Here is a 482,988-nt window from a genome sequence, read left to right on the forward strand (position 1 = left end):
TGGTGAACTGGGTTTGTTTCCCCACTCCTGCACATGAAGTCTGCTGGGTGACCTTGGGCCAGTCACTGTTCTCTGAGAACTTTCTCACCCATCTACCTCACAAGGTATCTATTGTGGGGAGAGAAAGAGAAGGAGATTGTAAGCCGGTTTCAGACAGGCAGAGAAAATTGGGGTGTAAAAACCAACTCTTCTTCGTCTATCCTCAGGCCACCAGCATAGAGAATTAACAACAGCTCTTGATACAGAGAAATGTTGGCATGGGAAATAGGGCTGTTGAAAAAAAAATTCAGCAAAATTCGGATTCGGCAAAATTCGGCCCATTTTGATTTGGGAAATGCTGACGTCCGAACTCCCTCGATTCGGATCCGTGGAATTCGGCTCCAAGTTCCAAGTTCGGAAAAAATTCGGCCGAATAAAGACATTAAAAACACATTTGCGCCTTTCCACTGCTCTGGGGGGGCATTTTTGGAGGTAGAGGTCCCAAAATCTCAGCGTACCTTGAGGGGACCCATCTTGCAAGAACCCCCAAGTTTTGTAAAGATTGGGTCAGGGGGTCCCAAGATATGGGGCCCGGAAGGGGTCTCCCCAAATCACACACAGGAATAAAGGCATTAAAAACACATTCACGCCTTTCCGCGGCTCCGGGGGGAACATTTTGGAAGGTAGAGGCCCCAAACTTTCAACGTAGCCTGAGGTGACCCTTCTTGCAAGAACCACCACGTTTGGTGACGATTGGGGCAGGGGTCCCAAGATATGGGGCCCGGAAGGGTTTCCCCCATCTGCCCATTGGAATAAAGCCATTAAAAGGGATGCATTAAAAGGAATGACAAGTCAGCCCATTGGAAGCAATGGGAGAGGCTGCCCTGCCCATTGAAGATAATGGCAGAGGGGAATGTCGGTTGACTTGCATTGACGCTGAATTTAAGACGCTGAAATTTTGGGACCTCTACCTCCAAACATGCCCTCCCAGAGCCGCGGAAATGTGTGAATGTGTTTTTAATGCCTTTATGGTTATGCTGCTGATTCGGAGCCCCTGAATTTGCTGAATTTATTCGGCGATCGCCCCAAACGTGCCAAAATCGGTTTGTTGTTTTCCCGCCTTTTTTGAATTCGGTTCCATCCGAACTAGAAACCGCCGAATCGGGGAAAATGCAGCTGTTTTTTGGTTTCGGACAAACTGAATCGACAGCCCTAATGGGAAATGCAAATCAGGGGGAAACTGTGACAAAAACCAGAGGTGTAGCAGAGGGAGAACCACTGTAGTGAAGGCCATCAAACTCAACAACCTCTGAATAGAGCTGGCTTTTTGGAAGCTGTTACATGAGAAGCTGGTTACCATGGTTTTTAGTAGCCAAACCCCTATCACTGTGTAGGAAGCCCCTCCCTGCCAAGGAGTCTAGTTGTGCCCCAATAAACTGTGCTGACTGAGTATGAGCCTCAATTTTTCCCAAATTGAGAGGTCTCAAGCATTAGGGCAACCTGATCAAGATGATGTGACTAATAGCTAGTCATCTAGGTATGGGAAGATAGTGCACCCTTGAAGCTACAGAAAGGCAACCACTGGGGCCATGCATTTGGTAAACACTCTAGGCACAGTTGCCAAATCACAAGTCAACACAGAATACTGGTAGACCCAGTCAGCGTAACGGAAACAGAGATACTTCCTGTGGTCTTGATGTATTGATGTGTGAAAGTAAGCATTTTGTAAGTCAAGAACATCAAACCAAACGTTTTCATTTAATAACTGTGACACAGTTATTTCATCACATGTAATAACTGTGACCAACAAAACCACCCTAAATTTTGATACCCACAGAAACTTATTTAAATCCCTGAGATCTAAAATGGCTCTGGAACTGCCATCCTTCTTGTCTACAAGAAAGAAACAAGAATAAAATCCTGGCGGGAAATCACACAAAGGAACCACCTCAATTGTCTGTTTCTCCAACTATGGAGCTAGGGATGCCAGGTCCCCTCTCTCCTCCAGCGGGAGGCTATGGGGATGTGGCAGGGATTGCGTGTCCATGCATGCATGCATGCTGACGCACATATGTGTCACTTCGGGTTTACAACCAAAAGTGTTGCCTCGCGAGGGGCCTTTTCCTCTTAGTTTGAGTGGTAAAGCAGCCCTTTACCACTTAAACTAAGAGGAAAAGGCCCCTCACAAGGCGGCACTTCGGGTTGTAAACTGGAAGTGACATGCACGTGCGTCGGCGGTGTGTGCACATTTCCCCCCCAACCCTCAGGTGGTCGGCGGGCAGACGGCCAAATTGCCTGGGGGTTGCCCACCACCACCGGGCACCTGACAACCCTATATGGACCTGGTCTTGAAGCTGAGGCAAAAGATTATTAACTGCACCACAAACTAACTGAGTGGGAAGCAGAGAACAAAATTCTGGCTTGTAGCCATGATCAATAATGGATAAGACCCATGTATCATTGGTTAAGGATCTCCATTGGCTTCAACTTATCCCCAAATTTAGGTGGGGTTAATAAACAAAAGTTTTCTAGTCAACAGTTTTGATTGTTGCACCTGAGCCTCCTTTGCAGGTTGAGCCTGATGCCCAGATTTTTTGCTTAGAGAGACCTTTCCGCTGGTGAGACAAAAAGGACCTTTGAGCAGGATACGGTTGTCTGGACGGTGCATAAGGCCTTTGTTCTCTCTGATATGAGCATCACTGCTGTCAGTTGTAAGGCCTCTGTCTAAATGGGGACGAAGCAGTGATCCCCAAGGACCTTGTTATTTGGTGATTCTTTTTCATTTGGGAGAGAGTTTAATGTGTTTTCTCCAAAAAGAGATTGGAACCCTCAAACAGAAGGTCTTCCACCCTGTGACTTTTCTCCGTTGGTAAGGCCATTGATCTCAACCATGCATGTCAACACACAAATGATGGAGGAAGCTATTGCTCTCGATGCAGAGTCTGCAGTATGACAAGCAGTGTTAATTTGCTGCTTAGAAAGCCTCATTGCTTCAGCCTCAGGATCGTGGCTAGGGGTTTTCCTATTTTGTGGCAGGATTTCTAAGTAGGCCAGCATTTTTTCCCACAAGAAAAGTTGATAACCTGCCATAATGGCCTGATAGTTTGAGATCCTAAAACTAAGAGTTCTAAGAGGAGAAAAATGCCTCTTTTTCGCTGGGTATTAGATGGCTTTGAGGTTGACCAAGTCAAGGAGTTTGTTTACCTTGGCATTCTGTTTTCCCATAACCTAAATTGGAATGCCCATCAAAAAGCAGTGTCCAACAAAATTAAACCTGGGGTTGGTGCTATTGCCAATTTTTTTCACACCAAAGGTGGCAAATATATTCCAGGGGCTATTCAGGTTTTTAACCTGAAAATTACCCCAATTATCCTCTTTGGTGTTGCCATCTGGATTACAGTCATCAATGAATCTATAGATCGTCCACTGCTTCAGTTCTTACGAAAACTCCTAAATGCCCCTCGATGTGTTGCTGGCGTTACTCTTCGTTCCGAGTTTGGCCAAATGTCACTTGAAGCTAGGGCGTGGTTGGCCGCCTTTAAACTACACCTTAAACTGTGCTTTAGCACTGAGGGGTTCCTAGCTTCTCTGAAGCATGACCCTTTTAAATCCTCATGGCAAAAAATCTTAGATGAGAAACTGTCGTTGTTGGGCTTCTCGCAGGATATGTTATGAGATCTTGGGAATCTTTTGAGAAAGTTTTGCTGGCAACATATACAAGCTGGCTGTCTCCCACAGTCAAAATTATATTAGCAAGCGCCTTCTTATCTTTCTCCAGCCCGTCATCATCATCATCATCATCGGGGGTTTGCATTACAACATCCCATAAACCTTCTCTTTTAAGGTAATACTCTATTCTCACCGACCAAACATTGTAGTTGTCAGCGCTGAGCTTCTCCACCGGGATTGCAGATTGAGCCATCTCTCCACTCAATCTCTCACTGTTTCAAAAAGCCTCTGGACGTCCTGGAAACTCAGTTGTGCTACCACCACACATAACCTGCACAGTGTAGCAGTTCTGGGCCCAAAGCTCTGACGTGGGAGCAAGTGGATTAGCAGGTCTCCAGGACACACCACCAGAACTCTTGCTTTATAGAAAACAGTGTTGTTTAATTTACAGTGCACAAATACAAAAGACAAACAGTCATGTACACTTCTCTTCCACTACTACTTCCCAACCGCACCAAACATAGAGTTACATAAGCTTATATACATTCCCAGCACCTGATACCAATTAGGCCACCTGTAGACCTGGCCACAGTATTACATCACCTTACTGCTTTAAACTGGTTAGATGCAGTTCACCTGGGACCATGCAAGGCTATTTCTCCCTCTTGCATCAGCTTAGATGTCCCAGATCTGACAGCTACCTGTCAGCTTTCTCTGTCAGATTATTATGATTAACTTGATACTCTGACAGGCGGGGGATGTGTAAACAAAAATGAAGATTCCTCCTGCTTCACTTTATATATGTTTTCAATGCACCAAGATGTAGCAGGAGTAGAAGATGGCTTGCACCAAATTTCATTAGATTTGATTTACCGTATTTTTCGCTCTACAAGACGCACTTTTTTCCTCCTCAAAAGTGAGGGGAAATGTCAGTGCGTCTTATGAAGCGAATGTAGTGGCAGCGGGCGCTGAGCCGGGCTGGCCTGGGAGCCGGCTGGGGGTGGGAGGCCCCTCCCAGCCACCCAGCGCAGCGCAGAGCAGTTTAACCTCACCCCCCTGCGCTTCCCGGTCCCGAGGCTCAGCTGTCCCCACCCAACAGCTGAGCCTCGGGACTGGGAAGAGGGGTGTGTGTGTGTATGGAGGTTAAACTGCTCTGTGCCCTTCCCCTGCCGGTTTCCTTGCAAAGCCCTTCTCCCCCCGCCCCGGTTTCCTTGCCCAATGCAAAACCCTTCTCTTCCCCCCCTCTCATTTTTCTTGCCTTCCGCAAAGCCCTTCTCTCCCTCCCCCGGTTTCCTTGCAAAGCCCTTCTCTCCCCCCCTTTCCATGTGCCCTGCAAAGCCTTTCTTCTCTCCTCTCCCCACTCCCGTTTCCTTGCTCTTTGCAAAGCCCTTCTTCGGCCTGTGGGGGGTGTCCAGGTAGCGCAAGGGAGGCTGGCCTTGACGGGCTGCGTCCTTCGAGAAAGAGCCCCCCCCCGCAAATGGCTGCGGGAGAGGCGGGAGCGGCTTCACCTGTTGCAAGGGGGGGTGGCAACGGGGTGCAAAGCCCGAAGACCACCCTGGTTGGCGGGGAAGGGAGGAAGAAGGGGGGGAGACTGCAGGGCGAAAAGTCCAGGGGGGCATGCAAAGGAGGGAGCGCCCCCCCAAAGGAGAGCCTGGCTCTTTGCGGGCGGTTTGGGGATCTGCTCGCAAACAAAGAAAAAGAACTGCTTCTCCTCCTCTCCACCGAAGAGATTTGCAAAGCAAAAACTGGTGCCTTTTATTGGGAGGGGGGTGTTTATGCATCCCTCCCCCGCCGCAGGCAGAGCAGCCTTCTCTGCCAGCCGCCTCCTTTTGTGTAAGGTGGGACCTCTCAACGAAATGGGGAGGGGGGCTAGAAGGAGGCGAGCAGACTGAAACCCCACACACTCTCCTCTTCCCCCCACCCCCAGTTTCCCAAGCTTGAGCCTAAAGACCCTTTCCTGGGAGTCAGCCCCATTGAAGGATGTGGGGCTGGCATCTGAGTAGACCTGCTTTGATGGCTGGCTTGGTTGAGCCTTCTGCATCGCGCGCTGTCTGGAGCAACCTTGGTCCTTGAAGGCCCCGATCCTTGGCCAAAAATAGGGGGAAGGCGGCTGGATCCCAAGCAAATACAAAGGATTGCCCTGGTTCTGTTGGAAGACCTTAGCCTGGTTTGGCCCCTTGTCAGATATTTGCCATCCTTTGCCACTTGCCCTTAATACTCCAAAGCAAAACCCTTAAGCCTGAGTCTCTAAGCTCAGGTAAAATGTTTGGGGGGGGGGAGAAGCATTTGTGGGGGTGTCACCGTAGTGGGAGGTTCTGGAGCTGTATCAATGGGCATTTTTTGTAAGGAAGATTTTGCCTTGGATTTGCTGCTCTTTGGATGCACATTTTCCCCACCCAGATTCTCAAAAAATAAGACCTCATGCAGAGACTTGAGAATTGGGGGGGGGGATGTGCATCTAGAGAGGGGCGAATCCAAGGCGAAACCTCCCATGAATGAAATGTGCTTTCTCTCTCCCCCCCCCCCCCCAAACTGGTATTGAAATAAACAGCCGGGGAAAGAAGAAGGGGGGATTTGGAACTGCAGAGAGGCAGGTAGCAAAGAACAAAGCCAACCCCGATGGAAGCCCCCCCCCCCATGTAGTAGGTTTTCATGCCTCGGCTCCCACAGGTGAGTGGCACAATCCATAGGCAACACTGTCTGCCCCCCCCCCAACATTCTGGAAAAAAATGGTCTTCCAGAGGACTGAGTCATGCACACACAGGTTTGGGCTGCTGAGCGCGCCCTGGCATCCAAAGGGAAAGGGGAGGGGGTGCACTCCTCAAGAGAAGGTAAAAGGCCTTACACCATTCTCCATCCCAGATGGAGTGGCTCAGCGGTAGAGCATCTGTTTGGCATGCAGAAGGTCCCAGGTTCAATCCCCAGCATCTCCAGTTAAAGGGACTAGGCAAGTAGGTGATGTGAAAGACCTCTGCCTGAGACCCTGGAGAGCCACTGCTGGTCTGAGTAGACAATACTGACTTTGATGGTCCAAGGGTCTGATTCAGTATATGGCAGCTTCATGTGTGTTCATGTGTTCAAAGGTGTGGGGGGCTTCCCCTTCTTTCTTTCAGCCAGAATCCTCTCAGCCCCATCCTAATAAAAGAGACCTTTGCAGTTGCCTTTTTGTTACGGTTTGATGCAGAGTCAGCGTATATCTGCTGCAACCGGGGTGTAGGTTGTCTGTGCATAGATGTGTTATACGTTAATTATTTCATCTTTACTTTCCATAAAGGCTGTTTATTGGTGATCGGAAGTTGTCATTCGTCACGCCCTGATTTTCTTCATTTTAATGGCACGTTGTGCTCCCATCCCTTAGGGTTGTTAACTCTTGGTTAGGAAATTCCTGGAGGTTTTGGGGGTGGAGCCTCAAGAGGCTGGGTTTGGGGGAGGGACCTCAGCAGGGTATAATGCCAGAGAGACCGCCTTCCAAAGCGGCCCTTTTTTCCAGGGGACCTGGTCTCTCTCATTTGGAGAGAGGGGTCGTGGCTCAGTGGCAGAGCATCTGCTTGACATGCAGAAGGCCCCAGGTTCAATCCCCGGCATCTCCAGTTAAAAGGACCAGGCAAGTAGGTGACATGAAAGACCCCTGCCTGAGACCCTGGAGAGCCGCTGCCGGTCTGAGTAGACAACACTAACTTTGATGGACCAAGGGTCAGATTCAGTATACGGCAGCTTCATGTGTTCATATGAGATCAATTGTAATTTTGAGAGCTCTCCACCTGGAGGCTGGGGAAAACAGCAGCACCATGACCAAATGATATCCAGAATACAATCCTATGCTATGAAAGGTTTTTATCTGTCATTTAACAACAATAGTAATAATAGTAATAACAGACATGCATGAATAAATACACAGAAATTAGACAAAGCAGAATAACAGAAACTCACATAGTCCTATGCTAAGGTCTAAGAGGTGTGTCTAACCAATCAAAAGTAAATGGCAACAGTCAAATGAAAGGCCTACCACAACAACATGCCAGAAACCCAGCAAAATGAAAATATCTCTTAGCTATAACAGGCACACAGTCTTCCATAAATTAATGAATTTGGGCTGCATCAACAGAAGTACAGTGTCCAGATCATGCGAAGTGATGGTATCGCTTCACTCGGCTCTGGTTAGACTTCACCTAGAGTGTGGGGGTGTGTGCTGAGGTTAAACTGCTCTTAATCTGAGGTTAAACTGTTCTGCGCTGCAATTTAAACCACCACCGCCACCCTTCCCGGGAGTCCCAGGAAAATGGTTATCATATCTGGCTTATTACCATTAATTATTGGTTGAAAGTGCACCTCAACCCAATTGGTCTATTAAGCAGTTCAAACCACCACCGCCCCCCTTCCCGGGAGTCCCGGGAAGGGGGGCGGTGGGTCTTTAAACTGCTCTGCACTGCCTGCCCAGGCAGCGCAGAGCAGTTTAACCTCCCCCCGCGCTTCCCGGTCCCGAGGCTGGGTGGGGACCCACCCAACAGCTGAGCCTCGGGACCGGGAAGCGGGGGGTGGGTGGTGATGCTGAGGTTAAACTGCTCTGCACTGCCTGGGCAGGCAGAGGTTTAAACCACCACCCCCGGAGGTTTAAACCACCACCGTGAGGAAAGAGAAGGAAAAAGGAGTTTGTTTGTTTTTAAAGACCCGGCTGGTGTCTTTAAACTCTTCACGCTGCCATCTCAGGCATCACAGAGCACTTTCAAGACCCCCCGCCCAGCCCGGCTTCCAGGGAGTCCCTGGAAGCCAAGTCTTGAAAGTTCTCCACACTTCCATCCCAGGCAGCGCAGAGGAGTTTAAAGACCCCCGCCGGGGTTCCAGGGATTCCCTGGAAGCCTGGAGGGGAGTCTTGAAAGTGCTCTGTGCTGCCTGGGATGGCAGCGCAGAGGAGTTTAAAGACCCCCACTGGGTCTTTCAAAAAATATATTTTTTCTTCTTTTTCCTCCTCTAAAAACTAGGTGCGTCTTATGGTCAGGTGCGTCTTATAGATATGGTAATATTTAATTCATATGACTGATCAAATTAATCCTGGTTCACATTCCACAACCTCCCATTTTGGTCTATAAAATGCACCTTTTTTTGCCTTCACGTCATAGCTGACTCAAATAACACCCAATAGGGTTTTCAAGGCAAGAGACGTTCGGAGATGGTTTGCCATTGCCTGACTCTGCATCACAACAGAGGTCTTCCATCCAAATACTAGCCAAGGACAGGGCTGAGAGTTTGTGACTTGGCTAAGGATAGTGTGAGTGGGGATTGAATCTGGGTTTCCCAGGTCCTAATCCCACACCTTAACCACTACACCACACCGGCCCTCGTAAAAAATGCACTTTAACATGTTCCAAAAGCAATCCCAAAATGCAATGCACAATTTCCCACCATCCACATTTCATTTTCAAATGCAAGAGTTGCGTAGTGTCACTTTGCATACTACATTATCTAATAGCCTCACTATTCCTGTGTCTCTCAATTTAAAACTCTGTGGTGGAACCAGCTGGAATTCAAACTTCTGCAGAAATTTGGCCATCAACAGTTTAGTCTCCTCCTATAACATAAGCAAAAATTAAATAGTGAGCTGGTGGTAGCATTTTCTGACATGTAATGACACAGAACAGCCGCTGTACATAAAATCTGTGTACTTATTCACAGTTGCAATATGAAGTAAAACGCAGGTTAGTCTTTTAAAAATAATTCCTGGTAAGGTGCTTTGAATTCATGAGAATGAAAAAAGTCAGTCAAATTCAGATTTCTTTTGTTAATGTGTTCATGTTGAATCCTAAAGAATATCACCAGGTTTCCTTCAAGAACTTCTATGAAACGGCAAAACTGGGATTGTGATAAGTTTTGGTTTAAGCGAGAAAGTCTCGGAAGCCATTTGCCAATGCCACTTTGACACACCAAGACCCAATGAGCAGAGACGTTCAGGCAATCGGGAAGGCAAATGGAAGATTTGTCTTTCATGTTCTTTAAGGCAGGTATTTGGTCATTTCACCTGTCTCCTCTATTTATCTGTTTAGTAGTGTTAGGTATTTCCTTTCTTTCTGAGGCATTTCTTGCTTATCTGTCTTTTTTTTTTTTTTGAAAATTTTTATTAGGTTTTTAGGATACAAAATAAAACAGGAGGGGGTAGAGAGGGAAAAGTAAAATAAACTTGCTTATCTGTCTTGTGCTTCAAAGAACAAACAAAAATGTCCCTTATATAACAAATGTGAAGTCATCACCAGCAACCATGGCCATTAACGCATGGGTGTTTTGTCTTGCGATTCTCCCTGGAATGAAGCGAATGTTCCTTGTCCAAATGCATGGACTCAGCGTTGCAACGGGATGAACCCACTCCCTAGCGATACTTTACCTGGTTTACCAATCTCTCTGCTTTCCCGATTTAAAGTAATGTACCGCTGCAACGCTGACTGCCTTGTGCATGTGTGTGCACAGTGCATGGGTCGATACTACTTCCTTCCCTTAAGGAGCGTTTCCCCGCTCCCTCAGCTGGCTTTCTCCTCACCGCCGCTGCCTCCGGGACCCTTCCAAGCCGGGGGCCTGCAGGGTGGAGGAGTGCGGAGCTGACGGAGAGGCGGCTCCTTCTGGTGCCTCTTCTGCGCCCCCTTGGCAGGCTCCCCATCAGTGCCCAAGCCGGATCCCAGTGGGTGGAGGAGTGCAGGCTCCCCACCAGCCTCCAAGCCAGGGACGGAGGAGCAGACTGGCGGTGGCTCCTACCAGAGCGCCTTCTTCCTTGTCCCATACGTTGGGGTTTTTTGAATGTGTGATTGAAAATCCTGGGACAGAACAGGAATAAACAAATTGAAAACCTTGCCATGCGTTAATGGCCCACTTCTGTCCTTGCTCCCAAGTCCTTTACTAAGTGACACCTGTCTGAGTCCCTTGGAATGAATGGGCTTAGCAGAGTGTACCTCAGTTTTAGACAGCTCTGTGAATATTTGGTACCACAATTTCAAAAATACCACATTGCAAGTATGGCCAAACAAAAGCATTGATGGGACTGCAGATTGCGCACACACACATACACACAACCTTCTCTGATGGCATTAGAAACCAATCGAGTTGCTCCCATGAAGGTTTTCTGCTTATTATTCCTTTGGAGTAGGGAACTATCATGCTGTCTTAGAGTGTCACTCTGCTACTAATTTTTGTGCAGTTATGTTTTTGTGGTGTTATGTGTTGGCAATTCAGGAGGCCCCCATGCTCAGTGCTGTTCTGGGTTGGGAAAGTTTGATGATCACTGACTTAAACCAGTCCTATTAAAGTCTATCAAAAGCTTCTCCTGCATCGAGAATCGTTGGCATTGTGAACTTTTTGCATATTTCTAATATTTATTTATTGCATGTTTCTAATATTTATTTGCATATTTCTAATATTTATTTGCATGTTTCTAATATTTATTAGAAATATATTAGAAGAAGCAGTAACATTAGAAGATAATTTATACTCTGTTTCATCACAAGGTACATACTTCCCCCCAGTATATGTTAGTATAGTTGCTAATACTACCATCAAAATTATTCAGCACATACATAAATCCTGTCAATCTTTTCCCCCCTGTTCTAGCTTTTTGCCATCATTTTATTAATGACATCTTTTAATTTCTAATTTATATTTCTGAAAAGCTCTTTTAACCATTTCCAATCTTAATATGACACAGGAGCTATGGGTTCTGTTTGTACTATTATGCAGCAACAAGCTGTCTCTTCATTTCCCAATACTCTATCAGCCCCTTGCCCCTACCCCAACCTGCCTACAGTAGCAAGAAGTGTCTTTTTGCATCACAACAAGCACAAAAGAACCTGAGGAGAAATTTGCTGGGCAGTGAAGGAGCTACATCCTCTCTCAGTGCCTCAGGATTTTAAAGCGCCATGGAATGCCCAACCGTAGCGGCCTTACCTGTGCAAATGTCTGCCCAATACAGGAACGAGGTCCCAGAGAAAATGGGAAATAGCAAAAGTATGGCCTAGGAGGGGGGGGAGAAGCAGGAGAGACATTCGGTCATTTATCTGGCTTGGTCCAAACAGGATAGGCTTCCCAACTGGTTTACAATCCAGACATGTATTGTGGTTGCCCAGGAATGTTGTTTTCCCAAATAGCCCAGACCAGGCTGGGCTCCTCAGAGCTTGGAAGTTAAGCAGGGGGAGCCACGGTTAATACTTGGTTGGGAGGCCACCCAGGAAGACTGAGGCTACTATGCAGAAGAAGGCAATGCCAAGCCACCTCTGCTCCTCTCTTGCCTTGAAAGCCCCATGAGGGGTCACCATAGGTTACTTGCGGTTTGGCAGAATTATTATTATAAATCATTAGAATAGTAAGCTGCCGCACTGCAGTCAAAGCTCTGCTTGTTAACCCTTGCTTCCTGTTTATATATATCTATGTCCTGTTTTAAAAATTGGTTGCCGCCTTGAGGGCCCAACTTGGGAGGAAACGTGACATAAAAATGTTTTAATAAAGTAAAATAAATTAATAATTTTTCTAGAAATTTTAAAGATAGAAATGTCAAGAAAACATTTAGCAGTACATTTCAAGCCCTACTGGGCACTTTCAGTAAACATCTTCTTGAGTCCCATCATTTACTGCTAAAGAGGACTACTGAAGGCTATTTCGACAAGCCTCATGACACAAACCTTTCTGATATTTACTACTGAACCTCCCAAAATCTTAAGAAATAAAATAAATATCATGTGTACAGAGGAGGTGCCCTGACCTAAATGGCCCAGGCTAGCCCAATCTTGTCAGATTTGAGAAGCTAAGCAGGGCTGGCGCTGATTAGTAGTCAGAAGGGAGACTGGGGTCATGACAGAAAGGCAGGCAATGGCAAACCACCTCTAAAAGTCCCTTGCCTAGAAAACCCCATAAGGGGTCACCATAAATTGGCTGCGATTTCACCGTCGCCAGGCACAAACAGGCCAGCTGGCTGGGTGCACCGGCTTGGGGGAGAGTGACACAGGGGTGCCTGCGTCATCAGCCCCCCCACCGACACTGGCCGTTATTTTGCCCGCTCCGAACACAGCAACAGGCAAGGAATGCCTGGCCATGCAAAGGGGGTGAGGAGAAAACGCTCGCCCCTGCGGCGCTCCCCTTTCCCCCAGAGCCTGCCCATTTGCTGCAATGGGTGTGCATGGTGATTCATGGGCACAGCCATTTTTAAGGTTCCATATGACTCCAACAAATATTCACCAGATTTCATACAAATATGGCGTTTTCCATGCCAGGTTTTTGCTTCAGCTTAGCTACTTTACTGCATTGGGTTTTTTCAAGTCCCCCACCCATGCTTTTTCAGACTGACCCAAAGGTGGTCCGAAAAAACACAGGAATAACTCTAAGGAAAACAAGTGGCACAATGACCCACAAACAATGCTGTGTAGAAAGGGGGGAACTGATGCAGTTAAGAAGCTGAGATTAAGCAAAATCTGGACACGCCCGTGCATTTTGTTAAAATAACAGAACTGAATACTCTTTGCCTTTATATACAGTATAATATACTCACTTCGGTTGATCTTCCCTAAATCGGTCAGGATCGAACATGAGTGGGTTCTTGAAAAACTTTTCCATGCGTCCCATGGCACCTGTGCTGAACTATCAAAAGAAAACCAGCTTTTTCTTTTTAAAGGGTCTGTCACAATTATAGGCAACAGCACATTTAAGCACATTGTTTTAATGAAGTTCTTTCCCCAGCCCCTCTTGCACAAACCCTTCCACAGCTAAACAATTCATAAATTGGTTTTATGATGTATTATTATTGTGCTGTTTTAATTGTTAGCCACCTTGGCGGCTCTGATTGGGCAGAAAGAAGGAATGTAAATATTGTAAAATAAAAGTTAAACAAACATTTAACTATACTACACTTGGCAATGCAGTCCTTAACAGAGCAATGACAGGCACACCTCGTTTCTATTACACTTCGCAGATTTCAGGCAAGTCTATCGGCGTCATTTTTCCAAAAGCATCTGATCACTTCGTGTTTCTATGTCACATTTTGTTAATTCTCGCAATATTTCAAACTTTTTCATTATTATTACAGTACATTTTTAGACATAATGCTATTCTACATTTAATATTAGACTACAGTATAGTGTAAACATAACTTTTATATGCACTGGGAAACCAAAAAAATTGTGTGACTCGCTTTATTGCAATATTCCTTTTTTTGGAACTGAACCCCCAATATTTCTGAGGCATGCTTGTATTCCAAAATATAGGCCACTTTCCTTAAAGCAAAAACTAAACTCAAGGGTTCATTCACAGGAACTCCCAGAAATAGTGATGAATAGGCTAATCATATGTTAAATCATATGGAGGGGTTCCCTGAGACATGAATATTATTTCAAGGGTTCCGCAAGGGTAAAAAGGTTGAAAAATGTTTATCTAGACTGTAGTACCAGCGGACAGTCATCTGACCCGCTATGATAAATCAAGGTCATCAAGCCTTATCAAAGTCTACCTTCAGAGTTTGAATTGTCTTGGAATCTTTATATCCTGCTTGGCTATGTCCCTTCCGTCTGTACTGTGCCTTTGAAGCTGGTAGTCCTTCCTGTCATGGACTATATTGCCTTCTTTTGGATCTTCTGACCTTTGGCTGTTGCATAGAGAATGTGACCCTTGTAGGCCCCAAATAATACTTCTCACAGCTGGCTTCATTGGCTAGACAGCCAGTTTCCCCAGACCCTGAAACCTGAATGCTTGCAGGCTTGATGTTTATGTAACCCTGACAAATAATCATTCAGTAGACTCACAATCAGGGTGGAGTTTGCTGGAATTCTGATCCCTTCAATGATGGTTTCAGTCCCTGTCCAGCGTATAGTGCTGGGAACTGGTGGGTACAATCGTAGGGTTTCTTTGAAAACCTGAGATAGATCATGATGGGTTAGTCTGTCTGCAGTGGTAGAAAAGAGCTCCAGTAGCACCTTAAAGGCTAATAACATTTCTGGCAGGGTGTGAGCTTTCGTGAGCCACAGCTCACTTCTTCAGAAAACCTGAGGTTGTGAAGAACAATTTGAAAATCTGAAGTAGTGAAGAACAATTTAACTCAGTTTAGGCAGAGAAGCTGCATCTTCCATCCCATCTAGCACAAAACATGGACCTGCATCTGGAATACCTTGGTTAAAAATCTAGGCCGGTTGTGAATTTACTAGGTGGTTTTCAGTAAACACTGCAGCCTTAATTTCCTAGTAGTGACTTGTCACATGGTTGTTGCCAGATGTGCAGGGTTGCCAGGTCCCCCAGTGCCACCAGTAGGAGCTTTGGTGGTGGTGGTGGGGTGATTTGCGAGTGTGCTGTGTGCGCATGCAGTAATGTCCCTTCCAATCGTGCGATTACACGCACTTACGCTGGAGGTGAGGCCAGTCCTGCTGGCAGCCGAGCACCGCAGGACCGCGCCTCGCCCCTCCACCGGCACGACCTCTCAGTTGCACAGGCCATGGTGTAGAGAGGCTCTTATCAAGGAAGCGCCGGCATCTCCCTCTGGGCTGCCCACCATGGCATCATTCTACCTGCAGAAATGTCCTGCCTAATCCATGCCTCCTGAACAAGTAATAACTTTGTTTCTGCGTGGGAAGCAACGGATCCCGCTGGGAGGGGATCTGGGTTTGCGGGCCCGCGGGGGGTGGGGGCGGGGGAGCGCTGGAGGCGCGGCGCCCACTTACCGTGGCTACGGCCGATCTGGGCAGCGCCACGTCCCAGGAAGCTCGGGGGTGCCCCCCCCGGCCGGCCCCCCCCAAGAACGGAGGGAGGCAGCGAGGGTCCTGCGTGCGGCGGCCGGGTGGAGCAATGGCGGCCACCAGCTCCCGGCCGCCCCCGCAGCGGGGCCGCCCCCTCGGCCAGGTTTCAGCGGGCTCCACCGGGGTCACGGGGCCCGCCACGGGCCAATAGGGGCGCACCGGCCGGCATGCTGGGAGGGGGGGATAAAAGGCGACCCATCCCCGGGCAGGGGGCCATCCTCTGGGGATCGCAGCTCCAGTCGCCTCTTGTGGCGGTTTGGGCATGGGGCCGGATCCAGTTTAGGGGAAAGATGGCCTGCGTGCCCCGCTTCCCTTTCTGGGGACCCCAATAAGGGGTTTTGGGGGGAGGCCCGGAATGGTTAAGCCTGTCTCGGGGGCTGCGGTTTGGCCTCCTTCCAAATGGCAGGGGACCACACAGTTGGCTGTCGCCATGTGGGTCCCAGCATACTGCCATCTCAGGCTGCGCCCAGCAGGCGGGTTGGGCGCAGGAGTGATCAGCTGGCAGTCGGGTCAGCTGATCCCTGGATCCCGCCCTCCATGCTTGCCAATGCCTAACGCTGTAATCAATAAAGTTGTGGCCTGTTTACTCCAGCTATCGCGTGCTTGTTTCATTGTGCAAGACCACACCGTCCATCACCTGGATGGGGTACCTCACGGGACGGCTGTCCCCGCTCCCCCTGCCCCATCCCCCATTGGGCTGGGGCAGAATCCTAGGACATCTTTCTCACAGATCTATATTACACTAAGAAGATTTGGGTTACTCTTTGCCTCAAAGTGATGCCAAACTTTATGTTCACTGTTTTTATCAGCTGCATTACGGCACATTCCCTCACCTGGATGGCCCAGGCTAGCCCAATCTTGTCAGCTTTTGGAAGCTAAGTAGGGCCGGCCCTGGTTAGTATTTAGATGGGGAAATGCCAAGGAACACCAGGGTTGCTACATTGGAGGCAGGCAATGGCAAACCACCTCTGAACGTCCCTGGCCTTGAAACCCCTACGGGGTTGCCATGAGCCAGTTGTGATTTGACAGTACTTTACATACACACATTAAAACACGACAAAGAAAATTCAGAGAAGCTCCGGGACCTCATTTTTCACCTATACCTGTGATAAGTAGTGGAGTTTGCGAAGATCCTCACAAGTAATATCTCTCTTCACACCAATTACCTCATCTACTTCAGCCTGAAGTCTAAGAAGCAGAGACAAAGGAACTTAAATCAATTGACCGTTGACTTTACAATGAGATGCACACATCTATATTTCAAATTTCTGGATCTGCTTTCCTAGGACTATAATTTCCTTCTTTTTTTATTTTACTGATGTTATTTATAGTCCGCCTTTCTCACAGGGACTCAAGGCGGATTACACATAATGAGCCAGTACAATCACAAAAATGGGACATTCAATAACCAATGCATTAGGATTTTAGAAGTCTGGAACCACCAGAAAGAACGGAAGCATAGCATAATTATTCACATGGCACATTAAGCAGTAGAGAAATTACATAAATAGGATCCTACTAACAATAAGCTTACAGGCAAATAAATGCTCAGTGGTTCTGCTGTGAAGGAACTGTGATCTGAGATCTGAGTTCGTGCACCCCCTGGTAATAATCTGACAAACCATTAAGCTCCTTTAGGTGAAGGTGGATGTAACATTTATAGAGTGGTGGAGCAGATTTGAAAGCACATACATCGCATTGAGTCCTAGCATATTTTTTCTTCTGAATCCTGCAAAAAGTAGTAGATTGGCGTGTGGCTCTTCAAAAAATTTTAAAAGGGACCAGGCATTTTTCTCCGTATCTGTTGACAATCCTTCCAGTATGCCAGAAGATAAAGGTTGTCACAGATGTAACATTCACACAATATTATTCTATTCACAAAAACTATCCTGGCTATCCTTGGAAACTTTTATTCCAGCATGAGCATTTGTGAGCCAGAGCAAACTTCTTCCGATGCAATAAAAAGTAGAGCTTTCACTCTAAAAAGTAGAGCTTTCTTCATCTAAAAAGGTGAACTCTGAATCATGAAAGCTGAAATGGATGTTATTAGTCTTTAAAGTCCCATTGTACTTCTGTTTTATCCTTGGCTATTAATTCATGGGAACAAATATACTAATGTGTGAATGAGGAAGTCCCAGATATCCACTCAATAGTACCTCTGATTACACTATTAAAAGTGCCACAGTGATTGTATTCATTGTTGATGACGATATGCAAGTTACGTTTATCCACATGAACAAAAGGAGGATCATGATTGATTGTGTGTACAAAAAAAAAAAGATTGTGTGAAGTAGCTGTGGGGAGGGGTTGTGGCGCAGTGGCAGAGCCTTTGCTAGGCATGCAGAAGGTCCCAGTTTAAAAAAGGATTGGAACCTGGAGAGCCACAGCCAATCTGTATAGACCATGATAGACCAACTGTCTGATTCAGTATAAGACAATTTCATTTGGCCCCTTGAGCCAAACATTTTTAACACATGAAATGATATATTCTGATGAAATTACAATCACACACAAGTTTTAAAAAAAAACCCAAGGGAAAACATGTAAGTGGACAATGCTCCCCTGTTCACTGACTTTGCTAATATTTCAGGATGCCGTCCCAGTTCCATTAAAGTGGTAGACAATAGGTTAGCAGTAGTGTCATAACCTGCAATGAGAGAAAAAAATATTTAGGTGGTCAAAAAGTACAGAAATAAAACTACTGACTGCATTTTGTCAGCAACAGAAGCCAACAACAAGTTAGTGTGTGTGTGTGTGTGTGTGTGTGTGTGTGTGTGTGTGTTACGTGCTGTCAAGTCACTTCTGACTCATGGTGACTCTGAATCAATGTCCTCCAAAATGCCCTATTGTTAACAGCCTTGCTCAGGTCTTGCAAACTGAGGGCCATGGCTTCCATTGTAGAGCTGATCCATCTCATGTTGGATCTTCGTCTTTTCCTCCTACCTACAACTTTTCCTAGCATTTTTCCAGTGAGTCTTGTCTTCTCATGATGTGACCAAAGTACAATAGCCTCAAAGTAGTCGTTTTAGCTTTTAGGGACAGTTCAGGCTTGATTTGATTTAGAACTCACTGATTTGTCTTTTTGGTGGTCCACGGTATCCATACTCTCCTCCAACACCAGATTTCAAAGAAATCTACTTTCTTTCTGTCAGCTTTCTTCATTGTCCAACTTTCACACCCATACATAGCAACAGGAAATAATATGGCATGAACTAACTTGATCTTGGTTGCCAGTGACACATCCTTACACTTAGGAATCTTTTCTAGCTCCTTCATGGCAGCTCTTCCCAGTCTCAGACTCCTTCTGATTTCTTGGTAGCAGACTCTCTTTTGGGTGATGGTGGAGTCAAGGAATAGAAAACATGAACCATTTTGATTTGCTCATTGTCAACCTTAAAGTTGTGTAATTTCTCAGTAGTCATTATTTTTGTCTTCTTGATGTTCAGCTGTAATCCCGCTTTCACACTTTCTTCTTTACCCCTCAGCAGGAGTCATTTCAGGTCTTCATTATTTTCTGCCAGTAATGTGGTATCATTGGCATATCTCAAATTGTTCATGTTTCTCACCCCAATTTTCACTCCACCTTCATCTACATCTAATCCAGTTTTTCTTATGATGTGTTCTGTGTATAAATTGAAGAGACAGGGAGATAAAATACATCCTTGTCTGACACCTTTGCGAATTGGAAACCATTCTGTTTCTCCATATTCTGTCCTAACAGTAGCCTTTTGTCCAGAGTGCAGGTTGTGCATCAAAAATGATCTTGTGGCACCCCCGTTTCTTTTTAAACCAACCAGAACTTTTCATGACCCACACAGTCAAAAGCTTTGCTATAATCTATGAAACACAGGCTGATTTTGTTCTTTTTTTTTTTGTACGTTCCAGTAACTAACATAAGTTTGCAACATGATCTCCAGTGGGGACCTTAGGGGAGAGTGACCATGTCCTCCTGTGTGTGTGTGTGTGTTAAGTGCTGTCAAGTCACTTCTGACTCATGGCGACCCTGTGAATGAAAGTCCTCCAAAATGTCCTATCTTTGAAAGCCTTGCTCAGATCTTGCAAATTGAAGGCTGTGGCTTCCTTTATTGTAGCTTCCTTTATCCATCTCTTGTTGGGTCTTCCTCTTTTCCTGCTGCCCTCAACTTTTCCTAACATGACTGTCTTTTCCAGTGACTCTTGTCGTCTCATGGCGTGACAAAATTTGATAGCCGCAGTTTAGTCATTTTAGCTTCTAGGGACAGTTCAGGCTTGATTTGATCTATAACCCATTGCTTTGTTTTTTTGGCAAACCATGGAATCCGTAACACTCTCCTCCAACATCACATTTCAAAGGAATCTATTTTCTTCACTGTCCAGCTTTCACACCCATACATAGTAATAGGGAATACAATGGCATGAATTAATCTAGTCTTGGTGGCCAGTGACACATCCTTACACTTCAAAATCTTTTCTAGCTCCTTCATGGCTGCCCTTCCCAGTCTCAATCTCCTTCCGATTTCTCGGCTGCAGTGTCCCTTTTGGTTGATGGTAGAGCCAAGGAATAGAAAGTCTTGAACAATTTCAATTTCCTCATTGTCAACCTTAAAGTTGTGTAATTCTCCTGTAGTCATTACTTTTGTTTTCTTCATGTTCAGCTGTAGTCCTGCTTTGGCACTTTCTCTTTGAACTTTCAGCAGTAGTCGTTTCAAATCTTCACTATTTTCTGCCAATAATGTAGTGTCATCAGCATATCTCAAATTATTAATGTTCCTCCCTCCAATTTTCACTAAACCTTCATCTAAATCTAATCCAGCTTTCCTAATTATATGTTCTGCATATAGATTGAAGAGATAGGGAGATAAAATACATCCTTGTCTGACACCTTTGCCACCTAGACTCTATCAAGAGACTAAACTCCTAGCAGTCACTCAAGACGGAATGGTCACAGCTGAGACACCAGACGAAGATGCATCCACCCCTTTAAGGGATCAATGGCCACATCCGCAGAAGAGGACAGGCAGTTCCAATGTGGATGGGGGCAGAGGAATCCCTGAAGGTTAGCTACTGGGCAGCAGCAGTAGTGGAAGGTGACACTGGCGGAGGATCTTTTGTAGCCAACGGCAGTGCCACTATGGCTAACCCTGGTTAGTACTGCGCAGAAGAAGGCACTGGTAAACCACTTCTGACCAACCTTTACCTTGAAAATCCTATGATGAGACATGTCCTCCTATAATTCCTTTTTCTATGGGAGACCAGGGAAGTTCATAGCCACACGTGTCTGTTAGATTTTAGTAGGACAGATTTTAATAAAGTCAGAGGCATCGTGAGAGTCATTCCATGGACAAGAGTCCTGGAAGGGAAAGGACCAAGTGAAGGGTGGGCTCTCCTAAAACGAGAATGCTCACAAGATCAAGCCATCACTATTCCAACAACAAGGAAACATGGTAAGGGATGCAAGAAGCCAATGTGGATGAACAGAGAAATCCACGATGAGCTGAGGGAGAAAAAGGAAATGTTCAAGAAATGGAGGCAATGTCATACTTCTAAATGAGAGTATCTGTGGGTTGCTAGGCACTGTAGGTTAGCCATCAGAGAGGCCGAAACTCAGAGAGTGAGTTAGCTGGCTGAGGAAGCTCGCTACAACAAGAAAATCTTCAGATATGTGAAGAGCCAACATAATAAGAACATAAGAAAGGCCCTGCTGGATCAGACCAAGGCCCTTCAAGTCCAGCAGTCTGTTCACACAGTGGCCAACCAGGTGCCTCTAGGAAGCCACAAACAAGACGACTGCAGCAGCATTATTCTGCCTGTGTTCCACAGTACCTAATATATTTGGCATGCTTCTCTGATCCTGGAGAGAATAGGTATGCAGAAATAGGTCTGCTATAGCAGAAATGGGGGTGCCACAACATCATTTTTGATGCGCAACCTGCACTCTGGACAAAAGGCTACTGTTAGGAAAGAATATGGAGAAAGAAAAGAGAAAAGACTGAACCCACTGAAACCTGTTTCTGTGGGAAGATCTTCTACTGTGTGTTGGACTGTATTAAAAGAACAAAAGACCTACAAACCTGCAATGAAGAAGGTCATAAAATTGTCCAGCATGTTTTCTTCATCATTCTGCCCTTCCTGCCCTGTTAAAATAAAAAGCAAACAACAAGAATGTCAAAGAGGACAAAAATAGCAGACACTTGGGGGAATTAGCTATGGAGAGCCAGCAAGAGGAGGTACCTGGGATCTGTAATCTATGCATACCAGGATCAGTCTTGGGGGAAACTCTCAAATGATCAGGCAGTAGTTCAATAAAATGGGTTTTTATTAAAAGGTAAAATAATAAACAATACAACTTTCAAGCAATGGTAAAGCACACACAAAATTCATACAAGGGCTAATAAAGTAGGGGTGGAAAATTGGATGGATCACATTAGGGATGGGCGATATTTACCATTCCAGAAGAGAAGATGCCCAAGGAAAACAGCATTGAGGGGGAAACGGCCAGGGCTTCTGGGAGCAAAAAAGAAAGGAGCCCACGCGCAAGTGGGACTGTATGCACGGATCCAGGACACGCTCACACTATGAATGGCCACAGGACTAGTATTTATACCCCAAAATGAGTCCTGAGGCAGCATGAGGTAAGCTGGCAGTGGAAACCCACCAGAGACAAAGAAATGTTTGATTTTTCCAGGGTCTGAACAAAAAGACAGGAGACACTTGATGAGTCATCCGGATGCAAGAGAATACCTGGGCTATTTTCCTGAATACTTATTGAGTGCCCAGATGGTTGCAGCTGAGATAATTAATGGTCATCTCGGAGCACTGATTGAATCACCTTAGGGTGAGGCAATAGAGATTAGCTAACCCTGTTGTCTAGCCAGGTACACCTTGCACTATGGAAAAATGTGTTGCTGCCAACCGTCTTCCTGCCTTTGTCATGCACACAAAATGACTCCCAGACTTCTCTGAGAGGCCTCCATTTTGTATGGAGCAGTGTCTTGCTCTTCGCCAGCCTTTTGGCCCCGTGCCTTTATGGCACCCTTTAGCAGGAGACGTCTGGCTGCTGATAGCTCAGTAGCCTTTCAGGAGGGTAGCCAAGTTGGTCTGCAGTAGAAAAGCTAGATTTGAGTCCAATAGCACCTTAGAGATCTACGAGAATTTCGGCAAATAACCTTTCAAGAGTCAAAGCTCCCTTTGTCAGGAGCCCTGCTGCTCAGACAAATGCCTACAGGACAAAAGAAAGGAGAGCCCCCAGAGGTGCCTAAGAAACAGTCCAGTTCCTTAAGGCCCAAAGGTTTAGGGTGCAAAGACTCTTTCTCAGGGGCAGCTCTGAAAGTGTTTATTGAGGTGTCCTTTTTACTCTGTAATAAAAAACTGATCATTTTGTTGCAAACTGATGAGAATGAGGTGGTAGAATGGGCTGCACAGTGTTAGGTTGCATTTGTGAAAAAACATGACCCTGGTTCAGATACAGCAGCAAGCAGGATGAGAACATGTGGGAATGTGAGTAGTCTTTCAGCAGGGGATCCTCTGATTTTGGGCATACAACCTGGGTTCAACTCTGGGCTGTTGTGAGGACAAAATGGAAGAGGGATGAACACTGCCTTGGAGGAGATGGAAGACCTACCTAGAGTGGATATCAACAGAAGGAAGAAAAGACATTCGGTGGAAGATTTAGACTTTGTGCCCGTGGCTGGGACTAAAAGATTAAAAACTACAAGGAGAAGGAGGGGGGGAAGGGAGGGGGTGGAAGAGGTTAAAAGGAAATATGAAATGTACGGGATAAAAACAATAAGTAACATACATCAAAAACCTGTATAAAAAGAACTAATTAAAAAAAAAAGAACACTGACTTGAACTCCTTGGAAGAAGGACAGAGTAAAAATAGAATAGCTAGCTAGATATCCTCGCTAAAGATAAAGAACAAATGGTGTCCTATTCCTACACTGCACTGACTGCAATTGGTAAAAAGAGAAAGCAATGGCATATATGTCGACAGTGAATAAATTGTTCTTTTGGCACCCCTGGGACCAAGGGCTATTAATTACCTTGTGTAGTTAAAGCTGTCTGCAAAATGATCCATTCAAATGATCAAGCTGCCTTCCTAAAAAAAAGAAGGTCATCTTACCTGCATTCTCCAGTATCTTTGCGAGAATATCCGAAGGGGTCTCCTCTCCATTTCTGACAGCCCTGAGCCTCTCTTCAATACACTCCTTCCCAATACGACGTAACAGCCTCGCACTTTTCCGAGTCTCTTCCACAACTTTTCTGTTTCTTGGATTGTACTGAAAAGATATCAAGGGTTGCCATGAGCATGGCGGCATAAAGTCAAAAACGTGGACAGCAGAGCCATAGCTTTCCCTGCGGAGACTGAGGAGGGAAGAAAGCAGATTACAAATCACTGGGGACCTACTGGCCAATATCCAAGGGACCAGACTGTACCTACAAGTTTCTGGGGGGAGAGGTTGCCAAGAATACTGAACAAGCAAAGGAGAGCTTTTACACTAGGGAAATGCTCCGCCTTACCTTCGGTGATTTTACAAGGTAGATTTAAGAAGCTACGGATAACAGAATGGGTGTGCCCTTGTAAGTCAGGGGAATTGGAGTCTGTAGGGCATGTTTTGCTTGGGTTCTCCTTCTACGAGGGAGGAAGCTTGTTGTAAGTTAGAAGAAAAAAGAGGGGAATAAAACCCAACTTAGAAAACAGAAGCTGGGTACCCAAGGTTGGGTAGAATTATATATATGTATTTGTATATAGAAATATATATAGAATAATATATAGAATATATATATATATATATATATATATATATATATATATATATATATATATATATATATATATATATATATATATATATATATATATATATAAATATAAATATATAGAATATATATATATATATATATATATATATATATATATATATATATATATATATATATATATATATATGGAAGCGCTATGTCTAGATTAAAATTATTTAAAAAAACGTTAAAATAGCAAAATGGCATTTCCTGAGGTTGATGTCTCTAACCACATGCCAGACGCGTTTTGGCCTATTTGGCCTTCATCAGTGGTCAGTTAAAACCCATGTAACACCTGCACACATTTACAGAAATATATACATATACAAACAGTTTAAATCAAACCAGGCATGTATATAGGTTGTATACTATAATACCAATTACTTTACTAGGGAGATAACTGCACATCGTATAAGGGAGACATATGTAAACCAGTATTACAACTAGAATCAATCTTACGATATCTATGTGGGCTGCTTCCAGGTGGTTGTTGGGCCCTATCTTTTCTACCCTTGCATATATACACTCTTCCACATTGGACAGGAAAGGAGATAGTTGTCATGACAAATATCTGCAGCACTGACCTGAAAAAAAAGATCCCGTGACGCGCCTATCCCTCTCATGACCACAGTCATTGCACGTAAAAAAGGCATCTGCTTATCCCAGATGGTGTTCATTTCCATTCCAAAAGCTACCTGATAAGATTGAGAAAAAGGTGGAAAATAGGGTTGCCAGGTCCCTCTTCACCACCGGCGGGAAGTTTTTGCGGGAGAGCCTGAGGAGGGCAGGGTTTGGGAAGGGGAAAGACTTCAATGCCATGGAGTCCAATTGCGAAAGCGGCCACTTTCTCCAGGTGACTGATCTCTTTCGGCTGGAGATCAGTTGTAATAGCAGGAGATCTCCATCTGGTACCTGGAGGTTGGCAACCCTAGTGGAGATGGATCAAAGCACCTGAATGGTGGTGGTGTTCCACAGTGTTATACGTGGTTATAGCTATGTGGTCTGGGATTTCAATACTTTATGCATCTGTGTAAATGTTACATCATGCAGATGACATGATCTAACACACAGTCTGATTTCTTGAGAAATTTCAACGGAAGGAAGAAAGAAAGGAAAGAACTAAAGTTGTAAAGGAACGGTTGGCTGAAAAAAGGGCATTCAAAATGGCGTCAAATGCTCAAGGTTAGCCATTCTCCAAGCACGTCTGCCACCCAGGGCCCACATCAGGATACACTGAGGTGGGGCAGCTGCCAGGGACCAGGCCTTCTGAAAGGGCTTGCTGCTGCTGACTCCCTACCCATGCATGTCCTTCGATGCCCTCATTCATATCCTTCCTGCCTGCTTGTGAATGCTTTGTTTTCCACACTCCCAACTTAGGGTTGCCAGGTCCCTCTTCACCACCGACGGAAGGTTTTTGGGGCGGAGCCTGAGGAGGGCAGGGTTTGGGGAGGGGAGGGACTTCAGTGCCATAGAGTCCAATTGCCAAAGCGGCCATTTTCTCCAGGTGAACCGATCTCTATGGAGACGTTGTAATAGCAGGAGATCTCCAGCTAGTACCTGGAGGTTGGCAACTCTATCCCAACTGCATATGTTGCCCAGTACTGCCCGGACATATGAGTGGTGCATAGAAGCAGTGCTCCAGGTGGCCATGGCAGTGGCACTCTCAGCTGCACCCATTACCTAGCACTAGGGTTGCCAACCTCCAGGTGGTAGAAGCTGATCTCCTGCTATTACAACTGATATCCAGCCAAAAGAGATCAGTTCACCTGGAGAAAATGGCCGCTTTGGCAATTGGACTCTATGGCATTGAAGCCCCTACCCTACCCAAACCCCGCCCTCCTCAGGCTCTGCCCCAAAATCCTCTCGACAGAGGCGAAGAGGGACCTGGCAACCCAACCTAACAACCTCAAAAAAAGGGGGTGTAGATGGTGTGGAAAGCTGTGACCGCAGGCAATGAGAGGGCTTGTGAATGGGCCAGGGAAGGAAGCACTGGCTAGTGGGGGCACACGTGTGCATGGACAAGAAACGGGGCTTGTAGCAAGCATAGGGGGCCCCTGTGCACTCTCTGCCCTTAGCCCCTTCCCCTCTTATTCCCACGTATATGTAGTGTGCTGCCTTCTGCTATGGCCCAGTGACCATATATTATGGCTCCCACTGAGGTCGGTGTGATGTAGTGGTTAAAGTGTTATACTAGGATTGGAGACACCTGGGTTCAAATCACCATTCAGCCATGTATTCCACCCTCAGCTTGAAGAAGTAGAAGAGTTGGTTTTTATATGCCGACTTTCTCTCCCACTTAAGGAAGAATCAAACCAGCTTACAATCCACTTCCCCTCCCCACGACAGACACCCTGTGAGGTAGGTGGAGCTGAGAGAACTGTGACTAGCCCAAGGTCACCCAGCAAGCTTCATGTGGAGGAGTGGGGAAACCAACCTGGTTCACTAGATTAGGGTCCGCCGATCATGTGGAGCAGTGGGGAATCAAACCCAGTTCTCCAGATCAGAGTCCACTGCTCCAAATCACTGCTCTTAACCACTACACCACATTGGTATGAATATGATGACAGGCAGGCAGACTGATAGACATCTCTAGCTCTTTAGCATTAATGGAAATATGACATTCTTCTACTTAATACCTTTCCAATGATGTCAATAGTCGCCCGTTCCATGAGAGTTGTCATATCCACTTCTGTCTCTCCATCTGCTTTTTCTTCCATCACCTTCATAAACTCTTCCGCTTGGTCATTAAAGATTCCCTCCAAACCATTTAGGTAACTGGGCAATTAATAAAGGTCACAGAAGGAGCTTTGTTTGTTTGTTTAGTCAGTCAGTCGGTTAGTTAGTTGGTTAGTTAGTTGGTTAGACTTGTATTCCGCCCTCAATCCCCAGCCAAGGCCCGGCTCAGGGCGGGTATGTCTTGTATGTGACAAGATAATGGGTTTCCTTGCTCCTGCCAAAAGATGTCACTGATAGAGACTAGGGCCAGGGGAACTCACATTTCCACACAACACAGCCAAGAAGGGAGTGGGGTAGATCTGTCCCCTTAGGAACATCCATCACCTCAAAATTAAAAATCCTGCCTTCTGTCTCCTCTCCTATTTTATTTTTTCTCCTCAGTTTTCCACTCACAGTTACTGACCAAGTCCGGGAACAGGATCTCCTCTTGTCAGACCTCCTCAGTATTGAAAACTCATTCTCCTATCTGTTTCAGGATTCAGGATTCGAGGAAATCATGCATTAAATATCCTAGTTCAGACATTTACTTTTACATTAATTGAGGGAAACGAGAAGAGAAAGAATAGTATGGGAAAGAATCAGTTTCAACACAAGAGGAGAGACAATTCAATGTGGTGATTGTTGAAATATCTTGTAAAACTGTTGTGGAAGAAGCACTTGAGGTAGATAGGTTTCCATCTGAAATATAGCTGTAAAACAGTCTAAGGTGCGTTGGATGTGTCTAGTCAAAAATGGTGTTAACCTTTTGAGGACTGGAATCCTAAATGTGATTTCTAGAAAGCAATGATCATTGAAAGTAATAAACACATTTAGAAGGGGACTTTAAGTTCTCTACTGTGGACTGAACCAACATAAATTCTCACAATAACAGCCCAATTCAAATATTTATTTTTGCCTCACGTTCTACTGAAAGCGGGATCCATAATTTTCCTCTGCTTGCGCCAACGGTTGATATTGCAGTCAGATGCCAAACCGTTCCCCACAACTCTGAAAAAGCAGAGAGAAAATAGTCTTATTCTAGGCCCCATTCCATCCTCCCGAATTGATAGGGTTGCCAGCTCTAGGTTGGGAGATACCCAGAGAATTTGGGAGTACAGCCTGAATAGGGCAGGGTTTGGGGAGGGGAGGGACGTCAATGGGGTATAATGCCATAGAGTCAACCTTCCAAAGCCTTCCATTTTCTCCAGGGGAAATGATCTCTGACGCCCAGAGATCAGTTGTAATAGTAGGAGATCTCCAGCCACCACCTGGAGGCTGGCAACCATATACATTGATCATATTTATTTGTTCATTTGTTTGTTTTACTTACTTCATTTATACTTCACCTATCTCACCAAATCTCACTGAGATTCAGTGTGGAGTACACAAGTCAAAACAATGAAATAAGAGCAGTATACATACAATACCATAAAATGGGATTCCAAACTTGAATCCAAACCTACACAGGATTGGAAACAAGCTAGGACTGTGTACGCCACCCCTTCCTCTCTCACCCACTCTGATCGCCTATGCTGCTTCCTGGTTTCCTCTAGCTGTAGGATTGGATTTACTGGAACATTTCCACAGACAGATGAATTTCTATTAGGGTTGCCAACTTCCAGGTAGTAGCAGGAGATCTCCTGCTATTACAACTGATCTCTAACCGATAGAGATCAGTTCACCTGGAGAAAATGGCCGCTTCAGCAATTGGACTCTATGGCATTGAAGTCCCTCCCCTCCCCAAACCCTGCCCTCCTCAGGCTCTGCCCCAAAAACCTTCCACTGGTGGTGAAGAGGGACCTGGCAACCCTAATTTCCATTGATGGAGAATAACCTTCTGACTTCCCTCCTCCCAGGGCAGCCCAAAATGGCCTCCTGCTATGCAGTTCTTAGGGGGTTCCCTAACCCTCAAGAGCAACATTTCAGAAAAGATTTGAAGTTACAGCAGGAGGGGGCAAGGAAGCCATGCTCCAGCTAGGGTTGCCACCTCTGGTTTGGGAAATTCCTGGAGATTTGGGCAAGGAGCCTGGGGAGGGTGGGTTATGCCATAGATTCCACCCTCCAAAACAGCCATTTCCCCCCAGAGAAACTGATCTCTAGCTTCTGGATATCAGTTGTAATTCTAGGAGCTCTCCGGGTCCCCAGGTTGGCATCCATACTCCTGACTGTAGGATGGGGGTGGGGAGAAGCCTAAATGGTCTATAAATGATGATGATGATGATGTCTGCTGTCTCTTAGGAAGCATAACAACGTGCATCTGCCCAGCAATTTCCCCCCCTAAAATGACTGTCTGGGTTCATTGTTAAAAAAAATTAAAATTTCACACATCATGTCTACCTTGCCTTTAAACATACCTACCTTATGCCAAACATATTAGCAACAGCACCATACACATGTTGGTCCTTTGGATATTGTGGTGATGTGAGAAACTCCTGAAATTAAACCGTCTGGTCAGTTCACAGTCAAATACAGTTAATGTTTGTATATTATAATTTAGAGCCCTGCTTACAAAGTACTCAGGGCTGCTCTCAAGATACAAAAATAAAACATTAGGATTTATTAATTAATTCATAAGATATGCTTATGCAATGTCTGGACTGTTTATAGACCACCTGGAGATCTCCTGCTATTACAACTGATTTCTAGATGACCAAGATCAGCCCCCCTGGTGAAAATGGCTGTTTTAGAGGGCATTCTATGCTGCTCTATGGCATTATATTCTGCTGAGGTCCCTCTCCTCCCCAAATCCTACCCTCCCCAGGCTCCACCCTCAAAACAGGTATTTCCCAATCTACAGATGCCAACCCTAATTTCAGCCCAGTTACTGTGATGGTTGTTGACATGATCTTGTGATTAGGCCACCACTTGACCTTTGGATTCCTGCCCATCCTGACTCCTTAAGGATCATTTTAATCAGTCACTGTTTCAGGGTAGCTTTCTTTGGCAATCCAAAGAGGCAGTTATCCTCCCACTAACTAAAAAAAAATCACTACAGGAAAATCATATGACCAATTATCCTTCAGTCTCTAATTTGCCCATTCTGGGCAAGGTGATTGAGAGAGCAACGGTGGACCAACTCCAGGACATCTTGAATAATTCAACTGGTCTGGACCTCTTCGGTCCAGTTTCAGGCCAGGCTGGGGGACTGAGACAGCGCTGATGACATTACTTGATCTTCTCCATCTGAATGTTGACAAAGGTCATGCATCTTTGTTATTCCTACTAGATTAATCTGCAGCCTTAGAGTCAGTGGATCATGCCATCTTGTTCAGATGTTTAGAAGCAGAAGTAGGTATCAGGGGGTGTACTTTGAACTAGTTTAAACTATTACTCATGGACTGGTCTCAAAGAGTTGCTATCAGAGACAAGATGGCATTAGTGAAGGGCTTGTCCCATGGAATTCAAGCTCTATGTAAAGCCCTTGTGTGTGTGTGTTAAGTGCCGTCAAGTTGCTTCCGACTCATGGCGACCCTATGAATCAGTGTCCCCCAAAACATCCTATCCTTAACAGCCTTGCTCAGATCTTGCAAACTGAGGGCCATGGCTTCCTTTATAAAGTCAATCCATCTCTTGTTGGGTCTTCCTCTTTACCTTCTGCCTTCAACTTTTCCTAGCATGATTGTCTTTCCCAGTGAGTATTGAAAGTGAGTATTGACAGCCTCAGTTTAGTCATTTTAGCTTCTAGGGTCAGTTTAGTCTTGATTTGATCTATAACCCACTGATTTGTTATTTTTTAGCCGATATTTCTGCCCCCACTGATCCCATCTTTACAAAACTCTTAAGAAGGATTGTCTGAAGCTATGATAAAAGTTTGGGGGCTGCACCCCCAAAAAAGCACCCCCTGCAGCCATGGAAATGGAAAAGGGGGGAGAGAAAAAAGGGGTGGAGACCATATCTCGGGACCCCCTGACCCAATGTTTACAAAACTTGGGGGGTCTCTTAAGAAGCCTTGTCTGATGCTCCGCTGAAAGTTTGGGATCGGCACACCCAAAAATGCGCCCCCTGCAGCCATGGAAAGAAAAATGGGGAGCCCATATCTCGGGACCCCCTGACCCAATGTTTACAAAACTTGGGTGGTCTCTTAAGAAGGCTTGTCTGAATATCCCCTGAAAGTTTGGGGTCTGTACCCCAAAAAATGCACCCCCTGCAGCCACGGAAAGGAGCGAATGTGCACAAGCACCCCCGCACACACACAGGAGGATTTCCCTCTCTCTCTCTTTCCCCGGCCGGGCCGCACATCAGCTGATTCCTCCAGTACTCAATCCTGACTGATTGGCTAGAAGAAGACCCAGCTTGGCCACCGATTGGCCGGGGGAGGAGAATGCTGCTTACTGAAGGTTATGCTGCTTACTGACGCCCCGAATTGGCCGGATTTATTCGTGAACTCCCGAACTCGCTGAATTTGGGCCCCCCCCCCGGTTGCCCGCCATTTTTGAGTTCGGTTCGTCCCGAACTAAAAACCACCGAATCAAGGGAAATTCAGCTGATTTTCAGTTCGGGCCGAACCGAATCAACAGCCCTATCTATAACCCTCTCCTCCAACAACACCTTTCAAAGGAATCTGCTTTCAGCTTTCTTCATTGTCCAGCTTTCACACCCATACATAGTAATAGGGAATACTATGACATTAATTAACTTGATCTTGGTTGCCAGTGAGTGACACATCCTTAAGAGCCTTTAGGAGAAATCATTAATAGATTTAGGACTAGGTGTCACCCATATGCTGATGACACCCAGCTCTATTTCTTTATCCAATTCTCCTGGCAATGCTCTAGAGGTCTTGAACCACTGCTGTGGTTAAATGACTAAGAGAGAACAAACTAAAACTAAATCATGACAAGACGGAAGTAATGCTACTGGGAAGGCTGAGGCCTTGAAGGACATTGTACTCCCCACTTTTGGTGGAGTTCAGTCAACCCTTGGTAACTCAGTTAAAAGCCTAGGGGTTATTCCCTGACTCAGCATTACTATTAGAGAATCAAGTTAATACAACGGCAAAAAATGCTTTCTCTCAACTTCAACAAGGTGGCCTTGACTCAGCCGATCTAGCCATCTGGATCCATGCCATGGTAACATCGAGACTAGATTATTGTAGCATACCTTATATGGGTTTGGTCTTGAGGTTAACTTGAAGAGTATAGTTGGTACAGAATGCTGCAGGCGCAGCTCAGTTATTATCAAGAGCTAGATGGAGTATGTACATTTAACCCATTCTGCACTCGTTCCACTGGCTGCCCATCAACTACTGGGTTCAATTGAAAGTAGTGACTATTACATACAAAGTCCTGCCTGCCCTTGGTCCTTCATATCTGTAAAACTGCCTCTCCTCCTGTGCGCCACCACAACAGCTTCACTTTGTTTGGTTACGGCCTTCTGCAGGTGCCTCCCTGCAATTGGTCAAGATCACCAACCACCCATACATGTGCTTTCTCTGCTCAGGAGTAAAGAGACTGCAGACTACACCACTCTGTTTTGGGATGTATTATCTGTTTGCTTCAAGAACATAAGAACATTAGAAAGGCCATGCTGGATCACACCAAGGTACATCAAGTCCAGCAGTCTGTTCACACAGTGGCCAAACAGGTGCCTCTAGGAAGCCCATAAACAAGACAACTTCAGCAGCACCATCCTGCCTGTGTTCCACAGCACCTAATAGAATAGGCATGCTCCTCTGATCCTGGAGAGAATAGGTATGCATCATGACTAGTATCCATTTTTACTAGTAGCCATGAATAGCCCTCTCCTCCGTGAACATGTCCACTCCCCTCTTAAAGCCTTCCAATTTGGCAGCCATCACCACATCCTGGGGCAGGGAGTTCCACAATTTAACTGTACATTGTGTGAAGAAATACTTCCTTTTATTAGTTTTGAATCTCTCACCCTCCAGTATTGTACTGCTGTTATTGCATTGTTTTCTACTGATGTAATATCATTTTTCTGCATTATATCTGCATCTTGCCTAATATGCCATGCTTATTCAAGTTTCTGTAGTCCTAGTGCATTACTTACTGGACATCTCTTGTTATCGACTTGTACTACGCAATCTGCTTTGAGCCCCAGAGAGAAAGGTGGACTATAAATATGGTAACTGAAAATAAAATTAATCACAAAAAAGGAACAAAATAGCAAAATAAACTAAGCAAACTAAACATCAGAAATTAAAACATAACATAATATAAAACTATGCATGGGTATGGAGAAAGATTCTGAAGTGTAAGGATGTGTCACTGGCCACCAAGATTAGGTTAATTCATGCCATCGTATTCCCTATTACTATGTATGGGTGTGAAAGCTGGACAATGAAGAAAGCTGACAGGAAGAAAGTAGACTCCTTTGAAATGGGGTGTTGGAGGAGAGTGTTATGGATACCATGGACTGCCAAAAAAAACATATCAGTGGGTTATAAATCAAATCAAGCCTGAATTGACCCTAGAAGCTAAAATGACTAAACTGAGGCTATCGTATTTTGGTCACGTTATGAGAAGACAAGAGTCACTGGAAAGACAAACATGCTAGAAAAAGTTGAGGGCAGGAGGAAAAGAGGAAGACCCAACAAGAGATGGATTGACTCAATAAAGGAAGCCACAGCCTTCAATTTGCAAGATCTGAGCAAGGCTGTCAAAGATAGGACATTTTGGAGGACTTTCATTCATAGGGTCGCCATCAGTCGGAAGCAACTTGACGGCATTTAACACACACACACAATTAAGTTTAAGGGCTATAAGTTTCAGGGCAGACAAAAGTAACCAGTTCTTTACTCACTGAGTAATTATAAGAGTGGAGTTGGACAGATGAGGTCCATCCAAATATATCTCAACCTGAAATGTGTTTACAGTGAATATAAAGCTTTGAGGAAAAGGGCTGGTGTCAGATCTGTTCCAGTACAAAATGAAAATAAGATGTGCTCAAGCACCCGCTGGTTTGGCTCACATGGCGATTGTATGTCGCGATGACTGAAGGATGAACATTCATTGGGCTCTTCAGCCTGTGCTCAAACAAGCCCACGGTAGAAATGCCACCTTTGCACATATGCAGAAATAAATTCATCACATTAACCTTCCCCCACACACACTGCCGCCACCACAAATGGTTTAAACAAATAATTAAGAAAATAGTGCAATAAAGAACTTAGTGGGAAAATAATATTTTATCTAGCAGTTGATATTCATTCATGTCTGTCCAACAGCTTGAGTGTTAATGGCTGCCATTATCTTGGGTCGCTTACCTTGCAGGCCCAAACATGATTGCAAGACTTATACTAAAGTTATGACCCACAGCTACTGTGCGTTTGCAAAACTGACCAGCTCAGGGCTGTGATCAGTGAGGGCAAAATGAACTTATCTAAGACTCTGTTCACAAGTAGGTTGTGGCAACAGTTGAACAAAGTAACCTGTAACAAAGTACAAAGTAAGTAACTAGCAAGTTTGCCATAACATCCTTAGGATGTCTAATGAAAATTAGCAGAATTATTCAGCTGCCAGCTAAACATTTTCTTCAGCAGTGGAAATACTGTACCACATTTATCAGGTACTAAGTACCCCTAAATTTCATTCACACATTACAGAATACATAAGAGTCTGATTCAAGTTGTGGGTTCTCCTCAATTCCTTTATGCCTTTCCTGATTCAGGTTGGAACCACCACATGAATGGAGAACAAAGTTCAGTCTCCCTCCCATATTATTTTCCCAACCTGAAATGACCCCAGGGGAACAACTGGACACTTTGGGGAAACCAACATGGGCTTGATTTAATGGTGTGCCCTCCTTTCACTCCATTTATGAAGCTGAGCTTGCTTTGTACCTATGAGATGCCATGTGAACTCTGTTTTCATGTCACAGCTGTTTTATTCCTTAGTTTATCATAACATACCTTTACTCCCTCAGGGCTTAATACACATATGAAGATTCTGTGCGCAATGTTAAGCCGCACAATTGGTCCATACTCTTCAGCCCTGCAAAAAGAATTTATCAAAGAAGAATGTTAACAGTTTTTTTTAATGTAGAGAGAGAAAAGAAGGAAAGAACAAGGCATTATAAATGCTGAAGTAATTCTTAGCCAAGACCAGATCTAGCACAGTCCCTGGGACTTTAGGCAACTTCTGGAGGAGGTGACAGAATGACTCCCCCAGGCCAACAGAGATGGTTTGAGAGTAGGTCACTTCACTGTGTTATCTGAAATAGGTTGAGATCCTTGGTGGACTGCACTATGGCCCTTCACTCTCCTTAGTGTAGGGGAAGTGCATACACCAACAGAACACAGTGCAATCCTAAGCAGGTCTACTCAGAATCCTACTAAAGTCTGCTCAAAGGTCCTTACTTCCAAGAAAGTGTTCTTAAAATTGCCCTGCTGAGGTGGTAATTGTTTCTAGATTTCACTGTGGTGGCTATGGGGGGGGGAGAGAAGAGGGGGAATTCTGAGATGATTGTCCACTAGGGTTGCCAACCTCCAGGTACTAGCTGGAGATCTCCTGCTATTACAACTGATCTCCAGCCAATAGAGATCTGTTCACCTGAAGAAATGGCCGCTTTGGCAATTGGACTCTATGGCATTGAAGTCCCTCCCTTCCCCAAACCCTGCCCTCCTCAGATTCCGCCCCAACAATCTCCTGCCTGTGGCGAAGAGGGACCTGGCAACCCTACCCCTCCCCTTCAGTGGAGTTCCAAGGGCTCTGATTGACTGGCAATCATTTGGACTTGCATGAGGCCAAAATTGCAAGGATTGGTTCAGAGACCTTTTGGGGGATGATTGCCACACACAATTACTCAACTTGGATCCTGGGATGCCTGGGAGAAACATTATATACATATTTTAAATAATCTTTTAAAATAAAGTGTGGCTATATTGATATTGTGGTTGCCAGAAATATAAGACAACCTGATGTGAATACTCAAAACGAGTTCTGACATCTGCCAGTCATACACAATTCTGCAAACGTAGAATCACAAGCTCACATGCTGACTGATATTGCGGCACTGCCATTCTAAAAAAACCTAGTAAAACTATTTACATTTCATCAAGCTCACATGCTAATTCCTGCATTACCAAAATGCTTTAATGGCTTGACTGGCATTGCCATTTTATTAATGAGAAATAACTTACCATTGCAGAAAGTATTCGTGAAATATTTCATTCTTTTTAAGTATTCTCCACAAGATTGGTATGTGACCAAGGAAAAAGCTGCAAATTTGAAGAAATATTAAAAGGGATTTAAGAGCCCTGTGGGCTACATTGAATACTCTGTAGATCAAAATGACAATGGGGAAAGTTCAAAGACAGCTTGACCTCTTATATCATTTCATAAACGATTTCACACTTAAATGTATAACTTCTGGAGTTTAGGGTTCCCAACCTCGAGGTGGCACCTGGAGTTCTCCCAGAATTACAATTGATCTCCAGACTACAGAGATCAGTTCCCCTGGAGGAAATGGCTGCTTCGGGTGGAAGACTCTATGGCATCATATCTCTGCTAAGCATCCTTCCCCAAACTCCAACCCCCCCCCCAAGGCATAGCTTCCAAATCTCTGGGAATTTCCCAAGGCACAGTTGGCAACCCTAATCCCTTAGGAATCACAGAACACAATATAGCAATAGTTAACACAGGGAGAATTCTATGCACGCTGAATTATACACACATGAATCCACACACCTTATACTGAATCAGATTATTGGTCCATCACAGTCAGTATTGTCTACTCAGACTGGCTGCGGCTCTCCAGGGTCTCAGGCAGATGTCTTTAGCACCACCTGCTACCAAATGCTGTAACTGCAGAAGCCGAGGATTGAACCTAGGACCTTCTGCATGCCAAGCAGAGGCTCTTCCCATAGAGGTGAACTTTAGGAAGGAATGTGCAAGGTGTTGTAATGACATTTAGAACACCTTTAGAAAGTTCTCAAGTTCCCCAGAGAACTGATTCAGCTTATGAATGAAATTAAAATGTTAATTTTACATACTATGGGCCTAGAAGCCCTAAAAGCAAGAACTCCAACAACCCTCTTACAGCACCAACTCCTTGGCCTTCCTTGCAAAGTTACCCAGAGACTTATGGCGTCTCCTCCAAAATGAGCTATTTATTGTGTACTGCTTTTGTGGGCTTTTTACCGCAGAGTGAAGCAGCAAACCCCAGCAAATACTACATGGCTCAAAATGCAGGGAACAAAATTAGAATGTGTACCACCAAAGCATCAAACCACATGCTAATCAGAAAAGGCATGGAGGAAAGCCGGTCCTCTTTGGGCCTGTGAACCCCGTGCTGGAGGTCTTTACAACAGAACTGTAAGGTTTGTAAGTTAGTGCTGTCAAATTGCAACAATTTATGACAATCCCAGTCAGGGCTTTCAAGACAAGAGACAAACAGAGGTGGTTTGCTATTGCCTTCTTCTGCAGAACCTTCCTTGGTAGTCTCCCAGTCAAATACTGACCCTGCTCAGTTTCCAAGATCTAACGAGATCAGGATATACCATGCCGCCTTCCATCCAGTTATGAGGTAGGCCAGTATTATTATCCTCACATTGCAGACATGGAGCTGAGCTTACGCTCTTCTATCACATTTCTTTCTCAGTCTCCTCCAAGGAGCTTTGGGTGGCGATATACTTGGGTCTCCCCTCCTCCATTTTATCCAATATTTATCCAATAACTTTTAGTACCCTTGGGCTCCAGCACGACTTACCTTGCCCTTGGAGGGCCAGGGATGTAATCGTATTTTATGTGGATATATTTTACGTAGCAGCAAAAAAGACCAAAGGCCAGGAGGGCCATGGCAAGCAAGAAGCGCGGCAAGCCCCAGGTTGCCCCCAGAGCTTCTGTAACTGCCAGGAGCATCTCGTTGACCGTTGCAATGCCAGGTTCCCTCTGTTGCTCTCTGTTTCTTTTAGATGTTGTTGGTCACCTAAAGAAGATCGGTGACGTTCTTGAGAAACCACTTTTATATAGGCTGGAGATAGAATGGGAGGAACCTATTTGCTTTCAGCCTCATTAACTCCAATTCCAAAATAGTCTGAGGAACAATTTTGCCATGTGAGATACGCAAGAAAGCCTGCCTCCATTATTATTTTCAAATGAATACTCAGGTCCAGCATTTGTGGAACATTCTTCGATGATTATGTCAATGAAGAGAACACCTGCTAGACAGGGAATTTGGCCCATCTGATTTCCAGCCTTTGTTGCTGTTACGTAAAATCAGTGGGAGAGAGCTTCAAATGTTACCTACTAGATAGGGAATTTGGCCCATCTGATTTCCAGCCTTTGTGGCTGTTGCATAAAATCAGTGGGAGAGAGCTTCAAATGTTGAGCTACAAACTATACACTATACCAAAATAATTACATTTATTGCAAGGTGTATACTATAAAGTTGTTAAAAACATAGGGCCTGGAATACTAATGTCAGACTAATCTTATCTCCTTTTTTTTGAAAAAGTTACTACCTTGCTGGATCAGGGGAATGCAGTAGACGTAGTTTATTTTGATTTCAGTAAGGATTTTGATAAGGTTCCCCATAATATTCTTGTTGACAAATTGGGAAAATGTGATCTAGATCCTATTTCTGTTAGGTGGATCTGTAACTGGTTGACAGATTGCACCCAAAGAGTGCTTGTCAATGGTTCCTCATCCACTTGGAGAGGAGTGTCTAGTGGAGTGCCTCAGGGATCTGTCCTGGGCCCTGTGTTGTTCAACATCTTTATAAATGATTTGGATGAAATAATAAAGGGGATGCTTATTAAATTTGCAGACAATACTAAATTGGGAGGGGTAGCAAATATGGTAGAAGACCGAGCCAGGTTACAGGATGATCTTGACAGGCTGGAGAATTGGGCTAAAACTAATAAAATGCATTTCAACAGAGATAAATGTAAAGGTCTGCATTTAGGCAGGAAAAATCAAATGCATAATTATAGGATGTGGGAGACTTGTCTTAGCAGTAGTGTGTGTGAAAAGGATCTAGGAGTCTTAGGAGACCAAACACTGAACATGAGTCAGCAGTGTGATGCGGTAGCTAAAAAGGCAAATGCGATCTTGGGCTATATCAACAGAAGTATAGTATCCAGATCACGCAAAGTACTGGTATCACTTTATTCTGCTCTGGTTAGACCTCACCTACTGTGTTCAGTTTTGGGCACCACAATTTAAGAAGGATGTAGACAAGCTGGAATGTGTCCAGAGGAGGGCAACAAAGATGGTGAGGGGTTTGAAGACCAAGTCCTATGAGGAAAGGTTGAAGGAGCTGGGAATGTTTAGCCTGAAGAGAAGAAGACTGAGAGGGGATATAATAACCATCTTCAAGTACTTGAAGATATAGAGGATGGTGCCAAGTTGTTTTCTGTTGTCCCAGAAGGTCAGACCAGAACAACGGGTTGAAATTAAATCAAAAGAGTTTCTGCCTAGAAATTAGGAAGAATTTTCTAACAGTTAGAGCAGTTCCTCAGTGGAACAGGCTTCCTCCGGAGGTGGTAAGGGCTCCTTCCCAGGAGGTTTTTAAGCAGAGGCTAGATGGCCATCTGTCAACAATGCTGGTTCTATGTCAGACCTCAGCAACACGTTGCGTTTCTTGTAAGGAACTTTACTCCAGACGTTGCAGCGAGTTAAAATTTTTATTCAGAAAGTCAGCGAGTTCAGCAAGTCATAGAAACTTAAGGCTAGAATACAGGCATGGGGAAAACTCGGTACATATATAGGGTAAATACAATGGTTGATTAGGTTTCAGATACAAAGAAACAATATAGAAGTTAACTGCCGGTAACAACTTAAGACAACCATACAGGAAACGAACGTGTGCAATAACTGGCTGATCTTCCCGAGCTCCTGGCATTGTTCCGCGGGACCCGGTATCAGATCAGCAATTACTCGGGTGGATCTCCATTGAGGTTCAGATGTTGGGCGGGAGACCGAGTGCAAAACAGGGGTGACGGAGTGTACAAAAACTCCATTTTGTCTGTGCGGGGAACCATCTTGTTTTTACCCGGATCCGACAGAGAGCCTAGCTGACATCCTATGACCATAGGCAGATCATGAGAGGGAGGGCATCTTGGCCATCTTCTGGGCAGGGAGTAGGGGTCACTGGGGTGTGTGTGGGGGGGAGGAAGTTGTGAATTTCCTGCATTGTGCAGGGGGTTGGACTAGATGACCCTGATGGTTCCTTCCAACTCTATGATTCTATGAATACAGGCTACATATAAAAATATCAGTTATAAAATTCTTATACACAGTTTATATACAATCAATGTAAATGACCAAAGCTAGACTAGACGTGTTTCGGCCTGAATAGGCCTTTCTCAGTGGTCACAAATACAGAACATTAAAAAACACATTTGGAAATAAACCTCATGATATATTTTTATCTAATATTTTGTATGGCCTGATGTACATTCTTAACCCAAATCATGGATCTTGCCACATGGACAGTTGCTCACACAATCTGATACAGAAGTAACAATGCTTCTGGATGTGTGTACATTAACCCATGATGAGTCTAATCAGCCAGTGAACATAAAATGTTGCCACAGTTAAGATGTTGGTGATGTGCCATGGGAAGAAAAGGCACACTGAGAACATTGCATTAAAAATGTATAAGAACATGGGAATATGTGTATGAATCAGCACAGATTTGCCCCCAACAGGTCCTGCCAGACCAACCTCATTTCCCTCTTTGATCGAGTGAGCTTACTGGTTCCTGGGAATGCCACTGATGTTGTTTACTTGGATTTCAGTAAAGCTTTTGACAGGGATTCAACCCTCTGCACCTCCAGATAAAAGGATCAAGTAGTAGGTGATGTGAAAAACCTCTGTCTACGACTTTGGCGAGCCAATGTTGGTCAGAGTACACAATATACACCTAGATAGACCAATGATCTGATTCAGTATAAGTCAGCTTCAAAAGAATATAACCCGTCTCTGGGACCCATCACAAGGTACACGCACTCAAAACTCACCCTGAAGTTCCATGAAGGGAAGCAGTCATTCCCCAGTTTGCAGTTGATGACTGATGGCATACTTGGCAGGGCCCTCGAGTCAGGGTTTGGTCACACATGTCATCTTGCTCCAAATAAAGTCATACACGTTGAAAAATGGCACTGAACACCAAGATTACAGCAGGGAACTTCGAATGTCACCACCCACACATCTTGGGATGCAACCGAGGTTAGATCGCTGTCAGACACCCACATCTCCTCAGACTAAGGAGTTTTTTTCACGGGGGTTTGAAGCGCCTTCAAATCTACTTTAAATCGGTCCTAATTTCAAATTCTTCACCTGGATCCCGGCTTTTTTGGGAAAGAGGGGAAAAAGTCGCGTCAAACATGAGTTTACCTAAACCACTTAAAACCCGTTCTTTTTTTTGAGCACGCATTAACTCCCTCGGATACCCGTGAAGAAATGTTTGCGCCGCTTGTGCTGCCCCTCCCCGTGATGTGTACTAGTCTACCCACTCTCCAGCCTTGTGCACCACCCTAATACCAGTAGGGCCTTAGAAGCAGGTGACCAATATATAGATGATTCTAGACTGAAACCAGTTTAACCATCATTGTGTGAAAGACTGCCAACTTGGAAGGCTTTAAGAGGGGAGTGGACATGTTCATGGAGAAGAGGGGTATTCGTGGCTACTAGTTAAAATGGATACTAGCCATGATGCATATCTATTATCTCCAGGATCAGAGGAGCATGCCTATTATCTTAGGTGCTGTGGAACACAGGTAGGATGGTGCTGCTGCAGTCGTCTTGTTGGGGGGCTTCCTAGAGGCACCTGGTCGGCCACCGTGTGAACAGACTGCTGGACTTGATGGGCCTTGGTCTGATCCAGCATGGCTTTTCTTATGCTGTTATGTTATGTTCACTGGATAATGCTCTGTCAATGCACTATAACACTACAGCAATCATTTGTAGCTATGTGAAGCAGGAAAATCCAGCTGCAAACAATTGCTGTCGTGCATTCATATATGTGAAAGCAGCCCGCGTGGTATAGTGGTTAAGAGCGGTGGTTTGGAGTGGTGGACTCTGATCTGGAGAACCAGGTTTGATTCCCCACTCCTCCACATGAGAGGCAGAGGCTAATTGGTGAACCAGGTTGGTTTCCCCACTCATGAAGCCAGCTGGGTGACCCTGGGCTAGTTACAGCTCTCTTAGAGCATTCTCAGCCCCATCTACCTCACAGGATGTCTGTGGTGGGGAGGGGAAGGGAAGGTGATTGTAAGCCGGTTTGATTCTTCCTTAAGTGGTAGAGAAAGTCGGTATATAAAAACCAACTCTTCTTCTTCCTTCAGCCATCAGCTATCCCAGCAAGCTCTTTACCCCCCCCCCACCACACACACACTGGAAAATCCGGTAAAAGGGCAAACTGCCTCCAAACTGCATGGGAAGGGGGGAGACAGCTTGGCTCAGAATTAGGCAACTTCCAGTAAGGGCCAGTGGAAGTAGCAATCAGGCCACAAAAAAGTTAGAAGTCTTTACCCTTGGCAACCAGCAACACCAAGCAGCAGCTGTTAAGGCAGAGCAGATTTCCCCCCTTCCTTTTGTGAATATAGTTTATGCCTCTCACCTCATTTGCTTCCCCCCCCAAAAAAAACCTCCCAAAACAAAAACACTAGCTAGCACCATGAATTAAGCACAGTATTAACAGCAAAAGACTCTTGTGGCAGAATAGCAGGTTTATAGTTATAATTTCAACCCGTTATTCTGGTCTGACCTTCTGGGACAACAGAAAACAACTTGGCACCATCCTCTATATGACAGCCCTTCAAGTACTTGAAGATGGTTATTATATCCCCTCTCAGTCTTCTTCTCTTCAGGCTAAACATTCCCAGCTCCTTCAACCTTTCCTCATAGGACTTGGTCTTCAAACCCCTCACCATCTTTGTTGCCCTCCTCTGGACACATTCCAGCTTGTCTACATCCTTCTTAAATTGTGGTGCCCAAAACTGAACACAGTAGGTGAGGTCTAACCAGAGCAGAATAAAGTGATACCAGCACTTTGCGTGATCTGGATACTATACTTCTGTTGATACAGCCCAAGATCGCATTTGCCTTTTTAGCTACCGCATCACACTGCTGACTCATGTTCAGTGTTTGGTCTCCTAAGACTCCTAGATCCTTTTCACACACACTACTGCTAAGACAAGTCTCCCACATCCTATAATTATGCATTTGATTTTTCCTGCCTAAATGCAGACCTTTACATTTATCTCTGTTGAAATGCATTTTATTAGTTTTAGCCCAATTCTCCAGCCTGTCAAGATCATCCTGTAACCTGGCTCGGTCTTCTACCATATTTGCTACCCCTCCCAATTTAGTATTGTCTGCAAATTTAATAAGCATCCCCTTTATTATTTCATCCAAATCATTTATAAAGATGTTGAACAACACAGGGCCCTGGACAGATCCCTGAGGCACTCCACTAGTCACTCCTCTCCAAGTGGATGAGGAACCATTAACAAGCACTCTTTGGGTGCAATCTGTCAACCAGTTACAGATCCACCTAACAGAAATAGGATCTAGATCACATTTTCCCAATTTGTCAACAAGAATATTATGGGGAACCTTATCAAAATCCTTACTGAAATCAAAATAAACTACATCTACTGCATTCCCCTGATCCAGCAAGGTAGTAACTTTTTCAAAAAAAAGGAGATAAGATTAAAAATATTGTCGAAGGCTTTCACGGTCAGAGTTAATTGGTTCTTGTAGGTTATCCGGGCTGTGTAACCGTGGTCTTGGAATTTTCTTTCCTGACGTTTCGCCAGCAACTGTGGCAGGCATCTTCAGAGTAGTAACACTGAAGGACAGTGTCTCTCAGTGTCAAGGGTGTAGGAAGAGTAATATATAGTCAGAAAGGGGTTGGGTTTGAGCTGAGTATTGTCCTGCAAAAGTATTGTCCTGTAAGTATCAAGATAATGTGCTAATGAGGGTATGGTATGTTAATATGGAACCATTGTATCCTGAAGTGATCTGTTAATGTGTGTAATCCAAAGCTAATCTGTATGGCTATTGTTGAATGTTGTCTTTGTCTGGAGGGCTTCCTGCCCTGAAAAACCTCCAGACAAAGACAACATTCAACAATAGCCATACAGATTAGCTTTGGATTACACACATTAACAGATCACTTCAGGATACAATGGTTCCATATTAACATACCATACCCTCATTAGCACATTATCTTGATACTTACAGGACAATACTTTTGCAGGACAATACTCAGCTCAAACCCAACCCCTTTCTGACTATATATTACTCTTCCTACACCCTTGACACTGAGAGACACTGTCCTTCAGTGTTACTACTCTGAAGATGCCTGCCACAGTTGCTGGCGAAACGTCAGGAAAGAAAATTCCAAGACCACGGTTACACAGCCCGGATAACCTACGAGATAAGATTAGTCTGACATTAGTATTCCAGGCCCTATGTTTTTAACAACTTTATAGTATACACCTTGCAATAAATGTAATTATTTTGGTATAGTGTATAGTTTGTAGCTCAACATTTGAAGCTCTCTCCCACTGATTTTATGCAACAGCCACAAAGGCTGGAAATCAGATGGGCCAAATTCCCTATCTAGTAGGTAACATTTGAAGCTCTCTCCCACTGATTTTACGTAACAGCAACAAAGGCTCGAAATCAGATGGGCCAAATTCCCTATCTAGCAGGTGTTCTCTTCATTGACATAATCATCGAAGAATGTTCCACAAATGCTGGACCTGAGTATTCATTTGAAAATAATAGTGGAGGCAGGCTTTCTTGCGTATCTCACATGGCAAAATTGTTCCTCAGACTATTTTGGAATTGGAGTTACTGAGGCTGAAAGCAAATAGGTTCCTCCCATTCTATCTCCAGCCTACATAAAAGTGGTTTCTCAAGAACTTCACCGATCTTCTTTAGGTGACCAACAACACCTAAGAGAAACAGAGAGCAACAGAGGGAACCTGGCATTGCAACGGTCAACGAGATGCTCCTGGCAGTTACAGAAGCTCTGGGGGCAACCTGGGGCTTGCCGCGCTTCTTGCTTGCCATGGCCCTCCTGGCCTTTGGTCTTTTTTGCTGCTACGTAAAATATATCCACATAAAATACGATTACATCCCTGGCCCTCCAAGGGCAAGGTAAGTCGTGCTGGAGCCCAAGGGTACTAAAAGTTATTGGATAAATATTGGATAAAATGGAGGAGGGGAGACCCAAGTATATCGCCACCCAAAGCTCCTTGGAGGAGACTGAGAAAGAAATGTGATAGAAGAGCGTAAGCTCAGCTCCATGTCTGCAATGTGAGGATAATAGTACTGGCCTACCTCATAACTGGAGGGAAGGCGGCATGGTATATCCTGATCTCGTTAGATCTTGGAAGCTGAGCAGGGTCAGTATTTGACTGGGAGACTACCAAGGAAGGTTCTGCAGAAGAAGGCAATAGCAAACCACCTCTGTTTGTCTCTTGCCTTGAAAGCCCTGACTGGGATTGTCATAAGTTGTTGCAATTTGACAGCACTTACTTACAAACCTTACAGTTCTGTTGTAAAGACCTCCAGCACGGGGTTCACAGGCCCAAAGAGGACCGGCTTTCCTCCATGCCTTTTCTGATTAGCATGTGGTTTGATGCTTTGGTGGTACACATTCTAATTTTGTTCCCTGCATTTTGAGCCATGTAGTATTTGCTGGGGTTTGCTGCTTCACTCTGCGGTAAAAAGCCCACAAAAGCAGTACACAATAAATAGCTCATTTTGATAGCCATAAGTCTCTGGGTAACTTTGCAAGGAAGGCCAAGGAGTTGGTGCTGTAAGAGGGTTGTTGGAGTTCTTGCTTTTAGGGCTTCTAGGCCCATAGTATGTAAAATTAACATTTTAATTTCATTCATAAGCTGAATCAGTTCTCTGGGGAACTTGAGAACTTTCTAAAGGTGTTCTAAATGTCATTACAACACCTTGCACATTCCTTCCTAAAGTTCACCTCTATGGGAAGAGCCTCTGCTTGGCATGCAGAAGGTCCTAGGTTCAATCCTCGGCTTCTGCAGTTACAGCATTTGGTAGCAGGTGGTGCTAAAGACATCTGCCTGAGACCCTGGAGAGCCGCAGCCAGTCTGAGTAGACAATACTGACTGTGATGGACCAATAATCTGATTCAGTATAAGGTGTGTGGATTCATGTGTGTATAATTCAGCGTGCATAGAATTCTCCCTGTGTTAACTATTGCTATATTGTGTTCTGTGATTCCTAAGGGATCAGGGTTGCCAACTGTGCCTTGGGAAATTCCCGGAGATTTGGAAGCTGTGCCTTGGGGGGCGGGGTGTTGGAGTTTGGGGAAGGATGCTTAGCAGAGATATGATGCCATAGAGTCTTCCACCTGAAGCAGCCATTTCCTCCAGGGGAACTGATCTCTGTAGTCTGGAGATCAATTGTAATTCTGGGAGAACTCCAGGTGCCACCTCGAGGTTGGGAACCCTAAACTCCAGAAGTTATACATTTAAGTGTGAAATCGTTTATGAAATGATATAAGAGGTCAAGCTGTCTTTGAACTTTCCCCATTGTCATTTTGACCTACAGAGTATTCAACGTAGCCCACAGGGCTCCTAAATCCCTTTTAATATTTCTTCAAATTTGCAGCTTTTTCCTTGGTCACATACCAATCTTGTGGAGAATACTTAAAAAGAATGAAATATTTCACGAATAGTTTCTGCAATGGTAAGTTATTTCTCATTAATAAAATGGCAATGCCAGTCAAGCCATTAAAGCATTTTGGTAATGCAGGAATTAGCATGTGAGCTTGATGAAATGTAAATAGTTTTACTAGGTTTTTTTAGAATGGCAGTGCCGCAATATCAGTCAGCATGTGAGCTTGTGATTCTACGTTTGCAGAATTGTGTATGACTGGCAGATGTCAGAACTCGTTTTGAGTATTCACATCAGGTTGTCTTATATTAGTGGCAACCACAATATCAATATAGCCACACTTTATTTTAAAAGATTATTTAAAATATGTATATAATGTTTCTCCCAGGCATCCCAGGATCCAAGTTGAGTAATTGTGTGTGGCAATCATCCCCCAAAAGGTCTCTGAACCAATCCTTGCAATTTTGGCCTCATGCAAGTCCAAATGATTGCCAGTCAATCAGAGCCCTTGGAACTCCACTGAAGGGGAGGGGTAGGGTTGCCATTCCCTCTTCGCCACAGGCAGGAGATTGTTGGGGCGGAGTCTGAGGAGGGCAGGGTTTGGGGAAGGGAGGGACTTCAATGCCATAGAGTCCAATTGCCAAAGCGGCCATTTCTTCAGGTGAACAGATCTCTATTGGCTGGAGATCAGTTGTAATAGCAGGAGATCTCCAGCTAGTACCTGGAGGTTGGCAACCCTAGTGGACAATCATCTCAGAATTCCCCCTCTTCTCTCCCCCCCCCCCATAGCCACCACAGTGAAATCTAGAAACAATTACCACCTCAGCAGGGCAATTTTAAGAACACTTTCTTGGAAGTAAGGACCTTTGAGCAGACTTTAGTAGGATTCTGAGTAGACCTGCTAGGATTGCACTGTGTTCTGTTGGTGTATGCACTTCCCCTACACTAAGGAGAGTGAAGGGCCATAGTGCAGTCCACCAAGGATCTCAACCTATTTCAGATAACATCTCAACCTATTTCAACCTATTTCAAAACTGTTGTGGGGTGAAGAGGCAAAGTACGAGGTGAGCCCCAGGAATGAAGCACCGCAGGATTCGTTCGCCACCTAGTGGCAGTAGGACAGTTTCTTAGGACGTGCATTTTAAAAGAGCGTGAAATAATCGCCAAGAACTGTACAGAGGATGAATGATGGAAAAGAGCAGAGGATTCCACCTGGTTTTAAATTAAGGGATTAGATAAATTCATGGAGGATCAGTAGCTACTAGCCCTGGTGACTAAAGGGAACCGCTACATTCAGAGGCACTAAAGGAGAGCCAGAGTGGTATCGCGGTTAGGAGCGATGGAGTCTAATCTGGAGAACCGGGTTTGATTCCCCATTCCTCCACATGAGCGGGGGAGGCTAATCTGGTGAACTGGGTTGGTTTCCCCACTCCTACACATGAAGCCCGCTGGCTGGCCTTGGGCTAGTCACAGTTCTCTCAAAACTGTCTCAGCCTACCTACCTCACAAGGTGTCTGTTGCGGGGAGAGGAAGGGAAAGAGATTGTAAGCCGGTTTGATTCTCCTTAAATAGGTAGGCAAAATCGGCATATAAAAACCAACTCTTCTTCTAAAACCTCTTGAGTACCAGTGCTAGGAGGCAACATCAGGGGAGGTCTTGGCCTCTAAGCCCTTCAGAATAACTGGCTGGCCACTGCGTTAGGATACTGGACTGAATAGGCCACTAGGCTGACTACCTAGACTCCTATGTTGTTAAAAAAAAATTCATTTTTGGTGAATATTTTTTGTTCACTCTCACATCAGCAGTTGCCTTCTGCTCCCATCCTCCAATCCAGCGTTGAGTCCATTGCCACATGACGAACAGCCCTGTCCAAATCAGGCCCATCCCTACTGTCTCAAAGCATACATGGCTGCCAGGTTCTGAGGAAACGGTAAAGAACTGTTGTGTTTTTAATAGCTGGGTTTGTTGACTTTAAAATTACTTTCATGCTGGTTTTATATCTGATCTTTTGTCAGCTACCTTGAACAGGTGTGTGGAGAGGTGCCATACACATTTCGCAAGTACATCACAAATGGGGCTCGCTCTGCCCAACTCAAAAGATGATGCTGCCTCTCTCCCAAATCTGGATACTGGGTGGAGGACTGAAATATATTGTCCCCATCCTCATCATCTTGGCTGTGCTCTCATAAGGTCAATGCTTCCACTACGTCTTTGGTCGTGGCAGCTGCTGGCTCAACACGGTCAGGTGATATTGATAGATCATGATGGGTGTTAAGTCTGTCTGTAGCAGTAGAAAAGAACAAGAGCCAGTAGCCCCTTAAAGACTAACAACATTTCTGGCAGGGTGTGAGCTTTTGTGAGTCACAGCTTACATCTTCAGGTTCTTAGGGGATACTGAGTAAGCTTTGCCACCTGGGGAGGGGCTGTGGCTCATTTGGCATGCGGAAGGTCCCAGGTTCAATCCCCAACATCTCCAGTTAAAAAGATCAGGGAGTAGGTGATGTGAAGACCTCTACCCAAGAACCTGGAGAGCTACTGCCGGTCTGAGTACATAATACTGACTTTGACGGATTGGTGGTCTGATTCAGTATAAGGTAGCTTCATGTGTACCATACACACATACACATAGAGAGCTTTATTTCTTCCCAGAGGAATGGCTAACAGCCTCTCGCTTATAGGGAAGTAAAGGGTTGTATTCTTGGGATGATCTTGAGCTGACCTTTCAAGGCTGCTTCTATCTACATAGCTTGGAAAGCACTGAGAAACAGGGGAGAGATGAGTTGTCTGGAGTTTAAAACCTTGGAAGAAAAATCAACATTTTCATCCTTGCATAAACTGCTTCTGCTTCACCAAATACTCAATGGAGCAGAAAACGCCACAAACATCGTTACTGAAATCATGTTCTGTCTGGGTCTGACAATACAGGAAACGGGAAGCTTTAAGCCCCCACGGCCTTGACATGTTTTGATGTCCTTGCTTCCTTCCTCTGTCTGATGCATCAGAACCATATTGGCCTTGACAGCTCTCATTTTGGATTTCCTGTCTCCCCCCCCCCCTTTACACTGAGTCATGCCTTTCAGGTTCTTTACATACTTGTTCTGCAGCTAATAAGAGTTGAAATTTCCATTCCGTAGCACACAGAAACATTGAAAGAATGTAGGACTGTTCTTCAGAGCAGGGCTGATGGGTCTACTCTTGGACAGGAAGGCAACGCCCCAACATCTGGTCGTAGCCTGCTGAGCACCTAAAAGCCCATCTACACTAGATGTAATTGATCCCATCTTTAGCTGCTTGCCTTCTAGCTACGGCCTCTGTTCACCTGAGGTTGTCTTCAAGGACAGAGCTGCTGCTTCCTCCGAGGTTCCCTACTGTCCTACCAGTTCTTTGGTGGCTCCCCACTCATCTGACACTCTGGAGCCACTGGGTCTTTCATGTACACTTCCCACACAGAGTGCAACTCCATTGCCAACCCCCCCCACACGCACACACTACTTCATAGCAGCTTCTGATTCAACCATCTACGTATCCATCTGTGATGACAAAGCTGATGTATTCTCAGGGGGTGCTGTGAATTTGGCACCTCATGACAAGGATATAGAAGAACAGTTGTGCTCAGGGATTAAGAATTCAGGTTCACAACAGAAGAATTGCTCGTTGTAATTCCTATCCTACCCCCGAGGTTATCGAAGGGAACTTCCACTCTCGAAAGCTGATACCCCCAAAATCATGTTGGTCTCTAGGGTGCTACTGGCCTTGTTCTACTGCAGACCAACGTGGCTCCCCTCTGAAATTATCCAACCCTGTTTCTCATACTGACCTTTTCTGGAAGCCATTCTTAGACTTACTTAGAGTGTCACTGGGGAGAAAATTGTGAAATCTGAGGCAGCTGACTAAGAACTTGGCTGAGCATCTGTCTCTCCTATTTCAAGCTTAGGCTTGGTCTGAAGTGCCAGCTTCTGGGATGAGGCAAAAGGCTCTTGGTCCTTGGCTTTTAGCCTAGGGTTGTCAAGTCCCTCTTCGCCACCGGCGGGAGGTTCTTGGGGCAGAGCCTGAGGAGGTTGGGGTTTGGGGAGGGACTTCAATGCCATAGAGTCCAATTGCCAAAGCGGCCATTTTCTCCAGGTGAACTGATCTCCTGCTATTACAACTGATCTCCAGCCTATAGAGATCTCTGGCTAGTACCTGGAGGTTGGAGAACCTATTTTAGCTTGTGGCCTTGTGTGATTCATACTGACAGATCCAGGCCCAGCCCAGATGCCCTTGTGGCTCACTATCTGCTTTGTCGTTGTATTGGGGAGTTTGTTGAACTGTATCTTTTTATTTTAATCGTGATGCGTTTTCTGTCAGAGGACCATTCAAGTGCGGGAGAAAAGCAAAGTAAAATATTTGAATAAATGAATACTACCATACCCTCATGCAAGAGTTTAAAAAAGAACCACAAAAATCCACCCAGAACTGTATGTGGTTACTGAAGAGAGGGTCTTCTCTGTGGTGGTTTCCCTCCTTTGGAACTGTCACTTGGCACTATTATTATCTCTTAGTGGCAGATGAAGTCCATCCTCTGCACCCAAACTTTTAATAGCAATTGATGTTTACTGCCATTGAATGTATCAGTTTGGGGTTCAGTAGGGTTGCCAACCTCCAGGTACTAGCTGGAGATCTCCTGCTATTACAACTGATCTCCAGCCGATAGAGATCAGTTCACCTGGAGAAAATGGCTGCTTTGGCAATTGGACTCTATGGCACTGTAGTCCCTCCCCTCCCCAAACCCTGCCCTCCTCAGGCTCCGCCCCAAAAATCTCCTGCTGGTGGCAAAGAGGGACCTGGAAACCTTAGGATTCAATGATGTGATTTTTTAATAAATGCTTGTAAGCTGCCTTGAGGACTTCTGAAGAGGAAAGGCAGATTTGTTCCAAAAATACATAATTTGACAAAATGCTGGAAGTCTGAGAAATCAGCAGACCTGGACAGTTTGCAGAACCAGACCACTTTGGGTCTCCATTCCAGCAATTATGAATTGTGCCTTTCATTTAATATTTTTGAAAAAGGCTTCTCGGTCTACTTTGCAGAGGTTGGAATAATCTTAGAAATCAAGAAGGGAACATTTGATAAGCCCCGTTACAAACAGCGAGAAATAAGATGCTTGTATTTTATGGTGAGGAGTTATACTTGTTTTAAACCAGGAGGAGTCACATGGCCAGCGTTTACTCTCTCTTTTTTTAATCCAGCTATCCAACATGACCATTCAGTTATTTACAACAGTTCCTATTACATTTTCAAAACTGCAGTCACTGACCCAGACTTAGTCATTTGATAAACACCATCCACATCAGACAATGGCATTAAACAAAGGTCTTTTATGCATAGCTGTTTCACTCGCCGTCACCCCTCTGATGACTTCAGGTCTTTGTGCTGATTATGCATGCCGTTTCTGACCGTCAGAGGTCGCCTCGCTCTCCCCCTGCGTTTCCCTGCGTTTGCAAATTCAAGGTAAAACAGGTCTCTGAAAACACAGGCAAAACGCGGGGAAACCTAGGGGGACAGCGAGGCAACCTCTGACAGAAACGGCATGCATAATCCAATCAAAGACTCGAAGTCGTCGGAGGGGTGATGGCGAGTGAAACAAGACCAAAAACAAAGCAGCTACTCAATGCTCCCATTCCAGCTATTGTTCAGTCTCAGTAACATCTTCATGACTACATATCACTCCTGCGTCCTCTTTGTGGGAACAATTGTGCTTCCCAATGTCGGCGTGAGAACATTCCAGTAGGGTTCTCTCCCGGCCTGAGCACTGAACATCATCGAGAAGAATGGGAAGCGAACGCCCCTCCCCAAACTCTGCTTTCTTGGTTGCCCTGATCACAAAAGCGTAGCCCAACTGGCGGCAGACTACCGCCGCTGCCTTGGAGGTCCACAAGTCATCGCAGACGGTGCCCCACTTTCCGTTGATGAAGATTTCCACCCTCCCTCGGTCCCTCGCTTCCACGCTGCCGTTCATTATTCGGACTGCACCGTTCCGTGGCTGTGTGGGAGCGCTGCTTGGCCTAGTCTTCCTCCTCTGCCCTCTCCTTCCCCCAGTCCTCCCGCCTTTCCTGGGCTTCGGGGCTTTGGTTTTTGGCGGCACGGTGGTCATCAGCACTCTGTTTTGACTTCTTAGAAGAGTCAAGATTTGTGCCACCCAGTCTGGAGTCGTGACCCGAGGTGGTTCCGCTGTCGTTTTGGCCTTCGCCGGAGCTCGAGTCGTGGTTCTTAGTTTAGGACGCTGCGTCGGCGCTTTTATTATAAGCTCTGGGTTGGGAAAACAGAGAGACAAAACATCACTACCCAGAAATGCAAGCGGGTTGTTCCGTGAGCGGGATACTGAACTTTCAAAGAGGAAGCAGCAGCCAACTTCTTACACTGCCAGCATTTTTGTTTTCTGCTGCGGTCTTCATTACTACTGCAGATTGGCTGTTAACAGGCGGTGAGAACTCCCGGCTCTCTATTGTGCCAGACGCCGTTTCATTTGCCGGTGGGTAGGATTGGGAGCATTCAGAGCTTTATTCTTTCTGGTAATTGGAATGTGCGTAAAGAAAGCAGAGTTGCCAAGGGAACACACAAAACTTTCTGTGCCGCGGTGGTGGGGAGAAATAACTTTTCCTTTTTGTTTTTTTAATGAGAGCGGCAACAGAAAGGGCACAGATATTTCCTCACCACCACAGATAACAGAAACTTCCAGGGTTCCTGTTTCTCTGCTAATTTTTTTAATTATTAACGCCCAACATTAAAAATAAAATTCATCCCAAATTGGATGTTGTTCAGTATTAATGGCATAATATTAATGGACATCGTGTGATGCATTTTAAATTTCTTGTTTGAACAGATGGCAGATGTTTCTTATTGCAAATATTCACTGCAAGTCACTTCTTCTTGCTTTTAATTTTTAACAACAGAAATACATTCACAGATTAATTCCGTTTCACACCACAGGTACACGGTATTTTAGTGATCTTCACAAGGATGAATACTCAGCTACGCTGCAGAAAATGACACCACCTGCACAATTAATTACCTGCAGTCCTATCTCTGAATAACCCACCTCACAGAATTGTTGTGCACAAAAAATTAGAGGGGGGAAAGAAAGAAAACCACGTAAGCCATCCTTGGAGCCAGGGCAGAATAAAAGTAAAATCTAATTAATGATAATTAAATTATTTCGCAAATCACTGCCCTGTGTCAGATAAACAATTTGCCTCCGTGCTGACTTTTATGCCATATTTTAGTTGAGAAACATCACTGTAATTGCTAGATTCGAGTCAAGCAGTACCTTAGAGACCAGCAAGATGGTATATGACAAAGATGGTATCTGACAGGGATCTTTGACTCTCAAAAACTTATACCCCCAAAAATCTTGTTGGGTCTCTAAGGGACTACTGAACGCAAATCTATCTGTTCTGCTGCAGACCAGCATGGCTAATCCTCTGATCACGGTAATTGCTAGGGTTGCCAGGTAGTAGCTGCAGATCTCCTGCTATTACAATTGATCTCCAGCCAACAGAGATCAGTTCTCCTGGAGAAAATGGCTGCTTTGGCAACTGGACTCTATGGCATTTAAGTCCCTCCCCAAACACTGCCCTCCTCAGGCTCCACCACCAAAACCCTCCCACTGATGGCAAAGAGGGACCTGGCAACCCTAGTAATTGCTATAACATACAAGCGTGCTTATGACTCTGAAAGCCTTACAGGAACTTACGAGCCTTCTGCCTTTCTTGCCTTTCTATCATTTACTCCTTCCTTCTCCCAACAAGCAGGAGCCCAGGTTGCTTGTACTACGTCTAGAATTCAGGAAAGTTGTAAAAGACTCCTCGTGCTTTTGGTGGATTTTTTTTTCACTCACTGGATTTGCAGTACAGATGCCAAGGATAAAATAAAACAGATAGTGCTTGCAAGAAGGGTGATCCTGCTTGCCATTAACGAGTAAATTGTCTTGTGTGGGCAGGCATGCCATCATGCCCCATGAAACCACAAGTTGGACTCAAATGAAATTCCTTGCAAGGTCTCGACATCCCAATCCGTCTCCTTGGCTTGCAGCCCCATCAGCTCACTCCCTTGAAAATTCCCAGCGTGAATCGCAACTTTAGCCCCTCCCCCAAACCTGCAGCATGAAATATTATTTCACGTAATAGGTTCAATACTTACTTTCTTTGGCTACAAACTTGATGAGTTTGCTTTTCGTTTTGACTGGCAGAGGCTCAGTACGACATTTGCCAGGTGGTGCTCTCCTGATACCACCAGGAACACAAAAAAGAGAGTATAAGGAGAGAGAAAAAGATGGTAAGAAGGAAGACTGCAGTCCACTGCGTCACAGAAGCCACACTTAACGTTCTCCCATATATTAGAGATCCCAAATGTTTACAAGAAAATGAGGCCCAAATCTTACCGAGAGGTGTCGACTATTTTGTAAACTACTCCATTGGGAGCGGTAGCACTTGGTACTCCGGTTGACATGAAATAGAGTTCTCCTTCAGGGGGAAAAAACCAGGCATGAATAATCTGCATGCATTATGAAGTGTTCCAGTAAACAAGGGGACTAACCTGGCATCACAGGGCAGCACATTATCAGTGCCACCCTAAACAGAGTTACCTTCTTCTAAGCCCAATGACTTAGAAGGGTGTAACTCTTGTTTAGGATTGCACTGTATATTTGCCAAAAGCAAACCTTATACAAACAAACAAACCTTAAATTGATTTTCAATACATTAACCAGGTCTCTGAATGAAACCAATAACATGCAGATGTCTGCCATGACTCTAAATATAACTACTTGGAAGCAGGTTCCACAGCAATCAGTGTGCCAGGCCATCTCCACATAAACATCTATAGGAGTGTGGTATTATCTAGAAAATGTACAAGTACATTTTAACAAATGCTTCACATGAATTGGTTTCCATCCAAACAATGGATCTATCTTTTTACAAGACTTCCCAAAACCATTATATCTAAGTGACTTAACAACTTAATTGTCTCCTTTAGATGGGAAAAAAAAAGATTTTTACATATGGCAGACATTTCAAGGAGAATTTAGTGAACCTGCCTTCATAATCTTCACCAAACTAGGCACTGCCCCAATTATTGTAATTCATTACTTATCGGAGGGCTATTAAGATTAACTATTTTATTTATCACATGGACATTCCACCCTTCCTCCAAGAAGCTAAGAGTGGCACGTCTAAGATCATATCCTCATAGTTTTGTGAAGGTTGGGCTGAGAAAATGCCACCAACCACAGGTTAAGCAGTGGGTTTAATTAGGCTCTCCCGTTTGAAACTGCCTTATACTGAGCCAGCTCATTGGTTCCCCAAGATCATAGTCTCTATTCTGTTTGGCATCTGGTCTCCAGGATCTAAGCAGAGGAAGGTCTTTGGTCCTTTAACCTACTTGCCCTCTCATCAGTGGGTTGGAAAAGTCAGCTGTGGGGGGGAGAGGAAAGTGCGGAAGATCCATGACAATCACTGCCTTCCATAGGCAGATAGCAGGTTCCAACACTATGTATGGTGTGGAGAAAGTGGGTAGAGAACCAGAGGAAGACCATATGACATGGTGACCCATGCTTGGTCAACTTCTGCCTAGTTCAAGTTCAATCTTCTATCCATTATACCACTCTAGCTGCCTTACAAAACTGTATCTTATCCCTTACAGATGCTCCTTAGCTAGAGACTCTCATCCCCCGCAAAAGAACAGGCGTGTTTACTATTCCAATGATGTTTCCTTTATAAAATAAAAGAATGGTCCATCCAGATATTTTCCACCTATTCAGTTAGGGTTCATCTACTTGACTGTCCAAAAACAATGCTGTTTAAATGTACCTCGGGGATTCTGGCAAACAGTTGCCATGACAGGATGCCAAAGAATCTTAGGTTTCAAATAGCCAAGAACACCAACTCAAACTACAAAAATTATGAAAATTGCTGCTTAGCAACAATGCTAAACATTTGTGGGGGGGGTTGCTTATTTGCCTAAGGCTACAAATTGTGAAGAGCTTCCAGCCCTTTACTTCCTTTTGAAGATTATCACACTCTAAAATGTTATCAACAAAACTCAATTCCCTAATTACCCATAACATGGAATTGACCTTTTCCACCAAGCCTGCACACTCAGTTGACATTTTCATTCAGTTATCCACCAAAATCACAAGATCTTTCTCCTGTAGAGTATCCACCAGTTAGGAACCATTTGATATACAAAGCTAGACTTTATGGAGGACGGGTCTATCAACGGAGAATTCACCATGACAGCCAAACAGAATATTCCATATACAACTAATAAATGTTGTACATAAATAAAACACCTGTTGCTGTATCCTACTATGTAATTTCTGCATTGTTTGTCAAATCATGCTAATATGTATGCTTTGTTTCAGCTCTGTTTCAGATTTCTGCAATCCTAATCCTATTGTATTGCTTATTGGATATTCTATTTTACTCGTTGTATTGATTTACACTGCAATCCGCCTTGAGTCTCAGTGAGAAAGGTGGACTATAAATAACATAAATAACAAAATATAATAAACCCCTTGACCTTAGGGAATGGCTAATTACCTTCATGTGACTGCCGAGAGGCATTTGGTTGGTTGCTGCTTAAAATAAGACTGCTAGACTACATAGACCTCTCAGACCCAGACAGCAAGGCAATTCTTATATTCTTATTGTGTGTGCATATCGGGGGTGGGGGGTGGAATAGTCTAAGTCATGTGACCTGCAGACCCAATCTGCACTGAGGAATGGGGGACTGTAGGGAAAACTATATGAATTCTGAGACAGATACCATTCTGCTAGTCCAAAAGCGTTAGAACTTCAGTCATTCATCCGACTAAGCAGTTGAAATGATTACCTGCCTCATCTTCTGCAAATGAGATGATATACTGATAGTAGTTATTGATAAGCCCAGGGAACATACAAGTTTGTCCTGTTCCCATGCATATTTCATTGTACTGCCACTCCCCAGTGACACGGTTCTCCTTCAAGGACATTAGACGTCTGCAAAAGGCAAAATTAAAACAATTAACTGCCACCAAGCAACTAGAAGATAATCTCTAATCAGGACTATTCTAATCTCTAATCAGGACTATTAAATATGCATCCCATCTTTCTTCCAAGATACTATGTGCCACCACAATGCATTACATATCATACAGAGAGTTGCACTCAAGAGCCATGTTAATTTGTACCTCTGTGCGAGATTATCATTTGCAACTGAACAGAATAAATGGCGAAATTACAGTTCGCTATTTTACAATCTGTATTCTACGAAGATTAAAAACAGAACGTATTCCTGCTTTTAAAAATTTGATTTTTAATTCCAATCCTATTGTGCTATTGCCGCCTTAACTATGAGGACTAGAGACTTAATTTAAAAATTAAATAAAAGCTGGGATTCATAGGATTTTGCATGGTACCTTAGGAACCTGCACAAAACCTATGGATTAGACATTGTTTAGTCCTGTTGTGTGTGAAGGTTTAACAGGCACTTTAAAATTCAGGTGCATAGAAGTTGTGTGTGTGTGTGTGTGTATCAAGTGTCATCAAGTTGCAGCCGACTTATGGCAACCCTGTAGGGTTTTCAAGGCAAGAGACTAACAGAGGTGGTTTGCCATTGCCTTCCTCTGCATAGCGACCCTGGGATTTCTTGGTGGTCTCCCATCAAAGTACTAACCAAGGCCGATCCTACTTAGCTTCTGAGATCTCATGAGACCAAACTAACCTGGGCCACCCAGGTCAAGGCATGTAGAAGTTACAGGACTACAAAAAAAAGTTACTGCTGGAAAGTTCATCCATATTTGGAAGAAATGTGTTCATTTAAAATGTGCTCCATCTTTTCTAGGCAATCAACCACCAAATATTTTTTAAAAATAATGAAAATGCACCAAAGCAAATGCTCTACCTACAGAAGTCCAGTTTATTATATGCTAACCTTAGAATCATAGAGTTGGAAGGTACCACCAGGGTCATCTAGTCCAACCCCCTGCACAATGCAGGAAATTCACAACTACCTCCCCTGCCACATCCCCAAGTGCCCAGAAGATGGCCAAGATGCCCTCCTTCTCATGAACTGCCTGTTCATAGAATCAGCATTGCTGACAAATGGCCATCTAGCCTCTGCTTAAAAACCTCCAGGGAAGGAGAGCTCACCACCTCCCGAGGAAGCCTGTTCCACTGAGGAACAGCTCTAACTGTTAAATTACTATGTAATTTACTATGGCAAAACTTTCTTTGCTAACAACAAAGAAGACTTACCATGTGGTGACTTGGCCACCCCTCCCTCTCACTCTATAAACGACAGCATCAAACCCTCACTAAGATATCCAATCAGCTTCAAAGCGCACCAAACAGCATCAAACCCTCACTAAGATGTCCAATCAGCTTCAAAGCGCAGCCAGGTTATTTGCATGAGCCTACCCTATTGTTCCATTCACATACCTGTACTCAACTCATGTACCCCCATGTTATGTCCTTGCTTCCAAGGAGCCAGCTGGGATAAAGCATCCGGCCTTGAGTGCAATGCCAGCAAGCAGCGGCAGCAGATCAATAGTGGTTAGACTGCGTAAGCATTTGCATCTCACACCGAGATCCAACTATTTCAGCTGGAGTTATCAATTGCTCACCTAACAGCCAGTCTGCAGTCACTTACCCACTCATAAAATCACCAAATATGTACAGCCCATTCAAGTTTGGAGACTCACAACCCCGATAGACATAGCCTCCTGTAACTGATTTCCCCATTTTGTGTGGGTAAGCATATATTGGGAGCACGTCATCTGCAAAGGGGAAAAGATAACGTCATCCCTGCAGGATGCAAAGGCATTGTTTCAGGTCATATATGTCATATTTTGTTTTAGATGGATATTTATGTCATATTTTGTTGTAGATGGATAGAGGGCGTACCGTGGAATTCTGCTGTTCTTGTTTTAGCTACGCCTCCAGAAAGTGGGAACAAAAGCCAGTTTGGATGATGCGCCTGGACCTGCACATTGCAAGGAACAAGACCGGGGGGAAGGGGCATGCTTTATCCTTTTGCCCACTTCCAATACCAGTGGATGTCCAAGTACTGCTGCATCGTCAGGGCTGATGTAAGCAGGCTCTGTACATGCAAATCAAACCCTACATTAAATCCAAGGATTCGAGGTTTAAGAAAGACTCAGGATGGACAAAAGGACATACTTCTTTACACAATGAGTGATTAGAATTTGGAATTTGTTGCCAAAGGATAAAGTGATGGGCCACAAGCGTAGACAGCTTTGAAAGGGGAGTAGACAAGATACGTGGAGGATAGATTCGTCCGTGGTTACTAGCCATGGTGACTGAAGGGAATCTCCATGCTAAAGGCAGCCAGCCTCTGAATACCAATGCCAGGAGGCAACCTCAGGGGAAGGCCTCTGCCTCTATGTGATATTGTTGGCTCTCTGGAGTAGCTGGTTGGCCACTGTGTGAGACAGGATGCTGGACTCGATGGACCACTGGTCTGACACAGCAGGACTCTTATGTTCTAAGCTTTGCTGTACTTTTTCTTGCAATGGTTCAGTTCCAAGCATATCATAAAGACATTCTTTCTCACTGTAGAGCTACTGGTGGTGTAATGGCTAGAGCTGGGGTCTCCAACCATGCCAAGCCTGTGGGCAGTATTGAAAGTTTGAGAACAGGTAGTGGGCATCACCTCAAAATGGCCGCCACAAAGAAGGGGCTAATCGCGGAATATTGGGAGGTTCCAAGCAAAGTGTCATCCTGTAACATCATATTTCCTAGTGGGTGCTCCCTGCAGGTTCAAACTTGAACTCTCCTGGTCTGTTCTGAAGTTCCTCTTGCTCCAGTGACATAGAACAAAGCCAGGATTGGCTCTTTGCTCTGGGGAAGAGATACTTTGAGTAAGAAGGATGTGGGCACCAGGATACGCATCCCTAGACACCACAGTGCTCACGGGCATCACATTGGGGACGATTGTTGGGGGAAACCTAGGTTCAGTCCCCACTCACTGGGTGACCTGGGGCAAGTCACACACACTCTCTCAGTGTAGCCTGCCATGCAGGATTGTTGTGAGGATAAAATGGAACGAGGAAGAGCCGTATATGCTATCCTGAGCTGGCTTGGAGTAAATATATAGAAAACATAATTTTAAGTCAGACCTACATCTTGAGCACAGTTCCATGATTCTTTCTCCTGATTCTTTTTTTTTTGTCAAGTAACGCAGCTGCTGCTGGCTTCAGAGTGACTGGAAGCCAGAGGGGATAGAGAAAGGGGGTTCTTTGAAACCCTCCCCCTGCCGAGCCATTTGCGTCCTCAGAATCTCAATTACATACCGCTTCTTTTGCTCCACGAATGATTTCCTGTACCTTTTATCTCTTTGGACAGAAAAGCCACTTGAGGTGGAAGGTGAGTTTCAGCAGACCAACAGTGGGGAAAGAGAGGGGTTAAACTACCCCCTTCCTACTCACTGGTCTGCTATTCTTTGGAGCCATCTGTTGTGACTTCAAAATATTGTCGAACTTCATTGTTGTGACTTCATTTGGTAACAGACAGCCTTCAGGGAAAGAATCCAAGAACCTCATGCATAGTTCCGCTTTCAGAGCCTCGTGAATCATCTGAAGTACTTAAATGCCTCAGGCTGAGAGAAAGACGCCATTCTGCAAATGACTCACGTTGGTCCTTGAGGTGGTAAGGAAGAAAGGTTATTTGAGGTCCTCTTGGGATGGGTCTTGAGGATGGTTTCACTGATGAAAGAGTACAAGGGGGGAGCATCTGGGAGAGAGGGCTGTACTAAATCTGACAATACTGAATGGAGATTTGACCACAGAGACAATTTTTCACAGTACTTCCTGAATTCACAGTGCCATCCTAAGAACACTTTCCTGGGAGTAAGTTCCATTGAGCATAGTTGAGTAGGATGCTGAGAACACTTGCTCAGGATAGCACTCAATGATGCTAAGGTGGCAGCAGGGAGGCTGTATGTCAGCTGTTGAACACACAAACACATGAAGCTGCCTTATACTGAATCAGACCCTTGGTCCATCATAGTCAGTAATGTCTACTCAAACCGGCAGCGGCTCTCCAGGGTCTCAGGCAGAGGTCTTTCACATCACCTACTTGCCTAGTCCCTTTAACTGAAGATGCTGGGGATTGAACCTGGGACTTTCTGCATGACAAGCGGCTGCTCTACCACTGAGCCACAGCCCCTCCCCCTTTTACGTATTGCTTTATGTGTGTGTGTAAAGGGCCATCAAGTCGCAGCCAACTTATGGCAACCCAGTAGGGTTTTCAAGGCAAGAGACTAATAGAGGTGGTTTGCCATTGACTTCCTCTGCATAGCAACCATGGACTTCCTTGGTGGTCTCCCATCCAAGCACTAACCAAGGCCGACCCTGCTTTGCTTCTGAGATCTGACGAGATCAGGCTAGCCTGGGCCATCCAGGTCAGAGCCAGCTGCAATCTTACAAGCAATCAATATCAACAACTGATGCACAAAAAGTCCAAATCTGTCCCAGCCCTCTGGGTTTCTTCAAATAAGGAACCCGTTCCTATAGCCGAGGCCACATAGGGAAAAATACCACCACATTAGATGCTTCTTCTATGGGGAACCAAGATGATTAAGATGTTAAGACCTTTGCTGTGAGGAAAGGCTAAAGACTCTGTTGCTTTTTATTTTACAGAAAAGAGAACTAAAGGAAGACATGACAGAAGTTTAGAAAACTATCCATGGGGTAGAGAAAGCCAATGCCCTGACCTTGATGGTCCAGGCTAGCCTGATCTCATATCTCAGAAGCAAAGCAGGGTCGGTCCTGGCTAGTACTTGGATAAGAGACCACCAAGAAATGTAAAGGAAGGCAATGGCAAACCACCACTGTTAAGTCTCTTGCCTTGAAAACCCTACTGGGTTGCTATAAGTGTTTTTCAAAATATTATATCTCAGGGGCACTCAGTGAAGTTGATGGGCAATAGATTCAGGATGGACCACAGGTTGTACTTCTTTGCTCAATGAGTAATTTAATTGCGGAATTCACCACCAGTGGTCATAATCTCTAGCACAGATGGCTTTAAAAGGAGATTACCGTAGACAGATTCATGTCCATTAATGGCTAGTAGCCATGCTGACTAAAGGGAACATCTATAGTCCAAGGAAGTAAACCTCTCTGAATATCAGTACTGAGAGGTAACATCAGGTGAAGGCCTTGGCCTCTATGCTCTGCTTATCTGACCTTCAGGTGGGCCACTGTGTGAAATAGGATGCTGGATTAGATGAGCTACTGGTCTGATTCAATGGGGATACTGTTTAGTTCTAATCCAACAAGACCAGGTCCTTGTTCCACTGGGACATTTCTAGTTCCACTGGGAATTAGTGGCTAGCCTGATGGGAAAATTGGACAGATTACACACAGTATTCTACCTCACAGCGCATCATTTTTTCCCGTGCCTAAAAGGGCTGTCGCAAACAGGTCCTCATTTCACCAATGCCTGTTGGAAAGGAGGTCTCTGGAAAGGTGGTGTATAAATTTCCAGGTAAATAAACGTAACAGAAAGCAACAGTTTGGAGGCTCACTGCAAACAAATCACATGTTCCAAATTCTCCATGAACAAGAAGCCACTGCAGGCAGAGATGAAGGAAAGCTATCACGAACAGGAAAAAAGTATGCAGTGATCCTTGGCAAGACATGACCCTTCCAAGCAACCATACTAGCTGCACAGAATAGCCATGCCTTTTCCTGTGACAAGAGAATAAAAATTCTAATTCAATAGGCCCCCTTCAAAAAACTTCTAGCATTTCCCCCCCCATGCTTTAGCTTTTGAATTGGTTTTCTGTGTATGAGGGATTTCAATTAAATGCATTGCAATTTGGCTATAAGTAGAAGGGGGGGAAGCAAATTGCTGCGCTGATTTTATGAACTTCAGCAGATAGAGGCATGCTGACATTTAGCCCTCTTCCAATAGTTTAGGCCAACCCAGGGCAGATGACAATCGAACCTGAAGTCTAGACTGATGGCCTGACCTTAAGTCTAGACCCAAGCTGGGTGGAGAAATTCTGAAGCACACCCTTACTCAAGTGCGGCTATATTGCCAGGTCCAAAATTTAACCACCCTAGTTTTTGTACAGAAGACAGGTGAGGACGGTGTTTATTTTTAGAGAATTATAAAACGCACTCTATATTTGAGAACTAAAAAAAAAAGAAGCAAAGTTGCTCTTAACAAGCAGACAGCATGAATAGTCTATGCATGGGTTTAATAGCTCAGACAAACCTATGTTTTACAACCCTTAGGCTGCAAGCACTCTCGGAAACAAGTTCCAGGAAAATCAACAAGCTTTCCAAGTGGACTGGGCACAGGCACCTTTCTTTTTTGCTTTATGATACAAAGACGCACACCAAACCATCAATATCTGAATGGGGGAAAACCTGAGAATGCAAAAGCCCGTAATCTGTAAGCCTCTGTGGGTTTGCATTAAATAACAGTTTGCATAGCAAAGTTGACATTGTGCCATCAGAGTATCTGTCCAACCCATAATGCAACTGCTGTGAAAAGCGGCACTCCAGGCAGTCATTAGCAGCGCATTTGGCTAAGAACAGCAGTGTGAGAGCCGGGCTTCATTTTCTACTTCTTACTCTTCATATAATTAAAAAAAAAAGACAACAAAACCCAGCCATCCTCTTTCAATGCATTTTGCAACTTGGTTTCCCCTCCTGGCTGAAAACTTCAAGTCGGAAGCTGAAGCTAAGCCTGTGACTCCTGATTCGCCACCTATGGTGCTTGAAGGCCTCTTGATTTTGCTGGCTCGTGCAGGCAGCAGAAGCAGGAGGCTTACCGCACCCACAGCGCCCCTCCCCCCAAATGCGGCTGGTGGCCAGTTTGGGAAGTCACAATTTGTTCAGGCCTTGTTCTAAGCCCGAAATAGATGTTTACAAATAAACACTCACGTTGCCAAGCACACAAGCTAATAATTGCAGCGCCTGCACCAAAAACAATTCATTATGAAGTCCATTTATTCAGAATAGATAAATTACCTAATGAGGAATTGGTGCAGAGCTTTTTGTCGTAACAGCTGAACCCTTCTCTTGCTCTCCAGCCGTAATTTTTCCCTTTCTCCACCAGGTCAATTTCCTCAAATTTGTTCTGCCCTACATCGCCGCAGAAAAGCCGGCCTTTCCCTTCCTTTGTGTAGGGGTCGCCCCTGTCAAAAGAGCAGCGCCACATATTCCTCGCTCCGTAAGCGTAGACTTCGGGCCGAGCTTTTGGTTCGTGTACAAAAGGGTTGTCAGGAGGAATCCGGTAGAGAGGGCCACGGTCGTTGTTGTCAACGTCGATCCGGAGCACTTTGCCGAGAAGTGTTGACCTGGAAGGCGTGCAAAACACACAAAAAAGCATAGCTAATCTATTGATTTATATCCAGTACATTTTCAGATTGAGACTGGGAAGGGCAGCCATGAAGGAGCTAGAAGGAGACAGAAAAGATTCTTAAGCGTAAGGATGCATCACTGGCAACCAAGATCAAGTTAATTCATGCCATTGTATTCCCTATTATTATGTTTGGGTGTGAAAGCTGGACAATGAAGAAAGCTGATAGGAAGTAGATTCCTGCTATTTTGCATGCAGGACTGATTGAACAAATGAAGACTAAGTCTAGGTGAGTTCCCTCTTCAAGGGGACTGTGCCAGTAAGCCTACAGGTGGATTCTGGACAATAACAGTGACCTTCCAGAGCCACAAATCATCACTATAGGTTCATAATAACAGCATCATGGTTACATGATGGCAACTGGGCCATCACAAACCTTAATTTTCCTAGTTTGTTGTTGTTCAACATAAAGAAAACAGGATCATAAAAATAACCCACTACACTGAATACAATACAAAAGTGCCTGCCGTTGAATATGTAAATTTATAGAGATTTACAAAAATATAGATAAAATCCGATCAATATTAAAGCGAAAGCTAAATACACAAGACCTCACAATGTCCAACGTAACACAATTACATTCAGCTACAATCAGCTTACATCATTCCTCCATTTTGTCCTCACAACAACCCTGTGAGGATGGTTAGGGTGAGACGGTGTGACTGGCCCAAGGTCACCCAGCAAAGTTTCCATGTCAGAGTTGGGATTTGACTATCCTAGTCTGACACTACACCATGTGCAACTGCATTTTTAGTTGGATACATTTTATCTATCCCCTGTTAATTGTGTATTGTGTTCCATTTCCTATTGTTAACATTTTGCTATTCACACAAGTCTTTGGGATGTGGTGAACTGCAAATATGGATAATTCATAAATTCCATTTGCCTGTCTTTCTCACAAGAAGTGTCGGGTGAAAAAAAAGATACAGGATGAACATGTCTGTTTATCCCAAAAACAAGTAGCATGAAATGCACACTTCCCCACAGACACACATCACTGAAGCCAATGAATTGGATCACACCGGGGGGGGGGGGAGACTCATTCATTTTGTTCAGTCTGCTTGCCCATATCATCGCTGAACTTTCTAGTGAAAACTACCAAGATGTGGTCTGTTTATCTTGGACATTCATACTCTAGAACTTGGAACAAGACCATCTTCTTTCAAAGGCCCTATTGAGGAGCTTTCTCTTTCTGTGGTCACCCATCCGGCAGACTGAAACTAGTGGTTTAGAGTTAAAAAGCTTCCCAGACCAACAACTAACAAGTAGGTGTGAAGCTACCGGCAAAGCAAACTCCATTCAGAGCACCAGTAAGCTCAGCAATTGCCCATAAATGTTAAAAAACCAGGCACGATCCATCTGGAAACGTCTCCTGTGCAAACTGCCCCGAAGTGAATGAGAACTGGACATGAGCATGACGGGGATCCTGGAATCCTTTCAGCAGAGTTTAGGCAGAAGAAGCTACTGGGGGGAGTGTGCCAACCAAAACAAAAGCCAGTCAATTCTGTCTTCAGCATCCTCAGGGACAAACTTGAAACTTGATTGTAGCCTTATGGTCTTCGACACATTCTAGCTTCATGGTGGGCAGCGGTTGATTTTACAGAGAGAGGTTGGGGGTGACACAGATAGTTCTGAGTGGCTCCCATTTAATTCTGTGGGACAAAGCAAATGGGGTGCCGTTGGGGAGAGAGCTGGGGAGCAAGGCACAACCTTTTTCTTGCCAAAATAGTGAGGCCATGAGGGGCAGAAGGCAGGCTTCGCTTCCCTGCCAGCAGCATCCCTTAAAGCACCTTTTAACTTTTTCCCCATCCAATTGTATGGTTGCCATTCCACCACATGGAGAAATGAAAGGGATGCTTTTGAGAACAACACTTTGAGAACTCAAAGCTTTTGAGTCCACCACTCCAAACTGCCGCTCTTAACCACTACACCACGTTGGCTGGAAGGACGAGGGACCTGAACCCATGTCTCAGACCCCATGTTCCTAGCACAACACTCTAGCCACTATACCACACAGCCAGCGACACCAGACATACTACTCGGCAATAGCCACTGGGCATCCTGAGACCCTCAAGAATACAACAGACCCACTTAGGCAGGCCACCTCCCACCAACTGCCTCTGGCCCCTGCCACTGCTCCTTAGAGAGGGGGTGAAATGGCAACCATCAACACAGCGATGTCCCTTCCAGTTGTATAACTGGAGCCAGTTGAAGAAGGCAGGACTGAATCGATTTGGCAAATGGACCAAGCACTAAGGCAATTTATACCCTACTTCTCTATATAAATGTTTGGGTTGTGGCTTTAAAAAAATAAAATAAATAAAATTATTTATTTATTTTTCACATTTGTATCCCGCCCTCCCCAGCAAGCCGGCTCAGGGCAGGTAACATCATTCTAACATTACACACAATCATTAGTCATATAAAACAACACTAAAATCCTCAAACCCCATAACAAACCCCCCAGATGGCACAGAAATCCATACAGGTGGCACCCCTACCAATCAATATTATTTACCCATGTTGGAAGGGGAAAGGGGAGGCCAGTAATGATGGTATCTGCAGCTGTCCTCAATTGTAGGCCTGGTGGAAAAGCTCTGTCTTACAGGCCCTGCAGGACCTCTGTTATATAAATATTTGCAATGTGGCTAATAACAAATAAAAAATTCTAAGAAAACAGTAACATAAAAGCAGCAAGAAATAAACAGGAAAAAATGTAGTAACAAAAGAGTATCATTCAAAAGAGTATCAGGTATAAACTTAGAACGCTTTTAAAAACCTTAAAACAGTCAACATAAAACCAGGAAAAACCTAACACTTGGATAAAATCAGGAAAACTTATAAAACTAATAAAAACAGATCTAAATGGCCTGGGAGAATAGCAACAACATTTCTTGGAGCCTAGGAGTCTATAAATTGGCTGACAGGCAAACTTCTGTAAGAAGGGAGTTGAAGAGTCTGGGCACACTACTGATAAGGCCCCGTCTCTGATGCTCACCTACCTAGCCTGTGAAAGTGCAGAGACACAGGGTAGCGCCTCTGAAATATCATAGTTGGTGAGCAAACTCTGTAATGAGATGCTCCTTTAGGTGTCTTTGTCCTGGACTGTTAGCATCTACAGCGTCAGAATTCTGAACCAAAGGCACTGTTTTGCATGACTCATTCAGCAACCACCAGTTTTTGGGGACACTTCACAAATCCCAGATCTACAGAAGGAGAAGAAGAGTTGGTTTTTATATGCCAACTTTCTCTACCACTTAAGGAAGAATCAAACCGGCTTACAATCACCTTCCCTTCCCCTCCCCACAACAGACACCCTGTGAGATAGGTGAGGCTGAGAGAGTGTGACTAGCCCAAGGTCACCTAGCTGGCTTCATGTGTAGGAGTGGGAAAACAAATCCAGTTCACCAGATTAGTCTCCGCCGCTCACGTGGAGGAGTGGGGAAACAAACCCGGTTCTCCAGATCAGAGTCCACTGCTCCAAACCACTGTTCTTAACCACTATACCACACTGGTATAGTGGTTAACAGTATCTGAGAAAGGAAACTTTGACTCTTGAAAGCTTATACCCTGAAAGTCTTGTTGGTCTCTAAGGTACTACTGGACTTGAATCTTGCTATTCTACTGCAGTCTAACACAGCTACCCGCCAGAAACTGCTTCTTCCTTGTACTGCATAATCCATGGTATAGCCAGACTATAGTAAAGAAAAAAAATATATGCTGCTACTGAGCCTGGTCTGCCTTTTCTGGGTATAGGGAGCACAGAGACCACAGCTCACCTGCCAAACTAACAAACCAAAGAAAGAATTCCTACTTGTTTTGAGCATTTCCATATGTCCCAAAAGGATCACCAGCCATCCCTCCATCTCCAGTGAAGATATAAAGATAGCCATCATCTCCAAACAGCACTTCTCCTCCGTTATGATTGGAAGCTGGTTCGTCTATCTCCAGAATTATTCTGGGGAACAAAAGAGAAGAAAAAGAATCCTAATACCAAAGTATTAGCAACTGCAACACGCAAACACATCATTAAATGACAAATCTGCATTAAACATGGATCAAGAAGCGCAATAAGCCCCAACACCGATGCAAGGTGAGAAGATCAACTAACAGTGCATTCCTAAGGAGAGTTACTCTAGTCTAAGCCCATTAAATGGGCTTAGACTGGAGTAACTCTCCTTAGGAATGCACTGTATATCGCACAGTGGGGAGATAAGCAGGTAGTCAAATAACAAGGCACTGACTGACCAAATGTGAAGATTCCCTTACGGGAACACATGCAAAACTTTTCAGTCCCTGGAGAATGTTTGTAGCGATTGTGACCTGTGGGATCTCCTTCCATTTATACCGTCCTGGGGCTTGAAGGAAAATGGGGTACAGCTAGACCAACACACAAGAGTCTCCATGCGTGAACTGTACTGTAGATCAGCTCATATGATCCAGATTGTAATGTGTCAAAAGCAGAAGGAAGCTTCGGAGTAAGCAAAAGGCACCATGCCAAAGGTGTCTGTACAGAACAGAATAGTTCAGTAAACACACCCAGATGTCTGAAACCAAGTGAGCCAAACCATATGCTGCAGAAAATGGGAAGAAAAAAAATCTTTGGTATCACGAACAGATGGGATCCAGGGAAGAAAACTCTTCAGAAAATCTAAAATGGACTTCAATTAGGAGAATCTTGTCTAATGAGCCAGCACTTTATGAGGGCCTCAACTTTAATTCCATCCCATCCCATCTTCCCATCATTCACCATGATAATTTCCATTCTAGGGATCTTCTGTATGCTTTAAAAAAAGTCTCAGTTGATGCATTTATTTTGAAACTGATACAGTACTGTTCCTGTGACTATTTTATTAAGAGAGCAATCCTAACTTGCATCCTTGAAAGGCATTAGTGGGACTAACTTCTAGACATGGTTAGGATTGAGCCAGTGTATAACAAATGTTACACTTCTGAAAAGTTAGAAATGGGTTTTTCTGACCTGTAATCTAAGCCCACTGACTTCAATACATGTAGAAGAAAGTAACTCTGTTTAGGATTGCACTTAACTCTGCTAACCATTACCTTCAACGGCAAGCCTCAATTAGTCCTACTTTCTAGTTCAGTGAATTTAGTATTTTTAACCGAAACAAAACATTGACTTTGAACACTCAACAAAACACATCTTTTTTCCAATTAGCACATGAAATACTGATGAATGTGGGGTTCAAATAATAAAATATGGGGTTCAAATCATAAAAAGTTAAGCAATTTAAAAATTAGCACACACAAGAGGCAATGAACTCAACGGCACTTCCAAAGCATGCTATCAGTCAGAAAACAGAAATTTACAAGTTACAAAGATTATGGCTACTAATACAAATCAGGAAAAGTTTTGTTTTACACTTTATATCATACATAAAAATATTTGGAGCTATAAGAATCATCATGGTACTCCTGAAGCATGTATAAAACTGAAGTTTAGTGTGGTATAGAGCAAGCTACTTGTATTACCACCAAAATCTGAAAATGAGGCATTTTTATAGCCATGATTGAAATAAGGGACATGAAGCCAAACTTCCAGCCAGGATGTATATTCCAGCAGTCAACAAGGCAAGCCACACTTCCATGAGAACACAAGATTGTAAGACTTCCCCGTTTTGCACATTGTAGCCAGTTTCCAATCGGAGAAGGGAAAATTCTAGAAGCAGCCAGGAAGTAGCAATGTGTAAATATAGAATGCAAGATGGAAATGTACTTGTCAGGGAGGGGATTTCCTCCGCTCACTACACACATGCATAAGTGCCATCAAGTCGCAACCAATTTGGCAACCCCAGCAAGAGTCTTTCAATGCAAGTGAGAAGCAGAGGTGGTTTGCCATTGCCTTCCTCTACAGAGTCTTTCTTGGTGGCCACCAGTCCAAGTACCAACCCTGCTTAGCTTCTGAGACCTTACAAGATTAAACTTTACCATGCTGCCGTTCCTCCCCCCACATTTCACTACCCCCTTATTCCAGTTCTATGTCCCTCCATCTTCTCTGACTCCATTTTCTCCCATTCACTTTTTTCTCCGCCCCATAATCCCCTAATCTTTCTTCCCCCTTGCCCCTTTGCCCAACCATCTATCCAATCTTTCCTCCCTATAGCTATATGCTTCCCCATGTCCCTCAAACATCAGACCTAAAATTACGCTGCTCAAGATCAATGGATCAAGGAGCTTCTAAGGGATAAAGGAAAAGAAAGGATATGCTCCCCTCCATTTGCTCTTCTGTCTCCCCTCCTCAGTTCTCAGTGTCTCTTTCCACACCCAAACACCACCCTCCTTTTCCCCCAACAGATTGTTGGGCACCATTTTGACTTGCTCTGAAACCCAAAATACCAACCAAAGTTCTTTTCCCCCACAACATCTGCACATGTGCAAATGGAACTGTTACTGGTGGGGGGTTATCCCTGGATTATTTTATCTGTCCAGAGGGGTCATACATGGCTGTTAGACATACAAATAACTTTTATTTATTTATTGACTTGTCTTATACCTTGCCTTTCTCCCAATGGGGACTTACAAATGCAGCTTACATTTTATCTCCTCTTCCCCACTTTATCTTCACAGCAACCCCATGAGGCAGGCTGGACTGAGAGCGTGTGACTGGCCCAATGCCAACCGAACAAGATTCCATGGCAGAATGGGATTCAAATCTGGATCTCACAGATCCTAGTACGACACTTAAACCACAACACCAGGGGTCCCCAATCTTTTTGAGTTTGCGGGCACCTTTGGAATTCTGACATAAGGCGCTGGGCACAATCACAAAATGGTTGACTCAGGAGATGGAGCCAACCACAAAACTTTTTAGTCCTGCCTTCCCCGGATGGAGCAAGGAAAACAACCCACTGCTCAAGACGCCCTTGCCTCAGAGGAGAATGTCAGATTGTAAGGTTTTATATATAAATCTAATAGCACTTCTTCAACATATCAGGAAGAAGCTCTGTTTAACAGGTCGCCCTTTAATCTGCACAGCCAATCAGAAGCCCTGCTGGGCACAAGCCTGACCAAGCCCCGCCCACTTCCTAAAAGCACTTGGCATGTGCCATGAAAGGTGTCAGCAGGCTCCATGGTGCCCACAGGCACCACGTTGGGGACTACTGTGCTACAATATGCTCTCTCTCAAAAGATCCTTGAACCTCATTGATTGGCTCACTAGGGGGTACATCCATAGCAGACAGAAAGCTAATATTTGATATTTACTTGGTCCAAAGACACTGATTACAACAAAAGAAGCTTCCACAACAGTTGGAATCAATAGTCTATCCTTTCTGATATAGACTTTAAACAGGCTGGATTGTTTTAATCTAGATATGGAAGTGGTTGCTGTGCTTCAAGAGACAATAAAAGCCTACAATTAAAGCTACACAAATGCAAATAGATGGAAGTATTATTTCCATTATTTCGCTCATTAAGCAAAAGATGACTGCTGCTGGGATCCTAAGGATATGAAACAGGATTTGTTGAATGTTGACATCCACGTGTGAACGCTAAAATGTTAAAAAATAAACAGGTATTTCCCACTTGTCAGCTATACAGGAGTTTCAGGAGCATTCACACATCTTTTATGAGACTGTCAGCACTGACATTTGAATGAAGAAGAAGAGTTGTTTTTTATATGCCAACTTTCTCAACCATTTAAGGGAGACTCAAACTGGCTTAAAATCACCTTCCCTTTCCCACCCCACAACAGTCACCCTGTGAGGTGGGTGAGGCTGAGAGAGCGTGACTTGCCCAAGGTCACCCAGATGGCTTTGTGTGGAGGAGTGGGGAAACAAACCCAGTTCACCAGATTAGCCTCCGCCGCTCATGTGGAGGAGTGAGGAATCAAACCTGGTTCTTCAGATCAGAGTCCACCACTCCAAACCACCGTTCTTAATCACTACACCACTCTGACTCTCACCAGCATTCAGATATGTATTGCAACATATATGTCCTTCCACAGGACACGGGTGTGAAGTAGGAAACATTCACAGTTATTCTGGGGGAGAAAAGTGCACTCCCTAAGCCATGTATTTATTGGGATATCAGACGTGAGGATAAAGCTGAAAAGGGCAAACAAACACTGCATGTGAGCATCAATGTTCAAAAAGCCCCATCATGATCCTAACATGAATCCTTCGAAGAGCTTGAGGCTGGAGACAGGCTCTGTATACAGTCATCTGATCCTGATCCCTGACTCGGCTCCCTTGCTGAAGCCACTAGCGAATGCGGCATATATTGCAATAGTTCTGTGGCGAGCATTCTTCTTTGCCTGAAATCTAGACTAAGGTTAGGATCCAGAGAGGCCTGTCCATATTTGCATAATGCATAATGCATGGGGGGAGACTGCTGTTCCATTCCAGAGCATCCCGTTGCAAGTGGGGGGATTTTTCAGGGCATGGTGAAGGGGCTGCTACTAGATGGCGGGAAGCTGAAAAGCCCCTGATCATGAACAGATCAGGCACAGCCTCATAAATCCCAGTCTAGGGCTACACCCATACACACACTCACTTATTATCCACACTTTTTCAGACTTGCGTCCACATTTCCACGCACAGGCCTAATAATATCACATTCACTGCTATCAGTGATTCTTAGAAGTGACTCTTTGCCCTCCAATATCTTAAAGAAATTTGACAGATAAATGTGCATACGATACCTTTCAGAACCATGGTCCACAGAATTCATGTCATCGGGAGAAATTCTGAACTCACTGATTCGGATTCTCTCTTCATACTCAACTTCAACTGAATAGTAGACAAACACTTTACCATTAAATTTGAATTTAGGATGGAAGACAATACCTAGAAAACCTCTCTCATCGCCTTCCCAAGGTGAGGTTAGTACAGCTTCACTGATGTTCAGAAAGGGTTTTTCGAGTCGTGAACGATCCGGCAGGTAGGCCCAAACTAAGCCAACTTGTTCGGCAATGAAGAACCTGTGAGTCCCGTCATTTGCGTGCACCATGGCGACCGGATTCATAAGCCGATTGGCAACCTCCACCAAGCACAACTGCAGGCATCCTTCAGTGTCCGCTGTCACCAGCCCAAGGTTTTGACTAAGGCGTTTATTGGATAGGAGGTAAGGAAAGCAGTAGTCAGCATCCTCCAAGGAAAGGTAACGGCAGAACTTCGCCATGTTGTTTTCCAGGGCCAGTAACTCTTTGTCTTGAGTGAGGAACTGGAACGTGGACCTGCAGTTTTGCCACACTTGTGCGCAGTAGTCAGGGCAAAGTCCTGGCAGGGTTTTCACAGGTGTAGAAGGGTCTTCAGCATCATACAGATGAGCAGCGTAAGGGGAGCATTCCTACAGGAAAAGAGGAAGGCTGCATCAATTGTTCCACATGATTATGTCTTTAAGCTTAACAAGGAAGCTCTGCCTTGGCCAATCCACTATGTGCATTAAAGAATCAGAGATAATAGAAGTTAACCATTTCATTCATTATGTGGTAGCAACTCCCAGGCTGGCCACCAACAGAACAATCAATGGAGAGTCTACCAGGACTTCTTTGCAAGTGTTCCTGTATGATATATGTGTTTCCAGTTGTGTGTTTGTCATCTTCATGCTTTAACATTTTGAAGTCTACATCTAAAAAACTTAGAATGAGAAGTGGCCCTTTTACGAGCGTTTAACAGGATCTTTAAAAACAGAATTAGTTGAGGAACAACATGACTTAGACAGCCCAGGCGCCCAATCTCTTCACTTTTCAGAAGCAAAGCAGGGTTGGCCCTGGTTAAGAACTTGGATGGGAGACCACCAAGGAAGTCCAGAGTTGCTATGCAGAGGCACGCAGTGGCAAACCACCTCTGTTCATCTCTTGTGTTGAAAACCCTATGGGGTCGCCATAAGTTGGCTGTGACTTGATGACACTTTCCAGCACCAAGGGAGGAAAACAGATTTCAAGTCTGTGATGGGCAAGATTCAAGCCTTTGGGATCATTATACTTTCACCAACTCCCCTGGGGCCTAGGTGGTAAGCATAAGGAAGCAAGGAAGAAATGCCTTTTTTATTTATTTTCCTTATGGCAGAAGACTGGGGGAGAACCCAAATGCCACACAAAGTAAGTATTCTGGGCTGGATCCTGCAGAGCTATCCCACTGCCTCCACTTGGGGATGTACCGGGGGGGGGGATATATTGCCTGGTTGTGAACTCAGGTTCAGATGATGAGATGAAAGAAAAACAAATGGAAGGTTCTGCTGCACAGAGATGACAATAAAATGTAGCTCTTTGGAGGGAGGTTTCTCTAGAAAACAAGGCCACTATTTAAAGAGCGTAAGACTAAAGCGTCTAAGATTTTGCAACATTTGAACTTGCTGTTCTGTACAGCTGGTACTTGGTTTTATAATGTTTCATAACAATAACTTAAAAACCAACAACTGAAGGAACTATAGCAAGAGTCTGTGGCACAACCACTAATTGTCAAGAATGCATTTAGAATGCTACAAATGAGTGCCCAGAATGGGTAACTGCGCATCAAATTCCCTTTTATTTGCATTTTGCTCTATTTTTCTTACTGTTTTTTTTTAATAATTAGAACTGAAAAGTGGTGTTAAGCAGAATTAGAGAACTGGTTTTTAGGTCTTTTTTGCCATCAAGTCACAGCTGACTTCCAGCAACCCAGTGGGGGTTTTAAGGCAAGACACGTTTAGAGGTGGTTTGCCGTCGTCTGCCTCCACATCACGACCCTGGACTTTCTTTGTGGTCTCCCATCCAAATACTAACCAGGGCTGACCCTGCTTAGCTTCCAAAATCTGAGACGATCGGGCTATCCAGGGCAGGGCAGAGGATTGTTAGTCGTCTGCCAAATCACAAAGATATAAACAAAAGAAACAAAGACGTATGAAGAAAAACAGATTCAGTAATTGCTTTGCCATACATGAATCTTCAACAGGCTGTTTCCCCACCATGAGGTAATCTGGTACGTTGCTGTGATTGGGATGGCCAATAACAGCATAAGTGTCAGTTCCTCATAGCTGAGGGGAGAACTTAATAGAGTAGATCTGAATGTCTCTTGCCTTGAAAACTTTACCAGGGGTAGCCATAAATCAGATGTGACTTAACCAGCAAAAAAAAAGGTGGGGGGAGGATCTATTCCCTTTGTGTGTGTGTGCCATAAGTCACATCTGATTTATGGCTACCCCTGGTAAAGTTTTCAAGGCAAGAGATGTTCAGAGGTGGTTTGCCATTGCCTGCCTCTGAGACACAAACCTGGTATTCCTTGGAGGTCTCTCATCCAAATACTTGCCAGGGCCGACCCTGCTTCACTTCCAAGATCTGACGAGATTGGGCTAGCCTGGGCCCTTTTATTTTGCCATATTTCCACTGACTAGAACAGTCTGCAATAAATCACGGCTGAGCAAAATTTTCAGGGAGTTCATTTTCAGCAACGGAAGCTGCAAAAGTTAACATTACAGGAACCGAAAGGTCAAGTCACAGCCGACTTATGGCGACCCCTTTTGGGGGTATTCCTGGCAAGAGACTAACAGAGGTGGTTTGCCAGTGCCTTCCTCTGCACAGCAACCCTGGACTTCCTTGGTGGTCTCCCATCCAAATACTAACCAGGGCCAACCCTGCTTAGCTTCTGAGATCTGATGAGATCAGGCTAGCCTGGGCCATCCAGGTCAGGGCACAGATGTGCTACAAGTCTCAAAACCATCAGCACCCAGGGTGGCGAATATTCTACTCTTCACATTTGCTTTATTGCTTGCACAGGACGCTGAAGTAGAATCTTTACATGAAACACATTGGGGTTACAAAACTTATCATTTCCCTTGCACCAATTGTTTCTTCGCCTAAGTTCTGCTTTGGTGCAGCCCTCCCCCCTTTTTTCTTCATCGAATACTCTAAGCACACACACTCAATGACCAAGTAAAGCTTATTTAGGTGACTTATATTAAGAGTGTTGAGGCACCTTCAATGCTAAGATAGTGAGCGGCGTAAGTTTCAGTGAGACAGATCTCATAGATCCCACAAAGAGAGAATGACCAGCCCAAGGCTACTCAGAAGTCTTGATGGCCGAGTGGGGTTTAGAGCTCAGGTCTCTGACAACATAGTCCTGTGCTCTAACCACTACACCGCACTGTCAGATTTCCCCCCAACACAAAAATTTGCTCTTCTCACGGCAGGCCAGTGCATCCCAGCATTCCACTGTCCTAAAAAGCTAACAACAGCAAGATCATCTAACAAGGCAGAAGATGTGTGAGCTGCTTCCTTTGGAACCTCTTCGCTTACAACCCAACAGTTGAAAAATCACAGCTGCTCTGCTGACTGTAATTTGATGCACTTACTCATATTGTTGGCTGAATTTAACACACAGCTGGGCCAGCTGAGGACAAGAAGATATAAACCCCCCCCACAAAAAAAAAACCCTTTAAAAAAGCACTTAACAGGATTTGATTCACTTAGGTCAGTGGAAAACATCCCACTGCTTGGATGGGCACTATGTCAAGGCCACACTGTGATGAGGATTGGAGGGGGGGAAATGCTTCCAAGTTATTTTGATTGACGAATACGCTCCAGATATTTAAGCAGCTGTGATTTTGTTCCAGAAATACTTTCCCCTCTAGGAAACGAGCAGCTGGAATCAAGATGGATTTGCACTCATTGAATAACGACTTGAGTTTTTTTTTTCAATGTATGATAATAGTTTGGCAGCTCTGCTAAGATTTCATAGAAAACTGCTGCAATTTCCCCTTATTGTTACTATCTGTTCTCATCTAGACAACACAGCATTAACACCAAACCAATAACGTGCATCATCCTTGCTAGTATTTTAACCGTATCACCACATAACAGGGAAAGTTGCTTGTTTTTTTAATCCTCCTGTATGAGTTTGCCTGAATTATCTTGCCAGACCAGGGGTTGGTTCCAGTGATCAGCAAAGAAATCTATTTAGCATAGCTCTACTTGCAGAAGGGATTGCACAAGATCTTGTGTCACATCTGCTCCCATCCTAGTTTGCTCATATGCACGATGTATGCATGTAAGATCTGTGCCGCAATCTCTTCCGTTTTCCATATTGTGCCTTGAGGAGCCATTTTGAGAATGAAGACTGCTAGGTTCACTTCCAGAAACTCTGGGATTAGTTGCACCATACCTTGCGCAAGTGGAAACACAAGCAGGAATACGATAAGTTTGATTTAGCACAAGTGGTTCTTTTCTTGTATTTCTGTATGTGCAAGAGAAAATGTTGAGTTGCATCCAACCCAATCCAACCCAAAAAGCCCATCCACCCCAGTATTCAGTTTTCAACCAGCCAGATTCTGTGTGAAGCCCAAACAAGGCCTCTTGCTGTTGTTTGTCTCCACATCTGGTATTTAGAACTGAATCTATTTCATTTTTATCCTCTCAGACAGCACAGGGCAGCCTACATGGGGGGGGGGGCATCTTCCTGGGGAAAGTCCTCTTAAAATTTTCACCTCACCAGGATTTCTCACTTTTCTGTTTTCTACACTGCACCAAGGATCTAAACAGGAAATAAATTCTGGGATTCAGTTTAGCTTGGATTTGATGTCCATCCAAGCCTATGGTGGATAGGCGTGGTATGAGGTAAACCTGACATAAAAACAAAATATTTTTAAAGTAAGATTTATTTGGTGCAAACTTTAGAACGGAAGTAAATATAACACTTAACACAGAGATGAGGGATTAAAGTTTAAAAACTGTACATGCCAAGAACTAAAAACCTTTCCAGACAGTCTTAAATTTGTTGCAACAGTCTGGTTAGACCATTACCACTAATCCATCCCACTCAGTTGCAATTTAGTAACTCTCTTTCCATCAGTTCCAGAACAGTATGAAGGGACTAAATAAATAATCTGATCCCTATGCTGTCTGTAACCCACTCCTGTTAGGTTTACACTTCAGCTAACAACTCTCATCTCTAATTCCCAACTTCCAACTGACAAACCCCCCAACTAGGGCTGCCAACCTCCAGGTGGTGGCTGGAGATCTCCTGCTATTACAACTGATCTCCAGGTGATGGCGATCAGTTCCCCTGGAGAAAATGGCCACTTTGGCAATTGGACTCTTTGGCACTGAAGTCCCTTCCCTCTCCAAACCCCGCCCTCCTCAGGCTCTACCCCCAAAATCTCCAGATATTTCCCAACCCAGATCTGGCAACCCTACCCCCGACTATCAACTCGCTCTTGGCATCTCAGCCCACAAGCTCCTCTCAGCTGGCTGGCCTAGCTCTACTTTCATTAGCTCCTGTGTTGCTGTGTGTAAATGTAAAAAGCAAGTAAATGATATTAGCAGGCAAGTTTGGATTATGTGTAATATGCAGAGGGGTAGTAGGCATGGTAATGAGACAGCAATCACCGATCTCTATTCCGTCCAGGAGAATACACCGTCTTGGGCTTCATTGTTTCAGGTGGGTAGCCATGTTGCTCTGCAGTAGAAGAGCTAGATTCTAGTCCAGTGGCACCTTAGACACCAACAAGATTTCCAAGATACACGCTTTTGAGAGTCAAAGTTCCCTTGAGGAGCTTTGGGTCTTGAAAGCTTATCCTCAAAAATCTTGTTGGTCTCTAAGATGCTACCGTAAACTTGAATGTCAATTCTCCCACCAATGTCCTCATGGAATCTTGGTCACAAAGCATCTTTTAGGACCAGCCGTTAAACAGGAATACACTTTTATCCATACCAATCGCATTCCTAAGAGTGTGCATTAAAAGCAAAGTCATTGATGTGTCATACTGACATTTTCTAAAGCAACCTTCTTTCAGTTCCTTACTCCCATAAAAAAAAAATCTGTATAACATCGCAACATCTGCAGTATGTCTGGCCAAGTTCTATCCTCACCTCTCCCATCTTGTTTGCCTGCACACTACTTCACAGGTAGATGTTGCATTTTTCTAGCACATGAGTCTGCTTTATCATTTCCCTCTTTAGTCGTCCTTGTGGGGAAGGCGCTCTCCAGCTCCTAGACAATTTAGATTGCCTTTTTCTGCACCTTTCCCAACTCGAACAATACAATCCTAAATAGTTACACCCTTCTAAACCCAATGACTTTAAGGCACTTAGAAGGTTCGGACTTCAGTGAAAGACAGCCTTTTTTGAGATAGGCATGACCAAAAGTATAACACAGTATTACAAATATGGATGCACCGTAGATTTATACAAGGCCTTTACAATGTTTACAATTTTATGTTCAACTCATTTTTTGTAATAATCCCTACCACAGAATGTGCCTTTTTCACTTCTGCTGGATATTTTGGGGGCGGAGCCTATGAAGGGCGGGGTTTGGAGAGGGACTTCAATGCCATAGAGCCCAATGGACAAAGCGGCCATTTTCTCCAGGTGAACTGATCTCTGTCGGCTGGAGATCAGTTATAATAGTGGGACATCTCTAGCCACCACCTGGAGGTTGGCAACCCTACCGAAGAAGGACCAACTTGCCACCCCCAACAATGAACTGAAATAATGCGGGGGTTTACCGGTGTATGGGAAAGGTGATGTATGAAGTCTTCCACTCACCCCAACTTTTGGGTTACAGGAAGAAGGAAAAACAGAACACTGCTGCATTTCCTCAACAACAAGAAAATGGGGCAGGGTTGCAAACTTATGACATCCAAATTCCCCAACATGGCTGAATGCGGCCATGCTACAGAAGCTCACTGGATGAGTGGTCGCTTTTTCTCTCCGCCTAACCTACCTCACAAGTAGGGTTGCCAGGTCCCTCTTCGCAACCGGTGGGAGGCTTTTGGGTGGAGCCTGAGGAGGGCGAGTTTTGGGAAGAGGAGGGATTTCAATGCCATAGAGTCCAATTGCCAAAGCGGCTATTTTCTCCAGGTGAACCGATCTGGAGATCAGTTGTAATTGCAGAAGATCTCCAGCTAGTCATAGAATCATAGAGTTGGAAGGGACCACCGGGTCATCTAGTCCAACCCCCTGCACAATGCAGAAAATTTACAACTACCTCCCCCCACACACACACCCCAGTGACCTGGAAGCTGGCGACCCTACTCACAAGGTAGGGATGCTAAAATGGAGGAGGGGGAAAGAATGCTATAAGCCAGTTTGGAGAGAAATGTGGAGGAGGAGGAGGAAGAAGAAGAGGAGGAAGGGAAAGAAGAGTTGGGTTTTATATGCCAACTTTCTCTACCACTTAAGGAAGAATCAAACTGGCTTACAATCACCTTCCCTTCCCCAGAATAGATACCCTGTGAGGTAGGTGGGGCGGAGAGTGTGTGACTAGCCCAAGGTCACCCAGCAGGCTTCATGTGGAGGAGCGGGGAAACGCATCCAGTTCACCAGACTGTCATCCGCTGCTCATGTGGAGGAGCGGGGAATCAAGCCCAGTTCTCCAGGTCAGACTCCACTGCTCCAAAAGATGCTGGAATTGACCGAGATGGCGAAGCTTACAGCTTTGATAAATCAGAATGATAAATCAGAATGATAATGAACAATTTTGGGGGGAATGGGAGGCTTGGAGAATGTACTGTGAAAATTATTTTTTAACGGGACCATTTAAAGGATACTCATTGATCTAATCCCTTATTCATACTTTGTATTAATTTTTATATTAGGCACTGATTTCATCATGTTGGATACGACAAGAACAGATTAATTAAAATAATATTGGGATTAGTCACGTTAGCAAAAGATTATACAATTTAATTTTAGACGGAAGAGGGAGAGGGGGAAGTCACTGGATTGTTAAATTAGAATACTAGTTGTTTTTCTCTTTATTATTATATTGTTTTTATGGATATATTAAATGAAGAAAAATAAAAAAAATGTTTTTTTTTAAAAGACTCCGCTGCTCCAAACTGCCGCTCTTAACCACTACAGCAGGGGTGGGGAACGTCAGGCCCAGGGGCCGTATAAGGCCCTCGAAATCATTTGGTCTGGCCCTTCATGGGTCCTGGCAGATCTCTAGCTCAGAAGGATGTAAGACTGGCGATCCGCTCCCCTCCCGCGGACAGGAACAGCCTCTATTCAAGGCAGATGTGAGTTTGTTTTGCCGAGAAAGGAACCTTTCCCCCCCCCCCTTGCAAAAGAGCCGTTAGCTACGGAGCTGCTAGGACCGCCCAAGAAACTGTGTTAGCCCTTTCCCACCCGGGCGGTGGAGAAACTACGTGGCAGACGCTCGGAGCCGTCCCCGGTCGTGCCTCTTGGCTAAACGCTCGACCAAACAGAGCAGGCTAATTTTTAAGTTGATGATTTTGTAAGGCCCGCGAATGAGGTTCTACATTGGTTCTTGCAGGTTATCCGGGCTGTGTACCCGCGGTCTCGGTCACACAGCCCGGATAACCTACAGGAACCAATGAACTCTGACCGTGAAAGCCTTCGACAATATTTTGAGGCTCTAAATATCCCAATGGCCCTCGGCCGGGAAAAGGTTCCCCACCCCTGCACTACAGCAGGCTCGAGCCACGACCTCGGCGCGCCAACTGGGAGGCTGGGAGCGGCGGCGGCGGGGGGGGGGGCGAAGAAAAATAAAAAAAATGTGTTTTTTTTTTAAAAAAGACTCTGCTGCTCCAAACCACTGCTCTTAACCACTACAGCAGGGGTGGGGAACGTCAGGCCCAGGGGCCGCATAAGGCCCTCGAAATCATTTGGTGTGGCCCTTCATGGGTCCTGGCAGATCTCTAGCCCAGAAGGATGCTGCCCTGCCTGAATCTCTTGGGCCCAGCTGGGGACAGCAGAGCTCAAAAGCGAGTCGCTCTATGCGGCAGACACTCGGAGCCGTCTCCGGTGGTGCCTCTTGGCTAAATGTTTGCCCAAATATAGCAGGCTAATTTTTAAGCTGACGATTCTGCAAGGCCCGCGAATGAGGTTCTAAATACCCCCACGCCCCTCGGCCGGAAAAAGGTTCCCCTCCCCTGCACTACAGCAGGCTCGAGCCACGACCTCGGCGCGCCAAGTGGGAGGCTGGGGGCGGCGAGGGGCGCGCTCACCTGGCACAGCAGGTCCTGCAGGGGGGCGGCGCAGGCGGCATAATCCGCCCGGCCGAGGCGCCCGGCGGCGCCGTGGAAGCGCTCCAGGAGGGCGGCGTCGCGCGCCGCGTCGCAGCAGCCCAAGGCGGAGTAGCGCGCGCAGAAGGCGAGCGGCCGCGGCGGCTGGAAGGGCGGCTTGAAGTCCAGGCACTGCGGGTGGCCACGCGCCGCCCTGGGCAGCAGCAGCAGCAGCAGCAGCAGCAGCAGCAGGGCCGGCAGGGCGCAGAGGGGCCAGCGCGCCAGCCTCGCCATCGCCCAGCCTCGCCAGCTCAGCGAAGGCGGCCTCGGCCACGCCCGGCCATGGCTCCCCTCCCGCTCCGCAGCCTCCTCCGGCTGGCGGTCCCCGCGCGCTCGCCCGGACCCCGGGCCACCCTCCTCTCGCCTCCTTCGCTTCCCAAAGCGGCGAGGGGAGGAAAGGAGAGGCGCGGGGCGGGGCCACCGCGGCTCAGGCCGCGCCCGCCGGAGCTGCCCAGCGCCGGGGGAGGTTTGGCGGGGCTGCCGGGAAGGCCTTCCCGGGCCGGGGGGAGCCCCCCGCACCCTGCCCGCAAGGCCCTTGAGGCATGGCACGCTTCGCCTTAGGGTTGCTGCGCTCCAGATGCACGTTTCCCCCCACCCCCCATCGGACTTCTGAAAACTCAAAAATAAGCCCCCGTGTAGAGATATTGTCGAAGGCTTTCACGGTCCGAGTTCGGCATCTTCAGAGGAGTAACACTGAAGGACAGTATCAGGGTTACTCCTCTGAAGATGCTGCCACAGTTGCTGGCGAAACATCAGGAAAGAAAATTCCAAGACCACGGTCACACAGCCCGGATAACCTACAAGACCCCATATAGAGGTTTGAGGATTCAGATGGGGGGAAATGTAAATCTATAAAAGTTATTGGTTCTTGTAGGTTATCCAGGCTGCGTGACCGCGGTCTTGGTCTTTTCTTTCCTGACGCTTCGCCAGCAGCTGTGGCCGGCATCTTCAGAGGAGTGACACTGAAGGACAGTGTCTCTCAGTGTCAAGGGTGTAGGAAGAGTAATATGTAGTCAGAAAGGGGTTGGGTTTGAGCTGATCCGAAGAAGTGAGCTGTGGCTCACGAAAGCTCATCCCCTGCCAGAAAATATTTTTGTTAGTCTTTAACTTGCTACTGGACTCTTGCTCTTTTCTACTATAAAAGTTAGGGTTGCCAGATCCCTTTTCGCTACCAGCAGGAGGTTTTAGGGCGGAGCCTGAGGAGGGCGGGGTTTGATCATCTTCCAATTTGTTGGATTTGCTCTGCATCCACCTTCAGATATAGCATTGGGCTTTTGTTGTATTTATTGAACTTTGTTATTGAGTAGCACATTTGTATAGTATTTGCTGCATTTGTATGTAATTGTATTGCTTAACTTTGAATAATATTATTGTTTGATTGATACTTCGAGCCTTCCCTGTTTGGTTCTTATGAGTATTTGGAGGTTGGCAACCCCAATAAAAGGTGCAGATCCAAGTGTTGAGTCCGGGGGCTAGGGTTGCCAGGCCCCTCTTTGCCTCCGGCGGGAGGTTTTTGGGGCGGAGCCTGAGAATGCTCGCTCAAAGCTTTTTAAAAATGCGACTTTAAAAATACTTTTCACGGTCCGCAAAAAGCAAAGTTCCACTCCCCCCCACTTGCCTGCTTCTTTGTTCCTGTTTGCATAATTCATTAGCATATGCATAGCTAACGGACCTCTGTTGTTTTGCATTGTTCCTTGAGGGCAATTCTTCCAGGCAAGCTCCAAAGTCCCGTTAAGTGGGCTTCTTTAGTAATGCGAAGCAGGTATGGCCCCCATTGCCCCGGCTTCACAGTCACTTCTGCAATGACGGTTCAATGTGCAAAATTCAAAAACATATGCGGGGCAATTCAGCCTGGAACGCGCTGCTAATTACCATGCAAAAATGGCCTTAGAGAATCTTTGTCTTCCATTTTAACCTAGTCTAGCTAAACCATGGAAGCTTTCAAAGTCTTCAAGAAGAGTTTGGTTTCATTTTATGAGATATGTCAACAGTCAAGATAATTGCTTAGTCAGTGTAAGTGAAACATAAGGATCTAATTTGATATTGAGGAAGTCTTTCCAACCAGTCTTGGGGGACGAAGCGTGTCGCAACAGGTGGTTTCATTTCTGCCTCTTCATTGAAGAACAAAAAATGCCTTGCATAGAATGCATGCTTCTCAAGTAGCTGGAAAATGGGGGCGAGGGAGATGCGGTTATTAAAAACAAGCTAAAAACTGCTTTTGCAAAGCATGTAATGACAGATGGAAAATCTTAACTGCGATTGCAGTTATGGGCAAATTAAAACGACGGGGCTGTAGCAAAGGTTGGATTCCCCGTGCACTTTTTATAGTAGCTTAGGCAACAGCCCTCACCTGGATAGCCCAATTTCATCAGATCTCAGCAGCTAAGTAGGCTCAGCCCTGGTTCATCTTTGGATGGGAGACCACCAAGGAAGTCCAGGGTCGCTATGCAGAGGCAGGCAATGGCAAACTGTCTTCGTTCATCTGTTGCTTTGAAAACCCTACACAGGGTCACCATCTATTGGTTGTGACCTTTGACAGTGCTTTCCACCACCACCAGGCGACAGCCATTAAGAAAAGGAACAACAATGCCCTAGGCAACAAACACTCACAGTCCACAAATCATTTAATCAATATTTCTTGGAGTGAAATTGATTTAATCCTGTTGGGTGGAAGCAACACTGTCCTAAGCACAGTTAGACACTGATAAGTTTCTTGAAGTCAGTGGGCTTAGTTGAAACTATGTTTAGGATTGCACTGTAAATTGCCTTAAACCAAGATTAGCCAATTTAACTCATATTGGAATTTTGTAAAGTTCTTTATTACACGGGAAAGAAACAGGGAACACTATACGTTAAGTATGAATGGGGAAGATCCAAGCATATGGTAGTTGCAGTGCTCTTTTCCCCATTTTTTGTATAACATGAAATCCAGTGTGGTATAGTGGTTAAAGTCTTGGACTAGGATCTGGAGGATCCAGGTTCAAATCCCCACTCTGCCATGAAAGCTCACTGGGTGACCTTGGGCAGACACACTTTTTTTCAGCCTAACCTACCTCACAGGATTGTTGTGAGGATAAAATGGAGGAGAGGGTTCCCATTGGAGAAAAAGGTGAGGTATAAATAAAGTAAAACAAAATAACATGAAAGGACCCTTGGTAAGGGCCAGTTGTGATCCCATATGGCTGGACCATAGCATAGGTGTCTGGATTAGCAGAAGGTCTTACTGTGCAGTTGAGTCAAGTTGTATGGGGTTGCAGCCAAAAAGAACTTCACTGAAACAGAACTGCTGTATGCAGCAAATGTGTATTAGGTGTGATCCCTCAGTAGTACTGAAAACCAGTGCTCTAAGAGAAATACACACACACTACTCCAAATTCACTAGACAACTGATCTAGTGAAAAATCCCTCTCCAGTGCCAGTTTATACCAATCCCTCAGCTCCTAAGGATGAGCAAAACCCATCCGTTGAGGCTTCTTAAAAGATTCTGAATGTTAATAACAAATACTTTTTACCCCATCTGCGCATACATACTTGGGACGAAGGCCAAAATCTGCAAAGAGAGTGCCATTTGGATCAGCCTTGACATTAAGCAGATTGTGTCTTTGTCACAACATCTGCGAGCGTGCTGAAGCGAAGCCAAAGAGAGTCCTTTGCAGTTTTTTGGAACGCTTTCTTGTAGCTTAGCTGTTCTCAGCAGCTACAAAGAACCTTACTATGAATAATTCATCAAAGTGGACTAGGACTCCCCACCCCCCCAAGATGCTTTTATTGGACATTCAGAACTGTTTGCAAAGCAGTGTGTGTGCGCACACACAGGCAGCCAAGAACCTTTCCTTCCTGGAGGTTCTTGGATCCAGTTTAATCTTTCAGATCTGCTGTCAGCTAAAATAAGCTGCTGACATAGGTTTATCCATAAGTCTATGTCATCACGAAACTATATGAAATTAATGCCTTGGGTTTTGGAAAATGTTCAGGAAAATGTTGGCTAAGACTCCTGGGGGTGAGCTTTCATTCATCTCTTGGTGGTTAATAAAACATATGACTGTCTTGAGAACCTACTTCTGGCTTTGCATGTCTTTGAAAGCTTTATTCAGTGATGGGTATTTTTTTAAAGCAATGCTCTAGAACTGTGGTTCAGTGAGAATAGTATGACCTGGAGAATATGGGGATTTTATTGCAATGATTACACTTTATTTTATTTTCAGACTTATTCAAAGAGCTATTGACTCTGCATGTGTGTGTATGTGTTAAGTGCCATCAAGTCACTTCCAACTTATGGCGACCCTATGACTTAATTACATATTAACAGGGGATTCTTCCCTACACACCTACGTACAGGGGAGGGGCTGTGGCTCAGTGGTAGAGTATCCGCTTGGCATGCAGAAGGTCCCAGGTTCAATCCCCGGCATCTCCAGTTAAAGGGACTAGGCAGGTAGGTGATGTGAAAGACCTCTCTGCCTGAGACCCTGGAGAGCCGCTGCCGGTCTGCGCAGACAGTACTGACTTTGATAGACCAAGGGTCTGATTTAGTATAAGGCAGCTTCATGTGTTTATATGTACAAACCACCACTCATAGCTTTTTCACTCATAGCACATGTGCCTGCTGTTGCTTTAGCACATGCCTGGGGGATTTAAAGTCAAGATTTTGGCAAGGCAGCTGAAGAAGAAGGGTAACATCCGGTAACAACCTTCTTCCAGATGCTAAGTAGTGGTACAGAAGCAGTGGGAGGAGCCAAATGAAATGCCTGTTAACATTGTCCTCCTCCCCCATGGATTTTGAATTTAATTTCCATTCATTTACATACTATAGTTTGTCATGCATCAGTTTTTTACTTATAGGTTCATCATGAGGCTGATATTAGCTCATACTTCATGTTATGCGAATGCTGCTATCCATTGATTTATTATTAATCATGGATCATTCATATGTTTTCATTCATTTTACGCTATTATTACCAGTCATCATTATCCATATGAGATCATGTGTTAACTAATCTCATACATTAACATTTTATATTTTTAGGATTTTGTTAACATTAACAGTCCAATCGTAAGTAGAGTAAAACCTTTCTAAGCTCATTGACTTCAGTGGATTAAGCAGGGGGTAACTGCTTGTGATTGCCCTGTAAATTAGTGTTTATGAATATTGAATGTTGTCTCTGGTATTAATGTATCATATAAAGTTAGATTGTTAGGCTTTAATACAAATGTTTTAGTTTAGTTTACCATATCATGTTTGTTTGATATATATTTGGGCAGGGTTCTTTATGTACATAGCTCATAGAAAACAGATATTTGAACAACTTTCGCTGAATGAAATCTTCTAAAGGTCTCCTGTCTAAAATACATGGATCAATAATGTGAGAAGATATGGAGAAATTCAAAAGTGAAAAAAAACCCCAAATCTTTGTAGAAAGACTAGAGTAAAAATGGAAGGCCACTCTTTAAAAAAACACAATAAAGTATACCATTGCAACACATTTGAGGGATAATCATTTTATGATTGGTTTTTTTATTTTGCTACATTAAACCAAATTTAAAATGGTAGCATGTTAGGTTTGTGTGGAATCCAAGAATGTTGTGAGAAACTACTAAAGGATAGTGTGTGCCACTCAGTTTTTCATCTAGATGTCCCTATTGAGTTATGGGGTTGGGAAGCAGAGCTAGCAGGGGCAAGCCCCTTATAATATGCAAGATAAAAGTGTAATGTTGCAGGGTGGGATTAAAGGCACATGCTGGTTCAGGAAAGGTTGAAAGGCCACCACGCTAGTTCTCCATTGCTGTTTCATCTAAACACAATGGAGCTGGCCAAGGTGCATCATTGGAGACGGTGATTGAAAAGTGGTTTCAGATTTGGAACCGGCCTGTTGGAGCTTCTTGGGGAGCTTCTTCTACTTTGCAGGATGAACAAATATCATCCCCCCCACCCGAGGGGCCAACATGACACCAGCCTATTGATCCTTGCTGACCAGAACTGGATATAAACATTGAACCAACTCTGTTTTTTTTTGATTCCCCCCCCCCACTTGGGCAATGTCCTTGTGTCTCTTCTCTTTCTTGCTGAGCTTGTGCCCCTTCCTCTCTACTGCTGTCATAGGGCAGCCTGCTGGGGCTTCCTCAGACTAGGAGGACCTTGAAGCAGCAGGCAGTGGGAGGAACAGGACAGGCTGAGCAGTCACAGACAGATGAGTCCGTCCCCGCCCCCCGTGCCTACAACCTACCAGAGCATGGGACTCACCTGTGTTAGAGGGCCTGCTGCTAGTAGTGTCACCAGAGAGCCCCCCCAGAGCTGCTGGAGCAGAAGTGCCAAAGGTTCAGAGCACTCCTACACGAGCATAGAAGGAGTGCTAGACAGCATGCCCAGAGAAGAGCACTTCCTGCTGACAGTGATGAGGATAATGAGTTCTCCCAGGCAGGGGGATGCTGAGTCAGAGGAACAATCAACAGCTGGTTCACCCTAGGCATATTTAATCAGGCACTTGCATCCAGGCCAGTGTGGGAAAAACTTGTTACTACCACCCTGTGTTCTCTTTGGACTCTGATATCACCTGATACTTTTGTGGCCTTGGCATGGACTTTGACTTGGCATTTGGACTTCACTTCTGATACTGACTTTGGACCCACTCCTGGAACAGCCTGGTATTGACCCTCGAACTGCTATTCAACTACTCTACCGGCCTCTGGCTCTCAGGTCTGCTGGCATTTGCAGCATCTGCTTTCTTGCAGCCTCCCTTCTCACATGGAGCATGGTTTAAAACAAACTCAAGGGACTTAAAAGTACAGGCAGCCAGGTTAATCAGAGTTATCCCCCCTGGCCCCGCACAACAAACAAGGATTTTAAACTTAGTTGAACTGTTGTTTAGAATTTTGGTTTGTCTAGTAAGACCTGGGCCTTTTATGCATGGGTTGTTTCTGTGTTGATCAAAACACACATACACACACCCTGACTACTTCGAAGCTTCGTTTTCATTAATGCACGTCTTTTCCAACCTTTAGAAGTTACTTTGCTTTCTCTGTGTGTTTTCTGGATACTACCAGAAACAGCATCCAGAAAACATGGGTAAATTGAGGAGAGAGTGAAGTGACTTCTAATGGTTGGAAAAGACTTGCAACGAATAATGAAAACAAAGCCCAAAATAGCTGGGGAGTGATCACGAAGGAAACAACCGGCGCATAAAAGGCCAAACTCCGGTTAACCCTGGGGCTTACATTTGTACATCGTAGCCAACTGAGGTTTGTTTTAAACCAGAATTCCTTATCATGCTCCATGCAAGGAAGAAAGACAAGGTGCCAGGCATCAAATGTGAGCATGGCAGCAAGCCAGGTTAATGAACAATGTTAGTTTAATGCTCAGCTGAACATCTGAATGCAGCCTTAATAGCTCTTGAACACCAACACCAGCACAGATACTCACTGAGAGAATGACACAGAATTCTATTACCTTGTTTTAGTGTGTTGGAGTAATTTTCTGAGAGGCAGCTTATGGTTTCCTAGCCATGGAGGACTTCCTAGCCATGGCTAGCAAAGACTGAGCGCATCAGAAGTCCATGGTGGTTTCATCAAAACAGCATTTATAGCCCTATTCTAAATCCTGTGGAACTGAAAAGGTAGCTCAGCTTCCCAAATGTAACTTGTAGCAAAAAGACACAATCCACTGGGGGGGGGGGGATACTTTAATACGGTTAGGATGCATCATAGAATCATAGAGTTGGAAGAGGCCATACAGGTCATCTAGTCCAACCCTCTGCTCAATGCAGGATCAGCCTAGATCATCTGACAGGTTTTCATCCAGCTGCTGCTTGAAGACTGCCAGAGAGAAGAAGCTCACCACCTCCCTGGGCAACCGATTCCACTGCTGAACTACTCTCACTGTAAAAAAAATTCCTAATGTCCTTTCCACCCATAATTTTATATCCATTATTGTGAGTCCTGTTCTCTGCTTCCTTCCCTCCTCTAAGTGACAGTCTTTCAAATACTTAAAGAGAGCAACAATTTCTCTTCTCAACATTCTTTGTCTAGAATAAACATTCCCAAGTCCCTCAGCCTTTCCTCATAGGGGTATCCAGGCTCCTGATAATCTTCGTGAGTCTCCTCTGCACCCGCTCCATTCTGGCCGCATCCTTTTTGAAGTGAGGCCTCCAGAACTGCACACAATACTCCAGGTGCAGCCTGACCAATGCGGTGTACAGCGGGACTCTGACATCTTGTGATCTGGATGTTATGCTCCCTTTCAGGGTCCTTCCTTTCCAATGGATTGTTTAATCAGCATACTATTTTTTTTAAGTCCTTTTATACATGGTGATGGAAGAGGAAAACATCACAGTAGATCATTCTCATGGCTTTTAACCAGCATCCTGTGAAACAGAATCCCTCCACATGCTCCTGTCTATTATGCAATTTAACCTGGTCGGTCTTCCCCTTTTATGCACCGCTTGACGCTATTTGCTCCATATTTCACTTGCCCAGTTTTCTTTTGGCTAACCTGTTGACTTAAACTACTCACCCTGGTTTAGGATGCTCTACATTTCAACTCTTCCTCATGGACAACGATTATAATGTTAGTCACACCTTCCCCCCCCCCCCCATGAAAATGAGACTCTCTATTAATGGCCATTGGTGTCTCCCCGTTGCTCTTTGATCTTTCTGTGGAAAGGCCTAGCTGTCTCCCCTTATTTTCTAGTGCCTGGTGATTTAAGGGTTGCCTTTGAGTTCCTTGACATTATTCTTATGACAAACAGGGGATGCCCCTTCCACAGCTGTGTGTGTGAGGGATCTGATGTCAGCTCTTATATCTTGAATTGCTTTCATCAAGCTCAAGGCAGCCGACTCTTAAATATCATCCATCAAACCTTGTACGCTCCCTCAGAGACATTGTTTCCAGCAATTATTTAGAAGTGTATGCGTGGGTAGAGGTTGAAGCCACTGTTATCTGCTGGTGGAAAAAATAAACTGGCTGTGCCAACAGATTGAGAAATGGAGAGATAAAGACCACAGAAAATTATTAGCTCCCTAAATAGTTACAGTATTAGTTGCCTATGGCATGCCGTACCCTGACAATAATATTACCAGCCTACATTTCACCGTAATAAATATTGTTTGGGGGCAAAAATGCATGGTCACTTTAGCCTCCTTTATTCCCTGTTTCAGCCAGGGTTCAGCCAGGATTGAACGCACGTTCGGTGAAAGGCATGTGTTCGATCCTGGCTGAAACAGGGAATAAAGGAAGCTAAAGCGACCATGCGTTTTCACCCAAATTGGTGGGGGGGGGGTGGTATCAAGAGTGACACCATTTACTTGGTTCTAGCTGGTGACTTTTTCTTTCAGCAGTGGTGGTGTCTGTCTCAGTCTAAACCAGAATAGGAATTGGAGAAACTACTGCCCTTTAAGCTGTCATGTTGTCAGGGATTCCAGGATCAGAACCAGGAACCTCAAAGTTTGAGGCTGCTACTAGCCTACTAAGTTATTATGACTGTAAATGAAGTAAACAATTATACTGAGTCAGACCATGCATCTATTAAGGTCAGTACTGTTTACTCAGACTTTCAGTGACTCTCCAGAGTCTCAAGCAGAGATCTTTCACATCACCTACTACATGATCCTTTTTACTGGAGATGCTGGGGGCTGAATCTAGATCCTAGATGCACTATCACTGAGCCATGGCTCCTCCCTTGAATTGGCTCTCTTGAATCAGTCCCATATGTATGACATATAGCAACAGAAGTCCTGTTCACAAGTTACAGTGAATGCTTGCACAATCTATGTACAGGGTATGTAATGTTTCTGGGTTCCAAAATGGAGACCAGAAGGACGAGGAGTAGTTCAAACGGATTTAATGTAAGGAGCAACTCCAACAGGTTCACGCAAGCACTCTCAACTAACTGAACTGCCTACTTGAACAGGTGACCTTAGGGATGGACTTCAGATTAACACACTAGATTAATATAAGGGAATATCTTGAAAGTATAAGTTCTATCACAGCAGGGTACACTTGATTTTCCCTTATACGAGTAATTCTCATGTAACATTCAAGACAAGTACATGTACAGTTGAAGATGTTATTTAGGTCTCATGTTTATCCAGATACTGGTCCTCAGTTTCATTTGTAAACATTCATTGGCTGTTTCTTTCAAACAGATGTACACATATATATGTAGGATGTACATGCGTTAGCTATAACTTGTGAACAGGGATCGAGTTAAATGCCATTCCCAAGTCAGGGAGTCTGGACCGTTTTGCCCATTATAGGCACTGCTGATAGCTAGGCACCTTTCTTTTGGCAGTACAAGTATCTCTCTTGCTTCAGTTGAAGTATTCAAACTACTCTGTCTTTCAGCAGTTTTTTTTTAAAAAAATCTGTTTATTTTGTGCATGTTTTCATTGTAAATTCACATGGCAGAAAGGCGGATGGTATGATTTGTAATTAATAAATGCTGCGCTGTGAAAATAGGAAGGATTAGAGGAGGAGGCGGCATACAGAATTTAATTGCAAACACATCTGCTCCCTCATTGCTAACCCATAGCAATTCTAATCTCATTACCACCTTTTATCCTGGCAAATGATGGACTTTTCAGCCTACTTACAGTAGTGCAAAATGAGTAGGTTACCAAGGGGCTTAATTACGTTGTTTTCCTTATTAAATTCCAGGATGGCAAACAGGACACTAATGCCTTAGTTTTCAGCGTGACTTTGTGCATGTGTGTTTCTACAAAATAACGGACCCTTATTATTTATAATCACAGTCATCCAATAAATCCAGAAACCCCTTTTTCTCAAACACTTAATTACAAAACAAAAAAGCATGGCTCACTGAATTTTTATCACTCTTCCATCACAAAGCAACAGACAACTCTGTCCATTACAGTATACACAAATATCGGACAGGTCTCTCGAAATATGAACAGTTCATAAAATTTGGTACCACTGCTATTCAACAACCCCCAGTATAGACGTCGAGAGGAAAGTATGCCCCCCCCCCAGGTCTGCGTACTCACTGGCTTTTGGGATAAACTTAATAATTGAATTTTCCATGATGCTGAAAGGTAATTCTGGTGTGAGCATCTGTCCCTCCTGAGGACTGATAAACAAACTTATTTCATATTGTCTAGTTATCGGCCGTCAGATGGTAACAGCATTCAATCACTGCCAGGTTTGTCTGGATTTGAACCAGCAGCTTCAGAATGAAAGATTCATGTATCATCATTACTCTAATCCCTTGACATAACGCAATTCTCCCTGGCAGCAGATGTCTGCTGCATTTGTATCAAAGGGATGTGAGACACATGTTCTAAAAATACATTAATTGACTATACGGTGGTTTAAGAAATTCACTCTGTATGTTGCATAGGTTGTTTCCAGCACTGTGTTTAGAAGAGATTCTTTTAAATCAGCAAAAGGAGCCCATTAGGAGTTTAACTCAGTCATGTTATCCTTTTAATTGTTTTAAAATCTACTAGGATTTGCTTCTGGTCAGAGATCTATTTTGGGTTGTTGTTTTTTAAAGTATGTTCTATGGATGCTTGATGCTGTTTTTATGCCCCTGTCTTGGTTTCAATGGCTTGTGTTTATATGGATAATTTATGATTTCTAAGTCTTGTTTTTACTTGTAAGCTGCCTCAAGAGACGGCATATAAATTCCCTAAATAAAGAAGGAAATAATGAATAAGACCTAAGATGCTGCTTTCAGGGGCATTTGGGGGATTTTAGGGGGCATTTTGGGATGCTGCAATGAGGGGAGAAATTCTCACGCCATGGACAGAAAATGTTGCGTCCACAGAAATGCTGCTCTGGATACATTTGTATATTTATTTAAACAAGTTCTGGGCTGCCTTCCACCCAATTTAGGGTCTTCAAGGTGGCAAACATTAAAATGTTTCAAACATTAGAAAGCATTAGAAATATAACTATATAAACAGTATTTTAAAAATAAACACATAAACAATTAACACATAAAGATACACAAACAGGGAGAAGAACTAATAAGAGTTAGCAAAGGAACGCCAAAAAAAAAAAAAAAAAGGCTTCCCCAATGACGGAAGACAATGCTAGATGGAGACAGACAAATCTCCCTTGGGAGGGAGTTCCAAAGTTATGGTGCCATGACAGGGAAGGCCCTTTCTTGGGTTGCTACCCATTTAACCTCAGACGGCAGGGGCACCCCAAGCAGGGCATCTGAAGATGACCAGAACTGTTGGGTAGGTTCATATAGGACCGTGTTGGCGAACCCATGGCACGCGTGCCGGATTAGGCATACGGAGCCCTCTCTGTTGGCACGTGGGGAGCCGTCGCCTCTGCCTAGGGTTGTGCTGTGTTGTCACAGTGAGGGCACTGAGGGCGGTGCTCCTTCTCCCCATGCCCACGCTCCCCATGCCTGCGCTGGCGCTCTCCCTCTCCTTGCACCCTGGGCAAGACCCTCCTTCTCTCTCAGCTGAGCTGCAGCTCAGCTGAGTTTGTCGGGCCGCTTGCCTCTCCGGCTCTGCCCCACCTGCCCCACTCTGCCGCTACTCCCCACCAGCGCCTCCAGGGCCAGGCTGAGTGCAGGGCCCACGTGCGGCCAGGCCCAGGGGTAGCTCAGGGTGTGCTTGGGCAGGACTGCCAGCAGAGTCACCTCCGTTGGGGCAGCGCTGCCATCGGCCGCAGGGCTGGGCTGGGCAGTGAAGGGCAGCAGGGCCAGGGCCCCCAAGAGCAGCACTGGCAATGCCATGGACGGGGCGGGCGGGGCTCTCCTCCGCTTGCAGCAGCCGGAGCCTTTCTGCGTGGCGGCCGCACTGTGCTCCCTTCGGAAAAGGCACCCTCTCCGACGCCTCCCTCCGGAGGCCGGGCTGGGCGCAATAGAAGTGCCGCCAGCAGGCCAAAGAGCGCGTTGGCCCCCAGCAGCTGGGCCTGCCACGCCGGGCCCCAGGCTGCCAGCGCACCGCCCCACTCGCCCTGCAGTGGCACGGGGAGGGGCAGGCCTGGCACCAGCAGCAGCGGGGGCACGCCGGCCTCGGGCAGGGGGGAGCTGCCGCCGCAGTCCTCGGGGCGGTCGGGCGAGCAGCCGGGCAGGACCATGAAGGCGCCCTTGCTGCCGGGAGAGGCGGCTGGGCTGCTGGACTCTGCGCCTGCTGGGAGACAAGAGGGGGGGAGCGAGCCATTAGCTGGCTGCTGAACTCGTGACACCCACCCACCCACTGGCCCCATTCCCATCTTCTGGCTCCTGTGGGCCCCCTGCCCTTTCAGCCACGTGGCCTTTGAGATTCATCTTGGCCAGTATTTTTCTACGAAAATGGTCCAATAAAGAGTTTCACTTCTGAAAACAGTCTTTCTCTGCCTGAGACCCTGGAGAGCTGCTGCCCGTCTGAGTAGACAGTACTGATGCACCAATGGGCTGGTTCAGGATAAGGCAGCCTCATGAGGAGGGGCTGTGGCTCAGGGGAAGAGCCTCTGCTTGGCATGCAGAGGATTCAGGATCAGTCCCCAGCCGCTGTAGTTAAAGGATCTCGGGTAGCAGGTGAGCCACGGCCCCTCCGCTTATTCTCCAGGGTGTTAGGCAGAACATCTGCTTGGCATGCAGAAGGCATGCCAAGCCTAAAACTAAACTAAAACCTCAGTATTCAGGTTAAATTGCCGTGTTGGCGGCAGTAAATAAGCGGGTTTTGGGTTGCAGTTTGGGCACTTGGTCTCTAAAAGGTTCGCCATCACTGATATAGGAGAAGGCAGTCCTTAAGGTATGCTGACCTCAAGCCGTATAGCACTTTAAAGTTAAATGCCAGCGCCTTAAATTAAACCTAGAAGCAAATTGGGAGCCATGTATTCTGGGGAGAGGATCTTCTGGTTAGTGTCAGCTGGTGAACTCCCTTGTGGCTTTGGCCAACAAACAACTTACTAGAAACTCTAATAAAAAAGCTGAAAATGTCCTTCCTCTGGTGGAGTTTTCCTTCTTGCTGTTGCCTGGGCTGATGGAGGCAGTTTTCCCTCTAGTTAATGACATGGGGGAAAGGCTTTTGCAATGCACACTCTCCACGGTCTTCTTGCTCCCCCTTGCTGTTTCCCCTTCTTTTTATAATAAGATTACCAGTAACCAGATATTTTAAAGCAACAAGAATGTGGGTTATTGGTTAGTTAAAAGATTCTTACCCTGCTTGTCTTCTAAACCCTGTTCACATGTTACAGCAAACAAATGTACATCCTGCATGAAAACATATACATCTGTTTGTAGAAAGAGCCAATGCATGCTCACATTGCAATTGAACCAGGGTTGAATACCTGGATGCATCTGGGGTTGTATCACATGTACAGCTGTATGTGCATTGAATATAATGCAAGAGTTACTCAATGTATGTATTTTAAGAAAAACCAGCTGGGTATTGTACACAGGTTGTACATGCACTCACCGTAACTTGTGAACAGGAGTTGTGTAGCTTATAAAATGAAGCACATCAAATACAATTTAAATAAAGACGTACAGACCAACAGCCCCCACCCCTCGTTGCACCCTTGAAGCAAGTAATAAGCCACAAGGTTGGCCCAGGCCGGCTCTCACAGGGCCATGGCTGCAAGCCCCAGACTACCGGTAAGAGCCAGAGCCAAATCCACGCTCCAAAATACCTGCAACAAAATACTTGCAAAAGGGGGAATGGCAGATGATCAGCATAAGCTGCTGGCTCAGATATTCCTACTTTCCTTTCTTCTTAGACTAAGAAACACGACAAAATGTCATAACAATATCAGAATTACTGGTATATTATAAGAGTGCTAATGTTGAAACTCAACAGCTTGGATCCTATGAAGGATGGATGGATGGATGACCTCCACTGTGGAGGATGGTTCCTCTTGTACTAGCAAATTGTGTCTGTGCAAGGAATTACTGGCATATGGTAAGAATGCCAAATGCTGAAACCCAACAGCTTGGATCCTATGAACGATGGATGATCTCCACTGTGGAGTATGGTTCCTCTTGCACTAGCAAATTATGTCTGTGCAAGGAATTACTGGCATACGGTAAGAATGCCAAATGCTGAAACCCAACAGCTTGGATCCTATGAACAATAGATGGACAGATGGATAAATAGCTAGATAATCTCCACTGTGAAGTATGGTTCCTCTTGCACTAGCAAATTCTGTCTGTGCAAGGGCTCACTGAAAACCATCCAAACAAAATGCCAGATTGGATCGTAAAATAACAGGCATGTGGGAGATTTAGTAGGACTCCTTGCCAAGGGACGATGTGCCACTGCAGTCAGTCACTTTAGTGGTGGTGGTGGTGGAAAGTGCTGTCTAGTTGCAGCTGACTTGTGAAGACCCCATAAGGTTTTCAAGGCAAAAGAAGAACAGAGGTGGTTTGCCATTGCCTGCCTCTGTGTACCGACCCTGGACTTCCTTGCTGGTCTCCCATCTAAGTCCTAAACAGGGCCAACCCTGCTTCACTTCCCAGTTTGAGCCATCTAAGCCAGAGCACAGTCACTTTACACTTTGCAATAAGAACAGTATTATTCTAATTCCACCTGGGGCTTCTGTCTGCTGAAGTGTTTAAAAAAGAGGTACTTTTCTCTCTGTGGTATTCAACAGACATCACCCTCTGAAACAATACCCAAGCCTTAATGTGTGCTCCTTACCTGTAGGCATTCCCTCAATTTAACATTGTTCAATGGAAACAGAAATCGATTGCTATGGCTACGAGTCATATATCATTCTGTATATGTTCGTACAGAGCAATGTTTGATACAAGGCACGAAAAGTAGACTCACAGGCTCTGTTTTAGTCTGAACGTATGCCTGTCACATTGCATCTGTCTGGTTTTCTTGTTAGATAATATGTTGACATTCACCGAGCTCCTGCTCCTTGGATAGCTCTCAAGCTAGATACTTGACTATCAGACAGAACAAAGGGCAAAAGTTTAATGGTTTTCAAGGACTAAGGATAAGGACTTCCATATTGCTCCTTTTTTAGGAAGTGGGTGAGGCTAGATAGAGAGCCAGCGTGGTGTAGTGGTTAAGAGCGGTGGACTCTTAAGACTCCAGGTTTGATTCCCCACTCCTCCACATGAGCGGTGGACGTTGATCTGGTGAACCAGGTTGGCTTCCCCACTCCTCCACGTGAGCCACGGAGGCTAATCTGGTGAACTGGGTTGGTTTCCTCACTCCTGCACATGAAGCCAGCTGGGTGACCTTGGGCTAGTCACAGTTCTCTTCAAGCTCTCTCAGCCCCACCTAGCTCACAGGGTGTCTGTTGTGGGGAGGGGGAAGGAAGGTGATTGTAAGCCAGTTTGATTCTTCCTTAAGTGGTGGAGAAAGTCGGCATATAAAAAACAACTCTTCTTTTTCTTCTGCCTCTGTGTAGCAACCCTGGACTTGCTCGGTGGTCTCCTATCCAAGTTCTAATCAGGACCCATGCCTGCTTAGCTTCTGAGATCTGATGAAATCAGGCTGGCCCAGGCCATAATATCTGGTATTTAAAGGTATGCCTGCCCCAGCATCTATTGGTTGAATTCTTCACCTTGTTGTGTGACTTACAAGATCTCATTTCAAACACCAATAAAACAATAAAATAAACTACACAACAAAACAAGACGAGGAAATAATAATGCTGAGCAAGGCTGAAAGCACACGACAAAGCTTCATCAGCCAAATGCTTGCTGCAGCTGAACTAAATTTAATACAAAGCTGAAGCAGCGGTGGATGTGGAGTTTGGAAACGGATGTCTCTCGCAAGCATAAAGCACAGACTGGAGATCAGTCTGCTAGTTGCCTGAGTCTAGCTCTGTAGGCAAAAGAATACTCTGCCATAATACAAGAACATGGGGTCATCCGCTGAAGCTAGAGGGTGATTCAAAACAGATAAAAGGAAGTATTTCTTCATACAACACGTTGTTAAATTGTGGTGCTCCCTGCCCCAGGATGTGGTGATGGATGCCAACTTGGAAAGCTTTAAGAGGGGAGTGGACATGTTCATAGAAGAGAGGGTATTCATGGCTACTAGTCATATCTATTCTCTTCAGTATCAGAAGAGCATGCCTATTATAGTAGGTGCATTGGAACACAGGCAGGACGATGCTGCTGCCGCCGTCTTGTTTGTGGGCTTCCAAGAGGCACCTGGCTGGCCACTGTGTGAACTGACTGCTGGACTTGATGGGCCTTGGTCTGACCCAGCAGGGCTTTTCTTGTGTTTTTATGTAAAAAAAGAAAATTGTCTAAGCGAGATGGATAATATAGTCGCATCAACCAAAGCTTTGGGAGAGTGTGATTGCAATACCGATTCTGTCCTCTAGAGGGAATGCGTCGGTCAGAATTCAGTAATGTTAAGGCACAGCTTGGGATTTTAGTTTTCAACCGATGGACAGACGTGTAAAAATCAACTTTTATCCACAAGACCTGTCCATAGTGGCTACTCAGCCCACACTGGCTAACATATTTATTTGGAATACAAAAAGATTCACTCGGAAGCTTAAAAACTTCCAAGTGAGTTCAAAATAGGGCTAGAGACAGAGTCCAGTAGCAAGGATTCAAAATATAAACTGACTTCTTTATCCTATAATGGAAATCAAAGCAAATCTTATTTCGTTGTCAGTTGATTTTAAAAAAGCCACCTTGAACCATGAGAAAAAGAGGGACATAAATGTTTTGCAAAAGAAAAATATTAACTGTTCATCTTTTAATGAATCTATTGACTGAAGTAACCATTCAAGTAACTTCAGTACTGCAACAGTATTAGTTTATAGTGTCAGACTATGATCTGGGAGTTCCCAGGTTCAAATTCCCACTCTTCCATGGAAGGTTGCTGGGTGTTACTGTGGGCTTGTCATACACTCAGCCTAGCCTACCTCATAGGGTTGCGAGGATAAAATGGAGAATGATGTCAGCTGCTTTGGGTTCCCCACTGGCAAGAGAGGGTGAATATAAATGATGTAAATAAATACATACATATTTAGAATGATTAGGGTTGCCAAACTCCAGGTGGTGACTGGAGATCTCCTGCTATTACAACTGATCGCAGGCAACAGAGATCAGTTCCCCTGGAGAAAATGGCCAGTTTGGCAATTGGACTCTATGGCATAGAAGTCCCTCCCCTCCCCAAACCCCACCCTCCTCAGGCTCCACCCCCAAAGTCTCCAGGTATTTCCCAATCCAGAGCGGGCAACCCTAGGGATGATACCACGGAGAGTATTTCTTGAGCTATTTATTATTTGAAAACACCCCCAATGCTTGCCATCAAGAAAAATGTGCACGAGATTACAAAAGCACCACCAGTACCGAATGCCTTACACAAGGCCAAGGGAAAAAAGCAAGTTGTTAAAAAATTAACTACAATTTCATTGCTCCAGTTAATAATGTTTTGAGTACTTGTTAAGGCTACTAATGATGTACCATACTGCATATTTCATAAATGTTTGCTGTGTTCAGTCTTTATTCTGTTTGGCGCCACAACAACCCTGCAAAGTAGGTCACCGCTATTCTGCTTCTCTGATAGAAAACCGAAAAGGAGCAACTTGCCCAAGCCTGTAGAATGAGTCCATGACAAAACTGTAACTTGACCTTAGTTCAGCTCCCTTCTCCTTGGATCATACCCTTTTCCTTAAAAAAGAAGACGCTAGTATTAGAGATGAAATTGATGTCTGCTACGCAACTTGCTCAAAGCTGTAAGCGCCAGTGCGGTGGGATTTCTCTCTCCTTGCTTGCACTAAAGCAGAAACAATTTGGATTCCCAAAGGGACAGTTATTATGCTTTTGTTATGCAAAAACAAAACCAGTCCTGCCCCTTCCCATTATTTGGGAACCTTCTAAGTGAAAATTCCCAGGCCTTGATTTTTATTTACATTTGTTCCATTTTTTTAAAGTCCAAGAGGGCACCATTACAATGGATTGTCACCCACTGCAATGATTATTCTAGATACCACCTTGCTTTTTGCAATATTTGTGTAAATTATGCAAAAGGAATTGGTTAGAAAGCCAAGAATGGGAACAGCAGCTTGTAAGGGCCCACCTTGTTGCTGAATTCACTACTTTGAATTCAAAATAATCACACTACAGGACAAATCCAGCTCTGTGGACTTTCCAAAATTTCTGGCATGTTCAGTGTGGCTCAATAACTCAGCCCTGATTAACGGGAGGAGGGGGTTGTCCTCTTAAATTCAGGGGATGTGATAGTCTTTGATGTTGCATTACACGGCCATAAAAAGTTAGTGTGTCTGGCCCCTTAAAAATGCCTTCAGTTCACAGCTTGATGAATATTTCTCTGGACAAATGTCAATGTCTGGTCTATTGGTTATTAACAGCCCTTATTTTGCTGCCACAAATTAGCCCCCCCCCCCAAGCAATTTCCTATAAGATAGGACTTAGTTTTGTTAGTTTGCTGTGTCAGCTAATACATCCAGATTTGGAAAGATAGGAACAGGATGTGTGGATATATTATAAGCACGCCTCATTCTCAGGCAGTAGCACCTTAAAGACTAACAAAATTTCTGGCAGGGTATGAGCTTTGGTGAGCCACAGTTCACTTCTTCAGATACAGCTAGAATGCAAGTCCATCTATCCTTGAGAAGAGTGCATTAGACATACAATGGCAATGTAAATGTCAAAAGCAAGTAAATGACATTAGCAGGCGTGATTGAATTAGGTGTGATATGCAGAGGGGTAGTAGGTGTGGAGAAATTAGCACTTCTGGCATACCTTGCCAGAAATTTTGTTAGTCTTTAAGGTGCTAGTGGACTACTCTTGCTCTTTTCTACTGCTACAGACAGACTAACATGGCTACCCATCATGCTCATTCTCATGATAACGCTATAGGTCTCCATAATATGACTGTCCTTTAGGAATGTGCCCCAATCACATTAACAAAGAAGAAGAGTTGGTTTTTATATCCTGCTTTCCTCTACCTTTAAGGAGTCTCAAAGCGGTTTACAGTCTCCCTCCTTTCCTTTCCCCACGGCAGACACCTTGTGAGGTAGGTAGGGCTAAGAGAGTTCTGCGAGAGCTATGCACAGCCCAAGGTTACTCAGCAGGCTTCATGTGGAGGAGTGGGGAATCAAACTCAGTTCTGCAGATTAGAGTCCCTACTCTTAAACACTATGCCAATACATTTCTGAGTTTGTTTTATTAATTTAATTTATATGCCACCTTGCTCCCCAACGGGGACCCAACGTGGCTTATATCGTCCTCCATTTTATCCTCACAATATCTCCTGTGGGGTAGGTTAGGCTGAAAGTGTGTGACTGGCTCAAGGGCCCCCACCAAGCTTCCATGGCGAAGTGGGAATCTGAACCAGGGTCTCCAGGCCAGCACTCTAACCACTACACCACACAGCCTTCCTGGAGTTGAACACTTTGGAGTTGAAGGTCTTTGAACATGAGGTCATCCTTCTGTCTGCAGGATTTGAAGCTTTGTTTGTAGTGTGTTAGAAACGGACAAAATGTGTTTGACTAGAGAAAGCAGTTGGACAAAGGGAAGGATTGTGCACCATGTGTAAACTGATGCCTCCACCATTCCACCTCCAAATCTCCAAAATTATATTACCGCTGTTCAGCCTAAGAGAGGCATCTGTGTGCTAGAGGATGGCATAAGCAGTTGGCTCTTAACCTTACTGAGAAGACAGAATGGTAAAAGATACAATATTTGAAGAACCAGGACTTCTGCCTGGTTCTCAAGGATAAGCTGTCTCTGTTTGCTGGCCAAGGAGGATATTCCTCTGTTGTCTGTATGAGAATAACTGCCAAGATTTGTTCCACTCCCTGATTTGAACGTTCCTTAACTGTGAGAACCAGTCTTGATGTCAAATTTGGGCCCCATCCAGGGCCATCTATAGCCTGCAACAAGGAATTGTCAGGACAGAGCCACAGCTCGCGGGGGGAAGGGGGGGGCTCGCAGGTATGCAGAAACAATATGAGTTTGTAAATTGAACAAAGGAAAGAGGATAATTAACAAGGACTGATGAAGCATATGCTCCAGATGGGACAGAATGTTGAAGAGAAGTTAATGTCAGTGAAAAGGGGGGGGGGGAAGGCGACCGAGGGGTGCGTGTGTGTGTGTGTGTGGGGGGAATCAGCTCATTTGAACTCCTGACAACTTCAAGAATCCTGAAAGCAGAGATCTTGGGGTGTGTGTGTGTGTTATGATTTCTAAAATGTCCTCTCCTCCTCCTGCAGTTTTTCACAGCTCCCTTCCCCAGTGTATAAAACACCTCAAGATCTAGTCACTTTGCAAAATTTCTTGCAGCCTTTGATTAATAGTCTGCTTTGCAATCATAGATCATAGAATCATAGAATTGGAAGGTTCCACCAGGGTCATCTAGTCCAACCCCCTGCACAATGCAGGAAATTCACAACTACCTCCCTGCCACACCCCCAGTGACCCCTACTACATGCCCAGAAGATGGTCAAGATGCATTCCCTCTCATATCTGCTTAAGGTTATAGAATCAGCATTATCCTTGTGACTATATGAAGCAGACTACTATTATGGTCCCTTGTCTTGCAGGGATGAAGCTGAATGGGAGTAGCTTGCCTTAATCCTGAAGTCTGCCAGTGGAATTTAAGAGCCGAACCAGAGATTTCTTGGCTGTCTGCTAGCATACCGTAAGCTCCTCCACTATACCAAGGTCTTAAAATCCACTCAAGGTAATCTTTAACAGCAGACAACTGGTAAGCATGGCCCCCCCTCCCCACTCTGGAATCGCTGACAAGGTAATCTTGCGATCATATGCACATGGGCAAATGCTTAGAGTGCGTCCAAGGTCAAGTGTCGGAGTAAAGGCCATATTTACTGTGCGCTCTAACTTTGGGCCCTGCTACATTCATTAAGGCCGATGGGCTTAGAAGGGTGAAACTCTTCATAGGATTGCGCCGTGTTTGTCAGAGCAACAGCAAAATGGAGAGGTCCATCAATAGCTTTGAGCCAGGATGATGAAAGGGAACGTCCACACCGAGAGGCGATAAACCTCTGAAATCCAGTGATAGGAGGCAACATCAGGGGAAGGCCTTGGCCTCTACGCCCTGGTTTTTTTGGCCTTCCAGGGCAGCTGGTTGTCCACTGTGGGAGAGAGGATGCTGAGCTAGGTGGACCACTGGTCTGATCCAGCAGGGCACTTGATGCAGGCCAGGTCCCTCTTTGCCCCCAGCGGGAGGTTTTTGGGGCAGAGCCTGAGGAGGGGTTGGGGTGCCATACAGTCCAAGTTCTCCAGGTGAACTGATCTCTGTCGGATGGAGATCAGTAGTAACAGCAGGAGATCACCACCTAGTACCTGGAGGTTGGCAACCCTAGGGACTACATAACTCTTCTTATAACAGAGGTGGTGATAATGGGAACCATAAAACCCTTTTCTATAGTTCAGAGGACTTTATCTACCCCTACAGCTTAGTAGTCCCTGCAACTGCCCTCTGAAGTGGCCTGGTCTTCACTATCTCATCCCAACCCCGTATTCCAAGATGACCAGCTCTGAATAGGGGCAAGCCACTCTGGGACCCCTGGTGACATTGAAGGGGGAGCAGGGGGACGAAGTGCAGAAGGGGAAGACCAGCGGTGGGGGCAAAGGCAGTCAGGGGATCAGTTTTAAATCCAGAGCTCCATCTGTGTGTTGGCAGCCCTATCAATAGACTTCGCCCCACCTACCCCAGCAAACGTGTTCAGGATTGCGGCCTTAACATCTCAATCTGCTCCTGGCTTCTGCCCCAGTTGATCTGGGACCAAGGAGTGGGGCCGTTTGCCTGGGCGAGGCCTATAATGTGTAAGGCGCTGTACTTTTCCCGCTCTGTAACGCCACCGTGCAATTCACTCTCCTGCCTTGTGTGATATCCCCCACCTTTGGGGTTGGCAGGTCCCTCTTTGCCATCGGCGGGAGGTTTTCGGGGCGGAGCCTGAGGAGGGTGGGGTTTGGGCAGGGTAAGGACTTTAATGCCATAGAGTCCAATCGCCAAAGCGGCCATTTTCTCCAGGGGAACTGATCTCTATCGGCTGGAGATCAGCTGTAACAGCAGATCTCCAGGTACTACCTGGAGGTTGGCAACCCTACCCCCTTTCCCTTATTGTCGGCTGCTCAGACACTTCTTTTGCCCTGTGATAAATCCAGAAAGAAATGCAGACAGCACAGTGCAGCCAATCATGCATTCCCTGGCCTCAAAATGGAGCTTCGTGAGAAACAGGGGGAGAAATGGTGGGGGGAGAAACGACCCGAACATACGTACCGGAGGGGGGGAAAAATGCGCAGCAGCCATGGAAGGCGATGGCTCCCGTTCCCCTCGTGCTGCGCAGAAGCCATCGAGCCCCTTGCAGCCAATTGCACAGGGATCCAGTGTTTGCAAATATATATAAATATATATAGATATGTTTGGGGCTAAGAGGAGCGGATCGGAGGTGACTTTGAGCACGAGGCAGGCGCAAGGCACGGCCTTCAGTTTGCAAGATCTGAGCCAGGCTGTCCAAGATAGGCCACCTTGGAGGACTTTCATTCATAGGGTCGCCACGAGTCGGAAGCGACTTGACGGCACTTAACACACACACACAGGCGAAAGGAAGAGCGCGCGAGGAGAAGCCCTCCGCCTCTTTCTCCGCGGCGCCGTCAAGCCAGGCTGGGAGGGAAGCGCCGGGGGGAAGCGCGCGTCCCCTTTAAGAGAAACGGGGCCGCCACCCTCTACCTTTTCCCTTTGTACCTGCTGGCTTTTTCTCTTTTTTTTTTGGAAAGGCGCCTTTGCGCCGCCTGATTGGCTGGAGGGGGCGGCGCCGCCGCTTCCCCCCGGTAACCTGACCCAAAGCGGAGAGGGGAAGGCAACCTGAGCGCAGCGGGGCATCGGCGCAGGAGCCCGGCCCGCATCCCCGGCCAGCCAATCAGCGGGCGGGGGTCGGTGGGGGGGGGGGAGAGAGAGAGAGAAGCGCCCCGCTCCCTAATCCGCCTCTCCCCGCCCCAGCTCCTCAATGCAAACCAGGCGGGGAGGGGGTCGCGTCCAAGAGCCCGTTGGCCAAGGGGAGGCGGCTCTCCCGTGGGCTCCCCTTCCTCCTCTCGCCTGCGTTTGGCCGCGGCATTCCCAGCCCTCTTCCTCCTCCTCCTCCCAAGGAGGCGGCGCCTGGTCCGAGCCCTCGCTCCGCCGAAGCCTCCTGCGGGTTCCTCTCGGAGGGCTGTGCCCATTGAAGGAATGCGCTTTCCTGGGCTTCCTCCCCCCCATCACCTCTCGCCGTGAAACTGAAACGCAGATTTCCAAAAGGTGGGTGGGTCTGGCATCACCCGGAGCTCAGAGGGCGGAAAAGAAGAAGGAAGGGCCGGCTGGAAGCAAAAAAGGGTCGCCTGGCGTTTGGGAGTCCTGCAATCCAGGTTTGCCTCGGCCGGGGAGGGTTGGCTCGCTGGAGCGGCGGCCCAGGCTCTCCGGTACGGTTCTTGTCGCTCCGGGATCTTGGAAATAGATGGGACCCCGGCGCGGGCGCCAGTGAAACGCTCGCCCTCGGAGCAGGTGGGTCGGTGGTCTGACCGCTTCCTTCTGGCTGCGGTTTTATGAACCTTGGGTAAGTTGGTGGCTTCCGTGCAGATCGGCGTCGGTCTTTGGAGTGGATCCTCTCCTCTTCTTATTTTTTGTTCAATTGCCTGTGTTTTTCAAAGCATGGGAGTTGTGGGAAGGAGAACGCCTCTTACAGATATGTGTGGATTTACTGTTCTTCCTTATCTTGCCCTCCCCGAAGAATTATAGTTTTTCTGTTTGTTTTTTTAAAGAAGACCCTCCGAAATGTTGCAATAAGTTTCAGACCTTGAACTGGGGGGACAGATATCTTTTTTTGGGGGGGGGGAGAAAACACCCAGTTTTTTTTTTTTTTTAAGAGAGTGGTTGTATAAACATGGCAAAGAGTTCGGTAGAGGGGTCGAAAGAGGACTTGACCAAAATGACAGAAGAAGACATGTTGCGGTGGAGCAAGGAAGAGCTGGTGAAAAGGCTGAAGAAAGTGGAGAACGAGAAGATGAACCTGATGGTGGAGCACGGCAACTTGATGAAGGACGTCAACCGGCGGCTGCAGCTCCACCTGCACGAGATCAGGGGCCTGAAGGAGGTGAACCAGAAGTTGCAGGACGACAACCACGAACTGAGGGAGCTCTGCTGCTTCTTGGACGACGACCGGCAGAAGGGCAAGAAGCTGTCCAGGGAATGGCAGAGGTTCGGCCGGCACACCGCCGGCGTGATGTGGAAGGAGGTGGGCATGTACCAGCAGAAGCTGAAGGAGCTGGAGGCCAAGCAGGAGTCCCTTGTGCGGGAGAACGTGGAGCTGAAGGAGATCGTCCTGATGTTAGACGAAGAGAGGAACGGGGCCGGGTCCAGAAGTTCCATAGACAGTCAAGCCAGTCTCACCAACCTCAATGGGGGGTCCGGGACCCGGGACGTTGGGGATGGGAGTAGTACCTCCAGCACCGGCAGCGCGGGGAGTCCGGACCATCACCACCACCACCTTCACCATCACAAACCTGTGGAGAACAAGGCTGGAGCTATCAGAAGGTCTATGGATGACCTCTCGGCACCGCTTCACCACAGGAGCATCCCCAACGGACTCAATGGTAAGTCTGGCTTTCAGTTCACCTGTCCTGTTGTTTTATGCATGGGGAAAGTGTACAGGTTGTACAGACTTTGGGATAAAAGGGGATTTTGGCTTTGATCAAGCCCTGGTGGATCCCATCTTCCAGCCTGGAAGTCATCTTCTTCTGTTATGGCTCACTTGATGTATTGTGGCTTTGTATGGATTATGTTGCCCTGCTAACGCCCTTGAACAAGCCCTGCCAGGCTAACAATTGGGTTGATTTGTCTAGGATGGCAGGCTTTCTATGGGGGCAACACGGCTGCATTAATTACACGCGTGCACACACCTCCGATGCATATTTATGGGATTCTAGCCCATAACTAATTTTGGGGAGTATGGAAGCAGGTCAGAGTTGGAAGCTCTGCTTCAATTAACACCGAGCACGCGGGCGGGCATGATCTTTGCATAACATGTGTCTACTTTGACATAATGCGTTCAGTGCCCTAATGGCAGCACTGTTTTGACTAGTAGATGTCAGCCAAGAGTTTTAGGATTCATGCTTTTCAGCAACGGGTGGCTATGCCACAGGTCCTCCCGGGCAAATTTGGGCACATTATGCGTCAGCCTCCCACACTGTCAAGGCTTCACTATCTGCCAAAAAAAAGGGGGGTCTTGTCTCCAGGGGTCTGGCCAGGCTTAATTCATTAGCATGTGTGAAAGTGCTTTGGGGCTCAGGATGTGATGGGGATTTCTAGGTGATCTGGATGAGTGTGGGGTCAGATGAGTAAAATGCTAACCTGCTGGAGCCCAGCCAAGCGGAGGCATTCCTGATCTTATCAAAATGATTTCTCTGATAACTTGGCACCAGAACCTTGGTGTCAAATGTTCCTGATTTTAGGTTATGTTCTTCGTATCTGGGGGCGTGCAGTGGAAGTAGTTTAAGTCTTGCTTGTGTGAGGTTTCTGAATTAAATAAGCATTTAAACGCCCCCCTCTTTGGCCTTTGCTTCCTTTCATCTCTAACTGCCTGCTGGATAAAAGGCAGGGCTGAGATACTGACGGCAAATGGTCTCTGTCTCTCTGAACAATGCCAGTGTCAAAACATTTTGACCAGTGGGGTGTGCATTCTTACTTTTCGTCGTTGTTGTTCTGTCTTGCTGGTGCACAGTTCTGTTGTTCATTGGGTTGCTTAATCATGGATTCATGGACATATTTCAAGCAGTTGACATCACAGTTATTGAACTCCGTCATGCGTTTGATCTGCTTTTGAATATTTGTTTACATTTCCAGCTCATTCCGTTTTGAAGACTTAGCTGGGTAACAGGGCTTAGTTGGGCAGGCTAACAATAGGATAAAGTGTGAGTGTGTATGTGTGTGATATCCAACGCATGAAATAGCTAAATTTTTATCTCCTTCTTGCCTCGACCCAAGCTGCTGAATCTGGGCCACGTAAATAATCAGCATTGTTCCCACAAAGTGCTCATGCTTTGAGTATCCATGGAAAGAGAGCCCCATGGAGAAGAGGCGGCCATAGATTGCGCCTGTCTGCATTCATCACCAGCAATGAGCAGAGTCCAGAAAGTGCAACTCAGTTGTGCGCTTGGCATCGTAGGATATCAGAGGGTCTTTTTGTCCCATCCTGCCTAAGCATGTTTACGAAGAAGGATGCCCTACTAACTTAGCCAGGATTATTCCCAAGTAAGTGTGAGTACCCAGCTTACTGGGGGTAAAGTGTAGATGACTGGGGAAGGCAGTGGCAATCCACCCTGTAAACACAGTCTGCCTAGTAAACTTCAAGATGTGACGTCACCGCATGGGTCAGTAATGACCCGGTGCTTGCACAGTGGACTACCTTTACCTTTTTAAGTGTGGGTAGGATTATGGTTCCTGCATTAGTGTGAACATTACGCTTCCCTGGACATACCATTTCCCCCTCCATGGAGCAGGGCCAGCTCTAAGGTTAGGCAGTTGACGTGGCAAAGATCTGGAGATTGGGCACAAGCTCTGGAGATCCCACTGAAAGGCAGTTATTTACTTTACTGCATTTTGACTTTGGGGGGATGGAAACAAAAAGTCATTGGGCTGCCTTCGCAGAAGATCCCAAAGCTGTGTTTTACTCCTTATAGCAATCCTATGAAAGGCCCAGAGGCAAGGCCGTCCTCTGAGTAGGTGCTTGAACCTGGGATTCTCTGTTCTGGATCCGTCCGGGAAAGTGCACGTTTTTATACCACAGGCCATGTGTGACAGAAAACTGCCTTGAGGCACACTCCACAATTCTGCATCTTTTGAGCAAATGTACTAGTGCAGTTGTTTTTTAGGCCTTGGGTAGGCTATACGCAGAGTGTTAAGCTGCAGTACTGCAGTCAAAAGCTCTGCTCACGACCTGAGTTCGATCCCGGCTCGAGGTTGACTCTGCCTTCCATCCTTCCGAGGTCGGTAAAATGAGTACCCAGCTTGCTGGGGGTAAAGGGAAGATGACTGGGGAAGGCATTGGCAAACCACCCCGCAAGCAAAGTCTGCCTTGGAAACGTCGGGATGTGACGTCACCCCATGGGTCAGGAATGACCCGGTGCTTGCACAGGGGACCTTTACCTTTTTAGGCTGTTACTCCATCACCTCTGCCCCCTGCAAAGAATCCCCTCTAGGTAGAAACTTTCTTAGAGGACTCCATGTCTGCAGTTATACACAACCGGTTATGGCTTAAGTAATATACAGTGCTGTTTGTGAGTTTGTCATGCCGTCTTAGCAACTTGGGTCCTGCAATGTTCTCTCTACGAGCCACAGCACAGATTTCTTTTCCTACTGACTGCTGTGCAGTGTAAGCCTCATAAACCTTTCTGATGGGAATGAACCGTAAGGTTGATCACGTGAACTTTATAACTGCTATCCAAAAAGGAAAAAAGGTCCTCTGTAGGAGGCCTATATTGCCTCTATAGGAGGCCAGCCTAGAGCAAGAATAGCAGAGACCCAAGAAGGTAGAATATGTGATTTCCTGCTCTTCATAAATTTAGGTGGCCTCTGGAAATTTCCCAGGGTTAACGTCACCTTTTTGAGAATTCTTGGCTGACTCAGCTATTAATTTCCATGTGTGTATGTGTACCATGTATGAGAGAGTAGAGGAGTAGAGTATTGCCAACCATCAGGATGTGTTATGTGTGTGTGTTTTTTTTAAAGATTATGCTTTCAGTATTTTTGTTTGTGGTTCCATATTAAATATTTTGTTGAATTAAAATGGGTGTTCTGAGAATGGAGTCCGTGTTTGTTAATCTCGCATTTTAACTAACTAGGGTTCCCCTCCAACCCTCCAAAAACCCATCAGGCGATACCTGGTGATTAACTGGCCCTGGCTCTAGTCAGTCTTTGAAATCACAAGTTTGGCAAACCTAGAGGTACTTCATAGGGACATAGGGAGACCAACGGGGTTACCGCACTTGTATTCCCAGCAATTTATTAAGAGTTTGAAAATGTTATAAAAAATACTGTTCGCGCTTTGTTTGGACCCTTTAGCTGTGAAGACGTCTTCCAACCATTTATAAGCCATGGTATCCAAAAACCCTTTTAAAGCGATGTTTTTTATAACATTTTCAAACCCCTAATACATCGCTGGGAATACAACGTGCGGTAACCCCCCAAGCCTCTCACTGTAGTCACAGTTTTCTCCAAACTTTCTCAGCCCCACCTACCTCACAAGGTGTCTGTTACGGGGAGAGGAAGGGAAGGCGATTGTAGGCCAGTTTGAGACTCCTTAAAGGTAGAGAAACTTGGTGTATAAAAACCAACTCTTCTTCTTCTCTGTGCCCAAGTGGGCTACAGAGGGAATACTGAATTGGTACATAATGGTAGAACTTAATCTTCCAGTTATCTCTCTTTTACTAATGCCCTTTGCCCTATTTCTTTATTTGCTTCATTTATATCCCACCTTTCTCCCCAACGGGCACCTGAAGCCGCTTACATAATTCTCCTCCATTTTAATCCTTGGAACAACCCTGCGAGGTAGGTTAGGCTGAGAGAGTGACAGGCCCAAGGTCACCCAGCAAGCTTCCCTGGCATAGTGGGGATTCAAACCTGGGTCTCCCAGATCCTAGTCCGACACTAACCACTGTACCATAGTGGCTCGCATCTTACATGAGGAACTATTTTCGCTGCTTTAATTATATGTGTTTGAAGTAATGTCGTCTGAAAAAGTTAATGTTTAGGGATTTGGTCGTGTGACAGAAAATGCATACATTTTTAATTCTGAACATCTTTCTCAATAGCTGGTAAATAGAAAATATGGTTTTCGGGAAAGATGTATCTTTTGAATTCCTGTTGGGTACCGCTCTTGTTCAAGCAAAGCAGGCTGCAGCTAGCAAGAGCAAATATGCTGGCTGCCAGGGTCTGTGAGTTAGTTTGAGCCAGAAAGCTTTATAAGACTCTGTCATTATTGCCTGATCTGTTCTGACCTATTGCCACGAAGAGAAGAAGAAGAGTTGGTTTTTATATGCCGACTTCCTCTACCTTTTGAGGAGAGTCAAACCAGCTTACAATCTCCTTCCCTTCCTCTCCCAACAACAAACACCTTGTGAAGTAGGTGGGGCTGAGAGAGTCTGGAGAGAGCTGTGACTAGCCCAAGGTCACCCAGCAGGCTTCATGTGTAGGCGTGGGGAAACCAACCCGGTTCACCAAATTAGAGAGGCTGCCATAAATCAGGTGCGACTTGAGCACACTTTCCACCACCACCAGATGGTATGGCCAAATGGTAGCAGGGTATAGGCCTATCACATAGAACTGCGAGTGATTTGCCAATGGAGTCCTCCCCCCCCCCCCATTTTGCCCCTCTGAATGGGTTTTGAAATTCTGTTTTGGTCTACGTATTTTGTGTTGTGATTTGAAAAGTCTAACCAAAGTTGGAATTAAAGGGTCATTTTCTATTTTATTTTATGTTTTTACTTTTGGTTTGTGCCCTTCTAATAGTGCTGTTATCCATGGAATGGTTTGGTGGGGCATCCTTGCTAGAAATTAAATTGCAAAGTTTTAGCAGTTTCTATTTTGTGTTGTGCATGTGTTGCTGAGATTTGAAACAACGAATGTCCCGGCTAACACCTTTGCAGTGTTGTAATGTAAACTTGTCATGGCTATTATATACTTTCTATGGATTTAAATGTTTTTTTGTTTTGTTTTTTTGTACAAAAGAAAAATAAAAGTTTATAAAAAAAATTAAAGATGAAAGGGTTTTGTGAATTTCCCTTTGGTGTCTGTTTGAGAACACCATTAGAATAACGGGCACGGCAAACAATGGATACTCTGAGCTTTGTTATAATCTGTTCATGTGTGTGAGTGCTATTCTTCCCCTTTCTTGGCTGTCCATGTGTGAGAAGGGAGCTCTTTGGAGGTAAGCCAACCCCCCACCCCACCCCCAAAGGACTGTGCTTTTTGGGCAACTAGCAACAGACACCCTAAGGTCGCTGAAACCGGTGTACCACTCTGTGATAAGTCCTGTATGGATTTCAAGTTTGTAGAGATTGGACTGATGTCTATACTCAGTGCTTCCCCGTAAACCTGATCTGGAGAGTGTAGGTAAAGAAGTTCTGTGTGGCCTTCTTGTTTAATTTTAAAGGCTTTAGGAGCTGTTCTCAGATAAGCATCAGTATTCAGGGCAGTTCTTAAGTGGTTTGGAAACACATATGCAAATGGGGCCTCTTTGTTTTGATTGACAATGGAAAAGTTTGGTGTGGCCAGAACTGTGTGTTGCATTTCTGTTGCAAGTGTCATGTAATGGTATGTGTGTGTGGAGGGAGGCGATCTTTGAATTTGGAACTAAGCAGTTGCTTTATCCCTTGTTTCTCTTGCTTCAGTTTGTGACCTTGTGATTCTCTGGGTCTTTTTGAGATGTGGGGATGTTATGAACTTGGGATGTCCTTTTTCTCTTCTTTAAGTCTGATATAGTTAGAGAATCTGACTAGGGTCCGAGAGACCCAGGTTCGAATCCCTTACTCTGCCATGGAACCTCGCTGGGTGACTTTGGACCAGTCCTTTTAGTTCAGCCTAACCTACTAAGAGCCCCGTGGTGCAGAGTGGTAAGCTGCAGTACTGCAGTCCAAGCTCTGCTCACGACCTGAGTTCTATCCCTACGGAAGTCGGTTTCAGGTAGCCGGCCCAAGGTTGACTCAGCCTTCCATCCTTCCAAGGTCGGTAAAATGAGTACCCAGTTTGCTGGGGGTAAAGAGAAGATGACTGGGGAAGGCACTGGCAAGCCACCCCGTAAACAAAGTCTGCCTAGTAAACGTCGGCATGTGGCGTCACCCCATGGGTCAGGAATGACCCGGTGCTTGCACAGGGGACCTGCACCTTTACCTTAACCTACTTCAGGCTAGCCCAATCTTGGAAGCTAAGCAGGGTCGGCCCTGGTTAGTACTTGGATGGGAGATCACCAAGAAAGTCCAGGGTCACTACACTGAGGCAGGCAATGGAAAGCCACCTCTGTTTGTCTCTTGCCTTGAAAACCCTCCGGGGTCCCCGTACATTGGCTATGACTTGACAGTACTTTCTACCATCAGCCTACACCCCCCCCCCCCCGCCCAGGGTGGCTGCTGGAGGGGGTAAAATGAATGCAGGGAGAACAATACTGTAAATGTCTTTCGGTCTGCAAAGGCCAGAAATGGGGTGGTATAAATAGCTAAATAAATACATTTAGAATGTTAAAAGAATTTAATTGTTGCCTTCAACGTCAATTTTTGAAAGATAGTAAAAGAAAGTGCAGATGCATGTTGGAAGAGAGTGGGGAACAAAAGAAAGGTGTTGCTTAAATGTGCTTGGAAGCGCATCATTCCCATCTTAATTGTTTCGTGACTCAGCACCACAGGTGCTTGGTGCTAGATTTATTTTGCTGCGCTGGGCAAGCTTGAAAGTGCCCAGACTGCAGCCTGTCACCTGCTTAGATGGTAAATGCGTTTTGAGAAACGCCTTTGGAGTACAGCCCAAGGTCACGATCTGCGAGGCATCTTCAAAGAGCTCAGAGAAATTGCTGGTATACTCCTTCCTCCTCCTGTGAGAAATATGATAGAAATATGATTGGATCATCACTGAATATTGTGCTACTGTAATCACTTACTTCCTGGGTTTCTCCTATCCAGGCAAAAAAGAAAAATCGACCAGTGATTCAGTAGCACAATGTCAAATCATGTGTGCATCCAATCCTGGTGTGTTTGAGGCCCAGTGTGGTTATTAACCCTTCATGGAAGAGACGAGAATGTGAGCAGTGAACCGGGAAACTCTTAGTTCTGATTTTGTCTTGGCCTTCAAATTGTCTTAAAATTGCCCCCCCCCCCCGTGACAGAACGAGAGGGCACCCAGCAGGCGGAAACACCGCCCCACATCCTTTTCCTCCCCTCACTTTTAGTTCATTGTTTTAAAAACTGTCTTGTCCGCTTATGCTCTGCTTCTCCTAGCCCCCTTCTTTGGTCCCTCCTCATGAGTCTGTTTTCTGGATTTTAATTTTGAATTGTAAGGTTTCAGAATGGAATTGTTGGGTTTCATAAATATTGAAAGCTGACTGGTTATTTGTTTTTTTAAACTATATATCCTGCTTTTCTGCTACAATGCAGCTGTCAACAATAAGGCTTATTAAATCGGTTCCCTTCAAGCAAAATGATAGATAACTACAGGGAATGACAAATGTGGTTGATTATCAGTATTTCCCATGATGCTTTTTTGGGCACTGTGGTCAAAAAGCAGCACAGAAATTAAGTAAGGTTTCAGACAAGCTTCTTGTTGGTTTCTTGACTGATCAGCAAAATGAAGGATATTACATTGCAGCCCTGTGAGGTAGGTCAGGTTGCGAGTGAGTGACTGGCCCAGGGTCACCCAGCAAGCTTCCTTGGCAGACTGCGGATTCGAACCTGGTTCTCCTATTTATTTATTTATTGGATTTTTAACCCGCCCGTTCCTGACCAAAGTCCTAGATCCTAGTCTGACTCTAATCATCACACCACTCTGGCTTGTTCAGTCTTTATAGGTAGCATCTACAGTGAGATACTTTACAATTAAATAACTATAGTTGCATGGATAATGTCCCTTGCTCGGATAGTGTCCAGTGTCTTCTGACAGACCTCCCATTTGAAAATGATGGAGGTGTGCATTTTTGTCCAGAATGTCACCCTAACATTTCACATTCTTGCATCAAGACAATATAAAACATCAACAAAATAAAAGCTGCTTTTTATCTAGACCTCGGTAATTAATCAGCGAATAGATTTAGTAATAGAGCTGGTGACGGTGAATGTGTCGTGATATAGGAGTGGACATTTATCCCGTCTGCATATTCTGTCAAAAGCAGGCTTAAACATTACCTTGGCCTTTCAGTGACTTTTGGCTCCCTGGGTGGGTTTTCGTAACACCAAGGCATTTGGGTTTATTTAAATTCTTGGGGTCTGATTGGAAAGCCTTTGGCGGGTGAGGTATGAGGGCAAACTGCTCTTAAAGGTAACAAGTCACAGAACTGAAAGGCTGGTATATGATCGAAATCCTGGCTTTCCCAGTTTTTTTTAGAGATGTTCAGTTTTATTTTATTGTTGGGTCTCTGCATGAGGCATTAAACCCAGCCTGAGATGAGAGGACCTTTTATTTGTTTGCTTATATGTTTGATTTATATCCTTTCACCCAAGCGGGGATCGGGGTGGCTAACAATAATTAAAAACAATGAAACATACAAAATCCCAGTATATAGTTTAAAACCAATAAACGGTCAGCAAATAGATGGCGCGCTAAAATCCCGTTATTTTTTCACCCTGCTCTAATAGGCCCATAACCACCCGCTAAAAAAAACACAGGGGGGAGGGGGAAAACATTTTTTAAAAATCACGTATTACTCTCCTTTTTGAAGAAAATAACTGTGGCGTGACCCACTTCAGGTTGGGTTATGACCCCTCTGTAGGTCAGGAGGACCTGCCAACTGGAGGCCAATTATTTAGGCCAGACCGCAGCACTTGGGATCCCTCATGTCAAAATGTTTTAGCATATTTCCCAGTAGGATTGCAGCCTGTGATCATTTTGAAATACAACGCGTGCCCCAGGCAGAGAGGAAATGTGAGCTTGCCGATTGGGATTGGTAGGGGAATATGTTGAGAGCCGATGTAATGGTTGCCGTGTTGGAACTCCAGACGTAGAATTCCCGCACACCTGTGAGCCAGTTACACACTCTCAGTTTAACCCACCTTACAGAGTAGAAACAGAAGGTGTTGTTCATTATCTTGAGCTCCAGGATGGGGGGTGGACAGGAAGGATACAAATGAACACATATGAGAGTGGTGTAATGGTTAAGAGTGGTGGTTTGGAACGGTGCGCTCTAATCTGGAGAACCGGGTTTGACCCCCACACACACACACCTCCACATGAGTGGCGGAGGCTAATCTGGTGAACTGGGTTGGTTTCCCCACTCCTACGCATGAAGCCAGCTGGGTGACCTTGGGCTAGTCATGGCTCTCTCTTAACTCTCTCAGCCCCACCTACCTCACAGGGTGTCTGTTGTGGAGAGGGGAAGTGAAGGTGATTGTAAGCTGGTTTGATTCTTCCTTAAGTGGTAGAGAAAGTCAGCATATAAAAACCAACTCCTCTTCTTCTTATACTGAATCAGACCATCAGGGTCAGTTTTGTCTACTCAGACTGGCAGTAGCTCTCCAGGGTTTCTGGGAGCAGCCTTTCACATCACTGATCACCTACTTCCTGGTCCTTTTAACTGGTCATTCCAGGGATTGAACCTGGGACCTTCTGCATGCAAAGCAGAGTCTCTTCCACTGAGCTGCAGGTCTTACCCAAACGTTCATGTCTAAAATAGTTGTGCAGAAGGAATTCTTGCAGATTGCCATGCAGGAGTGAGGGAAGCTCAGTCTGCTGAAATTCCTGAAATACATAGCACCCTTTCCCACCTTGACATCTGGCCACCCTCCTATCTAGCTGAAAGCCCTGTTGCTGCTGAAAATGGAGTGCGGTCCTCAGTCCTAATAACTGCAATGTTGGACAATCTCTGTCAAGGTCGGAGGTGTCCAGGTGCTTTGGCAGTTCAGTCTTTTAAAGTAGCTGAAAGCATTGAAGTCGTAGTGACGGTTCGTGGTAATGTGTGACAGGTGAGACTGAAGCTCACTTTCTCCTGGAGTTCCTCTGGGAAGTTTTCTGAGGGAAAAGAAGTAACACATGTCCCCGCGAGCTTCATATAAACATTACCATGTTGCTAAGAAGAAAAGAACAACCGTTTCGGGTTATCAGACCAGGAGTTCATCTAGTCCAGTATCCTGTTTCACACAGCAGCCAACTTGGAGTTTGAACAAACAGGAGGCAGGAGGACCCATTTGATTGGGTCCCAGCTCATTTTTTAATCCCAATATGCCCTTGCAGTGTTCTCTAGTGGTTCCTTTCTGTGTCTGGCTTTGCTCTGGCCAGTGTCTTCTTTCCACATGGTGAGTAATCTAAGAACACTGGCAAACCTGACTTTATGTAAGCCACAAGAGCGGAAACGGTCCACAGGAAACCTGCTGTGATTTGTATCTTTGGCAATTACACTATTGACTGATGTGTCTACTGTAATTGCCCGTCGTGGCTATCTGGTTGAAGAGAAGAAGGATTGCGATCTCAAAGGTTAGGAGGGTGGAAGATCATTACTGGTGGTATTGATTCCTAGAGGGCACAATATAGTGCAATAAAATAGATGTATAGAAACATTATTTAAAGGGAAATAGCTATTGCCTCCGGGTGTGTACTGATCTTGACTGTGGTTGGGAGGATCCTTTCCTCTCATCCCCTCCCCACCTCCCATTCTCATGCCCTTAGGCCAAAGATCTTTCTGTTTTCATTAGGGTATCAGCAATCAATGGTGTGTGTTTGCTGGGATAATTTAATGAAGCTGGAAAGATCAACAGGGGACACGGTGGGGGGATTGGTCTAGCTCAGTGATAACCATGCGGACATTCCCAAAGGGGGGGGGGGTCTGAAGGTAATTTTTTTAAAGTTAAAGCTTAAATAAATATACTTCTTCTTTTTTGTAAGGTCTCAAAGCTCCAGAGACTTCTGGTACACATAAATATATACTGGCCAATTTCTGTAGAACAACCTATTGGCACCCTTCCTCGATATAGAGATCTTGTAGTACTTAATGAACAATGCAAAATGTTCAGGAAAGGCAGTTCCGGAACTGTAAAATCACTGCCAAGAAAGTCTCTCTAGGTAGGTAAGTGGTGGGTGTGAGCTGTTCTACACAATCTGAACATATTATTGAAAAGCATGAGGTGGACAACTTGCAGCCCTGGGGCAATACCTGGCCCACTAAGACTTCGTTGCAGGTTTGTGTAGCTCTACGCTGCTGCTATAAAGGAGAGGATTCAGGGGCCTTCTTGCAGATTCAAGTGTGCAAGCCTGATAATTCTGATCTGAAAGTCTGTCTCCTCTTTCTGGTGCTTACTGTAGATTTGTTCCTTGTCCAAAGATCTCCTTGCATATGTGTAACTAATACAAATGCACTCAGATTTCCCATCACCTAGCCTTCCTTAAAAATCTGTCTCCCCATATTCTTCAATGTTAATTCTGTCTGTTTCTGGTAACTGGCGATCCCATTTATGGAAAAGTCTGTTTTTGGAAGCCCTTATTGGCTATCTTATTTGTGGAAAAGTCTCTGTAATTTTAGGGGTTTCTTCCTGTTACTGGAATTTCCTTTTCCATTGCTGGTTTACACACTCTCTCTCTCTCTCTCTCTCTCTCTCTCTCTCTCTCTCCCCCCTCTCCCCCCTCTCTCTCCTGGATGCTCATTTACCATTTTTTTGTCATCTAAAAATATTTCAGAACATCTCAGTTGTATATTTGGAAAAAAGACTCTCTGTTGACCTCCGCCACCCCAAACATCATTCAAGGACTTCTGGGCCTTGATGCAGTTAGGGTTTCGTACCTGTTTAGGGCAGTGAAATAAAAGGATGGAATCTGAGTTGTGTCAAACTTGGTTGGGGTTCTTATAGAATTGTGTGTGTGGTTATGGAAGATCAGATTCATTTATGGAGTGGGGGATTGGTAAGAGTGTTTTGGTAGAAAGGGATTGAGGGTTTGGAGCATAAACATTTGAGCAAGCTGAGAATTACTAGAGGTGGCACTGTGAGGCAGCAAAATATAGTTTTGTTTAAGTGGGTGTGCGCTTTTATACGCGCTTACATGGAGAGCTTGGCAGGAAGAATAATGCATCACTTAAGACCTATGTAGCTGTATAATATTGATGAATCGTACCAGGTATTACAGTTCCTGCTTACAGTATTTTCCAAGCATTGCCTGAAGTGTTCTATGAACAGCAATATCCTTACTTAATTATCAGTAGATTAGTTGATTTACGTAGATAAGAATGCAAACATGGATCCTTCTTGTACAGCATCCCATTTCCCAATGTCTCCAGGAAGCCCATGAGTAGCTCACAACAATGATTGATCCTCTAGCAACTGGTAGGCAAAGGTATACTGCTTATGCACATGGAGGTTCCATGAACCTGAAATGGTAAATAGCTTTTGACAGACCTATCCTCATAATGTTGTGGGACCTAATGAGGTTTACTTGTAATAATTGAAATGAGAACATTACAGCATTAAAAATATGTCTATTTATAAAATAAGGTGTTCTAAAACAAGTAGCCTGAATAGCCGACACTAGCCTGAGCTCGTCAGAGCTTGGAAGCTAAGCAGGGTCGGCCACAATCAGTAATTGGATGGGAGGCCACAAGGAAAAGACCAGGGTTGCTATGGAGAGGAAGGCGATGGCAGGCCATCTCTGCTCATCTCTTGCCTTGAAAACACCATGATTTGTCACCATGAGTCTGTTGCGACTCAGTGGTGCTTAATTATAGATTCAAAAGCAAACTGCAGGACTGTCCATCTGCCTGTTATACTTCCATCCCTGGAGTTGCTGCTTTTTCCTTGGAAAAGACAGGAACTAAAGGGGGGAAAGCTCCATCCATTTGAACTGGCCCTTGTCCAGTCCCGTCTCCTACTGTGAAAGATGACGGAATAGGCAGAAGGGAATCAGGATGGTGCCTGTATAGCCAGGAAGTTGTAGCAGGAAGTCATGATGAATCTTCTGTATTCAGTATGTTCCACAACCATGCAGAGAGCCAGAGCCCAACAGACGGTTATCCTGAATGCTGGGGATTTACGGAGCAGCAGTCTCCTGACCAATAGAATAATTCCCTATGGCTCCTTTTCTGGACCTTCAGAAAGTAGCACACTTACTTCAGAAGATCCAAGTGGGGCCAGTAGCTGGCTCCCAGTTTTCCATCTTAAGAACATAAGAAAAGCCATGCTGGATGAGACCAAAGCCCATCAAGTTCAGCAGTCTGTTCACACAGTGGCCAGCCAGATGCCAGCGTTGTGTAGTGGATAAGAGCGGTGGTTTGGAGCGGTGGACTCTGGTCTGGAGAACCGGGTTCGATTCCCCATTCCTCCACATGAGCAGCAGAAACCAGGTTGGTTTCCCCACTCCTACGCATGAAGCCAGCTGGGTGACCTTGGGATAGTCACAGTTCTATTAAGAGCTCTCTCAGCCCCACCTATCTCACAGGGTGTCCATTGTGGGGAGGGGAAGGGAAGGTGATTGTAAGCCAGTTTGATTCTGCCTTAAGTGGTAGAGTAAGTCAGCATATAAAAACCAGCTCTTCTTCTTCTACCTACCTACCTGAAACTTTGATCATGAGATGGTCAGAAAAATCAAACTCTGTAAACAGCCCTGTGCTTTCTCGGCGTATGAGAATGCAACCCATTCATGAATAAAAAGTGCTTTTTGAGTTGGTGGGTAGATGGGGGACATTATGAACTGCTGCTGTTCCGAATCTTCCTTTTGACCAAAGATTCCCTCGCATGAACATTGATGCTTCAGTTGATTCTATGGAGAGAAAAGCATTAGTGGAATTGTTAATTCGGGAGATGGAGCAAGCCTTCTCCCCAGCTTCACAACTCAGTAAGCAGCGCGAAGACAGATTCTCGGAGACAATGCTGCTTTTTCTGCCGGCAGATATCTATTTGTGGAAGTGGGTCAGCTTCCTCTTGGTGGACTCGTTGGCGCTCCGGTGCCTGGGAGCGCTTGCTTTTTACAATTTTTCCCCCTCTGCTGCACACGCAGCAGAGCTTTTCTGCATAACTGTTTGTGGCAGCCCAGTGTTTCATGAATTGAAGCAAGTTAACCACAAGGAGAGGATGACATTTGGAGACAGGGCAGGATACATTCCAGGTCCCAGACACACGCAACGGGAACTGGATTCCTGTGAGGTAAAGGGTAAGGAATGCAAATGCCAACACACATACAAAATGGAGCATAGCCCGCGTGCACAAAAGAATGTGGTCAATGTTGCTGTTCTTGTAAATTTGTGCTCTTTATCGTATGGTAGTGACTGATTTGTAGGATAGTCTTAGAATGTAGCTTTTTTATGGCTGGGCTTGGTCATGGTACTGGCTGTTCTTTTTTCTGACACATTTTTATCTTCCCTTCCTCTAGCATACTCAGGCAGTGTATAGGCTGAAATGGCGTGACTGGCCTGAGATAACCTAGTGAGCTTCAGGGCGGAAAGGGAATTTGATCCCAGGTCTCTCAGTCAAGCCTAGACTAAACTGACCCTATCATACCTTGGTCACATTATGAGAAAAGTCACTGGAAAAGACAATAATGCTAGGAAAAGTTGAATGTAGCAGGAAAAGAGGAAGCCCCTACACAAGATGGATTGACTCCTTCCGTTTGCAAGAACGGAGCAAGGCTGTTAACGATAGGATGTTTTGGAGGACATTAATTCATAAAGTCACCATAAATCTGAAGTGACTTGATGGCACTTAACGCACACATACTCTCAGTCCTAGTCTCTATACTAGTTCTTTCTGAGACTGTCTTGGACTGAGAAACTGGAGTTGAGAAACTTGGTAAATTACAGTAAGAAGTGGTTCTTCTTTCCTGGTACATGGGAGGAATTAACTATGGCATGGGATAAGGAACTCATTGGTAGGGTTCATCACAGACTTGCTGGATAAGGAATGAAGAGAAAGACATCTGAGAGAACTGTTATTAAGGTCAGTTTGGTAACCTAATTAAAACGGGTAGCAGGCTTAGCAGCAGTTAAAGAATGGTGGTTTGCTCCACTGAAGGGTTACACCTACACATCCTTGAAATATCCCACAATGGCTGCTTCCTACAGCAAAAGGGCTCTCATTGAAATTAAATCAAAAGAGTTTCCATCTATACCTGAGGAAGAATTTTCTAACAGTTAGAGCGGTTCCTCAGTGGAACAGGCTTCCTCGGGAGGTGTAAGCTCTCCTTCCCTGGAGGTTTTTAAGAAGAGGTTAGATGGCCATCTGTCAGCAATGCTGATTCTGTGACCTTAGGCAGATGATGAGAGGGAGGGCATCTTGGCCATCTTCTGGTCACTAGGGGTGTGAGAGGGGGAGGTATTTGTGGATTTCCTGCTTTGTGCAAGGGGTTGGACTAGATGACCCTGGTGGTCCCTTCCAGCTCTATGATTCATTACTGCTGTGAATGCAGAGGTCTTTGCAGCGGTTTGGGAGTGAGTTTCCCTGCCTCAATCTCCCCTGCCTGACGCGGTCCTTCGCTACCAGAGAGCTTCTATCTGTTCCCCCTCCCCCATAATCGACATATTGTCAGAGCCATATGTCAATTACCATTTTAAAAAGCCCTCTGGTGGTTTAAGAAGGAGGCAATGGCATGGAAAATGTGGCAGAGAAAATGGTGCTCGTGTGGGCGGGGCCGGGGGAAAATATCACAGTTCGACACATCAAAACCATCCGTATGTAACTGGCAGTACCCACGATTGTCTCCTGCATAGTTAGCAGACTTTGGTCAAAGGAGATACGGCACGACTGTAAAGCTTCAAAAAGACCCAACCCAATACAAATTAAGGAATATTCTGGAGGAGACTGACCAAACATAGACAAGAGCACATATTAATGCCGGCTGTGTAGTGGGGATAGCCATGCATTCCAAGGGTGGCCATGTTAGTCTGTAGCAGAGAGAATAAAATGGGAGTCCGGCGGCGCCTTAACGACAAACAAATTATCCCAGCGGAAGGTTTTGTGAATCAGAGTTCACTTCATGAGATGCATGTTAGCATTGCCTTTATTAGGTCGATAAATTTTTATGAAACCAGGAAAGAGAGGAGGGGATCCATGTGTGAAAGGGAGGAAGTAGAGTTTCCAGCTTTCAGGTACTAGCTGGAGATCTCCTGCTATTACAACTGATCTCCAGCCGATAGAAATCAGTTCACCTGGAGAAAATGGCCGCTTTGGCCATCGGACTCTATGGCATTGAAGTCCCCTCCCCAAACCCCACCCTCCTTAGGCTCCGCCCCCAAAAACCTCCCGCCGGTGGCGAAGAGGGACCTGGCAACCCTAGCAGGATGGAATAAGGGCTCCGTGGCACTCTCCCTCAATCTCCAAGCCCTGATTTAGGGCTTGGAAAGTGTGATCCCTGGGTTGAGCGTAAGGAAGCTGTATCCCAGAATAGCTCGCCTAGGGAATGGCGTAGTGTGCCAAAGGCAGCCTCCAAGATGCTAGACCATGCATGCTCTCCTCCTGCGGCCCTCGTGCTGATTATGCCAGCTTCCTGGTTAAATCTGCCAAGTTCCCCCAGTCATACGCTAGCTGCTTGTTACTCATGTTGTTGATAGTTGTGATCACTTCAAATTCCAGAGCAGGCTTCTTCTTCTTCTTTTTCGCCAGAGGCTTCTCATCTTAAACTGACAGAAAGCTGTTGGAAAGAGAGAAAGTGTCTGTGGGTGAGGGCACTGATGATTTCACTGGGGTCTCCTAAATGTTTGCAGGCTCAAGAGCCGTTCGTCTATTTTATCCGTCGGGACTGACGTGGCAGCAACAGAGAAGAGTGGCCGTGCTCTTGGATACGTTGGCGTCAACACATTTTAGCAGAGTAGAAATTGATAGCCATTGGCTTGATTGCCTCCGACGGACGGTGTCTCGTGTCTGCCTGTTCTGAAGCATGCAGAAGTGTGCTTCATGGAAATCGGTCTCCTCATCTTAAACTGTCAGAAAGTTGTTGAAGGGTGTGTGTGCGTGGCATTGATGATCTTGGGGTGTGTGTGTGTCCTAAATGTTTGCCGGCTGTCTCGCCCTGTGGCCGCCAAGATTTTCATCTGGACAAGTGGAACCTCTTGGAGCACGAAACCCACTGATTCTGCTCTGCAAAAACCTTTCAATGCCTGGTGAATCAGTAGTAGGGCCTGGGGGGTGGGGGTAGGAACAAAGACAGACTGGCCCTTGAACAGTGGGAAAGTTCTTGGTAGGGACCTGCTGCACTGGGGGTGGGGGAATTTGACAGCCAAGAACAAGCTGGGGCTGTGTGGCCCAGACATGGCTAGAGGTAGCTACCATAACTGGCTGGACCCCAGCCAGGAACTGGACCCAAGGACTGCGAGCAACATAGCCAAAACCAAGTAAGATGCTTGGCTTTTGCATGGGCCAGCGTGGTGTAGTGGTTAAAAACGGTGGTTTGGAGCGGTGGAGTCTGATCTGGAGAACTGAGTTTGATTCCCCACTCCTCCACATGAGCGGCGGAGGCTAATCTGGTGAACCGGGTTGGTTTCCCCACTTCTACGCACAAAGCCAGCTGGGTGACCTTGGGCAAGTTACAGCTCTGTTAGAGCTCTCTCAGCCCCACTGACCTCACAGGGTGTCTGTTGTGGGGAGGGGAAGGGAAGGCGATTGTAAGCTGGTTTGAGTCTCCCTTAAGTGGTAGAGAAAGTCGGCGTATAAAAACCAACTCTTCTTTTGTGATCCAGGGTGACAGCACGCTCCAAACCACCACTCTTAACCACTACACATGCTGGCTCTCACAAGCTAGCCATGTTGACCTGTATTCCAAGAGTGGATACTACCCAGAATCCTCCCAATACTGGCGGTTGCCATGTTATGTGAGTACAATCACCGTATGAGTGAGTACAATCCCTGAAAAATCCAGGGGTCGGTTTGTGCATACTGGAACTGTATGTGTGTGGTAAATTGTGTGACACCCTCTTTCGTTCCACATGGCAGCTGTGCATATCAGGAGGATCGTAGGTAGGTCACGTTCCTGTTAAATGCAGTTGGCGGGCTCCTGGTACATTTGATTGTAATGTCTGAATAGGATTCTATTGATCAATAAACAAAACAGCCATTTAAGCTAGGCCTTAGGTGTCATTTAAGGTTTCTTGGGCTGCTTGTAAAAGGGAAAACAGTATTTAAAAAAAACAAGTAGAAGAATAAAAAAGAACAAGTCAGAGGTTGCAAATCACTAAAAATAAGTATCTGTGTTAAAAACTAGGTAATTCTTATGGCATGTCAAATCCCCCGAAGCTCAGTATTTCTATGGAAACCACTTGTAGAAAAAAAGATTTGCTGTCACTATTGTTTTTTGTCTGATGAAGTTCTAGCTAGGTTTGAAGATGTTTGCAGTCATCTTCTTCTCACTTATGTGTTATCATCTCTGCCAAGATCACACGTTACAAATGTATAAGGCTTGTCAGGGTTGTGAATTTATTATTGAGCATTAAACATTCATCAGAAGGATCTTGAATCTGCGATTCTGGTCAGGTTTTTCCCCCCTCCCCTGCTTCCTAAAATACAGCTAAGCCATTTCTGAGACAGATCCCCATGCAGTAGGTACAAGAGAGTTAAGGCCTGGGGCAGGTGGTTTGGCTTGTCCCTGTGTACAGGGTCAGTGTGCAGAATCATTACTGCTTGCTCTCACTGCTTCATGTGTAAAATGGGGACAATTATTTATTTAAAAGTGTTACATCCTGACTTCCAACAAATTGGTCTTTATGGAGGCTTACCTGAAATAATAAAGCAATTAAAACCAATAAAGGAAAGCATCTAGAAACCTGAAACTGTAACATAATAGTAGCCCAGTAAAAATAGCTGTATTAAACATATTCTCCTATATATACCCAAATGCCTGGAGTAAATAAAGTATTACATTCTCTCATTTATTGTTGAGAGTCAAGGCAGATTAGAGGGTTATAAGAACAGTCCAAAAAAGACCAGAGTTACACATATAATGAACAACACAGTAAAACCAAGTCACGCAATTAAAGGACAATGGAATAAAACAGTATAATTCATACAATAGCTTGGATTTCACAAATTACAGGGTCCACTGAACTGGATTTCACCATTAGAGAAAATGAGATAGAGGAAATAATACATCCAATAAACAATGCAACCCAATAAACCTTTCCCTCCCTCTGTTCACCATACCTAAACAAGGATATTGCAGAGCTTGAGAAGGTGCAGGAAAGAGCAACCAAAATGATCAGGGGGCTAGAGCAACTGTCCTAGGAGGAGCAGTTAAATTACTTAGGGCTGTTTAGCTTGGAAACAAGGTGGTTTAGGGGAGACATGGTAGAGATCTATAAAATTATGCATGATATGGAGAGAGTGGGCAAGGAGAAGATTTTCTCCCTCTCTCATAATACTAGAACATGGGGTCATCTGTTGAAGCTGGAGGGTGAATCATTCAAAACAGACAAAATAAAATATTTCTTCACACAGGTAAAAGAGAAAGGTAGTTCCCTGTGCAAGCACCGGATCATTCCTGACCCATGTGGTGACATCACATTCCGACATTTACTAGGCAGACTATGTTTACAGGGTCGTTTGCCAGTGCCTTCCCCAGTCATCTTCCCTTTACCCCCAGCAAGCTGGGTACTTATTTTACTGACCTCGGAAGGATGGAAGGCTGAGTCAACCCTGACCCGGCTACCTGAAACCTACTTCTGTCGGGATCTTCACACAACACATAGTTAAATTGTGGAACTCCCTGCCCCAGGATGTGGTGATGACTGCCAACTTGGACAGCTTTAAGAGGGGAATGGACATGTTCATGGAGGAGAGGGTATTAATGGCTACTAGTAAAAATGGATACTAGTCATGATGCATACCTATTCTCTCCAGGATCAGAGGAGCATGCCTATGTGATGTAGAACATAGTCAGGATAATGCTGTTGCAGTCATTTTGTTTTTGAGCTTCCTAGAGGCGCCTGGTTGGTCACTGTGTGCTGGACTTGATGGACCTTGGTCTGATCCAGTATGGCCTTTCTTATGTTCTCCGCTGTGGCTTTTGTTCTAACATGGAAAACCACCTCTCCCTGCGACCAGAATAGATACATAGGGAACCAATATAGCTGCCTTGGCATGTATCGTCTCGCTCTCCGGAAGGTCTTTAGACACTAGTTTGTGGAACCCTGGATGTCATTGAGTGATGAACAAGCTGATGTGAACTTCCAGTCTGTTTTGTGTATTGTTGAGGGCCCTGTTGTTCTGATAGGTTTACAGAAAATATAACAATATTGCAAAAATAATCCCCTGAAGGATATCATGTTCCCTGTGCTTATCACAGTACTTGGGTCCAAGTGTTGAGGAAAGTCAACTGCTGATAAGGTTGCACAGAGTGGATCCTGTGTTGGGCTATTGTCTCTTTCAATCAGTGCTCTTTTTGTGTCTTAAGCTGCGGTGATTCAGTGACATGCAGTGGTTGTTAAGGCACTGATAAGGTAACCCTCCCATTCAGAGAATAAACACTCCAATGCAAGTCGCTTGGGGAGGGGGAGAAGATGAGAAGAAAACCACTGCAGGTGTCTTGCCTGAGACCCAGGAAAACCTGGAGGAGGTGAACCATTGTCGAGGAACGTGCTGTCTAGTTGCAGCTGATTTAAAGTGACCCCATGGGGCTTTCAAGCCGAGAGACAAACAGGTGGTTTGCCATTGTCTGCCTCGGCATAGTAACCTTGGACTTCCTTGAGGGTCTTCTGTCCAAGAACTAGCCAGAGCTGACCCTGCTTAGCTTCTGAGACCTCCTGAGATCAGGCTATCCTGGGCCATCTAGGTCATGGCAGCTGTACCACAAAACAATAATTTCAAATACGCTAGCCCTGAGGACCCCATTATCACATTGATTTGGCTTCTGAGGACTGACTAGAAGTTGCAGAGGATTCTGAGTTAAGTCCTAAGGAGTTCTGTCTGTTTCTGATGGATGCCTAGCAAGGTCTGTTGAAAGCCTCTCTGTTGGCCCACGTGAACTGGGAGGGTTCCTGTCGCATGTGAGTCACACTGTTTTGTAGCTGCACATTGTAGTGGTGGTAGGCTACCCAGGTATCTTATTTTTAACCTGCCATTTCTCCAGGGAGATCAGGGTGGCATACATAGTTCTCCCTTTGGCATTTTAGCATCACAACAATCATGTGAGGTAGGGTTGCCAACCTCCGGGTACTAGCTGGCGATCTCCCGCTATTACAACTGGTCTCCAGCTGACAGAGATCAGTTCACCTGGAGAAAATGGCCGCTTTGGCAATTGGACTCTATGACATTGAAATCCCTGCCCTCACCAAACCCCACCCTCCTCAGGCTCCGCCCCAAAAACCTCCCACCAATGGTGAAGAGGGAAATGGTATACTTAGAAGTATACTTAGAGGTGATAACCACCCCAGTTTTTCGAAAGGAAAATTGGAAATATTGGGAAGAATGTGTAGCATTCAGTAACTCAAAATGTATAGCATGAATGTGTAGATGAACATATGCAGCATTAGGTAATAATTCCTGGATATTTTGAAGCATATATTTAGGGTTTAAATGTGACTGGTTTTGTCCACAATTGATATGCTGTTTGTGTGTGTAAAGTGCCGTCAAGTCGCGGCCGACTTATGGCGACCCTTTTTGGGGTTTTCATGGCAAGAGACTAAGAGAGGTGGTTTACCAGTGCCTTCCTCTGCACAGCAACCCTGGTATTCCTTGGTGGTCTCCCATCCAAATACTAACCAGGACTGACCCTGCTTAGCTTCTGAGATCTGACGAGATCAGGCTAGCCTGGGCCATCCAGATATGCTGTTTGTGTGATGGTAATACACTGCTGAATCTGTGTTGTTGAACATAACTTGCTATCCAATGATCCTGGAAGGATGAGGCTGCCAGCCTTCTTCTGACAACCCCGGGAGCCTTGGCAGGGGGGAGAGCCTGTGGCAAATGGGCATTGTGCGATGCAGTGACACCACTTCTGGTTGCATGCCAGGAAGTGATGTCACTGATTCTCTTGGATATCTCACAGCACAGGTCCCTCAACCCCAGAGCATGCGGGAAGGTTGCCTGCCTTATGGAAGGCCTATTGTGACTGTATGAGACTGTTTCTGTGCAGATAACCCAAAATTTGTGCTTTCTATTTTCAACTTTAATTTTCTCCTACCACTCAGATGGCAAAAACAAAGGTACATGTGCTAAGGCAGCATGGCATACAACAGTTTGCAGCTCTCCCTCCCTCCCCCTTCCTCGTGTATTAGTTGTATTTTCATACTTTCAAATTTGTACTTTACAATTACATAAATAGTCCAAATGTTACAATTTTGAATGCTACCTAAGTTATAAATAATTCATTTTTATGTTATTAAAATAGTAAAATTTACTTATTCGGGGCTTGATTAAGAAAGTAAGTATTGCGTTTTTCAATTCCCCACCCCCAAAAAAATTCTGTTGCTTTTCCTACTCACCTGTTGGCCTAAGGCCGTGTTGGCGAACCTATGGCACGCGTGCCACAAGCGGCACGTCGAGCCCTTTCTATGGGCACGCGTGGAGCCGCCGGGCCCCCCTGCCCGTCCCCCGCCCGTCCCCCGCCCCCTCCTGGCGGCCTCGACGCCATCTGCCTCCGTTGCCCCGCTCCGCCTTAGCAGCAGCAGCAGCGCCGCCGCCCCACCCAGGCGCCGCTCCAGATCCGCCGCCGCCCGCTCATACTCGGCCCCGAGGGCTGCCCTGCCGGCCCCACCGCTACGCCCGCCGAGTCGCCCCCGCCCCCGCCCCCTCCTCCGCCCCTTGGCTGCCCGTCCCCCTCCTCCGCCCCTCCTCGCGGCCTTGGCGCACGTTTCCGCCGAACCGCAGCCAACTTTGTCGAGGGGCGGGGGCGACTTGGCGGGTGTAGCGGGGCGGCCGGCAGGGCAGCCCTCGGGGCCGAGCATGAGCGGCCGGTGGCGGGTCCAGAGCGGCGGCGCTGCTGCTGAGGCGGAGCGGGGCGGCGGGAGGCTGGCGGGAGGCTGGCGGCGGGCGGCTCTTTCACTTGGACTTGCCACTAAGATGCACATTTACCCCATCCAGATTCTCAAAACTGCATGGGGGGGTTGTCTATTTGTGAAAGAGAGGTTTTGCCTTGGACTTGCCACTGAGATGCACATTTACCCCATCCAGATTCTCAAAACTGCATGGGGGGGGGGTTTGTCTATTTGTGAAAGAGAGGTTTTGCCTTGGACTTGCCACTGAGATGCACATTTACCCCATCCAGATTCTCAAAACTGCATGGGGGGGGGGGTTTGCCTATTTGTGAAAGAGAGGTTTTGCCTTGGACTTGCCACTAAGATGCACATTTACCCCATCCAGATTCTCAAAACTGCATGGGGGGGTTGTCTATTTGTGAAAGAGAGGTTTTGCCTTGGACTTGCCACTGAGATGCACATTTACCCCATCCAGATTCTCAAAACTGCATGGGGGGGGGTTGTTGTCTATTTGTGAAAGAGAGGTTTTGCCTTGGACTTGCCACTGAGATGCACATTTACCCCATCCAGATTCTCAAAACTGCATGGGGGGGGGGGTTTGCCTATTTGTGAAAGAGAGGTTTTGCCTTGGACTTGCCACTAAGATGCACATTTACCCCATCCAGATTCTCAAAACTGCATGGGGGGGTTGTCTATTTGTGAAAGAGAGGTTTTGCCTTGGACTTGCCACTGAGATGCACATTTACCCCATCCAGATTCTCAAAACTGCATGGGGGGGGGTTGTCTATTTGTGAAAGAGAGGTTTTGCCTTGGACTTGCCACTGAGATGCACATTTACCCCATCCAGATTCTCAAAACTGCATGGGGGGGGGGGTTTGTCTATTTGTGAAAGAGAGGTTTTGCCTTGGACTTGCCACTAAGATGCACATTTACCCCATCCAGATTCTCAAAACTGCATGGGGGGGGGTTTGTCTATTTGTGAAAGAGAGGTTTTGCCTTGGACTTGCCACTGAGATGCACATTTACCCCATCCAGATTCTCAAAACTGCATGGGGGGTGTTGTCTATTTGTGAAAGAGAGGTTTTTCCTTGGACTTGCCACTGAGATGCACATTTACCCCATCCAGATTCTCAAAACTGCATGGGGGGGGGGTTGTCTATTTGTGAAAGACAGGTTTTGCCTTGGACTTGCCACTGAGATGCACATTTACCCCATCCAGATTCTCAAAACTGCAGGGGGGGGGGTTGTTGTCTATTTGTGAAAGAGAGGTTTTGCTTTGGACTTGCCACTGAGATGCACATTTACCCCATCCAGATTCTCAAAACTGCAGGGGGGGGTTGTTGTCTATTTGTGAAAGAGAGGTTTTGCCTTGGACTTGCCACTGAGATGCACATTTACCCCATCCAGATTCTCAAAACTGCAGGGGGGGGGGTTGTTGTCTATTTGTGAAAGAGAGGTTTTGCCTTGGACTTGCCACTGAGATGCACATTTACCCCATCCAGATTCTCAAAACTGCATGAGGGGGTTGTTGTCCATTTGGGAATTGGAGGTTTTGCCTTGGACTTGCCACTCAGATGCACAACTCAACAATAAGCCCCCCTGCAGAGTTTTGAGAATGCAGATGGGGAAAATGGTGTTTGTCAGTCATTGCCATGATTTAATTTTATGGATGACAAAGGATAGTACAGTTAGTTCTGAAAATGAAATCCTTAAAGTGTGGAATTCTCTGCCAAATAATTTTAAATCAATGAAAGCACATGGGATTGCTTTCCTGACTTTGTTTGGATTATTTTATGCTTGTCAGCATAAGATGTTAACGTATGAGTTGTTTTTTCTAAACTAAAACCTCAGTATTCAGGTTAAATTGCCGTGCTGGCACTTTACGATGAATAAGTGGGTTTTGGGTTGCAGTTTGGGCACTCGGTCTCTAAAAGGTTCGCCATCACTGGCCTAAGGTTACCCAGCAGGTTCAACAGTTTGCTGGGAACTTGAAGTCCGGTCTCCTGGATTTCTTCGTTCAGGATTCTTACCAGTGCATTACCCTTGGCGAGTAGTCTTTTGTGTAATTTGATCACAACAACCAATCTTTTGAAGGAGGACTCTCTACTATGCGTCCAAGGAGGACCACATTTCTTAAAACACTGTTGGAGGGGAAATTGCATTAGGGGATGAACACCATCTTGAACACATGAAGGTGCCTTCTACTGAATCAGACCCTTGGTCCATCAAAGTCAGTATTGTCTACTCAGACCGGCAGCTTCTCTCCAGGGTCTCAGGCAGAGGTCTTTCACATCACCTACTTGGCTAGTCCCTGCCGGGGATTGAACCTGGGACCTTCTGCATGCAAAGCAGAGGCTCTACCACTGAGCCACAGCCCCTCCCATCTTGATTCTGAGCTTTAAAGTGATTCTCTGTAAGACTGGGGAGGAAAAGGACAGGTAGAAGAGAACCTGAAAGTAGAAACAGTCTTCGAAGCAGAAATCCAGGCTTTCCATAACTTCTTTGGCCTGTGTCTCTTTCAACCAGTGTTATGTTCTCCCTGTGCTTTTCTTTTGGCGTCTTCTTAACTACCTGTTCCTCCTCTTTTAAAACATGAGGGTTTTGTTTTTAAAAACTCTGAAGCTCTCGTTTCTCTTTGATGTCATGAAACATGATAACGCATGCCTTGTTTAGTTTGGATGTTCCCTTCTGGAATCCATGAACATTCCTCTGCGCACTGTAATGCCGTGATTTGCAGTCCTTCAGGCAATCTTGGTGTATCTGCATATGAATGGGATTGTACCCAGTCAGTGTATTTCCCTTGAAGTGTCTTTTGTAAAACCCAGGGTCTGTTTTTATAAGGATTTAGCACATATTTGCTGGCAGGCTGGTCTGCTTGAAAATGTATTGTTTCCTTTAATGCACTGTGGTAGCAAAAAAGAGGTGGGAGACCATTTTCCCGTAGCTGCTTTTACAACCAAAATGACAATTGGCTGCTGCAGTAGATAGGCAGCAACTTGAAAACTACTATGGCTATGATTCTGGTAGTATAGAAATCTACCTACCTAGTGTGTGTTTTATCCCATCTTTATCCTTAGCATGTTTTTGTTTAACCTGCAGAGTAGTGAATGTGGGGTAGGTTACACAGAAAAAGAGTCACTGGTCCAAAGTCACCTGTGAGCTTCATGGCAGAGGGAGGACTTGAACCCGGATCTCGTCTGTCACTCCGACAACTGCATTTGCACTAGCTCTCGTTTTTATGGCATTTTGAAGCAGTGTGTTATATTTCTAGGTGTATTTTGCTGTGTGCTTTCATAAAATAATGAGGATGGCAGGGTATAAACTCAGTCGCTGATAATAAAATTGCAATAATCTAGTCCATCTAGACATTAGGAAGAATTTTCTAACAGTTAAAGCGGTTCCTCGGTGCAACAGGCTTCCTCGGGAGGTGGTAAGCTCTTCTTCCTTGGAGGTTTTTAAGAAGAGGTTAGATGGCCATCTGTCAGCAATGCTGACTCTATGACCTTAAGCAGATGATAAGAGGGAGGGCATCTTGTCTATCTTCTGGGTATGGAGTAGGGGACACTGGGGGTGTGGGAGGGAAGTAGTTGTGAATTTCCTGCATTGTGCAGGGGGTTGGACTAGATGACCCAGGTGGTCCCTTCCAACTCTATGATTCTAGTCCCAAATCTGCGCAGATAGCAGGTGTGTATGCTTATTCGGGGCTTGTCTTTTCCCATATTCCTCCCTAGCTTCAGGCCCTAGCATCAGCATTTAGGGCTGGACCCATGCATAAGGGGAGGAGGGTGATTTTTGCCAATTCTCTCCTCTTATGACATTCTTCCAACTCCCTCGGTGTCCCCTAGGAGAACAGCATTTCTGAGGGCTCTTTGGGCTGTGGTGGGAGGGGAAATGTGAGAGTCTTACCCCACTGATGGAAATCCCATCCCCTATGGTAAATTTCAGTGAGATCCAAGCCCTTAATTATTATTCAGTGAGAACAGCATGTTAACTGCTGTACAACCTGTCCACAAAACTTAAAATGTGTGCTTGATGGCCAAGGAGATACCTTTGTTTGGACAAATTTAGATCCTATTAGTTTACTTTTAAGAGTGTAGCCTGTTTGATGAAGAGTTTTGTGAAACTTTAAAAAAGGCCAATCCTCATGCCAGTTTACAGCCAGTCCAATAGAAGTCCAGTAGAACTTTTAATTATTTTATATTTTTTTATCAGCCTGTCCCCGGCACCTGCAAATTCTACCCTGCATACGTCCTCCAGGTTGTCCCACCCCTTCTTTTGTTCTGCTTACTTCTGATCTAAGAGAAAAATCTGGAAAAAAAGATTTATTGGGGGAGATATTCAAAAGGGGGAATGCTTATCCTTCCACATGCACTTAAATTAGTTTTATAATGGAAGCGGGATGTTGCAAACTGTGTTTCCCTTGTGGCTTCTGATTCTAACCAGAAGACTCAATTAAAAAGTCAACTTTATCCTTGACCGCAATATTCACAGTACAGTATTTTCAGTGCATTGTGGGGAATGGATACATCGCATGTCTGTGGAGGAGAAGACAGGCGAGCCTCTTCCTTAAAAGTCGTGATGAAGAAACAGGTCAATAGGTGGAAGAGGATTTGATTGAAACAGGTGGAGAGAGAGAATTGTTCCAGCTATGTGGGACCAACTGGGAGCATGGCAGCCGTAGCGTGGGTAGGAGACAAGGGGAATCTGTTAATAGATTAATCTGTTTAGGGCTGTTAACTATGGGTTGGATCTTGACTGACCTCTTGTAGAGCCTGTAATCCTTTCCACTGTGTTGTGTTTTGTTCCAATGGAACGTAACCTGGATGGTGTGTGCTCTGCATGTCAAGTCGGCACTTCCACACACGCTGAGTAATGCACTTTCAATGCACATAACGATCGTATGCAAGTGGAAATTGCATCAAATGTTAGGGTTGCCAACCTCCAGGTAGTAGCTGGAGATCTCCTGCTATTATTACTGATCTCCAGCCGATAGAGATCAGTTCACCTGGAGAAAATGGCCGCATTGGCAATTAGATTCTATGGCACTGAAGTCCCTCCCCAAACCCCACCGTCCTCTGGCTCCACCCCCCCCAAAAAATCTCCTCCTGGTGGCAAAGAGGGACCTGACAACCCTATCGAAAGCGCATTATTCAGCCTGTGTGAAAGCATCCTAAAAAAAGTCAAAATCCAATCCAAGCTCTTTTTCAAGGAAAGCAGTATTCTGCAACCTCTATAAATGAGCAGTCTGAGTATTTATGCCTGATTTCTCTTATTCTGGTTTGGGTCTCTTTGTGGGGTTGGGTAAGAAGCAGTGCTTCTTAGTGTCCAGCCTCCAACTGACTGGAGAAAAATTATGGTCACATTCAGATGTGAAGAACAAATTTGAGGGACAGCCAAAAATCCTCAAACTTCCTCACACCCACCCTCCTACACTGTGCCAAATGGAAGACCTCCCGACTTAGCAAGACATCAATCTGTCCTCTGTTCCTTGTGATGTTTAAGTACAACTTTGTAGGTCTATTTATATATCTACCCATACACATATAAATATAGATATTTCTCTGGAACTTGCTCAAGGTTGCCAGATCTCTCGCTTCTGTGTGAGGCTTCCAACCCCCCCGACCTATTCCTGTTGTCACTCAGCGGTCGAAAAATATTGGTAGAATGTGCCCATCACAGCGTTGTTGGGAACACTATGACATCACTTTTAGGGTGACTGGAAATTATGTCAACACATTGCTATGGACACTTTATCATTTGGCCAAAACTCAATGGTACCCCCCTCCAGCGACTGGGTGAGGTTCCTGCCGGTTGGCAGGCTCATGCTGGCAACCCTTAACTTGCTTCCCCAATATTGTTGAAGGCTTTCACGGTCAGAGTTCATCGGTTCTTGTAGGTTATCCGGGCTGTGTGACCGTGGTCTTGGTATTTTCTTTCCTGACGTTTCGCCAGCAGCTGTGGCAGGCATCTTCAGAGGAGTAACACTGAAGAGACACTGTCCTTCAGTGTTACTCCTCTGAAGATGCCTGCCACAGCTGCTGGCGAAACGTCAGGAAAGAAAATACCAAGATCACGGTTACACAGCCCGGATAACCTACAAGAACCAATGCTTCCCCAATGTTTATATATTTATACCCTGCTTTTTCTTTCCACTAAGCAGCTTCCAGTAACTCTGTGAAGCAGGTTAGGCTGAGAGAAAGGGACTAGCTCCAAGTCACCCAGCAAGCTTCCGTGGGAGAGTGAGGATTTGAACGTGGGTCTCCTAGATCCTAGTCTGACAGTCTAACCACGATACAATACTGGCTCTCCTGCACCCCTACAGAATGTAACTGGTGTCTAAAGCTGCAGACATTGATCTCTTCTTACTAATTAAATTGTCACTTCGTCATTCTGTTTCTGATTCACAACATAATTTATTAACTCTTCCTGTGTTGGATGCAGTCCAAGTCCAAGCTTCTCTGCCTTTGAAAAACAGCCCTTTTCAAGCTTGTTTGCTGTGTCAAAAGGAGGGTAGATTTTGTAGCAGTTATTAGGAAAGGTGGCCAATGTGAGTAACTGTGGTACGTTTTAAAAGCCTTAATTTTCATTAGGACTAGAAACCTTAATGACTTCCTTCTCCCTCGGTTCCTAAAGAGCTTGTTCCTGCTTTTTAAGTCAGGGGAGGGGAAGCTTTATTAATACAGACCGTTCTAGGGCACTTCCATTGAAAACAACTCTAAATAGGTATTCGAGTCACTGTTCTCTTGTATAAAAGGTAATTATTACAGAAGTATTAGACTCTGTGAGGTGGCATTTGTGTCTGCTTCACCAGCTGTTCATGGAAACCCTCATTTGCTCTTCTTTTCTCGGCTAGATACGTTAGAAGGGACTAATTATGTTGCGTTAGGTTCTTTTGCATTTGCACATTTACATTTCCTATATCTGGTGGAAAGGATACTTTCCAACCAAGTGGTTTCATTTTTAATTTTTCAGGCTATATGTGCCAGCATTTACAGGGCGATTAATATAGCATAATTGAATTCAAGTCATTTACTCATTTGCTGCTGAAAGAGTTGCTGAATCACAAAAATTATCTGTTGCAATTAATGGACAATCTTTTTGGCAGGGTGGTGGTGGGGGCTTTGTTCTTTCAACGGCTGTGAATTGATGGATGGACTAGCGTCTTGATTTTCATCAGGTTGGACTGATATATTTTGGGGGCTCAAAACCAGCCTATCAAAGTTTCCTTGACACATGTATTGTTTCAAAACTATGTATTAAAGATCCTCTGAACACAGTGGTTTCTTTTGTCCTGATAAAATATTTTTACAAGGAGCCGCTGTGTTCAAGCATTCAGAATCTTCGAAGTGGAAAGAATTGAAAGACCGTCTTGTTCGACCCTCCTTTCTGAAGCAAAAAATAAGCCACATAGCGTCCTCCCTCCTTCAACCATTTCCTTCCTTCAACCATATCAAAGCTGGAAAGTTCTCTGAGGTGATGTACCCTTTTTATTTCTCAACCCTTAGGGGGCACACATTAAACCTCTTCAGGTTTTATATGACGAATAAATCATCTTCTATTAGAAAGAAAGCTTTGGCCCAGGGCATTGGTTCCTAAACTTTTTGAATAAAAGGACCCCTTAACAATGTCCAGTTTTGCAGACATCCCACCTTATAATAGTTATACTATTAGAATCCTCTGATAGAGAAAATACATAATGACAAAAAGCTACCTCTAGGATGTTCAATTCACACTTAAATGAATGTGTATGTCATTTATCACAACATGTATATGCATTAGAAAAATAGTATTTCATGTTATGTATGGGACATATTCAGTCTGTGGAAGGTATATTTGCTTATTCATTATACTGAGACATTTAATGAGACAGCTGACGAGACACCCCTGTCAGGGTGGACAATACAGGCCAATGACTTGATACAGTATAAGAAAGCTTCCTAAGATTGTATAGCATGGAGTTACAGGTAAAAGATCCCTTTGCTAAAAGAGCAATTAGTCCATACTCATGGGAATCCACTTTCAGTCCTTGATGGAACAACTGGTGGATGATTATAGCCGCTCTGAGCCCGACCTTTGGGTTGGGGAAGGCAGAGTAAAAATGCAATAAAATAAGAATAAAATAAATTTGACTTCAGCCCTTCTTTTCAGTAGTAACTTGGCTCCCAAAGAAGCTCACAGGTATCAGAATCTAACACAAATGATGACTAAAGTACAATACAAAAAATTCTTTGTGGAGACAACTCTCAGTCATGCCGGATCCAGGGATGATCAAGAAATGCCTTGCTGATCTTCCCCATAGTCCAAAAACACATGCAGAGCCAGTGGGGTGTAATGGTTAAAGAGTGTTTGACTGGCTTTGGGGAGACCCAGGTTCAAATCCCCACTCGGACCATGGAAGCTCACTGGGTAACCGTGTGCCAGTCACACTCTCAGCCTAACCTACCTCATAGGTAGACTTGCCAATCTCCAGATGGCACCTTGGAGATCTCCCGCTATTACAGTTGATCTCCAGATCAGTTCCCCTGGAGAAAAATGGCTGCTTTGGAGGGTGAACTCTATGACACGGTACCCAGCTGAGCTCCCTCCCCTCCTCAAACCCTGCCCTCCTCAGGCTCCACCTCCCAAATCTCTAGGTATTTCCCAATTCAGAGCTGACAACCTTACTCACAAGGCTGTTGAGAGGATAAAATGGAGGAGAGGAGAACAATGTAAGCTGCATTGGGTGCCCATTGGAGAGAAAGGCAGGATACAAATGAATTAAACAAATAAACAACTAGTGAAGGAAAAGAATCCAGCCAGTGATCTTCTTTATAGCTGGTGACATTTGGCTGTGTACTTGGGAGTCAAAACATACTGTCGGTGATAACAGTATTTGTTCTCAAGGGGAAATCCAAGGGCCAGTCCAAAAAATAAAATAGGCAAAGGGGATTACAGTTGTGGGTGAATGATTAACAGTGCAATCCCAAGCACTTCTTCCCTACTAAATCCATTGAAGTCAATGGTTGAGAAAGGTATAATCCTGTTTAGGATTACACTGTGAGTTAACTTGAGGAAATAGAAATCATGTTGTCCCACCCTCAGATAACTACTGTTTATCCTTTGTGTGTTGGCTTTAGAAATTTTGCATTGCAGTCCTAAACAGAGTTATAGCCATCTAAGTAAGTCCTTTCCTTTCAACGGATCTAGCAAATTGTATGTAGTTTTAAGATTGCACCGTTAATCGGCTTTCAGATCAGGGCTGAATTAGAGTCGTATGAAAAATGTGGTAGAAATTGGCTCAAACACAACCTTATTTCCTATAGTACATTAGATATAATCAGAATTGGAAGAGGGCTGTCTGATAGACTGTCTTGTTCAACCCTTTGCTCAGTGCACAGAATCCTCTATCGAGGACTGCTTTTGTCCTCATTTGGATGTTTTGTGTATGTGAATTGTGTATTTTCTGTTCAGTGACTGTAATAATAATAAAGTAAAGAATAAAGTATCGGCTGGCCTGGACCTTGTGGGAGGGGTACCCTCCCACATTATGCACTGTTCATGCTTGGCTTTTTTAGTGCCATCTAATGTATTGTTTTAATTTAGTTTTAATCTGAGTATTTATTTAGTGCATTTTACATTGTTGTTACCCGCCCTGAGCCCTACTGTGCACGGGGAGGGCAAGCTATAAATATAAGCATAAATAAAGAAATGCACAGAGGCAGGCAATGGCAAACCACCTCGGTTCATCTCTTGCCTTTATGAGGTTGCCATAGATCAGCTGTGACCGGATGCCACTTTACACACAACAAAACCGACTCTGGCTCACAAAAGCTTGCGCCCTGATATGTGTGTTAGTTTCTAAGATGTCTCTGGAGTCTGTTGCTTTGGTTGCAACAAGCTAACAAGACTGCCCTCTGTAATCCATTTTTCTTGATGCTTGTCAGCAGAGTTCTTTGTCCCGGTCAGTTGTGTGTCTCTGGTGAGCTGCTCAGTTGTCTTTAAAGCAGGGGCTTCAGGTGGGTAAAGAATGCAGGGGTCAGCCTGGGGTGACAGTGGAGGAAATCCCGAGGGTCAAAGAGGGTTAATGCCTGTGAAAAGTGATCTGTGCAGAACAAACAGGAGAATCCATCACTGGGAAAGACTAGCGTCCTGTTTGGCATTAAAAGGAGGAGGCCAAAGTGTATCAGTCAGATTTCCTAGGTTTTATCATGCCAAGAAAATTGATTGGTCCAAGAAAGGCATGGGTTCTGTGCCAGGTGTGCGGGACCGAACAGCAAGATGAACAAAAAAAATATGTTGTTGTTTGTTCTCATTTCCCTCTAAAGAAATTTTTTAAAGACACGCCTGGATTCTTGTTCTTTCTCCGTTTGGAGAACGAAAATTAAATAGCAGGAGGATAGATGTCTAGCAGCAGTGTTGTTTCGGGAACGGTATGCACAGTTCGTTTATTGACTTGGAACGCTGGACTTTTTGTTTTTAAAGGCTATTTGCTCATGCCTGCAAATAATAAACCTTTTGGTAACCATGAAAAGCGGATTTGGAGAGGCAAATGTATTCCATGCAACTCCATGGAATGTTTTCCCCCCTTTCCTTTTTTGCTTTGTATCAGCTTCCTCGTGGATCTGGAAGCCGGCATGCTCTGATCTTGCTGTAGACTGTCTGAGAGCTGCTGCTTCTTTTTCTAAACGCCGTCTACAATGTGTAATGAAAGACTGAGCTAATGCAAGAAAACAGTTATTTATCTGGGATTAGCCTACATAAAACGGTTACTTCAAGCTGGAAGTAGGGCAAGATAGCAGTCTCTTGATATTGAGGTTGAACTGTAGTCTGATTGAAAGCAATTTCTAATCAGTGGGGTGCTTTAAGTGGGTTATGGATTAGTTTCATGGAGAGCCACTGGGGTTGGACCCTCTTTTGGAATGGGTGTAGACCCTACTGGTTTGTGTCTGTTGCATTAAGTATTGGCAGATTAAAAACAAAACAAAACATTCCCTTCAGTGGTAGAGAGGATGCCTGGGTCTACTAAGGGCTGGCAAGGAGGGAACCAGATACCTATGGTTATGCCTAGATCTATTGCTGCATAGGAGAGCCCGGCAACAAGCTCAGTTTCTTGGAAAGAACTCTCTCTCTGATTTTTCTGCTGTCCTAGAGTGCTCAGTGCCCCCATTGGCCAGATGGTCCAAATTGAAAGAAAAATGTTTCTACTGCTTTCAGTGAGAAGGTCAAAAGATCATTTCTACTACCTCCTCCTAACTGGCTCTCCTGTTATGTGCCCTGGCCACATCTGTTGCAGAAAAGCTTACTTTCAAGTGTAGCTAGGGTTTAAGCAAGGTTTAACAATTCCCCGCCGTTCCTGGTCCATCTTCTCCCTGACTATTGATGCATAAATGCACGAAGCTGGCTTACGCTGAGTCAGACCATGGGTCTAAGTCTGTATTTGCTCTGACTGGCAGCAGATCTTCCGTGTCTCAGGTAGAGGTCTGCTACTGTTTTGTTTTTTTAAATTAAAGACACCAGGGATTGTACCTGGGACTTTGTTAGGGTTGCCAGGTCCCTCTTCACCACCGGTGGGAGGTTTTTGGGGCAGAGCCTGAGAAAGGAGGGGTTTGGGGTGGGGAGGGACTTCAGTGCCATAGAGTCCAATTGCCAAAGCGGCCATTTTCTCCAGGTGAACTGATCTCTATTGGCTGGAGATCAGTTGTAATAGCAGGAGATCTCCAGCTATTACCTGGCGGTTGGCAACCCTAGACTTCGTGCATGCACATAAGATGTTCTGCCACCAAGCCATCGCTCCTTCCTACAGGACGCAGTGCTGCTTATAGAACATCCCTTCAAGTAGCAGGTTCTGTTTGAATTATTTCTTTACATACGCTGTCCCCCAGTCTTCAAGACAATCATTCAGAGAGACCCTCTGGAATAAGCTTCTGAATTTTGGCCGGTTTACCTCCAAATTGCTGAACCAGTTGCTTGCTTCTTGGTACTTACCAGAAGGACCCCCAGCAATTCTAGCTGAATTTTAAGCTGTGGAAAGCCTTGTGTGTCTGTGGGGGGGGGAAGTACATGGACGTAGTGCCCCCTCATACACACACAGACACTTATTGTCTTATAATTCAGTGAAATAGCAACTCCTTGCTTTGCTTCCTCCAGTAAAACTATAAGCGCCATTTCTCTCTTTGCAATCGTTGCTTGCCGGCAAGACAGAAGAAGCATTTTGTCCAGTTTTATTGCGGCAACAGATACAGAGTAATTCTTGGTAAACAGATCCAGTGAATGTGGCTGTCCGATGAATGAGAAACTTATCCTTGGCTTATACCATCACTGCATATTATCATATGATGGCTCATTGAATGAAATTTCCTGACTGCCTTGACCTAATTTAAAGGCCTAGTTTTTTAAAAAATCCCCATCTTCATCTCTCTAATTCAGCATCACAAAGAAACACTGCCAGACTTGTGCATCGATTCTCTCATTTATAGCTCACTCCCCTGCCAGTTTTCTGTGCCTTTTTGGGGGGAATCCATTTGATATGTAACCAAAATTGCCCACTGTAACATTTCTGATTGATTGCTTTTGACCACTGAGTAATAACTCTATTCTGTAACTCTTTGCAGAAATATAAAGGGGAAAGATGGAGTCAGGGAATTCAGGGAGCAATTGCAAAAATAAGTGTATAGAAGTGGTGTCTGTCCATCATCTGTTCCCTACTCCCTCCCTCCCTCCCTTCCTGACCCACTATGAAAGGGTGTGGAAGAGAAAGCAAAAAGATGGATCCTGGGAAGCACATGTCAGGAGTCCTCATGCTAGAGAGTCACCTGGTTGTAGAAGAAGAGTTGGTTTTTATATGCTGACTTTCTCTACCGCTTTAGGAAGAATCAAACCGGCTTACAATCACCTTCCCTTCCCCTCCCCACAACAGACACCCTGTGAGGTAGGTGGGGCTGAGAGAACTCTTAATAGAACTGTGACTAGCCCAGAGTCACCCAGCTGGCTTCATGTGGAGGAGTGGGGAAACAAAGCCAGTTCACCAGATTACCGTCTGCCGCTCATGTGAAAGAGGGGGGAATCAAACCTGGTTCTCCAGATTAGAGTCCGCCGCTCTTAACCACTCTGCCATGCTGGCTCTCCAGTTGTAATAGTGGGAGATCTCCAGCCACCACCTGGAGGCTGACCACCCTAAGTAGAGCTGTGATGCAGTGGGTTTGCTTGGGGGGTGACCTCAGTTGAGACAATGTGTTTTTTCTTCCAGTTCCTCAGTCCTGTCCCCAAATGCATTACCATATTTTTCGCTGCATAAGACTCACTTATTTTCCTCCTCAAAAGTGAGGGGAAATGTCCGTGCGTCTTATGGAGCGAATGCCGACTGGGTGCGTGCGCGTCGGGACGGCGTAAGCCGGCGTTCCCCGCCCCGACAGCCAGCTGGGAGGCGGGCGGGGCCGCACAGAGCGAGCCGGCGCACGTGCCCAGCCGGCTCTGTGCGGCCCCGCCCGCCTCCCAGCTGGCCGTCGGAGTGGGGAACGCCGGCTCGCGCCATCCCAACGCGCACGCGCCCAGCCGGCTCTGTGCGCCTTATCCGCCTCCCAGCTGGCGGGGCACATGGAGCCGGCTGGGCGCGTGCGCGTCCGGACGGCGTGAGCTGGCATTCCCCGCCCCGACGGCCAGCTGGGAGGCGCGTTTTTAGAGGAGGAAGTTTTTAGAGGAGGAAAACAAGATTTTTCTTGTTTTCCTCCTCTAAAAACTAGGTGCGTCTTATGGAAAGGTGCGTCCTATGGAGCAAAAAATATGGTATATTGTTTTTGTAGGCACCTTTGCTGTTAGACTCCAGTGTTGTTATATTTTATCATCTGCTTGGTGACTGACTTGAATAGCTTTGTTTTACTAGGGATCCTTGCTGTTAGATTCTGGTTATCCTTCCCACATGAGCATATTTTGTAATCAGTTGGACTGAATAGTTCTCTTGTCCTTGTAATCCATTTTGAATCTCAGTGAGAAGGGTGGACTCTTAAATGAAAATAAAATCAACTAACTTATGTGCAGTGAGGAAGGAGATCGCAGCATAACACAGAATATACCACTCTAATTGGCTTTGCCATACATGGAAAGCAAACATGCTCCACATCCAGAGGGAATTTGGTTCAGGGCTCTGGATTGTGGCCAGTTCCTCTGGATATCAAGATGTTCCTAACCGCAAGAAGAGTCAGAAGATAATAATCATGGGAGTGAAAGGAGCATTGTCACTGGAAGTGTTAAAAAAAGATGTAAGATAAATATTAATCATGGATGTTTTGGGTATAATTGATCCTGCTTAAGGGCAGGATATATATTTTGTGTGTGTGTCAGATTCACTGTTATGACCTACTCCCTTTTTGCCATGTCTCATCATGTTGGGGTTTAGTGTCTAGTGGGGCATAGATAGGCCAAGGTTTAAGTCAGTTCCAGATGGAGGCTTTCGGGGATTATACGATACTCGTTCTTGCTAGCCAAAGGAAATGGAGGGGAGTATAACAGCAGGGTCAGCACATTAGGAATAATCAAAACGGTGAATTACAAGGGTTTGTCTCAGAACATCCCCTGCATCTTTCTTTTGCAGTTTCCTTCATCCAGCAAGGTGGGAAGCCACTTTATGGTTTCTTACTATGAACGAGTTCTGCAAAATCAGTGCAGTTCAGACCAGAGCCAGTGCTTTTGTTTCCTATTAGTTAATTTCGTCCCACTGCCACGGATAAATGACTGTACTCTTTCTGTCTCTAATGTCTCTTCTCAGTCAATATTGTTTGAGTGCTGTCATTTGACTTATTTATTCGCTTCACTTATACCCCGCCTTCCTCCGTACTGGGGACCCAAATCAGCTTACTTCTCCCCTGTTTTATCCTCACAGAGGTAGGTTAGGCTGAGTGCGCGATAGGCCCAAGGTCACCCAGCAAGCTTCCATGGCAGAGCAGGGATTAGAACCTGGGCCTCACAGATCCTACTCTGACACTTTATCCTAACTTTCACTCCATTTGGTCGTTCTGGGTTCCAAAGATTAAAATATAAAAAAATTTAAACCCCCCTTTTTTTGGAAGACTGGATGCTTTCACTTCCACTCTTCAACAAAACTGGATCCAATTGGTGTAGTGGTTAGGAGCGGTGGACTCTAATCTGGAGAACCGGGTTTGATTCCCCGCTCCTCCACATGAACGGCAGACCCTAATGTGGTGAACCAGGTTTCTTTGTTTTATTTATTTATTTGTTTATTTGTTTGTTTGTTTATTATAGCCTTCCTTCCCCAGCAAACGCCAGGCTCAGGGCAGCTCACATAGTAATAGATATACAATAAAACATCACAAGCATATAAAACTTAGTTAAAATAACCCTATAAAATAATAATATAAGATATTCCCAATGGCGCTTAGCTTGTGACATAAGGCCGCAGTAAGGCCTGCTGAGAGTTCACATAAGAATGCAGCCCGTAGATGAAGTAAAAGCTTTCCGGGCAGGGTGGAGTAGGATAAAATATGGAGGCCAGCATTAATAAAGAAACCGTAGCTGGCCTTAAGCGTAAGCCTGTTTCTCCACTCCTCCGCATGAAGCCTGCTGAGTGACCTTGGGCTAGTCACAGTTCTCTCAGAACTCTCTCAGCCCTACCTACCTCACAAGGTGCCTGTTGTGGGGAGGGGAAGGGAAGGCGATTGAAAGCCGCTTTGAGACTCCTCAAAGGTAGACAAAATCGGGATATAAAAACCAGCTCTCTTCTTCTACTTCTTCAATTAAAGTATCTCCTAGGTAGGGTGTGGTTTTGGGGAGGAGGGGAGGGACTTCCCCTTCAGCAGATTTGCTTAATTGTCTGAGTCATCTGTCAAAGATGCCAAAGGTTTAAGCTCATGATTGTATCTACCTTTATAAATGCCTGCAAGGCAGCAGGTGAGGTCACCTGTTCCTTGACTGTTCCCTTTGCATTAGCTCACCTGATGTGGCATGGGGAGGGGCATTAATTTTGCCTAAAGCGGGAGAGAGGCTGGGCGAAGGGGGCCGAACCCTCCTATCAATGGTTTGAAACACATCAGTTAGGGTTAAAAACCCTGCACTCTCTTCTGCAACTGTTCCTCCCAAGCTTGTGACAGTATCCTTGCTATCCACCTGTTATCAGCCTGTACAGTCTGGATTGTACAGGTGGGCTTTGGAGGGTGCGGGGGGGGGGGGGAAGCAGGTGAACAAGTGGCCTTGCCTTAGGGTAAGGAAAAAGTACTAGATAGTGTTTTGGTTGACGCAATAAAGCCAGGGCCCTCCGTTTGCAAGAGCTGAGCAAGGCTGATAACCAATAGGAGATTTTGGAGGTCATTAATTCACAGGGTCACCATAAGTCAGAAGCAATTCGATGGCACTTCACACACACACACACACACACACACACACACAGAGTGTTTTGGTTGACCTGACCTGGATGGCCCAGGCTGGCTCGACCTCATCAGCTCTTAGAAGCTAAGAAGGTTTGGCCCTGGTTAGTATTTAGATGGGAGACCATCAAGGAAGTCCAGGGTCACAAAACAGAGGCAGGCAATGGCAAACCACCCCTGAGTGTTTCTTGCCTTGAAAACCCTACAGCAGAGGTGTTAATTTAATTTTTTTTACGAGGGCCGGATATGAATTAAATGTCACTTGGTTGGGCCGAGCCATGTATACCATAAAAGTTAATGCCAGGTACTGGAGGTACAAACTTTATAGAAGACACAGGCAAATCCAATTAATGATTATTATTTTGTACTTTTTAATTTTTTTACTTAAAATACAAGCGTGCTTAAAAGAATGACATTCTTACAGTGTTTGCTTTTATTTAACGGTCTTTGATAATTGACACCTCGGGGCTGGGGTGTGGCTGCCCACAGCGGACTAGCTAGCCCAGATCGGGATGCGTGGGGGGGGCAGCCCCAGCTGGTGAGCCCGCAGGGGACTCGCCAACCCAGATCAGGAGCAGGGGGAGGTGGCTACCTCAGCTGGCTCAAGGGCCAGGTAAGAGCTCTCAAAGGGCCAGATCTGGCCCCCGGGCTGTATGTTTGACACTTTTGTCTGCCCTACAGGGTCGCCATAAGTTGACTGCGACTTGACAGCATTTTCCACCAGCAGTGTTTTGATTGGGAGGTAGGATCCTGCACCTCCCTGGAATCCCTGCTTAAAGAAAGGGGTGGGGGCAAGTAGGGTTGCCAACCTCCAGGTACTAGCTGGAGATCTCCTGCTATTACAACGAATCTCCAGCTGATAGACATCAGTTCACCTGGAGAAAATCTCTGCTTGGGCAATTGAATATGGCATTGAAGTCCCTCCCCAAACCCCGCCTTCCTCAGGCTCTGCCCCAAAAATCTCCAGGTATTTCCCAACCCGGAGCTGGCAACCCTAGGGGCAAGGTACGTTGGTTGCTATAAACACTATAAAAAGAGATTCTGTAATCCCCCTGTCCTGGGCAGGCTGCACTTTGCATCTCTAATCATTTAATCGCTTTGTGGCTTTCATGAGCAGGCAATCCTTTTGTTGCAAGGTCAGGCTCCCTCATCCCCATGGCCTGACCAAAAGCCCCATTCATGAACAAGCCTCCAAACATCTCCCTTTTATCCCCAGTGCAGGGATGTGAGAGAATCGCAAACAATGGGGGTGGCTGAAACAAAAGGGGTTATTGTTTCCCGCCTCCCCAGGCGGGAGGTCAGCCAGGCCAGCTTGGCCTGTTGCGGGCTGGGACTCATTGTCCAAATAATTGGATTTGTGCTGATGGTGTCCAGCCAGCAAGGCTGGAGAGGAAGAAAGCTGACCTGATGGAAGGGGAGGGGAGACGAATGCTTTGCCAAGTGCAATAAACAGAGCTGTGCATGGGACAAGCGAGTGGGTGGCTGTTTGCTGAGGGCGACGTTTTCGAAGGTGGGGGGGAATTCTAATAAAGTGGAAAGGCAATGGGCGGTGGTTTTATTAACACTTTGCTAAAAATGCAAAAGCGTAGAATCATAGAGTTGGAAGGGGCCATACAGGCTATCTAGTCCAACCCCCCGCTTAATGCAGGATCAGCCTAGAGCATCCCTGACAAGTGCTTGTCCAGCCTTTGCTTAAAGACTGCCAGTGAGGGGGGGGGGCTCACCACCTCCCTAGGTCGAACAACTGTTACTGAAAAAAATTTCCCCCCTAATATCCAGCCGGTAGCTTTCCGCCCACAATTTAAACCCATTATTGCGAGTCCTATCCTCTGCTGCCAACAGGAACAGCAGCACCAGCTCTTTTTTGGTGGGGGAGGGATTCCAAAACTTTGAAAGATTTCAGAGCCTAATCTCAGAAGACCAGGGTGCGGGGTGATATTGTGCCTTTGCCCCAACTAAAACTGGGACCTGGAGATCTTCTGGAATTGCAACTGATCTCCAGACTACAGAAATCAGGTCCCCTGGAGAAAATGGCTGCTATGGAGGGAGTTCATCCCCGCTGAGCAACCTTTCTTCCCTAAACTCAGCTCTCCCCAGGCGCCACCTCCAAATTTCCAGGAATTTCCCGTCCTGGAGATGGCAACCCTGCGCCAACTTTCCACACTCCGCAAAAGCTGATGGTCTACCAACCTGAGGAGTAGATAGGTATGCTCAGATGTCTGTGGAACTAAGTGTGTGGAACTGGGTGCCTTGCAGATGGCCGTGCTGTACTGATTTGGATCTTGATTTTCTCTGCAGTGCAAACCTAAAGTGGCTCACAAAACGAAATAAAAAGAAAAGAAAATGTTATGTGGATAGTAGTAGAGTGTTAGACTATGATCCGGGAGCCCCAGGTTAAAATCCCCACTCTGCCAAGGAAGCTTGGTATATACCTTTAGCCTAGCCGCCTCACAGGGTTGTTTTGAGTATTAAATGGAGGAAGGAAGAAGAGTTTGTTTCTATATGCTGATTGTATCTACCACTAGACTGCCATACATAACAGTATTTAATTATTTATTCCCTGCTCCCCCCCCCCGCATGTAAGCCCAAAGCTGCTCATGTCATTCTCTCAACTTCCATTTTATCCTTACCACAACAACCGTGTGAGGTAGGTCAGGATGAGAGTGTGCGACTGGCCCAAGATCACCCAGTGAGCTTCAATAACATAGTGAGGATTTGAACCTTGATCTCCCAGATCCTAGGCTGACACTCAAACCAATGCACCATGCTGTGTTTGCCACCATCCTTCCTGGAGCGTTCTACTTCCGACAGCAGGTGAAAAAAAATGTTTGAATGATTTCCTGTGTAGAACAACTCCATGTGCAAGGAAAGGCAAATGTATTAAGAAAAGGTGCTTTTAAAGTAGCCTCCTCCCAGATCTGTGTATGGGCAAGCATTTGCCCTGTTTTCTGTCTCAAGTGGTGCAATCCAGGAGGGACCATATGCTCTTTCTGCATACTGGAACTTTCCCTTAGAAAGAATTAGGGCAGGCGTTTGGCTGTTGTTTTCTCAAGCCAGGTCATAGTTCAGATTTGCCCTTTTATTGCCCTTTGACATGGCCTTTTCTCAGCACGCTTTGTAGTTCTGGTTTGGCTGTAGCCACACTGGCTCACTAACAGATGCCATCAGCCAAAGAGAAAACTGCAGTATTCTTGCCAGGGGTATTTCCAGTTCTGCGGCTGTTCCCGTCCCCCCCATCAGATCAAATCTATGTTTCTCTTCTGACCTGGAAACTGGGCTTTCCAGAGATACTAGCGGGGGTTCCTTATCTTGTTCTGCAGCCTTTCTGGACAGTGTAAGCCAGCCCGACAGACCCTCTTAGATTGTGACACCCCCCCATCTGGGCCCAGGAAATGAATTGCAGAGGGAATGGTGCCCCGTCTTCCTAAACTGAGAAGGCTTTCCCAAGCCTGGATCTGACACTTGAGCCGGCCCTCGCAGATACAAAATTGCTCGCAGCCGCGTGAATCCACCCCAGTAGCTGCTTGACCCATTTTTTTCTGCTTCCTGTAAACTAGCGTTGGCAGAGTTATCACATCTCATTCCCTTTGTGCTTTGCCAGTGGTGCCGGCAACAAAAGCTATTTGTGATCCTTGCCTTCTCGAGTGCTGTCTTCTGTGGCCCAATTAATGACGCAGTGGCTGCAAAATCTACATCTTAGTCAATGTATGCTGTCTTTGATGCGCATGCAGATACGATGGCTTTCCTGCCAAACCCTGGGCCATATGGGGAAGCAGTTATGCACTTCCCTGTTCTCTGGTATTCTCATTTTAGGGCTGACTCCCTTTCCTCATGGGGGAAACTAATGTGCTGCCCAGCGGGGGCTCGCTTTAATGGAACTGAACGTTACTCTCAGGGGTAGGGCTCCTTTGGACTTTGTCTTGTCTGTTAGGAGCACTTGCTAATCATTTTATGTGCCCTCCCTGGCATGTGTACACTTTCTGTCTGCTCCGCACAGTGGCCAGAAGTGCAAGCAACAGAAGGGAATCCCACTTGGGTTCCCCCCCCCCCCAGACTTTTGATACCTGAAGCTTTTTCATGGTTGAGAACCTAAGAAGAACCCTGCTGGATCAGACCAGGGGTCCCTCCAGCCCAGCATCCTGTCTCACACAGTGGCCAACCGAGTTGCCCTGAAAGGCTAACAAACAGGGCAGAGAGGCCAAGGCCTTCCCCCATACTGAACAGATAAGCAGTCCATCATGGTCAGCATTGTCTACTCAGACTGGCAGCAGCTCTCCAGGGTCTCAGTTCCAGGTCTTTCACATCTAACCTGGAGAACCGGGTTTGATTCCCCACTCTTCCACATGAGTGGTGGACTCTAATCTGGTGATCTGCATTGGTTTCCCCACTCCTGAACACGCAGCCTGCTGGGTGACCTTGGGCCAGTCACGGTGCTCTCTGAACTCTCTCAGCCTCACCTACCTCACAGGGTGTCTGTTGTGGGGAGGGTAAGAGAAGATGATTATGATCTGCTTTGAGACTCCTTAAAGGTAGAGAAAAGCTGGGTATAAAAGCCAACTCTTCTTCTGCTTCTTCTTCATCACCTGCTGCCTGGTCCTTTTAACTAGAGTTGCTGGGGATAGAACCTGGGACCTTCTGTATTCAAAGCAGAGGCTCTTCCACTGAGCTATGGGCCCTCTGCTCCTACCACTGCTACTCAGAGCCTTGCGGCCTTTGAACATGGAGCTCCTCTTTGGTCACCATAGCCACTGGTGGACCTCCATGAATTTGTCCCATCTATTCCCATTTTAAAGCCATCTATGCTCGTGGCCATCAATGCTCATGGCCATCAAATTCTGACCCAATATAAGGCAGCTTCATGATGAATTGTCCCTTTGGGGTAGGGCCATGGCTTAGTGTAAGAGCATCGGCTTTGCATGCGGAAGGTCCCAGGATCAATCCTCAGGCTCTCCACTTAAAAGGATCAGATAGCAGGTGATGTGAAATACCCTGGAGAGCCACTGGCGATCAAAGTCGAGCTTGATAGATGAAGGCTCTGACTCAATAAGGCAGCCTCATTATTAGGTTTCGCTTTGGGGTGGGGCTTAGTGTTAGAGCATCTGCTTTGCATACGGAAGGTCCCAGGTTCATTCTCTGGAATCTCCAGTTGAAAGGATCAGATAGCAGGTTATGTGAAAGACTTTCACCTGAGACCTTGGAGTCAGGCTGCCGGTCAGAATAGAGAATAATGACCTTGGCAGACTAACAGTTGATTCAGTATAAGATAGTAGTTATGAGTTCATAAGCTCTTCTTACAAAATACTAATATGACCAGGCAAACAGTTTGGGGATCACTGTTTTTCTTTATTGATGATCTCCCTCCCACTTTTTTGAGATGCAGTCCCTTAACTTTTCCTTATTGTCAATATGGGGGCTAACTGAGCCAGTAGCCTCAAGCACTGGATTTTTGGGAGGCATCAGTCAGCCAGTGTGGTGTAGTGGTTAAGAGCGGCGGACTCTAATCTGGTGAACCGGGTTGGTTTCTCCACTCCTCCACATAAGCGGCGAACTCTAATCTGGTTTGATTTCCCCACTCCACATGAAGCCTGCTGGGTGACCTTGGGTTAGTCACAGCTCTCTCAGGACTCTCAGCCCCACCTACCTCACAAGGTGTCTGTTGTGGGGAGAGTAAGGAGATTGTAAGCTGGTTTCTCTACCCGAAAAGGTAGAGAAAATCAGGGTATAAAAACCAACTCCTCTTCTCCTCCTCTTCTTCCTTCTCCTCTGACATTGCGTCCTCCTTTGCCCCCACCCCCACCCTGATGCAGGAACCGGAGGACCTAATTTTGGACACCTGTTTTCCTTCAACCAAAAATTGTGGCCAAATTCTTGGGAGAAGGCAGCTCACAAACCCTGTAGGGTGGGGCCCTCTTTGCCATGCTGTGTTTGAGAGGGCTAAGGAGTAGGGATGCCAACCTCCAGGTAGTAGCTGGAGATCTCCTGCTATTACAACTGAGCTTCAGCCGACAGAGATCATTTCAACCTGGAGAAAATGGCCACTTTGGCAGCTGGACTCTATGGCATTGAAGTCTCTCCCCTCCCCAAACCCCACGCTCCTCAAGTTCCGCCCCAAAATATCCAGGTATTTCCCAACCCAGAGCTGGCAACCCTACTAAGGAGCAAAGTGAGAAGGACATCTAGGACTTCCTTTGGGAAGAGGCAGTGATTTGGGGGTGTCCTTAGGTGGCACTGTGTGTTGAGCTGGCTCTGCTTACTGTAGTCACTTTTTCCTTATTCAGGCTATTGAACACGTGAAGCTGCCAGATACTGAGTGATTCTACTGGTCTGTCATGGTCAGTAGTGCCTTCTCTGACCGGCAGTAGCTCTCCAGGGTCTCAGGTGGAGGTTTTTCACATCGAGTGCTACCTGATCCATTTCAAATTGGAGCTGGCGATGATTGAACCTGTGACCTTCTGCATGCCAATCAGATTCTCTGCTTCTGAGCCATAGCCCCTCTTCTTTGAGGCTGCTGCCTGAACTATGGGCTTTATGTGTTCCTCAGCAGACCTCCATTTTTTTTTTTTTTTTACAAATTTTAGCTAAACTTTGCTATTCCTGAACTGCTGCTAGATGACTCTCTTCAAAGGCTTTGGCAAACCTTTAGTCTTTGTCAGAAAGCTAACTACAGATCAGAATTTACAGAGTCGAACACTGAAGGAATAATTCATGCTGTTTGGCCTTTAAAGCATGGCAGAACAATGATGAATTTGCTCTTCATCCTCCTTTGGGAAAACAGTTGTGCGTGAATGGCTTTATTTGGGTTTGTTTTAATCAGAGGTCGAAAACTGGAGATTAGGGGTAGACTAAAGTCACAGCTTTATTTGGGTTTGTTTTCATGCTGATTGAATGGCTTTATTTGGATTTGTTTAAATCAGAGGTGGTAGAAACTGGAGATTAGGGACAGAATAAAGTCTCAGCAGGGTCTAGCATTGCTTTCACACACACTAGATAATGCACTTCCAATGCACTTTAGCAATCGTTTGCTACTGGATTTTCCTGTTCCGCACAGGAAGATGCACTTGCAAATGACTTTGCACTGGAAGAACATTATCCAACATGTGTGAGAGCAGCCTAATAAATCTCTCTTTTGGAGATCAGACATCTGACCAACATGATTCAGGCCTTGTTGGTTCAGAGTGGGACCCAAACGAGGCACACACAACCCGTTGAGGTGTCCTTCCGTCTCCCAGCACCGTATTTCCTTCTGGTCCACCCTAGCTAAACGTTGGTGATACCCTCCTGTCCATGTCCCAAACCTCAATATATAGAATCATAGAGTTGGAAGGGACCACCAGGGTCATCTAGTCCAACCCCCTGCACAAGGCAGGAAATTCACAACTATCTCCCCCCCACACACACACACTCCAGTGACTCCTACTCCATGCCCAGAAGATGGCCAAGATGCCTTCCCTCTCATCATCTGCTTAAGGTCATAGAATCAGCACTGCTGACAGATGGCCATCTAGACTCTGCTTAAAAACCTCCAGGGAAGGAGAGCTCACCACCTCCCAAGGAATAAACCCACTAGCCACTACATAAATGCAACCCTGAGAATATTAGCTAATAAATAATACCAGCCGGCCTGCAATTTCGTACAATAAAATGATGGAAAAGCAAGTTTTGACCGAGAAGATTCTCTTTCCCACCTGACCCCTCTCAAATCTATCAGCTACTTGAGTTTCCAGCCGCATCTGAGGGTGGGTTCGTGTTGCAACAGAGACGAAGCGTCAGCTTTCTGATTACTTTTTCCTCATACAGTCTCAGATCTGTTATTTAAGCCCTGTCAGTACGTTGCCTTGAAAAGATGCACCCCTGCTGCGTAAGCCATTACATGCTGATTGTGGTTCATCCTTGCCATGAAATCCTCTGTCCTTCCATTTGTCTGAATTGGAGACTCTTAACCCATGCTGAGCAGCTGGTTTCTCAGGCAAGGGTTGATGGGCCAGTGTCTCAACCTCCCACCCCTTAAAGTGGCCTGCCAGCAATTCATGTTGCCATAGAAACCGCTTTCCCCTCCCTTCTCTTGCCTATTTAGAGGTCTACTGGCCCTCCTTAAGAAGATATGGTTGGCTCATCTGCTTCCAGTTGCTGAGCTTATCCTCTTGCATTTAATCGCGAAATCTGGAAATGCAAGCTATCCTTAAACATTGCAAGGTTTGGTCCTAGAAATAACTTCTGTACTCCTGAAGCAACCATGCTGGAGAGCCAGTGTGGTGTAGTGGTTAAGAGCGGTGGACTCTAATCTGGAGAACCGGGTTTGAGTCCCTCCTCCACATGAGTGGCAGACTCTAATCTGGAGAACCGGGTTGGTTTCCCCACTCCTACACATGAAGCCTGGGGGTGACCTTGGGCTAGTCACTGTTCTCTCCGAAGTCTTTCAGCCCCACCTACCTCACAAGGCGTCTGTTGTGGGGAGAGGAAGGGAAGGAGATTGTAAGCCGGTTTGATTCTCCTTAAAAGGTAGAGAAAGTCAGCATGTAAAACCAACTTTTCTTCTTCTTATGGGAGGATAACTGTTAGGAAATGAATTATGCTCAGGATATATCCAGTCACCATGTTTTTAATTATTTACTTATTTCAAAGTGGTTTGTATCGTTCTCTTTTGCTCCATTTTAGGCTGGCAACAGCCCTGTGAGCTAGATTGGACTGGGTATGAGTAATTGGCCTACTGTGCATTTCCTCCGTGGAGTTCAGCCTGGCATTGTTCTTTCCTCTTCCATTTTAGCCTCAAAACAACCCTGTGAGGTAGCTTAGGCTGAGAGATAGTTTGTGACTGGCCGAAGGTTACCTAGAGAACTGAGGTGGGATTTGAACCCAGGTCTTCTTGCTGTTGGTCCAACCATTACACCACACTGTCTTCAGGAAATGCAGTCTCCCAGGCTATAGACCCCACTAGTTCTTCTTGTCAAAGGCAAATGGAAAGGTAGCATTGAATCTAACTATCCCTCCAGTTATTATCACTAAAGTGGCCCTAAAAGTTCCCAGTTAGCTTCATTTACACTAATTTACAATAATTTGATCATTTGAGTGGCTCAAGAACCGGCGTCTTTGTTTGGTTTTAGCAAGGACATTCTGTTGTCAGTTCCTGGACCTTGAATCCTTTGTGCTAAGTGGGATTGTTCTTCAGCTAATAGCCAGGCTGTCTAGAGAACAGACGATATGTGATCATGTGCAGAATTTTCTCCCTTTACCCTCACCAGCATAATTGCATCCAATTGGACTTGAAGGCACTTTACATACACACAACAAGCCAGTGGGTTAATCCGTTGCAACAAAAACAGACTCCTTTTTCCCAGCCAGATGCTGCGTAGAGCAGGGGTGCCAAACACGCAGCCTGGGTGCCGGATCTGGCCCCTTGAGAGCTCTTATCCGGCCTGTGAGCCAGCCACCCCCCACCAGCCGAGGCAGCCACCCCCTAGTCCCGAGGTGTCACTGATCAAAGGCTGTTAAATAAAATACTGTGAGAGTGTTCTTGTTTTATGCGTGTTTGTATTTTAAAGTAAAAAAGAATATCATGAATAGGCTTTACCTGTGTCTTCTTTAAAGTTTGTATCTCATGAACACGTGAACTCACAAAGCTGCTTTATACTGAATCAGACCCTTGGTCCATCCAACCTGGTTCATCAGACTAGCCTCCGCTGCTCATGTGGAGGAGCGGGGAATCAAACCCGGTTCTCCAGATTAGAGTCCACAGCTCCAAACCACCGCTCTTAACCACTACACCACGCTGACTCTCAATTTTTAAAAAATGGCGGGGGGAGCTTTCAGCATTATTTCCCTCTGATTGTTACCCCTCCCAGGGGGAGGGGAGTCCTATCAGCCATGCCAATTTTGTAGCAAAATTGTCCCCCTCTCTCTTTGATTTTGGTTATAGATGTTTGTCTTTATTTTTCATTTTATTTGCATCTGAATAGGTGAGGTCTGACTCATGAAAGGTCATGCTGGAGTAAACCAGATTAGCCTTAAAGGTGCTGCTTGATTTCTGTTATAGGGGGTTACCGCACTTGTATTCCCAGCGATGTATTAAAGAGTTTGAAAACTTTGTAAAAAATACTGTTCGCACTTTCTATGTATTCCCACCGATGTATTAAGAGTTTGAAAACGTTATAAAAAATACTGTTCGCACTTTGTTTGGCCCCTTTAGCTGTGAAGACATGTTCCAACCATTTATATGCCGTGGTATCCAAAAACCCTTTTAAAGCGATGTTTTTTTATAACATTTTCAAACTCTTAATACATTGCTGGGAATACAAAGTGCGGTAACGCCCTTAGTTTGCTACAATAGGCTAACAGAGCTACTCTTTTGGGGGGGGGGACTGAAATATCAGGCAGGTGTTTGGTGGAGCATTTGACTGCATCACCCCATGCTGCTGAATTCTGTCTGGATACCATCAACCCACATACCTCAGTCTGATGGCCTGGATTGCATTTTAAAGAAAGAAGGGCTGGGAGACAGAGAGGAAACAGAACAAGAAGGGAAACAGGGTGATGAATGATTATAGGATGAGATAAGGAGGTATGAGGAGATGAGAGAGGAGGAAGACCTCAGGGCGGGAACGTAGAGAGGGACCAAACATGGAATGAGAGGGAAAGAGTGGAGATAAATTGGAAGCTGATGGGTAGATGCTACATGTTTGGTCACCAGACACCATAGACTGGCGAGGAGCGCGTGGTAATTACTGCCTTAATAGCACACGGCAATGCCCTCGCATTGCCAAGCTTACCACGACCTGTTCCACCCTCCTTATTGTGCCACTTTTGCTTTTTTGGCTGCTGGAAAGAGGGCTGGCACTGCCCAAAAGGCATACCAGGGAGAGATTGATAGCTTTCCCAAGCTGGAATTCAAACGTGTGTTACTCTAGCATTTCTGTGGCTAGTCTTGTTCCCACATTTTGCGTCCAAACCCTACCGTGAAACCCATTGGCATTGGTAGATCTCCAGTTGTGCAGGAGGTCTCAGGGCCAGGTTTTTCAAATCATGCTCTTGAACATTTGTGAATGTATATAAAAAAGAAAAAGCATGCCTACGGGGGGGGGGGGAAGAGAACCCACGTTGATCCTCTTAAGCAAAACAATGCAAAGCCTCGAATTCCAGGCATTCTTCAGTTGAAGAGGTGGACCACCTGCAAGATTAAGGTGCCTGAGATCATGGGTCAGCAGTAAATTTAGAAGATGAGGATTACTGCGAAGACAGGCTTCAGGTTCGTGTTCCCACGCTCAGGTGGACTTATGGATGCTGTGCTCTGGTGTGCACCTAAGGACAGCCGTAATTATAGAGGTGGCCAAGGTATTCTCTGTCTCCTTTCCTCCGAAACAGAGAAACTGCAATCTTAAACCATGGGAAAGTCTTTAACCTCCCTTTTCTTTTTCAGAGCCTTGTTTTACAATTGGACCTTTTCCTCCTCCCCCCCCCCCTTCTGGGATACATCATGTATTTTTTGTGAAATTGCAGGGAGTTTATGATATCACAGGTGTTCCCCAGGAGGTGGAAGATAGGAGAAGTATTTATGTTTGCCAAAAACAATAAATGGTGTTGAAACAATTGTTGCGTGGTTGTTGTTGTTTTTTGCAAGTATCTGTCCACTCTGCCAGTATTATGTTTTACTTGTCCATGTACGCCCTTGGACCAGGATGCTTTGGGGTTCCATGCTGATTGGTGGGATGCTTCTTTTGATTGTTCCCCAGTTTGTTGTAGTATTTGGGAATGGCCCCAAAGAAAATGCAACCTTAGGGCACTTTCACACATGACCAATAATGCACTTTCAATCCATTTTCAATGCACTTTGCAGCTGGATTTTACTGTGTGAAATGGTAAAATCCACTTGCAAACAATTGTTAAAGTGCATTGAAAGTGAATTGAAAGTGCATTATTCAGTATGTGTGAAAGCACCCTTAAAGTGCTTGAGCTACATAATTAGCAAGGTATTTGCATAATGTGCAAACTTGGGCTGCCTGGAATTAAAAAGGTAAAGGTCCCCTGTGCAAGCACCGGGTCATTACTGACCCATGGGGTGACGTCACATCCCGATGTTTACTAGGCAGACATTGTTTACGGGGTGGTTTGCCAGTGCCTTCCACAGTCATCTTCCTTTTACCCCCAGCAAGCTGGGTACTCATTTTACTGACCTCGGAAGGAAGGAAGGCTGAGTCCACCTTGAGCCGGCTACCTGAAACCAACTTCCGTCGGGATCGAACTCAGGTTGTGAGCAGAGCTTGGACTGTAGTACTGCAGTTTACCACTCTGCGCCACGGGGCTCCTTGCCTGGAATTAGGGAAATTGAAAATGACTACCATAAACAAGGGGCCATGGAACAGCTACGGCTATAGCAGTAGAGCTGAGCAAATCTAGTTGCAACAGAAGGTAGGAACAGTTGCGTTGGCCACGTACCTCCGTGGCGACAGAAAATGATAGCAGTAGAACTGGTTGAAAGCAGGTCTGGAAGTATGAAATGTTGTACTAATAGAGGTCTGTACCTGCGTGGTGTAGGGGTTAAGAATGGCGGACTGTAATCTGGAGAACCGGGTTCAATTCCCCACTCTTCCACGTGAAGCCTGCTGGGTGACCTTGGGCCAGTCACAGGTCTCTCAGAACTCTCTCAGCCCACACCAAAGGCAGGCAGTGGCAAACCACCTCTGAACATCTCTGGCTTTGAAAACCCTACGGGGTCGCCATATATCAGCGGTGACAGCACACACGGACACACACACATCTGCAACTTGGAACTCAAATGCCAGTGAAGAAGAAGAAGAGGAGTTGGTTTTTATGTGTCAACTTTCTCTACCACTTAAGGCAGAATCAAACCGGCTTACAATCACCTTCCCTTCCCTACAACAGACACCCTGTGAGGTAGGTGGGGCTGAGAGAGCTCTAAATAGAACTGTGACTAGCCCAAGGTCAACCAGCTGGCTTCATGTGAAGGAGTGGGGAAACCAACCCGGTTCACCAGATTAGCCTCCACCATTTGTGTGGAGGAGGGGGGAATCAAACCCGGTTCTCCAGATCAGAGTCCACCGCTCCAAACCACCGCTCTTAACCATGCTGGCTCTCCCTGGCTTGCTTTATACCTTCTCTGAGCTCTTGAACCCTAAGGAAGGCTACTGAACTGTCAATCTTGTGCTTCAGCATGTGTAGGGCTTCCCTCTTGGCCTGACAAACACATTCCGTCTTGGGACTTTCCCAGACAGGGTGATCTGGTTCCCTATGGGAGGTGGTGGTTTCTTTCGAAGTCACTGGAGTGCTCTTTGGCTGCCGAGGAAGCAGTAATTAGATGCTGCCCCGGGGGGTGGGGGGGCTGTGTAAGAGACCTCTGGCCTAGCTGCGAAGAACCCAAGGGACTTTTTTTGGCCAGGTGAGCTCGGGATTTGGAGGGAGCAGGTCATTCCTGAACTCCTTGCCCTCTGATGCCAGGTCTGGGGCATCCACAAGGTTAACAACAGCTTGTTCGCAATAACCACCTTTCCCAAGGGAAATAGCGGCTGTAGCATGTGTCAACAAATCTGAGATAAAGTTGCTCATTAAAGAGATTACCTGTCTCATAACTCTAGGCTGTCAACAGGGTCTCCTGGAAAGCAGGAAGTATCCTCTCAGTCTACTGGTTGTTCAGGGATCTACTGAATTCCAGTTAGGCCCAGGATTGTGTTTACAGGTGTAAGTGCAGATGTAAGCCCATCTGTACACAAAAAAATGTTGCACTGTCTTGTGGGATAGGCTGTGATGCTGTCTCTGCTGTGGCTTTTAGGCAGAGAGAGTTCTTTCTGGTTGTTTCCCAAACAGTGTTAGTGGCATCCTTTACATGAAGATGCTAGAGATTGAACCTGAGACCATGAAAAACGTTTACTGAGCTGTGGCTCCTTTTGCTTACTTAGTTATCAAGTTGCCTTATGCTGAGTCATTCCATTGTTCCAACTTTGTACTTGGAATCATAGAATCATAGAGTTGGAAGGGTCCCCCAGGGTCATCTAGTCCAACCCCCTGCACAATGCAGGAAATTCACAACTACCTCCCCCCCCACACACACACACAGTGACCCCCTACTCCTTGCCCAGAAGATGGAAAAAAACCCCCCAAAAACCCTCCAGGATCCCTGGCCAATCTGGCCTGGAGGAAAATTGCTTCCTGACCCCACAGTGGCGATTGACACTACCCTGGGCGTGCAAGAAAGGGCCATGAGAGCAAAACACTGATGCAAACCTTCCTGCCCTCCCTCTCATGATCTGCCTAAGGACATAGAATCAGCACTGCTGAAAGATGGCCATCTAGCCTCTGCTTAAAAACCTCCAAAGAAGGAGAGCCCACCACCTCCTGAGGAAACCTGTTCCACTGAGGAATCGCTCTAACAGTTAGAAATTTCTTCCTAACGTTTAGCCAGAAACTCTTTTGTACTTATGTGCTGTCAAGTTACAACCGACTTATGTCAACCCCAGCAAGGGGCTTTCAAGGCAAATAAGAAGCAGAGGTGGTTTGTCATTGCCTTCCTCTTCAGAGCTTTCCTTGGTGGTCTCCCTTCCAAGTGTGAGGTACTGATTAGGAATGGTGGACTTTAATCTGAAGAACAGGGTTTGATTCCCAACTCCTCCACATGAGCGGCGAACTCTAATCTGGTGAACCAGGTTTGTTTCCCCACTCCTACACATGAAGCCTCCTGGGTGACCTTGGGCTAGTCGCAGTTCTCTCTGAACTCTCTCAGCCCCACCTGAGAGAGACACCCAACAGGGTACTGTTGTGGGGAGAGGAAGGGAAGGCGATGTTAAGCTGGTTTGAGACTCCTTAAAGGTAGAGAAAATTGGGGTATAAAAACCAACTCCTCCTCCTCCTCCTCCTCCTCCTACTACTACTACTACTCCTACTACTACTACTACTACTACTACTACTACTACTACTACTACTACTACTACTACTACTTGCCCTGCTTACCTTCTGAGATCTGAAGAGATTGGGCTATACCATGCTGCCTTTGCTCCCATTGATCCAGCTAGCCCAGTACTATCTTGTCTGATTTGCAGAACCTTCTACCTGAGATCCTTCTAACTAGAGATGATAAAGATTGAACTTGAGACCTTCTCCAGGCAAAGCAGGCACTCTGCCGTTGACTCTATTTTTCTCAGGAATCTGTGGCAACAACCAATATTTTGAGGAAGTACTTGGGGATACACCTTGCTTCCTGATGTCAGTGATTCCACATCCCTCAAGACTTTGAGAATCATGCCTGCTTCTGTGTGGATAGCCTGATCCTGGACTGTTTCTTGAACATTCTAGTGTGAACAAATATTGGAAACTAGAGAGAAATGAGCAAGTAAATAAACAGTTTCAAAAAATTAGAGTAATAATAAAGGAATCTGATAGCTGAAGAAAAGTTCCCATATGTCCTGGTCAATATCTAATTGCTTATAATATCAATGATAGTAATCAGCAGATGTGTAGCAGTTTTCAATAAGCAAGGCATTTTATAAATGTTATCAAAGTAATTTCTAAAATGACTCAGTAAGCTAAGCCGGTATTTTTATACTCATACTACGGATGATGGAGGAAACTGAGGCATACAAATAAAGGGGGTGGGGCTTCTCTAGTTGGTTTCTAGTTGGTTAGTTTGTGCTTGAGATGAGATTTGAACTGCAGGATTCTAGGTCTTGGTCACTGTCCTTTGCTGGCTCCTGGTATTAAAAAGTTCTGACTTTTGAGCCAATGTGGTTCTAAATTTCCCCCCTTTTATAATTTCTGTCACCAGCCTGATATCTGGGAATCACCGTTTATGTGGGTATGCATTGAGGGTTTGTACTGGTGTGCGTGTATGGAAAAATCACCATGCAAAATCAAGTTTTACGCCCAGATATTGAGATAGCATATCTTTATTGGATGACACTTGCTACATGATAAAATACATTTAATTTTTGAAAATAACACCCCTCTTTTTTTGCTTTTAGATTTCTTTTTTGAAAGTTGCATATGCTTACTGATCAATATGGAATGAAATTCCATTTATCAGAGCACATTGTCTGGTGTCTCTTTGAATTTGAATCGAAAATGTCACACTTGTGTTCTGCCAGACGTTCAGGGAATGAATGTTCCGTATTTGGTCTTTAACTACACAATTGGCTTAAATAACAAAATGAAAATTATGCCATCTATCTTTTTGTTTTCTGTGTCCTTAAAAGAGTGGGTCTCTTAGGAACGCTATAGCAATTCTGAAGCAGTCACACTTGGGTTCCAGTGGCAATGCATTTCTAAGTGCTCCAGGGACTGGGACACTAAAACTTTGATATTCTGAGAACTCGCTGACTGGAAAACAGAAGGATAAATTCTGGCTGCATATCATCGAAAGATGCAGACAGCATTAACCTCTTCCATAATATCAGAACAATGTTTTTGATGGCAGTGTTGCGTGGCAGGCATGTACAGCCAAATTAATGTTGTCTGGAGCAACACATGGCCCCAGAGTTTATAAGTTTTTTTATTTACTACATAATTATATATCTATATAATCTAGAGATTTGTGACAGCTTCAGAAGGATCTTTGGTTTAAAATTCCGTGCTGCAGGCAGGCATTTTGTCCAACAAGCTCTGCTTGCGGAATGAGACGTTCCCACTTCCCCTTCCTTCTGTTACCCACTGATCCTTCTGCTGTTTTGTTCCAGGAGGGTCCGTGTCCCTTCAAGAACAGCATAGGGGCAAAGTTGGGTGTTTTTAGTGCGGGGGGGGGGGAGGTTGTCAGAAATGGGCCTCCCTTCCTCTGACAATGGACGTGCCCGTCTGTCACCAGAAACAACATGGAGGGCCACGAGCCATTGTGTTTCTTTCAGCTGTGTAGCCATGGCAGTCATTTCTGGAGGGCATTGATAGGCTGGCTGGCTGGCTCACAGATACATGTTCAGCATCACTTGATGTTGGGTGATCATTTGCCTGTGTATGAAAAAATAGGGTTGCCAACCTCCAGGTACCAGCTGGAGATCTGCTATTACAACTGATTTCCAGCCAATAGAGATCTGTTCCCCTGGAGAAAATGGCCACTTTGGCGATTGGACTCTATGGCCTTGAAGTCCCTCCCCAAACCCCACCCCCCTCAGGCTCCAACCCAAAAACCTCCCGCCGGTGGCAAAGAGGGACCTGGCAACCCTAGATGGAACACAACACCCCAGCTTCAGCATGACCACACCCTTGCCCTCTACGGAAACCAAGTTTCCAAACAGAGTGAGGAAGGAGTTCAATACAAGTAAAAGAAGCCGAACGTGTTGCCAGCACATTTACTGGAATCCTGCAAAAAGAAGAGTTGACACCACTGGTTCAGAAGGGTATGTGGAGAATCTGACCTGAAGAGTCAAAAGCCAAAAGGTCTTGTGTGTTGCTTCAAGAGTCCTGGCACTCCTGCTTGGAACAGAGATGCTGCTGCAACTGTTTACACAGTTGTTGCTTAATTAAAAGTGAAACTGGCTAGGAGTCACTGTTTTTAATATTCAATTAGGTGCATCTTTTATGGTGAGAAAAGCTCTTGTAAAAGAGGAGAAAGTTGATTCAATGACTAGAATAGCAGAGGTCCTCCAAGCAATGTGAGACTAAGGGGGGGGGGGATAGTTTTACCGACTACATATTACAAACGTGTTTTGTGACATTTCTGTTAAGTGCTTTCTCTACCACTTAAGGAAGAATCAAACCGGCTTACAATCACCTTCCCTTCCCCACAACAGACACCCTGTGAGGTAGGTGGGGCTGAGAGAGCTGTGACTAGCCCAAGGTCACACAGCTGGCTTCATGTGTAGGAGTGGGGAAACCAACCCAATTCACCAGATTAGCGTTTGCCGCTCATGTGGAGGAGTGGGGAATCAAATCCGGTTCCCCCAGTCAGAGTCCACTCCTTCACACCACCATTCTTAACCACTCCACCATGCTGGCTTTCTGAGAATGTGTGCTTCCTCTGTCTGGGCAGATAGGAGCTCTGGGAGTTAGTTTGAGATGGGGGAAGTGGTAAAACCTTCTCTCTCCTTGTGCTGCAAACGCCATCTGAACTGGGAGTCCTCACTGTCGTTATTTACCAATAAAGCTGCATGGGAGAGTCACTCTCCCAGTCAGAGATTCAATCTCTGATCTCCTGGTGTGTTATTTTGGTCCTCTGTGATCCTGGGGGTAGGTAGTGGATTGAGGAATGTCAAGAACATAAGAGCCCTGCTGGATCAGACCACTGATCCATCTGGTCCAGCATCCTGTCTCACGCCGTGGCCAACCAGTTACTCTGGAAGTCCAACAACAGGGCACAGAAGCCTTCCCCTGATGCCTCCTACACTGATATTCTGAGGTTTACTGCCTCTGTTGATGGAGGCGCCTTTCTGTCACCATGGCTGGTAACTGCCCCTTTAAAGCCATCTGTGCCTGTGGCCGTCACTACATCTTACTGGCAGCGGATTCCAAATTTTAATTACTCCTTGTTCTGAAAACAGCGAACTACGTAATTGACGGATTCTTTATTTTTTAATTGTCCTGCTTATTTTTGTCAGTACCAGGCCCAGTCTAAAATCATAATGCTGTGGCTATGTACTATATAAAGAAAGACTGCTTTGGACATCAAAATATCCACCGGCAGTCAAGCAGCTCTTTCAGAGCCAAATGCCTCAGTGGGCAGGTATTATTGCTAAATTTGCAAATGATTTGTGGGCTCATGGACACAAGGACATAGTTGATTAGTGCATTGTGATGGATTACACCCTGCCAGTCTGAACAGCGGATGGGAGCATGTTTCGTTTATATTATTTATTTTATTTACTTCATTTATAGCCCATCTTTCTCACTGTGACTCAAGGTGGATTACATGGGATAAAACAATCCAATCCAATAGCATGAGACAGCCAAACAGTGCAATAGGACTAGGATCACAAACACTAGGAACAGTGCAAAAAAAATGGAATTACAGAAATAGAAAACAATGCAGAAAAAGCAAGATTATAGTGAAATAAACAATGGAACAAACAACAATCCTGCTCCTAATGTAAAAGCACCCTCTATTCCATTATACTACAGCCGTATTCCCTTTACAATCACAAGTACGCACATGCACAGCAGCCTTTGATTAGGAGCAACCCAAATGAGACCAAAGAGCATGCAAGCTTTTCAGTTCACTGACATTCTTCGACAGACTAAAGGCTACAAGAATCATAGAGTTGGAAGGGACCACCAGGGTCATCTAGTCCAACCCCCTGCACAATGCAGGAATTTCACAACTATCTCCCCCACACACACCCAGTGACCCCTACCCCATGCCCAGAAGATGGCCAAGGTGTCCTCCCTCTCATCATCTGCCTCTCATGAACTGCCTAAGGTCATAGAATCAGCATTGCTGACAGATGGTCATCTACGGTAGCTTCTTCTTAAAAACCTCCAGGGAAGGAGAGCTCACCACCTCCTGAGGAAGCCTGTTCCACTGAGGAACTGTTAGAAAACTCTTCCCAGTGTCTAAATGGAAACTCTTTTGATTTAATTTCAACCCATTGGTTCTGGTCCGACCTTCTGGGGCAACAGAAGACAACTCAGCACCATCCTTACTATATGACAGCCCTTCAAGTACTTGAAGATGGTTATCATGTCCCCTCTCAGTCTTCTCCTGCAGGGGGCAGATTTTCAAGGAATGGTCTTCGAACCTTGTCAGCATCCTGCATAAAATTCTTATCAGGGGTGCATATTTAAAGTGGTGCTTGGGTCAGATTGCACCCCTGGCATTGTGGGGACCCAGAAGTAAAAACCAATTCCTCCCCTAGGAAAGACAACCGCATCCTCAGGAGGAAGCTGTTCCTTTTGTGTCGCAAACAGCAAGGCTACAGTGTGCCTAGGCTGGCGGCTTGTGACGGTTGTGAACAGCTGTGTAGCTGCATCAACAGTTCCCTGGCTTGTTCCCATAGTGTAGTGTGGCTCACAAGTTAAACATAGTCTTTTATATTCGGGCTGCCAGCGCTCACTTGAGCCCTTTGCGTTGAGCATAGACAAAGGAGAGAGAGGCCAGAAGGATTAAAAGGTAGAGCATACTGTCAGGCTGCAACCGACTCGTGAGGATCCCAGGAAGTTCCACCTCATGGGGTTTTCAGGGCAGGAGATGAGCAGAGGTGTGTGCCATTGCCTTCCTCTGCAGAGTCTTCCTTGATGGTCTTCCATCCAAATGCTGACACCAGCTGACATAATATGGGTACTTAGAAAGAACTAACATACCATCTTAGGAGAGGAGGGCATGCCTTCGTCCTCTTGCACAGGAGGACTATCCTATTACAAAATGGGAACTTGTTCTGACACACATGCAGAATCTTCGGAAAACAAAGAGTCCTTTCCCCTTCGGAATCATTTATGAATTCACAATAAAATTTATGCAGGATCGATGCATTAAATGGGTAAAATGTGTTAAAATGGAAGAGTGGTGAATGTTGTAAGCCACTTTGGATCCCATGAGGGGAGAAAGAGGGGGGTATAAATGAGACAAATAAAATTAGGATTGCACTGTAAGCAATTCACACTTTTAGATTTGTTGAATTGGGTGACAGCCCCAGTGAAATGTGATAATGTCTTGCCAGTTTTTAAGCTTTGGCTGTGAATTTCTCTCGTCCCTCTTGTCCTTGGTCTTTCTATCAATAGCAAAAGAATTAGCTGTATTTTTCAGCCTTTGTTTGAGGAAGTGAAAGGCGATTCTTCTTGAAGGGATATGCTTGCTGAAGTGGATGGAATGTCGGACTAATGAACTGGGAGAACTGGGCTTGAATCCCTGCTCTGACATGGAAGCTTCTTGGATGACTATGGGCCAGTCACACACTTTCAGCCTAACCTACCTCACAGGATTGTTGTGAGGATAAAATGGAGAAGAGGAGAGCCCTGTAAGTCGCTTTTGGTCCCCACTGGGGACAAAGGTGGGGTTTAAATGAAGTAAACGCAATAAAAATAAAATAATGCATTGGTACTAGTCACCTTTTCAGCAATACCGAGAATTCAAGACAATATCTAAGCCTCTAAAGCCGTCGTATAAAATTGGTAAAACTGCAAATACCATACACAACCAGAGAATGAAGCCCAGCAAAACCAGGCTATCAGGAATCCGCCCTTGTAAACAATGTATATTTTTAGCTGTGAGTGGAAGCTGTATGATCAGAGGGCAAATCTGATCTTTTGAGAAAGTTCCATACAGTGGGTGTCACAACAGAGAAGGCCCTGCTCTGCTCCCTCAACTATTTGAAGGCATACAGAGCAAGGTGGTTTTCTTATAGCAGTGATGGCGAACCTTTTAGAGACCGAGTGCCCAAACTGCAACTCAAAACCCACTTATTTATCACCAAGTGCCAACATGGCTTTGAACAGCTGGGCACTCGGTCTCTAAAAGTCCCTGCCGCCCAGCTGGGTGGCGGGGAGTCAGGGAAGGGGGGGCTTTGAAGCAGTCCGCGTGCCCACAGAGATGGCTCCGCTTGCCAAGTGCGACACACGTGCCATAGGTTCGCCAACACGGTCTTATAGCCTTAGTGAAAGAAGAAATACACAGAGGAGAAGGTGCGTATAGAGTAGAAGATCCGTGGACCACAAGTCCAAATACAAGTTTCTGTGGGGCAGGCATACAATAATTATGTTAATATATCAGTGAAAAGAGTGATTTTTTTTCTTACTTAAGAGAGGGGCAGCTATTTTAGTGTGCCCATCTTCCCCTGCTGCATGCTCATGGGAATGAGTCTCCAACCCATCAATATAGTGGATAAAGGAATATGGAAGATCAGCCGAACTTACTAGGAACCATAATCCTATGTGTGCTGATTTAGAATTGAGCATCACTGAACAAAACTCGTTTCAGGTGGGCAGACAGGTTGGTCTGCAGGAGAAGAGCTAGATTTGAGTCCCGTAGAAACTTAATAACCAACAAGATCTCCAGGGTATAAGCTTTCAGGAATCAAAGCTCTGACAAGGTATCTGAGAAAGGGAGCTTTAACTCTCGAATGCTTATTCCCTGCAGATCTTCTGGGTCTTTAAGGTGTTACTGGATTTGAATCATTCATTCAAACTTTTATTGGCGTAAAGGATTTGAATCTTGATGAACAAAACTGGGTTTATTTTCAAATAGCATGCGTAGTGTAAGAGAGGATTAAAAAATGAGGACAAACTTTCACTGGAGTAAAGACGTTCTTTTTCTTTTTCTTTTAAAAAAGCCATTTTGACTTCACCCCATAGTCTTTCCTTCCAACAATGAGTAATAACTTTTATTGTTACTCATTGTTTATTGCTGATTGTATGAAGGTATGCAAATTTATGTAAATGTAATTAGTTGATGATCAGTTCAAAGGCAAATAGCGAGTTGGCATTAAGATTTGTTCCTTGGCAGCTAGCCTTGTTATTGTATTGTATTGTTTTGTTTCCTGCTTTTTTCCCCATCCAGCATCGAGTTTGTAGGTAGTTTCTGTGTAACGCAAAAGTGGATTAATACAAAAGACCATTGTCTCACTCCTACTGTGTTTGAATATGTTTTGGCACTCAGCTTTCCTGCACCAGTATGAGTTGCAGGAATAAAATCAGTGTTAAACTATATAGCGCAAACACACTTGAAAGACATTGGGGGAAGGGGTGGCTGGGACCCATATTTGGGGGTCTTTCTTCCTGTGCTCTTCACTGTCTGTTTCTGGGGAAACCACACAGCCCTTATTGATTCTTAATTAGACTTAATGTATGTGAGAAGTACCTAGATAAATGACAGGCATGCATAATGTGGCAGCAAATAAGGCAGGGGAAAGCACCCTCCCTTTGCTGAATGACCCTCGTTTCTTGCACTGTGAAATACTGTGGGAATACAGACATTCATCACATTTACAGCCGTCACTAAGACCACTTTGCACTTCCATGGCAATGTAATTGGGCCTTCACCCAAGCGATAATCTACTATGGATAATCTCTTTTGTGTGTGTGTGTGTGCCTTCCTTACTGGGCCCCATCATGGAAAGCAGGGAGCAGAGGTGGCAAATGTTATCTGAGTAGTGTCCGGAGCCAAAACAAAGGCCTTCTGGCCATTCTCAATGTTTTAGTGTTGTTTGATCTGTTTGAAAGTAGCCATTTTACTTGGAATGGAGGAAGGAGCCTATTTAAGGTTCTCTGTGTGAGTTTGATATCAACTATCTTGAGAAGGGGCCTTACCACTTTTGGGTTTTCTTCCCTGCTGGTAAGAAAAAGACCTTTCCAGATGTTCTGCGCTGTTGCTATTAAAATACGCACAACTTTATTAGAGAATGATTGTTAGAATATTTTACAATTTTATCAATTTTAATATGATAATTTTATTGACCTTATACCTTGATATGTACGGGCAGTCTGATTCTGTGGTGCAAAACTATTGTGTCTGGAAATTTTGATGTGTTGGCACGTGATTGGTCAGTCAACTGTATTAATAAACTTGACCTTTCCAGATGTTTCAGTCACATACATTGGGAGCCCACCAACTGCACATAAAGGGAGAATTTGTGCCCCCATGATCCTCCCAGTCACCCCAGTACTCACTGCTGCCATGTTGTGTGAACAGGGGCAACAACACAAATATTTATTATGCATATACAACCTCAGTATGCATGAACTGACCACTGAATTTTTCAGGGTTTGTTTTCATGCGTACCAAGGCTGTACATGCATGGTAAATACACGCATTGTCCCTGTTTTCACATCATGGCATCTGTACGTATCTGGAGGATCATGTGTAGTCTATGTCCTATAAAAATGGAAAGGTAAAGGTCCCCTGTGGAAGCACCGGGTCATTCCTGACCCATGGGGTGACGTCACATCCCGATGTTTACTAGGCAGACTTTGGTTGCGGGGTGGTTTGCCAGTGCCTTCCCCAGTCATCTTCCCTTTACCCCCAGCAAGCTGGGTACTCATTTTACCGACCTCGGAAGGCTAGAAGGCTGAGTCAACCTTGAGCTGGCTACCTGAAACCGACTTCCGTCGGGATCGAACTCAGGTCGGTAGCAGAGCATGGACTGCAGTACTGCAGCTTACCACTCTACGCCATGGGCTCTTATCTATGCCCTATACCACACTCTTTGTTACGTGTGGTTGGGCTGGATGAAGGCATTCTGAGGCTCTGAGCTGTGCCAAGTTTAAGAGGCCCTGTAATATTGTGTGTGTGTAAAGTACCATCAAGTCACAGCTAACTTATGGCGACCCCTTATGGGGTTTTCAAGGTAAGAGATGTTTGGAGGTGATTTGCCAGTGCCTTTCTCTGCATAGCAAACCTGCTATTCCTTGGTGGTCTCCCGTCCAAATACTAACCAGGGCTGACCCTGCTTGGCTTCTGAGATCTGACGAGATCAGGCTATACCATGCTGCCTTCCCTAACCCAGCAAGGCAGTTCTTATGCTTTTGGGGACAGAAGGCCCCCAATTTGCAGTGTATCACGTAGGGCTGGGAGTTGCAGTCAGACAGGATGCCTCAAAAACAGGCATAAATCCCAGCATGGGTGGTTGAATCCCCAGCCCATGAAAACATTCTTGACGCCCACGTGGTTCACTCAGGGATACCCACCATAGTGGCCGTGGGTATGATGGTACCTGCCAGTGCTTTTCCTGGTGCCGGCCAAGTGTTCGTAGAAAGTGGGCAGGACCAGGCAGATTACAAAATTTGATACCAATGCAATACGAACAGGGTAAGGGCACACAATACATAATGCAAAAACTTGATTCCAAAAAGGAGAAACAATGCAGTAAAAAAAAACCAGGATGATAACATGCATTAAACAGTGCAACAAATTACAGCCATTTAGAAAAGCCGGCATGCTATTCCCTTTCTAAAAATGCTCTCCTGAACAATTTTCAGGCTAGTTCAGTAACAATAAAAACTATACTGCAGTTCTGAAGGTAGGGAGAAGGTCTGAAAATTAGGCTGATGTGCTTTTTCTGGGTTCTTTTAATACAATGTTTTCTTTCTCTAAAATTAAATCAGCTGCACAGGGAAGAGTGGGTTGGTGGCTCTGGGCTGCAATAAACCAATCACCTTGGCTTTCAGAATTTACATTAAGCTTTTCACGGTGCACTCCTGAGCCAAATTACACCCTTCTAAGCTCTTTGACTTCAATGAATTTAGAAGGGTGTAACTCTGCTTAGTATCGAACCGCTGGCGTCTTACCTTCCATCACTGAGGTGTATCACAGAGTGGTTCGGAGGCCACTGAATTGGAAACCCGATGTGATGCTTTGATTCTCTTGAGTTATAAAATGCAGCTGCTTCAGACGGAAGGTTAATTCTTTGCTGGATAGCTTGAGTCGGAGTGAAAAGAGGACCATCTGTTGCTGTTTAGAGGTGCGGACTTAAGGGAAGACATAATTGTCTGGCACCAGGACTTTCTTCTAACCACACTCCAAGCTCCAGGAACTTTCAAGGATCAACAGAGCGGATGTGTAAAATATTTTTTTATCCTGCTTTTCCTGAAGTTCAAAGTGGCTTGTCGCAAACGTAAAACGGTCCTCTTGAAATCACTATGTAAACTCGAATCTTCTTGAAATCACAGTATAAACTAAAATCAAACCAGCACCAGATGAACTGATAAAACTGGAAATGAGCCCCAGTTTTAAATCTTAAAAGCTCAGCTGAGAGAAATGGATATTCTTCTGGGCAAGGACAGACAAAATAATAAACTTGTGCCAATAAGAAAAAAGAGAGGATTCAGCCAAAAGCCTTGCAAAATAATCAAGCTTTCATCTGGTGAACAGAGCTAGAGGAGATGAACAAATGAACACATGAAGCTGCCTTATAGTGAATTAGACCCTCGGTCCATCAAAGTCAGTATTGTCTACTCAGACCGGCAGCGGCTCTCCAGGATCTCAGGCAGAAGTCTTTTGCATCACCTACTTGCTTAGTCCCTTTAACGAAAGATGCTGGGGATTGAACCTGGGACCTTCTGCATGGCAAGCAGATGCTCTACCACTGAGGCACGGCCCCTCCCTAGGGCTAATTTCAAGGGAGAAAGAATATCACACTCACAGTGCCACCACTGAGAAGGCCGTACCTCTGGTCCCATCTGGTCTCATCTTGGAGGGCAGGACTATTTGTAGAAGGTCTTCAGATGATGTTAGTGGACAGCTGGCTTGCAGCCAGTGGCTAAAAGGCGGCATAAAATTGTCTAAATAAAATGAACATCAAAAATTCAGGAGAAGATGCGTGTTCAGATTCTCTAGGGCACACATCATATAAGGTTTTACGAGGTCAAAAGCAGCACTTTTGAATTGTGTCCAGAGTCAGTCTGGTAATTAATGTAGCCTTTTTGGCACAGGGAAAATGAGATTACTGCATTGTGCCCTATTTGGCACTCCAGCTGCTGTATTTTGGACCAGCTAACGCTTCTGTGAAGACTTTGTAACGGGTGGGGAACCTTTTTTCCGCCAAGGGCCATTTGGATATTTATAACATCATTTGCGGGCCGTACAAAATTATCAACTTAAAAATTAGCCGACCAAGCCCCAAGCAGGCATCCAACCAGTGGTGCACTCTCCCACCTGGTGGCACAGGATGGTCTGTTGCACCAGCCGGGCATAGTCGTCCAGCCACACGCCAGAGTTGTTCCTGTTCCACATGGTCGGGGCCAGATTCTACAGCTGGCTCCTACTACCTCCACCTGCAGTGGTGAAATGAGGACACACTGGCTAAGAAACCCCCCCCCCCACGCAGTCTGACCCTGCCCCCTTTAACCCCTCTATTGTTGCCACTTCCGCCCTCAGCCTTCTTGTGGTACAGAGGGAATATGTTTCTCCACGGCCCGGGTGGGAAAGGGTTAACACAGTTTCTTGCGCAGTCCTAGCAGCTCCATAGCTAACAACTCTTCTGCAAGGGGGGAAAAGGTTCCTTTTCTCAGCAAAACAAACTCACATCCGCCTTGAATAGAGGCTATTCCTGTCCGCGGGAGGGGGCTGACCACCAGTCTTAGATCCTTCTGAGCTGGAGATCTGCCAGGACCCACGGAAGGGCCAGACCAAATGATTTCGCGGGCCTTAACCCCCCCCCCCCACCACCTGACATTCCCCACCCCTGCTTTATAAGCACTCAGGTAATTCACTTCACAATATAATCCACTGATATTCAGTGGGGTACATGCTGCAATTATGGACGTATCCATTTAGCCATCATGACAGCTACCCAATGTGGCATTTGATTTTGTTGTGAAACTCCTGAATCTGTAATATATAGTTGTCGCCAGGTCTCAAAATGTTGCCCTAATTCAGAAGGTGACATATGCAAAGGAGACAGGGCATCCGTCGAAAGCTGAGTCATCCCTGGCTCTGGTTTTGCCTACCTGGCTGAGTGGGAATTGTGCCTGTCCTCCTAAACCCGTTCATTTTGTTCAGCAAGTTCAACTTGCCTCAGCCAAGAATGGTAGGGGCCTCAGGCAAACGATTCTTTCACAGGTTTGGTCTCTCTCTTGATGCATGTGCATGATTCTAACCTACCTTAAAGGGATGTTGTTTAGATTACCGAGATGATGCATGCACTAGACTTTGAAGTGTGGCTCCAGAGATACGTTTGTGGAAGCAGTGCAGGTTTTCCAATGTCCATCTCCTCCAACCATAGTTAAATTGTGGAACTCCCTGCCCCAGGATGTGGTGATGGCTGCCAACTTGGAAGGCTTGAAGAGGGGAGTGGACACGTTCATGGAGGAGAGGGCTATCCATGGCTATTAGTCAAGATGGATACTAGTCATGCTGCATACCTAATCTCTCTAGTATCAGAGGAGCATGCCTATTCTATTTGGTGCTGTGGAACACAGGCATGATAATGCTGCTGCAGTCGTCTTGTTTGGGGGCTTCCTAGAGGCACCTGGTTGGCCACTGTGTGAACAGACTGCTGGACTTGATGGACCATGATCCAGCATGGCTTTTCTAATGTTCTTATGCTTTTAATCCTTTCCGACCAACATTGCAGTGATTTCTGGGGCTTCAGGGCCTGCCCGGACAAATAGTAGGGTTGCCAGGTCCCTCTTCGCAACCGGCGGGAGATTTTGGGGGTGGAGCCTAAAGAGGGCAGGGTTTGGGGAGGGGAGGGACTTCAATGCCATAGAGTTCAATTGCCAAAGCAGCCATTTTTCTCCAGGTGATCTGATCTCTATCGGCTGGAGATCAGTTGAATTAGCAGGAGATCTCCTGCTACTACCTGGCAATTGGCAACCCTAACAAACAGCCACATGTGTTGGGGAGCTGCGGTGGGGAGTGGGAGCAGGGCAACCCTCTTTCATCAGAGGACTGTAAGGGTTGCCAACCTCCAGGTACTGGAGAAGAAAAAGGCACTTCTATACTAATACCAAATAGGTTAGGAAAACAGTACAGGGGCAACAGTCATGTACAAAAAGGTGCAATTTATATAAGCTACTGAAGTGAAAACATGTACAATATTGTACTCAACAAGGTAACCACACAACAAACTAACAATCAAGTAGTAACAGTAGCAATCCAGTTTCTGTGGCTTATGAAATTTTGTACACAGAAACTGGATTGCTTCTGTTACTCTGTTGAGACTCCTGAAAATTTTTGCTGCTCCTTGCTGTATATATTGTACATATTGATTGTTAGTTTGTTGTGTGGTTACCTTGTTGAGTACAATATTGTACATGTTTTCACTTCAATAGCTTATATAAATTGCACCTTTTTGTACATGACTGTTGCCCCTGTACTGTTTTCCTAACCTCCAGGTACTAGCCGGAGATTTCCTGCTATTACAACTGATCTCCAGCTAGTAGAGATCAGTTCACCTGGAGAAAACGGCCGCTTTGGCCACTGGACTCTATGGCATTGAAGTCCCTCCCCTCCCTAAACCCCACCCTCCTCAGGCTACACCTGAAAAACCTCCCACCAGTGGCAAAGAGGACATGCCAACCCTAGTGGACTGCCTTTTAGGAACTGGAAGGTGGTGGTGATATCATCCATCTTCTCCTTCCACACTGAAGCCTGTGGCTAGTTGTAGACATGGGTCCCATGACCCCAGGAATCATGTTTCTGGGTGGTTTCCATGGGCTGCTGCAGGAGAGAAACATGGGGAGAATCTGAAACTGCTAGCATATTTCAGTGATGGATTGCTGGATCCCAGCCGCTAACGTCAAGTATTAGAGTTTGCAACGATTGCCAGCTCCAACCTTGCTTGTTTCGATCTCCGGCAGGGTCTGCCCAACTCCCTCGTTTCGGTAATGAGGCTCCTTGCTTGGTCTCTCCCCTGCTGATCTGCGCTGAACCGACACTTTAGGAGGCCTGTTAGTACAACTGGCTCGTGCTTGATGTTGCTAAATTGACTTTTAATCTGCTCGGCGCTGGCAATTATAACGTGCCTCTGCTAAATGTTACAGGGGGGGGAAAGAATATATTTCTGCATTCCTCATCTTGTTTTGTAAGCACCGATCATGTTGCTCCAATGGATTTAATTTAAGTGACATGACTGACCTACTTTAGGCTTGCTTTTCTCTGCCTTCTACATATTTTGTTGTTAATGGGAAGACACAAAATGCTGGATGTTACAGTGGTGAATGAAGCGTTCGGGTGGGGTGAGGGATGGAGACATCAAGTGCCATCTCAACAGGGAAGAAGGTGAAGAGTTGGTTTTTATATGCCGACTTTCTCTACCACTTAAGGAAGAATCAAACCAGCTCACAATCACCTTCCCTCCCTCCCCACAACAGACACCCTGGGGGCTGAGAGAGCTCTAACAGAGCTGTGAGTTGCCCAAGGTCACCCAGCTGGCTTCGTGTGTAGGAGTGGGGAAACAAACCCGGTTCACCAGATTAGCGTCCGCCGCTCATATGGAGGAGTGGGGAATCAAACTCGGTTCTCCAGATCAGCGTCCACCTCTCCAAACCATTGCTCTTAACCACTATACCACGCTGGCTCTCAAGACACTTTGGGTCCCTGTTGGGGAGAACAGTGGAGCATAGATGAAGCAAATAAGTAAATAAATAAGAATGTGGCACCCTTCAGAGACTTGTAAAGTTAGTGTAAGATCAGGTGCGTGAACTGCTTTGACTGTTCTGTACAGGGTGAACTCGAGCTCCTGAGAGTTGAGTGAAAAGCAGACTAGCCATTGTGCTGTGCCAGATGAAAAGAAGATTCAGCGCAAGAGTGTACCAGAGAGGCCCCTGGGCTCAGGAAATCGAATGTGGTGAGCAGGACTTTCTAGCCGCTGAATTAACATTACAACTCGAAAGCGTAAATCCACCAGAACAGTTTTGCGACTGTCATAAACTGGGCAAAATGATATCGAGGTTAAAATTTATAGACTCAATAGAATCAAAATAAGGTTTCATTGATGGTTCTGAACCACACAGTCCTGAAATTTTGCTGCTATGCTCCTCATATTTGATGGTCACACATAAAATTTCCTCCGTTGGTTATCAGAATTAGGGATTTTTCTACTGGACCAGCACAGCTGTAAAAAGAGCCAGCGTGGTGTAGTGGTTAAGAGCTGCGGACTCTAATCTGGAGAACCGGGTTTGATTCCCCATTCCTCCACATGAGAAGGAGACTCTAATCTTGTGGACTGGGTTTCTTTCCCCACTCCTACACACGAAGCCAGCTGGGTGACCTTGGGCTAATCACAGTTCTCTCAGAACTCTCTCAGCCCCACCTGCCTCACAAGGTGCCTTATGTGGGGAGAGGATGGGATTGTGATTGTAAGCCATTTTGAGACTTGTTGAAGGTAGAGAAAAATGGAGTATTAAAAGCAACTCTTTCTTTTTCTTCTTCTTCATTAATATATCTGACAATGCATTATTATATGTGATCCAGTAGATGTCCGTTATGGTAGTTCGAAGGAAGCCTCTTCCTTCACAGGATCTTAGACAACTGAAGGGGAGCAGAGGATGAACAAAGTCCTAGAAGAGTCCTTCCTCTCGTTATGACTTGGAAAAGAGCCAACAAATTTTCTTACCTTCCTAACCTTTAGATCAAGTTCACAAAACAAAACGTGTTGAGCTTTTGGCAACTGATCCTCACATGGATAGGGTTGCCAAGTCCCTCTTCGCCACTGGTGGGATATTTTAGGGGCGGAGCTTGAGGAGGGCGGGGTTTGGGGAGGGGAGGGACTTCAATGCCATACAGTTCAATTGCCAAAGTGGCCATTTTTCTCCAGGTGATCTGATCTCTATCTGCTGGAGATCAGTTGAATTAGCATGAGATCTCCTGCTACTACCTGGCAGTTGGCAACCCTACACATGCATAAGGTTACTTAATGCATGTGGGTGGGTGTATGTATGTAGAAAAGAGATTTTTGTACTCCAAGGTAAAAGACTCAGCATGGTTGAGAAGTCTGGTGTTAAACAGATTCAAGGTGGCATTGCTCCCCAAAAGTATTATTTATAGAGAATAGACTAGTAATTTGGCTATGGTGATTATGAAGTGTTATTAAATAGGATCGTTATTTCTGATTTTTTTAAGCAAAGGGATTTGGCCCTTGTCATGTAGACCAAATGGGGTGGATCCTACCCCTATCCTGTCACTCCATTGAGTAAAATTTGAAGTCTTCCTCCAGGCTAAGGAGCCTTCCTCCACCTTAAGGTGGCTCTATCATTGGAGAAAGACTCCGTGGAGGATGGTTGGATCCACCTCAGCATGTAGGTCCTATTTAGTTGTTTGTAGTAGCTGCTACATCCAACTCCAGTCAGATGTGGTTTGCTCATTATGAGAATGAGCCTCTGAAACTCTTGGGCTCACACACTTACTTCCTTTACCCACCTTGTGCATGACTTGGGCTTTGAAGACTATATGGTTCCCGAGCAGCTTCTGGTTGTTGTGATTTCTGGGTAAGAGCGACAGGAAAGTGCATTAAATGCTGTTGGCTGGCCTGGTGACAAATTAGCTCATAAACCTGAAACAAGTAGCATAGATAGAACTTGCTCTTTAGTTGTAACAGTCCAAACCTAGAAGTCAGGGAAGGGATTGGAGAGGAAGAGGAGGAATTGAGCCAACCTGGGAGAATGTTGCTTCTGAACTAAACCTGTAGCTGTAATTTTATATAATACGTACTTTTCTCTCTTGTGGAATTATAGACAGGGAGCTAATTAATTTTAAATTGCTAATTGCATGATGTAGAGCTGTAGCTTAAAGGGAAGGTTTGCAGCTGGGAGGAAAGCAAGCTTGGGGTGTGTGTATATGGGAGAGGCTGTCGGGGTTCAGCAGAGGGGGCAAAGATCTCCCTGACTGAGATCTTGCTTTCACTATGAACTCATTAGGTGGCCTTGGGCAAGCTGCCAGCTCTTGTCTTTAGCCCTGCACTGCAGCATTAATCATACTGGCCTCTCCGTCAGGATTGATGCAAGGATTACAAACATAAGTGCTGTCAAACCGCAACTGGTTTATGGCGACTCCCACAAAGGGCTTTCAAGACAAGTGAGAAGCAGAGGTGGTTTGCCATTGCTTTCCTCTGCAGAACCTCCCTTGGTGGTCTCCCTTCCAAGTACCATCCCTGCTTAGCCCTTTAGATCTGACAAGATCGGGCTATACCGTGCCTTCCCTCCTGATGCGAGGATTACTGGTACAATATATATGGAGCATTTAAAAACCTCTAAAGCACAATAATAGTAATAGTAATAACTACTTGCTTGGTGCAATCAAGGTACCAAGTGTTGAATAAATCCCTTGAGAGGAGGAGGAGAAGAAGAGTAGTAGTAGTAGTAGTAGTTGGTTTTTATATGCTCATTTTCTCTACCACTTGAGGCAGAATCAAACCGGCTTACAATCACCTTCCCTTCCCCTCCCCACAACAGACACCCTGTGAGGTAGGTGGGGCTGAGAGAGTTCTAATAGAGCTGTGACTAGCCCAAGGTCACCCAGCTGGCTTCATTTGGACTAGTGGGGAAACTAATCCAGTTCACCAGATTAGCCTCCGCCGCTCATGTGGAGGAGTGGCGAATCAAACCTGCTTCTCCAGATCAGACTCCACCGCTCCAAATCACCGCTCTTAACCTCTATACCACGCTGGCTCTGTAGCCCAGAAGATATGGTGATGATGCAGGTGGGGTGCATTGCTGTTATTTTTGCAAGAATGTTTTGTTGCGATAGGTTGGAACCCAGGGATCAGGGAACCCTCACAGACAAATAGGGTTGAGGGGCTGTGGTGAAGAAGGGAACAGAATAAGATTGTCTCTCTTTCCTCTTCCATCAGTGGCATGCTGGTTGGATGCAACTCCATGCTTTAGTGACACACAGGAATCCGATGTGCATGTTTGCATTGATACCATTATGGCTAATTGGATGTCATTCTGGGGTTGGGATGAGGCAAGGTGAATTCAAGGCCATGTTTGTTAGAGAACTTGCATGTTTAAAAACACCCATGTACATTTCCTTCAGATGCTCATATCAAGGAGTAATAAGTTTTTTGCAGACCGGGTTTGAGTGCCTCTTTCGATATGATGTTTTCCCTGCATGGGAGTATGCAAACCACTGGTCATGTGTATATGCAGTCATGTATGAATATCATGCAGCTGTGGTGTGCATGCAGCTGTGGAGGCTGTAGTTGGTGGTGGATTTCCAAAGATAATACATCTGGCATAGTAAATTCTTGCTTACTCTTTGCACATGTTGATGCATACAACGGTGCTCCCCTCTAAAAAAAAAAACCCTGTGTAGGGAGAACGACAAGTATGAAGTGGCCCAGAGATCAGTTGTCATGGTGTCCAATGATGTCTTCAGAATTCTGTTCTCCCTGCTGTTCGTCATGGGGTGCTGAGGAAAATGCAGCTTTTAAAGAAAAACCCACAAGCACACAAGGGAGAAAAATAAAAGCCATTAATTATAAACTCAGCTTGAGCAACAAATGACCCGCACTTCCAGAAAGCTTTCTAAGCTGTTCTTCTGAGTTTTGGGAGATTGCCAGTTACCAAAACTATTTTGTTCACTCCCCTTTTCACTCTTCTCTTTCCTCTTCATGGTGAAAAGAGAGGAACCAAATTCTTATCCCGCTGGAGTTTTTGAAGGGGCTGGAAAGAATACTGTGCAGTGCAGGAAGATTGGCAGGTCCCCCCCCCCCATGATTACCTTTGCCCACTGATGTCCAGGTGCCACCTTGGAAAGAGAGGAGGTTCTAGGGAGCTGTAATAGGATTAATCCTTCCCTGTCGCTCAGCTGATTCTCGTTCTGATGGACAACAGATAAGATATGTCTTTTCCAAGAAATGTTAATTTGCTATGTGCAGGAAACTTCGTGGGGAAATGGTCCCTTGTGTGAGCAGTCTAAAGTGGAATACAGATTTATTACTTACTGACTATAAGAACTGGCTGTGTGAAGAATTCCAGAGGGATTTGCTGTTTCTGGGGATTCGGGCCTTTTGGTTTGCTGAAGCGGGAGGGGGATTTAAAAGTCGTCTTTGTCTATTCATGGGATTGTAATCATCCAGTACTTTAACTGTCTAACAGATTTTAGAAAGCATTTTAAACGAGTAAGGGGCACCTGGCAATATTTTTAAAAGTTGGCTTCAGAAGCATTTCACTCACCATTTAAAAAGGCAATTTCACAAGAGGTTTTAAATTTTTTTTATATTTAGAATTTAGAAAACTTGAATGCCTCCTCTCCAGGTATTTTACCAAGCTTCCCAATTTTTCAATATTGGAGGGGGAGAATCTGGTTTCCACCACTACAATTTTTTCTGAATGTTTCCTGGCCTGCTTATCTCTAGGGAAGAGTACTTGACAAGGTTGGTCACCTTTGCCCTTTTAATAAATCTGAAGCCAATTCAAAGTTCACGGTTGGGTTTAAGTTGGATTTGAATCCAGATCTCCCATCAAGTTAAACAATCTGTAAAAGTAATCAAGTAACTCTAAGATTACCCTGCCATTGTACGACCACAATCAGATTTTGTGTTCCGAAGGGGTGGGGAGAACATTGTGGTTGATGTGTGAACCCATTATATACCCTTAGATACACACTACTTGAGAACAATGTGAATAAATGTTAAGAGAGAGATTATGTTGAATGGCAATTCCAAAAACTAAAAGTGTGAGGATGGTGAGAAAACGAACAAGATCATACATAATGTGACCACTCAAGGACAACCTTAGTTACATTCCGGATTTTGATAAGGCGCTCCTGTAACCATGAATCACAATGTTTGTTTGGTTGCCTCCCTCAAAGTCCTTGTGATTCTGGCAACTGTTCCCGTAACATCTGTTCACTGGAGAACCTGACCTACTAACAATTGCACCTAAAGCTACTGGGGCACTGTGGTGTCATTGGTACTAGTATGATAAGTTCTACCCCAACATCTGTTACCAATATTGAATGCTAGATGCAAAGCTTTTGTGCTTGGCTCTGTGGAGACATCTGGGCTGTGGGCCAAATTTTGAAACTGCTGGAAGAAGTGTTGTACAAGAAACTCTAGATGACTGTAGCATGGTTCAGGGAAATACCTACACCAGGGGAGCCGAACTCATTTGATACGAGGGCTGGATATAACATAAATGTCACTTGGTCGGGCCGAGCCATGCCTTGCCAACCCAGATTGGAAGTGGAGTGGGGGTGGCTGCCTTGGCTAGCTTGCAGGCAGGATAAGAGCTCTCAAGGGGCTAGATCCGGCCCGCGGGCCGTATGTTTGACACCCCTAATCTACATTGTCATCATTTTCCTGCTGAAACTCCAAAGGGACAATGTATTTTCAGTTTATGTATAATATTTGCAGTAGGCTGTTTTAAAATTACACCCTTAAGTGCTGTGGAATAGCATGAAATTTCAGTCTGCCTTTCATGCATGTATTAGGATCCTAGAGTGGATTGTACTGTTTATTATAAATAGCAGTAGTAACTTATTTGCCTGAAACATTTGTAGACCGCTCTTCCTCTTAAACCTGCCTGTAGAGGCTCATAATAAATCATTAGTAAAAGAGAAGTCTTAGTTCTTTCTGATCCTCCGCCAGCGGTCATTCGCAAGAGGAAGCAGTTGGACAAACTCAGGACCGTTCTACACAAAAAGAACACAAGGTTCCGTTGGATTGCACCCTATGCTCTTGATATTTCTTTACCTAATGGGAAAAGTATAGTCAGGAACAAGAAAGAGGCGGAGCAACTAATAGAAGAACTGTACTGTACCCGTTCACCTTGACAAGAAAGGCAGAGGGAAGAGCAGAATCCATCTGAAGAAGAGGCAACGCTGGAAGAACCACTAGTCAGAAAGCAACCAAAAAGTTAGCAACAAAAGGAAGTGGTTATTTCACTTGTGCCAGTAGATCCTCGAACACCAATCCATGAAAGAGTACAAGTCAAGAAAACACAGTCTTAAAAACAGAGCAGAAAGATCTTTAATGACACCAGTCACGGAAGTGGGGGGATGGGGAAAAATGCTGTGCCAGACAATTTGGAAAGCAACATAGTTTTAAATATAGAGCTTAAATCTTAGCGACGTGGCACCAGACAGACTGGGAGGTAATTTCAAATTCAAGGTGCCACCCCAGAAAAGGACCTGCTTCCAGTTTTCACTCAGGTGAAGGTGGAGAGAAGAAATGCATGGAGAGGCCAAATCACATGGGAGTATTTATATAATAATTTAGTTTTTTAAGTGAATCTCCTTGACAAACAGAAGTAATATGACAAAGATTTTACTGCCTCTGTTGTGTGGCTTCACTTGTGCTACTATGTTGACTGTAGACATGAAGGTTCATGCTCCAAATATCGGAGGCATGAGCTTGTTGCATGTCCAGGGTCTCATAGCCCACCAGAGTTTGGTGTTGGCCTGCTGGAAGGAAGCAATCCTGTTCTTCAGGGGATGGCGCCACATTATGTAATGACTCTTCTCTGCAAGGTTCATCATTACTGAGAATGCCATCTCTTGTATTGCGCAGTATGCAGCATGCCATGAAGACGCTGGGAGCAATGCTCTCATTGGGCAGTGTGATTGGGAGTGTCCAGAAAGGCAGCATGCCCAATCATAAAGCGGGGCCCTGTGTACTACATTTTTAATGCATGTGGACTCTGAGCTTATGAGCCGATGATTGCGTGTAGGTGGGGGAGCAGGGTCAGTGGGCGTTTGTCTGCTCCCCTTGTATGTGAATTGATTTCAGGGTGTGTCGTATTATATATAGAGTGCTTATGTCTCCTTTCAGTCTAAATGATGCTCTCCCCTTTTCACACAGATACCCCTCTGTCTCCCCCCCCCACACACACACACACATCTTGGCGGGACAGTCCTCCCTTTTATCTTTGTGGAGTGGAGGAGAGCCAGCATGGTGTAGTGGTTAAGAGCAGTGGACTCTAATCTGGAGAACTGGGTTCGATTCCCCACTCCTCCACATGAAGCCTGCTGGGTGACCTTGGGCCAGTCACAGTTCTCTCAGAACTCCCTCAGCCCACACAGAGGCAGGCAATGGCAAACCAACTCCAAACGCCTCTTGCCTTGAAAACCCTGTGGGGTCACTGTAAGTCAGCTGTGTCTTCACGGCACACACACACAGTCCCAATTTCCTACCTCTGAGGCATTGACGAGCAGGAGAAAAAAATGGTCTCCACATAGTGACACTGTTGGAATTTCCCATAGTCTCTGTAGTAATGGCCATAGAGACTAGGGGAGGCAGCCTAGAACATCATGTGGAAGTGACATCACTTCCTTCCCAAATTCCCCCCTCCCTAGGAACCACTCCCTAGGCAGGGTTTGGGAACCCTGCTTCCAGCCTCATGGGTACTGGAACAAAAACATTTCCCAACAAGTAAGGGTCGTGACTGATGTGATATCTGCAGTCACTGAGAAGCATTACCATTCCTTTTGTCATGGCTTCTGGTTTCTCCCAGCATGCCACTTTAGACCCAGCCTGTAAATTGAAACCATTCACAAACACAATGCTTGCATAATCTGTAACTAAATGTAGCCTTGTAAAGAAACTGGACTGGAGCTGCTGAGGTTGTACGTCCTCGCTTTGAAGTAAAAGCAGGACAGGGAGGCAAACGCTGGAGGCCTGTTAAGGAACTTGGCCTTTACTTTACTTTTGAAACTCTCTCTCTCCCTACCTGCCCTTGTCTGAACTTCTCTAGCCTGCCAAACTTCAAGAGCATTAAAGGTAAATATTGCAAATGGATTTGGAAAGAATCTGTTCCAGCAGACTGGTTTCAGAAGGAAGAATTATTTGAAAATATTTGTTTGAACAAAGCAGTTATTTCATAGAGCTGAGTCAAAATGAAGTGTGTGCATGTTCACATGCAGACATGTCATACGTGCTTTTTCACATACGTACAAGCATGTACATCATGCATGCTTTTAGTGACCTTTTTAGACCCTGTGAGCACCAGTTTTTACAGGAATGGTTAGGGAAGAGAGTGGAAGCATGGCTTGCCCTCACTCTGAATTAACTTTGTTTTGTTTTATGTGGTTTTTCCTTCTTAAGAAGACAACTGTTGATGGGGAGGGAAGGAAGGAGGTGTGTGCAATATTTATCTGTATGTTGCAATCTGGCCCAGTGAGTGCCAAGTTACAACTTGCATCTGTCTCTGAACTGGCCTTTGATGAAGCTCTGGAGTTTGGAGGTCATACTTTAGGGCACAGATGTCTTAGGGCAGGGATCCCCAACCATTTTGAGACTATGGGCATTTTGGGGATTTTGAGAACATTGAGTGGGCCCAGCCAAGCACCAAATGGCTGCTGTGGTTAGGGTTGCCAGATCCCTCTTTGCTGCTCATGTGGAGGAGAGGGGAATCAAACCTGGTTCTCCAGATCAGAGTCCACCGCTCCAAACCACCACTCTTGACCACTACACCACACTGGCTCCCTAGTATCTGGAGGTTGGCAACCCAAGCTGAGGTCGCTGGGTCCAGTCACCAGATCATCTAAATTGTAACTTGGCACTTACTGGGCCAGATTGCAACACAGAGATAATAATATTGCACAGGCCTCCTTTCTTCCCTCCCCAACAGCAGTTGCCTTCTTACCACATGAAACAAAACAAAGCTAATTCAGAGTGAGGGCAAACCATGCTCCTGCTGCTCCAACACTTCCACTCTGTTCCCTAACCATTCCTGTAAAAACACATTGGTGGGCACCATAACATTCACGGGCACCTTGCTGGGGATCACTGTCTTCCAGCCTTTGACCTGGTGCCCAACTGCTTCATTAAGACCATAATAGCAGCAGGGCTAGATGACACCATGGCCCATATAGCCCAGCATCTTGTTTCGCACAGTGACTAACCAGATGCCCCTGGAAGGCCTACAAGAAGCACACAGAGGGCAAAGATCCCCTCTGTTGTTGGCCCCACGACTTGTATTCAGAGGGTTACTATGGTGACTGAAGGGATTTGATCACCAAATATGTGGAGGGTGGGGTTTTACCTTTCCACTGTACTTCACTGTCACCATTTACAATTGAAGAGAAACCCTGTTATCTTGGTATTAATCAGAAATGGGATAGATAGACACTGAAAACTGGGAAACTATGGACCCGATATGAGAGCTATTGAATAATTATTTACTAAAGGTATAATGATAAAATGGGTACTTAACTTGGTATTTGTGACATGGGTACTCTTTCTTTCTTATTTCCTTTCCTTCCTTTTATCCCTTAGAATCCATTTTTTATCCCTTGATCCATTGATCTTTTTATCCCTTGAGCCATTGATCTTGAGCAGCATATATCTAGTGTTTGAGGGATATAAGGACTGAAACAAATCTTGCCACTGACAATGTAGCCTTGGGATCCCTATCGCTTAGTAGAAAAGGCATTATATCAGACACAGAGGCATTAGATGTGTATGTTAAAAGGGGGGGAGATATAATGTGATTGAAGTTCCTCATAAAAGCGGTATTCCAAGAAGGCATGAGCTAATGAATCAATAGAGCCACAAGAGCAAGGACAGGTCCTGTCTGGATATGGTATATTCAAAATTCTGCCCTGCATAACCATAGAGGGGTTAGCATTCAATATAGCTAAACAGAAGGCTCTAGAAAGACGAGGAGTTGTCAAATAATATGTATAAGCAGGCAAACCACGTGGTGGTGGTATTCCGAAGAACTGGGATGAACAAACGTGGCGAGCACGAAAAGTAGTGCTGTTATAATCAAGCTCTTTAATGTGCTTTTTTAATTTTGTTGACAGCTTCAGTTTTCTTTCTTATTTCTTTAAAAATACTCCACAGAGCAACGTTTGCAACTTTCCTGCAAATTAAGGAGCCTTCCTTCAACGTTGGCAGTTCTTTCTCCAACTGAAGAGCTACTTCAGTTGGAGAATGACTCCTTAGGCTTGGGAAAGTTCCTCCAGCTTTAGGTAGGACACATGCTACTGTAATTAAGGGAAGTTGAATTCCTTGTTCACTCCCCTACTTACATTCAAATATTGCTCAAATCTGGCCTCCGTCCCAACCTAGCACTCACAGAGCACCAGCTTGCTTCAATCTTAAGTCTTCCTTCTGTCCAAACTCTTCCCCTGATATTCTGCGTACTAGAAGCAAATGCCACTACTTCTTCTTGGTCAGGACCATTCTTGGAAGACACTGGAGATAGGATGCCAAGATGTTGTTCCTGGAAATCTCCATAAGAACTTAAGAAGAACCCTGCTGGATCAGAACAGTGGTCCATCTAGACCTGTCTCACATGGAGGCCAACCAATTCCTCTGGAGATCCATTAACCGAGAAACTGTTTCCTCGGTTCACTTTCTTTGGCCTCCTCTCCATCTTTCTCTCAATGCAGATGCCAGACCACAGCCTGCTTCTTCGTGTCAGACAGCTCATCATCTGCTGTCCAAATGGAGGATGAGGGATAGCTTGGTTTCTAGGGAGCAGGTGGTTGCAGATAGGGAAGTGTGATTGCCTAGCAACAGCAACCATGCTTTATCCATACCGTAACAATAAAAACATGGCCAGTAATGAAGCCTGGCTGCCTGAGGAATAGCTATGTGGGCTAAGATTGCCAGTCAACCAATATTTTCCCTTGCCGAACAGGTAAGGTCAGGTTCTATCAAGTAAATCAGGACTGAGGCATGAAACTCCAATAAACTCTCTGTTCTGCAAAGTTTAATCCCTTCACTTGCTATGTTATGTCAGGTTCTACCCATAACCCATCTGTTCCCACCCTGGTTCAGTCCTGGCTCCACCCTCCAAGTTCCTCCTAGGGAACCAGCATTTTGGAATCCAAAATTTGGCAACCCTAGGTGAGCAGGGAGGCTGTGAAATACACAGGTAGGACCCCAGCCAAGGCTCATGGTCAGTTTTTGGAGGTCTAAACCATGTCTGCCCCGTGGCGCAGAGTGGTAAGCTGCGGTACTGCAGTCAAAAGCTCTGCTCACAACCTGAGTTTGATCCCGACAGAAGTCGGTTTCAGGTAGCTGGCTCAAGGGTGACTCAGTCTTCCATCCTTCCAAGGTTGGTCAAATGAGTACCCAGCTTGCTGGGGGTAAAGGGAAGATGACTGGGGAAGGCATTGGCAAACCACCCCGCAAACAAAGTCTGCCTAATAAACTCTGGGATGTGACATCACCCCATGGGTCAGGAATGACTCGGTGCTTGCACAGGGGACCTTTACCTTTTTAAACCATGTCAAAGTTTGTTGTTCGTGTGTGTGTGTGTGTGTGTGTGTGTGTGTGTGTGTGTGTAAAGTGCTGTCAAGTCGCTTCCAGAGCATAACCAAAATTGTTTTTCTTCTTTTGTCTTTAGAAGCCTCTCATAACCCAAGGCCCTAAACTGTAGCTTATTTAGTAGCAGAAGAAGAGTTGGTTTTTATATGCCAACTTTCTCTACCACTTAAGGAAGAATCAAACCGGCTTACAATCACCTTCCCTTCCCCTCCCCACAACAGACACCCTGTGAGGTAGGTGGGGCTGAGAGAGCTTTAAGAGCTGTGACTAGCCCAAGGTCGCTCAGCTGGCATTGTGTGTAGGAGTGGGGAAAGAAATCCAGTTCACCAGATTAGCCTCCGCTGCTCATGTGGAGGAGTGGGAAAGCAAACTTGGTTCTCCAGATTTAGAGTCCACTGCTCCAAACCATCGCTCTTAATCACTACACTACTCTGTATGTAAATATAACTCTGCCAGGACCAATCTTCCATGTGTCATTAACCAGACCCCCCAAAAAGAACTGTTTTGCACATCTGTGACCTCTACTGATGTTTGATCTCCCTATTTGTGTTGATAGATGATGCGTGTACAATTCTGTATTTTTCCTTCCGCCTGTTGTCTGTCATTTCCTTATGTGTTTGTTACATCTTTGCTTTAAATTAGGGGTCTACAACCTTTCTGAGCTTGTGGGCACAGTTGGAATTGTGACATAGTGTGGTGGGCACAACCATAAAATGGCTGCCAAAGGAGGCGGGGCCACCCACACGAAGGAAGGCAGGGGAGAAGAGGGGTAATTAAAGATACACCGGGAAAGAAAGGTGAGAGAGAATAAACATCCTGTGGTGGCACAGGATACTTTGAGAGGCGTGTAGAAAGATCGGTTGGCTGAATACCAAATTTAATGGAGATGTGATTTAAAGCAGTTCTAAAACCATGTTATTTTAATGAGCACAGCCAATCAGATTTTCAGTGGCAAATCAGAAGCCCTGCTGGACAACAGCCCCACCTGGCCCCACCCACTTTCTGAAAACACTTGGTAGGTGCCAAGAAAGGTGTTGGCCTGCTTCCAAGCACATCTGCATTAAATTTGGTATTCAACCAATCGATCTTTCTACACTTCTCTCAAAGTATCCTGTGCCTGTCATACTTTTGCGCCCTATGGCCTGGATCCAAAGGGCTATGCACTCAGTTCCACGCGCAACATGCAAGGACTGGACTAGACACTTCATCCGAGAGAATTCTGGGAAGCAGAATTTCCTTTTCCCATCTTCCGGTCTTGGCTGCTTTACCTGATAAAAGAATCATGTAGCATTTTGTTCTGACTTGAGATTGTTGCACTAATTTAGTTGGTGAAACCTCGGAGAGGGGCTGTGGCTCAGAGGCAGAGCATCTGCTTGGCATGCAGAAGATCCCAGGTTCAATCCCTGGCATCTCCAGTTAAAGGGACTAGGCAAGCAGATGAGGTGAAAGACCTCTGCCTGAGACCCTGGAGAGCCTGAGTAGACAGTACTGATGGACCAAGGGTCTGATTCAGTAGAAGGCAGCTTCATGTGTACATGTGAAATAGCCATCCTGTTGACTATTATAGTATTTTTACTGCTATTGGTCCCGTATCCCCTGTTTACCATCAGAGTTGGAATTCTAAGCGTAAAGAAGAACAGCATGAAATCATCTGCATTTGTTCATTCTCTTGTAGGTTTGGGCCTCCACCCCCTTGGCTTATGATCCTTTCAGGCTCCCTGTTTGCTTTGTACCTCCGCCCTCTGTGACTCAACCAGTATTTAGCTGGTGACTGGCATGTTGCTCTCTTTAGAAATGATGCTGCCGGTGCCAGCTCTGAGCAGATCTTCATTGGAAGAGACTGATAAACTAAGTCATATGGAAATACTTAATTGCCCCAACTAGTACATCAGATATTGGGTGTGTTTCTTCTGAGAGATCTCTCAGTGAAGAAGAGTGTGTTTAATCTGGAAACCCACAAAAGTGGGAAAGAACTTCAGTAAATAACTTGGCTGGAAAGTGTTTAACTTGGTCTTGGTAACTTGGTAGATGCTTATCAGATTGTCTGTCCTCTTCAGCACTGAGGAATAGGTTTTAAGATTGCAGAGAAGCTGGAGAGGTGGAATTTTGGCTGGGAGAGAGTACATTGTACATTTCTAGTTAATTTCAATATTTGGGGGGGAATTGTATAGCTGTGTTTTTCTTGTCTTTTGAAACTTTTCACAGTTGCCTGTTGGTCAGGTCTTTCTTTAAAAGCTATTGTGTTTGGTGAGAAAGGCAGCATATACCACAAAGCTTTGTTGTGGTTGTTGTTGTTTACTTGGGCTTTTAATAGGATTTGATGTACAGGTGTTTTCTTGATTTAATGAAGTTTTATTGTATTTATGGTTTTATTTTAGAATGGTAAGCCACTTTAGCCTTGACCTGGATAGCCCCAGGCTAGCCTGCTCTCATCAGATCTCAGAAGCTAAGCAGGGTCGGCCCTGGTTAGTATTTGGATGTGCGACCTCCAAGGAATACCAGGGTCGTGATGCAGAGGCAAGCAATTGCAAACCACCTCCAAACATTTCTTGCCTTGAAAACCCTTGGAGGTCGCCATAAATCAGCTGTGGCTTGATAGCACCAAAAAAAATACCACACACACCCAAAACCCACCTTAGGCCATAGGGGAAAGGTGGAGGGGTATAAGTATTGTAATAAATAAATATTCAAATAAACTCTTTAGTAAATAAATAAATAGGAATCATTTGATAATAATGTTGGGGTGTTAGTAGAAGGTAGCTTTAAACTAGTGGAATCACCACCAGAACATGTTTCCAGTACCTCCCACTATGATCAACCCAGAGAAAATAAATAAAAGAGTGGTGGTGGTTGGTGGTTATTCAATTATTATGTTGTAGGCTGATCTTGTATTGAGCAGGGGGTTGGACTAGGTGGCCTGTATGGCCTCTTCCAACTCTATGATTCTATACTGGGTGGGGGGTGTCTTAAATTTTCTTGTAACTAAATGAGAATCAGAATGCAATCTTGGCCATATTTACTTGCGCCTTCCATGTACTTCAAAGGAACATACTTCCAGTTCAATGTTTTTAGGCTCTCCAACCTAAGCCATGTAACTGTAAGGTTTAGTAACGAACTGTGCATCAGGAACCTGTGACTGGATTTTCTGACATGTAAAACAACCATGGTGATAATTAGGATCTGGGCTGTGATTATAGGAAGAAATTTCAGAGGTTAATCCTCTGTCCCTCCTCTGCCACCATTTCCCTCATAGAAAAAATCTTTCTCCAGGGCAGAGTTCATTCTTTAAGGGTGCCTGTTCCTTACACACCCAGCAAGACTCATACCAGCTTAGGAGAGGAGGGCAATTTCTATCATTAAAATTAATATGGAAGGCTTTCCCACAGCACTCTTGTCCAGAATGCTCTTTGCCCAGGACGACTCTTAAAGTACACATTGAGAGATCCAGTCATGTATCTGCAACATACTGTGCACTGTAGCTTTTGAATGTGTCTTTCTCTGGACTGGCATTTTTTATGCCTTGTGATGTGGTCGGAACCATATATCTTGCCATAGGAGATCACAGCAAAAGAGTTCCTAAAGTGCCAAGGATTTTTTATTTATTTAATGAAGTATGCAGAACATTACAGAATATACCAAAATACACAAAACATGCAAAAAAAAAAAAAGTACACAAGAAAGAAAATAACGAAAAAGTGAAATCTAAAACAATAAAATAACCCACTTCCAACTCTCCTCATACAGAACAGAATATTATATATATTATTTCTTTTGTGAACAACACTTTAATTTTATCTGTTTTTACTTTAGTTGTTATTTAGCTATTTTCATCTTAGTCTACGATTTAGTAAGTTTAGGTTCTAAGACCTAGGGTAATTTTTCTATCCCTAAAATACTGATTTAAATAAACTGACCATACCTTCCAGTCTATATTAAAGTCGGAAACCCAGCTATCTTCTAGATATTTACTTAGCTTGGCTATCTTGGCCAACTCCATAACTTTCTGATGCCATTCATGCAATGTGGGTACTTTTTCTTTTCTCCATTTTTTCGCCCATATGATTCTTGCCGCTGTTGATATCTCCCAACTGCCAAGGATTTTTAAAGTGCTGAGGATTTTACGGTACTTCGTCAAGAGAAGGATGTATAGTTTATTTTGCAGACTCTGCAGCTTTGGTATCAGTTTGCATTTGCTGTATGTTGCATGATTCTACAAATATGCATTGTGTAATTCCAAACTATATTCCACCCCCTTCCAACAGCCACTGTTGTGGTTGAAGCAGGTATATTTTACAGTTGTTATCTGGTCAAAGCATCTGCCTGATCATGGGAAAAATTCTTGGGAAAACCAGTAAAATTGGTCTGTCCTCATAAAAAAATCTATGTTCGTTCTCTGGAGGTCAAGGTGAGACCCAAAGCCAAAACAGATTAATGCCATTCACACCGACCTCAAGAAGGCACATTTTGAGCAGAGTAACTTTTGTGGGGAACCACTTAAGTAGCTTTACAGTTACTATGTGGATTGGAATGAACCTGCTCGTTGTGTATTCACCAAAGCTCCGGCACTGCGGCAGCAATTCCATAAAAGTAGCTACAGGCAAAAAACAGAAGTGGCTCTTTTTTTCCTCTATAAATTCTCTGCGAGATTGCCCCCAAAGTAGGCTTGAAGCAGAGAAGTCGCATTTGTAGCTGTTCTGTAAATGTTATTTACGTGGCTATGGACTTCTGTACTGTTTGTGTGCGTTAAGTGCCGTCAAGCCGCTTCCGACTCGTGGCGACCCTATGAATCAATGTCCTCCAAAATGTCCTATTTTTGATGGCTTTGCTCAGGTCTTGCAAGTTTACACATTCTTTTTCCATATTTGTGAAATGTTTTTAATTTTCAAATACCCACATTTTTAGTTATAGAGAAGCTGGACTGTAGAAATACGACTTTGGTGTAGAATACTTTCCTTTATCCCTTAGAATCTCCTTGATCCATCAGAAAGGGGTTGGGTTTGAGCTGAATCATTGTCCTGCAAAAAGTATAAAAGGTAATGTGCTAATCATTGTCCTGTAAGTATCAAGATAATGTGCTAATGAGGGTGTGGTATGTTAATATGGAACCATTGTATCCTGAAGTGATATGTTAATGTGTGAAATCCAAAGCTAATCTGCATGGCTATTGTGGACTGTAGTCTTTGTTAGTCTGGAGGTTTTCAGGACAGGAAGCCAAGCCTTATTCATTCTTAAACTCTCTTCTTTTCTGTTAAAGTTGTGCTGATGTTTATGCATTTCAATGGCTTCTCTGTGCAATCTGACAAAATAGTTGGTAGAATTGTCCAGTCTTTCAGTGTCTTGGAATAAGACACTGTGTCCTGTTTGTGTCAGTCCATGTTCAGCCACTGCTGATTTCTCAGGTTGGCCAAGTCTGCAGTATCTTTCATGTTCTTTTATCCTTGTTTGTATGCTGCGTTTTGTGGTCCCGATGTAAACTTCTCCACAGCTGCAAGGTATACGGTATACTCCTGCAGAGATGAGGGGGTCTCTTTTGTCTTTTGCTGATCGTAGCATCTGTTGTATTTTCTTGGTGGGTTTAAACACTGTTTGTAGGTTATGTTTTTTCAAAAGTTTCTCCATCCTATCAGTGACTCCTTTATCAAATGGCAAGAATACCTTTCCTATGGGAGACTGTTTTTCCTGAGTTTTCTGATTTTTGTTTGGTTTAATGGCCCTTCTGATTTCATTCTTGGAGTTGCCGTTTGCTAGCAGTGCGTGATTTAAATGATTAGTTTCTTCCTTGAGAAACTGTGGTTCACAGATCCGTCTTGCACGGTCCATTAATGTTTTGATTATTCCTCTTTTCTGTCGGGGGTGGTGGTTGGAGTTTTTGTGTAAGTAGCGATCTGTGTGAGTTGGTTTCCGGTAGACCTTGTGACCTAACTGAAAGTTTGTTTTACGGATGACAAGGGTATCAAGAAATGGGAGTTTACCCTCAATTTCCTTTTCCATGGTAAACTGAATGTTTGGGTGGATATTATTAAGATGGTTTAGAAAGTCCATTAATTTTTCTTCACCATGGCTCCAAATAGTAAATGTATCATCTACGAACCTGAACCAGACTGTAGGTTTGTAAGGTGCCGATTCTAATGCTGTCTTTTCAAAATATTCCATGTAAAAGTTTGCTATTACTGGACTGAGTGGACTTCCCATAGCTACTCCATCAATCTGTTCATAAAATTCTTGATCCCATAGGAAATAACTTGTTGTCAAACAATGGTGAAATAATGCTGTTATATCTTCTGGAAAAATCTGGTTAATCAATGAGATTGTGTCTTTTACTGGAACCTTGGTAAAGAGGGATATTAGCTTTGGATTTCACACATTAACAGATCACTTCAGGATACAGTCGTTCCATATTAACATACCACACCCTCATTAGCACATTATCTTGATACTTACAGGACAATAACTAGCACATTACCTTTGATACTTTTTGCAGGACAATGATTCAGCTCAAACCTAACCCCTTTCTGACTATATATTACTCTTCCTACACACTTGACACTGAGAGACACTGTCCTTCAGTGTTACTACTCTGAAGATGCCTGCCACAGCTGCTGGCGAAATGTCAGGAAAGAAAATACCAAGACCACGGTCACACAGCCCAGATAACCTACAAGAACCAATGAACTCTGACCATGAAAGTTTTCGACAATATTTTGGAGAGATATAGCGTGATCAAAGTTCCTCATAGAAGCGGCATTCCAAGAGGGCATGAGCTAATGAATCAATAGAGCCACAAGAGCAAGGACAGGTCCTGTCTGGATATGGTATATTCAAAATTCTGCCCTGCATAACTATAGAGGGGTTAGCATTCAGTATAGCTAAGCAGAAGGCTCTAGAAAGACGAGGAGGTGTAGAATACTCGGGCTGACAGAACATGCACAGAAGGTATACAATTAATATCAACAACTAGTATTTATGGATTTTTTTTAAAAAAAATGCATCAAATGCTTCACATACTATAATCCTGTAATGTACATGAGTAATGCTGTGTAAAGCCCTGATCTGGATCAGGCTAGCCCTATCCCATCAGTTCTTGGAAGTTAAGCAGGGTCGGCCACAGTTAGCACTTGAATGGGAGACCACCAAGGAAGTCCAAGGTTGCTACGCAGAGGCTTCACATTGGCACACCCCACGTAGGGTTGCCAGGTCCCTCTTCGCCACTGGTGGGAGATTTTGGGGGCGGAGCCTGAAGAGGGCAGGGTTTGGGGAGGGACTTCAATGCCATAGAGTTCAATTGCCAAAGTGGCCATTTTTCTCCAGGTGATCTGATCTCTATCGGCTGGAGATCAGTTGTATTAGCAGGAGATCTCCTGCTACTACCTGGCAGTTGGCAACCCTAACCCCACGCCACAGGTTAAGCTGCACAATTTTTATCGTAAGATCCTCAAGGAGAGAGGAGCACAACAGATGCCTCAATAAAGCCGTTTGCCTAGTTACGTTTTTATTACTTTCAAATTTCAATGAAGTAGACTGTGAAGAACGAACGCCCGTCTATTAAGTACCCCAAGGAACGCAGGCAGTTTGTGGAAGGAGCATGTGTGTGTGCCACACAGCTGTATTGTAACCAAGGAAGCAGCATGTGTAGAGTAAGAGTTTTATGACTTTTGTCACTCTGCCTGGGAGGGGTAATGAATTCCATGTATATAGTGTGCCAGATTGTTAGAAGAGTTATAATTAATCCTACTGAGGTAATAAAGTTCTTACCCAACAGTAAGATCTGAATCTGAATCACTGATTATATTGGTGTGGGTAATAACACTGGATCGTGCTTTTAATGCTACTGAGCCACCCATAGCAGGGATTTTGTTGAAACTCACCCATTTTATAGGTGAGAGTTTGGCAATTTGCACCTAGCTCTGAGCCCTGGTAGCTCTGCCCGCCCCTGCAGTTGTTAAACTCTGGCTGCATCCACATGACAATTTGCTCCACCTGGGATTTCACCCTGGAGCAGTGTTTTTCAGAGCATCTGCAGTCTCTTCCACTTTCCAAGGTCTCCCCCGCTTTACTCCAATCCATTGCAGAACTCGGCCTGGCCATGCTTGAAGGCAACGGCTACCGCTCAGCTTAGTCTGGCCCGGTGGTGGCTACTGCGCAACTCAGTCAGACTTTTCTTGGGTGGAGGCTGAGAAGGGAAGAAAGTGGGAAATGAGTGCCTATAAAGGTAGGTTGGCTGGTGGGTGGGAAGGAGAGAAGGAAGAAGGAAAAGGGGAGAGGCTAAGGGGACTGCTAGGGAAGGGAAATAGTAGTGGATGGGTATACCTGGGAAAACGAGATGCCTCATGCAGGTTTCCTACTTGTAGCAGCATAATGCTATTGCAATATAGCAACTACAGATTTTTTTTATTTTTAAATCAGTAAAAGCCCCTCAGGTGGCACAGGGGTGTGGGTGGGTGTTTGAACGAGAGCTATAAAGGCATGACGGAGAAAAGTACAGAGCAAACTTCTGTGTGGACACTCCATTGCTGCTATGAATGCTTCTGTGACAGAGAATTATTGCTGTATGGATGATCAGGTGATGATTTGCTTGTGTCAATGGGAAGCCATTGATAGAACTTGCACAATGCTTTTCAATGACGTTACATTCACACATTTATTTGCCAGTCATCAAGAGCTGACTCAGGCACACATATTTATTGTTCTCGGGACCTGCATGTGCGAATGAGCCATTGCCAATCAAACGCCACAGGTAGAACATTTAGTGTTTTTTTGAATGTGTGTCTTTCAATTGGTTAATATCTACAGGCTGTCTTTCTGCTCTCAGAAAGGTGGCAGTTTGAGTTGGCAGTCCAGTGGTTTATGGCATGATTTAATATATATACTCTGTTGTGCATATACTGTTTTAGGAGGAGGGATGCCACCTGACAGGACTCCTATGTCTTCTGCTGTTCTTTGAGGCAGAAATTCAATAGATCAAGCTTTTCTATCTGTGTGGGGCAAAAAGTTTCACCTCTTGAACTTCTGCCCATTATACATCTGCTGGAGGCAAATAAGCCCTACTAGAAAAACAAGCAACAACTATAAGAATGATGTTTACCCTCACTCTGCAGTCTAAAACTAAACCATACTGATGAATTTTTGTATTGATTATCCAAAATATTTTCTTTCAAGGGAAATGAAGAGATGGAGTCAGAAAACCTGAATGTTGCCACTTTCAGCCTGTTTCCAGCTCTAGATTTTTATATGAGAGCCAACGAGGAGTACTGGTTAGAAAACTAGTATTTGGAATACCTGGGTTCAAATCTCTCTGTCAAGCAGCTCACTTGGATGGTGGTGGGGTGGTTACTATCTCTCAGCCTAACCTACCTCACAGGATTGTTGTGAGGATAAAATGGCTATGCCATTAAAGGTTTATGGAATGGAATGGAATGGATAAAATGGGGAAAAGGCGAATGATGTATGTTGCCCTAAGCATTCCAAAGTGAACAGAATCTTCTTGTGGTTCAGTCTGGAATATGAGCAACCCACAGTTAAGAAATTTAAATTTTATGTTCCTTATTTGGGGGTTTGGGACAGAAATTGCCATTGGACCTGTTAAAAAAACATTAGCTCAGTTGTAATGTGCAGATAGATCCAGGCGAGGTAATGAGTAATATTTACTACCTATTTTTAAGAAGGCCAGCATGTAACGAGGCCCCCGTGGTGATTATTACCTCTGTAAATAATTATGTTTGGCTTTTGACACTATCGCAGGAATACAGGGCAGCTGGAGAGAATGGCTGCTGTTAAACTGCCGGGTGGGGGAAAAGGAAAAGTGCCCCCAAGAAACGGTGTCTCTAAATGGCCCTCCAGAACCTTGTGTTTCTTACAATCAAAAGGAAACCCAGCATCCTAGCCATATGCTACACTTATCCTTTCTGGTCTTCACTTCAGATTTATATTTTAATCCACCTTTCTCCCAGAAAACTGGAACTCAGAGCAGACAGCAAGAATAAAGTACAATACTTCATTAAAATGCTTTAACCTCCTCCTAGGGTTGCTAAGCTCCAGGTACTAGCTGGAGATCTCCTGCTATTACAACTGATCTCCGACTGGTAGAGATCAGTTCACCTGGGGGAAATGGCTGCTTTGGCAATTGGACTCTATGGCATTAAAGTCCCTCCCCAAACCACGCCCTCCTCAGGCTCCGCCCCAAAAACCTCCCGCCACTGGTGAAGAGAGACTTGGCAACTCCTCCTCCTCCCCACAACCCTGCTGAAACAGCCAGCAATAAATTTTTAAAAGACCAAAAGATCAGGAAGAAATAGTATAATAAGAATATCCTTGTGGCATTTTTTTTTTCACTTAAAGGATGCCAGTCTATTTCTGTGCATTCCTCTCCTTCCACTGCTCCCCCAAGACCCAGGCGATGTCAATGTGGAAAGGGGCCAAATATGTAGGGTTGCCAACCTCCAGTTACTAGCTGGAGATCTCCTGCTATTTCAACTGATCGCCAGCTGATAGAGATCCGTCCACCTGGAGAAAATGGCTGCTTTGGCAATTGGACTCTATGGCATTGAAGTTCCTCCCCTCCTCAAACCCCACCCACCTCAGGCCCCACCCCAAAAACCTCCCACTGGTGGTAAAGAGGGACTTGGCAACCCTACTAGCTTAAGGTCTCTCAGTGAGCTTCCATGGGAGAGTATGGATTTGAATTTGGATCTCACAGATGCTAAACTGACAGTGTAATTAGCTCTCAACATGTATCCTACCACTCCACTGAATAAGGTTTCTTTCCACCTAAGGAGTCTTCTTCCAGTTTAAGGGGTTCTTTCTCCCAAAGAAAAGCCAGTGACGTTGGAGGAAGGCTTCTTAAGGGTGGAGGCATGTTGTGTCAGTTTTCACAAGACTTGTTCCTTAAATAACTAAGAGTATATTTATTTTATTTACTTCACCTGGAGAAAATGGCCCCTTTGGAAGGTGGATTCTATGGCATTATACCCTTTTGAGGTCCCTCCCATCCCCAAACCCCGCCCTCCTCAGGCTCTGCCCCAGAAATCTCCAGGTCTTTTCCAACCTGCAGCTGGCAGCCCTATTTACACCCTGCCTTTTTTCTCAGTGGGGACCCAAAGCAGCTTCCACCATTCTCCTCTCTTCCCTTTTATCCTCACAACAGCCCTTTGAGTTATACTAGGCTGAGTGGCCCAAGGTCATCCAGCAAGCTTCTAGGAGACTGGGGGTTTGAACCTGGGTCTCCTGGATCCTAGTCCGATGCTGGTTAGTACTAATTTTACGCTCCATAGGGACAATGTATTTCTATCGGGGGCACTTCCAATGATAATAAACCACTGTTGAAGAAATACAGAAGTGAACAATTGTCGCTAAAAGTAATATGGTAATTGAACCAGGAATTGTGGGAGGGGGGAGATCTATGTGACTATAGCTAGACTTGCTTGTTCCCGGCCTTTTCTTGGAGTTGCCTTCCCCCCCCCCCCGCCCCTGTTATGCAGGTAGGGGAGGCGGCTGAGCTCTCTGCGCTTCCCATTGGTTCCGGAGCCTCCCTTGTTATACATTCTGTGTGGGAACCAGCTTTTTTCTCCTGCAAGAGAAGTGGAAAAGGGAGAGGTATATTGAGCTGTTTGGTGCCAATTAAATCTTCTGGCCAGTTTCTTAGGCAAGCATATCGAAAGCCTTTGAAGAAAAGAGCAGCTCTCTTTCCCCACTTCTGCTTTCAGGCTAGCTGAACAATAATCGGGCCATACCCACCACCCCCCGCCCACTTCCTTCTGCAAACCGATTTGCAAATGGGAACCCAGCACGTTGTAACCTAGCCTTTGTTTTGCTCTGGTGAGCAAACACAGTGGCAGCCTACTCTTCCTTGTGTGATGCTAAGAGAGGTGTTCCCCTCCTCGCCCTGGGCGTCAGGGAAACAAACTGAGCTTCTGGAAGCACTGACTCTGCTATAAAGCCTTGCTGGCTATTTGCATATGTAAGAGATGGTCTCCACTGTCCCATTAAGATCTTTGAACTCCACAGAGGATGCCCTTCTTTAATGATACCATCTGGGCGTCTGGTTCATGCAGCAAGGGCATATGGCAAAGGTGTTCTCTGCGGTTGTTTTGCCGGCAACCCCATGCTGTGGAACTCCCTCCGACTGCAGCCTCGCCAAAGGCCTGAGCCTCAGCACCTTTCATGAGTGTTATATCACCAACCTGTGTGAAATAGCCTTTGGGAGGCAGGGTGTGGAAATATAATCCATTTATTATGTTGTCCTGGTTTTTGCTGTCCGCAGCAGTTTTCGAAATGTAATTAATTACATGTGTCTTGGCTAGGCCCTGACCTATATAGCCAAGACTAGCCCGATCTTGTTAGAACTAAGCGGGGTCAGCCCTAGTTAGTATTTGGTTGGGAGACCACCAAGGAAGTCCAAGGTTGCTATGCAGAGGCAGGCAATGGCCAACCCTCCTCTCTTCGTCTCTTGCCTTGAAAGCCCTGTGGGGTAACCATAAGTTAGCTGTGACTTGATAGTACTTTACACACGTACCCATCTTTGCTAGCGGGTAGAGTGGTTAATTTCTTTCCCAGAGTCTGGGCCTATACCTTTAAAGGTCTCATGTTACCAAATACTTCCTCTAATAATATGGGCAGGACTTTGGTTACCATGTCTTCATTTTAAAATGTTGCCTCTACATATCTGAATGCACTTTGAGGATGCTGAGTTTGTTATGTGTTCCTCCAAAAGTCAATAGCCCCAAATTGATTTGAACACATGAAGCTGCCTTATACTGAATCAGACCCTTGGTCCATCAAAGTCAGTATTGTCTACTCAGACCCACAGCGGCTCTCCAGGGCTTCAGGCAGGGGTCTTTCACATCATCTACCTGCCTAGTCCCTTTAACCTGGGACTGTCTGCATGCCAAGCAGATGCTCTACCACTGAGCCACAGCCCCTCCCCAGATTTATCATTTAATTTATTTGTACCCCCTTCCTCCCCAGTGGGGACCCAAAGCGGCTTGCATCGTTCTCCTCTCCTCCATTTTATCCTCACAACAACCCTGTGAGGTACGTTAGGCTGAAAGAATGTGACTGGCCCACAAATGACATTCATACTGCCCTGTACCAGCATAGGCATAGTGGAACAACGGAGAGGTATCACAGCACCTTTGGCCTCATGAGTTAAAGACACAGCCTGCATCTTAAAAAATGTTCATCCCACCTTAAACTCACATAGCAGCTTAGCGTGGTGGTTACTAGGATCTGGGAGACCCAGGCTCAGATTCCCAATCCTCCATAAATTTTGCTTGGGTAACCTTTGGCCAATTCCCTGTTACTATGTATGGGTGTGAAAGCTGGGCAAAGAAGAAAGTAGATTCCTTTGAAATATGGTGTTGGAGGAGAGTTTTACAGATACCGTGGACCACCAAAAAGACAAATCAGTGGGTTCTAGATCAAATCAAGCCTGCATTCTCCCTAGAAGCTAAAATGACTAAACTGAGGCTATCGTTCTTTGGTCACATTATGAGAAGGCAAAAGTAACTGGAAAAGACAATCATGCTAGGAAACGTTGAAGGCAGCAGGAAAAGAGAAAGACCCAAGATGAGGTGGATTGAAGCCACAGCCCTAAATTTGCAAGACCTGAGCAAGGCTGTTAAAGACAGGATGTTTGGCAGGACATCAGTGGGTCACCATGAGTTGGAAGCGACTTGACAGCACTTAACACACACACACACACACACACACACACACACACACAACTTTGGCCACTCTCTCAGCCTAACCTACCTCACAGGGTTGTTTTGAAGGTAAAAGGGAGGAGCAATTTATGCCGCCTGAACTCTGTAGAGGAAGGAAGGGGTAAAAATGTAGTAAATAAAAAAAATACAATCCAACGCAAAAACGGTTGCAAACCAAAGACTGTTAAGTGCATGAAGCTTTTGCTGCTATGGAGTTTGCTAAACCTGCTACATTTGTGTTTGTCAGACTGTTGTTTTAACATTAAATGCAAAGGAAGTGCTCATTTGTGAAACTGGGGAGAAACCAGATACAGCTTTTTCCTCCTTGTCCGCCTCTAGTTCTGTGGTTAGGCCTGCCACCGTGGGAAAGCTGACAGGGCTTTAAAATTTAAATCTCTGTGTTGTAAATCCTTTCATCTAAGCAATTGAGTATTACCCAGTTTATTATTGTGGGATGATTAGATTTGTTGGTCAACACAAATAGCATTGTTTTGAGCTTCACTATTAGAATAGGAATGGTGGTTTGAGGCCTTCCTCAGAGAAAGGGAAAGGTGTGTGTGTGTGTGTGTGTGTGTGTGTGTGTGTGTGAGGGGGGGGGAAATCTCTTTGCAGAATGGAACTGTAAATCCCTCTGGTACCCCTTTACATCCCTTTTCAACTTGCCTGTCTCATCCTCCTGCAGAATGGAAGCCTGCCTGATCAGCCTTTTGTTATTTAGACAAATGACTTGCGCAGAAGGCTATGAAAACAGCGCTTGGGCACTGGAGAGGGGTAAGGTTGGGGAATGAAAGATCTGAAAGACCTAAAGGTCTGAAAGTAGGATTCCTAAAATAAGGCCCATGAAATAACGCTCTGTGAAAGAGCCGGCAAAATATGTACATATTTTAGCCCAATGTTTTCAAACTCTGAATGGTGGTGATTTTCCAGGGTCTAGGCCAGTGATGGCGAACCTTTTAGAGACCAAGTGCCCAAACTGCAACCCAAAACCCACTTATTTATTGCAAAGTGCCAACATGGCAATGTAACCTGAATACTGAGGTTTCCTCCCAGCTTTGAAGGGCTCCGCGCTGCCTGGGCGGTGGGGAGTCCAGGGAAGGGGGGGCTTTGAACTGCTCCGCGTTCCCTTCAAAGCCCCCAACGCCCCCACTTGTGCCCACAGAGAGGGCTCGGCGTGCCGGACTTGGCACGCGTGCCATAGGTTCGCCAACACGGGTCTAGGCTCTTTCCAGGCGTGTACTGGCCTTTAACTTACAGGAGAATTTCCTGGTGGGCTGCTGTAATGGGGCAGCTGATCATGATCTAACATCAAACCCTGCCCGATAAACACATGGCCAGGAAAGGGCGGCCTAGAAATCAAACAATCACAGAACAAGGATCGTTGTTGGCCCTCGTAGGGAGCTGTTGCAGCTTAAGACAATGAACTGCAATTGGAGAAATTTGAGGTTTAAGTGTGGCCTCTCCGACAGGCTCGTTATGGGTTTGGCAAGCCACCTCTGACCGTTTCTCCCCTTGAAAATCCTAGGGCCGTGACTTGACGGCACTTTCCACCACCACCACCACCACCAAACCACTTCTCTGTCAGCCCCACCCCCTGTACTTCCAAGCCATGGCTCAGTGGTAGACACTTGACTTTGCACACCCAAGGATCTCAGATACAACTTGGCAGAGCCCCTCAGAAGTATGTCAAGTAACGACTTTGGAAAGTCCTTTCTTCGTTTGACATCCTCGAGAGCCGCTGCCACTTAGAATCAATGGACCAGTGGACCGACTCTATACGAGGCAGGTTCCTCAGCCCATATCTGCAGTGATGTGAAGATTACAATAAAATCAATGCATGCGAAGTGCTAAAAGCACCGGAAACTATTGTTATAGTCTTAACTGCTCACTTCTAAGGACAGCATTTGAAACATTTTGAACACCAGAGTGTGCCAGTTCAATGCTGCTGAGTATTATTTTGGGGATTAGTTGAGCCCAGTTGTAGTTCCTGTCCCACCTCTAAGTTCTGACCCCTACTCTCGCATACCCCAAGGATTAAAATCGGACGCAGGAAAGTCATGCAGATGTTAGCAATAAACCTCAGTAGCTGTTCAGCTGGATGTGTGTAGTAACAGAAGGGAATGTTTTTCCATCAGTTGCGGGCATGTGGATGAAATTTCCCCTTCCCCCAACAGCTCCTCTGTTGCAAATCCATCATAACTGGGTCTTTTGAGCTAGATTTTGTTTTTCAGTCTTGTGAGATTTGTACGTGATCATTGTGACTGCAAAGCTCACAGTTTACATTTCCCTAACCGTCTTTCCCTGAGATTAGGCCCTTTTTAAAAATTTCTCATGAATGTGGATATGCCTTGCAGTTGATCTTATCCATGTTAGGTGGAGATAATAGTAGATTTACACTTTATGCAGAACGGGGTAGATAAATTTCTGGATTGCACCTTGCAAACGTTTTTTTCTGTCAAGTCACAGCTGACTTATAGTGACCCCATGGGGTTTCAAGACAAGAGGCATTCAGAGGTTGTTTGCCGCTGCCTGCCTCTGCGTCACGACGCTGGACTTACTTGGTGGTCTCCCATCCAAATACTTGCCAGAGCCAACCCTGCTTAGCGTCCAAGATCTGAGGAGATCAGGCTAGCCTGGGCCATCCAGGTCAGGGCACCTTGCAAACTAGTAATGAGGAACTATTTTTGAATGTAAATCCAGAAGGATAGCTGTGTTTGTCTGATGCAGCAGGAATATGCATGTGTCTTGTGGCACCTTAAAGAATAAGGAGATTTTATTCCAGCATCAATCCATGAAAGCTTATACTGAAATACAATTCCCTTAGTCTTTAAAGTGCCTCAAAACTGTGTTTCCTCTAGATGTAGTAACTATATGCTCTCTAGATGTAGTAACAATATGCTAATTTTCTGCCTGCCAGGAGGCTTTTTAAAGCGGAAGATCCTCCAATGTAGTCCTGTACTTGCTTAGAAATGATTATGACCAATTGAATTCAATGAGACTTGCTTCCAAATTAAGAGTGCTGCATGGTTGCAATCCTGCACCTGTTATTTGGTGGTAAGAGACACCTAGAGAGCCAGTGTGATGTGGAGGTTAAGAGCGACGGACTCTAATCTGGTGAACCAGGTTCGACTCCTCGCTCCTCCACATGAAGCCTGCTGGGTGACCTTGGGCCAGTCACAGTTCTCTCAGAACTCTCTCAGCCCACACGGAGGCAGGCAATGGCAAACCACCTACGAAAGTCTCTTGCCTTGAAAACCCTATGGGGTAGCCATAAGTCAGCTGTGACTTGACGGCACTTTCTACTCCCACAAGAACTACCTCCCAGGTGAACAGTTAGGATCAGTTTCTGAGATTCTGAAGTTATAACTGGGCAGCAACTGTTCACTAAATTGAGTGGCAAACTCTTGGCACTAATTAAATGTTGAATAGCAGCAAAGATCATTATTTTTGTGTTGTTCTCATTTCCAACTTAATTTGGTTTCTTTTTACATTTTAAGTTCTTGGAAGAGGATTTTTTTTAATGAACTTCGTGGAGGAGGTGTCTATCAGTCCAAAGTACTGGAGAATAATGGCAACATCCAAGTTAATAAATAACTTTGGTGAACTGGCTGCTTTATCAGTTTTGCTATGAAACTTGTACTTTTGTTTAATAATGTACTTTCAGGGACACCCAGTCAGGGTTTTTTTTTTAAAAAAGATAGCACGATCTTTTACAAAGCTTGGCTTAGTGGTAACTTTGGCTTCTGCAAACAGTTGATGTCTTAAATGATCCATGCCAAGTGTAGAATCTCATAACCTCTTATTTACAAGATAGCAGGTATAAAAGCTTCTCAAGAGGTAGAACTGTTTGCTGGTAGAGTTGGTGTTTCTAGCCATCTGATCGAGTTGATGCTTGAAAACCCAGGAAGTGTGTACCGTACAAGCATCCAGTTCATCACCTGGGTCATCATGTTGTTAATAATTCTATCTTTGGCGCCAAAATTTATCCCCTGTAGGGAGGGATGTCACTACAGCAACCATATCTCAGAAGGGAGAGTGGACCGCAACTAACAATAAGACATATAGAGAAAATTAAAAGGACAAAAAGGTAGGAAAGGAACAGGAAGAGGAAACAGGGAAAAGAAGGGGGAGAGGGGAGGGGAGGCCAGCTTCTAGATGATCTAGATCAGTGGTTCCCAAAGTGGGCAGTACCACCCCCTGGGGGGCGGTGGGATTACCTAGGGGGGCACTAAAAGGCATTTATAACACCAATCGGGGGCCATACCGGACATTGATCTCCCCGCGGGGAGGCGGGGAGGCTAGGGTTGCCAAGTTCCTCTTCGCCATGAGTGGGAGGTTTTTTGGGTGGCGCCTGAGGAGGACAGGGTTTGGGGAGGGACTTCAGTGCCATAGAGCCCAGTTGCCAAAGTGGCCATTTTATCCAGGGGAACTGATCTCTATTGGCTGGAGATCACTTGTAATAGCAGATCTCCAGCTAGTACCTGGAGATTGGCAACCCTAGTTCCTTACTGTTTTCTCTCTACATATCAAGACAAATGGAAAGGTGTTTGGAGGGTGGCTTGTGGGCAGTTCAAAGGTGGAATAGGACTGCACACCCCTCCACCCGAGGGTGCTGGAGAAGCCACCGGAAAGAGGGAAAGAAGAAAGAGAGGGAGAGAAAGAAATGGAGCAAGGGAGAAAAAGAAAGAAAAGTAGGGAAAGAAAAGGACGGAGGGAGACAGAAAGAGGCTGGGAGAGGGCAGCTGTCAGTGGGGCAGGACGCCGAGCCTCCGTGGGAAGGGAAGGGTCTCCTGGTGCCCCGTGCGATATGGGCTGTTTTGCACGCGTGCCCCCCACTTCTCTGCTGAGGGGGGAGGAGGCAGGGGGCCGTGTGTGTGTGTTTGAAAAAAGCGGGAAGGCTTTTTCTGTCTCTGGCCATTCATGCACAGGAGGTTTTGCCTTGGATTTGCCACTCTCCAGATTCACATTTCCCCCCCTCCAAATTCTCAAAACTCTGCATGGGGGCTTATTGATGAGTTTTGAGAATTTGGATGGGGAAAATGTAATTGTCTATACTTACCCTGTGTGGGAAGGAATGATGAATATGTAACAGCACTTTTGTAATAAGGACTGAAGAAAGATTTCCACTGCTGTGGATCTGAAACGGCCGTATCCATCGATGATTGTGGCTCTTATGAACTTTACGCAAGGATTACAATATTATTATTCATTTGGTACTCAGCTGAGACCTTTGGAACTTTTTCTACATTTTCTGTGTGAACTGTATATATTGTATATAATTGTGTTGTGTATATATCACGTATATGGTCTAGGTTTCACCTCAGTAGCTTATAAAAATTTGCACTTTGTGTATACACAGTTTCCTGTACTGTTTTTCTAAATCTTTTGGTACGAGTACAGAGGTGCTGTTTTTCTCCCCAGTACTTGGAGGTTGGCAACCCTACCCAGGGGAGAGGATGTTAACTGGAAGTTGGAAGACTCATATTTAACTCCCATGAAGCCGCATTAACAATGACCGACTGGCTCAGTTACTATATGTCAGCCCAGTCTAGCTCAAAGGGTTTCTGTGAGATATATCCGATTTGATGCTGCCCTGAGCTTCCTGGAGAAAGAGTGGTGTACAAAAGTGATTGATGGTACCAGTCATGGAGTCTTCTGAACATAACACTGAGAACAATTGAATATTGCTCTGGGCATGGGGCTGGGTAAGACCATTTCCATGAGCCATACCCTTTCTGGCTTCAGCTCTTTTGACCGCCAGTTCTTCCCAGCCCAATCAAATACGCTGAGATTCCTTCATGCAAATATGGCTGGCAGTCCGTGGGATACAAAACCCGCCGAACAATGCATACTGGAGGGGGTTGCTCCTGCCATTCAGCCGCACACAAGACTCTCCCAACAGAGTGTCTTTGATGTCACTCCAGACTCTTCTAACCAAGGCACCGCTATTGAATGCGTTTGTGATTTAGGCCCTGTAGTGTATCTGAAACAATCCAAAAGCGGACAAGGGAATGGACGACAGGGGGATTGTTTACCCTAATCCGGAATGGTCGAGTGGTCTGAATCAATACAGCCTCTTTTTTCCCCCTTAACCTAATAATTAGTTTTGCTTGCTACCAATTTGCCTTCTTCCTGACTGTGGTGAAAAGATCATCATTTGCATGTGTGTATGTGTGTTTAAATAGGGAGCTCGTGGGAATCGTGGAGTCGTTTGAGTAATGCAAATTATTTTTTGTTTAATTCCCTGTCTTGAGTTGTTGGTAAAAGGTACTGGAGTACTTAATGACAAAGCAACTCAGAGTCACAATGGCTAAAGCAGAACGGGCTTCCATTGTGACTGCCTGTTATTCATGCCGTCTCCTTCCAGACTTTTGGACAGTATTGTCGGGGGGTGGGGTGGGGAATGGCTGCTCTCGTGAATACATTTTAGTTGCCTGGCAGATTATTAAGTTCAGCAGCAATCTTGTACCTGAGTCCTATTGAGGTCAGTGGAATGCATCTAAATCTAACCACAAGAGGTGGCAGATTGAAATTTCTAAAATAGGATGTTTTCACAGGGAACAGTTCAAGGGTTAGTCCCCCCCCCCATTTCTTGCATCTGTGTAATGATAGCTGAATGGAGGCTCTCTTTTCAGACAGGGTACCTCTAAGTGCCGGATATTAGGGACAAGCTACAGGGGATAGAGATCCACCATGAACTGTTTGCAAACTACTGGTTGGCTGTAGACAGAATGATGGACTAGATTGACCTTTGATCTTATCCAGCATCAATCATAATAATGCACATTTGCAACACATTCTTTTCAAATTACCACCTCTTTCACTTCCTAGCATATCTCAGCTTTCTTAGGAAAAAGCTGCCTAAGGTACCTAATAGAGGAGGCCTTGGTAGAATTGCAGGTCCCTCTTCACCACTGGTGGGAGGTTTTTGGGGCGGAGCCTGAGGAGGGTGGGGTTTGGGGAGGGGAGGGATTTCAGTGCCATAGAGTCCAATTGCCAAATCGGCCATTTTTCTCCAGGTGAACTGATCTCTATCAGCTGGAGATCAGCTGTAATAGCAGGAGATCTCCAGCTAGTACCTGGAGGTTGGCAAGCCTAGGCCTTGGGGAACCTGGGTGCTGCTGGGGGACATGAAGGGAAGCACCTAGCGGCCAGATTGACCCATTTCCTGTCCCTTTGGTATAGGTTCACCTGAGGATTTATAAAGCTGAAAATGAAAATAAGCTACCTGCCGTCAAAGGGGTTTCCTTTTTTGGAATATTTGTTTTGGAGAGCTCTTGCAACAGGTTCTTGTCGCCCAGCCATGCTGACTGGACAAGAGCACATGAGGCGAACGGCATTGTCATCTTCCGCGTAAAATGTTAATACCCCTAGCAAATGTTTCTGCTTCTTTATAAGCAGAGGAAATCCGGTAATCGGCTTCATTTTTCTGCTGGGTCATGTGACCAGCGTTACCAAGATTAACGCTGCACGCGGGAAGAAAAGAGGCTTAAGTGACTCGAGGGTTCCCAGCAGGTCATTTTAACCTTTTCCTAATCACTAAAGCCGTGGGATCTCATTAGTCTGCAAATGACTCGCAGGTCCTCTCCCTGAATGGTAGCAGTAGATTTTTTTAAAAAAAGTTCTGTTTGTTTTCCTCTGTTCCTACAATAAGAACCTTACAAAGACAGTAAAATGGCGAGAGAAGCTGAAACGTTTGTCCCGAATTATGATCTAAATAGCGATGCTAGATAAGTTCTCCTAGTCTCTGTGTCACCAATTAATCAGGTCAGCCAGGCAGAGGACAAGCCCTGAAACAGGAGGATGATAATTCCAGAGGGGTAGCCATCTTAGTCTCTTGGAGCAAAAACAAATTAGAGTCTTTTGGCCCTTTAGAGATAGGGTTGCCAGGTCCCTCTTCGCCGCCGGTGGGAGGTTTTTGGGCCTGAGGAGGATGGGGTTTGGGGAAGGGAGGGACTTCAATGCCATAGAGTCCAATTGCCAAAGCGGCCATTTTCTCCAGGGGAACTGATCTCTGTTGGCTGGAGATCAGTTGTAATAGCAGGAGATCTCCAGCTAGTACCTGGAGGCTTGGAAATTAGCACGGGTAAAAGGTACACAAATGCACAGAGCCAAGTAGCAAAAATGCAAATGTTAATAAGTGCAAAACATCAAAGACAGCAGTGTGAGACAAATAGACCTAACAGTAGTGACTATACAATGTACACTAACAGCAGTGACTACACAATGTACAATATATACATGTATTATAGAATAACCAGGCAAAAAAGTCCTCTTCTTAAGTCTATCAAAGTTGGTTGGTTCCAATTGTATAATATGTTCATCTGGTGTGAATCCAGTGAATATAAATCCAAAGATGGGGGACGGCCGTTTCACCTTAAAATGTACAATATATACATGGATTATAAATTAAAACCAGAGCTACAATACAGACAAAAATATAAAAACAATAATTAAAACATTAGGCAGGATGGAGGTATCACAGAGGGAATGCCAAAAGGATTAAAGGACCTTAAGTCGCATCCTGATGCGTACTGAAATAAGAGTAAATATTTTCTCTTTTTAAATTGCTGAGCAAGTATTGATTCCTTCTGCTTTTGCTGCATCAATACCGGGTTCTAAAGTAGACATTTGTGGAGGCATCTGATTGAAATCTGTTCATTTGTTTCACCCTAAGTACCTGTGTGATTCTCTGATCAAAAAGGTGTTCGGCACTTTAAAAAAAAGGTTTTCTATCCCCTTTTTTGTTTTGAAATCAATCAGGCAGATGAGGGTAGGTGGAAAATGGTTTCATGGCTGACTCAGTGCATATCTGATCCTCACAGGCATGACCTGGCCCTGAGAAGAGGGGAAGTTACTTTGTGATTGAGATTTTAATCCCCATTCTGCCATGGAAGCTTGCTAAGTGATCTTGGAATAGTCAATTTCTCTCAGCTTAATGTACCTCACAGGATTGTCGTAAGAATAAAATGGATGAGGAGTTCTACGTTGCTTTGGTTCCCTTTGGAAAGAAAAGTGGGATACTAAGCATTTGTTTCAACAGTAATGAGTATGCTTTCATAAAGGTAAAGGTCCCCTGTGCAAGCACCGGGTCATTCCTGACCCATGGGGTGACATCACATCTCGAGGTTTACTAGGCAGACTTTGTTTACGGGGGTGGGTGGGTTTGCCAGTGCCTTCCCCAGTCATCTTCCCTTTACCCCCAGCAAGTTGGGTACTCATTTTAACGACCTTGGAAGGATGGAAGGCTGAGTCAACCTTGAGCCGGCTACCTGAAACCGACTTCCGTCATGATCGAACTCAGATCGTGAGCAGAGCTTGTACTGCAGTACTGCAACTTACCACTCTTGCGCCACGGGGCTCCTCCAAATCTGAATATATGCACATATAACTCAGCCTTACCCTTTTCTTTTAAAAAAGAAAGTCCTCACAGTTTGCTTCTCTATATTGCTTTACCTTTATCTGCTAATTCACTTACCCACACAAGTCTGAAACACAAGTCCTTTGATTTCAGAAATGTGATTTCCCTGTCTGCTTCGCACAATTCTGAAAAGCAGAGTGCCCCTTCATGAGGAAGATAAGGTGAACTTAAAAAAAAAAAACATACCAAGAAAGGATGTGAGGAATTTGTGAGGCACCATATATACAGCGGTATCTATATTTCCCCCATCTGCCTCTTCCTAATTGAAGCCTGATAATATATCAGCAGCACTTGAATTCCTGTTGATAGCCACAACGGGGGAGATAGTTTTGCGGGGCTTGACAAAGATGTCATTACCAGAAAACTTTGAGTTTCCAGGAAGGGAGGCACGAGGGAGGCTTTATCAGCTTTGTACAGACTGATTTGATCCGAGTCCAGTAGCCCCTTAGAGACCAACAAGACTTTCAGAGTATAAGCTTTCGAGAGTCAAATCTCCATCAGATACTGGTATCTGACGAAGGGAGCTTTGAGCCTCGAAAGCTTACACCTCAGAGATCCGTGTTGGTCTCTAAGGTGCTACTGGACTCAAATCTACCTGTTCTATGGCAGAGCAACATGGATACCATCTGAAACCGTACAGTCTGACTTGAAGCCGCTAAGCTTGCTGGTGGGTTTAATGAAGTGACTTGGGACTGTTGGGTCTTCTCAAACCTTAGAAGCCAGTACTGAGAGAGATACTGAATTAAGTATGTTGGTTGTGAGTGGGCTTTTCCCACATCCCATTTCACCTGAAAACCGGCCTGCTGAACTACACTTAGTAGTGCAACTAGACAAACTTTTTCATGTCTGTGGGGATCTTTGTTACCTGTGATAGACAACATCCTAAGGCAAAATAAGACTGCTGTATTAAATGAATTCTTGTAGCACGTTCTTGGTTACAGTACACATAATTTCCAGTAGCACAGTTAAGGTTTAGCCTATCCCTGTCCTTGAACCTACAGCTCAGTTCTTATATAATATTGCTCTTACCACTAGTTCTGTAGCATTCTGTAGCTTGATCGACCAAACCATGTGTTAAACGTTCATAAAAATGTTTTTAAAAATTTGTCAGAACGTGAGAGGGATGCTTCCAACATTTTTAAATGAAAAAAAAATCAGCAAGTTTATTCAAAACAACAGGCTTCAGTTGGCGTTTGTAGCAGAATTTAGTTGAGGAGTTTATTTGCACTTGTGGTAGCCACGGGCTTCCCATAATAATGCTGTGCTGCATTATGTGCTGCATTATGACTAAAAGATAATATATATATAAATATATAAATAAAATAAAGATATACATATAATATAATAAAACGAATAAAGTAATATTTTAATACTGTTTTCTTTTTTAAAGAAAAAAACTGTGGCATTCATTAAAAAGGAACCCTGTAAGCTGGTATTTGTAGATAAAGGCTAGTCAAAAGAAGTGTTTCACCTATTCTTTGGTCTTGGTGTGAAAGAGCTGATCTTGCTAATAAATCAACATATTTTATGAGGCAATGCAAGGGTTGTATTTCACCCTTAAGTGTTGTTCTCCTGAGGGCTGTCAAGGAAGAAACCCAGCGAATCTGAAATATTGCGCCAGGGAGCAGAGGTAAGATAACAAACCCACTGACAGCCCCTGGGATCAAAATATTTTACTTAGTTCTGTCTGGAGGTCCTCTCCTGACACATAGTTTGATGGAAAGGTCATTGCACAAAGCAGTGGAAATAAAAGTGTCAGCATCATTCACAGGGCAAGGAAAAAAATTAGGCCAGCAGACAGGCTGATATCAGGGAGAAATAGGTCAACAGGCTTCAGCTGGCGTTTGTAGCAGAATTTAGTTGAGTTTATTTGCACTTGTGGTAGCAACGGGTTTCCCATAAAAAGCAAAGACGGCCTCTGCTTGCTGTAACAGTCTCAACAGAAGGAAACAATATTTGGAAGGCCCCTATGAATTAGCTGTTATTCTTAGGGTTGTCAACCTCCAGGTGGTGACTGGAGATCTCCAGCTATTACAACTGATCTCCAGCTGATAGAGATGAGTTCACCTGGAGAAAATAGCCGCGTTGGCAATTGGACTCTATGACATTGAAGTCCCTCCCCTTCCCAAACCCCACCCTCCTCAGGCTCCGCCCCAAAATCCTCCCGCCGATGGCAAAGAGGGACCTGGCAACCCTAGTTATTCTGTTGGGGTGTGTGTGAAGTGCCGGGTCTCAAGCCCCATTCACAAGTTATAGTGGACACACATAGAATCGATGTCTAGTGTACACTTGAATTTTCTTTGTATATGTGTTCAGTAATTCTCATGTCATATTCAGCAAACTGCACATTTATCCAGGTACTGGCCCCCAGTTTCATTTGTCAATTGAACATGCATTGGCTCTTTCTTACAAACAGATGTGCACAGTACAGGTAGGATATAAATAGGTTCATCACTGTGTGCCTAGATTCATTCCATTCTTCTTTGGTCTCCTCCTGTGTGATAAAAATTTAAATCATGGATGTTGCTGGAATTCTTTGATTAATTTGATGAAGTGGCAATGCTGTGAATGTGTTTTTAAAATTATTTTTATGAAGTTAGTGTGGATTGGGAATTTAGGTAGCACTGGAGTAAAAATCTGTGCTGGATGGACTCTGCAACTGCAGAAATGATATGCAAGGAGGTGCAGAGGTATTTGCCAGCCACTAGCTCAGCTTATTTGCAGTCCTATCATAGCATGTCGGATTTCTCAAGGGGAAATCTCAAAATTGCATTCAGTTCCGTTGTTGGGTTTTTGAACTGGAATTTTCAAGCCTCCGCTGGTGAATTATTTTCTTATTTATTTATTTGATATATTTTTGGTGAGGTATCCCATTCTTTCTCTAAGGAGTCCAGGGTTGGGTACAGTCCCCTCCCCCCCATTTTAATCTTACAGCTCACCTGTAATGAGGGTTTGGTTAAGAGAGAGAGCCTACATGATGTAGCGGTTAGGAGCGGTGGACTCTAATCTGGAGACCCGGGTTTGATTCCCCACTCCTCCACATGAAGCCTGCTGGGTTACCTTGGGCCCGTCACAGTTCTCTCTGAACTCTCTCAGCCCCACCTACCTCACAAGGTATCTGTTGTGGGGAGAGGAACGGAAGGAGATTATAAGCTGGTTTGAGTCTCCTTAAAAGGTAGAGAAAGTCGGCATATAAAAACCAACTCTTCTTCTTCTCCTCCTCCCCCTCCCCCTCCTCACAAAATCACCCAAAGATAATTATGGCATAGTAATGGCTTTGAACCCGGTTCTCCCTGATCATAGCCTGAATCTCTTAACCATTTCACCCCTACAGTTTCAAGTGTGGAGCCATGTTGATCTGCAGTAGAAGAGCAAGATTCAAGTCCAATAGCACCTTAAAGACCAGTAAGATTTCCAGGATATAAGCTTTCAAGAGTCAAAACGCACTCCCTGGGTATCTAACAAAGGGAGCTTTGACTCTCAGAAGCTTAGATCCCGGAAATCTTGTTGGTCTCTAAAGTGCTACTGGACTTGAATCTTGCACCCCCATAGTTGACATTTCTCCCTCACTTCCCCTCTTTTAGATGAGAAGAAACAGGGATTTTTTTTGATTGCAGATTTAAGAAACAGATCCGAATTAGCTGAACTGCCTTTAAAAATTAGACCCATCTTGCTCCCTCACTGCTGTTGAAGTGAAACAGGCTGAGTGCCATTTCTGTCTCCCTGGTATACCTGTAATAATAATTACAAATTGGTTTTCCAGCTTGGGGGGAATATACTTGCATGAGTTTGAATTGCGCTTTGTAGCAGATGGAATAATTTTTGTTGTGAGATCTGCACATATTTATGAGGGTAATAATAGAGCTCCTTTAATGAGTTTAATTCCCACAAGCACAAATGATATGAACTTATCCAATTAGGGTTTTTTTTCCATGGGATAGGCAAAGAAAGAAAGGATCCAAACTTTACAGCCCAGCTGTTGGGAATTGAAGTGGCTGTTCGGCTTTACTTTTTTTGCTTTTCAGCATGTAAGTATCACTTCTAGCAAGCTTAAGGCTCCACAGGGCTGCATAAATTGAGCCTCATGATACAGAAGCTGATTCCTGTGCCAGAAACTGAATCCTAAACCATCGCATAGCTGAAGCAGCAAGAGTCTTCTTTAGGACTCTAGAGACTTCAAATATTGACTGTTTTGATAGGTTTGTAGCAAAATAAGCCCTGATTGGCCACTCATAAGACCTATATTCTGATTCCATGCAGCTGACCCTTATTTAACTGTGATTGTTTGAGGCCTTGTTCATACATGCAGGAGAATGAGGTGGCAGAGATCTGAGGGGGACCCAGTAGAGAGCCAGTATGGTGTAGTTGTTAGACTGTAAGACTAGGATTGGGGAGAATCAGTTTCAAATCCCCTCTCTGCCATGGAAGCTCACTGGGTGACCTTGGGCCAGTCACACACTCAACTTAATCTATCTCATAGGGAAAGAGTAAAATGGAGATAGAGTAAAACTAGAGTAAAATGAATACATGAAGCTGCCTTATACCGAATTAGACCCTTGGTCCATCAAAGTCACTACTGTCTACTCTTACTGGCAGTGGCTCTCCAGGGTCTCAGGCAGAGGGTCTTTCACATCACCCACTTTCCTGGTCCCTTTAACTGGAGATGCCGGGGATTGAACCGGGGACATTCTGCATGCCAAGCAGATGCCCCTCCCCTAAAATTTATATGTGGGATTAAAACCCACATTTGCCCAGGTACCCAGGTGAAGCAGGATTATTTGTACCCAGGGCGAGTGGAAGTCCAAATATGGCCATGCCAGGAGAAAAGACAGCAGGATGAGGTAGTTGTGATGAAGAAGAAGTGGAAGTCCAAATATGGCCATGCCAGGCGAAAGGACAGCAGGATGAGGTAGTTGTGATGATGATGACGATGATGAAGAAGAAGAAGAAAAGGAGGAGTCATTGGTTTTTATATGCCAATTTTCTCTACCTTTTAAGGAGAATCCGACCGGTTTACAATTTCCTTCTTTTCCCCACAACAGACACCTTGTGAGGTAGGTGGGGATGAAAGAGTTCGGAGATAACTGTAACTAGCCCAAGGTCACCCAGCTGGCTTCATGTGTAGGAGTGAGGAAACCAACTCGGTTCACCAGATTAGAGTCCGCCACTCGTGCAGTGGAGGCTAATCTGGTGATCTTGATTTGTTTCCCCACTCCTACACACAAAGCCAGCTGGGTGACCTTGGGCTGGTCACACTCTCAGTCCCACCTACCTCACAGGGTGTCTGTTGTGGGGAGGGGAAGGGAAGGTGATTGTAAGCTGGTTTGATACTTCCTTAAGTGGTAGAGAAAGTTGGCATATAAAAATCAACTCTTCTTCTTCAGATGTAGCTTACCTTAGCAGCCTGATAGACCAGCCCTAGCCCAATGTCATCAGAGATCAGAAGCTAAGCAGGCCACAGCTAGTATTTGGATAGGAGACCACTAAGGAAATCCATTGTTACTATGCAGAGAAAGGCAATGGCAGACCACCTCTGTGCGTCAATTATTATTATTATTATTATTATTATTATTATTATTATTATTATTATTATTATTATTATTATTATTATTATTATTATTGTTGTCCCGCTCTCCCTGGCCAATGCCAGGCTCAGGGCAGCTTCCAGCAAAAATATACAACTGTAAATACACAACTATAAATATACAAATATAAATACACAGCTATAAATATACAAATATAAATACCTAGAAATAAATAACTATAAATATACAACTATAAATACCTATAAAACACCTTGGGCTAGTCACAGCTCTCTTAGAGCTCTCTCAGCCTCACCTACCTCAAAGGATGTCTGTTGTGGGGAGGGGAAGGGAAGGTGATTGTAAGCTGGTTTGATTCTTCCTTAAGTGGTAGAGAAAGTTGGCATATAAAAATCAACTCTTCTTCCCATTTCCTACCACTGCTCAGAGCAGTGATGTACATCAAGTCACAACCTACTTATGGCGACCCCAGCAAGGTGCTTTCAAGGCAAGTGAGAAACCAAGGTGGTTTGCCATTACTTTCCTCTGCAGAGCCTTCCTTGGTGGTCCCCCATCCACGTATCCACCGTACCTTGCTTCTGAGATCTGATGAGATTGGGCTACACCATGCCACCTTCCTTCCTTCTCCTCTTACAGGCAGTGGAAATGAGGAGTGAGGTGGGTGTGTGTGAAGTAAATATGGCTTCACCGAGATAGCCAAAAAAGTGTTGATTTAATACCAGCTGTGCATAGATTCGTGCGACACACTTTTGACACAGGGATGTATTCCCAATCAGCACAACGCTCGTAGCAGAAATGCAATTTCCTTATTGCAAAATGTAATACATAATTTAATATACAGATTCCACAACTTTTTCTTTTTAAAATGGGAAACATGATGTTAGTTGTTCTGAGCATGCTTTCAGCGTTCACAAGGTATCAGGTGTTAATCTTGAAGAGAACAATGGAAAGGGCAAAGAGGTCTAATTCCTTCCCCAGCTGAATATCTAGAGCTGATTGCAACATAGTCCGTTCATCTTTGCTCTCCTGCCCTCCTGTGTCCTTCCACCCCCACGTTTAATTGAATTTTATGATGATTGCTTGGTGTTGCCGTACCAAAGCCAGAATATAAAGACCCAAATGGTTATTTCCTTTTAATGGAGATTAAGGTCTCAAGGCGATCATTTGAAAGAGCACGGCTTTTCATTACTGGGGCTACCGGAGATACTGAGCAACTGTTCTCTTTACCTGCAAGCTGGAATGTTTTGACATATCTGAAAATACTGCTGGGGAAAAAAAACTTTTAGTAATCAGCGTGGCACAGGGTGAAGGGGGGGGCTTTATTTTCTTTCTTTGCATCTGTATGTATGTTTTAAAGATAGATAGATGGTTGATTGACTAAACCCTTCGCAGATGTTCCACTCTTGTAAGCCCATTGACTTCAGTGGTCTCCTCTTAACTCTTCTTAGGATTGCACTGCAAATCTGGTTGCCTTTTAAATGAGCTTTGCAAGCAAGCCCGCACAACTGACTGGTCAAAACTATTTTCTGCAGGGTCCCCAACCTTTTTGAGCTTGCAGGCACCTTTGGGAATTTGAGAGGGGGTGGTGAGCATCTCCCCCCAAAATGGCTGCCACAGGCGGCGGAGCCAAATTTCCAAATAGATGCTGCAGGAGATGGAGCCAAATGGAATACCTCTCTCCTTGGTTTTCACTGCAAACACAGTGAACATATTGAGGCTGCCTTATTCAGGCCATTGGCCTGTCAAGGTTAGCATTTTGGGCGGGAGCGTGGTCCAGCCACCGGGAAGACAGCAAGCCTGGAAAAGCAGTGGGTGGTCTTCTAATTCTGAATACTCATTTCCCCTCATGGAACATCCCAGCTTCCTGGACTCTAAGATTAGAATGCATCTCTCTTTCTCCTTTGCATAAGATGCTCACAGAAACATTTGGTCATGCCTAAAGAGCGGAATAGGCCACATACTGGCTAGCAGCCATGAATACCCCTCTCTTTCATGAACATGTCCACTCCCCTCTTAAAGCCTTCCAAGTGTGCAGCCATCACCACATCCTGGGGAAGGGAGTTCCACAATTTAGTGTTGCCTAGGCTTCAAAGATGCTGAACACTTGTAACCACAGTACCGTTGCAAGTCGGATTACACTGATTTGGGACTTCATGCATGAAACCACATAAAAGAGATCTGGATAACCAGGAGCATGGGTAGGAGAAATTATAATCTTCCGCATTAGCACAATAAGCTACTTTACGTTAATATATCACGGTTCTCTCTGTTCCCCTATGAATCTCCATGCTGATGTACTTCCAGCTAAGTAAACTAATGATAATTTGAATGAATGTGCATGTACTGAAAGGAATGTGTAGCTCTGGTTCATCCTTCTGGTCCCGGTGCCTCCCTGCCCTAACTCTCTCTATTGTTTTGGCATGTACCTCTTATCCCTTCCTCGTAAGCAGTCGCTGAGCCAATCTCATCATTGATTGTGTAAAGCTAGTAATGGTTGGAATTGGATGCAAAGGGAGGGTATTTTGCTGACCAGAAGAGGTGATTGTTGGTGCCACATCACTGTGACGAAACGCCTCGTAAATCAAAGCAGTGCAGTCATTCAAGACATCACTCACGGCTCTGTGGTCCAGTGCCTTGTGGAGGAGAACTGATTCTCACAGAGGGTTGCCAGCTCTGGCTTGGAAAAATCCGTTGTTGTTTATACAACAAGTGATGAAAATGTGGAATTCTCTGCCAGAAGATGTAGTGATGGCCACAGGCAGACACAGCTCTAAAAGGGCATTAGACAGATTAATGGAGGACAGATCTATTAGTGGCTACCAGCCATTGTGACTATAGGGAACCTCCACATTCAGGGGCAGTAAACGTCTGAATCCCAGTGTCAGGAGGCAACATCAGGGGATGGCCTCGGCCTCTGTGTCTGGTTGGACCTCCACAGCAGCTGGTTGGCTGCTGTGTAGTCGTTAGTTGCTAGAGTCGTATTTTTCCAGAGTCCAGCTCCTGTCACTCTAGATTTACTGCTAGAGACAATCTTCTAGTGAGTGACTGGATGTGTATTGTGTCGAGTGCCCAAGCAGTTATATGAACAAGCCTGAATGCTAAATCTACAGTGCCATAAAGTGCACAGCATGCCATTTTGCTTGCTGTAGCTTCTCTGGTACGTTTTCCTGATAATATATTGGCAGGACTATTATTTTATCTAGTGTAGCTTCAGTCAAAACCCTCTTGGCTTTTAAATCAGTGGAGGGGAGGCTACTGCAGAGTGAATGAGCCACAGCACCTGACAGTCAGAGGTAGCAAAAACCTTGGTGCTATTTATGGGGTGGGGGAAGCCTTGCTTATGAGAGTAGGATTGTTTTAAGGATGCCTCTCTTTTCACTGGTGACGTATTGAACGGTGTGTCACCGGGAAAGATGTTCAGGCCATTGGAGTAACATGAATCAGATTTTGACTGATTGATGGAGACCGTCCTGGATGGGAGAGGAGCAGAAACCCTAAGAGCAATCCTATGCATGCCAGCAGGATAAGGGAGCCAAATCGCTCCAGTGCAGCAATGTAACAACATGGTGGAATTAAATGCAGACCATCAGGACAAAGCTCTGAAGACCATCATTTGCCCCCATTGGGAACACACAGGCAGACACACCAATAACACGATAATCCAACCACCAGTTGGACAATGACATAGTTTTACACACTGGATATCCACCTGTCCAAGGACTACAAAGGAACAGCCCTCCCCCAAAAAGGAGCCCTGGGCAGGAATCGCTTAAAGTACAAAGTGTCCATAGAAACTGGTGGGAAGGTGGGAGAATCAGGGCATTGTGTGGGAGGGTGTTGTCACAAATGCAATGAGGGCTCATCTGGGTACAACTGGGAAGTGACAATGGGTAGCTCTAGGAATTGCAGGAAACTCTGTGGTTTTAACATGGAGTATCTGGCAATGCCTAGAGCTACCACCTGGCTTCCGGGTTTTACTTGGATGTGACATCATTATCGCTTTCTCTACACTAGCGAGTTTAATTTTTTAAATTAAAATAATAATAATTTATCTCCTGTTGCTGCTTCAAGTGGTGGCAGGCAGAGGGATCTCATGGCAAGGAATCCCCCCACCCCAACTGGGGGCTTGGCCACCCTGCGTAGAAAGAGCACCACAGGCTTGTTTCCCACCCTTGTACTGCAGGAAACAAGATTTCATCTGAGGAAAACTTTAGGGTCAGCCTTCCTCTTCCTGCCAATTTTGTTCTCTAATTGGTATAACAATTAGAACAAATATATGTTGCAGTATTTATTTGGGGGGCGCATGTGTTTATGCACCAAATTTTGGAACCCCCTGCTGGAGACCTCCATACTGTAGGTCGCTGAGATAAACACAGCCTGTCAGGTTCACAGGGTGGTGTACCAGGGGGCTCAAAAAAACTGGTTTTGCTGCCTGTCTGGAGCAATAAAACAAGGAATTTGGCAAGCACCTGACGGTCTGATAACTGATAAACTACCATTATCATGTTGGGTTACCAGCTGAGCAAGCCTGCTCTGCTGTGATACAGATTTTGACAACACATCTGTTTTTCACAATTCAGCCTACTTTTTCTTCCTTTTTTTTTCCTAATAAGGAGGATATGGGTTTTTTCTTGTCTCATGCGAAGCTCTTTTTCAACAGAAAGTGTTAATTTATCACAGAGAGATACTGGTATTATAGGTACTTTCATAAAATCGCTCTTCTTAGAACTATTGTTATAGTCTCTCTGTGTGCTGTCTGCCACACTATATACAGTGGCATATTTTTCAAGTATTTTCCAATTTTTCCCATCAGTAGTCAAAGTGCCTTAAAAGATTAGTCACAACATGCCAACCGGGCTGCAGAACTGCGCAATGAGACACAGAGAATCTCAGCTATATTTTGAATTGTTTGACATGCCGCTGCTGCAGAATGTTCAATTTCTTACCTCCAGATCTGCCTGGCAGGGGCTATAGAGGTTACAGCTGCATTCCAGCGCAAGGAGAATGTGTAGAACACAAATTTGGAGAACACAAATTGATGTGATACCCTGAGTGGAGTGATGCAAGGGCTGGTTCACACATTCATGTACATCATCTGATGACATGTACCCCGTTGACTTGTGTGTTTGGATGGGCCATTCCAGGCTGAACACCACACGTTACCAAATTTGAGAAATAATTTGTCAGATTAGGCTTCCCATTTAACTGCCTGTGGTGGGAATTACCAGCCCCCAGCCCCAAGTTCCCACCCCTGAGGAACTGAAGATTCAGAGAAAAGAATGGACTCAACATAGCTGTGCTCTAAGGAGTTCCCCTACGCTCTGTGGCAAAGACCGTAGAGACCAGAGGAGGCAACCTAGAACATCACCTAGAGGTGGCATCATATCCTCCCCAAACTCTACTCTCCTCAGACCCCCCCCCCCAAAAAAAACTCTCAGCATTTTCCAAGGCTTGCTACCCCAACAGGCGTGTTGGGGTTGTTCTATCGAGGTATTGAATGGCCCAGCGGCCTTTCAATGCCTGGATCCGTTGCCTATGCCGTGCCAAATGCTCCATCCGTTGTAATCAATAAAGCTGTGGCCTTTGTTATGCCAATAAATCAATGTCTGTGTAATTAATTAACTTTCCTTTCCAAGCGGGGCCGCTTTACCCATGGGGCCACAATCCATCTACTTACACATATCTCTAGAACAGTGGTTCCCAACCTTTTTTTGACCAGGAACCACTAGGACTTTTTTGTTCAGTGCAGGGACCCCAAGGTTCAAAATAAAAATTCTGAGAATTTGAAAATAAACTTTAATCATAATTGTTAGTTAAACATTAAGCTTAGAATAATATTTGAATATATATTTTTATAATAGAGAACTTTTAATTGAAAATATTTTATAACTTTGTTTCGCGGACCTTAATTTAGTTCTCGCGGACCCCTGGGGGTCCACGGACCCCTGGTTGGGAACCAGTGCTCTAGAAGGAAGCAGCTGCACGAGGTTTCCAATGTCCTCTTCTTGCTCTTCCTGTGGAATGCTAAAATGGCTCCTCAGCTCCTGCTTTCAAATGAGACGAAAACTCATTATTTCTGCCCAGTTCCTTGAAATGCCAAGATCACTGGCAGAAAGAAACCTTGAGGCTTCCCATTTTAAAAGCTTTTTCAGGTTCTGGGTCTTCTCCTTTTTGGTCCTTTGTTGTTTTAATAGATTCTAACTGCGAAATGCCCTCTTAGCTCCCACGGGCCTTGTGCTTGAACTCCTCTCTTGACCTTTCCCTTCCACCGAGAGGAAACATTCGTGAAGCTATCTTTGCTTGACTAGAAAGTGCTATCTCTTGGGAAGGTTAATCTCTCTGTCTCTCTTTTTCCCCTTTAAGATTCATCTTCTAACTACATCAGACAACTTGAAACTAAAGTCAAACTGCTGGAGGACGATAATAAACTTCTTTCTCAGGTAAGTGGCTTTGCAGCCTGTCATGGCTGGGAACTCTACCCACTTAAGGTTGCCTAACCTCCAAGTGGGGCCTGGAGATCTTCCAGAATTACAACTCCAGACCACCAAAGTCAATTTCCTTTGGTGGTTGGACTCTATGGCATTATATCATGGTGAGATCCCGCCCCAAACTCCACCCTCCCCAGGGGCCACCCCAAAATCTCCAGGAATTTCCTAATCTGGAGTTGGCAACCCTGCTATCCATCGAAAAGGTACTTTCCTTTTCTCTAAGGGGGCAGAAGTTGATATGGACCAAATTTTTACTTCATGTCAGCTGGAACATACCTTCCATCTAAAATGTCTTGGATGACAAAGGGGGTTGATTTTAATGGTTTTAAAATGTAATTTTATCATGTGTGTTTTACCATGCATTCCTGAGCTGTGCCGGCAGCCAGGGCGAAAGGCCTCTGGAGGCTGGCGAAGGCCGGCGCAAGGGCCCACAGCTCCAGCATCCGGGCAACGTACACCGGTCCCAACGCTGGCGTGAAGGCCTGGTTGCTGGACGCTGTCAAAGGCCGCATCATCGTCCCAGGAGGCATTCCTGGGGCATCCTGGCATTCCGGGAGGCGTTCCCAGGGTCTCAAGCCGCTGGCCTGGGGGCGGGGACACCCGTTAGGCGGCCTCCTAAGCCATTATGGCTTGAGAACACCCCCTATTTTGGATTTTTGGCGCCGGGCGGAGGTTTCGGCAAGGCTGAAACCTCCTTAGGAGGCAGCGCCGCTGCGTTGCCTCCTAAGCCTGGCGCAGGCATTCTCCTCCGGAATGCACGGTTAAATTATTAGCTGCCTTGGTGGCACCTGTGAGGGCAGAAAGGTGAGATATAAATAATAATACTAAAATAATAGTAAATAATAATAAAATGCAAGCTTTCTTGCCGCCCTAAGCATAAACTGGGATTTTAATTCTGGAAATGATAGCTTTTCAAAGTGAATGTATGTATGTATACATGTATACCAAGCACTAACTTCTGGATTACTGGACTCGAATCCAGCAGCACTAACTTCATACCTCTGCAAGGATTAGCCATAATGTTTGGGGGTTCCTGTGATGCTGTTAAGAGTCTTGGTGTAAAGTACATATTGTAAAGACATGCCTCAATGTGAGGAAAATGCTTTGGTCCCATTAACAGAAAAGCATGTCGCCAATTTTGGGGTATAAGTTAAAGGAATGAACATTTACAATACCAAAATATATACAATGGCTGGAAGAGCTCAGTAGAATTGTTGAAAGTCAGCTCATTGGTCTATCAAGATCTGTATTGTCTTCTCTGACTGGCAGCAGCTCTACAGGGTCTTTCACATCACCTGTTATTTAATCCTTTTAACTGGCCAAAATGGAAGTGGATAATAATATTAAATTTCTGTTTTATTTTGTAGTAGTTTAAATTGGTATACGCTGCTTTGATTTTATTCCAAGTAAGGCACAGTATGAGGATTTTTTAAAAATTTTTGAACAGCACAACCTGTTGCTAGGAGACAAGCCATGGATTTTGGTAACAGGCTGCCTAATGTACCCCAGCTTTGTGTGAGCCACAAAACAAAGTGTACTTTTATCTGTTTCTCCCTTTGTGTGTGAGGTCAAAAGCAGGATCGATCATTAATAGGTGAAAAGTACATGGGCAATCAACAGTTAAAACGACCGGGGGGAGGGAGGCATTCCTCTTATTAGCACATGATGTTCTTGCCAAAGCTTCATTGCACTGAAATGTAATGATAAAGATAAATTGATGGAAAGAGTTATTAAAGATAGAATCGTCAAGCATATAGAAGGGCAAGCCCGGCTGAGCAAAACCCAACATGGCTTCTGTAAAGGTAGGCCCTGTCACACTATCCTTTTAGTGTTTTTTGAAAGTGTCAGTAAGCATGTGGACAGGAATGAGTTTGTGGACATTGTGTATTTGGATTTCCAAAAGGCTTTTGACAGGGTCGCCCACCAAAGACTGCCAAGCAGACTTCATAGTCATGGGATAAGAGGACAAGTCCTCTTATGGATTGAGAGCTGGCTGAAAAATAGGAAGCAGACAATGGTCAGTTCTCCCAATGGAGGGAAGTGAGCAGTGGGGTCCCTCAGGGATCTGTGTTGGGACCGGTGCTTTTCATCCTGTTCATCAATAAGTTGGAGTTGGGGGTGAACAGCAAGATGGCCACGTTTGCAGATGACACCAAATTATTTAGGGTGGTTAAAACAAAATCGGACTGTGAAGCGCTCCAAAAGGATCTGGGGGAGGGACTGTGGCTCAGTGGTAGAGCATCTGCTTGGCATGCAGAAGGTCCCAGGTTCAATCCCCGGCATCTCCAGTTAAAGGGACTAGGCAAGTAGGTGATGCGAAAGACCCCTGCCTGAGACCATGGAGAGCCGCTGCCGGTCTGAGCAGACAATGCTGACTTTGATGGACCAAGAGTCTGATCCAGTAGAAGGCAGCTTCATGTGCTCATGTGATCTCGCCAAACTGGAGGAATGGGCATTAAAATGGCAAATGAGTTTCAATGTGAGCAAGTGTAAAGTTATGCATATTAGGGCAAAAAATCCCAACTTCACATATACACTGACGGGATCTGTGCTGGCAGCGAAAGACCAAGAAAGGGATCGTTGAAGATGTCATCCCAGTGTGTGGCTGCTGTGAAAAAGGCTGGCCATAATTAGGCAAGGAATAGAGAATAAAACTGCTGCTATCATACTGCCTTTGAAGAAATCTATGGTGAGACCACACTGTGTACAGATCCGGTCACCACACCTAAAAAAGGATATTGCAGAACTTGAGAAGGTGCAGAAAAGAGCAGCCAAAATGACTAGGGGACTAAAGCAACTATCCTATGAGGAGCGGTTAAAACGCTTAGGGCTGTTTAGCTCCACCCCAAAAACCTCCTGACGATGGCGAAGAGGGACCTGGCAACCCTACTCTCGAGAGCTTATACCTGGAAAATCTTGTTGGTCTCAAAGGTGCTATTATCTCCAGGATCAGAGGAGCATGCCTATTATATTAGGTGCTGTGGAAGATAGGCAGGACAGTGCTGCTGCAGTTGTCTTGTTTGTGGGCTTCCTAGAGGCACCTGGTTGGCCACTGTGTGAACAGACTGCTGGACTTGATGGCCCTTGGTCTGATCCAGCTTGGCTTTTCTTATGTTCTGAAGTTGGATGTCTTAGTAGTTAACAGCTGAAATTAGACTTACACAGATTTATTATATAAAATCTTTCTTGGCAAATCTCTCGATTAATAGAACTTAAAAAAAAAACCAGGAGAAAGCCAGGCCATGCTGATCAGCTGGATCTTCCACCAGAGAGAAACCCATGGAGTGATTCACATCCATAAGTCACATGAATGGCCATGACAAATTCAAAACAGGAACCACAAGTTACATGATGAAATCGTTGTCTGTTTGGTCTACTTTCAAGCCTCATTTCTGAATTCTAGAGCCCCATGATTACCCAATAAAATTAATTGGTGGTAAATTCAGGACTGAAAAAGAAAGAAAGAAAGAAAGAAAGAAAGAAAGAAAGAAAGAAAGAAAGAAAGAAAGAAAGAAAGAAAGAAAGAGGAACAAGTTTATGGCAGCACATGACTTTGTTTATTGAGTTTTACTGGCTCAAGATGTGATATTGTCCTCTAGCTTAGAATTTTTTAAAAAGAAGATTTAGATGGCTTTGTAGAAAATAGATCAACAGCCGTGGTCAATAAATAGAATCTTCATGTTCATAGGTGGATAATAGGGACAAATGTCAGAATAGGGCTGTCCTTGTTGCCCATCTTGTAGATTTTTGAGGCCATCTAGTGGACCATTGAGCCCCATGGTATAGAGTGGTAGGCTGTAGTACTGCAGTCAAAAGCTCTGCTCACGACCTGAATTCGATCCCAAGGGAAGTCGGTTTCAGGTAGCCGGCTCAAGGTTGACTCAGTCTTCCATCCTTCTGAGGTCGGTAAAATGAGCACCCAGCTTGCTGGGGGTAAAGGGAAGATGACTGGGGAAGGCACTGGCAAACCACCCTGTAAACATAATCTGCCTAGTAAACGTCGGGATGTGACGTCACCCCACAGGTCAGTAATGACCCAGTGCTTGCACAGAGGATTGGACCATTGCTGGAACTAGAATGCTGGTCTAGATGGACATTTTACCGTGCCATCCTAAGCAAAGTTATACCCTTCTAAGTTCACTAAATTCAGTGGGTTTACAACAGCGGTCTCCCTTGTGCTGCACCTTTTCTGGTGCCCACCAAGTATTTTTAGAAAGTGGGTGAAGTCAGGTGGGGTTTTTAACCCAGCAAGGCTTCTGATTGGCTATTGGAGATTTGATTGGCTGTGGAGATGTTTTAAAATGTTGCTTTGGCAGCAGCTGCCACCACAGCACCAGGATCTACACTGTGTTAGTGAAGTTAAGCTGTGCCAATAATTTTGTGGCTGGCTCCATCTTCTGTGGCAGCCATTTTGTGGCAGCCATTTTGTTGCTGCACCTACGGTATAGCAGACCGTATGTCAGAATTCCAAATGTGCCTGCAGGCTCAAAAAGGTAGGGGACCCCTGGCTTAGAAGGATATAACTCTTTTTAGGATGGCATTGTTTGTCCTTTTCCAGCAAGGCTCTTATGTTTTTATTAGTCTCTGGTGTGAATTTCAGTTTCTCTTTTTACCTCTGCATGTATGTAGGGGTTGCAACCATACTTGCGTTTTCCTTTGATCCGGCTCAGGAAGCCCGCAAGTTGAGTTCAGATTGAACATGGCATTGTGTGGATTCTGCATAAAACAGTAGGGGCATCCCACCTTCCACTCGGGGGAGAATTCCCATGTGGAAGCAGCCTAAATTTTAATTCTGTACAGTTTTTAACTCTGGAGTTACCAGTATTTATACAATAAGAAGTCTGAATGGGTTCATTCTCCAAAAAAAGAGGCTTTCTAGTTTAATGTAATTATATTTTGGAGGGGGGGGGCGGATTCCAGATCTAAAATGGAAAGCTGACAAACCTACATCAATGGCGTCTCTGATAACATGAACGGCAGGTTGAAAGGAAGGTCTGGTATGTACCTTTTTATTTGCTTGAGGCCGGCCTTCTGTATTATCTTGTGTTGAAAGACTACAGAGAGTGCGGAATGATGAGGTGCATTTAAAAGTCTTACACTTAATTTTGGGAAGGAGGATGGAGACACAACAGGGCGCTTTGACACATCACAGAACAGGTCAGATAACTTGTTTCCTGGGAGAGGCACTCACCAGCAAAAGATCCTTATGTTTCAGGCTTCTTTGTGACAAGGAACATTTTTAGAATAAAAGCTTGCAGTAGAGCTTGCAGCCGGAAGATTGAATTACTGTCGACGAAGCGGTATTTTGCCTCCACGTTTTAGCTCTTGGAAAGATGCCAGGTATACTTCCATAATCGCCGGTGATTTGCTAATCTCGTTAATGCACAGGCATTGTTGGATGCTTAGGATGTCAGATTTCGGCACTCCAGGGTCTTGTCGACACAACTTCCTACCAGCGAGGAAGCCGCTTTCCACGAATCATTGAATGTCAGTATGCGAGAAGGATAAAAAAACGCACTGGGAATCGAACCCCAGTTCAGCTGGTGGTCTCGTTAGCATCCCAGCTGCTCCGGGGAATAGTTGTCAGCATTTGAAAGCAGACCAGCTAATAGAGTTTGGTGTTTTCCTTTCTGCTGGGTTTGGGCCTAGCAGCAGTAAAACTCAGCGCAGGGAGAGTTTTAACAGGCAGGGCTCAGGTGGAGACTAATTAGCTCCAGTTAATCAAACCATATATTACATTAAGCTCCCAATATGGCTTTATTGGAGCAGGGCTCCTAATAATCATGGCTGTGTCCCCCTCCCTCCATCCCAGTTCTTAGCCAAGATAACCCATTTTCCCTGCTAAGCTAATAAAAATGAGAAGTCTGAAAATAGGCTCATGCTGATGTGTTTGCTTCAGTGGTTGGTTATGATTCTGGGAGAAATCCCGCACGCGTGAAACTGCCTTATGTTGAGTCAGACCCCCGCTCTGTCAAGGTCAGTCTTGTCTACTCTGACTTGCAGTGGCTCTCCAGGGACTCAAGTCGAGGGGCTTCCACATCAGCCTTCCACCTGCTACTTTTTAACTGGAGGTGCCGGGAATTTAACCTTGGACCTTCTGCATGCAAAGCAGAGCCTCTTCCACTGAGCCACAGCCCTTCCCCAAATGAGTGGCAGTGAATTTCAGCCTTTTGAATCTAATTTTACATATTCTGCAGAAAGATAAACATACAGGGGGCCCTTCCCGACTTCATTAGGCAGGCCATTCCACCAGGTGGGAGCCACTACGCAGATTGCTGGGGTTACAAGACAGGGCAGAAAGACTGGATAAAATTCTTGTGTGAAAAAGTGTGTGCTTAGTAGTAGAAGACGAAGAGTTGGTTTTTATATGCTGACTTTCTCTACCATTTAAGAGAGACTCAAACTGGCTTACAATCACCTTCCCTTCCCCTCCCCACAACAGAAACCCTGTGAGGTAGGTGGGGTTGAGAGAGCTTGAACAGAGCTGTAACTTGCCCAAGGTCACCCAGCTGGTTTTGTGTGTAGGAGTGGGGGAAACAAATCCAGTTCACCAGGCTAGCCTCCGTTGCTCATGAGGAGGAGTGGGGAATCGAATCCGGTTCTCCAGATCAGACTCCACTGCTCCAAACCACTGCTCTTAACCACTACACCATGTAGGTGCATGCACCAGTTTGCCATGGTTTTGGGAGCCTCCATGTGCAGACTTTCCCCATAGTCTCTGAACGTCCAGATAGCCATGTATGTCCTTAGCTAGTTTGCAGTGAATAGAAACAAACTTTATTTATGTTAGAGGTGTCCTGTAATTTGCTCTAAAAATTTAAAGCTTCTAAATTCAGCTTTAAGGGGAGGGGTAACATTTTTGTGTGTGTATGCTGTTTCTTTTAAAGCAAGTGCACATTTGCAATTCAGGTTCCATGGGCTTGACTTTGCTCCCACGCTCGCCTGGGATCAGCTGTCAAAATATCAGCAGGTCTGTATCCTCTATTCAGATCCAGCATGCCCAGAGGATTTTCCAGGTCAGAGAGCGCCTCTAAATTTATTGGCTGCCTCTGACCCAGAAAACAGCCCAGATCTGAACTGAGCGCTCGTTTCAGCCATGAAAGCAGCAAGATGGAAAAATGGAAGGAAGTTTGTCACCGAGATCATGACAAGATTTCCGACAAAGCCTCAAGTTACATAGCGAGGCATTCCTTGGTGCTTTTAGCAGATCTGTGAAAATAGTGCCAGGATGAAAGCTTAGAATTAGAAGATTCGAATTCATGAGAATTCTCTGCGTTTGGTATAGTGGGTTGAGCTGATCAACCATTCTCTGTAGATCTTTTCAATAAACTCTGCCAATATCATGCTACTGAGATCACAGCACGCTACCATTTTGAATGACATTTACATTAATAGAAACACTTTAAAGAATACAACTGTGGCTCCAGGGGGCAATGTGAAAGAGTGTCCTACACAAATCTCAACCTCAGCACCTGCTCTGTGAGGAAAGAAATGTCTTTGTCAGGCTTTCCAACAGGTGGTCTCCCTGCAACTTAAGAAGAGGTTAGATGGCCATCTGTCAGCAATGCTGATTCGGTGACCGTAGGCAGATGATGAGAGGGAGGGCATCTTGGCCATCTTCTGGTCACTGGGGGGGGGGGGCAGGTAGTTGTGAATTTCCTGCATTGTGCAGGGGGTTGGACTTGATGACCCTGGTGGTCCCTTCCAACTCTATGATTCTATGTTACCACAGTAGCATGGGACAGAACCTGGGGGAGTGGCAACCATGCTACTCAGGTGATGGATGAATTGGGCCTCAAAATAAACTCAGTCTTTTAAGTATTGGATCTAGGTTTAGGTTCAGTTTCCAGCTCAGATTTAGACATGGTGGCGGCCTTTGGCAATATGATTGGTTTCCTGACTGTTGGCAATATGATCCGTTTCCTAACTGTGAACCTGGAATTATACTGACTGCCTCCCGTAATGCTCACAAGGATTGTTAGGAACTATACATATTCCACCTATAACGGCTGTAGGGTGCCCAGGTTCCTGCTGGGGTCAGGGAACCCCCGTCACTGGGTCCTGTTTCCCACCACTGTTCCTGCAGCTGGTGGGGGGTGGAAATAGACAACGGCATGGCATCAGGTCCGGGAAAACCTGGACATGACGTCAATCTGCTCTAGGAATCACTACAAACTGTGGTTTTACCCCAAAGTTTTACCATAGAGTTTACCATAGAGTTTCTGACGATACCGACAGAAGTGTGACATCATGCCCAGGTTTTTCCTGGGTGGCACCATGCTGTTGCCTGACAGTGCCCCCCCCCCATGTTCCTGCTGTACCTGGCAACCCTAAATGGCTACCAAACAAAAGGCTAGTTTTAGTCACTCCATGGAATTGCTGACCAGCTCATCATGTGGCCTGGACTAGCTCTTCACATGGATCAGCACCCAGTAACACTCTGTTACAAGTAGTCATCAATAGGTTGCTTGTTTGGAGTGGTGTGGTTAAAAAAGTGACCAGTCTACACTGCTGAATGCAACAGCTTACTTTTCTGCGACAGCCACCACGGTTAGTTTCAGTTGGGTATCCATGTTAGTCTGTAGTAGCAGAACAAAATTCAAGTCCCTTTAATTACCAACAAAATTTTACACGGTATAAGTTTTTGTGAGTCAAAGCTCACTTGTCAAATACATATCTGACGAAGCAAGTTTTGACTCATGGAAGCTTATACACTGGAAAATTTTGTCGATCTTAAAGGAGCTACTGGACTAGAATTTTGTTCATTTAACATGTATAAAGGTAGCTGTAACATGTATAAAGGTAAAGGTAGTCCCCCGTGCAAGCACCAGGTCATTCCTGACCTATTGGGGTGATGTCACATCCCAACATTTACTAGGCAGACTATGTTTACGGGGTGGTTTGCCATTGCCTTCCCCAGTCATCTACACTTTACCCCCAGCAAGCTGGGTACTGATTTTACTGACCTCGGAAGGATGGAAGGCTGAGTCAATCTCGAGCCGGCTAGCTGAAACCGATTTCCGTCGGGATCGAACTCAGGTCATGAGCAGAGCTTTTCGCTGCAGTACTGCAGCTTACCACTCTGCGCCACGGGGCTCTGTAACATGTACACCAGAATAAAAAATGTGAATTCTTCTCCAGTTTTGTGTATCTCATCACATTAAGTGACTATGAGCGTATTAGGGTCTAATGTTCAGGTACCAGTTCAACATTACCTGAGGTTACATTTGCCATGTAAAAAGAGGATGTAATCTCTCCACCTTCCCCCCCCCTCCAGCAACAACCTGATCATTTCTTCTACTGTTTTAGTGGTACCCACCTGTGGTTTACCCTCCAATGTTTGTGCCTTGAGCCCAGAGTTCTCATTAAGCGGTGAACATTAAAAGGCTCCCTCCCTTCCTCCTCTGAGTACCCTTTTCCAGTCTGTACTTATTGGCTGTGTAATGTGGCAATTATTTCCTTGAGGAGCAGTGCACATGTCTCCCACAAGTAACACAAAATTGCAAATCTGCCTTTATTTCCCCCAAGTCCCCTCCTGATTGTGGGGGTGGAGATTGTTATTATTTTAATGTACGATATCAGAAGGCCAATTTGAGCAGGAGAGTGACTCATTGCATAAAAAACACTTCTTACATTCAGTCTCTGTTTAGCATCCAATAAGGTGAGAACGCAAGATAGCTCACAACTAGAACGATTCTGCCGTGTTCTGTTCAGAACTCTGTGTGCTTCGTGCTAGGAAAATAAAAATCCTGCTTTGGGGTGATCCAAATTCTGTAGAATGAATCTGTCCTTTTTTCATTTTATGTATGGTTTATGCTGCGGGGTCTTTCCCTTCCTCTATTTCCCTGTATTCATTCTAGTTAATGCTGATCACAGGAAAGAGCAAGGTGACACAGAGGGGCTGGTCTCCGATCTCTGCAAATCTTATTTGTCTACCGATGCAAATCCTGAGATTTCAGTAGGCATTGCTCATGTACTTTCAACGATACCTTTGCTTACACAGGACCAGGAATTTGCCTTTAAAAAGAAAAGAAAGCTGAGATTCTCAGATAGTTTACTTTTTCTCCTGAGGATCTACTGACATCAGCATCAGCCTTTCAAGAATCATGGAAGGTGCGGAGAAAGGGGTTGTGGTCCGTGGGATCCAACCCAATGCTGTTGCCCGTGTGAAGTTCCAGCCTGCTATGGAAGCCTTTATAGCCCTGATTCAAAGATCAGGGTTGCAAATGCTCTGCCTGGTCGGGTGATGTCACTTTGGATCCTAGAAATACTTCACTGTGCTGGAAACACTCCAGACTCCTGGGAGTTCAGAGTATGGAACGGCAGCACCCAGAGATGTAGTTCAAGCAGTGGACTGGATCACAGAATCTTAGAGTACGTGGGGGATCCAGTCTTCCTTCAGGCTATGGAGCCTTCCTCCGACTTAAGTGGCTCTTCTGCTGGAGGAAAAGCCTCTGAAGTTGGAGGAAGGCTTCATAGGCTATAGAGCCAGTGTAGTGTAGTGGTTAAGAGCAGTGGTTTGGAGCGGTGGACTCTGATCTGGAGAACCGGGTTTGATTCCCCGCTCTTCCATGTGAGCGGCAGAATCTAACTGGTGAACCGGGTTGGTTTCCCTACTCCTACACATGAAGCCAGCTGGGTGACCTTGGGCTAGTCACAGCTCTCTCAGTCATACCTACCTCACAGGGTGTCTGTTGCGGAGAGGGGAAGGGAAGGTGATTGTAAGCTGGTTTGATTCTTCCTTAAGTGGTAGAGAAAGTCGGCATATAAAAACCATCCTCCTCCTCCTCCTCCTCCTCCTCCTCCTCCTCTTTCTTCTTCTTCTTCTTCTTCTTCTTCTTCTTCTTCTTCTTCTTCTTCTTCTTCTTCTTCTTCTTCTTCTTCTTCTTCTTTCAGCTTTGCTCAGTGGAGTGATAGGATAGGGGAAGGATTCACCCCAGTATCAACCCAAGAGTTACTGTTAAGCTAAAATGCCACTTGGTTCTCCTTAGAGAAAGAGCAGGAAACAAATGGAATAATCATCCCCGTAAATGCCAGTTCCGTGTGTGACTTTTGAAGAAGAGGAGTTGGTTTTTATACCATGCTTTTCTCTACTGAAAGGAGTCTCAAAGCGGCTTACAATCACCTTTCCTCCCCCCCCCACACACACAACATGCACCTTTGTGAGGTAGGTGGGACTGAGAGAGTTCAGAGAGAACTGTGACTAGCCCAAGATCTCTCAGCAGGCTGCATGTGGAGGAGTGTGGAATTGAACCTGGTTCTCCAGATTAGAGTCTGCCACTCATGTGGAAGAGCGGGGAATCAACCTCAGTTCTCCAGATTAGAGTCATCTGCTCTTAACCACTACACCACGCTGGCTCTTTTGGTCACATAACCTGTTCCTTAACAGGAGTACATACTGGAAGTCCTGTATGAGGAAATGCAGTATAGGTAGGGTTGCCAACCTCCAGGTGGTGGCTGGAGATCTCCCGCTATTACATCTGATCTCCAGGCGCAAAGATCAGTTCGCCTGGAGAAATTGGCCACTTTGGAAGGTGAACTCTATGGCATGATACCCCATTGAAGTCCCTCCCCTCTCCAAACCCCGCCCTCCTCAGGCTGAACCCCCAGAGTTTCCTGCTATTTCCCAACCTGGAGCTGGCAACCCTAGGTATAGGGACCTGGTCTTCCCCAGTGCAGTCCCAAAGACGTCAATGGGAGGCAAAGAGGTCCCTACGAGCCGGGGTTCGCTGCTACATGAGAACTCTGAGGGATCCTGCTAGCAAATAAATAAAACAGCAATTGTCTATGGCTGTTCCATCCTTGCATGTGAGTTCACGGACTAGAAAACCCTGTTTATTGTACCTTGCTGGACACCTATTTCTGTGCACTGCACATTGTATACCATGACAGACCCTTTCCTTTCTCTCTCTCCTACCTTGGAGGCAGAGTTCCACCCCTTCGCCTTTCCTTGGAAGAGAAGAGAAAGCAGCCACTTTGGAATATTAATGGCATTGCCTCAGTTTCTTGGCATCTGCGGAACACAAAACACTCCGTGTCACTCGTCGTGTCCGCTGCTTATGCCCCATGGAGCTGCTGCCGATAAATATTTTTACAACTCTTAGTTTTACCCGCTGAAGTCTTCAAGCAAAAAAGGGCCCTCGTTAGCGATCCCCTGCTGTTCATCAAACTCCCCCCCCCAGCATTATCTCTCCGCTGTCAGTTGTGAGTTCCAGTTTGCACACACACACCCATCATCCAGACATTGTCTGTTGTGCCTCTTCTGATCTGAACTCACAATCTCTTCTCGTCACACAGTTAAAAGCAGGGCTGTTGAGTGCTTCAAATCTATGGGCTCTGATCTATTTTTCATGCCAGTTTTATACTAATTGATGTCTGGGTGAGTCCCTCCTATTTTACTCGTATGAAAAAGGAAGCACCGTTCAGTCGTTTTCCCACTCTTGTTTGCTGAAGTCCTTCCGTAAATAATTTCGTGATCTTCCACCTGTTTTCTTGAGCTGTTTGCTTTCCTGCTATGTATTCCTCCCACAATCACAAATTGTCTTGATAAACAAAAGATGAATCATACGTCATTCTTGCTCCTCCAGAGACGGTTCTCCTGCATGGTGTAGTGGTTAAGAGCGGTGGACTTTAATCTGGAGAACCGGGTTTGATTTCTCCACCCTTACACATTAAGCCAGCTGGGTGACCTTGGGCTAGTCACAGTTCTCTTAGAGCTCTCTCTACGCCTCACTTACCTCACAAGGGGTCTGTGGTAGGGAGGGGAAGGAGATTGTAAGCTGGTTTGATTCTCCTTAAAAGGTAGAGAAAATCGGCACATAAAAACCAACTCTTCTTCCTGTTCTCCACTTTATCTTTTACTTTATATAACTCGATATTTATACCTCACTTTTCTTCCCAGTGGGGGACCCAAAGCCACTTACAGCATTGTTTTTCCCTCCTCCATTTTATCCTCACAACAACAACCCTGTGAGGGAGATTAGGCTGAGAGAGAGTGTGACTGGCCCAAGGTCACCCAGCAAGCTTCCATGGCAGAGTAGAGATTTGAGCTTGGGTCTTCCAGAGACTAGTCTGACACTAACCACTAAACATACTGCTTATCACAATAAAACTGTGTGGTAGGATAGGCCGAGAGACTGTGACTGGCCCAATTCATGGAATGGTCTTCGTAAATTTTAGGATGTAATTTTGAAAAAGAAATGAATATTGTTTTGTTCCTATTAAAATTGGAAATGTATAACATTCTCTTATTCCTTCCTAGCTGGCTGGTCACAACAATGCACCAAGAAAGCTCATTAAGGTAGAGATGTCTTCTGCCACTTCTGCCATTCCGGGTGTGGGGAAGCATTGGCTTGTAATATCGGTGATGGGCCCTTTTGCTGCTTTTACGGGTCTGGCTTGTAGGTTTTTAAAAAATGCATGCTGAATTATTTGACTCCCGTCCCATACTGCAGGTAGCTTTGTCAACAATGAGAGCACACTATTGAAACTTACTTTTCAAAAGCAATCCATTTAAGGCAAACCACTGTGCACGTCTCTGAAAGGAATGGCTCTCCCATTTAATTAACCTTGATGCAAATAAGTGATTGTTGAGTCTCAAAAGCTCAAGCAATTTTGGTTATGAGCAGAACAATTTATGGGTTAAGAAATGGCTGCCAGTGAATGGCAAATTATTCACACCAGTGACAGGCACAGGGCCTCCTCTTTATAAGAGCATCTTAAGTCATTACATATCGTACTGAAATTTAATGGCTTAAAGAAAGTGCAGCTGCTGCTGTCTTTCAGATGTGATCCTTTGCTTGTCCAGGTTTCTTTACAGACAATGGATTGCAGGGTCCTGGAAAGGTGTGTTTTATCTTGTGCTGTATGTGAGTAGACCCCCTTAGGGACAAAATGGTTGGCAATACATGGTATTTTTCCATAGAAAACAGAGAGCTGGAAGGGAACCCAAGGGTCATCTAGTCCAACCCCCTGAACAATGCAGGAAATTCACAGCTACCTACCCCCGACTCCCCCTGTGATCCCTGCTCTATGCCCAGAGCATATGTCTTGACATTTCATAGTGTTTTGAAAATTCAGTGTTTTCTCTCACCGGGATTGGGGGCAGAGGGTGGTGACACGGGAGGGGGTTTCGCTGCAAAACCCCTTGGTGTGTGGGGTCCCCCAGCGAGCGATTCTCTCCCCAACGTTATTTAACATTTATGCGCGCCCCTTGCCCAGCTAATCCAGAGTTTCGGGTTAGGTTGTCCCCAGTTAGCAGATGTCACCCAGCTGTATCTGAGTAACGCCTACTAAAGGTGCCACCCTGCAGATGGGTTTTACTTTAAGCTTTTTAACATAATCTATTATATTATGTACTGTTGTACTATATTTTAAATTGAACATATTGTTGCTCTTATTGATGTGAGATGTCCTGAGCCCGACCCTCGTCGAGAAAGGGTGAGATAAAAGTCTAATAAAATAAAACAAACTTCTCTTTTGGAATGGCTACTTGAGGCTCGCTTGGTGCCCACCTTATTGTTCTTTAGGTGACTGGCCAAAAGGTTTCTTTTTACTCAGTAGAAAAGAGCAAGAATCTAGTAGCACAAAATTTCCCATCGTGATCTTTTTACTCAGGCTTTTAACTGAAGGATTCCATCTTTTATATTGTTTTTGTGGTCTGCTTTAGCTTGAGGACTGTTTTGCAAATATCATTTCAGGCTGCTGGATGTCATTTTCTGGTAGTTTTAGGCCCCTGGTTTTTTTATGGCTTGCTTTATTATTAATAATTCTTATGCTGTTGTTTGTTTGAATTGTTATTTTTTCCCCCTTTGTGAGCTGCCTCTAGCAGGTCTTTGAAGAGGTGGCATATAAATTTTCTAAATAAATGTCTTATCTGTATCATACCTTACATGTCCCATGCCACAGTCTTTAAATAGTCTCTGGGTTTCTTTCCATTTAGTTCTAGCATGTATTAAGAACTTTGTTTTTTTCCTGTAAAGCTCTGTTAAATAGCTGAAAGAATTCAGTATGGTTGTAAATAAAAGCTGGGTGTGTGTGTGTGTGTTATATGTCGCATTTTTAAAATGACTTATTGGATAGTTAAGAGTTGTGGACTGTAATCTGGAGAACTGGGTTGATTCCCCACTCCTCCACATGAAGCCTAATGTGTGATCTTGGGCCAGCCACAATTCTCTCAGAACTCTCTCAGCCCACGTGGAGACAGGCAATGGCAAACCACCTCTGAATGTCCCTTGCCTTGAAACCCCTACAGGGTCGCCATAAGTCAGCTGTGACTTGACGGCACTTTCCACTACACTGGGACTTTCCCCAGTGGCCTTAATGGCCAATCCATCCTTGTCCTGTAGCTTTTCATTTTAGTCCAACACAATTCCCTTTAAAAGAATGTCCTCCTGGACATTTCTGCTTGTCACCTCTTGAAAAATGATAGAAGTGTGGGAGCCTTCCTGACCTCCTCAGACAGGCCATAACACAAGGTAGGAACCACAACCAAGAGTGGATGGGTACAGGCAGCTGTAGGTCTTACCCATCTGCAGGGTGGCACCTATAGTAGGCGTTAGTCAGATGAGCAAAGCCTGCTCTTTGGCCCTTTGCTCTTCTAGTCCAGTATTGCCTACTGACTTACTATGAATCACCAAGACATTTCCCCTGACTCTGCTGAGATCTCATACTTGGGAACACTGGGGATTGAACCTGGGGTTTTCGGCATGCAAAGCACGCTCTCTGTCGCTGATCCCCGACGCCCGAACACAAGCATCGTCTGTTACTGTGTCTGCAGAAGCTCTCTTACCTTGATGGCGTGGGTGTAAAATACAATCTGCTGTCTCTTTTGGTCAGCATCAGTGACTTAAAACCAGACAAAGCACCAGGCTTGGTTTGGCATCTGGAAATTATGACCTACTGGGAAGCCGGCAATCTGTGGCGATGTCTGCAGGCAGCCCCATTCTGCGGCTTGAACGTCTTCCCCGCTGCCTCCTCCCCAACAGACAGATTTGACTGACAGTAACGGAAAACTCCAGACGCACATGTTATCATTAGAGGAAGCTTTCGGACAGCATGGCGCTTGACAAGATTGATGCTCTTTCTGTTTTCCTCGCAAGCCTGGCTAGCAAATGGCAGCTTTGACAGGCCGAAGTGGGGGAGGGTTTTTTGTTTTTTTTAAAGACCTTACCCAGGAGGAAAACAACAAAATCAGAGTGACAAAGCAATCTTGTTGAGAACAGTTGGCCATTGCTTCCCCCCGCCCCCCCAAGCCTTGAATACACTGGTACTTAAGCCCTGAAACAAAGGCCCTGGGCTCCATCATGCCGATCGATCGCCAAGGCAACAAGAGGGTAACATTTTGGGGTGGAAGAATTTTGAGCTGTCAGCTGCGGCCCTACCACGCTGTAACCTTGCTCTTAAATTGCTCTTAAATTGTGGAACTCCCTGCCCCAGGATGTGGGGATGGCTGCCAACTTGGAAGGCTTTAAGAGGGGATTGGACATGTTCGTGGAGGACAGGGCTACCATGGCTACTAGTCAAAATGGATACTTGTCATGATGCACACCTATTCTCTCCAGTATCAGAGGAGCATGCCTATTATATTAGGTGTCATGGAGCAAAGGCAGGATGGTGCTGCTGCAGTGGTCTTGTTTGTGGGCTTCCTAGAGGCACCTGGCTGGCTACTGTGTGAACTGACTGCTGGACTTGATGGGCCTTGGTCTGATCCAGCATGGCCTTTCTTATGTTCTCTTCCCCAGCTTAAGAAAAGTAGTGTTTTCAAATATGGATAAAAGTCCCAGGGACTGAGTTGGTGCTGTGAGTTGGAACCTAAGTCTGTGATATGATTATGATTTTTAGATTTAGGCTGAAGGCGAAGGGAAGATAACAAGGCTGCCTTGAGTATATCCTTCAGACGCGCTGTGTACCTGCAAAACTATCGTCCGTGCCAGCAAACACGAAGCCTTTCAATAACCCCCGTTCCTGCTGGCTGGGTCATTTACTGCTGGCAATGCCGCCTCCACTTCTACCTGGAAAAGCTAATGAAGTGTTCGGCAGCCAAGAGCCTGACCTTTTCTCAGTGGGACTCATAGGAGTCCGTAAAAGGTAGAGGCAGTCCATGGCAGAGCCAGAGCTCGAAGGGCTGCGACCAGCGTTTGATTTGTTGGCACATCCAACTGTTCAGATTTGAAGGGCAGGTTCAGCAAGCGGTGAGCACAGTTGGTGTTCTCTTTTTTTTATCACACATCTTTTATTTTAGCCTTACAGAGCCAGCGTGGTGTAGTGGTTAAGAGCGGTTGGTTTGGAGGGGTGGGCTTTGATCTGGAGAAGCGGGTTTGATTCCCCACTCTTCCACATGAGCTGCGGAGGCTAATCTGGTGAACTGGATTTGTTTCCCCACTGCTCCCCACAAAGCCTGCTGGGTGACCTTGGGCAAGTCACAGCTCTGTTAGAGCTCTCTCAGCCCCACCTACCTAACAGGGTGTCTGTTGTGGGGAGGGGAAGGGAAGGTGATTGTAAGCCGGTTTGAGTCTTCCTTAAGTGGTAGAGAAAGTCAGCATATAAAAAACTAACTGTTCTTATTTTTCTTCTTCTTAAATGGTTGTGAAAGGGACTATATGACTGTGAATGCAGTTTAATTTTCTAGGAGCCACCTTGGACACAGGGAGAAATGGAGACCAGGATCCACCAGAGGACTGGTGTATTCTGGTCTCTTCACTCACTGCTTCGTCTTTTCCTGGCAGTGTTTTATTGAGAATTGCCAGAACTCTTAAGGCTTCGTGCAAAGGTCATGCGGAACCATAGCGTAATTTAACTAACTGTGATTAATATAATTTGAATGTGGGTGACTCTCCTAGATGAACTGAAGCCATGATTGGAAGTTTATTTACATACTAAACTATTTCTGCGCCACCTTTCTTCACCGTGGCAGTTTCCAGAAACAAATATCTAACAGATTACAAGAAGGCCCAGTTAAAATTTTATCCATATAAAATCCCTACCAAACATAAAACACAGCAAATTAAGTCTTTTTAAAAAATGGAACACAAAGCTTGTGGGAAATTGGAAGAGAGTGTGTCGTTAAGACCTCTACCAGGAATCTGTTGAAGGGCTCAGGAGCCACCACCTTGAAGGCCCTGGAATGAGCTACCACTGTTGTCACTGTCCTACAGGAGAGGATGGTTGGTACAATGAATATAGCTTGGAGGTGAGGTCATATAGGGAGAAACTGAGCTTTAGAAATGAGAGTCTCAAGGTGGATAGGGTTTTTGAAGTTAAAACCAGCATTTTAAACTGATCCTGGAAGCAGACAGGCAGCCAGTGTAGCCACTCTAAAAATGGTGTAATGTGTTGTTTAGGATAGCTTGATGTATCTCTGGTATTATCTGCTGAATTACCTTACCCAAGAATGGTAAGTTAGATGCAGGTCTATAACTGTTCGGCCATCCCTGGGCAAAGAGGGCTTCTTCGCCAGTGGTCTAATAACTGCTTCTTTTAATATATTTGGGAACGCACACTCAGTCCCATATTTCTCCTGACTAGTATTTGTAAGCCATGAGAGGCAAGGATCCAACTTGCAGGTTGTGGCTTTCGCAAATCCAAAAGCCCTTCTGTCAACACGCATCAGGAGGACCAGTCCATTACAACCTGAGTAGATGGTGCCACCAATCTCTCTACTGCCTGGTCAACACTTAATCTTGTGTCTGAGTTGGATTGGATTAGAGAGATTTTATCTGTAAAGAATATTACAAGATGTTAAGAGTTTAATACCAAACCCCTATCTATGACCAGCTCCATCTTAGGGGTCATCAAAGTATATGCTATTTTGAAGAATTAAGCTGAATGACATTCAGCAGATTGATAGTTTTAAAAAAACAATTTCTTTCCTGCTGTTAGCTCAGCTTCGCCTGCTTCCAAATGAGCTCTGTGATGTGCTCTGTCTGATTTGGCTTGAATTCCAGCTCCAGCTGTAGATGTTGCCTCAACCACTTTAAATATCTTCGCTTCTTGGTAAACCAGGAAGCAGAGACTGTAGGGGGTGGGGGAGGAGCTGCAGAGTGACTCTATTTATAGCTCTCCCCATTCTCTTGATACCAAGCCTAAGGCTTCTATAGAGTCACTGCCCAGGATCTCAAAAAAAAGAAAAAGAAAAAAAAAAGATCCTAAGAGCATGCTGAAAACAAATTCAATTCATTCATTTCCAGGGACAGACCGTTCTAATGTGGTCTCCGCCGTTGCAGAGTGGAGGGGACATCACCCACCGTACCTTCAGCTGGTTAATGATCTGACCATGGCAATGGCTTAGGGCACTTTCACACATGCTGAATAATGTACTTTCAATCCACTTACAATGCACTTTGCTATGGATTTTACTGTGTGAATCGTTAAAATCCGCTTGACAACGATCGTTAAAGTGGATTGAAAGTGCATTATTCAGCATGTGTGAAAGCACCCCTAATCTCCAGCCCCCAAATCAGATTGCTAGAAATCTGCTTGGTACAAAAGAGAAGTTCCATGTCATTTATGGATGGAAGGTTTTTCCTTGGATTTGCCGTTCTCCAGATGCACATTTTCCCCATCCGAATTCTCAAAACTCTGCATGGGGGCTTATTTTTGAGTTTTGAGCATTTGGATGGGAAAAAGGTGCATCTGGAGAGCGGCAAATCCAAGGCAAAACCTCCCTTGCATAAACGGCCCTTATGTATGACCTCGCTTATGCATGAGACCCATAATAAGCTGAGGCAGTCCCAGAGTTGCCATGGAGGCTGTGAAGGCTTGAACTTGGGCTGACAAGGGCACCTTCGCGTGAATATTGAAATCCCCAAGAACAATCAGCCTGGGGTTGGGGGGAAAGGTTCTCAACACCAGATCGGAGGCCAGTACAGCCATTGTGTCTGCTGGTGAATGAGGTATTTATTTACTTGGTATATAGCCTACCTTTCTCGCTGAGACCCAAGGGGGATTACAAAGTGTAAGAAAATGCCTTTAAATAGTATGAGATCCAAGGAACAATGCAATAGAAGGGGGATCGTAAAAAAATTAGAAACAATGCGAAAAAAAGTATCAGACGTGATAAGTTATAAACAATGCAAAAAATGGAATTACAAAAGTGGAAACCAGTGCAGTAATACATGCAATAAACAGTGGAATAGGCTATAGTTCCAGTTATAAAGCACCCTCCATTCCATTCTACTGCAGTCTTATTCCCTTTATAGAAACACCCTCTTGAACATTTACAATTTGCGGAATGACAGAAGGGCAGGGACCTTCCTGATCTCAGGCAGGTCATTCCACAAAATGGAAGGAACAATAGAGAAAGCATGAGTATGGGCAGTTGTTGATTCTACCCATTTGCAGGGTGGCACCTTCAGAAGGCTATGCTCAGATGAATGAATTTGTCAGCATATCTGGAGATGTGCTCTTGCAGATATGAGGGTCTAAGGCCATGAAGGGCATTGCTGGTGATAACCAGTACTACCTTGACTGAACCTGGTAATTAATATGTGGCCAATGGATTGACTGAGTGGGTGTAATATGCATACTCCACCCAATAGTAACTGAGCTGCGGCATTCTACGCCAGCTGGAGTTCTACAGGTTTGCCTTTGACTTCAAAGGCAAACCTGTAGAATCATAGAGTTGGAAGGGACCACCATGGTCATCTAGTCCAACCCCCTGCACAATGCAGGAAATTCACAACTACCTCCCCTCCACACCCCCAGTGACCCCTACTCCAACGTGAGAGCCAGCATGGTGTAGTGGTTAAGAGTGGTGGTTTGGAGTGATGACTCTTAATCTGGAGAACTGGGTTTGATTCCCCACTCCTACACATGAGCGGCTGACACTAATCTGGTGAACCAGGTTGGTTTCCTCACTCCTACACATGAAGCCAGCTGGGTGACCTTGGGCTAGTCACAGCTCTCTCAGCCCCCAGCTGCCTCACAGGGTGCCTGTTGGGGGGAGGGGGAGGAAAGGTGATTGTAAGACGGTTTGATTCTTTCTTAAGTGGTAGAGAAAGTCAGCATATAAAAACCAACTCTTCTTCTCCACGCCCAGAAGATGGCCAAAAACCCCCCCACCACCCTCCAGTGTATTAAAATACACTACTCTCAAGATCACCCTGGCATGGATCCAAATGGCCGTATTGGCTAAGTAAAGATAGGAAGCCAAGATGGAAGAAAGCTTTTTTTTTTTTTTTTTTGCAGCTGCATTAACTTGGTAAACCAGCAGCATCCCCGACCATGGAACTGGCAGATGATGACTGACTGTGAACCATATCCTGGGTTCACAAACTAACCATTGTTAAAATAGCCCATGGTTTCACATTGTGAGGGTCTCTGTCTTTGTGTCTCTGCTTTCCATCACCTGCGGTATTATCAGTGAACTCGTAAAAGCAGTTCACACCTTCTGGTCTCAGGCGCCAGGCCTGATGGCCCATGTATCTTCCCCCCCGCTGTTTTCCTGCCAGTACTCCCTCAGGCCGGTGCGGCCTTGGAAGTGTGATAGCCGCACCAGACTTCCTGGGATCCGTCTGATGTTTTGTATTATGCCAAGCTTGTAACTTCCCATAACAATAAGTGTGAACCCCAGTGCCCCAGTGCCCTGGAGTCAATATATTCTGTAAACCCGTATAGCCCCTCACTTGCAACTTTCTACCTGTGCCTGTCTCATCTCCTGAAGGCTTCAATAAATCTATTGTTTCTGTATCAACGTCTGAGCAACTGATTTGGAGAAGCAAACTCAGAGAGGGGGATCTCTCACATTAAGTTGCAAGTCCTTGCCTCTCGGACTGCAGCTGTACCGCTTTGGACAGAATGTCAGCCGACGAGGATACCACCCCTATCCCCGATGCCCCCAAGGCTCCGGACGAGCCGGAGAAGCCGGACCCGAAGGAGGAGGGAGCCAAGCCAAAGAAACCGAAGGGTCGCGTCCCCGACCAAGATCGGGACGAACGTCCCCGGGGGCTTACTTATTGGCTGGACTCTCCCAAGGGCTGGTCGCTCTCGCGGACTGCGGCGAAGGATCGCCGGTTGGCCTTCCCCAGCACGGGACTCGAAGGGGACCCGGCCCGCAAAGAGGCCCTCATGGAGGAAGAACGAAAGCAGTGGCAGGAAGACCGCCGGGCTATGCAGGAGCAGATGGAGACCATGCAACGCGTAATGGGTGAGATGGCCACGGCCCTAGATGCGCTGAAGTTGCAACCTCCAGCCGGTGCTCCCCCAGACGGGGCGCCGGCAGTTCCGCCCGCAACCCCTGCCCCCCCGGCCCGTCGGGACCTGAAAGTCACGTATGACGGGTCGGGAGACCAATTGACCTTTTTTATGGTCCAAGTGGACATTTTTATGCGGGAACAAGGCCGAACCTTTGTTTCTGAGGAGTCCCGGGTGCAGTACGTGGCTTCCTTACTGCAGGGGGAGGCGGCTGCCTGGATGGTGTTGCAGTATGAACTCCGCTCGCCGGTACTGCGAACCCTGGACGAGTTCATGGTAGCACTCCGAAACCGTTTTGAGGACCCGACTCTGGGTGAGCGGGCTAAAGCCTCCCTGATGCAACTGCGCCAAGGGACTAAGTCGGTGGCGCAGTATGCAAGTGAGTTCCAGTCACTGGCTAGCCGAATTCTGGACTGGAGTGAAGCTACCTTGGTACAATGTTTCAGGGAGGGTCTCAACCCAGACCTCCAACATTGGGCCTTCATGCAAGGGAACCCCCCGGATGTGGAAGGTTGGGTTCGCCATGCTGCTGACATCGAGAATCGCAAGCAACTCCTGAACTTGTCCAAGCAACGGCTTGGGCGAGACCCCAGGCCCCGAGGCGACCGTGGCCGGGAACTCCGGCAAGGGGGTGGCGGGGGTCTCTCGGCCGCGGAACGCCGCAAGCGGTTCGAGGCCGGCGCCTGCCTGATCTGCGGGGGAAAGGGTCACTTTGCATCGCAATGCCCCTCTCGCTCAGGCCGTCCGACCCCCCCCCGCCAAACCCAGGCCGAGCCGACGAAACCGGCCGCCGACAGCCAGCCTCGCCGTAGAAGCGGACCACTGAGCCGGCGCTCCGGCGCACCCTCCGCTCTCCACGCGCGCCCCCAGGATGGGGCATCCGACTCTACGGTCCCATCGGGGTCCCGGATTACAAATACCGTCTTTGATTCGGACGGCTCCCCGGAGGCCACCACCCCGTCCCCCTCTTCCAGCGAGGAGGAAGAGTGGGAACAGCCGGCAAAAAACGCCGTCGGTCTGCTGTAGAGGGGGCTCCGCAGCAGACCGTCCCTATCGTTGTGCAAGGAGCTCCACCGATGGTAAGCGCCCAAGAGGACAATGTATTTGTGCGTGTTCATCTGTCCCTACCCAAAGGGGGTCCCCCGTTAGAGGTCCCCGCGTTGGTCGACTCGGGGTGTGCCCGCACCATGATAAATGAGGAAACTGCCAAGAAGTTGGGGGTCCGGCGCAAGCGGCTTCCGGGACCCCTCCGTTTTTCCCAAATGGACGGGAGTGACTTTAAACGGGGCCCTGTGACCCACAGAACTGCAGCCGTGATTATGTCCGTGGGGGAACATTGGGAACGGTTGTATTTCACCATCGCCCCTATTGTAACCCCGGTGGTGTTAGGGATGAACTGGTTAAGGGGACACAATCCCTCCATTGATTGGGTTAAACGGGTGCTTTCTTTCCCAGAAAACCCCTGTGGGTTGCATGACAAGGAACGGGTACTCAGAACTCCAGCCGCCGCACTGGTAGGGTCCCCCGCCCCAGTCTCTCCACAGTTACCCTCTGAGTACTCGCAGTTTACTGATGTTTTCGATGTTAGAGAGTGCGACGAACTGCCTCCCCACAGAGAAACGGACTGTGCCATCGAGATCGTAGGGGAAGGCAAACTGTCTAAGGGAAAGGTTTACCCCATGAGCCCCAGTGAAAAGACTGTATTGCGGGACTATCTGGATGTCAATCTGGCGAGGGGTTTCATACGCCCCTCCAAGGCTCCTTATTCAGCCCCAGCTTTCTTTGTAAAGAAAAAGACGGGAGATTTAAGACTGTGTATTGACTTTCGCAGACTGAACGCAGTCACCCAGTCTAATGCTTACCCCCTCCCTCTTATTCCTGACCTTCTAGCACAATTAAAGGAGGGCCGAATCTTCACCAAACTGGACTTGGTAGAAGCCTACCACCGCATTCGCATCAAAGAAGGAGACGAACCCAAAACGGCCTTTTCCAGTTGTTTTGGGATGTTTGAGTACCTGGTCATGCCGTTCGGACTTTCGGGGGCTCCGAGTGTCTTTATGCAATTAATTAATGAAGTTTTGCATGATTTACTGTTTCGGGGGGTGGTGGTATTTCTCGATGACATTCTTATTTACTCTGAGACCATGGAAGAACATGTGCGCCTAGTGCGAGAAGTGCTCCAGCGGCTGCGGGAGCACAAACTGTATGCTAAGGTGTCCAAGTGTGAATTCCACCAACCTTCTATTACATTTTTGGGGTATGTGATTTCCCACCAAGGGTTGGAAATGGACCCCGCCAAGGTCCAGGCGGTGCGGGACTGGGAAACCCCCACTACCCGCCGCCAACTTCAACAGTTTTTGGGGTTTGCCAACTTTTACCGAAATTTCATTCCCAACTTTGCCCAAGTTGCGCTTCCCCTCACTGCCCTGTTACGTACCAAGGACAGGGGGGCTAGCGCCGCTCTCCCCTCAGCCCGTCTGCAATGGTCTCCCCAGTGCCAGCAAGCTTTTGAACGTTTAAAGCTACTTTTTTCATCCGAACCCGTTTTGGCTCACCCGGATTGCACCAAGCCCTTCGTGGTGCAGGTGGATGCCTCGGATGTAGCAATGGGCGGGGCCCTATTGCAGAGGGATGAGGGGGGACGGTTAAGGCCGTGCGCCTACTTCTCCAAGAAGTTTTCCCAGTCCGAAATCAACTGGGCCATTTGGGAGAAGGAGGCAGCAGCGGTCAAACATGCCCTTACCATATGGAGACACTTCTTGGAGGGGGCCGAACTGCCGTTCGAAGTGTGCACAGATCACAAGAATCTTGAGGCTCTCAAGGGAGCTAGAAAACTCAATGCCAAACAAATTCGGTGGGCCCAATTTTTTGCAAAATTCCGGTTCACCCTCAAACATGTCCCTGGCAAAGAAAATGCCCTAGCTGATGCTTTGTCACGACTTCCCCAGTATCGCAACGATTTCGATCGCCCCGTCGACTCCCTGTTCACTCCCGAACAGCGAGGGGAAGTCCCTGGCTTAGCCGTCACCACCCGATCCCAAGCCCGCCAACCGGAGACCCCCCCTACGCTCAAAGGTATCCCGGAAGTGTTCCAACAGCGACTCCGGGACGCCTCCTTGCAGGAGGAGGAGCACAATCTCCTCCCTCCTGGCTTGGAACGAACCAACACTTGGTGGGTGCAGGGGGGGAAACTATATGTCCCATCTTCCCTTCGCAAAGAAGTATTGGGACTGGTACATGGGGCCAGGCTGGCAGGTCATTTTGGTTTCGTAAAGACGCTTCACCTAGTTCGAAGGCAGTTTTGGTGGCCCGGTATGAGATCTGATGTGGAGTTGTATGTGCGCAGCTGCCCCACCTGCGCCACAGCCAAGAAACGGATGGGAAAACCCCCGGGGCTTCTCAAACCGCTTGAGAACCCCTCCCGTCCCTGGGAAGTCATCGCCATGGATTTTATCACCGACCTACCTCCAAGTCGGGGGAAAACGGTTCTCTGGGTTATCACAGACCTCTTTTCCAAACAGGTTCATTTCGTTCCATGTGCAGGTCTTCCTTCAGCCCAGGGCTTAGCTAAACTGTTCATCACGCACGTCCTCAGGCTACACTCGATCCCGAGGAAGGTCCTCTCCGACCGGGGGGTCCAGTTTGTTGCCAAATTCTGGCGGGCTTTTCTAAAGTTAATGGGAGTGGAGGAACAGGGCCTTTCTTCCGCCTATCACCCCCAAACGGATGGTCAAACAGAACGAGTAAATGCGGTAGTAGAATGTTATTTGCGCTGCTATGTAAATTTCCACCAGGATGACTGGGTTGACCTGCTGCCATTTGCCGAATATGCGTACAACAATGCGCCTCATTCCTCTACCGGCTTTAGTCCCTTCCAAGTTATATACGGGACGGATTTTGGCCCTTTCGGTTCTGCCCCCGTCTCGCCAGAGCTCCAGTCTACCCCTGATCTTCAGGAGTGGATTCAGGTGGTTAAATCCACCTGGCCATGGTTGCTCAAAAATCTGGAAAGGGCAAAAAGCAAGTACAAGGAACAAGCGGACAAACACCGGTCTCCGGGATGGGAACTCAAGGTGGGGGAGCAAGTCTATCTGTCCACCAAAAACCTCCGCTCTCTTCGCCCCTGCAAAAAACTGAGCGACCGTTATGTAGGACCTTTCCCCATTACCAGAGTAATCAACGAGGTTACCGTGGAACTGAGTCTCCCTAAGACACTCAAGGGGGTTCATCCAGTCTTCCATATAAGCCTCCTCAAACCTTATGTAGCAGCTCCCCAGTTCCACCCCCCTCCCGCTCATGAGATTCCTACCGTAGTAGGAGGGGACACCCATTTGGAAATATCCAAGGTTTTAGATTCCAAATGGAAGAAAGGGAAACTGTTTTACTTTGTTCGCTGGAAAAACCTTGGCTCCGCTCATGACGAATGGGTGGCCGCACCCCACATGGCAGCTCCTCGCTTGGTCCGAGAATTCCACCTTGCTTATCCCGATAAGCCTCATCCTCCCGGAGGGGGGCCTTAAGGGGGGCAGAATGTGAGGGTCTCTGTCTTTGTGTCTCTGCTTTCCATCACCTGCGGTATTATCAGTGAACTCGTAAAAGCAGTTCACACCTTCTGGTCTCAGGCGCCAGGCCTGATGGCCCATGTATCTTCCCCCCCGCTGTTTTCCTGCCAGTACTCCCTCAGGCCGGTGCGGCCTTGGAAGTGTGATAGCCGCACCAGACTTCCTGGGATCCGTCTGATGTTTTGTATTATGCCAAGCTTGTAACTTCCCATAACAATAAGTGTGAACCCCAGTGCCCCAGTGCCCTGGAGTCAATATATTCTGTAAACCCGTATAGCCCCTCACTTGCAACTTTCTACCTGTGCCTGTCTCATCTCCTGAAGGCTTCAATAAATCTATTGTTTCTGTATCAACGTCTGAGCAACTGATTTGGAGAAGCAAACTCAGAGAGGGGGATCTCTCACACACATCATGTCTGAACTGACTCATACCCTGGAACCTGAGAGCTTGCCCTTTCTGCAGGAGGCAGCTGCTGGTTGTGAAGAGGAAATGAGGAAGTAAAAGGGGTCGGATGGGTACCCCACACGGCAGCACACAAGGGACCCGAGTCCTGCTCTTTTCATCAACCGAGATGGCAGGACAGGTGCCGATGTTGCCTGTGTACCTGGAGTTTTGCAGCTCTGGTAGGGAGCATTGGTAGGGAGGGGAGGAGGAGCATTGTAGGCTGGCCCCCTCCTTAAATATTTTAAAATCTCTCCCAATAAAAGCAGAAAATTCAGCAACAATGTCCCTTGTCTTATAGCAAGCTGGTAATACAAAAACACAAAAGACAAGTTTAAGTGGAATGATAGTCTCCTCTTGATGCGTTATTAGTCGCACTCTGCTAATGAGCAATTTGAGCTTTCTTTTTCTTGGCAATCTATTTAGAAACTTGGAAACGAAGCCTTAATGTGTTGAATGTTTATGAGCATCCAGGGAGCATGCAAGGAAGGTTTTGGAAGGGTAATTAAAATACTTTATCCCTCTTTTAGCTGTTGCAATGTCTTTAATAGATTTGGCTGGAAACTGGAACATATTGTTCATGTAAGGTGTGCCGTGGTGGCAAAGAACTAAATGACATCTGGGCTGCAAAAGAGGGATCGAGCGGATTCTGAAACAAACCGAGCTGTTTGAAATGGTGGTTAATGGGGCTGCTTTGTAATGAAAGGAGGGAGCGTATTTGGAACGAAGCACATTGGAAATAAGTCTTCATAGTGGTGTAAGTCGACAATGTACCCCCCTCAGCATTCTTGCCCTGGTGCCCCCCCCCCCTTGCCTAGGACCTAGCTGGGCATTTCAAGGGCATTGTGATGCTCCGCTGCTGCCCCATTTGAACGGCATCCAATGAGCCATTTTAGCTCAAGGGAACATATCTAGGCAGAGGGGGAATGGTTTCCTGGCAAGTGGAGCGGAGTTCAGCTAACCAGCTGTTCCCCACTTGCCAGTCACAGGACTTTTCAACCTTTTAATGCTTTAAACACCCAAGGTACTTAGATCAATATGTGATGGCTAAGGATTTAATTACCTTTCTCTGAGAAATTTCCTTTGCTTTTTTTTCTTTTTGACATCTTGACAAGATGAATGGATGAGTCCCTATTAAAAGATGGCCATTGGCTAATGTTCCACAAATACATATTTCCTTACTAAAGGTTAATACTATAGATTCTGAAGGGTGGATATGGTGGAAAGTGCCGATTTGGCAGTGGCAGCCAATTTATGGTGACTCCTTAGGGTTTTCCAGATGAGATTTTCCAAGGCGGTATGCCATTGCCTGCCTCTGTGTAGCAACCCTGGACTTCCTTGCTGGTCTCCCATCCCATAACTAATCAGGGCAAAGCTTGCGTAGCTTTCAAGATCTGACAAGATCAGCGAGTCTGGGCCATCCAGACCCAGACTCGCCAAGGCCCAGAATGGGTATAGGTGACTGTTTTTTATACATTCAACCCTGCATGTTGACAAGCTGGAACATGTCCAGTGGAGGGCAACAAAGATGGTGAGGAGTCTGGAGACCACATCCTATGAGGAAAGGTTGAAGGAGCTGGGTATGTTTAGCCTGAAGAGGAGAAGACTGAGAGATGATATGATAACCATCTTCAAGTACTTGATGGGCTGTCATATATAGGATGGTGCCGAGTTGTTTTCTGATGCCCCAGAAGGTTGGACCAGAACCAGCGGGTTGAAATTAAATCAAAAGAGTTTTCGTCTTGACATTAGGAAGAATTTTCTAACAGTTAGAGCAGTTCCTCAGTGGAACAGACTTCCTCTGGAGGTGGTAAGCTCTCCTTCCCTGGAGGTTTTTAAGAAGAGGTTAGATGGCCATCTGTTAGCAGTTCTAATTCTATGACCTTAAGCAGATCATGAGAGGGAGGGCATCTTGCCCATCTTCTGGGCATGGAGTAGGGGTCACTGGGAGTGTGTGGGGGAGGTAGTTGGGAATTTCCTGCATTGTGCAGGGGGTTGGACTAAATGACCCTGGTGGTCCCTTCCAACTCTATGATTCTATGTGCTCCCTCTGTGTGGTAGTATCAGTCCTACCATTCAGTGAGATGTATAGACAACAAAGCTAACTCAAGATGTGAAGGTTCACCCTTGGCTAGTTTGGTTCGGTGACATAATTATCTTCCACATTTTGTATCCCAATCTTCCTGCAAAGAGCCCAAGATCCTGTACAAGGAGTTCTTTCATTTGTTTCCTCCTAACATCCCAGCAAGGGAGCTTCTGCAGGTGCCAATCTGTATATGTGCAAAATCGACAACTGCCTGTACACGTGCCTTTTCCATTGTGGCCCCCACTTTGTGGAATGGTCTGCCTGAGGAGGTCAGAAAGGCTACCACTCTCTCGGCTTTCTGCAAACTTTGCAAATCTGAATTATTCAAGAGAGCTTTTCTACACTGTGCACACAATAGGGATGCCAGCTTCCAGGTGCAATTTGGGGATCTCCTGGAATTACAGCTCATCTTCAGATTACAGAGATCAATTCCTCTGGAAAAAATGGATGCTTTGGAGGGTGGACTTGTACCCCACTGAGATCCCCGTTCTCCCCAGGCTCCACCCCCAAATCTCCAGGAGTTTCCCAGCCTGGAGCTGGCAACTCTAACACACAATGATTCACAAAGCTACATGGATAAATTATTAGAAACGGTGGTTTATACTACTGTGTATAGTTTGCTGTAAATTGGATCCCACTGTGTAATTTTGCATCATTTAATGTGTGATGTTAACCATTTGCTTTGCTTCAGTTTTGTTTTTTAGGTTTCTGGTAGGTTCTACAACCCAAATATATACACATACATGTATGTATGTCTAAAAAACAGAATTGAAAAACAATATCTAAAAAACAGAATTGAAGCAAAACAAATTGTTACCATTGCACATTAAATGATGCAAAATCACAGCAAACTATACACAGTAGTATAGACCACAGTCTATATATATAACGTCATCAAATGCAAAGCACAAGTAATCAGAACTTGATTTTTTAAAAAATAAATTCATAATAGATTTTAGTTATACCATCAGCAAAGGCCAGTATAATAGTCGATGTAATAGTATCATTAAAAACATTCAAAAGATGGACACCAGCCTGTAATTACACTGAAAACTGAGCTAAGAAAATCATTCCTCGCTCGTGGAAGACGAGCATTCAGAAAGCACAGCTGATAAACTCGGACAAGAGAACAGGATTCTGGGTAAGGCACATGCAACCTTTTGTACAGTGAAGGGGAGATTAATGACTCCCTGAGATGTCAGAAGTTCGCCCATTTAATCCTTCCTTGTGCTCACGCATTACTGTGGCGTGATGATGATGGTGATATTTCAAAGAGATTGGAGTCAAATTTGTGCGTGATTTCTAAAGCTTCAAAGGGCAATGGCATTCATTTTTCTTCCTATGCAGCGGAACAGTTGGAGCGAGATATGACATTGATCTTTTGTGATCACTCCAGAAAATAACAAACAATTTTAAGCTCCCTGCTGTTCTATTTAGCTGTGTTATTCCTGTGCCTGACAGCACATAACCAATTGCTAGTGCAGTCTCTCTCTCTCTTACACACAGACACATGCACAATGACCTCAAATGAATGTTCATATATTAAAAGTCAGGCAAAATGTTATGATGGAACATGTATTCCTTGCTCTAAAAACTTGGCATATCAGTGAAAATTCAGCCACAACCTCAAGGATGTGTTTTGAGATTTTAAAAAAAAGTTATGTACAACTACATTGATTTGTGATCTGCCAATAAACCAGTGTGGCGTAGTGGTTTGTGTGACAGACTCAGTTCTGGGTGAACCAAGTTCTAATCCATGGCGTGGGCTAGCCACATACTCTCAGCCTAACCTACCTCACAGAGTTGTGAGGAGGAAATGGAGGAAAAGCAGAACAACGTAAGTTGTTTTAGGTCCCCATTGGGGAGAGAGGCAGGGTTTAAATAAATAAATGAACGTTTTTGCATCAATGCTTCCCCCCTCTTCCAATTCCCCCCCTTCCAGTTCTTTTGAAGTAGAAGATTTCATTTCAGCAGCAGATGCAACTCAAAAGCCTTAATGGAGCATAAAAAAACTGAAAGGTTACACTTTTGTAGGTTCAGAACCATGCTACTTCAAAAACAATAAAGCTAATGGCATCTTTATTGCAAAAAAAATGATATCCTTTACATCTTAGTTTTTATATTTCACTCTCTGATGTTTTGTAGGGCTGCATTCACAGCCAGGATTGTACTGGGACTGTTTCTCTGAAAGGTAGAATCTTTGTTTAAGACACGTGTGTAATGTCCTTAACCAAACAAGGGACTGTGTTGCCAGAGAAATGGCATGAGATTCAGTCAATGATAAGTCAATATTTAAAAAGCACTTAGCCTTCATTGAACGCTGGTAATAGGAAGAGGCAAGGCCGATGCAGGCTTTCAGCAATCCTGTCCTTAGTTTTTACTTTTGACAAATGATGGGAGGAATTCCTGAAGATATGCTGTTTCATCCTGCTCACACTTGGCAAATCATAACATGGAACCTGATGTCTGCAAAAATATCTAGTGTGTATATCTTCAATTGTTTCCTAATAGATGAATCAAAATGGGGTGGGATAGGGAATTTAAACTAATTTTGTTGTTTTGGGTTCATATAAATGACCTGTTTTTTTCTGTATCTGACAAAGGTAGCTTTGACTTGCGAAAGCTTTTTCAGGTTGAATATCCCTTATCTGAAATGCTTGGGGCCAGAAGTGTTTTGGATTTCGGATCATTTTGGAATATTTGCATATACATCATGAGATATCTTGGGGATGGGACCCAACTCTAAACACAAAATTCATTTATGCTTTATATACACCTTATACACATAGCTTGAAGGTAACTTTATACAACATCTTTAATCATTTTGTGCATGAAACAAAGTTTGTGTTCATTGAACCATCAGAAAGCAAAGGTGTCACTATCTCAGCCACCCACCACAGAGCAGAGAATAAGCATGGAAAAGATCTATCACACCTGAAGGGGGCTTTTTTCCCCCTTGGGGGCACTGAACAAACTGTCTGTTGTCTGCCTGCGTTTTGGCTGCGACCCATCACATGAGGTTAGATGGCGTCATGTTGGCACTTTGAAGGTTTCGGATTTTGGATCATTTCGGATTTTCGGATAAGGGATACTCACCCTGTACGACTAAACTTCGATCTTGCTCTTCTACTGCAGACAAATGTGACTACCCACCTGAAATGTTTCTTTCTCTCTCTCTCTCTCTCTCTCTCTCTCTCTCTCTCTCTCTCTTTGCAGCAATCAAGTTCTGGGGATCTGAGGACTCTGAGGAAAGGATTGTCCCCATACCACTCTGAGTCACAGCTGTCGTCCCTGCCGCAGTATCAGGATGCCATGCAAAATGTAAGATGCACACAACAGCCTGGTGTGATTATGCTGGGGGAATGGTTAGGTTTGTGCAGACATTGGCTCAGATCCTATGAACAAGTTCGGTGCGCTCCACAGAACCTGTTGGTTCTTCCTTTGGAATTTCTGTTTGTGCAAGGGCCCATGGAAAAGCGTTGATTTTGTGCAATGGGGAGTTTTAGCACAGTAGTTGGCAGTTGGTTCCCACCTTGAAACAGCCTCCACTGGAGGAACAGGTAAGCTGCAAGCTTCCCTGAGGTGCAGGCCTCATGCCAGGGATGGAAGGAAATGTGGCTTTTGGTTGATGGTAATTGCAAATGCGCCTCTCCATAAGCAGTGAAGCCAGTACCACTGCCCTAGAGGAAATGGCTGCTTTGGAGGGTGGACTATATAGCATCACATCCCCAGCATGCCCAGAGAGCCAGCATGATGTAGTGGTTGAGAGCGGTGGGCTCTAATCTGGAGAACCGGGTTTGATTCCCCACTCCTCCACAGGAGCGGCAGGCTCTAACTTGGAGAACCGGCTCGGATTCCCCACTCTTACACATGAAGCCAGCTGGGTGTCCTTGGGCTAGTCACAGTTCTTTTCCAGCTCTCTTAGCCCCACCTACCTTGCAAGGTGTCTGTTGTGGGGAGAGGAAGGGAAGGAGATTGTAAGCCGGTTTGATTTTTCTTTTAAAAGGTAGAGAAAATCAGCATTTAATCTTCTTCTTCACTGAGCTCCCGCCCTCCCCAGGTACTATCCCCAAATCTCCAGGAACTTCTTCAACCAGAGTTGGCAAGCCTAACCCATTTCATAGTCTTTGGCATGCTATGCATTTCATGCTGAAATTGGCAGTTCAGCATCCAATGCAAATAAACGCTTGTTACTTATTCAACAGAGTCATTTGTTTGTTCCAAAACTCAAGAGAAATGGTGTGGTGATTTTGAAATATGCCAAGTAGCTTCTTGTAAAGTTTCTGTTTATGAACACAAGGGGAATCTTGAGTACTGGAAGAAGAACATGGAATGCTGGGTTGAGCAAAAAATTAACCCTGACAAAACATATGAGCAGCTGTTAGGGAATAGGAAATATTAGGAGTCCTACTTATTTTAGAAAGAAGGGAGAAGTGTTTATATTTTCTATGTTATCCATCTTGTATTCTCTCACCAGAGGTATTTTCTTGACTAGGACTGCAAATTCCCCTCCTCCAGTCCAAGAATGGTTCAAATGTACGAATAAAGAGCTATCTCACAGGGCTTTAGTGAGGATAAAATAGAGGAGGGGAGAACGTTATAAGCTGCTTTGGGTCTCCCTTGGGGAGAAAAGCGGTATATAAATATCCTAAATATATAAGGAAATCTCCCACACCCCCAAACAAACTATTATCTTATTAATGCTTGTGATCCCTCCATTTTTTACTTCTGGACTTTCATTTTTTTAATCTCTTAAAGTAACAGGGTCATCTTGTACAGTATTGCTATCAATGTTTTATTTCCTATACAATATTTATTTATTTACTTGGCTACTTTTAACCCACTTTTCTTCACCCAGTGCAGAGTCAAAGCACCTTACAGTAGGGCAAAACAATAACAGAGATGCAACAAGTCTATTTGTCTTCAACAGACTGATCCAAAGCAGAGGGAAAAGGAGGGTTATCAAAGGAGGTGGTAAAAGCTCTTCTCTATAGAGGGGGTCAGCCCCTTCTGGACCCCATAAAATCTGACCCCCTGTACCAAACATTACCAGACTCTGGGGTTAATGCAAGGAGAGTCCATTGCAGCTATGCTGCGAATTTGGTAACTCTCCCTCAAAAAATGCTGCCCCAGGAGAATTTTAAAAGTACTCACTTTTTACAGTTTGTAATGGCCGCCTGCTTTCTCACCCAAGATTCATGGGAAACTGAGTTTTCCCACAGCACTTGGGGTGGATGCAGCCATTACAGACTTTGAAAAGTAAGTACTTTTAAAATTCTCCCCGGGGGAGGCATTTTTGGAGGTAGAGTCACCAAATTTGCAGCATAGCTTCAAGGGACTCTCCTTGCATGAACCCCAAAGTTTGGTAAAGTTTGGAACAGGGGGTACAGTTTTATGTGGTCTGGAAGTGGTCACCCCCTCCTCCATAGAGAAGTATGGTAAAGTTATGCTTCTCTATGGAGGGGGGTGACCCCTTTCAGACCCCATAAAATCAGACCCCCTGACCCAATCATCACCAAACCTTGGGGTTCATGCAAGGAGAGTCCCTTGAAACTACCCTGAAAATTTGGGAACTCTACCTCCAAAAATGCCTCCCCCAGAACTCATTAAAAAAAGTTCCCATAGGGAAAAGCCAAAGCCAAAAAAATCTGAATACTTATTCGGCTGATTCGGCAATCGGCTATTCGGCTTTATTCCCAGGTTTTGGTATTCGGTAAAACCGAAACCTGAACATTGCTGAAATAGCTAATGTCATGTTTATTTTCGGTTTGGGTTTATCGATATGCACACCTTAGTAACAGCAATCAAGATTCCTTGAAAGATTATTTGTTCCCTACAGTCTACCTTCTCTTGTAATGTGCAGCTCGTGGGTGAATAATGTACACTGCAGGATGCAGACCATGTTCATGGTGAGGCCAAGAATTCCTGGACAGGGAAATGAACTGGTCTTTAAGGTAGTTGTTCCTTGCTCTTCTAAGAGCAGAACTAGCTTTGCCCCTCTTCATCTGAACAAAAAGTGTATGGTACAGATTGAGTGATGGAGGTAGGGGAGTGACCATTCTCCTAAAGTAAATAATAGGAATAATTTAAAGAAAAACCTTTAGAGATTGCCTTGAGCATAGTTCCCAAGGAAAAACAAACAAACAAAAACCTTTATTAAACACTTCCATTTGGCAGTCCAGGGTTAGAGGAGCAGGGAAAGTGAAGAGGAAGTGTGAAAAAACTAAGAAAATATAGCAGAGTATGCATTGCAGTTTACAAAAAGAATTGCAAATTGGGGAAGGGGGATGAAACACCACAGGGCAGTTGACTTCATTAAGGTTGGGGAATACATGGGGTATAGAGCTGGGGGAAAATGGAGTTTTATTGTTGTTTTTCCACATCTACCAGTTCCATTTGACCCTGCTTACAAGGTACAGTTTTAGATGCCATTAAGGGATACCATGTTGACGATTGTTTACTCTGTTATTTTATTCTCACGGTTGGAAGACAAATGGCACCAGTTTGGTTCCTGCCTGGTGTCTTAAAATGTCTTCGGTCGGCCTTGTACAAAATGTGATTGGCTTTTGTACTTGTGTGCACAGCCTCGTGGAACAAACTGTATTTTTTGTGTACGTGCATCTAGTTTTTTAGCTGGCTTTCAGAAGACCTTTCTTTGAAAACCAATTATTTAGCTCGCCGGCCACAGAGATCTGCAGGGCCCTATGGCGGCAGGTGACCAGTGAATCACAGTACTTCTTTGTAGAATGGGAGGAAACAATAGAGTAAAAGAGGGCTGCAACAGGGGGCTTGGGGGCTTCTGAGAGGCTGGTTGCACTGCGAGGCTATTGAACAGACAAAGAATGAAATCTAAAACAGCTGTTTTAAGGCAGCGACAGTGGAGGAGAAGGAAAGGGAAACAGAGGATTTACGGGTACAGACAGTGACCAAGTTTTTGATTGGGGAAATTCTACTGCTAAGTGTCTGATTGGGTGTACACTGCTGAGCGCATGCATTACATGTTCCTAAAGACAGTTCTTCATCCCTCAGTTCAGGGGTCCCAACATGGTGTCTGCTGTCACATTTCCTGGTGCTCACCATGTGTTTTTAGAAAGTTGGTGGGACCTGGTGGGGCTTTTGCCAGCAAGGTTTTTGATTGCCCATTGGAGATTTGATTGGCTGTGCAGATTCTTAAAGACGCCACCACAGCACAAACATCTTCCCTGTGTGACTGAACATAAGCTAAGGCAGCCATTTTGGGGCAGCTGTGCTTCCTGTGTAGGGTTGCCAGCTCCGGGTTGGAAAATACCTGAAGATTTTGTGGGTGGAGCCTGAGGAGGGCGGGGTTTGGAGAGTGGAGGGGCTTCAATGCCATAGAGTCCAATTGCCAAAGCAGCCATTTTCTCTAGGGGAACTGATCTCTGTGTCCTGGAGATCAGTTGTAATAGCGGGAGATCTCCAGCTAGTACCTGGAGGTTGGCAACCCTACCCAGCGAGTTTCGGTGGCAGAGTGAGGATTCGACCCTGGCTATCCCAGATCCTAGTCTGACATTCTATCCACTACACCACACTGGTTTGAATGTTGAATATTTATCTTCATTTAGTTATCACAGAGACAGCCTCCACATCTCATGGTAGGGTGTCCAAGTGATAGAAGGAGGCTTCCAGCTCTGGGTGAGGCCCACAACCTCCCTTTCGAAAGTAATGTCTAGCTTTATGGAATTTAACTGTACGGAGTACTGCCAGGGTGCACATATATTAAAGAACATCTTCAATTCTGAATGTACTTACAGAATCATTTCCATAAGACACTGAAGCAGTTAAATGTATGCCAATGTGGTAAGGAAGGAGGTTTTTGTTTTGTTTTGTTCAAGAAGGGGTTTTCATTATTATTAATCAAAGGCAGGGGATGTAAACCCTTGTTCTTCTTAAGTAGATTTCACTAAACTCTGCCAAGGCCCTGAAGATATGTTGCGTCTGACAAGAGGGTGTCTGAGCCGCAACGCCAGACAGCACTTGGCTTGGCTTGTGGACAGACTCAATGGTTAATTCATGGATGTGAATGTTTACCAGGCCGGCAACTCGGCACGATTAATGGGAGGCAAATTAAATAACTGATGAATGCAATAAGCATCTGGAGAAAAGTGCTCCTCCCTTGAAAGATGGGGATATTTAAAAAAAAAAATCCTTGCTAATATCAGGAATTGCTGGCCTTGGCATTTCAGAGAAATTCAGTGTAATAGAGGGAGCAGTTTGATGATTGAGACAGAATCCATATTACTCCCCTTCTGACCTTATCCTCCTCACTGCAAGAATTTGTGTTTCCCAGCATGTGCCCTGTGGCCGCGCATTCCGCTTTCACAGTTGTAAATTCATCCCCGCGTGACCTAGGACAGCACAACAATTTAAATATGAGAGAGAGAGAGACTAGGAGGGGTTTTTTTTGTATTTTGTTTGTTTTAAATTGGATGCCCTCAGTCCATCTGAATAGTGGGTGCCCAATAATGAAATGTCACAATCTCTTTGTGTCAACTGTTCTGCTGGTCGGTGGGCAGGCTGGGCAGAGTGCTGGCAAATTGATCGTTTGGCATGTTCTTGGGTACTTCGGGATTATAAAACTGGATTTAAAAATTGGTTAGAAAGTAGCAGAGGAGGGGTATTATAATGATGATGTTTTTAGTTTAAATTGTGAGGGAAATAGGGTGGTGCGATTAGTGTCCTACTTGCCTGGTGGGACAAACACATGCTCTCTCCATGTAAACCTGCAGTGTCCTGTGAATGTTTATATGAATTCTAGTTTATGCTGAAATACAATTGGGTTAGTCTTCGAGGAGCCACAAGATTGGCGTTTAGTTTTGCTGCAGCAGACAAACACAGCTATGTGTGTGTGTGTTAAGTGCCGTCAAGTTGCTTCCGACTCATGGCGACCCTATGAATGAAAGTCCTCCAAAATGTCCTATCTTTGACAGCCCTGCTCAGATCCTGCAAATTGAAGGCCATGGCTTCCTTTATTGAGTCAATCCATCTCTTGTTGGGTCTTCCTCTTTTCCTGCTGCCTCGCTAAAATTACCATATTTATTTAAATCATTTTTAGGCTGCCTTTCTACCCAGCTTAGGGTCCCCAAGGCAGAAAGCAATCAAAAACATTAAAACGTATATATAACAATTAAACAAAACACATAAACAGGAAAAGAGGGTGAGAAAGGGAATGCTAAACAAAACACAAAAGCTTTCATCTGCTGGCAGAAGACAATGACCAAGGAAGACAAACGAATCTCCCTGAGGAAGAATCCCATAGATTTGGAGGCTCAACTGAGAAGGCTCTTTCTCAGGATGCCACCCATTTAGTATCAGTAGGGTTGCCAGGTCCCTCTTCGCCACCGGTGGGAGGTTTTTGGGGTGGAGCCTGAGGAGGATGGGGTTTGGGGAGGGCTTCAATGCCATAAAGTCCAATCGACATAGCAGCCATTTTCTCCAGGTGAACTGATCTATACCGGCTGGAGATCAGTTATAGTAGCAGGAGATCTCCAGCTCGTACCTGGAGGTTGGCAACCCTACACTCATATCACTGCAATTCCAGAGTGGATCCATCTGAATTTGAGTCCAGATTTCTTACATCCAAGCCCAAGAGCATAGCCACTATACTTTTACACACGTACAGCTTCCCTCCACACAAAACACCCTTCAAATACCTTCTGATCTCATTTCCTGAGTGACAAGTTTCCTGACAGAGACAGCTCAAAACACTTTTCTGCCTGAGGCAGAAAATCCACCTCCATTCATGACACAATATATAATAATAAATTCAATAATTGACGGATGCCCAGAGCAGCGGCCTGGGACAGGTTGGCTCACCCTGCCTGATGCTAGGGCCAGCCCTGTTTAGGGATTATAAATTTATCCTTTGAAGTTCCCATCACGTATTCATGTGGCTTCTGGCCCATTTCACTTCTCAGGGAGGAGCAGGACCTTGAAGATCACAGCATTTCTGTCCTTGTCTGGCCACCTACACTTGAGGATCTTCCTCTTCCTTTTTCCTTGGAAGAAGAGGAGACAGCTGGACTAGGAGCAGGGGCCTTCTGCCAGCTGAGGCATCAAGCTTTAGTCATATGCGTCCCTCCATTAATCTTCCCCCCCCCGCCCATCCACTGCAGCCATTTTTATAAAAATTACCATAGAAAATTGTCTGCCCTGATTGTTTCAGAGAGATGAATTTCATGACAGATATTGTGTTTTCTGTGGATCTGGAGCAGTCTTATCTGGAGAGAGACATCTGCTTGGCATGCAGAAGATCCCAGGTTCAATCCCCGGCATCTCCAGTTAAAGGGACTAGGCAGGTAGGTGCTGTGAAAGACCTCTGCCTGAGACCAGGGAGAGTTGCTGCTGGTCTGACGGCACTTTCACACAGCCCAAATAATGCACTTGCAATCCACTTTCAATGCACTTTGAAGGTGGATTTTACTGTGTGAACTGGCAAAATCCACTTGCAAATTATCGTTAAGGTGTACCTAAAGTGGATTAAAAAGTGCATTATTTGGGCTGTGTGAAAGTGCCCTCTGAGTAGACAATACTGACTTTGATGCACTAAGGGTCTGATTCAGTATAAGGCAGCTTCATGTGTCCATGTGTTCAATAGATGCTAGCTAAAACTACACATATCTGTCAGCAATTAAACACTGCAATATTTCTCCTGGGCAAACCCTGAAGATTAAGTCATTTCAGGAACTAAAATCACTGCCACTCTTCAGGCTACAGTTGAGTGGAAGTGAAATCATTATGCCAAGCTTCTCCACCTTCGTTTTCACGTCTTGTGTGCTTGCGAGGAAGAAGGATTTTTCGCTTTGTGTTGTGGCTTTTGTGCATCTGGTGTCACTCACAGTTCAATACCTTCCCCAGCTGGGCAACATTTTCCGCTAAAAAGACAGAGAAGCTCCCACTCATCCTGATCCGGGGGAGGAAAATGTATTTTTTAGCATGTTCTCACCCAAATACTTCTCACCAAAGGGTGATGACAGTGTGTTAAAACTGAATAGTGTGATTTTTCCTCACATTTGTGAATGAATCATCCTGCAATTTAAGCTAAGGAGATGTTTAGGGTTTTTGGGTTTTTTTGTTTTTTTTTAATCCTCTCTCTGCTGATGTGATGTGTGAGTCAGGCATGAATGTGAAAGGTTGAAGTAATCACTATAAATGCTGCTTTTTCCTTTGTCCCTGGCAATTTTCATGATATATTGGTCTTTGAGGGCCTAGGACATTCTATGTACTTTTCTGCCTTCAATTGGCGCCTCAAAACAGCTCACAACAATTTGTTTTCACTGCAAATGATATTAATCTGAAATATGGTTCAAATCAAAACAGTAGAACAATAGCATAAAAACAGATTTAAAGGTTCCATGCACCCACGGCAAAATTAGGGTTCCAGCTCTGGGTTAGGAAATACCAGGATGTTTTGGGGGTGGAGCCTGAGGGCGGTGGGGTTTGGAGAGGGGAGGGACTTCAATGACATAGAATCCAGCTGCCAAAGCAGCCATTTTCTCCAGGTGGAGATCAGTTGTAATTGCAGGAGATGTCCAGCCACCACCTGGAGGTTGTAATCAAAAAACGGCTTGCAAGTGCTTAGTCAGGAGTGTGGAATTCAAAATGTAGCACAAGGCAATTGTTTCTAAAATAAAGAAACCAAACAATAGCAACTCATGCTATTACAGATATATATTGGAAACATTCAATAAACACAATTCTGGAGCAAAGAAATGTATATCACAATTGGTTTAAGTAAGACCCCAACTCTTAGCATAAGGCTTTACAATACAAAATATAAGCCAAAATGCTCAGTCCTTATTCAGTCCGTATTAATAATTTCATAAAGTGCATCAGTAAACCACGGAAACAAGATGTAGAGCAATGGAGATCCGGTATAATTCCATTTCGTGTGGGCTTTTTCAAGCCTTCAATCTTTCCGTGCGCAATCAATGCATGAAGGAGTGTACCTTTCCTATGTATCTGGACGGCAAAGTAGCATTTCTGTTCCGTCTTCTCTCCTCGGACTCATTAACCTACTCCTAAATTTGTAATTTTTGTAGACAGGATAGTGTAACAATGGCAGGTGTGGGGAAGTTCTGAGGCACGGGATGGTTTGGGAGACCACACACTAGTGGTGCCAGGGTCCCTCTTTGCTACCGGCGGGGAGTTTTTGGGGCAGAGCCTGAGGAGGGCGGGGTTTGGAGAGGGGAGGGGACTTCAATGCCATAGAATCCAATTGCCAAAGTGGCCATTTTCTCCAGGGGAACTGATCTCTATCGGCTGGAGATCAGTTGTAATAGCAGGAGATCTCCAGCTGGTACCTGGAGGTTGCCAACTCTACCACACACTGGTGCTTTTAGCAGTGCAACAGCAGTGCACTGGTGCTTTTAGCAGTGCAACCATTGTCCTCGGCTTCTCTTAAAAATATTATTGTGGCACTCGGCTGGTCAGGTCACACACACTGGCATTTGCTGTGCCATTATCTAAATCGACTGTTTATATGGCACTGGTGAGGGCCTATACTAATGTTTGTTTCCATAGCAACTAATGCACTTCAGGAAAGGGGAAAGAGAGAAGAAAGGAAGTACTAGGGAAAGAGATCAAAGCAAAGTGTCACTGAGTTTGTGGATGAATAACTTGGATATTTTCTGATGGTTTTTATTCATATTGCTTTTGAAAATTGTGCATTTGACATTATGACTCTTCAGTACACGATAAAAAGACACCCTTCTTTATTAACTGTTTTCAACCATAGAGAAGCAGCTTAAAAGACTGGGCAAATGTTTTTCTTCTTTTCTTTTCTTTTGGTAGAGGACAACTCTAAATATTGCTCCTGATGATAGCTTCTGGTCAGTTTTCTCGTTTGATTCTGAAAATGGTTTGATGAGAGAACAATTCCCTCTTCCCCCGCACACATACAACTGCGCAAAAGTAAAATAAAAACATTGAGAAATCCAGTGATCCAAATAAAATTTGAAACAGTGTAACAAACAGGTATGAAAATTATAGTAGTTAATTTTATTATTACTTGGGCATACATTTTGGGGGGGGGGATTGGTTCCAAACCTTTATCAGCTGTCTGGCAACAGTCCAATTTAGGATTTTGTCCTCAGCTCCATTAATAGGGTTGCCAACCTCCAGGTACTAGCTGGAGATATCCTACTATTACAACTGATCTCCAGCCGATAGAGATCAGTTCACCTGGAGAAAATGGCCGCTTTGGCCATTGGACTCTATGGCATTGCAGTCCCTCCCCTCCCCAAACCCTGCCCTCCTCAGGCCCCACCCCAAAAACCTCCCACTGGTTGTGAAGAGGGACCTGGCAACCCTACCCTTAATCCAGGGGTGGGGAACCTTTTTCCTGCCAAGGGCCATTTGCATATTTATGACATAATTCAGGGGCCATACCAGGTGTAGATCTCCTGGTGGGGGGGGAAGAGGCTAGGGTTGCCAGGTCTCCAGCCACCACCTGGAGGTTGGCAACCCCAGGGGAGGCCACACAGAGAAGGCCTGCACGGTGCCTCCACTCCCCCTCCCAGGCGGAAGGGCAACCAGCAGTGGGCCCGAGCAAACGAGGTGCCAGGGGGGCGCAGCCCACAGTCGATCTGCAAGGGAGGAATGCAAACAGAGAAAGCGGAGAAGGGAGGGAGAGAAAGGGAGAAAGAAATGGAGACAGAAGGAGAAAGAAAGAAAGAAAAGGACGAAGGGAGACAAAGAAAAGGACGGAGGGAGACAAAGAAAGAGACAGAAAAAGAGGGAGAAAGAGAGGGAGAGAAAGGAGAAAGAGTGACAGAAAAAGAGGAAGAAAAGAGAGAAAAGCCTTCCCCCACACACACACACACACACCCGCGCACGCTGGCCCCCCGCGACCGGGCCCCAGCCTCCCCTGCCCACACACACACACACACGGCGGCGCACAGAGCCCCGCGTGACCGGGCCCAGTCTCCATGCCCTCTCCTCCCCAGAGTCCACAAAAGGGCCCCCCCGAAGCCCGATCGGCTCCTGCATTCATGCTCTGCTGCTGGGATCCACCAGCCTCTTTCCCCCACCCTCTCACTGCTCAACAGCTGACAATCGGCGAGAGGAGGTCCAAAGGGCACCGCAGCACCGCTGTAAGCCATGGCGCCAGGAACACTCTCTGGGAGGGCCACCCTGCGCCCCGCCTCTGCAGCAGGGCCACGGAGCTCCCGAGGGCCACAAAAGATGTCCTCGGGGGCCACATACGGCCCCTGGGCCTGAGGCTCCCCACCCCTGCCTTAATCCCTTCCCCCCACAAATTGGTTGGATCCAGACTAAATTAGCATTTTCCACCAATGCCCCCTTCCCATTTCAGACCATTTCATTCTTCCGGATCTCCTTTCTCCCAGGAGGAGCATTTTGTGGGGATCAACAGGCTTTAGTGTGGGGTGGGGAGGCAGGAAAGTTCCATTCTGCCATCAGATAATTTAGTCTGGATTCAACCCACAGAATTTGCATTTCTTTGGTGTCAAACTAGACTATTTTGCCGGAGCAGGAGTTTCCAAATAAAGTTCCTAAAAACTCTGAGATTCCTTGCAAGATAGTCAGCCCTTCTTCACTGAGGAAATAACTAATGGCACAAGACAGCTTGTTTGTCGTTGTGACCTTTTCTCTGCCATATGCAGTTGTTGGACGTGTTGGCAGCATTTGCCTGTACGTTCAGTTGCCAGGTCCCCTCTTCAACACCGGTGGAAGGGTTTTGGGGCGGAGCCTGAGGAGGGTGGAGTTGGGGTTGGGGAGGGACTTTAATGCCATAGAGTCCAATTGCCAAAGTGGCCATTTTCTCCAGGGGAACTGATCTCTATAGGCTGGAGATCAGTTGTAATAGCAAGAGATTTCCAGCTACTACCTGGAGGTTGGCAACCCTACCTGTATGTGAAACACAAGTCAGGCCTACAGGCCTGGATATCTTCCAGCATGAACTAACCATGTGCTTTAGAATGCATCCCAGAATCCTATGCCATACATCGAAAAGGTTAATTTCCCTATTCATACCCTCCAAACTTGCTAGATTTTTCCTGGAGAAATGCATTTAATTATACTGCCATTTATTCTGTCACAAAAGTGGCATTAACCTTCCAGACGCAACATTCATATAGGGTTGCCAGGTCCCTCTTTGCCACTTGTGGGAAATTTTTGAGGCGGAGCCTGAGAAGGGTGGGGTTTGGAGAGGGGAGGGACTTCAATGCCATAGAATCCAATGGTCAAAGCGGCCATTTTCTCCAGGTGAACTGATCTTTGTTGGCTGGAGATCAGTTGTAATAGCAGGAGATCTCCAGCTAGTACCTGGAGGTTGGCAACCCTGCACTTATATCACTGAACTTCCAGAGCGAATTTGCCTTTGTAGTCTATTTCAGCGTTGTGGTTTTCACAAATTAACGTCATCTCTTGCAACTTTGTTTTCTTTTTTAACACATTAAAAATATATTAAAATGATCCGTGTGAGGTCCGTTGAAATGACGGGGTTTTGCAGACCTGCTCTTGATGGTTTGTGCCTGTTAGCTCCTGGCATCTCTGGAGAAAACGATCACATCTTATCAAGGAAAATCATTTCAAGAGGTTTTTGTTCTTGGGTGGAAACGAATTAATATATTTAGAGCAGTATTAATAGAAGTGATGATGGTTTTACAAATAGTTAGCAAATCTGAAGCCAAAAGGTAAATGAATACTGGGAGTAATGAACTGAAAAAAAATATATCAGGGGGAATCGCATTCAGGGCCGAAGGCAACTGCTTCTCCAAATCCCTTGAGAGATTTAGAAAATATTGTTTACCGGGTTTTGCTTTTCTTAGAATAGTCTAAACTGTAAAATAAGAGCAAAGTTTCTGTGATTCTTATTAATCTTGTAAATACTTGTGTACCTGTTAGAAACAAATATTAACATGTGGTTGCAATATGGGCAGGAGCAGAATTGAGCAGCTCTTGGCGGGATGCATATGTGCATTTTATCTGATTCAGCGCAGATATAATGCTAGAAGTCACCTAATGAATGGTAACCATGGTTAATGTGTCAGGTACGATTTGAAACTGCACCAGTGGCTTCTGCACAAGCCCTTCTGCCCAGGGCTTGTCAGACCCTAGGGTAGGGCTCAGGGCCATTGGCCTCATATCCGGCAAGGATCCTTTAAAGCGGGGTCCCCAACGTGGTCCCCGTGGGCACCATAGCACCCGCTGACATCTTCTCTGGTGCCCACCAAGGGTTTTTAGGAAGCGGGCGGGGCCAGGAAGGGCTTTTGCCCTGCAAGGCTTCTGATTGACTACTGGAGATTTGAGAGACTGTGCAGATTTTCTTTAATGTTGTTTTGACAGCGACTGCCACCACAGTACACGGATCTGCACCGTGTTACTGAAGTTAAGCTGTGGCAGTCCTTTTGTGGCTGGCTCCGCCTTCTGTGGCAGCCATTTTGCGGCAGCCTTTTTGTCGCCGTGCCCACCATGCCGAGTCAGAATTCCAAATGGGTCCGCAGGCTCAAAAAGAGTGGGGACCTCTGCTTTAAACACAATAAAGCTTTCTTTCTGAGAGCCACCGTGGTTAAGAGCAGTGGTTTGGAGCGGTGGAGTCTGATCTAGAGAACCGGGTTTGATTCCCCGCTCATCCACATGAGTGGCGGAGGCTAATCTGATGAACTGGATTTGTTTCCCCACTACTATACACGAAGCCAGCTGGGTGACCTTGGGCAACTCACAGCTCTGTTAGAGCTCTCTCAGCCCCACCCACCTCACAGGGTGTCTGTTATGGGGAGGGAAAGGGAAGGTGATTGTAAGCCGGTTTGATTCTCCCTTAAGTGGGAGATAAGGTCGGCATATAAAAACCAACTCTTCTTCAAATCACCTGTGCATCCCAGGATAACTTCATTCACACTCCAAGCTCACGCCAAGGTTGGCCAGTTCTAGCTGCATGCACTGGTTGCTCAAGCGCAAGAGTTCCGGTGATGATGGACTGTAGAACTCTGCCTTGACCCATCTTTGCCCCCCCCCTTTTGCAGGGCTAATGCTATGGGCCCTCTCTACTTTCTCTCTGATTCTTTCATCCGTCTCCCTCAGCCTCCAATATGTGGGCGCGCCCAGTTCTGTTTCAGTGCCATATGTTTCTTATTGTGTTAAGTGCCGTCAAGTCACTTCCGACTCATGGCGACCCTATGAATCAACATCCTCCAAAATGTCCTATCTTTGACAGCCTTGCTCAGGTCTTGCAAATTGAGGGCTGTGGCTTCCTTGATTGAGTCAATCCATCTCTTGAGTCAATCCATCTCTTGTTGGGTCTTCCTCTTTTCCTGCTGCCCTCAACTTTTCCTAGCATGACTGTCTTTTCTAGTGACTCTTGTCTTCTCATAATGTGACCAAAATACGATAGCCTCAGTTTAGTCATTTTAGCTTCTAGAGTCAGTTCAGGTTTGATTTGATCTATAACCCACTGATTTGTTTTTTTGGCAGTCCAGGGTATCCGTAACACTCTCCTCCAACAACATTGTTTTGTTTCTTATTAGTACAAAACAAAACAGCTCAATGGCATCATCAGTGTGAACTTGCCCAAAAGTAATTCACAATCCTGAATTCTTCTTCTGAGCAAGCTACACCAGCATCAACAACCTTGGATTTGGGCAGGTTTCAGCTGCTTTAGCTTTGTTTCAGTGTGTTCTGATACACACCTATGAACTGTGAAGCTCAGCGTTTTTAGCGTCTTCCATTTATGTCATTACATTCTGTAATTTGAGTGTATGAGTTGCAATGTGTTTATTGATTCTGAGATACTTAGTTGTTGATGCCATTGTGCTGTTTTGTTTTGTACTATTGAGAGTTTCAGCACAGGTGTTTCATTTTTGGTATGTTTCTTGTTGAATCTTTATCGGCCTTGCCTGACTCATCAGCTCCAACCAAGTCTGCTGTTTCAGGGCTCTTTCCCTTTATCTTGCTGGCGGGTGAGGAGGGGGAGAAGGGCTTGGTGACATAGAATGGTTTCCACCACATCACGTGTACCATACTGACAAGAAACAAGAACAAGTTGTTCTAGAGCCAGAGGGCTGCATCCTTGTTCTCCGCTCTGTACTTTTTGCTTTTCACACATTCTTGCAAGCATTCTCTCTTTCTAAACATAGCTTAGGAAACGATCAGCGCTAAAATTGCTGAATACACAGGATATTTCAGGGACAGTTGCAGTTTCCCAGTTCGCTGCTTCTCTTCACCCTGCTGACTTAGAAGCAGACAAATAAGCATTTAACACAGAATCACAGAGTTGGAAGTGGCCATAGAGGCCATCTAGTCCAACCCCCTGCTCAATGCAGGATCAGCCTAGAGAATTCCTGGCAAGTGTTTGTCCAGACGCTGCTTGAAGACTGCCAGTGAGGGGGAGCTCACCACCTCCCTAGGTAGCTGATTCCACTGTCGAACAACTTTTACTGTAAAAAATAATAATTCCTAATGTCCAGCCGGTATTTTTCCACCTGTCATTTATACCCATTATTGCGAGTCCTATCCCCTGCTGCCAACAGGGACAGCTCCCTCCCTGCCCTCCTCTAAGTGACGGTTGCTCAAATACTTCAAGAGAGCAGTCATATTCTCTTGACCTCCTCTTCTCCATACTAAACATTCCCTTCAGCCTTTCCTCGTAGGGCTTGGTCTCCAGCATAATCTATTATGAAGCATAATCTATTAGCAACTAGTGTTAGACCATCCATCTCACAAATGTTCCCAACTTTGCTCTGTGAATGTTCTATCATCTCCAGGCCATAGATTAAGAATGACTTCTCCAAGCTGACCACTGTTAGTTGGGAGCATCTGGCACGCCTGAGATGTTGTAGAACATGGTGTGAGATGTAACCAGGCCCTTCATTGTCATCCTACCATAGTTGGTGGGGGTCGTGGCTCTGGAGCAGTCTTATCTGGAGAGAGACATCTGCTTGGCATGCAGCAGGTCCCAGGTTCAATCCCCGGCATCTCCAGTTAAAGGGACTAGGCAGGTAAGTGATGTGAAAGACCTCTGCCTTAGACCCCGGAGAGCCGCTGCCGGTCTGAGTAGACAATACTGACTTTGATGGACCAAGGCTCTGATTCAGTGTAAGGCAACTTCATGTTTTTATGTGGTGAACTGAGTGAGAAAGCTGAGTAGGAGGCATGAGTGATAAATTCCCAGCAGCAGCCTCTGCCATTCTCAACACAATTCAGAGGTTTTGCAACAAGGAAGCTACTTTGTACTAGGGAAAAAATGTGGTGGTGGGGGGGGAACGGCCAGAACGTTTGCTGAAAAGATGTTACATACCACTCTGTCATTCTCGGTGTAGCCTTACAGCTGGAAAAGATAATCCTCCTTTGTTTCCCTCAAGATATCAAGGCAAAATATTGCAATTTTTCAAAGGATCTATTGTGGGTTTTTCTAAATAGTTCAGTGCACATCATAAAGACAGGAAGGGCATCTCTTTGAATAGGGTCATTGTATCTCATCTTGTTCCAGAGAGACCTTAAGAAGGATAGTCCGTATCAAAGGTGCACATCGGACTCTTTGGATACTCGAGTTTCTTACTATGAAAGCGACAAATTTGGTTTTTTCCCCCCCAATAGGATGCCAAATGCGGGAGAATCAGATAGCACATTTTGGAAGCGTGCCCTCCCTGGCTACAGTTTTGTGTATGTGCTTACCTTTGTGGTTACCTTCACAACCTTCCTTGAAGGGTGCTCTTTGAAGAAAGCTGCCATGCAACCAATGAAGTGGGTGCCAATTATTCTCCTCCCTCCCCACCCTTTATGTCAGAGAGTACGTACCTTTCCTAGTAAAGTTAACTGCACCAAGAGCCATTTCAAAGGTAAAATTGGTTTCCAGGGTTGAAAATTCTTTTGGTGCTTCTAAACAAATGTTACATTCCACTAAGCACCGAATCATAGATTGCACGCAGCATGTAACAGCTGTTTATAATTTTAAAGTAGGAAAACCTACTTTGGGAATGGGGCGAATGGAATCAGAGATACAGCAGGGAATCCTTGAGAAGGAGAAACGGCTTGGATGAGGCAACTGGGGGGTTGGGAAACGGCAAGTGGAGAAAGGATGAAATGCTTCTCTGATCCTAATTGTCTCCTTCCCAGTGGCTTTTTCAGTTTAAATAGGGTCACATGAACACATGAAACTGCCTTCTACTGAATCAGACCCTTGGTCCATCAAAGTCAGTATTGTCTACTCAGACCGGCAGTGGTTCTCCAGGGTCTCAGGCAGAGGTCTTTCAAATCACCTACTTGCCTAACCCCTTTAACTGGAGATGCCGGGGATTGAACCTGGGACCTTCTGCATGTCAAGCAGATGCTCTACCACTGAGCCACAGCCCCTCCCTGTAATTATGATGATAATCTGGGCTTGGTCTCCCAGCCTGCACGGCCTTCCTCGGAGATCCACTTCAACTGCCCAATTACACATGAAGACAGGAAGCTGCCTTATGCTGGATCAGACCCTTGGTCCATCAAAGTCAGTATTGTCTACTCAGACCAGCAGCAGCTCTCCAGGATCTCAGGTAGAGGTCTTTCATATCACCTACTTGCCTAGTCCCTTTAACTGGAGATGCTGGGGATTGAACCTGGGACCTTCTGCATGCCAAGCAGATGCTCTACCACTGAGCCATGGCCCCTCCCCATTAGCACATGCATAATCCAAACAAAGACCCAAACTCATTGGATGGGTGACGGTGAGTGAAACAGCCATGCATAAAAGACCGAAGTATTTGGGAGCTAGGGCTCCTCTTGCTGGAGGTTGCAACCATAAGCTTGGATGGTCATCTGTCACAATTAGTCAGGATGGCTTCTACCTTGTTGATTAGTAAGGCCGAACTATTTCAGTGCGTGTTTTGAAAGGGCTGTATAAATGCTAATATTTTGCCTTATCTCAAAAGTGATCACAGTAGAGCAGGGAAGGTCCATAGAAGAGCCACCAAAATACACCTTCTCTAGAACCTTGTCGTAGAACCTTCTGGTTCTATGACCTTAAGCAGATGATGAGAGGGAGGGCATCTTGGCCATCTTCTGGGCATGGAGTAGGGGTCACTGGGAGTGTGGGGAGGTAGTTGTGAATTTCCTGCATTGTGCAGGGGGTTGGACTAGATTGACCCGGGTGGTCCCTTCCAACTCTATGATTCTAGAAGGAGAGGCTAAGGAGTTTGGCTTGCGTTTCTGATACCTTAGGACTGTTATGTTTTTGAACAGTTTTAAATGGATTTATGTATGGTTATATACTGGTTACTCATTTTCCCTGCTTGGAGTGTGTTTTGTGGAAGCAGTCCTGAACTGTTTGTGAGGAGGATTGGTGGGTTTTGTGTGTGTGTCTGTGCGTACATGTACACAGTCACCAGCGTTTCATAGATAAAAAATGCTGTCACTTCTATATTCGTAGTACTTATTCTCACACCAAGGACCACTTCTTCGCTCACTCTCTGTGTGTGTGTGTGTGTGTGTGTGAAGTACCATCAAGTCGCTTCCGACTCATGGCGACCCTATGAATCAAAGTCCTCCAAAATGTCCTATTTTTGTCAGCCTTGCTCAGATCTTGGAAACTGAGGGCCGTGGCTTCCTTTATTGAGTCAATCCATCTCTTGTTGGGTCTTCCTCTTTTCCTGCTGCCTTCCAACTTTTCCTAGCATGACTGTCTTTTCCAGTGACTCTTGTCTTCTTATAATGTGACCAAAATACGATAGCCTCAGTTTAGTCATTTTAGCTTCTAGAGTCAGTTCAGTCTTGATTTAATCTATAACCCACTGGTTTGTTTTTTTGGCATTCCACGGAATCCATAGCACTCTCCTCCAACACCACATTTCAAAGGAATCTACTTCGCTCACTACTTATTGCTAAAGAATATTAAATAGAACATTTACTCATACAATCATTCTTACTAATCATAATCTTTATGGACTAGCTGCTGCCATACATTCAGGAACATTTAATGCCTGGATAGGCAGCAGTCATAATAAGAGTCAATGGTGCACAGAAGGTGGTAGTTTTCAGCAGTCCTCTCTGTTACTGCAGCCCTTTCTGTTCCCCCAGAAAAATCAATCCCAGAGCTGTAAGACCCACAGGAGCAAGATACAGTTTTAGGTGGCTGGAGTTAAGAATGAAAAAAGAGGGGTGAAATCACTCCTCCTTCCTCTTCTGCACTCTGGGGTCAATTTGTACCCCTTGTTCCTCCGTCCCACCGAAGGTGCATGGTTGTTCCTCTGCATGGATCCTGTGACCCGAGGAATGATAATTCCAGGGGTCGGAAGGGGATGCAGGAACAGAGAGGAACATGGAGAAATGTCCCTGCCTGGATGGTTGGATACATGGCAGTGTTGTATAGAGGTCTGAGTCTCCTCAATCTTAGACTGACACATGAGTTCAAATCCCCCCTCATCTATGAAAACTTGCTAGGTGACTTTTGGATGGATTACTTTTTTCTCAGCCTCTCTTGCCCCACAGGGTTGTTACGAGGATAAAATGGGAGAACAATGAATGCCGCCTTAATACCTTTGGAGGAAGGATGGCATAAAAATGTAGTAGATAGCTATGAAGGAGATGGAAGGGAAACAGTGCTGTAGCATTTTGTGTTGTTTTGGATGCTGTTACCCAAGAGTGTACTAGAGCCGAGAAGTGTCCAGCCCTCATTCCTGAGGTTCTGGGGATTTGTGGAACAAGGTACTGAAATCTGAAGAACACTTGAGTTTATATGCTAATAAGCAGCACAAATATCTCTGCAAATGGCAAAACAATGAACTACCTGAGAGGTGCCAAAACTGGGGCAGTCTAATCTAGCGATCTATCATTACAGTCCACATTGGGTAGCCGTGTTAGTCTGTCTGAAGCAGTAGAAAAGAGCCAAGAGTCCAGCAGCACCTTAAAGACTAACAAAATTTCTGGCTGAGTATGAGCGTACGTGAGCCACAGCTCGCTCCTTCAGATATCATCACAACTGTTTGCTTTTTCTGTTGTTATTTTCCAGGGCCCATCTCGCATACCTTCTGATCTGGCGTCTTCTCCTGCAGTGGGTTACGTTCCCCTAAGTCAGAAACCTGAAGCAGTGGTTCATGCCATGAAGGTAGGTGTGTGGTAGCCAACTGTAGTTCGTGTTCTGGCCCAAGAGGAGGAAGGTCATGATGAAGGTCACAGAAGAGCTCTGTGCCAAAACTGTGTTCAGGAAGTGTTCTGTTTACGACCAGTCACAGGCCTCAACCCCACTAGTGGCTGTGACTCAGTGGTAGAGCATCTGCTTGGAATGCAGAAGCATCTCCCATTGAAAGGATCAGGTGGTAAGTGATGTGAAAGACACATGAACACATGAAGCTGCCTTATACTGAATCAGACCTTTGGTCCATCAAAGTCAGTATTGTCTACTCAGACCAGCAGTGGCTCTCCAGGGTCTCCGGCAGAGGTCTTTCACATCGCCTACCTGCCTAGTCCCTTTAAATGGAGATGCCGGGGATTGAACCTGGGACCTTCTTCATGCCAGGCAGATGCTTTACCACTGAGCCACAACCCCCCCCTCTGCCTGAGTCCCTGGAGAACTGCTGCCAGTATGAGTAGTCAGTACTGAAATTGATGGACCAAGGGTCTGATTCAGTATAAAGCAACTTCATGTGTTCATGTGTTCACTTCCTCACTTGTGAAGTTGCCGAAGGGTAACAACACCCCTAGATGGAAGGATGGAAAAAATGAAACAAAGGCATTGGGATCAGCTGCTGCCTAGCCAGTGTATGAGAGCACAGCCCGGCAAAACATATAATTCCATGACTTTTCCCACTATTTTTTAAAGAACAGAACACTTACATTTTAGTGGGGAAGACCAACATTACAGGGGAGGAGGAGGAGGAGCTAGCCTTCCTACTTCACTCTTACAGATGCAAGAAACTAGGTCCAGAGCCATTCATACGAACATATGAGAACAAACTTAAGCAGATCCTATTGGTTAATTAGTAAACTTTATTGTGTTAGCTCTAAACCATAACAAATCCTATGGCTATGAATGACAGGGGCAATACTATTAAACAGAAGAATCAGCACAACAAGCCCACAAAACTAGCTGTGATCAACTTTTCTCCAAGATATTGTCGAAGGCTTTTACTGTCAGAGTTCATCGGTTCTTGTAGGTTATCCGGGCTGTGTGACCGTGGTCTTGGTATTTTCTTTCCTGACGTTTCGCCAGCAGCTGTGGCAGGCATCTTCAGAGGAGTAACACTGAAGGACAGTGTCTCTCAGCATCAAGTGTGTAGGAAGAGTAATATATAGACAGCAGGGGATTGGGTTTGAGTGGAGTCATTTTCCTGCAAAGTATTAAAGGAAATGTGCTAACCATTGTCCTGTAAGTATCAAGATAATGTTCTAATGAGGGTGTGGTATGTTAATACTTTGCAGGACAATGACTCAGCTCAAACCCAACCCCCTTCTGTCTATATATTACTCTTCCTACACACTTGACACTGAGAGACACTGTCCTTCAGTGTTACTCCTCTGAAGATGTCTGCCACAGCTGCTGGCGAAACGTCAGGAAAGAAAATACCAAGACCACGGTCACACAGCCCGGATAACCTACAAGAACCAATTTTCTCCAAGAAGTTGCCACAAACTAAGGCAACCTCATGCATAACAAAACTTTCTTTTCCAGCAAGCAAAAGCTCCCGTTCTTGCTAGTCAGACTAAAAAGGACAGCAAACATGTAAGATGTGGATATATTTTATGCATGCATATGCATCTTTTAAAGAACCTGGCTGGGAGGCTGGGAACCCTAAGCACTCTGGGCGTCACGTACATTTGCAAGTAAGTCAACCACATTTTATGTGCTTGATGCTGGAAACGCCAATGCAAGGAACTCTGGATAAGAGATCAGGAAAAAAAAATCTCTTCCCTGGTGCCCTTCTTAAGAATATAATAGAAAAGAAAGCAAGCTAAATCCCCCCTCTGTGTCGTTTGTGCCGCTGCTGAAGTGTCTTACTGACATTTTTTTTAGTAGCCCTCTAGGGCCGCAGATTTCATTATTCAAAATCTCAGCGTTGCAAAAACCCTCCTTAACGCACCAAACTGTAAGGCCCTTGAATGATCTTCCAGACCATGACTGCTTGCGTAGATATCACGAAAGGGAAAAAGCCTGCTAACTAGAGTTGCCAACCTCCAGGAAGTAGCTGGAGATCTCCTGCTATTACAACTGATCTCCAGCTAATAGAGATCAGTTCACCTGGAGAAAAGGGCCTCTTTGGCAATTGGACTCTATGGCATTGAAGTCCCTCTCCAAACCCCACCTTCCTCAGGCTCCGCCCCAAAAACCTCCCACCATTGGAGAAGAGGGACCTGGTAACCCTACTACTAATGTCTGTGACTTGCCCAGTCAGCTTGTGTTTCTAGGTACAGGGCTCTTTTTAATACGAAGAATGCAAATGCTGTGTGTCATTAAACTGCATTGAGGAAGAAAGGGGTACTTGCTGAAACGGCAGAGAGACCATGTCAGGAAGAAAGTTGGCGACACTAGCTGGACATCTCTGTCTCTTCCAAGGTTGCCACTTTTTTTCTTGCCCTACTCCTCTGTCTTTAGTAGCAGTGTGACCTTCAGGGATTAAGCAGCTGGCTATCTGCTTTATCTGCATGCCAGGAAAAGCTTTGCCACCTTAATTTTTTTGCTCATCAGCACATCGTTGAAGGCACAACAGCAGGCCCAGGTTTGAACGAAAAAGAGTAGCAATGCTAAGAGAGAAACGACCAGCTAGGGAAGCCTCCTGTTCCCCTGCTGCATGGACGACAGCTATCCAACAGGTGCAGCCCCTGAATCAATGCATCCCAATGTGATAAAATGCTCGTAGATTTTTGTATTAAATACAGCTCCCCCCCGGGCCCCACTTGCGAAAATAGCATTAAATCCTGGAATCGTATTTAAATTTTACTGTAGGGAAAGAGACGTTTAGCTAGTTCACTGGAAAGTTTCATGCTGGTGATGGGGGAGGATTACATGTGACCGTTAATTAAGCTACCCCAGTTTGACCTGTGGATGCAGCCGGTGTTTCGCTCCCAACATGACGTTTCTGGGGCGGTGCCCTGGGATTTGGTTGTCCAGGCTGTTCAGTACCGCAGGCATACCGAGGCCAGATGAGTTAGTTCCACATTCTGAGCCCAGCTGGATCAATAATTAATTCTTTCCTTTTCATCAGCGTTCTAGTTTGTGTCGGCAGCGAATGTCTTTCATATCCTCTTCAGTGCATCACCCTCCTTTTATCAAAGGCGACGCAAAATAGGATGAGTTATTTTAAGCACGGCTGCCCGGTCTTCGTGCAGAGTGGTCCCAAATATATCAGTGAAGTGCCGCTTTCAAAGTAGGTTAAGGGCCCGAAGAGAGTGACCTATTTTGTGTAACCGAGATGTTTAGCACAAAGCAGGAAGAAGAGACGTCAATCCCGTTCGGTATCCTGTTTCTAAGTGGTCAATCTGCAATACTTCAGTAAAAAGTGAAATGGAGCCCTGTAAAGTATCTGGCACAGCTGAGGACAGTGTGTGCCAGCATCAAAAGAATCAAAATTCATTGCATAATTAACCCAAAATTGCACCAGGAGAACCCAGGTCCTGTAATCTGAATTATAATTCATTGTGCTTTTGCTAGCAGTGGGCACAGAGAGCCCTTGCCACTTAATATACTTGCGCTGCTCCAACTTGGCTTCTGAGATTTTGCCCTCTCTTCATTTTCAACATTATCAAGGAGGTTTTCAGGGCTAGAAATGTGCTTTCAACAACCACAACAATAAAGCTGATGGGTCTGTGTCATGTTTTCTCCGGTGCAATGAAAGGGCATGGAATGGCTATTAATGATTCATAATTTCAGATGGGTAGCCATGTTAGTCTAGGGTTGCCAACGCTGGCTTGGGAAAATCCTGGATAATTGGGGCGTGAAGGAAAAGGCAAAATTTGGGGAGAGACCTCAGTGGGGTGGTGTTGTTGTTTCAACTTTCTTCCCTGTTCTCCCCGGCCAAGGCTGGGCTCAAAGCAACTTACAAAGGGGTATAACATCTCAATTAAATAGATAAAAGCCTTAAAATAATATTTTTAAAAACCCTATAAATCAGTCATACAAAACAGAAATGTCCTAAATTATCTAAGGCACTTTTGAGGTGTAACATAAAGCTACATCTAGGTGAGTAGGTGGATAAGATCCCAAGTTGGATATAGAGAAAATGTAACGCCACAGAGTCCACTCTCCAAAGCAGCCTTTTCCTCTAGGGGAACTGATCTCTGTCATTTGGAAATCAGTTGTAATTCCCGGAGACCTCCAGGCCACATTGGAGGTTGGCCAACCCTATGTTAATATGTAGCAGTATGGCACCTCCCCTAGGGTTACCTACCACTGGTTGGAAAATTCCTGGAGATTTGGGGGTGAATCTTGGAAAAGTGTGGTTTGGGAAGGAGACGGACATCAGTGCCATATAATGTCATATACCCAACCCTCCAAAGCAGCCATTTTCTCCAGAGGAACTGATCTCTGTAGTCTGGAGATCAGCTGTAATTCTGGGAGATCTCCAGGTTCCACCTGGATTTTGGAAACCCCTTTTCATTATACCCCTCCACCTTTCCCTTTAACTTACTCGCGGCTACTCTCTACTTTCTTGCTTCTAGAACATATTACATCCTCATCAAACCATATTAGATTTTTCTTGTGGTTAAATTACAAAATTACAGAGTACACCGAGAATGTCGAGACCTTTTACTTTTTTTGTGAGTGGCCAGGTTTTGTTTCTTTCCATGATTGGCACAGAGGACAAGCCGCTTCACTATTTAGATGTAGTGATGGTTTTAGCAGATGAGATCAAAAAACCATCTACTAGCGTAGCATTCTCTTTCCAGCGGTGTCTGATCAAATGTCCTTTCCAAACACACAAGCAGGGCATGACTGCGAAAACAATTCACTGTCATTTGTCCCCACCATCTGGAAATTGGAGGTAATGGTAGGACTGGTACAATTCAAAATGCCCAACTGGTACAATTCAAAATGCCCATCCGAGCATGCAGTTATCCTCTTAATAAAGTAAAAAAGTAAAGGTCCCCTGTGCAAGCACCTGGTCATTCCTGATCCATGGGATGATGTCACATCCCGACATTTACTAGGCAGACTTTATTTATAAGGTGGTTTGCCATTGCCTTCCCCAGTCATCTTCCCTTTACCCCCAGCAAACTGGGTACTAATTTTACCAACCTCAGAAGGATGGAAGGCTGAGTCAACCTTGAGCCGGCTACCTGAAACCGACTTCCGTTGGGATCAAACTCAGGTCGTGAGCAGAGCCTGGACTGCAGTACTGCAGCTTACCACTCTGTGCCACAGGGCTCCTCATCCTCTCCATACAGACATTTTAAAAGCTTAAGCGCAAATAGAAGTGTATTAGAATATCTCTTGAGAAAGCACCCAGTGCGAGAGATCATGTTGCATTGCTGAACTTCTGCAGAGAATTGGAACAGTTGCCTCCACTGTGCCAATCTGTTTATGTTTCCACTTGTGCACCACTAGATCCAAGCCATTACCTGGCTGCAATCTTTACAACAACCTCGCAAGGTTGGTAGGTCACTATTGTTATACCGTATATACCCATGTATAAGCCGACCCGCGTATAAGCCGAGGTGCCTAATTTCTCCCCAAAAATGGGGAAAAATTAGGCACCCGTGTATAAGCCGAGGGTCGGCTTATAACCCCCCCCCCCCCCGCGCGCAGGCTTACCGTTCCTTCTGGGCTCCTGGCGGAGGGCCCGGCAGGGCCGGCGTAGCGGCCTCCCTGCAGCCTCAGGGGGCTCTGGAGGCCGCTCCCGGCCTGGAAAAGACGGCGGAGGTAAGTTCCCCCCTCCCTCCTCCCTCCCCCCTCTACCGTATTGACCCGCGTATAAGCCGAGTTCGGCTTTTTCAGCCCTTTTTTTGGGCTGAAAAACTCGGCTTATACGCGAGTATATACGGTACCTTCACTGCCAATTAGAGATTGAGAAAGGTTAGCTTGCATGGGGCCCCCTTAGCGAGTTTATGGCAGAGTCAGTCTTTGGACCAAGGACTTTCTCATTTGTAAGCCTCTAGTCTATAAAAGCTTATCATTTGTGGGAGGGAAATGTGGGAAGCGAATCAGACTGTTGGTCCTTAAATCCTTGCTGTTAGAGATGCATTACTCTTCTCTGCCCAAAACTGGACAAGTTCATGGATGTACATACAAGATCCTGTGACGATGTGCTTGAACACACGAAGCTGCCTTCTACTGAATCAGACCCTTGGTCCATGAAAGTCGGTATTGTCTACTCAGACCGGCAGCGGCTCTCCAGGGTCTCAAGCAGGGGTCTTTCACATCACCGCCTTGCCTAGTCCCTTTAACTGGAGATGCCGGGGGTTGAACCTGGGACCTTCTGCATGCCAAGCAGAGGCTCTACCACTGAGCCACGGCCCCTCAGCGCTTGGTGGTTCTATGTGTGTACAGTGCAACAACTTGTTAGCTGTGTTGTTAACTGTGTGTTCAAGCTAATTGATGAAACATTCAAATGGGGTTTCATGGTTGTTGTTTTTACTGCTTCACGGTATGTTTCGCTCTGGCCCGCTTCTGCCGCTGTGTGTGTGTGTTTTGAGATCTTACTGTCTTTGCCCACCATGTATACCAGACTGCTTGAAGAGGGATCAGGCGTATCGCTGGAGGCCTTTCTGGCACCACTGTGTGCGACGTTATTTTATAATTTCGTGTCCATTGTGTTTGTCTGTAGGTCCTCGAAGTGCATGAGAATTTGGACAGGCAGATGCAAGAAAACTATGAAGAAGACCTGAGTGAAAAGGAGAAAGCAATTGTTCGTGAAATGTGCAATGTAATGAATCCATTTTTAGTCTCTCTCAGTCGCTGGCTTTTTTTGTGTGGTGTTTTAATCTTGTAGAGGCTTTTTTTTCCGTGCAGGCAGCTCTGTTTGCTTGTTTTCTTTATAAGCTGCCACAAAATTGATTAATAAGGCAACTGAATAACTATTAGGACTAGTAACTGTTGGATGTGTGTAAATAGCTGAGAACTTAATTTTAACACTTCCAGAATGCCAGTGCATAGAAGTTATCAGAAGTTATATCGACCTGGGAAGGTTAAATCAGTTTTATTTAGGTCTGACTGTCATGGCTTCTCCCAAAGAATCCTGGGAATTGTAGTTTGGTGAGTAGCTGAGACTACAAGTTAGCAAGACAATATGGAGTGGGGAGGTATGCCTATGCTTGCGGAGCGATCATGATGTGTAGCAGTGTTAGTCTACCTGTAGCAGTAGAAAAGAGCAAGGGTCCAGTAGCACCTTAAAGACTTAACACAATTTCTGGTAGTTCACTTCTCCAGATAAGATATTCTTGGGGGGTTAGGGTTTCCCCCTAGCCATTTCAGTGAAGGGAGCTAGTTACGTTATGCAAAGGAATATGCACCTTGATAAGCTCTCTCCCTTAAAAAGGCTAATAGGAGAAGCTCAGATTTCCCACACCCAGAACGGATCCGTGCAGGCTTGTTATATACATGCTAAGCACATGGGTGATCCAGTGACTCACACATAAACTGCTTTTGAAGCCAACTAATGGTTTTCTCTGTGGAACAAGTGTCTAGTTATTTTTTTTAAAGGAAGTCAAAAGCCTACCTTGCTATGCACAGTTGCAGCCTGGTTCTATGTTTACTCAGAATCAAGTCTCGCTTTGTCCGTTGTAAGTGTGACCATCCTCCTTCATGCAGCTGCCTAGATTGTGTTCCTTGTTTTTAACTGCTCTGGGCCTGTTCCCGTGAAAGAGAGTCCCAGCTGTCTTCGGAGAGGTCCAGTGGCATCATCGCGTAGCACTTGTGGTCACCCTAGCAGAATTTATGTTTCAGAGCCCACTGCCAGTCCAATTAAAAAGGACAAGTGAGGTGCCACTAAGCCCTGTAATATGGGATCATTGTGGGTTTGTGGGATGCCGTAAGGGAGTTAGTCATAACCAAAAGCCCACTCTGATGAGACGGGAGAGGTATGATGTTTCTCATTTCATAAAGACCAAAAAATATTTAAAAGCTTATGTTAGAAAACCACAACGGAACATTCCTGTCAAACCTGGATGGTTTTTGCATAAGACCGGCAGTAAGTGCTGTGTTGTTACTGCTGTGTTTAATTTCCCAGCAGAATGTGAAGTTTCCAGAGGTTCTCCGTTCCCCCCATTTTTGTGTAACAACCAAAACTTGTCCTTCCTTTTTTTATTTTTTTTTATTTTTCCAACAACGTAAAACAATACATATCACATACAACACACATTGGAACTCGTACTTTAAACAAGATCTTTGCCCACTACCCTGAGCAGATATGCATCATTCTGTACTATCTATCCTTAATATATTAGTAAATAAATCTTAACTGAGTGGGGGATGTATATAATTGTACTCCCCCCCCTCAAGCAAGTTAACTACAAAGCTAAGCTTAGTAAATATTGCATTCTACTGATATCATTTAATACAGGGATGGGGAACGTCCAGCCCGGGGGCCGTATGCGGCCCCCGAGGACATTTTCAGTGGCCCTTGGGAGCTCCAGGGCCCAGCCGCGGAGGCGCAGCAACGCGACCCTCCCCGAGGGTGTTCCTGGGGCCACGGCACCCTTTGGACCTCCTCTCGTCGACTGTTGGTCGGCGAGAGGAGGGGGAGGGGGAAGGATGCTTCCCCCAAGTCTGTCCCCTACAGTCTGTGCCCCCTACAGGCACACTGTAAGCCCCTCTCGCTGCCTGTCAAGCTGTGGGGGGGGGAGAGGCTGGTGGCTCCCGGCGGTGGAACATGCATGCGGGAGCCGATCGGGCTTGGAGGGCCTTTTGTGGACTCGGGGTGTGGGGGTGGCAGGGCGTGGAGGCTGGGGCCCATTTGCATGGGGCGGGTGTGTGTGGGGGGAGTTTTTTCTCTCTCTTTTTGTCACTCTCCTTTCTCCCCCTCTCTTCCTCGTCTCTTTCTTTGTCTCCTTCCGTCCTTTTCTCCTCCTCCATTTCTCTGTTTTCCTTCCTTCGTTCCTCCCTTCCTTCTCTGAGGATCGGCTGCGGGCTGCGCCCCCCTGGTGCCTCATTTGCTCGGGGCCCACCGCTGGCTGCCCTCCTGCCTGGGAGGGGGGAGGGAGCGGGGGTGCCCTCTAGGCCTTCTCTGCGTAGCCTCCCCTGTGGTTGCCAACCTCCAGGTGGTGGTTGGAGACCTGGCAACCCTAGCCTCTCCCCCCACCCCGCGCTGGGAGATCTACACCTGGTTATGGCCCCCGAATGATGTTATAAATGAGCAAATGGCCCTTGGCAGGAAAAAGGTTCCCCGCCCCTGATTTAATATGTCATCCAGCATTACTTCTTAAAAATGAATAGCCCTACAAACATTGTTGTTAACCTAGAAGAGAGTATAGATGTACCCCTGCTTAAATCTTGCTGTCTTTCAATGTGGCCAGCTTGCAAGTAGAAATCGAAGATCATACCTCAACGGGTCCAGGTCGCTCCGTTTCTTCAAAACAAAAACAAAGTTGTTTGCATAGCCTGGAAGGAGCCAGTATTTTACAGTGAACTAGTTTTCTCAAGAACATTAGGGACACTTCCTTATTTACGGTCTTTGAAACGGGACCTGCAGGACAGCGCTTACCTTGGTCTGTGCAAACACCGGGCAAGGTTGGGCAACTTCCTGGAGTTCAGGTCTGTTTAAAGTGCCCATCAAGTCGAGCTCCGGAGTTCTTCCATCCCGAATGAAACCTCCCTACTATTCAGTACTTGGGATACTGGCACAGAGTGGGGATTGAAGGAAAGAAGCACATGGTGCGCTTTGGCTTCTTTACACAGAGAGTGATTAACATGTGGAATTTGCTGGCAGAAGATGTAGTGATGGCCAGAGGTATAGACAGCTTTAAAAGGGGATTAGATGGATTCTTGGAGGACAGGTCTATCAGTGGCTGCTACCCATGGTGACTAAAGGGAACCTCCACATTCAAAGGCAGCAAACCTCCAAATAGTAGTACCAGGAGGCAACATCAGGGGAATACCTCAGCCTCTATGCCCTGCCGTTGGACGTCCAGAAGAAATGGTTGGCCACTGTGTGGGACAGGAAGCTGGACTAGGAGGACTTCTGGTCTGATCTGGCAACACGATTCTTATGTTCTTACGGCTGAGGCAGAGGGATGTTAGAACAAAAGAAAGGCCATGCTGGATCAGACCAAGGTCAAGTCCAGCAGTCTGTTCACACAGTGGCCAACCAGGTGCCTTTAGGAAGCCCACAAACAAGATGACTGCAGCAGCATTATCCTGCCAGAGTTCCATGGCACCTAATATAAAAGGCATGCTCCTCTGATCCTGGTGATAATAGGTATGCATCACGACTAGTATCCATTTTTACTAGTGGCCATGAATACCCCTCTTCTCCATGAACACGTCCACTCCCCTCTTAAAGCCTTCCAAGTTGGCAGCCATCACCACATCCTGGGGCAGGGGGTTCCATAATTTATGTGTCGTGCGAAGAATTATTATTTTTATCAGTTTTGAATCTCTCACCCTCCAGCTTCAGCAGATGACCCCACGTTCTAGTATTATGAGACAGGGAGAAAAGCTTCTCCCTGTCCAGTCTCTGCATACCATGCATAATTTAATAGACTTCTGCCTTCTTTCCAAGCTAAATAGCCCTAAGCGTTTCAACCGCTGCTCATAGGGCAGTTGCTCTAGTCCCCTGGGGGGGCTGGGGGAACACAGCAAGTCCACAGAAACCTGTGGTTAGCTTTGGGACACTTCTGCTAATCTTTAAGCATTCATAAATTATACTGCAAGAGACCCTAGTATCTGAAGCACTCATTACCTTTCCCCTGCCCACCCCTCTGCTTCGCTACTAACACTTGATGGAAGGGAATAAGACTTTTGCAAACTTGCCAGCAGCTGACCCAGTACTGAACTCAGCTTCTAAGCCCAATTTACCGGTTTGATACCATTACCTAAGGCATGTCTCTCGTTCTAATTTCAGAAGACTTTAATAAGATCAGCGTTTTAAAAAAAAGCCAAGTTATCTTGGGGACTGGGTGCCATCTAGTGAAATGAAGAGGAAGCTCAACTCCGCTGCAGGATTGCCTAGGAACTGCGAAACCTCGCTACTGCAGGGACTGTTTATTAAGCGGCATTCTCTCTTCCCGTTTGCTTGCAGGTTGTCTGGAGAAAACTGGGTGACGCCGCGAGCTCCAAGCCATCCATCAGGCAGCACCTTTCGGGAAACCAGTTCAAGGGTCCTTTATAAGAACCACCCACCCCCCTCTGCAAGGCTGGGAACAAGAACAGGAGGAATAGAGACTGCTCTTCTTCTAGCTGCCAGGGTTATATATATTTTCTGTCCTGTAACTGTTTATAGTGTAAATAAGCAGCGGAAGGCCTACCCCGGAGGCTGCGCTGATCCCTAACAATGTTTAAATGGGTTAATAACTATCCTCTAAAGGCCAACTTGTATAATTTGTATCGTAGTGAAAAAACCTGCTTTTGTTGTATGGTCATATTGTAGAAAACACCTAAACCCAAGTGAATTTCTAGGAGGAAGGAACAAGGAAGCTGTGGCAGAGTTACACTGTCTTGCTTTGACCTGTTTAACCACGTAACCACTCTCTCATAGGGCGGTTTGGGAAACAACCAACAAAACGAAACGCAGAAATTAGACCGTTTTTTAATGGCCGATTCTCTATCGAGAATCTGTCCCAAGATCTTTGGATGAATTTCTGACCCATCAATCTGAACGATTACTCTGTAGCTTCAAATGACAGCCTGTCCAGGGTTCAGTGTGAAAATCCTATGTGGTGTAATGGTTAAGAGCAGGGGACTCGGAGACCTGGGTTTGATTCCCCACTCCTCCACATGAGTGGCGGGACTCTAATCTGGTGCAATTCCCCACTCCTCTTCATGAAGCCTGCTGGGTGATTTTCAGCTCGTCACTGTTCTCTCCAAACTCTCTCAGCCCCACCTACCTCACAAGGGGTGTCTGTTGTGGGGAGAGGAAGGGAAGGAGATTGTGAGCCACTTTGATTCTCCTTAAAAGGTAGAGAAAGTCAGCATCTAAAAACCAGCTCTTGTCTGCCCAAAACAACAGCAACCACAACCAAAAAGCAAGGAGATGGGTCAGGTCTCTGGCAGGCTGCAGCGTGTGGTTGGTGAGCCCTCTTTCGATCAATGGGCCACGAGTTAAAAAGGTCTGAGCAGCAGCTGTTTTAGATGCAAACATGTGGCACTGTCCACATTAGGGTGAGCAGCTTGTGTGAAGGAAAACCCAACATGCATCACCAGACTCTTTTCATGCAATTAAAACTCTGCAGCTTTCAAGTATGTATGATCTCAGAAAAATACTCCCTTACCCAACTTTCCCTCATAACTGGACACTGGAGCTGGCACAAAGAATGATGCGGCTCCTATGTCCCTTAAAGTTGTAATGTAAACCGGAATATTTCCAGTTGCAGCTATGATCCTTTCCCCTCATGTCAAAATTAGCTTTTCTGCACTTCTATTGACATTACTGCTTAGGCTGCTGTAAACGTGTCTTCCTTTAAATCACTCTACAGCTTAACGTGAGTGTCTCTTTGTTGATGCAGTTAAATCCCTGCTGGGAAAAAGGGGACATGTGAAATGGTTCGTTAGTGTTCCTTGTAATATTCAGTCTTGACACGAAGAGTTGACACACACAGATTTCTAATTGATCATGTCTTGGCTGAAACAATTACACATAATTCGGAGAATGCCAGCAGAGGGGACAGTCATCCAAGCTCTACAGCTGCTGCCATTCCACCAAATCAGATGTTTTTCCTTCTAACGGTGGGCTGACATTTTGTTACTATGCAGCAGTTCTTTTCTAACATCCCCCCCCAAAAAAAGATTTCAACCCCCTTTCCCAGCCGTGTCTGATCACTGGGTATTTATAAGCTTCCCTTAAACTGTCGCAGAACCATCTCTGAAATCCCATTTCTGTAAAAAAAAAAAAAAAAAATTTAATAAGAGGAGCCTGTAAGCTTCATGCTCCCTCTTTGGAAATTTGCATTAGGTTTTTCTTTTTTTCTTTTTTTCTTTTTTTTGTCATTCATTCCAAGCTCCAACTGGTACATTATAGCTGCTTAAAGATGGTGCAGTTAGCTGGACTGGTAGAACTAGGTGGATGCTCTAGTTTGGTGTTTATTAATATGAAGTACTACACATAGATCTTCAAGCCCATTAGTAAATAGTTAGAGAAGTTCTCTCGAAAGCTATCCAGTATACCTCCCTCTTTTGTAAACGCTGCTCTTCTATTACTTGCTCTCCTTTAATATGGGTTCTGCCTTCCTCCTTGCCTTTACAGGGTAATCCCATACACAGACACTGGATATATTTCAATATGAGTTACATCCTTGGATTGTCCCCAGGGAGAAATTGGTCCAGAGCTCACAAGGCTTGTGTGTCCCCCCTCTCCCTCTCCTCCCTTCCCCATGGGGAGCAGTGAACGAGATATCCCAGGTTCAAATAAGCCCGCTTTCTCCTTCTGCCCCTGTGAGGTGGAGGAAAGTCGAGGCCATTCCACCACCTTTCTTTCCAAAGAAGCTCTTAACTCACTAGGCACTGGGCACAACTCAGGCTGCTACAGCATGGCTTTGCAACTGCAAATCTGGTGGGGGGGCTGTCCCATCCAAGCAGCGCTATTAATTCCCCCTAAAACGGTAAAGGTAGTCCCCTGTGCAAGCACCTGGTCATTACAGACCCATGGGGTGATGTCACATCCTGACGTTTACTAGGCAGACTATGTTTACGGGGTGGTTTGCCATCTCCTTCCCCAGTCTGGGTACTCATTTTACTGACCTCGGAAGGACTGGTAAGATTGGTACCACTTCTTGGCATGCATCTACTATGCATTTCTCTACACAGGTTCCCTTCTTGCTTTACATCAACCGCAGTAACAGATACAGGAAACAGGTAGCAAAGGCTATCAATTAAAGTTGGATCTCAAGACTTTTTGGCTCCTGTCTGGTCCGCCATTTTGCAGTTATCTTTTTCTTCTTGGTGTAGGAGAAAACAATGGGACTGCAGATCTAGTCTCACTTCCTTCACTATATTTGCTAACTATTGAAGGCTTGCTGCAGTTGAATCTGAGAAGCGAACAAAACAAACTCTGTAATATAGCTTACACTACAGACCAGTTTGGCTGGAGACAGAATAGGTTGCAAGTGTGGAGAAACCAATAAGACGGAGGCATCATTTTTCTGCGATGCGTGCGTGCTTCCATTCTATGTAACCTGCTGTTGTGCTTTGTCAAAGATTTGCAGGTTTGTTTGTTTGTTTTAAAGATGCTCAGCCAGTTTGTCAGGGGTGATAATGGCATGAGGGCAGAATTCATAGGCAGCAATGCTGCTTTCATACCACTTCTGGCACTCTGAAACGACAACATGCCTGTGTAGTGCAGTGGTTAAGAGTGGTGGATTCTACTCTGGAGAACCGGATTCGATTCCCCACTCCTCCACATGAAGCCTGCTGGGCCAGTCACAGTTCACTCAGAACTCTCTCAGCCCCACCTACCCCACAAGGTGCCTGTTGTGGGGAGAAGAAGGGAAGGTGATTGTAAGCTGCTTTGAGACTCCTTACAGTAGGGAAAAGCGGGGTGTAAAAACCAACACTTTTTCTTCCAACCGCAGTTACTTTGGTTAGTATTCCAGATCCCTTCTCAGTACAGTATTGGGTTTTGCACTGGCCTGTTGTTATTCAGCTTGCATTCTTTACCGTATGCTTTCCCTGTCTCCTCTCTTCTGCATTCAGATGAAGAGGGAGCAGAAGGGCGTGACTAGCTCCGCAAGGCACAAAGAAAGGCTCAGCTCTCCTTCTGATGTTTTAAGATTGACATAGACTTGCTTTGATCTACCTATTTGCTGAGCCTTTTTTTAACGATAGCTGTGAGCAGCCCTCTGGGATAATGTGAAGCCTTTTTTAAGTGATAAGGAGCAGAGATGGCAATGTTTATTCCATCACAGGGCCAGGTTGTTCATAAAATCAGGGTTGTTGTTTACACAGGAGTGTAGCCTCCTAGAGGGAAACCTGAAATTAAGCAGAAAACGTTTCATAATTGCTCCCCACGGAACTTAGATCCCACCCCCCCACTTCAAACAGGCCTGGCAGCTATAAAGCAATAATGGGGAAAGGGATCCAAAGATCTGCAGTAGAGATTCTGATAAACCCTTCTATAACAACCTCCAACGCAGCCAAAGGAACTGCAGTGAGAAGGGGAAACCAGAAGAACTTTGATGCGGGTAGGGAAGAGCATGATCATTCAATCAGGGCTCCCAGCCCAGATGTTTTGGCGGACCAAAGATTTCAGTTGACAACGATGGATTCAACAGGAGAAATACTTACCTGCATTTTGACTTTGTGAGGAGATTTTAAATCCAAAGGGGACAAAAAAACCAATCTGTTGTATGAAAGACCGCTGTCCAAAAAGGCAAAAAAGGAGAGAATTTAATAAAACCACAGAAGCAGAAATGCTCAAACCACATTCACGAAGACCGCCCTCTCCAAATACACAGCGAAATGCTGCAAAAATGCAGTTCCGTGGTTGTGTCTGCAAATCTAAGTTAAGTCGCTGTTTTCACATGTGAAAACATAAGGTACACCCAAATGCAAAATATGCATTGTAGAGTTTACAGATATAGTGCTGTGTGTAATTTCTTTTTTATTCCTACCTTATATTTAGCTCAAGCTGAGCTAAAGCCAGTGTCTTCCTCGTTTCAGAACAAAACAAAACAATGACACTCAATGACTTTACAGTATGACTTGGGTGCTGAAGTTAGAGTTGTTTAAAGGAAACGTTTTATGCACATGGCAAGCCACTCTTAACTGTGCTCTAAAGTTTAAAGAAAAAAGAAAGCCACCTGAAAGTCTGCATATTTGGCTGGAGAGAATCCCCCTCCCCCATAAAAACAAAGGTCATTAAAAAAAAATTGACAGTACAAAAATACAACCTACTTCAGATCTTGAAAGCCAAGGGTTGGATCCAAGTTTCTGCAAATGGAGCACATTCGCAAAAGAGATTTCTTTAACCACCTCCATTTCTAAAGCTTCCTGTGCCCCCCCCCCAAAAAAGCTGCAGGTGAGAGTTGGAGGATATTCCAGACTCATATACCACTGGGGTCTGCAGTGATGAGATTGACCGACATGTACCGGCTGGATATTAGGAGAATCGTTTTTGCAGTAAGAGTTGTTCGACAGTGGAATCAGCTGCCTAGGGAGGTGGTGAGCTCCCCCTCAATGGCGGTCTAAGCAGAGGCTGGACAAGCACTTGACAGGGATGCTCTAGGCTGATCCTGCATTGAGCAGGGGGTTGGACTAGATGGCCTGTATGGCCCCTTCCAACTCTATGGTTCTCTCCCAGCTTCTTGCACTAGTGGAGGAAGCTCCGTTAACAGAGGAAAAAGACATTGGGGGGGGGGATAGCTGCCTTTTCCCTTCTTTCTGCTGCAGCTCCCTGAAATGCATGATAATATTATTCTGGAGGGACCGGCAACCTTCAGTAGCACCCTTCTCGAGGAAAGGGCGTTTCTACAACCCCGATCCGTTTGTGGAAGCCTCCGATCTGATTTCAAGAGCTTATACCCCCTAAACTACACCAGTGTTCCACTGGACTTGTATCTGCCCTGAAAGGATAACCTCTGAAGTGTGCCCCCCTTTTCCTTTCACATTTTAAACATGAAAATGGTGGTGTAACGAACCTCAGGTGGGCTTTCTGCACCTTGGTAAGAAAGAGCACAACCTTGTTTCAGAATGGCACATTTTTAGCCAAACGATAGCTATAAAATCAGTGTTTTAAAGTGACCTTTTATCTTTTTAGAAATGGGGGTGGGTGGGGGGGAAAGTACTACTGATCTTTTTCAAACATAGTGCATGACTGTAAAGTGATAAAAATTGTATATTTTTCATAACGTGGGGGGAAAGTCTATTTGTGCTGCTTTTGGAAATCAGTATGAAATTATGATTTCTGTCAAACCTGTGATTTTACAACCCCCAGTATATTTTCTGTATATGACTGATGAATAGAACTGGAATAAATTAGCACCTGTGCTCATGTATATATGCAATGTCTTTAGAGCTTAGCACATGTTTATACCTTTTATTGAATCATTTTTGCTTTTTCGGGGGAGGGTGGGGGAAGAAAAAATGTAAGCAGATTTTTTGATAAGTGTGTAAAACCTTCATTTTGAGATATTTTAGTAAAAATTAAGTAAGAGATTGTGATAGTGTATACATTCAGTTGAAGAAAATAAAATACATTCTTTGTAACTGAGCTGTGATGCTTGTGGATTTTTGATGCAGTATTGAAATATACAATATTAAAATGTATTGAGAGAGAGAGAGAGGTGGGAGATGGGGGGGAACCGGATGTGCCAGAGAATTAGAATATACAGCTTGGGGGAGGGCGCGTGCTGTTTTCCCTAACCTTAGTGATCTAGCTGCTGTGGCAGAGAACCACTGGGCCTGACCTGGGCCTTAAGAACATAGGAAAGGCCATGCTGGATCAGACCAAGGTCCATCAAGTCCAGCAGTCTGTTCACACAGTGGCCAACCAGGTGCCTCTAGGAAGCCCACAAACAAGACGACTGCAGCAGCATTATCCTGCCTGTGTCCCAATGCACCTAATATAACAGGCATGCTCCTCTGATCCTGGAGAGAATAGGTATGCATCATGACTAGCATCCATTTTGACTAGTAGCCATGAATAGCCCTCTCCTACGTAAACATGTCCACTCCCCTCTTAAAGCCTTCCAAGTTGGCAGTCATCACCACATCCTGGGCCTTCTGGATACCAGGTTAGTGAATCGAAGGCCAATAGCCATCTAGGATTGGATCCGGGAGAACTTGGCATATACCACTGAAGAAATCTGGATGGATGTGGCTAAGGGACTATCTCCTTCAGCTGTGGCCTCTGGGTTTCTTATTGGAGCAGCCAGCCACATGTGGTGGCAAAGGAGAGGGGGGGTTGTCATAGTTGATTGCAATTATTTCTTTTACTAGGTGCTTATCCAGCCGGTCTTCATGTTACAGGTTAGGGCTGCTGTTGTTGGGCTGCCCTGCATCCAACAGTCTTCCTGCCTGAGCTGATGGTATTAGTTTGGCAGCTGGAAGCCTCTGGACTAGTGGTTCTGGAACCTCATGTACACTGAAGTCTTGGCAGCTCAGGATTCTTGATGCCCATGACTACCACGGTACTCTTTCAACATCTAGCTCCACTGCCTACAGCAAGCCACATGCTTGATTTGATTTTCTGTTCTGGCTGGGCGATTGGGGGGCAGGGGGTCCTGGAGACGTTTTGAATGACTCCACTGGTCTAGAAAAATGGGAGCCCCACGACCCCACCGAGAAGAACAGATTAACAGGGTCCACTATCAGAAACTGATAGATCCAGCCCTTGGGGGTGAGGGGTTGCAGGGGTCTACTTAACGTGATTGATGAACCTGTCAAAACCCTGGCTGACTTCTGGAGAGATATGACCCCAACAGTAGACAGGATTCCTCCTTAGCACCCTCTCCAGCATGTAAAAACCCGTTCTGCTCCCTGGGGAACTAGAGGCCATGAGTGTTTAAAATATAGTAATGGAGAAATGCTCATGCTGACGCTTATCAAGCACAGGCTAAAGACTACTTTAGAACCTTCATTGTAGCAGTGACATCAATAGTTTACTTTTCTACCACCACAGCACCTGTGCAATGCCATCCAACAACACTCTTCCAAGCGTGTAGTAAGATACTTAAACACTAACATCCAAAAAAGACCTACTCTATTGCTTGCTGTGATCAATTTTAAAATAAAATGAATGGTTGCCTAATGTTACTTATAATGAGCTGGATTCTGGAGTCAATGGAGGGCTGGGGGGTGGACAAGCGAGCTCAATTTAGACAAGGCGGAAACACTATTGGTCAATGACAGTGTTGATCCTGATGGGAGCATATCGGACGGGGTGGTGTTCACCACTGAAGAATCAGGGTTGCGGAAGGTCAAAAAGACTCCCGCGATAGCTGAGTGGATCACAAAAATGCATGAGTTTGCAACTATATCAAGATTAACCAACTTGCTTCAACGAAAGCCAATTGACTATTACAAGAGATGGCAACTTTTTTTGATAGGTATGTATGACAAAACCTGTTCATGAATAGATATGATGATGTAGATTCAAATCAGCTGAAAGATTGAGTAGGAAATATTGAGTAAAGGATGAAGTTAAAACATGAAAATTCTTTAATATGTGATAATTATCAAGTAATCTTAAAGTAGGATGATTGAAGTTGAGGAATAGAATAGAAATGGAATTACATGAGTCAGTATTTACTAATGAAAAGTTTGTATATACAAGAGAACATAACTGGGGGTAAGCTTAATGGAGCAATTTATTAAGGGCACGGACAATGATGTGTTTATTTCCCCCTTTTCCCTCATTCCCTTTTTTTTCCTTTCTGTGTGTGTGTTAAGTGCCGTCAAGTCGTTTCTGACTCACGGAGACCCTATGAATCAATGTCCTCCAGTGTCCTATCCTTAACAGCCTTGCTCAGATCTTGCAAATTGAGGGCCGTGGCTTCCTTTATAGAGTCAATCCATCTCTTGTTGGGTCTTCCCCTTTTCCTGCTGCCCTCAACTTTTCCTAGCATGATTGTCTTTTCCAGTGACTCTTGTCTTCTCATATGTTCAAAGTATGACAGTCTCAGTTTAGTCATTTTGGCGGTCCAGGGTATCCGTAACACTCTCCTCCAACACCACACTTCAAAGGAATCTATTTTCTTCCTATCAGCTTTCGTCATTGTCCAGCTCTCACACCCATACATAGTAATTTCTGTACCCTATAAAAATCAAATTTAAATAATAAAAAAAGAATCAGGCTTTCAGCTCTGCTTCTGAACATATTATGGAGGTGACCAGAAATTTTCGGCAAGTTAGCTGCTGCAACTGATGAATCAGACAACTTCTGGAGAGATCAGATCTGGCCATTGTTACATGTCTTGTTGACGTCGGATTGGATGACTGTGAGGCTTCCTCTGGAAAGTGAGCAAAAACTACAACTGCACAGCAGTAAAGGTTCCTAATAGGGCCACATATTCTGTGCGCTCCATTAGCTACCTATTTGTTGCCGAGTACAAATTAAAAGGGCTAGTGATGACCTTAAAAAAACTGTTACCAGCATCCGGAAGGACGTCCCTAATTGTGTCCTTAAGACTTCCATCGGGGCCTTTTGCTTTGTGGACCTTCACAAATGGGCCCATGGAACAGGGGCTTTCAGAGTAAATGTGCCCCCAGATTGTAGAGTGGCCTCCCTCCAGATGCTCATTCAGTCCATCCCAACATCTGGCTCAGACATTTCAGAAAGCATTTCAATGTTTATTGGTATCGACTGTTAAGGCTACTGGCCTGATCAGAAAAAGTATTTTAGTACTCTGCTGTTGCTCTGGACTCTGAGGGTGATGCTACTGATGCTAGCGTCAATTTGTCTTTTTAGAATGTGTTTTATTGATAACGCTTCTTGTCAATCTACATGTTAAAATGCTGCCGCTGAGGGCACGTACGGCCCAAATAATAAGAACCATCCTGGAAAACAGGAAATTTTTGAAACACTTTTTAGCCTAAGGTCAATGACCTAAATTCACTGAGAGTAAGCAATCCTCGTACAGTGGAATGAAAACACAGCGGATTTTCTCTGAGGGCCATTGATAATAATGCTTTCCATTATTTTACCCAAAGTAAGTGGATAGTACTGCAGTGTTCTGGGACCATTCCAGATGGAACGAGTATCTAATCGGTGCTGCATTGGTAACTTACCAGCTCTCCCAACAAGGAGGCTGACATTAGGATAAATTACATATTTTAGCCAAAGGGTGACTAATTCCCTTGGGGAGGCGCCTGTGGCTCAGTGGTAGAACATCTGCTTAGAATGCAAAAGGTCCCAGGTTCAATTCCCGGCATCTCCAGTCAAAGGGACTAGGCAAGTAGGTGATATGGAAGACCCCTGCCTGAGACCCTGGAGAGCCACTGCCAGTCTGAGTAGACAATACTGACTTTGATGGACCAAGGGTATGATTCAGTATAAGGCAGCTTCATGTGAGAGTTTTCAGGTATTCACCACTACATCCAGTGACTAGTTACTTTAAAAAATTGTTAGTGCTTCCTTGGTTTCCCTTACTCCAGATTTAATTTGATTAAGCACTTGCATTCAAGAAACCGGATGTTTTCACAAGATCTGGCAGAGATTACCATGCCGATCTACACCAAGACATTTTAAAATCATTACTTTCCCCCACACTACTGCTGATTACAGAACCAGCTTTATTCGGGTGCATGTCAAGAAATTCAGCTTTTTTTTTAACCAAGATGTAAATCACAGTATGCTGTTACATTCAGACTTCAACTTAGAAAATATAGTTATGTACAGGAATATGCACATAGGTTTAAACATACATTACTGGTCAGGAGCCCAGGACACTCCAAAACAAAAAGGGCAAAAAGGCAAACAGCAAGGGTTGTTCGTAAGCTATGGGATTGTCAGACTTTATATATTAAATGAAAGTGGCTCCGATACTTACAACAAAGGGGTTGCTGGAAAATTTACAAAATGAGAACCAGAATTTCTTTTTCTCAGGTGGAATGACACCCTAAATCTTGATACTCAAAAAAGTAGGCACTGATTTCTAGAAGGAAATTTTCTTCTTACCAATATAACTGAGCCAATATGGCTTTTAAAACATTTGTACTAGTGCAAAGTAATCCAGTGCTAGAATTAAACTTGGAACAACGTGGATTCTAATTAAATTTGCAATATTGAAACAAAACACCTGTATTGTTCTCTAGCGACTAAATCGTCAGCAGACCAGCAAAGGTTCTGTGCCACTGCCTTTTAGATTTTCATGCTGGTATCAGTCTCTACTTCTGCTGGTTGCTGCCTCACTATCCTGACTGATGTGTACATCTGCTATCTCATCCAGGTAGCCCGCCCAAGTCCTGCAACAGGAGGCATGCCAGGGGGTGGTATCGGAGGCGGTACAGGAGGCTGTCCACCAGGGGGCACTGTGGGAGGGGGATAGCTTGCCGGCGGCATCCCCAACCCTGGAGGCGGGTGAGGCGGGACGGCATGAGAGGGAGGCAACCGAGGGGGTGGGAAGTTAGGGTTGTAGGTAGGCGGTGGAGGGTAGCCTGGGGTAGGAGGAGGAATAGAGGGTGGGGGGAACGCTGTGGGCGGCGGCGGAGGAACAGGCGGAGGAGGGTTGGGAGGGTACACATGAGGGTGGTACGGTAAGTGAGTGGGAGGTCCATAGTTTGGTGGCATCGCTCCGTAGGTGGGTGCTTCCGTCTTCATCATTGACTGAAGACTCTGATATCCCTCCCCTGACATGTAGGAATTGGTCGTGGACATGCCGGTTATGTAACTGGAGGGTGGCGGCGGCGGACGATGAGGCAGAGGTGGCGGCTGATGCACAGGAGCCTGATGAGACGGAGGCGCAATCGGGACTTTGGCCATGTCTACGGAATCAACTGTCGCAGCCTGATCACCTCCCATAGAAACTGCGGTCGTCAGGGGAGGCTTAAGCTCTGTGAGTGAAAAAGAAACAAAGAATATCCAAAACACTTTTAGCCAGGGCACGTGCGACGAGAGAGTATGGGAAAGAACACATGGCTTTGTTTCTAATTCCTGCTAACAAGCTGGTATTTTTCTAAAAACAAGTATCACAGAATACTTTACTTTGACAATATTGTTCACGTGGCCAATTCGGCCCTCAACAATGTCACGCTGAGATCAAAATAAAAAGGAAGAAAAAAGGAACTATCGGAATAGCCCATAAGGAAATTAGTATTTTTTAATCTTAATTGACTGGGAAAGAAATTTGGCAACTGCCAATGTAATATTAAAATCCACCCCTGCTAAAAGAACCCTCAGATTATCCAGTTTAGGGACAGATTCCAGAATAAAAGGCTGTATCCATCTGTCTCTAGCCTTGTTGAGCAAGTCACAGCTAAACAAGAAATGCTGAAGAGTGTCCATTTGGCCAGAACAACATTGACATACTCTCTCACAGAATGGTACCCTATTTAAACGACCTATTAACTCCCCTGATGGGATGGCATTCAGTCTAGCCAACATAAATAGTCGCCTGTATAGCGGGATTATCAGAAAATCAAAATACATTGGGAGAGATTGCAGCAAGTTTAGAAGTATCACAGAATAAACTACGAGAATGTGAACACAGGGCACTAAAAAGAGCTTCTGACAACAAGGGAATTTAAGACACAAGGTAGTCCTATTTCCTCTTTTCATTTCCGTGAACTCATGAGGCCCTGAACAATATAAGGGAAAGCTAACGGAAGGTCTAAGGATAGGACAGAGTGCCGACCTTGCAACTGAATTGTCTGGAATCCACTCATTTGAAAGAAAGCCACGATGCTATCCAAAGGTGTTCCTCTCATACACAGGAAACAATGCAGTGTCAACCAAAAACTCCTATAATGTATCTTGCAGGTTTAGAGGCAAGAGGGTTTAGATGAGGCTTTAAATGTCCTTTGACCGGCCTCTGACCCAGTACAGATGGCAAACTGACTATGTGGTAGACTATGTAGATTATGTGGTAGACTACGTTGTATCGCTACAAGCATGGTGCGCCCGCCATACACTCTGGTATGTGGCAATAGTCTGGGTCTTTAACAGGTGGGAAGGCTTTCCCTTCTTTACCTACATGGGCAGATGTCCATTTGCGTAAGTAAGCTGATGTGGGTGACCCTGAATATGAAAGGAATTTGCCTCGAGCCACAGAAAAAGCTCGTCTTCCCAACCCCTTCTCCATGGCTTTCAGATTTCATAACACTAAGAAATATTTACGTGATTTGGGGTGCACATAAAGTGAACTTTATGGTGGGAGGGGAGATATTGTCCTCACGGTTTTATTTTGTGTAAGTGGTATGTGTAGAAAAAGTAGGCGCCATTAAAAAAAAAAAAACAGCAGCATACAGGGGCTTTCCAAAATCTGCCAACTATCTACACTGCAAGAACGATCTGCAGAATCCACCCAAGCTTGGTGGAAGACCAGCAAACAAATCACACGTTGCTTAATTTCTTCTACAATGCTTTGGGGCTGTAGAATTTCAAGGCCGTAAGGCAGAGCTGGAAAAATACTGGTTGCCGAACTTAACGCTGGTGCACGACTGTGACATTCTGCTAGTACTGATAATACTAATGGGAGCAAGAACTGGGGAAACGCACCTTTGTGTGGCTCACCTTCTGCTGATTCCAGAGTCCCAAATGAACATTTTGGGGGATTGCGTTTAGAGGGTAGGTAATTTGTATAAAGGTACTATATAGCTATGGCAGGAGTCTTCCACTTTGACAAGGAAAAAGATTGTGCTTTGACAAGGAAAAAGACACTACAGCCACCAAGGCAATAGTCTGTGCTGTGCCTTTCCATCAGGATGCTCTGCAGCCAACCCAAGTTGATCAAATTCGGATCAGTCAACACAAGGTGACATTAAGCATCTGTTCCATGAAATATTTAAGCTCTACCACAGGGTCAGAACGAGACCAAGCTCACACGTCAAAGAATGGTAGCACATTTATGCAATATTACTTCTCCTTTCCCAAACATAAAAGCAGAGGAACTGCAATATGGGTTACTCTGGCAGACCATCCTTGGTCTTGAGGAACAGCCTCTAACTCTGACACTGTACAAGAGTTGGCAACTGCAATTCAATTTATGTGCTGAACTGTGTGACAAAAAGGGAACGCTACTTCTTTAATGCAATCAAGCAGTAAAGAGACAAAATATGAATCTCTGCTTATGTGCTTTTCAAGTCCCAATGATCCCAAAAGGCTCAACTCTCCAGAGAAAGGGAATCTGTTCTAATGTTGTCTAAATGTGGGTATGAAGTTATACCCCTTCCATCAGTGTACAGTAAACTATTCAGGGCTCTTATCAGGGCAGTGTAACATGTGGAATGGGAGAGACACGTAGCTCACGAGTCTCCAACCCCCTACAATTCATTTAAATCCCACGAGCGGATGGAGGATTCATCCATCTGTTGAAGGTCCTACAACAGCATGTATGCCGAAGCCGGCGCAGATGGCAGAATGCTCAGTCCCTGTAGGTGTTCTGTGAAAATGGCCGCCTGAAGTGACGGCTCAAGAGGAGTGCTCTGGATAAGAATGAGGAATACCATGCTGACATCTCAGGAATCAAATGACCACAAGCATGGATTGCTAATTTGTCGAACAGCAAGCGGCCAACTGAACAAAGGCTAGCTTTTTACAATAAAAGACAACCAGGTAAAATTTTCTAGCATCCTGGGGAAATAGCTCATAGTGAAACTTACCAGGTGGAGGATGCACGGGAGGTGCTGGTGGATGTGAAGCCTCCATTTTAGCAATCTTAGGGGGTGGCGCTTCTGAAACAGAGCAAGATTTAGGCTGTGGGTCACAATAACACAGCAACCCTTAAGTAGCAAACAACTAAGGTACTTCAGTGTTCAGTACTTAACAAAACAATTATAGAATTTAAAGTAACTGAACATTGTCTAACAAATAACATTCAGTACAGAAACAGAAGAAAATCTATTTACCTGCAGTTTTGGTTTCTTCCTTTGGAGATACAGCCTGTTACCAAGACAACAACATGCAGAATCAGAAAGGCCAATCATACAAAAATATTAAAGAACAATACAATTTCCTCGACTGAAAATGCTCAGAGTCATGAGACTACATTGTCTGTTTAACTATGTAACATCGAATTGTTCAGGAGGGCATTTTTATGAAGATAATATGTCTATAGTATAACAATAGTTTTGGAAAGACTGCAGTCTATGTCACTACGCATGGTATGCTCGTTGTATGTACTATGCTGCTTTTTACTGCACTGTTTTCTACTTTTGTAACACTGTTGACATGTCATAGTTTTTTGCATTTGTTTCTAATTTTTGAAATCCTTGTCCTATTATATTGCTTATTACATGTCGTATGACTGATACTGTGTAATCCAGCTGGAGTCTGAGTGAGAAAGGCAGGCAGGCTATAAAGTAATAATCATTATCTAGCCCAGTATTTTAAAAATGTTTACATTATCAGCACTAAATCCATAAATGCTTTTTCATGATTTTAGCATTACTAAAAATGGGGAAAATGGCTGACGCCTTCCAAGCTTGTGACATCCTGACTGTGGTCTTTGGATGCACAAACTTTCTGCTTCTGCCCCAGATGCCAGACTGGTCACGTGACATGCCTCAGGGTTCTATGCTTGGAAAGGGAATATGTGAAGTTCTACATGGCTTTCGTTGTGTTCTGTGCTTTTAGTCTGAGAGCCTTAAGACAGGGACCTGTTAGGTCTTATTCACGAAGAGTAAGCACTTTTTGACATATTAAAGCTTGCAGCCTACAAATGAGTTCCACACTCCCTAGATAGTCTCTCCCATGCAGCACACTTCCTCTTCTGCTCAAATGTCTGTTTGCACAGGATCAGTGGTTTTCAATGGCCCCCTAAGCCTCTTTTAGCAGAACATCAGAAAGGCCATGCTGGATCAGACAAAAGGCCCATCAAGTCCAGCAATCTGTTCACACAGTGGCCAACCAGGTGCCTCTAGGAAGCCAACAAACAAGTTGACTTCAGCAGCATTGTCCTGCCTGTGTTGCAAAGCACCTAATATAAAAAGCATGCTCATCTGTTCCTGGAGAGAACAGGTATGCATCATAACTAGTATCCATTTTTACTAGCAGCCATGAATAGCCCTCTCCTCCAAGAACATGTCCACTCCCCTCTTAAAGCCTTCCAAGTTGGCAGCCATCACCACATCCTGGGGCAGGGAGTTCCACAATTTAACTATGCATTGTGTGAAGAAATTCTTCCTTTTATCTGTTCTGAATCTCTCACCCTCCAGCTTTAGCAGATGACCCCACGTTCTAGCACTATGAAGGAGATAAGCTTCTCCCTGTCCACTCTCTCCATAACATGCATAATTTTATAGAGCTCTATCACGTCTCCCCTTAACTGCCTTCTTTCGAAGTTAAACAACCTTAAGTGTTTTAACTGCTCTTCTTAGGGCAGTTGCTCTAGTCCCCAGAAGAGGATGCACACTCTGTGACAGAGGGTATTTAGGGAGCATGGATCTCAGTAAAAGGACCCAAGCCTAAACTATTAGCTCCAACAACCACTCTGATACTCCAACGTCTAGGTAACACTGCTTCTTACCGCTGGCCGTTTCGCTTGTCTGGGAGGACTGGACTGTGGAGATGGTTTTTTGGACTGAGGTGTCTGCGATGGGGGCGGCGGCGGCTGCTGCTGCCCTGCCGGCGGAGCCTCTTTTTGGGGGGGTGGTTGCGACGGCTCAGAACTCTGAGACTGCTGGGTCTGCTGGGGTGGAGTCACCTGAGACATCGCCTGAAGGGCGGGAGTCTGCTGCAGCTGATGGGGGGTAGGGTGAGGCATTTGTTGCTTCCCCTGTGAATACAGATCCAGGATCTGATGACAGATGTCTTCAGGGAAAGGGGGGGCGGGGGGAAGAACAAGAACAAAGATTAAACATTCTAGTGAACAGGTAAAAGGAAGTACATTTGAAATTCTGTCTACTTTACAATAAAACTTAAGCCACATTCTGGATTTGGACAAATTGGCTCAAAGGAAGGGCGTAAACAACAAAGTGAAAAGAACAATTCAGATAAAAATGTTTGGGTATCAAATGCTTCAAGTACCTTCCAAGACGTCAACAGGTACATCTTGCACAAACTGCTCCCACCACCTTCGGTACATCGGCTTTGAGGTCCACTCCTGAATCTCAAACTTGCACAAGCGGCCTGCCAGATACATCACAGCAACCGCTATGATTTCTGGTTCCCACTGCAGTGACAGTGTAGTGCACAGGCTAGAAAAACACAAACAGGAGTTATGAGACACATTTCCCAAGGACTCAAGCATTTCCCTACCAAAGCTCCAATCAGTTTGTGTGTGTGTGGGTGGGTGGGGGGAGAGGCATACACATGCTAGATCTATCCTAGTTCCTCCACAGAACTAATAACAACTGGGGTAGAGAGTAATTTCATGGAACAATTTATAAGCACAAGGTTCAGGTGTGCATACATCAGAGTTTTCTTAATGCAAGCTAGAATGCTGAACTAGGAGCAATCCCAGCCACACTCAAGTCAACTGGGCTCCAATAAAAGATAAACAATTATTAGGCTGCACAAGATCAACAAGCAACAGAACAAATGGCCTAGGGAGGTTTTCCAGAAAAGATGGAAAGGCACCAGTATGGAATGTTTTAGGCATACTTTGCTGTACATCAGGGTGAATGAAGCAACCCATATTTCAGTTTCCAGCTCCTTGCAATAACAATAACTAATGTTCAGCCTGGTCATTCTGAAATTCAATGATTCTCAGAAAGGTCCAAGGTCAAGCACCTTTGCCCACCTTCTATTGCCAGGTGATACAAAACAGCAGTGTAAAAGTGTCCCCATGTAGTGCAAAACAGTGACCAAGCGCATGTTCAGAATTGACACCCAACTAAACACTTCACTTGCTGCTTCACGTTTGCTATGCGCCACCACCACGACGTTTCAGTGCCGTTTGTGGCCAGTGACAGCCCGCATGACGTCGGGATTAGAGCACTGGACAAGGACCTGAAACAACTGGCTTGAATCCCTGCTTTAACCTTGGAGACTGATGGGTGACCCTGGGCCCATCACAGTCTCTCAGGCTGCTGCGGAGGAGGGGAGAAGGATGGGATAAGCTCCTTCGGGCCCTGGCTGGGGGGAAAGCAGGATACACATAAACAAAATCAATAACGTAATTATGTAAGACAAGGTACTCTAGGAATCTGAGCAACAGAATCTGGAGAAAGTGCTTTCAAATGTCTACGACATGAGTGTAAGTAGAAGATCTAATAAGTGAGGCAGCTACTAAACAGTATTTTTAAAATGAGCACATAATTGGGGGAGGTGAGCGTTTACCTGTCATTGACAAATGTCCATGCCATCTGCACCAGTTTTTGAATTTTGTTCTTATCACCTGTGTGCAATTATTTAAAGAAAATTACTACATTAAGACAAAACTTTGTGACTAGTAGATATCCAAGTCCTGTTCAAGATTACTGAGAATCCGGTCTCAGTAATATGCGCCGGTAATTCATAACTATGACAACTACAAACTCGGTTGGCTCATATACTGCAGAGGAGAAACAATTATACACAGGCAACAGCAGCTACATATGGGAGTGTGCGTACAAATGTTCTTGGCTAAAAGGGCAACCATGTGCACAAGCTGATGCTGGGATTGTGCCAGGAGAATTTTCAAAAGGGGTAAAATGTTACCAGGCTGTGGGTCGGTGAGCGGCATTCTCTCCTTTCATCCTTCTTCCCATAACAACTGATCTAGGGCATTTTAACCTATATCAAAGAGCTCTGTGTGCACAGCTCCATCAGGGATATAGGGAGGACAGAGATCAGAAACCAGTTCCCAGCTGTGAGTCAGCATTTTGATCCCTCCTCCACCTGAAACTTCTTATCAATCCCTACAAACTCTTGGGAGGGGAATCCAGCCACAGGTTGCACAATGGGGTTCTGCTGGCCTACATATTGTACATCCCAGATACACATACATTGTGGCTTTCTTCTACCCGACACAGAAAGCAGGACATCGAAAGCAGCCAGCCCCTGAATCAGTACAAATTTAGCTCTGAGATGGATCTGTAAAGCAGAAGCAGCACCAACAGAGTGATATAAATAAAATAGCTCATTGGTCAGCCTCATTCCTACAAGGGCATTCATACAACCCTCCAAAACATGCCAACAAGATTACACACATTTTCTATTTTTACCTATTTTATCTATTTGACAATTACTTCCCTAATATACAATCATCTGTCCATACTACCAGGTAAGCTATATCAGCTATTTCCTTACCTTTCAGCTGCTTGGCATATTTAAGGAGGAACTGGTAAGGGTGCTCCACTTGCAAGTCAAATTTTATCGTCTGTAGTAAGATCCTCTCCAAAACCATAACTTCTTCCTAACAATCATGGGGGACAAAGATTATATTATGCCAGATGGCCAACTCATTACATTTCTAACTTACATAAATTTCAGATGGCAATACACAGTAATGCCAGAGAAGCCAGGCCTATAGTCTGCCTAGACTGCAGCAACCGCCACGGTTTTTTTAACGATTTTTCTTTTAGTGTAAGCACCTTTTTGTAAGTTATGCAACAATGTTCAGCAACAGTATATATCCTCTCCTAACTCACCAGCTGATGATCAGAAATACCCTTTATCTTGAAATCATGCACTGGGGGTCGATGTGACTCCAAAGCCTGCTTGTGAGACAGACAGTATAAACCTAAGAATGGTTAACCCCTTCTAAGCTCACTGATGTTAGTGGGTCCAGAAGGATGCACCTCCACTTAAGACTGCACTATAAGAGGGCCCCAGGTTTTCCAAGCTTCCCTCCTTGGGGGTGGGGCAACTCTTTGGCTGCTGGGGAAGTATCAACAAGGGACAAATAGAGGAAGAAAAAATGAGAAACAATTGGCGTGGGGATCCCACAGAGCGAACACTTTCTAGGCAATCTGCCACACTACCCCTTGAAAGCTAAAAAAAAGTATTCTGACATAAGCTTTCATGAGTCAAGGCCCCCTTCCATCAGCTACAAGGTGACCCATCAGCAAATCCAGTTGCTGATCCATGCTGTTCCACCACATTTTGGGAGGGGAAGACCAAATAAAACATGTAATATCACTGCACAGTTGTGGGGAAAGAGTGAAACAGCACACATCTGCAGTCAAATGTTAACCATTAGGAAACAAATACATCACCTTGCCTTCAACTATTTTTGGAATGACTTTCAACAGCCAAAGTCAAACCTGAAGAAGGCATACTCTAGGAGTTGCAGAACTCCATTAAGGCTAATTCTTCTGTAAGTCTAAATGGCTTCTTTCGTTTTCCCCACTATCTACTTTGTTATTTAATTTGTTACTAATTATGAGAGTTCTTAATAAGCTATGAAAGACTGGGAGGGGCATAAGTTAAGGCTTGCTACTTTACTGATCCAGCCAAAGTGCGGCAGGAGATTCTGAGTCTGAAACCAATTCCAGTGCTTTGGGGTGAAGCATATCTCCTAGTACAGCAGAGGGAATCACGGCAGTCCCTTACACTTGGGAATTTGTGTGCCCTGAGACTGGCAAAACTTTGGATCTACAATATTTGGTACACTATAAAACTAAAACACGCTCTATTTTGGCTGCCCATGAGAATTTGCAGAAGTTTCTGAATGTCTGAAGTTGCTCACAGTGGGAGCAACATGTAACTCATTTAACAAATTATGCAGAACGAAGCCGAGGAAATAGTATAATCACGATAACCTGCAAGACGGTTATGTTAGTTTTGTAAAAATTACCTTTCGTGACTCAGTTGTCTGAAGACTTTGTGACTAACAAATGTCTATAATTACTACAACAAAGAAATAAGCGACAAAAAAGTTTATTTTTTTCCAGTTTGCTTACTGTATGCATATGGCTGCACTCTGTGTGGCCAGTTTCACTGCTTCCCCTGTGCAGTGGATTATTTCTTTGCTGAAAAGACAGGCAAATGCAACAGGAGAACAACACAAGCACTGCAATATACATTGCCTTGGAAAACAACATGTCATGGACACACTATCTAGATAAAACAAGCGCTGAAATCTCTTAGTTGTTAAATTCCGACTTGCAAAAACTGCATACAAAATAATTCAAAATTTGTTCTGTCTTGGGCCTCACATTAGTTTAATCTATTTAATTCCAAGAACACCACTGAAGTCATGTGCTAAACACCCACAGATAACAGTATTAGGGTTGCATTGTAACAATTTAACCAAAACAATCTTCAGAACATGTCAGTTTACCTTTGGATCATCTCCGAATTGTCCAAACTGCACATCATTTAGTAAACTACGAGCCGTTTTGATTATATCTTTACATTTTTTGGGTGTTTCTTCAACTTTCCCTGCTAGGAAAAGACAGCAAGCTCCTGTCACCTATCAAAAAAAGATTTCTTCAGAAAGTTGTACTTACACCATTTCAAACGGGGAAAATGATTTGCATCTCTAGGACAATTTTTTACACTTTATTCAAACACAGTTATACCTATCAGTCACACACCCTTTCACATACTAACTATTCAGCTGATATGCTGTCAAGTACCATTTTATTGCTCCCCTCCACAAAACAGTTCCTCTAAATCAGTGCATGTCAATTGTACAAAGTGGATTCAGATGCCAATGTCCTGGCTTATGTAAGGCAACGACTCTAGGAATGACTAGGCCCAGAGACCATAATTTTGAACTATAACCTATTATGTATCCTGATTCGTATAACACAGACAAATCTGGTTTTCTAGATTCTCTGGGAAGCATGCATAGTCTTCACAAGGTACAATGCACGCAGGGGTCTCCTTCCCACTGTTTGGAGCCACAGGTGATTAATTCCTCAGAAGCATCTATACTTATATAGTCAACTCAGTTTTTATACAGTCAATATTGTTGTGCAGCAACGTACATATGCCAAAGGCTCAAGCCCCTTAGCTAAAATGATATAACTGAGTTGATACAATTGCTACTGCTGTTACGAGGGACTAACAAACAAATGCTTCCAATACACACTAGGGTAGGTCCAGTGAACTGTCAGATGCAGAATATTGTCGAAGGCTTTCACGGTCAGAATTCATTGGTTCTCGTAGGTTATCAGGGCTGTGTAACCGTGGTCTTGGTATTTTCTTTCCTGACGTTTCGCCAGCAGCTGTGGCTGGCATCTTCAGAGGAGTAACACTGAAGGACAGTGTCTCTCAGTGTCAAGTGTGTAGGAAGAGTAATATATAGTCAAAAAGGGGTTGGGTTTGAGCTGAATCATTGTCCTGCAAAAAGTAACAAAGGTAATGTGCTAACCATTGTCCTGTAAGTATCAAGATAATGTGCTAATGAGGGTGTGGTATGTTAGCCATGCAGATTAGCTTTGGATTTCACACATTAACAGATCACTTCAGGATACAATGGTTCCATATTAACATACCACACCCTCATTAGCACATTATCTTGATACTTACAGGACAATGGTTAGCACATTACCTTTGTTACTTTTTGCAGGACAATGATTCAGCTCAAACCCAACCCCTTTTTGACTATATATTACTCTTCCTACACACTTGACACTGAGAGACACTGTCCTTCAGTGTTACTCCTCTGAAGATGCCGGCCACAGCTGCTGGCGAAACGTCAGGAAAGAAAATACCAAGACCACGGTTACACAGCCTGGATAACCTACAAGAACTGTCAGATGCAGATTTGGCAGATGCAGATTTTTGTCCCCTTCCCCTAGCAATCCCCTTCCAACCATGGGAAATCCAGCTCCTGGGGTTGTGTGATCCACACAGACCAACAGCCACATCAGCTGGGAGACTGCAGTGAGGAGCGGGGGAAGGGGATGAATCATCCCTTCTCTCTCTCCTGTGCTTATTGAAAGAGGGAATGCTCTCCCCCCCCCCCCCAGTATGGCTGTTGATGCCCAGGGTTATGAGAACAGCATGTCCAAGGCAGGAAGGGGCTGACCACTGCATCCATCTCACTATTTTTAACAATCAATATAGAATATAGTAAGCAGCTATTTAAATCTTATCAGAAGACCTGCCTTACTAGAGCAGACCAAAAGTCCATCTTGGCCAACATTTTATTTTAAAAAACAACAGATTTTCATAAGACCTTTGAAATCCCCTCCTGCCTAAAATCTAAAATGGCACACCTGAGCATAAAGGCTGCAAGTAAAATCACCCAAGAAGGAAGTTTATTATGTGACAGATGGCTCCACCCAAAGACTATTGCAGCTGTAGTTATTGCATTGTAAAAACATTCCTCAAATGTAATTTATTTGTTGAAATTTCAGTCAAGATTAATGTCATAAACACTGTTCAGAAACTATAAATAAGATCTTATAAAACATAACGTCATACCCTTTTAGATACATAAAATCTAAAGTAGTAAGCTGGATCAATTAAAGAATGTATAGATGGTGGTGGTGAGATAATGTGAGGTTAGTAGGTCAGTTTAACAGAATATATAGTAATATTAATATGCTAGATTAACTGTATGAATCACTGGAATCTTAGTTTGATCACATTTATAGGTCTTTTATAACTTTTATATCATTTCTTTTCTTAGTAAGTTTTGTATCTTTTAAATTTCTCTGTATCTTTCTGTATTTATGATTAAAAAAAAGAAACACGTTCCTCAGATTCAACATACCAAATTTAATGTCACAATGCTAAATACTTTGCACATAATAGCAATTCATTTATACTTACATATCTTGGGAACTGTTTAAAGGAATGAAACATATAAAATCGATGAAAATAAATTATTCCAGTTGCCAGCGTATCATAATGTCTGGATCAGACAATAAGGATCTCTACAAATTATTACTAAAACCAAAGTACAAATACTAACATCTCATGGAAGTGAATGATGCATCAAAAGCCTCTGCAGTTAATGCAAGTCTGTAATAATGCTTATAATGTTTTCTTAAGCATATTTGTAAAAATAACTACTGAAATAATATATTTTCAAGGCAGTGGTAATAAATGCCCTCGCTATAGTTATCCATAACTTGACATTTTAATATATTAGATGGACTGACAACACTTATTTAACTGAGGGAACAATCCCAAATAAGTATACTTGGGAATAAATGCCATTATGTTCAACAGGATTTACTCCCAGGAAAGAGTATACCTGACTGCAGAGTTCCACAAGATGCTACAATTGCACATAAAACCTACTTCAAATAACTTTTAAATTGTGAAATATTTTCCTTTGCAGGGAGTTACAATGTAAGCTAAGAATGTGTGTCATTCATTGGCTAAAAATATACTAGAAGGGGTCACTAATAAAACCAAATACAAAATACTATGCAGTTTTGTTAAAAAACTGAACATAAATTAAAATAGTTACTAGTTCAGTTTCTGATTACTGAAGCTCATTTAAAGATTCTGTGGAAATACTGCTAGCATTCTGTACAAGAAGTTTCTTAACCTGAACTCTCACATGCAAGAAAGCAAATAAAAATGTGCATCACACAAATCAAAGGATACAGTCCCAAGCGGGTTCCTACATCAAATATAAACCGGGCACCTTCTCTGCGGTACCTTGCCTCAGTAGCTGGATCAAGTCCTTCTAACTGTGACGGTGTATGAGCCAAGTCTTTCTTATCCCAGTACCAGCATGGCTTTGTGTGATCCAGGTTTGCCAAAGCTACAGAAGGACTGGAGTTTTCTTTATTCTCCTTCATTTCCTGATGTAGAATTGTTGATCCTTGATCAAGTTTCCAAGGGCAGCTTTTCATATGGCGACTTTAGAGCCTTGAAAGGGGGGGGGGGAGGAACACTTAGAGGATTACATTTTTGATATTACAAGATTACTTTCTACAAATGTTTCACACCAAGTTACATATACCAAACTAAAATAAAATTATTTTATTAACTTAATCCTTTGCAAAACCAATTTGGGAAGCAAACAGGAAACTTGTTTCCCATGAGACCCAAAAATTCTACAGTGTGCCCTCAGGCATTTCTAGGCACTAGCACTTTATTTTTATCTTTAGTATTCCCAAAACTGGATATTCCAGCTTTATTCCTGTCCCTCCAGGAGATGATAAAGAATTAGCAAAATGCTTGTTGCCAAACAAACTGGCATGGAGAGCATGCACAGCTGGTCCCCTTAGTTCCTGTACAGGTGAGTGACCTGTCAAACGTGTGGATTACAACAAAATCAATATATTCTTCCCCCATTTACCTTCCTTTCCATTACCCACTCTTCTTTTTACCTCTGCTGTATGATACTTTAGATTTCAGGCTCCATGGGGCAGAGATCTGTCTTTTGCTGTTTTTACTAGCACTATATGTCACCACACCCCCACAAACACGTAAATATGCATTCAGATTAACATGGGGAATTAGCTTGCGTGTTTTGTGCAGGGTGCGGCAAACAGGGATCTTTTACCTAAAGAGGTGGCTGTGAGTAACAAGTCTTCAGTAGAAAAAAGATGACAGAGACCTAATTTAAAAGGAATATAGAATTTATTGAGAGATTTGATAATAGTGGGGAGACCTAATCTATAGAATTGACTACACGGCAACAGAAAAGGCAGTTTTTGATTGAATTATAATTCAGGTTACAAAACGTGAGCTATTAAGGTGAGTAATGTACTAGGTAGGAGCTTTGGGGACAATGGGAAGATATGAATTGGAGGTTCCAGATTGTCACAGGGTTCCTTACATCGCAATGGTGTTAATGGTCAGTGACTGCATATTAAGTCGAAGACAGTAGAGGAAGAGGCATCTTTGCCTTCTTGCCTGGTGTAGCTTAATTACTGTCATCCTGTTGGCAGGTCTTGATTTCTCCCAAAAAGGCTTCCCTAGGAAGCATTTGCTGTGGTTGTTGTCCCAGGATGCTCTGCTGTGTTCCCCGTGAGACACAAAACATGGCTGTGCTCCCCAGGTTTGCTGTGTGTCCCATAGGACTTGGTCATGGTGTTACACTGGCAGTACATCCATTCAGGCTGGGAGGGAGGGTTTGCTTGTTGCCAAACAAACTGGCAAGGAGAGCACGCACAGCTGGTCCCCTTAGTTCCTGTACAGGTGAGTGACCTGTCAAACGTGTGGATTACAACAAAATCAATATAAGCAGGGTGCTGGCAACCTACATACGGGGTTGGCATGCTAAACACAACATACACAATGACAAAAATTCGTGAAAAGCAGCCTTAACCATCTTCACACACATACCATGCCTTTTCCTTCTTCTAGCGGTTGAAAATTAATCACTGTTTGCTCCAACAGCAAACTTCATAACAAGGGCAGAGAAACAAATGCCAGAGCTTCCACATGGTGGGGCTCCTTATGAACATTGATAATTACATACACACAAAAGGTTGGCTGAATTCTTAGCAGGATTATCCCATGACTGTTGACATCAGCTGAAAGTCAGTTTAGGTGGTGGTGGGGGAGAAGCTAGGGAAAGCAGACTGCTCAAGCTCCTAGGTGCTTACAACACCAGACCCTTTGTCTCCCTGCCCAGATTTCTGACAGCAAACTTGACAACGAAGCACATATGCAAGTAAAACAGCAACCATTTAAAGGATACTCTTTGATCGAATCCCTTATTTATACTTTGTATTAATTTTTATATTAGGTATTGATTTAATAATGTTGGATAGGATAAGAACAGGTTAATTAAAATAATATCGGGATTAGCTCCGTTAGCAAAAGTTTACACAATTCATTTTTGGATGGGAGAGGGGGAAGGCATTTTATTGTTAAATTAGATATATCACTTGTTTTTCTTTTTATTATTACTATTATATCGTTTCTGTTGATATATTAAATGAAGAAAATAAAAAAAATATTAAAAAGAGAGAGAGAGAGAGAGAGAGCGGACAGCCCGACTGCTGGAACCCAGACAGCGGCACGTCAAAGCCTAACCTCACTTGATTCAGGAAAGTCAGCTATTACTACTGTAATAGTCAACTACGTTACTACTGTAAACCGCCTCGAGATGCCCTGAGAGACTAAGCAGCACCTGCGCGCGAAAATACATCACCTCTCATACGCACTATTTCACGAAGAGCTGAACGTACACACGCTAACAAAGAGGACTTCCCCTTTAATCCTCTTTCCGGCGACGAAGCCTTCCCCTCCTCAGAGCTCACTGGGCGATGAAAGGCCGTCGATCCCTTCCCTCCGTCGCCTCCCGGGACACTCACAAAAGCGACCCCGGCGCCAGAATCCCCGGCCTCCCCTCAGCGACACCTCCTGCGCAGCGCCATCTTGGGAGGACCGAGGCTGGAAGACCGTTTGTCGACGTCATCGCGACGGCGCACGAATGAACGGCGGGGAGAGGAAGACGCACGACCCTCTGGTACGCAGGCTCCGCGAGACCACAGCCCCCCCCTCCCGCGCGCGTGCGTGCGTGCGTGCGTAGGGAGAGGAGCGGTAGTTATCGGACGAATCACGAGCGCGGCCTTGAACGGTTAAGCCCCACCCCTTCTTTGCCCAATGAGGGATGGAGATGGTGGGCGGGTCTTACGTACGCCTTGGTTTAGAAACTGCCCCTGTCGCTCAATAGGGTGTCCCAGAAATGAACAAACCGTCCTCTGGGTGGTTCACCTCAGCCAATCAGCAAAGCGAATTGAAGAGGGAGGCGGGAGAAGGTGGACCAGTAGAGTCGCAGTTTCGTCCAATCAGAACTCTCTTACACACCCACTCGCGGTAAACTGTTGGGCGGGCGGCGAGGGGTCGATGTGTTTTCCCCTCTCCTGCCTCACGCCCGGCTTGGCCATAGGTGAGAACGACTTGGGGGGGGGGGCGAAGCCGAATGGGATTGGCCGGCCGCCCGTGTGCGAGAGAAAGGGTTAGACCCAATGGCGGCCTCGGAAGCGCAGACTGACGGCAGGGGTGGGTGGGGCCAAAGCGCTGGCCGCTGAGCAGTGAGCGTGCGCGGCGGGGTTGTGGTTGGCTCCGCTGCCGCCCCGGCCTCTTTCCCCCCCCCTTTTCCCCTCCCCCCCATCCCGGGCAGAGCCGTCCGGTGAGAGGAATTCTTATTTGGGGGGAGGGTCCCGCCTTGTCGCCGTTGAAAGGTAAATGGGGGGGGGAGGAGGGGAAGGGCTCCCTCCCGTTTCCCTCACGCCTCTCCTCTCTGAAAGGGAGGGGGGCCTGGTCCGGGCCTGAGCCCTGTTCCCCACCCCCACCCCCATCTGGTGGTTGGGCCCCTCACAGCCCGAGAGGACGGCGCTGCTCGGCTACAGGGAGAGCGAGGGGCCGCTGCTCGGCGCCCAACGACTGCCTCACGCCTCTATTTCCCATCTCTCCCTCCCCCCCCTTCCCCACCCTGTTCACACGCTCATAACACCGTGCCTGTTAATCCTGATCACGGCCTTCAACCGCAATCCGGTTTAACAGTATGAAGGTGATGGTGGAGGGGAGGTAGTCCTCTAGGGCTTTCCCCTAGTTTCTTTCTAGGTGTTATTTCTAACAGTTACTGAAGTCTAATAGAATGATTTCTAATTTATTTTAATTCTGATATTTTTCTAAGTTATCAATTGGGAGTAATCTCTCCGGGTTCTTGTAGGTTATCCGGGCTGTGTGACCGTGGTCTTGGAATTTTCTTTCCTGACGTTTCGCCAGCAGCTGCGGCATCTTCAGAGGAGTCACACTGAAACGAAACGAAACGTCAGGAAAGAAAAAAAAGACCACGGTTACACAGCCCGGATAACCTACAAGAACCAATGAACTCTGACCGTGAAAGCCTTCGACAATAAATCTCTCCAGGGTATCTAAGATACTACCTGGAAGTCGGGTTGCCAGCCTCCAGGTATAGAATCATAGCGTTGGGAGGGACCACCAGGGTCGTCTAGGTACTAGCTGGAGATCTCCTGCTATTACAACTGATCTCCAGCCCATAGAGATCTGTTCACCTGGAGAAAATGGCCGCTTTGGCAATGGGACTCTATGTCCCTCCCCAGATCCTTCCCTTCTTAGGCTCCGCCCCAAAAACCTCCCGCCAGTGGAGAAGAGGGACCTGACAAACCTACCTGGAAGTAATCCCCACAGGGCTAAATAGTCTGGGGAGGTTACTCCCAAAGTAATAGTGCAAATGACTGGGTATGACACAAACTTGGACTGTACAAACCATAGTGATGCTTACTTTTGTGTAGGTCATGTTAAATTTGGGAGAACTTTGGTAGAAACAAGCAGGCATAACATTTCACCTCTGATTGCAGTGCTATGTGTTCTTGTCCTCTCCCCACCTCCATGGTTGTATTTGCTTACTGCTTATGTATGCTGCTTCCTTACAGAGAATCAAGTGTGTTTGTTTTTGTGCATTGTTAGCCATTTTGAAGAATGGGCATGAATCCTTTTAAATAAAAATGAATAATGTTATTTCCCGTTATTTTCACAAGGACCTTAATTTCGAAGGATGTCCAACATGCTTTCCTCCTGATCCATGCCCCGCTTGCTGCTTCTCTTTGCTGCCCATCAATTCTCCTGTCCAGTGTTCTGGCCCTTTCTTTCTCTGTTGCTGTTATCAAGTAATATCTGCTACCACAACAGTACAGTGTCCCTGTCCAAGTCAGTGCTCCTCATGGCATTATTGTCTTTCATCTCTTTTATCATTTTTGCTTGCATCCAAATTTTCAAGCTGTTGCTGTGCCATAAAATCTCCCAATTGATCTTTTTAACCTCACCTTTGCATGTTTTCTTCTGTAATCCTTTCATATGGTGTCCCTGCCCAGTTACCCAGTTCTCATCATCCCTTCCTGTGCAGTTCAGTTTTCTTAATTGCCTCTTACTTAAATCTTACTCCCATACTAGTCTTAATATTTATTTTTAATTTCTGTCTTCTATCTCTTCACTCTCAATAGTTCAAGTCACTTGAAACGAGTTAAGATTTTGTTGTTTATTACTGACACCAAATTCAATTTTTGCAGTTACTCAACAGTTTTGCTGCTCTTTTCCATAGACTTTGTGGGTGTGGTCATCCTTATCTGATCTTAATGCCTGTTTCATCTTGTCCAGCTCTGCCTCGGCTTTCTAAGCGTTCCATCTTCAGAACCTACTATTTCACATAAAGCTCGTACTTCTGACCCTATGCGTCATATTTGTGTGCATGGTAGTTCTTTTTCTGTTTCCCTCACATTAGGGGTAAATATTAAGTTCTTTTCATTCTTGTTTGTGCATCAGCTGTTCCTTTGTTGGATTCTTACTTTCTTAGTCTAAACACTAGAAGCTGTTCCTTGCTACTTAGAGTTCCCATTTCTGGCTTTAACCTGCAATAGTCTGATTTCTAGGGAGTCACTGCATTTGTTTATCTCCTTAAACATCTCATTCTGATTCAGTACTTTTATCACTGTCTCTTTTGAAGAATTCATGTTTTGCTTTCCTTCACACTGCCTTTTTTTGTCACCTTGCTACATTTCTCCATTTTCTATATGTTATCATCTGGGCAAAGTGCTGGTGAATGGTGTATATGGGTAACTCTGATGTATTTCGTTACCAGGACCCCCTTGCCCATGTTTATCTGTTCTCAGCGGCTGTATTTCTGTGATGTTAGAAGGTCATTGTATTTGCTGTCTACTCAGAGATTACAGAATTGCATCTTAGCTGACCGCTTTTACAAGGAACTTCGATCGCACTATATTTCCCCCCTTTTAATATACAAATCCAATGCCTCTGTGACTGACATAATGCCTTTTTTACTAAGTGATAGGGACCCCAAGGCTACATTGTCAGTGGCAAGATTTGTTTCAGTCCTTATATTCCTCCAACACTAGATATATGCTGCTCAAGATCAATTGATCAAGGAGCTTCTAAGGGATAAAAGGAAAGGAAAGGCATCTTAGCTGAAGTTCTCTGTTGTCAGCTTTTAGCATAGATGCTTTTTCATGCTTGGCAAAATCTTTGTTCCTTGAACGTTTTTCAGCCTAACTTAGTGCGCGCACACAGCACCAAGGGAGAAAATTGTAAGGGAAAAAAATTGACACACACTACTAAACGGGTGGTTCTTTGGGACTCTTGTTTAATAGCATGAGGTGTAGCTGGTTTCCTTAAGCCATCTGCTCTTGACCTATTAAAGTTATTCCTTGTTCTGCAGTACCTGTATGTACTGCTCGTTGGTTCTAGCTAATATGTTAGCTATCTGATTTTTCAGTCAGACTACCCCTGGAGATCTCCCTTCATCTCGCCGGGCCTAGTCCAGTGCTGTTACCACTACACCATGCTGGGTCAAGGGGTACACACTTATTAATGATCTTTAAGACTCTCTGCTATGCAAGATCTGGAAAAGTGCTCTTGATGTTAGGGAGTTACTACTAGGAGAAGGACATTACTTAATATTATGAATTTTAGATGTGTGTTTTTGTGTTGAGTACTATGGCTGTAACCATAATTTATTTAACAGATGTATATGCCGCCTCTCTAGAGACCTGCTTGGAATTCATGCCATTAATATAAAATTTCCCATCTATTTTAATTGTCGATTATGGATTACATGCAGTTTTTAAGCATTATGTTTATCTTATATCAATTTCTATCCTATCTTTCTAATGAGTTGTCAGACTACCATACAGTATTTTAAAACATTAATATGCAAAAGATAAATCAGCAACAGTGACATAACTACCATATGTTGTATGTATGAAGATGAGGCGCATGTGTAGTGTATGGGCTTAATGAGAGAGAATCCCATTCCGTGAGATTTGAAGATGGCTTTGCTACCCAAGCTCATTTTTACAAGCCAGTTTAAGTTGTTATGAGAAGAGCTACTTTGAGTTGTAGGCAAAACTGCTGTGATAACTAACACCAGTATAATCTTTGTAAGATAAAACTTCTGATTAAACCATTGTGTTGTGAACATCTAGTTCAGGGGTGTCCAAACTTTTTTCAAAGAGAGCCAGATTTGATGAAGTGAACATGCGTGTGGGCCGACCATTTTGCCAGACATTTTAAATTAAATTAATTAAATGCAAATTAACTATTTTATGCAAAGTTTATTGCAAAAGGCATACTTATTATGCCCATAACCACAGACTGCACCACAAAAACCATGGCAGCATTCCTTCCTTCCTTTCCCCAAAGCCCCTTTCAGCTCACCCCCCAGCTTCTAAATCTCCAATCTTCCTTCTGTAGGGAGGGAGCAGGAACTCTTCCTCCCCCCCTCACTCATGTGCCTCTCTGGGACTGTCGACTCTCTCCCTTCAACCATGCCGGGGGTATTCTGTCCTCCCCTCATCTGAGCCAGGAAATAAACTGGTTTTCATTCTCATGGAGTCCAAGATTCAAACACTATGACATCTCCCGTGCAGGGAGGAATGTGGAGTTTTTCTCCCCATGAGAGCCAGCGTGGTGTAGTGGTTAAGAGTGGGGTGGGGTCTGATCTGGAGAATCGGGTCTGATTCCCCCACTCCTCCACATGAGCGGTGGAGGCTAATCTGGTGAGCTGGATTTGTTTCTCCCGCTCCTACACACGAAGCCAGCTGGGTGACCTTGGGCTAGTCACAGCTCTCTTAGCCTTACCTACCTCACAGGGTATCTGTTGCGGGGAGGGGAAGGCGATTGTAAGCCACCCTTAAGTGGTAGAAAAAGTGGGCATATAAAAACAAACTCTTCTCTTCTTCTTTCCTTCTGACCTCTTTGCTCTCTGCTCGGGGCTTTGACCTCCAGAATGAACACGGGTGTCCTCTACAGACTCGGCCCCGTCTGAACACGCCTCATTTCCAAACACGATACATGCCAGGAGTAATTTATTTTCCCCATCCCTTTTTTCGAAGCAGCCACTTGCCTTGGAGAGAACCTGCTGGGGGGTCTGACTCCAAACACCCCCCGCCCCCAAATCCAGCCCCCTCTCCCCCTGCCTTTCCTTGACTCACAATCCCCCTACTCAAGACCCATCCAGTGTCTCCTCTCCTCCCTCCCACCCACCCTGCAAATCTGGATCCCTCGCGAGGCCTCCGCAATGCAGGGAAGGGGCTGCATCTTCCCCCCACCCCATACTTCTGTAGGGAGAAAAGAGGAGAGCCAGACGGAGCAGCCCCCCCACTCCCAGGCTTTTCGGTGTTTGTGTGTGTGTGCTGGGGGGTGTCTTTCCTCTCCCTGATTGGGGCCAGCCTTTGACCTCCCTTGCATTTCCCTTCCCCGCCCCCCCCGCCCCCTTTCCCACCCTCGAGTCCCCCCCAACCCATCCTAAGTATCCCCCTTGACCCACTCAGGAGGAGCTGCTGCTGCTTTTCCATGTGTCAGAACAACAAAGGCCGCGTCCCCACACACGGGCTCTGGGTAAGAAGGAAGTGGCCTCTATAGGGTTTCAGACTCGCTGGCCTTCATTTCGGGGGGTGGGGCTGAGACAGCCAATCGAGGCGACCCTCCGCCCAAGCGTCGCCCCCTCGGTCGGGGATGCAAAGCACAGGCACAGCCCCCACGCGCCCCCTTCTCTCTCTCTGCAAAACAGGCTGGGGGGCCGTATTAAACCGGCCCAGGGGCCGCAATTGGCCCCCGGGCCGGACTTTGGACATGACTGATCTAGTTCCTTTGTGAAAGGAAGATGAAGAAACAGCTTCACAACTGTATCAGTTACATCAGCCCGAGAACTAAATTGGGGAGATTGCAACACATACTGGCTGCTGCTGGTGGCCTAAATTCCTGCGTACTTTGCAATAGCACAGCACCCATATACAGAAATGCAGCTTACAACATACAGAAATGGTAAAAAATACAGCACAGATTCAGATTACTGGCAGTTGACCACAAGAAAAGGAACTTCCATGTTCAGTGGCAGCACATCTCTGTCAAATGCTGGAGAATAGCTAGAAATGTCTTACCATGTTCTGCTATGAGCTTTTCAGGGGCATCTGACTGGCTCCTATTGAGACAGAGTACTGGTCTGGATGAGCTTTTGGGTTCAATTCAATGGGGCAGTTTAATGTTCTTAAGAAATGGGGGCATATTGGGTGGCTATGTCTTCTGTTTAATTGAAAGAAACTGCTTTCTTTTGGAGTTTCCTTGGTTACTGTGTCCTTTTCTGGGTTTTTGAGAATCTAAAGGATTCTTCTGTATGCTTTCAAACTCTTCTCCATAACCACGAGAATCTCAGGACTCCCAAGCTTAGCCTCTGACTTAGGTATTGCTTTCAACTCTTGGCAGCATATGCAAAATATAATACACTCTTGCTGTCTGCAGAGGAATAGCAGCAGCATACTAGTTGAACATGTAAGTAATGCTTTTAGATTACATCTTTGAGTAATCTTTTATACCGTGAAACCTGCTTAGGTTTTGTCAGTGAGCTTGGAGTGTTAAAAGCTACACTTTTCCTTCTAAAATCATAATCTTCTTTGGATCTTGTACTCAATAAATAATTAACTTTATCCTAGCATGGACTTTGAAAGAAGTTAGAAACATGTTGAGGAAAAGTTGGAGACTTAGCTGGTTATACCCTGAAGACTCTGAACAGTTACAAAATGTTTGTTCTTGGATCTCTGTCTGCTTCCAAAGGGATTCCATCTAACTTCAGTCTACCTAATATACTTGTGGATATACCTATGGATTCTTAACTGTCATATGGTATTTAAAATGGGAGCAGACTCAGCTTAGGAGATGCGTAGCAAAACAAGAAGCAAGTCTACTTTCCGTAGATGCATTCTGCACCGTATTTTATTTAGATTGGCTCCATCAAGTAGTTTAAAGCTGCAGTACCTGACAGGTAGAGCTCTAGCCATACTTTTTCCTTTATCCAAAGCTTCGGCAAAGGAGCAGCTGAGGCAGTTTCGTGAAAGCCTTCAATAAATGATCTTTGGCTAGTGCAAGCCCAAGTCAGTGGTAAAGAACTTCGTGACTTGCAATTAGAATCCTGCTCCTGTGCAGCAAGTGACAAGTGTTGCTGCCCTTCCAGGTTCTGATATATTAACTATTGAACAAAAGTCCCTGATTTCCTGTCCTTTGTACATTTGACAGTAAGGAATGCATGGATGCTCAGTACGTTGTTTTGTGCTCTTTACTGAAGCACTGAATGCTACTAGGTGAATTCAAAGTGGTATCACGTGCTTAATACAGATTGCTTTGCAGCTTATGAATTTTTCATGTTCCCTATTTTAAAGTATCCTCCTTTAGTTACTCTAGCATAATGTTTTAAAAGAGTGGTATGAGTCATGCACTGCACAGGCTCTCCTTTCTCTTACTAGAGAGGAGAATTCTACCCCAGGGAACCGGACAGAATGTTTGTAATTCCTATTATATAATAAAATGTCGTTCCACATGTAATAACAGTCTTGAAAATATGCTCAAGTTTGGATGCCAAAAGAAGTTTTCTATATACCTGGATTTAGATTTACAGCTACTCCTTCAGCAGTTTTTTAATTTTAGTATTCATGCATTTCAAACAATCAGGTCAAATCATAGCAGTGTATTGGAAAAAATTGGTTCTCATGCTTCTGATGCAGTGTGTCTCTCATAGTGTCTTGAATTACAAACGTTTCTAATTCACATGCCTTAAAATGAAGTCTGATTAAAATAACTGAATTCTTTTCAGACTTACCTGTGCTATAAATAATCTTTCTCTTCGGTGATTCTGATAAGATTTTGGGGATATTTGTTTCTCTTGATTAGTGGATTGTACTGCAAGCGAGTTTTTAGAGTTTGTCTATCTAATCCTGCTATCACATTTTAAAGATGCATGGGTAAATAAATAGGATTGCAAAACCATATACTAATGAGCTTGTAGATTTATTTAAGAATTCTGGCCTCAGACAGTTATTTTTTTCTTAAGAGAAGTTGCTACAAAGTGATTGCCTTTTGAGGGGAAATATTTTTTTTTGTTTCCCAAAACTGATGTGTGGGAAGAAAGAGAATATGCTTGCATCTAATCAAGGAGAGGTTTTTCGGTGGAACAGAAGTTCAAAGCTGAACACAGCAGAACATCTTTGCCAGCAAGATTTTGAGTGGGAGATTGGTTAAACTTTTGCTGTCACTGTTTTTACATGTAACTTGGTGCCAAGTTAGTTTGATCCTCTATATTTGGATATGGAACTTAGCTGCGTGTCAATGAAGTATATTTATCATCATTGACTTTTTTTCCTTAGGAAAGATATCTGTAGTTTTCCACAGATTTATATTTAAGATAACATTAGCACAACTAGCAGAATAAAACATTTTAAGCACTGGATGTTGTTTGCTTGAGTAGTACCATTTATCCTAAATCCACGATCTAGTCATAAATATAAAGTCTGTTGAAATCAGTGGGTCTTAATTTCTAAGTTTACAAATCAGGAGTAAGTAAGGGAGTAATACCCTCTGATGTGGTATAAGTCATTAAGCATTTTGCTTCTGCAGCTTATTCTCATAGTGCTCATTCTTGTTTTGCTAGGGAGCTTCTGTCTTAGTGGGGAGAATCAAAACCCAATATATTCAGTCTTTTAAGATATAGTATTAATTTACTGATGGAGACACCTATGTGATTACCTGCCAGATGTGTTGGCCTATTAAAAGTTTATCCTACTAACAATTTATCCTGGCATTCATGGATACTTTAAAGTATGATTCAGTTATAGGAGGTAAGTGACAAGTGTAAAAAAAAAAGTTCTGAAATGGATTTTTCCTTGAAGTTTTTAAAATATTTGCTGACCTCTACCTACTTTCTCCTGCCTTTTTCTTTCCAAGATATTTAATATGATGGAATCTGTGGTTTAAAAAAAATAATATGCAAAAAAAGCTTGTGTGGAGGTAGAAAACCCGTGCTTATTTTACTACTATTTTCTTCAAGTTGGAAGATGGGGAAGAAAAGCAGAGTGAAAACTCAGAAGTCGGGTACTGGAGCTACCGCTGTGGTCTCACCAAAAGAAATGCTGAATCTAATTAGCGAATTATTACAGAGTAAGTTTAATATTCTTAACCTCTGAGCCAGATGAGGATGTGAATAAATGTGGAAAGGGGCAGATGCTGAATTAATTTCAGTAGAATAGCTTAACCTAAAAACGAAAGCTTCATAGTAATTGCACAGGCTCTAGCCTTGAGTCCTGGAATTTGTCAGATATTTGTCTTCTGCAGACTTAAAAGTTTTGGTATGATTGCCTAACTGAAGGTTATGAAATTAAAACTACCTATCCATATATAATTCTCTTGATGTTGCGAAAAGGAGAAAGGCTAAATTGAACTGAACAGAATGTTATTTCTGTATTTATGCTTCCAGAATGCAGCAGTCCAACTGCAGGTCCTGGAAAGGAGTGGGAAGAATATCAGCAGATTCGAGCTCTTGTTGAGAGAATCCGTAAAAAACAGAAAGGTAATATAAGAACGCTCTGCTAGAACCAGCTTGGCCCAAACTAAAAATGTTTGTTACTACTTATTAAAATGAAATCATGCCTTAAATTGTGAACATGGGGAGTAGATGAAATTGATAAGATTAAGCTTTTACTCTTCCGTATTTAGTATATTCATTGCCTATTTGCTGTCCAGGTCAAGAAACTTAAGAAGGGATTCATGGAGAACCTGTGTGAGCAATCAATAAGTTGATGCATTCAGTCTATCTTTTTTAATATTGTATGTTAATGTTTTATTTTGCTGTAATTCGCTAATCTTTTTCAGTTGACCATGAAGCTGAACTGTATAATAGTTATACATCAAGGTAAAAGCACAACAAAGGAATAATACAAACATTTATGTTTTATATTATTGTTACAGTAATATATAGGCCAGGACTAATTCTCGGTTAACTTGTGTGTCTGTTGAGAGTGAAGGTGATTTGTCATTTTCATTGTTTTACACAGCTATGGCAAGCAGAAGAAGTAATCATATATAGACATGCTTGGGGACAGAGCTATAGGTTTTTAAATTGTGCCACTGAGGACATCTCTAACTCAGATTAGAACTCTTTACGTTCCCCTGAGTCCAAAAGGAAATAAGTTCATTATCTTGCAAAACTGTGCCCAGTAACACTTCACGCTGCTCAGAGACCATGTGACATTGATTGGCAGAGTATGGCTGGAATTGCACATCCTAGCCTAGTTAGTACAAACCACCAAAGGGCTGTGCTTCCCTAACTCTTTTGCCAAGTCTCTCTTGTATTCTGAGAACTGTCTTTTTTCGTGGATTAAAATTGAAGATCTCTGTCATGCACTGTCAAGCTACTGTGGGCATATGAATTCTGGGTAACCTTTCAGTAGAACTACACCGGCAAACTGATAAATATTCTAAATGCTGGAGGCTTACCATGTGTTTCCTGTTGACATCAAATGTACACATAGGTTTGTCCGTCACCTTTGATGGGAAAAGAGATGATTATTTTGCTGAACTAATGAAGTGGGCTGGAGAGAATGGTGCGTCCGTAGAGGGTTTTGAAGTGGCCAACTTTGGTGAAGAAGGCTTTGGCTTGAAAGCTACAAGAGAGATAAAGGTGAGTAGAGGGTAACTGGTAAATGTATTTGGTGTGTGAAAAGATCATTTCACCCACTGTCTGCTTTGTGCACTGTGTTTGGAAGATTAAACTGGCAGCAAGTTGGTTGTTGAGACACTTATTACTTGCCTAGTTATGAATCATTAGTTGTTGATTCTGTCCAAGCTGTGAGTCTGACCCAGAGATCTTCTCTAGGTATTCTCTTCTGTCTTTGTCTCTCTCCCCACCCACCCCAACTTCCTCAAAAAGTGCTAATCAGCTTTTGGAAGGGGAAAAGAGTTTGGTCTCCATCTGCCAAAAAGTGAACTATGGTTTCAGATGTGCAGTTCCAGTTTTATTAATTACATTTATATAAAATTTGCTTCAGGATGATACCCAGAAGGTTCTCAGGTGGTCTCCCCCGTTTATTTTCAGCCTCGTTGCTGATGTATAGGAGCACTTAAGTCAGGAGTATGTACTTTAACACAATCATAGTTCCAGATCTGGAAGAGCAATTAATGGGAGGAAATGCATTTGTACCTTTGTTTGCTAAATTGTATTAAACTATTACAAAATTGTTTAGTTTTGATCAAAGATTTGGGATTTGACTGAGGTAACAGTGCACCCTCAAATAGCACTTAATGTAATCCAATCCTATTATTGTGCTACAGTGCTGCACTCAAGATTCAGAGAATGGCCACCCATCCTCTCTTTTACTTGCTTGGTTTGTGCCACTCCCCCCTTTCTTCCTTGGACCTCTTTATAGCTGGAAACTTAGACTGCATCTTTTTCCTAGCATCTCTGCTAGGAGGAAAGAGAAGAAGAAAACTGAGGTTTATGGGGTGGGGGAATTTGGTGTTTTAATGGTGTCTTTAATTATGTATTTGTAAGCCATCTTGAACTGCGGGGAAAGACATGAAAGAAATGTTTTAATGAATAAAATAAATGTTTAAAATATTGCTGCTCTCTTCCCTTCTTTTTATCAGTGGGGCAGAGGCTGTCCATGATGACTGTGCTAGGAAATAGAGCGCATGCTCATTGAGTGTTCACTAGCCAGGAGTGGATGACATTCTGGGTAGCTGTCTTTTCCTTGTTTCTTCCTTAAGGTTGCTAATAGTTCTTAGGTCTAATGAGAGCCAAAGTTATGCTCACACAGCATAAAGTGGCAGTGTCTGATCTCTTGAGTAGCACATGGGCCAATGACAGCACTTGGCCAGCTTTTCTTGCAGCTCAGGCACTTGCTAGTCGTCTTGGTAGGCAAGCCTCTTTAAAAGCCTGGCATATGGTATTGGTGGGAAGGAGAGAAGAATTCCTAATCAAATGCTATATGTTTACATATGCCAGATGTACATGACTGAAGCTCTCTGTTGCTTTTCTAGGCTGAAGAACTTTTTCTCTGGATTCCTAGAAAATTGCTGATGACTGTGGAGTCAGCTAAAAATTCAGTCTTGGGTAAGAAGAGCTGGATATATTTACGGATATCCTTGCAGCACATTTATGGGGAATTTATTCATTAACAATATTGTGGATTGGCAAATAGAAATGGCTAGTGACCTTATAACTGTGCTTAAAGAAGCTCAAGATTTAGAAAGGGTCTAGTTTTGCCTTTCTGTTTCCTGATGTCCATGTGAACGCTGTTCATACTGCAGTGATAAATCTACTTTGTACCAGTTACCTTCAGTCCTATGCTACATATGCAAGCTCCCTTAATGCCTGAGAAGGCAATGTGTTAGGGTGGTGGCGTTCAGTCAGTGTTACAGTGCTTATAGCATTTTTGTATAAGGAGTTGGCTGGTGTTTAGATTTTTGTTTAAACGCTTTACAGGAATATAATGATCTATCTTAGTAAGATAAAAATTTGAAAACCTGACCTCACTTTTTTCATAGAATGAATTAGGAATGTTTGTTTCAAAGGGGCTACGTATCCTTACGGGTTCATTTTTCTTTAAGGGTCCTTGTATTCCCAAGATCGAATTCTCCAAGCCATGGGTAACATCACATTAGCATTCCATCTTCTTTGTGAACGATGCAACCCTAATTCTTTCTGGCTGCCTTACATCCAAACTCTCCCAAGTGAATACAATACCCCACTTTATTTCGAAGAAGATGAAGTTCAATATCTTCAGTCAACTCAGGCCATTCATGATGTTTTCAGCCAATATAAAAATACTGCTCGACAGTATGCCTATTTCTACAAAGTTATTCAGGTAAGAGTGTGAAACTGACATCATAGTTATATATGGCTTAGAGGTGAAACCATGATATGACAAAGGGCAGTTCTGAGTGCTGCAAAGAGAGATTCTTGTTGTCTTGTCAAAGCAATGCTAAAATGATTATTTTATTACATTAATCTTGTCATTAATACGTTTATTGTTTAATACTTTTACTGCAGTGAAGCTATGCCTGCACTGCTCCCAGACACACATTGCAACTCATGCAGGGTCTCTGTCAGTGAGGATAGTGGTCGGTTGGTAGGTTTTGCCGTTGCAACACCATTGTGGCCCTTTCTTACATGCCCAGGGTAATGCCATTTGCCACTTTGGGGTCAGGAAGGAATTTCCCTCTAGGCCAGGGAACCTGGATTGGCCAGGGAACCTGGAGGGTTTTTGTTGCCATCTTCTGGGCATGGAGTGGGGGTCACTGGGGGTGAGGGGAGGAGGTAGTTGTGAATTTCCTGCATTGTGCAGGGGGTTGGATTGGATGACCCTGGTAGTCCCTTCCAACACTGTGTGATTCTATCTCTCCCCCCTCCTCCAATACAGTTCTTTATTTTTGTCCATGTACTTTTTGGAGCAAGTTGTAGAAGAGGTGCCTTCAGGGCAGCACTGTGGTAGGTTGTGTATTTTATTTCTAATCTTGGTGGGTTCTAGCCATTGAGAATGCATATAGCTCAATCTGGGGCTGTGTCTTTGTCTCAGTGGTGAAGTGTGATGGAATCTTAGGAATGACCTTGCCACATATGGCACATATGTATCAGTGATGCAGTGGTGATTGAATGAAAGTTTCTCTCTCTGGTTCCTTTTGTTAAATGGCAGAAGCACGATCAAAGCTACTTTTTTGCGTGAAGTCAATCTGAACTTATGTTCCTTTTTTAAAAAAACAAAAAGAATTCTCCAGCCACTGTGGATGTTGAAGTATTTGGAATGATGCAAAGTGTATCAGCCCAAAGCTCCATTGTTCAGGAAGTTGGCTTGCCACCCTGCTTGCCTACCTGTTCCTTGTTCTTAGTCTCCATCGTGTTCCTCTCTCAGTGTACATTACTGAAAGATGTATATCTTTAGATACATTAGATGTATATCTTCCTTCTTGTTGCTATAGAACCAAGCGGGTGTTTTCATTTAAGAGCAAAAGTAGTTTGCTGTAGCAGTACAGGTTGAGTATCCCTTATCTGAAATTCTGGGGACCAGATGTGTTTTGGATTTCAGATTTTTTTTTAATTGGAATATTTACATATACGTAATGAGATACCTTGGAATGGGACCCAAGTCTGAGCACAAAATTCATTTGTGTTTTATATGCACCTTATACACATAGCCTGAAGGTAATTTTGTACAATATCTTTAATAATTTTGTGCATGAAACAAAGTTTGTGTGCATTGAACCATTAGGAAGCAAAGGTGTCACAATCTCAGCCACCCATGTAGGACAGTCTGTGGTTGTTTGGCATCACCATCATTCCTGACTCTGAATTTATATGCTACTGATAAGCAATTTTCCTTGGGGACGCTGAATAAACTGTCCGTTTTGACCTGTCACTTGAGATCAGGTAGCGTCATGTCGGTGCTCAAAAAGTTTCGGATTTTCGGGTAATGGATACTCAACCTGTAAAATATTCTACTTCTGTGGTGTTCATACTGCCAGGCTGGGGAGTAGATTAAGTTAGTACAGAAATAAAGTCCTTTACTGTCATTTGATGAGCCCCGTAGCGCAGAGTGGTAAGCTGCAATACTGCAGTCCAAGCTCTGCTCATGACCTGAGTTCGATCCTGACGGAAGTTGGTTTCAGGTAGCCGGGTCAAGGTTGACTCAGCCTTCTATCCTTCCGAGGTCGGTAAAATGAGTACCCAGCTTGTCGGGGGTAAAAGGAAGATGACTGGGGAAGGCACTGGCAAACCACCCCATAAACAAAGTCTGCCTTGTAAATGTCGGGATGTGATGTCACCCCATGGGTCAGGAATGACCCGGTGCTTTCACAGGGTACCTTTACCTTTTTGCTGTCATTTGAAACCATAGGTATGACTATATTCAAAATTTACATACACTGTGAAATCCAAATACCATACAGTTTTCACTTTTTATTGGCTGCACATATCCAGCTACTTGCCATCCAGTTATTTTCACCCTTGAGCTACTGTAATGTAAGATACCTATGAGTAATGAAGTCTTTGTTTCTAGCATAAGAAAACTATTCAAACTTGGCTATTCAGTCAAAGTGCACTGACAGAATGTCTGTCAGACTTCATTTTTGTGTGTATCAGAATGTATTTACTTTACTTATACCCTGCCTCTCACCTCAGTGGGGACCGAAAGCAGCTTATGCTGTTCTTGTCTTGTCCATTTTATCCTCACAACAACCCTGTGAGGTAGTCTAGGCTGAGTCACCCAGTAAGCTTCCTTGGCAAAGTGGAGATTTGAACCAGGAACTCTCAGATCCTAGTTTGACACTCCAGCCACTGCACCATACAAATTTCACTTCTTAGGTAACTCTTCAGCCTTCTCCAGTATTTTATCACAAAGAATGTCTTCAGTGTGCACCCTGAACCAACACCCTGAACCAACTCTGTTTAATGGCACAAAATCTCAGTTGAAACATAATCTACTTCCTTCCTGTCTTTATTGAATTTTAATTTCTATTTTGCAATTATTTCCAACTTTTAAAAATATTTTAAAATGAAAGTTCTGTGCTGAATGTCATCATAAAAACACTTTGAAAAACAGGCTAGACAAAAGAGTCCCCATTTGCCTTTAAAGCTGCATGAGTTTGTTTTCTGTGTTTTTACAGAGGATATGAAAAATGTCGGTACTGAGTTTCCAAAGTGTTAATGTTGATCTCCTGAGCATAGTCACCTTTATTTTATCCTCTGTGTTTGCAAAGGCTGTCAGTTCTTTCCTTCATGTTGCTCTGTTTGCACTAGTACTGCTAGGTGGTATTTATTAGTGAGGACACTTAAAAACTAAGTAGTCTGGGCAAATCTAGGATATTATAATAGAACTCTGACAGGTTGGAAGATTCATTTTTCCCCCTTCTATGGAACAGAAGGTGCTACATTAACGTGATGCCCATGTCACAGATAAGTTCTGGCTTTTTAAAGAAAAACTGGCAATACAAGGCACCTAATGTTGTTTTAACAGGTTAATCAGTCTTCATCGCTGCCATATGTTATCGTAGTCCAAAGCTAGTATAGCATACCAGTGAATGATATCTAGATTGTACTTATTACTGACATTTGAAAGTAGACAAGTGTGACCATCATCTTGTCAGCATTCCCAAGTGAAATGTGTACTTTGGAGGAACAATAGGGCATCTTGGGTATACTCTTTGAAAAGGACCTCTTAAAATGCATATGGCATTAAAGCCATGGAAGCAATAGGTGGGGTCGTGCCCTTGCTTGGGACAGGCGTCCTGATCACAGATTATGCGATTCCGCTTGTATTCAACTATCCCCGCATTTTGTACAATATGGCTTAGCTGAAATTGGAGCATTAAACCCCCTGACGCACCTACCACTTTGCTCCCGTTCAGCCCCGTTAGCGCTTTGTGAATGATGTGATGTCTCATGTGATTGCCAGACCCTCAAAATGGATACAGGCAACCCATATGTAATGGGAGCAGTACATGCATGCAATACCGTTGCCAGTATGCATTGGGTATTTCGTGGGCAGCCTAAGGAATGAATCCAGGTGGTTGTGCTTGGTGGCATCTGGTGGGGTTGGAGTGCTAAATACTCCCAATCTTGGGTGTAAATCTAACTGTTTCTGCTTAATTATGAAGAGCTTCACAGTAAAATACCTTTAGGTATTTAACCTAAATATCTTATGTGTTGAAAGCCACAAGGCATGAGATTTGTGAGCATATTCAGCCTTGGAAATGTTTAGATAAGAACTGGGGTGAATCTCAGTGCTTCACTTATGTTAACAGTCCAAAATAATCTTTAAGCTTGTAAAATTTGTGTGGAAAGGCACCAAGGTTAAGCAGTACCGTTTGTTAATTATACTCACGCTATTTAGTTTAAAGCGCTTCACAGGCATTGTCAGTAATGTTTACCACAGACCTGTAAGATAACTCTGTGTTATCCCTGTTTTACAGAAAGGGGAGGGGAGACCGGGTCTGAGAGAACAGAGGTTGGCTTTTGGTTGACACAAAATTTGATTCAGAGTACATCCCAACTCTTGCACTAAGCCACCGTAGAATGTCATAACCATGTTTGTTTGTATTGTCAATATTTTCAGTTTGCACTCATTCACACAGTGACTTGTTGCCAAATAAGCCTCTGAAAGCTTTCTAGAAGGCTTGCTCTCAAAGCACGGGTCTTGGACTACAGCCAGTGTCTGTGGGCCATGAAGCTTTGCAAGTGACTCCAGAGAAGTTTTTTGCCCATCTGCCAAATCGTACCAGAGCTACTCACTGCCAGCCTATAAAAAGAAATTAACTAACTTTGTAAAGCGTTTCTACTTTGGCAACTCAGATTAAAGATTCTTGGGTAACCTCAACAGGGAAGGCCTTTAATCAAGACCTTGGTGAATCGCTTCCAGTCAGAACAGAAGTACTGTGCTAGATGGGCTCAAAGTTTTGGTTCAAGGCCTTATATGTTAGTGATACAGGGAAGGGCACCAAATACCGCCTTGAATCCAACAAGGCACAAGGAGAAATACAAATAGACTTAGTGCGGCTCTGCTCGCACAAGTTCTTGAGCAACACCTAGCTCTTTCCTTCTTGCAATGCAAGAAGGTGCCCAGAAATGTATGGCACAAGATGTGGTGTGGCTACAATAAGCTTTCACAAGGGGAGGGGCTGTGGCTTGGCATGCAGAAAGTCCCAGGTTCAATCCCAGACATCTCCAGTTAAAGGGACCAGGCAAGTAGGTGATGTGAAAGACCTCTGCTTGAAACCCTGGAGAGCCGCTGCCAGTCTGAGCAGACAATACTGACTTTGATGGACCAAGGGTCTGATTCAGTATAAGGCAGCTTCATGTGACCAAGCAGCCGCCATGGTCTCTTTCTTGGATTTCCACTTGTGCAAGAGCTCTTGCTCAAGTGGAATTTTTGCTTTGGATCCAACCCAATATCCTTTAAGCCAAAGTCACATAAAACCTAAACATGTTAAGTTGAGAAACACTGAGGCAGAATAGGCATATTTCAATTGAAAGTATGAAGCGATGTCTTAACCCTGGAAGTTAGGGCTGAAAAAGGCAGCTACACTTATTATTCCTTTTTAAATCTCACATTCCTCCAATAAGCACAGGGCAACTTGCTTGGGGATCATCTCCGTTTATCCTTGAAAGACTCCTGTGGTTATTTAGATTGAGCTATGAGTAGCCCGAGGTCACACAGTGAGTTTTATGACTGAGCAAGGAATTGGAGTTGGGTTGCCCTGGTCTGTACACTGCACTGCCTCTCTGCTTAATTGCATTAACCACAGAGATGATTTACAGCAGGTACAGGTGTTTGTTTTGGTAGCTGGTTTCATTTACTTTCTCCTGAAGGCAGCGGACTATCTTGGGGAAGAAATGCAGTTATGAGTTTTTCTTGATATAAGTAGTGGAAATACAGATGCCGTCAAGGAGATTCCTTCCCTTTCACTCCTGTTGCCAGATAAACGTTAGTCTGGTTTGACAGCTAACAACAGGTGTGAGGCTTAGCTGACAAAAATAACTCCTTCAGCCAGGCAAAGACCCGCACTGACTCAGTTTAAATAATTTGATACCTGAAATGTAGGTTAAGAAGGCTGGCTAGATCTCTTGAGGTGCTACTTAAATAATGGCAGAAAAAAATGGTTACTGAGCTTGCACTTAGTTACTTTGGAAGAGTTCAATTTTTCCAGTGCAAGCTTCTGTACATCTCTTGTATGCATTACCTTTTTATGAGCGTGCACTGCACACTGCAGGGTGAACAGACCCCAAATGTTGATTACATAATCCTGGATTCTTTGTGTACTGAAATGTGGTATAATAAGCACAAGAGGGAGCCATATAGTTTACAAGCATTCTGAGTGCAATCCCTCGCTCTTTGCAGATATGTATTTCAGTTTGCCTTTGTAAAATGTGTTTCCCATTTTAACTCCCCCCCCCCCCCGCTGCACATGGGCATGTTTCTAGCTTTTTTGCAACAAAGAGTTGTTACAGGGATCACTGCAAAGGGGTGCTTTTATCCTATAAAACACACATTATACTCTTCGCAGCTGTATCTCTTCCCTGTCAGATCAGTGAGATGCAGGGAAGAAGTGAATAATGGCAGTTCTGTTCACTGTGGTAGTAACAATAAATTTCAGCCTAAGTGTTTCCAAAATTCTGTTCAGTCCGTACTGACAAACAAAATACCTTAGAAAGTAAACCTTCCTTACTAAATTAAAATAGTTTGAGGGTTTCAGTTACTTCATGGGAACAGAGAGCAATCAAATGGTGAGAGCCTTTATCATAGGATGTCCTGACTCTTCACTTTATCATGAGCTTTCCATGTTTCGTAAAAAGTTCCATAGGCTGATGTAAGGCCAGTTTCTTTTCTAAATTAAGCAATAGCAGCAAACTAGCATTATAGGACTTGGATGTGCAGCCCATTCCTAGGTTGGGGGGGGATGGATATGTGGCGGTCAGGTGTGGCGCAGCCGCACCAACTCCTCAGAGGCTTCCTGGCCGCAAAAGAAATGTTAGGAAAGAATAAAAATAGAAAATACCCCATAGCTCTTAATGGGGCTATGCCAGCTATTTTGGTGGCGTGGTAATGTTGCAGTGCAAAGAGGCCAAAAGGGATCTGGACACTGACTAACTTCAACTCCGCCCCTGGGAATGCCCCTGCCCCACGCCGGCGCAGGGTTTCCCTTCCAGGATCAGCCTGCGCAGCTCTGTGGCTCCCCAGCTCCGGTGTGTTTGCCCCCACGTTGGTGTCTGTGCTACTTCACGTCATGGTAAAGTGGCACAGACACCAGCACGGGGTTCCACCACCTCCTATGGAGCTTCGCACACCCCTCCTCAGGATTGCACGGTTAATCTTTAATCATTTCCTTTGTGCATTCATAGGACCAAAAACATCTTCCTTTATATAGTTCCCTGCAACAAAAATGCTGCGGTGGCAAGGCCGGACCATAATTCAGGGAGTAGCTTCCTCCTTTCTGCATATTGAAGGAGAGAGAATCAACTTCAGTGCAGTATCTAAATCGGTCAGTATAAGTGGCTCCAGAAACTTGAGACAATCTCTTTACAGAGACAACCTCTGCTGCTGTTATGGACAGTGAGGAGCAAGGTGCATTGACTCAGCACCTCCTCATAGCAGGGCTCATCAAATCTCAGGTTGCGGCAGTTCCTAGAGATGTCCTTGTGGTACCTAGTATTTTCAGAATCAATTTTATTGTAGGTTTTCTCTGTGATCCTCCGTAGAAATACAAAGCTTATTATTTCACATCAGAATGTTTCATTATGTGACTGAAAAGTGCATGTGTGTGAAATTCTTGTCAATGCATTTTAATGTATCAACTTTAACCATTTAGTGGCGGTAGATGAATTGATTTCTTAACCACTTGCTCTCTGCTCTGACTCTGGTATTCAAGTAAATGGAGTTTTTTAAAGTAATGATAAATTATGAGGAATTGGTAAGAAGTTAGGTTGAAGGTTTATTGTGGTGCTAACAACCAGGATTACCCCATATTTATTTTATATGCTGCAACACTTTTGTTCATAGCTTTAATGAAATGATTAGAAGCTGTGAGGAGTTTAGGATTGTTTCATGCTACAAATAATTAGAAAACATGGTCATTAAAATACAGAGCTGTGAAGGCTGGGAAATGATTGACTCCTAAATTCTTGGGCTGGCTTCTATAGCCAAAGAAAATTTGTCATGGCCTGATCATAACAGATTTCAGTGTTATGAACTTTAACCTGATATCCAGCTGTAGCCCTACCTATTGTGACTGCATGAGAGTGGTTGTCCAAATAATATACTTCCTTTTGTTTATAATATTTATTATATTTACTATATATACTTTTGTTTCTATATTCAGCATTTCTTTTTTACTGCCTCTCAGTTTGCAAAAATTAAGATACACTAAAATAGCTTACCCTGACCTGGATCGCTCAGGCTAGCCTGATCTCGTCAGATCTCAGAAGCTAAGCAGGGTCAGCCCTGGTTAGTATTTGGATGGGAGACCACCAAGGAAGTCCAGGGTTGCTGTACAGAGGAAGGCACTGGCAAACCACCTCTGTTAGTCTCTTGCCTTGAAAACTCCATAAGGGGTCGCCATAAGTCAGCTGCGACTTGACGGCACTTTACACACACACAAAATAGCTTAGGGCACATCAGTTTGGAGTTCTCTTCCAGTACTGGGCACATTTGCAGTTTTGCTTGTAGAAAATCAAGGTATTTATACTTTAAGTTCTATATCTATGCCTCATAATACAACTTTAAATTCTGAACTAAGTTGTCAGTTATGCACTATTTTGCTAAAACAGTAAAATGAGTTTAGGCTTAATAGCAAGGTAAGTAATTCATATCTTTCATTCCCCCCCAAATTTCCACTTTTCCAGGGGAGGCAGAAAAAAATCCCACCCCCTAATGGCTTAAAAATTTATGGTCATTTTTCATGTCTTGAAATAACCAGAAAAGTATACTGATTATACAAAACCCTAAAAGCTGGAAAAAACTAGTGCAGCTCATACATTTTTGGGCCACCTCCTAGAGTCAAAGCAAAGTTGTGAAGGACAGCTTATAGACTGATATCAATGAAGCAAGTGTTAGCCCAGCTCACTGCATGGCAGAAATGGTGCCTGTGAGTAGATTGGCCCTCCTAGTATCCCTGCGCCTGGCCTGGATAGCCCAGGCTAGCCTGATCTCATCAGATCTTGGAAACTAAGCAGGGTAGGCCCTGGTCAGTATTTCGATGGGAGACCACCAAAGAATACCAGGGCTGCTGTGCAGAGGCAGGCAATGGCAAACCACCTCTAAAAGTCTCCTGCTTTGAAAACCCTATGGGGTTGCCATAAGTCAGCTGCAACTTTACAGCAAAAAAACAACAACCCTGCAGTGACTTACCTATGCTCCCTTGGGCTATTGGCTGTTTTTCAGACTTTAATAGCAGGAACTTGGTCGTTTTCTCTCAGCCACTTGAGGAGAATGTTCCTTCCTACCATCCAAACTAGATAGATTTAGACAAGAGACTTCAGCGAGCCGAGATTAGACTTTAAATGCTCTTTTAGGTAGAGAGAGATGGATTCAGAGGAAGTGCCTTGTGTCCCGGTCTTCCCTCCCATCATCATCCAAGAAATGTCCTGAGATGTTTGCCCATGGCTTTCCACCATGTGTACACACAACGCATGTGATACTACCCCCTTTTTTAAAAAATGTAGAAAATGTCTTCATTTTTGGAGAAGTCCTTGCTGTCTGGTTTTAGACCTTGTGCAGAAGATAGTCAAGCTCACTGTTCTTCCTTCAGTGATTTGGCATTTGGTAGCTTGCTGAGCAGTGTCTGGAGTATTCAGTATTGTGAATCACCTCTGTGTGTGCCTGGATATTCCACCACCCCATCTCTACAACGACTGGGTTACAGTGGCTATCAGTCCACAAATAGAAGATTAGTGGGGAGGAACCCTGCCTTTTGGGTTCTGGTGAGAGGTTGCTGTGCCTGGTAGTTTGTTCAGGAACTATTTGAATACAACATTGCCTTGTTAAACCATTTGGGGAGGGGCTGCAGCTCAGTGGTAGAGCATCTGCTTGGCATGCAGAAGGTCCCAGGTTCAGTCCTCGGCATCTCCAGTTAAAGGGACTAGGCAAGTAGGTGATGTGAAAGACCTCTGCTGGAGAGCCGCAGCCGGTCTCAGTGGACAATACTGACTTCAATGGACGAAGGATTTAATTCAGTATAAGGCAGCTTCATGTGTTCAACATTTGTGACAAAAAAAGCTTGCTTCTCTGGCTCTGTTTTTAATGGCTACAAATATCATTGTATAAGACTTATGAATTTGACTGAAGTTTGTAAAGCTGGCACAACTGTTTTGCCATGGATTCAAAAGGGACCTTTCAAAGATAGGATGTATAACATCCTGGAGTAACATTTTTGGAGACTTTGGTAACAGCTCTGATGAAGACCCAAGTATTGTAGCAGCCTCCAAGGGGTCCCACAACAATGCCTGTTTACTTTTTAATATAATGAGGATGCATTTTGCTAGCGAGCTTCATAATGAGATGCTTTTTGTCCCCTGAAGATGAGAGGCAAATGATGCTCTTTGGCTTCAGATCTGGAGTTGCTGGAGTGAAATTCTTTGTCTTCAATCTGCGGGCAACTAGGATGTCTTCTTAATATTAAGTTTTTAAATGGCCACAATGAAAAAAACTACAGGCAACGAGAATGCTGAATGAGAACAAGTAATAACAGTGGAACCTTTTTTGAAAGGGTTGCTTCTGTCTCTTGCATATGATATCAAGCTTCTGGATGTTCAGTTTTCTTTGCAATGCAAGCAAAACTCATTGTCCATTTCTTTTTTTGTTTTCTGGAGTAATGATGCATATAGTTTTGCTATGCTTAAAAAATAAGTAATTGGAGGAAGACTGTGGGGTTTGGGGCATAACCTTCACAGTTGAGTTAGTGGTTTTAATACAGAGCCTACAACTTAGTTGCTCAATAGCTGGGGAAGGTACCCTGCTCAAAGACTCACAATCAGGGCTTGGTTAGAGAACAGGAATGTGATTGGAATTAGTTCAGAATTAAGTGGAAGCCAGTGACGTTTGCAAAAGAAAGAAATGACGCAATGCATACGATGAAAACAGCATTCAATATGGATAAATGGGATGGAGATCAAAGAAGGCCATTGAGGTGACCATTGCAACAATCAAAATGTGAAATAAGAGAATGAATAAGTGCTTTAATTGTGTCAGGAGATAGAACGGAACAAGTCGTCATCTGTAGAGGATGAAAACGGCAAGATTTGGCAAGAGCGTGAATGTGGGAAGAGAAAAATCAAAAAGTAACACCTAGATTATGAGTTTGAGAGGAGTGAATAGGAAGACCATCAAGGTTAAGAGGAAGGGGGTTGGGAGAGATGGGGGTAAGTCTAAGGATTTTGTTTTGATGCGATGTCGTTTGCAATGATATTGAGTCATCTGAGACGTGATAGTGAGACAACAGAGATAAAATAATAAAGAGGGATAGTTGGGGGGGGGGAGATAGTTTTAATTCACAGACATGGAAATGGTAGGAAAGATCATACAAGCGAATGATGGTCACATACAAAGAAGTTCTCACAATGGCGGGATGTGAGCAGTGGGGTTCCTCAGGGATCTGTATTGGGACCAGTGCTTTTCAACCTGTTCATCAATGACCTGGAGTTGGGGTTAAACAGTGAAGTAGCTAGGTTTGCAGATGACACCAAATTATTTAGGGTGGTTAAAACAAAATCAGACTGTGAAGTGTTCCAGAAGTATCTTTGAATACTGGAAGAATGGGCATTAAAATGGCAAATGAGATTCAATGTGAGTAAGTGTAAAGTGATTCATATTGGGACAAAAAATCCCAACTTCACATATACACTGATGGGATCTGTGCTGGCAGCAACAGACCAAGAAAAGGATCTTGGGGTGGTAGTGGATAGCTCACTGAAGATGTCAACCCAGTGTGTGGCTGCTGTAAAAAAGGCAAATTCCATGCTGGCCATAATTAGACGAGGAATAGAGAATAAAACTGCTTATATCATACTGCCCTTGTACAAATCTATGGTGAGACCACACTTGGAATACTGTGTACAGTTCTGGTCACCACACCTAAAAAAGGATATTACAGAGCTTGAGAAGGTGCAGAAAATATCAACCAAAATGATTAGGGGACTAGAGCAACTGTCCTATGGGGAGCGGTTAAGACGCTTAGGGCTGTTTAGCTTGGAAAGAAGGCGGCTGAGGAGACATGATAGAGGTCTATAAAATTATACATGGTTTGGAGAGAGTGGACAGGGAGAGGTTTTTCTCCCTCTCCCATTATACTAGAACACGGGGTCATCTGCTAAAGCTGGAGGGTGAGAGATTCAAAACAGATAAAAGGAAGTATTTTTTCACACAACGCATAGTTAAATTGTGGAACTCCCTGCCCCAGGAAGTGGTGATGGCTGTCAGCTTGGAGGGCTTTAAGAGGGGACTTGACATATTCATGGAGGAGAGGGGTATTTATGGCTGTTAGTTAGAATGGATACTAGTCATGCTGCATACCTATTCTCTCTAGTATCAGAGGAGCATGCCTATTATTTTGGGTGCGGTGGAACACAGGCAGGATGGTGCTGCTGCACTCGTCTTGTTAGTGGCTTCCTAGAGGCACCTGGTTGGCCACTGTGTGAATAGACTGCTGGACTTGATGGGCCTTGGTCTGATCCAGCAGGGCCTTTCTTATGTTCTTAAGCCCTAAGAAAGCAGCCTCAAAAAGATGTAAACTGAAGACAGCCATAAAAAACTTTTGAATGAATGGTTAGATAGATATGAAGGGGAGCAAGCAAAAACAACAACTGAGAAATCTAGCCTAAAGAGAGAAAACGGGGATTCACGGTATCAGAGGCTAAGGAAGAATCAAGATGCACAAAGACCAAGTAAAGATTGTACATCTAGCAACGAGAAATTTTGAACAGATCTGGTTTGGTAGGGAAATGAATTAAAAAGCCAGAAGAGTCCTGAGAATTAAGTGAGGGTGGTGTAGGCATTATGAAGAAACCGTAGGTTGGATCATAAGTCTATGGATGCAAAAATCGTATCTTTCCCCTATTCCATTCCCTCCCCCATCAGTTTTTCTGACCCTGCAAAAGTTTATTCTCAGAGATTTTGTGGGGCTGGCGTTGGAGTAATAGCCACGTTGGAAAGGAAGCTTCAGTGGGGAAAGGGGGAAATCACTCTCTTCCCTCTTCCATCAGCAGAGGAGTCAAGTCGGGGATGGGGGGGTGGGAAGAAGAATGCAGGGAAAGATCTGTGACCCTTAGTGCCCTCCACTGCTAGCTTGCTGGATCCAGTCCACAGCCATTGTAGGGAGAATGCCAAGTACGTAAGATACAAACAAGTTATGGGAGGACCAGAGGAGCAGTAAAAGGCAATAAAAAGAGTAGGATCCAGGAAAGAGATAGCAGTCGAAGAATGAGAATAAAAGAAAGATAACAGAAATTGCAGGATAGGTGGAAATAAAAGGAAGAAGATGATGAAAAGAACATCTATTTCTTCCACCAAAAACCGATGCTGAAAAAGGAAAGGATGAAGTGGAGATTCAAAAATAGATGAGCCAGTGAGGAAAAATCACGCTGCTTAGTGGCAACAAAAGAAATAAACTGAAAGTGACGCAGATCAGAAGAGGAGCAACTCTGGTGCCACATCATTCAGCAGCACAGGTGAAGATTGAAGGTAACTCAAAGGAAGAGGAAGTTGCTGTTTAAACAGGAGAAAGATGGTCAGCGCATACATAGGCAGAAAGAGCAGGGGGGAAAGGAAAGGCTGTGGAGTCCACCAGCTGAGCGGAAAGGACAGAGTGTGGGTGGGAGAAGAACAGAAGGCTGTGTGTGATGCTCACTGAGGCAGCAAACGATGTCAATATTATTGGGGCTGTTAGCTGGTGCAGTATTTTGTCTATGTATATGTACGTAGTTTATATTATAATGGCAGATCTCAGTTTGTGCAAACTGATTTTAGATATCTGTCTCTTGTCTTGATCCAAAGCAGCCTTGGAATGAACACCCAGCCCAAGCACATTTGTCCAGATTATTCTGTCTTCCCTCTTATCTCTTTCGCAAGACTGGTGTGGCTCTCAGGAGTTGTGAGCTGCTTTGCCAGTTCTGCCGAAGATCAGGTGATACCCTGTTTGTCTGAACCCCAAGTGCTCTCCTGTCCCTTCGCATTTAGTTGGCTAGTTTTCCCAGCCGGTTATTACTGTAGTGGTGAGATTCCCTGCTTGTCAGCCACAGGAAAATAGCTGAGTGTGCCCCTCTCATAGTCTTGAAAATATTAGTATCCAAAAGATAATATGTTTCTTTTTCTCCAAGTCTCTTCTCTGTAATAGTAGGAATATTGGGAGCCTGCAAAATTTCCATTTTGAAAATCATAAAACTTCTCTTTTGGGAAACAGTTATCTTCCGTATTTTGGACCCTGCTTGCCAGCATAACGACTTTTAATTTATTTCTGCTCTTCTCAATGGCTTAGGATCCCATTAAAATAGTCTCCCCAAACACTCTGTCTGAAAACTCTATGCTTCAAAACCATATATGCCAATATTAGACGAAATTGTTTTTGCACATTTTTAAACCACACTTGGGAGGAATATTATGTTGGCTGGAAAATGCAGAAGTCTGTGGAGACGCTTCTGTTGGAAGATGAGGTTTCTAACCCCTCTCCTGGCCACAGATTCAGATGAGCAGTTGTTTCTACAGATATAGCAGTGCTGCTGCTTATTTTCCCTCTGATCGACTTGTACTTCCAGAGAGCAACTGCTTCCACCCACAGGGGTTTATCTGTGTTCTGGGACTCCATACTTCAATGGTTAATCATACTTTTTCACAGATACATAGTCCTTATTGTTCGGATTTAATTTTTTTCTTGATGTAACTGCGGTTATGAATGTTCAATAAAATCAAAGCGCAGTAGAAAGCTGATTTGTCTAGAGTGGAATACTCAAAGGAGATATATAGTCTAAGCACAGTTAAAACTATTTGAGGGACTTATCTTTGTGGAAATTAGTAATTTAACTAAATTAGAAAATGGATTATCTTCCATACTTTGTCTGTGTGATGCATCTCGGTATAAAAGGCTAGATTGTTACCCAGTGAGAAGAAATGTCTCTTCCTGTGTTCTGGGTAATAAAACTTAAGTACAACTGCTTTACTCTGCTTTCCTTGTACAGGAGTGCTGTCTAAACTGCTGCACTAGCCAAAGTGATTTTAAGTTAGTTGAAAGGCTTAAACCAGGGGTCCTCAAACTTTTTAAGCAGGGAGCCAGTTCACTGTCCCTCAAACACTGTTGGGGGCCGGACTATAGTTTGAAAAAAATATGAACAAATTCCTATTCACACTGCACATATTTTATTTGTAGTGCACAAAAAATAAGAGAAACAATGTAATATTTAAAATGAAGAACCATTTTAATCAACATAAACTTATAATATTTCAATGGGAAGTATGGGCCTGCTTTTGGATAATGAGATGGTCAATATCCGGTTCCATATTTGTCACTGCTAGTCATAGCAAGTGATACAAGTCCATTCTAACTAATAGCCATGAATACCCCTCTCCTCCATGAATATGTCCACTCCTCTCTTAAAGCCCTCCAAGCTGGCAGCCATCATCACATCCTGGGGCAGGGAGTTTCACCATTTAACTATGCGTTGTGCGAAAAAATACTTCCTTTTATCTGTTTTGAATCTTTGAATGTGGAATCTTTGAATGTGTTTTGAATCTTTGATGTGGAAGACCTCTGCCCAAGACCCTGGAGAGCCACCGCCAGCCTGAGTAGGCAGTACTGAGGGGGACCAGGGGCGCCACCCTGAAATCTCTGTAGCCCTATAAAAGAGCAAAAATCCAGCAGTACCTGAGAGACCAACAGAATTTCTGGCAGGGAATGAGCTTTCGTGAGTCACAGCTCCCTTCTTCAGATACCAATCTCTGAAATCTCCGCAGAGGCTTAGCGGAGGAGTTTCGGCTGGGCGTGCTGAGGGTCCCAGGGCTAACCCCTGGCAGCATCTTTGGCTAAAAGGGCAGGGAGGAGGTGACAAGAAAGACCTCTGAGGCCTGAGACCCCAGAGAGCAGCTGCCAGTCTGAGTGGACGAGGCTGACTCTGACGGACCATCCCAGAGAAGGCGGCGTAACGCGACCCTCCGGCTTGCTCTACCCCTGCTCCAGGAGGGCAACCCCCAGGCCCAGCATGGCGGTCAGAGCGGTTATCCAAGGGGTCAGTCCAAGACACCAGCTGCCCCCCCATCCTGCTTTCCCAGAAAGAAGACAGGGAGTTCCTGAGGACCGCGAGAAGTCAGTTAACAACAAGCTGCTCATGGCGGCCCCTTTGCCCTGGCACCGATCCTGGAGTAGGAGGAGGGGGCGAGGTCGCTCTTTCTGGGCAAGTCGGTCTTCCCCTGCAACTTCAGCTCCCTTTTCAGAAACCATATAACCAACCCTGCAAGGCAGTTGTGAAGGCACGCCAGGAAGCATCGTCAAAACACAGTCCGCATGCATGCGCACGAACACAACTCTCCCTCCCTCTCCTCAAAGATCCGAATGCTCCAGCCCACCCCACCCCCTCGCAAAACCGCTCCCCAGGCACGTTGAGGGCTGGAAACGGGAGTCTGAAAAGTGTTTCCCCCCCCCCAACAGGCCGAGAGGGGGAAAGCTCCGCAGGGCGAGGCCTTTCCTGACCTGAAAAGTGTTTTCCCCCCTGGGGGGGAGCGCTCGGCGGGCTTCGCGGGGCTCGGCAAGGACGAAGGCCTTGGGCGAGGTGTGCTCCTGGCGCCGGAGCCGGCCGGCCAGCAGTCACTAGAGGCCACCCTGCCGCTGGGGCCCGGCGTCCGGGCCATCGGGCAGAGCAGGTCGCGCTTGCTGGGGAAGGCGTGCAGGCAGGCGGTGGCAGCAGCGGCTCCCTCGCTGCAGGTGCGGTAATGCGCAGGAGCCCCGAGCCCAAGCGTGGCAGCTCCTGGCCCTGCTGCAGGCGGAAGCTGAAGCTCTTGTGCAGCGCACCCCAGCCCGCCCGGCCCTCTGCCGCCGTGCTCGCCCACGCCCATCAGCAGCCGCCACTGCTGGCATGCCCTAACCTGGCGCCGCAGCACCTGGCAAGCGCCCGCCTGCATCCCGCCCACCGGGAGTGGCGGCCCAGCAGCCCCGGGGCGGCACAGAGCAGGGGGGCGGCTGGACCTGCATCCTCGCGGCTTGTCTCTCTTCCCTCTTCCCTCGCATGTTTAGGGAGCTGGGAGGAAGTGACCGGTGGTCACTTCCTCCCAGCATTACCTTGCGGCTGCACTCTTTTAAAGGGGCCGGGTTCAGGACCCTGACGGGCCGGATCCGGCCCGCGGGCCGTAGTTTGAGGACCCCTGGCTTAAACTATTATCTTGCACTATAATTACTGTGAGAAGAAGCATGTAAGCTTATACATTCATGTCATATTGTTTTAGCTTCCTTTTAAAAAGTTCTCCTGTTAAATCAGCTCTTGTTAGGAAACAAACATGATTCAGTGCCAGTGTAAAAGCTGCTAAATATAGCATAGAGTGGTCCTAAAAATACTGAACAAATTAGCAACTAAATGAAAATGTGCATTATAAAGTAAACTGTACCTATTAGTTATTCCCCCCCTTCTGAATTATATGCTGGAATCCATCTGAGGGGGTGGCCTGCCTGTCTACTCGGTCAAGTCGGCAGAATTGGAGCATCATCTTGAGACTTGCCTAGTTTTAGCTAAAATGTTATTGTGGTGTTGTTTTATTGTTTTAAGTTTTTATGGCTGGTATACATTTTAAATGATGTGCCCTGCCCTGAACCTCGCCTTGGCCGGGGAATCCGGCATTAAATGTGAGCCTATACCCCTTCAAAAATTCTCCTTCTATATAGCATTATTGCGTAACTAGTTTTGTAATCTTTAAGGTAGGAGAAAAACTTTGCTAACACTCGGTAGGCATGGCGTTTCCTCATTTGACCATCTTCCTCTTTCTCTCCAACATAACTTTCAAATCACTTCATGGTCTTGCCCAGTTATGACTTCAGTCACTCCAACACCTTCAGAGTAGTTTTATGCATTACGCAGAACAAGAGATTCACGTATCTCACTGATAGTAGGATTGTAAACTTTCATCACAGCTGAGATGTGTAGATCTGTTTTGCACATTAGTCCAGTTCAGGCTTAGTGTTACATGTGCATGCATATCATCCTCTGTGCCAGACCATGGAGACTGTGAAGAGTTGTTCTTGTATAGAGGCAAGAAAAGGTGAAACCAACTGCATAACGTCCACCTTAGTGCCATTCTGCCAAGGCTTTGTTTGTTTGGAAATCAGCACAGAATCAATGGAGTATAACAAGGTGCAAAAATTTTATTTAATGCTACAACAACATACAAACACTCTAACAATAAATGTCAACAACCTAAGCAACAAAACTATCCTAATACTAATATATACAATACAGTGAATTCCATTATACAGCTCCAAAGTAGCTGCTACTTGTTGTAGGTATTCCTATGGAGAGCAAGTCAACTATCCTGATGTAGGAAATGGCAAAAATGAAATAATGATGCTGGGTATTTGAAAAACTGATATAAGAATTATTTGTTAAGAATTAATTGGAAGTGGGACTGAAGAAGAATTCGAAACAGCCATATCCCCTTCTATTTCCAGCACTGAGAAGCTTCCCCGGTGGTACCAGGTTTTGGGCCATGGTGAAGCTTGAAGACCTGTATTTAAAACAAGAGGACACTAAGCTACTTTGGAGCTGTATACTGGAATTCACTGTATTGTATATATTAGGATAGTTTTGTTGCTTAGGTTGTTGACATTTATTGTTAGAGTGTTTGCTTGTATGTTGTTGTAGCATCCAATAGAATTTTTGCACCTTGTTATACTCAATTGATTCTGTGCTGATTGCCAAACCTAACAGGTATAGGAACAGAGGTGTCTTTTTTTCAGTTAAGGCTGTGTTTGTGGCAGGGTTGGAAAAAAATGAGAACCACATGTGCAACTTCTGCCACAGTGATACATACAGAGTATTACATGTGGAAGGCTGAGGACCACCTGTGTAACTGCCCTGTCTTAGAAGGGCTGATAGAATTCACATGAAGATGAAGAAGTAAAACGTGTCATTGACTGTACTGCCTCAGCCTGCAGGTGATCATCACATAGTTGAATGCTCCTTTAAAGAAAAGGTTTCTGTGCATAATGGGGTGGAATTCCAGTCTGCCTTTCCCCATTGTGCTATTTTTTTTGGCCTTTGTTTTTATATTCGTACCTCCACCCATAGCTCAGAATGCCAGTTTTGTTTGTGCAGGGAAGCACCCCCATCCATCCATGAAGTCTGAGTCATACCATCCAGTAACAGTTCTATGTAATCTCATTTGCTTCTTGCCTGTTGTGGCTACCATGGCTACCCATGCTGCAAAGGCTGTTTGCCAATTAAGTTTTCACATGGGCCATCGCTACTGACTTTATACAGTGAATGAATCAGTTGTATGACCAAAACCAGCATACTTTTGTGAGTCTATCTGTTGGTGACCTTTGAATTGTCTCTGCCAGAAAACAGGGCAGCACAATATATATAAATATCAGCTACGTTCCCAGGACATGTCAAACAATAGGTGTAACAGTGCATGTGGCTGGATGTGAAGAAACCCCTATAGTCTTCTCTCTCTCCCCCCTCTTCCGTTAATTTTTCACCTGTAATGTACTAGCCGCCCTGACCTGGATGGCCAGGCTAGCCTGATCTCATCAGATCTCAGAAGCTAAGCAGGGTCAGCCCTGGTTAGTATTTGGATGGGAGACCACCAAGGAATACCAGGGTTGCTGTGCAGAGGAAGGCACTGGCAAACCACCTCTGTTAGTCTCTTGCCATGAAAACCCCAAAAAGGGGTTGCCATAAGTCGGCTGCGACTTGACAGCACTTTACACACACAATGTACTAGCTCCATGAGGTGCCCTAGCTGTGTTTCATAGTGCCTTTGCTAAAATAACTGTTTGTTAGGAAATTTCATTTGATAGTTCAAAACTGTAGAGCATGTACAGTGAAACTCTAAAAGGGAAAGCAGGGGCAGTGAATTTTCAGGGTTATAACAGCTGGACAATTTTCATGCTAAACTTAATATCCCAGGGGCAAGTGTACAGGGTAAAATGAGAGAGGACACGGCAATCCCTAGAGCTTCTCCAGCTCCTATAAGCTTATTAAAATTATGCCATTATTATTTCAGTTTTCTATCTACTGGGTACTATTCAGCTTAAGCACTTTCAAGCTCCATTAATTTCAGTGGGAGATATCTAAGCCCATGCTTAATTCTCATTGAAATTAGTGGGGCTTGAAAGTGCTTAACTTTGGCTGGATCACATCCAAGATGGAGAATGACGTTATGCACAGGAACTAAATGTGAGGCATTGGAAAATGTGTCTTTAAGCCCCCCCCCCCACACACACACACACACTCTTAATGGGTATTGGTCTTCCTGTGTGATTAATTTTGCTTGCCCCAGAATGTTGTGCTTGTACCTAAGGGTACATCTTCCAAGTGTGCATTTCTCCATAATGTAAGTTGACAAGAATTGTGGTTGGAAGAACCGGAAAAAAAAAAAGTCCACGAGAGACACTGAGTTGCTGCCAAGGAGAGGGTGTGCTGGTAGGACAGTGAAAAGTTGGCTGGTCACATTTTACACAGGGTTGCTATGAATTAACAAAATTTTGACTTGGATGCCCATGGGATTCTCTGCTTTAAATTAGTTAAGTGATTGTAATTGAACTTAAAAAAGGTGCTGACTGCTTGTGCTTTTGCACTGACTAGTAGAACACTGCAGGCCTGGGGCAGAGAAATGGGATAGAATACTGGCAACATGTTTTCTATTATGCCATAAATGACCGAGCCTTGAAGCTGAAGATGGAAGGAAGAGGCTTGAAGTATCCCTGAGTCTCCCAGTTCCCCATAATGTCCTGATCCCTGCACTCTTTATAGCTAATACCAGTGAAGCGAAGAGTTTCAATAAAATAACTACCTTTCGTTGCCATTGTTGAAGCTGACTTAAAGCAACCCCTACGGGGATTTTCAAGGCAAGAAACGTTCAGAGGTGGTTTGCCATTGCCTACCTCTACGTAGTCACATCCCGACGTTTACTAGGCAGACTTTGTTTATGGGGTGGTTTGCCAGTGCCTTCCCCAGTCAACTTCCCTTTACCCCCGAGCAAGCAGGGTTCTCATTTTACCAACCTCGGAAGGATGGAAGGCTGAGTCAAACTTGAGCCAGCTACCTGAAACCAACTTCCGTCGGGATTGAACTCAGGTCATGAGCAGAGCTTGGACTGCAGTACAGCAGCTTACCACTCTACACCACGGGGCCCCTAAATGTCAGGATGTGATGTCACCCCATGGGTCAGGAATGACCTGGTGCTTGCACAGGGGACCTTTACCTTTTTCCCTCTATGTAGTAACCATGATATTCCTTGGTAGTCTCCCATCATAGTACTAACCTGGGCTGACCCTGCTTAGCTTCTGAGATCGGGTTAGCCTTGGCTATCCAGGTCAGGGTCAAATTCCACACAGAAGAGCTTAAAAAAAAAAAGAGGTGCTGTTTCAACAGTTTTTAAATTTAAGAAAGAGACAAGTGCCGAAAGATCTCCTGCATCTGGCCTGATGTGCACATGTTACAGAGCATGTTTGCTTTTTACATCTCCACACCTTGGGCCAAAACTATCATGTCGCATCCAGTTTGGGTATTAGCGAGGTAGCTTCTCTTCCACTCCTCCCCTTAATTTTCAGCAAGGGAACAAATCTGATTAGAATGGAGGTAAGAATGCAGCTTTCAGTTGGTGGGGGCGGGGGAGTGTTGAACTCTTGAGTTCACAAAAGTGTGCTTTAACACTGAAATCACTAAGTGCCTAACACTCCCCTTGATTTCCCCCTTTAGAAGTCTTAACTAGAATTAACACTGAGGTGATACAAACAGAAGATCCCTATATCAGTTGCCATTTAAGAAATATATTTGGCTTCTCTTCACAGTACTAGGCAAACTATAGCTAGCCAGAAGATGTGGTCTCTGAAGGCCTGAATCTGGCAGTGAACCAGTGGTTTTATTCTGTAGCATGGTTAACATTAACCATTCACATATCTTGGCCCATGTATCAGGGAACCCATGTAAGACCTAATCATTCAGAACAGTATTGTATCGTTATTCTTCAATGCCACTGTCTGGTTGGGATGTAAACTGTTCAAATGAGTACTGTGGTTGATTTTTGTATGTGTGGATCGTAATGTTAGGATTAGACATCTTGTCGGGACTGTGATCCAAGCTATCGCTGAAAAGAATAGAGGTGATAGTGCAGCACATGAACTCTTCATGATATCAGTTTAGAATTTGTCTTGCATGTGTTGAGGCCGTTATCTAAGTAAATTGTTAAATGGCTTCGTCATGTTCCAGCAGACCGACAAAGCTGGAGTTTCTGTTCTAAAGTATTCTGATTCTAGATAATGGTGTCATGATCCACTCTTTCCCTTACTCTGTTTAATTCTCTATTCTTATTCCCGACTACCAAACAGATTAAGCGTACAATCGTTTGTGTAAATCTTATGGCTAGTCAAATAAAAGACCTGTTTTTCAACTAATCTTCTGGTTTTAGTGTTTCTGCTTGCAAAGTTTTTTAAAAATCTGAATATAGCAGGGGTTGTTTCAGCTGAGGTGAAGTAATTCTGTTTCTGAAGCTCAAGAGTGCTGGGTGCATGAACTTCGGCTGGATTTTTTTGCCATTCATCAGCGGGTTGCTTCGTTTGAATTTGCCTCTATCTCTTTTTGATCAACCTGAAAAATTTGCATGCTGTGCAGCAGCCATATTCTATACTTTATTAAATATCTGTCAATTATAAATATCAAGGTTTTACATTAATGTCAAGATAGTACATCAAAAATTCATGGAATATGTGACTTTTTCCAAGGGTATTTAATACTTAATGCATTTGTGTCATTTTTCTTTCTAGATATATTGACAGGTTTTATTAAGTGTTTGTTAGGGAGATTTCATTTTTACTGCAGAGCTGTAAAGAGAAGCTGCCGGCTAAATCAATTTTTTAATCAAAGCATTCTTCTCTTGGTCATTTCACCCGAGAGTTTCTTGCATGTTAAAACACTTTGGATAGCATTTTCAGAAATACAGTAATTAACTTCTTTACAATGCTGCTCTCTAATGTGTGTCTTTTTCTGTGAGACGGTATCATTTTGCTTGGTAATTCAGTAGCGGCTCCTGAGCTCTATTAAGGCTTGATGCCTAGGTCTGTAAAAACGCTGTGGCAAAAGGCAATCTCCTGTGGAGATGGGTGTTTGGGATTGGGAAGGTGCAGTGGGTTTGAAAAAATATTGTATTACACTGAAATTCTGCTTTCACTGACTTTTTTTTAATAAGCACCAGTGGTGTGGAGTTATGGATGCGACTGTATGTCTCTTCTTCCACCGGCACCCTGTACAACTTTAGAGTCACCCTCAAGATGAACATAGCAGTTTTAAAAAGTCAGATATGAAATAAAATCCAATTTTAAATGTACTAGTAGGGAGGGTCTTGGGGAGTTCTTGCTTCAAGTTTGGGGTAGAATGCCTGGAAGCTGCTGCTGCTTCCTTCTCCTACTTTGTCCAGCATGAAGGTAGGATCTCCCTACCCTTCGTTATAGTCCTCTAGGCCCTGTGAACTGTGATTTGGAGGTCTCTGTGCATCATACTGATGGGCTCTTGATCCAGAAGTTTGTACAGGTCTTCATCAGCTTTTTGAAAACATAATGTGTGTTTTCAGTTTTTCATCACTTTAATTTAGCAAGTAATATGCTTTAATTGAATTACAGCAATGTAATTGGAATTATGAATCTTTTAAAGGTGAGTGATGGACACAGATAGTTTTCAGTGTTAAAATTGCTAGCTTTGAAAAGTGAGGGAGATGCTGCCGTTGGACATTAAGCTTGCAGTAGCAGTGGAGATGTACATTAATGAAGATAGTGGTCCGGGCCCAGAATATTATGGGGCATACCACTTCTGATAGAAATCTTCTCGTTTCCTTAGGTTGTATGATGGGGCAGTTTCATGATGCCTTTACTCTAGAAGGGTAATATTCTAGAGTGCAGAATGGGACCTTTTCATATGTCTGTTCTGTATAATGGTCTTCTGAAGGCGCTCTTTTAAGAATTTTTATCATGTTAAAACTTGTCTGGTAACTAAAGTTCACACTTGATTGGTTTGAGGCAGCTAGATTAACTTTTAAAAGGCTGTTGTCCTTACTTGTATTATGATTTTTAATATATTTTAAATCTTTACGTTTCTTGGCCAGTTAGCAGAAAAGAAGCTTATCAACGTTGTTGTTTATTGAGTCATGTACTCTCATGTCCTAAGGAGGGAAAAAAATCACTGTATTCAGCCTGGCAAAGGGATCTGAACTACTCAAATGATGTCCGGCTCCACCTTGAAGAAAACAGCACATGCCCTTAAGACAAGACTTCTAATTTTGTTTCTTGGTTTTAAATGCATTTTACTCCAGTGCCAGTAGGTGGAGTCAGAGCCATGCTAGCCATTTTGAGCTTCAGAGAAAGCTTTACCTCCCAGTATGACTTTAGTGGAAAGAGTTCAATTTACTTCGGTTGAATTGTTACATAGAAATTAAATATAATAACCAAATTTGTTGTGTAAGTTTGCTTCATGATGTGTATAGGTCTTTAAAAAAATTGCCTGAAAGAATGTCTGGCTTTCTAAGAATTTAAGGTCTATGCGCAAAATATAAATTAAACAGGAATGAAAAATTGTTCGTGGAAAGTGAATTTTCACTTAAGTATGCATATGCAGATAGTTTACCCTGCCCAAAGGGTAGCCTTCATTCCTGCTGTTACCTTCCATCAGTAACCACTTTTTTCATACCGTTGCAAATAGAATCAGTTGGGTATTCCCGTACTGATCCTGCTTTTGCTTTAAAGGTCTGGTCATTTGCAGTATGTCTAGCGATACACATTTCATCTGAATTGGAACTTTTGCAGTACTCGCGCTATAGAGACGGTATTAATAAACTGCGCTGAACTAGCTAACACAGCTTACTTTGTATATGCATGTGTTTTGTTTGTTTAAAAAAAACTAGAGCACAGTAATCTAAAATGGAATTTTGCGTATAAACTAAATAGCTTACTTGTTACACGAATGTTCAGCACCGGTCCATCCACAGAGCTGGACCAGCCTAAGGGGTTGGCCGAGAAAGCCTAAGGGGCTGGCTGAGAGAGCTGTCACCTGGGAGGGAACACCCCATTGGCAACCTTTTGTAATGTATAATTTGCCTAAAATTGTGCACTGAGCGCAAGCTTTTGTTTTCTAATTGATTTACGGTTTGAGCCACTTTTACCTCATCCCCTACTGTCCTGCGCACAGTGCCAGCAAGTACATTACTGAGAGAGATGATAAATTACCGTGCACTTGTGATGCTAGTGCATCAAGAGTAAAAAAAAAAAAAGACACACTATGCAGAGCTCCTTGCATTAACAGCGTTGCAAAGATACACCCAAGCACAACTCATGCGTATCAGTAGAAACAACCATTTGTTTGATCACTTACTGAAACTTGCCTATTCAAATGTAATTGAAATGATACTGTTAATGGCTCTCGATAGCCCAAAGGATTTATTTTTATATATATATATATATATATATATATTTAAAACCGATTATTTTAAAGTTAGGTGTAGCTGTGGTAGCATTGAAGAGTATCTGAAACAGAGCGGACTTGAAGTAGCTTTAAATCATCTGATGGGGAAGGAAGAGCAAGTCCTCCCTAATTATATCTTCTTTTAAATCATTCTTATTTCCTCATAATTAAGGTCACTTTCTGTGCCCTCTCTTCAGACGTGTAGTCTGAAGAGCATTTTTAAGGGAAGGAATCCAATTGCCTCATTAGTTTTATTTGGTTGTAACTGTGGCACAGCCCGCCGAACAGCTTGCGCCTGTTACTTTAACCGCTTCAAGATTGTCATCCGTCGTGGCTTCTGAAGTGTGCGCAACCTGTGAGTAGTAAAAAAAAAAAAAAATACCCCAACTTCTTTTCAGTGCGTGGAAATGGGGCTTAGAAGATAATTGTAAAAAAAAATATGTGAAGATGAGAGAATCAAAATACCAGGGCAGGAGATGAAACTGAGGTAACCTCTCTTCCCAGTCAAGTTTTCATGTCTGGAGATGGAAGTCCACCTTAAATTCTTTTTTCTTTCTTTCTTTCTTTTTTTTTGAGAGAGGGAATGTGTTGTCTGTGGGTTCCAGTCTTTGAAATATGAAGAAACAGATTTATGGCGGCTGCTGGGCACAACAAATTAAGTTGACAGTGATGTATGAGAGCATAATAGCATGATGATCCCTCTGTAGCGCGGCTGGACGCCTCCTGCTTCATTTGGCTCTTGTTAGGATCTGTTAGGCAGCTAAATAATGAAATTCTGCTGACTGATTTTCTGTTTTGTTGTGTGTGTGTGTGTTTCCCCCCCTTTTCACCTCTCTTCCTCTGACTCCTCTTTCTCAGACCCATCCTAATGCCAGCAAACTGCCATTAAAGGATTCTTTCACTTATGATGATTACAGGTTAGTTACCCTTTTTATATAGAAAGTAGGTTATTAAGATTTCAGAATGCTTCCCAAGAAAATAATCAAGTTATTAATCATGAATCTCTTGTCCACTCACAGCATTTAAATTAAAAGGCTGTGGCAGAACAGTTATTTGAGTTGTAGAATATAATTGCTTGAGCCATCTAGATTTTTAACTTCCAAGTTCTTCAGCTAGCTAGTTGCTGGTACTTGCATGGATGTTTCTAAAGACTGTGGTCATAATATAATCCTTCCCAATTTTCTTGTTATAGTGTCTCTGTCCAGCAGTAACTGTCTGATATTTTAGAACACTGTAAAAATAAAAGCAAGCATTATTTCTTCTTGCAAGATGCCAGGGACGTAGTTATAACAGAACAACACGGATACATGTTTTTGCATGTCTCACATGCTCTTTGTGACAATGTTTTATTTTCTGGCTTCTTTAGTGATGTTATAAAGTTGTCGTGTAGATCCTGTGCATTGGCCAAATATATATTTGGAAAAAATACTCTGCTCCATTTACATTTAGCTTGTCAAAATAATTTGCAAAAATTAGGATGCTGCAGATGCTTAATAATAATGTATAATTCTGGTTGCCAGTGGTGCACAATTAATAAAGGTCTGAATATTTTCTGCCACTGATAGAAAGCTGGGAAGGATTGCTGTAAGCTGTGTAATTTGTGACTTTTCCTGTTAAATGCACTTGACTGCATATTTGTTGGTTGTAGATGGGCGGTATCATCCGTCATGACACGACAAAACCAGATTCCTGCTGAGGATGGTTCTCGAGTTACCTTAGCTCTGATTCCTTTATGGGATATGTGTAATCACACCAATGGGCTGGTAAGGACATACTTTTTCATTGTCTATCTTCTGTGTTCCAAAATGTTTAATTTGCCTTACAAACTTTGTAGAACTGGGCGGTGTGTCATCTATTGGCCAAACAAACTAATGTCTTAAATGTCTGTGTTTTGGGGGTCTTTTGCTGGGAAGTCTCTTGCCTTCAATACAGGAGGGTGACGTTTCTAATGCTGACTGAGACTGGGACTTCTGAAAAAAAAGGACTAAAATATTTTAGTACATTTTTAATAGAAGGCTTGTTAAGCTGTATTGTTTCTCAGCCATAGTTACAATTATGGATGGGGGTAGACCTGGTCGGTGGAAGCGTTGCCTTGTTGGCATATTGGGTGACCAAGCCAAAAGGCAGTTTTGGATAAACTAGCATGTGTACATGAATCCTTTGAATATTGGCGGGAGGGGGAGCAATTTCTTGGGTTTGGAAGATTTTACCAAAGCAAAGAAAATGTGAGATTCTGTTTATATTATTAAAATATCTTGTTCATCTTGGTCTAATTTATCTGTTGACCATTGTCTGTTTCCATGCCCTTCTTGCAATTATTGTTCCTTTGGTACCCATGTCTTCTGTAATCCCAAATTAGATCTTCCATTCCCAGACACTGCACTTTCTCCATTGCTCCCTTCCATTGGAATTCCTCAGCTTTGGTTGGTCACCTGATAATTCCTAAACCTATGCACTCCTTAGCTTTAAAGTTGTTAGATACAGATTTTTTTTTTTAGTCTGCTATAAGAATAGCTCCGTGGCGCAGAGTGGTAAGCTGCAGTACTGCAGTCAAAAGCTCTGCTCACGACCTGAGTTCGATCCCGATGTAAGTTGGTTTCAGGTAGCCGGCTCAAGGTTGACTCAGCCTTCCATCCTTCCGAGGGTGGTGAAATGAGTACCCAGCTTGCTGGGGGTAAAGGGAAGATGACGAGGGAAGGCACTGGAACACCCCCCCCTGCAAAAAAAGTCTGCCTTGGAAACGTCGGGATGTGATGTCACCCCATGGGTCAGGAATGATCTGGTGCTTGCACAGGGGACCTTTACCTTTTTATAAGAATAGAACAGTTTCTGGAAATGAAACTATCACTCACCCCAGTCTTAAAAAAACCCCCAGGGAAGCAGTCTATGAAAAAGTATATGTATGCCATAACATAGTTTGTATTACATTAAAATACATGATACACAAATGTTTTGTTATCCTTATACCAGTTTGATAAAAGTCCGAAATCTTCTCATCTCAGCTCAATGGGACCCTGATAACTCTAAGCCTTTATCATTAGGATTTTGAACATATAGGACTCCCAGACAAGTGCAGTAAATTAAAATTCATGACTCTCAAATTTGGAAATCTTCTGGTATCAATTATGTTACAGTGGACTCTGAAAAATAGATTGAGTTAGATCCTATGCAGTGCCGGTCGAAGATGCAGCTAGAGGTGCATCTATCCCACCCAGCAGCTGCCTCTGAGTGCTGAAGAAGTCATAGCAGGGGCTTGGATGACGTGCATGGACTGAAAGCCCTAGGAAACAGACAGGTACCGTGAGGAAGAGGAAATGATAAAAATTGCCTCTTATTCAGGTTGTAACACTGGAGCGTCAACTTTCAGCACAAGGTTTCTTGCACCCAGCAGCAAGGATGTCTGGGATCCAACCCACTATAGTTTGTTACTTCACACATCATTAAAAGGTTGAGCGTTACAGAAATGTCACTTGTCCATTTCAGTCTTGAATTGATGTTATCATGTTCTTGCTACTTCAGTAAAAGGTGTAAATGTTATGAAATATTAATTTTGTATAATACCAAAAGTCCAAGGCAGTGGCCTAATTCAGCTGTAGTAGCCAAACCATGGGCTGCTGCTATGTGAACAAGCCTTGAAGGAAGCTAAAATCTTGATTGGTGTGAACTCTGTTTCTGTCTCTCCCCCATTATGCGTAGCACAGTAGTTTCTTTATGTATAAGCCAGAAAAACTGTGCTTGGCACTTTCCATGCAAATCAGGATTAAGCCATTGCTTAGAGTCTTTAACAAGGAATGTGCAAACCATACAAAATATTGTTTGCTACAGACATAGAAGTAACTAAATTATCTTGCCAGTATCCTTTAAGATTCAGTCAAACAACAGCAAACCAAGGTTTGCTCTTAGGTCGGAACAGAATAAAAATAGAACTTTACCAAACATAGCGATCCTCCTCTGAAATCATTAAATGGATCTCCACTGGAACTGTAAGGAAGTCACCACCCTTATATTTCATCAGAATGGTGGTAATCCTGTACAGTTCAGCCTCTAACCGGGGAAGGTCTTAGCCTCTAAACCCTGCTGTTGGCTCTGCAGAGGAACTGTGTGGGACCGGATGCTGGACTAGATGGACCACTCATCTAATCCAGCAGGACTCTTTTTTAGTTCTTAATGTTCACTGTGTGCTTGACTAAAACTTGACTGAGTCCATTTCCCCCCGTGTAACCCTGATGGTTGGAGTAGACATTAAAAGTATAAAATGTGTCTTCATATCTAAATTAGTCCTAACCCAAGGTAGGTTTTTGTTTCTGTGTTTTTTAAAAAAGTGTAAATATTGCCAGTCTGGGTAAGAGATGGCTGCCAAGAATTGTGCTTCTTTCTACCAGTCTTTGAATAGATTTGCTTCCATAGAGGTGAGAACAATATTTACAGAAATAACATTTTCTGTCTTGTTGCCTTGCAGTCCTGATTGCTTAGTCAGAAGTAATAGTGGCTCGCATGTAGAATTTTGAAGCACTTGGCATACATTGTCCAGCACACTAGTTCTGTAAGAAGTCACAGTCTACTCGTGTCGACCCCATCCATGGGGTTTTCAAGGCAAGAGACGAGCAGAGGTGGCTTGTTGTTGCTTCCTCTGCTTAGCAGCCCCAGTTGAGTGATCTCCCATCCAGGTACTAACCATGGCTGATTCAGTTTATCTCCCAAGATCCCATGAGCTCAGACTGAGCTGGGCAGGGGTCTGGAATTATCCCTCTATGACCCATAGGGTGGAGTGAAGGTAGTTGACAGATAGCAGCTTGCCTGAGACTGTCTAGTGATTTGTGGCTGATTGTGTGATATCTGAACTGGGGACCTCCTGGCTCTCTCACTGACCCATCATACTGCATCAGCTCTCAAGTAGCTTCCACTAATCTGATTAAATCAGATCATCAATGGGTACAAGTCCATTTTATTCCCCAGGGCTTTTAATGAGGTATAAAGTGTAAGAATTTATTTGGGGGGGGGGCAAGAGCGGTATCTGTTGTGAGGAGAGGAAGGGAAGGAGATTGTAAGCGTGGTGTAGTGATTAAGAGTGGTGGTTTGGAGCTGTAGACTCTAATCTGGAGAACTGGGTTTGATTCCCCACTCCTCCACATGGGTGGTGGACTCTAATCTGGTGAACTGGGTTGGTTTCCCTACTCCTACACATGAAGTCAGCTGGGTGACCTTGGGCTAGTTACAGCTCTCTTAGAGCTCTCTCAGCCCCACCTACCTCACAGGGGGAAGGGAAGGTGATTGTAAACCAGTTTGACTCTTCCTTAAGTGGTAGAGAAATTCAGCATATAAAAACCAACTCTTCTAAGTCGGTTTGATTCTGCTTAAAACTCTTCTTCTATCTGGGGCTTTATTCTGTTGGTTTTAAGTTGTAATGTTTTAAGTGACGTGTAAATCCATCTTGAGCCACAAAAGAAAGGTGGAATATAAATATTGTAATAAATAAGTGTAGGAGCCCCATTTTGGCCATGCTTTTTCATGTTGATGGCCCAGAAAATCCTGACTTGCTGCCTCAAAACTGGAAGGCAGGAGGCGTTATCTACTCTGAAGTCTGCTGAGATGGTGCCGAGATGTTTCTCCAGTCAGTCATCTATAATGCATCTCTATTCTTGCTCTGCCCCACGGGCCTTTTTTTTCCCCCTCCCACAAGCTAAATAATAAAAGGCTCTTTTGGTTTTAGTTGGAACTATGTCCATCCTGCTTTTTCTTGCTTCTGACACTACTAATTAGATCATCCTGGCTCTAAGAACTCTGTCAAGAATCCTGTCTTCGTGCATTTCTCAGTGTTACTCCTTCGCAGCATTGTGACTTGACAGTCAAATTGGAGACTGTCAGGGGTGTAGAGCCCTACTGGGCAGGGAGCGTCATCCAGCACTGGCCAAACAAAAGACCCCAATAAAACAGTGTTAAGCTTTGAGGGACTGAACCTCAGGGGTTAGACTTCTATAGCAGGTCCACCATATTTATCAGCTGGTGTTGTTAAAGAATGTAGCTGAAGAAAAGAAGCAACCCGCTTTCTGTTTTATTGGGGAAATGGGGCTTTCTTGCCCTCCCTCAGCTTGAGGTGGATCATTTGATTCCACAAACTTGACACCATTGTTTTATTCTGAAATTACAGGGGTCTGTATTACATCCCTGGTCTTTTTCACTGATGCAGAGTTCTACAAAACACACACAAGAAAAGGGGTTCTATTGATATGAGGATGGGGTGTCTCTGTGTGTTAAATTGTGGCATTCAGTGCCATGGTATAAATTCTGAAATATTTATCATTGAAATGTGTTAATCCTCACTCAAGTGTCTTGCTTCCAAGTTATTATAAAAGCAGTGTTTTTTTAATGTTCAGAAGTTTGAAAGGCACACGTCTGGGAGTTTTCAGGCAGTAGAGGATGACAAACATGTGCCATGCATGTCTTTAATTCATTGATCATTTTGAATTTGACACTAGCTGAAGAGCAGGAGCCTGCAATAAAGTGTTGAGTTGCAATGAACACATGAAGCTGCCTTATACTGAATCAGACCCTTGATCCATCAAAGTCAGTATTGTCTACTCAGACCGGCAGCGGCTCTCCAGGGTCTCAGGCAGAGTCTCAAATAAAATACACTGCTTGCGAGTTGCAATTTAACTCCCTGTAGTATACCTCTGTTATAATAATTTAATATTGTCTGCATGTAGTGGATTCTTGTATGCCAGACATTTCATAGTTTTTTTTCCTACTAGGTTTAATATAAGTTTTCTTTCCCCCTTCATGTTTGTTGATTAAAGTTTAGCGGTAGTGGTGGTGTCATAAATATATATCAGTCTGTTTTCTCCAAGACTCCATTGAAATCACATTCAGAATAAAAACTAAACATTTACAAAGTACAATCTCAAAAACAATACAGTCCATGTAAACAATTCTAAAATGAAACACAGGGAGGAACAAAAAAATATTGTCAGCCTTCTTGGCTCTTTAGGAATGCTCCAAACAGGGATGCTAAACAAGCACAGAACTCTGTCCACACAGTTGATGGTAAAGTAGTGGAGGGGGGAGAGAAGCTGCTGGCATGGTATGAGTCCGAAATAGATTGCTGTGTTCAGGAAGCTCTTTGCAGACGGGGTTAGTTCATCCCTAGTGCAAAGATCACAGATTACATAAAGAAGAAGAGTTGGATTTATATGCCGACTTTCTCTACCACTTAAGGAAGAATCAAACCAGCTTACAATCACCTTCCCTTCCCCTCCCCACAGCAGGCACTTTGTTAGGTAGGTGGGGCTGAGAGAGTTTGGAGAGAACTGTGACTCGCCCAAGGTCACCCAGCTGGCTTCATGTTAGGAGTGGGGAAACAAATACAGTTCATCAGATTAGCATCCGCCGCTCATGTGGAGGAGCGGGGAATCAAACCAAGTTCTCCAGATCAGAGTCCACCACTCCAAACCACCATTCTTAACCCTACATCATGCTGGTGACTGCCATTCTCCCATTTGATCCTAGTATACCAGCATAGTGTAGTGGTTAAGAGCGGCAGACTCTAATCTGGAGAACCAGGTTTGATTCCCCACTCCTCCTCATGAAGCCAGCTGGGTGACCTTGGGCCTGTCACAGTTCTCTCAGAACTCTCTCAACCCACACAGAAGCAGGCAATGGCAAACCACCTCTGTTCGTGTCTTGACTTGAAATCCTACAGGCTCGTGATAAGTCCGCAGTCCACCCCCATACTGCGGTGCGGCTTGTGCTCGTTTGCCCTGGCACCATTTAACCTAACTGGTTCACAAAGATTGTCCTGAAGCTCTCCTGCTCGACTGAAAACTATTTTGTTTTTAAATCTAGCTCATCCTTATAATCCTATCCTTAGACCATTTAACTGTGGAAAGAGTCAGAAGTTGTAAACCAGGACAGTATTGTATTATAACATGGAGCTCATATTTCAGCACTAAGCTGTCTCAGGATAAATAAAAAGCCACTCCCCGAATTTCTGTTTTATCCTACCCTAGCACATTAGTCTGTTCTAACTTGGTTATTAGTTACTTGTAACTTTGCCGTAATGTAGATGGGAATGTTTCTCTGGAGTTTAATGAACGTCGAGGAATATAGTTATGAATGTGAGGAAATGGAGATCTGTATTTACAATCAGAATTATCTATTAATTCTTTGGATTTACTTATTTCTTAGAGCACCCTGCTGTGAGATTCTCCCACCCTGCCTGTTTGTCTTCTCTTCCAACCGCTCTTCTGCTAGATCTGGCCTAGCTCTTGGCACTTCTGTTGAGGTGCTTAGGGTCTCTCTCTAGCCGGTTTGATCTCCCAGGTGTTCAAAAATGGAGGAAAACCGCCCGTGTGGGACCAGTGTGTGTGTATGGGGGGAGAGAGAGAGAACAGGTTAATTGAACTTTAAAAATCCAACATGGTCTCCCAGGCAACAGCAGTGAGATATCAGCTTCACAGGGCATCATGGAATACCTATCCCTGTTGCTGGCAAAGACGGCAGCCCAGCAACAGCACATTTTTAAAAAGATCCTGCAGTACATGTAAAAGTGAAACAGCACACAGCCACAGAGCTACTAAATGACACAAGCTCTCTGCCAAAAACCTGAACCTCACAAATGTCTCTAAACAGCAGTATGGGGAACAGAGGAATGAAATGCACTTTCTCAAAATACATAGTGTACAGGCAAAGGCACGCATGCCACAAAAGCCAGCCACCACCCATTCCATATTTCAGAGGTCAACCTTGAAACGCCTAAAATGTAGGCGTACAGTGCCTCCGTGATTTTGTTAGTCTCTAAGGTGCTACTGGACTCTTTCTCTATCCATGATAGCAGTGTTTGGTTTTGAGCTTCCACATTTAGGCACAACCTATGTCTGAAAATTGTCCATTCCCATGTTCTCATTAATGGTATGTCAATGTGACTGAAGAACCTTCCAGCTTCATAAAAATCACGCTGCAAGGGCTGGTTTCGTGTGAGCATGAGCCTCTTTTAGTCCTTGTGATTTTTAAAAATATATATATAGTTAAGGGGGGTAAGTCCTTCCTCTTGTGACTGTTCACTCAGTAAAATCCCTTCAGCATCTACGAACAATTACCCAAGTTTCTGATGAAGGGATTATTTGCAAGTAAACTGGAGTTCTCCGAAGAGAGTATCCCCCAAAGAGTCAGTTATGCACTCCTCCTTTTGATTTAAAGAGACGAAAAATGCACTGAGAGTTGATAGGTGTGACGCAGAATCTAGTTCTTACAGTGCTGTGCTGTGGGAGCGCCTAATGGGAGTGACGGGGAACTCAACAGGGTTAGCTCAGGACCAGCAGCAGTAGTAGTCTGAGAGGGTATCTTTCAGAACTTCCCCCTTATCTCAAGGAAGTAGATTTCTTCCTTCCGAATCCACAACACAGAGGCTTCCTGTTCATAGATTAGGGCCAATTCCTACAGTACCTTCTTAATAAGGGAATAAATATAATTAAACCTCCCTCTGCTTGGATCCGATTCAGACAGACAGCGACTGGGGAACACTTCATAGCATACGTCGTGCTTTTTCTTCTTGCCTTACCCAGTAACTCTGAGCATGGAGACTTTCTGGGCCGTGACCACTGATGCTTGCTTGTGTTCACTAGTGGCTGTCTTTCCCGAGTAAATAGGTGGGAGCGAAGGAGAAGATGTTGGGGGTCGGAGTTGTGGAAGGAAGCAATATCTCTCCGTTTGCACAGGGCGGCATAGCCGCTGGGGGAGGACAAGCAAGCAAGAGTGGGAAGCCGTCTCTGTTAGCCGCTGCCTGGTTTGGTCATGAGGGAGGGAAGGCTTAAGGAAGGCGGCTTGTTGACACCAACTTCTTCATGGAGAAGGGAGGAGTAAGTTGGCCTTTAAAGTTTCTGATTTCAAACCATTTCTGCAACCTTTAAAGGAGAAGTTGGCCTCTACAATGTCTTTCCTAAAGCAGATTCATAAAAACAAGATGAACTTTGAACTGTATCCCTTTTTCTATCCCTTGGCTAGATCACTACTGGTTACAACTTGGAAGATGATCGTTGTGAATGTGTAGCACTCCAAGATTTTAAGCCTGGAGAACAGGTAATCTTCAGATGCTTTTTGTGATGATTTTCTGTATGTGAAAAGTATTGTGTGTTTCACTGCCCTGAAGAAAAGAGGTGTTGCAGAGGTGTTTAGCTACGTGTAAATGCAAACAGTTTTAATTTAGCTTAATGAGTCCTGCTAGCTTGTACTAGAAATGTTCCTGTGAGACATTTCTTACAAAGATTTTTTTTTTTTTTTTTACAAAAAACACATTGATCAGGGCTGTGAATATGGGTGGGGGAGCATAGCACTCTCTGAGTGCCAACATAAACTGCATTTGTCAATGCAAAGGAAGAAGAATGGTCTGCTTCCATCTAAAGCATGCCTTACACTTTTGCCAGGAGCCATCTGACCAATTTATTCTGTGAATGATAGTGGGAGTGGTAGGAAGATACATGTACCTTAGGTGAGATTGCTTAAAAGATCTGACCTGAGCATCATCATTTGTTCAGCATCTTGCAGTTTGGCATTACTTAGTTCTCATTCATCTACTACCTGACTGCCTACCACTTACCTGTCCAGAAAATAAAAAGGTTGTCATTAACAAATTCAGCTGTCAGGCCACATTCGCCAAGGGATGCATAGCTTCTCCTAACATGCATCAGTGTCTGCCTCCGGCATTCATCTCCCCTAGCCAAGGCTTGTGTTGTCCAGTCCTGTGTGTTGACCCCTTAACTTTTGGTTAACAAAAGAGAAATGGATCCTTGTCCCCCAAAGAGATTTACTTTGTTCACTTAGATACCTATATGGGAGAAGCACCCCCCCAATACAAAAATCCAGGCACCCGCTTTTTATTACTTGGAGCTAGGGCTGGTACGTAAGGTACAGATCATGTGCTGGGGGCCCCCTTCAATAGGTAGAAGCTGGCTCTGTGGGAAGCCCTTATGCAATTAATTTGGACCCACCTGGATATGTTAGGAGGGCGATCAGAAACAGAGCTGCTTTAACTCAAACTCTGCCTTTGGCATTCACCTGGATCTGTTGGGAGAGCAATCAGAAACAAAACTGCTTTAACTCAAACTCTGCCTTCGGCACCCATGTGCAAAAGCTTGGGGTAGAATTCCTTCACTCCCTACTTACCAATGCAACCTTTTCTTTACAGTCTAAATTCTAGTGGGGCTCCTCCACCCACGTATGCTGCTCTTTACAGAACATCCTTCTCCTTGTTCATCCTGATTTTGTTCCTTTGCTAGTTGAGTTTGTTTCTTCAGACCCAACACACCTTTCTGAAGTGCAGCTTGGTTTCCATAACTCTCCATGCTCTCTCAAGCCGAGGTGGAGGTTGGTTAGTGGCAGGGGCTTGGTCGCAACCTCCTTTTCATCTTTCCCTCGACAGATCAAAGCATGCCTCTTCTCACTGGAGTTCTTAGATTTCCTAGAAAATTTCACTGGCTTCTGAAGTTTGCATCCCTGCCTCCTCAAATGATCTCTCCTTTTTCATCCGAAAAGAATCCTCTTCCATGTATCTGCTACTCTCATCCCTCCCCTTTTAATGTGTTCTGCTAACACCACTTAATTTGTCCCTTGTCTATCTATGCTTATCTCTTCCCCTCGCATGCGCGCACACACACACACACAGTATTCTTTTACATACCCTCATGAGGGTTATTGAGCTCCCTCATCCAGAATTAATCATAAGATACCACCAGAGAGTTTGTAACACTGATTATTGTTATCTAACTCTTATACATGAGCTGTTAGATCTTTGTGATTCTCTTTGCCCAGCAATGTACTTCAGTGATCTTAGAGAGCAGGGCAGAGAAAAGGGAGCTTAATGCTGGTACTGTAAGTGGCTTTTTAAAAAAGCAAAAACACCTTATTTAGGGTAACTTGTGCTCAATATTGTGACTTATATTGATTTCTGATTGAGGCACGGTAATATGATTGTAGTAACTTCTTGAGATCACGCATACATGCATGTACACCAACTAGTTACACAGGATCTGTTTCTTCAGAACTAATCACAGCAGTCCCTTACTGACATGGTCAGAGTATTAAATGAATACTAGTTGGTATCGGTGTTCCATATCTCTTCCACTTCTTAACCTCCGCAAAATGATCCATAAAAATGATTGGCTTGGGCCTGGAGGATATGGGCTACAATCCATTAAACTGCACAGCAGTTTCTGCCGTGGCTGGCAAGATCTGTGAGGGCAAGCCACTTGCAAGAAACCTCCGATTTAGCTCCTACTCCTTGGGTTTGGGGAAAGACTTGCAGACATGCATGAATTATGATGTCCCTGAATGGTGCTCTTCTGATGCTGCATGTCCTTCTGCAGGTAGCCAGGAGAGGAACTCTAGGCACACACGAAGAGAGGATTCTGTAATCTGAACATATCAGAAGTTCCTTAATTGTAGACCGAGGCTTTGGCCAGTACTTTTGAGTGAGAGCATTTCCTTAGGGTTAAAGTTTGCATTTTGCATCATTTAAAAGTGGTATTCTCTCACAAGCGTTGTGTTCTGCAGGACTATAGCGTTGGATTGGTGGTGGGGAGGGTTTGGTCTGATATGCAATTTGTGTCATTCCTGAGAGTTCATCTTAAGCTATTTTTCTGTCCCTTCACTTCTCTTTTCATCCTCCTAGATTTACATTTTTTATGGCACTCGGTCAAATGCTGAATTTGTGATCCACAGTGGGTTTTTCTTTGATAATAATTCGCATGACAGAGTGAAAATAAAGCTTGGAGTGAGTAAAAGTGACAGGCTGTATGCTATGAAGGCAGAGGTCTTAGCTCGCGCTGGCATCCCAACGTAAGTCAAACGGAAAGAAGTGGTTTTTATCTTAAAATATTTCAAGCTCGTAAGGTCCAGTAGAACATTGTAGCATAGCTGTTCTTTAGTAATGTAGGTACAGTTAATATTTCCCTCATATATATATTTACAATAAATAATTCCAGTGAAATGTGTTTACCGACAACTTCAGAATTCTTTATCTCTGGGGGATGAAAAAGCCATTTGGCTATTTTTGTCCGCCCACCATAAAACTGCTTTGGTGGTCTTTGTGACCTATAATGGCTTCTAGCATCCTTCATGTTTAAAGCATATGTTCAAACTCATTGTTAACAGTTTTGAACTATTTTTTGGTTGTTCATCATTTTACTAGCTTAAAAGACGTGTTCTTCTAATGAAAAGCAAGATTTGGCCATTGTTACCCATGTTGTGATCACCCCTAGGTTAGATTGCTGCAACGTGCTCTGCATGGGAGTTCCTTCCAACCTGTTCTGAAGCTTCAATTAGTGCAAAATGCAGCAGCCCGGTTGCTGATTGGCACTAATGATAAAGATTATATTATGTCTGTCTAGGACCACTACACTGGCTGCATATTCACTTCTGAGCCCAATTCATACACATGAAGCTGCCTTATACTGAATCAGACCCTTGCTCTATCAAGGTCAGTATCGTCTCCTCTGGCAGCAGCTGTCCGGTGTCTCAAGCCAGCAGTCTTTTCACATCACTCGCTACATGATCCTTTGAACGGGAGATGCTGTGGCTTGAACCTGGGGACTGTCTGCATGCAATGCAGATGCTCTACCACGAAGCCACAGCCCCTCACCATAGTGCCATTTACTACCTTGGAAAGCCTTTAAAAGCTTGAAGCTGGGATATCTAAAGCAGGGCTTCTTAAACTTTTCCCACCCGTGACCCTTTTCCGCCTGAGAAATTTTTACGCGGTCCCGGGTATATAGGTATAAAAAATAGATATACGAATCAAAGATTTACTGATAATAAATCATAAAGAAATTTATTTTTAAATTAAAAAAAAAAGCGACCCCCATGTTGTGACCCACAGCTTAAGAAGCTTTGATCTGAAGGACCACATGCACATTGGCCCATCAGTTGAGATCTTCCTCTGAAACCCTGCTCTGTCTGCTTCCATTAACGGAGATGAGAAGAACAATAACGAGAGCAGAGCTTTTCTGTTTATGGCACCCCAGTCATGGAATGTGTTCCTGCCATCTGTTTGCCTGGTGCTATCTTTTGTAAGCTTTTTGCACCACATGAATACTTATTTACCTAGGTCATTTTGAGTTTCCATCTTCTTTTTATTGATTGATTGATTATTTTACAAAACTTATATCCCGCATTTCTGCCCTTGAAGGGCAGAATATTTATTTATGTTACACACCACACACACACACACACAATGTCCTGTGTTTTGTAAGCTTGCATTGGCTTGCCAGTGCAGGTTATACATAGTTGAAAAGTCATTATTAATTTTATTTTAACTGTTACTGTAATTGGTATGCCATTGTTCACATTTAGAAGTTTAGAATCCAGATTTGAGACAATTTTACATATATAAAATAACAACAAGTTTTTAATTGCTTATGAGAAAGATAAACTATTCAGCTTCTGTATTGACAAGGCTGGGGAGTACCTTCAGGTGAATGCTTAACAACCAATTTTACTATAAGGTTAAGGGATTTCATTTTTGAGTAATTTTCACAATACCAGAGACTTACTTCTCACTCACCGTTTTTGTTAGCTCCAGTGTGTTTGCACTGCATTCGACTGAGCCTCCAATCTCTGCCCAGCTTTTGGCTTTCCTGAGAGTGTTCAGCATGACTGAAGGTAAAAACCAAACAAAAATTTTAAGTCTGTTTTGTTGTGTCCAGGTTAAAACTGTGAAATGGAATGAAGGGTGGGGGAAAGCTCAGCCTTGCAAATAAGTCCAATGAGTTGCTGGCCCGTACTTTTTTTTTCAGCCCATCAGACCACAGACAGCTTGGCTGGTCGTTGTTGTCAAAGAACAAGACCTGTCTGAAGGTTTCCCTCCCTGCTTGACAGGAGGCAATATGCAAATGCTTTATAGTTTGAAAACCAAGATATAGTCTGTTTTCCTTTCTTTCTAGTCCCCCAAAGACCTGGTGGTGCTATGCTGGGGAAGGTTGTAGAGTGTAAAGAAAAGTGAATAAGCTTTGTTAAGATGTTTATGTTGAAGGATGAAGCTTCCTTAGGCTGTAGTCCTTTGCACAATTACTTGGGACACCCAAGAGATGCCCAAACTACACTTTTACATATAACATATGACTATCACAGGGACTTGAAATCATACAGCAGCTGTGAGTTCCCTGTGGGAACTCAATTCTGAAGTGCTCCAGGGCCCTGATTTGGATTGGGACCATGGTGTTGGAAAGGAGGAGTTTCATTCCCCCCCCACCGCCGTTTTCCCAGTCTGAAACAGCCTGGGGGGACGTTATTGCCCCATTAGAGAGCCAGCGTGGTGTAGTGGTTAAAAGCGGTGGTTTGGAGCAGTGGACTCTAATCTGGAGAACTGGGTTTGATTTCCCCCTCCTCCACATGAGCGGCAGACGTTAATCTGATGACCTGGGTTGGTTTACCCACTCCTACACACGAAACCAGCTGGGTGACCTTGGGCTAGTCATGCTCTCTCAGCCCCACGTTCCTCACAGGGTGTCTGTTGTGGGGAGGGGAAGGGAAGGTGATTGTAAGCTGGTTTGATTCTTCCTTTAGTGGTAGAGAAAGGAGCAGCTCTGCAAAATCTCATTATTCATGGTGAAAATTTCTTTGCTTTGGTTGCGATATTTAGGGAAAGTGCTGAACATTCTTCCTTTCTTGCAGATGAGCTGAAAGAACATTTAATAGGGGAACATGCAATTGACAGAATTTTCACCCTTGGAAATTCTGAATTTCCTGTGAGCTGGGACAATGAGGTGAAACTTTGGACATTCCTTGAAGCCCGGGCATCTCTTCTGTTGAAAACCTACAAGACCACTATTGCAGTAAGGCTTTTATGAGCATGCTCTTTCCCCTAACTTCACAGTTAGTTTGGCCTAACCCCCCAGCCTAGCTGAAATGGTTACCTATTAAAGGCCTTTCCCTTCCTATGGCACCTTTCTTTGAGAAATAATTAGTGTAGTCAACGTTTCTGCTTTGCAGTTGTACTATTGTTTTTTTCCTGAAACACTTTGATTCAGAAAATGGATCCATGTCAGAATTGGGGCTTGCTCCACAGTATGCACTTTGAGGCTTCTGAGGATTTCTTCCTGGCAGTCACTTTTATCTTGAAACTTGGGCATTTTGGAAGTGGTTTCTTATGCAATGCAAGCAGCTTCTTGTAAAGTGAGGAGTTGGAGGGGACAGATATTTCTATTTATTTTCTATTGAGTGGTTAAGAGCGGTGGACTCTAATCTGGAGAACCGGGTTTGATTCCCCGCTCCTCCACATGAAGCCAGCTGGGTGACCTTGGGCTAGTCACAGTTCTCTTAGAGCTCTCTCAGCCTCACCTACCTCATAAGCTGTCTGTTGTGGGATGAGGAAGGGAAAGTGATTGTAAGCCAGTTTGATTCTCCTTAAAAGGTAGAGAAAATCGGCATATAAAAAAACCAACTCTTCTTCTAAAATATTTACACCATGCCTTTCCTTTAGACTTCAACTGGCTTACAAATCACAATTAAACATATCATAGTTTAAAACTTGGAAAAAAAACCCAGCTAACTCCCTCCCTCAAAAAGATGCCTGCATTCTGTACCCCATTAAAAGCCCTAGCAAATAAAATGGCCATGCAGCATCTTCTGAAAATTTCTAAAGATGGTGTCTCCCTTCCATGAAGGTCTAAACCTCATTGACTCCTAGGCTCCGTAAAAGGTTATGCGAGAGCCAGTGTGGTGTAGTGGTTAGAGTGCCAGACTAGAACCTGGGAGATCCAGGTTCAAATCCCCTCTCTACCATGGAAGCTTGCTGGTTGATACTGGCCCAGTCACACTCATATTACCTACCTCATAAGATTTTGAGGATAAAATAGAGGAGAGAACAATGTAAGTCATTTTGGGTTCCCATTTGAGAGAGAGGTGGGGTATATATGAAGTAAATAGTAATGAAAGTCTCATGCTAAATGTTACTGGCTCAGTGTAAAAGGAGGAGAGGAGCAGGTTTTTATACCCCACTTTTCTCTACCTTAAGGAGTCTCAAAGTGGCTTACAATCAACATTCCTTTCCTCTCCCCACAACAGGCACCTTGTGAGGTAGGCTGGGCTGAGAGAGTTCTGAGAGAGCTGTGACTGGCCCAAGGTCACCCATCTGGCTTCATGTGGAGGAGTGGGGAAACCAACCTGGTTCACCATATTAGAGTCCACCACTCTTAACCCTAGCACCACTCTGGCTCTCTGCCCTGTACACGAAACTGCACATTTTTCCTTTTGCCTGGAAGTTCCTTTCAGAAAACTGAGGTGGTGCTGTCTTTCTTCAAAATCTGCTTTATTCAGTGGAGTAACTCACCTTAACTCAGTGCTCCAGTATTCATTCCTGGCTGCAAGAAGTCCTAAGTGTATAATGTAACTGAATTTGCTCACGTTTATCCCTTTGCAGTTTCTATTCCTACCTTCCCTTTCCCTCAGATCTGTCACACTTTAAACTGCATGATCTTGGGGTAGTACCCTGTCAAGTGCTGTGTAAAAGGGTGTCAGACATGATTAAACCTAGCGGTATAGATATTGTTTACAACTTTAAGCCAAACCCTTGCTTAGATTTTGGTAAATCTTTTTTTTTTTCCTTTTGCCTCCTCTACCTTCTAGGAAGACAAATCCTTTTTGGAAACACATGACCTTACCTGTCATGCGACAATGGCTATTAAATTGCGTTTAGGCGAGAAAGAAATTTTGGAGAAGGCGGTGAAGAGTGCAACCGCCAACAGAGAGTACTACAGCAAACAAATGTCGGAAGGGGCTCTCCTTCCCAAATATGAAGAAAGTAATATTGCCTTGCTAGAGAACACTGTAGCAGATTCAAGGCTCCCGATTGTCTTGAGAAACTTGGAGGAAGAAACGGAGGAGCAAGAGGACTTAAAGATTGAAGAAACGATTGGCGCGGAAGTTGCGGAGAATGGCTTTGTGAATGGTGACAGTGCTTTGCTTAACGGGACCAAATTGGAAAGTGAAAATCTAAATCAAGAGGAAGGCAACGGAGATGCTGAAGATGCCAAAGAATCTTCTTCAGACAGTACTGATGAGGTTAAAGAATAGCCCTTAAAGCAGTTTTGACTTCCTTGTGAAATTGACAACTTGCAGGTGTTTCTCCCCCCACTTTCAAACAATGATTTACATTGGTGTGTTTCCTAACATTTCTTTCTGCAGAAGAAAATGGGGTTTTGTTTGTTTTTTGCTGCTTTGTAATAAACAAAGATTTTTAAGTTATTTAAAAGATTTAGCATCCCCTTTCCTATTAAGATTGCCATCTTGCTTTTGAAGGTGGAGGGAAGAAGGAGAGACCTTTGGAAGATTTTGTGGCTCTTTATTGGGGAAGGGTGTTCTTTTTATGCCTGGGGAGAAGAGGTCAGCTCTATTAGCTGTCTTTCCATTCTGTGTGCTCTGACTTCTGAAATGTGAAGTTTGTTTTCTGCGTCTTGCCAAAGGAGAGGGCAAGAGGCTAGTTCTGACTATTTTGTGTAAGCAGAGAACAGAGTGCCACAAAGAGTGGATAAAAAAAATTGCAAAGGGGAGATTCTTAGTCTGTGTAGAGCCAGGAATAACCATCCCTTGAAAAGGTAAGGTGGCAACCTTATTTTCATTAGATTTCAGCTGTTGATAAGAATTCTAATTACAGTGGTTCCTATGGATTTTGATTTATTTTATGGTTTTTTTTTGTTTACTGTACAAGAGCTTTTCAGTGTTTTCTCCCCCTCCTCCTGAATCAAAGTGCATAACTACAGTACACGCTCCACTTAATTTTTAAAAAGCTGATTTTTTTAAAAAAATGGCACTGTTTATTTTCCAACACTTTAGATGGTGATGAAGAGGTTGGAAATGGATCTGCCAGCCCAAAGCTTTAAACCACGTTATTCAAAGTGAGGTCGCTCCTCCGCTTTCTTTCAGATTTTCACAAATAGCTAGAAATTTTCGAAGCTACACTTTTGACTAAGAAAAATTATTAAAAGTAAAACTTGATTAATTTGTGTCTACTACCTTTTATTATTTTTCCCTTCGCCGTAAGCACCCAATGTTAACACCACAACCTGGTTTTAAAATTTAACCTTGGGACAAATGTTTCAGGGGAGCGGGGAGGTAAGCAGTAGTATTTTTTGCCCATCATAATACTGAAAGCCCATTCATTTGGATCACAGTGGAGAGAAAGCCCCACTAACATCACTGTGGGTAGGAGTATCTATCTTGTAGAGAGCTCAGTCAAAGCCGTCATCTTAGATTAATTTTTGTTACAGTCTAAAAACATCTTGGCTTTTGGGTGTGCTTTTGATTTGTATCCTTAAAATGATGTGTACTTTCCAGGTTGCGGGCAAGAGAAGAAAGTTGCAAAAGCCCTTCAAAGGTTGTCTTAAAGCCTCAAGCGGACTGTGTGCTCCCCGAGTTGTTCCCTCAGGCTCGGAAGCTCAGGGAAGAAGGAGCCAATCTTCGAAGTTCCCCAACCTAACCAAGCTTAAAGCTTAGGCTGAGGCCATATTTATCTTTCTCTAAGCTGCCGATGACAAAACTATAGGCAATATGGGGGTGGGGCTAGAGGGCACGTTGGCTAGCGGGTTTGACAGAGTGTATAAAAGGATTTATGGCTATGAAGGTTGTCTTGAAAGTGTGAAATCTCTGGAATCGAGATTTGGTACAATTTCCAGTGTTTGGGCAAAGCATTCGTTTTCTGTGTAGCACTGTGCTCTTCGCTATGATTAGCAGAAGCAGACTAACATATGCAAAATAAGCATATATATGCAATGTTTCTCAATACATACAGCAGATTTTTTTGTTTGTGCGGAATTTTTGTCACTGTGGATTACTTATGACCCAGGCTTTTCATTTCTTTTAAATTTTAAAATATCTTGACACTTTTCTGTTTTGGTGCTCAGTGGTTTTGAACAGATTGTAAATTAAAACTGCAAATATAAAACAGTACAGTAAAAAAAGAAAAAACAACAACAAATTTTAAACAAATAAAATATTAGCTGAGAATACTGTGTATTCCAAATCAAGAGATGGTGCTACAAGCTTGAATAATCAGTCTTTAGCTGTTGTCTAAAATGATATACGATGCAAGGGCTAGCAGAGATTGGGGAGGGTGTTCAAAGGTTTGGCTCTGTGACCAAGAAGGTGCTTTCTTGGTCTGCTACCTGTCTAGCCTCTCAGGGCAGGCACCTGAATCAGGGCTTCCGAAGATAAGCAGAATGGATGGATAGGTTCATATGGACTTTAAAGGTCAATACCAGCACCTTGAATTGAACCCAGAATCAAATTGGGAGTCATTGTAGATGAAACAAGACTGGAATGATATGGTTCCTACGACTCTTTCCAGTCAACATTCTGGCCACAGCATTCTGTACCAACTGTACGAACAGTCTTCAAGGGCTGCCACACCTAGAATGCATTGCAACAATCTAACCTAGATGTTACCAGGGCATGCACCGTAGAGGCTGCATCTGGCTCATCAACCGAAGCTGGTGAAAGGCACCCCTGGCCACCACAACCAACTGTTACCCAACAATTATGAGGGGGGGAGATAGCACTGGCTAATGTAGTGTGAGGCGATTCATATGGGAGCACCTTCACTCTCATTCAAGGTTAATCCCCCTTGAATCAGACCCAGAATCCAGTGCAGTTTAGCAAGTGTTGATCTAATACATTTTTGCACAGAATAGCTCCCAGCAGGTGGACAGGAGAATTCAGTATTGTGGCTTCCGCACAGCCTTCAGGGTCAGCTCTGTTTTGAGCACATTACAATAATCTGCTTAAGTTACCAGACATCCATATCTGTCCATATAACATCTGTACCCTGCTTTTCCCCAAATGGACTCAAGGTGGCTTAGAAAAAGAAACCCTACAGACTATAAAACAGTTCAAAAATCAATGAAACCAAGGAAGAATGCCTTAAAGAAACTACACAGTTATGTAATCCATTATTATTCTAAAAAGCGGCAAAATCTAGTGATGAAGGGTTAAAGCTGGCCTATCATGGTTAAATGCCTGGTCACTACCTGAACATCTAGGAGTGAAGTATAAGAAGAAGAAGAGTTGGTTTTTATATGCCTACTTTCTCTACCACTTAAGGAAGAATCAAACCGGCTTACAATCACCTTCCATTCCCCTCAAGACACCCTGTGAGGTAGGTGGGGCTGAGAGAGTGTGACTACCTCAAGGTCACCCAGCTAGCTTCATGTGTAGGAGTGGGGAAACAAATCTAGTTCAAAATATTAGCCTCCGCTGCTCATGTGGAGGAGTGGGGAATCAAACCCGGTTCTCCAGATCAGAGTCTACTGCTCCAAACCACTACACCATGCTGGCTCTCCTAGGGTATCCTAGGGTGCATGTTTGATTCTTCAGCATGAGTGTGGTACTCCACAGAATATGTAAACCCACATTCCTAACATGGTACAGACCTGGCCCATCTTCACTTCCATCTTGTCTCAATTTAATTTTAGTTTAATTCCAAAAAATGACAACACCAGGAACCAGCCATCTCTTCCAGTTGGTTTTCCCTCGTCTGCCCATTCAGATATAAACCATTCATATATAAGCAGGCATCTTGTGGCACCTTAAAGGTTAACAAAAAAATTTATTCCAGCCTAAACATTTGTGAACTAGAGCTCACCTCTTTGGATGCAATGAGTGGATCCCTGATAGGCAGGCGCTTCATGCAGGAAGATGAGAAAAACGCAGTCAAGAAGGGGCCATGAAATACAGGAATCACACTTGGACACGCACTGATGTAAAATTCAAATACAACCAGGAAAAGTACACAAAAGCTTATGCCAGGATAAAATGTTGGTCTTTCAGTTGCCACAATTTTAGCTGCAACAGACAAAGGTCTGGAATTGCCACTATCCAGGTATGTCTTAAGAACATTGCTGCTTTGGGTTGGCTCTGATAAAAGAAAAGTGTGCTGGGTGTCATCCTCTTACTGATTGTGTGTGTGTGTGTGTAAAGTGCCGTCAAGTCGCAGCCGACTTATGGCGACTCCTTTTTGGGGTTTTCATGGCAAGAGACTAACAGGTGGTTTGCCAGTGCCTTCCTCTGCACAGCAACCCTGGTATTCCTTGGTGGTCTCCCATCCAAATACTAGCCAGGGCTGACCCTGCTTAGCTTCTGAGATCTGACAAGATCAGGCTAACCTGGGCCATCCAGGTCAGGGCCTTACTGATCATACTGGGTTGCAAAACCATGAACAGTCTGCCAGCATATATAAAAAAGGGTGGGAACATGATTCATACATAAGAACATAAGAAAGGCTATGCTGGATCAAACTAAGGTCCATCAAGTCCAGCAGTCTGTTCACACAGTGGCCAACCAGATGCCTCTAGGAAGCCACTCCCACAAGTTATCCCAGGGAATACAGCATTAAGTGAACACTGTGGGGAGGGTCAGTACCACATAGTTGCATCTTGTAGTAGCTAACACCACTACATACGCCCCATCAGAGAGAAACTGAATGATTATACATATGGCAGTAATACCCTGATGTTTAAGATGGTCTAGAAAAAACTGATAGATCTAGTCTTTGAAAATCCACTGAGATATAGAAGAATTAGCCGGATCATATTCTCTCATTCGCATCCATTATTTTGTGAGGCTACCAAAGCCGTTTCTGCTCCAGACCTTAACCCCATAATGATACAGATCAGGAAAACAAGTTCGTCTGCGGTCTTCTGTGCAGTCCCACATTGGGATCTGCGCTTGCGCAGGCCAGCCTCGGAAAGGATTCTTCTAGCTTCTTTTAGATCGATAGGGGGCGCCGTACGCCACTGCGCATGCGTCCGCCTTCCCGCCCTATGACGTGGCGTAACGGCGCCCCCCCCCACCCAGTTCGTTCTTTGCCGCCGAAGAGAAAGGACGTTCTTCTTGCAGTTTCCCGTTACTCCGTCTGAAACGAGAAATTGTTAATAATTATGGCACAGGCAGCTTTATTCAAGAAGTGTCTGCAATGCGACACCAAAATGACCAAAACGGACGAACATTCCCTTTGCGTTTTTTGCCTGGGTGAGTCCCATATTGTTACGGCCTGTAAGATCTGCCTGCAATTCACTCCGAAGGCCCGCGCTGACAGGGCTTCCCGTCTCAAAGCCTGGCTTTATGAAAAAGTATTGTCTGGTTCTCAGTTGCCGGCCTCGAAGTCATCGGCCGAGCGAGACCATGTGACACGATCGGAGTCGGTCGGTTCCGTCCGTTCGGATCCGACAGCAGCGTCCGCATCCAAGCCCCGCCCCCGATCTCCGGTTCCATCAGGGAAAGGCAGGAGTGCTTCGGAACCGCCTCCGAAAAAAGCACGAGCAAAGACAAAGCACCTAAGTAAAAAGTCAAAGGAACCGAAAGCCTCCGGTTCCAAAGCCCCTCCGGATCCGTTTGTGAGGGATGACGGGCATACTCCCCCTCCTCTTCGTACCCCCTCCCCTCATTTTGAGAAAGAATCGTCGGATTCAGAGGTTGATCTCCCTGAACTATTCCTGAAGGAGATTCGTGATTCTAGTCAAACTCTTCCCAGTGATCAGCCAGTGCCTGATTCAGGTTTTGTGGGGTCTCAGAAACAAGTAGTACCCCCTGTAATGCCTCAGTGGTGGCCTCCCCAATGGTATGGACCGCTCCAGACAGCCCCTTGGCAAAGTTTCCCCTACCCACCTTGGGGCCCTCAGTTTCAACCACCTCAGGGGTCATCCTGGACTGCTGACCAGGCGCAACCTGTAATTCCACAAGAGAACTTACCTCTAATGGATCAGCACTTGACCTTGGGCTTTTCTGAATCAGAACAAGATTCACAATCGGTCCGCTCTGAACTGGGGTTGGAAGAAATTTTGGAACCTGCATCAGATCTAGCCTCTGGCGATCATTTACCTGGTCCCTCTGGTGAGGAAATAACTAACTTTTCAGAGCAAATGTCTAGAGCAGCTAAAGCTTTAGGACTTGATGCTAAGTCACTGGCCCCTAAACCAAAAGAAAAATTTTTATCCCCCCTGTTTGCTCAAGCTTCCACTTCTACAGCTTTCCCAGTCCTTGAGGACTTTATGGACGTTGCGAAAAAGGTCTGGGAGAATCCTTCCACCACACCATCAACATCTAGGAAGGTGGACAGTATGTATAGGGTTCTGCCCTCGGGATGTGAGTTTTTGTTTTCGCACCCAGCTCCTTCATCGGTGATTGTGGCCGAGTCTCAGAACAAGCGCCTGGGCAACCACTCCTCACCTTCTGACAAAGATAGTAAGCGTATTGATGTTCTGAGTAGAAAGACATACTCTGCTGATGCTCTCGGATTCCGTATTGGGAATTATCAAGCAATAATGTCTGCTTACCATCTATTCCTGTGGGAAAAAATGGCTACTTACCTGGGAGATTTACCCGACGAACAAAGGTCGTTAGCTAAAATAGTGATTTCTGAAGGAACTCAATTAGCAAGACACCAGATGAATGCTGGTAGACATGCCTCAGAATCGGCTGCCAGAGGCATGGCGGCTTCAATCTCCTTGCGCAGATTTGCTTGGCTCCGGTCTACTGCTTTGTCCCATGATGTGAGAAGCACCATCGAAGATTTGCCTTTTGATGGCAAAGGTTTATTTGCAGCTGTTACTAATGACACTCTTAGCCAACTGAAGAAGGAGAAACAAGATGCCAGGTATATGGGGGTTTCCGTGCAAGTTCCTGGCAACTTTTCTAGACCACGCTACAATTACAGAGGTGCCTCGTACCATCCGAGATTTCAAAGACCGCCTCCCCAGCCACTTATTCCCTATGGCCAGCAACGAGGTTTCCAGTCTTTTCAGCATCAAAACAGGCGAAGGTTTCCAAGATCCAGGCCTTCTGCCCCACGGTCTCAGTCTCCAAGGGGACAGGGCCCCAAACCATCTTTCTGACTGTTTCAGAATGGGGACAATGTTCCCTGTATGTTTGGCAACCGTTTAGCCTCCTTTTTCTCTGCTTGGTCAGACGTTACTTCTGACAATTGGGTCTTGCACCTTGTTTTATACGGTTACTCTTTAGAGTTTCAATTTTTACCATGTTTGAGTTATCCTCCACTTGGCAGTGGTCCTGAGTTAACTCCGGCCCTTCAGATTGCTTTAAAAGAGTTAATTGACAAAGGTGCTGTTCAACCTGTTTTGTCTTCCTTCAGAGGTTTTTACTCTCGGTTGTTTGTAGTTTACAAAAAAGATGGAGGTTTACGCCCCATTCTGGATTTGAAATGTTTTAACAAATGTTTACAATACAAAAAGTTCAACATGCTGACTGTTCATAATGTTTTACAGTTATTAAAAGTTGGATGGTGGTATATGGTTATTGATTTAAAAGATGCGTATTTTCATATTTCTATTCAGGAGTCCCACCGTAAGTACCTCAGATTTGTGGTGGGAGGCAGAGTTTTTCAATACGCTGTTTTGCCCTTTGGGTTATCTACAGCTCCCCGTGTTTTCACCAAATGTATGGCCGTGGTAGTTGCTCACCTACGTACCAAAGGTTGTGTTATTTTTCCTTACCTGGACGATTGGTTGGTTACAGCCCCGTCAATGGAACAGTTGGTTAGCCAAAGGGACCTCATCTTAAGTTGTCTGAACTCTCTGGGCCTCATAATTAATTTTAAAAAGTCTGTCCTTACCCCGTCTCAAACAGCTAGGTTCATTGGTACTTCATTGAACTCTACTCTGGGTAAAGCTGTTTTACCTGCTGACAGGGCTAACAAATTAGTTGGCTTGGTCAAATTGTTCTTGAGAAAGAGACATCAGTCGGCCTTGCTTATTCAAACGCTTTTAGGACTGATGGCATCGACTACGGCAGTTATTACGACTGCCCGGTTACACATGAGGCCCCTTCAGAATTGGTTTGTCCGAGCGTTTAAACCATTAATTCAGTCTCAACACACTAAGTTCTCACTCCCCAGGTCAGTATTACGTACCCTGGGGTGGTGGTCCCGAATGCAGAATTTGACATCCGGTGTTTCTTTTGGAGTTTTTACCCCTGATGTGATACTTACCTCTGATGCTTCATTAGTAGGTTGGGGAGCCCACTGTCAGGGGATGTTTACACAAGGGTTGTGGTCTTCTCAAGAACTGTCTCTACATATTAACGTTTTAGAGTTGCGAGCGGTTCGTTATGCTCTTCTGTCTTTTGCAGAAATCCTCTACAACAGCGCAGTGCTCATCCAGACAGACAACACCACCGCTATGTTTTATCTGAACAGACAAGGGGGTACTGTTTCCCTTACCCTATGCAGAGAGGCGGTAAACATTTGGAATTGGGCACTTCTGCACAACGTGTCCTTACAAGCTATTCATATCCAAGGAGTACAGAACATCACGGCAGACTCTCTAAGCAGAATTTTTCCCCCTCATCACGAATGGTCCCTGAACTGGAATTACATTCTACCCATTTTTCAAGAATGGGGTTTCCCAGACATAGATCTGTTTGCCACCTCCCACAATGCAAAAGCGCCTCTTTTTTGTTCCCGAGCGGGCCACGACCCAAGATCCCTGGGAGATGCTTTTCTGAGGCCTTGGGTGGGGGCCCTCTTTTATGCCTTCCCCCCAATCCCTCTAATCACCAAGACTTTAAGTCGAATCCAGAGTTACAAAACTCATTGTATCCTGATAGCCCCATACTGGGCCAGACAGGTTTGGTTTACGGAGCTGAGAAATCTTGCCCAGAACAATTTCAGGCACCTACACACGGCGCCGGATTTGCTGTCGGTAGGGCGGATGCGTCATCAGATCCCACGCATTCTTCAACTGACGGCTTGGCTGCTAAATCCTCCTCAGTGAAATTATCTGATGAGGTTTTAGAGGTGGTATTGAACTCAAAGAAGCCATCTACTAGGGTCTCCTATGCCTTTAAATGGGAGCGTTTCTCCAAATGGGTGGGAGCCACGGGATTTTTTCCTTCCTCATGCCCCCTACCAGTGGTGTTAGAGTATTTGTTATTTCTCAAAAAAGAAGGTCTAAGTTGGTCTTCAGTGAAGACTCATTTAGCGGCTCTGTCTGCTTTTCATATAGGGGTCGATGGGCACTCATTGTTTTCTCACCCCACATCTAAACTGTTTTTAAAAGGTTTATTGAATATGTTCCCAGTTAGACATGAGACGGTCTCTCAATGGTCACTGTCTTTGGTTTTAGCTCAACTAATGCTCTCTCCATTTGAACCGTTAGGAAGAGTTTCCTTGGCATACTTGTCTTATAAAGTTTGTTTCTTAGTGGCCATCACGTCAGCTCGAAGGGTTGGTGAGCTTGCGGCTTTGAAGTGTCATTCTCCTTTTTTGCAGTTTTTCCCTTCTAAGGTACTGCTACGTACAAGTTTCGAATTCAAACCCAAAGTAGTGTCTGATTTTCACCTGGGACAAGACCTGTATTTACCTGTGTTTTTTCCAAGCCCACAATCCGCAGCAGAGAAAACACTTCACTCTCTGGATGTGAAACGGGCTTTATTGTATTATTTAGATCGTACAAAGCAGTTCCGGAAATCTGATTCACTGTTTGTTTGTTTTGCTGGGCCAAGGAAGGGGGAAGCAGCATCTTCCCAATCATTGTCCAGATGGTTAGTGCAAACTATACGTCTCTGTTATAAGAAGGCTGGTAGGAAGTGTCCCAAATCTTTACGGGCGCATTCCACTCGGGCCCAATCTACTTCAGCTGCTTTTCGGAGGAAGGTCCCCATCAAGGACATCTGCAGGGCCGCTACCTGGTCTTCTTCTGAGACTTTCGTCAAACATTATGTGGTTGATGTGGATGCTGGAAGGGACACAGTTGTGGGGAAAGCAGTGTTACAGTCTTTGTTTGGCTGAGAGCTCATCCCCCTCCTCCAGGTGAGTGTGTGGCTATATAGTCTCCCAATGTGGGACTGCACAGAAGACCGCAGACGAAAACAGAGTTGCACTTACCTGTAACTGCTGTTCGTCAAGATGTCTTCTGTGCAGGCACACATCCCACCCTCCTGCCCCTCGGAGAGCTCTCACGTGTTTTGTTTCTTTGTTTCAGTTTAGCAAGTCTCTCCAAGTGGGCAAAGAACAGAACTGGGTGGGGGGGGCGCCGTTACGCCACGTCATAGGGCGGGAAGGCGGACGCATGCGCAGTGGCGTACGGCGCCCCCTATCGATCTAAAAGAAGCTAGAAGAATCCTTTCCGAGGCTGGCCTGCGCAAGCGCAGATCCCAATGTGTGCCTGCACAGAAGACATCTTGACGAACAGCAGTTACAGGTAAGTGCAACTCTGTTTTTCCTGCGAAGAATGTTTGACATGTGTGCATGAGTACTCTAAATTTCTTTCTCTCCACCCCCAAAGGATGCGTGCAGTTGGTTTGGAAGCAGACTTTAAATATGTTTTTAACAAAGGCTGAATAATAGTCTCCTGACGTCAACAAATAGATCCAAGCATCAGCAAGAGTCATCCAGGCCAGGCCTTGATTCTTGCTAGAGCTACACACTGTGGCCTTTGTGTGGTTGCCGCTTAAAACATCAGCCAATCCCACCCAATATAGAAAACTCCTTATTACATGGAGTAATGCTTCTGAACCTGTTCAAACCACTTTTCCATCGCCAGCAAGTAACAACAAACTTTTTCTTCCTCTTTCAGAAGTGAAAAAGTTCAAGCATGAAAGGAAGTGACTTTTAACAGGGTTGCATTATGGTTAGGGAGGGTTCTTGAATGAAAATCAAAATGTCACTTAAGGATTTGTTGGTGGCCGGCATGTGACTGTTGCTGACGTTCCTGTCCCCATTTGATACTTAACAAGGGTTATACAAATATTTTTTTTTCTGAGATACATCACCCTCAAAACATGACACATTACTTGTACAGGAGTTGTAGAGAAGAGAGTGCATTGATGGAGTATACCTATGATTGGATCCAGCCCACTATTTTACTCAGTGTCTCCTAGTTCCCCATGGCTTTTGATCATGCAGGTCCCATGATCTCCAGCATAGCCTTTTTGGTTGGTCAAAAGGGACTCTCTCCTCCCTTTATCACCAGTTGAAAAGCTGGTTGGATCCAGCTTGTTCCTTGCCCTTCCAGCTACAGAGGGAAGCTGATAAAACCAGGGTTTGAGTGATCATCTGCAAGCCAAATCCAGGTTTTACAAACTAGTCATAGTTAAAGTTTTACGCCTGAATTGAAGCTTTGCTCACTACTTGACCACAGATGACTTACCTCCTCAGTTTTTGTACGGTGTAACCATCACTGAGTTGGAGCCAACCAACTTTCCTGGTGATGAAAAAAGAAGGAAGAGGGTCCCATTGACCAACAAAAAAAGTCTCTTCTTCATGGGCCTACAAAAACTCTCTCATAATATTGGAACGCGGGGTCATCTGCTGAAGCTGGAGGGTGAGAGATTCAAAACAGATAAGAGGAAGTGTTTTTTCACACAACGTGTAGTTCAGTTGTGGAACTCCCTGCCCCAGGATATGGTGATGGCTGCTAACTTGGAAGGCTTTAAGAGGGGAGTGGACATGTTCATGGAGGAGAGGGCTATTCATGGCTAATAGTAAAAATGGATACTAGTCATGATGCATACTTGTTCTCTCCAGGATCAGATGAGCATGCCAATTATATTATATGCTTTGGAACACAGGCAGGATAATGCTGCTGCAGTTGTGTTGTTTGTGGGCTTCCTTGAGGCACCTGGTTGGCCACTGTGTGAACAGACTGCTGGACTTGATGGACTTTGGTCTGATCCAGCAGGGCCTTTCTTATGTGGGACAGGGACTGTAGTAAAGAAGAGGCTTGGGAGAGATTGACTGAAAAAGCTGTCTGGATCCAAACCAGTATCCATAGTTACACCGACCAACCTAAATTCCATCATAATACAATGGTTCAGGTTTTGCTTAAAAATATCAACCCTTTTATTCTTAAAGTGACATGGCTTTTGAACCTCAGACCATTATTTGGGAAGACTCAGCCTCATCCTTAATCAATGTAAAATAGATTTCTATACTGGGCAATTCATTTGAAAAATGAATCTACCTTCCTAAACCCAGAGCATCATCTTGGCGTCTGAAGAATCTGGAGAATCACTCTAATATCTAAAATAGAGCCAGGGTGTCTAACAGCAATTAATTTAAGTGACTGGATGCCGGGGATGGTTTAGTATAATTGCACACAGGTAGTAATTTATTAAGGTGCCTGTTTCTTTTGGCATATGTCAAGAAGGTCAGAGTTTATACTCTCCTTTTTTTTGGACATTAACCTAGTCTTCTGAAACTCAGAAATTCTACTTTTTGGTCATTAATTTCACACACGCTGCGATGGTGACAATTAACCCACTTAATAAAGGTCAAGTTTCAATTTTTTCCAATTTCTGGAACACTTAACTTTATTCCTTCTTGAAAATGGGCAGATTACTGAATGATAAATAGCTATTAAATGAGTGCAGGAATGCGGCTCTGCCGTCAGGGTAGCTGCTGAACAGCTGCCTGCGGAAGAAACAGGAGCTGAGTATCTAATGTGAAGTCTGAGGAAAGGAGAAGGCAGACCCTTCATCCTGTAGTCCTTTCGGTAGCGAAGTCTCAGTGTAATTAATGCCAAGACAACCAGGCCTCATTTTCAGATACAACTTCAGGACGGTTTCAGATAACCAATTCACTATATGTACAGAAAACCAAGCTACCAAGGGGATGAGAGAGAAAGCTTACCCTGGGGTTAGTTTAGTTATTTTCATGGGCTCTTGGCTTTTTAATTGCCAGAAATCTTAAACCTCTAAAGTAGTGGTCTTCAACCCCCTGGGATGGTATCCTGACATGGGTTGCAGTACCCCACCTACAAGGCTGGGATAGGGTTGCCAACCTCCAGGTAGTAGCTGGTGATTTCCTGCTATTACAACTGATCTCCAGCCTATAAAGATCAGTTCACCTGGAGAAAATGGCTGCTTTGGCAACTCCTGCTTTGGCAACTCCTGGAGATTTGAGGATGGAGCCTGGGATGGACGGGGACCTCAGTAGGGTACAAAGCCATACAGTCCACCCTCAAAAGCATCCATTTTCTCCAGGGGAACTAATCTCGGTAGTCTGGACGTGAGCTGGAATTCCGAGGGATCCCCAGGTCCCACCTGGAGGTTGGCAACCCTAGGCCAACACCCCACAGTGAGTGTCACGGTACACTGGGATTCAAACCTAGGTCTCCTCAGCTCTAACCACTGTACAACATTGTTCTGTGGCCATAGGAGAAGTGTTGCAGTTCATCCAGGACTTTTCTGTGGTAGCACCATAATTCTAACACAGCCTCCTCAATGCGGCTATACTGGTACCTTTGCTTTATGCTCTTATTTTGCTGGGTCTTTGCATTTTTTTGCTTTTACGGCTTTAATTAGCAGTGCGTTCCAGGCTGAAGTGCCCTGCATAATTTTTTAAAATTTCTTCATGCTGAACCGTCATTTCAGACGTCACTGCGAAGCCAGCGCATACCTGCTTCGCATTTCTTAAGAGCTCCTTTAACTCGACCTTTTGTATTTGCTCCGCCCCCGCATCGAAGCATTTACTGAAGGAAGCATGCAGAATCCCAGCCCTGGCTTAGCTATGCAAACGACTATTGCCAATGGCAATGCAAACGAAGGAACGAAGGAGCAGGCGAGTGGGGTGTGTGGAATTTGTTTGACTTTCTCTTCTTGCATTGGGACCGTGAATAGTCATTTTAAAGGTCAGATTTTAAAAAATCAGCATTGAGCATGGAGCAGAATCTACCCTGCATAAATGGCCACTTTCTTTTCAATTTGGCATTTGAAGGAGTGCTATTTTAACAGAAAGGTGGGACTAATTTTTAGATTAAAAAACGACTGCTAGAACTTTAATATTTATCTAGCTATTTTTAAAAAACCCAGGGTGTGGGCTGTCTTTGGCACTAATAACTTGAAGAGATTTTCCCCCCCAGAACAAATGAAACTGTGAACTTTTTTTTTAGCAGACTGTTAGGGACTCGGCAGCCCGAGGAAACTGCCCATCCCTGAAGTAGGCTGTTGTCTACAAAAGTCCCTGTCACAATAAACTTGTTAGCCCTCAATGTGTCCCAAACCGCTTACCACTGCAAAAAGCATATTCCTTTCGATGGCCTCTCTCCCTAGATCTGATTTCTGTCAAAAGCTGGCCAAATCTCACTATCCAGCAGCTGGTCCCGTTTCTCGTGTATCTTCTCGATTCTCTCACTGTCCTTGCTTTATGCTCATCTCACTTCGTGAGTGTGAAATTTTTCAGTTCATTATGTTCCGAACTGTTATTTAATTGAAGCTTTGGATGGGAAGTCTGTAGGTAGTTCATGGGAGAGAGCCATTTAAAATACTCCAGCCGTGTATGCTTTATAAAATAAGCGATTGAGTCGAAAATGATGTGGAGGCCTCTCTCCTGTGGCAACCTGCTCTCGTTTTCAAATTGCCCTCCCAACCAGCCAACCCAACATTCAAACCTTTCTTAAAATTATCACGGGCACATATTTTGCCGCGGCCTCAACCATCTCAAAGAAGAAATACAACTAGGGAACTAGTTGTTTAATGTATTTTTTTCCCTGTTCAAATTTACGGTCTATCCAATCTGGCTACCGCAGGCAGCACTTTACAAATCACACATACATAAATATTAGGGTGGCCAGCTCTGGGTTGGGAAATACCTGGAGATTTTGGAGGCGGGGCCTGAGGAGGGCGGGATTTGGGGAGGGGAGGGACTTCAATGCCATAGAGTCCAATTGACAAAGAGGCCATTTTCTCCAGGGGAACTGATCTCTATCAGCTGGGGATCAGTTGGAATAGCAGGCGATCTCCAGATAGTACCTGGAGTAGGGTTGCCAGCTCTGGGTTGGGAAATACCTGGGGATTTTGGGGGCGGAGCCTGAGGAGAGTGGGGTTTGGGAAGGGGAGGAACTTCGCCATAGAGTCCAATTCTCAAAGCAACCATTTTCTACAGGTGAACTGATCTCTATCGGTTGGAGATCAGTTGTAATAGCGGGAGATCTTCAGCTAGTACCTGGCAGTTGGCAACCCTAACCTGGAGGTTGGCAACCCTACTTACAGAGCAGGTACGTTATGTCCTGTTGCTGCCTCCGCAGAAGGGGAATTGTTTTCTTTCCCTGTCCTAAAGCAGAATGGTCAGCTGCTGACATAGTTTGAGAGGGAAAGGCCAGGTACGAGATGGCAGTGGAGGTTGAAGGAAGATGCCTTGGTCTCTCTCTCTCTGTCCCTGGGAGCTTCAGTTTGCAGGCTGCTGTCTTTCAGATGCATAGTGGGTGGAGGGGATGTGTAATATGTCAAGTGTGTAAACTGGTGATGTGCCACCCACAAAGGCCTGTACTAATGGGGCACAGTAACATGGGAGGCCAGTAGGGTTGCCAACCTCCAGGTGGCGGCTGGAGATCTCCTGCTATTACATCTGATCTCCAGCCGATAGAGATCAGTTCCCCTGGAGAAAACGGCCGCTTTGGCAGTTGGACTCTATGGCATTGAAGTCCCTCCCCTCCCCAAACCCTGCCCCTCCTCAGGCTCCGCCCCAAAAACCTCCCGTCGGTGGGGAAGAGGGACATGGCAACCCTAGAGGCCAGCCCTTTGAGAACATCGGACTTTTGCCTGAGGAAAGTTCCCTTTAATGTGAGGGTTCTCACAAACGTTTAAAAAACAAGGGGGGATAGCTATCCCCTTCCCTGCAATCCTGACGTTTGAAGACAAGAAGCCACCTAAAAAAAAAAAAAAATTAGTTATTCAGTCCAGGACTAAGTCTACAAACTGCTTCGGTGCTTTCAGCTTCAGTGGAAAAACCGCTTCGTAATCTCTAGTAATGACCCACTCTAACGAAAGAACAAGTGCTTGTTAAAGGTCATTTTAGCTGAGCGGAGACAACTGTTTCCTTTCCCAAGTGCTGTCATCTTTCACTTTAATTAATCTCCAAAGTGTAGGCTGGTGGCAGAGGCTTCAAATGCTGTAACACTGGGAAACTGGACTTCCAGTGACATTTTTATTGAAAAAATGTAAATCATATTTTGCTAGCGCTGTAATATAGGTGTTCATTAGCGAGATCCAAATTGCTGCAGCACACCTGTGGAACTGCGGCAGGAGGCCTCTGAATCTCAAATGAGGCCGCCGTCATCAGCAGATTCAGAGCAGCCCGCCCAGCCCAAGACGTTTCCTGTCAAGGAGTGGGGGGGGGGGGGAGATACAAGTAAAATTCCCCAGTGGAAGTCAAAACAGCTTCGGGGTTAGCGATTTTCAGTGGGAAAACAGCACCAAGGGAAGATCTGAAAAGAACATAAGAAAGGCCATGATGGATCAGACCAAGGCCCATCAAGTCCAGCAGTCTGTTCTCACAGTGGCCAACCAGGTGCCTCCAGGAAGCCCCCAAACAAGACAACTGCAGCAGCACCATCCTGCCTGTGTTCCACAGCACCTAAGATAATAGGCATGCTCCTCTGATCCTGGAGAGAACAGGTATGCATCATGACTAGTATCCATTTTAATTAGTAGCCATGAATAGTCCTCTCCTCCATGAACATGTCCACTCCCCTCTTAAAGCCTTCCAAGTTGGCACCCATCACCACATCCTGGGGCAGGGAGTTCTACAATTTAACTAGGCAGCCCACCCATCCCAAGAAGTTTCCTGTCAAGGAAAAAGCTTCTCTCTCACTACATTTGCCAACCTCCAGGTGGCGGCTGGAGATCTCCTGCTATTACAACTGATCTCCAGCCATTAGAGATCAGTTCCCCTGGAGAAAATGGCCATTTTGGCATTTGGACTCTATAGCATGGAAGTCCCTCCCCACCCCAAAAATCTCCCGCCGGTGGTGAAGACGGACCTGGCAACCCTATATAGGGATGCCAGCCTCTAGATGGGACCTGGGGATCCCCTAGAATTACAGTTTATATCTAGACTACAGAGATCAGTTCTCCTGGAGAAAATGCTTTGGAGGGTGGACTCTATGGCATTGTGCCCTTCTGAGGTCCCTATCCTCCCCTGATTCCATCCCCAAATCTCCAGGAGTTTCCCGATCTGGTAACCCTATCCCCTATTCCCTGCCAGTGGCCAGGGGGGGCCTGGCAACCCTACCTATGTTTTGTGGAGACATGTTAGTATGCCCTCAGCTTATAAAGCTGCATGGGAGTGAATCAGAGCTTCAGTCACCTCGCTTAATATTGTCAATTCTGATGTGCACCAGGTCTCGAGCACTAGGGTGGCCAACCTCCAGGTACTAGCTGAAGATCTCGTGCTATTACAACTGATGTCCAGCCAATAGATTGGCTGCTTTGGCAATTGGACTCTATGGCATTGAAGTCCCTCCCCTCCCCCAAACCCTGCCCTCCTCATGCTCTGCCCCAAAAACCTCCCGCCGGTGGTGAAGAGGGACCTGGCAACCCCATCGAGCACAGACAAGCCTATTGCAGCATCTGCTAGTTGAGGTCCCTTAACTGGATCTGCCAAGCGCTGAACTTGGAACCTGTCTATGGAAAGCATGAGCTCTGCCAGTCCCCGTGGAGCTGTGATGCTCAGCTTTCTTTCTCGGCTGTAGTTTCCTCTGTTGTAGTTTCCTTGAAGTGTAACAAGATTATTTGGGAGGCAACCTGGGGACTGGAGACTCGTTATAACTAATTTATCACGTTGCAGGCTCTGAGGCTTTGAAATGCGGTTCTAAAAAGCCAACAATCCCTTGAAATCATTACAGAGTTGAAAATTCATTCACGCACAATAAATTGTTCTAGATCTAGCTGCAAACTGGACAGCATTTCTTGGTAGGTGAAATCTATTCCAAATAATCATTCAGGCCTCCAAGTACATTTCTGAATGTTGCAGACACATGAACACATGAAGCTGCCTTATACTGAATCAGACCCTTGGTCCATCAAAGTCAGTATTGTCTACTCAGACCGGCAGCGGCTCTCCAGGGTCTTAGGCAGAGGTCTTTCACATCACCTACTTGCAGGGCCGGTGCCAGTCATTTTTACGCCTTAGGCAAAGCTAACTACTTGCGCCCTTCCATTGCTAACCAATTTTCAAAAACAGATGTTTTGTAAAAAAATAAAAGCACAAAACGTTTAATGAGACATTATAATTAAGTATGTTCCATAGCACTGTTGTGGTACTTACCTTAAAATATAAAAAATATATAAATTGTCAGCTGCATTTTTTCAAGAAACTAATCGGTTTAAAACTGTGCCGCTCAGGCCAGTTCTGTGCCCCTCTGAGGTCTGCGCCCTAGGCGACCACCTAGTTCGCCTAATGGTAGCACCAGCCCTGCCTACTTGCCTAGTCCCTTTAACTGGAGATGCCAGGGATTGAACCTGGGACCTTCTGCATGCCAAGCAGATGCTCTACCACTGAGCTACAGCCTCTCCCTTATTGACCCGGAGGGACATTAAATTCTTCTGATTTATTTACTGCTCATACACTTCCTATTTGAAACATGACCTTCTTTAAAATAATTTTAAAACCCCATAAAAGTCTCCAGTTCTGTGCATGTTTTCTTAGAAGTAAATCCCACTAAATTTGTTAGAACTGAATCTGAGTAAACATGCTGAAAGGATCACATTACCAGTGATCTTAAGGCTCCTTAATGATAGCATCCCCCAAACCCCCCCTCCCCCGATAGTGCCCAAAGAGAGGTATTCCCTCCAAAAGGCGATTTGATTTTCACAACCAACATGTTTGGAAATTCAGCATGCCCTGCTCAAAATAGCTGTTTTCTCTTGAGTTGAGTACCCCATACAAGTCCCTGGATAGTTTGTTCTCAATTCAAAATGAGTATTGTTTCATGTGATTTTCCATCTGTGTAGCTGGTAGCATTCAGCAGCTGGTGTTACACTTGCTTGCAATTTATTGGACTGCTTGGGTTACCTCTTCCTACAGCTCCTGTCCCACATGGTTTGTGTACAAGCAAGTCCTAGGAAGAAAACAAAAAGACAGTCATTCTAGGAAGTGTTGAGGGCAGCAGGAAAAGAGGAAGACCCAACAAGAGATGGACTGACTCAATAAAGGAAGCCACAGCCCTCAGATTGCAAGATCTGAGCAAAGCTGTCAAAGATAGGACATTTTGGAGGACTTTGATTCATAGGGTCGCCATGAGTCGGAAGCAACTTGATGGCACTTAACACACAAGTCCTAGGATCCCCCGCATAGCCTTTTTTGGTGGACAAAAGGGGTCTACCTCCTTCCGTTTTTAGGTAAAGGTCCCCCGTGTGAGGTCATTACTGACCCATGGGGTGACGTCACATACTGATGTTTACTAGGCAGACTATGTTTTTGGGGTGGTTTGCCATTGCCTTCCCCAGTCATCTATATTTTACCCCCAGCAAGCTGGGTACTCATTTTACTAACCTTGGAAGGATAGAAGGATGAGTCAACCTTGAGCCGGCTACCTGAAATCGACGTCTGTCAGGATCGAAAGTTCTTGTGTAGAGCTTTTGACTGCAGTACTGCAGCTTACCACTCTATGCCACGGGGCTCCTTTTTTACTAGTGGAAAAATGGTTGGATTGAACCCAATGGCAGTGTAGCAAAAGCCCTTGGTCCAGCTCAGATCACAAGCGGCAGTAGATATCCCTGGAAGTACTAGAATGTCCCCATTTGTATTGGAACATGTAACTAGACAATTCATTATTGCTCAGATGAATACCCTGGTAAGGAAATACATCCCGGATCTACAGCCAAAGCCTACTTTTGCATGTAGATGTCTCTTGCCAGATCTGCAAAATATATTTTAAAAGCATATTTTCCAGCTTTGTTACCTACCATTAGCCTCTGAGAATAGGACAGGTTAAACACGTTACATAGAATATTGGCTCATTTTATTTCATTGTTTTTTTTAAAAAAAGATTAACCGCAAAACTCTACACCCCAATCTATATTGTGCCCCTGATTTTGACAAGCCCATGGAAATATTCCACTGCCAAAAAAAAAAAAAAAAAAAAGGCTGATCTATCTCTTCTAGATGCTGCTTGATATCTGGCCCAAAGGCCGTGAATGAAAGCAGGTTCCCGTGTATCGTGGCTAAAGGTGCAATTAAAGAAGAAATACTAGCAAGCTCTTTGAACTGTGACATATCTGCAGAGCCTTCAATTAGAGCCACTGTTAGTTCTGCTTTCACGCAGCTTAAATCATCGGGCCTTGGAACTGATTCATGCAGAGAAAAGTTGCGGCTAAAATAATCATTTTCTTCTTGCAGAAAGTGATGAGCCTTCGCAGCTGGGGAGGTGTAAAATTCATTTGAAAGATATATTGTCTGGACATTCTCAGGTTTCTAAATACGTAGCATCAATAAACCTGTGTGGTCACAGGGCATTTAGAAAAGGGTTTAAGTATCATCCTCTGAAGGATTTGAGCTCCCCAGCAAATAAAGTTATCTTAGGCTACTCAAAGGCATTTTGGGTTGCAAGAGGAAGATGGATGGTGGTGGTGGGGAGAAAGAGTAGCTTTTTTAAAAAAATCCTAAAAGACACTGAAGCCTGTACAAGATTATCTCATAATTGGTAGGGTTGTCAACCTCTAGCTACTAGCTGGAGATCTCCTGCTATTACAACTGATCTCCAGCCGACAGAGATCAGTTCCCCTGGAGAAAATGGCCACTTTGGCAATTGGACTCTATGACATCGAGAGTCCCTCCCCTCCCCAAACCCTGCCCTCCTCAGTGTGGGAAGAGGAAGGGAAGATGATTGTAATCCAGTTTGATTCTCCTTAAAAGGTGGAGAAAATCGGCATATAAAAACCAACTCTTCTTCTTGTTGTTCATTTGTTTGCAGTTGCTGTTTTGGCATTAAATCGTTGGTACAGTAGACACAATCAGAGACATCTCTGTGCTAAACTAGAAACTATTTATATACTGTAATGAGCTTGGGAGTTGGGCTCTGTTCTATATGCTTGGCTTCTGACCATTATGGCTTACATCTATCCTGCATGAGAAATGGAATGGTGATGTGTCTTAACAACTGTAGAGTGTCACTGCTTCAAATGACAAATATTGTACTCAAATGACTGCTAGCCATGGACTTAATAATTTTGTGAGTTTTCTGGACGACTTGACTAGATGGCGTTGAGTGTCTTCTAGTTCCTGCTCTTCACAACACTATATTATTATTGTTGTTGTCAGATATTACTACTACTATGATGACCGACTACTACAACAACTACTACAACTACAACTACAACTACTACTACTACTACTACTACTATCTTCTCAACAGGGCCCCAAAGTGGCTTACATCATTCACCTCTCCTCCATTTTATCCTCACAACAACCTTGGGAAGTAGGTTAGGCTGTTAGTTTGTGACTGGCCCAAGTTTGGTGGTGGAAAGTGCCGTCAAGTCACAGCTGACTTACGGCGACCCCGTAGGGTTTTCAAGGCAAGAGACCTTCGGAGGTGGTTTGCCATCGCCGGCCTCCGCGTGGGATAAGAGAGTTCTGAGAGGAATGTGACCGGCCCAAGGTCACCCAGCAGGTTTCTTGTGGAGGAGTAGGGAATCGAACCCAGTTCTCCAGATTAGAGTCTGCTGCTCTTAACCACTACAACACTCTGGCCCAAGTTTACCCAGCACGATTCCATGGCAGGGTGGGGATTTGAACCTGGGCCTCTCAGATCCCAGCCCAACACTTTAACCATGACACCATGCTGGTTCTACTTTACATTGAATTTTGCAAGTCTGTTATGACAAACGTTTGAAAAACCATTTTAGGTAACAGTGGCTCTGTTTTTCAGATTGCAAGATCTGCACCTCACAAAACCCAGGAAAAGAGCAACCCTACTTGAATATGATTACTCCACACGGGACGCAGTGGTTCAAAGGAACTCTGGCTTCCTTCTTTTTCTGCTTTGTGATTCCTATTACTGATACAAGTCCATGTAGGAACGGTGTGTCTTTAATCATTTAATTCAGTTAATTTAAAATGGTGTATGCATAATTTATTTACATAGAGGCAAAACCTTCTAATCCCTGCATTTATTATTATAATGCATAGTATTAGTGTATTTTTGTCACTGCTTTCTGTGCGCTGCCTCAACATGTTAGCATTATATACATCATGCAGAAACAATGGTTGGGGCAGGTCTGAGAGTCCCATTCATACCAAGTTCCTAATAAATTATGTACAGAGCTTCCATTGTGAGACTCAAGAAATCACAATACAAATTAATTTACATTCCCAGCACTTGCCTATGCTCCTTGCTTTAAATACCTATGCCCCCCCCTTCAGATTGTATTATCTGAATTGTTTCTGAGCTTATTCGTTTTAATGCTTGAACTCAGCACTGGCAACACCACCATGGCCTTTTATGCAGGAACGTTTCCCCGCGGTCACCCTCGCCGACTGCTTCGATGCTTCCTTTAGATTATGCATGCCTTTTCTGCCCGTCAGAGGTCGCCTCGCTCTCCTCCCATGTTTTGCCTGCATTTTCCAGATTATGGCTAAAACAGCATCTGGAAAACACGGGCAAAACACTCTGGGAGAGCAAGGTGACCTCTAACGGGCAGAAAATGAATGCATAATCAAAAGGAACCCCTGAAGCAGTTGGCGGGGGTGACCGGGGGGAAACGTCCCTGCATAAAAGGCTTAGGTGAAGGATGAAGAATACTTTTTCAGAGCTGAAGATAATTTGAAAGAAGGAGACCCACTTGTGGTGTGTAAACACTGCTTTTGCCTCTGCTTAAACAGGTATTGTAGGCTTTTTAATTATTTTAGTAACCTGCAAAATCTGTTTGGCCATAAGTGGCAGTGGAATGAAAAGAAGTGAAATTTTGATTCAGCTCCCTTAGATACTATTGTCTGTTTTTACCCAAGAGACTGTGATTAGGCAAAACCAGGGCAATTTGTTAAAAGTTGATTCTGAGGTAACATCCTATGTGACAGGGGATCCTTACAGGCAATTTTTCAGATTTTAGCGTCAGAGAGAGTAAAGATGGGGACAGGGGAATTACAGGATTTAAAGATACTTGGATCTGATTCAGGGTTAAATTGCAGTTTTTGCCTTGGTTATATTGTCCTGGTTATATTGTTATATTGTCTGTCTGTTTATGGAATTTATATGCTGCCTATCCAGAGTTTTGCTCAAAGTGGCTTACAAATAAAAAATAATAACATAAAACCAGAAAACATAATAAAATTATTGGTGTAAAAAACAAAACACGGCATTAACAACCACCCCTGGGCATAAAAAACAGCATAAAACAACCACTGAGTACTCTTAAAAAATCCATGACAAAGATGAGACTGAGAGTCAGTCTGTAGACCTAAGGAGATGGACTAAAATATTTCTTGAGATATTTGGCTGGAAATTTGGAGTGGGAACGGAGATGAAGCCCCCTTTCTAAGTCTATAAAGATATAAAGAAACTGCTAAAAATCTGTTTGAAGCAAGGCCATTTTTATGGAGGCCTGTGTGTATTCTGTAATTCTGCAAAAGAAAAACAATTAGGGTTGGATTCTGCAAAAAAGAGAAAGTGCACAGACACTCACGGAAATTGATATTTCCTACCCTTTCCTGTGCTTAACAGCCCCTTGTGATCCCTGAAGGTTGATGCTGGGGGTTCAGGGGAAGCCTCAGGGAGACAATACCACAGAACATGAAGGCTGTAGAGAAAAGGGTCAAACCAGATGAAGTGCGTCCCCCCCTCTTCTGTCAGTGAAATCTGTTGATTTAAGAGACTGGTGGTAGAAGAGGGACTTTGCCTGATTTCCCTCTCCTCCCTGCGGCCTTCATGGCCCATAGGATTTTGTCCACAAGATTCTCCCAACCAGCAGCTTTGGTGGGTGGAGGCATCACAGGTGGCTTAGAAGACTGGAAAGATCCAAGTCCATTTTGCCCAGGAGGATGCTAAGCTGAGCAGTTCCCATAGTGCTACAAGCTATCTCTGCAGGGGACCTTGATGAAAAAGCCAAGTCCGTCCCATTTTACCTGTTCAAGCAGATCCCTTTTTGGTGTGGTAGAAAGAGACAAAAACAGCCAATCAGGGACCTTAGAAGCCTTGGAGGGAGAGGGAAAACTGGGGAGCAGGAGGGTGGGGAGATACTGTCACTTAGGCAGATAGGGTGGAGAAGCGGAAATGGTGGAAATGGACTGGGTTAGTATGGTGACCTAAAACCTATATGCTAGAACTGAGACTGAAAGAAACCATTTGAAATGTTCCTGGTGGAAGAGACCAAGCAACTTTTCTGCAGGAACTCCGTCTTTGTCCTACAACTCCCCATGCCTCTCTGCTGCTCAATGTGTACATTTGCAAAGAAAAATGAAATACAATTCTTTCAAATCCAGAGTTTCTGCTTTACCTGCTCCTACGCTCCTATCCAGTGAGGTGGAATGGTATGGTATAGCCCGATTGCATCAGATTTCAGAAATTAAGCAAGGTTGGTACTTGGATGGGGGACCACCGAGGAAAACTTTGCAGAGGAAGGCAACGGCAAACCACCTCTGCTTCTCACTTGCCTTGAAAGCCCCTTGTTGGGGTGTTGACAGAGGTTGGTTGCAACTTGATGGCACGTGCATACATACGTACATATGCTCCTCTCCAAGTTCTAGATCCCAGGATCTCTTTTGGACCCATTGTGTTTGCAATCAAAAGTTGGTTTCCATGGGACGTTATACCACCCAGGAAAGGAAGAACACTCAAATAGCCTCCCAGGGTATGGCCTGAAGGGACATGACCTAGCAATCTTGGCAAGTCCAAGTTGGTCATTGCCTGGACAGGAGACTCGAGAGTTTCTGCTTACCATGCCTTGAGCTTCATGATGGAGGAAAGGCTGCAAAAATGTCAGTCTGTTTACAGAATGTATACTGTATGGGATGCAAAATTCAGTTGTTTTTGAAACTGAATAGAGCTTATTTTGGTGCAAGGATTTTGGGGGTGTATTTTATTTTTACCTCTTAGTGCAAAATACACAACAGCTCTAGGCAGGAAAGGTTTAAATATGGATTTTAATTGCACTCCATTTCATGTGTCGCATTTCACTCTGGTCCAAAATCGACCTGGATTTGCCTTCAGCCGCATTGGCTTTCTGCCCGTCCCTTCCTTCTGTGACCCGCGCTGCACATTGAAAAGACATCTTCATCAAGCTGTCCATGGTGATGCCTCGCACTGCTAATTCCCAGCCTCCTTGGTATGTAGGGAGAGTTTAAATTATTCCTTGTAATGTGCATTAGCTTGCACTTATCTATGCTGGATTTCATCTGCCATCCTGTTGCCCAGCTACGGTTGGGTCAGATCTTTTCCGAAGTGCTTTGCTGGTCCCCACTATCTTGACTAGCCTACATAATTGTGTCATCAGGACATTTTTTACATCCTTTGCTCCCAGGTCACCAAGAAACTTCACTTAATGAGAACACCGAGACAGTCAGAGGAGAGAGAGAGGGGGAAAAAACCCTCATATTCCACTGCAGTGAAATTATGATTAACCAAGTACTTTTTTGCAATTTATTTGCAATATGATCTAGTTAAAAGGCACCAAGGAGGCTATTTTTGATGGAATCAGGTAAATTTCCACCCCAAATATAATTTCCAACAGGAACTTCTACACAAAGCTTATGAAAAGTAAGTAAGAGAGGGGTCATTTCCACAATGTATGTACAATGCCCTAGTAGCTATCACCTTTTTAAAAAAGACCTCGAGCCCTAGAACGGGTAACTGACTTTTTGGCCTGAGTGCTGAAAAAAATGTACCGAGCTGTGAAGTAGGGATGTGTGCTCGAATATATCTGGTCCCAATATATACCCCCAAAATACCTTACTGGTATTTTCCGGAAATATTTGGGTATCCGAATGGTATTTGGGATTTTTCAGGGTACCTATTAACCACTGTAAATATTTGGGTATACTGGGGAACATTCAGGGCTGCCATTTTAAGGCCCCCAGAGCAGTTTTCTTATGTTTTCCTTCAAATTTACAGGAGGGAGGCGGAAGGGAGGCAGCTGTTCCAGGCAATGGGATCACTTCTTCTTCTTCTTCTTCTTCGTCTTCGTCGTCGTCGTCAAAGACCAGAGGGATCAAACCTTATCAGGAGCACAAATTGTCAAATGGTAAGCTTAAGCAAACACATTGAGACTGGCTCGTCCTTCTTATGGCAGGCATTTTAAGGGGGTGCCCACTGCCCCTTCTCAAGGCTCCAAAAATGGCTCCAGGATCAGCAAAATTGTGGGCTCCTGCTCTAGCCACTATCCTACATTGTCACTTACACAAATGCTCACACAAGAGAGTCTTTCAGCAATTGTAGCAATTCTCACCTATGAGGGGGGCGGAAGACCCACCCTCCTCATTGCCAGTAGACTAATTAGGGGGAAAGCTACACTGACTATGGCATTTTCACGAACACATGCTGAATAATCAACTTCCAATCCAATTTCAATGCACTCTACGGTTGGATTTTACCATGTGATATGGCAAAATCCACTTGCAAACTATTGCTAAAGTGCATTAAAAGTTGACTGAAAGGACATCATTCAGTGTGTATGAAAGCGCCCTATAAGCAGTGGCAGACTGGCCAGGGTGTCAGCTTGCCCGATGGCAAGTGGGGTCCCGATGGCAAGTTGGAAAGGACCACCAGGGTCATCTAGTCCAACCCCCTGTACAATGCAGGAAATTCACAACTACCTCCCCCCCCCACACACACCCAGTGACCCATACTTCATGCCCAGAAGATGGCCAAGATGCCCTCCCTCTCACCATCTGCCTAAGGTCATAGAATCAGCATTGCTGACAGATGGCCATCTAGCCTCTCCTTAAAAACCTCCAGGGAAGGAGAGCTCACCACCTCCTGTTCCACTGAGGAACCGCTCTTCTTCTTCATTTGACTAATAGCCATGGATAGCCCTATCCTCCATGAACATGTCCACTCCCCTCTTCTGAAAGTCTTCGGAGGTGTGATGCTGACTTTGAGAGGAGCTGGTCTCCCTTTTTGTAGCTCCTGTGCTACTACCACAACTATGAAAGATTCCCCTGAGCCGGTTTTGTATATAGAGGGGTAGCTGATTCAGGAATATATTTTTTTTGCCGTCAAATCACATCTGACTTATGGTGACCCCAGTTGGGGTTTTCAAGGCAAAGAGACGTTCATAGGTGGTTTGCCATTGCCTGCCTCTGCATCACGACACTGGTAGTACTTGGAGGTCTCCCATCCAAATACTAGTCAAGGCTGACCCTGCTTAGCTTCTGAGATCTGAAGTGATCAGGCTAGTCTGGGCTATCCAGTTCAGGGTATGAACAATGAACCTGCCTTATGCTAAGTCAAAGCATTAGCCCATCTTGCTCGGTATTGTCTCCTGTGATGGGCAATGGACTCAGGCAGACACCAGACCTTCCCAGCACTGCAACCTGAGATACTTTTAACTGGACATGCTGGTGATTGAACCTGAGACCTTCAGTGTACAAAACAGGTGCTCTTCCACTGAGCTATCGACCCCTTGTCCTGCCTGGACCAAGCAAGCGAAACAACAAAGTTGACCACACAGCAATCTGGCTGTGTCCTACCAGCTACAAAAATATCCCTCCTGTTATAAACCCCCCCCCCCATGTTAGACAAGCCATTTGTTAGCTTGACACTTGGACCCTGCAAGAATGTTACTGGGAGGAACCATGGTGTTTTGCTTAGATCATGAGCCCTGATGTCTGTTTTGGGAGGGGAAGTTTCTCCCTTGACATTTTCTCAGCTCTGAAAGGAACAGGAGGGATTGATGACTCCGATCTCAGTGAAGACAAAGAGGTGATTCTGCCCCAGTGGGTTTTGATAAACCTTGGCATTCAGCCACTGCTTGTACTTAAATCTTTTCCACTCCCACAGAGCCACAAGAAAACACTAGAATGTTAGATGCCTCGTGCACATATTACTGGGCTTACTTACTGGGGAAAGTGTCATTTCCCCCTGAAAACTCTTTTTTTGTATAAGCAAATCTCATCATTTTGATGTTATTTTTTCCCCTCCCAACCAAAAAGGTATGTTTGATGATGAAGAACATATCAACATTTTAGTATTTTCTGGGAAGTATGTACCATAGTATTAAAATGTCCTTCAGATGTTAATTACCTCGCTTGCTTCACCAAGTTGTCAGAATGAAAAAAACCTGATCAATAAAATTCAATTCTGATTCCCATTTAATTTATTTATTTGGTTATTTACACGCTGCTGTCTCCCCAAACTGACTTGCAGAAAGTTGTAAAATACAATAACCAAGATTTTAATTTGTCACTTTCTAATCTGATTGCTATAAAATCTAGACAATTGGCTTCAGGGCTGTCTACAGTTTTATAGTGTTTTTGTTCCAAGGGGGAGTACAAAATTAGAGATTAAAAAGATTTGCAGGCTATATTGTAATGAGTCCAGTTACTTTCAAGTGTGCCTCCCATAAGAGGGACTGAAGTTTCAGATCCATTTTCCTGGCCCTAAGTATCAGATTCCCATGAACAATCAACCTGTCTGAATTCTATCAGGTTGTGTTTGCAATGCCACTTCTTCACAATTACCCATGCTTGTTTCATGCAAATGGGCACTTAAGGAAGAATCAAACCTGCTTACAATCACCTTCCCTTCCCCTCCCCAGAACAGACACCCTGTGAGGTAGGTGGGGCTGAGAGATCTGTAACTAGTGCAAGGTCACCCAGCTGGCTTCATGTGCAGGAGTAGGGAAACCAACCAGTTCACCAGATTAGCGTCCGCCGCTCATGTGGAAGAGTGGGGAATCAAACCCAGTTCTCCAGATGAGAGTCCACCGCTCGAAACCACTGCTCTTAACCACTACACCACATTACATGAGTTCACATATGTACATTTCTCCCATATGAATGCTGCATTATGGGTTTTGTAGTCTCCCATACGTCCCTGTGCACCAACTGTGGTCGCCAGGCAGCCATCTGCTGGCTATCCCATCACTTAGGGTGGCTCATCTGGCATTGACCAGAGACCGGCCCTTTTCCATTGTGCTTCCAGCTCTGGAATGGGCTCCCTGAAGTAGTTCAGGGAGTCCCCTCCTTGGAGATCTTCAGGAGGAGCTACAAAGCTTGCCAGGGCATTTGAAGGGGTCTGAATGGCAGGCATCTTTTAAAGGGGGAGGCAGAGATTTGGGGTCTGTTTTTTAAATTTTGGTTTTAGTTGGAATTGTTTTTTAACTATTATTGTAAGCCTTGAACCATGAGGAAAGGTGGGTTATAAATGTTTTAATAAAACCAATCAATCAATCGACCTAAGCTGGTGAATCCACGTTTCACTCGCAGTTGCGCTTTATCATGTATTTCATGTGTTAAAAGTGTGTTTGCCATTCTACTGGGATTTGAGAAGATTTCCAGGGGTGAATGATGGTAGCATGGGAATGGGTTAAATACTGTGAGAAGCAGGATATTGCAAGAATGCACACTGTTCATTATCACAGCTCTGAAAAACACCAAAATACTTCCTCTATGAATATAAGCTCTGTGGTTTGAAGCTGAAATGGTATAGTTTGGTAAGTCCCTCGGTTTTTTTCTGGACCGAAGCCCTGCTGGGTCAGAATAATTATCCGTCTGGTTTCCCACAGTGGCCAATCAGATGCCCCTGAATGGACAACGGCATGGCATGGACGTCAAAGCCTTCCCCTGCTATTGCTCCCCAGGAAATGTTATTCACAGATACACTGCCTCAGAACATGGAGGTTCCATTTACTCACCAAGCCTAATAGCCGTTTTTATGCAGCTAGCCTCCCTTTAAAAGCCATCTTTACTGGAACAGCAGAGTCAATCAAAGGCAATCCTACTCAAAATGTTCCCCGTGTTGCTTTATGCTCTGGGGGGAAAAAACCTTACTTGTGTGATAGCATGCGAAAAGGCAGTCAGTAAACCATTTGGACAACCGATGATTTTTCTGCATTGTGGGCCCAGATTGAATTTTATTCCTTCTGCTGGTGGGCTCATCATACACACACAACCCACTGTATGAACTGGTCCTAAAAAAATGCAAAAAAGCAACAAAAACAAAACCCACTCCATGGTGAATGTCCTCGGCTTTCAGGCGTGGCTGCATCTTGGGAAGAAGCCAGCGCTAGGGCTGTCTTCATATTTTGTAATTTGCGATGAATTATTGAGTGCATTCTGTGATCGGAGGTAGGGTTAGCCTCTCCCCCGCTGGAGGTCATCTGAAGTCTAGCCTGCCTGCTCCGTCCCCAAAAGCATTAGGCAGCTATCCCCAAGCCCTGGTCTTTGCATGACTGCTTCCTCATCTCAACGCATAGCCGTGTAGCCCCTATAATGGACGAGCGCATGCATTATTAAGCAGCTGAAAGCACTTGTACAAGGCTGACGGCACCCATGACTTATTTACGCTGACCTAAAATAGCTGCACTTTAAGCGATACAAACACAGAAGACTTTCAAGTGCTCCGCAGAGAATCGCAAATAAAAAGAGAGCCCGTTGGCTAATTCTTTAAAAAAGCACACACACACACACACACGCTCCTGCATGCACACATTGTTTTCTTATGAAAAGGAGCTTGCTCTCTCGCTCTCTCTTTTCTCTCTTTAAAAACACACAACCCAATCTGGCACCATCTCGTTACCTGATGTGTCACGATTAATTCATTTCCTGCCCAGGATATCGAGTATTAACGTCTATTTAAAAGCGTTCGAAATCTGGCAGGCACTCTCGACATAGTATTCTTTTGTTGTGGTTGTTCCAACTGCATGAGGTGCAGCCCATTTCCCTGGAATGCATGCGGAGTTAGATGCACATAAGCCCACCCCCCTTCCCATAACCACTCAGCCCCAATGTTCTCTAAGGAAAAGGTCCTGACGGTCGGCCCAATCGCAGCCCACCCCATAGATCACAGATGCGCAAGTCAGAAGCCACTGGGTTCTGCATTGAAGCCACTGCATTGAAGAGGCAGCTAGCAAGAAGCCCAGAGTTTACCTTACTCCAGAGAAGAGCTGTGCTTCTGTATCAGAGCACAGGTCACTGCCGGGGCGGCCCAAGAAAACATTGCATTAGGATGGTTCGAGTTCTGTGGGTATGCAAGAAAACAGAAACGCACACATGCCCGTTTTATTCTTTGGTGCTTTTTTTTTCAATTAAAAAAAAAAAACCCTTTAAAGATTACTTAACAATTTTAACATAAAAGTCCAACTTACACGAAACTGAATTTAATTTATTTTTACACAGGCAGCTGTCAGTTCAAAGAACAACAACACAGTAGCCATCTGGCCTTAATTTCATCAATCTACTGTGGGCTGTCACATGACGGGCGCAACTTGGACCAAAACGCGTCACGTGACTGAGTCCGGCTACTTTTAAGCCACCCTGTCATATGCAGTCAGATTTAACTGGCATCTTGTGGAGAGGAAGCTCGGCGGAAACTGTCATGAACTGAACATGGGGATCAATATCTCTGGAATCCAAAGCGCTCTTCCTTTTTAACCCCAGCTCCTCTCCACTTCCCTCTTGTTTCTTGTCGGCTGCAGAAAATGTGTTCAGTCTTTAATTTGGACCTGTTAACTCAGCCCCCCAAAATCTAACTGCGCGCTGTGCTCAATGTCCTTTCCCCCCACGATTTTATATTGCCAAGGGAAATGCCTCATGTGGTAGATACGTGGGGTCCCTTGGCCATGAAAGGCTTTAAAGCTCATAACCAGCACCTTGAAATGGACTCAGAAACAGCCAGTGTAGCTGTCTTTAGCCCTGGCCACAGCCTCAAACTCCAGTTCGGAGCCAAGACGGACGCATCTGAAGGCTTGGATAATGAAATATAGAGACGGGTGTCATTTGCATATTGAAGAGCTAGATTTGATTCCAGTAGCACCTTAGAGACAACCAGGTATAAACTTTTATACTCCTAAAATCTTGTTGGTCTCTAAGATGTCACTGGACTTGAATCTACCTCTTCTACTGCAGACCAACACGCCTACCCTCTGAAACTATCTGCATATTGATGATACCCAACCCTGAAGCTCGAGACGATCTCATTCATATAAATATTGAGGAGAACGGGCGAGAGAACAGAATCTTTTAGTACTCCACAGGACTAAGCCAATCCAGTTGATTTTGCTCTTCTTTGTGTCCGATAAGACAGTAAAGACTGAAACCACAGAAGAGCTCTTCCCCTAATGCTAACTCCATATTCCAACTGAAGTGGTCAGTTGTCAATATGGGATTTGGGATTTTATGCTTCCCAGATGTTTTCCATCCCTCTTTTTAAAACACTGTCCCATGCTCTAAAACGCATCACTTCCTTCCTGCTCTTTTTAGCGTCTCCAGCTAAGAGGATCTGGAAACAGGTAATGTGAAAGACCTTCACCTGTGACCTTGAAGAGCTGCTGCCAGTCGCAGTAAAAACAACACCGACCTTGATAGACCAAAAGGGTCTGATTCAGTATAAGCCAACTTCATATGTTCAGTATTTAATGAAGAAAAAGAAGAGTTTGTTTTATACCCCACTTTCCTTAAGGAGTCTCAAAGCGGTTTACAATCACCTTCCTTTCCCACAACAGGCACCTTGTGAGGGCTGAGAGAGTTCCGAGAGAACTGTGACTGGCCCAAGGTCACCCAGCAGGCTTCCTGTGGAGGAGTGGGGAATCAAACCCGGTTCACCAGATTAGAGTCTGTCACTCTTAACCACCACACCATGCTGCATAATACATTTCCGAATTCCTTTTGCACACATCCAAGCAAGATATTATATTTATATCTTTTCCTCCAAAGATCTCCAAGTACCATACATGATTCCCCACCAGGGTTGCCAGGTCTCTCTTTACCACCGTTGGGAGGATTTTGGGGCGGAGCCTGAGGAAGGCGGGGTTTGAGGAGGGGAGGGACTTCAATGCCATAGAGTCCAATTCTCCAGGTGAACTGATCTCTATCGGCTGGAGATCAGTTGTAATAGCACGAAATCTCCAGGCACCACCTGGAGGTTGGCAACCCTATTCCCCACTACCACCCTTATCCTCACAACAACCATGAGATGTAGGTTAGGCAGCCAGACCGTAGCCACCTTAAGGTCTCCCACTGAGCTTTACGTGTGGGTAAGGATCTGGGCCCAAGATCGTTCTGGTCAAAATCCAAAATTCGATCTGCCCTTGGTTTTTAACTAGTGATCCAAACCCTATATTTTCCTACACCGGGGTCCCCAACCTTTTTGAGCCTGTAGGCACCTTTGGCGTTCTGACACAGGTTGGTGGGCGCATCCACAAAATGGCAGCCACTGGAGGCTGAGACAAACACACAGAGGAAGCCCAAGTGGAGGGGAGAAGAGGTGTCATCTAAAAATATCCTGGGAAAGAAGAGCAACAAATAATAAAACAAACACTGTGGTGACAACTGCTGCTGAAACGACGTTTGAATCTACATAGCTAGTTAGTAGGGTTGCCAACCTCCAGGTAGCAGCTGGAGATCTGCTATTACAACTGATCTCCAGCAGATAGAGATCAGTTCACCTGGAGAAAATGGCCACTTTGGCAATTGGACTCTATGGCATTGAAGCCCCTCCCCTCCCCAAACGACACCCTTTTCAGGCTCTGCCCCAAAAACCTCCCGCCGGTGGCGAAGAGGGACCTGGTAACCCTACCAATCAGATCTCCAGTGGCCAATCACAAGCATTGCTGGGCAAGAGCCTCACCTCCCCCCACCTTCTAAAAACACCTGGTGGGCACCAAAAAGGTGTTGGAGGGCGTCACATTGGGGACACCTGACCTACATCACCACTGAAATATTAAAAAGCAGAAGGAAGAAGAGAGAAAGCTTAACAACAAAGACCGAGAGAGAAACAGAAGGGGGAAAAGAGCACTTTCACATACGCTGCATAAGGCGGTTTGAATCCAACAATGCACTTTAGCAATCATTTCCAAGAGGATTTTGCCACTTCACACAGTCAAACCCGGTTGAAAAGTGCATTGAAAGTGCATTGAAAGTGCATTATTCAGTGTGTGTGAAGAGCCCATAGAGAGCAAGGAGGGAAATGCCCTTTGCAATCGACACTGGATTGCTGCCAAAAAATGACTCACTTCGCGTTGAGTTCACCTCAGACTCCCCATCTGACATTATCAGGTTGTATATTTCTCCATTCCCACCAGCCGTGGTTTAGTGCTGTAAACTGCGGGATGGGGAAGGACACAAAATCATGATAGCAAAGGTAAGTATACCTACATATTTTGAATCTGTTGTAACATATACTTGTGTTCTTTAAAGGCAGATATACAGAGTTTAAAAAAAAGTTACTCCCATTATGCAGATCAGGGTTGAAAGTCAGTCATGGACCTTTAAAAAAACAGAATACTAGTCCACTGTGCAGCTATGCAGAATTATCTGTGAGCAGTAGCTAGGTGAGCTAAATAGAATCTCCATGTTCAGGAACCATAAGAACATAAAAAAGGCCACGCTGGATCAGACCAAGGTCCATCAAGTCCCGCAGTCTGTTCACACAGTGGCCAACCAGAGGCCTCTAGGAAGCCCACAAGCAAGACAACTGCAGCAGCATTATCCTGCCCGTGTTCCAGTGCACCTAATATAATAGGCATGCTCCTCTGATCCTGGAGAGAATACCAGAGACAGGGGAAGAAGTGTACCTCTGAATACCAGATACAGGGGAAGATGTGGAGGACAGGTTTGTTTTTTTCAAGCACATGGTTGGATACAGGATGACGGGGTAGATCTACCTGCTGTCTAGTCCATGAGGGCTCTTCTTACGTCCTCCAACAATCCCACCAAACACGCTGACTTGGAAATGTTTTTCATCCCATAACTTTTGTTCTGGTGCTTTCTGTTGAGGAATAGCCACCAAAAAGCCAGATTTCTTGAAGAGAGTTGACCTGCCATCGCTTTGCAACTCCAAGAAACAAAGTTGGATTCGAAACCCTCTTCGCTGCATTGGGTGGGCAGATGGAGTGAGGAACAGAGCTTCGAGAATACCCACAGTATCCTTGAAGGGGTAACGGAGAAAGTCACAGCTTTATTTGCATAGCCCAATCTTCACTCCAAAGAAAGTGCAAGAGAGGTTTAGGCGGAAGGGGGCTGTAATTAAAATACAGATCAAAAAGTCACATTTTCCAAGTTGCCATGTTAAAAAAATAACAATCATCCTGTCATATTCTTCTTAAATACCAGATGGTCAAGCATGACTAATAGATGGCTGGCTGATGGAAATATACAGTCTTTTCATTTCTAGAGGGGCTTAAAAAAAAAGCTTTAGCAACATGGCTCTGCAAAATATTTAATTGGAGTTTTAAGGCAAATGTCTTTGTTCAATGTTATAAAAAAGAATCACCCACATCTGGCCAAGGGCAGGGTGTGTATACCTAATTGTGCTTTGCATATACATGTATGCCGAGATGACAGCAGTGACTTATGGAGCAAAGGAGGATCCGGGTAACTACCGATCCGTCAGCTTGACATCCGTACCTGGAAAGGTTTAGAACAAATCATCAAACAGCCATTCCATGAGAATTTAGAAAAGATGGTTGTGATTACTAAGAGCCAGCATGGGTTCCTCAAGAACAAGTCACATCAGACTAACCTTATCTCCTTTTTTTGTGAGAGTTTACTACCTTGTTGGATCAAGGGAATGCTGTGGACATAAATGAACAAATGAAGCTGTCTTATACTGAACCAGACCCTTGGTCCATCAAAATTAGTATTGTCTACTTAGACTGGCAGCAGCTCTCCAGGGTCTCAGGCTGAGGTCTTTCACATCACCTACTTGCCTAGTCCCTTTAGCTGGAGATGCTGGGGATTGAATTTGAGACCTTCTGCATGCCAAGCAGATGCTCTACCACTAAGCCACAGCCCCTCCCCAAACATATGCACACATGAAACTGCCTTATATTGAATGAGACCCTTGGTCCATCAAAGTCACTACTGTCTACCCTGACTGGCAGTGGCTCTCCAGGGTCTCAGGCTGAGGTCTTTCACATCACCTACTTGCCTAGTCCCTTTAACTAGAGATGCAGGGGATTGAACCTGGGACCTTCTGCATGCCAAGCAGAAGCTCTACCACTGAGCCACTGATTTCAGTAAGGCTTTTGATATAGTTCCACGTGATATTCTTGTTGACAAGTTGGTAAAATGCGCTTTGGATTCTACTGCTGTTAGGTGGATTTATAACTGGTTGACTGATCACATCCAAAGAATGCTCGTAAATAGTTCCTCGTCCTCTTGGAGAGGAGTGACAAGTGGAGTGCCTCAGAGATCTGTCCTGGGCCCTGTGTTGTTCAACAACTTTATAACTGTCTTGGATGAAGGAATAGAGGGGAAGTTCATTAAAATGTGCAAATGATACTAAATTGGGAGGGGGTAGCAAATACTGTAGAAGACAGAATCAAGATTCAAGATGATCTTGACAGGCTAGAGAACTGGGCTAAAACTAACAAAATGAATTTCAACAGAGATAAATGTAAAGTTCTGCATTTAGGTAGAAAAAAATCAAATGCATAATTATAGGATGGGGGAGACTTGTCTTGGCAGTAGTACATGTGAAAAAGATCTAGCCTTACCCTGAACATTAGTCAGCAGTGTGATGCAGTAGCCAAATGTAATTTTGGGCTCTATCAGTTCTGTCGGGATTAAGTTTCAACTTGTTAGCTGTCGTCTGTCCCAAAACTGCCTCCTGTCACCTGTTTGTGGTTTCCATGGCCTCACTGGGATCTGCTGGAAGCACAGGATAGAGCTGAGCATTATCCACATATTGGTGGCAAGTCAGCCCAGATTAAGTGCCACTTTAAAGAGAGTACAGCCTTCAAACAAAAATGCTTGTTTGAAAAAATCAAGTTTTCACGAATGGTCTATAAACGAACAAAGCACAAGCCCAGCAGGTTACCTTACAAGTTCACAGTGAGGGGGCAAACATTGAGAAGGCCCTGTTTCTTATAACTGCCCACTTCACTTTGAAGGTAGAAGTACTTTGGGCAGGGCTTCCTCGCTAGATCTGAATGCAGGGTCTGGTACGTATAGGGATCGTGTCTACAGGGCAGTGCTGATCTGATGTAAGAAGAAACAAGGTTATGTACTCTCTGTGCTACACATTTCTCTGACAAGGTGAAATATATGTGCGTAATGAAGCAAATTGCATAGCTGAATCTAATAGCAACAGGAAGGAAAGCACCGAAGCTCTCTGAATACTGCTGAGTCTAAATTTCATTTAATTAAAATCCAACTTCCTGAAATCTCAGATTTGGAATTCCAGTCTGATTTATTACCGCTCTCTACCCATCACAAGGACCCAAGTGATGTTTGTGTTATTCTGTAAAGTATGCAGATCTACAAGCATAAACCTGTAGCCACCTTTGCCCTCCTATTCCTGGTTCCTTCTTGGATCTCTTCTGGCTGTGCATTTCCAGCTCCTCCTTGTCGCGTCTTCAGCCCAACACAAATCTTCACATCCTCCCTGTTGTGGGTGTGTAAAGTGCTGGCAAGTCGCAAGCGACATATGGTACCTTATGTGGTTGGTTCTCAAGGCAAGAGACTGACAGAGGTGGTTTGCTGTTGTGAGCCAGCATGGTGTAGTGGTTAAGAGCGGCAGACTGCAATCTGGAGAACCAGGTTTGGTTCCCCACTCCTCCACATGAGTAATGGACTCTAATCTGATGAACCAGGTTTCTTTCCCCACTCCTCCACATGAAGCCTGCTGGGTGACCTTAAGCTAGTCACAGTTCTCTCCAAACACTCTCAGCCCCACCTACCTCACAAGGTGTCTGTTGTGTGGAGGGGAAGGGAAGGCAATAGTAAGCTGCTTTGAGACTCCTTAAAGGTGGAGAAAACGCAGGGTATAAAAAACAACTCTTCTTCTTCCTTCTCTGCATACAACCCTGGTATCCCTTGGTGGCCTCCCATCCAAGTACTAACCAGGCCCAATCCTGCTTAGCAGCTGAGATCTGACAGGATCCAACTAGCCTGGGCCATCCGGGTCATTTACTATTACTTCAGCACTTTTCTTCTGGACACACCACAGTCTGGACTTGAACCCACTCCTAGATTGTGGGTGTGACCTGTTCAATCTGGAAAGTTGTCTTAGTCCTCTCTGTCTTTGCTTTTTATATATATATATAAATTTTTATTAGTTTTTGTAACATAACATAAAAAACAAACAAATAATACAATAAAAATACAAAATACAAAAGAGTATCTATATATCTTGATTTTTCATTATCAAAATTCTTAATTATTATTCAAAAAGATACCCCTACCCCCTCCACCCACCAAAGAAAAAAGTGACCTTCCACCCAACTTCCGAAGAAGTGTCTAGACAGCATTTATTATATTTGTTACACAGAGAGTACAATATTGTTAAAACTAATTTCTATATCTCATTAATTAATAATGTAAAATCCATTTTTTGCCAAATTATCCCAGTATGAGGCGGCCTTAAACCATGTTTTTTTAAATTCTTCCATATCTTTTCTGTGTAGGAATTCCGTTAATTTGGCCATCCTCATATACATCCATATTTTATTTCTCCAGTCCATGATTGATGGTTTATTAGCTTGCTTCCAAACCTTAGCTATCACAATTCTTGCAGCAGCAAAACTATATTGACAAATAACCCTATTTTTCTTTCATATTTTTAGGAGGAATTCCCAGTAAGCAAAACACTGACTTCCTCTTTACTCTATCAATAATCAAATTATTCGTTTCCCTCAATACTTTTTTCCAAAAACTGTTAGTTTTCTTACAAGACCACCATACATGCATATATGTACCTCTTTCCTTCTGGCATTTCCAACATAATCCAGTATCACCTCTATTCATTTTAGATAACATCACTGGAGTTATATGCCATCTATAGAACATTTTATAAAGATTCTCTCTAATTTCATTGGTTATTGTAAATTTAAATTCTCTCTTCCATAAAATTTCCCATCTTTCCAGTTCAATATTAAATCCTAAATCCTTCATCCATGTAATCATAACTGGTTTAATTCTCTCTTGTTCTAAATTAGTCACAATTAATAGTTTATATATTCTGCCAATCAATCCCTTATTTCCTTTTATCAATATTGTCTCTAGTTCAGATTTGTTTTTATTAAATCCATAATGATTATCTTTATTAAATATATCTCTTAACCTATAATACAAAAACCAATCTTTTATTTCAAGCTCTTCCCTGCTTTTTAAAATCCATTTTCCATCTTTCCAGTCAATAATGTTTCTATAAATACCTATTTCTAAATTTAATTGTATTCCCCTTCTCATATGAGCTTCTACTGGATTGACCCATCCCGGCGTTTTATTTTCTAAAACCCTTCTATACTTTTTCCAAATCTGGAAAAGTCCAGCTCTAATTATATGAGTATTAAACTCTTTGTTTACCTTTTCCTTCTCATACCATAGATATGCATGCTACCCAAAACGTAAATTATAGCCCTCTAATTCTAATAATTTAGTATTTTCTAACATAATCCAAGTCTTTAACCAAACAAAACAAGATGCCTCATAATACATTTTTAAATCTGGTAACCCTAAACCTCCTGTTTCCCTTAATTGAATCAAATTCTTATACGCAATTCTATGTTTTCCTTTATTCCACAAGAACTTTACAATATCATCTTTCCATATTTTGAATATTTTGGTTCCTTTAATAATTGGTAAATTTTGAAATAAAAAAAGCATCTTAGGTAAAACCATCATTTTAATTGCTGAAATTCTACCCCATAATGTTAAAGGTATTTTTTCCCAATTTTTTAAATCTGTGCTAATTTGCTGCCAAAGTGGTATATAATTATTTTTAAATAGGTTAAAATTATTTGAAGTTAACCAAATACCCTCCTCTGGACACATTCTAGCTTGTCTACATCCTTCTTAAATTGCAGAGCCCAAAACTGAACACAATACTCTAAGTGAGGTCTAACCGGAGCAGAGTAAAGCACTACCATCACTTTGTGTGATCTGGACACGAGACTTCTGTTGATACAGCGGAAGATTGCATTTGCCTTTTTAGCTACCACTTCACACTGCTGATTCATGTTCAGTGTTTGGTCTACTAAGACCCCAAGATTCTCTGAATGTACACATTAGAGAATCCACATAGAAGGAACATCTCGATATCAGCTAGTCGAAGTAGCCTGAACTAACCACAGATGTTTGCTCAGCACAGCCGACAACTCCAGCACTCAAGTGAGCCTCTGGCCTTGCCAGAAGTTGGGATTACAGGCAAGAGCCACCATGCCCAGCTGCCAGTGACGGGTATTCCAGATCTTATATAACAACTTCCCACACCTCTTCCAGTCTGTCTGTCTGCCTTCTCTGCATAAACTGCTTTGTTAGCACAAGCTGGAGTGATATCATCTGAAAACGGAGACAGGGAGAGTGCACTGCCTTTGGGAAACCTGTAAACTTCAACCACGAAACCAGAGATCTTCAAATAGCCCTCTCCAAAGGAACTTCACAGGAAAAGAGCAAACTTATTTTCTTAGGCAATATTAGGGGTAGACGAGGTATGCCACCAGGCATGTATGTGGGGTGAGAGAAGATCTGATCTAAAGAGCAACAGTTTTCCTTCCTGTAGCCTGTCCTTCGACATCACTCATCAGAGCTGGGCTTCAGTTTCGGAAATGAACCCAGGTGGGAGAAATGTGCCTATGGGATATCTTGCAGGAAGGTGTAAGTGGCAGGTAGGATCGCTCATCGCACACATTCCTGTGTTCTTTAATCCAATTATGAAATAAAAGGCCATGTCTGTCAATATTGTTACAATGAAACTGAATTAAAAAAAATTAACATCCTGTAATATTACTGAGTGTTTGTTTCTCTTTGTTGTTCTGGGGACTGGCTGCCTACTTTAGAGTTTCGTGAGGTCAGAAGGATCCAGAGAGAAAATAAGGTACTTGACACAGAAGCGTTCCTCGCCCTACTTACTGTTCAGTCCAGGGCTATTGTAGCTGCCAGCATGTCCCAACCAGGCCAGACAGAACTCTAGCATCCATCCATCCATCCATCCATCCATTCATTTAAACACTTTTACCCTGCATTTTGGGATGTAGAATGGTATAGTATAGCCTGATCTTGGAAGCTAAGTTGGGTAAGTATTTGGAAGGGAGACCTCCAAGGAAGACTCTGCAGAGGTAGGCGATGGCAAACCACCTCTGCTTAATCACTTGCCTTGAAAACCCCATCAAGGGTTGTTATAAGTCGATTGTGACTTGATGTGATTGTGACACACACACACACACACACCCTGCCTTTCCTCATGGTTCGAGGTGACTTACAATAATGGTTTAAAAACATTTCCAAATAAAACCAAAATAGAATAACAAACCCCAAATCTCTCCCTCCACCCCTCTTAAAAGATGCCTGCCATTTAAACCCCAGGAAAAGCCCTGGCAAACAAGCAGGCCGTGCAGCGCCTCTTGAAGATATCCAAGGAGGGGGCTCCCCTCACCTTCTCAGGGAGCCCATTCCACAGATCAGGAGCCGAGATGGAAAAGGCCCGGGTTCTGGTCAATGCCCGATGGGCCACCCTAAGCAGTAGTTGGTACACAGGGACATATGGAAGGAGACAGAGCATATGAAAGGAGCATAGGCCATCAGACAGAAATCTATTTTCTACCACCTCTGTTGCCTCAGATGCTATTTTGGATGCCTCAGGGTACCCTGGGACATGTAGTCCTACTCCTGGACTACATTTCCTAGAGCACATCAGAAAGAGTGTTGAAAGCACTAGGGGAGGCAGCATCAGCAGTAGTCCTAGTATCAGCTTTTGCCCCAGCCCTGGTCATAAGAGCAGGGGTAAAGGAGGAAGAGGTAACTGAGATGGTTGGGATCAACATGTACTAGAGAAGGGGAGAGGAGCAATAAGAACAGGGATAACAACACAAACAAAAGAAAACTTTTTTAAAAAAGAAAGATTAACACAACCTTTTTTGCTCTGAACATTTCATCTCACACACACATATACTTTGTACACAATTGCAAGGCAATTGTCACCCCACCGACTACTTCAGTGCTTTGCCTTGATTATGCATGCATTTTCCAACCGTCAGAAGTTGCTTCGCTCTCCCCGCGCTTTTTTGCACATTTTGCCTGGGTTTTCGGGATGCTGGCTAAACATGAAAATGTGGGCAAAATGCACAGAAACTTGAAGGGAGAGTGAGCATAATCAATGCAAAGCCCTGAAGTAGTCGATGGGGTGACCTTGAGGAAAAAGCCATAAATAAATGGTCTAAGAGTAGTTCAGCAGTGGAATCGGTTGCCTTGGGAGGTGGTGAGCTCTCCTTCACTGGCAGTCTTCAACCAGCAGCTGGACAAACACTTGTCAAGGATTCTCTAGGCCAGGGGTGGGGAACGTCAGGCCCGGGGGCCATTTAAGGCCCGCGAAATCGTTTGGTCTGGCCCTTTGTGGGTCCTGGCATATCTCTAGCTCAGAAGGATTTAAGACTGGCGATCTGCCCCCTCCTGCGGAATACCGTCTATTCAAGTCTGATGTTTGTTTTGCTGAGAAAAGGAACCTCCCCCCACTTTGCAGAAGAGTTGTTAGCTATGGAGCTGCTAGGACCGCCCAAGAAACTGTGTTAACCCTTTCCCACCTGGGCCGTGGAGAAACGTATTCCCTCTGTGCTGCAAGAGGGCTGGGGGCGGAAGTGGCAACAATGGAGGGGTGAAAGGGGGCAGGGCTAGAATGTGCGGGGGGGGGGGGTTCTTAGCCTGTGTGTCCTCATTTCACCCCTGCAGGGGGAGGTAGCAGGAGCTGGCTGTAGAATCCAGCCCCAACCATGCGGAGCAGGAGCAACTCCAGCTTGTGGCTGGATGGCTACGCCCGGCTGGTGCAACAGACCATCCTGTGCCCCCAGGTTGGCCAGTGCACCACCAGTTGGAAGCCTGCCTGCTTACCCAAGCGAGGGGGGGTCATCTGGGGCAGCTGCCTGCTTGGGGCTTGGTCGGCTAATTTTTAAGTTGTTAATTTTGTATGGCCTGCGAATGATGTTATAAATAACCAAATGGCCCTTGGAGGAAAAAAGGTTCCCCACCCCTGCTCTAGACTGATCCTGCATTGAGCAGGGGGTTACTCTTCACTGCTGGTTGGGCCCTCATGACATGAGGAAGTGGGAACAGGCATGAGGATCCAAAGAGATAGGAGGAGGAAGTGAGTCAAAGAAAAGAAGCACAGGTCAAAGCCAGCTGGGGAGGAAATGTGTGGCTGGCTTTCTTTCACTCAGCCAGCTACGGCTCATCTTTATGCCCGTATTTCCACACACTTTCTAAACATTTGGTAGACATCTCACTAGCATAATATGTGCATTTGGTGCGTTTTGATGGTCCTCTACTAATTTTAGGGGTGTCTTGATTCTCTGACATACCGGTACATTAGTGAAGTTAACATAAGAACATAAGAAAGGCCATGCTGGATCAGACCAAGGTCCATCCAGTCCAGCAGTCTGTTCACACAGTGGCCAACCAGGTGCCTCTAGAAAGCCTACAAACAAGATGAACGCAGCAGCATCCTTCCTGTGTTCCACAGCACTTAATATAAAAGGCATGTTCCTCTGATACTAGAGAAAATGGGTATGCACTAGTATTCATTTAGACTCGTAGCTGTGGATAGTCCTGTCCTCCACGAACATGTCTGACAGTTTCCTAAGCGTGATTGTCAGAATTCACTAGTGCATCGTGAATGAGAAAATGCACAGATATTCTTTTAAGAAACATGGGATTGTCAACATTTGCACATGAATGTCAACATTTACCAGATTTGGCCGCTCTCTGTAACACTGATATTTATTATGGAAATAATTGCAAAGAGATCCTGCTCGACACAAAAGCGAGGTATGTCTGGCCTGACCTTTCTTGGCTTTCGTTGTCTGGAGAGTAAATCATGGAACTTCTAACATTCCTGCGATAGTTTCTGGTCTCATTTTTTCATGATAAATGGATGTCAGTGGCAAGCACATCTTCCAGTTGCCAGGCTCATTTGCCTTATTCTTTACGTGCTTCTCCTCCCCCCCACCAATCAATTCGCCTCCTGCATAAATTTTAGCCTGTCATCTTCCCTCCTTCACTTGCAGCGTGGGGTTATGCAGGCCTAGACAGGAAGGTAGACTGACAGAGCATGTTTGCATAAAGATACAATTTGTACAGGTGGACTTAACAAAAAATAAGCTTTCTAAGTATTTTCACCTCTCCCCCTTCAAGATGTAGAAATGGTGTTGGCATTCTTCTGCTGAGCTCTGCAGGCTCTTTCACAAACAATCCATAAGTGTTTCTTTCTTCAGCATCGCTGATCTGAAAGGATAAACTGCTTACCCAAGAGTTATATGCATGAGATCATACATTGATCTGAGGTAAATTATCTGCTTTCACTTGATGTAAAACCAAGTTCTACAACCAAATGTAGGTTATCCTTTAAACTTCCTCCTCTATGTGCTACGATTCCCTTTTGTTATGAATCAACAGCTTAACCTCCTACCACATCTTGTGCACCAACATACCAGATGTGAGGAGGAGGAGAAGGAGAAGGAGAAGAAGAAGAAGAGTTGGCTTTTATATGCTGACTTTCTCTACCTTTAAGGAGAATCAAACTGGCTTACAATCATCTTCCCTTCTTCTCCTCACAACAAACTTCTTGTGAGGTAGGTGAGGCTGGGAGAGTTCGGAGAGAACTGTGACTAGCCCAAAGTCACCCAGCTGGCTTCATGTGGAGGAGAGGGGAAACTAACCCAGTTCTCCAGATTAGAGTCCACCGCTCTTAACCACCGCACCACGCATAGTTGGAGAGATGGCCATCCCATATGGAATGAGAACATTGGCCATGCAGATCAGTATTGTCTTCTCTAATTGGCAGCGGCTCTCCAAGGGATGGCACCTGAGATTTTTTTAGCAGGAGATGTTTGGGATTGAATCTTGGATCTTCTGCATGCAAAACACTTATTCTACTACTGTGCAATGGCATCCCTGTTCAGCAGATTCAAAGATTAGGAAGCTCTTGCACAATTATTAGGGTACTGGATAAAATTTGACCATAAAAGGCCTTGGGTCAAAAGTCCTGTGAGGGCCATGGCAAAAGTCCTGTGAGGGCCATGGGCATGCGTTTGTCTCTCAGGATAAGGCAACATCATCAGAATATAGTGAGGACCAGCTGCTGATGTCAGATTGAGGAGAGCCTTTTCCTTAGAGGGGATTTGGGAGCATTTCAGACATCACAGGTTCCCCAATCTCTGCTGGTACCTCTTCTCCCAACATGGGTTAAGAAGTTGAAGATGATAAGGATGGCAGAGAGAATTCTTCCCAGCCCACATCTGGAATATTAGGTTATCAACATGGGTATAAAGGAAAGTGGTAATTAAGTGGTTTGTCCTGGCTTAGCTTTGACCTGGGAGGAAGACTCCATGGAAGAACAGGAAGATTTCTCATGGCTGAGAAGCAACCCTGTGGCCCTAGGCTCCCTGCATCTCAGAGCCTCCAAGGAAAGACCCCCTGAATTCTCTACCACAGCAGGCTCAAGAGCCAGTGGGTCAAGCAGACCAAGTACTTCCTGAGTGGATCTGTCTACCTGTAGCACCCTCAAGGTCTCCCTGTGAGGAGGCAGAGCACACATCTAGCAGCTGAAGAAGAAGAAGAGTTGGTTTTTATATGCCGACTTCCTCTAGCACTTAAGGCAGAATCAAACCGGCTTACAATAGTCTCATGCAGGAGCAGAGCACTATTCTCTAGATCTCTGCAGGATCCAGGATCTAGCTTGGTTTACAGGAAGGGATGGGGTTGTCATTTCCCTATCTCAGCCTTCAGTTGTACTCTGGCTATTGCTGGCTATCTGCTCTCCCCCCTAGCTTGTGCTAGTCCTGGACAGCTCCTGCTCCATAGCTCCTACTATGAGGGCCCACCCTACAGCACCCAAGACCCTCTGCCCCTTTCCATGGTTGGCCAAGTAAAGAATGAGCTATTAACTTATATCAGGGGGCCCTAACCTTTTTGAGCCTGTGGGCACCTTTGGAATTCTGACAAAGGGTGGTGGGCGCAACCACAAAGTGGCTGCCGCAACGGAGCCAGCCACAAAACGTCAGGGGATGAGGTCATGCATGACTGGAACAGTAACTCTTCAACATTTCAGGCAGGAGCTCTGTTTAACAGGATGCCTTTTAAAATGAACCTAGTGTTTAAAAATATTTTCTTGCTCATCTTCAGTCACACAGTGAAAATCCTTGTGCTGTGGTGGTAGCTGATGTTGAAGCAACTTTTAAAAAATCGGCATAGCCGAAGAGATCTCCAATGGCCAATTAGAAGCCCTGCTCCACCTGGCCCCACCCTCTTTCTAAAAGCACTCGGTGGGTACCAGGAAAGATGTTGGAGGGTGCCATGGAGTCCATGATCACCACATTGGGGACCTCTGACTTATATAAGCACAGATTGTGTACTCTTAGACTAATGATGTTTATTTCTGAAGGTAGTCTACAAAGATTCCAGCCAATGCAGCTGGGGCTTCTTCTTGCCAAGCAAAAGTGGGGACTCATGAGTCACATGATGTTTTCAAAGATGCTGGATGAACAAACAGTTTCAATAATGTCTTCGATTTATATCTTCATTAAGGAGGGATTTCACTTCCTCAAACTGATTCTCCTTCCCAATGCCTGCAACCAACCAATAATATTTGGAAGAAAGGTTCCACCACCTTTTTTATATTTGGGGAAGGGGATAGGTTTCCAACAGGGAAGTTTCTGGAACTCGTTTCCCCTTTGTTACCACGACCTTGGTCCTTATCAGTTAATTGGAGTCTGCTTTCCCAGACAGCATCTCATTATTGCAGGCAATTAGTTGCAACACCTGGAAAAAGCTGTCCCTTCTCTGGGAGAAAAAACTGATTTCTCTTCATGAGATGGCTGCATTTGCTATGAGATGGCTGAGGCTCACACGCAGATGGTGGACGGGGCAACAACTATTGTAGTTGTTAACCGTGTAATTGTAGCCTTAGTGGAGGAAAAGCAACATGTTTGTTTGAGTGTGAGAAGTCTGAAAGGGAAAGAAACATACCTGTGAGGCTCAGGCCCGGTTCACACATGCACCATCAATGTCAGGGTTGCCAGCTCCAGGGAAATACCTGGAGATTTTGGGGTGAAGCCTGGGGAGGGCAAAGTTTAGGGAGGAGAGGGACCTTGGAGGGGTATAATGTCATAGAGTCCACCTACAAAGGCAGCTGTTTTCTCCAGGTGAACTGATCTCTTTCATCTGGAGACCAGTTGTAATTCTGGGAGATCTCCAGCCACCACCACCTGGAAGTTGGCAATCCTAAATCATAAACTTGGTGTCTGTGTTCTCTCCCATGCTGACTTGTGGTGTGAACACACCGTTCTAATATCCACAGATAGACATTTCATACAATCTTATTTTAGGTTTCAAGAAATGATAGCCCCAAAAATACCCCCATCTGGGGAAAGAGCAAGAGTCTTGTAGCACCTTAAAGTCTAACAAAAATTCTGGCAGGGTATGAGCTTTCGTCACAGTTCACTTGTATCTGAAGAAGTGAGCTGTGACTCACAAAAGCTCATACCCTGCCAGAAATTTTGTTAGTCTTTAAGGCGCTATTGGACTCTTGCTCTTTTCTACTGCTACAGACAGACTAACACGGCTACCCATCGTGATCTATCACACATGAAGCTGCCTTCCACTGAATCAGACCCTCGGTCCATCAAAGTCAGTATTGTCTACTCTGACCGGCAGCAGCTCTCCAGGGTCTCCGGCAGGAGTCATTCACATCACCTACTTGCCTAGTCCCTTTAACTGGAGATGCCGGGGACTGAACCTGGGACCTTCTGCATGCCCAGCAGATGCTCTACCACTGAGCCTCAGCCCCTCCCATCACCATCTGGGGGTCGGGGGAAGGTGCTGTTGTTATGGTTGTCTTCATTTATAGTCCACCTTTCTCACTGGGACTCAAGGCGGATTACAAATATGATCAGAACGATTCAGTCATTCAGCAAGCAAATTACAAAGTATGATTAAAAAAACCCATTTCAATCTAACAGCAAAGATCCCAGATAAAACAGAATAATGTTAATTTGTTGATTTTATCAAAACATGTATATTCCACCTTTCCCTATGGCTCAAAGCAGTTTACAATCCATAAATAAGAACATAAAAGAATAATAAAACCCAAGTTCCCTACCTCAGCCTCATTAAAGTGTCTGTGACATCAAAAGCTCTGGTGAATAAAACAGCCTTGCAGTGCTTCCTCAAGCTTTCCAAGGACAGTTTTTCCTCTCACCACCCTGGGAAGCCCATTCCATTCAAGCAGGAACAACCACCAGTAAAACAGGGGCCTTCATCAGTGCCAGGAAGACCCCTTGTATTGAGGGTGTACTAAAGTTATTACTATATTTACTTGAAAGGAAGACGTCTATGAACATAAAGCAAGTCTCCTAAAAAAGTTATACACCAATTTTTTTTATTACTGGACACAATTATAACTTGTATGCAAATGCAAGATGACCTGCTTTTTCTTTTCTTTTCTTTTGATGGCATAGCTGGTGTGGGACATCTAGTCTTCCCTTTGGGTAAATGCAATAAGAGTCCCATCCTAAGAACATTTTCCTGGCAGTAAGCCTTATTTAATTACCCTGAGTAGGATCCTGAGTAGACGTGCTCTTCTCGTAGTCTCTGTTGCTTTCTCTGCGGAGGGGAATGAAATTTGAGATAGCTGGTGAAGCCAGCTGAGATTATATATTCCTCGGAGAGCTGCAGAGGTGTTTTCCGAAGAGCTACCTTTCTACCGGAGTTGAAGTATTGTTTTCTGGGAACAATACAAAAGTATTGTTTTCTGGGAAGTATAAACTGCTGAGATTGCATCTGTAGATGAAACTCTAGCAAACTTCCCAACCACCATTGCTGGGAAGGATGGATGGTCCTGAGGGAGAAAGAAATATGACACGCCAGAGAAGCAGAGAAGCCAGGGAAACCTATTGTAGACGGGATGGCCCCAGAAGGACAGTAGGTAGACATTGTGGCCCAAAGAGAGTTGTTTGAGGATAAACTGAAGAAAATACTTCTTCGCACCGCACATAATTACCTTATGGAACTTGCCATCAGGGGATGTGGGGATGGCTCTCTCTGTGGTGATAGCTATCTAAGATAATGATCTTAGATGGCTTTAAAGGGGGCTTGGACAAATTCATAGAGGGTAAGCCAGCCAATGAGAGCCAGCATGGTGTAGTGGTTAAGAGCGGCGGACTCTAATCTGGAGAACCGGGTTCTATTCTCCACTCCTCCACCTGAGGAAAGCTAGGTGACCTTGGGCCAGTCACAGTTCTCTCAGAACTCTCTTGGCCCGTGCAGAGGCAGGCAATGGCAAACCACCCCAAAAGGTCTCTTGCCTTGAAAACTCTACAGGGTCGCCATAAGTCAACTGTGACTTGACAACACACAAGTCAGTCAAAGGTGTTATTCCTCTGGGTGCCAGTTGCTGGGGGGGGGGGCATGGGGCAGCAAGGGGAGGCCTCTATGCCCCTGCAGTGGGTCATTGGGACATCTGGTCAGCCACTGTGGGAAACAGCTGGACCAGGGACCACAAATCTCATTCAGTGGTAATCTCCTTATGTTTCTGTGAAAGAAGAAGAAGGAGAAGAAAAGTTGGTTTTTATATGCTGACTTTCTCTACCACTTAAGGGAGAATCAAACTGACTTACAATCACCTTCCCTTCTCCTCCCCACAACAGACACCCTGTGAGGTAGGTGGGGCTGAGAGAGTTCAGAAAGAACTATGAGTATCCCAAGGTCACCCAGTGACTAGCCCAAGATCACCCAGCTGGCTTCATGTGTAGGAGTGGGGAGAGAGAACTAAAGGAACATATTTCTCCCTTGTGTCTTGAGTTTGGGAAATGTTTTGGAGCATTAAGCTAGCACTTGTATACCATTGTTTTATTTTCCCCCTGCTATAAATCTGTTGAAACTCCAAGTTATTATCCCCTTTACCACATTCAAATGAAACTGTTGTTTTTGAAGCACCGGTCCAGGCTTGTGAGCATGCAGAAAAGTGCTTTGCGGCCACCAGAAGTCATCAAAGTCCACGCAGGCAGATGGTTTACACTCACATCACCCCAAGTGCAATACCTTTTAAAAGGAGTCTGTTCACACATTCAGTTGTGAGTCATAAAGTATTAAGTAATTAAGCTGATGAGATCTGAAGTGCTATACATGCAAGTGAATCAGCCCTCACCAAAATCACCCCTCTGTCAAAAGTGTTGAAAGACATTTTATTCAGGCTGGTTTTTCAGCCGCTAGAATTCAAGTAGGAGGCACAGTTTGAAAACATTTTATATTTATGGTCCTTGGAATCACTGTTTACATTCATGTGTTTGGGGTTGTTGCGTGTCCCAAACCCTGTGGAAAGTGAAATGTGGCAGCCAGTGTGTTCTAAACAGCCAGGCTAGGACTAGGAAGACCCAGGTCCAAATCTCCAGCTTGCCATGAAGAGCCAGCGTGGTTTAGTGGTTAAGAGCAGTGGTTTGGAGTGGTGGACTCTAATCTGGAGAAACGGGTTTGATTCCCCACTCCTCCACATGGAGCCAGCTGGGTGACCTTGGGCTTCTCACAGCTTTCTTAGAGCTCTCTCAGCCCCACCTACCTCACAGAGTGTCTGTTGTGCAGAGGGGAAGGGAAGGTGATTGTAAGCTGGTTTGATTCTTCCTTAAGTGGTAGAGAAAACTGGCATATAAAAACCTCCTCCTCCTCCTTCTTCTCTTTCTCCTTCTCTTCCTTCTCCTCCTCCTCCTCCTCCTCCTCCTCCTCCTCCTCCTCCTCCTTCTTCTTCTTCTTCTTTAGGCCACTCACTCTCTTTCACTATAACCACCTACCTCACAATGTTTTTGTGAGGGCAAGAGAGCAAGGAATGTTTGCACTGTCCTGAGTTCCTTGGAAGAGGGGTAGAATCATAGAATCGTTAGGGGTACTTCTAAGAAATGTGGTCATTTTCTTCAAGGTTAAAGGATATGGAGCTGGGGCAAATAGTGGTAACATGGAAGGAAGTTCTAGAACATAGAGACAAATGGCAGACTAACAAACTACCGGGACCAGATGGTATCCATCCTAGAGTTCTTGAAGAACTCAAATGTGAAACTATTGATCTTCTAAGATACGTAACATGTTCCTAAGATCAGCCTCCATACCAAAGGACTGGAGAATGGCCAATGTAACACCCATTTTTAAATAGGGGTCTAGGAAATTACCGCTGGTTACCTTAACACCTATTCCAGGTAAATTGATGGAAAGCATTTTAAAGATAAAATTGTCAAGTGTAAAATCCAACATGGTAAGTCCTGTCTCACTAACTAACCTTTTAGAGTTCTTTGAAAGTCCAATAAACATGTCAACTGGAATGAGCTGGTAGACATGGTTTATTTGGATTTCCAAAAGGCTTTTGACAAAGTCTGTCACCAAGATTCCTGAGCAAACTTCATAGTCATTGGATAAGAGGACAAGTCCTCTTATGGATTGGAAATTGCCTAAAAAATAGGAAGCAGATAGTAGGAATAAATGGTCAGTAGGAATAAAAGGTCAGTTCTCACTTGCTGGGTAATCTAGGGCTAGTCACAGTTCTCTCAGAACTCGCTCAGCCCATGCAGAGGCAGGCAATGGCAAACCACCTCCGAACGTCTCTTGCTTTGAAAACCCCACAGGGTTGCAATAGGTCAGCTGTGACTTGAGAGCGCGCATACACACAGAATATCACAATGCATAACTACACAGCTGGAGAAAGAGAGAAAAATATAGCATGGTTTTATCATGCAAAATGGATGGGTTTTTCCCCTTAAAAATAAATTCTGCTAAGCTGGGCATTATGCCCAGAGGACATGGCTGCAATAACTCTAGAAAAATATATGGACAAAAATAAAATAAAGAATATGTAGATAGGTGATATAATAGAAGGCCTCCAATGATCAAAGATAGAGTGACCTGAATAGGAAGACCCTTACAAGCCAACAGACACTAAAAGACCCTGACGAACATCCTCCGGGATGCTTTTCCATTGATGAAGTCCCAGCCGAGAAAAGTTCAAACATCAAACTCAAGTGTGGTAGAATTTTAAGGTAAAAGCAAGGGCTAAAAAAAAAAAAAATACGAATTTTGTGTTCCACAAGGCTATGATTATGTGATATACATATTTTCCCCTCCCAAGATCAAAGTCCTGTTGTTCGTCGTTAAATATTCACTGATGCAAATGAGCTCTCGTTTGCATATAGCGATAATTATTTTATTCATTAGGACTTGGTAAATGTTGTCCTCAAATTTCATGATAATTTTTTTAGCCGCAGGGGTACCCAAGAAAAGCAGGTTTCATAAGTTGGACTGGGAATGCTAGTGTGAGATTTAGCTTTTCGGGGAGAGGGCTGGGGGTGGCTTTAGCGACGCGGCTCTGCCATTCTTTGCCTGGCATGTCCAGTCCTGCCTATTCTATCAGCTAAATGTCTGTAGGGAGATCTGGGGAGGGGAGTTGTCCCGGCAAGGTCATCTGTCAATGCCAGAGGAGGAGGGAAAGAACTGTCAATCTCTCTGCTATTACCACGTCTTCCCAGATGTGTTCTCTGCCTGCCCCACCCTGTCTCCCTGCCCATGGACAGTGTGAAGGGGTCTGCTGCCCTTCCCTTCTCTCCTTGCCTTTCTTCCCACCGCTTCTCTGGTTCTCTCTCTCTGTCTCATACACACACTCACGCACTCTGTCTCCCACACACACCTCCCCCTGGGTCAAGGGAAACAATGGAGCCGGGAGGACAGGGCAAGCTTGAGCTGAGCTGCAGGCACTTGATAAATGGGTGGGCAGGCGGCATGTGACAATATGCAGACAAGTGATATCATTTGCAAATGGATTCAGCAAAGAGAAAGAGAAAATGTGTGTATGCGGAGAGGGGGGCAAGCGAGACAAAGTCATGGGCATGAAAAAAAAGAGAGAAGGCATCTCATTAACCCTTCCTGGGATCTAGCGAGACAGAGATTTTCCAAAGAGAAATGTGTTAGGTCAGGGACAAAGTGAACTGGAAGTCATAACTACCTTCCTACTGGATAGGGTTGCCAACCTCCAGGTACTAGCTGGAGATCTCCTGCTATTACAACTGATCTCCAGCTGATAGAGATCAGTTTACCTTAGGGTTGCCAGGTTCCTCTTCACTACTGGCGGAAGGCTTTGGGGGCGGAGTCTGAGGAGGGTGGGGTTTGGGGAAGGACTTCAATGTCATCAGTACAATTGCCAAAGTGGCCATTTTCACCAGGTGAACTGATCTCTATCAGCTGGAGATCAGTTGTAATAGCAGGAGCTGTCCAGCTAGTACCTGGGGGCTGGCAACCCTAGTTCACCTGGAGAAAATGGACGCTTTGGCATTGAAGTCCCTCCCCTCTCCAAACCTCAGACTCCGCCCCAAAAATCTCCAGGTATTTCCCAACCTGGAGCTGGCAACCCTATACCTGGACAAATCACTTGCAGCTGGTATATAGCTTAGAGTATTGGTCTCAGATCCATGAGACCCATGTCCCAGTATGCTAGGAAACTCACAGAGAGACCTTTTGAGCCTGTTGTTGTTACTTAGCCTAACCTACTTCACAGGGTTGCTGTGAGGATAAAAAAGGAGAAATGAGTAGGGGCCAATGCAAAGTTAAAATGACCCGGGAACCCGCCAGACCAGCCCCACAGAAACTGCTCTGCTCACACCCAGCCAGTGACACCAAAGATGCCCCAAAACGGTGGCAAAGGAAGAGACAACTGCTGAGATGCCGCTGATCATTGTTGCTACTGCAAGCCACGTAGCCCCACAGAGGTATCGGGGCTACTAGGCCTCAACCCTGCTTGCTTCTGGCTACCAGCGGACCTCCACGGCAGTGGTTGAACAGGAACTTTCCTTGGAAGTTGTGGCCAATCTGCCTCTGGAGTGGAGGAGACCATGAAAGCCACTCTGATTTCCTTAGAGGAAGGGTAGGGTTGCCAACCTCCAGGTGGTGGCTGGAGATCTCCTGCTATTACAACTGATCTCCAGACGACGGAGATCAGTTCACCTGGAGAAAACGGCTGCTTTAGAAGGTAAAGTCCACCTTCCAAGGCAGCCATTTTCTCCAGGGGAACTGATCTCTGTGGCATGATACCCCATTGAAGTCCTTCCTCTCCCCAAACCCCTCCCTCCGACTCCACCCCCAACATCTCCAGGTATTTCCCAGCCCAGAGCTGGCAACCCCAAGGAAGGGTGAGATAAACAAAATGTCTCCAAAAATGAAAGCAAAATAATTAAACTTTAAGAGCTCCTTATTTCACTCCACTTCTTTAAGGCATGAGAAGAGGGAAATGAGCAGAAGACAGGAGGCTAGACATCCAAGGTCTGTTTTCATTAGTTCTAAATGAGCTGAACTTTCTAATTGGGTCCCTTTTTTGTTTGTTTGTTTTAACTGCAAATGGAGGACCAAACCACTGGGGAAATCAAAGTAGTCAAAAAGCGTTATTGGCTCAAACACTCAAGCCCAATGGACTGCAAACAGATCAGAATAAACCTTGATCTAGATCCCACCTCAGCACAACAGGTAGGCCCTGTTATTTATTAGAGAACCTATATGCCATGTCTCCAGAAGCAAGGGTAGCAGGACTTCTCTCAGCAGTCTTTGTGGACCGCTGCGGCTTCAAGCAGTGGCAGGAGAAAACATTTTAAAGCAAAACAAAAATTGGCAGCATTTGCACCACCATGTCACCCAGAAGCAACATCAGGTAGCTCTAGGAATCAATGGAAACTCTTCCAATGATTCCTAGAGCTTCCCAACTGCACTTCCGGGGAAAGTCCAGAAGTGACATCACGGCGCACATGATGATACCCCCCATGTCCCCAGCGCTGAAGCTCCCTCCTGCGTGAGATGGCAAACAAAGGACAAACACAATAAAATTATAAAAACAATAACATTAATGGTATTAAAAGGAGCCATAAAACAAAATTAAGGCAGCCTAAAATTACATCTATAAAACAGACCAGAAGTGTAAAAACTAATTTGAAAGCCTCAGTAAAGAGAAATGTTTTGGCTGGGCACTGGAGGACAGTGAGATAGGCATCAGGCAAGCTTCCAGGGGGAGAGCGTTCTAAAGGTGAGGTGCCACCACTGAAAAAGCCCTGTTTGCCACCCGCTTTACCTATGTAGGCTTGGGTACAGAGAACAGGGCTTGAGAGGAATATCCTACATACTGCGGAGCATAGAAGCAAGGACTGGGTTTCCTTTAATTTAGAATCACAGAGTAATACAGGCCATCTAGTCCAACCTCCTGAAGGATCAAAAGCATCCCTGACAAGTGTTCGTCCAGATGCTACTTAAAGACTGCCAGTGTGAGTGTGTGTGTGTGTGGGGGATGCTCACCAACTCTGTAGGCAGGCAATTCCACTACTGAACTACTTTCACTATATATTTTTTCCCTAATGTCCATCTGGTACCTTTCCATCCGTAAGTTAAATCCATTATTACTAGGGTTGGCAGGACTCTCCTCACAATCGGTGGCAGGTTTAGGGAGGCAGGGTTGGGGGCGATGATCGGTGTCATCTACGCGATGATGTCGCTTCTGGTTTATTAGGAAGTGCTGGCATCACACTGTGGGGGGGACATTCTAGCACTCACGAAAAACTCTAGGATTTCCATAGGGTTTTTTCGCCAGTGCTAGAATGTCCTGCCAGTGTGATGTGATGCCGGCACTTCCGCACATACCAGATGTGACATCATTGTGTAGATGATGCCAATCACTCCCCCTCCCTTTGCCTGGCCTGCTTCCACCCACTGACCAGGCAATTGGGAACCCTAATTATTGTGAGTCCTACCTTCTGCTGCCAATAGGAACAGCTCCTTGCCTTCCTTTAAGTGACAGCCTTTCAAATACTTAAAGAGAACAACCATGCCCCCCTCAACCTCCTCTTCTCCAGACTGAACATTCCCAAGTCCCCCAGCCTTTTCTCGCAGATATTGCCCATTTAGACTGGATCCAACCTCATGCGTTTGTTTTAATATTATTTATGGTTGTGCTGACTGCTGTTTTAATGGTCTCTCAGTAAATACTGCTTAAGTGTTTTTATTCTTTTATTATAATTCTGTGTTTCTCGTTTTGAGAACTTGATTGTGGAAAAATTAGTTAGAAATCTCCTAAATAAATAATAATATTTTAAGACAACCAACTGTCCAAAGCCAATCCTGCTAAATGTAAGCAAAAAGAGAAAGGCTGTTCATGCTGCAACCTTAGGTATGGGCTGTAGTTCCAGTTCATTTAATTTCTTTATTTTGGTGTGTGTGTGTGTGTGTGTGTGTGTGTGTGTTACCCTTCCCTTCCAAAGCCAAATACCATAAATTCAGGTTTGCTCAGCAAATCAACCACAGAATAAGAAGGCCAAATATCTGAGCCTACAATACAAATCTTCTCAGCTGGGGATTTAGGGAGGGATAAAAACCTAAACAAACAAACAAATAAATATTCTGCTTTTCCTTTGTGGTCCAAGGTGGCTAAAAGAAGAAACATACGATATTAGCCCACTCTACACAGTTTTTTTTTTACATTAAATGAAAGCCAACTTACAACGACCCTGTAGGGTTTTCAAAGGAAGACGTATTCAGAAGTAGTTTGCTATTGCTCAGCTCTGCATAACACCCTGGACTTCCTTGCGGAAACATTTAAAAATGATATTTTCCTAATCTATCTTGCGAGTGAATTATGTATAGTTAGGGTTGCCATCCTGCAGATAGAGTCTGGAGATTTCCTGGAATTTCAACTAATCTCTGCCTCCCAGAGATCAGTTCCCCTGGAGAAAAAGGCTGCGCTGGAAGATGAACTCTATAGTATTATACCTAGCTGAGGCCCTCCTGTTGGAAGGAATGGGCTGTGCAATGTCATTTGATGATAGCGCAGACTTTGGAATCTCAGGAGAGGGCAGTAGAGAGTTAGTACAGGTGTAATAGAGTGACTTTTCTTTTGTTTGCTGCTTAGGGTTGCCAACCTCCAGGTTCTAGCTGGAGATCTCCTGCTATTACAACTGATCTCCAGCTGATAGAGATCAGTTCACCTGGAGAAAAATGGCCGCTATGTCAATTGGACTCTATGGCATTGAAGTCCCTCCCCTCCCAAACCCCTCCTCAGTCTCCACCCCAAAAACCTCCCACCGGTGACAAAGAGGGACCTGGCAACCCTACTGCTGCTGTGGCTGTCCCTATGTTGCCCAGAATGCCACTCTCAGGGGTTCCTTCCTTCTGGTCACTTCCCTTCCCTTCTCTCTCTCTCTCTCTCCCTCTTAGGGTTGCCAGCTCCAGGTTGGGAAATACCTGGAGATTTTGGGGTGGAGCCTGAGGAGGGAGGGGTTTGGGAAGAGGAAGGAAAAGGAGGGGTATAATGCATTGAGTCCACCTTCCAAAGTGGCCATTTTCTCCAGGTGAACGGATATCTGTCACCTGGAGCTCAGTTGTAATACCAGGCGATCTCCAGCCACCACCTGTAGTTTGGCAACCCCACTTCCTCAGTCCACTATGATGGCTGGACATGCTTTCTACAATCTGTCTCCATCCTAGCTTAGATAGCCAGTTAGAAGCCTTCGCTCTGCCTTTCCTACCTGGTATAGAGTTCTCTCACAATAAAGAACTTCTATGTCTTTTCTAACAACAAGTCTAAGTGTGAATTTATTCCTCAAGCCGCCAGACTATAGACTCCTGCTGTGCAGAGGCTCAACTCTGCTTTCTTCTCCCCTCCCCAAATCCTGCCTTCCCCAAACTTAACTCCCAAATCCCCAGGCGTTGCCCAACTCAGAGTTGGCAACCCTAGGGATAGTAAAACCAGGATTCCACCCGCATCATCTCACTGCCTGAGAGGAGACCCTGTCTTATTGTTTCCACTTAAGGCCTCTTTTTTCCATGCTCAAAATGATCTCTTCTCTGGGAGTGAAAAGAACCAGCCGTGCGGTCTGACGTCCAGACAGGCTGAATGATGGGCCGGAATGAGGAAAGCTTGTTCACATCCCAGCGCCGTCCTGCTCTCTCTGGGTGGTCTTTAACCAGGAGTCTGAAAATAAGGGGAAATAATGACCTTTGTCATGGGAGAGGAGGATAAACCGAGCAGATTTTCCTGCTACCTGCCTTCAGGATGGCACAAGCAAAAAAATCTAAATTAGAAAATAAGCTGTGGAGCCTGATGAAAATGCACAAATGGAAGCTTTCCCTCTCAGGGCCGGTTCAACCCACAGTGCAGCCCTTAGCAGGGTTCTGCCTTTCAAAATCTGATGAAGTGAATGGGTTTAGGAGAGTGTTGCTTTGCTTTAGGATTGCACCGGCAATCACCTCACTGCCTCATTCGTCCCACTCTTTTCCTACTTCTTCTCATTCACCCCACACTTCATCATCATGCAGGCCTGTTGATTTCTCCTCGCCTCAGTCCTCCATTACACATACCCTTTTTTGTTATTCCCCCCCATAAACACACACACACACACACACACACACACACACACACAAATAATTATCTTCTTGCAGGGTATGTATGCCTCGTTCCCCTCCCCACCATATTATTCATACTTGCTACTGGGTGTGTGGGTGTGTGGAGGGTCATCAGAAACAGACAAAATTGGTACCCAGTTTGGAAAATCCCTTGATTTCTGTGGGGGTAAAAAGGTGGGACACTGGAGAGACAAAAGAGATAAAAAGCTGGAGATCCATCATCAGTTCTCCTCGGTCCATCCTTTTTTTTTTTTTTTTTGCTTAAAAATTGTCCAAATACAGCTCTTTGTGGGGCCCATTACTTATTTCCCTCCAGCTGAGGGAAAAACCGTCAGTTGGTTCCTGTCCTTTGCTTCCTCTTCTTTAACCAGCGTGTAATTGATAAGAGGATCTCTCATCTCCCCAGATGGATATGTTTATTTAGGAGCCTTTATTTATCTAGAACATTTTAATCCTCTCTTTCTTCAAGAAGTCCAGGATGGTGTACATTATTCTTTCCTCTTCCATTTTATCCTCACAATAACCCAGTGAGGTAGGGTTGCCAGGTCCCTCTTTGCCACTGGCGGGAGGTTTTTTGGGGGGTCCTGAGGAGGGCAGGGTTTGGGGAGGGACTTCAATGCCATAGAGTCCAATTCTCAAAGCAACCATTTTCTCCAGGGGAACTGATCTCTATCGGCTGGAGATCAGTTGTAATAGCAGGAGAGCTCCAGCTAGTACCTGGAGGTTGGCAGCCCTACAGTGAGGTAAGTAAGGCTGAGAGAGAGAGTAACTGTCCCAAGAGAGTAACTGTCCCAAGAGAGTAACTGTCCCAGCAAGCTTCATGCCAGAGTTGGGATTTGCAATTCAGTTTCTCAGATCCTAGTCCAATACTCTAACTATTATAACATGCTTTAGAAAGGTACTCAGACAGTTTTTGAAAATCCAAATATACAATGTCTATCAAGGTCTAGTTACTAGTCACTTCTAGTTACTGGGCGGGGGGGGGGCAGGTCTCATACCTAAACAAACACTAGAGTGTCGCCCGTATGCGATGACATCCCTTCTGGGTCACATTGGAAGAGATGTCATCAAATCACCAGCAACATCACCATGTCACTACTACGGTCATGACATCACCAGCGAGGACCCCCATCATTCAGTGAGTCTTGTGCTGGGTGCCATCCTTGGGCTAGCAGCCGTACTAGTTACATACTCGTTGGCATTCTCTATTAAAAAGATTAATAGATGCTTTTCAATCTGTATGAAGTTTGTCCTTGTAGTATCTCAGGGTCTACAGATGAAGACTACCAGAATTAGGAATAGTTTATAACAATCTTAATATGAAAGCAACTAAAACTTCTTGTATAGCAGTCTCTTATCATTAATCTGGCACTAACTAATGTCATGTTTTAGGGCATGTCTACAAATCACTAGTGCCTTGATACTGTTACATATAAGGGAATGTCTGTAAATTATAAATTCTGTCACTATAGTCCTTGCAACACCTCTGTTATTGTGCTGTTATTCCCATTTTATAGGTTACGAGCTGAGGATGAAGCTGTACAATTAATCTACGGTAAACATATTCCATGTCCCTCAGATCTCCCAGGCACCAGGCTTTGTGTTGTGTCTTTTGGATAGCGTTTCCAGGTCTTTTGCTATGGCAGGACACCTCCTGCCAGCAACCCTCTCTTCCTGCTGGTTTCACCATAAAGTTTCTGGTGATTCCTAGAGAGGTATGACATCACTTTCGAGTTTTCTCCAGAAATGACGTCATTCTGTCGCTCTGTTCCCACCCTCCCGGACTCCCACCAGTTGCCAGCCTGTGCCTGCCAACCCAACTTCTAGACCATACTGGCGTAACATCTTTGGAAGGATGTATGCATTTTACTAAGTTCTGACCTTGACTTTCAGACCACCTGACCAAAAGATTTGGGAAAAACCATTTCTAACATTCTAATATGGGATATCAGCTGCAGCTGCCTTTATAGCCTTTCTAATTCAATGTGCTAAAAATACAGATCAAGTTGTCAGACCTTCCATTAACTATCTCAGTATCCTGCTGAAAGAGGATCCTTTCAGAATTTTATCGTGGACATGAACAGGAAACATTTAAAAACCTGCCTGGCATTAACAAGCTGACACTGTCATCCTATCCCTCCCCCCCCACTCCTTTGCTTCTAAATGGCCAGTTAATGACAGCATTTACTTTAATGCCGCTTATTAAATTGTAGCACCTGTAACAACCTTTCATGAATTTGGACCTTATTTCACTCAATTCCAACCTCTTTCTGTCCTGTGGGTTGCAGCCGGGGCCATATTTCCCTGAGAGCCTTTGGTGTTAAGAGTGGGGTGGCATAATAGTATTTTCTGTCTCAGGTTCCTATAACTGCTTTTCATCACAATGACGCTCGTGTACCATAAAAACTTAGATGAAGAATCATAGCGTCTCAAATGGTCTCTTTTCCTTGGCCATCTCAGTTGTGATATTAGGCATGATTTATTAACACCATTCTGTACCTTCCACATACATCATACTCCTCAAATTCTGGAGGTTTCTTACAGCCAAGCAAAGGGAGAGACAGAATGCACATGAAAAGCTTTAGACTGGTGGCGGAAAGTGCTGTCAAGCTACAGCTGATTTATGGTGACCCAGTAGGCTTTTCAAGGCAAGAGATGAACAGAGGTGGTTTGCCATTGCCTGCCTCTGCATAGCGAGCCTGGACTTCCCTGGTGGTCTCCCATCCAAATACTAACCTGGGCCCACCCTTCTTAGCTTCTGAGATCTGACAAGATTGGGCTAGCCTGGGGCATCCAGATCAGGGCTTACACATAATACCCTTCTTTATCTGAAGGGAGCGGGCGGTGTCCATATCAGCAAACTATGCAGGAAACAGAACCGCTGCATTGAGACACCATAACCTAAAAGGTTCCTTAAAAGCTGCTTTGTCTCCTCTTTTTTATTTTGTAACATCTGACCCAATGAGGAGTTCTAGGGAACTCAAAAGCTTGCACGCTGTTATGTGTCATTGGGTTGGTCCTAATAACAGTATTTTAAATGGATTGTGTTTTTGGCTTTTACTGTTAGAACCAAATGACTGTAAACAACTTGTCTGTTCAGACCTAATGTGAAACCATGGTTTAATTAAAGCAACGATGGTAGAGTAATTAGTCGAATGCAGGCCACTCCTAGGGTTGCCAACCTCCAGGTGGTAGCTAGAGATCGCCTGCTATTACAATTGATCTACAGGCAATAGAGATCTGTTCACTTGGAGAAAATGGCTGCTTTTAAAGGTGAATTCTATGGCATTATACCCCACTGAAGGTCTCCAGCCACCACCTGGAGGTTAACTCAACCAAAAAACAGCACACGGCTTCACTTTTTTTTTAATCAAACACAGCGTGTATTCTATCAATGTGCAAAAGAACAAGGACAAAGGAACAAACCTATCTAACTAAGAACATGCGAACACCCACGTAACAAATAAATCGGTGCTGAACAGGAAAAAACCGAAAACATGAAATATATACAAAACATACAATAATTCAATGGTTCATATGTATGGTCCCACAAAACACCTATACAAGTCCAACAAGGAATAAATGTATAAGAAAGCCTCTTCAGTACAGGGCTTATCAAATATCAGTTCAAAGACTTAGCTTGCATCGGGTATCGAGGAGACTTCCTTCGTTTTGCTTGTTTTGTTCATAGCAAGCCCAAAACCCTTAAAAGGGTAATTTGGAACATCTGATGGGGACCACAATTTGTCTTATGTTCAGAACGACATAGCCGAGATGCAGATCCTAGGTATTCTTTGCGTTTCACCCTCAGGCTTCTTCAGCCTCTGAGATATTTTCAGTTCGCCCTGAGTTGTGTTCTTCAGAATTCTTTAGAACACAACTCAAGGCAATCTGAAAATATCTCAGAGGCTGAAGATATTCCTGTTCAGCACCGATTTATTTGTTACGTGGTTGTTTGCATGTTCTTAGTTAGATAGGTTTGTTCTTTTGTCCTTGTTCTTTTGCACATTGATAGAATACACGCTGTGTTTGATTAAAAAAGTGAAGCCGTGTGCTGTTTTTTTGGTTGAGTTGCTCTCAGTACAGCACAGGGTGATTATTGTTTTGGTTTGCCACCTGGAGGTTGGCAACCCTAATTGAAGTTCCTCCCCTCCCCAAATCCCTCCCTCCTCAGGCTCTGCCCCCAAAACCTCCCGCTGGTAGCGAAGAAGGACTTGGCAACCCTATTCCCAAACCCCACCTTCCTCAGGCTCCACCCCCAAAATCTCCAGGTATTTCCCCACCTGGAGCTGGCAACCCTAACTATGGTAAACCATTAACTATGGTAAACCAAGACCTGAAAGCAAGGTCTATGAAGCAGTCCTGGTAGAGTCCTATAGAGAGTGACTGCAGTCCAGGGCTGGTTTCTGCATACCCTGAAGTGGGGCAAATGCCAGGGTCCAGGCCTGCAGATTGTGTACAATGGTGGCACTTCCAGTAGTCCCACTAGCGCTGTTCCTATCAGCACAAACTACCCAGCACCGTCTGAAAAATGACATGTGGATAGTAGGAAGGCTCACAAATGGGCAAGGAAAGGAAGGAAACACAGGCAGAAGAAGAAGAAGAGTTGGTTTTTATATGCCAACTTTCTCTGCCACTTAAGGCAGAATCAAACTGGCTTACAATCACCTTCCCTTCCCCTCCCCGCAACAGATCCCCTGTGAGGTAGGTGGGGCTGAGAGAGCTCTAACAGAGCTGCAACTTGCCAAAGGTCACCCAGCTGGCTTCGTGTGTCGGAGTGGGGAAACAAATCCAATTCACCAGGCTAGCCTCCGCTGCGCATGTGGAGGAGCGGGGAATCAAACCCGGTTCCCCAGATCAGAGTCCACCAGGCAGGTGGCGATGTGGGTGGGCTGGAAGGAAGGCGTGAACGGGGGCCCTGGTGGTGGTCAGAGGCGAGCAGCTGAGGGGGACCCTGGGCACTCTTTGGCCACCCCCCCCAAACCTGGAACCGGCCCTGCTCCAGTCTAAGTGCTTTAGCTTAGACTGGATTCACTCTGCATAAGATTGCACTACAGCTTTGCATGACGTACCGACACAGACGTCCTGGCTTAATCCTGGCTCGTTCCCCAGTGACTGCTTCACTGCAATGCAGATAAGGATCTACAGTTTTGGCTCTGCAGGGATGGGTGTGTATGGACCTTGCTCTGACCTGTTCTTATTCTGCTCTTTGCTGCTGCTGCAGCAGGGGTGTGTACATTTTTTCCCCTCTGTGTGAAGACAGCCCTGGTCATCTCAATGGTCTTCAGACCTTTTGCCATCCCTGTTAGGACGCAATATTCTTAAAAGGTTTTTTTTTTTTGTCTTTGTTGGCTCAAGTAAGAACTTTTAAAAAATGTTTTCATTCTCTCTGAGACATCAGATTTTGACCGCTGATTGGCACACACAGGCGCTTCTGCAAATGTCTAAGCAATCCGACTTCCTTAGCTGGGATCAGGCTAATTCAGTACTAAAAATGAGAGCTTGTTGTGTATTTTGGCAAACTATAAGGCAGCCTTCTTATGACTGGCATTTGCTCAACAAACCCCTTTATCATTTTAAAGAGCTGTGAAATACACATCCTCTAGGAAATACATATTTTCTAAAATGCCAGGAGTAGACGAGACTTCAGGAATTCATCTGTTCCATCATCTGGAGTTTAGATGCCTAACAACACGCCCGTACTAGATTGAGGGTATTATCTGAGTTTCATGTATAGCCTGAATTCCAGACGAGACCGAAGTCAATTTTTATTTACGTCGGGTCTCGGTATAATATCTTTCCGTCATTCAGTTGTCGTGTTTCTCCCCCCTCCCCCTTATCTCCTTGCAGAAATGGCTTTGAAACGAAAAACGTCTGGTTACCAGGGTCTGCCGAGCTAATAGCACAATTACTTTCCCAGTGTCTATTAGCAGAAATTTCTTAAAGAAAGGTTATATTTTTGCCAAATGAGTGATGACAAGTTGTGCTTGATGGGCCACACTTTATTGTTTCGATAACTGTTGCCTGTACGAATGGGCTAACACACTTCTCATTTTTCTGGAAGCAGAAGGCTAGGCAAAATCCCAAGGGTTGCCTTTTTGTCCTCCTTCAATTGTTGCCTTTGAAAAAGAAGGATCCCTGAAGTCCGTCCTCCCCTTCTTCCACCACTTAAGAGGCTATGATTATTTTTAATGTTGTCTGGATGGCCTGAAGATTTTATCTATTGCTCTTACAGGTCACCTTAATATAATCTCACCAAAGAGAAGGCAAAAAAACATTCTTTTTCTAGTGGGCTAATATTAAGTTATACAGCGCAAGGTCAAACCACTGGAGATGGTAATATATGAATAACGCCACTGGCCACGAGAGAAACTGGCACAAAGAAAAAGAGGAGAGAGGAGGTGAGAAGGATGCTGGAGGATAAGAGGGAGAAACACACAAGAAAAATAAAGAAGCGTGGAGTGGATGAAACAAATTTAGTATTCTTATCCATTGGAGAGAGATTTGCTTGTGAACTGACTTCTTTCCCTCTTTTTATCTTCTCGTTTGCACTAGACTCTCATCTCTGAGGGTCCACATATTTTAAAAGGCATCCTTAGTCCAATTCCATCCTGGAGGCATATTACTCGAATTCATCATTACTGTGAGGGCTGATGAACGGTGCAGTTATGCCATGCACTAGCTTGCTCTGGAGATCCTTGTGCTTTGCATGGTTTTATAAATTCCTATTGCTATAAACTGTGTAAACTTGTGTTTGCTGCCCTATGGATGAAACACTTCCTGTTCAGATTACCTGGAGAGGCTGTCCAACATACCTGAGAGCTTTTCTGAAAGGCCTGGTTTAAATATAGAGCTGACTAATATAGCCTGGGGCTATCCAGGTCAGGAACCACGTAATTGAATTACAACTACACAAACAAACATTGAATATTTGTGGACGGTGAGTCCTATCAGTGATGCTGGACCAATTTTTTTTAAAGGTCTCTTTTATCTAAACTTCTTAACACAGCTTTACGCAATGCAGTTTTCCTAACATAAAGTATTTTGGAAATACCCCCCCCATCTTTCCAGCCCAAAGGAATTCTGTTGCTATGCCGTTGAGCTCCCCTTCACAGATCAGTCTGGCTACTGAGAGGCTGAGAGCTCGTTTGGTTAGAACCTGATCTCGCAGATGGGTCTCCAGATACAGCCGCAAAAGAGCGTACGTCCCCCAGCTTTCCACTTCTGCATTTGAATGCTCTGTTCTTGCCGCTGTGTCTGCGCGGCAGATAAAGTCAGTCCATTTAATATCCAGCCCGGTCACTTCTGACAATGTTGATGGAATGTTCTCAGTCTGCGTTTCTGAGCCACACGATAGTACAGGGAGGTCAGAGGCCAAGTAGACGTTAAGATGTAAGAGCTTGCACGTGGTTTCGGTAGGGGCAGTAAGAAGAAACTGGACCGTCTGGGTGGTGACAGGGGTAACAAATGCCTGTCTAGGGATACCTTAGAGCAAATCGGAACCCGACACTCTCAGGACCCTGCATTAAAAGGAGCGGTGGGAGCTGGACATGTGTATCTGTGTGCCTTTGTCTAACCCAGGGTAAATCTGAGGAATTCCTGGACTAAGCTAATGGAGGGTGAAATTTGAAAATATTCAGGCAAACAACCCAAACTTCAGATGGCTATCTGAGCTGTCCAAAACGTCTGGGCTGAGCAATGCCAAACTGCTAATATCCCCTAAATACATTCCGAGGGACCTCCCCGAAACTTTCACAAGCTTCTTTCCATACTGTGATCAAGCCGTCTTCCGCTCACGACTTGATGAAATCCTGCGCCAAAGGATGCACAGCCTTGAGAAAATTGTCTTATAATTGTTACTGGGGTGTCAGTCTTTCAGCTGCAGCCAGCATTTGCTTGCACAGCCGGGGTTGTCAGCGGAGGGTCTGTAAGTTCACCACAACCCAAGCTTTTACTTGCAAAGTATCCTTTGTGATCTCACTATTAGAAGCTAAAACGGCAGAAGCACTCTGGGTTGGGGTTCCCTTCAATGAGAAAGAAATACTCCTCATGGTGAGAGCCAGCGTGGTGTAGTGGTTAAGAGCAGCAGAGTCTAATCTGGTGAACTGGGTTTGATTCCCCACTCCTCCACAGGAAGCCTGCTCGGTGTCCTTGAGCCAGTCACAGTTTTCTCAGAACTCTCTCAGCCCCACCTACCTCGGCGTGGGGTAGTGATTAAGAGTGGTGGTTTAGAGTGGTGGACTCCAATCTGGAGAACCGGGTTTGATTCCCCAATCCTTCACATGAAGAGAGGACTCTAATCTGGAGAACCTGTGTGGTTTTCCCACTCCTGCTGGGTGACCTTGGGCTAGTCACAGCTCTCTTAGAGCTCTCTCAGCCCTACCTACCTCACAGGGTGTCAGTTATAGGAAGAGGAAGGGTAGGTGGTTGTAAGCCAGTTTGATTCTCCCTTAAGTGGTAGAGAAAGTTGGCATATAAAAACCAACTCCTCCTCCTCCTCCTCCACTTCTTCTCCTTCTCCTCCTCCTCCTGGTGTCTGTTGTGGGGAGAGGAAGGGAAGGAGATTGTAAACCGGTTTGAGTCTCCTTTTTAAAAAAAAAGATAAAGTCAGCACATAAAAACCAACTCTTCCTCTTCTTCTTCTTGGGGCTAAAACGCATGGTTGCTTTAGCCTCCTTTATTCCCTGTTTCAGCCAGGATTCAGTCAGGATCGAAAGCAGTTCGGCAAAAACGCATGCATTAGATCCTGGCTGAATCCTGGCTGAAACAGGGAATAAAGGAGGCTAAAGCAACCATGCATTTTCGCCCTTGGTCTCTTGTACTCCTCTATTGCTTGATTTCTGAATGTTAATGTTGCATTCGTTCATGTTGTGATCTTCGTTGACTGAAAAGCAGTGGCAGGATTGTAGCCATTGAGGTCTATCTGAGGAGCAATTATTACTCATTGAAAACGTTGCTCCAAACCCTGCCGTAACACCTTGAAATATAGTTGGCATAGACAATCATTTTAAAATTTAACCTTCTATTAGGTAAATCTTCTGAGGTTTTTGATTTGTGTTTATGCGTTGTGGTTTGCTGAATCTTTGTATTAAGTGAATGGGTTGGAAAATCTAACGAGCCATTGTGCTTTATGGACTATTGTGTGGAAAATAAATATGGACTGAAAAACAAGATATAAACCCAGAAAGAAAGAAAAAGAATGGTAGGTAAGCAGGTAGGTAATGGGAAGTACTATACACCTGAAGTTCTGGATTGTGGCCAGCCTCTCCATTGCATAGCTGGTGTCTTTCTACTTTAGCTAGAGTTGGAGAAATGGGATCAGGAGTAGTAATTTTAAGAGAAACTCTCTTAATTCCTCGTTACCTGATTTCTCACTGAAATCCAGCAATCTTTCCCTCTTTTTAGGAATTCGGAGACAGTTTCAAATCAATTCAATTTCAAGCGAACAAAAATGGGAAGAGAGGAAGGGCAGGAAGGGAGTGACTGCAAACTTTCAGAATTTCTCTCTGCAGATGCTCAGAGGCAGGCAGCTGCCTTCCCAAATCCTCCTGCTAGAGCACCACCCTGTGGTGTGTAACATATGAAATGAAATGAAAGAAAATATCTTTTTAAAATAGAAAAAATAGAGAATAAGAGGAATCAGTGACTATATATAAAAAAGTGGGTTTCATAAAAAGAAACCCCCTTCCCCTTAACAATGCTGTGTGTGTGTGGGTGTTAAGTGCCATCAAGTTGCTTCTGACTCATGGCGACCCTAAATAGGGCTGCCAACCTCCAGGTACTAGCCAGAGATCTTCTGCTATTACAACTGATCTCCAGCCGATAGAGATCAGTTCACCTGGAAAAAAACTGGCCGCTTTGGCAATTGGACTCTATGGCGTTGAAGTCCCTCCCCTCCTCGAACCACGCCCTCCTCAGGCTCTGCCCCAAAAACCTCTTGCTGGTGACAAAGAGGGACCTGGCAACCCTACCTATGAATTGATGTCCTCCAAAATGTCCTACTGGCTGAGGAAATAAGACAATACAAAGCATCACATATCTATATTTTTTTTGTATGTCATGTGAACTCAGGCAGCAAGAGCTCGCATGGTGTAATGGGCAGAGAGCTGGACCAGGCCTGGGAAGACCAGGGTTCAAATCCGCTCTCAGCCATGAAGCTCACTGGGTAATCTCAAGCCAGTCACTCTCTCTCAGCCCAATCTAATTTATAAACTGCTGTCCTAAGAACACTTTCCTCTGAGCACGCCTCATTGAATAAGAGGAGACTTACTTCAGAGTAGACTTGCTTAAGATTACTGCCATCGTGTTCTTGGGGTGATAAAATGGAGGAAGATAGAACCATGTAACGGAAGAGCAGCTTAAAAGTGTGACCCATAATGTAAAGATAATGCTGCTAAAAAAATTGTGCTCAGAGCAAAAAGTATTATTTTCATCTGTGAAATAACTTAATGGAACTTTTCCAGAAGTCAGTACTGAATTTTGTCAGGGTTATCAAATGAACAAGGGGGAATAAAAGGCTGGGATAACCCTTAGGCCTTCAAGAACAGCTTCGGTGTGTAGAAATTGGCAAGCAAAACTTTATGTGTGTGTGTGTGTGTGCAGTCTTCAAGCTGCTGCTAAAAGCACAATGGCCAGTTGGCAGCCTTAAATTTTGGTCAGGTTCAGAACAATCTGACTCTGTTAAAAAAATGCTGAACAGATATAAAACTGGTTTAGGTTTTTAAAAATATATATTGCTAAAGAAAGAAAAGGTGATCTCTCAGCAGAGGGCAAACTGCCTGGGCAGGTGGAAATGAAATTCCCGAGGGCAGCTAAGCTTTCCTCATCAAGCTTCCCCAAGTCCTGGCGACGACGTGAGCCATGAGATACATTACTGGGCGGACGCCAAGCCGAGAATTATCTCTTCAGGTTAATAGCACAAGAGAGGCAAATAAATAAGAGGAGAAACTTATCATTTCCATGTTTCAGCAGCATATTCTAATTATTTACAGTGTCTCCTGGGGTGGGGGGGGGAGGGAGAGGAAGAGGCTTACGAGGAAACAAAGCTTCTATTAGAAATAAAAGGCCAACAGTAACAGTGGCCATTATTAAAAGCGGCTCAAAGTCAAAAAGTTGGGAACTAAGTTTTTGAGACTCACAGAACCATTCCTAAGCTTAGATGCTTTTAAAACATGAAGGAAAAGATCTTATTGGTAAAAATCTTAGGAGAAGCCCTTTTGGCCATATGCAAAAATCTTCAGATAGTGATTCAGGAAGGTCCTGGCAAATTAATTGAGTTTATGTTCCGTGCAAACTAAACAAGACAGAGGTTTCCCCAAAACATACTGGGATAGAGAAATAGCAGCCATCCTCCCTAGAAAAATATATAACACCTGACAGATATTCAGATCTGCCTTTTTACTTTCCCCTGTTTCACAGGGGCTAGATGCACACTCCTTTGGGGTGTTTTGGCAATTGGATCACAATTGAAAGATTCCTCTGTGAACAACTCCTCCTCAGGCCCAATTTGTAAGCAATTGTATGAAAGAAAGAAAGAAAGAAAGGAAGGAAGGAAGGAAGGAAGGAAGGAAGGAAGGAAGGAAGGAAGGAAGGAAGGAAGGAAGGAAGGAAGGAAGGAAGGAAGAAAGAAAGAAAGAAAGAAAGAAAGAAAGAAAGAAAGAAAGAAAGAAAGAAAGAAAGAAAGAAAGAAAGAAAGAAAGAAAGAAAGAGAAAGAAAGAAAGAAAGAAAGAAAAAAGATTTTGGGTGATTTTAATTTTAGGTAGTTACATCCTGCTTCTCTTCCCATGGGGTGGGGAGACGGATCCAAAGTGGTTTACAAGATTGTTCTCTCTTCTTCTAGTTTATCCTCACAACAACAACCCTGAGAGATTGGCCCAGGATCACCCAGCGAAGCTGAGGCTTCCTAGTTTGAAATCTAACCATTATGCCACACTGAGGCTGCTTGGTTAGATGGTTTGGCCACATAGTTCACAGAAATTAAAAAGTTTTCATTGAGATTATCAGTGCGTTTAGAGGTACACACCATTCTAAGTGCATTGGATAATGGGCGAAGAAGAAGAAGAGTTGGTTTTTATATGCCAACCTTCTCTACCACTTAAGGAAGAATCAAACCGGCTTACAATCACCTTCCTCTCCCCACAACAGACACCCTGTGAGGTAGTTGGGGCTGAGAGAGCTGGCTTCATGTGGAGGAGTGGGGAAACCAACCCGGTTCACCAGATTAGCATCCACCGCTCATGTGGAGGAGTGGAGAATCAAACCCCATTCTCCAGATCAGAGTCCACCACCGCTCCAAACCACCACTCTTAACCACTGCACCACGCTGGCACTCAAGGATGTAACTTTGCTTAGGAAGGCCCTGAAAGGATCCAAATTTAAGGAAATTTTGCACATGTGAAGAGTCAATCAGACTAGACAGTACTGTGCTAGATAGCCTCATGGTCTGCTTCACATGAAGGACCAGCTATTCCTATTCCTTATGTACAAGAGAGCCGAATGAAGCTGTCATGTTGATAAAGCTGATCCAGCATCAGGCTATCAGTGTTGGGGACTTCTTGGGATCCTCTCTGTCAACCTACCAGAGCTTTCTGAAGGGAGACTGGGCTATCAGTATAATAAGCAAGAGGCCCAAACTCTGAAATGCTGGAATCTATATACAGACTAATGTCACTCTTCTTTCCGTTTATACACATAGCTCCCAGATCCGTCACCTGTGCAAAATATGAAGGGAATTCACTGTGCCTTTCCCTGTGCCTAAAACAGGTAAATCAAAAAGTCCGTATCTTTCTCCTTAGGTGCCAAGTGGGCCAGGTAAGTATAATAATCCAGGAATCTCCAGAGACCCACGGCTCGAAGTAGATCAAGAAGACAGGCTTTCTGGATAATAATTAGGCTCCGTTTGCGCTTCCACCTTCTTCAGTTACTTGATCCAAAAAGTCACAATATATCCAATGTGTTATTTCTTCCTCCTCAAGAATCTATTTCTACTGCATCGCTCCCGGGATTATTATGCTTACCTGGCCCACTTGACACTTTGCACTTAAGGAGGAAGATATATCACTTGGTTCTTTAGAGATACAGACTTTTTGATTTACTTGTTGAACCTTGTTGACTTACCTGTTGAACTCTCGGGGTTGCCTTTACCTCTGTTGGAAGGTTGGGTTCTGTGCAATTGCTTATGAAATATTGTATGAATACTTTAGTTTCTATACATTACTGTCATGTTGGTAGAAATTCGTAGTAAATATAGTATTTAATATTACAATAGCCAAATGTTGTATTTTCGTTATAGTTACAGTTTGAACAACACTGATTTTGCTTTCCCCCCCCCCCCGTGCCTAAGGCATATGATCTGCCTCTCCAAGTCATTGTTGCCACTGTGTGCTGCGCACACTCCAACAGGTTTCCAAAGTATTTACAGCTCCAGTGAGTGCCCTTTTGCACTGCCGGCTCCATCCTCGCCACTTTCAACTCAATTTACTGCTATTGAACTCCAGAGAAGAGTCAAGGACGCGGCCTGCCGAGGTGCTGAACTGCTATTGACACAGGTGAGCCTACCCGTGTGCTCCTCCAGTGCGGAACTGTGCAGCCGGTTAAATAAAACTGGTTTTATGAACTGTTACACCTGCCATGCGAGAGTGGGAGGGGCCGTTTTGATTACTCTGGCATCCCCACTAGGTAGCTATGTCACACTGGCTTTTAAAAAGCATTTGTAAATCACAGACTCTCTTGGTCCATACTGAGGGTTGCCAGCTTGGGTTGGGAAAGACCTGGAGAATTGGGAGGGGGGTTCTGGAACCTGGGCAGGGTGGGATTTGGGGGAGAGATGGACTTTGGTAGGGTATAACGCCATTTGGAGTCCACCCTCCAAAGCAGTCATTTTCTCCAGGGGAATGGTTCTTGGTAGCCTGGAGATCAATTATAATAGATCCCCAGGCGCCACCTGGAGGTTGGCAACCTTAGTCCACACCCTAGTCACACTCCAAACTGAGGCCCACAACTGGTTGTTATTTCCTTTTAAAAATAAGGTGGGAAGACCTTCTGTAGTGTGTAGCAGTCACAGAATCAGACTAGGACCGGAGAGGCCTGTGTTCAAATCATCCCTCTGCCACAAAGCTCAATGGATTACCATGGTCCAGTCATTTTCTCACCTCAACTCCACTTCATGGGGTAGTTTTGAGGATAAAATGGAGGAGGGAAGAAGCACATTCACCACCCTGAGCTTCTCAGAGGCAGTGCCGGATAAAATGTGACCGATATTTGGATCCTCACGCATCACATTTAGTTTGGCCCTGAAAAAAAATCCCCAACAGCAGCTTGCTGTTAAAGCTAAAGTGGAATTCCTGAAGGTGGAACAGTTTTGGGTACCTGACCTCTCTCTGATATTCTAATACAGAATAGTGGATCTGCTGCCACAGAGGAGGGCCTCGTATCTTTCACTTGTACATTTGTAAGCAGGGTTTCCAACGGGGCTGGATTAAACTGCTCCGTCCCTTCAACAGACGCTTCATGGGGTCTTATTTGCCAAGTGACGTTATTTACCTCCGTGCCATGAAAAGCTTCAGCTGTCCATTTCTACACATTAAATCTCTCTTTCTTCTTCCTGACAACCCTATTTGTGAGTACAGCGAATATTATAAAGACCTCATGAGCAGGGTTGCCAACAGGCCTGGAGAAACAAATATCCTGTTCCTTTAATACAGGATTAATGTGTGAAAATGGGACCCTGAAGCTTTTCACGGCATGGAGGAAAATAACATCACCTGGGAAATAAGATCCCGTCAAGCTCCTAATAACAAGAAAAGGCTCCCCCACACACACACTCCAGGTTGTTGGCAACCCAACCAGCAATTCTGCTCCTGACCCTTCCCACCGCTTATAGAAATGGGAGCACACAGTAATCAGAAAGAGAGAGCAAGACCTCTCTGAAACTTCATGCTACAACATTGGCAGACGATTTTCCCTCTGGGCACCTCCAGTAGAAAAACCATCCGTTTCATCTGCAGATCTCGCTGGGAGTCAGCAGGTGGCAGCAGATCATTTGGTGCGCTCCTTCATCAGCCTGAAGTTGGAGTCTGCCCCAGCGCCAACCCATGCCAAGAAGTTACCTGAAGGTGGGCATTCTGGTTGAAGGCTCTGACCTCTGGGTGCGGCTGTGAATGAACCTAAGCGGCTTTTATGGATGGGACCATCAGAAATGCAATCCTCACCGAGCACATCCATGGCTGCGTTTGTCTGGGGGTCAAGACAGGAAATGTAGACAATGCACCTTCCCTTCTCCCACAGAACATTTAAAGCAAACTAATAACAGCAACAGCAATTTTAAAGACTGAGACGGCAAACGGGTAAAGCCAGCCTGGGTTCGGTTCAGTCTTTAACACCCGGCTTTTGTTTGCTTTCTGTTATGCGTTGAACATCCTTCCTTGCCAGAGGCTAAAGATTACTGAGATAGCGGTCAATAAATGCGCCTGGCCGTTGTGACTTTTGGCCCTCTCCTTACCACTCGAGACGGTTGTGCTCCATACCTTATTCACGACTATGCAGCCGAAGCCGTGAGTCATGTAGATATGAATGAAAACCTTTCCGCCCTAATATTAATATCGAAGAAGGAAGCGCTGCCGAGATGGGCCCCTTGTCCCTGAGAAGCTCCCGGGATGAGGAAGTCTAAAGTCTGGCTTTTGATCAGGCTGCTTTAGAATTGCCAACACTTTTAAAAACTGCCTTTGCTCCTTGTAACAGCAAGCGGACACGCAAAAAATTAGCAAGTGATGCTCGCTCCTGACACGGAGGTCAAGTGATGGGATCGGCCTTTCCTGGGGCTTCACTTCTTTTAACAGTTGACCAGCTAAAGGCTGTATCAGGCTGTTTGTTAATGCACAGGAAACAGGTCAATGAAAAAGGGTGGCAACATTAAATACAACAGATCGCCTCATTTTTATTGGTGACGTAGTATACAACATCTCAGTCCGGTGAGCTTTCGTCCAGTTTATTTCATCTGAGACCGCTACGGTTGCCAACTTTTCTAGTATTTGCTTAGCCCATTTCCACCCCAGCCTTCCTCCAAGGCTCTCAGGAGTATTCTGTTCTCCCCTTCCCCATTTTATGTTCACAACAAACCTGTGAGGTAGGTTAGGCTGTCAGAGGGAGAGGCCCAAGATCTCCCACCAAGTTTCATGGCAGAGTGGGAATTTGAACCTGGCTTTCCCCGATCCTAGTCCAATGCTCTAACCACCACTCCTCGCTGGCTGTCTACCAGCCCCTGCATCTGTAACTTTGGGGCGAAAACGCACGGTCGCTTTAGCCTCCTTTATTCCCTGTTTCAGCCAGGATCGAACACACGTTCAACGAAACGCATGTGTTCGATCCTGACTGAATCCTGGCTGAAACAGGGAATAAAGGAGGCTAAAGCGACCGTGCGTTTTTGCCCTTTGACAGCATTGGGATCTGTAGCCATTGGTGGTGGAGGAAAGCGCCCTCAAGTCACAGCTGACTTGACCTCGTGGCGTTTTCAAGGCAAGACGTTCAGAGGCGGTATGCCATTGCCTGGCCTCTGCCTAGCGACCCTGGACTTCCTTGGTGGACTCCCATCCAAGTACTGACCAGGTCCGACCCTGTTTAGCTTCTAAGATCTGACGAGACTGAGCTAGCCTTGGGCTGGCCAGGTCAGGGCTTGGCAGCAATTACCTCCATGCCCTGAAAAGCTTCACTGAATGCCTGCAAATCAAACCTTCACGACAAGAGGCACTACAAAGGCCAGCTTAAGGAGTAGTAACCCTAGCTGGGCAGGCTGCATAGCCATTGAGCCAGACTGGTTTGAAACATGAGCTGGTGAATAAAGGTGTCTGCCATCTGCTGTTCTGTTGATACCCAGTTTTATGTAGGGATGCCAACTTTTCCTCTTGCAGAGCTCCTGCACCTTCTAAAGCTAGATAATAAGTAGGTCATGCTTTTGTTTTCAGCACGCAAATGTGACAGGAAACACCTTGTTTGCCGACAGTCTGTCTCGCGCACAACTTTTAAAAGTCCAAGGGCCCGGGCAGCAAAAAATAAAATAAAATGGGAAACCCTAGTTTTGTATTGCTAAACTCAGGGTGCCTTTGGAAAAAAGCCAGGTTCATGTGACATTTTGCACGGCAGCAGAGGGTAGTGGCAGCTTTTTTAGACAGGGAAAGAAGGAGAAGGGAATAATTCCTTCTCTCCTCAGAGCAGGTGGGCAGCCCCAGCCTATTAGGTCTAGGGACGGACTGAACCAGATGCAAAAGGCTCAGATGAAGAGAAAAATCTGTTGCTGGAGGGATTTCTCCTTGCTCTTATTGTCAGAATCGTCCTGGTGGAATAAAAGCAAAGGCAGAGTAACAGAAGGGCTTTAAATGTACCTGGTAGTATAATTGCTGGAAAGAGATGCTCACAGTGCAATGCTAAGCAGGGTCACAACCTTCTAAGTCCATTGGAGTCAGTGGGTTTATTGTGGGAAAAATCTTTGTTAGTTCTCGATAAAATCAAGCACTCAGAGTGTTTTTCCACCACACACCCAGTGTGGTATAGTGGTTAAGAGCAGCGAACTCTAATCTGGAGAGCCAGATTTCAGTCCCCACTCCTCCACATGAGTGGCAGACTCTAATCTGGTGAACCGGGTTTGTTTCCCCACTCCTACACATGAAGCCAGCTGGATGACCTTAGGGTAGTCACAGTTCTCTCAGATCTCTCTCAGACTCACCTATCTCACAAGGTGCCTGTTGTGGAGAGGGGAAGGGAAGGCGATTGTAAACCACTTTGAGACTCCTTAAAGGTCTTCTTTTTCTTTCCAAATCCTATGGCATTGGAGAGCACATGTCAATCAGCTGAGTAGAAGCAAAGATAAGACAAGGCTGCTGTTTATGTATTTATATCCCACATTTCTCCCAATGGGAATCCAAAACGCCTTACATCATTCTCCTCTCCTCCATTTTATACTCACAACAATCCTGTGAGGTAGGTTAGGCTGAGTATGTGTGACTGGCCAAGGTCACTCAGTGAGCTTCTATAGCAGAACATACCTGAACTTTGGTCTCCCGGATCCTAACCCCTATACTACTGCCTCTCAGCTGTACCTGTAAGAATTTTGTAGAAGTAGAACTTCATTAGGGACAGGTTTTTTTCCCTCAGCTCTGCACAACCGGCCATCTACTTCCCACACTCTGACCCAACTATTAAAGGGCAACAAAGATGGTGAGGGGTCTGGAGACCAAGTCCTGTGAGGAAAGGTGGAAGGAGCTAGGTATGTTTAGCCTGAAGAGGAAAAGACTGAGAGGGGATACGATAACCATCTTCAAGTACTTGAAGGGCTGTCATATAGAAGAGGGTGCCAAGTTGTTTTGTGTTGCCCCAGAAGGTCAGACCAGAACCAATGGGTTTAAACTAAATCAAAAGAGTTTCCGTCTAGATATTAGGAAGAATTTTCTAACAGAGCAGTTCCTCAGGCTTCCTCGGGAGGTGGTGAGCTCTCCTTTCCTGGAGGTTTTTAAGCAGAGGCTAGATGGCCATCTGTCAGCAATGCTGATTTTATGACCTTAGGCAGATCATGAGAGGGAGGGCTTCTTGGCCATCTTCTGGGCATGAATAGACGTCACTGGGTGTGTGTGGGGGAGGTAGTTGTGAATTTCCTGTATTGTGCAGGGGGTTGGACTAGATGACCCTGGTGGTCCCTTCCAACTCTATGATTCTGTGATTGGCCCCGAAGCTTTGCCGCAGCGCTTTGTGCTTGTAGCCTGATGTTTCTTCCTAGGTCTCTGATCCTTCTTCAAAATCTTCCCTGTCGTCAAACTGGAAATCTTCCAAATTCCTCAAGAATAAGGGGAAAAAAACCACAAAGATTTTAAAAACTTCACATGAATTATACAGATTAATATTCCTGATTTGCATATGGCCAAGAACTGCTTAATTTAAAGAGTGTCTTTCTCCAGACAAGCCCATCTGTCTAAAAGACTCTGCCAGATCTAGTTATGCAGGATGAAAGCATGAAACTGCCTTATGCTGAGTCAGACCATTGGCAATCAAGGTCAGTATTGTCTGCTCTGTTTGGAAGCAGCTCTCCAGGGTTTCAGGTCGAAGTCTTTCACACCACCCATTACCTGGTCCTTTCAACTGCAGGTTATGGGGACCGAACCTGGGATTTTCTGCATGCCAAGTAGATGTTCTCCCTGACCTGGATGGCCCTGGTTAGCCTGATCTTGTCAGACCTCAAAAGATAAGCAAGGGTTGGCCCTGGTTAGTATTTGGATGGGAGACCACCAAGGAAATCCAGGCTCATTAGGCATAGGCAGTCAAACCACCCTCTCTTTGCCAATGGTGTCACCATAAATTGGCTGCAACTTGACGGCACTTCCTACCACCACCAAGCAGGTGCTGTACCATTCATCCATAGCCCTCCCCAATAAATAATAACACATCATCCTATCTTATGTCAAATTAGACCATTGGTCCACCAAGGTCAGGATGGTCTACTCTGATTAGCAGTGGCTCTCCAGGTCTCAGGCAGAGGTAGGCTTACCAGGTCCCTCCTCTGCTCTGGCGGGAGGCTATGGGGCTGTGGATGTGATTGTGCATGTGCGTGTGTGCGTTGACACGAGTGCACAGCACCTCCAGTTGTAAACCGGAAGTGCTGCCTTGCGAGGGGCCTTTTCCTCTTAGTTTGAATGGTAAAGCGGCCCTTTACCACTCAAACTAAGAGGAAAAGGCCCCTCGTAAGGCGGCACTTCCGGTTCTAAACCGGAATTGCCATGCATGCGCATCAGCGTGTGCGTGCAAATTTGCCTGTCGACCCTTAGGTGGTCAGCGGGCAGAGGGGCGAATTGACGGGGGTTTGCCCGCCACCACCAGGAAAAATAGTATAAGCCCATCTTTATTCAAACTGGCTTTAAGGAAACTTGGAGGAGTGGTGTACTATTTTAGTAAGCTTTTTTTAAACCAGTTGACTGTCTAATTTTGGAAATCCATAACATTTGTGTTTGTATCTGATGTTTAGCATTTGAAAGCTTGCAGATGGAAACTACTTTCTTTGACTATTGATATGTTTTATGTTTTTATTTTTGTCTTTTAGCTGCCTACAGCGTTCTTTACTTTGGTAAGATATAAATTCAATTACTCTAATGTAGCCAGTCATTGAACTGGGATTCCCAGATTGTGGAGTAAATTCTAAGCCTCTTGATTTAGGCTCTTGAAACTGACTAGAAAGGAGAACTTATTTTCCTGAAGGTTCATTTCCTTGAAGGCCCTTCTGTGAACAGATTATAGGTAACTGTGTTGGTCCATTGCCAATATCTAAAAACAAAAGCCATCTAAGACCCTTTATTAAAACCTGTAAAATAAGACAAATTAATATGTAAGCTTTCAAGTTCCACAGACCTCTTCAATAAACTGTTATGGGAGCAATTTCAAGATGGTGTCCTCAGAAGTAAGTTCCATTTTATTCAGGGGACTTATTCCCAGGAAAGTGGTCTTAGGATAGCACTCAAAAAGTGGAGGGAGGGGGCATGTTTCAGTGGAGTAGGTTATGAAGCTGCCTTATACTGAACCAGACCCTCAGTCCATCAAAGTCAGTATTGTCTACTCTGACTGGCAGCAGCTCTCCAGGGTCTCAGGCAGAGATCTTCCACATCATCTCCTTGCCTAGTCCCTTTAGCTGGAAATGCTGGGGATTGAACCTGGAACCTTCTGCATGCCAAGCTGATGCACTACCACTGAGCCACGGCCCCCTCAGGCCATGGTTTCCACCAAGCACCTATTTTGAGCCTTCACTGTATCTATACAGGATATATAGAGAGAAAGCCATGGACTAAAACACCAACTCTATCCCCCTTCAATATCCAGCCTGATGAAGAGTTCTGTAGAACTCAAAAGCTTGCATGATATTTTGCTCCGTCATGATCTTAAGAAAAGACATCACATAGCATGGGGGGTATTTCCCCCTGTGCATCAGCTAGTAGTAATAATAATTAAGTGTCATCCTATTGCAACCAATTTGCAACAACCACTGATGGGGTTTTTAAGGCAAGAGATGAGGTAGAAGCAGTTGGCCCTTGCCTTCCTTGGCATAGCAAGCTTGATCTTCCTTGGTGGCCTCCCATCCAAGTGCTAACTGTGGCTGACCCTGTTTAGCTTTCAAGCTCTAATGAGCTTGGGCTGTTCAAGCTGCTCTGTGGATCAGCTAGCTGCAATCCTTTCACTAGCCCTGCACCTTTAACAACAGCCTGACCAACAGAAACTGAGTGGGTGAAGTTTTTGTTGGCAAGGAGATAAGGTTAGGAAATGTTTCACTCGCTCAGTTTCTGTGTGTCACATTATGGTTCAAGGCCCAGAGGAAGGAGCTGTTAAGGTTGCCAACACCCTTGAGGAAACAGTGTCCTATCCCTTTAATAAAAGCATCATGGCTTGTTATTTATTAGGTGGTGACTTACCTCCATTGCATGGGAAGAGCCCATTTCCTGCCCATTTCTGTTAAAGGGACAGGACTCATCTTCCTCCAGGTTGTTGTAGGGTTGCCACGTCCCTCTTCGCCACTGGCAGGAGGTTTTTGCAATGGAGCTTGAGGAAGGTGGGGTTTGGGGAGGGGAGGGACTTCAATGCCATAGAGTCCAACGGCCAGAGCGGCCATTTTCTCCAGGTGAACTGATCTCTATTGGCTGGAGATCAGTTGTAATAGCAGGAGATTGCCAGCTAGTACCTGGAGGTTGGCAACCCTAGGTTGCTGGCAACCCAATGGAAAGATGTCCCTGTAAACTTCACACATTACATCCCCCAAATCAGATGGTGGTGTGGCAATTTGATGTGTTTTAACAGAACGTCCCCAATCATAGATAAAGAGCAGGAAGGGATGTGACTTCAAAAACACACTGCTGAATAGGGTTGCCAACTCTGGGCTGGGAACTTCCTGGAGATTTGGGGAGTGGATCCTGGGAAAGCCAGGATTTGGCGAAGGGAGGGACCTCAAGGGCATATAGTGCCATTTTCTACATGGGAACTGATCTCCATAATCTGGAGACCAGTTGTCATTCCAGGAGATTGCCAGCCCCCCACCTGGAGGTTGGCAGCCCTCTGAAGGGAGCGGAACCTTTCCCCTTGCCTGCAGCTTCCTTTCCCCAAGCTGCTTTATCTCCGCTAGCCAGAGAGCAAAGTGCCGGCAGGGAGAAGGGTCAGCTCCCTTCAGCCGCGCCCATTTTGCTTGTACAACCCAGTCCTTGTTCTACATGGTGGTGGCAATTCTGTGTTTCACTGCATAGAACTGTCACCTCTGGGCGGACTTGAGTTGTGTGCTCGGTCGCGTTTGAGGAGCTGCCCCTTGGAATCCTCCTCCCGTCCTGCTTTCCATCTGCTTGGCACAAGTCCAGCTCTCTTATCAGCACCTTGGCCACATGATCCTGGCATCAGGTGTGGCCCAGAGGGCACCCTCTGAAACAATCTCAAGTACCTGTCCAGATCCCTGGGTCCGATTTCACAACCCTTGGCTGTTGCTTTTGCCCTTTGCCAGGTCGAATTTTAACCCTTTCTCCACTGTGATGGTGCACGCTCCAGGGGAAGGCAGGTTAGGAATTCACAGGAGCCCTGTTCTGGCCACCACACCTAAAAAAGGATATTGTAGAGCTTGAGAAGGTGCAGAAAAGAGCAACCCAAATGATCAGGGGGCTAGAGCAACTGCCCTATGAGGAGCGGTTCAAACGTTTAGGGCTGTTTAGCTTGGAAAGAAGGAGGTTAAGGGGAGACATGATAGAGGTCTAGAAAAATATGCATTGTATGGAGAGAGTGTGCAGGGAGAAGGTTTTCTCCCTCTCTCATGATACTAGAAAGCGGGGTCATCTGCTGAAGCTGGAGGGTGAGAGATTCAAAACTGATAAAAGGAAGTATTTCTTCACACAAGTTAAATTGTGGAACTCCCTGCCCCAGGATGTGGTGATGGCTGCCAACTTGGAAGGCTTTAAGAGGGGAGTGGACATGTTCATGGAGGAGAGTTCGTAGCTACTAGTAAAAATGGATACTAGTCATGAAGCATATTCTCTCCAGGATCAGAGAAGCATGCCTATTATATTAGGTGCTTTGGAACACAGGCAGGATGGTGTTGCTGCAGTCGTCTTTTTTGTGGGCTTCCTAGAGGCACCTGGTTGGCCACTGTGTGAACAGACTGCTGGAGTTCATAGACCTTGGTCTGATCCAGCATGGCCTTTCTTATGTTCTGTTTACATTGGGAATCTATGCCTGGAAAAAGAAACAAAGTTAAAAAAAAAATAACTTCACACAACTTGAAGGGATAGCCTTCTTCCTGCCTTGGAGAAGAAACTGTCAGCTTTTCACCTGGCCACAGTAGCCAAGCCTTTAAAAGCCACCTTGCCCTGTGGCAATTAGCAAGAGAATTTTTTTTTTTACAGAGTCTAATTGTGTGATTTTATGTCTTATTGTGTTTTATATGAGTATGTAAATTTTTTAGGCTTTTGCAGGGTCCTATATGTGTTATATGTGGTATTAGATTTTATCCTGAAATAAATATATACTGTACCTATTTTGTACTTACATAATTGTTAGAGTGTATAACCTTTGGCCTTGGATGTTTATTTTAATTTAGGGGCTCTATCTTTTATAGCTGTGTTCATTATCTGCTTCTAGCCTGAGGTCTGTTTGTGAATATCATTTTACACTGCTGAATAATGATTTATGCTGTTTCTATGTCTTTTGCTTGTTTATAATAACTCGTTTTACTACTGATAAATTCTGATGTTGTTTTTATTACTGTATCAGTAATTAAATGAGGCAGGCATGGGACAAATGGTGGACTGCAATAAGAAATCTGTGTTCTTTTAGAGTACTACACTAAGACCAGTTTTAAAAGCGGTGATGCAGACCGTAGCAGTTATTGTTTCTGTCCTTATCAGACTTGCATCCCTGGTAGAATGTTTGGTTTCCCCACTCCTACACATGAAGCCAGCTGGGTGACCTTAGGCTAGTCACAGTTCTCTCTGAACTCTCTCATCCCCACCTATTTTGCAAGGTGTCTGTTGTGGGGAGGGAAGGTGAATGTAAGCGGGTTTGAGCCTTCTTAAAAAGGTAGAGGAAATCGGGGTATAAAAACCAACTCTTCTTTGTCATCATCTTTTCTGGTAGGTGGTCTCAATGCAAGATTATCTTGCCCTGTTTCCTGATGGGGATTAGATATCTACTGGAATGAGATGAAGCATAGACACAGGAAGCACTTGGCAGTTGCGCTTCCTAGTCCTCCCACAGAGAATTGGATGGGACCTTGGTGGTCATCAAGGGCCACCAACACCCTGGACAATGCAGGTCTGCCCTTCAGGGCACTGACCAGAACCAAACCTGCATATCTTCAGCAAAGTTGTGGTACCCTTAGATCATCTCACCATATCTAAACATGCTCTCTAAGGCAGTGGTATTCACTCTGCGAGAATCAGACAGCCACATGAATACATGAAACTGTTTTTTACAGAATCAGTCCATACGTCTATCAGCTCAGTATTGTTTACTCTGATTGGCAGCAGATCTCCAGGGACTCAGAGGTCATTCACATCTCCTGCTACCTAATTCTTTTCACTGGATAGGCCAGGAATTGAAACTTGGACCACCTGGGTGCCAAGTAGATGCTTCTAACATGGAGCCACCACAGCCCACATTCCAAATTACCATCAATCAAAAGAGCTACATTTACTTCTATCCTTGACTTGAAGCCTGCTCCTCAGGGACCTGACTGGCAACCACAAACCCCACTGGGCTGAGGCCTTACATTCTTTCCTGAAACATGGGGCAGGTGTGACATTGGGGAACTGTTCTTGGAGCCATCAAAAGTGTCATGACATTCTTTTCCTCTCTTACCGCCACCTCCATCTTGAGTGGAGGGTGTCTGGCACGGTCTCATCAATCCGTGGCCATCCAGCTACAGCTCTGCTCCCCGTTCGTGGGGAGACTGAGCCAGGGGGAGCAACCCCATTATGAGAGCTAAGTGGCGAAAGAAGCGTATGGGCAGGCTGAAGAGCAAAAGGAGAAAGATGAGGCAGAGGTCCAAGTAGACATCTCCTGCAGTGCTACTGAAGCTGCAGAACAGAGCATGGAATGGAGGAGCTTGGGAAGCTGACTTCCAGGCAAGGCCTGCTATTTGATGCTACTGTTAGAAGACTCCTTGCCTGTCTTCAGGAGTTTCCATCTTGAAGCCTAGGAGCTGTGATCTGTAAAAGGTGGTTCCCCCGAGCCTAACTATTCTGGACTGGTTCTCTTCTTGATGTAGTGATTTAAACTAAAACCCATTTTGGGGGGGGGAGTGTCATGACATTGAGCTGCATGTGGTTCCAGATAAATGGAGCATTGGCTCTCGAACAGGGTTGCCAACCTCCAGGTACTAGCTGAAGATCTCCTGCTATTACAACTGATCTCCAGCCGATAGAGATCAGTTCCCCTGGAGAAAATGGCCGCTTAAGCTATTGGACTCTATGGCATTGAAGTCCCTCCCCTCTAGGGTTGCCAACCTCCAGGTACTAGCTGGAGATCTCCTGCTATTACAACTGATCTCCACCTGATAGTGATCAGTTCACCTGAAGAAAATGGCCGCTTTGGCAATTGGACTCTGTGGCATATAAGTCCCTCCCCTTCCCAAACCCCGCCCTCCTCAGTCTCCGCCCCAAAAACCTCCTGCCAATGGCAAAGAGGGACCGGGCAACCCTACTCTCGAGAGCTTATACCTGGAAAATCTTGTTGGTCTCAAAGGTGCTATTCTCTCCAGGATCAGAGGAGCATGCCTATTATATTAGGTGCTGTGGAACACAGGCAGGATGGTGCTGCTGCAGTCGTCTTGTTTGTGGGCTTCCTAGAAGCACCTGGTTGGCCACTGGGTGAACAGACTACTGGACTAGATGGGCCTTGGTCTGATCCAGCATGGCCTTTCTCATGTTCTTATGCTACTGGACTTGAATCTAGCTCTTCTACTGCAAACCAGCATGGCTACCCTCTGAAATTATGCTCTAAGGTTTGGTTCGTTATAGAGCCTTGCTGGGTGCTGGAAGCTTTAACAACAGTACTCCTTCCTGTAGTGGTGGTAACATGGAAAGCCCAGACCAGCAGGAACATGGTGGATTCCTTCCATGCTGACATGAAGTCAATTTTTGAGGGCAGGTGGAAAAATGGCTTCTCCCATATGGTCCTGAGTTTCTCACATAACCATCAGCATGGAAGTGAGAAAGTTCCAGTGCCATCGAAGCAACACAAGAGCCTGGTCTGAATTTTCCTTCATAGCCCTTTCTGAACACTTTTCCTCCTACAGCGAAAGGGTTAAGTACACCTTGATACGCCATGGGTTATCTGTCACTTCTGTTTACAGAGTGGCAATAAACTTTTTACCTGCAGCAGGCCAATTCAAGGAGGGTCAATATAGATTTGATGATCTGAATACAAACTGACCTTTTAAATCTTCCCTGGCCCATAGTGTTTCATTAACCAGAAAAAAAACCCAGAGGCTGAGTCAATGCCAAAGTCACCAAAAAACCCATAGTATTGCTGAGGGCCAATGAGGAATCTGTCCCCCGCACCAACCCAGAAGCTTCCTATATAGGGTTGCCAGGTCCCTCTTTGCTATTGGCGAGAGGTTTTTGGGGCAGAGCCTGAGGAGGGCGGGGTTTGGGGAGGGGAGGGACTTCAATGCCATAGAGTCCAATTGCCAAAGTGGCCATTGTCTCCAGGTGAACTGATCTCTATTGGCTGGAGATCAGTCGTAATAGTGGGAGATCTCCAGCCACCACCTGGAAGTTGGCAACTCTATTCCTATAGTTTAAAAATATAGTCACTGGATTCATCTATTGCATTTTTATCTGGCCTTTCCTCCAAGGTGCTCCAAGGTGGCATACATTGTTCCCTATTTTAGCCTTACAGTAACCCTGTGAGGTAGGTTAAGGCCTAAGGTCATCCAGTGAACTTTTAATCAGGCTGGAGATTTGAACCCAGATCCCAGTCCTGCACTCTAACCAGAAAACCAAGCCGACTTTCCTTCTCTTTTTTTATGGGGATAGTGACAGTGGCTGTCTTCACATGGCTCAATCAATTAAAAGGAAGTACTATTAAGTACTTCTTAAGTACAGGGGGTTGGACTAGATGACCCTGGTGTACTATTAAGTACAGGGGTTGGACTAGATGACCCTTGTTGTCCCTTCCAACTCTGTGATTCTATGATTCTAGGTGATATTTACAAACTATTTAGTTAGACTAGATGACCCTTGTGGTCCCTTCCAACTCTGTGATTCTATGATTCTAAGTGATATTTACAAACTATTTAGTTGACTAGAACTTTACAGATGTTACCAGGGTGTGCAGTTGATTTTTGGCCTGCTAACGCTCACCTTGTTCTTTTGCCATAATTTCTGCTATGGGCCTATAAACATCTACAAATGATGTGCATATAAGACCTTTGTCCACAATTGGGCATCAAGCAAAGGTCATAAATGCATAGTCTACGCAGGTAGTTTGTAGGTGTGTAGGTTCTGTATGTATGATTCCCGTGCGACAGTTTGCGCTTAGTAAACATACAAGCTCTTGCAGAAGTTATGCTAAATGTGAATAGGAGCGGGGGCCAACAGGTACAGTTCTATACCTCTAGGCACACATTGACTGTACCAATTTATGATCATAGAATCATAGAGTTGGAAGGGACCACCAGGGTCATCTAGTCCAACCCCCTACACAATGCAGGAAATTCATAACTATCTCCCCCCACACCCCCAGTGACCCCCTACTCCACACCCAGAAGATGGCAAAAAATGTGGGCACAATTAATTATGTAGGTAGATCCTGTAGGTAAATGTTCTGACCTGTTTGGAGAATAGAATCCAGCCCTGGACCAATCATCGTTCTAGTCCAGGATCTTGCTTTGCACACTGGCCTATCAGATGTGGCAGAAGATCTTCAAGCAGAGGCAGGTAGGCCAAAGCGTCCCCCTGTTCAGAGGTTTACTGCCCCTAAGTGTGGAGGTTCCATTTATACGTAATGGTTAATAGCCGCTGATGGATCCATGCTCCATGAATTTGTCTAATTGCCTTGGAAAACTCTCAGGTGTGGGCCATAGCTATATACTGTTGCAGTGATTTCTCCAAATTAATTACTAATTGAGTGATGGGGTACGTCATGCTATACATTATCACCACAAGCACTGACTTTTTAAAGAAAAGTTGGTGTGATATATAAGCAAAGAGAAGCATGCAAAAGCCTTATAAACTAGCTCTGGTTCTATGCCTTCCCTACCTACTGTTTTCCCTCCAAGTCGGTCCCTTGTACAGTGTTTAATAAATCTCCATTACTTGGTTGTTAACTTGAAAAAGCCTCTGGTGTCTCATTTCTACTGAAGTAAAATAAGTAAAGGGACTAAGGAGAAAAATTAAAACTCCAGTTGAGCATTCTGGAAAGCTCTCTCTCTCTCTCTCTCGGTACACATGAATCGCGATACCTGGCAAAAATCCTTATTCCCATTGTCCAGTTGAAGTGCTGAGGTTGAAAGAAAGCAGCATATAAAAGGGGCAGCTAAAGTTAGGCTAGCCTGATCTTGTCAGATCTCAGAAACTAAGCAGGGTCAGCCCTGGTTAGTATTTCGATGGGAGACCACCAAGGAATACCAGGGTTTCTGTGCAGAGGAAGGCACTGGCAAACCACCTCTGTTAGTCTCTTAACATGAAAACCCCAAAAGGGGTCACCATAAGTCAGCTGCGACTTGACAGCACTTTACACACACACAAAGTTAGGCTGCCAATGTTGAGAATTCCCAATTTTTCTTCTCTTCTGCCTTGTTGCCTCTAATGATCATGAAAGCTGTCTGATTTTTTCCAGGGTTGGTTGGGCAGCAAAGCCACTCAGGAGGTTAATTTCATCTGGATAAAGATTTGTTCTCAGGTTTCACCGAGGCAGAGCACAAATTGGTTATTGTCTAATCCTTCTTACTAGAAGTGCGGGAGATAGGAGTTGCTATATCAAAACAGATGCTGGTTGTTTGTTACTTTTGTCTCATTATCTACATTTTCCCCCTATATGCATCCAACCTCAGTGCAAAACACCTTAACGAGGAAACAGTTTTAGGGACTGGATCCCAATTTTAAAAAAATGTATGTGAACAGTTTGAATAAAAAAATAAATAAACCCAACAATGCAGCAACGTGATTCTTGTAACTTCAGTCAACTTTACCGGGACAAAAATAGAGTACTGGAGTAAACTGAGTTAGGCTTGTCAAGAAATGGATGAGGAATGTGAAGATGAATTTGAAAGCTCTTCTTCCCTGGTGCTAATAGAAAGCCTCTTTGTGTTTAATACTATGGAGAAAAATATGTCCGGGGGCAATCCGTCCAAATGTAAATACTGCAGCCTGCCAGCACTGCCGAGATCAATGAGAAACTGGATTATCTGCCTCATAAATGCTGACCATTTGATCGGAGCCAAGCACTGACTAGAAGTGCTCTCTTGACTCTTCAACACATCTTTCATCCTTTCTTTGCTTTCCTTTTGTCTAATGAATCTAGGCTGCATAGAAAAGTGCCCGAGCAACAGGCCCTGAGATTGAAAGACCCCCAAATAGCTCCGGAGGAGAATTCCCCCAACCCCAATACAGTAGATTGTGATGCACATGCAAAACCACACCCCATTGGTGCCATATTTAAGGCTGGAGGTAGACAATAGGGTTGTGTGTGTGTGTGTTTTCCCAGTTTGGAGGTGGTTTGGAGAAGAGATTGCAGGGCATGGTCCATATGGCATTTGCCTCTGGAAAAGAAGGTTTTTGATCAGAGGTGAGAAACTGGAATCCTTGTGTAAACCCCTTTATTCCCCATAGCTCAGTGATTGCCATTCATTCTATGGGGAAAAAACTCAAGCTAGACTTGAGATACAATCCAGAGAAGGGGATAAAACTCCTTCTGGTGCTGAACAGCTATTGCTGAGAAGGCCACCAAGAAGGCGTAATGTGGGGTCCTTTGAATTATTGTCCTTTCTCTGACTCCAAAGAATTTATTAATCAGTTATTTCATAGGCTTTTGCTCATTTTATTAAGCCTTCATGCACCATGTTTAATAGGTAATGCTGAGCTGAGGGCTTAAATGGAAGAAGCATGCTATTGTTGCAAATTTCCTCCCAAGCTCTTTAATTCTTGCTCTTACATGAACTGTAAAACAGGGATGGAGGCTGGATAGGCCACATTAAGCAGGAACTCCTCTCTGCTGTCTTCGGCTCTACCTCTCAGCGTGGCATAGTGGTTAAGATCAGCGGACTCTAATCTGGAGAACCGGGTTTGTTTCCTCGCTCCTCCACATGAAGCCAGCTGGGTGGCCTTGGGTCAGTCACAGGTGATGTGAAAGACCTCTACCTGAGACCCTGGAGAGCCGCTGCCAGTCTGAGTAGACACTACTGACTTTGATGGACCAAGGGTCTGATTCAGTAGAAGGCAGCTTCATGTGTTCATGTGTTCAACAGGACATCCTTCTGACTGTGCTGTTTGTTTGGCTCTCTGCCATCACAGAACTCTCACTGAGCTTTCTGGAAAGTTTGAAGTCAATATGATGTTTAGATTTGTGTGTGTGTAAAGTGCCGTCAAGTCGCAGCCAACTTATGGCGACCCCTTGTTGGGGTTTTCATGGCAAGAGACTAACAGAGGTGGTTTGCCAGTGCCTTCCTCTGCACAGCAACCCTGGACTTCCTTGGTGGTCTCCCATCCAAATACTAACCAGGGCCGACCCTGCTTAGCTTCTGAGATCTGACGAGATCAGGCTAGCCTGGGCCATCCAGGTCAGGGCTATGTTTAGATTTACTTCCCCAAATTTAACCTGGGTCATTAACCTGCCTGGAACAACTCTGAGACAGGGAGCGGACTCTACAACTTGGGCTACGCTGGTAAAATAGAAACTTAATTCAAACTTTACACCAAGTATCCCTGTTTTCTAAACATTTAGCCTGAAATGGGCACTCTCTGCACTAAAATGCTCTGAATGTTGTGCCAAGGAAAGTTCTACAACTCGAATTAACCTATGCACACAACACATTTTCTGTCATGTATCAGATGACTCTTGGGTTGCCCACCCTGGGTGGGTTGGGAAATTCCTGGAAATTTGGGAGCAGTTCATGGGGAGGGGGAATTTGGGAGAGGGGAAGGAGTTCAGCGGAATGTGATGGCACATCCCATTCTGTCCCACCCAGGTCAATGGTCAGATCCTCCAACCCCTCCCTTACCCGTGAGGTCACTTGTTCTCGCCAAAATTCAATTTTAAATGTAAATATGCGGCCTCTTATCACTTTGCCTAAAAGCCTCCCACGAGGCAGGCGGGAGCTGCCACTGGAAGTCAGCGGATGAAGCCCCTGTGAGCGGCCATCCCTGCAAATGGGTAGGCTGAGCCCTAAACAGGGCAGGCGCAAGTGGCAGCTTGGTAGCTCACGCGTCTTGATCTCCCCCTCTGTCGGGGTCATGGAACTGTGGGCCACCCTCCCCCAGCACAGGGCAGCTGCCCCAGTTGTCCACTGGCTAAGACCACCCCTGGTCTGAGAAGGGCAACAGAGACAGCTAGGGTTACCAGGTCCCTCTTCGCCAGTGGTGGGAGGTTTTTGGGGCAGAGCCTGAGGAGGGTGGGGGGAGGGGAGGGACTTCAGAGTCCAATGGCCAAAACAGCCATTTTCTCCAGGGGAACTGATCTTTATCGGCTGGAGATCATTTGTAATAGCAGGAGATTTCCAGCTAGTACCTGGAGGTTGGCAACCCTAGAGACAGCAGCAAGCTCAACCAGAAACAACAAGAAGATGGGCTTAATTTCTAACTTTGCTATTGATTTCTGTGTAGGCCGCCTTGAGGGGAATTGGCTGAAAACCCAGATATAAATGTTTAACCAACCAACCAAAAATGAAGCATCTGTTTATGGATCTCATTTTTTTTTTAAAAAAAAAGAACCTTTGATCAACCGGATAATTTCCCCTCCCTGAGCTAGCTTGAAACTCTTCTTCTTCTTCTTCTTCTTTTTTTTTTTAAAAAGACATCTACAAACTTACTAATTTTCTTTTTTAAAAAATTAGTATGAAACAGAATTTTCCAGAGAGATTTAGTCCAGCCATCTTTGGTTTTGATCAAGGGACATATGCGACTGCATCTCTGTGCCCTTACTTGGAACAGTAACCCCTGGGGACACGTGATAGAACACAGAGATGCTGCAATTCAATAAAGCCGCAATAAAACATCCAAGGCCTTTGATACTCTTTCACTTTCTTTAACTCAATTTATTTTTCATTTCATGGACAGAGATTTAGTCTTGGTATTAGTTTGTGATTTTGCTGAAAGAATTACTCAACCCATACGAAAGGGAAATATTATCGTTATTATTTATTTTATTCTTTTCTCTCTCCTACCCCCCTCCCCGCCTCAGCACTGCATTATGCCACCGGAGCCTCGGCCGGCCGACGGAAACAAAAGAGCCCCGCCGAAACCACTTCAGCGCTGCTGCTTTTTTCATTACAAAGTTATTACATCTAGAAATTACTCCAAATTATCCAAAATGAATGGAAATTATGAGGTTTTAAATTCCCCAAGTTGTTGCGAGCCCAGCGCTGGAAATTTATTTTGTCATCTTGCCGAACGTAATTGCCACAACGAAATTTTCTTCCGTTTTACAAGCGTGGCATAACTTATTTATACCAGTGTTGCTGTAATGCGACATCAATAAGTTGCTTGGGAAAGAGCGCACAGGTGGTAATTGAAAACAATAATTTGTAGTGGGGTCCAGGTGGAACAGTTGGCTGGCTCAGAAAAGGCTGTAGCAGCCGCGTGGCCTTTTCTCTCTCTCTCTTTTTTTTTTGAATTTTTTTTTTTTAACCACAGACTGAGCAGCCCCCTGGTCCAGCGAGCTCTGAGGTTGCCTAATCATCCTAAATTACATTTCAAAGTGTCAGCTGAGGTGAGCCAAACAGCCCGATCTATAATTATGGCCTTGACCCACAGATCACAAGCCGGAAGCAACATTAAGGAAGGTATCTGGGGACTCTCTCTGTTTAAGGAAAGACAGGGAGAGAGAGAAGCCCAGACAGGAAAGCCGTAGGTGTCCTTCGCAAAGCCCCGGGTTAATGTGACCGCCCAGTGCTTTCTAGTGGTCTGCACTGGCAAAGAGGGCTCTTGACATTAGGGTTGCCAACCTCCAGGTACTAGCTGGAGATCTCCTGCTATTACACCTGATCTCCAGCCGACAGAGATCGGTTCCCCTGGAGAAAATGGCCGCTGTGGAATTGGACTCTATGGCAGGGGTCCTCAAACTTTTTAAACGGGGCCAGTTCATTGTCCCTCAAACACTGTTGGGGGCCGGACTATAGTTTGAAAAAAAATATGAACAAATTCCTATTCACACTGCACATATTTTATTTGTAGTGCACAAAAATAAGAGAAACAATGCAATATTTAAAATGAAGAACTATTTTAATCAACATAAACTTATAATATTTCAGTGGGAAGTATGGGCCTGCTTTTGGCTAATGAGATGGTGGCTGTGGCTAATGGGAGTCGGCGCGGCTCTCCTGTCCTCGCCGCTTGTCCCTCTTCCCTCTTCCCTCCCGTGTGTAGGGAGCTGGGAGGAAGTGACCGGTCGTCACTTCACATGAACACATGAAGCTGCATTCTACTGAATCAGACCTTTGGTCCATCAAAGTCAGTATTGTCTACTCAGACCGGCAGCGGCTCTCCAGGGTCTCAGGCAGGGGTCTTTCACATCACCTACTTGCCTGGTCCCTTTAACGGGAGATGCCGGGCATTGAACCGGGGACCTTCTGCACGCCAAGCAGATGCTCTATTACTGAGCCACAGCCTCTCTCCTCTAATACATGAACACATGAAGCTGCTTCATACTGAATTGGACCCTCAGTCCATCAAAGTCAGTATTGTCTACTCAGCCCAGCAGCGGCTCTCCAGGGTCTCAGGCAGAGAGGTCTTTCACATCACCTACTTGGGACCTGCTGCATGCCAAGCAGATGCTCGACCACTGAGCCATGATCTCAGGCTGAGGTCTTTCACATCACCTACTTGCCTGGTCCCTTTAATTGGAGATGCCGGGAATTGAACCTCGGACCTTCCGCATGCTGAGCAGATGCTCCAGCACTGAGTCAGGGCCCCTCCCCTGATCTCTGTCGTCTAGACATCAGCTGTAATCCCAAGATATCTCAAGGCCACACCTGGAGGGTGGCAACCCTATTTTAACCCCCCCATTGCACACAAAGAGCCCCGCCTGATCCCCCCCCCCCAGTGATCAGGGATCTCCCCCCTCCCTCCTCCCCCGTCTCACCGGAAGTGCCCCCCGCAGTGCCGGCACTGGTCGCCCACCCAGCCGGGCTGGCACTCGCACTGGCCAGTGCACCCAGCCGCGCTGGCACTCGCACTGGCCGGTGCCGGGCTGGCAGCGCCCTCCGTTGGCGCAGGGCTTGTCGCACTCCTTCACTTCCGTCAAGGCGGCCACCGGAGCCAGCAGGAGGGCAAGGGTGCCCAGCAGGAGCGGGAAGGCGGCGGCCATCATCGCCGCTGCGCTGCCCACCCGTCGTGGCCACCTCCGGCAGAGTCGCTCCATCGCCTCAGCTCAGGCGGTGGCTGCTGTGAGAGGCTCGGCGGTCAGTTTGCCGCGGCTGGCGCACGGCCGGCGAGGGCTCCAGCTGTGGCGCGGCCTCCCGGGAGCTATGGTGGCCGGGCGAGCTCATCCCCTCCCACGCTAAGCTTCACTTTCTTTTTTCCCCCACAAAGGGGGGGGGGAGAAAAGGTTGTCGCTCTGCCCCGGCACGTCCCTCGGGGATCAACACACTTTCTCCTTGCGGCTGCATTGTTTTAAAGGGGCCGGGTTCAGGACCCTGACGGAACGGATCCGGCCCACGGGCCGTAGTTTGAGGACCCCTGATCTTGACTCTCATCACTGGGCCATTTTGCTGCTCCCTCTTGTTTGCAGATCGGTTATGAACAAATGAAATCGCGCAGTTCCCAGTACCAATCCCTGTGAGACGCCAGTGCTTACTTCCTCCATTGCAGGGCCTGTCTGTTTACTCCTGCTCACTGCTCTTTGGTGTTTAGCCAGTTTCTACACCAGGGATGGGGAACCTTAGACCCGGGGGCCGTATGCGGCCCCCGAGGACATTTTTTGTGGCCCTCGGGAGCTCTGGGGCCCTGCCGCGGTGGCACGGTGCAGGGCAGCCCTCCCTGAGGGTGTTCCTGGGGCCACGGCTTGAGGGCCGCTACGGTGCCCTTTGGACCTCCTCCCGCTGACTGACGGCTGTGGTCGGCGAGAGGAAGGGGAGGGACGCTTCCCCCAAGGCTGCCCCCTATAGCCGCAGCATGCAGGAACGCCGGGGCACACTGTAAGCCCCTCTTGCTGCCTGTTGGCTGTTGAGCAGTGAGAGGGAGGAAGGAAAGAGGCCCGCGGGTCCTGGTGGCAGAGCATGTGCACAGGAGCCGATCGGGCTTTGGGGGGCCTTTTGTGGACTCTGGGGGGGGAGGGCATGGAGCCTGGGGCCAGGTTGCGTGTGGCCGGCGGGTGTGTGTGTGTGGTGGGGGGAAAGGCTTTCCTCTCCCTCTCTTTCTTTGTCTCCCTCCGTCCTTTTCTTTCTCCCCCTCTTTTCATTTGTTTCTCCCTCTCTCCCTTTTCCTCTTTCTCTGTTTTCCTTCCTTCCTTCCTCCCTTGCCGATCGACAGCGGGCTGCGCTCCCCTGGTGCCTCGTTTGCTCAGGCCCACTTCTGGCTGCCCTCCCACATGGGAGTGGGGGGGAGGACCGGGGGAGCGGGGGCGCCCTCCAGGCCTTCTCTGCGTGGCCTGCCCTGGGGTTGCCAACCTCCAGGTGGTGGCTGGAGGCCTGGCAACCCTAGCTTCCCACACACACACACCGGGAGATCTACACCTGGTATGGCCCCCGAATGATGTTATAAATGTGCAAATGGCCCTTGGCAGGAAAAAGGTTCCCCACCCCTGTTCTACACCATGAGAGGACCCATCCCCTTTATCTCATAACTGCTAGGTTTACACAGGAACCTTTGGCAAGGCTCTTTGTCAATAGCTTTTCGAAAGTCCAATTATATATAGGGTTGGCAGCTCCAGGTTGGGAAATACTTGGAGATTTGGGGGTGGACTCAGGGTTTGGAGAGGGGATGGGCTTCAATGAGGGGAGGGACTTCAGTGTGATCTCCCAAAGGATCTTTGCAAACCAAGTGGGTGACTGTGTGGTAAATGAAGATCAGTGCGAGTTAAATGTAAATGGATGCACTTTGGGGCCAACAAGCCTAAGTTTAAATATACATTGGTGTGTGTGTGTGTGTGAACTTGTGGTGATGGACCAGAAAAGAGATCTTGGGGTCATGAGGGATAGCTGAATGAAAAATGAAATTAATTTGCAGAACTGACCGTCATGGGACGTAGTGACCGCCACCAACTTAGCTAGCTTTAAAAGGGCAGTAGACAGATTCATGGAGGAGAGGTCCATCACTAACTATTCTCTCCAGCATCAGAGGAGCATGCCTATTATATGAGGTGCTGTGGTACACAGGCATGACAAGGCTGCTGCAGTCATCTTGGTTGTGGGCTTCCTAGAGGCACCTGGTTGGCCACTGTGTGAACAGACTGTTGGACTTGATAGGCCTTGGTCTGAACTAACATGGCTTTTCTTATGACTATTAGCCACAATAACTAAATTGTCTACCCTCCCATGTTCACAGACACTGAATAGCAGCTCTGGGGGTCAACAACAGGGCAAGGCCTGCTTGAGGGATCTTGAGCCAGTCACGCCTCCTTAGCCTAACTTACCTCACAGAGTTACTATGAGGATTAAATGGAAGTGAAGAACACCATGTAGGAAGGGCAAGATAAACATGTGATATTAATCAATGGAGAAGTAGCAGTGAAACATATGCATGTTCATCCAGAATAGAGTTGCCAACCTCCAGGTACTAGATGGAGATCTCCTGCTATTACAACTGATCTCCAGCCGACAGAGATCAGTGCCCCTGGAGAAAATGGCCGCTTTGGCAATTGGACTCTATGGCATTGAAGTCCCTCCCCTCCCCAAACTCCCCCCTTCTCAGACTCTGCCCCAAAAACCTCCCACTGGTGGCAAAGAGGGACCTGGCAACCCTAACCCAGAAGGAAACCTTACTTTATACAATGGTGCTCACTCCTTGGGAAATATGCATAGGAATGCCGCCTAGGCTTCCAACAACCCAGAATTCTGAACACATGACTACATAGCCAGGAGTGGCTCTTTTTCTATGCCAGGTTTCAGGTACTTAACATACAACTGTAAAAAACACACAGGAACTTGGCCAGAAAAAAATAGCTGCAGCTGTGCCTTTAACCTCAACTCCACTGCCATAAGTCTATGCTTGCTGTGTGTGTTTTTCCCCACCACATGAACACATGAAGCTGCCTTATACTGAATCAGACCATCAAAGTCAGTATTGTCCACTCAGACTAGCAGCGGCTCTCCAGAGTCTCAGGCAGAGAGGTCTTTCACATCACCTACTTGCCTGGTTCCTTTAACTGGAGATGCTGGGGATTGAACCTGGGACCTTCTGCATGCCAAACAGACGTTCTACCCCTCAAAGAACACCAAAAATGTGTTCCTCATTGGTTTTCTTCATCTAGAGGAGTCTGCTTAGGGGAAAAAATAGAAGCAACTGATAGCCCTTCAGCACAATGACAATAAATGTGTTTGGTAACCACTGCAAAGTGGTGCTGATCTGGACTTGCCTCTCCTGGCCTGCCATTCAGGCATGGCTTTTATACACAAAGTTGCCAACTAGCCTGGAGGGAAAAAATTGTTCCTGTCTCTTGGATAAAAGCTTAATGGAATGTTATTGCCAGGCTGGCAACCCCTGGAAGCATTTTGGGAAAGGGCATGGTGATATTGTGGTGTGATCCATAGGGATATGGCGACGCCCCTTCCAGGTACATACCAGGAAGTGACACTGCAGTACCACTCTAGGAATTTCCCAAATCTCTATGGTAAAAACCATAAAGATTTGGAAAATTCCTGGAGTGTTGCTGTGGCGTCATTTCCAAGTACATAACCGGAAATGGTGTCATGATGTTGCTTTGATATTGCTTTCCCCCTTATTTTGTACCTGCTGCTCCACTTTGCAGCAACAAGAGTCTAGAGCCCACGGGCAGAGACCTGGCATCCCTAGAGACATTATTTGCCTCCATGCCATGAAAAGCTTCAGCTGCCCATTTCTATGCACTCAGTTTCTATTCAAGGGGCAGGACATTTTTCTCCTGGCGAGCTGGCAACCCTATTTGCTGCCTCAGTTCCCAGTAAACTGGGCTCCCAGAGGCATCAGGAGAATGAATAAGTTTTGTTGAATCGTTTTGCCCAGTGAAAGCACTACACAACAGATTAATAATAATTGGTTCCCCGAAAGACACAAACAATGATATTCCCTTTGTTAAACTCATTCAGGCTGCTTCCTTAGCCACCTCCGCTGCCAATTCCTTGCAAACAATAAGCTGCACTTAATGTTCTATCCACAATAATCACTCCCTGACTAGGTACCCTCAGTAGGTTCAGCATTTCATCTTGGTTGGCAGGAATAATGTAACTGCAAGTGTTTTCAATGAATCTAAATGCAGTTTAGTTCAATGTTTGTTTGTATTAAATCCCACCAGTCTGTCTTGTTTAAAGAGCATGCTTTGGTGATCAGGAGCCAGACGGTTTTGGAACATCTTAATTTGCACCTGAGCTCAGTCCTAGAATGTAACAAAGTAACTCTCGGTACAAGGGCTCCTGAGCAACTGCAGAGAGCCAGTTGTTCACCAATGATCCAGAGAAATCTTGCAAATCAAGGATTAGGAGAGAAGAGCTCCCAACTCAGAAATTGGTCTTCAGACAATATCTGGTCTCTCTACTCCCATGTCATTTAGCTTAACCCTGAGAACAATTCCTTTACCTGAAAATAAGATTCCATAGACTGTTTTTCCCCGTACAGGAAATGGAATTAAGCCTAGGGTTGCCACCAACCTGGAAAAAAACTCCTGTTGATAGAGGCTTAATGTATGGAAATAGGCAGCAACTGAAACATTTTATGGCATGGTGGTAAACAATGTTCTATTAAGCCTCTGTTAAAGAGGCAGGATATCTCTCCAGACAGCTGGGAACCCTATAAAAGAAGAAGAGTTGGTTTTTATATGCCGACTTTCTCTATCACTTAAGGAAGAATCAAACCAGCTTACAATCACCTTCCCTTCCCCTCCCCACAACAGACACCCTGGGAGGTAGGCGGGGCTGAGAAAGAGTGACTAGCCCAAGGTCACCCAGCTGGCTTCATGTGGAGGAGTGGGGAAGCCAACTCAGTTCACCAGATTAGCGTCTGCCGCTCATGTGGAGGAGTGGGGAATCAAATTGGGTTCTCCAGCTGAGAGTCCACCGCTCCAAACCACAGCTCTTAACCACTATACCACGCTGCTCTCAAAAGAGACGGAACCACCACCACTACCCCAGTTAAAACCTTGAGGGAAAAGAAATGCTTTGAGCTGGCACTTAAAGGACAGTAAGGTAGTCACCAAGTGAGTTTCTCAAGGTGGAGGACATTCCAAAACTACGGTGCCACCGCTGACCAAGCCCTGTCTCTGGTTACTACCTATCTCACCTCTGAAAGCATGGCTTGCTCAGAAGTCAGTCCCATTGAATTCAATGGGGCTTACTCTCCAGTACGAGGATTGCTGCCTTAATAGTTCTTCTGGTCCTTACACAACCCTGGGTTGCCAGCTTTTTCTACTGTCCCTTGCTCCTCTGCCTGTAACAGCAGCTTAATTGGAAAAATTTATTTTTCCTCCTAAAATATTTATATCCCACCTTTCAAGCTATGTATTTCAAGCTTACAAAGTATTGTAGAACACATAAAGGGAATCAAACAACATATCTATATATATAGACCAGTGCAATGCCAACAAATTAAACCATCAGCAAGATTAATACATTAAAAGCCATTAAAAGCCCACGAAAAAACTGTTTTTACTTTGCCCAGAAACCATAAATGGAAACCACCAGTCTAAAAGAAATCTCTACAGTGTGGAATGCTTTCCCTGGCCATTTCCTCAGATCTAGCTGTTGTTCGGACACAACAGTGGGGTAGGGTTGGGAATTTCTGGTCAGTTGGCACCCCTGACACCACCAGTATTGAAAAGGATGCTGATTAACAACAACAAAAAACGAATACAGCTCTTCAGCAGTCATAGAAAGAAGAAAGGTAGATAAGGGTCAGAGAAGAATGACAGATGATTTTGACATACAGAGATGAGGAAAGCTGCATTTGCAGAAATGTTTTCTTCTGCGCGACAATTAACCACCTCTTTTTTGCATCTGGTTACCCCCATAGAGGATGAGCCCCATGGTGCAGAGCGGTAAGCTGCAGTAGTGCAGTCAAAAGCTCTGCCCACGACCTGAGTTAGATCCCGACGAAAGTCGGTTTCACGTAGCCGGCTCAAGGTTGACTCAGCCTTCCATCCTTCCGAGGTCGGTCAAACGAGTACCCAGCTTGCTGGGGGTAAAGGGAAGATGACTGGGGAAGGCACTGGCAAACCACCCCGTAAACAAAGTCTGCCTTGGAAACATCGGGATGTGACGTCACCCGGTGGGTCAGTCACAGGGGACTACCTTTACCTTTTTACCCCAATAGAGGACATTTTTAAAAAAAACAAGGATGAACCACGCCCTCCAAAGCAAGAAAAAATGGAGATCTGAATGGCTGTGTGTATTAACATAATGTTGTTTTGCCACCACTATGCTAGTTTTATTCTCTCTCTCTCTCTGTGCCATTCCTTTTCCCCAGTATATTTCCTGCTGTGCTTGGACTTCCTGTTTGTGGCTCTGCCTCCTGGGAGCCGTTTAGTCGTTCGCCCCGTCTCCTGCACCAGCCATATTGTAGTTTTGCCCACTACCCTGTGTCAGAATTCGAAAGGTTTGAATTCTCCAGGCTCAAATAGGTTGGGGACCCCTTGGCCTAAGGCGGAGTCAAGCAACAGACTTGAACTGTTTTGATTGCTATCCCCTTTACCAGGGCTGGCCTAGCTATCTAGGCAAATGAGGCAGTTGCCTAGGGTACCAGGCTTTAAGGGGAGGAGGAGGAGGAGGAGGAGTTGGTTTTTACATGCCGACTTTCTCTACCACTTAAGGAAGAATCAAACCAGCTTACAATCACTTTCCCTTCCCCACCGCAGCAGACATCCTGTGAGGTAGGTGGGGCTGAGAAAGCGGTGACTAGCCCAAGGTCACCCAGATGGCTTCATGTGCAGGAGTGGGGAATCAAACCCGGTTCTCCAAATCAGAGTTCACCACTCCAAACCACCACTCTTAACCACTATACCACGCTGGCTCTCTATGATGCAAATTATTTTTTTATCTCTGATAATCTTCTGTAATAATAATAAAAGGATATGCTTGTCTGCCGATCCATTTGTGGCAGGCATAACTCATAAGAAAATTAAGCTGGGAGTCTCATAATTGACTACCAGCTTCAGGATGATTGTGGGAGTCACAATGCCCAAAATAAAAGTAATAGGAACATCCTGGCCCAGATTTCCTCCAGACCACTCTCCCGGTTCTACGTACAATGCAGTGAAAGTGACGGTTTACTCGCTAGATGCCTGGAAGGTGAAGGCATTTAGAGACACGTAAATATCCTGTTAAGTCCACGTCGACCTGGTGGTGGCCATGAGTGCGGTGTGTTCGTCTCTCCTGAGAATCCAAGTGAATCAGCAATCGGGCCGGGCTGCCTACCGGACACAGCAAGGTCGCGGAGTGAGGTGGTAGCTGTGGGACAGCCGGCGTGTGATTCAGCAATGCGGACCGGGCTGCCTACCGGTCACTATGAAACGGCGGAGCGGAAGTGATCCAGCAGGGCAGCCGGGTCGCTCTCCAGTCTTCGTCGTCACTGTTAAGTCCACGTGGGAAGGATTCACAAGGTTGGAGACGGAGTTCAAACAACAACCACGTTTATTGATTACAGGAACAGAACTGGTTAACACAATGAGCAACCCCTGTTTATATGCCCACTCCCCCCTTGATCCGTGATAGGGGGACATAACCTCCCCAATGGGGTCCATTTGCTTGACCAACAGGGTGAACAGGGTTTAGGATCCTTTGTGTTGTGTATGTATTTAGTAGGGTAGTAAGCAAGGGGAGACTTAGGGGCTTGAGTCCCGCACTAAGGATCCTAAACCCTGCTCGCCCTATTGGCTAGGCAAACAGATCCTATTGGCCCTAAGCCAGCATGTCCCATTGGTCACCGAGAGGGTATTCCCCCCCTATCACGGATCGGGGGGGGGGGCGGAGTGGCCGCAGGCGGCCAGGGGGGCATATAAGCAGGGCACGTTCAGTGTGTAAGTTAGTTCTGTGCTGAAATCAAATAAAGCTGTGTTGTTGAACTCCGTCTCTGATCTCGTGAATCCTTCCCACACGGACTTAACACTTTGTGCAGAACTCAAGCTCCTAAGTCTCCCTTGCTTACTCCCCTATATACTATATACCAACTATATATATACCATCTATATACATACACAACATATCCCCTCTGTTACAAACCAAAGGCGGTTTACTAAGCAATTTCTTTGAGCTACACTTCCAAAACCACTCCTTTCTATGTGATTGTTTACTTCCGAATCCAACGGTTGTCCTGGCAGCCACTGAAACTCTTCTGGGAGTCTGTTTTTAAAGTCTTCTGCCGAGATGGAAGTCTTACTGCAAGCTGAAGTGAAGCCTCAGCCACAGCTTCACAGATGGGGAAGAAGTTGGGCTGTTCAAATGGAGAGAAAACAGAAAAGAAGTGCCTGATAGCTGTTTTCCTATAGCTGCAGCCACCATTAAATATGTCAGCTGCTGATCAACCAACTTGCAATATTGGTAGAGGAACAGAAAAAGCTACAATTTTACAAGAGCCTAGACTCATAGTTTGGGATGAGTGTATCATGTCTCGCAGTCTGCGTAAGGAGCTTTAGACTGCAGATTGCAAGACTGGCAAAGAAATAACGATGGAAGGAATTGCTGTTGTATTAGCTGGGAACCTCTGACAAACACTTCCTATTATTGGTTCTCATAGGTTATCCGGGCTGTGTAACCGTGGTCTTGGTATTTTCTTTCCTGACGTTTCGCCAGCAGCTGTGGCCGGCATCTTCAGAGGAGTAACACTGAAGGACAGTGTCTCTCAGTATCAAGTGTGTAGGAAGAGTAATATATAGTCAGAAAGGGGTTGGGTTTGAGCTGAATCATTGTCCTGCAAAAAGTAACAAAGGTAATGTGCTAACCATTGTCCTGTAAGTATCAAGATAATGTGCTAATGAGGGTGTGGTATGTTAATATGGAACCATTGTATCCTGAAGTGATCTGTTAATGTGTGAAATCCAAAGCTAACCTGCATGGCTATTGTTGACTGTAGTCTTTGTTAGTCTGGAGGTTTTCAAGACAGGAAGCCAAGCCTTATTCATTCTTAAAGCAGTCACATGTTTATTACTGAACTACACATCCCTTCTTTGGGGGACTCCCGCATAAAACTGATATGAGGTTCTCTTATAGAGGTACATCCATTAAAATATGGGAGTATTTCCTGGTCTTTTTGCAGCATTATCTGTTACACTATTTTGAAATATGTCCTTTAGATTTAAAATGGACTTCCCAGAAGGCCTGCTTAGGACTGCAACCTTCTGAGCTCCCAGCAGTAACTGTCGTATTTTGGATAGTGTTAATAAAAAGTTATTACATCATGGCATTTAACCCTGGGTTTCTTCCTATTGTAGCTGGATTGGAGGGTCAGAAGTGAAATAGTGATAGACTATGGGTGTACTAGAGGGCTAAAGAAGATACTTTTGGAGTGTTGACAGAGGATCTCCAAATGTAGTTTAACACATATTGGGCTTCTGTGCTGGAATGCTGTTTAACAGCCAAGTAAACTTTTGAACATAAAGTTTGGGGATCTAATGGTAGACTATCCCATAGTCACTCAAATTTGCCTTTTATTCAGAGGTGGTTCTTGGAATTTAACAGCCTAGTCCGCTCAAGCAATTACTCTGCTCGTCCCGAAGCGTTTCTGCAGCAGCACTGACATTGAAGTCAATGGGATCCCTTTTCAAAATCAAGCAGCTAAGCTGAAGTTAACAGGATTCCTTCGACATGGAGTCGTTAGAGCGTTTCCAGGGTGGAGATCTCAGGAACGCCTCCCCTCGCCATTCCTCACTGTCCACAGAAAGCCAGTGACAGGCAGTGGCTCCAACGCTGGAATAAATCCTAGGTTCAAATCCTAATTTCATCAATGCGCCTCAAGGCTATTTTCGGGCTTTCTGCCTCAATTTGTTATATGTAAAGTGAGAGCGATCATCTAAAAAGAGGATGCAGGGAAAACCTATGTGCAATTCAAATCTTGCCTCTGCCAAGCCCACTCCGCATGGGAACAAGACTTCTGGCCTGGCAGGGTTGTTGTACGAACTACTGAGATAATGTGCGGGATGGCTCTTTGTGGCAATATGCCTGAGGGGATTGGTATGTGAATTTTTTTTTAAAAAAAATAAGAACTTGTAACCTCCTGGATTTGGGGGGGGGGGCGTCACTGAACCCTGCTCGACATCTCTTCCGGGAGCTGCAAAGGATTCCATCCAAACAACCCCACTAAAACAATGCATGGTGTGATGCTTGGGAACTGGGAATGTTTAGTCTGGAGAAGAGGAGGTTGAGGGGGGGGGGGACATGATTACTCTCTTTAAGTATTTGAAAGGCTGTCACTTAGAGGAGGGCGGGGACCTATTCCTGTTGGCAGCAGAGGACTCACAATAATGGGTTTAAATTGCGGGAGGATATTAGGAAAACCTTTTTTACAGTAAGAGTGGTTCGACAGTGGAATCAGCTACCTAGGGAGGGGGTGAGCTCCCCCTCACTGGCACTCTTTAAGCAGAGGCTGGACAAGTACTTGTCAGGGATGCTCTAGTCTTATCCTGCATTGAGCAGGGGGTTGGACTAGATGGCCTGTAGGGCCCCTTCCAACTCCATGATTCTATGTGGAATTCACTGGACTTTGCAAGGTATCAGCTCCTTGCAGAAAACGGATCAGAAAAGGGTTATGCTAAGGGAAGCATCCAGAATCTCTGCCTTTAAAAAGTAACTAAAACGGGCGCACCGGTCCGAGGAAACAGAGGCGCGACTTGGACGCAACTTGCATTCCGCTCTGCGGCTGGACATGCGGGGCGGCTAACTTAGCCGGCCGTTTCAGCCCTGCGCTTCCTCTTCTCGTCGCCAGGGGGAGCGGCTCCGGCTTCGGGCTCCGCGCGCGTCCCTGCCCTCTCCCCTCCCTTCCCCGCAAACCCACCGACGCGTGCAAAAAGGGAAAAGAAACAGACCCCTTCCTTTGAAGAGAGGGGCGCATTCATAGGCAGAGAGACACCCGAAGAAGGGAGCAAATCTTGTCGATCTCTAAGGCGCGTCTGGCCTTGAATCTAGTCGATCAAGGAAACACACATGAAGCTGCCTTATATTGAATCAGACCCTTGGTCCATCAAAGTCAGTATTGTCTACTCAGACCGGCAGCGGCTCTCCAGGGTCTCAGGCAGGGGTCTTGCACATCACCTCCTTGCCTAGTCCCTTTAACTGGAGATGCCGGCGATTGAACCTGAGACCTTCTGCATGCCAAGCAGAGGCTCTACCACTGAGCCACAGCCTCTCCCCACAGCTCTCCAGGGTCTCAGGCAGAGGTCTTTCACATCACCTCCTTGCCCAGTCTTTTTAACTGGAGATGCCGGGGGTTGAACCTGGGACCTTCTGCATGCCAAGCAGAGGCTCTACCACTGAGCCACAGCCCCTCCCCTAAGGAAGGCAGTTCTGAGTTTTGCAGAGCTATCCGTGGGAATGCGCGCGTGCTCCCCGCAAGGGGAGCACAGCCCGATCCTATGCACGTTTACTCACAAGTAAGTCTCACCGAGCTGAATAGGGGCAGAACCCTGGAAAGTTTCCTTCGGTGGAATTCTGGAGACCCTTATTCTACCCTGATAGGATCTTTCAATTAAAAAATAAATAAATAAATCTATTTGCTCTCTTGGCGCGAAGAGCGGCGAGGGAATCTAGTCGCCAGCTTGAAAAAGGAACAGTTCTTTCCTCTTGTTTTTTTTTTTTTTAATTCCCAATGAAAGTGCCACAAACTTTTTTTCTTCTTCAAACTCCCCGACGCGAGCCTCGCACGCGCGACGGAAACCGCCGGCCCGAAGCGTACAAAAACTACGGCGGGGCGCGTCGCGCTTTTTGGCGTGCCCTTCTATTCCACGACATGCGGCTTCCCGCGAGGAGGCGATTGGTCCGCAGCCTGGCGGGCTCGTGCGGTTTCGAACACGACCCTCGCCTCTTTGCCCGCGCGCTCGCTGCAGCGAGGAAATGCAAGCCTCGCGCGCCGCGCCGTCCGTCCGTCGCTGGGGAGGGGGGGGGGGAAGGAAAATGACACATTGAAGAACTATTTGGCCCCCATCCCAGTCTGCAGCTGCGTGCACACTTTTGCTTGGGAGCAAGTCCCGACAAACACCACGGGACTTCTTTCCGAGTAAACGCGCCTACAGGTCCGAGTTGCATAGCCTTTGGGCTTGTGACCACCCCCACTAAATGGGCTGCGTCGAAAATATTAACATGCCCCAATATAGCTGCCCAGTTATTCCCACGGTAATCTTTGAACGTCTCTTTTTCAAAGAGCGAACCTGATACTTTGGTCGGTTAAGAGCGATTTGGGGGGGGGGTTTGGGTTGGGGGGGGGAGAAAAACTCTTAAATGATCTCATTAGCCCCGGTTCTCTTGCTGGGAAGTGCCCTCGTGATCAATGGTCCATTTCCCGGTGTCCGGGCGGGGGTCGCAGCTCGATTTTCTCACCGTGTTTGCAGAGTAGTGAGCCCACTTGATTTCGATGGGCTTCACTTCCACGTCTCTGAGCTCGGGCTGGCGGCCAGAAAGCGCTTTCCAGCAAAAGTTGATCCAAAGCTGCGCCGTCGCAAAGCGCCACGAGCCCGCGTCCCATCGGCGCTGGAAACAGCGCCAGAGTTTTGTTGGTTTGCTGAAACGGACAAAGCTAAATCTAAGAAAGAAGTTGTTCCTTTTTATGTTTCAGTCGCACTTCGGGTGAAAGACGGCCGTTTTTCGACCCGCCTTTTAGGAGAAGGTTGGCCATTTATGCATGGGAGGTTTTGCCTTGGATTTGCCACTCGATAGATGCACATTTCCCCCGTCCAAATTCTCAAAATCTGCATGGGGGCTTATTGTTGAGTTTTGATAATATGGATTGGGGGGGCGGCGGAAAGTGCATCTAAAGAGTGGCAAATCCAAGGCAAAACCTTCCATGCCTAAATGGCATTTGTTTGGGTTTTTTTGCCCCGGTGTCCTCGGCCTCCTTTTTCACAGCCGATGGACACATGTGGAACACGCCTGTCGCATTCGCATGCAACTGACATACATTCCCCGCTTTGAATAGATGAATGCAGCCCAAACGGGGAGGGGGGGAGAGAAGGGGGGAGGGGAGAAATAGAAAAAGCAATTAAACACATACACACGCAGATCAGTGGGGCAGGTCTTCTCCAGCCCCCCAAGTGCCTGATTGCGGCAGGCGGTCTGGAGCTGTGCTTTATTTTAGGAAAAGGGAGGGGGGGCGAGCCGAGAGAGAGTTTCTCCCCCTGCCCTCCGAGAGCCAGCCGCTCCCCTCTCGCGTCTGCATCCCATCCCCGACGGCGGCGGCGGCGGCTGGGGGAGATCGACGGAGTGGGAAAACAAAACAGTGGGGCCAGCTGCAGATGGCGGCCGGGGTCGCCCGGGAGGTCAAGGTTAGCCCGCGCCGGCTATTGATCTGCCTTTGAAGGCGAGACGGAGGAGCGCGGAGAGACTAAAGGGGGAGCTGTGCGACAAGACATTGGCGGCTGCCGCGAGTGCTAATGATCACAAGTGCCAGACGGGGAGGGGAGGGCAGGGGAGGGGAAGCAGGGAGGGAAAGCAGGGAGGGAGGGGGAAGAGACGCAGGGATCGCTTGGGCATTTCTTCTCCTTTTCTCTCGCCCCCCCTCCCCTCCCCGTTGCAGGGCCTGGGAGGGGGAAGGCCTTTTGGAGACGCGCCTTTCTCTTCCCGGGACCAGGCTCCGCTCCCCAAGGGGAAGCCCCCAGCCGTCGATTCTTCCCTTGGGGCTGTCAACGCCGCCCCCTCCCCCCCCCAAGGTGGTAGGCCAACACGATAGCCGGGGGACTCCCTGATCAGGACGATCGCTTGCAAGGGTGGACGGGGTGGGTCGGCGCAGGGGTGGACTTTGCGCGCCTCCAGCCTGGGGAGACGCGCGCGGGCGCACAAAACCACCCACTCGGGAGAGGGGGGGGGGCAAAGGTGGCATACTTTTTTATTTTCCCTTTCCTCTCCTCCGGACTCCAGAGAGGGAGGGAGTCCCGAGGAGAGAAAGCCGGCTGGCTTGCCCTCCCAGGAAGATGACCAACCCCCGGATCTGTCCGAACCGTCTCACGCCCACTCTGGCCCAGAGAAAGCTCCTCTCTGCTTTAATGAATGCTTTAGAATCGGGGGCCCCTTTTGGTGAGGGGTTTCTCACGGAGCCCCCTCCCCGGCTTGTGGCACCCGAAAGACTTAACACCGTTTTTTTAAAAAATCTGTCTTTATTCTTCCGTACACACGCGTCCCCAGTGAAGCAGGAGCCTTGCTGCAATTTAAAAGCTGACATTTGATCGTAGCATCAACTTGTGCTAGAATAGCACTGAATTCTGCCACAAAAACTCTGCTCATTTTTCCTGCCATGGACGAACCAGGACTCACGCCCAAGTTGCCTTGCACAGGGTTGCATCTTTAGGCGAACACTGGCCCGCAAAAGGCCGAGAAAATCTACTCTGAATGCCATATTATATTAATTATATTATATTAGGTGCTGTGGAGCACAGGCAGGATAATGCTGCTGCAGTGGTCTTGTTTGCGGGCTTCCTAGAAGCACCTGGTTGGCCACTGGGTGAACAGGCTGCTGGACTTGAGGGGCCTCGGCCTGATCCAGCAGGGCTTTTCTTACGCGCCTATGTTTTTAAAGCGATCCTGAATTTAGAGATGACTGACAGCTGCCCTAATATCAGAAAGAGTGAACCAAAAGCTAAGAAACGTTCATTCATTCCGATGAGAGCTCCTGAGAAAAAAAGGGACCCTCCGGGATTTCGGTTTCACACGTGACATCCCCCCCCCGTCTGGTTTCCCGAATTCCTCTGGCGTCGTTGCTCTACCTGCCGCGGCCCTTTCGGCTACGCTCCAGTTGGGAAAGGCCACCTTGACCCCCGTGGTATCCATCATACTGACACCAGGTGGGGCTGGCGTGTTTCTAGCGTCGCCGATGGAAAAAGGGGGGGAAAGGCTGGAATCTCTGGCAGGAGGAATGAGTTGTGTGTGTGTGGGGGGAGCGATTCACATAATCCCCCCCCAAAAAATCCCTCAGCCCTCCCCTTCTTGCAATGCAAAGGGGGCCGCAGATGCTTTGAAGACCCTGCTCCCCTCTGCTAGGATTGTTTGGACAACTTTTTCGCAGCAACTCGTGCACGTTTCAAAGCCAACACATGAAGCTGCCTTCTACTGAATCAGACCCTTGGTCCATCGAAGTCAGTATTGCCTACTCAGACCGGCAGCGGCTCTCCAGGGTCTTACGCAGAGGTCTTTCTACGTGCCTAATCCCTTTAACTGGAGATGTCGGGGCTTGAACCTGGGACCTTCTGCATGCCAAGCAGCTGCTCTGCCACTGAGCCTCAGCCCCTCCCAGTGAGCCAGCCAGCCAGCCTCTCTCCTTTCCCGGGCTTCCTACGGGCAAAGAGCGGCTCCCTCCCACCGCAATGCTAATTCCCCTTTGCAGAAACCTGCAAAGCCCGAGCGAAGGCTGGCAAGTGGGGAAGAGGTTTCAGAGGCGTGGGTCGGATGCCCTTTGTTAGTGGCACCCGGAGGGCCGGGCCGGGTCTTCGGGGAAAGGGCCTGGGAAACTTTGGCCCCGCGCCCACCAATGAAAGCCAGCAGTCCCCGCTCCCCGCCAGCCCGGGGGATTGCCTATCCTGCCCACGCCCAGCCCGGTCGAGGGGAGCGCGGAGGGAGGGAGATGGAGAGGGGCGCCACGGCTGCAAGGCGCTTCTAGGGAGAGCAGAAGTTAAAGATCTGATGAAAAGGTAGATTAAAAAAAGGGAGATAACTTATGCTTCGCCCCGGCCCACTCTTTCCGAGGCCTCTTTCTCTTGCCTCTGTGGGAAACACTTTTCAAGTGCCGTTCATTGCATAGCAGTAAAGATTTCAACCTGTTAAAACCGAGCTGGCCTATGCAGAGTTGTGTTGTGTTAAATGCCGTCAAGTCGCTTCCGACTCATGGCGACCCTACGAATGAAAGTCCTCCAAAATGTCCTATCTTTGACAGCCCTGCTCAGATCCTGCAAATTGAAGGCCGTGGCTCCCTTTATTGAGTCCATCCATCTCTTGTTGGGTCTTCCTCTTTTCCTAGCATGACTGTCTTTTCCAGTGACTCTTGCAGAGTTAGTCCGGTCTAAACGCATGGGACCAATTCAGATCAGGGCGGCTCGGTAATTCTCCCATGAGTGGCCATGAAGGGAGGTTTTGCCCTGAATTTGCCGCTCACTGGATGCACATTTTCCCCATCTGAATTCTCAGAGCTCTGCATGGGGGCTTATTGTTGAGTTTAGAGAATTCGGATGGGGAAAATGTGCATCTAGATAGCGGCAAATCCAAGGCAAAACCTCCCATGCATAAATGGCCATTGAAATCTATGGAGCCGGATTATGTCACGCATGCAGAGCTTTAACTGAATGCAGATCACATAGGTGTATCCCGCCGAAGCCCCAGAGCCCAGCAGGGAAAAGCGAAGGTGATTTATTTCTTTATGTGTGTGTGTGTGGGGGGTGAAGTTCCCAATTTGCCTTCTTCCTGGCCCACGCTGTAAGGGGAACAGATCTGTGTGCGACAGTAGAATCACAACGCTGGAAGTACTTTCCCACATGAACCCTCTTCCTCGACCGACCAAGACACAAATGAGCTCAGCCGGCCAGAAGTGCGGCGCAGGCGCGCTGCAGAAGCTCGCACGTGTGCAAGATCTTGTCGGAAGACCCGCGCAAGGGTGCAGCCATTAGCTGAATAGGGAGTCCCGGGAAGGAGCCAACTGGGGGGGGGGGCACGCTGTCCCCTCAAGAACATTTCCGTTGGAGGAAGTACTCCATGCAACTCTTATGTTTTACCCCGTTTGTTGATATTCCTCTGCGGCCTTTAACCCGGTTCATCCCATCAGATCTCAGAAGCGAAGGGTCGGCCCTGGTTGCTACTTGGATTGGAGACCACCAAGGAATACCAGGGTCGCTAAGCAGAGGAAGGCAATGCCAAACCACCTCTAGAATCATAGAGTTGGAAGGGACCCACCAGAGTCATCTAGTCCAACCCCTGCACAATGCCACCCCGTTAGTCTCTTGCCTTGAAAACCCTACATTGCAATTTGACCGCAATTTCCACCACCACCATCACCACCACCAGATGAGTTAAAGTGGGGATTCTTCCTTCCTCCCCCTTTGTAATGCATGAAGATGGATCCCAATGGGGGAGGGTTATGGCAAAGCATGGCACAGAATAACTTGCCCCGGCGAGGATGACCTTCCCTGATTGATCCTTATGAACGATTCCAACGTTGGTCCCAACGAGAAGCGGCCGATCCTTGAGCCGTTTACACGAGAGCAGGGTCCGCGGGATTGCACCCCATTTTGGGGGCCGCGGGCAGTGGTGTTAGGGGGCACGAGGCGCTGCCCGTCTCAGATCGCAGCCGCTACGTCTGGGGCCCCGGGCCCGTGGGTGACCACAAGCGTCGGCCCGACCCTGCTCTAGAGTAGGCCCGCTGCTGTGCAAAATAGCCTCCCGACTGACCGCCTTCACGGCTGCTCTGCCTGTTTGAACGCCCCCTTCCCCCCCTTCCTGCAAACCCTGGGACGTGCTTTTAACCATCCTCGGATAGATCGGGCTGGTCCAAGGGTAAAAAAGCCGGATCCTTCCCGCACCCCCCCGTCATTACTCTTCATAAGTAGCATAGGCGATTCCAAATTTGCATTAACGATTGAGATCGATGATTACTGGGCGCCACTTAAGCCGGAGCGAAAGTGAGATCTTCGATCACCTTCATGGAAAGCTCGCCCGGGTTGCGTTTCTCCTTCAGGATTTGTGCAAAGCGAGCTTCGCCCCGGGGACCTTCTCTCTCCCCCCCCCCCCACTAACAACAGAAACTTTTTTTTGCTTTAAATCACGCTTTCTCACCGGAGCCCTTTTAGGTTCAACGGCCCCCTCCAACCCGGCCCCACCTTCCCCGGACAGCCGGGCTTTCTCGGGTCCCACCAAGTTTGCCGCGCGTGCAGGATTCCCACGGGTTTGCACAGGGATCCTTATCCACGCTGGGCGGCTGGGCGCATGAGAGAGAGGGAACGGGGGGGGGAGATAGTGTGTGTCTTTGTGGCTCCCACTGCCATCGCAATTCAGATTAAGGAGGGAGAGAGCGAGAGACGGAGACGCGGGGGGGGGGGTGGAAGAGAGAAGAGAAATCTCTCTCTTCCCCCACGCAGATATTTGTGTTACTGTAAAAAAAAAAAGAGAGAGAAAACGCTTGGAAATGCACCGCGAAGGTGTTTTTTGCAGCGGAGTCGGGCTGCTGCCGCCACTGCTTGGGTGCAGGGAAGAGAGAGAGGAGGGAGATCTCAATTGCAAGGGGGGCAGCGAATGGATCCCAGCGAAGCCAAGAGCCACCCGGGGAGCTCTCGGAGCAGGTGGATCGCGCGAGGGGCAGACGGATCCCGGGCGCCTCCTGGCCGGCCGCCTCGGCATCCCCGGCTTGAGCCCATCATGCCCACCTGCAACTCTTTTTCGCCGAGCCCTCTTTACCTTTCTCCCCCCGCCCGCCCCCGAGACGTCCTTCCAGGGGGCGGGGGAAGGGGTGCCCTCCCCTCCAAGACCTTTCCTGGGATGGGTTGGGGGGGAGTCTTCCCCTCCCCCCTCCCCCTCCCCAGATCGCTTTTTTTGGCCTCCCCCCCTTTCTTTTTGAATGCTGGTTAATTTCATTTTTTGGCTGGCTTTCAGCAGAAGGCAGCCCGGGCGAAGCAATCGGAGCCGCGCGTGTGCTGGGAGCGTGTTGGAGGGTGGTGGGGTTTTTTTTTTTCTCCCCTCTTTTTTTTCTTCTCCCATCTCTCCCCCCCCCCTTTCTTCGTCTTCTTCTTCTTCTTGTTCTCTTGCCGGGTACAATGTTAAAAAGCCACCGCTAGTCGCCCCCAGTGATCCTACTCTCTAGGTCTTTTTTGTCTCTAGTGCAGATTAAACGTCACGTCCGCACTTGAACTTGAATTTTATCCCATTGTACGGAGGCAGCCCCAGCCATAGAGAGACGGAGCGCTCCCAGGGAACCAGGACTCCGCCATCTTCACACCGCAATATATCTCTCCTAGTAATAGCTAGGGCTCACCCAGAAGTACTGGGGGGCTTCTTTCCTAGCAAGACCCTGTGCCAAGCGAGGGGGGGGGGGAAGGAAAGCCTGTGGCAAAAGTGGGGGGGCGAGCAAAGCCAAGCCAAATATATATATATATATATATATATCTATATATATAGCAAAAAAGCAAAAACAGCAGCAAGAACAACAAAAAAAGCAGCCAACCCAGTGGCATTTGAACTGGCGATGAGGAGACACTGTTTGGGCTACCCCTAAAAAAAAAATCCAATTAACCCAGCAAGGGTAAAAATATTTTC

General features: G+C 45.1%; 5 protein-coding genes and 1 non-coding gene across 9 annotated transcripts; 2 read left to right on the plus strand and 4 right to left on the minus strand.

Moving 5' to 3' along the window:
- Positions 1–9,064: 9,064 nt before the first annotated feature.
- Positions 9,065–37,708, minus strand: LOC130479014 (cholesterol 24-hydroxylase-like). Its single transcript, XM_056851292.1, has 15 exons — positions 37,557–37,708; positions 35,989–36,066; positions 34,759–34,840; positions 29,247–29,320; positions 27,810–27,896; positions 26,810–26,948; positions 24,758–24,868; positions 23,494–23,650; positions 21,443–21,505; positions 17,967–18,039; positions 16,496–16,580; positions 14,409–14,519; positions 13,163–13,251; positions 11,569–11,635; positions 9,065–9,214 (listed from the first exon to the last, which is right to left on the minus strand). Exons 1-15 carry the CDS (start codon positions 37,706–37,708, stop codon positions 9,065–9,067), a joined length of 1,518 nt encoding a protein of 505 aa, XP_056707270.1.
- Positions 37,709–52,124: 14,416 nt separating this feature from the next.
- HHIPL1 (HHIP like 1) lies at positions 52,125–83,067 on the minus strand. The gene is made up of 9 exons (XM_056851293.1): positions 82,777–83,067; positions 73,532–74,178; positions 68,684–68,827; positions 64,479–64,807; positions 59,126–59,252; positions 57,329–57,474; positions 54,879–54,960; positions 54,638–54,720; positions 52,125–52,747 (listed from the first exon to the last, which is right to left on the minus strand). Exons 1-9 carry the CDS (start codon positions 83,065–83,067, stop codon positions 52,125–52,127), a joined length of 2,472 nt encoding a protein of 823 aa, XP_056707271.1.
- Positions 83,068–107,606: 24,539 nt separating this feature from the next.
- On the plus strand, positions 107,607–287,798 carry CCDC85C (coiled-coil domain containing 85C). Of its 2 annotated transcripts, XM_056851435.1 has the most exons (7): positions 107,607–108,323; positions 224,177–224,253; positions 237,563–237,601; positions 256,798–256,902; positions 276,542–276,637; positions 283,290–283,388; positions 287,700–287,798. In XM_056851435.1, exons 1-7 carry the CDS (start codon positions 107,615–107,617, stop codon positions 287,787–287,789), a joined length of 1,215 nt encoding a protein of 404 aa, XP_056707413.1. In that variant the 5' UTR covers positions 107,607–107,614; the 3' UTR covers positions 287,790–287,798. The 2 variants fall into 2 exon arrangements, with proteins under 2 accessions (XP_056707413.1, XP_056707414.1); XM_056851436.1 differs by lacking the exon at positions 237,563–237,601.
- Positions 273,838–273,909, minus strand: TRNAV-GAC (transfer RNA valine (anticodon GAC)). The gene has a single exon. It is a non-coding gene; the product is annotated as a tRNA-Val (tRNA).
- A 10,635-nt stretch (positions 287,799–298,433) lies between the features above and the next one.
- CCNK (cyclin K) lies at positions 298,434–311,896 on the minus strand. 2 transcript variants are annotated; one of them, XM_056851044.1, is made up of 11 exons: positions 311,646–311,896; positions 310,860–310,941; positions 308,413–308,544; positions 308,033–308,101; positions 306,438–306,543; positions 305,487–305,544; positions 304,233–304,402; positions 303,733–304,016; positions 302,114–302,147; positions 301,868–301,939; positions 298,434–299,101 (listed from the first exon to the last, which is right to left on the minus strand). In XM_056851044.1, the coding sequence occupies exons 1-11, from the start codon at positions 311,894–311,896 to the stop codon at positions 298,485–298,487; spliced, it is 1,875 nt and encodes a 624-aa protein (XP_056707022.1). In that variant the 3' UTR covers positions 298,434–298,484. The 2 variants fall into 2 exon arrangements, with proteins under 2 accessions (XP_056707022.1, XP_056707023.1); XM_056851045.1 differs by lacking the exon at positions 308,033–308,101 and having other exon boundaries at positions 311,646–311,879.
- A 3,214-nt stretch (positions 311,897–315,110) lies between these two features.
- Positions 315,111–371,964, plus strand: SETD3 (SET domain containing 3, actin N3(tau)-histidine methyltransferase). Of its 2 annotated transcripts, none has more exons than XM_056851311.1 (13): positions 315,111–315,187; positions 323,857–323,966; positions 324,283–324,375; positions 325,337–325,485; positions 326,844–326,916; positions 327,414–327,670; positions 353,845–353,903; positions 354,635–354,749; positions 362,983–363,057; positions 365,645–365,811; positions 367,547–367,632; positions 368,644–368,804; positions 370,597–371,964. In XM_056851311.1, the coding sequence occupies exons 2-13, from the start codon at positions 323,864–323,866 to the stop codon at positions 371,041–371,043; spliced, it is 1,785 nt and encodes a 594-aa protein (XP_056707289.1). In that variant the 5' UTR covers positions 315,111–315,187; positions 323,857–323,863; the 3' UTR covers positions 371,044–371,964. The 2 variants fall into 2 exon arrangements, with proteins under 2 accessions (XP_056707289.1, XP_056707288.1); XM_056851310.1 differs by having other exon boundaries at positions 315,119–315,135.
- Positions 371,965–482,988: the final 111,024 nt, after the last annotated feature.

This window comes from Euleptes europaea, chromosome 6, assembly GCF_029931775.1.
Source record: "Euleptes europaea isolate rEulEur1 chromosome 6, rEulEur1.hap1, whole genome shotgun sequence".
Classification (NCBI taxonomy): Eukaryota; Metazoa; Chordata; class Lepidosauria; order Squamata; family Sphaerodactylidae; genus Euleptes; species Euleptes europaea.

Coding starts and splice junctions, on each gene's coding strand:
- LOC130479014 (XM_056851292.1), bottom strand. CDS start 37,708: ATGCTCCTGGCAGTTACAGAAGCTCTGGGGGCAACCTGGGGCTTGCCG. Junction 24,869..26,809: donor CTATTGACATCATTGGAAAG/GTATTAAGTAGA, acceptor CAATCTTATCAG/GTAGCTTTTGGAATGGAAAT. Junction 16,581..17,966: donor CATCCTGAAATATTAGCAAA/GTCAGTGAACAG, acceptor TCTGCTTCTTAG/ACTTCAGGCTGAAGTAGATG.
- CCNK (XM_056851044.1), bottom strand. CDS start 311,896: ATGAAAAGCTGCCCTTGGAAACTTGATCAAGGATCAACAATTCTACAT. Junction 304,017..304,232: donor ACCTGTTGACGTCTTGGAAG/GTACTTGAAGCA, acceptor CTTTCCCTGAAG/ACATCTGTCATCAGATCCTG. Junction 301,940..302,113: donor GGAAGAAACCAAAACTGCAG/GTAAATAGATTT, acceptor GCTCTGTTTCAG/AAGCGCCACCCCCTAAGATT.
- HHIPL1 (XM_056851293.1), bottom strand. CDS start 83,067: ATGGCGAGGCTGGCGCGCTGGCCCCTCTGCGCCCTGCCGGCCCTGCTG. Junction 64,808..68,683: donor TATGGAAATGCTCAAAACAA/GTAGGAATTCTT, acceptor CACGCCTTCCAG/GTCAACACTTCTCGGCAAAG. Junction 57,475..59,125: donor TTTGGTGATTTTATGAGTGG/GTAAGTGACTGC, acceptor TGCCTTTTGCAG/ACGTCTAATGTCCTTGAAGG.
- SETD3 (XM_056851311.1), top strand. CDS start 323,864: ATGGGGAAGAAAAGCAGAGTGAAAACTCAGAAGTCGGGTACTGGAGCT. Junction 325,486..326,843: donor AAGCTACAAGAGAGATAAAG/GTGAGTAGAGGG, acceptor TTGCTTTTCTAG/GCTGAAGAACTTTTTCTCTG. Junction 367,633..368,643: donor AGTGTTCAGCATGACTGAAG/GTAAAAACCAAA, acceptor CCTTTCTTGCAG/ATGAGCTGAAAGAACATTTA.
- CCDC85C (XM_056851435.1), top strand. CDS start 107,615: ATGGCAAAGAGTTCGGTAGAGGGGTCGAAAGAGGACTTGACCAAAATG. Junction 108,324..224,176: donor CATCCCCAACGGACTCAATG/GTAAGTCTGGCT, acceptor TTCCCCTTTAAG/ATTCATCTTCTAACTACATC. Junction 237,602..256,797: donor CACCAAGAAAGCTCATTAAG/GTAGAGATGTCT, acceptor CTCTCTTTGCAG/CAATCAAGTTCTGGGGATCT.